Source organism: Dermacentor variabilis, chromosome 7, assembly GCF_050947875.1.
Source record: "Dermacentor variabilis isolate Ectoservices chromosome 7, ASM5094787v1, whole genome shotgun sequence".
Taxonomy (NCBI): Eukaryota; Metazoa; Arthropoda; class Arachnida; order Ixodida; family Ixodidae; genus Dermacentor; species Dermacentor variabilis.
The window spans coordinates 106,812,331-107,389,046 of record NC_134574.1 but is presented as its reverse complement, the minus strand read 5'-3'; the positions used below and the strand labels follow the sequence as shown (position 1 = coordinate 107,389,046).

Below are 576,716 nucleotides of genomic sequence, written 5' to 3'. Positions count from 1 at the left end.
GTGTGTGTGTGTGTTGTTCTCAGTCTTTCCCTCACTCTCTGACATCATTCGTCATATATTACTGCTGGAGTACAGTACGCCAAGCTGACCAGCCTAATCTCCCCAGTTAACATTACACTCTCTCTTTCTCAACGAACTGCGGTATAATTTGCTCATACTCACAGGAGAAGACGACATCGGGTACGTGCTAACTTGTACTGTTTCGCAGGCGCTTGGCCTTATGCAACGTCAACGCGTATACAAACGAGGTGAGCGCCTTAAGAAACTCAAAAAAGAAAGTGCCCTCCTTCTTAGCCTAGCTCAACGCCAACTCAGTGAATTAGACCAGTTGAGAGGCGCGAATTATTTCCACTAGCTAAAGGGAGTGAAAAAAAAACGCAAGACGTTGAAAAACCGGGCGCTGTGCCATGGGCCGGTGGTCAAACTAGCGCCCATTTCTCAACAGTTCTGATAGCTGTGCAAGTGCTCACCACCGTAGGCGCCTGGTTAGCAGGTATAGGCAGTGTCGACTATCAAGAGATCGCACGTTTCAAAACGCTCTCGCGTCGCACGGAGAAAATTCTGCATCCTGTATATTGCAGTTCACGCAGCCAATTTTACGCGCGTCCTCCGAGAGCCCCGAAATCCGTCCCAAGCTTTCAGCCATTCCGTGAAATATCGAATCCTTTATTCTCACGCTGCAGTTATGGGTCCGGCACTGAATTGCTGGGTGGACGGAGATATACCGTGTAGATATACCGAAGAGCAAATTAGAGAACGATTTGGTATTGCGTATGTAAGGAAAAGCTAACTATTTGTATTCTTATTATCGTTGCTCAATGCTGTGCGTGGTAGCATGACTCGAAAGCAACTGATATTAAGAAATGGCAGGCGCTGAAACAAAGTGTGTGTGCGAGTGCACTACGTGTGTGTGCACTACTTCACCTGTACAGCATCACTATGCAGATGAAAATAAAGTTTTCTAGCACTTTGGTGTTGGAAGGGCGGAATAGGTTATTAATATTTCAGCCAGTTTTAAATGCAACAGGTAATAGAAATCAGAAGTTAGCAAGACGTAATTTTACGTGACAGTGTTTCGCCTTTGGCTGCTAAAAAAGAATTACTGTCGAATTTTGAACACTGAGTTTCTTGCGATTTGCTAGCTCAACGGCGACGACACGCCGCCTTTTGGGGGCTCTGAAAACTGCGGTGCGGCTTTAGAAACCGACCACTTTTACTGCTCCATTTCGCAGCCGGCAGAGGCCTGAGAGAATGCTATCGTGGACAATGTCGGACGCCGTAACATCGTCAAATTCTGACATCCTTGCCTTTTCGGCCAATCGGAGAGGGTGCAGCCGCGTTTTGAGCCAGTAAGAGGTGACAAGATAGCGATTCCGACAACACACGGCGAAATTTGGCGGTGTCCCGAATGACACCCCCGGCTGCCCACTGGGTCTGCTGTCAGTTAAAGCCACAGCGCTGGAATTACTGCTAATGGAATTTTCGGTTAATTAGGCGGTTGGCTAGGATGGCTTTTTCCCGCTCCTCAGGGCAGGGCTCTGTGCACCGCTGAACGAGAAGTGCTGTTCCGCTTGGCCATTGCGAGCTTCCTACGCGAAACGCCATGCAGCGCTGACGCGGTTTACTTTACGCTATATTCTAGAACTCTAACAAGTACAGCTGTTTCGAGATGGCCCTCACAATCCCTCATCTATATTTATTTCGCTCTTATGCGGGTCAGTGGACGCGACCTGACCGCTTTCGCGGCAATGACATCTATAGATTTCCCCGTTTTATTTACAACCGGGTTCATTGCCTTCTTTCTACTTAGAGTCTGTCTCAGTGGGTGATAAAAGAATAACGTGGCGTCATAACCTATTCACTGAGGTTGCACCTCTTCAATAGACAACCAGGTGTGGTGGAAAAGTGGGCGATAAAAGTTCCCGAGATTTCCAATATCATCGAGTGAATCAAATCCGATCAACGCATAGCAGCTTTGGTGCAACATCTCAATCAACCTATCATAACACTTTTCATAACCCGCCGTGCAGCTAGATTCCGAATGTCGAACTAAGGGGTTCATAACTCAAACCCATCTGTCTTGCCCAGAAATCCCCACCGACGCAGTCACCGAAGTGACGAGCTGGCTGTTCAAATATCAAGGCTTTAGTTACGGTAAGTGTACTAGTGCAAGTTCTTATTTATTTATTTATTTATTTATTTATTTATTTTGACTGCGATAATAATAGCAACCATGCAGTAGCAATTATACGGACGCTCAAGGCACAACCGCGCCGCCGTTGACAATACTAGAACACCGTGTCCACAGACCATCGGCTCAGAAGGCAGTAACGGCCCGTTTGTGTTAGTTATGAGAACGTCTGGCTTGTGCGAGCGCCTTTCACTGTGCTGTCTCCGTGCACGTCTCCCTACCCCCTCTGTCTCCCTCCTTTCTACTCCCCTTGTCCTTTCCGCCATCGTGGCGTAGCCAGCCGGACTCCTGACTGCTTAAAATCCCTGCACTCGATTTATCTCTCCCCCCCTCTCTCTCCCGCTCGACGATACTTGCAGAGTGCAACGGTGCACCCAGAGAGGGCAGAGTGGAAACTATGTCCCGAAGATGAAGTTGCGCAGGAGGGGCACGGTTAAACTATAAATGAACGTTAAAAACGATGAAGAAGCGCTTTTTGCACACTTATAACGAGTTAATCAAGCTCCCCGGTTAATTGGGGATTATTTTGCCAGACAGACGCTTATCTACGTGTATATATGTATTACTGGTTTTAGTGTGAAATCTGAGTATCTTGGAATATTGTATTGGGGAGAACGTCATCAATATTCAGAGGAAATTACTTTTTTTTTCGTTGGGAACAACCAGCTTTTATTTTCTAATTAGGCCTAGCTTTACAATAAAAGAGCCAAATCACTCAATCTCTAAGCGGATATCGCCGGACAAGGCTCTATTTAAGGTGAAGGAGGGGGCAAGCATTGGCTTCACCTTTCCTAGTAAGAAGCTACGGGAGCTTCCACTCCAGCAGTTTTTCTTTAACTGTCTTGTGCTCCACCCACAGTTACCAAGCACAATCATTATTTCAGTAAAGTTATTTCTCTCTCTCTCTCTCTCTGTCACACCGCCTGTCAACGCTATAGGCTCAACAGCCTCGGTGGCGGAGCTACGGGGCAGCGTTTGTGTGCATGCCACTTTTATTAAGCACGATAGCGTACCCGCTGACCAGCTGTGTGTAAGGCATGCTGCTCCGAGCGGAACGGACACTAAACGTCAAGTTAACGTTCTCTAATGTTTCACACCGCGCGCATGTTAACGCCGACTGTCCAGTGCCCGATGCCAGCGTTGTGAGACGCCTGCTACAGCCTCCAGGGCGCTGCTCGACTGCAATTTATTTTTGCACTTCGAAATGTACGAAGTCCTTTCTTCCCAGCGGGAGCTGCCTTGCGTGCTGGCGTAGCGCCCGAGAAACACCGTCCGAGAAGCTTCCAGCGCGGCACTAAATCTCGCTACCGCGCTGTCAACGCTTCGCCATTCTAGCCAGTTAATTAATTAAATTACGGTGTTTTACGTGCCAAAGCCACTTTCTTGTTATGAGGCACACCGTGGTAGAGGACTCCGGAAATTTCGCCCACCTGGGGTTCTTTAACGCGCACCTAAATCTAAGTGGACGGGGTTGGACACATGGTAAGATAAAACGCTCCTCTAATCCGCGACCTCAAATTCCGCTCAAGAAATATGGAGTCCAAATGATGAGAAGAACTAAGAACAAAAAACAATCTTAGTGTAATACCTTTTCGTAACCAACGGCTACAACGTGAGCGTTATATGGTCCATGCTTAATACTGTGAGCACTCATGTGCAGGCCTTTTTAAGTAGGGCCCGGGACTCCTTGAGATCCAGAGCGCCCTCCCCCAGTTTTAGCGGATCCACAGCCCTGGAGGGGATAAGGGGGGGGGGGAGTTGGCGGTCTGGAGGCAGAGGGGGGGCAGAGGGGGGGGGGCTCTTGTGGATCCAGAACTCCCCTTAACACCCCCCCCCCCCCCTCTGGATCCGCCAGCGTTTGCAAAGAGCTACACAGTAATTTTGCGAATAGAACCTTCTCTTCCAAAATTAGCTTGGACTAAGAGCATCTCACAGGTAACAGACCTTTAGTTATCCTACCTTGCTGGTGAAGCACCGCAGTGACACGGACACGGCGAAGACACACCAGAATAGACGACACTCGCTGCTCGACATTCTTGTGTGTCTTCGCCGTGTCCGTGTCAGTGCACGGCTTCACCAACAAGGTACGATGATTAATCACCAACTAGCCCAACTTTCCACATTACTGAAGTTTAGTCGCATGCGCAGGAAGCATTACTCTAGTAAGAACTTATCAACATATGCGCCATACTTTCGCTAACATTTCAAGCACTAAAAAGTTTCTGTTATGAATGCGTGCTAATCACCTGATCTCCCCGATCTTGTTTATTACCTTCTGCACGGATGACAGGCGCAAAACCACCCGCATGCCTGGGTAAAACACGGGCACGGCGGGAGATGGAAATTCTAGACGACGATCAAAACAAGAACGAGGTAAAAGCGGGAGCCAACGCTTCGACAAGTAACTGGAGTCACTCGTCCGTGCCTGTCACTATTTCAACACACGCGACGCTTGGCGCCCTCACGTCCACTTACCAACGTTTCGGCAATCACACCAACGAGAGATATTTCCATCTCTGTGCAGTTGCTCATCGCAGTGCCTTTCGACTAGATATCGCTTTCAGAAGCTGTGCACGTTTGAACGACGCGTCACACAAGGAATTAGGTGTTGCGCAACTCCGAAACCTTGTGGCCGCACAACTGTTTCTCGACGTCTGTCGGCGTCACCGATCGTATGTGTTTACCGATTGAATCGTGACTTGCTTTGGAAGCCCCTATAGAGCCCCCCACGTGCACTATACGTGTCAAAACGTCTCAGAGGGCTTGGAACGCGACAGCAGCCACCTCTAAGCCACGTAAGAGACGGCCCCAATGACGGCTATTAGAAGTTTAGCCTGAAAGCACCTGTCCTTCTCAGTGTCCTTCACCTTGGATGTACACCCGGCCACAGAATATCACGGACCCAGAAATGTGAGAAAAAGCTGAATATATTCACAACCTCACAACGCAGCCTGGTATTTGCATTTGCGGCCTCGACTATAATATGCTAACCAGTGGCGTAGCCAGAAATATGTTAGGGGGGGGGGGGGGGGGCTCACGTTGGAGCTTGGCTACCTCACGGATTTTGTCGAGGGATCAAGTACATGAATAATAGCTGCATTTCCATTGCCAAAGATGCTGCAAACGAATTCTTGAACGCTATGCACTGTCAAGACAAGTAAAATATGTATTTTTTCATGAAATAATGCATTCTTATGCCTCAAAAATTGTGCCAAAAATGACATATAAACGCTTCCATGTTGTTTGTCTATTTAATAAGACAGAAAATATCACACGAACTTTAGAACTATATCAGTGGGAAACCAGCAAAGCAGTGCATGCCGCTGATATGGTAATTGTAATGGCCGTGAAATTAACAAATTGAGGACAACTATTTTAATGATTCTTTGTCATTCGAGAGCCTTGTTTACGTTTTTGTGCATACGCAACGGCCAGGGAAAAATCTCAGTGGCGCTTTCCTTCGTTTCAATGTACTGCGCAGGAGCAGCTGTCACCGGTTGCGTATTGCAATTGCCCCGAAATCGTAGTCGCAACAAAGATCACATATAAAGACAGCAGTTCTGCAAAATATACACTAAGAAATTCGAAGTACCATGGAATCCACGAATGCGAAGATAAAGCTTGATAAAAAGCACAAAAGTGTCTCTGGAAACAAATTTCACTGCATGTTTCCACAAAACCTCGCAACAAGGTATTTAAATATGCGTATAAGTGTCCCATCAATCTACGTATCTAAGCAAAAGTCACTTTATACAGTGTGTTTCAGCTAATTTTAGCCAGAGTTTAAAAATATGCCGATGCACTCTAACACGACGCGACCAAGTGCTTGTTGCTCACTTTTTTACGTAGTGTGTCACGCTATTTTTTGTAATTTGGTTAATTAGATTTTAGTCATGATTAATAAACCAACTTCTGAAGTAACGAAGCTAGGAAAAAATTCCATTTAGGAAATTGCAGAGCGGTTTGCAAAATGTCCGAATAAACAGTTTCTTTCTATATATATATATATATATATATATATATATATATATATATATATATATATATATATATATATATATTAAGTATTAGTGTATTTCCGCTTACTGATGATGCCCGCGAAATACAAAACAAGTGACATGCCCGCTTGCGCGTCGTGATTGCACGGCTTCCAAGCGTTCCACGCGCAAACAGCCATAGGCGCGCTGCCGCTTAAAAGGCGACAGGGCAGCGACGTAGGCGTTGACTGTGCCATTTACGCCAGCGATGTGCTTCCCTCGCGAAAGTTCGTTATAGCAATAAGCAGACGCAGCGGTTACCGCTTGTGCTGCCGGAAGCAACAGGTCCGTCATTTCGCGATAGCTGTAACCAAATTGAACCATCTCTAAATAAAAAGACTCAGTTTCCAGAAGGCTGGAAATGGTGGAATAGGAGTATCCTTAATGGCCAGACGAAGTCTTTCATTGAATTTACGTTTATTTTTCATGCGCTTTCACAGCAAGCGCTCGAAGAGGTCACCTTCTGCAGCGATACAACACTGGTACCTTCTGAGAACGCTTGCTGTCGCTGGCTTGAGCACCGTCGGTGAAACGCTGTGGCAGACTTCAATTATCTTCTCCTGTAAGGCTCCTGGTGTCGTCGTTTCTGTCGTGTATACGTGATCCTCAATATAGCCCCAGAAAAAAAGTCAAGAGGGTTTAGGTCGGATGACATTGCCGGCCACAGCACAGGCCCGTTTCTCCCTATCCATTGCCCTGGGAAAGTAACATCAAGGTCCTGTCGTGCTGACACCACATTGCGTCAAGCTGCGCTAGTGGCATGTTGCAGCAGAAGTCTTCAACCTGCCCTTTCAGGAACTGACATACCTCTGGCCGGTCAGAGTGTTGTTAAAAACATTGGGCCAATGACTGTGCTGTCATATATTCCGCACCAAATGTTAAAAGACCACTGATATTGCTGGCGGGATAATCCTAGCCAGTGGGGATTTTGCTCGCTTCTATAGTGGGCGTTCTGGATACTCACTTGGCAATTTCCGGAAAAGTTCACCTCGTGAGAAAGTCTGAATCTTGCTCCTCCAGAATCAAAATCCAATTCGCAAAGTCGAGTCTCTTTTGAAGATACTTTGACTCCATGCATTGATGCAACTGCAGATGATAAGAGTGCAGTCCAGCTATTTCCAAAATCATCCAGGCAGTTGAGGTGAACACACCGAGCTGTGCGCTCACGCTGCGCGTGCTAGCGTGTGGATTGGCCGCCATGAAAGACAAAACGTTGGAGCGAACCTCATTATTTATCACTAAAGCTCTCTGCCTCTTTCTTTTCAAGCTGACGGTTTGCTTCAGCGATTCCTAGGTATTGAACCTTGTCATCGGGCTCGGTCTCGTACCCGGGTGCCAGCTTCGAAATATTCTTGCAGCCTGCCGTCTCTGTCTGCCTGCAGCTCCTAGGGAAAGGATCATGTCTGCTTTTTCATCGTTGGAAAAAGGCATAACGAAATAGCTCGCGCTTTAGCAGCCGATGCCCGATAGTCTGTTTATCGCTGTCAGGAATTTACACCTACCACCACGACCACGTCCGTCAATCGCTTTACGCAGCGCAGGAGATAACGGTTGCTAGCTTAAATCGAACAGCCTACGCTTGCGTCGCTGCCCTGTCGTTCTTAAGCAGCAGCGCACCTATGGCTGTCTGTGCGCGGAAAAGTTGGGAGCAGTGCAATGACTACGCGCAAGCGGCCATGTCACGTTGTGCTTTTTGTATTTCGCAGGAATCCGCAGTGAGCTCAAAATCATGAATACTTAATAGACAGATAGACAAACTGTTTACTCAGACGTTTCGCAAACCGCTTTGCAACTTTCCGATTGTAATTCTTTTCCGAACTTCGTTGCTTCAGAAGTTAGTTAATTAATCTTGACTAATTATCTAATTAAACAAAATACAAACATAGAGCGACACAATGCATTCGGTCGCGTCGTCTTAGAGTGCATCGGCACATTTTTAAACTCTGGCCAAAGTTAGCTAAAACACCCGGTATAATGCGTCAAACAAGGCAAATAAACATGTTGCGCAATCACAGAGTCACAGATCACAGAATCCTAAAGCCCCCCCCCCCCCCCCCTCCTTCTACTCCCCCGAAGCATCGCGCACGACGGAAGGCGTCGCGCTTCCTTCCTGCTTTTCTCCTGAGGTTTTTTAGCGCACGAAAAGGGACGCAAGACAGTGGCGCACTCCGTTAGGCACACAAGAATGACCCATCATCGTTGGCTAGCGCCATCCCCCTCCCGCCCTACGCTTTCATCCGCACATAAGGCATGCGGCGCGCGGTGACGATGTTATCGCCCTTGGACTTCATACGGAACATGAACGACTGGAATGCGCCTTCACTGTCCATATAATTGCTATCGCAATAATATTAAGAGTGTCCGGCAAGTGAAGAGTCCCGTGGCCCATTACTTTTCGCAAAAGTAGTAACAAAATCGAAATTTCAGCATGCAACGTCGCTGCGCCGCAACAATGTCTTTGTGTATGTGTGTGTGTGTGTGGGGGGGGGGGCACCGAAATGGAGAAACGCAAAGGCAAGCATGTTGGCGACAATCGAATGCCTACTTGGGGCACCTAATGTAACCTACCTAAGGAATATCCAAGAAAACGTGAGGCGCTTGGTCCACAGAGAACCGTATGCATGCTGCTCGTTATCCTACACTGGCGAGATAAAAGACTTTCCGTGGACGTTGCGATAACATCGAAACGGTGGTGATGCCCTCAAGCGAACGTGTTGCAATCCGTCGAGTCCCCACAGTGGTGGTGGCGAGCGACCATTGCTTCTTTTTCACGTCTGCTAGCCAGAAGGCCTCCAGAACTCTCCGAGGCCAAAATCCACTCGGCCAGAGAGAAACGAACGCGCACCGCAGTGGGCCGCGCGGTTGTCAGGGCAACACACGAAAAACGCGTGACCTCTGGCTGGCTCTGGTAGCCCGCGAGTAGCGAGAACAAAAAAAAAATTAAGAGGCTCAATGTGTCCTCGGGAATAAAATTCAAAGTAGAAAAAATGAATAAGAACGCAGTTACCTTTGCTGGCCTTAGTGTCTTGACATGGATGCTTTGGCGCAGGTGAAAAAGATGTTGATATTTTTTTCTGTGACATGATGGTACAAATGAACCATAACAACGTTACGTTTCATTGGACCACGCTGCGTACTTTGTCAACTTGTCTAATAGTGTGTTGATTTGGCTTGTCTCGTTGTATGGTCCGATGTACGACTTTAGAACATCCAGTGCAGCTTTGGCGTGAAATGTTTACAAGAACATTGAACCCACAAAGATCCGGAATTGAAAAGGTAAAGCACGACTTTGGGAATGTCCAATGCAGCTTTCGCTTCAAAACTTTATCAGATCTTTATACCCATAAAGTTTCGGAATTGAAATACATGCGCTCCGTAGATTCCGCGGCCTCTGTGAGATGCCGCGACGAGCCCGCTCGCCAACAAAGCGCCCTTGAAACTTTGTGCTTGGATTGGGAACTTTGCGTTATGTGACTCCAGGTGTACGGGCGTTGCCACGAAATCCAGTCCGAGTTCCCAATCTTCGCGCCGAATTGTCTTTTCGGGCGTGAAAAACACATTCTAGAGAAAATCCAGAATGATTTCCGGCGCCGTGGGTTGTTTTGGTCGGCGGTGCATCACAGCACGAAAAAATTTCGGCGGGGGGGGGGGGGGGGGGAGGTGAAGCTGAAACCCCCTGGCTACGCCCCTGATGCTAACATTAACATCACTGTCGTATACAGTTTTACTGGTCATTGCTATAGGCTGCTCGGGAATTAAACGTTTTTCTGAGATCCCATGGTCCGTAAACTTTTGTTGCCGGGTTTACTTCCAGCACTGAATAACATTAACAGTACGACTGCAGAGGCCGAGTTTAAAGTTTGTCATTCGACCTGAGCGCGTACATGTAGACGGCTGTGCGCTCTCTGAGTTCACTGAATCCGCTATGGTAGTGTTTTCCTATCATTGGAATTACGTCAACCTTACGATGCACTAAATGGATCGAGGTATGGCACTGCTGTATCGAAGCCTCGTTACAGAAGTCCGCCGACAGTGTTCGCACTTGAGCATAAATTTAGAAAAAAAATGCAGAAAGCGAGTGGGTGGAGCCCCTGGACTAGGGGCTCCACCCACTCGCTTTCTGCATTTTTTTTTCCTTTTAAATAAAAGTTTTGATATATATTATAGGAGTAGTGGCATGTGTTCATTTTTGCTGCGTGAGGTGTATTCGGCGGCATTCACTTGTGTCCAAAATGTTCTAAAAATATAGAAATTAGAGGAATTCAGAGACAAGGGATACCTGAGCATGAGTTTGTCTGAGTGTACCTTAGTTTACTGAGTCTGAGCATGAATAGTGATACCTGAGTTTAAATATTTTAAAAGAGACAGACATTAAATTTTGCCCTTTATGGGTGAGGTCAAGTCAACCACTGGCGCAAACTACTGCGAAGAGCTCATGAGTGCAAGTTCACTGCCTTAGGTGCTGAGAGAATTAAATACCTTTGGCGTGAGTCACTGGAAATCACCATCACACGTGTGCTTTATTTACAGTGCAGCCACACGGTCTCGTGGGACCCAACCTTTTCCTCGTAGTACAGAAAGACAAAGACACAGCGGTCACGTATTCGTGGCCACCCGACTCCTATTTTTTCCCCACGGCGGCCGCATTTTCGATGGGGGCGAAATGCGAAAACACCCGTGTGCTTAGATTTAGGTGCACGTTAAAGAACCCCAGGTGGTCAAAATTTCCGGAGTCCTCCACTACGGCGTGCCTCATAATCAGAAAGTGGTTTTGGCACGTAAAACCCTAAATATTATTATTATTATTATTTTTCCCCTTCTTCTTTATTTGCGTCACAGCTAACTTCTGCGGCATGACTCAGCCGGGCTCATTTTTTTTTTTTTTTTTTTTACGCGCGGCTATCGTTCAGTATTTCTCGTGCCGTTTGTAACCCAGGCACGTGCGCAATTTTGTCCCGGTGCTATTTGAACGTGTATTTCCTGCGGTATGTTGTTCATTTGATCAGTGTGTGAAGACGGCAGTAAAAATGCCTGCACAGGGCCGCTAAAAAGCTACGCGTGGCTTACGGTTGAAGAACGTCTAAGAGAAAAACATCATGTTTGTAATCGTATCGAAATTCTATCGGCAATTCTTATCGGCGGAAGGAGATTGTTTGTCCGCGGAGTTAAATCGTGGCCAATTTTCCTTCTTGAATACCGTGCTTTCTGAAGGCCCCTCAGCAATGTCACAGATTTCGCGGCAGTTTTTGGGTAATTGGGTCTCCTTCGTGTGTGTGAAATTTCCGCAAAATTTGTTAATTTGTTGTAATTGTTTAGTGATTTCTTCCGATGCAATGTAGTGCTTTTATATTAATAAGTCACTAAATGTAGCTCGGGAGGCGCTGCCGAAATTCATGACGTCATGGTGCGCTAGTGCGGAGATATGAAGGCGACGTCGCTGATTTTGTTTTATTTTTACAGCGAAGCTGTTAGCGGGCTACTTTCCCCACTATCGCGTCCATGTGTACAAAAAAAAAAAAAAAACGAGGATAGTGCAATGCATGCCGGGCCGACCCGAGGCGGAGGTGACTCAGGCGTTAAGCACTCCCCAAACGTGGGCCGATCCCAAAGACAGTGCAATGCCGGGCCGACCCGCGGCGGAGGCGCAGTTCGCCATTTAGGGGCCCACATACACAACTTCGCTGGTCATCCTTCTTCACAGAGTTGAAGGGCACGAAGTTTTTTTTCTACGTCTTCTCTGGTATACGAAGTCTGGTCTATCACTAACTGAGATTCGGAAGGCGCTGCTATAACGTACCTGTGTGCGACACCGCGGGGCACTGCTGCTGAAGTATGAAGGTCGCGTCACCACTTTTATTTTGTCCCCGCGGCTTCTCCGGCACACCATGTCCGCGCTCACAGCGTCACTGATCGACTTGATATCACAGATGTGTTATCAAACTTGTTTATTTACTATATCTCGTTACTGTCCCGAGCTCTACAGTTCTTGCCTGGGCGTTGCTCTTGGGAGAGCTACGGCACCCGAAGCCTCATTGCACCTATATACACGCAGACAACCTGCATACGCATTGCGGAAACTTCTTGCTGCAGGTCAGGGTTGCGTACATCCCAGTGCCCCTACTGTTTTACAAACATTCAGGCTATACGCTGCCATGCAACATTTCACATTTCTGTCTCCGTCCCTAAGACAACACAAGCGCGTCTCGGAGCACTGTGTTCTCCCCATCGTTATTTCCGATACCAGACTCGGGAAGCAACTGCGTGACAAAGTGTGCTTAAGGACGTTGCGGCGAACGCATGGTTTACTTCCGTATATATCTTAATCCGGAAAGCAAATCCTCGCATTTCCTTGTCGCTACAGCCTGCCGCTTCTCGGCCAGCGTTACGTGACGGTCCTCTACTCATGTGTCCGAGTTTCGTCCTCGTCAAGGACAAACATTTGATCGACGATAAGCGAGGTAGGTGCGCGCGCACTAGTGGAGTCCCTAACTCGGAAGTTTTCGCTAGCAATCGGTTCGTAGATGCATGTGGGCTGCTGTGTAGAGGCGGTTCGTCGGTTTATATACTAGACCTATTGCGTGTTGGCGTGTGGGGAGCTGAGTGCCATCGAGAATTTGTCAACTGTAGAGGCGCATTGCTTTACCTGCCTCTTACTCGGGGATTGGTGCTCGTTTTCTCGCTGAATATATTTGTGAATTCGGGCGGACAACTTGGGGAGCACTGGGTAGGTGCCCATTCTTGGCTGATCCCCCCTGAATGAATGTGCTGCTGGGACACAATGAACTTGAAGCCTTCATGTATTTGCATAAGCACCGTAGGTCTGTGTGCGCACGCCTCTCATAAGCATCCTTCCCTCGACAAGCATCATAAATCGCCTTCGTCCTATAGTGACGCAGCCAGCTAGCAGTTGTAGGCGGCAAGGCTCAGCTTATGTCATCAGCTGCTAACTCGCTAACTCCAGCGAGTTTCGCGTCCGGTTCGTTCCAATACTGCGTTGGATGTGCGTGCATTCTGCGTTATACGCCCAGGGCGATAGATTGCCCGAGGTATACTTTCTATCTATAGGCTGCTCCGGAATAGATTCAGGGACACTGAACTTTTCCCATGTTTGTCGCAGATATCTTTTTAACGCTCATTAATTATGTCATGAATATCTTGTTCGTGCCTACGTATCCCAGCGTATACAAATCAACCCCGTATTCATGCTTTATTCGTGTAAGTTTCGTTATCCAAAGGTGTCCTGCATTGTGACACGGGCTGAAAGATTTCGCTGTCACCGTGCCTTCAAGCCTGACGTTGACGGACAGAGTAAACAACCGAGGTGTGCGAAACATATCAAATGCATTTTCTTTTTTTATTATTTGACGCATTCCTGACAGAAATGAGAGACATTCCTGACACCTCGTTGGTAACCTTTCGCAATAGGCCAAGCGATCGACGACTCCAGGTTTGTCAGGAACGACTCTTTGTAGAGAGATAAAAGTAGAAAGGTTGAAAAAAAGAAAGTAAAGGACGCGAGAGTGGCAGGCACGGCAGCAGTAAGCAAGGCCATTCTCTATAGGAGTGCACTAACAAATTGCCTCCTCTTGTTGGGCATCGGGGCCAGAATCGTGCGTTCATCGCTGTCTAGGCACAGAACAAAAAAGTCACGCAACGAATGCAGTCGATTGCATATTTCTGCATTCAAAAGCCGCTGAGCTTTCTAAGCCTACGATGATATAGCATGTAAACTTTGATAACACCAAGTTTAGCACGGACAGCTGCACTAGCCTGACATGACAAGAACTTTATTTGAGTCCTGAGGGACTGATATATTGGGGAGCCAAAACCCAACGCTCCCGAATATCAAGTCGGTGGCTCCGCCCACGATGGGACCGGGAGATGAAGTCCCGCCGCAATGTCGTGGGCTTTCTGGACAGCCTGGAGTTGAATGTGGAGATTGCCGCTCCTGAAAGATTCCTGCCATTGTTCTTTCGTGATGGGTGGAGAGGCGTTAAGGGCTGGGCACAGCCAGAGCATGTGGTGAAAAGGGAATGAGTCATGACCACATTTGGGGCACGACTGTGAGTGGTCAGGATCTATCCTGTTAAGGGACCGAGGAGTGGGATACGAACGGGTTTGCAGGAGTCTGAGTGTGCTAGCCTGAGGTTTGTTCAATTTGGGGGGAGGGGGTAGAAATGTCCTCCTGCCCAGTCAATAATGGGAAACAATTTCGTGGAAAGCACATAATGGATCTTTGTGGATGTTGTCCTCGTTCCAAGCCTGGCTACCCGCGACAGCGCAGTGCGTGAAATCGCGCGCTCTCCGGTGGGCCTGCTCGTTAGGATTACATCCAAGCGGGTTAATTGAGCTGTCTAGATGGACTGGGAACCACGAGATGTGGTATCCTCCTTCGCTGCTCTCCCTAGTCCTTTGAAGTGCTACAATCACAATACTGTGCGCCTGTTCAGATGCGAGGGCGGGAGAGAAGGATTTAACCGCCGTACGCGAGTCGGAGAAGACGATAGCGGGAACTTTTGAGCTGTGAAAAGCCAGAGCGATCGCCGCTTCCTCCGCCACATGGGAAAACTTCGTATAAACAGAGGCTCCATTGACCAGGTTGCCTCCCGCGTCTACCACCGAGACAGCGAACTTATCCCCACTGTCATATCTGGCAGCATCGACAAAGAGGGCATCTAGTTTCTGCTGATTGATCTCTTTAAGGATGGACTTGGCTCTCGCGAATCTTCTACCCTGGTTATGCACTGGGTGGATGTTTCGCGGGACGGGGTCAACCATGATGCGAGTTCTGGTTTCCCGGGTCAAGCTAACTTTGGTCGTCGTTTCATGTCTGGGTTGGATTCCCGCTACTTCTACAATCTTGATCCCTGGCTTAGTGGATGAGTCTCATTATTTTAGCCGCTGTGTGAGCTTCTATTAGCTAATCGATGGTGTTATGGAGTCCTAGCTCCAGCAGCTTCTCAGCGCTTGTGGACTGCGGAAGGCCGAGCACGCGCTCGATATGCCGGTTCTGATTAGGGAGAGACTAGCCTAAAAAAAAAAGACTGCTTTGCCCTCCGCGGTGGTTTAGCAGCTGTGGTGTTGCGCTGCTAAGCACGAGGTCGTGGGATCAAATCCCGGGCACATTTCGATGGGAGCGAAATGCAAAAACGCCCGTGTGCCGTGCATTGGAGGCACGTTAAAGATCCCCTGGTGGTCAGACTCAATCCGGAGTCCCCACTACGGCGTGCCTCATAATCAAATCGTGCTTCTGGCACGTAAAATACCTGAATGTGTCCTAAAAAGTGAAGTAAGCATTTTAACATCACTTCTATTATGACTGTCGCCAGTTAAAATAAATTAATTTATGGGGTTTTACGTGCCAAAACCACTTTCTGATTATGAGGCACGCCGTAGTGGAGGACTCCGGAGATTTAGACCACCTGGGAATCTTTAACGTGCACCTTAATCTAAGTACACGGGTATTTTCGCCTCCATCGAAATGCGGCCACCATGGCCGGGATTCGATCCCGCGACCTCGTGCTCAGCAGCCCAACATCATAGCCACTGAGCAACCATGGCGGGTACTGCCGCCAGTTCAGCTTGCGCGCATGTGCAAATAAACGGCCTTTCTATCGGAAATGTGCCGCTGTAATATACCGAGCCTGACTGAGCTGTCGATAAAGCGAGCCTCCTCATTAGCTTGGACGCAGCCAATCGGCCAATTTTGACAGAGAATCGACAAACGTGGCCTTTCCTTACGTGGCGCCAAGCTGAGCTCTCACAGTAAGAGCTACTTCGTTGACGCTAGTATTGTTCGTTTCTGTGGGCTGGCCAGCATGCGCGACGCCGCATTATTGCATCATGCGCTCAGCTCGCTGGCTCGGCACAAATCGAGTCTTTCGTTTGCCCCGGTGCATCGTTCACACACAAATTACGCCCATATCGTGCAGGCCTGATTTGCAAGACATCTCGTCCACACTTGCAGCATAGGCCGCTTCAGTGCTCGCATCTGGCTGAGGCGAACTGCCGAAGCAACGATAATAACCACATTTTGCCTAGGACAAATACGCGTGCGCGCTCGTTACCTTGATTGGCTCGATCTTCGTGCAGTTTCGCAGGAGCTCCAAGGACGCGCTGCCGCAGTTACAAAGAAATAAAGCCAAAATTTGGGAGAAATTGTAGCGCTCATCTCTTTGCGTGCACGCTAAGAAGGGACGACGGGATATTTCAATCTTCCTAATTACGAAGCAGACTCTGACGCAACAAAACTGAAGACGTCCAACCGAAATGGCAAGTAAAAAGAGGAAACACATTATGATAGGTGCATCTACTAAATGGTAGCTTACGGCATAAAGAAATATTTCAAGGTGCAATTATTATCCATGCGAACGACGAAGCTTAACAGTCGAGCAAAGAGCCACCAGGAAAGTAGCTTGAATTGACAAGTGCAACGGCGCCAGCCTACCTGCAGACTGTTTCCAAGGATCTGCGCACACAAAATTCCATCCTTTCATGACGTCTCATCCGACAAAGACGATCAAGCCAAAGCCTTCCGACGAATGCTTTGCCCTAACCAAGGCATCGGAATACAAACATTTGCACCCACCGCCCCTTTCCCGTATACGCGCACTCGACTTGAGTGCGTCTGCCCGCGGAAGGGGGTCACCACTTGCGCTGAAGACGCAAGTCGCTCTCACGTGCACCCTTCCCTCTTCGACAAGATGGCGCTTCTTACGTTTCTGCTTCGCTTCCCTTTGCAGGCCGGCGGCGGTGAAGGGGCAGAGTGTGCACTCAAGTCCAGCAGAAGGAGGCGCGTTCCTTCTCTCCGGCCGAAACCTCACTCACCTGCCTGTCTGCCTCGTCTTCGAAACCGGCCGGCCCTTCGCGCAGGTCTCGCCCTTCCCTTCGCCCGGCCCCGTCGGCCGGAAAGCGGGCACAGTCCGTGAAGAATCGAGGAAAAGCACAGCTCGCAGTCGGCCGAGCAGGTCGCACACCCGGCGAGCGCCCGTTCCGTGCCAACCGTCCGTCCCACCTTGTCCGAGTGTCCGCGACCGCACTCTTTTACAGCGAAACACCGAGAACGGGCGAGGCTTAGCAGCGTCAGCAGAAGCCGCCGAAGGCAGACGACAAGCAAGAAACAGAAAGCGCCAAGCAGCAGACGACACAATGGACATAATAACCAGGTAAGCGCCTTCGGTTATTTCTGTTGTGGTCCTCCCCGTGGCTCGGTTACCTTGGGTTAATTTAGCGTGCGCGTGCTCTTTTATGTAGTTTAATTTTCCTTCTTCACAGACCCTTCACATGTGTGATTAGAAGGGTGAACAATCCAATTCAATCCATGGCTTCCCTATACAAGGCCTGCGTGAAGTGCTTGGAAACACGCGCACGAAACATGGCTTCACGTTGGGAGCAGCGCGAAAGACTTTCGAGAACGCAGAAAGTTAAGACAAAGCATGGTTCGCCACGTTAGTATACTACTTTTTCCTAATGTGCAAAATTAGCAAGCAAGTCGAAAAAGCAAAGCTATCGCTTACCATCTCCAAAAACGGGTTCAGAACAGCTTAACTTATCTGAAAGCCAGCCACAATTTTTCAAAGGCAGCCTCTTTGCTCCAGCTTTGAGAAAACGTACGGAACGCCAGCCTGCTTCCTTGCGGGTCCGTTTTGTTTTCATCGTTTTTCTTGTATGCGTGTGTGCTCAGTGCGAAACAAACAGGGCATGACGAAGCTATGAAAGAACTTCCTACCGATCACTAAAAGTCCGCGCTGAAGCGGCAACCTGCCATTAAAAGCCCTTTATTCCCTCCCCCCGCCTCTTGGTTCCGCTTGAACACTGAACCGAATTTTAGCTTTGTAGCAGCCTGCCGTCTTCCACTGCCTCGCGAACGCTTGCCTTAACACAAATCGTCGTTTTTAACACTTCAGGCCGGAGCCCTGTCTTCTCTATACTGCATGTCATTCAAAGTCGCTGTAGCAACAAGTTTTGCCTGTTCCAGGCAGATTGCTGCGGCGTCTACCTGTCCGTTAGCCAGTCATCCTTACCAGTAGAAGATTGTAGCAGTTCCGACGACAACGATAGAATGACTGCCTTAGTGCGACCAGTTCGTTTTCTCAGAGAATCAACAATCAGTAGGGAACTATAGCCTTATGAAAGGCTAAGGTTCTTTAAAGAACATGAGAATCATCCAGGTACCGTTTAGCATAGCGTGATGACCTTTCGAATTGTTTCACGCTATTAGAACATGCGCAAGCTGACAGTTTTAACCAAGCTACTCGATCGAAGCGCAATCCGTTTAATGGAAACCCTTTCATCTCTGATCGACGTTCGTATTTTCCCAAAGCTAATAAGGGTCACACGAGATACTGCAATGTATTTCCCGAGTTGCTTGAATACTTCGATAGTACGCCCTCTGCAGCGCGAATGCAGCGACGGTTTCTGTCGCAGTGGGATTGCACGCAACCGCTGATCATCGGCTATACGAGTGCAAATGCATCCCGGTGGAACCGTTAGGTAGCAGCTTCTCGGGCTACGGTTACTTCTTGTTTCGAGCGGAGCGCATCGTTTCACACACGTAGAACACACGTCATCGCGAAAACCGGCCTTCCCTGTCCACGCGCCTGCTTTGTCAAAGTGCGCTTGTTGAAGCGTGTCGCGTTTCGCCTGCAGCGAACAGTCTCCGCTTTTCTTCCTTTTTTTTTTTTCTGCGCGCGTTTCCTCAACTGCGCAAAGCGCACGAAAATTGCCGTTGTGACGCAATGGTCCCGCTATCCTCTTATGCTGATAACCTGCTATCTAGACCCTCCTCACAACCGTCGCTAAAGCGAAACCGCTCCCTTTTCGGTAGAAAGTTTCGGTGCATTACCTTCAGTTAACTCGACACGGTTATTCTTTTAATTGTTCCGTTCTGTTTCTTCGATGTTTCACTTTATTTGGGGATTCACTTCGTACCTTGTAGTCGCTACTAAACAGTACTGATTCCATTGACCGTTTGAACTACTGATTTCATTTTTTTTCTTCTCATTGCTTAAAATTGTACTGACGGTTCATTTGTACATTTACTCTTCACTTTGTTTTGGGAATTATTTGGTTACAAGACCGAGTGTTCTTTTTACCCATTTGGTTCTCGCAGCTGGTGGACTCCATTGCTATTGTGCACACTAATTTGGTCCTTTTGTTCTTACGTCTGCAAATGCAATTATTCTGTATTTTGTATGCCCCTCCTGCCTGGGCCTCAATGAGGCCTGCAGTATTGTATAAATAAATAAATAAATAAATAAAATAAAAGCGAGCGAGAAATTCCGCCCGCGTATGATTTCTCAATCACGCTTGTCAATTTTTCTCGGTTTCATTTGTGGAGGTTTGAAAGTCTGTCCAATAAGCGGGTTTTGTGTGGACTTTATTCACTATTATCCAACTCCCCTCCAGATTTTCCGGACCGGTGACATTTCTTCTTACAATGTATTTATTACTATTGCGTGAAAAATCAGTAGCTGTCGCTTTTACACGGTGACTAAATCTTTCTTTGTTTTTCATCTTGTTTTTCTTTGTTTTTCAATCAAAAAGTGAGCTTTATTTAAAACAGCTCTAGAAATGCGTACAAAAATAGTTGGACTATTAGCCTATGTGACTAGCAGCTGGTACAGTACACAAAAATACATATACAGGTCAACCAAGTACGTATCAAAGTAAGAACATCATTTACATGAACATGTGCTGTTTTTCTTTTTTGACGAAGAGCTATAAGGTTTGGCTAGACAAGAAGAAGCATTTACATACAAGATCAAAATTTCTGGTCACTTTTAATTCCACAGGCACAATGTTCCAAGTTGTAGCGCCAAAGAACTCTAATAATCGTTCACCGTAGACATTGCTACAATAAGGAAGGTTTAAGTTAAAGTTACTTGCTTGCCCGGTGTTTGCACGCGGTGTTTGCCATGGCCACCCGATTCTTGGCCGATGCCCCGCAGTGCGCATTCGAAACAACCTTTGACATAATCGACACCACCACCCGTCATTCCGTGCATAACTACAGCCATTTACAAAATCGTCCCACACGTCGTCTGCATCATATATATATATATATATATATATATATAGACGGCTTCGGCTGTGCCCCAGGAGGACCCTCGGGGGGTTTTATGCCTCCTACATTCACTGCGTTCAACGCATTCTGGAAGTAATCAAAGACGGGCACTTAAGGCACCTTGTCTCGCCGTAATGACTCTCTCGTACGATCGCGGCCGTCGCAGTTGCGTAAGATGCTCGAGCTCATGGTGCGATTCAATGCGCCCTGATCGAGGAAGCGGTCTTGACACGCATCTAACGGCAGCGCCGTTACAGACACGCTTCTTTTACTTCCTTCTCTTTTTCTTTTTCTTTTGGTGTTGTGTGCTCGCGCTGTTCGGCGGGGCTGTGATCGAGATCGCCTGCAAAGGTTGCGTGAGGTGTTGCCCGTCGTCGATAATTTCGCTCCTTAATAATCGCCCGCCTTGTTTCTACGTGGTGTTTCACTTGCCTCGCTTCAAGGACCAAGGCCAAAAAAAAAACTGCTCGTTCCGCGGTTAGACAGAGATCGAGGAAGGATGAAACGGCCTTCCGAAAGATGCAGGTGTGCTATACATAAGCCTATTCGCAGTGCACCGGGAAGGTGGGAGTGACGCGATGATTCTGTTTGCCTTCGGGGCGTACTGGCAAAATGAGATGGCGCTTAAATGTTGCGAAGTAAGCACTAATAATGTACTATAGATGCAAAGATATTGCGCTTTTAGTCAAATCAAGTCACAAATCTTCGATTATATATACGTGGCTCGGGAAAACGCGTGCCGTATGCCGCGTCCATGTCGTCGGCAAACAAAATTTAAAAATTTTTTTTAACACTGTCTCTTTCTGAAGGCGGTGCTCAAAGACAACGTGGGATGCAAGCTCTTGCGTTTTGTTGCAACCCTGTGAGGGTTTCGTTACACTGTGCTTTAAGATACCTCGGTAATTCTATACTATTAAAACAGCCATGCATGACGGGCGCTGAGGAAAAGTGGTCGTTCAGCGAAAAAGAAAGAAAAAGCAGGAGAGGGAGGGGTGATTCTGGAGCAGAACGAAAGTTCCGACCTGTGCGACACTGCTAGTTTCGCAGTAGTCCTTCCTACCCTGTTTATCGTCACAATCTAAAAGTTCACGCCATGATAGTTCCTTTATCTACCGCAAATTATTTTGTTTACGCCCTGAGCCATTGTTTGTTCCGCTGTTGCATAAAAAAATAAACTCGTTACCCTTGTAGTTCTTTAAGAAAGAGGGCGTAGTCTGCCAAGGAAAAAACAAAAAAGGAACATATCGCCTCCTTCGGCATGTGCTTTTATTCTGAACTTAACATTCAAACCACAAGTTACTTGTTTCCTCCAGCAACATACGTCTACGCTTTAAGGAGTACAACAAACGAGACACTTGCTACTGCTTCTTTTTTTCTTCGTACGTACAGCCAGACACCCGAGGGCGAACAAAGCAAAAGCTGTTTGACGTAACGCTGTTCAAAGTCTGCCCCGTGCGTGGCTTGACGTCGCGATACGAACACAATCCACCAACAATGACCGCAAACCTGTTTTGACGCGTGCATGCGGGCCTTCGTAAAAGCGCGTCGCTTTCTGACGCGCGTATCCAAGTCAAGGAGAAACCAAAGAACACAGCCACCACCACGGGCGGCGGCGCCATAATAACGTCGGCGGCGGGCTCGCCTTGTTTTCTGCGCCGTCACGTCGCTTGCATCTTAATGACACCTTTAGGGCCTAAGTATAGCACGCAGCGCCACCTTGGCTGGCGAGTTTGGGTTTTCCTACCCAATCTCTCTTTTCTATCTTTTCTTTTTTTAATTTCGCCTACACAGGCGTGAGTCGAACAACAACAAAAGATAGCGCGTGATGAGAAATTTCCCGTCTTTCTTTTATTAGCGGCGACACGCTTTCCGCGAATCTTGTGCCAGTGACTGCGACGGACGGACGAATGGATGGATAGATGGATGGGTGGATGGACGTTATGAGCGTCTCGTCTCGAACGGGCTGGTGGGTTGCGCCGCCAAGCTCTTGCTATTATAATGTCTAATGTCCTACCTAGGTTAAACAAGAAAAAAAGAAAGAAAAACGCGACATTGTCGAGACTGCGCGCCGTCGTGCGACGACTCTGCCGCATGAGGCCACCGAGCACACACTTGTGAAAGGACGTCGATGTGAGCGGCGACCGCGTTCAACGAGTTCTCAATGGACATTCGCCGCAGCGCTTTTATTTCATGCGCGCCTATACTCCGCGAAGCGTCAGAAACGCTGAAGAAAGTTTCGCAGCTGAAATCTTAGCGGTGCACCCCAGCTGTGGCCCAAATTAAGTTGCCGGATCCTTAGATACGATCTACGAAAGAGGGAGGTCGTACTGAACCTTCATTATCCTAGCGTTTTCATTTCATTTTCCATGCTTTTCTCTTGCCACGTGCACGCGGCGTTAGATACCAGTCGCTTGGCGGCGCCTGTGTCGTGTCTGAGCGGTTGCTGTGACGTGTGGTTGTGCGAGTTCATCGCGTTTTCTTTTCTTTTCTTCATCTTTCTCTCTTTTCTTTCTGTTTTACCCTAGGTAGGGCATTAGGCAGTATAATAGCAAGAGCTTGGGGGGCGCAACCCACCGCTCCGCTCCAATGGGTATGCTCATAGCATCGATCCATTCCTGCCATCCAGCTCATAACATCCATCCAGCTAAAGTCCGAGCCAATGACGAAGGGAGAAGAGATTGGAGAATGAAATGGAGCGTTCGCGGCCCCCGGTGGCACTTTTTCGGCGTGAGCACATATATCCAATCAAGTGCGGGCTGCAAATTTTTTTTTACCCCTCTAGCATACAAGATTGCTTACCGATTCCGTGCGTACTACGGATTCAGCCTTCTGAGCGCAGGATGCAAAAAAAAAAAATAGTTCGTGTACTTGGAGTTGAGTGTACTATTATAAATATGCATTTGTGTTACTGAGATCTACGATGACGTGTTCCAACATTTTCATGCACTAACGTTTCCACATTTCAGTCATGGCTGTTTTTTGTTGACGATGCACTTCATCTTCCTTTTTTCTTCTTGTTGATAACCGTCTGACCTATTCTAGTCCGAACTACATTGTATTATAGGTTAGTCTATTATGTTTAGTATATTTCAATCGGTAATACCTGTACCCTTGAGTTTATCACGCTTATATAGATAACTTTTTTTTTCTTCCTTAAACCTTTTATGTTTGACAGATGCCCAATTCATTCCAATTCGGAAGCCTGTCATACGTGAGACAGGCAGGCCATGAAACTTTATATTCTTCTAGGTATACGTAATTTATCTCTGCCCAAAATTTTCGGTTCTGTCCTACAGCGAGCTCAACGCGCTTTAAACAGTGAATAAAAAAAGAGTGGGGGGGGGGGGGGAGAAAAGGTAACTGAATGACTGTTGCGACAGCGTCGTTGCCCAATTCATAGCGTTAGTTGGTTTTGTATAAGGTCGCGCGAGGCGCTCAGCGCGCCTTTCTCCTTTCGCTTTTTGTTATCAAGAATTGCTCGTTTGTTTACCGAGCAGCGTTTTCGCCTAATCATCCTGTCGTTAAGCAGCTGCCAGCCCCTCCGTATGTACAGTCCTTTCTGCAATGCACACTTGCCTGGGAGACGATTATTCTTACGACACGAGCATATAAATTTTACTTGCGCTTCAGCATTAAGAAAAAAAAAGTTTCTGGGCTACACTTCGTTGCATCACTGTTGCATGCACCACTCGGCTGCTCAGGAGTACTGAATGCTGGGCGTGTTCGCATTCCATACTCGAGGAAAAATGGCGGGAGCACACGGGGACGAGAAAGAAAAGCACGAAACCCCAGCGTGTGCTCGTGCCATTAGAGAGTTTTGGTTTAGGGGACGCAAGCGGCTTGCGTACGCAAGAACTAGGGGCCACGGTACTGCGCATGCGCAGTAGCGTCGCCCCTAGTTGCATACGCAAGCCGCTTGCGTCCCCTAAACGAAAGCTCTCTATTCTTTCTTGGTTGCTCCGCGGCCATGCGTTTTTCCTGCTGGGCACGAGCTCGTGGCCCGATTCCTTTGCCGCTTCAATATTCGCGAGAAACGCTCACGAACTTGCGCTGCCTTTCATCGATGCCGTGCAACACCGCAGTGAAAGCTGTGTACTCCGGTCAGGCCATCGGTGGTATACGGTTGACGCGGTTAGGACGCCAATATATACCTCAGGCGCTCCTATCTTATTCCAGTCGTTTCAGATGTTGTTTAATAAGAGTGTATCTGCATTTCAAGTGTATTTGAAGAAAGAAATCTGAGTTGCGCCGAGCTAAAGCTTCCTCTAAACAGCGGACCGAACTGGTGATGTTGGAAACGGCATGCTTTGACTGCTCACTGTTGCATTGCTTAATATGCCTAAAAAAATAAATTACCTTTAAAAGTGATCTTAAAGAAAATAAAACAAAGGCTCATTGACACGGCAATAGTCTGCGATTTACTTAAAAGACAAAAATGTCAGTGGCGATATAACCGTATAAAAATCCAAACCGAGACGCGTTAGCATTACGTCGCACCTATCGCACCACCGTCAGTGGCACTACATACGTATGTACGCTCTTCTAAGCACTCCCAACCACTCTCTACCGCTACCACGTGACCGGCCTTCCACAGTTCCCACAAATACTTTTTTTTTTCAACTTTGACACTCCTTATGCTAACGCATCAAAACAAAAGCGAGTAAGTGCACATACATAAACGTGTCCTTGATATTTTGAACGCACAACCGTATCAGTTGGGTTGGTAATGCATCCGGATCAAATATAAGCTAGACAGAATGGAACATGCACCGTGCATCCCGCGATATATAGTGAAAGTCACGGCACTCTCCTGGTGCTTTCATGAGTTGTCCTGCTTTAACCTTTTCTGCGTGACACATACTTGCAGCTGCCATTTCGCTATATGCTGATAGTTAGCCAGAGGACTGCGTGGGCCAGTGATAATGCACGCACCGAGCGCTGGTTTTGTCGCGACGTTGACATTATTTAGTGGCTGAAAAAAAAAAAACTGACGTAAATTTGCGTGCTTTTATTTTCCTTAAGTTTCCTAGACCTCAAAACCCTAGATATACTCGCAATCCTCGTAGGACCCTAATTAATTTACTGTATAAGCTTTTCTGCGAACTGTGTAGTTCCGGTTCTGTTTCCCAAAACGTGCGTGTCGTAACTTCATGAAGCAGGTGGTCACGTGAGAACAGAACACAGTGGCCTTTTCGCACTGTCCTCTGTGGAGGTCGTCTTGCCCTGTCGTCTGTACTGCTACACCGAGTCGCTCGATGAACAGTAGCGGCACGGCACACGACCTAGCGAGCCGAGTCGTCAGCTTCTTGCAGCCAGCGTGTTTCCCGCGGTAATTCCAAGAGGTCTTGCAGCAGGACGGTAGTTTTTAATGAACTTCAGTAGAAACGACACTGAAAACTACCGTCCGTCTTGCAGCAGGACGGTGGTTTTTAATGAACTTCAGTAGAAACAACACTGAAAACTACGATCCGCATTGCAGCAGGACGGTCGTTTTTAATGAACTTCAGTAGAAACAACACTGAAAACTACCGTCCGCCTTGCAGCAGGACGGTAGTTTTTAATGAACTTTAGTAGAAACGACACTAAAAACTACCGTCCTGCGGCCAGACCTCTAGAAATTTCCGCGGGAAACACGGTGGCTGCAAGAAGCAGACAGCTGACGACTAATTTGGAATGACGACTCTTTTAATGAACTTCAGTAGAAACGACATGCATAAGCACTCACCGCCTCTCTTATCATGATCACCCATCCCAGTATTTTCACTCCCCTTCCCTCTTCCCCAGTGCAGAGTAGCAGATCAGAGCGCACTAGCTCAGGTCGACCTCTCCCCCTTTCCTGTCAGTAAATTCCATTCTATTAGTAGAAACGACACGATTAGGAGAAGCTCGTAAGAAGAGAATAAATGGATGAGCAATACGTCTTTACCGAAACGTCCTCAGGAACCTGGGAGGAGCAGTTGCCGCGGCAAGTCTCTCAGAGCTATGCATCTGCCTACAGCCAGCCAACAGCTTCTTGGCGTTTCCTTCGACTCTACTAAAGCCTCGAGCAAACAATAAAAATACAAGCAGTAATGTTGGCGCTATTAAGTCAAAGGGGTCGTTATGGCTTTAATAACCCTTGAGATTGTGGCGATTTGCTGTGAAAGCGCATGACGTCATCTGCCATAGAAAAGGAACGACGAATTGGCGCTTTAGGGAAGCTGCAAAACTTTTTTTTTTTTTTTTTAGAAATGTGTGGCGAAATTATGCGGAGCCAAATTGCTTTCGCGGGGGATAAGTTTGCCACTGAGGGAACTGGCACAATCCTGCCTTCTCACAGTCAATTTATGACTGTGAAGAGCGAAAACTCACCGTGTCCGGACGCTGCATTTCATCACTATGCGTTAACCAGAGATGGGAGTGTACTGCCCAGTACGTACCAACGCGTCAGCTTTCGACCTTCAGGAACGAAATCCTGTCGTGAATAACACTGCGTCGACTGGTACGGAAATTCCGCGCCTAACGTGTTGCGCACTAAACCGTCTGTGTCGGTTTTCGTAAGCAGGAATGTTGGTCCTCTGAATCCGTTCTCACCTTGACGGGCGGCCCACGTAGCTTTCACTTACGTAAGAATAATCGTTCTTTCGCGCTTACCAAGTGTACCCTCCCTCATCCCCCCCCCCCCCTCCAAACTCCCTTCTTCGTCTTATGAACTATTCAGTGCCTGATACAGTTAGCATACACTTCTTTTTTTTGTTGTTGTTGTTGTTGTTGTTGTTGCCTTGTAAGGTAATAAGAACCCTCGTATTGTCGGCTTCGCATTACCGCTTGAGCGTGAAATGGCAATGACGGCCATCTTTCTTTTTCTGTTTTTCCTCGACGCGAGAATATCTTAGTCTGCGTGTACCTAGGAGTGCCTGTAATTACGCGTTTGCGTCGACGTAATTTTCTTATCAGATTTGGATACTTGCAACTGGTCGGAGTGCGGGTTTCACAATTCCATGCGTCGTGTGCCCATCTTTCATGGCACATTGGAAGTAATGCATAACGAAAAAAAAAAAAGCTGCGCTAAATAAAACAGTACAAAAGAGCTGTCGTGTCGATCGTCCGTTGTACTCTTTATGCACAGAGGGCACAAGTCCCGTAGCGTCCGCTATAGCTTTCGATGGGCGTTTTCTAAATCCTCTTTGATGGGAACATTAACCCAAAACACGCGGTACTAACAACGCGCGCTGCGCAGCCAACTAAATTTGCGTAGCTCCGAATGCGTATGCGCGTGCTTCTCAGAAGGATGCATACATATCGCATCTCATTAGTTGCGCGGGAGTTCGTTCGCCGTCGCCAAAGACGGTAGTCGCCAGGCAACACGAAAGTTGGCGGTTGGCCAAGTCTGGCGACTCTGGCTGCGTTAATCGGCTCTGGCCATGTATAGCTGTGCGCTTTTTTTTCCGAGCAATGTCACGACACGGCAGGGGGCGATTAAAAGAGCGCCTAAAGACCTTGCACGTAGGAGCACTTGGAGACTGAGATGGTGACGGTTTAAAAAAAAATGAGACCTGAAAGAAGGTTTCCTTCTTACGACGAAACCTCGAGCAAGGTGCTAACCTTCACTCCATTCGACGAAATAGAATGGCGGCCGCCGCCCTCTACGAGATTGGAGATATACAGCCCCTCGCAGCGAGATTGTTATCGGGTCGTCGCAACTTAGGTAATCTGTATCGCTTCCTTGGACGGCCTTGCACGGCTTTGAGGTCTGCGGAAGGGATGATAGTGTAATTCCGTTACCCGTGCCCTCCCTCATTGAGCGTTCTTGCTCCGATCGATTGTCGTGCTTGGCGCAGAGTTGATATACGGCGGGGACGCGCAATGTGCCGTCGTTTCGCGTGGCCGTGAGATCCCAGCGATGCGGGTTGTTGCGACTGCATTTAGCGCAATCATTGGCCGGCGTAAACGGACAAGCGAAACGCCGTCGGCTCGGCAGGTGGACATGTCGGTCGCGCGAGCGCCGGTTATCCGAAAGCATGGTCTCGGTCCAGTTAGCCGCGACTGCGTGTGATATGGCGCCCGAAGGAAGTGTACGGGCCTCGTGCCAACCATCTTGCTCGTTCTTTCTTTCTTTAAATTTCTCTCATGTAGCGTTTGCGAGGAAAACTTGAAATGCGACTGACGTTGGCTCGAGACTCTGTGGGTCACGGACGCGACGCATCTCGCTAACTATAGAACATTTCACGATACCAAGCGATCTCGGGTAAGGAAGGAAGGAAATCAACTTTATTCAGGTCCTGCAGGCCACGAGAGCTTCGGGCTCTCATGGAGTGGGCGTCTCCCACGACGGAACCGGGAGGTTGAGTTTCCTGGCGGCGTCGTGGACCTGCTGGACGGCCCAGAGTTGGTAGTTTACGTGAGCTTGCGAGCACGGCCAGAGTAAATGATAAACGTTAAGGGATGTATTGCAATTGGTGCAATAAGACTTGTCGTAGAGCTCAGGCATGTAATGGTGTAATCTGTTTTGAGTGGGGTATGTGTCTGTTTGTAGCATTCTGAGTGTAACTGCTTGAGCTCGAGTGAGCGTGCGGTGTGGCGTGCTATATTGTCTGCGTTGTAGGTAGTAGTGTTTAGTGACTTCGTTGTATGTAGTGGGCGCGTCCTTATTCTCCGAGTGGTCGGGTGAAGCCGCGCGGTCTGTAAGCGCGCGCGCAGCCTCGTGTGCCGCCTCGTTAAGGTTGGGGACGTCGCCGAGCTTTGGTCCTAAGTGTGCCGGGAACCAGTATATGAAGTGTTTCTTAATCTCTTTCTTTGAAACAATTTTGAGAGCCTGTGCGCAGACCGTGCCCTTCTGGAAAGCTCTGATAGCGGCTATGGAGTCGCTGTAGATATGGGAAAGATTGTCGTCGGTGAGCGCAACAGCGATCGCAACCTGTTCGGCCTGTTCAGGCTTCCTTGCAATTACCGTGGCTGCATATCTTGTGGATCCGCGGCCGTCCACAACCGCCACTGCGAAAGCTTTGTTTCCCGTGTATGCCGCCGCGTCCACAAAAGCTGAGCGTTCACGGTTCGCCAAGGCTTGGTTAAGAAGGAATTGTCCTCTCGCTTGTCGTCTGCCCCTGTTGTTTTCGGGGTGTACGTTTCTGGGTATAGGGCGGACCGTGATCCTGGCGCGTATGTCCCGTGGGAGGTCCGCAAAGTCTTTTTCTATGTGTCCTTGTGCAAAGCCTAGCTTCTCTAGGATCGTGCGCCCCGGAGGGGTCGTCGAAAGCCTAGCAAGCTGTAAGGTATTGGTTAAGGCCGCTTAAACTTCCGCAAGTGCGCACATCTCGGGCAAGTGAAGACAGATCAAAGGTCGAGACAGGACGGAAGGCTTGCGATGTGCCGAACAAACAAACCTATTAACCGCGCTCAATCTCTGGGCGTCTTTTTTTTTCTTCTTTTTTTTTTGCATAGCGTGGCGAAGGATTCCCACTTGGTGGAGCACTGGCACTTCTAACGCGGATGTTTGCAATCTCATATACAAAAGCCCCATTTCGGTCGGGGCAAACGCAAGCAGTTACGCGTTTCTGAACCGATCATTGCACCGCAAGTTAACCCTTCATGGGCAATAAGTGTTGTCTACAGGCAACACACAATAAATTTTTGTCTTGCTGAGTTTCCCTATTAAGTACAGAATTTCTGCCCATCTGCATTCGGCCAACACTGAATGCAAGGCAACAAGCGTCATTTGTTGATTTAGAGCAGGAAACACGGGACGAAAAAGAAGTTTGGCTCGCGACTCACTTTCGTTAGAAAGTGCGGTATGATAATCATTGGTGGCGACTACACACCCCTCAGATCCTATTCGTACAGACACAGCTAACACCACTGAATGTGCAAATTAAACGTATTCAACCACCAAGTCTATACAAGATAAGCCTCCAGATAGAATTGGACGATATGTTCCCCTCAAATGCTGAACTAATGTCATAACAATATTTAAATGACCAATTACAATATTACCATTTTCTCCTGGAAAGAAGCAATTTAATAGCTACTGATGCTTCACGCTCTGAAGAGAAGGCTGGCGTGGGCATCTCCTCTCCTACTCTCCTACGCCTATTTTCATAGTGTTATTGGCCAGTGTTCTAAGGGTGCGCAGACTTCCCGCTAATCATTCGTCAGCTGTCGTAGTCAGATTCTCTATAAGTATGTTCATCGCTTTCCAAGGCAACGAATACAGCTATCTTAAGTGTGTTCCAAAATTGTGTTCCTACAAGTGTGTTCCTACAACATTACAAAAAAAATATGATGTGGGTTCCGGAACACCGCGGTTTGTGCTTAAACTAAATGACAGGTTTATTAGCCAGATCATCTTTAAGTGGCCTTTGATTCCTGTTTTACCGGACACATCAGCCATGGTTGCTTAGTGGCTATGGGGCTGGGCTGCTATGCCCGAGGTCACTGGGTCGAATCCCGGCCACGGCAGCCGCATTTCGATGGGGGCGAAATGCGAAAACACCTGTGGTACTTGGATTCAGGTGCACCTTAAAGAACCCCGGCTGGTCCAAATTATTCTGGAGTCCCCCCACTAAGGCGTGCCTCATAATTAGATCATGATTCTGGCCCGTAAAACCCTTTTTTTTTGTTTCACCGGATACATCTTACGTCACCGCATCGATGTGCAGAAAGCTTGTTTGCATAATTATTTAAGTAAACTATCGCTGATACCATCTCTAGACATTCAGCATCTCGGTTTTTGCTGGAATAAACAGTGGTGTCGTTCTCGGCAATTCGACGTCATATAGAGTAGATTACTCTGTCGCGTTCCGCAATTGAATATTTATTTACATAGAGCTGGTTTGACAATGTCCCCTCTTTGCCACAATCGTAAGGAAATTTGAACCAGTAGACCACCACTTTTTATCATGCAAATGATATTCACACCAGAGAAAGATATTACACGAAGCTCCACTCTGCGAGATTGGATTAGGGTTAAGTACACCAGTATTATCGTCATTTGGGGCCCCAAACTATGCTGTAGTCAGAGGCGTTTCTTCCGCACTGTTTGATTATTTAACTGAAACAAAACGATTACACTGGTAATTGCTGTATTATTATTCTACATAACAGGGGGGCTATTCTGTAAGAGTCCACCTAGTGGACTGTCCATTTCGGCCGCTGCTGAATGGATGCAGCTGTACGGGAGAGGAGGAGACGGGTGGCCCTAGCCAATCAGCAGCGGCCGGAATGGACACTCCACTAGGTGGACTGTTACAGAATAGCCCCCCAGATCTGCGTTCATTTCGTGTAAATTGGTTTCTCAAACATCTTTACTAAGATTAACTCTCCTTGATTATAGCCTCTTCTAACATTCACCTTTCGGTTAGCCTGACTGCTCGCTCGCGTACTTATCACGGTATCAGAGATGTAATGTAAAGCAAGTGCAATGTATACACCTATGGTTCACATATGCCTAGAGCTGTGTGTATAAGTTCTAAAGAAAGCCTTAGGTGGGTTCGGGTGAAGCTCACTTCCAATTTTCGTCCTGGTGCTGCCCCCCTATACTTAAAAACTTTTTCGCGAAATATTTTTTAAAGGTTGATTATGCCCATTCGCGATGCATTTTGCAAATTTATTACATAGACAAAAACTTTTTAGTGTATTTGTCTCGTCCTACAGGGAATCTGAGATGGTTACAATTCTGGGATTTTGGTGGAGGAGCTTTGGAACCAATCTCCGGATTCGTTTTTTTTTTTTATACTAAGCTCTGCTGGAGAGAGTAATTGTCAAATTAACATTGTTGTAAGCTTTCTCGCTGTGTCCTGGCGCATTGCTCAAAGGGAAACGCGCCTAAGAAAACCATTTTTTGTTAGAAAAGTTGAGTATAGTAAACTTAAACTTTCCTTTAAAAAGACATGTAATTTCTATTCCATTAAACTGCTACGCGTTTTCTTACTGCACAAACGTAATATTTTATGGCTCATGTGCGTCTTGTGTAGTCGTATGGCAGTTAACGAGAAGTACCGCAGTAGCTTGCTTATCTTGCTCGTCTATTACTTTAGAGTACTATTACCCAATACCCGCCGTGGTTGCTCAGTGGCTATGGTGTTGGGCTGCTGAGCATGAGGTCGCGGGATCGAATCCCGGCCACGGCGGCCGCATTTCGATGGGGGCGAAAACACCCGTGTATTTAGATTTAGGTGCACGTTAAACAACTCCAGGTGGTCGAAATTTCCGGAGTCCTCCACTACGGCGTGCCTCATAATCAGAAAGTGGTTTTGGCACGTAAACCCCCATAATCTACCATTACCCAATCAGAGTATATGCATATTCTTGCTCGGAAACCAATTGCTGATCATGCAATTCCATGGCCACACTTACGTGCCCAGCTCACGCTGTTCGCGCCTACCACGTCCTTCCTGTCTAAATTAGTGATACACTGTTTACGTGGAACTCAAGAGGGAAACAGCGTTCGTCATCGGATCGGATGGTCACGTGCGACCAGGAAAAGACGACGCTGGTTGCAGTCATCTTGGGCGAAAGCGAAAATATGCGACGAGAAGGTCCGCGATACCTTTGACACGTTCAGGAAAGGCAGGGTCCCTATCAAGGAAACAAGTGCAGGCACGAGCTTGTAGGTGACTCAAGCTGCTATGCTAGATATCCACATACCCACACGTGTGCTTTCATGCGCAAAAGCATCTGATCCCCCAGAGGTTTCCATAACGGCGACTGGGCATCTCTTGACGGAATGGTCACCGCTCATTCTAATTTAACCTTGCGACACCTTTAAGCATCATGAGACACATCGCTTGCAATTATTTTTCAAAGTTAACTGGGAAATATTTACGTGAAATAGTCATCCCGGATACGCAGTGGCGTGCCTGTGGCCGTATTCATCGCACTTCGAATGTCAATCTCTCCTGACGACTGTATTTTTTATACCATGTACCAGTACAACCTCGGTGCATTGTCCTACATGCCTTCGCGTTCAAGGGCCGTCATATGGCAGTAGTGCTACTCAGTAAAATACCACCACTCGCGCTTTTTAAGTCTACGTAATGTCATCCCCTCCTCGCGTATCTTTTACTTTCGTCTCATTTCACTAAGGTCCCTGTCACACTTGTAGTGCGTATACATTTTACGCACTTTGCAGCGAACGTTTTTCAGTCCTCTGAAACGGCCATGCTACATCTAGCATTAGCAATCCAATTTCTCCATCAACAACTCGTGTACTCTTGCAGGGCTTTCTGTGTCCATATTTGGTCCTTGCGCCAATAATCAACGCATATTATCATCAGTGCAGCGTCCAATCACGCGCGTACTTTCAACTCTGTTCGCAGATTCCTGCGGTACCTCTTCTGGAGGGCTCCCGCGCCGCCCAACCGGCTGCGCGAGGTCCTTCTCAACTTTTCGGTGGAGCTGCACAAACAGCAGCTGGCCGAGCAGGACGCCCTTTTCAGGGACAACGTACTCAGCGCCCCGTTCGCCATCGCGCTGGCTTTGACGGCCACGCACGCCGGCAGCGGGAAAGCCACTGCGGCGCAGATTGCCAAGGCCCTCCGGCTGCCCGAAGAGCTCATCGAAGAGGTGCGTGACCAGTAGTGTGTACCAGAGTGCGGCCACGCGTAGAATACTCCAGTGACCAGTCAGACTCGCGTTATCCTTTGTCAACTGTCACCCGGTCCGTGAGCTAACCTGAACCTCTCACATGCATGTTAATTTCTTTCGCCTGCGCAGATACGCCAAGAGTTCACGGACATGACACAGCGCCTGGCCGACTGCGGGCCGGACTTTCGCATCCACCTCGCCAACGCCATCTTCGCCGACCGCAGCTTGGACGTGCCGAACGACTTCTGTGACCTCGTGGAGTCCGCGTACGACGGCACCGTCAAGCAGGTCGACTTCCGGAGCGACCCCAATGCTGCCCGCGCGGTCATCAACGCCTGGGTCGAGGAGAAGACCAAGTGCAAAGTGACCGACATCATCCAGTCCGGCCAAGTGGACGCGCGCACTTCGCTACTGCTCGTCAACGCAATGTACTTCACGGGCTTCTGGGACTCGCACTTCAACCCGCAGTACACGGCGCTCCGCCCGTTCCACGAGACCAAGGACAAGACATCCATGGTGGAGATGATGTACCAGCGAAAGAACTACAAGACCAGCTGCTGCGATAAGCTCGAGGTGGACGCACTCGAGATGCCGTTCGTGGGCAAGAAGCTATCCATGGTCATACTGCGGCCGCAAAAGGTCGACGGCCTCGACCGTCTCGAGAAGAAGCTGACGCCGGCTCTGCTGGAGGACCTGCTCAGGTCGCTCGGCGAGGACCACGACGTCGAGATCTACTTGCCCAAGTTTAAGCTCGAGCACACCTCCAGCTTTCGAGGAACCCTGGAGACGCTGGGGATCCAGGATCTCTTCACGGACCGGGCCGACCTCGGTGGGGTCAGCAAGACCTCCGGTGTCAGGGTGACCGGCGTCGAGCACAAGGCAGTGGTCGAAGTGGACGAAGACGGCGTCGAGGGCCTTTTCCTCACGCCGATCATCATGATGTGCTACGCGGGCGTCAGCTTCAACTACAACGTGAACCGGCCCTTCATGTTCCTCATCCGCAGCTGTGATCCGGACGTGATCCTGTACATCGGATCGGTGCGCCGTTTCTAGTGAGCGGTGGCCTTTTTGTTGATGTGCGCAGTGAAATTCCTGCGCTGTGCCTATCTTTGGTGGCTCGTACGATTTTTTTTTAGTGTATACGCTGCGCGCCGGGATTCGTGGACCGAAGGAGACTGTGCTGCAGGGTGTGACGTAACGGTGGTGCTGCAAGTTCTGCAAGAAATGCTTTTTTTCGAGGTGCCTCGGTAACCACTTTCTTCGGTTGTGACGTCGTCGTCACCGCCGCTTCCTGTCGAGGTCGTGGCGAGAGGCCGTTTAGTGTACCAGTTCAGATCACTGTACAGTACAAGCAAGGACCTGCCACTGATGCCACTATTCTGGAGCCGCCTTCAATGCTACTTCTAGGCAAACGATAGGACACAACCCCATCCTCGTCATCGCATGAAAGGGACAATGCATCCATAGCTCTGATATAAAAAAAGCTCGCGTGTGGGACTCTAATAATATGCCGGTGCGTACCTCTGAACTTCGGGAGTGAACGAAACGGATAACCAGTCATACAGAACTCGGTCCCTACCGTCCTCTGCGCAAACCTGCGCCATTACTCTGAGTTAACGCGTTCACTGCTGTACTCGCAGCACTAGACTGTCTCAGATTTGTGGATCTTTCCGTTTGTTCGCACCTAATAGAAACTCGGGCAACTATTCCGCGCACAGAAAATCCACAATATCCTTCTTACAAAAGGAGATTTTATACAATTGTACAATTATGTGTATGTTTCATAAATGCAGTGACCTAAAACTACGTTTTTCTGTCAATTTTCTTGACACTTATGGCATTTAAACGCGAAAATTACGTTCCAGTGAAGAAAATCCATAGATGGTGTTTTGTGCATAGCAGTGAAGGCGGGTGTATATATTTCCCGAATCTTCACAATTCCTTCAGCGAAGCAAAGTTCACAAAGTCTTTAAGGGGCTTCAGCGTTCCTGTTCTAGATCTTTCTAAATGTCACGAACTTCACATAATCAATGCGAGTGTACTTTATATGGAGCATTCGGATACCAAGTTAATCCCGGAAGCGGCCAACTTCGTGTGGCACTCAACACAATTAAGCCTACACCGTATCTGCGAATAGATCTCGCCACGGCGACGTTCAGGAGGCTTGCCTATTTTTGTAGTCTGTGTGTTATCTTTCAGGCAAAACTGAGTCAAGGTCCGCACTCACAAGGACATCTTACATTTTGATTAGCGCGCTGTTGGCGCTTTGCGTTACGCGGTCAACCTTTCCAGATGAAGAGATTATGCGTATGCAATATCCTTGCCTCGAAGGAAAACTTACCGACACGGATAGGCGCAGTAACGAAAGGACGCTCATTACGTGGATGCACATCTTGATCAGATTTGGAAACGAACCTGAGCAGCAGTCGGAAGGCCCGAATCTGAGGCCTGTGCCTCATAGATTCAAGGTCATGCAGTGGACGTCGCGCCAACACCGCCAAAAGATAACTGCCGCGCCAGAAAACTGGAAAAGAAATTGCTAACCATTTTGTAAACAGCAGGGTTTGAGCACCGAATTGCGTTATCGGCCGTTTCTATGTTGCTAATAATTTTCCCGAAAACTGCTGCTTTGAATTGTAGGTGACGCTACTCAAAAGCACCGAAAGTTATGCAACTTGGCTGACTTGACATCGCGCATGAGTTCTAGTACAGTTCTAATGGAGAGTCCGCTTTAACCCACGTGCTCTAGTCAGCGTGCAGGCTGCATGTTGATGCGTTGTTGACTCCGATACTTCGCTATATCGTTACGGCGACTGCCTGCAAGTCTTCCGCGCAACTTGGCGTTATTCGCAAGCCGCTAAAAACTTGTCGCTATTTTATCGTGGCATAGTACCTTCCTTACGAAATGCATCATGCTTCAAAGCTGAAGCCTTTTTTCAGTTCTATGAGACTTTGTTGTGATCGTTTCAGAAGTTCTTACTGGGCAGTATGCGAGTGCCCAGTTAAAATGCTCGAAGCCCGATGAGGATCCAAAGGGAACAGATCCGCTTTTACCAGCTTTCACCTCACTTGGTATAGTTACACATATCGCTCAAATCAGTGTACGCATATGATATGAGAGCTGACATTTGGGCAAGTTGGTACGGATGCACAGCGAAACATTACAAAGTCGAAGAAAGAATACACACACCGGCTCCCACTGACTTTCATCAGAACAATATATACAGTATATGTACTGCACTTCTCAAAAACAAAAGTCGCACCCCCTTCATGTGTGTGCTCGAAACAACTCTTCCATGCGCTATCGTGAAAATCTTCGTAAATTTTCAAGAAACGCTGCTTTCTCATTTAAAAATAAAAGAAGTCTGACATGAATTCCCATGGGCACCATCTCTCAATTTTAGAATTGCCTCTCGAAGTAACCGAGATATGAAAACTCAACTCTCAGCAAATAGAGCATATTGACTCGCTTTGCCTGCATGATTAGGATGGCTGCCGAGATATTCCGTCAATTTGAGCACATTGTTCAACATGCGTTATTCTGGCCAAGCTTCATGAATGCCACCGACTAGTTGTCATTGGGAGCATTAGACCAACCTTTTAAACGGGGTAGTTGATGTCCGACTGCTTCTATAAATAAGCAGCAAGGGCTTCCGGGAGTGAACTTCTGTTTTCTTCTTGTGTTTTCTCCATCTGAACGCAACAGATCTCAACGTAATATTTAATTCGAAAAAGGAAACAGACGGAGAGTTTTACTACTTATCAAACTTTAGCGAGTATGAAAACTGCAATGCGCAGGAACTCGCCAGCAGGTACGAATCGATTGCACTGCCGAATCTGCACCGCGCACGAAACCTAGCAGCAAATTAGTTCCAAGTGGACCCGCAGGCACGGTTCGCACTCTCGACAGGGCTCCGACCTTGTGCCCATCCCGCAACAATCAAACATGTGCGAGGTATATGCACAGGTCGTCCCGCTACTCATATGCTGTGCAGGCGTAGCCGAGCGAGAAAATGCAACAGTCACTGCAGACGACTTCGACGAGTTGTTTTATCACAGACTTTGACCGCTAGTAAGATGACCGTTATGACCATGGTTAAGCTGAACGTCAGTTAAGGCCCAACGCAAGTCACGCTTTGTTGCTCTAAAACATTGGCGCATTTAGTTTTAAATAACGACTTCCAAGGAAAAAGGTGTCGTTTTATAACTATAAACTAAACTACAATTGTTCCATACGTACGAACATAATTATATGGCCGGCATTTCGTGGCTTGGAAAGAATATATCACTGTTGTGCCAGTATACTAACCTGGAGCCGAGGCATGAACAATAACATAGATTCGTAAAGGTGCTAAATATCGTGCAACCAGCGACGAAAAGGAAAAGAACCAGCGTAAGATTAAGATGTAGAACGGCGGCAGTGTGAACTAATGAAAAAGGAAAAGCAAGTGCAGGTAGAGGATTCTAGTTAACAGGTGGACTTAGGTTTAAGTAGGTTCACGAAATGGCTTCAGAACCTATAAAAGATAATCCGTTCGCGTAATGAAATTGGTGTCTCTAAGGCCAGAGAAATGCAGCCGATGGCAGCGCAGGATGTTATGCCGTGAGGTAAAGCAGCTTGCAGTCACATGGGTCTGCTTGGCTGTCGTAGACAAGGACAGTGGAATGACCCAAAGCCGGGTAACGAATGATGATGATGATGACGATGGTGATGATGGTCTGTGAGAGCTAATCATGCACTTCGTGTGGGTACTGATAAGCAACTGTGTCAGCTGTATCGCCAAAACAACTTGTTGCGTTGCCATGACGCTGCTATTCTCGAGATCTTTCGGGCTATTTTTGAGCCGCGAATATGGGTGGGCGGGTCGGCGTGGTTCTATACAGTTCGTACGCGGTGAAAATTTCCGGGCTGACTGCATGCGGAACTCGCCGATAACACGCCAAAACAAAACAAGATAAGCGAGGCACCGTTCCTCTCGGGTGCGAAAATAACACGCTTACCAGGCGCCGGAACGCGACCTCAATTCGGAGTCGATGGCACTAGAGGAGGGGGTGAGGCCGAGGAGGAGGAGGGAGCGCAATATTTCTGTATTGCTGTTTGCTCTCCCTAGAGAGCTCCCTTCGTGACCGGACGCCGCAAATGGGTTTTTTATCCCAGCGCGCCGAGGAAAGCCCCAGTCGGCCTCTGCGGCAGCGCCACCAGCAACAACACCGACCACATCGCTGCGAAATACTAATTCGGTCGTGCATCGGCTTTCCAGCGTACGAGGGTCCCTTCTATTTTTTCCGCCTTCGCGAGTCGTACACTGCGCCTCTCGGGCACCGCGGTTTCCTTCAGGAAACGTCGGTGCTCGTCGCGGAATTCGAGAGACTCGTACGATCGCCGCTGCGGTGAAGACGGCATCGGAGGCGTCCAGTCGCCCTTGGTTCTCGACCTGCCGTATTCGCGACTCCCTTTTGTTACGACACTGACCTCCCTGTATTCGATCTCTTCTCATTCCTTCTCTCTGTCCATTAATTTTTTTTTTAATCTGTACCCCACTATCCTTGGCCGTTATCCGAGACTGGGTGCGGCCCATAGCGAACATGGTCTTCTTCTGAAAGGGAAAAATTGTCATCCACTTCTGTTTAGCTCGAATTGGGTGACACTTTTTTCCCTTTCAATTCATTGACGCAGGAGGTCCCAGCCCACGCGCAGTCTATGGAACTACTGTATTTGAACATAGAGGGGGAGAGAGAAGCCATAAGGGAAAGGCAGGAAGTGCAGCCAGGCTGATCTCGGTAGGCTACCCTGCACTGAGGAAAGGGGACTGAAAAATGAGAATGAGAGAGAAGTTCACACTTTGCACTAGTACACAAGCAATCAAACGTCCATCGTCGAGTCAATCGCAAGCGGTCGTTGAGGCTGATGTATTTTAATATACGCAGCAGCGCTTTTGTGGCTTTGTAGGTCGCAGACGCTACAGGCCGCGGTTCCAAGATCTCCTCTGAGATAGGAATGTCATTTAGCTGCCTGAAAGCTGCCTGAAAGGCAATCCTCTCATCTTCGTATGTTGGGCAGTCACACAGTAGATCTTTGATCATTTCTTCTACAACAAATGTGTTGCAGTTGGTACTGTCGGTCATTTTAACTAGGATGAGCAGGCGTTCAAGAAAGAAAGGTAGTTTGGCCATCCTTGATTAATACAAACGAACTCCAACGGGTCAGGTAGCTTCTAATTCACCGAAAAGTGCGGCCTCCAATGTCAGCGGCCACGAACGCGTCAAGGATGGCTTCATAAGAAACATCATAAGCGCCCTTCATGTTTAAAAATAGACCTACAGAGAGGCGTTTGGATGATTTCTCTTGCTGAATGGAAGGATACAAGATCAATGACGTCTACCAACGAGCGGCCCTGTCGAAAGCCTGTCATCACGTCTGGACAGGCATTGTAATGTTCAAGAAACCACTCCAGGTGGGTGAGGATCATCCTATTTATCGAATTGCCAAGACTTCTGGCAAGAGCCATAGGCCGGTATGATGTTAGTTCAAGGGGAGACCTTTCTCGCTTTATGATCGGGACAGGACGGCTACGCTTCCATTCACTCGATGAAACGTTGAAATGATCTAGCAGTATCTCCCGTGCATTATAATGAATGGTCAAGGGTACATAGAACAGCGTACGTTCTATTGCCGGGTCCAGTTGAATAGGAATGCTTGCAAAAAGCCAGGACAGCCTGCAGTACCTTTGTGGAGAAACGGTCGTCCCTGGCAGAATGTTGCGTAAAGGGAGCTTCGCACACTTCTAGATTCTTTAATAACACTGTGTCACCTGCGACTGTCTCACAAAATTTGGATATCCAACATCTTCTTCTCGATAGCGTTGGCGGAGAGCCAGTGCAGTAAAGGGACGGCGTTGCTGAGGAGACGAGCGAAGGCTCTAGAGAGTTCGCTACACGCGAGAGAGTGGATTGTAGGGGTCCAACGAATCACAGAATGATTTCCATCGTTAGCTGTCTAATTTGTCCCTGCGACGACGTTTCCTTTTTTCGTCTTTTTTGCGTATGCCCGGCCTCCCTAACGTCGAATGTCGACTTTGTGCCTCTATATCTTTTCTCAGGGTCCCTACGTACTGCGTGGAGTCTAATTAAATGTCATGGTCCGCGCGAGTAGCTGACCGTGAGAAGCAGCGCGTCGCAACATACAATTCGTCCGCAATCGCAAGTTCTACGCTACGTACAAGGCCACCTTGCATCCGGTGTTCATAAACGCTTGAAATGCGGACCAGTTGATTGTTTGAGAGACCGTGAGTGAGGACGTACTGCTTAGAGCTTGACAGCAATGTAAGTACGAATATGGTCACTTCCACAGTTTTCCAAGCCGGTAAACCAGTGGACGCTCGAGATAAGGCATTGTGACACCAAAGTCAGATGTAGGCAGCTGCTGTACTACGATCCTCTCAATAGTGACGGACTGCCGTGCGTTCAAGAGCGAAAGGTCATGGTCAGAAGCAAATGATACTGGAGTCCTAAATCTCAAATTGGTTCTTGCACTTCCCCAAAGTAGATGGCGAGCGTTAAAATCTTCGGTCTGGGAGATCCAGGAACGGAGGTCGTCGCCAATGGATTTTCAAGCTTTTGCAACAACTTGATGAGGAAATGTAGCTTGGGACGAGTGCGAACGAGAACCTCTTCTTTATGCTAAGGCAAAGATACTGGTTGTCCTAGTGGCAAGGCACGGCCTGGGTCACGTAGGTGCGCTCCTTGCAATGCAAACATATACGAGGACCTGGCTACTTTCGTCACACCTGGGGGAGACAAAATCTTCGTATCGTGGTAATCTGATGATATTTGACATGTTTGGCTCGCAGATTACTGGCACCAAGAACCTATTTACATGAACGATTTGATGAAAATCAGAAATACATGACTTGACGCCTCTCGCATTCCGCTGAAGAGTTGAATGGACGAAAGAAGGGGGGAAGCTGAGGAACTCGATTTTTGTTAATGATAAACATATAAAGCCAACGAAAAATGAAGCCAAGGAAAGCATAGAGGAAAATTGCTGTGGTTGTAATTGAAATGTAGAGAATAATGAAAGTGAAATGAAAGTAGACGAAAACATAACGTGGGGCACTCTTGACTTGCAAAAACACCCGTGTACTTAGATTTAGGTGCACGTTAAAGAACCGCAGGTGGTCGAAATTTCCGGAGTCCTACACTAGGGCGTGCCTCATAATCAGAAAGTGGTTTTGGCACGTTAAACCCTATAATTTAATTGAAATTAATTCTTGGCTTGATAAATTAAGCTGTTATTGACTTCTTGAAAGGATCGCTTCGGCAAAGCTTGCGAGTCGTGTTTCTAATGCAAGCTTTAAAACACAAGTGCGAGAGCATCCGGCACTTGTTGAGCGCGTCGAGCGGTCGAAGATGCAGTTGAAGATGTTCTTGCGTCAAACCCAGCACCGATAGACCCGGTGACGTGCCCAAAGTGCTGTGCTCCCGCTTCCGCAGCGGATGCTCAACAAAGGCCACAAGTGAGGAGGCGCTTATAAGTTCCCGAACACGGACAGGCCAGCCTACAGACTACGGAGAGTTAGTTACGTATGCAAAGCTCAACAGGCCACTTATACAGCTTTCTTTTCTTTTTTCGTGAATGAGCTGCACGCGTTTATTTAAATATTGTGCCACGTGGCAAATCGTGTGATCGATGAAAAAAAATTGCCTTTCATGAAAGTTGCTTGAGCTTGCGGCTTTCCGCAGGTTTGCCAAGGTCTTCTACTATCACCAATATAGCTGCTGCGACTGCTCCAAGATCAATGCGCGACGTAATAGCATGATTATGCGTGCCGTTAATAAGACGCACTACTATACAGCGCAGATGTTTGGAGAGTCCTCAGTGCTATAGACGGTTTCCTTGTGATGAAAGGTTCGAAAATCACTGACCTAAATTCCCTAAATAAATATTCGTCAAAATGAATAGTCAAATAATAATGACCTGTATATACCATCTGGATCCCTCCAACTTCTAAAACTCGGACAAAAAGAGCACGACATGCTCTCACCCCTTCGAAACATCCTCTCCGCACAAGTGCAACAGCAGTTAATATAGAGAAGCTGAGTTTCACGTGTGGTCGATAAAACGAGTACTTGACGAAGGTTCAAAGACAACAAGCGCATATAATTAACTTTTCGGGGTCGGTAATAAACCATTGTCCACGATTGTGAACAAGGAAACCGTAGCAGCCTCGAAACGTCAATTGTCTATTCTTGCTTTCTTTCAACTTGAGCCCAGTATTCATTTTTAACGCGATAGCGTTAAGGCGCTCGTGTCGCAGAAACGGGCGCATCACGGGGGGCGGGGTGAGTTTTAACCCCCCCACGCATCCAGCTCCACAAGTCCAACGTGCACCTTCAGGCTCTGCCCACATTGTCATCACAATTCAGGAGGTGGCTTGACGTCGAATCTTCCTGATTAACATAAATACTCTATAATTGTCATGTATTTAATCATTCACTCTTAATGCAAAGTGCTTGCTTCCCACCGTTACAAAAAATTCACCCCCCCCACCCCTCTGGCAGAGATCCTAGGTGCGCTACTGTGCAGAAAATCGTGCGTCGGCGTCGAACGTCGTTTCGGCGAAAAGATTTTAGAACGGTGCGTGAATATCTCGGAGTCCACGAATCGGCGCACCCACTTGCTTGAAACACTTCCAGATGGCACTCACCTCCGCCGCATCACGCACAGGCAGGCAAAGAAGGTACAGTTGCCGGGGGATGAAGTAGCCAGTAAATGGAAAATATAACGGTAGAAAAAGTATATGGTTCCAATACTGGTGCAAGCAAAGATAAAAGGTTAAAGTGAACGTTGGTTGTCAGAAATACGTGAGAAAAAGAAGGCCGCATCTAGAATATCTTGGAACCACACAAAATTATTAGGCAGGAAATCAACAACAATACAACAACATATCCTAGACGAAGTTGGAAACAAACTTGAAGGAGAAGCGGCATTAAATTACATCCGAAAAATAACAGCCGAATCTTTACAAGGCGATGACGAAGTTGCATTTGAAGAGAAAAAGAGCATGAAAGAGAACCAGATGGAAAAGGAGCTGGTGCTGACAAATTTCAACTGGAAGAAAGCCGAAGACAAAATTTCCAAGCGCACAGGCACAGGGCTAGACGAGGTTCCCGTTAGGCTGAAAATGAACTAGGACCAAAAAGTATTAGGGAAGCTCTGGTGAAAACAGTGGAAAAAACTTTAAAAGATAGATGAATACCAGACAGTTGGCGACAAAGTAGAATTAATTTAATTTATGAAGGTAACGCAGAGAAAGAGAGAATTCACTCGTACAGACCGTTGACCATTACACTAGTGATATACAGGCTAGCAATGCAGGCAATGAAATTAAAGCTGCAAGCATGGGCAGAGAATAATGATATTTTGCGAGAACTTCAGAATGGCTTCAGAATAGGTAGGCGTTTGGATGATAACGCACTTTTCCTTACTCATTACAGGAGCGTATGGCAACGTAGACCGCAACATTTTGTGGAATATTCTGGAAGGGAAAGGCGTAGGTGACGATTGTTTACAGCTATTGAAAGAGATTTACCTAGAATATACCGTTTGCGTTGAATGGGAGGGGATGAGGAGCGAGGAGAACGTTGATATCAACAATGGAATGAGGCAGGGCTTCCCTTTACCCCAATTGATGTTTATGATGTACATGGTGAGGATGGAGAGGGTGCTAGAAGGAAGTAATATCGGGTTTAATCTCTCATACTGACAGGTGCATACAGTAGTAGAGCAGCAGCTTTCAGGTTTATTTGATGCTGACGACATTGTGTTGCTAGCTGACAAGCAAAGTGATTTGCAACGTCTGGCTAATTCGGTGGACAGGAAGGCGAGAATTTAAGTTTGAAATTTAGTGATAGAAAATCAGGTGTTATGGTCTTCAATGAAAGCAGTGTCAGGCCAGGAAATACCTCGGGTAATAGAGGATAAATATCTTGGTACATGGATAAACGAAGGCAATAGATATATGGAAACACAGGAAAAAGACAATAACAGTAAAGCGGAAGAGAAATGCAGCCATATGTTTCTCAAATGAACATTTTTTATTGTTGCTTAGGAGATCCAATTAGGATTTCTTGCTTTGTTTTTTTTTGACAAATGAACATGCTTGTGGTTTATTATAAATTTTTAATTAGACTGATTTGAATGTATGGTGTACTTTTCATATGTATATTGCTGTATTTGAATTGTTGTAGTCTTCCTGTAAGAAATTGTTTGTGCTTCGTCATTCATCATGTCGAAACTGTGCCTGCATGAATGCAGGGTGTCTAGGGCATAGTCAGGTCAGCATGTGTGTCACCTTTAGCCCTCTTCACCTGGACAATTGTATGTTGTCTAAACTTCAGTAAAGTCAAGTCAATGGAGCACAGAGCGCTATGGTGATACAATAGGTACGAGGTGCTCCGAGGTATGTGGAAAGGTGTAATGGTTCCGGGACTTACTTTTGAAAATGCGGTTGTTTGCTTTAAATCAGGGGTACAATCAGGACTCGATGGCAGCCAAAGGTCAGTGGGACGCCTCGCACTGGGCGCTCACGGAAATACTACAAATGCAGCTACGTAGGGTGATATGGGCTGGACTAGTTTTGAACTAAGGGAAGCTCACACTAAAATTGATTATGAAGAATGACTGAGGAATATGGAATAACGTAAATGGGCTGGGAGAGTGTTGAGGTATCTGTACAGGAAAAACATTTATTCACAGTGGAGGAAAAGAACTAGGAAGCTTATCAGCAAGTATGCGGCCTGTAGGGTGAACAACACAGCAACAAAGAACGTGAAGCGGAAAGTCAGAGAGGCGAAAATAATCTCATGGGTGGCGGCAATGGAAAAGAAACTTGCCATGAGTAACTACTGAAGAGGAAAAAACGAAACCAGGAAAGAAAGAATTTATGATAACTTAAAGGGAGGCTCATTACTTTTCGAAGCGAGATCAGGATGCCTTAGAACACGCACCTGTGAAGCGATATATAAGGAGGAACAGGAAGCATGTGCTTGCTGCGTTAAAGCTAGGGAAACGATGGAGCATTTTTTGTTAGAATGTGAAGACATCTGCCCAGCAGTCGATTTAGGCACCACTGGCCTGCTTGAAGCCCTTGGGTTCAGCGAGAGCAGGAGAAAAGTAAACATGTCCGCAATAGAGATTAGTAAGAGACGATTGGAAGATTGGTGGAAGTAGGGAAACGACAAAAAACTGAGACGTACAAAAGCAAAGTTCCCAATAGGGGGTCAGAAAATTTGGTTGTGGCTGTTCATGGTAGTTTTTTTTCTTCTTCTTCATTAACCTAGGACGGACATTAGGCAGTATAACAGCAAGAGCTTGGTGGCGCAACCCACCACCGCGTTCCAAAGGGGATGCTCATAATATCCATCCATCAATCCATCCATCCATAGCGGCCCACGCAAGAGGCCGCATTTCCACCAGAAAGCTCGCCTTCGTGCATAGCGTTCGCCGCGAGCGTTTTCCGGTAAACATTACGGTTACATAAGCTACAGTTGCCGGGAGCCGTGAAAAGCAATGAGGGATCTTTGAATGATATGGCGTTCCACTCTTCAAGGCGAAGCTTAAGCGTCCTCCATTCTTTTTTTTTTACCAAATACCACCTTCGCCTGAAAAAAAAAATCGTCAAGCATTGGGCAAAGTTTCGTGTGTCCGTCCATCTGTCCTTTCAGTTACGCTGTTGACATCGGGTCACCTCCTCATCCTTAGCTAGACACTCACAGTATGGCGATGAAATGCAGAGCTTAGCCCATCACTGCCAAGTGCGGTCGAACTCGCATGAATGCGTAAATGAGCAGTTTAAAATTGGGCGCGATAACCACTGAGCTATCGGGAAACTTTTGGGGGCTGTCTTGTGCGCCACACAAACTCCAAGGGTTTACAGTCAAACGCCTTTATAACGAAGACCACCAAAGTTCTTCGTTATACAGGCCACTTCGTTGTAAAGGTCGCGCACTACCTGTTATGCGATAGAGCAGGCTAAGCACATTCAACAATACGAAACATTTATTTAACAATCATTCAAGAGAGCCTTAGTGAATTAAGTCGCTAATTTTCTTTCTTTCATTCTTTCTTCCTTTCTTTCTTTTTCCCTTTCTTTTTTTTCTTTCTTTTTTTGCGCGCGCACTTAGCGTGACGGAATGTGCGACCGCGGCCAACCTTATTGCACCAAGGTTGCCAGCATGCTCCGCTGCGAAAGTCATGCGCTACGCAATCTAAAGCTGCAGGTCATCGAGTGCCCCTATTACCGCTCTTGCCGACCACATTCTTGGTTCGTTTATCACTGTCACCTTCGTTTGACATTCACGTCCTTTCCACCCTATAGATGGCTTTGAAGACGTTGCCGGTCCTCACTTACGATTACGTCATCACATCGTCATCAACTGTGGCGCATTCGTCAGCAGTCGCCCCCACTGAGGCACCTGCAGCAAGCAGCGCACAAATTGAGCGACGATTCCTGGAGCAATGGAGCAGCACTACACTGCTGAAATCAGCATTCTTGTCGCGTTGCGTCGCCAGCGCTGCTGTTTGCGCTAGCGCACCTCAGTGACGTCCGCGAAATGGCAGTGGCGGCAACGGTATACGTGGCGTTCGTTGTAAAGCAGCAAGTCGATCGACCGGGACGCCTCAGTTTCTTCTTCGTACAGGCAAATTGGTCGTAGTCGTTGTCGCAATAGATGTCAATGATAGGAATTCCGCAGGGGCAATGTTTCGTTATACAGGTCGCTTCGCGAGAGGCCTTCGTTGTAAAGACGTTCAACTGTAGTCGCGGCGGCTGTGTATATATTTCGGAGGTCACGGCAGGGAAGACGCACAGAGGGTTTTTTTAGAACATGGCAATGGCCATGCGAGAGCCTGCTGCTGTAGCTCTTTCTTTTCTTTTTCTTTCTTTTAGTCAAATAAAAATGAGCAGGGGAGGTGTTATGGTCTTGGTAGGTGAGCTCTGAGGTCGAAGAACCACTGAAGTCTGCTGATCTCTTTGTGTGTGTGTTTCTGTGGGAGGGGGGCGAAGAGAGGGGGTAGTGGCTCAGTGAGTATATATGGCGTTCTGCTGCTGAGCACAAGGTCTCCGGTTCGACTCGCGGTCATGGCGGGTGCATTCTAATGGGGGCGGGATTCCGCGGCCCGCTAAAGATCGTCGAGCTGTTATCGCAATTATTACGGAATCCGCCACTATACGACGTCCCTCACAACTCAGCGTGCCGTTTCGTGACATTAAGCCCCGCACGTCAATGTTAATTTATTTTTAGTGGCACGAGCATCGAGTGACACTATTGTTTCTTGCGCAGCACTTGTGGTTCGACTCCTGAGACGACCGAGAACGAAATTAAAATAAATCAGAAATAAGATAGAAAAAACATAGTACAGTAAAAAAAGCCATGGCTTTCATTGTAGATATGATATCAAAGCACAGGTTTAGTTACAAGTTAAGTTACTCAACTGTATCCGGAATAATTATAATTAGCTAGAAATCACAAACACCAAAGCACATAATCGTAGACATTTAGAGACAGACCCGCGACGTGAGCACGACCTTGGCGAAATTCCTGGAAAGCCCGAAGTAGAAAGCGGGAGTAATGACGTCACGAGTGACGTCACACACAAGAAGGCAGCAGGACATTTAATCGGCTAATTAATGGAAGACAGTTGCCTCCGAGTTCGGTTCGTACGTTGCGTTCGCCTAAAGTTAACCTAAAGAGCACCAACACCGAGGCGCGGGTGCCACTAAGAGACATCTAAGTCAAAGGTGTGCGGTTGCCTACCACTTCTTTCTTTTTTTTTTCTTTCTTGTGCAACAAGACATCGTCTCTGAGCATCCGCGGCGGCCTTGTACTACGAGTGCCTACGCACACAGAGTGACGAAATCACGTTGAGCTGCCGCCATTCGTTCCCTGCACTTCGCTCGAGCTACCTGCCCGCGCTCCGTCGCCGTGCGCGCAGCCTGGCGAGCGCGAACAAAGTCGTGTCGGCGGGCATCATTACGCAACGCCCGTGCGTATACGTGACCTCGAGGAAGCGCGCGCATGCAGTCCGCAAGCGCACCGTAGATGTCGTGGCGATGTTTCCGCGTTTGCCCCCTCCCCCACCGCCTTTAATGCGTTTACGCATGCTTATTATTACTGTTATTATTTTGTTGTTCCCTCTGGAGCGGTATCCCACCCAACTTCCGCCTTCCGTCCGTGCGCCTTTTTTTTTTTCCCCCTCTAGACCTCCTTCTCACTGCATTTCCTGGAGCGCACGAGTTCTGATGACGCTGCTTCCAGCCCGGAACGTTACATTGACCTGCTTTCTTCACTCTTTTTTTTTTTTTGTCGTCGTTCTGAGCCCCATCCTTCCTATTTCTGCTCTGTTTGATTCACCGCATACTTCCCCATATTGTTGTCTTATTTATCTGTATCTGCAGATCTGCTATAACAAGATCACATGACGTCGCGTAAGCCATTTTGTAGTCCTATTCGCAGTTTCCGCGGTGCCGTTGTAGATAAGCGGATCTAGATAACGCGCAGCTTTGCCCCGTGCTGACATGCACTACAATTCGGCGACCTCCATTGCGTCCGCGCATGGATAGCCCTTATCACTCGCCCAGATAAACGCAATAATTTACTGCCCGAAAGAATTTGACTATACCAATCACAAAATTTTGCTGCTTTGGCAGGCTATTGAGCCTTGTCTTAGTCGTTCGAGTATTAGTATTCAAATCTATAGACTCGAACTTTGACGGTTCAAAGCTTCCATCATTTTGGTCACTAACCTGCAGTGTTTTGCTGAACAGGACAAGGTCAACGGCAAAGCGCAAGCTGCTGAAACATTCCCCGATAACATTACACCCGATTCGTCCCAATGTCTATCATCCTAAGTACTTCTTCTAAACACGGCGCAAATAATAAATGAAGTGATTGTGCCACCTTGCCCGACACTGTCCTCAACTCGCATTTCGGCATTTTCCTTGCGAAGATTAATGGCAGCTGTATAATCTCAGTAGATAGCTCTTACTCTATCCCTCCACGACGGCTGGCATGTCTACCAACTCTAATGCCGTTTCGTAACCAAAAAAGGCCCACACAGGCAGTGGCCCCTGGTTCGAGTCCCGGACCATGACGAATTTTTCTTCAACTGCGAGGCTTTTCTTTCGAGGAACCCGTGTGACTTTCCTTTGTAGCAATTGCTACGATCGGGGGGATGTCTCACTTTCCCTCAATTAATTACTTCTCTCCCCCGGCTACGCTTCGGCATATGCTGTGGGAGTGCCCAGCACAGTACACACAGACTAACACCACGACCCCCTCGTCGAGGTTGCCTGAGGCTCTGCGGGGCTCCGCCCTCGACGACCAAAGCTGGGCGACCCAGCACGCCCGTGAGGCCGGAGGCGGTGAGGCAAGCCCTCGACGTCCCTTCATGGGAGGCTTAGGCCCGGCCATCATAAAGTGCAGGTTGTACAATAAAAGTTTATTCCTCCTCCTCCTCCCTCCACCTTGCGGGTTTCCGCAGAACCGTTACGTCGAACCTTGGAGTGTACTTCAATAGCTATCTGAGCTTCTCGCCCCACGCTCAACAGATGAGGCAGCGTGCACATCGATCGCTCGGGACAGTACGTCGAGTGACGAGAGACCTCAAACCTGGGTCATTTGTAACTTTATATAAAAGTGTATGCCTCCCCAGTTCTTGAGAACGCCTGTGTGGTTTGAGGCGGCACTTGTAGGTCAAATTGGGAACTTCTCGAAAATGCGCAAAAGAAGTTCACGTCTGTATTTAAACAGCGATTCTGTCAAAAGACTTCCATCTCCATAGAGCTAACAGAGACACTCACGTTGGCTACCCTCACCTGTAGATACATGGCAAAATACATGGCAAAATGCGCTGCTCGCACTTGCTTTCTAACGTGTGCTTTTACATTCCGCAGAAAGGCCTGATTTCTTCATGCCTAATCTCAACATTTTTTTCTGAAAGTAGTTGCAGAGGAATATTAATAACTGAACAAAAGCTCTCATATCGATTCTGCTTTCCGTCATTCTGTAATCCTATTTCCTGTTTCTCCCCTTTCGCTTTGTATTCTCTTCGTGTACACATTTTATGCTCTGTTAAAATATGTATTAGCGAAATTATTATTCCTTTTTTTTTCTGTGCGTGTGCGTGCGTGGGTATGTGTGTGTCAGTTTGCATTGTTCTTTCTGCGCACATTAATAAACACCTTTGATTATTATTATTATTATTATTATTATTATTATTATTATTATTATTATTATTATTATTATTATTATTATTATTATTATTATTATTATTATTATTATTATTATTATTATTATTGAAGGACGCAGGCAACGAATACATCTTTTTAATGTAGAGTGATTTATCCTTATTCTTTTATGAAGTAGTGACGCGCGCAATTATACCGTCGCATGGCAAACGAAAATTATACAATATTTATAACTTCACTATGAACTACGTAATTATTGAAAAGCAGATGAAACTCGGCATAATAGCAGAGTCTTCTTAGCGGCTAATTGTCATATAATTTGTTTCGGGATAGTTTTGGTAAAACAAGAGTTACAGCCGTTTTCTGTAACCATACTTCCTCCGTAGACGGCCATGTATTGACAGCAGACTGGAATTCTGTAACTTTGAAAACTTCACTTCAGGCCCGTGGCCAGACGCTCAATCAAATTTCAAGGCCATCCAGGCGTTACTGAATTTTTAAAAAGTACAGGCCTGGACTGTAGGCTTTGTGCATGCCAAAGTGCTTGCCATATGTTTTACATCTCCCTTCTCTCGTCATCGTCACCTATCATGCGCCTCTTTCTTCCCTCTTTCTTTCCCTCTTCCTCTTCCCCTAATGCCGAGTAGTTGGCTAGAGGAATATACCTCAGGCCGACCTCTCTGCATTTCGTATCATTATTCTTCTCTCTCCCTCTCCCTCTAAGATTTCGCTGTGAACTAATTAAGACAAGTAAACGGAGCTCGGCGTAATGATATAGTCATCTTAGAAGCAAACTTAAGTATAATTTTTCGCAAGATATGAACATTAGATTTGGAGCTACAGAGCATTCGCGAGAAACTGGAGACAAGAATTTTTCCGCGTCGACGCGACGCGTAGACGGACGGACATCGACCGCCGCCGGAGGGTAAGCTTATGTACAGCTTCGCTGGAAGGAACGATTGGCAAAATCACGAAGCCGTTTGAAGCCACAAGTACGAAGTTTAGGCCAATCCACGTGACCGCGTCCACCATTCTCCTGCTGGCTGAACCGCCACGCCTGCAGCTCCCGTACAGAAACTGTAGCGCCACAGTTCCCCCGTGACATTTTTGCATAGGAACCTCGTCGCTGCGAAGGACGCTGACCAACGCACGTGCCTTTCGTGGTCACCGCTGGGCTCTTTGCACATCACCGTGCCGCCTCTCAACCTCGCGACCAGGGCACGGATGCGCTTGCACGTGCCCAGGACGCGGCACCAAAGACAGGCTCACTCGGTTCCCACGACTGGCGTGACTGCCGGCAGCGTACGTATGTCGCAAAATCACGCATACAAGCAGGCGAACACGTCGGCATGGGGACAACCAGGAAAAGCTCATTCGACGCTCTTCGTCTTCTTTCTTTCTTTTTCTTTTTCAGCTATACTCGTTTTCGTCACGAGATGTGCGCGCGTCGAACGCGGAAAAACGAAAGCTTCGCCCCAGACAATTCCCACGGTGCGTGCCCGTTTATTGCCCGTCGCGCGGATATACCCCGACCGACCTGTCACAGCTAAACGTCGCTCGCATCCGCGTACGCCCGCTTTTCGCATCCCACCATCTAACTGCACAGCGTTCGTAGAAAGACGGCAAGAGGGGGCGGGGCTTTCGTTTTCCGCGAAGGCCTTTTAAATTCCTCGTCTGACTGTTGGCCTATCACGTGCACGGCCGCGCGATCTTGCGCGGATAGCTCAGCGAGCGTTCTTCTATTTTTTATTTTGCCAAGAGAGACGAAATACAAAAGTGAAAGCAGGGTGAAACCAGTTTGGATGCGAGCAGCACTTCCGCCGGTTATTGGGTAGCAAGCAGGCGGGCGTGAAAGGCTCGCTTGCCCACGCGGTAAGTGAATCTCTCGAAGGGCTAGCTAGGAGCAAAGGATTTCGCTCCAACTACGTGAGTTTAGAAGCACTCCAACGACTCTTCAGATGCCTTTTTTTTATATAACTGAACTCCCTTATAATCGCTAGAACAGGGAACTTGGTGATGGCGAACCAGAGCGGCCCAAATGAGCCTTTGACGGAGAAAAGGCAATGGAAAAGCAACATTTCGCCGAAAGGGGGAGCCTCTCTCCAGGCAATCTAGTCACACCTTGATCCGGGTGAAAGAGGCGACTTTCAAGAGAGAGTGGCCCTTTCAAGGAACACTTTCTTTCGTCGGAGCTCCCAGGAAAACTATTGCGTAGACCGACCGTGGGGATCACCTCGTAGCCACAGTCTCAGCGTCGGGACCTGCAGGCTAATCTGCGCTTAGTCAATGGGACCTCCTGTTGACGTTCCTAGAACAGTGGTCATTTAACGATCCCACCTGAACAGGCCCCCGACTGGAACGCTATTCTTAACAAGGGATGAACCAACTAGCATCCGCACGGCTACCTCACACTGCAGGAGGAAAACAGAGGGAAGCATCAACGATGGGGCATGAGACGGAGTACGAGACGCTGTTGTTGCTCGTGCAGCAACAGCGTCCCGCATCGAAAATTGTTCAGATGTGGCAATAGTTTTCAAGGAGTACACACGGGCATTCGCTGTAGACCAACCATAGCCGCGGAGTCGGCGCTTTAGTGCCCATGTAAACGGAGTCATCCAGTACAGTCGTCTTGATGCGTTTGAGAGTGATTGTCCCCGCAAGTCAAATCGCGGGCAATTTTGAGCAATAGGTTCGCAGATGCAGGGACAGAGAACTAAGATGCACTCCGACGCGGGCGTCGCATACAGCCGTCCCCATGAACATTGAATACGTCTTGGCGTGCGCAACTCCTAGTGACAGCCACCATGGAAGAACTCACTCGAGTCGAGGCAGTACGAGTGACGTCGGAGCTAAAGTGAAGGGCGCCTAGCACAGCCAATCTCACTCGGCTGATGACAGTGTGCGCGCATGGCAAAGTTGACTCGCTGTGCCCACCTTTATATGTGGGATTGAATTACAGTTAGCGTTCTCTCGTGGTGCTCGAACGGCCTCGTCTGCGCAGCCCTAGTCAGTGATGATGACACAAGGGCCAGATAAACCATTGCGAAATATGTTCATGGCATTCTCCTTTCGGGCAGCCGGTGAAGCTCCACTGCTTGAAGTGCCAGCTGGCCGCGGGATCCACGTAGGCTGAGAGAACACATTGCAAAGCCTATTTTAAGTCGTAAGCCTTTAGTGGCTCATGAGTGTCCGTGCACAGTTCGTGGGGGACGCAAGAAAGCGGTGATCAATCACAGCCGGTGACAGCTGTCACAGCGCTTGATGAATGACCCTAGGTGAACAATGGGTGATCCATCAAAGTTGACAGGTGGTTACGAATGAAAAAAGGAACATAGATCGGCTTTCGCCTATCACAGTTTAGCTCAGCAAAGTGCCCATAAATTTTCCAAAGTGTGGTCCATTTTCTCGGAGGTCCTTAAGTCGATGAACTGACGCGCGCCGAGCCGCAAATTCCACATCTGTCGACTTAGTAATATGTGGAGTCTCCCACCACGCAGTGTTACGAGTCTTGTCTGAATGTTACCACAGTGCCGACGTATATTTTGCAGACGCAACAGAGCCCTCGCTTTGCGTGTAACCTGCCGCGGTTGTTTAGTGGCTATGATGCTGGGCTGCTAAGCACGTGGTAGTGGGATCGAATCCCGGCCACGGCGGCCGCATTTCGATGGGGGCGAACTGCGAAAACACCCGTGTGCTTAGATTTAGGTGCATGTTAAAGAACCCCAGGTGCTCCAAGAGTCCCCCACTACGGCGTGCCTCATAATCATATCGTGGTTTTGGCATGTAAAACCCCAGAATTTTTTTTTTCGCTTTGCATGCGCTCCCTCCACCTCTCGCACAAGAGGAGGGGTGCAGCCAACTGCAAATATTCATAACTTTTCAGAAACCCCGTTATTTTTATGCTTATACACGAGGTCCACGCAAACCCTGATAAAAGGCAACCCCACCTTCCAAAGAACCGGAAGAACAATTGCGCTGAATGTTGTCCTTGCTACGGAGAGGCTATAGCGAAGGGGTGGGAATAAGAGTCCGATTGAAAACAACACTGGGGCTATCAGAAACGCCACAGTGTTGAGACGCCATTCCAGTGAAGGGCACTGTGTTAGTTGTGTCCACCAGGGGTCCTCGGGGATGCTAAAGAGAAAGATAAGTGGAGCTGTATTAGCAAATTCTTATGTTTATCACTATTTTCTTGCTTTACTAAAGAAGCAGCTCTTTCCGTGAGAGCTGGCTCTGTAAGCCAGAAAAGAGGCAGAAACGAAAGACGACTGGCGACGCCTCCGTGAAGTTCCCGCACCAGCTTGCCGTGACGTCATGGATATTTGGCAGCACGTACACAGGTCTATGTATAGCTACCTGTTTATTCGTACAGAAGGACTACATTCTATTCTTCAAGGAACCAAGAGCTCCACCTAGCTAGTTTCTAGAATTTTTTTAGAACGCATTTCTTAGGCATCCGTTCATGTGGCGACCGTCGGCGTAACCGAGTGAACGAGCACAGCGAAATATGATAGAGCGAACGCGGGGCGAAGCGGGGGATGAAAGACACCAGGAGAAAAGCGGAGGAAAAGAGTATGGCGAAAGAGTGAGAAGAAAAGCGTAGTGCGGTGATGATCCCTACGAGATGGCGCCAGAGTAGTGCGCGTTGGCTGAGAGGTCCGTCGGCGGCGGCTGCTGTGAGCCGCGGCCACGCGTCACCTGGCCATGCGCTAGCTCTCGCTATATTTATTTATTTATTTACATCATACTTGAGGCCGTGTGGCCCAAACAGAAGGGGCAAGGTAACAAATAAAAATGCGCGTACAAAAGGCAGACTCGCAAAATATGAAACTTAAGAAATGAAAGAACATAGCACGAAACAGCAATGTTACTTAGGAAATGCTAATACTATGAGTCTGAATTGATTCAGGGGTGTTCAGATGACGGAAAAGAATGAGGTTCCATTCTTCAATAGTTCGAGGAAAGAAATAAAATTTGAGGAGGTTTGTCCTGGCAACGTAAGGGGAGAGAGTGAGGGGGTGAGAATGAAAGGTTTTCCTGGATGCAGGAAGAGTTATGTATGGACTAGGATTTAAAGAAAATTTACGGTTTAGGAAGGGGTAAAGGAACTTCAGGCGTATTATTTTTCGCCTCGTTTGAAGGGTGTGAAAACCATTTGTCCGCAGTAATTCAGTTATAGACTCTTCTCGGCCGTATTTGGAAACAACAAAACGTATGGCTCTTCTCTGTATCCTTTCAAGGGCGTTAATGTTGATTTTGGTAAACGGATCCCAAATAACGCACGAGTATTCCAATTTGGATGGAATAAAAGTGGTATAGGCTAATGATTTTACCTCATGGGATGCATGTTTGAGCTTATGACGAAGTAGACATAGCTTTCTAATAGCAGAAGAGGCGGTAGCAGCAATGTGGCTATTCCAATTTAGGTCGTTAGTAGTCGTGATTCCAAGATACTTGTACTCGCTCACTTCGGCCAAGGGATCTTGGCAAATAGAATGAAAAAACTTCAGGGGCAGTTTTTTGTTTGTTATACATAGAAACACAGATTTATCTGAGTTAAGTTTCATTCCCCACTTGTTGCTCCACTCAAGAGTGTGGTTTAAGGTTAAATGAAGAGATAGTTGATCATTAACTGTATTAATATCGTTAAAATTTATACAGTCATCTGCAAACAGGCGAATATTGACAGGGGCCTCTGTTACATCAACTATGTCGCTACAATAAATAAGAAATAGTAGTGGGCCAAGTACGCTGCCTTGAGGCACGCCAGAGAGAGAGAGAGAGAGAGAAGTTTAATGATATGAAATGCTGAGAGGTCGGCCTGAGGTATATCCCTCTAGCCAGCTACTCGGCATTGGGGGAAGGGGAAGAGGGAAATAAAGAGGGAAGAGGTGCATGGTGGGTGACGATGACGATAGAAGGAAGGAGTAGAACATATCGCAAGCAATTTGGCATGCTCAAAGTCTGCAATCCAAGCCCGTTGTTTTTAAAAAGTTCAGTAATGCCTGAATGGCCTTGAAACTCGATTGAGGATCTGGCCAAGGGCCTAAAATAACGTCCTCCGACAACGGTGCGCTGTCGAGACACGTAAGGTCGTTGTCCAACCTTTCACGCTCTTCCACGTACTTAGGGCAGTCACAAAGCACATGACCTATAGTCTCAGTCACATTGCACACCTCACAGTGTGGAGACTCGGTGCGTCGCATGAGGTGCACGTATCCGCGCGTAAACGCTACCCCCAGCCTTAGTCTGTGCAGAAGACTGGCACAGCTTCGTTGAAGGTTCGGTGGTAGCCTAAAAGTCATGGCAGGGTCCAATCGCCAGAGGTTACTAAAAGAGAATCGGGCTGCTGCCTATCAATCACTACGTACTGTTTTCGACGCGTCAAGTAAGCAGAAACCCAGGACAGGATAAAGTCAGGAAGACCAAGGAATTCTGATTTAAAAATTAATTTGTCATGAGGAACTACATAAAATGCTTTTTGAAAATCCAAAAATGTCACATCTACCTGGCCAGCCTTGTCGAGGACAGAAGCAAACGAGTGAATGACTGTGCTTAATTGGGTGACTGTCGAGAGCCCCTTCCTGAAGCCATGTTGGAAAGGAGATAAAATGTTACGCTCGTTTAAGAAATCATTATTGTAGTCAGCAACGATGCGTTCAATTAAGGTACAAGAAGAGGATAATATGGAAATCAGTCGGTAATTGAAGACTGAGCTTGGGTCACATTTTTTTTTTAATACAGGGACAACACGTACTACTTTCCAATCGAGCGGAAGTACCGCGGAATGTAGAGAGGCCTGAAAGATTACTACAAGGAACTTACTGAAATGTTCCGCATAACACCGATTACCAATTAGCGAGGCAGTCACTTCACACTTCGCTCCGTTTGCAACGTGGCGCACGAGACAGATTGTCCGCGCGAGCCTAAATATATCGCGAAGTGAAAGCACGTACATAGAGCTGCGCTCATATCTCGTATTAGGGAGTATCGTAAGTGTGGGCGAAGTTTTTCAGCGTCGAAACAATGTTGCCAATTCTGCAACATCACACTTACGTTGCGGCTTTGTGGTTTCGGTGCGAAATTCCGAAATTCAAGAAATAAAAGATTGGGACTTTCTCCTCTAGCAATCAACCTTTTTCTGCGAAATTAATGAAAACTTCCTGGACAATAGTTTATCAGTCCAAGCTGATTTAGTGGTTCTGTTTAGTGTCCCTTAAGATGGCAACTCAGGTTTATTTATTGCTATGCCATATTTTTTTTTGTAGCTATACGGATCTCAACAAAATGCTTATGATAGGCAGGGCCTGCACCAGGAAGCCGCCAATAAGTGCTTCGTACAAAGGGAAAGGAACGCGAGAAGGAAGTACAGAAAGGCGCTTCGCACAACAGCATACGGACGCACCTCGATCCGTCCTTTTCTGCAGGAAACTTTAACAAGTGGGAAATTGCAGCCAGTCGCTTTTTTCTTCTTCAAATAGATAACGTAAAATAATTCAGGGAGCTATTCCTTAATTACAGCATTTCACGTACTGTGCCTCCTCCATATACCAGCTGTCCGTTGATTGATAGATCCCGTGTGAAGTGATTGGCTTTCCACTTTAAGCCCTCCGGTGGGTAGTCACAACCGTAGTAAGAAGCAGGCAATGAAGCCAGAGAAAGGATACTAAAAGTTTATTGTTATCTTCAACTGACAGAGAAAATAAAAAGGCGCAGGAAATTGAAAGTAGACGAAAAGATTACTAGTTGCAGGTGGGAACTAATCTTGTGCATGTACTCTCAGGCTTTTATCTGCTACTTTGCATAGTTGTGACTAACAAAAAAATGCTGGCTCTTCCGTAATCGAGATTAGACGTAAGCGTCAAATGGCTACTGGCTAAGTAGATTGGTTGGAGATGATAACAGCCACAGTGTTCAAATTGTTATGGGGTATGTTCGCAACAGCACACACCCCCACGCTACACCGCACCACGCCACACTGTGCACTGGTCCATACGGACGCGATAGTTTTCTCTCACAGACAGAACCTCATTGCAAGTATCGTTTCGGTCGAACAGCCATGCCCGGTGCGCCGGACGCGCCGCGGACCTCACGGACCACCGGCGTTGAAAAGATCGCAGGCGTCAAAAGATGACAATCAAGCGTGTAGTGCGCTGTATGTGCCTTCTGAACGTCGCTTTTGGAAACGACAAATAAAACTTCGGCGTATTAGAAGTTACAGCTTCAGTGATATTGCGAACAAACGTTAGCGAGAACTCGGAAGTAATATTTTTTTTAACTTCTTTGCGATATAACTGGCGAATGTAACGCGGTCTCGACTGGTTGTCCAGATGATCTCGTTTTCTTCTCGCAACTTGCCCGGATGTTCTCGTTTGAGCGCCCGGATAACGGCTCTGGATTTTGGTGTAAGGTCACTTGAAGGTCTCCGACAACGGGAGCTAAAAGCATTTCAGGCTTGAAAAATCGATCTCCTCTGATCCTCTCATTCGTTTAACTCCGGTGCACACATTTCACAGGGCTTCGTGAAGAATCACGATCTGCAGGACTTCAATAAAGTTTTATCATACCTCCTCACCTTGGTCGCGAAAGTGAGACGTGGCATCAAGACGACGTGGCCTGCGTTGTCACACGTAGTTTGATGCCAGACTTAATGGCGCAAATAAAGGTCATGGTGGAAGGGCGCTCTTGTGCATACATTTAGAGATAGAGAGAAGTTGTTTAATAGAAAATATATTTGTTTTTCTTTACTGGCGTGTATACAACCGATGACTTGATACTCTGTACAGGGAGGGTGAAGACGGAGATTAAAAGATGTATGTCGGAATGGCATGCATGTGTGTGTTTGTTGATTGCCGGGCACGAAGAGCCGTGCCCCCTCGCCACCCCCCTCCCCCCGAAAAAAATATTTGGTAGGCGGGGTCCGGCCCCCCTGGGCCTACCTCGTGACTTTAGGCCCTTACGGTGTCACGCTATGAAACTTCGCGGAAAGCGCGGAGGAACCGACCACGGCAAATGGCGGAAATGTTCCCGACCTTGGCGGAACCCCCTTCAGACGCTCACGAGCTTCAAGTCGCGTAAGCTGACTCGTACGCGTCGACAGGCGCGTACGCCTTGCCGATCACACGTGCAGGCAAACGCTCGGCATCCCCAGTCTGAGCACCGGTGAAAGCGGCGACCGCTCGCTTTCCCCGTCGGCTTTCAACATCACGTACAGAACGAGTCGAACGCGCGCATGTGTGCACGCGCGAGTGCGACGTGGGAAAAATGGGAGAGAACGGAGGCTGGCGCGCGGTTGAGCAACGTAAACGAAGACGTGCGCTTGCGCTTACGGTCCGGAAGTTACGTGCAGCGCACACGGACAGTGCGGCTGATGTGGCGGCGAGGCAAATCAGCCAGCACCCGGTAGCTTGCATTTTATCGTCCATATGACTCGCACGCCCACACTCTTAGGCAAAGTTACACCCCTTGGCTTGCCCCTTCTGCCACACAACAATAATCGTTATCTGCCTTGATGCGTTTCCTTTCTTTAACGCTGCGAGCCCGGAACTTTCCAGTAACGAACGGCACGCGCGTTATCAGAAGGGGCACTCCAAAGGGTGCAAACTGTTCTATGTCGATAACGCGCGTGGCGTTCGTTACTGGAAAGTTCCGGGCTAGCGGCGTTAAAGAAAGGAAATGCATCAAGGCAGATAACGATTATTGTTGTGTGGCAGAAGGCGCAAGCCAAAGGGTGTAACTTTGCCTAAGAGTGTACGTGCACGCCATTCTGGTTATGTCTTGTGCGTCTTGTAGCGAAGATGCTTGCGTCTGTAATGTCACGCCCCCCGACGACCTGATCAGCTTTATAGCGCTTGCGCGAAACCCCTTGCACGAGGCACGTGCTAGCCTGCACTGGAGATGCAAAATTTCCGGAAATTCTTAGAGGGAGGAAGAAAACCATTTTTTTTCTGGAAAACTTTGAAATGTTGGGAAAATTGAAACTCTCTTAAACACACCTTTTGCTTTTATACTTTCTTTTTCGAAACCAATTCATCACATTTTTTGTGCCGCTTTGAAGGAATGCGACAGCTGCTTCATACTTGCTTAGAAAGAAGCAACGTATCATCAGCATACTAGAAAATTGTACATGAAGTAGTTACCTCTCCCGATTCACAAACGTACAAATTAAGAAGAAGCGGATATAAAACTGAACCCTGTAAAACATCTGCGTTAAATGCCGCAAAGAACTCCCTAAGTCGCCAGTACATACAATCCGAGATCGATTTACCAGTTTATGTATAAATGCGTGGAAATGTGCCCTAAACTTGTAATTGTGTTGTTTAGCACATATAGTACAGTGGCTTACCGAACCGAATGCCTTGGATATATTTAAGTTGCCTTCAAATGTTGGATAAAGATCCAACAGTTCTTCATGCGTGCTTCCACCAGACACGAAGCCATACTGAGAAGATGTTATATTTTAGCAAGATCCCATCAATCAGCGACTCCAGAAACGGGGAGGCGGGGGGTGGGGGGTTACTCGAGGACCCCGTGGAGTTTTCCTTTACGGGGCTCAGGCCACTCGCCCCAACCCCCTCTCCCTGGCTTTCATCACCACTCCCTTCTTATCCCACTCCCTTTCTCACCACTCCCTTTCACCATCACTCCCTTGCCTGTCATGGCCCCGTCTACTGCTTGTTGCCAGTATGTCGAATAAACAAAAAGTTGGTCATCAATTCAGCTCTCACCGTTTCTCTCGTCTTGTCTGCCCTCTTCTCTTTGATGATGCCGGCGGGTCAAACAGGCAACAAACCCTCAGACATGTCGGTGAAAAAGTTTGACAAGGACCCCACATGCGAAGCTGCTCGACTTGAAGCCCAAGTTTTCAGTGAGCAGCACTTGTCGGTTCCTTGAACGTTTCTTCAAACAACTTTCTCTTCACCGTGTCCGGGCTGTCGAGAACAACGCCCGACACAGTTACACACGTATCGCCAAACTGATACGCAAACAAGTAACGAGTCGAGTGTTGTGCAACCACTGCACCCAACTCCACAACGTTCGCTTGGGTATGATACTCGCATACAAAGTGTCTTCATTAAGGCCCGCATCTGGAATGTACCGCCAACAGCGCGTGCAAATGATTTTAGAGTAGATGTGTATAGAATGAAAGTATCCGTTTGCGCGGCACCGTACGTAACACCTGACTACGGAGTCGATACGACCGTCTACCTGGGGTGCGATTTCAGATAAAACCTCCACGGCAACAAGCAACATCAATTACTGTAAAAAGCGGGATGTCACGACGCTTATCTTCCTTCTTTTATTTTTTTCGCACTCTTTCGCGATTGCGAACGCATACTACACATATGTGCACGCCGTGAAGCACCATGCCAATACACCGCATTCGCGCAACGAATGTGTCAACAGTTAGACTGACGCATTCGTGGCAATCCTAAAGACCAAGCAGTTCAGATACGCCGGCGAGAAAAAAAAATTCACCGACGATTACTACACTCCCCAATGCGAAATTTGAGCTCAGTCTCCGTATGTGTTTTCATTTCGCGATGCGGTATTGGCTGGCGCGGACAATCTGTCTCGTGTCGCACGTTGCAAACGGAGCGAAGCGTCGCGCGACTGCCTTGCTAATATCCTGGAGATAGCGACAGCCAGCGCGCGGGTGGCGCGTGGGCACGATTCACGGCAGCCCCCGCCGACAGCCAATCCAGACGACGCGCGCTACTCTAGCGCCATCTCGTAGCTATCGTCGCCGCACTACGCTTTTCTTGTCACCCTTTTGCCGTACCCTCCTGCTCCGCTTTCCTCCTCGCGTCTTTCATCCGCCGCTGCGCTCCGCGTTCGCTCTTTCGTCTCTCGCCGTGCTCGTTCACTCGGCTACGCCGACCGAGTGTCGACGTAACAACCAGTTGCGCTCTAAAGGTCTTGCGCAATCTTGCATCAGCCGGTCACTTCATTCGGCGCGTTCGGCGTCGCCTGCCCGGACATGTCGCGTTCGCACACTCCGCGTAGCGCTGCCTTTGCTGTAATAATAAAAAAAACAAAATAACGCGCTAAAGGATGAAACTGTAAGATGCTAACATTGCGTAAAGGCTCCTGGAGACGAGGGACTTTTCTTAACCACCCATCTTTACATAATTCACTGGCAGCCACAACCGTGTAAAGTCCTGTCGGGCTTTCTAGCGCCTAGTTTGTATCAATCCGCGCTGCTCGACTTCAGTCTCGGAAGCATCGTGGCGCATCGTGGAGACTCGTATGTGCGCCACGATGCCGGCTTCTCAACAGAAGATAAGCTGTCTCTTTCTGTTAGCACCAAAACTCTTAAGCGCCAGAACCGAAACTCCACCAAGTATTATATTATGTGATTACATTACGTGTTTCTTTACACTTCTCGCGCACATGTGGAAATTTTATCGCTTTATTCGCTTCCTCATTTTGCGTTGTTAGCGGTATGTGCCTGTCCTGAGTCTCCGTCCTAGTGATGCAGCTATATATTACGCAAGAAACATGCACTGACGATAAGTCTTCTCGAATAAAAGTGCGTTTGAAACTGCAGCCAATGGAAGGAGGAGGAGGAATAAACTTTATTAGTTGAAATGAGCCGACGGTAAAATCGTCCGAGGTGGGCGGCGTCCCTAGTCCATAGCAGGGCCAAGCTATCAGCTCAAGCCAATGGAAGCAACTTAAATTTCGTGACTTTCGCAGGAACTCTGCAGGAACTTGCGACTGCCACAGAGGTGTCACCGACGGACAACGACTACAGCCTGATCGCAACCAGTCTTCCTAGTTATCGCCGTCGTCCACAGATTGTTCCGCAAGTAAATGTTCACCTGTGTTAAAGCTATACTGCGTGCCCCACCACTTTAAAAGGAGGGAAGACTCTCAGTATGCACATAGAGCCATTACAGCCAGTTGGCCAAACCGGTAAAATGGTGGACTTGAGCAAGGCAGGCAGCACGCACTCGCTTGCTGGTGGGAGCGAACCGCGGAAAGAACCGAGTGAGGACGAGTCAGTTCCATGCGGCCTTCGCTCGCTTCCTACCCAATGCTACACATTTCCAAACAAAAAAGAGTAGAAGGTCCTGCCCGCGGGATTGGTCTGAAAAATTGGCGTGGTTATCTTACGGCAGCAAAAGCGATGTAGTGCTTTGTCCCGAGTGCGTTTCATTTTCCAAGGGAAAGGGTTGCAGGTCTGGAGCAGAAGAACCAGGTTTTGTGAAGACTGGTTTTAATGACTCGTAGAATGCTATAGAGAGGTTTCGATAGCATAAGAAAAGCCAGTTTTATTTAGATTCTTTGAACCACAACCAGTTTAGGCGGAGGGGCATACGCGTGACGCAGTTCCCTAACACAGCGGTGTTCTAAGCAGCAGGAGGAACCCAGGACGTCACTACGTGTCATTGTAAACTCCGCCCGCTACCTGTGTCGCACGGGCCAAGCTCTGATTGGGCGCACTAAATACGGTATAGTTCTACTCGATTCACTGGATGAAAGGTCAGGGGATGTTCCCGCATTGAAGAAATGGATGGCAAGAAGGGACAAATGGATAAGCAGTGACGTGCAGAACGAGTCAACTGAGATCAAGTAGCACACGATACAGCGGGAAATCGTGATAGACGTGGTTTGTAGCCCGTTCTACGGCATAATGGCTGACGGAACAACTGATGTGACAGGTGAAGACCAGTTCGCCATCTGCGTGCGTTGGGCTGTCATGGGCCCTCAACGTCCACGAAAACTACATCGCCCTATAACGCACCAGATATGAGGGCTGACACGCTAGACATGGCCATCAAAGATATCATTTTGTGCTTGGCCTTGATTTCCACAACATTCGTGGCCACTGCTTTGACCGGGTAGCTAACATTTCCGGCCCTTTTGCAGGACTCCAGAAAAAGATTAATGATGGTGAGCCGAGCTCTCTGTATGTACGTTGCACCAATCATTGCCTAGATCTTGTATTGCACAAAACTAGTAAGAGCTGCGATATCACTAGCGATGCTTTGAGTATCGTAAAAGATGTTTCCAACGTCATTTTTGAATGTAAAAAGCGCAAAAGTGTTTATTCGTCTATTGTTCTTCCCTTAGTAGGGAATCTAACGTATAAGCCAGAGTCAATGCCAAATAGTCTTTGCCCGACAAAGTGTACAGACAAGGTAAAATCGATGAAAAGGTTCTCTGAGAACTACGCCAGGGTCCAAGAAACATTGAATGAGATCCTTCAATGAACAGGCTCGATGATAGACAACAGCGAAGCCGTTTTGAAAGGACAGCAAACTCTCGTGATAAAGTTTGAAACGTTGTTGACGATAAATATCTCCATAATATAATAAATATAATAACAATAAATAATAAATAGCTCCGTTTGGTGCGTGTGAAGAACTAGCAAGGGTCCTCCAACGCTCAACGCTTCGCGCTGCATGTGTGAAATTAATTCTAGAGACTATATATGTGCGAGCCAATGTCCCACCCGTGGTCTGAAACCGCGTTTCAGAGGTTACGGAACCACACGATCGCTTTCGCAACTCAGCTATGTCTGAAGGAGCGTCAACGTGGGAGGCCTACAGAGCCACCGAGGAGGTTTCAGATGTCCGGCACGTCTCTCCCGCCAGTTGCACTCGATCCTAAAGCAGCATTGCGCAAAGAATACTTTGAGCCAACCGACCGTATTACGAGCGAAATGCGGCGGCCCTTTGATCGGTCTGGCATGAAGAAGCTAATGAAATTAGAACGCACGTTGGGCTGACGCCGCCAGAGGAAGACAATTATCGGCCAACGACCTGAGCGCGCCAATAGGGGTGCGCGCAGCCGACTTTGATCTGGGCCGCCTTCTCGGCCCATTTCTTACATTTTCCTTCTATGTACTCCAATGTCGAGCCTTTATCGATGGCAAGCATTTCGAAGACTCCACAGGCAAAATCTGAACAAGTCCATGATCTGCTAGACCAAGTCGTCAAATACACGCATCTTCTTCTTCCTGTATCTGCATCTGCAGATTCGGCAGAACGCTCATTCAGCGCTTTACGCCGGATGAAAACTTATTTGCGGAACCACATGACGCAGAAGAGGCTAAAACATCTTCTCGCTCTGCACGTTCCCAAGAAAAGGACCGCCACGCCCAACTCAGAGGACGTGATCAAAGTATTTGTCACCAGGACTGCTGATCAAACAGCCACTTTTGGTCTTTGAGGCGCTCAGTAAGGTGTGCATCTGTCACCACAACTTTGGAATCTGGGGCAGACTGCGTGCACTGTGTGCTGCTATCCATATCCCTCCTTTTTTTTTTCTGTATCTGCTCGTTACCTCTGCCTTGAATTATTGGACGGGAGTCCATAGGCGGGCCGTTTAGAGCCGTATGACGAAGCGGCACTGACTTGAATAAGCTTGCGCGCATAAAGACTCATTCTGCGGCGAACAATGCACACCACGGCGTTCTGCGCACAGACCTTCCCCGTCCCCCTTCGAGCGCTGTTTGTTTTCACGCACAGAGCAGATGGGAAGGCGGGTTCTAAGCGCACTCTCAAGCAGAAAATAAGCCGACGAGGTATTTCAACGAGCTTTGCGTGGCGACAAGGTGGACTGATAACCCAAAGTTTTTCGCATTGTAAACGATTTGGGCCGATTGGTGCGGTATTCAAACGTGCTGACTGCCGTGAAATGATGATATATTTCCCTCCTATGCCACAATTTAGCACGAAACGCAAGGAACATTCCTATTTTACATGAAAGGAGCGCGAGACAGTTTCCGCCCAGTATACGTCCACGGTGCTGTTTTGTTGGCGTTCGGCTTGCGTTCAGCCTATTCCGTTGGCGCAGCTATCGTGCAACGCAGCTTTCTGGTATTCTAGCACTAGTTACAGAGATGCGTGCATGTCTGTACACTGAAGTTAAAGTAGCCAGTTAAAGTAACCCTACCGCTATTATTAACCCACCGCTTGTATGCGTACGTAAGTACCTTCGACTTTTTCGATTCTCTGCCGAATACAATACGGTTACTAAGTTTAGTTAAAGAAAACTAAGGTACAGCACTATGAGTCACAGCGCATCGATAGGATCGCTTGCTTGCTTGCTCCTTACTTGTGACACTATGGGGGTTGGCCAAGAAGCCAGCGGTTAAAGGTTAAAGGGAAGGGGAGAGAGGAAGGCCTAAACGGAAAATCAAATCAGGGTGAAATATAACGTTCATGTTAATTAAAAAGTAGGTTTATGTGGCAGATATAGAAATTTAAAATATTTAATTATACATAAACAAGAAATTTTGTGTGTTTTTTGCGGTATTAAATAATTTCGAAGACACAATGAGCGATTTAATCATCTATCCAATTATTGATTTCAAGAATTAACATGGTAGCTTTCTTGTGTAAGAGATAGTCGCAAATGGCCACGCAGATGTTCCTGTAGCATTTTATCGTAAGCGTGTGTTTGTATGACTATGTGCATGAGAATGGTGCGAACAATTTTAAATTAAATTAAATTATGGAGTTTTACGTGCCAAAACCAGTTTCTGATTATGAGGCACGCCGTAGTGGAGGACTTCGGAAATTTTGACCACCTGGGGTTCTTTAACGTGCACCTAAATCTAAGTACACGGGTGTTTGCGCATTTCGCCCCCATTGAAACGTGGCCGCCGCGGCCGGGATTCCATCCCGTGACCTCGTGCTCAGCAGCCCGACACCATAGCGACTGATTTAAATTAATTGAAGAGCCAACCTTATTGCGTTGCTTTTTTTTAGCTGTGAAAATAACGGCGACTGAGTGAAATATAATGTGAAAAAAATAATGCGAAACATTAGGCATCCAGCCACGCAGCTTTGTGACGTCGTGTGTCCAGCGACTGCAATGTTACACATAATCCTCTTGAAATACTGTTTTCTGTTTCGCTTTTGTAGCAGATAATATATTTACCAAGGCGTGAAAATACACTTGTGAGGCAAGATTATTTCCGCGTAGTTCGATATCAACTTAATAAAAAGGCGCATCAGAAACAGCCAAGGATGGCCGCGCAACCACTAACCACAGCCCCAACCACAGTCATGCAATCATACGCCTAAGATGAATTGTATCCTGCGACAACACATGAGTGCTGAAGATTTTCTTTGCTTCTGCTGAGTGGTCTCACGCAACCTCGCTCATATTTCGTCGTATCACAAAGATTGATCAGAAAATCGGCAGAAGGAATTGCTAAAGCGCTGCATTCAGGTATTGTAGCGACCACTTGATTTGTTTAAAACGATGCCAAATGTTTTCTTCCTTTTTTTTCAGGTGCTTGAATCCCTAGGCGACAATAAAATCTGAATGACTGTGACGAACGGAGGGGATGCCACGATCACACATCGCGCGCCCGACAGGCGCAGTCACTGATGTTATTGCTGCGCAAAGAGTGTAGCGCAAAGCCAAATGAGTCTCTACACCGTCAAAAAAAAAAGCATACCACCATTTACCTATATTTACATTCTTTATTTTTTATCTATATTTATTTTTTTATTTACCTATATTTACCTTTACCTATATTTACCTTTACTATATTTACCTTATATTTGCCACCATTTACCTTCTCGGTTTCTTAGCCCTGCATCGTAGCGCATGCGGATGTACCCCTCTTTTCGGAAAAACAAAAGTAATCTTCACACACAGGGATGATCGAAGGCGCATCATCGTTCAAGCGGCTTGCATGGCCCGCGAAGTATGCCTGTGCATAAGTAAGCCGTCCCTGTTCTTATCACGAAGGGAGATGGCATTGTTAGACAATGGCAGAGCGAACAGTGAGTGGTGATAATATCTTTATAATGTTTTTCTTTCTTTATTTTTCATCTTCATTGTTTGTTTTTACATACATATTGTTTATGCCGTTTTCCCTCTGTTTTTTCTATACAACACCTTATATCAGACAATAAAATTTCAGTGGGCAGTAAGCGCTTGTCCTAGTTTTTTGCTGTGTCCCATACGGCGACTCCGCTCGATCTTGCGGCCTATAGCCGTGAATACGAAGTTTCGATCTGTAGTCGTGGCCTCTGAAATTGCACCGGCGCGCGAACATGCGTCGGTGAGATTTTGGAGGCCTACACAGTGATTCAATACCAGCACCATGCCTCAAGAGGAAGCTTTAGCTCGGGTGCTCCTATCTAAATACATGTAAAAGGAGAATTGATTTTTATCGGCAACCAGTGCACCGAATTTGACGAGGTTTGTTGCATATTAAAGAAAAGCTTAAAATCTAGTGACTGTTGGTTTCGAATTGTCGATTTAGGTCGTCAAATTTTTTTATTAAGAATTGTCAAAAATCGAAATCGAAACTATCAAGTTTACAACTCAGTAACTCAACAACGAAGAAGGATAAAACGATTCTGTGAATTGCATCTAATAGTACATCTAAAGCGGACAAAATTGATATGTTACACATGAATGTAAAAAATTTTAGTAAGAAGAAAACACAGCTTTTTCAGAACCTTTGTAACCAACGTAACAAATTCACCTAAGATGTAAAATGACATATCGAATTTGTCCACTTTGAATGATCTAATGCATGCCGCTTACAGAACCGCGATATCTGTTCTTGATGCAGAGCTATAAATTTGTAAACTTCGTGCTCCTATATTTTTCAGACGGTCGTATCTTTGAGAATAATTTTAACAAAATGCAGGACCTAAATCGAAATTCCGCTTTCAACAGTCACTATAATTTATCTTTCTCTCTCAAATGCAACAAATTTCATTACAATCGGTTCAGGGGTTGTCTCAGAAAAACGTTTTTGCGTTTTACATGTATTTGAATAGGCCGCGTCAGAGTTGGGCCCGAGCTGAAGCTTCCTCTTAACAGAATAGAAATTCGCAATTGCCATCAAACCTTTGTCCCGCCAAACTTCCGTGCCCGACTGCACATTCTCACCTTTGCTCAGTTTTGAAGTGCTGCTAGACATCGGTTCGTGAGCCTCGTCGGCTAATTCGACCATGATCGAAAATGCCGACAATTTAGCTTGTTTTTGGGTAGCTGTTGTCATTGTAATTAAAGGAGCCCTGAAATACTTTACGAACACAGGGAGATAACGTTGCCGATCTGTTAATGAGGCTCCTGTGAACGTGCGAGTCAAAAACTATTGCACTGCATACAGCAGATGATTTACAATGTCGCGTCAAAAGCAGCGAAAAATTACTTGCTCTCGCTTGCGCAATGTCGTCACGCAGTTTCATCGCAAGCAGCTGAGCCCACAACCGCTATTGGATGATTTCGTGACCGCGAGAACATTCTCATTATAGAGTTATTGCTCATGTGAATTTAATAAATGAAAAATATGTCTTCGATCTTAAAAATTCACCGATGATTACGATACCCTCTAATGAGAAATTTGGGCGCAGCTGTATGCGTGTTTTCATTTCGCGATATATCGGCTGGCGCGGACAAGCTGTCTCGTGCGGCACATTGCAAGCGGAGCTATGTTTGCAACGAGAGATCGCGAGAGGCAGCGCGTGTGTGACGCGTGAGCGCGATTCACAGCAGCCGCCGCAGATAGACCTCCGCTCATGCAGCGCTTTGTTTCCATATGTGGTCTATTTTATTTATTATTTAACTTTATTTGGCTCTCTTCGCAGAGGTGTTGCGCCGCTTCCCATCGGGATCTTCAGTTTTGATGCTTCTGTTCCCAGCTGAGCTCACCAGGGTCAGTTCCCTTAGTTCAGGAGTCCGTTGGCCTCAGCCGCCTTGCGAGTTCGCTGCAGCAGACCGATTTGGTCTTCGCGGTGGTCGCTGGCCCGCAGTACCTACCATTTCTCCACACTTGTGTTTGTAATTATTGGAACTGCATTTGTTTTCTGGTATTGCCATGTAGCGTGATAGAGGATGGGTTTCATTCTGCACCAGGGGCACTCGTCTGTGTATCGTGCAGGGTGCATTTTATTTAGCATGTATAGGTAGGGAAAGGTGCCTGTTTGAAATTGTCTCCAGTCGACTGTTTGTGTCCTAGTTAGAGATCTATATGGGGGCGAGCATATCTTTCTGATCACTCTGTAATATATGCTACAATGGCCGAGTATTCCTCGCGGACTGGCGAGGGATATTCGAGGTTGGGTTCTCTGGGAGCTGGGTTTGTAGTACAGCCTCGAGCTGCCCTGTCCACCTCTGTGCTCCCTGCTATCCCCTCGAGTCCCGGCGCCTATATATACGATCCTGTGTTGGACGGCCGCTTGGTGTTCAGTAGATTGTGTTGTGTCGCCTTCCGCATCGAGGAGTACACTGAGTACAGCGCAACTTTGTCGTTCAAAAAGTTTCGGCAAACCGCTTGTGAATCAATCAGAAATAAGGTTGAGCGGTCTTCCGGTCCTGTAGCTCTCCGCCACTGCTAGAGCAACAGCTAGGTTGTCAGCTTCAAGTTACGTTATTGTGTTGTAGTGATCCCCTAGTGATTTCTTGGTGCTCCGGGCCTAACAATGTGGACACCATTCTTCCTTTCTTAGGGTCTTGCGTGGCTGCATCCACGTACACTGTGTAGTTCTTGTTGGCATAGATTCGCTGTACACAGTCAGCCCGTGCCTTTCGTCTACCTTGGTGGAGGTTTGGGACCTTGTTTTGGGGAGTTGGTGCCACTCGGAGCCTCCAGCAAAGTTCGTCTGTGATGTCCGTTGTTTTGCACATTCCCTTATCCAAGTTCTCGGAGGAGCGCTCTGTCTGTAGGAGTTTGCATTAGCCTCTCTGTGCTTTGAGCTGGGCCTCTCTGTGTTCTTGGAAGGTGTCGTGTATGCCCAAAGCTAGGAGCTTGTCTGTCGACGTGCTGACTGGTAGCTTGAGCGCTGCCTTGTATGCCATGCATATGATTATTTCTGCTTGTTCTTCGTGCAGATTCATGCATTGGTACAGTAGGCTATAAGTGACCCTGCTCACTACCAAGCTCTGTAACAACATCAGGGTGTCTTCTTCACGCATCCTTGCTCTTCTGTTTGAGATTCGTTTGATCATCTGAGTGACCTATCTTGTTTTAACGAGGGCTATAGGGTGCGCGTGCTCCTTCGGCTGGATTATATCCACGTCCCCAGGATCCAGATTATGGACTTCTCCGGGATTTCCTGGCCTTCAAGATACAACTTAAGGCGGAGGCGTGGTTCAGTAGGAACTGTTCGATTCATCTTGTTTCTCCATACACTGAGTAGTTCTGATTTCTCAGTGAAACATGCAAGGCCACGAGCTCGGACATATTGCTCAACACGTAGCTGCATCCTGTAGTCTGGCTTCTTTTTCCGGGAAGGAGCCCTTAGTTATCCATATTGATGTCATCCGCGTACATGGCATGTGTGATGTCCGAGATGTCCTCTAGTTTTCTTGCCAGCCCTGTCATCGCTACGTTAAACAGTAGATGTGATATAAATAACTGAGCCTTTGCGGTGTTCCTTTGTTTGGAATTCTGAATGTGTCCGTGCATGCATTGCTTATTCCAATCGTGGTCGTTCGGTTAGAGAGGAAAGCTTTCACATAGCCATGGATTCGTCTTCCACAGTTTAGGCCGTCCAGACCTCTGAGTAGTACCTTGCGGCTAACATCATCAAAGGCCCCTTTGATCTCAAGGGCCATTATAATGTGTTGCCCGCTGGTGGTCACTCTCTGCAGGACCTCCTCTTTGAGTGCGTGCCTAAGCGAAACGAAGAGTGGATTCCTAATTTGCTATGGTTGTCTCGAGTGGATGCCGGTCTCGCGGACGCCCCGCAGTGTTCACAGGCCCTTTTGTGAGTGTGCGTGAAAACCCTTTCCGCGAATCAGCGACGTGCGGAAGAGAAAGGATCAGCTGCCTACGATCCCCAGGACCCGCGGGTTGCCACCAGCGGAGGCAAGCTCGGAAAAACATCGTCCTGAGAAAGTGGGTGCCGCCGCAAAGCACCGTGGGACTCAACGCATGTCACGTGACGTTGACGTGAACAAGATCCCGCCTACGATTTTAGTGGGCCTATTTAAAGGGGCCCGCAATGTACTTTTTCACTTCATTCTCTTCTTCCTATCTTTCACCAACCATTGAATAAACCGTGCAAGTTTCGCACTAGAAGTCGTCTCGTCCCTGCCTGATCGCCATGGTCTACCGGACACCTGCAGCCTGCCGACAACGCCACGCTACCCATAGTAACGCCGGTCGAGGTTGGAGAACCAGGCGTCGCAACAACTGTCGGCAGCGGTGGGGTACGCTACCTTGGAGAACGCAACACTCGTCACTGAGATTGCGTATGATGGCGTTTGGTATGCGGTCCGCACCGGATGCCGTGCTCTTTTTGATGTTGCGGATGGCCGCGTAGACCTTTCCTGATTGGTCGATTAAGTTTTGTGTTCTCGGCGCCTTTGTAGAGCCCTTCGTACTTGGATGGGTGTTGATTTCCGAAGCAGTTTTCGCGAGCTTTGTCGAGTAGTTCGGATTAAGTGCCTTCGAATATGCGCAGGGGGTCCACTAGTGCTTTGTTGGTTTCTGTCGTGGGTTTCGTTGGGTCGATAAGTGTTTTCAGAAGGTTCCAGCTTCGGGCTGTACCTAGCGTTGCTCCTAGAGAGTCGCTTAATTGCTCCACGTTCAGTCTTGCTACTTGGGCTGCATATGTTTCGGCTTTAGCTGTTACGTCAGCAATTTTATGCTTCAGTTCCCTATAGTGCTTTTGTCTTTTCCATCACGTCACAAGTTCTTTTCTGGCTTCCTATAGCCCCAAAGGTATCCGTGTACTTCTGGGGTATCTGCCGTTGTGTCGATTCTTCTGGTGCATTTATCGCGAACGTTGTTAGTGGTGCAGAGTACTGCACCACTCTGACAGCGACGTTACATTTCCCAGCTGGTCTTAATTCGCTTTCTGTTCTGAAGGTGGCAGTCTGCGATTTTGGCTTGTCAAATTCTTTTCCTGACTACCCCTGCTTCTACTCGTATGCGTAGCATGCAGTGGTCGATTCCTAGTATTTCCTGACGATTTTCCCAGGAGCTGCCCTGTCGCCCTTTGATGCATGCGAGGTCTGGACATGTCCGTGCCGACAGACGAGACGCGGGCTGCTCTGGTGCCACTTCGTCGCCACACTACGCTTTTCTCCTCACCGTTTCGCCATACCTTCCTCCTCCGCTTTCCGCCTCGTGGTTCCACGGCACCCTCCTCTCCGCTTTCTTCCTCGGGCGTCTTTCATTCCCTTCTGCGCTCCGCGTTGGCTTTCATCTTTCGCTGTGCTCGTTTGCTCGGTTACGCCGACGCTCGGCGCAGAACCGGGCGCTGCACTCTCGGGCGACCGTTCCGGAGAGCGAAATAATTTCATATTTGCGTTGCAAGTCAGTCAAAAACCGTACAGTTGCGCTATGCCATAGTCGCGCGCTGCGGCCCGTCGCCTCCGAGACTGAAAGCGCAGCGCATACACCGAGGCCGCCACGAGCCGTCTCACGTTCAACCTTCGAACGCAGTCAGTGGGGCATTGCCCCCTTGCACCCCGTAGTATAGCAAACGAGAAACGAAACAGCGCAAGACATAAACATCGACCATGCATGCATCACGCAAACATCAACCTTGCAACGAAAGTGCATTCCGGCGCCGGCATGCACTACGACTTGGCACGAAGCCCGAGAAACGGAGGAGGAGGAGGGCGAAGCAACCGGGACTGCAAGCCCCTGGCAACAGTCCTTACGCTGCTCCAGAGAAGAGTGGAAGGTCGCGTGTAGCTGTACGCCCTAGATGAAATAAACATAGGAAACTCGAGCTTGGACAATTAGTTCGGTACACTTCACGCCCCCTTTACATCTCCCCTGCGTAAATTCCAGCGCGCTAGTGGAACTGAAAGTACGGTGAGCTAGAAAGGAATGAAACCATATTGAAAGGAGACAGAAAGCCGCTGACCGGTCCGACAATCACGTGCAACTTCGCTTGCGCTCGAAGGATTCGAAAAATTTTGCGGCAGATGATTTCTTAGGAGACGTAGCTCAAGTTTTTATTCTATGATTAGGTAGAAAAGCGTTTCAGGTCTTCTTTTAGCCTCGACTCTTCGACAGTGCAACAACATATCTAAGTCACCTGTTTTTGAAGCCAGTTCAGAACGCGCACCAAGTGCAGCACGGGTTCGGATGTAAAGCAGAAGGTAGCACACGTCAATGAAACCAGGAAGTGGTGGTCCCGTGGTCAAGTGACTAAAGCATCAAAGTGATGTAGTGACATCATCCGATTCCAGTCATCTACTGTCGCCTGTGCTGCACGAGAGGTGTTACGTCTGGCGTGTAACACCCCGGGAAAAAAAGGATGCTCGGGGGACCCTGCTCAACCGGAACGGAGGATGGATTCCTAAATTGCTGCGATTGTCTCTAGTGGTTACCGGTCTGGCAGGTGCCCCGCAGTACTTACAGGCCCCTTCTTGTGTGTGCATGCCTAAGCGAAACGAAGGATGGATTCCTAATTTGCTATATGGATGTCTCGAGGGGCTGCCGGTCTGGCTGGCGCCCCACAATGCTTACAGGCCCCTTTGTGTGTGTGCGACTTTAGAAGAACACTTTCCACGAACTGTCCAAACTCTAGGGGAGAACGCTTTCCGCGAACCAACGTCGCCTAGAAGAAAGGTTAAGCGCCTACCATCCCGGACCTGCGGGTTGTCACCTGCGGATGCGGGCCCGTGCAAGCTCACCGGGGAGAAGGGATCCGCCGCCTATCCCCGACTAGATTCCGTGGGTTGCCACTTGCGGAGGCGGGACCGTGAAAAACTCACCGGGTAGCATGGATCCGCCGCGCATCCACGAGACTCCGTGCCTGTCAGGTGACGTTGACGGCGCAATATCCCGCCTACGATTTTAGTGGGCCTATTTAATGGGTCCCGCCATGTACTTTTACACTTCATTCTCTTCTTATCTTTCGCCAACCATTGAATAAATCGTGCAAGCTTCGCACATGAAATCGTCTCGTCCTTGCCTGGTCGCCATGGTCTACCGGATGCCTGCAGCCCGCCGACAACGCCACGCTTCCCAATAGTAACGCTGGTCAAGTTTCGAGAAACAGGCGTCGCAACAGAGGCTGATCCCTGCAATAACTGGGGTGCAGCTTTGTGCGAAACTGCATTGGAAAACTGTTTTGCTACGTTTCACTGGTACTGAAAACTTCCCGAGTCACCCAATTTAAACATTGGGCGACTCTGCCCATTTCTACACATTATTCATCAGTTTCCTTTTAGAACACCTAGGCACTTCATTTAACGGTTTTATTTTTCAAGTGTATTGAATCATCTTCCCTGTTTTCCTCTTATGAATATCCGACACCTACAATTTATATGGAACACAACAAGCAAATGCCTTTTTATAACACTTCAAGAGGAAGTTACTGAGCTGCTGGTCTGCAGTTCTGAGCCAGAATTTTTACCTTCACAGGTGGTCTGTTAGTAACATTTGTTCTCATTGTAATAAACCTGAAAAAAATCAATCATTTTTTAATGCGTTGCATTCTTTGATGACTACCCCCAGCAATTCGGTAGCAAAATCATGCAAAATCATGTCTGAAACACGAAAAGCATGGCACCTTTCATATAAGAATAGATAGGGCTCCATACAAAATACATGGTGGTGGCGTGGGCCAACCTGAATTTGGGAGTGGGCCAGCCTAAATGTGGCGGTGATATGGAGGTGAGCCAAATTGAAATTTGTAGTGGGCCAAACTAAATATGGGGCTGGGGCAACTTGATTTTCAGCGTAGATCAACCTAAATTTGGGGTTGATATGGGGACGAGCCAACCTAAATTTGGGGGTAGGACTGCTTGAAATTTGGCGTAGGTCAACCTAAACTTGGGGGTAGGCAAATTGAAATTTGTATTTGGAAAGATTGGATGCGCATTGTAGATGATCACAAGGAACAAGGAAGAAGACAGGACAGGCGCAATTCATTTGCACCTGTCCTGTTTTTTTCCTTGTGATCATCTACAAAGCGTATCCAATCTTTCCAAATACAATGAACCAACTTGCCCAACAACGCATCCTGCTAAACTAGAAATTTGGGATGGGAAATTTGGGAGCAAAGAAAAGTACAAATTAGGCTGGAAAGTAAAGTACAAGCTGAGCCAAAGAAAGCTATGCATTAGGAGATAATTCTCTGAATTTCTGTAAATTTTTTTCCCGCTGCCACCTCTCCGTCCGCAGAATGCTCCTCGTATCTCTGACTATCAACTTATGTTTAACTTATTCGACATCAAACATATTGACATTTGATTCATATCAGTTAGGTATCAGCCACAGATCCATTATTGGCCTCGAGCCCCACCACTGGAAAAGCTGGCGCCACCGTCGGCATGACGTGCTATTAGGGATCACGTGGATAGCGCCCGCGTCGGCTGCTTCGGGAGCGCCGAAGCGAGCTGAAAATGAGAGTTTAAATTCCCTCGTACGCTGCTGTCCTCATTTAGTGGCGAGATTCTCCCGCTTCGAGTGTCTCCTTTACAACGCTTGAAAGCACCACAATAGGTAGTGGCTGCCTTTGAAGGCGCGCCACATTGTAGGCCACTGCTCGGCGCCGCAGTGCCGGACGTACGCAACCGAGCCCGGTGTCAGCCTTATTCACACGTAGCCGCAGGACAAGAAGCTGCGTGAAGCTTGGCTCGCGAAACATAAAACCGGCAAACAGCCATCGGCTACAACTCGGGTATGCAGCAAGCACAGGCGCGAGGAAGATTTCTGCTACGGCGCCGGGTCTGCGATGTTCGGAAAACGCGCACTGAGACGCTCGCCCGAGTCCGCTGCCCGACTAATGTCATGACGGTTTGGTCTATGAACTTGTCGATGATATAGATACTGGAAAGTTCACTGGAGTGGAAAGGGAGCGGTAAGAAGCACATTAAAAAAAAGCATGGCATATGGTCATGCTTGTGTTATGAATTAATGCACTGGATTACAAAAAAGAAGCAGCGGTAAATCGCACGCTGAGAACACCGACAAACATACAGTGCGACGCAACTCGAGAAATAATATTCAAACGTCCAAGGATTTAGAAGAAGAAGAAAAAGAATGAATCGTCGCGAGGCACATCACGGTCCCCGTCGAAGTCTCTACAATGAAATTATTTTTGTAGAACTCTGATAGCGCCCACGAAACAATGGTTGCTTGTATACTGTCAAATGCTCATATTCTGCGGCCTAAAGCTGTGTGAAAACGCGCACGCGGTGAAAGCGAAACAGTGCGCGGTCAAGCATGCAGACGCGCAGTCGGTCGCTGCGAATCTGTGCGATCGCTGCATTGAGGCTTCATTCTATTACGCTCCATTCAGTTATACAAACACTATAAGAACATATTTCACATAGTTTGCTCTCAGCGTTTACCTGCCTTTCACGCAAGAAGCCGGTTCAGGAGACTCCATCGCGGCGACCGCGCGCAATGGCGTTCACTGTACGTATTCGGTAAAGAGATAGCGTCTGTAAACGATTCTTTGCTTTCAGTTTGCCCATGATTATTATTTAGACAGTAACAAACTTCTCTCGTTTCGAAGGTACTTACAGAAATGTCCGGGAGAGCTCTGTTTTCAGTGAGCGCTGACAGCAAAACCTATGAGGAGCGCGCCACGTGATCCCTCATACTACGCCAACCAGGCGCTTCCGATAGATGGCGACTCCGTAACTCCTCGCCGCCAATAACAGTTTTGGATGAGTTGAGTGAAGCACCAGGACATTTATGCTGCTGAGGATGCCGACTGTGGTGAATCTTCGTGAGGTGTGCCGAATAAAAATAAATTGCAAGTTGTGTCCCTCACATCTCCTTTTTGTCTTATCTGTCGTCGTTCTGTGTGCGTGTTAACCTCCTTTTGTGAGGCTAATCTCCCTTGTGGCTATCAGTCAAGTTTCGAGGCCACGACGAGAGCCCACTAGTAGTCAATCATTTTCTGCTGCTGCAATGAAAGTGCAGCTTTGGAACGTTTATCTGCAAGCGTAACATGTTCAGAGATGTTTAGCCCAGTGTAGACGTACCAGACACAAGCAGGAGCACTCGTAGCAACAACTTGTGACGGTGCGTTAAACAAAAGCGCACTCGGCCTTTATAGCAATGAGCAATTGTGCTTCCCCATATTTGTTGCCATGGACATTTTGATGGCAGCATAATGATTCAAAAAATATAGTCTTTTCTCTTTACAACTCATGAGTCAAGCAAAACAAGGATGTCCCAACTTGTTATGGTTGAACATAGGACCACGTTACCAATGCTGCTGCTCTCAGATGGTAATGCCTTTGCAGGCACATCTTCACTACACTAAATCTCAATGTATAATCTTCTTTTCTCAGTGACTACTCATGCTCAGTTCCTTCTTCGCAGAAATGGGTAGTGCTTCAAATAGGAGAACGTTGATCTTTCCTAAAAGAAAGAATGTTGTTTGCTCTAGATATGAAGGTAATAAGCAGTTGTCCCTCAAACAAGCAAGGGCAAAGCACAAGAGACATAGCAGAAGCATGATAGTTTGCTCATATTTATCTGACACTTGCTTTTCACCCTTAATTGTACAAACTTGCTCCTCTAAAGAGGCTGCAATAGAACAGGCATACAATTAAGCCAGTGCACGGTATCAAAAGCTTCCAAGCTCCGGAATGTTGCCCATATATAGTTTAAGCAATCAGTGTGCAATACTCCGAAACATTACATCATTCAGATTGAATAATACCAAGCGAGGTGCAATACAGTGAAATGTTACGTCATTCGCGTCAAATAACACTAGGCTTGAATAATGAGGAAAAAAAATGATAAAATTAAACAAGGCACTACAGACTGTTTACAAACAGGGCATTCGGCCTGCGAGAAATAACACTCAGAATTCAGTCACTTTCCTTTTCTTCTTCGCTGCCTCTTAGGCTCTTTGCACATTATGAAAGACCCCTTTCTTTTTCTTCTTCGCTGCTGGTTCGGCACTTTGCATATTTACTATGAAACACCCCACACATGCTTAATGTAGTGTTTACATGAAAACCATTTATGCAAGCCAACTGCACGCACCCAGAGAAGCAGTGCATGATGATCCAAGATTTTCCTTTTTCTCTCTTCGGCCGCTGAACTTGCAAATGTTACATAGCTAGGCCTCTCTACAGTCATACAAGCAGTCTGGCTAGCAGGTGCTTTACAAAAGGGCACAGCTTGCTAAACTCATGCCCAGCACTCCCATCATGGACAGTGCCCTATTTCAATGTTGACGATATGTGGTTTTTAATGGTGCAAGGGCCAGTTATGGCCAAAGAGCGCCATGACAAACGGTAATTTAAAGGATTTATTCTGAATGGCGTGGACAGTGAACTTATTATGGTAGGTGTGACATGGCTGTATAAGGGCCTAAAAACTTTAGCTGTAAATGACGTAAATATGTAGCTAGTAAAATAATGACACTGATTAGTTATGGACGTGGACGATGGCAGTTCTGTTTTGATAAAAAACATACGAAAACGAGACAACAGTTACACTAAATCATCAAGACGCCCTCGAATACAAGGGCTGGTAATCACGTGTTAAAATTTCCTGGCCAAATTATTTTCAGAATGTCGGTTTCGGCTAAGAAATTTAAGACTATTTGCAGTTTAAAAAGTGGTTCATCACTAATAAAAAATCCAGGGTGAAGTGGCATATTTTCCTTCCCGATATGCAGAAGGGAAATACTTTTTCCTCTCGGTTTCTATTGCAGGGCACTGGATAAGAACATGGAGGACTGTCAAGCTATCGTCGCACCTACTTCAAGTAGGAGAATCCCCGCCAGTCAAGAGGTAGGAGGGAGTACTGTAAGTGTGTCCTGTTCTTAATCGGCAAAGAAGCACTTCCTTGTACCGTGCTGTTTTGTCACTTATCCAATTCCGTAGCTTTGGTTCTATGATGTGTAACTTATTCAATGTTTGTGTATCCCACTCTGCTTGCCAATGTTTCCTCAATTTACGGCGCAGAAAGGGCTGTAGGTCTGTGGCAGGGATGGGGATATTTCCATCTGTGTCGCTAAAACTCACTGACGTAGCGTTTTCGTCAGCAGCTACATTGCCTTTTATACCTTTATAGCCAGGTACCCAACATAGGATAATCGTTTGGTTGCACATATATGCGGAGCACAACAAGCTATACAGATCATTCAAAACGGGATTCTTATGCTTTCGTAAGCTAATTAGGGCTCTCACGACACCTAATGAGTCTGTAAAGACAACAGCCTTAGCGACATTTCTGCGACTTGTGTTTTTAATATCCGAAAGTATAGCATATGCTTCTGCCGTAAAGATACTGGTGTGTGGATTTAGTGGCCCAGATGTTGAAAATGAGGGTCCGAGAGCTGCGTAAGCAACGCCAGCAGGAGACTTCGAAGCATCTGTGTAATATTCGTCACAGGAATACTTTTCTTTAAGTTCAAGAAAATGTGATTGTATGTGAGCCTCACGTGCTTGTTTCGATATTTCTAAGAAAGAGGTGCCACATTTGATAGTCTGCCACTCCCAAGGCGGTGGAAGCCGTGTAGAAGCCATTAGGACATTGTGTAAAAGAGGGACCCCTGTTTTTTCTGAGAGTGCTTCCAACCGGAGGGACAGAGGAGGCCTAGTGGCCGGGCGGTTACGAAACAGCCTAGCAGTGGTCAAGTCGCATATAGTAGGATGACATGGATGTTTAACATCTGAGCTAACTTTCAGGGTGTAGGAGAAAGTTAAATATGTCCTTTGGTAGTGCAATGACCATTCGTTTGATTTGACGTAGAAGCTTGGCACAGGGCTAGTCCTAAAGGCACCTGTAGCAAGGAGGATACCTAAGTGGTGAATAGGATCTAGCATTTTCAATGCGCTAGGTGCAGCAGAATTATAGACTATTGCTCCTAGTCAAGCCATGTTAATATTAGACTTTTGTAAAGTTTTAAAAGGCACCGTCTGTCGCTTCCCCAAGATGTACGTGACAAGAGCTTCAGCAGATTCATAGTCTTGAGGCACTTTGATTTCAGATACTTCAGGTGTGGTACAAAAGTCAGCTTACTGTCTAAAAGGATTCATAGAAATTTGTGTTCATGGCTCACAGATAGCCGTTCTCCATTTAGATCTATTGCGGGGTCCGCAAGTATGCCTCTCTTGTTAGAAAACAGGACGCATGTGCTTTTTTGTGGGTTTAGCTTGAAACCGTTTTTGTCCGCCCACATACATAATTTATTTATGCAAAGCTGTACTTGCCGCTCGCATATACTTAGGTTACATAATTTTAAACCTATCTGGATGTCATCCACATATACAGAATAAAACATAGTATGTGGTATGGCAGTCTGGATCGAGTTCATTTTGACAATGAAAAGAGTGCAGCTCAGCACACCACCTTGTAGAGCACCAGCCTCTTTAAATGGACGAGACAGAACGTTACCAACTCTAACACGGAACGTGCGATTGGAGAGGTAACTCTGAATCACGTTCAGCAAGTTGCCTCGAACTCCCATTTCAGACAGTTCACGGAGGATTCCAAAGCGCCAGGTTGTGTCGTATGCCTTCTCCATATCTAAAAATACTGACAGGAAAAACTGTTTGTGGACAAAGGCATCACGGATAATTGTCTCGATGCGGACAAGATGATCTGTTGTGTATCTACCCTCCCTAAAACCGCACTGAAAGGGATCGAGTATCTTGCTGCTTTCAAGATAATGGATGAGGCGACGGTTAATCATTTTCTCAAATAATTTGCATAGACAACTTGTCAGAGCTATAGGCCTATAACGGTTGGGTGAGGAAGGGTCCTTGCCCTCTATGAGAATGGGGATTACGATTGCTTCTTTCCAGATAGAAGGAATGTAGCCGGCAGAGAACATGGAATTGAAGAGTGACAGGAGTGTTTTTTGGGTTTCAGGGTGTAAGTGTCTGATCATCTCATAGATAATTCTGTCACTTCCTGGAGCGGACTTGTTGCAACAGTTCAGTGAGGCGTGGAACTCAGCCATACTAAATGGACGATTGTATGCTTCATTCGATGTGCTTTTCCGACCCAAATGCAGCTGTTCTGCTAGTCGCTGGTATTTTAGGAATGTTTCTGTGTAATGAGATGTACTGTAAATGTGCTCGAAATGTGCTCCTAGACAATCAGCTTGGTCCTCAAGAGTGTCTGCTTGTGTATTTACTAATGGTAGAGGACGAGTTTCACGGCCTTTTAATTTGTTTACCCTGTTCCAGGCTTTTCTTTCGTCTGTGTAAGAATTAATGTCGGAAATATATTTTTGCCAGCTATCCCTTTTGGCACGGCGGCGCGTCCTTCTGCCTTCTGATTTTATTTTCTTAAAGCTGATAAGGTTTTGGTAGTCGGAGAGTCACGGAGCTGATTCCAAGCCTTATTCTGTTTATTTCGTGCTTCCTTACATTCATCATTCCACCAGGGAACACGTCGTTTATTAGGCGATGCATTTGTTTGCGGGATACATATTGACGCTACGTCGAGAATAAATGCGGTTAAATATGACACTGCATCATCAATACTAAGCGCACGAATATCATTCCAGGTCATATATGTCAGCTCTCCGTATCACTGCCAGTTCGCTGAGTCAACTTTCCACTGGGGTACATGTGGAGAACATTCGTCCCGTTTCCTTAATTTTAAAACGATCGGGAAATGATCCCTCCCGTATGGGTCCTTATGTACTTTCCATTCCAAGTACGGCACGACTGTACTTGAAACAATGGATAAATCTATAGATGAAAATTTCTTGTGCGCAACGCTGTAAAAAGTTGGCTCCTTCTTATTTAGCAAGCATGCACCCGTACTGAAAAGGAAGTTTTCAATCAGACGCCCTCTGGCATCACACCTAGAGTCGCCCCACAAGGTATGATGGGCATTTAAGTCTTCAACGACAATGTAGGGTTCCGGAAGTTGCGCAATAAAGCTTTCAAATTCAGTTTTGGAGAGTTGACAGTTGGGAGGAATGTATAAGGATGCAATTGTCAGCAGCTTACTAAAAAGCACTGCTCTGACTGCAACTGCCTCTAGGGGCGTTTTAAGCTGTAACTGCCGGCAAGCAACACTCTTATCTACTATCACTGCCACACCGCCCGACGAGGCAAGGACCTCGTTGCGGTCTTTTCGGAAAATGGCATACAGTCGGAGGAAGTTTGTTTGCGAAGGTTTAAGATGTGTCTCTTGGACACACAGCGCCTTTGGGGTGTACCTATGTAAAAGTTCCTTAATGTCGTCTAGGTTGTGGAGTAAACCCCTCACATTCCACTGTAATATCTGTGTGTCCATATTATGTATGTTTTGTGCTGTGTGTCTAAGAGATATAGATTAGATTAGTTCACGAGGCCTTTCCAGGCCCCGTGATACGGAATTTTTCTTTCTTCCCGGTGCGCTCAAGAGAGCTGCTCCGTTCCTTGGGCGCCTGAGACGCCGGAGTTGTATTTGTTATGTCCATCACCTCGTCTGAGGCGGTGGATACTGCCCGCTGAGCGGGGATTTTCGTGGGAGTGGTGGGCCGATCTGCACAAGCAGTGGCCCTGGGTTCAACAGGCCCGAGGGTCTGCTGTTCCTCCTTTGCAGAGGCTGGAACAGCGCTGGCTGTTCCGGCCGGGGGGGGGGGGGGCGGCTGATGGCGTGACCGCTGTCACACTCTGTGTGATTTTGGCGGCCGCCGAGTGATGTAGCGCTGCCCCCCGGCGCGCCACATCGGTGTAGGACGGACTAGATTGGTTCATCGAGAAGCGCTTGCGCGCCTCTTGGAAGGAAAGGTTCAGTTTGATTTTGATTTCGATGATTTGTTTTTCTATTTTCCAGGATGGGCAAGAACGGGAGCACGCTGGGTGATCCCCGTCACAGTTAGCACAATGGGTCGTGGAAGTACAAGTGTCAGATGAGTGCTCGTTTGATGCACATTTTGCACAAGTAGTGCGCCCTCGGCAGCTTTGTGAACCGTGCCCGAACCGCTGACACTTGAAGCATCGGCGTGGATTAGGAATGTATGGCCTTACACGGAGTTTGCAATATCCTGTTTCAATTGAGCCTGGTAAGTTGCTAGTTCCAAAAGTTAAGATTATGTGTTTTGTGGGGATTTCCTTGCCGTCCCGCCTAATCGTTATTCTCTGGACCTTTACTACATTTTGATCTTGCCATCCCTCAAGTAGCTCACTTTCACTAAGATCGAGCAGGTCACCTTCAGAGACGAAACCGCGGACAGTATTCAAAGATCTGTGTGGGCCTGCTGAAACTGCAATGTCCCCAAAAGCAATTAGTTTTGACAATTCACTGTACTGTGTCTTGTCACGAAGTTCAAGAAGAAGATCGCCGCTTCCCATTTTAGTTACTTTGTAGCCTGGGCCGATGGAGCTTGCCAATGATTTTGCCACAACAAAAGGAGATATTGTTCACACTGTCTTGCTTTCATGTTGACTGTGAATAACATGGTATTTCGGGAATGTTTCTTTCTGACTCATGAAGAAGTTGAAGGAATATTCGGTGCGCCCCCTCTTGAAGGAGCGATCAGGGAGTGGAAGGAAAGTTGATTCCATAAGTAATAATAATATATTCGGCAGGGGTGGCCGCCACCCACCATGGAGCCCAACCAGGGGACAACACAGGACGGGAAGTATCCAGTTCTGCGCACGCCAGCGGTACATCCCCACTATAACCAAATACCTATACCCGAGGCTGGGCATAATGCACAAGGTTAACCTTTGCCGCCAGGAAATACGGATGTAATAAGTGAAGAAAAGACAGGGAAGAGAAAAAGGTGAGAGAGAAAGACGAAGATGGAGAGGAGGACAGGAAAAGGCGACTACCGATTTCCCCCAGGTGGGTCAGCCTGGAGATGCCGTCTATGTGAAGCAGAGGCCAAAGGGGTGTGTTGCCTCCGCCAGGGGGCCTTGAAAGTACAAACACCCAGCATCTGCTCAACCCCCAGAATCCACTTTTCCCCAGACACAGCTAAGCCGCGCACGGCTACACGCGGGAGGGGCCAACCCTCGCGTGCTCGGGTACGTGGTGTCGCAACATACCAAACGCATGCTGACGCACACGCCCCTGCGGGGCCCTATTTCAATGTTGCTTCACTGTTTAGTATACTACAGTAAAGTTAATAGGTGCACGTAGTGAAAATCATCGTCTTCCATTCAACATTAAGAGGAAGCTTTAGCTCGGGGGCTCCGATCTAAACACATGTAAAAGGAGAATTAGTTTTTCTCCTCAACTACTGCGTGAAATTTTGACGAGGTTTGTTGCATTTAAAAGAAAAACTTAAGATCTAGAACTGCTAGTTTTTAATTTTCGATTTAGGTCATCAATTTTTTATTAAAACTTGGCAAATATTTCAGAAAACAAAACTATTAAGTTAGCAACTCTGTAACTCAGCAAAGAAAAATGATTTCACAATTCTGTGAATTGCATATGATAGTACATCTAAAGCAGACAAAACTCGTATGTCACACAAGAAGCTAAAAAAATTTAGTAATATGGAAATAAAGCATTTGTAGACAACGTAACAAATTCATGTAAAACAGAAATTGACATATGGAATTTGGCTGCTTTGAATGATCTAATTGATGCCCCTTACAGAAGTGCGATATCTGTTTTTGATGCAGAGTTATTAATTTATAAACTTTGTGCATCTATCTTTTTCGAACATGTGAATCCTTTAAAATTCTTTTAACAAAATTCAGGCTGTAAATCGAAATTCGACTTCGAACAATCACTAGAATTAAGCTTTCTCTCTCAAATGCAACAAATTTCATTAAAATCGGTCTAGAGGTTATCTCCGAAAAGCATTTTGGTGTTTAACATGCACTTGAATAGGCCACATCGGAGTTGGGCCTGAGCCCCCTAAAGCTTGCTCTTAACTTAATGAAATGTGAAGTTTCTGCAACTAAACATGCTGGCTCCAGTTGCAAGCCAGCTCTACACAGTTGGCAACTGGAGTCTGTGCACTATGTGGACAAAACTGTATCGGCACATTGGCTGAGCAAATTCTCATAGACCAACCAAAGGCACGACCAATATATGCCAGTATATGAAAGTGCAACCAGTTTAAATTGTACGCAGTTACGACTGGAAATATTTCGCAAAACATTTGAACCAAGGCTGACACAAATGCCAACATGAATTATAGTTGAAAACTTTAAACAAAAGATTGGGCAGTTTCACAGATTGGCTAAAGCATTGACAATGACAGCAAGGTGCAGCGTTGCGCTTGAAATGCTCGCACCGTGTTGTAACTGTAAGTGAGCACTACATGTCGGTGTGATACAGCACACAAGGAAACTCCTGCAGTGCTACATAAACTGTGCCCTGGCCGCTACCAGGCATCTCACAACGCTGGCTGATAAGGTTGCAGGAGTTCCACCTTGGTAGTGCACAAGACGAGACTAGCATTTCTAACTTGAACTTTACTGTCCGTTCTGCTCACACCCCTGCAGACACAGAGCTGCACAGCAGGGATGCTTGCGTTTGTGCAAACAATGTGCATGCCAGCAGTGGAAGACAAAACACTGCCCTTGCTCTGATGCAGAGTCCATTTGGCATAATGTGACGGTGCGTCACTGTCTTCATCATTATTGCAGCCAAACTAGCTCACTGCATGTCTGTTGTGTCTTGGAGACATCCGAAACCCCTGACTGTCACAGCATGGTGGCAGCGACAGCGGCGAAAATGTCCCTTGAGCATCCACAATGTCTCTATCGCAACAACAAGGAACAGCAAAACTTAGCAACAGTACGTCCTATTCCAACATGTAGAAGGATCGACATTTCAACATGCACTGCTATTCCAACATATTGTGTTTCACCACCTTTTCCCAGTAGTTTCTACTAGGCACCATGCACTGGCCAGATGGTGCTTCAGCTTTTTCAACTTCCTACAATATCTGCCGACGAAACGGGACGTCCCGTTTTTAACAGAAAAGCCGCTTGGCCCAGGACCTTTTGCAATGGCGCCGCCAAGGCCCATTTCAAAGCTTGCTTGAACATAGGCGAGGCGTTATTCGATCCACGGCAACGTTCAAATGCATACCTTACAGCATGCACAGCTGTATTTTATACATATGAAGAAGGTGGAAACGCTTGCCTTGATATAAACGCTGGCTAGAGGGAATTGTGAACGAGCAACATCATCGAAAAGGTACGATTCCTTCGATCGCTAGGTTATGTGATCTAGCACTGCTGTCAGTATGGAAAGAACAAAAACGCTGACCGTTTTCACTCTGATCGACTCGTGAGCACTCACGTCCATCTCACACTTCCCGCCACTATAGCTCACTCGATCACAATAGCAAAAATTCGGTAAGACTGCTTACGTGGAATGCTAAAGCATTGTAGTCGGTTTGGTGAAATGAAATTCCGCACGGATTCTGCACAGACGCCTCGTTGAAACAATTCGCTGCGGCTTGATGAGCCACTTTCACTTGAGCTTCGGCCTGCTCTTTCCGTTTCCGTCGTTTAGCTTCAGCCTCGCGCTGCCGAAGTGCTTCATCCTGTTGCCGCTTTCGGCGTTTAGCTTCGGCCTCGCGTTGTCTCAGTCCTTCATCTGCATGTCGTCGTGCACGTTGTAAACTGGCACGGCGTTCCTTTGGAGACATGCTGGTGGTGATTTTAGCTGCAGCGAGCGCCTGCCTCTTTGCTCGCCCTGCGGCATTCTTGTGTTGCCTTGCTTCATCTTCTGAGGCGTACTTCCATGGGCGACCACGTTTCACTGCTGCCGCTTCACAGTCCATCGCAGTAGACACAGCTATGGAGACATTGCCAGATAGCACCGACGTTACACTGCACTAGCATAGAACAACCATAGAATATAGAACAACTGGAACAACTACACGCACTGTACCGACGTCGTATGAAATAATCCGAAGAGCAAATCATCAGCGTTGCCCACCATAAACTAAAGAAAAACGCTAATACATTCTTCACTCGAAGAAAAGTTTACACCCTTTGGAGTGCATCTCTGCCACACAACAATAATCGTCATCTGCCTTGATGCGTTTCCTTTCTTGGCAACGCCGCGCCCGGTACCTCCCTGTCGGAAACGCTATGTTATGCTGATAACGCGCATTCCGTTCGTTACTGGAAAGTACCGGGCTCACAGCGTTAAAGGAACGAAACGCATCAAGGCAGATGACGATTATCGTTGTGTGGCAGATATACACCCCAAAGGGTGCAAACCTTTTTAGAGTGCGCACTCCAAGAAAAGTTTAGACCCTTTGAAGTGTATATTTGGCACACAACGATAATCATCTGCTTTGCCCGCCTTTCCTTTCTTGAAAGCGCTGCGCTTGTTACTTTCCTGTCAGGAATGTTATGTCATGCTGATAATGCGCATGCCGTTCTTTACTGGAAAGTACAGGGCTCGCCGCGTTAAAGAAAGGAAACGCGGAGAAGACAGATGACAATCATCGTTGTGCGGCAAATATACACCCCAAAGGCTGCAACTGTTTTTAGAGTGCACGAGTATTGTTGTGTGGCAAATATACACCCCAAAGGGTGCAACTGTTTTCGAGTGCACACTCTAAAACAGTTGCACCCTTTGGGGTGTATGTTTGCCACACAACGATAATCGTCATCTGTCTTGCCCGCGTTTCCTTTCTTTAACGCGGCGAGCCCTGTACTTTCCAGTAAAGAACGGCATGCGCATTATCAGCATGACATAGCATTCCCGACAGGAAAGTAACGAGCGCAGCGCTTTCAAGAAAGGAAATGCGGGCAAGACAGATCACGATTATCGCTGTGGGGCAAATATACACCCCAAAGGGTATAAACGTTTCTTACACTCTTACAAAACTTTACACCCTTTGGGGCGTATCTTGTCCCACAACGATAATCGTCATCTGTCTTGCCCGCGTTTCCTTTCTTTAACGCGGCGAGCCCGCTACTTCCAAGTCACGAACGGCATACGCATTATCAGTGTGACGCAGCATTCTCGACAGGATAGTAGCGGGCGCGGAATTTGCAAAAAAGGAAGCGCAAGCAAGGCAGATGACGATTATTGTTGTGGGACAAATATACACCCCAAAGAGTGCAACTGTTTTAAGAGTGTAGAGTGTACAATACACTCTAAAAAAGTTAACAGCGTTTGAGTCGTATCTTGCCACACAACAATAAACGTCATCTGTCTTGTCAGCATTTCCTTTCTTTAACGCTGCGAGCCCGGTACTTACCAGTAACGAACGGCATGCGCGTTATCAGCATGACATAGCATTACTGACAGGAAAGTAGCGGGCGCGGCGTTTTCAAGGAAACGCAAGCAAGGCGGATAACGATTATTGTTGTATGCGCTCTAAGCTCTAAGAAAAGTTTACACCCTTTGGAGTACCCCTTCTGCCACACAATAACCGTCCTCTGCCTTGATGCGTTTCCTTTCTTGAAAACGCCGCGCCCGCTTCTTTCCTGTCGGGAATGCATCATGTAACCGCGCAAACAACAAGGGACAAAGAAGGAAACACACAGGACAGGCGCGGAGTCCTGTGTTTCCTTTTTGTCCTTTGTTGTTTGCGCGGTTACATGATGCATTCCAATAGCAACCACCAACTAGTCCGCCTATCCCTGTTAAGTCTGTCGGGAATGCTATCATGCTGATAACGCGCATGCCGTTCGTTACTAGGAAGTACCGGGCTTGCAGCATTAAAGAAAGGAAATGCCGGCAAGACAGATGATTATTTTTCCGTGGCCAGATACGACCCAAAGAGGTTAATTTTGTATAAGAGTGTAACACTGCGAGCCCGGTACTTCCAAGCTCTTCCAAGTCACGAACGCCGTGCGCGTTATTCGCATTACAGAGCATTCTCGGCAGCAAAGTTGCGAGCGCAGCGTTTTCAAGAAAGGAAACGCAAGCAAGGCAGACGACGATTACTCTAAAAATGTTTACACCCTTTGGGGCTGGGTACACCCTTAAAACAGTTGCACCCTTTGGGGTGTATCTCTGTCCCACAACAATAATCGTCATCTGCCTTGCTTGCGTTTCCTTTCCTGAAAACTCGGCGCTCGCTACTTTCCTGTCGAGAATGCTGCGTCACACTAATAACGCGCATGCCGTTCGTGACTGGGAAGTACGGGGCTCGCAGCGTTAAGGAAAGGAAACGCGGGCAAGACCGATGACGATTATTGTTGTGGGACAAGATACGCCCCAAAGAGTGTAAAATTTTCGAAGAGTGTAACCGTAGTGATAGCTGTGTTGAGCAGCGCCGTCGGCCTCATACAGGAGGCTAGCGTAGACATAACATGGCGATTTCAAGTCTACAAGACTTAAATGCGTGAGAACGATGCCGGCGTACAACAAATATTTGATATCGCCGGGCGCTATCAAATATGTTGGCCGTCCAGGAGCATGCGCTATGTTTTAGTTCCTACGCCATGTGACGAGATATCGAGCGGATTTTCCATTTCCTGACAATACACAGACGCCGGTTCTCTTCGTTGAATTAAAACCGATACACTCAAAATAGTTCACAATACATACACACGCCGCGAATGATAATGCGCGCCACATGTTTGCGCCCCCAAGAGATATTTCCGCACATTGTAGTTACCAATGCACCAAAAGGCTACAAACTGGTTCCCCGACGGCCTCGTATGAACGGGCATTGCGTAATTTCACAAAGTACGAGCTAAGACATCTCCACGAAAACTTGTCCCCAAAAACAAAAATTTGTCCCGCAGCACTACCTGCTGTGGTTGCTTAGCGGCTGCACTCTTAGACAAAGGTACACCTTTTGGGGTGTATCTCTGCCGCACAGTTATCTGCCTTGCTTGCGTTTCCTTTCTTGAAAACGCCGCGCCCGCTACTTTCCTGTCGGGAATGCTATGCCATGCTGATAACACGCATGCCGTTCGTTACTGGTAAGTACCGGGCTCGCCGCGTTGAAGAAAGAAAATGCGGACAATACAGATGACGATTATCGTTGTGGCAAAAGGGTGTAAGAGTGTATGGTGTTAGGCTGCCAAGCCCGAGGTCGCGGAATCGAATCCTGGCTACGGAGGCCGCATTTCGATGGAGGCGAAAACACCCGTGCACTTAGATTTTTCCGGTGGTCCAAATTTCCGGACTCCCCCACAACGGCATGCCTCATAATCAGATAGTGGTTTCGGCACGTAAAACCCGAATTATTTTTCTTTCAAGCAGCGCCACGCCGGATCACACAAGCCCGAGAGGAAGAAAGGCTCGCCGCGCGCCCTCTCCTCCTCGCCCGATTAAAAGGTCTCTTTAAGTGCGGCTAAGTGCATACGCAGCCTAACACCCTCCTTTAGAGGTACTCTGCCGCGAGAAGGCGTGGCACCGTGTAAGTTGTCTTCCCGCGCGTTTAGTATTGGACGTTGCGTAGTCTCGAGTTTCGGTGACTGTTGGGGCGAGAGGACAACGAAGCATACGCTCCCCGCTGCCAGAGCTTTTCCCGATAGCGTCGTCCCAGCGTGGGCGACGTTATCAGCTGCGGGGGCGGAGCGCACGCGGAAGCGTGGCTGGCTTCGCTTAATTTGCACCGCCGATGTGAAGATCTCGTGAACGTACGTGGCATGAAACCGCGTCATTCGTCGCCGACTCCCGAATTTATCAAAATGAATTCCCTCATTCAAATGTACTTTTTTCTATTCCTCGATCATTTGTAAAATTCTGCGGCCCCTGTTCGTGTATGAGAAATCGATCGACTGTACTTATTTGCATAAAAAAGGTCGAATTTCAATACAACGAAATTTCGGTTTAACGAAGCAAACAGTCGATTTTACCGACTTCGTTATGTCACGGTTTAACCATACATTTCAAGTTCCATGAGATGGACCAGCAATGAAGATAAAAAGTGACGGTAATGCAGTGCCAAGGTGACAACTAAGCCTGTATTTATGTATGTGTTAAGGCAAACAAAAGATGTTTTTTATCTGAACAAACAGAATAAATGGAGGTGCTGCTGTACGTATGTCTCAGTGACATCTTGTCGATCTATTGTTTTTTGGAATCGTAACAGACTGATTGACAAGGAGAACTGTTTATAACACTGTAACGCTAAGATTGTGTTCGGTCCGAGGAGGACAGAGCAGCATCATATGCCATTATTGGCACTAATACTCAACCAACACACACACAATTACACAGGTAAAGAACAATATGAAACTTCCAACTCAACAGCATGCTTTATTCTGGCCCCTCCAAACTTCTGACAAGCCATGATAAGAAGAATGAGCAATGCGCAAAACACGGGAGCAGCATTCTCAAACGGCTACCTTCAGGAGTATCCCTTTTAGAGGATGCCGACTGGCTAAGTAAATCAGCAGGCAAGATGCCTATCTCTTCTCCAGTGAGGCATCATGACGCCGATAAAACCATCATGCAAAAGTGAAGGAAGGATCCCTGAAAGTGGCCGAGCGAGAATATGGCTCCCAGTACCACATGTAAAAAGGAAAGGAAGTGGGAGGATACATTCTGCAAATCTTCGCATGAAACAATTATAGCAGAAAACAAGCACAAAACAACACAATAAAGAAAAAAAAGAGGTAGGAAGCATAAGAGAAGGGTCAGAACACTGAACCCAAAGCAATAATACTCTACACACGAAGTAGTACAACACTTCCAGGTCTTTGTATACACTTCATCTCATGGGGCACCTTAGTAGTGCTTTTGTTCAATGACTGATAAACAAGAAAAACTATGAAAAAAGAAAAAAAATATGAGGATGAAAAATCAATGACATGAGACAATGAGCACTGGCAAGATTGTACCTTTTCCTGTGAGTTGGCTGGATCTTGTTGTGGTTTTGAGCTTGTGTAACAAACACGTGTACACTCACATTGACAAGTTTCATCGTGACTTTGGTGTACAAAGCAGCAGGATGTGATTTATGTACAAGGCATGTATAAACAGCAGAATCATACAAAAACTACGACGCTAATGTTACAACGCTCGACTGACTAAAGGTCCGTGGCCCTGCAGTTCAAACGCAGAGCGAGAAAAATGTATCTTGACACGATTGCACTGAAGATAGCCACAGAGAAATGTCAACTGGTGGTGGCCGGTGGGCAAGAGTCCCGGAAGCGGCTTCACGTGCACGCATGGTCCATCAGGTGTTTTTCAAAGTCCTGAAAATTAAGAGGAATGGGCAGTGTCAACGATGCCCTTGGCTAAAAAAAAGGAAACAACTTATTTCATACAAGTGAAATATTTAATTTACTGCTTCTGCTCTTCCCTTTATCATGGTTGATGAGGGTACTAAAATTGTAATTGGTTCACTTTTATTCACTGGGTCAAAGTCTGAAATCGTTCCAGAAGTTGGCCATTTTGCGCAATGCAGGATATAGAAAAAATAAGACGGAAGGAAAAAATATTTGAAGTTTCTTTTCACTTGTGGGGCCAGAGGTGCACCCCAGGGCCTTTGTGTGGGCATTCACCTGTTCTGTCATCCCTACGGCTCTCCCTCTCCGCTCGCGATGGTTGTTTGGGGCGGCCTTTGCCATAGACTGGTCTGCAGTGGAGGTGCTTTGCCCTGCTGACCGTGATGGCCGTGGCAAGATTGGCGTGGTGGGCAGAGCGAGCGCGGGAGAGACCTCTCCAATACAGAACTCCGTATGCGTGCATTTTCCTCTCATCCACCAGGCCCTTTTGTTAGGGCTTCAGACTTAAGCTTGGGGATTCAGGATCGGGAAGGTCGGGAAATTGGAGATCCTTCCCATTTAGTAACATGCATGCACTTTTCATGCGAATAAAATATACCATGAAAATGATCATGCCATTAAAGCCCAGTGGGAGCCAAACTTTAATGATACACTTGGGGAGAGGCATTGACTGTTGTATGCTCATGATGGGCACTTTGTTTTAATACAGGTGACATATATATATATATATATATATATATATATATATATATATATATATATATATATATATATATATATATATATATATATATATATATTTGTCATTCTGAGTGCACCTTAATTCATGCGGGAATGGTAAAAGTGGGTTGCTTTCTCTTTTCTTCTTTAAACACGAACTTTGGAATATTGTTGAACGAAGAGCTAGCGATACTAGGCTGGTGCAAGGAGGGTATCTACGTGACATCCAAAAGATTTGAAGCACATTCAGATCGCGGGCATAAATTCAACAGTATTTTACTACAAGCAAGTGCCCCACACAGATTTGGAACTTGTACCAGCCTTCAAATTTTGATGAAAAACTCCAGCACTTGGATGTAGCTAGCTGTGGTCTTAGCAGGGCAGCAGCTTGGCCCCGCGAGTGGGCATTCCTGATGAGTGGGCATGTCGTGTATATAACAGAAAATAGCCAATTCCTCAAGAACATTAGTAAGCGAAAGTACAAGAAAAATGCGCGAGCTTGGAGCTCTCAAACTAAATGCACTGAAGCTGTTCAGCTTGTGGACAGCGATGACGCAATGCTTCTGGTGCGCAGCTGATTATGTGCCAATTAATGAAAGCCGTGTGCGACTATGCGACAGGAAAGGCCCAATTTGAACTGCATTATGTCATGGCAAGATGAGGTGTTTATATTCGCAGCACACGATTCATGCACGGGGCATCGAAGACCGCTCCCAGACACGGCTTTCATTTTCCTTTAAAGGAGGGTGCTTACAAGACACACTGCTTTTATTCAGACTTCAACGAGACACAGCTTGTGTACTTAGCCTCCCAGTTAGGGTCTTCTTAACTAAAAGAATAAAATGTTGTGGAGCCTGACGGCTCCTTTAATCAGCGAGCCCGATGTAAATACTGAGCACTGTGATAAACAACCATAACTGCACCAGGCAGACAACGCACCAATGCTTCGCGTAAAAATTGACCAGAGCGCCGTGGTGGTGGGAATGACAGCGGGCAGCCTGCTACTCATAGGCAAGGAGTTCGGAAACTATAGAAGTATCTAAATAAGTTGCGTGCAGCAGTGCACTAGACTACGCAAGACGAGGGTTGGCGTGGCCCTGCTGCTTGCTAAGCTCGAACCTGCGGTTGGTGGGACACCTGTGAGATACGAGACTCCCACAGACTTAGCTGTAGTTTTTCATTTTTCTTAAAAATGAAATGGTGCCTGTTTTGAAGTAAAAGAGAAAAGTATTTGAACACTGTAATCAGTTAAAAAGAAAGCTTGTGTTTTATATATATTTGTTGAAGCACACCAAGCTGCCTTTTATTACCTAATGACAAATATTTAGTTTCACTATTAGCCAACAGTGCAATAAAAGACATTGTCATTACTGCTCGCCAGAAATGATGCAGAACCCAGGACAATCAAGAACCACTGGGGCACCCAGGCATGACCTCCAAGGTTGGTGGTACCCACGACATGCTGAATAGTACACTGTAAGCCATGTTTTGGAATTAACGTCCCATAAGTTAATCACCTGATGCCTGCCTGGTCTGATAGGCTGCTAGGGTGATGGTATGCGTACTACAGACGAACCCACTCATAAGCAATATTCAAGCACTAAGACAATCCCATTGTTCTAACCAATAATTGTTATAACCAGGTTGCACAAAAAGCGGAGGGAACAAGCATCCAAACATCTTAATTAGAAAGAAGTACAGTTGAGCCGACTTATAACATTACCGGTTTCAACAATACTCATATGTAACAAAGAGCAGCCATTGCTACTATAAATTTTAATGTGTGTTCTATGGTAAAACAACCTGTTTGCTATAGTCGGGTACAACTTCAGAAGGCAGCAGCATTTGCCCCTCAAAAGCAAATGCACACGAGCTGTCACCAATGAGCGCGCACTTTAGACTGATGTCATGAGGCGGACGGCTTGTGATCCGCGGACAGAGAACACGATAGCCCGCGCTTCGTACTGGGTGGGGCCTCTCCTGCCTTCTTAAGTTGCTCCCGACTGCAGAATGTTCCCATGCTGCACTACAGGCTATATCAATTAAATCTAGCTACTGGGTGTCTGCTAAAAAAAAACAAACAAACAAACGCAGGCCACTTTGCCACACTAGCCTTTGCGCCGTGAGGCCCTCGCGATACGCCTTCGTTGCCCCTCCAGTCTCCCTTCCACCCCTCCGACATTGGCAAGAGGGTGGAAAAGAAACAGGAGAGAGGCACACGCGAGACCGGAGGTGCAATGCGATGAAGGCGTGCCATGGCGGTGTGCGGTACAAAGGTGGGTGTTTTCCCTTTGGAGCACACACATACCAGCCAGATTTAATCCTTATAAGCGAAAGCGCAGCACGGGTTCGTTGTAGTAAGCAGTTTATTTCACCATAGGGCTTCGCACTTCAACTTTGCCAGGAGATGCCAGTGCCACTCTTTCCCCTGGCAGAGAGCGGTGTTGCGACATCACCGGCGTCACCCGCCAGCACCCGTGAGGTGCTCGCAACGCCCGCAAGCTTTGCAATATCGCTCCTTGCGTCGCCGTTGCTTCGCAATGGCCCAGCGGTCGGGTAGCTAAGGTGCCCGATACTGTTGCAGAGCCAACCGCCACAACAGCGGCAGAAACACCCGGGTAAACAACTGGCATGAAAAGGAACCCAGACAGGCATGGACAACCCCCATCCGCAGAATCAAGTAAGTCGGAATGCGAACCTTTGCTGTTTTACTTGATGTTTGCTATTATTCCCAGCAGTGTTGTTGCTTTGCCTTCTAGTGCAGTCATGACAGTTTGCTCGTGTTGACAAGAATATCGCTGCAGTTCTACTTCGACATGCTTTGAGTGATGCATTGAGCATCGGCTGATTTGCGCATGCGACGCACACTGTGCTTTCTCGTGTATGTTTGACAGTGCGTGCTTGATCATAAAATTTCTGTAAGCAAGCTGCAAGCAGGTGAATGCATTAGTAGAAGCGGTGATTAAGCAGCCCATTTCTAAAAAGAATGCCAACCGTACTGTGTGGCATCTTCACTCCAGCTTACGATCGTGATCTACTTGATCAGGATCTTGATATATCATAGCTGAAAGTGCCCATGTGGTAGCACCCAATCCGGATTGGAATCGACAGTGCTGCAAAGTGCCTGAGTGACAGGGGCATAAATTCCGGTGGGGAACTCTATAGCAGACATACAAAAGTTGACCTTGCATCAGCTGCTCATTGTTATATTGGATATATGTATACAGCGAACCTCCTTAATTCGAACATGCTTAACTCGAACTTCCGGTTTATTCGAACTGACGCTACGGTCCCGTCAAGGTTCTGTATATTCCAATGGACGAAAACGCCGATAATTACAACGCGCAAGCATTTGTGATGGCTAATTCGAACATACTGCGCACCGACAATGCTCTCAGCAGAAGGGCCAAATCGCACAGCAGTGTCTCCGGCCAGCATTGCTTTGACCCCTCATATAAAAAAAGCTTAGGGGAGACCCCACAACATCGTGCGTGAGGAAGAAGAAGAAGAAGAAGAAAGAAAGGTGGCTGAAATTTCACCCTCTCTCAAATGGCAAGGTCGCTGTTTCTGCATTGTGCAGTAATGCCCCAGCCACACTAGTGGCAAAATGCGAGCTGCGGGAGGGATCGGTCTTGGGCCTATTTTTTGCGGCTCGCTGCAGTGGCAAGCGAGCTGCGAGCGGAGGAGACCAATGAGAGCGGCCCCTACAGTGACGTATGCGTGGGAAACTGGTGTTATGCGGACCAGACCCACCGCTCTATTCGTTCTCGCATCTGGTGCAGCCGGACCGCTTGTTCAGCACTATCGTCTGCACACGTAAGCTCTAGATCGCGCTTGTTTTGGCTGGCTTGGTGTGGTCTCGTTGGCGTTTTTTTTTTTACAATGACGAGTCTAAACCGAGACATCCTGATAGACATGACATCCTGTATGACAAGAGAGACCCTAAATACAAGGACGCGAGGGCAACACCCATTACCTCATTCTCCTCATCTTTTGAACATGGTGACCCCGCAACAGAAGGGAACAGACCAACATGATTATGATCAGCAGCAACGACTTTGTCATCTTCATAAGACATGACTCTCGTTAAGAACGCAGGACGAAGAACGCAAACACAGTGTCAATCTGTCAGCAGACGATGGAAAAAGCACGCGAGCACGTTCCACAATCATATAGCCTCACTAAGCTGTGCCACACCTTGTTGGAGTTAGGTCCCGAAAAGCTCATCTGGCACTGGTTCCATGGGCACGTCATGGCGCCCTTTGCTCCGAGGCCGATGTGCTCGCGCTTGAGATGGTGTACCAGGTCATCCTCCCGCGCAAACTTGAGGTTGCACGAACGAATCTGGAGAAAAAAATGAGTAGCTCTTGCCAGTTAGTATTCTCCCCCACAAGCATTCCGTGTATCTTCTACAACAGTGAAACCCGGGTTATAACAAACTCAGTTACAGCAAATTATGCACTATTAGAAACACCATGCATCTATGAATGTTATCATTGGAAGGCATGTAAACTTGAGAGTCAGAGTATCAAAGTACCAGCACAGTGCAAAAGTGCCTGCGTGACATTTTAGTGAAAGTGCCTATATTGTTAATTCTGCACTTTCTTTCCTCAGGGAATGCTCCGAAACTTACCTCACAGGTCTGCAGGTTTGACTTATCAAACTTGATGACTTCAATCTTGCCCTTGCGATTGCCAGTGGCAATCTGGAAGCGAAGCCAGAAAACAAGGGCAAACAGGCGGCATTAGACATCCAAAAGCAAAACTATTGAAAGCATGGTGTTAAAAAGCAAAGGCACAGGTTCAAATGGCCATGTCAGGCCAAATAGGCCTGTTTTATTCAGACCACTGAAGATAAGCAGCACTGCGATTTGACGCTCGCCAGTGAGACTACCTTGGAAAGCCAAGTGCTAATGCTTCCCTTCTGCTGCACGGAAGTTCAGATGTCCACAGCATGGATGTCTGACCCCCATCCCCCCCAATAAAGGTAGAAAAGAATTTTGAGATCGCGTAGCTTTCCGTAAACTTTCTGTGGCCTGCTCCAGAGGTTTACGTGTTGTGCCAGAAAAAAATTAAGAAAACGCGAGTCAATTTTCTTAAAGCTGTGCGCCTGTCAGATTGGCACAGAGCCTGCAAATGATCAAGAACGAATTTTACTAGTTGTATGCAGTGCAAAAAAGATGACACACAAATAAAACCGAGAAATACAGGAGTATCCCCCAACCAGCTCAGATATCTTAGTATCATGCAGCAGACAAATCAAAATCATAGGTACTCACACGCTATACACCTGTAATGCAGTAACATTATGACGTTCTACATTGCTTTATTACATTGCGTTATTAGAACAAACTCCATACATTACAGCGTCATAACTGCCAACATGTGAACATTAAAAGTCTTAAGAATCCTGGGAAAACAGCAAGAAAGGAGGAGAGGGGGGTAGCACATTTTCTTTTCATTCTTTTTTAATTTGCCCTCAGCACGCAGTTTTTGAGGGATACATATGCACTTTATTAACAATAATTTACACGGCACACCAGCAGCAAACTACAACCCCAGACAGAACTGACAATGAACAACAAGGGGTGCCGAGGGGCCTAATTTTATTTAAATCACAGCCATATGAAGCCAACGGAAGCATCGGGAAAGTTATTCATAGTCTTAATTGAAGTGTAGAAGTGATAAGCTAAAGAGAAATGAAAGTGAAAGAAAGAAACCAACTTGCCACCGGTGGAAGCCATACCCATTACCTCCGGATACGTGCGCGTTGCACCACCGACCGCGCTACAGCGATGGCTGTTCCCACATCCACATTCTTGGCTATTATGCGCATGTACAATAACTACCCATAGTGTTAGGCCAGCATAACTCAAGGCTATGGCCTTTAGTCCTTTAGACAATCCTTTAGACCAATGGCATAGCATTATTTTTAGCTATGCACTGTTTTTAGATCACAGTGATCTTTTTCAGTGACTTTGCTGCTGCAGTTTCATCCGCTTAAGGAAATTTTCTGGAAAAAAAATTGCTGCAAGCAAAAAATCAAATTTACCTGGCACCTTACACGGCCACATGAGGGCGGTGTAGGTGCAATCACAATTTCAATTTCTTTTTTTTTTGAGTGCACGTTTGCAACATTCGCTGCTTATCTATCGAGAGCTTTAAAACACTTTTGCAAAAAGAATAGTCTTTTCATGACTTAAAGGGACACAAGACTTAAAGAGTAAAAATAATTTCACCTGCATTAGCAAATTATCCTTTAATGAAACCAAGAACACTATTCTTAATACGACAAGATGCTTGGCAAGCCAGGAAAGGCGGAAAGAACAAAAGAAGGGTGGCGAAGCTGCCTTGAAGTTCACGTACCAACTCGCCATGACGTCATAGATCTTGATGAGGCTTGCCAGTTCCTAGTTCATTCTCTATCGGTTAAAATACACTACATTGTGCTCTAAAAGAGCCAAAGACTTCGGATGGCAAGTTTCGGGAACCTTTACTTAGCCAACAAGATTCAAACATGATAAAGTACTTTGAAATCCGTGACGTAATAACACTGACATACTTTTGTTGGAGCTTCGGCATGAAATTTAAAAAAAAGGAACTTTGACCTTCTTTCACTCTTCTATTAATCAGTCTATTATTGCGAAATTAACGACACTAGAGTTGTTCTCAAACAATACTTTGTCAGTCTACATTGATTTAGTGTTTTGCTTTAGTGTGCCTTTAAAGCAACATTTATAAAAATCGTACAATGAGTTGAAATTTGTAAACATTGCAAAAAAAAATTTCCGAGAATCGGCAGGTATGCAGCATGGTGGAGAGCACTGTGCAATGGAGACTGCCCACCGTACATCCACACAACCACTGCCCCTCATCGTGTCACCTGACTCTCCGTACAAGAGTGAGGTGCTCCTCCTACCCGACTCTGTCACTCTGCCGAGAACATACCTCCCCATATCACTGAATACCACGTTTGGATCTGTATAATGCCGAGGCATTAACCCTTTCTGTGCCAACTTTTTTTTTTAAATAACTGATTCAATATGAACAGCTTTCATTACTGCAATATCAGCAGTTCGTTTTTTGTTGTTTATTACTGTCAATTAGTTTTTTTTCATGGTTTGCGCGTAAGCAAGGCCACACAAAGAGTCAATATCAAGTGCGATATTTCCTGGAGCCGAAGTCAAGTCTGCTTTTGTTATCCTCCATGGGATGCACTCTGCTGGTGCCGCTCAGAAAGGAAATTGCACGGGTGCTGATAGCAAAGTACTCTTGTCTAGCCATGTCCACGCAAGAAAGTTTGCTAGAGGTTCTAAATCTTCCTTGCAATCACTAGTACTCAGCTGAAGCTCACAACATGGTCTGCTAGTATTTGCCAGGTGTAATTGTTTTACTCGAGTCGAAAAAGAAAAGAAAGAAGGAAAGAAACGTCGAAAGAAACTGACCCTGACATTGAAAAGGCGGCCATCGCAGCTGCAGCCGCCTCCACCCCCCCCGTCAACATCATTAAGATCCAGGGAAACCAGACTTCAGCACTGATTCTGCCAACTAAGCTCTCAAAAAGTGAGTTTTCTGGGAAGCTGGTGTCATTTAAAGATAGCATAGAAATCACATCAAAACTGTGAAACGAATGCCACGTGTCTGTGGCACTCAGTAGACAAGAGAACATACCTGGACGAGCGAGATTCGTTCTTGGCGCATAAAGGGTTAAAAAAAAAAACCTTGAAAAGCACACGTCGTGCGGTCACTGCACTGGTATTACAACCAGCTTTACGCACGCCTTTTACAGTGCCTTTAAGACCGGCCTGCTTTATTTTGTGCTGACACCAAGAATGAAGGCTGGGGAGTGTTCTGTATAATGCTATTACATCCGTCCCGCAATACCCATCATTAAATGTTTGATAAGCTAACTTTGACACCCCAAAATGACGTTTAAAGTGTGGGAAACATAATGCAAACTCGCAGCAGTGTTTCTGACATTCTGAAGCAAAAATTCGGTTGAGAACAGCACAGCAAACCAATTACTGATCAATTATCTATCAATTAACATGAACGCACTTTCACTGGCCAGGAATAAACGCGAAAAAGTTTTAATTTTCTTTTGCTGTGGAATGGTGTTTGGTTTCCGTGGTGCTGAAGGCAGTTTAGGCTCCAAAGCAGGGGCCTCGAACACAATGACATGTGGGCCACGAACCACATGTGGTTTGCAGAGCTTGTGTGTATGTGTGTGTGACCCACATAGTCCTTTCACATCTGCACTCACTCCGAGTTAACAATGGAAAACTGGAATGGTAACAATGGGAAACTCTCCTCCTTTCCGATATATCTCACAGTGTATTGAACTGGGTACAACAAATGCCTCATAATCTTTGAAATCAGTTTGGAACCACTGCTTCCTAGAATCACTTAGAGTATTAGTTTAAAGGGGCCGACAACACGACGATTTCTCCATCTGAAATGTGGTCACACAACAAATATCCCAGTGCATGAACAACCGTTGATTACCATCAGTGTGTTATCAGGGGCAGGCTGAAGGTCTACGAGCGTTCAGAGGACATACCTGCCTTCCTCTAGCACTGGCATTATAAGCGATTAAGCACTACTGCAATGCGGACGGCAGCATTCAACAAATCGATACTGACCAGTGGGCCGCTGACGTCCATGCTCATGACCATGTTCTTGCCTGCACCATAGTAGACCACATCGCATGAGAAGTCCTTTAGAAGAAGAGGAACAGAAGTGCAACAAGTTAGGTGAAAGAAAAAAGAAAAACTACAAATTATCCCTTCATTCCTTGGTTACACAGCTCACTGCTGACTGTCAAAGCAAGTAAGCAATGTTGTTTAGAGGTAGTGCAATGAGTGAAGTGTGTGAGGCCGAGTGCAGTGCTTCGGAATACACAACCACAAAGACCCAAGCGCAAAGGCATGCGGTGCAAAAAATAAATGAAGGAAACAGGAGCCAATCGCAGGAATCCAAGGAGCTCCAAAGAACCAATCACTGGAGAACACGGAGCTCCAGTGGAAGCCAATCTTCTGAAAAAATGAGGCCACGAAGAGAAGAAAAAGTAAAGCACATTGTAGAACAGGGCGGAGTTCCAGGAAGTGACGCAGGAAGAAGATTGGCCACCGGACCAGGAGTTGAAGACGGGTCATCAGGTTCCGGACCCGAGCCACCCAGACTTCCCCCATCTGGGGCTATCAGTCGAGTGCTGCACAATGCTTTGCCATGTTTCGTGACTTTGCCAGGCCATGCCTGTTGGCAGAATGGAGCAGTCGGGCTTTGGGCTTGAGTTTGCATACAGCTGCCTCACCAGGACGTCCCATTCCCCTGCCACGGGAAGTATTCGGACCGGCACAACTGTCCTCCAGTCATCGACTCGTCCAACTCTAAAGCATTGGTGAGCTTGTTGTCACTTCACCCATTACCTCACCCTGCTCATCTTGCAGCAATGAACTGTTTTGCATGGGCTATATCACATGTTTCCATTTGTGCTAATGCGTACTGTCAGGCACCTAATAATTGTATCATGTTAAGGTTACTTTAAGCTATACAGTGGAACCCTGGTTATACGTCCCCCGATTTTGCAATGTCACGGGTTTTAAGATGGATTAGTGCGTTCCTGGTGAGACAATGGATTAAAAACCGTGATCACACAAAGTGAGATTACACGTGTCCCGTTTCATACGACGATCCACGTGAAACTGCAAACCCAACAAGTGAGGAGCGCAGTCAGCTTCCTCACTGAGACATCCCCTCCGTCAGAAAAGGGGGAGCATGGAGACCTTTTTTTCTCATATTTACTCGAGTGTTGAGCATAAGACACACATCTGGGGAAGTATTCTGTAAGAGTCCACCTAGTGGACTGCGTCTGTTGCTGAAGAGCTGATTGGCTGTGGTGCCTCACTGCCGCGGATGCACAGCCCAGCGCAGCCAATCAGAATACCTCCTCTGGGCACTTTCGTTTCTTAGAATCTGTCTTTCCGTAGGTACTACAGTACTGCAGAGGAGGATCTACTTCGCACTTTTATCCCTAGTCAAGCTGCGCAGCAGATAAACTCCAAAACGAGACCTTCTTTATTGTTTTCGCCTGAGCGTCATGCACACGTGTGAGTTGTGATAGAGACTCACACATCTGGTGGCGTTTTGCTGCAGACTCTTGCTTATAAAGTGCCCCTGCCTAGGTACCATGGAGGATGTCATGCTTTGCTCCTGTGTATATACTGCGCAAATACTGTGCAATACTGTGCAAATGTACTAAATGTGGGTACTAGAACAGCTCGGTAGAAGTGCTGTCAGATACCAAATGTAAACACTGCCTTGTCTTTATGAAAAAGTCTAGTTTCCAGAAAATCAAATGTCCTGTATTGTGCCACCAACCAAAACTATGTTTGTGATTGCAGCAACAGCCTACCATCAAAGTCAACTCCTTTATCACTGTCATCACAAGACAGTCGCAGAACACGTCATGTTGCTATGACAATGTGAAAGTGGTTGCAATGACAATGCACCACTTTCTTTACAAAAACTCATTCAAAAGAAAAAGAATACGCTGACGCATGCACGAAGTAAGCCGCATTACATGTTTTTGGTGATCCGGAGGCATTTGTGTGTTGTTGGATGAACCATTTAAGTGGTTTGTTGAGGCTTGAGCCATTACCCCGCTACTGATGGTTGTGAAGTCATTCAAGGGGCATGCCATTTCAAATTCAATGGACAGCACAAAGGATGACATGTTATGACATGACAAGTGTGAATAGCATTCCATTCTGTGAAGGTAAGTTCTACATGCGTAACATCTTTTTTTTTTTTTCAGAGTGAATATCAGGGGGTAATACATTTAAAAAAAAAAGGAAAAGCCAGGTATACATTAAGATTCAGAGGTGCGTGAGCATCGCGTAAATGCAGCAAACGACTGGGAGGTCTGGCCTGACCGCAGCTGCGCTCACCTTGGCCCGGTAGCAGCGTATGAGGCCGTCAAAGGAGCAACACACGATGAGGCCCCTGTGGAAGCGCAGTCCTGTGGCAGCACTTCGGCATTCGTACACCTTCTGGAGGCAGCCCGTCTGGTCGAATAGGGAGGACAAGAAAAAAAGAACTTTTGGTCACTAAGGTCATGTGAGACATTGCACTTGGCCTTGGATACAAGCAATCAGGAATAAAAACTGCTTTCCAGCCAGTCCAGATAACACCACACCATGTGACCTGGACCATGTGGGCCCATACAATCCACTTGTGAGTGGTCATTTATTTATCCATTTATTTAAACATACCACAGCCCTGAAAGGGCTATTGCAGGAGTGGGTACAAATCTAAAGTACAGCGAAAAAAAGTATGTGACAACAAATTAGAAATTATACAAAAAATAGAGAAAATGGTACTATGCTTTGTCTACAATGACTGCGGTGACAAATTGCTTTGATGGGATGGAACAGATATTGCCAGGTAAAGAACTGCACAGTTCAATGGAGCATGGAAAGAAAACTGTGTTTAAATGTGTTAGTGCGAGTGAAAAGTAGTTTCAGGTAAATTTCATGAAAATTGCAAGTCGAAGACTGCTTCACAATGGAAAAGTATATTCACCATGTGACAGTCGACAAAAAGAGTGTGATTTCGTACACTAATTTCAGTGAATCGATTTCACGACAAACAGAGTGTGGAGCTCAGTTCAGTGAAGGAAGCGCACAGGACGAGAAGTATCTGTTGAGTCTGGGGAATATAACAAGCACAGCCTCCTTTTGTACTGCCTCAATTTCTCTTATATGACAGAGATGGTACAGACGCCAGACAACCGAGGCATATTCTAGTATGAGCCGGATTAGCGTTTTGTATAATGGAACCTTAGTCTCTTTTGGGGCAGATGGAATTGCACGTTTCACATATCCTAGCTCTTTTAATGCTTTGTTAGCTACCTAACCTCACCTAGAAGATGTAGTCCTGTTTGTAAATGACATAACAATGGTGTTCGAAAAGTTGATGTTCATTTGCCATGTCTCACACCAGGTGCAAAACAGGGCAAATGAATTCGAGGGTTTCCTCAGGGGGCTTCAATTTCATTATAAAGCAGACAGTCATTGGCGTATAGGCAGATTTTAGAGGGCAAGTTATTTTGTAGGTTACTTATACAGGTTAAGATTAACAGAGGACCTAAAACTGAACCCTGGGGGACACTGGATGAAACTCACATTTTTGCAGATTCTGTGCAATTAAAACTTCCAAATGGTGACTGCTTAAAAAGAAAGCTGGCTATCCAGTCAATTAATTTATCATTCTTTAGAACAGTCCTTAGTTTAAACAAAAGTTTAGAATCAAGCACTATGTCGAACATTTTAGAAAAATCTACAAAAACTGAGTTGATCTGTTTGCTTAAACTCAGTTGAGAAGAAATGTCGTGTGAGAATTCTGTCAGTTTGTGTGAGAATTGTCAGTTGAGTTACAGTGCTGAATTTACGCTGGAAACCATGTTGCACACTATTTAGAAGGTTGCAATTTTCTAAGAAATGAATGACGTGCTTGTAGACAATGTGTTGAAGCATTTTACAAGAGTGGGACCTTAGCGAAATTGGTCTGTCGTTGCAGAGTATGCACTTGCCACCCAACTTATACAGAGGCAGAACTTTCGCTAGCTTCCACGGAGAGGGTACAATACTAGTAGATAATAATTTTTCAAAAATGACTGACCGTCCATGAAGAATAGCGCAATAAGAAGCAGTTGGGATGTTATCAGGGCTGGGAGATTTCTTGGGGTCTAATTCAAAGATGAAGTTCAGCATTGCCATTCGTTGGGCGTGTTGGTAAACTGAAAGCATATTTAGCGCCAGCAAACAAGGACGGGAGGGAGACGACATTGGAGCGCATTGTGGTGTCGTCTCCTTCCCATCCTTGTTTGCTGGCGCTAAGTATGCTTTCAGATGAAGTTCAGTTCACCTTCTGCTGAGATTGTGATATCAGAAACAGCAAGAAGAGGAAGTGTCCAACAAGGGTATTGTTTTACTGTCAGTAATGAATACGGAATGAAAATATGCATTAAAAGTTCATACTGGGTTGTTGCCAGCTTCATTATCTACCATAAAAGAAGATGAGAAGGACGGGGCAGGTATCATCAATGTATTGGTTCGGTATGACTCCAGTATAACACATGCACTAGCACAAAAGTTGCTAAATAGTCCCATTGACCCCTGTATCCCATAGGAATGCTACAAGTGCTTTAGTGGTACGCAGTTGAGATTCTAGGCATTACCATGGTTCGATTCCACCAAGAAAGAAATGCAATAGAACCTGAATCATACGAATTTTCTAGGGCTCTGGAAAATGTGCACATCATCTGAGATTTGTATGACCTGTAACAAACCACAATCACAGTATCAAAGTGAAGATAAAACATTCTTGCTTATTTATGGCAGTTCCTTTCAGTCGCAGAAGTCCTTGATGGCCTTCTGGACATTTCTTCTTTTGATGCTCTTGAGGAGACTTTAACGTATAAAACTTCACGTTCACGTCTTCTTCTGCCCTGCCGGTGTTAAAAAGCATGCTGCAGTGAGCACATCAAAGTGTCGGTTTTCCACCGGGTTGCGTGGGAGGCCAAGATTTTATATGCTGTTTTTGCAACTGTAAGCTATGGCTGCAGTGCACTGACTGTGATGGATCTCTCGGCTGTTCAGAAATTCATATCATCCACCGCAGCCAGAGAGAACGTCTGAGTCATCTTGAAACAGAATGCACGCAGTTAATGCATTATGGCTTAGACTGTTTTAAAACTCCTTAGAGGAGTGCAGAAAAAGTGATTTTTGAGACTGAATTGAATACGAATAGAGTGTTGCCAGAAGCCAATCAAAACTAATAGTTTCCAAATAATGAACGGCTGTTATCACAATTCATATAGAACGATGCTTGTATACAGGTATTCTTAAAGTCAGCAAGTTTCTGTCTTTACATAGCATGTTATGAAGCGTTGTTTATTAAAAGCACGAATGAAACGTTAAGAGCAAACACGTAGTTTCTTCGCATGCACAGGATTTTACAGAGAGCATGAATGGTCACTGTATAGCCTGTAAGGTATGGCTACATGAGTGATGTAGCCGCTATACAAGTTGTCATATTTTGTGTCTATACTATGCCTACTTAAGTTAAATATTTACCATACTGTTGCTTCAGTTTCATGTTTCACTGGGTGCAGTTGATGTTTTGAAATATTTAAAAAGTATTCGAAAAATATTTGCATTTACGACTAGCGACTATTTGATTTAAAGACCGAATTGAATAGGACGCCGTTCAATTCATTATTCAAACGTTTCAAATGTTCGCGCACCCTTACAACTCCTGTCAACTCCGCAAATTTGGATGAGCCATCACCATGTCACAGAGATTTGTCCGGATCCTCATGATCGACATTGTCTCGACAAGGTCTCGAAACCGCGTCTGCAGCGGGTGCCCAGAGCCACTAAAAAGGCACTGGACTCGAATCTTATCGATTTGAAAATAAAGTTTACGCTCTCATGATCGACATGCGAGCAGTGCTGAGCATCAAGTGACTGGCCCAGTGACAAATGCCCACGTACTCACCCGAAGCTCATGGATGCGTATCGTGCGGTCTGTCGAAGATGTGTACACGGTTCCATTGTTGATGGCGATGTAGCACGGAGGCTGCACGCACCCCTCGAAGCACCGGAACAGCAGACCGGTCGACGGGTCACGGACTGTGATGCTGCCGTCGAAGGTGATGGTGCAAAGAAGCTTCTGAGCTCCTTCCGTCGAAGTTGTGATGCGGCTCACAGAGGCATTGGAGCAGTAGAAGTTGTCTTGGAACTTCTGAGACTGTGGGAAAGAATGAGACAAACATTTTTGGCGTCTCAATATCTGCCTTCAGAGTTCTTCTGAAGTTTCTATGTTCCGTCTCTTTTCATCGTATTCAAAGCTAGACAAAACGCGTGCTCGGGGACGAGATATGGTAAGCAGTGGGTGTTGTAACAAAGCTATAAATTCAATAATTCAATCAAACAAAGATATAGCGAATTGTTAAATATATTGAGGTACCGTATTTATTCGAATCTAGGCAGACAGTTATTTCGAAAAATCATATACCGAACTCTAGGGTCGGCTCAGATTCGAGGATTTTAAAAACCGCGCCAGTTTGTAATTGAAAATGATAATTATGGTGCATAGCTAGCACCATCTAGAAAAGTCAGAATCGCAGCCGCTATTAGCCGCGCCAGTAGCCAACTGAAGTACACGAGCAACATCATCATTTTGATTTCTGTTGTATAGGCATGTGGTGCAGCGTTATCGTAACCACTATAGCACCGCTTTCAAACAAAAAGCTGTGCTAGGCCACAGAGGCATTGTCAAATGTTCAAGGTGGGTGGGGCTTCAGCATCGAAGAGAAAAATGTCCATCGTTGAAGGGGGCAATGGGAGGCAGCTTTTACGTGTTCTGCAACGAGTAGATGACAGCGATAAGGAAGATAAGCACGCGATAACAGAGAGGAGCTGTTCACCGAATTGCGCCGTGTTTCGACGCGTACAAGCCTTGCCGCAATGTCTGCGTATGTGTGGGCATGCGGATGCAAGCTTGCGCGCGTCTGGAAGCTTAAGAGGCTAGCAGCGATGATGACGTAGAGTGAGCTCGGCAGGTTCATATTAAATAAATGCTGGTATCATTTTGTGAACGCTGGTCTCCCTTTCTTGTTCGGCCTACATTTAAGTAAGTTTTTAAAAATGTTTTTTTTCCGGCTTCGGACATTTGGGGGTCGGCTTAGAATCGGGGCCAGCCTAAATTCGAGTAAATAGAAAGTCTAAAATTTGGTTGGCCAGACCTTATTTCTATAGGTGTTCCACTTCTATAGAGAAACTGAAAATGCAAGATGTGAGACAATATTGGCTACGGGGAAGCAAATATTCAGTCGCTCAGCAGCTCAAAAATATGTTCTAGTTGCAAAAATGTCAAATACTCTCGGAGAAAGAGCGAGCGAACTGAGACGGCACATTCTGTAGGTGCGTGCAAATTTCAGAAAATGGCTTGGCTTGGCTAGCCCCTCAGCCAGCAAGCCAACACACCAATACCGTGTGATCACATCGACTGCATGGTTGCACATTAGTGAAGGTGCAAAGTGCATGTGCAATATTTAGCATCGCTCATGCGCCTTGTATTGGAATAACCAGCTGCTGTCGAGCATCAAAATGACCATTTGCTGACTTTTTTTTCTTTTGTTTTGCTCAGAGCCAACCACAAAATTTCTTTCCCCACCGACATCAGCAGTTAGGCTTATAACAAATGACAGACCCGGCGAAGGTCTTCCTGTGTCTGTTGCGACTATGGTTCGGCTGTGTGTTCAGAGCTGCGCCTTTTTCGATTTACTCGGCGTGCAATTACCTTGAGGTTGAACACTGCAACGTGTCCTGTCTGCAGGCCAAGGTAGATTTTGCCCCAGGCGAGTGTCGTGCAGATGATGGGTGCCTCCGCGTTGAAGCTGTTGAGGTATTCTCCAGTCTGCGAGAGGAGCCTGGTATTGGCGGGGATACGCATTTCCCGCATGCACTGTTGATCACCCATATAGTATACCAACTACAACTTAAATGTGAGGAAAAAAGTTTTGGACCAGGAAAGAAGCAAGAGTAAATAATTTATGCACACACAACTTTTAAAAAAATGCTTCGTCATTGGAAAAAATATTTAAAACAATTAAGAACTCTGGTATTCAATAGAATACTACTGCTATTAAATCAAATCAAATCAAATCAAATCAAGAAGTATTTATTGAGTAACACAAACCTTGCATTAGCATATGTGCGGATTTTGCGGCAGATTTATCTATTCGTTACATGATGCAGTCTTGAAATGAAAAGAAGATAAATGAGAAGTTGATCACAACCAAAGGGTCATTAAAACACTGCAAGCAGGCTTTGCTGTAGTGCATAATGGCACAGGTGGATGCAATGGCAGCTAGGAGCTAGCTTAGAAAATTAATGCTACTATATCATTTTTTCCCCCATAGACCTAATGCATAAAATGACTTACCTTGAGCCATCGTTATAACCGATATAGTATCGTTATATGTGGTATTAGACAGTTTTAGTTTAGCGTACGCAATAAAATAGCAGGTCGTGACTGCTCATGCGCAGAACACTAAATGACCCATGGCGTATAGCATATGCACGCTATTTCTTAGATTTGGCCTTGGCATCTTTGCATGGTTTGCGGAGTTTGCGTGAAACATGGCGGCGGTCCCGGCTGCTCGCTTCGAACTGAATTTGGCCTTGCTTTTGTAAAATGCACTTCGTTCGTCGCAAATGACTGTGTAAATGGCTTTCGCTTAGTCTCAGGCCGCTTTGACGACAGAGTATTATGGATAATCCTGTGGTGTTTTCGAGATTGCTTCTCGTTTCGAACAAGTGGAAGCCTAACGAAAGAAACATTCAAGATGTCAGCGCCACCTATTGCTACAGTCGGGAGGTAGCTGCAATGATGGCATGTGGCCTCCGAGATCTGAAGATTTCGCAGGCCAACTAACATTCTAAAAAACGTACGTTGCCTAGCGTACGCTATACGCTATAGTATAGCGTACACTATAGTTACGTACGCTAAACTAAAACTGTCTATTGCTATAAGTGGACTGCACTGTATGTCACTCACTCTTCGCAATAACGTTGTCAGACATTGCGACAAAAGTTTCGTAGTGAGGAGTTAGGGATATTACGGACTTTGGACAAAACGGACGTCTTTTGTCGGATTATCAGGGTCCGTTATAACGAGTCGACTGTATAATGATATAATGGATATAACAAAGTAAATAAAGTTCCCCTTGAAACTTCCGTAGAGATTCATGTATTTAAAACTTCACTTTAACAAAGTGAAATTGTCCTGCTAGTAGATACAACAAACTAGATTTGTCTCCGAAACTAAATATGCCAAACCGTTGCGCACCATTACATCGCTTTCCGCAGAGTTCGGCACTCGTTTGCTGTGGCAGTTCAAAACTCCTGCAACTCCGTATTGAATATGTTGTCAAGCAACACTGGTCTCTTTCGCTGCCACATGTGGCTGCACGTCTGCGCATAAGCATCTGCTCACTGTCGCACTTCTCCACTTTCCCTTGCGCATGCCTGCCTGTGTGGCTGTGATGACCCTAATGTGGGGGCAAAGGTTCGTGCACTCAAATGTTTCAACGGTTCTCTTAGGCGGAGCCTCCGAGAAACCAATTGAGGACAAAGCCGTTCGTTTCGAACACACACACAAACGTTTAATGGAACTAAAGAAGGCTAAAAAATAAATAGAAGAAAATAGCAAACATAAAAGAAACACTCAAATACACATCAAGACACACATTTGGGGCTAGTATGGAGCTAAGTAGTGCACGAGTCCGGGCTTGCCATGACGGCAGGGATACATAGCAGTCTCAAAGCAGCGACGCTGCGACAAGCTGGTGAAAGGAGTGGCGCCGGTCTCACCAAAGGTCGTGGTCCAAGTTGGTTGACCGGGCGACCAGAGCTGGCCAGCTCTGTCTTGGAGAAGTAAACCCGGCGGCTTGGTGGCACGAGCAGACGGCGGCGGCGTTCTGGCCGGGCAGCTGGGTGTAGAGCTCGGGCCCGTAGCCCGACTGCTCTTGTCCTGCCCACGGGCACAGAAGCTCGAACGCCGGCCTCGGGCAGCAGGCGGCACGACAGATGGGGGCGGCGTTCTGGCCGGGCAGCTGGCGTAGAACTCGGGCCCGTAGCCCGACTGTTCTCGTCGTACCCACGAGCTCAGAAGCTCACCGGCCTTGAGGAGTTGGCGGCACGCTCGGGTAGACGGGTGACACACAGGAACAGGTTGGCAGGAGGCCCCGGTCGGGTGAAGTCCTGGTGGCTCGGGTCCGGAACCCGACGGCCCGTCTTCAATGCCCGCTCCGGTGGTTGACCACCTCCTGCCGTCGCTTCCTGGAACTCTCCTGGCGTCTCCTCTGCGTCTCCTCCTTCTGCCAACGCACCACGCTTTTTCTTCTCTCTGGCCGATTAGGCATTCTCCGATTGGCTGCCTGACGCCCCGTGGTCTTTCCTAATTGGTTTGCTTTTCTTCTTTTAGTTGTTTTTCTTGCGCCGCGCGATCACGTGCCGGACGCTCTTCGGCGTCGTCATTTTCTTCCTTCCAGCACGGAATCCGCCTCGGCGCGCGCACTCCTTTCGTCTGCTCCTGACCGTCCCGATCACCGCACCATGTCACGCACCACACATCACAGTGGCCAGGCAGGCATGGCCTCAAAGATCTCCCCAGTGCAATCTCTTGGGTCATGAGCAAGTCCCGCCATGCTGTGCAGCTACGCGCAGCGGTGCGAAAAATTCGGGAATTCACTTCTCTCTTTCTCTAAGATGTGCCGCGCCTGCAGCCGCAGCTGGGCCTGGCCTCAAAGACTCCGGGTGCAATCTCAGGAGTCATGCACATGCCATGTGGGCTAGCAGCTGGGCAGGGCCTCAGAGATTGCACTGACATTGGTGCAATCTCGGAGGCCAAGAGCCGGCCAAGCCAAGCCAAAGCGACTAAGTTCACTTGCTTCCTCAATCACACAGCACAGTGCTCGGTGTTCTGCCACGTGCTGCTTGACTGCGACGAGCCAAGTGGAAAGTGGGCACAAAAGACCATCACAATGGAACAGAAGACCTAAAGGCTGTCGCGTCTGGTGCTAAGTCGCGTGTTGCACACGCCGAAGATTCTTTTGTTCTTTTATTCAAAGTTCACCGCATGCACGGCCGTGTAGCGGTTCCACGGGCTGAAAAGCCGTCTTCATATTTCCAAGTTTATGATTGTGCCCCCCATTGGTCATATATTGTAGTAAACGGTAATGCTGGACATAATAAGTAATTTCGGCTGCCCCTTCAACTTCGTTATAATGAGATTCAACTGTATTAACCTCAGGAAGGCGTGACATGTAAGTTGCCTACCTCATAAAACTCACCTCAGGGTCGTAGGACCGAAGGATCCCGTCGAGCGAACCGGTGTACACCACTGCCGATGGGCTCTTCGCATTGTGCACCTCAATCGCATTCACTGTCTTGCTACTTCCCAGGTACTTGACACACTGGCTGGAATCCTTTTTTTTCCCCCCAGAGAAAACACAGAACTGTGGTTAAGCCTGGCAAAAACAGACAAGAGACGAGAAAATGTAAAACCTGGCACAATACTGCACATCGTTATGCAATGGCAGATAGCGAAAGTGATGGAATATCCGACTACGAGCTGCATTGACATACGAGGAAGCACAGGTGGTTCACAAGCCCTATTTTGGCCACACCAGTTCTACTTGCGACTTAAATGCGGCAAAAGCTGGTTGATTCAAGGTACCATGTGCACTTATGCCTTTAAAGTGCTGCTCAGTGAAAATACATTAGTTTGTGTTTCAGCAGTGCGACATTATTTTATGTTGCATTGCAAATACTCGCAAGCCCTTGATCGACCCAAAAAGTCTCAAAAATCACTAAGAGAGCTATAAGATAAAAATTGCCAATAAACTATAAAATAAAAGAAGAATACCATGCCATCTGCAGGCATGTATGTAACAAAAAAGGCATGTTCCTTCATAGCATAACAATTTTTAAGGCAAGTAAGCAATAAGTATGAAAGCTACAACCAACGGGTCATAATACAGCATGGCTACGTGTATTCGGGGCTAATACTGTATTTACTGACATAATGATCGCACTTTTTTTCCAAAAGAAATTGACGCAAGGGGTGCGATTATTACGCAAGGTAAATTTTCCGTGAAAAACAAATTTTTTTATCGCACGTTTGCTGCGGAATGAAACCAGGTCGACGAACAGGCGGCTGCTGCTGTAACAGGTCGCGTCATCAAAACAAAAATGCCGGCCAACGAACCAAGTCGAATGTGCCGAAGGCGATTTTTTTTTCTCGTGAGTACATCACGTGCATTGAAACAGTTTTGGTTGAATAAATAATATTGTTAATATCGGCAAGTATGCGGCAATAATGCAGCCATGTCCACTTTGAGGGGACAGAAATAGAGATGGGTGCGCTCAGCTGCCAGTGACAGAAACACATAGCGGGCATGCTGCGAGAACTGCGGCCATTTGTCTTCACTACAATCCCAATACAGCATGTTTCCGCTGAGGGTGAGCGAATATCTTAGCTGTGTTACAAGCACCGGCGTATGAATAGGGTACACTTCTAATGTATCAATGCAGGTGTGGCTACTGTAGTTGCTGCTCGCAATTTGTTACGTGCGCATGAGTGCAGACGAGAGGAATCAAAAGGCGCCTTTTTTTGTTGTTGCTGTTGACCACAACCATTATAAAGCCTACAAATAATAAAGCCAAGGCAAGTTTGGTTGTAGATTTTTTTTCTTCTTGGAAGTGCAGAAAGTAATGAAAGGAATGAAATGGGGCATCTGTTTAAGAATTTGCATGCAGACTGCTTGGGAAGTCTTGAACAGTCATTCGCGTAGCCTTCGACAGATCGTAAGCACAATCATCATCAGCTTGACTTGGCGCACAACATATCTCTGCGGCAAGAGCGGGGTGCGATCACTACGCAAGGGCGATCATTATGGAAGTAAATACGGTACCAAGCATCACCTTTCCTTAGCATAATAAAATGCGAGTTCATGTAATACAGCTTTCTGCTAGGAATTCTGTCAAGCCTACCCTCTCAGTCCCAAGACAAACCTAAATGAGTTCTTAACACACACTAGTCTGCAAATGACTTCAAATGCTGTCTCAAAGCAGCAAACAAATGGCATTACCTCTGCCATATGGCAAGCACTTTATGACTCAGGGTATCAGCTCACCAGGAGGTTGTGACGACGGGCAGAACAGTCATTGGAACAGGAGTAGACGTAATGCCCAAGAAGCTGTGAAGAAGAAGAAAAAAGCAAAAAAAAAAAAAAGAAAGCTAATGTTGCAGCTGTAAATAGTCTTTACACAACCAAATTAGAAATTGACTAGAGCTGTGAATAAGAAGATGCACATTCCAATTACTAGGTACTGCAAATGCCACGTTTACACGGCACAGTCAATAAACAAAAGAAAAAATAATCTGCAAAATTCAGAGATTCCTTCAGCTCTGAACTCGTATACTCAGCAGGCTCTTTCAGTGAACACTGCTCACCTTATCAAGAACTTCTTCGCAATGCACACAACGTCGTTTTTGTCTACAACAATGCTGTCCACCATGGCCTTGGAAATGCATGTGCAGATGCTGCTCTCAGAGAGTGTGCGGCGTACAGAACCCTATACAAATTCACAAGCCCCAAAGTGGTGTGATCGATAGCACAATGGCTCCCAATTGCACCATGCCATAGGGGCCTGATTTTCATTCCCAGTGGTGGCGATGGTGATTTTGTTTCTCTTGTCCACATGGCAAAGGTGAAGCCGAGGGGTCACGCAATGACGACAGGGGACTACGGTGTAACGGAAAGGACAGCTAGATAGAGCAAGCTCAGTTCTAGGCTTGTAGCTGTTTTCGCAGTAAAAATGCACGCAGCCGCACAAGTTGATGCCACAAAGCCATTCTCTTCCGCGCCCGACGCATTTCATTGGTTTATTGCAGCAAGCCCACAAGTTCCACACTCACTTGGCACACGATATAACACTATATCCTTTTTCCTTGCCCTCATAACACTAACATTTTTAAGCGCACATTAACCATATTCCACCAGGTAAAGAAATTTCAGGTCATCATGCATAGGTAAATGGACATCAACTGTATCGAGTTACAGGGTAGGCTAGTGGTCAGAATGCTACTGGAATAAGCACGGACAAACAAGCAACGAAGGCATCCAGGTGGCAGTTTTACCTTGAGCGCCACAACGGGCGAGTCATGCGCTGAAATTTCTTGGCAAGGAGGAATCTGATCCAGCTGCGACTCCTCTGTAAGGCAGTAACAAAATAAAAATAATTACGCAGACCCCAAGCACTGTGGGAATCGGTGTAGGCGAAGCTTTCTGTACTCTTTGGTTAGTCGGTGGCAATTGGCAGAGATGTTGACGATGAATGTTTAGGGTATTGAACGCTTGGTGCTATGCGGGAGGGGCGAGTTGATGCTGCCCATACTACGCGGACACACACCACTTGTGTGTGTGTGTGTGTGTGTGTGCATGTGTATGTTTAGGCAATGACAGTGCACATGGCAGAAGTGTTAAACATTATTTAAATTACTGAGATGTATGTGCCAAAACTGCAATATGACTATGAGGCACACTGTAGTTGGGGGCTCCAGATTAATTATGTGCACCCGGGGTTCTCTAACATACAATCATTATTTAAGATTTGAGCACAAATCAGATACCTCAAATAAGCTGCCCCTACCACTAGCTTACCAGCTAACGTTAATCACTGCAGGAAAGAAGATGACTATGCCAATTAAGGAAGCCATGCATCACACCTGATTTCGTCAGTCGGTGTTCTTGATTTGCAAACGAGGCTACCAATTAGATGGTTTAGATGAGCAAACGGAAGGCCTTGGGCAGATCTTAATACACACACTCACACAGACACGCGGAGAAATGGCTGGCTGTCTGCTCACCAATTTCCCCGTCTGCGTCTTGCTTAGCTGTCCTTGCTTTTTTCCTGCGATATCAAAACGGGACTCGTTTCAGTAATGGGCGTCTTATTAAAATACCTTGCCAGAGCATCATGTGCTCGCAACAAACAGAAGCTACAAAGATGTCAAATCAATACACTGCCCTTTGCAGTTAAAAGAAAAAGACAGAGGGACATACCTTCTGTATATGATAGTGTACAGTACTTCCGAGAATAGCATCTGGGAATAGTTATAAACCATAATAATTCAGCGCAGCCATAAAAAGTTCAGATCAGGGGCCACATCCACAAATAAAATTATTATGCTACAACCGCTTGTAGGAGTAGATGACAGCCAATCGTGATGCCAGGCACTTACAAACGAAAAGCTTCGTGAATTTGGCTCCAGCTGACCTTCTTTTAACCCCTTAGAGGGACAGACAACTGCTCGGAACATGAATCGAGATAACCCCTCTGATGGGATGATCCCTTATAGTAGCGGCTAAAACGAGCCATGTTTTTCTCATTAAACATGGGTTTATATTTTTAACTCGTCACTAAAAGTCGCGAAAAATGAACTGTGGCGCCCCCACACGGCAATAACATGAAGCTGCATAAGAGGTAGACCCCGTGACCTATTAGCGTAAGCGGTTGCTGGTCTTTTTATTAGTAATGAAATGGAGTATATTTTTATTATTATAAGTTTTTCCTGACTTACAGTGTGCCGATAAGGCTTTGTTTGTAGTGAGCAGAAAAGTGACGCTGCTTTCACCTTTGTTTTTGATGAGCTGGCTTGGCTCGTCTATCGACAGAACAACGACGACGGGGGCCAGCCAGCCATGACGCACCATATTTACACAATTGTAAATCAACTCGAATGTAAGCCGACCCCCCCACATTGCGTGCGACAGGGGAAAAAAGAAAAGAAGAGCATACCCGCAGGTGCATCAAATAACGAAAATTTATTAGTAACTGGCATGGTCACTGGGCTACTCGCCCTCACTTGTGCCATTGTCCTCACTAGTGCTGCCATCGTCATTACCGTCAGGGAGGCTCTTTTGACATGTCCGGTAGACGTAAGTTCGCGGTCTTCTGCTTCCAGCCACTCGTACTCACGGAGGAGCAGGTCCTTAAAAGGTGAAGATCCCGGCTTGTCTCATGAGCATGTCACACGTCCCTGGCAGAGACCGATCACACATTTTGGCGACATACGCCGCAAGCTTGGCCTCCAGCTCCGGAAAGCGTCCCGACTGCAGCCCAAGGAAACCTCTTTGTTTGCCATCACAGATGAAAATTTCGCTTCGCTGCAGTCACCACTCTCGCACTACCCATTAAGAAACGCCAAACTTGCGGCCTACTGCGCATTTATTTGTTTCTTCAGCGAAAAAGATGGCAGCCCTCTTGAACGCTGGTGTGAACAAGTGCTGAATGTTCAGTGGACTCAGAACACCCATGACGACTGAACTGAGGAAGCACAGAAGTAGTACATGGCCGGCAGTCAAATTGAACGCATGAAACTAAAGAGCTACAGGGAAAGAGAAACATGCGAGCGGTGTCTGCTCTTCCATGAACTATCAATACTCCCCGCAAGCGCCGCTGTTCTGAGGGTACTGCCGCGAATGGGAACACCGGCACTTCCATGAGCTATCGACAACCCCCAATGAGTGTTGTGCCCACTGTAAAACTAAAAAATGTTAGAAAACCCTTCCGAAAAGCGAACAAACGCGCGAGATAGCGAAAAGCTACAGGTAGGGCTGTAGAGTAAACATAAAATTGTAACTACGTTGTAGCTCCCCTGGTACCCTGTGGGTCTCGCTTTTTTTGCGGTGCCATGTTTTAGTTTCGATTGTAAGTTGACCCCTCCACTTCAGATTTTCAAATAGAAAAAAAGAAAGGTAGACTTAGAATTGTGTAAGTACAGTAGACGTGCACTTGGGAAAAAATGCGAACTTATTGCAGCAGCTTTTTATCTTCAAAAGTGTTTGAAAAGGTCATAACGCAGATGGTTAACCACATTTACACTCACTCCTGTGAAAGCAGAACAATAGGCAGCTTTACACAATTTGCGAAGCAAGTTATCGACATCGCTTTCATTTCTCAGCATTGCTGGAGGAGGGACTCTTACTTTTTTAGAAGCTGCTCAGATCGAAAAATTCTGCTTACTAAATATCCATGTGCTTCTGGAAGTAATCGCTGCAGACGTAAACACAGGGTGTCTACCAAGTTGACATTTCCAAATTCCCTGAGTTTTTCAGGTTTCCCCTGAGTGCCTTTGCAAAATTCCCTGAGTGATGCAGACCTATGTTTTATGTCAAGACGGGCTGAAACCATATCACCCGATATGGAGTAAGCATATGAGAAAAAATTTAAAAAATGACTTAATCCAATTTGAATACTAAGGAGTAGTGTTTGTTATTCAAAAAGAGAATAGAAGGGAGGGGTTAGTAAAATTCACAGCAAATAATATGTCTTAGAAAAAAATTGCACATGGAGTCGGACATTCTTAAATACCAATAAAGAGGAGATGTATACAGAAGCAAATATTTTCGAATATAAGCCATTTCTATCAACTGATAGCAAGCTCAGTGGTATGAGGCCCGAACTTTGTAACAATTGAGATTCTCTCTCAAGAGCTCGTAAGTCAACCTCAACTGTCCTGACATACTCTCAGCCCACGCACGACACCTCAGTGTTGTGTTTCACTGCCTTAAAGAGTTTATTTTGGCTTGGATGAGGGACACCTGCATCGCGGCATCAGCCAAGTCTTTGTTTTTTGAGCTCAAGCTCCAAAACGGCGGCAGTACGCTTCCTCTTCCGTTCATGCCTCAATGCGTTGTTCCTTTCTGTTCTTGTGCTCCTTCCGCCACTCGTTCGCCCAACAGACCATTTGAAGCATCTTCTTGGTCAATTGCACAGTCCACATCCGAATTTTGGAACTCCTCAGGGGCCGCGAAAACGCCCGAAAAATTGGCCAGATGGAAAAATATAAATACATGCCATTTACTGCCCTTAAGGGCTCACACCGCCACAGGCACATTCGAAAATGCTCTGAAGGCCTGTCGGTACACGTATTAGGCATATCGGTGTTCGTGCTCTGACAGGAAATACCGGGTGCGTGCGTGTATAACTAAGGGATACATACTGTGTCCCGTGGCAATAGCCCCTTCCCACGCTTGTTATGCTTCACTGCAATACTTTTGCGTATGTTTCACCAAGTAACATATCTGTAAGGAGGCGAAGCTGACTTTCAGGAACTGACATTATGCAACGCACTGTGCTTTCCAAGCTTCTAAGCCAATCGCGAGGACCGCAAAGGTGGAGTCCGTGCCATTGCTGACAGCAGCGAATTATTTCTATAAAAAACACGGCACCCAATGGCAAGAAGCTTCATAGTGAACGTCGAAGCAGCTAGGCCTAGTGTTGCCGCTGTCGTGGTTACGGCTGCCAGCGGATCTGCATGCGAGCGCCGATTTGAGGCGGCGAGGTAATCAAAATGGCAGCAGTGGTGGCGTTAATGCCGTTTCGGACCTGCGGTCAGGGCAAAACATCCAGAAAATCTGACGACTAAGAGTTCTTGCGTTTGAAATTTCAGACGTTCTGATACAAATTGACTCTGTGGGGCACGTGGTGGTGCCGCGAAGCCGTCCAAATTATCGGGAATCCGGAAAGTCGGCCATTGACTGTACACTGGCAACACCTCCGGCCGACGACAGGACGTCAAAGACGAATCATTACGACTCCTGTCTGTTACTCCAGTCAGCATTACCGTGACTTTTGACCCTTTCAATAAAATTACAGCTAATTTTCCCTGATAGAGGCACGAATTCCCTGAGTTTTCCCTGAGTTTTTCCAGACTACTCAAAATCCCTGAGAATTCCCAGTTTTCCCGGTTGGTAGACACCCTAGACAAGTTTTCTGAAAAGCAGCCTTCGAGCTAGGGCATTTGTCAACTTTGTTGAGGGTTACCCTTGGGAGTCTTAGAATTTGGTCAGTTTTCGCTGCTCAAAACAGCAGTGAACTCCTGCTCAATTCCCCACACAGTTGACATCTCTTGCATTTTTCTTTGTAGGTTGCTTAGCCAGAGTAGCCATATGCAAATAAAGATATGTTCTGTTCCCTGCTTACTTATACTTCGTTGAAGATACTTATACATACAGGAAGAATGAACGAACACATGTACATGAAGTGAAGTCCTCTATAGGCACCCGACAAAAATGCTTATCTAGGTGTTGTAGTCAACGAGTTTAAAAGTATATACCATCAAGTCAGGTAAAACCATTGCTAAGAATGAAACAGGCCACCGACTTTAGTCAAGACAAAATAATGTTTCGAGATCTGTGTGGACCTCATGCTCACAATGGAAAGCTGGCTATGAAGAATGCCCTTAAATAGTCTTAAGCGCACACAAAGCAAAATTTTGAAGTTCACGTGGTTGACGGTTCCAGATGACCTGTTCATTGTGTTTCTAGTGCTTTGAATGATTAAAGGTTCAAGACAGAGTCTTGTTGTCATGTTCTTCTGAGCGGCTGTAATACATGCATTTTTCGAGTTTACCTAGAGACCCGACCGGTCTAATGGGCATGCTATGTGACCCGTCATATGGCCATGCTTTGTGCTTATGTCAGTGACCTGCTTCATTCGTAACAGCTAGGCGCTTTAGCATTTGTGTACCTTGTCGTGGTTGGCTCCCCATCCTTTGCTGTTCTCCGTTTTGCCGTGGGCCTTCTTGACGATGGTCCCCCGCTCACTTCAGGTGACATCGTTGGCATCGATGAGCCACCCAAAGCTATCGATGTGGCCAAGTTGTTGATGTCGATGTCTGCCCCAAACTGCTGTAGGTGTGGCAGCAGGAGCTGGGCCATCTCCCTAGCGGTGGGAGCAGATGCTTGGGGAAATGACCCTCCCGCCTGCAATGCATGTACAGTTAAACCTTGATTTAACAAACCTCAATGTAACAAAGTTTTCAATACAACGAAGTATGTATTTAACTTTCAAATTTAAGAGGAGGGCAAGCTGGTGCATGTCCCTATTTCTAAGGGTGCATGGCTGCCAGGGTGGCTGAGCTGAAATGGTGTGGCATCATGTGCTGTCTTCCCGTACATTTAGTTTTGTTTTAGTGCTGGAGGTTGCACTATCTTGAGTTTTGGAGACACGTTGAAGCGAGAGGCTGACGAAGCATTCGCTCACCTCTGGTGGCGCTTTTCGTGGTAGAGTCATCCCACCGCCGGCAACACTATCAGCTGCGGGTTCAGAGTGGACAGAAAACCGTGGATGGCTTCACTTCGATATTGTCGACACAGCATGAAACCGCATCTTTTGTCGCAGACTCCCAAATTCAACAAAATGAATTTTTTTCCCATTCAAGTTTGCCTTTTCCGATTGCATGGTAATTCGGGAAAATTTTGAGGCCCCTTTCGTATAGGAAAACTTCACCAGCGACTGCTCTTATTTGCATAAAACATTGAATTTCAATACATGTACAACAAAGCAAATTGCCAATTTTACTGACTTTGTTATATATTTAAACCTCAATATAGTGAAGCAGGTAAAATAGGCAATTTGCTTAGTTATAGCGAAATTTCGTAGCATTGAAATTCGACCTTTTATGCAAATAAGCAGTCGCCGATCGATTTTTCTTACACGGAATGGTGCCGCCGAATTTTCCGAATTATTGAGCAATCGAAAAAAAGCTAATTTGAATGAGAAAACAATTCACTTTGATAAATTTGGGAGTCGGCAATGAATTATACGGTCTCATGCCACGTCGATGATATCTTAACATAGGCCGTACGAATTAAGCGAAGCCAGCCACGCTTTCGCGTGCACTATGCCCCCCGCGGCTGATCGCGTTGTCCCCAATGGGACGATGCTATCATGAAAAGCGCCGGCAGAGGGGAGCGAATACTTCGCCTGCCTCTCGCTCCAATGGGTCACTAAAATTTGAATAATAAATGTGTGGGCAGACAGCTTACACAATGCCGCGCCGTCTCGACACTCCCACCCTTTGCACATGCGGCAGATTACGTCTAAAGCAGGGTATGCAGCTGCGTATACACTCAGCTGAGCTTAGGGCAATGCGCGGTTGAGATGCGCAACAGAAATCGTGAAGTGCACCAACTTATCCCCCCCCTCTCCGCCCCGCCCCTCGGGTACGCTTGTTCGCATTATTGCGAGCTCGTTCCCCTCCCCCTCTTTCCCTTTGTTCGCACGGGGAGGCGTCACTCGTGCGTGAAGCCAGCATCTTGATTTCTCACTCTAGCACACTTTCACTCACACCCAAAGCACAAAGTGCGCGGGGCACGATAAGATCTTATCACACTCAGACTTTACATGGAACATGCTGCGGCCTCCCTTAGGCAGTTGCTCTTGTCGCACCGCGTGCGATTTGAGAGGTGCGTTTGCAAGCAGCCGCTTGTAGTTCAATCATTTTACCATCTGCGTCTGCGGAAGTTTCCATTCATTGTCATGGCATTCCTTTGCTGCGGAAGTGAAATTTCGTTATATTGAAATCGCATACAAACACACTTCATTATATTGAGGTTCTAATTGCATGGTGTCCTACGGACAAGAGGTTATGAAAAGTTAAATACTTCGCTATACCGAGAATTTACAGCTACGGCATAAGATAAGTAGCAGTAGAACCTCATTCATACGTCTTGGATAAAAAAAAAGAAGTTAGAGAAAACATACTAATCAAGAGAACGTTCGGTTTGAACTACTAAAGAATGTGGCAGACTTAACTGTTGATGATATCTACGTAATGAGAAGAGTTGTGCTAATCATTACAGCATGAGATGCCGACCCGTGCTGAGCTGGTGGTGTCAAAGCAGCCCGAGAAGCGCATTCTTGTTTTTGCGGCTTCCACAAGCTTATGCTTGTGCACTTCAAGTTCGGACTGGGTCAGAGGCTTTTTTGGGCGGGTAATTTTGGCAGGAGGTTTAGCTGCGCTCACTCTGTGAGAATTGTTGCGGCATGATACGAACGCTGCAATGCACTCTGTTTTGCTGTTGCGTAGCGGTAGTGTTTCAAGACGGGAAACCAAAACGACATCGAGCTGGTGGAGGACGCGTGAATACGATGCCATGAGAGCGAAACATGACGCTCACTTCGTGCCACCTGTAGCAGGGAAAGATGGAACGGGACGGCGGTGCATTTGGGCGATCACCTAAATAAGGCGTGCAGTGGACACTTCCAACGGTACTAGCTCACACATACTGTGAAATAGTTAGATAGATGAAGATGCTTATTCCAATATGGTTGGTGGTCATAGCTGTGAATGCGACATGCGATAACCCGCAAGGAAATTTACTGGCACCGGGAAAAGTGAGGGCATGCTGGCATTTCCATGTGATACGGGCGAGCGAGTACTGCAGGGAAGCTGCTGCTCTCAATCGGGCATGCCTCGTGCCTTCTCTTGTTCACATGGGATCTAGTGGTCGGAAAGCATATCATACAGTAGCAGTTTGACTATGCAGTAAATGTTGATGCGGAAAGATATCGTATTCTGGGAATGTATTAACTGGCAACGGTATTGGGTCAATTTTCATGTTCGCAATGACGAACAATGGCGCCGTGAAATTGTACGAAATGGGAGTGAATCAATGGGGTTCTACTGTATATTAATGGCCATGTTAGTAATCCATACTGAATAGAGCAGCACGAACAAAGGATGAGGAAGGCCACGAGGTTGTTTTCCCTTCTCCTGCCTCACCGTCTGCTTCGACTGTTCTATTCAGTAAGAGCTGCCCATTACAGTGTTCCTTTTAACAGCAGACCACACTGTACATATATGTGCTACGCGTGGACTTTGTGAAATCAAAACTGTGAAACAAAATTACTGTGCTAAATTGGAGAAATAAACACGGGCTCTTCAATGGAATCAAGATTGGGGGATCCAGGAAATTCACTGCATCAGAGACTGTGCTAAATTGATGCCTTTGCAACTACGGTTACAAATAAAAAGCAGTGTGCTTCCTCAAGATGCTGACTGCAAACACCACACGCACACACGCGCAAGAAAAAATGGACAAGAGGAACGCTCATGTAAACTAACGGAGCGTGCAAATTGAGCCAAGTGCATACGTACCTGTCCAACGGTGACTGGAGAAGCGCCACCTGGTGGGACCTGCGGGGCGCCGAACATCACGTCGGTGCCGCTGGTGCCAAATGAGGAAAGCATCTCCACAGCTGTGGGACTCTGAGCTGGCAGCGTGAAGTGCAGCAAGGGTGGATTGTCACCTGGCAGCGCTGACGCAGCCCCTGTCACATAAAAGTGATTTAAATAATGTCCAGGTCATTTTGCTGTTGTGCTTCCTGCTTAGGCATATGTCATTTTGGGTGGAAAGAACTGGCAGACAGGCACAGGTGCGTTGTGCTCATTATGCAAAAAAGAGGTGAGGCATGCAGACAGGACACAAGAGTAGAGAAGTGGACAACACGAACGCCCCTGTGCTCTTGTGCTCCTTCACCCCTGTGCTCCCTTCAGTTGATAGTCGGTGTTTGTGTTGTCCACTTCTCTACGCTTGTGTCCTGTCTGCATGCCTCACCTCTTTTTTGCATAATGAATCCTTACCAACTAGCTCAGCTTTCTGTCGTTCTATGCCTTGTGCTTTCTGGCCAAACCTTTAGAGGCCAACTGTAAAGAAATTTCACTTCAGGAATATCTGCTGAGCTTGTCTTGGGAACAAAGCAACTGCAGAGGAGGGAAATTATAGTTGCAGTGCATTCCAGATGTGTCTGCCTTGCGTATGCTTCACCTGACCAGGTGTCGCCTAGCAACGGAGAGACACCTCTGCTGTACGCCTGCACATTAGTTTCCCCTTTTGACTTCTGCAGTATGTATTCTTTTTTGCCATGGACTTTCTGACTACATTACCTTGAGGAAAAGTTGGATGCACGGTAATGCTGGGACGTTGCGGCTTCGGATAGACATTGTTCTTGCAAAGTCAAGACACCTTGAAGGCAGTTTCAGCTACACCATTCTGTCTGTCACAATGATTCATTTTCCACTAAAACAGCATGTAAAGAGCTGCTTTCTCTTTATTATTTGACAAAAACAGTTTTTATTTAATCATGGGGACGTGTGCTTCGATGTATAATTATACAAAACGTAAAAAGTACCAGCGGGTCACTAAAGTTGGAGAACAGATGATAAGGTCTGCGCTTGCTTCGCAACAGTTCGTTGTCTGTTCTTGCTGCCAACACTTGCCTATGCACTGGAGGGGCATAGGCAAGTGCTGGCACGCACACCCGGACACCCGCATCCTGGCATTCCTAAGGCGGCTTAATGCCCATTAGGAAACTCACATAGACTGTGGTACCACGTTTTTCTCTAGGTGATTATTGTGAGGAACTACATTTTTTCCTATGCTTCACCACCAGGCCCAACACGGAGGCTCCCTGCCAAGGGAAGCAGAGCAACTCGGTGGCACACAGTGTGTGAGAAGAAGGGGGGGGGGGGGAGGATTAGGTACATGCTGCTTTAGGGGATGCAGACCAATGAATAATGCCACATTGGTTGCCACAGCCAATGCCATTTCTTGTAGTGCACCCATCAAGCACAGTAAGTACACCAACATCTTTTTTACTTACGCGCAGGGTGCATGCTGTGCATGCAATGCAGCCATTTGCAGACGTAAGTTGCCAGACAGTGCGTCTGGCACAATTTATGACACACAGTTTTTGCAGCAAAATGAGGACATCCTGGTGAACTGAACACGAAGACGTGCAACGCTTATGGAAACTGGCAAGGTATAAAAAATTCTTGACCTTTGCTTCTATAAGTGTCCTTCACACAAAGCGGTACAAAAAGGCTGGAACAGTCAACAGCAGACCTTCGTCACCTTTTGTGGCTGCGCCCAAGTACTCGGCAAACATCAGGCGCAAGATGCCTAGGGAGGCCAAACTAAAGCCTAATGTTCAAGAGGACACTGCTACATGTTGGATATACCTGTTGGATAACCAAAAGTGTGCTCCCTCATTGCCGCTGCAGCTGCACCACATAGGTCTGCATGCATTTGATTTTTATACCCTTTCATTCATTCTACTACATAATCCTTAAGGCAGTAAAAAACAAAGAAAAAAGATCTTAAAATAGCAGGGTTCTCTGTGTGAGAAATGTATGGATCTATCATACCTTGAAGACACTGAAGTATTTCCAGCCTTTCTTTCCTGACTTGAGCTTCTCTTCCCAGGAGCTAGCCCAGAAAAGGAGGGGAGGGAGGGCGAGTACCATGAAAAAAGACAAAACAAGGGTTGGCCAGTGCAAACGTAAGCAATCTAGTCAAGCTTCATTATAGTCAAGTTGCATGCTATACAAAAACACCTTGTTATATCAAATATTCATTTCAAGTGTACAGGCCGATATTTCTGAAAAAAAAAAAAAAAACTGCGGCCCGGTAGTGAAAGAAATGCAATCCTGATGCCTCCGACAGCCCAGAAAACAGTTTCCTGCCGATCTTGATGGCCTGTTGGTGGCTTGCTGTGCCGGTATGCGGCATGTGAACAGCTGTAAATTACAAATGCACTTAGAATGGTGGTTAATGCGTGTACGATTACATGGGACAGGCATTAGCAGGGTTTGAGGCAGCCAAGCCAATGGCCATAACACGCTCGGGCATGTTATGCTGAGCCCTTGCTCAGTGTTTGACATTTTTGCTGTCAGAATACATATTTTGAGTTACAAGTGAACAAACATTTGCCTCGCTGTAATTGACATTGTTCTGCAGCTTGCATATTCCAGTTTGATACAGTAGCAGTAGAAACTCACTGAAGTAGGGAATGGCCAACCAAATTTCTTATTTATTTCATTAGTATAATATGCAGCAATTGGTTATATCCATGTTAGTTACATATCAAGGTTTACCTGCGCCTTCCACATGACTGAAAAATGATGCTGTAAGTTACACAACTTGGACAGTGATGTGTGGCTCTGTAGGAATTAAATGCACTAGACAGTCCTAGTGAAAAAGAAACACTCCAGGATGAAAACTGATGCATGCGTTTCAAATGCACACCTCGAGAGTCTTTATTTCTCATACTGCATGAGCCAGAAACACCAATGTGGCAAAAGATTTAAAGAGAGAGAGGGAAATCAACTATGAGACCACATATGGCAAATGTCTGTGACTGTTAGAGTAGACATGCATCTTAATGATCATTGAAGCATGTGACACTCACTGTTACGAAGACACTGATTACTATGGCAACACATACCAGAAAATTTCTGAGTACTAATGTCCCATTACCATTGGCACCTTGGGCACCAGTAAACTTCATATACGATGTCACTAGTACATGCTATGTATTTTACTACTAGTATTAGGTCGGTGCAATACACGCAAAACGACATGCCCATGTCAAACTCCTTGTCTATGTAACAGCTTGCTTGCACTTATATACCAGTTCCATTTAAATTTTTTTTTCTGGAAAGATGAAGAACCAGGCAGACAACAATGCCCACAGTACCACTGGATAATGTGGACCAAAAATATGTCACCTCGTTGCGAAATTTCAGCGCAAGTAGTAAGTGCAAAGCCTTTTTATAAAGTTGCTAGAGTAAAAATACAGCCCACTGTAGTACAGAGTGAATGCTGCCAGGCATGACCTTTCCAGTACTGCTGAAACAGCATTAGTAAAGGGATTGTAACTGGTGAGACAAAGAGGTAGCTGCCGTGGCCACGGTTTATTTAGGCCGGCCGGCCACGGTGCCACGGGCAGCAGCAGACACTGCGACCGCCCAGGTCAAGCGCGAGAGCCGTCTTCTTCGCCGGCTCTGGAGCCGACAGTCGCATTGGTGCAAGACCGTGGAGTTTGATGACCCAAGGCGATGCAGGGGATGTGTGGGATGCCATAGTGGATAGCTCCAATTTAATTTCACAACCACCTGGGGTTTTTCAATGGCACCTATTACTATATCCAAGTACTTCAGCGATTTTGCATTTCGCCTGCCCCAGAATGTGCGCAGGATTCGAACCTGCGACATTGTGTTCAGCAGCAGAACCCAACACAATGGCCACTGAACCATCGTGGAAGGTAGGCAGGCACTACAATGTAATTAGCTGAGGATGCTAAAAGCATGGGTTTTCCAACAAAATTGATAAGAAGGCACTCCGGCGCTGTGATATTTTAGCCACCATGGGAGTAACAGCACATGTATTTTTGTGATTGCGGCTTCAAACATTCATGCGACATTACTTATCATATTCTATGTTTCTCTAAATTTCCAGGCAGTCGCACCACATTTAGGCCGAACTGAACGTGCACCCTATCTTCCGAGGAAATGGGTCCAAAAATTTCCCCCATTGCAAAACCGCGTTTGCGGCATCAACGTCATCACAAAATGTCGAAACAGCATGTTTTTGTTCTTGGTTGATTCTGAGCTCAACTGTGATCTAGAGCAGCGTTCTTGCTCAATAATTTCCAGATGTGCTATCACTTTTGTGAGATTTAGTGCAAGTCGGCAGGCACTAGATGCGTTTGCATAATCGGCCACCATCGTTTCTGGCTCGTTTCCAAGCTTGCTATTTGCGCACGGTGCCAGGAACGCTGTCGGACTCATACTTCAACAAGTCCAATGCAAAGCCTAGCGAAAGTGATGGTAGTATCATTAAAACTGATAGCTTGAGCATACCGCCCGTGTGCTTAGTACATGTTAGTACTTTGAAGTGCAAATGGCGATGATGATACACCGCTCCCTTATGAAAGCTCAATAAACAAAGATCCCGCAAGTGAAGCTAAATTCTGCATGTATCTCATTTTCTGATCACAAACGTAGTGGGGCTTTTATTTTACGAATCGGTGGCATGTTACATTCAGGTGCACTTTTATTTCCTTGCTTTAACTAAACCCATGAAAATTGGGTGCACATTGGAATTGGGTAAATATGGTAGTTTTGCAAACACAGCAATGCAATCAGTCTCTGTTTACAAGTCTGATGAGTGCAAAATGCATTTGTAAAACTATACAGTAAGCTCTCAGTTGTACGAACGTCGGTTTATCGAATATTTCAGAATAACGATTTTTTAAGAAACCCCGGCAGTTTTCTTATAGATTCTATGCAAAAATGTTTCACTTAAACGAATTTCGGAACAGTCAATATTTCAGTTTAACGAACTCGGTCAGAGGACCAAGGCTTATTTTTAAGATCAGAACCGATGCCCGGCCTAATCAAACCGCCGCTCCAGCGGCAATGTAACGTCGCTGGCGCTACAGCGCTCCTGGGGCAAAGCGGCGGCGCGGAAGAAGAACGGCAACGAGGCATGGCCTCCAAGATCGTCCGCACAAAACGAGCATGTAATCTCCGAGGCCATGAACAAAGTAACATCGCTGGCGCTTACAACGCAGCCAGAGCAAAGCGGCGATCTGTCACACCCCAAACCACGTGGTGTGTTTTTTCCGACCGGCTAGTCGTGGCATGGTCGTCGTCTCTTTCTTTCGAAGAAGGGAAGAAGACGAAGAAGAGACGAAGAGGCAACTGCCGAGCCGGTTTCAAGCCCTATAACTCTAGCTGAGGTTGTAGGGTACATTGGAAAGTTGAGAGACTGTGTTTCAACAGCAAGCTGTGCCAGAAGAAGTGTACAAAAACATTGACTCTTTGGACCGTTTTGTTACTTCCTGTGCTTTAAAAGTACAAGTGCAGAAGAAGATTACGTATTTTTTTTCTAAGTGAGAAAGGCAGCATTATAACCTTGTACTTGTTGATATGTACAAATTCCATTTCACACATTTCTAACACTACGGATGCCATGTCTTTTGCTCCATGAATTGCACTTCAAACTTTTGACTTTGTATGCCATGTCTTATGTTGGTATAGTGAATGTTCAGTTTAGTGAACTTTCAGTTAAGTGAACTATTTCCTTCGGTCCCTTGAAGTTCACTCAAGTGAGAGTTCACTGTAATACAATTTCTGGCAGACACTGATAAATTGGCACCGAAACAAAGCTCTTTAAAGGCAAAGAAAAATGAAGTTTAGACATATCTATGGAGTGCCTGTCATTCCCATAACATACTCAGGGGTGAAAGTGACCAAAAGTGTTTTGGAGTCACTCTGGCAGCAGCAAGTCTGCCACCTCAGAGCAAGTTTCGATCAGGAATTGTACGTTTTGGAGCAGAAATAATTGTGTGGAAACCATCTGCAATTGCAAATTAAAGCGAATAGCCCAAACAAACAAACAAATGACAGGTAATTATTTACCACAGGATAAATATGATGTTATGGCATGTTCGACAGTTTCCACATCACTTGAGGAGCATTGATATTTTTTTACGAGAGGGAACACAAATGTTAACTGGCATTACATAGACAACTAAAAGCTTAGGCTATACAGTTGCTGACTGATTTTTTTCAGATGCCGATATTATGCAAACGCTTGCATTTGGACCTTTTCGTGGTACTGCCACGAGATCCGCAGAGCCAGTGTATGATGGAAACCATGGAACATTGGAAGTCGAACGATGGCTTATTAAATTTTTTGGACTCCATCTGCACAAGTCACACTGTGAACATTGCTACTGTGAACAAAGTATCTGCTCTGTCTCTTTCACCAGCATTTTAGGAACACCATGTGGACACTAACATTGACTAAAACCAAAATCTTCGACCCCCGACTTGCATTTTGCAGTGGCAAAAGTATGTTTTGGAACGGTGCTGTGAAGCAGAAAATTGGTTAGCCGGAATACAAATTTGAGGGACAACCACGACTGTTGCTAGAGACTTGTGGTCAAAAAGTTTAACAAGAGCAAGCAGATGTTACGTCCTCGTACCGCACTGTCATCACAGTGACCGGGCATGGTGAACATGCAAAATATATTTTGAACGTTACATAGCAAGGATGATGTTTGCCATTCATTGTCACAGACTACCAGATAGGGCAAGCGAGTGCTAAAATATATTACAATACAGTAAAACATTGTTAATTCGACCCTTATTAAATTTTTTGGACTCCATCTGCACAAGTCACACTGTGAACATTGCTACTGTGAACAAAGTATCTGCTCTGTCTCTTTCACCAGCATTTTAGGAACACCATGTGGACACTAACATTGACTAAAACCAAAATCTTCGACCCCCGACTTGCATTTTGCAGTGGCAAAAGTATGTTTTGGAACGGTGCTGTGAAGCAGAAAATTGGTTAGCCGGAATACAAATTTGAGGGACAACCACGACTGTTGCTAGAGACTTGTGGTCAAAAAGTTTAACAAGAGCAAGCAGATGTTACGTCCTCATACCGCACTGTCATCACAGTGACCGGGCATGGTGAACATGCAAAATATATTTTGAACGTTACATAGCAAGGATGATGTTTGCCATTCATTGTCACAGACTACCAGATAGGGCAAGCGAGTGCTAAAATATATTACAATACAGTAAAACATTGTTAATTCGACCCTTATTAATTATGAAAATCGGATTCATCCTCTGGTCTCAGCAGGTGTATGCATTATTTAATGTGATCAAGCTCTCATTAATTTGGATGTACTATTTGGCCCTACATCGGTCAATTTGGACAAATCTCAGACCTCCCCAGAACGCCGCTGCAAATGTGCGACACAAAAGAGCAAAAACGGCCCTAGCATCCAACAGAAATGAAGTGGCAGAGACCGCATCGCCATGGTCATCAGTGGAAATAATATGTAAATGACAGAAACGCCGTAATGCTTCGTCCCTATTGGTGCTTCTAAAGCCTTTATTCTTACTGTGCATAACACGGCGTTGGACGCATGCCTTCATAGCTGCGTTGTTGCCATCCATAATCGCATCGATAGCAACCAAGGTTTCATCCTCAGTTGTTGCAGCGAACAGTTTGGTTCTGTCTGAGTGTCAGCCGTGTGCCTCCAGAACCGTAAGGTCACCGTCCACGATCGCGGCGATAGCAGCCGTGGTTTTGTACTCAGCGGTTGCGGCAAACAGCATTGTTTTGACTTGGAGCAAAGCTGCTTAGTATGAAGAGCACCGGCTACATTGAGATGGACGGATGATCTGTTGGCAGTCAGTTCACTGGCGAAAAAAATAACTGGGATGTGTCCGTGGTAGTTAAAAAACACGTCCCAAATCAAGGCATGCGCTGCGGCCGCGCTGCGAAAGAAGTCGAAAAGGCCTTTGCTGCTGCGAGAGCCAACCAGCCATAAGATGACGAGAATTATAGCTTCCGGACTGCTTTTGTGCAATATAGAAACAAGATTTGCTGTTCCACTCAGTAAATAAAAGAGTTTACATAGTAAGCATTTGCTTATTGTTTTCTTGATACCCTCGGTAAGTCGACATTTGGTTAATAAAAAAAAAAAAATTTCTTTTTGTCCCACGGAATCCAAATTAACGAAGTTTTACTGCAACTAAAGTGATGACCTACACACAGAGCAGACAATACAATTAAGCTGAAAGCCCAGCTATTCTTGCCGACTGCTCCATAAAAAGAATGTTAGTGTGACAAACACTTACAAACATGCGTAATGTATCAGATAGCATAAAAACAATTAATCTTCCTAATTTTCTGGTGGACTAGTCTGAATGCACCATCAAACACCTACACTGCGATGACGCTGCCACTGGGGGAGATTGCACAGGATTGGATTCAAGAGCAGAACACTAGCCAATGCACGACTATGGCTGCATGGCTGCCATTCATTGTGCACATCCTTGCTAAATTTAGGGACTCATTCAACATATATGTTTTGGGGCAAGTCTGTGTAGCTGGATGGTTCAGTGCGAGATGGCACAATTGGCACAACGCTTCCACCTCTGCATGCTAAGTGAAGAGCCATACTTCCCGCTTCTGTAGACAGTAGCACCAGAGTTTCCTGCAGAGTAACTTTTGTAGGAAACTGCAAGGCTACGTGGACTTGGCTCTTGGAAGCAATGCTAAGGCAATGCCTGCTCTACGTCTCTCACCTCTTCTTTTCTCTTCCTGAGCTGCTCCAGGGTGGCGAGGGCAGAGACAATGCCCTGCTCAATGCGCGCAAGCTCCTGGCGGATGGCGTCCTCCTGCTGGCACCGAAGCGTCAGGTCGCCGACGAGGCTCTTCACTGCTACAGGCAGTGGTGGAGTGCCGCCCGACGGCATGGCACCCGCTGGACATGTGCCTGGTAAAAATGCACCCGGTGGAAATAATGCACCGAGTGGAATGGCACCTGGTGGAATGGCATCCAGTGGTGTAGCATCTTCAGGCGGTGTGGCAGGAGGTGGTGGTGTTGGGGGTGGCTCCACTTTGGGTACGGTTGCCACCGATGGCAGTGGTGGCGAGGTTGCAAAGTTTGGCAGCGGCGAATGCCCTGCTGCTAGCTGTTCCAAGGGAGCCTGGATATAAAGAAACTGGTGAGATCCGTGCAACTTTCGGCAGCCAGACATCTCAGACAGCAAAGAGCTGCTGCAGTGGAATATTTTAACATAGTGTTGCCAGCTTGCAATTACTGTTACCAATACCGCATACCCCTGACTGCGCATGCATGTGATTTACTGTGCATGGCTAGGAGAAAGTGCTAGTGGCAATGGAAGAACAGTGACACTATGCTAAAATGCTCTAGTGTTGCTTAAATAAATTGTTTAAGCTTGCTGACGGTGCAGAGCTGCCCCATGCATTGCGGCACATTGTAGAAAGGAGCAGGGACTGACTGAGCTGTACTCCTTGAATAGAGAAGGCAATGACGTTGCACGATGTTACAAATTCTGAGGCGTTTCAAGGCACAGGCAGCAAGCAAGTGGGCAGTATTTGCACTGAGTGCGGCAAAGAGAGCTACACGTACGAGAGCACTCCTGTCACTCTTTGAATTCAACTGAGATTTGATGGGACTTGGCACAGCAGTTTACCTCTGGAAAGGTCGGCGGGGAAGCTGACATCTGCGCAGAACACCTGCCACGACTACAGGACGCTACCGACGAGGAGACTGTGGCCGTGGAGCCGGTGTGGCGGGCAGCGGTGGTAGGTGCAGCGCTCTTCAACGTTGGCGACGGCCTCCTCGACTCTTGGGACAATTCCGCCACCCTAACGCTGCTGCTGCCGCTTTCATCGGGCAGGAGCCTCGACAATGCTGCAACGCTGTCGGCGAGGATGCTGTCCACACTCTCGGAAGGCTGCCTGCCTTTTCTTCGTGCAGGCTTTTGAATTTTGCGCACTCGATGGCCGCCTTCCTGTGCCAGCGGTGACGATGACTGAGCACAATGTTCAGGTGTGGCCTGCACGTGGATGTTTTGAAATCAAATCAAAATTTTATTGCATGTGCAAGTACTTGTGGAAGGTGTGGACACGAAAGAAGGTGAATGCATCTACTTGATGACCACAGAACACCCATTTGCAAGGCATAAAGCAGCAAGTGTAAAATCATCCTTGCATTATTTTTGCGTGCTACATACACATACATTATCACAAGATAAAAATAAGCACATTCATAACAAAGACAATGCTCTTTTACGAGATGATAACTTGAAATCAACTTAATCAAATCAAATGCATACTATGTGACATATACACACTTATCATACATGTAGAGAACATCTTCCCTTGTGACAGCCCCTCTCAAAAACTTTGAAGAGAATTGAAAGGATGGGGGAGAAGGCTTATTCACACGGTTATTCTTTTCTGAATTACCTTTATAAGCACGAAGTTCACAAAGCAATTCAAAACTCATTTTTCTCGTCTTCATAACTTCAAATTAATACACTACTTACTATGAATAAAGGAAGCTTTATTTTCCACTGAACAATGCAGGAGGGTGAGAAAAAAGCCGTAAAAGAGAGAGCTTGATTGTCCCCCCCCTACCCCGTGGCAACATGACAGCGATACAGGTCAGCAAAACATGATATAAAGAAAACTAATAGCAAAAAGAAAAGACAATGAGGACATACATTTGGTGCAGCATTTCAGAACATACAGTAAACACCACTGACAAGTGCGTAAGATTACAAGATATGCTGTGAAATGGGTCAACAAGAACCAAGCAATGGCAATAACAACAGAAGGCAGCATGACACATAGAAGTGCCTCAACAAATGCTCTCAAAAACAAATTGTATGAACAAAAGTAAGTAATTTACATAATGACTAATGCAACCAAATCACAATGTTTAACTAGCAAAAAGTCCATGCCCAATATATAAAATTCCCTTATTAAGCACGGCAAATTATTGTTCAACGATTGTAAACCATATGTGGAACGGCTAGTCGGAACTTTCCATAGTTCAGCCCTTCGAGTGTCATAGGTGACAGTACTTCCCTCTAAATTTGCAATTTCCGTAAAAATGAGATTCCATTGCCTAACACCTCAAGAATATGCGCACCCTAGCCTATACCGGTATAGATCACTAAACTTTACCATGCTGCCTCTTGAACAAGTGTGATGTAGTAATTCTGCGGAAACCCGCAAGATAGAGAGAATTAACAAACAGAAAATCAGACATCCGCCCGTTCGTAGCAACCACCATACTAAATTGCAGTAATCTAAATAGGAAAGGAAAAGGGATTTCTACGTTAAAGGGATACTAAAGGGAAAAATGATTTCTTTTGCATCAGAAAATTACCGTTCTGCAACACCAAAAACACCACTCTTGCAACGATAAGACGTTTGTTAAGCCAGAGAAAGCACAAGAACGAAATACGGGTGGCGACGCCTACTTAAATTCCCGCACCTGGGGGCTGTGACGTCTTGGATTTTGGTGGCATCGTCTAGGGCCTACTAATTATATATAGCGGTACAGATTGACTACATTGTGTTCTAAAGGAACCAAATATTAAACATGGCAAGTTTCGGGAACCTTCTTTCAGCCAACGCCGCCCAAATGCGAAAACATACTTTGGAATCCCTGACGTCATGCTTATGTGCCGGCACTGGGGTTTCGGCGCGAAATTCAAACACTGATACTTGGACCTGCATTTTCTCATTTAATAATCAAACTATTTTTTTTGAAATTACTGCCTGCAGGATTCTCAAACAATGCTTCATTAGTCTAAACTGATTTATTGTTTCGCTTTAGTGTCCCTTTAATAATTTCACGGACTGCGGTAGTAAATAGCGATTTGTCTTTAATATCCCTGTAATACGGCCTAATTTTTGTCGGAACACCAAGAACCCTTATAGATTTTACAATTTCAAATTTCGAAGAACAAAAAGTGATGTTATATATTGTGGAAATTTGTCTCTTTTTAGCTCTTAAAATTGAATGCCTTGATTTTATTTGTATTCGTATTTAGCTTGTTTCTTTTCATCCACGAGTCTAATGCTTACACGAAGTGCTCATTTGACAAGGGGGAGCTCTCACAGCACTTCAGATTACACATTCTGCTGCTGCAAAGCGAAACAGCGCATTTGCATGATTCTACCACGCCGAAAATTGTAACCTGCAGTTATATTACTGCCCAAATATTAAAAAAAATACCAAAAATTTCTTGCCGATTATACCGTGCACATCAAATAACGAAACCCAAGCTAGCACATACCGCATTGAAAGGATTTTATGGAACATACAAAAGGAACAGAGACACACACAGCTAAATCTTAGCAGCTAGTTCCTATCAGAGTCCGATGACACCTCCCTCTCGCTGTCTACTGACCACATAAAGTAATCTTCAGCTCCATCTAATGCATTAGAAATGTCACTTCAGGTGGCTCATGCAAGCATCGTCTGCGAGAGGGCATTCCACGCACCATGAACCCACCTTGCGATGTTTCTGAGCGTCGCTTTCTTCAGACGACCCTTTCGATCGCAGTGTGCCTAGCTACCTTGCGTAGTCAGAATCGGTTTCGTTTTTAATTTTGAGTAAAATCAGTTACGCTTGTAATGCCCACGCAAGTTTGCATGCACCTTTTATTAGAAAAAGGTGCACATTAGAATCGTGCAAATACGGTACTGTAAAGCTTGCCTTAGCATATACGAAGAACTGCTGACCTGCAGGTTTATCACAACCAGACGAAACTCCTGCCGATGGAAATTGCCAAGCTTTCATGGCGAGAATGATCAGTGTGGGTGAAACATACCTTTCCACTTAACGCCTTCACTGTTGGCGTCGTCGTGCTCGGCCTGTTGTCTTCTTCGTCAGTGGAGCCGTTCTCATCCAAGTCTATCAGCACAGGCACCACTTTTTTCTTTGGGCTCGGAACCACTATGCACTCGTCCTCCGAAGACGAAGTGCCAGCATCCGCCAAACTCGTTGCCGCTTCCAACTTTACGGACACACATGAAGCGCTTTTCCCACCAGGGCTCTCCATGGCACTCGAGATCTTCACGGAAGCCGGACTTGCTTTTGTGGCAGAAGACTTTGCAGCTGCGCTGCCCAAAGGTGGCGTCGATTGAGGGCTTGCCCTCAACTCTGGCGTTAAGCGCAGACTACTTGCTTTTGAGCCGAGACTTGCCGCGATCGATGATGGCGGTTCGGCCGCGGTCGAGTGAGGCTGCTCCGCATCTGTGCTGAGAGCCTGCATTAGGCTCCTGAGCATCTCCTCGGGGAGCTCGCACGACTCAACCTGCCTGACGAGCACGTCGAAATCAATGTTGGGGATGCTGCCCAGCAAGGCATCATCCTCCTGCCCCAGGCGGGCTTGTGTCGCGCACAGCCTCATCGTCTTCCGCGATGTCACAGACTGCACAAGTAAGAAACAGATGGGCAAAAAGCTCAACAAAATGCACAATGAAATGACGTCCGCATGCAAACTTTGGGCGCAAAATGAGACGGCGGTTAACTGGAAAAGACATGTATACCCATGTCCCTAAGGGATGCAATGTCCAGAAGTGCCTTCAAGCTTGATTTGTTCTGCAGGTATGAAACTTCACATTGCATGCACCAGGTAACACAGTGACAGAGACATCCATGCTCTTGTACGACTTCTGCAAAACCCTACAGTGAGTAAAGCCCTCTGTAAAATCAAACTTAATTTAAAAAAGAACAATAATCTGAGGAGCCGAAGCAAGACATCCTGGCATTGATAAAGCCACCGTGAGATTGTGTTCTTGTTCCTGTGCAGGCCTATCAAGTATGTATAGAACACATCACTTAAATGGCTATCAATGATGTCATTTATCCTACCTAAGCAGAGGCGAGCTCTTTTTCTTCATTTTTAATGGTTTAAAATCGCTACAAAACCGATTCAAGGGCAGCCCATGTCATGGCACGTACTTTTTTACCATGTGCCGAACATATGTGTTAAGGTCACGGACACGTTAAACATAAGTTTAGCGATTTTTTTTCCCTTTGGATAAGAATTTGCGCCTGCTAACACTACAAACCTCCCAAAAATAAAATAAAATAAGAAATAGAAAAAAAGAACAATGCTGACTGACAGTAAAGGCAAACATGGACTCAATACATCAAACTATACTCTGTTTTATGTGCATCATAGCAGCAGCAGGCCTGCAGCCCCTGTGGTCTCATCAGTCTACTACAACGAAAAAAAAAAAAAGAAGAGAGAGAGAGAGAAGAAAAAGTGTCATTAGGTTGTTTCACTGTATGGAAAGTCTCTTTTTATATTTCCAGAAAAAAGAAGGGTGCCTTATGCCACTAGACTAATATGTATACTTCTTTATATAACTAATGGTAAACTTGCCTTGTAACATTATAGTTATGTACAGGGGAAAAATACAGAAATCCTATGGGCTTGTTTTAAGATGCTCCTCTTATTCGTTCTTGTCCTTTTTGCCCGCTAAATTTAGCAGGCTATGCCAGAGGGCAAAATCGCAGGCAGTCCAGGCATTATGCTTGTAAAGATTGAAAGGGTCTGTACCGTATCCCCTTCAGTCCCGAATTATGATTGACTGTCGACACGTGTGAAACAGAGGATTTTATGCCAGGGTGCTTGAGACTCCACTTAAAGGGACACTAAAGGTTACTATTAAGTCAACGTGGACTGTTGAAATACCATCACAGAAACCTCGAAACGCTTGTTTCGTGCCAAGGAGAGACTTATTTTAAGAGAAAATGCGTTCTGAAGCGTCCGCATACCTCTAGCGCAGTTCAAATCGCCCGCCCTCTGATCGAGGAGTACTGACATCATGGTCTCACAGTGACGTTGCGCCATCGGTGAGTAGAACGGCGTCCGCAGACGGCGCTACGGCTTTTCTGCGCAAAACGCGAACTCGCGGCCAGAAACAGAGCCAAGACAGAGCCGACAGCAGAGCGAAAGCGGGAGTATGGTGGCTAGCGGAAGGAGAAACAAATTACGTCCCACATTACGTCCCACGGCACACGGAGAGTCCTTTTTCGTTAAACTATAGGCTGCGGCGAGCTCGCAGCGTGGTCGGCGTGGTCTATGAGAAGCGAGGAGCCTTTTCGCACTCGCAACAGGGCATAAAAGTGTGCGAATCGACGCAAAACTCGGCCTAGAAACGTGCTTCGCCACAGCCAGGGCTCAATACGACCCAAGCTGGCACGACCCAGATGTCGTTTCCCGCACCGCCACCAGGCGCCGCTACTATACCTCAAACTCCAGCGCAAGACGCCCATAAGCTGGTACTTCATTCTATGACGCTAACTTCGACGCTCGTCACAATGGACCCTGACACCGACAGATTGGCTAGCGATGGTGGGCTCAACTTCAGCGATTTGAGCACCGACGAGCGCGACCTGCTGCTGAGGGCTCGCACTGCCGGCGTCGTTGCGTACTACGACGGCGGCCTCGACACCGGCTCTCCGGAGCGGGAAAGCAACGAGGGCTTCCCACGACATCACATGGACGTGGCATTCTCGCTGCTTGTTCGAAATGAAAGTTTTGCGAGCCAGCAGAACCCTCACAGCACGACGCGATAACGAAACTACTGAAACTCCAAAGCGTGCGCGGCGCAGAGTTGAGCGCGCAGAGTCGAGTGAAAACGAAACCTTTCAAACACCCATATTACTGAAGGGTAACGTCAAAATGTTATTTTTTCTTAGAATCGAATAGACGTAGACAAGTAGCATTTTTTTACGTCTTATAATCGAATGAAATGATATTTTTAATACGAGTAGTTGAGTATTAGTAACACAAATTATGAGGAGTCCTTTCGTCATCGGGCTAGTACCGGAATGTCGCTGGGGGGTCTCAAATCGTGTCATGCATTTACCTCAATTTCTCGGTTACTAAAGCTCTGTTCGCGATTATATTGATGCCTTAGACGTTCTAGAACATTGCTCTACCACTTTAACTTGAGTTTCTGGTAACCTTTAGTGTCCCTTTAAAGCAAATCAATGTGGTAGGATGACTCCTTATGCATTTTATGATGTGTCATCATAATTACAGAATAACATTTGTATGTTGCAAAGTCAGTCACGCTATGTTTCTTCCTGAAAAGGATTAAATCACCCACTCGAATTACATGCAATAGTTATTCATTGGCCGCAACCATTTAACAAAAATACATACAGTACTATATCTTGCGGTTGCTACCGACATGCCCCCCGTCAAACGTCACATAAGACATCGCAGTGCCTTCACTAAACTGGTACTTTGTAATGATACGTATCACTCAGAAGTGGAAGTAATTTAGGTTTTCAGAATGTTCAATTTACTCTAAGCTTATTGTTTGTGCTTTATTCCTTGATATTACTTCACAGAAATGGGCAAGAACAGTTCGCGTCCACAAATGTGGACACCACGGCCGAAGGGAATACAGCATGTCTGACTGCGACCTGAGGGGGCTGCAGAATTCTTCTGCAACTCAATCTACCTGTGATAAACAGGGTCTCTTGATGTGCATTCTATGCTGTTTCAGCATCGTACTGACAGTCACGCTTTGCCATACTGCCTGCTTTTTGTTGGTGGCCTACACAAGGAGAGCAAGGCGTCCCACTCCCACAGGCAGTGCCAACATACTGGTTTGAACAGGTAGCACCAGCAAGAGTTCCTGCATGCAGGTCTGACAAAACTGGCCAAAGTGCATTCTTTTCATGCTGAAATGCAACTAAACTACCTTTACAATTATTCCTGATTGGCTACAATTTACCAAATGTATGAACAAAATATATCCTAGCATGGGTGATAGTATCACATTCATATATTTATTTATTTATTTATTTCCATATCTATTTATTTATTGAATATGTGACCACAAACAGCTTGGTTGCGGTGCACTACAGTACTGTATAAATGAGAATACAGGTTGAAATGATCTCCCAAAAGACAACAGCTAAAGCCTCCCTTCGTCTTATATAGAGGTCTTTAGCATATTGTGAACCATCAACTGGTCAAGTCAAGATCAGGCGTTGACCTATATTCCGGTTTATAGGGTACTAATTTAATGGTGCATGTAGCAGCAACAAAGCCTAATAAACATAAAGCATGGAGCAAAGCAATGTGAAAGACAATGAGAGCATATAAATAGCACAGGCGCAATACACATAAACTATACCTATATACACGTATATATTCTTACTTCTTCAAGTACAAGTGCAGTTATCACACCGATACCCAGCATTCTCTCTCTTCTCGCTAGCACATTGGATGCTACACAGCAGAGAAGCCAAAAGGGCAAAGCCCCAGCCAAAGTTGAGTGTCACGGTGGTAAGAGGGCTCATCGCCGCTGCGATAGACTACGCGACGCAGCCCGCCGCTGCTACCTCGGAGGCCGCATGCAGCAGATGCAGCTAAGCACAGTGCAAAGCGGAAGCTATTTTCGTGTCTTTGAGGCAGCAAACCTATATAATTTCCATTTACTTAACTCACAATTGGCAATTATATATTACCGAGAATGGTCTCGCGATCACAAAATCAGCCAATAGTGTTGGTGGGTCCAGCTGCTTTCGATGACGCTGCCTGACGACATTGCGAAAGCGAGATCAAGCGACTTTTCGCTGCGTTTGATGGGCGACTGTAAGTTCCCTGTTGCACACAGTGCAGCAACATTTGGCTCACACATTCGCAGCAGCCTCTATGACTGATCAGCAACATTTTCCTACCATGTTCAAAAGTGTTTCAGAGCCCCTTCAAGGTGCGAGAATGACACTGTGGTATGAATTTGAACATCGCATCTCGAACCACAAAGGTCAACTTTGCAGTGGCTGGGATTGGGCATTGATCCTCAAACACCCTGGTCCAGTGATAATCATTAAGGCATTTGTAAAGGTCGAGGTAGTTTCCGTGGCTAAATGCAAAGTGCCTGTCTACATGGCATGTTTGTTGAATAGGATTGAAAGGTAGAGCAATCTCAAGAGAGGGATGGTACGCATCAATGTACGCGATCGGAATAGAGGCCTTGTGGACCTGTGCTACATATTTTGTGAGCACAAGATCAAAACTTTACCCTGGTGGTTGACCACTGTGTTCTGCTGTCGAAGGTCAATGACTAACGCAAATTCAACAAGAAAACTGGCTTAGCAGCGAGAGCCAGGGGAAACACTGTACATAATACTACTTGTGACCCACTCAACGCCACATGGTTGTGATACTTACTGTTCATTATACCTGGTGCCCGAGGGACAATTTGAGGACATAATCATGAGTTCAGGAACAGCACTGATACTTCATATAAGATTCGGTGTATTCATTCCAAATATTTTGCAATTTTCTTTTGCTGCTTTTTTATAAGACTTTTAAACAAAACCATCTTCAGCCTCAATTATGGACTGAGTTTGCCTTTGATAATATCTACATACTCAGATCAGGTAGTGGGTCTTGATGTTGGGCAGTGCTTCCACAATAGCAGGCTTTGGTGAGTTTTTATCATTGTGTGGCTGTCTGTTAGCCTTTCTTTCAGTTACGCCCACAATACATAGCAGCATACTTGTTTAGATATTTGGAACTACGGCGCCACACTGAGGGTGACGTGGCTGCAGATGTTTGCAACCAGACGTTCTTGGGTGATGCAGGTGTTGTGGGCGCAACTGAATCCATAACTTAGAAGTGGCACCTATGGAAATCAATGCCCCGGAAGTTTAGCGGCTGACTCTGCCACTGAAAGGCGTCCACAATGGCAATAACTGATATTTCAGGGTTCTCACTCATAGTGAATTTCACCTGCTAGAGAAGTTGAACTGTCTGAATGGCAACTGACCATTGGAAGCACTAAATTGTCTTTCTCACGGATGATAATTGGTGACGAACTCTTGTCTCACGCTGAGAAACATTTTACGACATTCAAGAAAGTGGCAATATCTAACTTGCTGTGGGCGACATGTAAGGCAACTAGGGGAATGTATGGCTTTATTTGCAGTGTCAGCTGATACCCTGGAATAAATGTGCTACATAGGTGACAGAAGGGTTGGTGTGGACGAAGTTAAAGGGGCCCTGAACTACCCCTTGGGCTTGGTGAAATAACATAGTCCACGAGTAGCATACGCTGCTGTGAACGTCTCAGCCAAGATTTACTGTCGTACGCGATGTGTGGAGCTCGCAAGCAGATCGTGAAGTCACCTTTCTCTGAAACGCTCTCTTTTCAACAGAAGGCCTTGTCCTCACTCTCCTTTGGACACTTTATTTCGTAATCAGAAACTTTATTTCGCCATTCCCTCAGACGGCTGCTATTGGCCGACAGCTGACTTCAAGCTGTGGTTGACTACACGGTGTAGATAAGGCTGCCGCGGGATGCTGCCACGAGTCCACTGGCTAAGCGCGCTGCGGCAAACTGAGGACAAGCACATTTGGCTTATGTTTATGCATTGTAGGCACCAAAGGCTCAAGTCGTGGCATCTACGTTAACATTCAAAATCGTGACATTTAGAAGGCGGACCATTGTGCGCACACCCCACTGCACCGTAGCCTTCGCAGCGCAAGGCAGTGAAGAAGGAACGGGAGCACAGCGGAAGCTACGTTTTAGTGCCGATACCGCTTCTGCTGAATGCATGGAAGTAGTTTTTGCACCAAGGTGTTTCTGAAATAGCTTATTTTCACTTCAAATGCCTTTCTCCACTGCGATAAAAAGTGGTTCGAGGCCCCTTTAAGCACCTAGACAGATAGAATGAGAATGCTAAATGTCTATGGCGATTCAAAGCCATGCCCGTGACCTCCCCTACCGGGTACTTATTGGTCACACTGGTGGTGCCGACCTCATCCATCCTATGTTCACGCTATTTTCTTGCATACTACAGCTCTGTTCTCAGTACTGCAGTGTTATGGACACTGCAGAGCACTAACCTGTCATACTGGTTGGCTCAGTACTCGCCTTTAGAGTTCCCCAAATGTTATCTTGCACTGTCATCATGGAAGCATACATTCTGTAATCTGTCTCACCCGCTCGATGAAGTGCACCCTAAGCTGTGCATTGTGTCAGGCAATCAGAAAGGGAAGCCAGAAGAACAGCTTGTCTATTGTCCACTACTGATTCCCCGCTGGCCAATGCCAGCCAAGGGCCTTGGTTCGATTAGCAGCACAGGACGGGCAACACCCGGCACCCGTCTCCTAAATAATGTATAGCTGGCTCTTGTTCCCCATTGACCGGTTTGAGACATAGGCTTTACAGTACTGGATCGTGTTCGCAAGACGGCACAGAGCTCAAACCAAAACAAGAAATAAATATCCGGCACACATACTCTTTGGGACTTCTGCATCTCCATCATCCACTTGTTAAGCTGCGCCTGCACCTGTGGTGATGACGGGAAGTTCACCAGCTTGTCCAGGACATCTCTGCGATAGATGTCCCTGTTCGAAAGCGGCCCAAGCTTCGGGCTCCTCAGCACCACCTTCTTCACCTGAGGCTCCCCCCTCTCAGGACTGGGAGGGGGCATGGACACTGCAGCAGGATTGCTGTGTTTTGCCCTTGGCACCGTTTTCTCTCCCGTTGAGATGTCAGCATCTGGTCTTGCCTTCTTCTTTGATGTCACCTTTTCACCAGGTGCGTCTGTTTCTTCCTCTTCGGAGGAGAGAAATATGAGGTGGTTCCGGTTAGATGAAAATGATAATGCAGCCGTGGTGGTTTCTGTTGCACCTCCTGTGCCTTCGCTGGCTTCCTGTTTCACTTTCATTTTAATCTCGGTCGCCACCGGTGAGGGCGAAGTGCCGCTCCTAGTTGTGGGCCTTGGTTTACCAACAACCTTGGTTGACAGGGCTGATGAACTTGCTCCTGTTTTGATAGGACCTGCCACAGTTTTTGAACCATCCGCCGATTTGCTTCTGGGCGACAGCCTCGGACTGGATGTTGCGTTTGCCTTCCTGGAGGTACACTTGATGGTGGGAGTTTGCAATAAAGGTTTCTTGACGACCTTGCTGACAGGTTTGCTGGGATTCTGCACCTCCAAATCCTTTTTCTGAGACTGGCGTGACAATGAATCACTCTTTGCACTGCCTTCTCCTTTCCGAGCAGGCGGATCTTTCGCCAAAGTGGCCACCGCTGCTCCTCCAGAGGCTGATTTTGAAGGTTTTGCTGGTAACAATGACACCTTGTTGCTGCTATGCTCATTGGTGTTTGCTGGAGTACTTGACTTTGCGGCCACAGAGGACTTTCCGTTGGAACCCAGACCATGCAACTTCGATGAACCGCTGATGCCGCCCCTGTTGCTGTTTCGGCCTGCTGGCTTTTCACCTTGTTCCTTGTTAGCCCCAGTTGCAGTGTGTTCACTGTGACTACCAGTCCTGGACGCATTTTCTGGAGAATGGTGACGTGACCTGCGACCGCCATCTCCGCTGGCACTGTCGCTGCCTTGACGCGTGTCATTCTCATGTGCATCCCAATTCCAATGCTTGCTGCCACCTTGCCACCCACCGTTTCCATACGATTCAGAGCTATAGCCATAGTCATCGCTGCTCCATGAGGGGGGGCCCTCTGGCGGAAGATGATGGTTGTACCTGCAGAAAAGTTAACAATGCGTGCTCAATGCAAAAGCATGCTGCACAGGCTTGGGCCACAATGCTGTTTTATCGAAAATGATATCTCATGTTTGATAATCAGCTGCAAATGTAGCATCTCAAAGGAGGCAGGATGCAATGAAGTCTTATCCACTAAGCATAAGTCCTTAGACAAGTAACATTTTCAAGATATTCATTCCCAAATTATGCTGGACATATCATAGGCGTTTCAGTTTAATATGTTTAAAGTTGGTTGCACCACATCAACCAACCAATTTTGTTGCTCCCAGAAAGTGTGTAATAGCACCCTCGACTGAGCTGCCGTGGCACCGTGAGATTGCAGTGAAAATTACCTAAAACACTACAAAAAGTGTTTAGCGTCTCCTGCCACAAAGATTCACACTGAATGAGCATATAAAAACTTCCCATCAGAATGCCCCGAAGCTGATGACCAAGGCCGAATTCGAGGAGCAGTGACGTTAGTTTGCCAGAGTCGCAAAAACGATGAAGCACTCTGGCCTCACCAGCTCTAGCCTCAATAGTCTGCTACGGCCGGCAGAAAGGGTGAAGACAGCGGGTAGAACCAAGCTCTGGACTAATTAAAAAATGAAAGTATGGGGTTTTACATGCCAAAACAACAATCTGATTATGAGGCAGGCCGTAGTGGGGGACTGAAAATTCAGACCACCTGGGGTTCTTTAATGTGCCTCTAAATCTAAATACACGGGCGCTTTCGCATTTCACCCCTATCGAAATGCAGCCGCCGTGACCGGGATTCGATCTCGCAACCTCGTGCTTAGCAGCCCAACACCATAGCTACTAAGCAACTGCGGCGGGTCAAGCTCTGGGCTAGCGAACCTGCCAAGCAGCCACTTCTTCCTCATTTTAACAAAGTTTTTTGCTTCCTTCCCTAGCTCGGCATGCACTCGCGTCTCGTGCTGCAATGACTCCCACAATGCTCTGCTTTACGTAGATGTCAAGTACAGTTGAGTCTATCAAACTTTTAGTGACTTTGGATCGTACATTTACATGGTCAGTACGTCTTTTTTCCAGAGTGTATGAGCGAGGTTCTACTGTAAAGCAGTACACTACACCTGAAGTGCCCTCGAAACTGAGAAGAAACGACGCAAACGAAAGTTGCAGTATCAAACGCAGAACCTGAAGTCGCTGCTTCATACCTCATCAGCAGAAAGGAATACGAAGCAGCAGAATAAAGCAACGTTTTTGACTGTCAGCTCATTTACTGTGACAACAGTTTTTCACAGCAGATGCTACAATCTCCTCAAGCACAGCGGTTCTGCTTCGTTATTTGAAGAAGGGTGCGAACCAACGCATGTACACAGTGAAGGACAGACATGGGGAGCACCACTACCCACAGTTTCACCCAGCCTCTAAAGTCGCCTATACATTGCACACATACCAATTACATACTATGTGCAATATATAGGCGACTTCTGAGGATCTAATAAAAAAGGTGATAGTGGCAGCACGTGCCCATTTGTGCCTCTCTTATACTTAGCCGTGTGCGAATGCTCAACAGTAGATTTCGAATCGAATCAAGAAAACTAATATCGAATTAAACATCGAACCTCAGAAGTCTTTTCACTAAATTTATTGCTTACAAATTTTGGGTAAGGAAACACAGTGCAGTACATGCTTAGGAGTCTCCTAGTATTGTATGACAAGAATGTAACGAGCTGTCAGGCACATAGAAATCAAGATATACCGCATGGTCTACTCTTACTAAAGGGAACACCAAATTGGTACATCAGCAGTGACTACAGCTCATTTCTAGTATATGACAGTTGGGCAAATATTGTTTTATCAATTTAATTTTCACTGAGCAGAATCGAGTGCTTTCTTTTTTCCTGTGAAACTAGTGAATTACAGTCAACATCCAATTTTTCGGACTCCCTAGGGGCCGTGAAAATGCCCGATAAAACAAATGTATGCCTTTTACTGCCCCCAAGGGCTCTAAGCACCACAGGAACGTCCTAGGTAGCTCTGAAGGCCTGCCGGCACACTTATTAGGCGTATTGAGGAACACACTGTGGCTGATGGTGGGTGCACGTGAGTATAGTTAAGGAATAGATACTGTGTCCCGTGACAATTGTCTGTTCCCACTCTTGGTATACGCAACACAGCACTTCGCACATGCTTCACCGCGTAACACTCCTGTATTGAGGCGAAGCTAATCTTCAAGAACCAGCATTATGCAATGTGCCGTGCTTTTCGAGCTTCGAAGTCATTGGCGAGGATTACAAAGACGCAGTCGGCGCCATTGCTAACAGCGGTGAAGCATTTCAATAAAAAACATGGCACTGAACAGCAAGAAGCTTGGTACCGAATGTGGAAGTAGCTAGCGGTGGTGGATACAGGTGCCAGTGGATCTACGTGCGAGAGCGCCTGTTCGAGGCGGCAGTGTCGGTGGTGGCTTCAATCAATGGTGTTTCCGACCTACAAACATGGCAAAGTGTCTGGTAATCAGATGCCGAAGGGTTCTGCATCTGAAATCACAGATGCTCTCATACTGTGACTCTGTGGGGTACCGTGGCGGCGCCACGGAGGCATCCGAATTATCGAGTGTATCCGGAAAGCGAGTTGTACGGAAAATCGTTCGTTGACCGTAGTGAAGTTCTGTTGTACTAAATACTAATACGGTTCTCAGTTTAATAGTGGACCTGCACTTTGCGGCAATAATTTTAATTTATTTACTGCACAGAAAGTATTGGTTTCCAGTTTTTTCTCCAATACACCAACTTTACCCAACTTTACGCAAGGTGGGCCGTCATAAGACCAATCTGTATGACAGACGATAAGACGGCACGTCACGTGACTCAATCACTGCTTCACGCATAGCCCCCGCCAACGGCTAAGAGCAGGCACCATCCATGCCGTTTCATTGTCGGGTTCGACTTGATTTACCACCTGTCAGAAATCTGAATATCCTCTCTCCCACTTGCTCATCCACCGTCCATGCAAATGCATGCAACCAGGTCATGGTTGGCACAGCTGTGTAATGTGAAGTTATATTATTGCATGAAGCTAGTCATACAGGTGCACGGAGGCAGTGCCACCTGATTTCAGCCTTTACGCCTAGGCTGTGAAAAAAAAAATTTAGCGGCATCTCTGGTCCTTTAACTTTTGCGCTCAGCTGTACATGCTTAACATGGCTGAAAACTTCGTTAAATAGAAACTGCGTCACGAAATTACTTCACTAAGTGGCGAAAAAAAAAATATAATACATGGTTTTTAATGGAACCAAAATCGGTAAATTAAAACAATTTGTTAGAACACAAAATTCGAACAGAGGTTTGTTATGTCGAGGTTTGATTGCATTCCCTACTAACTTCTGTGTTCATTGTTTTCTGAAAAAAACTTACCTATTAAATGGCCTAGGACCGTCATACCGGTTGAAAGGGTGCCGTGGTGGTGGAGGAGGTCTGCCCCAAGGAGGAGGGTTGCCCCGTCCGCCGTAGCCCATGAAGGGGGCCCCCCCTCTACCATACGGGCGTATCGGAAAACGAGGGGGCCCATTCCAGTTCCTGTTCATTTCGTAGTCACCGTCGTTGCCAGGCTTTTCTACCGGTGATGAGTCCCCCTCAAATGAGCTGTCCTTGGAGGAAGGGTTGTGAGTGTCGTCTCGTGATCTCCGACAAGGCGTTGGCTCGCTGCTGTCTCGTTGAACAGATGCCCTCTTGCTTGGCGTGGTTCCTGATCCGGCAGATGGCCAGCTCCCTCTTCTTGACGGCTCCTTTTGCTGCTGAAAGTGAAGCTTGTTGTGAAGTTAACCACTAGACTGCTAGGAAATATAAGGGCACAACTAATGCATTCTGCCAGTATTAGCCTACGAAGCAAAAAACACGGAAAAAAAATTGTGCAGGATCCATCAATAATGATTGTCAATGTAGTCAAGAGTTCGATGAAAATTCGTCTGGTCAGGTAACATGATGATGAAGAAATTGCGGTCACTGACCAAGTCAAGGTGAAAATAACACAGAGACGTTTCGGGACCCATACGGGTTCCTTCATCACACTAAAAGCGGGCAAGAGCCGCAAGTCGTTTTTATGCCAAAATGTGACGTAGGGAACCCGTTTCCTAAAGGTGAAGATAACACAGAGACGTTTCGGGACCCGTACGGGTTCCTTGATCACACTAAAAGCGGGCAAGAGCCGCAAGTCGTTTTTATGCCAAAATGTGACTTGGGGCTCTTGCCCGCTTTCAGTGTGATCAAGGAACCCGTACAGGTCCCGAAACGTATCTGTGTTATCTTCACCTTGACTTGGCCAGTGACCGCAACTGCTTCATCATAATGATTGTCAATGTAAGCGAATAGCCGAACACTTCCAGAAGACTATTCACTTTTGGTGATGCACTTCATGGCAAACATTTATTATAATGGGGATATCTAGCTGGCACTTGTTTCATTGCATAATTCCACACAGGACCAAGCGGTTAAGCAGCACACCCATAGCAGTAGCATAGGTGGCTTTACATACAGGCCAGTTTGTCATTTTGTATTGTCTCTAGCGGTACAAGCGCTGGCGCATGACGCTACTGCCATCCTCCTCTCTCGCCGGAGTCTTCTACCACAGCTGCCGCATGGGGAGACGGTGGCAGTTAAGAGTGAAGGGTCATCCTAGCCGAGCACTGCACTACGGCACCTAAACCTTCAGACGCCACAAAGCTCACACCTGACAGCGCATGCATCTCGAAGAGCTAGTTAAGTGTTCGGCGGAAAATGTGCTCCGCAACTCGTGTGCGTGGCAGTAGAAGCCCTGTCCATCAGAAGCTCACAGCGTCACATGGCTCACAGTGCACACCACAGTAATCGCTCGAGCTCGCTTACATTCTAGAACGTGCAACAGCATTTACATGGTGCAAGCAATCTGATCAGACAAGTCTCTTTCGCTATAGAAGCGTAACAACATTAAAAGATTTTCTGACACAGTTGGCACATCTTGTGCCGAGCGACAAATCGATATCAGTGGCAATCCAGTGAAAAACAGTCACCATCAAAAAGCAAAACACCCTATGCCTGGTAATGTGAAGGCAGCGAATGCAGTAAACTTACGGTGTCTTTGTAGTCCTGTGAATTGGTATCCCTTGATCTTTGGGATCCTTGGTTGCCGTATCTAGTCTTTCGATCGCAGTTCTTGAGGACCTGCTTAGTGCTCTTTTTGGTGGTGGCTCCACTTTTTGTCAGCTTTCTGACCTGTTCTCCCTTGGAAAGTGGCGTCTTTTTGTTGGCTTTGGACACAGCCTTTGCTCTTTCACTCTGTCTTAGGCTTGGTTTAGGCTTGGCTCTGGATGCTTCTTCCCTTGCCAGACTAAACAGAGGCAAACAGAAGAAAGGTTAGAACAAACACAGTCGACGGTTTCACATGAAAGGAACATCACAGAAATAACACCAGGTCCACTGTGGCTATTGTCTTCTACAGTGCTACTACGACAGATTTAGTGAGACCTAAGATTCAAATTTTTATATAAAGCAATTAAACTGTGGCCCAGCGGCATTAAACACAGCCCATTATATGAGAACACATCACAAGTGACAAGGAAAACTGTAATGCCACAAACGCCGCGAGTGCGGGCAAGGAACTCTGGTGCTGGTTCTTGCCATTACGATCCCCTTGTCTGCCGTTCCGCTCAAGAACAACACACACTATTACCAGCATGAATGCATGCCAGCACACTGTTCAACGTGTTTTATTCGTCCCTTCTATTTGCTGCCATGCTCCCATAAAACAATGTGCAGCTGACTGAGAACCTACGTGGCGACTGCTGGAGCACAGGGTGACCTTGCAGGCTCACATGCTACCACGGATGGTTTGGTGCGCATGACAAATTCTGGCCCGCATTTCTGACTACACTCTGACAGTCATTTGTGCATTCTTTGTCAAAACCCTTCACAGTGTACAGTTAAAGCGCACTGTTAAAGAAAACAGCGTCCAATATGGGGCACTCGCTTTACTGGTGCACTAGCTGCAAGTGCAAGTTATATGAACGCATTGCATAGGTGCATAGAAAGGTGCCGGAGCCACTAACCACAAGTCGGCTGCTGCAATGCCAGATGATTGTATGCTTACCAGAAAGAACAACTCCTACGCTTGTGCACCTCCTACACTATCCTAGGAAAGCGCGAGGTCTAACAAACTTTGGCATGTATTAACCATGTCAGGTCAATGACGTGCTGCTACATTTCTGTCCAGCCATATTACATTTGGCATTCCTTTTGTGAGACAGAAATGTGAGGGCCGCACCAAAAGAACATTTGCTATTATTAGTGTCTTTCTTTTTTCTCTGCCCAACAACAACAAAAATTGTGCTCGTTTTATAATACAGTCAACTTCTATTAATTCGACCCTGGGGGCACTGATGAAATTGATCGAATTATCCGGCGGTTGAAGTACACAAGATGCAGCAAAAACACCAGAACACATTGCTGGTTCATTTGGCAGTATTTGCCCGATTCTAACACACTTCTGAATGAAACATGCGTATGCTTTCTAGGCGTCAAAAGTAGAAAAGTAACACAGAGAGCACACTAAACCTCCTAAACAAACTGTAAATCTAACGTGGTCTCAAATTTTGTAGAATGGCGGCTGGTGTCCTAAAGTCAGCTTCGCTGCAATGAAGCCATGTTATGCAGAAAAGCATACGAACACTTCACAGGCGCTTTGGTTTCCCATCCGAATGCACGGCGCAAACAATTTTCAGATCAATTTTCCCAAGGAAAAAGCAACAAAGGAAGCGTTAGAATAAGGTGAATACCACAATTACAAATTATGAGCTACCATTATTGCTTGAAAATCGTTCTAGTGCAGGCTAAAAATAGGTCTTTTCGATGGGAGATTACATGGGTTCAATGCATTAACCATTCCCAAAGCTTCGCCGAGACATGCTGCCACTAAAGGGGTCGCTATTGGGGTCACCGTATGGTTTAGGTGCAGGCACGCTGACTGGCCACATTCCGAATTATCTGGTGAAGGCTAATTTTAGGATCAAAATAATAAAATTTTTCACCCATAGAAATGCCTGTGCGCCGGCTGAGAGCTGCGGTCGGGGTTTAATTAACAAAAAATCAAATTAACCGGGGTCAATTAACACAAACCTACTGTACCTGACAAAGAAACCCAATGCTGAGTGCATCACCTCCGAAAAAAAAAAAAAAAACCCGAGAGTGAAATAGTTAAAGACCTCCAGCGCAACCACCCACGTTTGTTCACAAAGAAGCTATTAGCTCCAAAAGTTGCCTGGGACAAGTACCGCATTCATGAACATTCTGACATGTGGAAGGGTTCCCTAGAAAACCAGATTACAGCTTTCTGTGGGACCTTGTGGCATTGCTAGAGCTGTCGAAATGTTTGATTGATTCACCGATTGCGTTAAACACCTCAGAGCAACACGGTTACAGGAGTTATGACAGCCGCTGTGCGTTGACTGAGGGTACAAATTCTGACTCGGGAAATAGGGTAATCTAGGGGAAATAGGGAAACTGAGCAACCTGGTAGATATTCATGTTGAAACTTCAGTGCGAAAACTAGATGAGGACCAACAGAAGGCCTCACTTGTGCTGTGCGGTCGTCTTTTCGTCCTTGTCTACTTTTCGTCCTGAAGTTCTAACAGAAATGACTTTGACTTCAGGTTTTAGAGCGCTGCTCTCAGGAGGCCGTTCCTTAGCGAGCATCGGCATTGTAGCTCGGAGTAACCGAGCAAGTGAACACATCGAAAGAAGGAAGCGAACGCAGAGCACAGCGGGGGATGAGAGACACAAGGAGGAAAGCAGAAAGGAGGGTGGCAGTGGAACCATGAAGCAAAAAGCAGAGGAGGGTTAGGCAAAAGTGTGAGAAGAAAAGCGTAGTGCGGCGACAATGGCTAGGAGATGGCGCCAGAGTAGTGCGCATGCTCTGGGAGGTCTGTAGGCAGCAGCTGCAGTGAATCCCACCCATGCGTCACCCACGTGCTAGCGAGGCAGTCGCACCGCACTTCGCTCCATTTGCAACGTGCCGCACGAGACAGATTGTCCGTGCCAGCCACTGAATGACAAAATGAAAACGCACATGGAGGTGCGCTCACGTTTCACATTAGGGAGTATTGTAATCATCGGTGAGTGAGTGAAACAACTTTATTAAAGAAATCAGTGAATTGAGGCCTGGGCCTAGGCTGCGCCAGGGGCGAAAGAGAGACCCTGTCTCCCAGCCGCCTCTCGAGCTCACTGGATGGCCCATAGTTGGTCTTGCAGATCTGACCTTAGCGCTGCTTTCCACTACACCCTACGTTGTTCCGAGGAGACTGCATTTTTGTCCTGTACATGTGCGCACTCCCAAAAAATCTGTTCTAAAGTGGTGTGTTCTGTCCTACGTAGTTTACGCAAGTCATCTGGGTACAGTTTGGGGTAGACGCGATGCAGGCGCACCAGGTTGGGGAAGGTTCTGGTTTGAAGTCGCCTCCAGTCAAACACCCAAGATCTGTCTAATTTGGAGCTAGGACGTGGGAATCTGCACCTTGACTTTTGGTAGAAGTAGGTGACGTCACAGAATCTGAACATTCTGTCTCTCTCCTTCCAGGCCTCCTCTCCCGTTTCTGTGGGGGAAGCTTCTTCGCGAGAGTGGTGAGTGAGACCTCGTGTGATGCAGTGGGCTTCCTTGTTGAGATTGGGAGCAGCGGACTCGCAGGAGGTGTAGGCTAAAAACCAAATGATGTATCTCTCTTGGAATTCCTCTGATGATATGAGCTGGGCTTTCACGTGGAGTATTTCAGCGGCCTCAGGCGATTTTCCTCCTTGCGCATAGTTTCCTACGGCCAACTGCGAGTCGCTGATGACGTACCTACATTTGAGTGAAATTATGGCCCGAGCGATAGTCATCTTTTCTGCAATTTCAGTGCTATTAGAGCACATTGAACACATGCTTATGTACTCGTGGTCGGAGTTTATTATTCGGGCGATGTAGGATTAGTTTCTCAGGAACTCCGCTGCGCCCACAAACAACGCCTCCTTGTTACTACTGTCGGTGAATTCTTTTCTTTACCCAACTGCTTTCGAGCCCATGCTGGGTTCTTTTCGCATGTTGGGCTAAGTGGACATCTCATGCACCATAGAAGTTGCTTTTTTATTGTTGCTTTCTTCCAGCTTAAAATTCATAAATACTTAATAAACCACTCTCCCGTTACAGAAATGTAAGCGTGTGACACATGGACTCTGAAAGAATGAGAAGGACAATACAAACACTGAATATAAACTGAGGGGTCACATGGCGATGAAAAAGTGTAACTTTTGAAGGGATGCTAATGACAAACACTAAATTAGTTTAGGCTGAAAAGTGTTAGTTTAAAACAGCATTTATGTCAATTTAACTGGAATAGGTTGATTAGCAGAGAAGAAAGTAAAGCCCAAAATTTTTTTCTTTCTAATTTTGCGCTTGTATTTTGGCGAAAGCCGCATATGGGGAACCACGAAGACAGTCACAGCCGCAGCAGAACAAGACCTCCTTTTTATTCAGAAGCATGTACACATACAGGTGACAACACTGGTGCCACTGGCGGTTTGTAAGGGCAAACAAACTCATACACTACAAGAACGAGGTAAGTAATAGTTAGTAGATTAGTACTATTATACAGATATAGAGTATTTACAAAAATTTACAAATATCTGCTACCATACATGGCATGTGCTCTTCATTATAATATTGTATGGAACAACTATACAGAAGGGCCTAGAACAAGCAATGACAGAAAAAAAAAATAATAAGCGCTCGCAGAGACACGTAACCATCTGCACACAGTTCATGCAGCACTCAAGTTCTCTGGCACTGCACCCGTCGGCACCTAGCACACAAGCTACATGTGGTCCCGGTATCGAGCTGGAGGCCTTCTGTTCCTCGGTGGTTGGCCCCGACATTGAAGCACAGGGTCCTCGGACACGGCTGGCGCTGGAGCTCGTAGTGCGGGCGTAGCTGGTGAGGCTTCGGTTCAAGCTGTTGAGGTATAATCGTTGGGTTGCTGAGATGCCGACGACGGAGTCGCAGGTTCAGAAACAGCATTATGCTGCAGATTCCATGTGGCTGAAGCTGCAAGTACCCTGGATAGCTTCGACGCGTTCGAGGTTAGTCCACCATCAAGCCGAAACGATGATGGACCTTGCTGATGGACTACCTTCCTCGGGTGGCTAAACGCGAAATCTCCTTTAACCGATATTCCAGGTTTCTTAATTCTAATGTAATCACCAACAGACACTGTTGTCTTCTCTGGGGCCCTGCGACGGTCTGTGTACTCTTTGCTGTAGTCTTGCTTGCTCTTAACTAGTTGGCGTAGACGATGAAATTCACAAACAGGATCGCTGAAGAAAGCCGGTGATGGGCGACTCGCAATGTCAAGGCATGTTCTCGGTCGCCGTCCGCGTAGGAGAACAGACGGTGCAACTCCCGTGGTGGCATGTGGCGTGTAGCGATATATGCCAAAATACTCGGTTACTGCTTGGCGAAGTGGAGGCTTTTCCAACATGGCAACCTGCAGAAAATTCTTGAAGACCCAGCTAAACCGCTCGACAAGTCCGTTCGCTTGGGGGTAGCAAACGGAAGAGTGTACAAGGCAGATGGCGCGATATTTGAGGAACTCAATGAACTCCATAGATGAGAACTGGGGCCCATTGTTGCAGACCACCACGTCCGGATAGCCTTCATGGGAGAACACAGAAAGCAAAAAGTTTATGATGATCCGGGGTGATACTTCACTGCAGAATTGAACACCTGGCTACAGTGGAACCCCGTTCATACGTTTTTCACCGGACCGGGAAAAAAAAACGTAACAGCCGGGAAAACGCAACAGTGAGGAAAGCTCCGAAAATGAATGAAAAAAAGTGCAGCTTCAACTATAGACAATTTATTTCCACAGAGTGCGCTTAGGACCTAAAAAAAAGTCCAGAATTGTGGCTTGCCGTTTCTTTCGCTCGCTAGAAATCACCACACGTTTCTCAATAGCCTGGAAGGCCGCATTGCTGTCAGCGTCGCTGTGAGGTGCGACGTACCTGCGGAGGAGGTCCAGAGCCGCAACGGCTTTTCGAAAGCTACGATTTGGCAACTCCCCGGCATCATGCGGCTCGTGCATCGCAGTCTGCGACTTCACTCGCGACCGAGATCCCATCGATCTCGGCGATGCTCTGACACTCTGACGTCCCGACAACAACATCCACGGCGACGTAGTCGTCGTATGTGACCGCCATTTTGGCTTTTGGAGAGTTTTGGCCGGGCTTGGCTATGGAGTTGGCTGTAAGAAGCCGCACGCCAATTCGATGGCGGCCTCTCGAACTGGCGTGCGGCTTCTTGCAGCCAGTTCCATAGCCAAGCCCGGCCAAAACTCGTCAAAAGCCAAAATGGCGGTTGGAGCGCGTTGCCTACTTTAGCCCAGGCGGGTTCGGGGGGCTAAGTTGCGACGTATCATGCGGGAACGTTTTCACAGCTACGACGTAACAGCGGGGTTCCTTATACATTGGATCCTATGGAAGCTATGCCGGGACCGGATGAAAACGACGTAGCAGCCGGGAAAACGCAGCAGTGAGGAACGTAACAGCGGGGTTCTACTGTACTTGGAAAAATAGTCGATGAGCGTAATGGCGCATCTGCAGTCATGTGGTGCTCTCTCTATAGGGCCGACGATGTCAACGGCAAGCTTCTGCCATGGACACTCTTGCAGAGGTACTGGCTGCAAGGGGGTAGCAGCAGTCTTGGTACTTTAGTCAGCCATCGGCATATGCTGCAGTTCTGGATGGAAAGCTCCACTTGCTTGTCCGTGATCGGCCACCAGAACCGTTCTCGTAGTCGAGCTTTTGTTCAAACTATACCAGGGTGAGCTTCGTGGGCAGCAGCGATTACCTGTGGTGTGAGAGACAAGGGAACGGCGATTCGTTCGTGGAGCAGGAGCAGGTTGTCAACGACGGACCATTCTTCACGTACCAAGGAGAAAGGCTGAAGTTCAACCGAGGGCGTCTTATGTGCAGGCCAAGATGCGGCGACATAGATCTTGACTTGTTCTAACATGCAGTCTTCACGAAAAGCCCGCTGAAACTGCTCTTTGGTGAGGCACGGTAACTCAACAAAGGACACAACCTCATCAAATGACACATTTTCCTGCGGGGACGGAACTGGGAGGCGGGAAAGGGCAGCCGCCATCTGGTTTTCAGACCCCTTCCGATACTCTACTGTATAATTGTAGCGAAGCAGCTGTTCCGACCAGCGTGCAATGCGAAGGGGGCGGCACCCAGTGCCTTGAAGCGGAAGAGGCCATCGTGAGTTATGAAAGCAGTCAAGTCACGGTTTTCAGGATCGAGCAAAACCTAGTAGTAGGCCAATGCGAGATCTAGCTTCGAAAAATGCATTGCTCCAACGAGGCTGTGGAGGAGTTCTTCGGTGCATGGAAGAGGGAAGCTATCAGTCATGACAGCTTTGTTAGGCTCTCATAAGTCAACACAAACACGAATGCCTCCATCCTTCTTTCGAACAACAACAATCGAAGACAACCATTCTGAAACGTTAATGCCCTCTATCACTCCCAACTCCTCTAGCCGACGAAGTTCCTCAGATACCTCAGCTCGGAGTGAAAGAGGAAGGCGGCAAAGTTTTCCTACAATGGGTGGAATTGAGAGCCGTACTTTGACACGATGCACAAATACATTGGCTAGGCCGAGGGTGGAGTCTAAAAGACATGCAAATTTATTGCACAACTGTGCTGAAAGGCATGCAGATGAAACTGGTACTTGAACTGGAACTTGTACGTTGGTAGCACTGCTGGTTGACGTAGTAATCTCAAGGCAGCGGAGGGATGCGCCATCAATCTGGAAGTCAAGAACCATAATGGCGTCGACACCCAGAAGCGATGTGCCTTGCGAGACAATGTAGAACAGAATGGACGCTTCATATTCTTTGCATGTGACTTTCGAAAGAAATCATCCTCGTGCTGGGATAGGCTTTTTCGAATAATCTAACAGGTTCACATGGGGCATTAACAGCAGCACCTGTCTGGCAAAATGTTTATCAAAAAGATCACCCGCTAGAATGGAGACTGAAGATCCTGAGTCGATAAGGAATGTTAAAGTCGCGTGACCAACTGCTACGTCGACTAGAATTCTGGTGCGGCCGGACGCGGTCACACATAGAATGCTCACAGCTTCATTGTCAGTTTCATTGTTGGGCAATGTCTGGCCACTAAGCTCCCGAACAGCAATGGCCCGTCGCTTCTTGTTGCATACCGTGCTGAAGTGACCAATGAGACCGCAATGATAGCAACGTTTACCTCGGGCTGGGCAGTGGGGCGATGTGGCATGGTGCTGGTGCGAACCAAAACAATAGCATTGAGAGGATGAGTTGTATGGGCGCAGATACGAGGCAGGTCGGTGGCTGTTGTGCTGCACGCTAGCCTCGGTATGAGGTGCAGGCAGGGGCACATTTTTAAGCGAAGGAGTGTAGCGGGTTCCAGTGCCAAAACCTAACCCTAGTACGTCAGTGTGCCATACAGATTTAATGTATTTCTACGCAGTTTGACTGTTGAGGCACTGTAAATGTTCTGAAAACTTGCAAAATTCAGTCCTCAGCTTTTAGAACACAGCGAATCCCATATTTGTGAAGAAGAGATCAACCAGGCCACGGTGTCACAGCAACCTGGTGCAGGAACTTCAAGGCGACGTTGCCTCCAGTCTTCCAATTTTGCATCTTTTCTAGCTTACCAAGTGCCTTCTTGTGACAAGAGTGGCTTTTTTGGTATTGCAGAAAGGCCATTTACTGATTGGGCTGAAGTGAAGTGTCAGTTGGTAGTCGGCATTCAAACTGTCCTCCTCGTTGTTCTTGCGTCCATGCTTTGCATGCCTGCAATTCCGTACCGACTTGTTCAGCTTCCTGTCATTCATAAATTTCTTTTTCTTCCGTCAAAATACGCACGGATCTGTCACACCGGTTCGCCATGTTTGTCCTGTCGGACCTCAGCCATTGCTGGTTCCTTTTTTTTCTTCTGCACACCCGCAACCTCATACCCGACTGCCAAGTCATGTTTATTCTGTGCTTAACGTGTGCAATCGCACCACAGCCCAAGCAAGATGCACAGTACTATGGCCCTAAAAGGACTCAAGAGAAAAGTTATTTGAGTTGTATTAGTAAACTACCCTTCTACAATACCAAGACTGGTGCTCTTACCATGAGAAAAAAGGCTCGGTAGGCCAGCAAATACGCAAGAACGAAAGACGGGTGGCAACGCCGCCTTGCAAGTCCCACACCAGCTTGTCATGACATCACAAATTTTGATGCCGTCTACTCGTGGCCATGTTAATTTTTTTTATCAGTGAAGATAGGCTGCAGTCGGTTTTAAACGAGCGAATGTAGCAAGCCTCAAGAACCTTTGCGGATCCCCAACAGCCTAAATACGGAAAAATACTTTGAATTATGTGATTTAATGTTGATGTACCAGCGTTAATAAATTGGTGCGAAATTTAGAAAGTTGATCTTTGTTTGTCTTCTAATAATCAAACAATTATCAAGAAATTAATGAAAACTATAGTTTTGAAAACTGCTTTATCAGTCTAAACTGGCGCAATGTTTTCTCCTTATTGTGCCTTTAAGCCTGCCAAGTAGAAGTGTGTCTCTTGAAGATTCTCTAAGACGGGGGCCCAAGGGTGGCATCAGAATTCAGTAGTGCTTTACGAAGGTGACAAATACGTGTTAGTGGAAAGTGTAGATAAGGTGCTCAGAGACGGGGGAGGAGATGCCAAAGGCTGCCCAAGGAAGAAAGAAAAAAAGAAAAATGACCGCTTTTCAGATCGGCCGGGCAATCACCCACGTTTCCTTGTACATCTCAACCGCCCGCCGATGCTTGCGGCCACGAAGGTGGGCAGCAAAGTTCTGCAGTGGCCCTGCCCTTTTCTTGCAGAGGTCGCAGTTGTGATACCAAGTCCTGAAACATGAATGCGCGCCATGTAGTTGCAGCGAAGGTAGTGGCCTCAGCAATGCCACAAGCTGCGCTACCAAGTAAAATTTGAATTTGAATAGGACAACATGTCCTCACACATTAACGGCGACGTGAGAAGTATGTGGTTACATCGAGTTAGGCAAAGTAACATGGCTGATTTCAGCTTTATCCCATGCTATAGCTGTCTCATAGGTCGAAGCCTATAATAGAAATGTACAGTTTCAGATTGTCCGTGCATACATATTACACTTGACGGAATAACGGGGAACCGAAAATAAAATTACGAGCAGTCACAGCGGCACCGCATTCAAGTGCAACTTTTAATCAAAGAGGAGGACAGAGTTCCACTATTGCCGCGAGCAACAGTATTCTACTTAGCTGCTTGTGTAACTTGTCCATGTGCAGCCCTTCTTTCAATTTCCTTAAACGGGAACAGTTGTGTAACACACAAATGCTTCAAACACATTGCTGTTGGACAAAGCTCCCCAAGATGTCACTATCAGCACTATTACTGCCATCCACATCTTTAATAACCCTGTCCTTGGCAAAGAGTAGTATGTATGTGGACAAGCTCGAACTTTCCTATACCAAGAATCCACCATACCATTTCCGCAGAATGCTTCGATAAGTGATGAATTAAAGCAGTTTGTCATATCGTGCGACATGCACGGGCAGCTTGAATGGTCCGTGTTCTTATCTAATTTTTCCTTGCCAAGCACTCTGTCAATATATCAGTGCACAATTTTATATCTGTAGCAAGGGTTCGTATGCAAGCGACATGCAAACTATCGGTCTTTTGCTGCTTTTCAGTGCGTGGTGCTAGCTTTGTGTAATGTGTTCTTGTCTTCTTATTTTTGATCATTTCTTCATATGTACTGTCCACTCCTGCCCACGGCCTTCTCTGAAGGCTCGCAGTATTTATAAAAAAAAAAAATTCCCCCATTTTGTACTTGCGTTTTAGTTGCCCCACCACTAGTCTATGTATAAGACTAGTGGCGGGGTTTTACAGTTGCAAAGGAGAGATACATGTAAGAAAATCATTTTTGCTACTAATAAGGAAACCATAGCATAGAACTTGACATGCTGGTAGTTTTGCTTTCTTCTTCACGAAGCTGTCATTCACGCTTCAAAGCCTTTAAGCATTTTTCTTTGTGTGGCATGCAGCAAAATAAGAAATTTTTTGCACAACAGCATCATCATCATCAGCCTATTTTTATGTCCACTGCAGGACGAAGGCCTCTCCCAGCAATCTTCTACCCCTGTCTTGCGCTAGCTGATTTCGACTTGTGGCTACAAATTTCCTCATTTCATCACCCCATGTGTCCTTGATTCATCGGTGTCCTTGAATGCACTTTCCTTGCCCTCGCACCAATTCTATAACTCTAGTGGTCTCCTGATCATATGCCCTACGCGTTACATGGCCTGCCCAGCGCAATTTTTTTTCTCTTAATGTCAACTAGAATAGTGGCTACCTGCCCGTTTGCTCTCTTATCCACACTGCTCTCTTCCTGTCTCTCAACCTTACACCTAACATTTTCCGTTCCACCGTTCTTTGCACGGTCCTTAACTTGTTCTCAACTTCTTTCTGGGTGTAGCACACCAGCATAGCGTACTGCAATGACTGCTTATAATGTTTTCTACTTTTTTTTTTTTACTGTGCTACTCTCGTTAATCCAAATCGGAGATTGTTGGAAACTCATAACAACTTCCTCCTACTCATAGTATGAGCCCGTTAGTGAAAAATTCATCACTTTTCAGCTCTTGTCATTTTAGGATGGCCTATATCTCGGTTTTAATAACACCCAGAATGGTAGGCATAAAAAAAAAAGAAGAGAACTTTTTGAAAAATTACATTGCTAGATGCTTCAACCGACAACAATAATGTTGCTGTTTCGAATTAGCCTTTGCTGTATATATCTAATCCTTAAATCATTCCATTGTTTGATGTGCTCACATCGACAAGAGGTCCACTCTACCCCGCCACACACAGCTTTTTTGCTTGCGTCTGCCTCCTGCATGTTGAGACAGAGACAGAGAGTAATGGTAAGGTATGTATGAGGTATGAGGTAAGGTATGTGCACAGTTGCACACCAATTCTAACAGCAGGCAGACAGGTTAACCAGGCTGAGCCTGATTGGCTACCCAGCCCTGGGGAGGGGAGAAAGTAGAGCGAAAGATGAGAACTCGCCCGCTGAAGTCTGTACTGACTCAATCAACCCTTCCACGAGCCGTGGGAAGCACGCTTCCATGTGTGTATCAAAGTTGTGGGAAAAATAGTTTCCACCACAGAAATGTGTCATCTTACTTTAAGAAACTTTGCAAAGTGAAATTTTAAAGAGGCACCAGCACCCTCTGTTGCCCAACTACGGCGTGTAATTTCTTTACGGAAGCACCACCACTCGGGCACATCTTCTCTGTCGTGCGCTGCAGAACTCAGTTTCCAGTGCTTTGAGCTGGTCTCACCAACGTTGCATGATCGTCTTGCATTAGTTGCAGCTTCAGAAGCGTGCGAAAGCTTTGGAACAGTTTTATTAGCAACAAAACAGCGTCACCACTTGGGGATTTCTTGGGAGTATGCTTTGTTGTGAATATGTGCCAGAACTACAGCATCACCGAGCATAGAAGAAGATGTGGCACATTTACCAGGGCTGTGCTCCGCCATGTTGCGCAAACCCTTGCTTTAGGCAGTAGCACAGAAATTGAAGAACAGTGTTTTAAGTACACTTTTCTTGCTTTTTGAGCCTATTGGCCATGGAGAGGCATTCCGGCCGTTCTTTAGTTTTTTTAATAATACAAAAATAGTTAATTTTTTCTTCTGTGCACTAAATGGGCAGCAGGATGAGTACTTCCCACTGAAGTATTTCTGCAAATTTACTTGAATCAATCTGAAATTCTGACAGGGGTGTTTTTCAACCAGGTGACAGGGGAAAAATGCGTAAGTGGCTAGCCGTGCAGAAGAAGTTTGCCCTTGAAGTACTTTTGAAGTTCTAGAAACATATTTTTTTACATGTAAAAGAATTACATTAAGAAAGTATGGTAGTAAAGGTTGGCATACGTTTATTATAGATATATTAATTTGGAATTAAAATTGGTCTCAATATGGCAGACCTGGTGTCACCAACATTATCACAATATTGTGATGCAGAGAGAAATTTAGCAACATCATTTAGCAGTAAGGCTCTGTACAATGATATTGCTCACACCATTAAAAAAAGCGCTGCACATATTTCTTCAGGCAGTGCTTGTGTGTGATGCAATGATTGCAGGAACAGAATGCGTCAGCCTATCATGATGTCACGACACATCCATCTAGTGGGTACCGAAACTGAAACTGGTTTGAGGAAAGAAGTATTCCAGCGACTCAGTTAGGGCACACTTGATAGCAGTGTTTTTTTCTATGGTTCAGAGGGCTCAAACCTACGGCTGCCAGCCATCCCAAACTTAGCAAGACAATCCCAACTTTTTAGTATCTATCATAAGTACCAACTTGACTGTGTCAGAACAGCTAGATGTCCTGACTTTTGCTTTTTAATGAATAACAATCAATAAGCTTGATTTCGTTTTCATAAAGCCTGACAGCTTGTTCACATATTCTTCTCTTTTGTCTTTTATTGCATTGCCACAAACAAAGGTGGTTTCATATTTGTTCTGGTTCCAGTGCTGTTGTAGGCCCTAACCATTCACAATGCATCAACCTGTGTTGGTAGCCATGTTGTCTACGCAAATGTGCTGCACCTCTTTTGTTGTGTATCACGCCACTGTAGAACCGAAAAAAATTTGTGCAACTTTGTTGCACATACAAACTGGTAGCTGCTGGCTCTGACAGGGTCGGCGGTCACCAGCCACCACCTCCCCTAGTTCCAACTTCATCCTCTTGAGATTTGTCAACGCTACCCGAACCTTCATTTACCAGAAAGAAATGACACGCCGAAAATTTCAAGTCGGTAATCTAAGCTGACAATGAAGCTGATTGGGAGGCAATCAATTCCCCAATGAGAATATGCAGCTCTCGATACTCTGCTGCAGCAGGTGACACCTGTTCATCGTATTGTGCACATGCTCCACAGTATTTTTCCAGTGCCAGGTGTGACTGCCATTCCGATTATGGTAAACAATGGACTGGTCCCATCATGCTCAAAGCGGATGTACACCTGCTCTGTAAGTATTACGATAGTAAACATTACGAGACTTGTTTTAGTTAAATAGATTTTGTATGCGACTCATAAGATATTTATTGGTCTGATAGAAGTTTCTATTTGCCTAGCACAAATTTTTTTATTAGGTTCTTGTCAGTCCATTAGGAATGTGTATTTGGCACATATTAGTTAACAAGTAATTTGGTTTGTGCATATACAATGCAATAGTATTTGCTGATATGCTAATAGAAAAAAAATATTAGGTTCACTGTCAATGTATTATGACTGTTACAGATAAAGCTTTCTGGCCTTGTGAATAGTAGTAGCAGACTAATAGGTCACTGTACACTTGCATTTGAGTTTGTATCAGCATTTCAATTAAATTGAAAATGATTTTGATGAGCTTCGACATGTCAATAAGTTCAAAATTGAAGTCAATAGATGAGTAATGTCATGAAACAGCAGAATAGTTATTAATAACAGCATAACCACAATTTCAGTGTTTAAATAAGAGATCTCTGAAGTTCAGTGTGATCAGCCGAGAGCAGCATTCAAACTTTTCATAAAGTTATAAATCTGCAATTAATATTTACACATTTTCCTTGAACCACTGGTGCTACTTGGTGACCCTTGCCTATATACAGCAAGCGAGATTGAAATCGTGAAATTGTGGGTGTAAGTGAATGAAGTGAATTGCCATAGCATGCTTGCCGTTGTGTGCACGTGAACATGAGAAAGCCACTTGACCTAGTAGAGTGCATAAGCATTAAGAAAACAGATTTGTACAATTGGCAATCCCAGCGGTGTGTTTGACTGGGCTATGGGCCATCAATGAGTAAATGAACTATTCATTCTCTTTATAAGAAGCTATTAGCCTACTAATAGGCTGTTAGTTGTTGATAACCTTACAGGCTACTAGTATTTCTAAAGGACCTTTTGCTAGGGTAGTCACGGTCACTTTTACACTGAAAACGTTGAGCGGATTGATCAATTAATGGGCTTTAATATCTCAAAGCAACATGAAAGCTACGAGAGATGCCATAGCAGAGGCTTCCGGATTAATTTGGCCAACTAGGTTCTTATAATGTGCATTGTCCAAAGTTCAGAGGATGTGTGTGTTTGCATATCATTGAAATGTGGCTGCTGTGTCTGAGGATTCGAATCTGTGACTCTGTGCTCACAGGCCATTGGCACTGGGCAACCACAGAGTACAGCCTCGAGAGGGGTGCCTGGGGCATCTACATTGAGTCTTGCTAGTGGGTTCGATTTATGAATTCATTTTACATCTTCTTGTCCTCACCTACTCGGCACAGGGTTTAAGACTTTTGTTACTATAGGAAAAGTGACTATTTTCAAGGGGTTAATAATAATAATAATAATAATAATAATAATAATAATAATAATAATAATAATAATAATAATAATAATAATAATAATAATAATAACAACCAGCAGGCCCAATAAAAACACTTTAACATGTAATGCAGTGTTATAAGTTTCAGAAAAGTAATTGGTGCTTCCAAATACTTAGTCTAAAAATATTTTTTTTAAGAAGTAATTGACAGAAATTTGCTGTCCAGATATTTGTGGTCACATGAAAATAAAGCTATTTAACATCAATATAATGACAGAAAAATTAATGTGAAAAGAGTTTCTGAAAATAAATTTCACAGATAAATGTTCCAAGAGCACTTTTTGAAATGAATCAATACACAATAGTTCTTTTGGTACAAAACGCAGAAAGGTCGGTATTTCCAGTGCCTGCGTCATGCACTGAAGCTGTTCCTGTACTATGCGAGACAAAAATTCATTTTTTGTTCAACTTCATGCTCCATGTGGCACATATTGCAATATGTGTTAAAGTTCTGGCACCGGTTTTCAAGTTACAAGGCATTTGTGACCTTCTCTATTACGTCACAGCAAGCTGGATTCTGAACAACTGGTCAAAGTTGGCACTTCTCTGAAACTGCTTTAAACATTGTGAAAATGCTTAGTTTTGCATGTTTGAAGTGTGGCCAACTTGCTGGAGTGCCACTGGGGAGAAATAAAACCTTCAGGGAAGAAACCCAAGGTCGATGCAAATAGGTCGCAAAGCTTCAGACGAAAAGCGGTTCAGTACAAATTGTCACCGCCATCAGCATGGGGGGTTATAGGAGCAGCGAGTGAAGCGCGACTATGTTTGGAGGGAACAAACATTGGGAAAGAAAAAATATTTTCTAATCCAAGCGAGACACAGATTCATTCAACAAATATAAATTTCCTGGTCATTTTATATACTCATGCTGAGTTAAAAAAATACAAGTTTACTTAATTTTATTATTAATAATAAATATGTTTATTTTCAGCGCTCATCGTTACAGGGGGCGTTGACGCCGCTATCACTCGCAATGAAACACAAGTCTTGAAACTTGCAGAAAGGCGCGTTCGTAATGTCCAACTTGCATAGATACACCCCCCTCACACGTGTTTTCTTGCTTGTCGAAGTTTGTCTGAATTTGGTGACATGGCTTGCTTCAACGCTTCTTAACCTGTTCAGTCAAAAGTAGTGAGTTACGACCGCCAGATAATTGTGTAGTTGTTTTCGCGCGACTGCGCTGGTTGACGGTCTCGGCATCCGACAATAGGATCAGCACTCTACACCTAAAGCTTTGGTCAGCCTCCAAAGAAAGTATGTTCTGTGCAGGGGTGCGATTTCAACAACCGTACGGCTGGCCTTTTCTTGCATCGCTTCCCGCGCTGAAAGCTCGAAACGCCCATCAAGTCAAATGGCGGGGCATTTAAATATATAGCTCCAAAAACAGGCCAATAAAATAAATTTCGCGCCTTCGAAAACAGAATGATGTCACTTCTGTTTTTAACGGATATGGCGTCACATTATTTTTTTCTTCTGCCGGAAGTGTTCCCTCCACATACAGATGGCGCTAAGCTCCATGAACCGCCAATGAACCGCCATGTTTTGAATGCATGGGCTCCTATGGAAGCTTCGCTACCAGGTGTATTTACCTTGCGAAACCTAAGCTTAGTGGCAGACAGCTGCCAGCCTTCTCTTCTAATTATCATCCTTCAGCTCGGCGAGATGCACATCTGACAACGTAATGTTGTCCACTAACTTAAATCCCAGTACTCCGATAACAAAGATTCTATGTTGATGCACTGCAAATCATGAGGCGCATAAGCTTTTTTCTCATGAGTGGCAGGAAGGAAAGTTTCGACGCAATGTGCATGCTTCTACCAACCGTTGCGTCAAAAATTACAGTTTTGCTGCAGAAACAGAACCAAAACACATTTTTAAAGATCTTTTTCTGGGCTACCTACAGGATAAGCGTTATGCATCTGAGCAACTAACTATCTCAACTTGTTGAAATTAGGGAATGAAATCATCAATCACCGATGATCAAACTGAAGGGGTGTGGTATGAGTTAAGCCAGCTTATCACTGGCAGGAAGCATCACAGGATGATTATAAAGCTATCCAACTAGCAACTGGAGTTGCCATTAAGTCTGCAAACGGCTACCATTACCGACATCCCTTGTAACAGTGGCGACGTCTTGGTAATCGCCGTGAGACGGGTCAACTGCACTGCTGACTGCTACAATGCACCTCACAAACTACAACGGCTCCCCTGTGCCCCTAAAATTATGCAATTTCCTAAGCATGTCTTGGCACACGTGAGGTGCGACAAGCATGAAAGATTGCTGCCCACAGGCCGAATGAAGTAGCACCTTAAACTGTGCATGCCCCGATTTCATTCATTCTGCCATTTAGTGCAATCAGAGCCCTGCATTTGCATGTATCACCACACGATAGCCAAACAAGGTCTGCGCATGGCATAGAATGCCAATCACCCCACTCTCAAGACTTGCTTAATCTCTGCTTATGTGTATATTACATTGTTTGGTTACCCCCCCCTCTCCCCACTTCAACTCACAGTAAATAGACAGCTAATGTGAACTGGTGCACTTAATCATGGTATGTGCACAGCTGGACAGCTTTTATAACAGGTGTAAGTGAGACTTTGGGCAATGCAAGCAAAAGCTATGCACTACCTTGAGTACTAGGGGCCTGCCCTTAGAATGGAGACGAGTGATCTTCTCTAGGCAAATTTCCCAAGTTTATTTTTGGCTGGTTGGGATGCAACTGCTCTAAAGCGTTGCGGGAGCTTTTTTAGGGACTAAATGCTTGCTAGCTGCAGTAATTACAGTGAACCACATATTCCACACAGCTGCCTGCTACACAAGAGTGCATTGAGAGGTGCGTATCTCTAATGCTGGCTATGAGTAAAGATGTGGAATTAAGAGTGTAGTGCTGAGTCAGCTGAAGACCAGGTCCTGACACAAGCTACAAAAAGGACATGGCACTTACGACTGAGACTGCTCGTCAACTCTTGTGTGGTGCTCCAGCGAGAAACTATGCTGAAACTGCTCCTGCAAGAGATGGGGCGCAAATGCATCTGTCCACGTTTGCAAAGTGGCAGGTCAAATCAGTTCTGTGACAAATAGTACAGTTGAAACTTGACTTAATGAAGTGATGACCATGCTCAAATTATTTCGTTAAATCGGGAAGTTCGGAAAATCGACTAAGGCCCCATTTTTGGTTCTTCAAAATCTAAAAATGTGACGTTGTGGCACTAAAACGGTACTGCGGCATTGCATTTGGCGCTAACCCATGCTTGCACGTGTAAAAATCCGTTAGGGAGGCCAAGCTACCGCTGCCCCTAGCACTATCTGGTACGTAAGAACGCTAATGACTGTCGAGTCTGTTGTTCCGCGCATGGGCGTGGTGTGCAGCCTCGTCAAAATAAAGCCAGGGCCGTGACTATGCTGCCTATATGTTTTAACCGTTAGAGTGCATGCTCGAAGAAAAGCCCACTTGCATCAAAATGAGAAAGAAATCACAGCTTTATTTATGCATTTATTTCTGGAAAAGCTTTGTTAAATTGGGTTCAATGCAAGCTAGTTTCGTTAATTCAGGTTGATGACAACGGTGAATCTTATGGGTATTTACTGTGGAATGGAAATTTCAATGTTAGTTCGAGTATATACACTTTGAAAGTATATTGCAAGCCAGACTTCTTGGCTCTTAAAACGCATCTGGCATTGACAATCAAAACTTCAAGCAGACTTGGTTCACAGATTCTCTATCATTTTTTATTTAATACCTGATTATGCGCTATTATCGTAATCATATTTTTCAGTCACGTGTATGCTGTCTTTCAAGTGAATGCTCTCCAATTACCCGTTCTTGTTGAATCATGAGTTGAGGGTGTCTCAAGCTGCAGCTTTTACCTCTTATTAGAAACAACCAAAAAGAAAATATATATACAATGGTAGCACAGCTCAGCTTTGCAAGACCTCAATGTAGTAATATTTGTGTTGAACTCACACAGAATCAAGCCTTCAATAGTAACACAATCTGTCTCAAAGTGTGCTCTGCACAGGCCTTTTCCACAAACATTATTGCAAGACTTGCAGTGATAGACAGTCAAATGAATCCAACGAAAATCTTGTTTGAATTGTGTCTAACTTATGTTCAGTATTTCAAATACTGAACACAAGTCGAATAGCAACATGTAACAGCAAGCAATTTTTACTTTGGCCAGCAAATTTTTCTTTTTTCTGGTCAAGACTTCTTACCTACTGCTGATACTGGTCTGGCTAGGACTCCACAGAGCATTACTTTGCTCATTTTTGCTAATCATTCACCTACTGGAATATCAATTGAGGGCTGTTGCTCTCCACAGCTGTTGCAAAGCTGATTAAGTGATACGAAATGTTTGTAGCTTTCCGAAGCTCTAGCAAGATTGATCACATTGAGCGTGAAAGTCGCACTATCAGCATGTTACCGATTAATATATTAAGCAGTGAACTGCACGTTTCCCATGTGAATCCTGCCGACAGTTTTTCCAAGTAGCGTTACGATTTCCCGAGACACTTTGCGTCGTCATCATAACACAGCGCCTATCACGTGAATTTTATGAGAAACTTTCAGGAGGAACACAAACCACAGGGCCGTGTGCGCACAGATTCGTTATTTAGCGGAAGCTTTCTCCGTGTTGACCTTGCGCCAGAACCGACCGGCGGCAACATGGTAAATTTTAAGCGTTGCTGCACACGCTCGCAGGTGAAACCTGCAGGTTGCTGCGGCATTTGAAACAGATTGCTTAAATGCCGGTCTCTATGCCAGGTGACGCGCGACTTGCCCTAAGCGATCAGTGCACAACGAGACCGATTTTGACACGTCGCTGTGCTCACCTGCTTGTTCTTGAAAGTCCCGATACCGCAAGCCGAGCATCCTTGGGCCCTACCCACGGCATCCATCACGCGAGGGCATCACTTGGCACGTGTGAAGGCACAGCACTTTCGTCGACGACGACTGCAGTGCGCGGGCTCGCCACAACGAACGCGAGGCGTGATGCCGCGATGCAACGACGTTGACTCTGTCGTCTCCTACTTGTTTAAAACCAATCATTGCACGGGGGCCGACTCACAAATGTCGGCGATGTCGCCCGAAATCGTAGCCTACTGCCGATGGATACAAGCACGTGTTTTCCACACACCACCACGACTGTTTTGTGCGAGCTCGTGCTTCTTGTTATGCGGCCGCCAGCACTGCCTCGAGGGCACAGAAATTACGCAAAATGGAACGGCTCGACGCAACGGCAACGGGCAGCATTGTCACCCATCGCTCGCAACGCTTGTCTCATGTTTAAAGCTCGATACCATGTCATGTCCTCGACGTTTTAAGAGCCGTGCACGCTCAAAAATCACGCCAACGCTAGCGACATGCCGCCAGCACGCGCCAGGACTCAATACTCTTGAACCAGCTCTTCTCTACGTAAACATTGCGCGTTGCCATTTCATTTTTTAGTTGCATATCACTAAAACTATTTGACAGGTGTTTTATTGCGACTTCTACGCTTTCATTTACTCTGCCAACTTGCTTAAGAGCACGGTACCTATGAGTACGTTTAGACGGCTGCGTGTGAGGCTTTGTGTTACGTCACAGCCGCAGGAGGAAAACGCCACATCCGTTCGCCGGCTTCCGGTGTTTTGCGGGCGAACAGGCGAGATTTTTGATAGGCGCCCGTAAACGCCTGCGTGAGAGCTGCGTGCTTCGGGGCGTCGTAGAGTGCGCCGTGCTTGGCTGTGTGTGTGTGGTGTCGTCGGCCAAGCCTCCCAGCGACCGCACCGTTTCGTCGACGCCAGCCGAGACTTCGAGAACAACACAAGCAGCTCCCTGCGGGTGTTGTGCGCGCGTTTCTTGTCGCGTGGACCGTGGGAGTGTCACCTTCGACGGTAATCATCCTCACGGTGAGTAGAGCGTGCGTGCAGTGTGTGTAATTCGCGCTCCGTGCTGGCCACCGGCGTCTGGCGGAGAAGCGCGCCCGCGCCCGCCGCATTGGCGTCAGCGCTTGAATCGCAACCGCCGCTACTCCGCGGCTTCGCTCTCTCGTGCTGCCGTACGCGTTCTGTGCGCCTACCCGAGCCGGTGGGTGTGATTGCGGCGAGCATTTTCGCCGATTAAGCCTAATTAAAGCCGCAACCAGCGCGGATGTGACGTGAAAGTGATAGCCGGTCCTTCTGTTGCCGTCTCCGTACACTCCCCCTTGCCGACGACGGCGCGGGGGGTTCACTGCGGCCCTTTAAAAGGCGCTGTACACTATGACGCGTGGACGCGTTTCGTGTGCCAAGTTAAAAACGATTGCGCCTCTGACGGTTTCCCACTTCCTCTCGCTTTTGCTCCCTGTCACGTTCTCCAGATCAATGAAAACCATTACGGCGCGAGACGCATTCGTTCTTCGAGGCGCGCGTGTGTCGTATCAGGAAGGTACTGCTGCTCGATTACACCCCCCCCCCCCTCCCCACCTCTTTTCGTGATTATCGTCTGTCGAGTTCTCGTGAACGTTCCCGAGCCAGCAGGTATGTTTTGCCCAGCGCAGATCAAATAAACTTGCCGAACTTTGTGAGTACGTCTATATAGGCCGTACCCCTTGGTCGCTGACCAGGTTTTTTTTATCTAAAAGACTTACTGGTCAAGCTTTCGGTATCGTCTGGACATTCGATCATGTTCACTACATTCTGAAAGGCCGGTCACCGTTTTGTAAGCAGTGCGTGTATCCTTTTGATTACATTATCGGCCCTGTCGTCGACCTATATCTACTAGTTATTCCGGTCCTGCGTGCCGCTGTGTTTCTTTTGAGTGGCGACCAGAGGTACATGCAGAACGCCTCGAATAATTCGTTTCAGGCTAGCAACGGTGTCGAGGCGATTCGCTCGCTCATCTGCACTTCACGGACGCCGCCCCCGAGCCGTTCACACCCGTCATTCACATTTCTTTCCGCGCGATCCGCCGTGGCAGTCGCGAAACGATCGGGTGCGGCTTCGTCGAGCACACTCATATACGTCGAACTGAATGATTCATATCGACACATGCACGTGTAATGTCGATGGTTTCGACTCGGACGGGAATGTTTCGCATACTTCTTGCATCTGCATAATCCGCCGTGGTTTTGGTGGTGTGGTGTTTGGCTGCTGAGCACGAGGTCGCGGGTTCGAATCCCAGCCATGGCGGCCGCATTTCGATGGAGGCGAGATGCGAAAACGCGCGTGTACTTAGATTTAGGTGCGCGTTAACCCCAGGTGGTTGAAATTTCCGGAGCCCTCCACTACGGCGTGCCTCATAATCAATGTGGTTTTGGCTCGTCAAACCTCATAATTTGGTGCATCTGCATATAGCCATAGATAATTGTAGTGAGATGTTCTGTTGTTAAGTTGAAGTAAAATAATATTCAGGCATCGACGATGAATTCGTGGTGGCCAAAGCGAATGAATGCGCGGTTCAGTACTTCGCGCGCGCGCGGTCGAGGTCGTCTGCAAGGGGTAGACGCTGTCCACGAAGGAAGGTCTGGAGTTAATGGATAGGATGACCTTCTCTGTAGCCTGGGCTGCGGTCGTGTGAGCCGTGCTACGTGAGTCGCTGTGGTAGCCTCGAATGCGAGGTCGTTTTGATGTTGCAGACCAAGCGCATTGTTATAAAGCGTTGGAATTCCTAGTTGTCGATCACTTCTCTCTCTCTCCCTGCGCCGATATTTGATTGACACGCAATCCCATGTTTCACGAGCTTGGGAGTGATCAGTTCTGCTGCAAACGGCAGTTGCGCTTTACGAACAACACCTTTTTCTTTTCCCCGTTCATTCACACACCACAGGGCGGCGAGTGCGTGAAACATGCTATGTCACTTTTTCTGTTGTCCCGGGTCATTTGGCATCACAGATGTACACCTTGTGGTGTAGGACTGGCAGAACAGATTAAGATGACTGTAAACGAGACGAACCGCTAACAGCAGAGCAGATGAAACGGGAATCGAACCGCTTCTCCGTCCTTTTCTGTCCCACGTTCGCACCCGTTCCCTCGGAAACTGTCCCACAGTGCGCAGGTCCGGCTAGCTCGTCTGCGTACCCTTTCTCGTCTGCACCGCATGTTGACAAGCGAATTTGACAGCGACAGACGTAGTACGTACGCCGCGCTTGTGTCGGCCACTACGAATGGCGCGCGCAGGAATCGTCTGCGCGGTACTGTCAAGGTCCGTGCGTTGAGTCACAGCGGGGGCAGGCGTCACACGCCGCAACTATCGCCAGTCGTTCCATCTCTTCGACGCCTCGTTACGTCGGAAGGATGTTGTTCGAGGGGAAAACGCAAGCGCCGAGAATACGCACGCCTCTGCCGATTGCCTCGAGAGTTCCTTTGTTCGAGCCGCTTTCGGCGCGTGACGCCTTCGTATACGCGCCGTGTATTGTTGCCAAGGTCGTCGGCACACCTTTTCGTGTAAGAAATAGAAATGAGAACAAAAACAAATTCCCCCCCCCCCTCCGGCCGAGTTTTGTTATGACCGGCTCCGGTAGAGCGTTCGTTCAATCCTTGCGTGAAGAGCTGATCGTCTGCGCTGCTTGGCTCGTTTTGTTGTTGAGCGCCGTAACGCCGGCAAAGCACCTGAATGGTGGTGCACGTATTCAAGTAGGGTACAAAGGGGAACCAGTTGGTGAGCGGCCAACATGGAGAGAGAGAGAGAGAAAAAAAATCCGTGTTTTGTTGTCCCGTGCATAAAAATGGGCACTACAAAAGCGACACCGAGTAACCTTTATAGACCGGCAGTCTCCTTTTAAAAGCACATTTTTATTAATTTGGCAAAAAGAGAGAGAGAGAACAGAAATTAAGCTGACTCAACAACTCTGCGGAGAGTTGCCATCTACGGAATGCGAATCATGCTTAGTGTGGTGCAGAATGGTCATTGTGAGTCACACAAGTGTTCTGCAGCGAACGGTTATGTTCTTGCGACGTGTGTATCCTATGGGTCTGTGATATATATGCACGTACGAGAACCGAGGGGCCAGGTTTTTGTTAATCACAACGATAAAGCAGCCAACAGTTAATGAAGCAAAGGAAAGCGCGTAGGGTACGTTTATCGTATCTTTAATTAAGGTGTGGGAAGTTATGAATTAAAGGGAAACGAAACTGGGCGAGAGAAAACAACTTGCCGCCGGTTGCACTGTGTACGTGCACTTTTGGAAACAGCAGGCGCCCAGGGCGGATCGAGTGCAGCGTCGGTGTAACGTGAATAGAGTGGGACTGGCACGTGGCCCTCGTGGCCGGTATTTGCAAGTGCGACCTCAAAATCTAGGGCAAGGGTGTCCGGCGTTTGAAGCGAGGCAGTGTCTCGCGAGGCGCATTGATGTCATGACTAATTACGCAGCTCTGCGTACTTCCTTTCGGGGGGCACAAAGCTTTTTATTCAATTGCCATGTACGATGACAATACAAACCGCGTTTTCGTCCTTTTTTCTGGCTGCGCCGCGGAAGAGGCCGTATACACGCCAAAAACTGAGTTAACTCGGCCAACAATGCTTCTCATTAAAGAAAGGCTGATTACGTGTGGAGAAAATGATTGGAAACCTTCTTTGAACTTGGCCCGACGCGCCTCTGTGACGTCATTGATTTCAAAGTAGTTTCTAGAGTGAACTTGTCGCCGGCTTAGTTGATACAGGTTCATCTTTGTACAAGTGGCGTAAAACAAGACATAAGAGTAGACGACTGGACCGGGTCGTCTACTCAACCCTTTAATGACGTAACATGTGAATACCCTAAAAAAATGTTCATTTTCTGTCTAAACGTGCAAAACACACGAAGAATAAGCATAATCAACTTCAAGAAAAAAGTACTTTGCAGTAACCTTTTGAGTAACAGGCAGCCAATCACCAGGCAGGAAACCGGAACTGGGCTTCGCCCCTATTCACTTATGGCTTCGTTTGGAATTTGTACAGACAGCTCTCGTCATATGTGAGCCATGGGTGTGTACAGGTCATTTGCTTTACGTCACGTGTGGGATACCAATGCAGCCGGAGATCTTGCATCGGTCTGTCTCCTCTGACCGGTCTGTCTCCTCTTTCAAAACAAAAACGAGTCGCATGCCCAACTTCCACTTCCTCGCCCTGTGTTCTTAGGCTTAACCAACAGATTACATTTGCTGCCTTTCACTCAGTCTGGGTCGAAGACATTTAGCCAGGAACTTCATACACAATAGCAAAACTCGGTAAAAAAAAAAAAAAATTAGGGTATGTTACCAGTATCAACACTTGTCACTAAGTCTCATTTGTAGAGCAGGGCAAATATTAAATTCTTCGAATCGAATACGAATGAATAGTAAGTATGGAATATCGAATCAAATAGACAAACGCACACATTAAATAATAATTATGGGGCTTTACGTGCCAAAACCACTTTCTGATTATGAGGCACGCCGTAGTGGAGGACTCCGCAAATTTTTACCACCTGGGGTTCTTTAACGTGCACCTGAATCTAAGTACACGGGTGTTTTCGCATTTCGCCCCCATCGAAATGCGGCCGCCGCGGCCGGGATTCGATCCCGCGACCTCGTGACAAACGCACACATATTTACAGCAAGAATACATTTTGGTATTGTAGCGCACCATGGCTGTACAGGCTAGCGAAAAAAAAAAAGCGTTAGCTATCAGAGATGAAGAATGAACTTTAAACAGGAGGTAACTAAATGTCATTAAAATAGCCAGAAAATACGCGAGAACGACATCCTGCTGGCGACGCCGCCTGCAAGTTCGCGCACCGTGCAGCTCTCACCATGACGTCACGGATTTTTTTTACGGCGCCATCCTCTGGCCTAGAATTTACTTGTCGGTGAAGATTGACTGCGTCGTATACTAAAAGAGAGAGAGAAAAAAACATGAATAGAGCAAGTTTCGAGAACTAAGCCAGAAGGGCTCGAAAATGCGAGAAAGTACTTTTGAAATCTGTGACGTCACAGTGACGCAGTTGTGCTGGAGTTCCGGCGCGAAATTTAACTAGCTTTAATTAAACTTTGCCTTCTCTCTGAATATCAAACTCCAGCCGCTAATTGTCGAAAAAATAGTTTTAACGTCTAAACCGATTTAGTTTAGTTTAAACTGATTTATCAGTCTAAACTATTGGCACCACAAAGTTTTCTTTTGATTTAGGGGTTCTGTTAGTGGGTCTGTGAGCTTCGATTTGAGCATTATCAGTTGTCCGCAGCGCAGAGGTCGTTTCTTGGTTGTGATCGGCCGTGTGGATCCAGGACCTTAGAAGATGTAGGCAAACTATGAACTTTAGACCGCTATTGAGCTGGATCGGGATATAATTTTTCGATCGCGATTGGCTCTTTTGCGCAAGCTGCGGTAGTGATCCAATTACGATAGGGGATCGAAAGTGCCCCGCGGCCCGTTTGGCCTGCATATTAGACGGTGAAACAAAAAAAAAAAAGCATTACTTTTTAATTATGCTGAAAGGCCGCACATTCCAAGCCAATGGGGCGATGGCTTACGCAACCATAAGCTAATCTGGCTGTTTAAGCTCTTGCGCTGGCTCCATGCAGGAATAAAAGAAAGGGGAGAGGGGGTTTAAGGCTAATGTAAATCGTGAATATTTATCGCATCTCGTACGCAAGGCTAATTGTCGGCTTTAGTGGAGGTTCCCGAGAAGATTCGAAATTATGAAAGTGCCATAGCTTTTTTCGTAGCGTCGCATGCGATGAGACGTATGTTCGACGGAAGCCTGTCTGACAACGAGTAACAAACGTAATCGAAACGAAACGTGCTCCCGCCTGAATGCAATGAAGCGAAGCAGAATTTGGGCGCTGTGTTCCCCTGTTCACAATGTCGACGAAAAGACACGCGAGTTCACTACCAAGAGAGATGGCGGATGTGAACGCGCGTAAATGTGGTGCAGGCCGCCTCGTGACTGATTTGTCGTAGGGTGTAGCTTGAATGTGAAGCGACCCTCAGCGACAAACGCTTCCGAGGGCTTTTTTTTTTGTTCTTCAGTTTACTGATGCAGACTGTCAGTCGACTGAATGTCCTCCCGTCTTTTTCTTTATGCTAGGATAGCGTATTGAAGACTCGCGTGATCTTTCGGGACGTCGTTTTGCTGTTGCTTCACGCGTCGTTTAATATTCCCAGACTATATAGCCTGGGTTACTTTATTTTAATTTGCCGGTGGCATGCTTTATTTTGCTCAAGCGGTGACATGGACTATATGCGCGCTTATGAAACTGATCAGCGCGTACATCGGACCGTCTCAGTGTTTAAAAATGCAGCGCTAATTAGACACCACAGCAAAAAAAAAAAAAAAAAGAGAGAGCATGTTTCCCGTGGTACGTTTTGCGGCCATGAAGCGTTGATAGCTCTTGTAGTGGTGCACACTCTATACCCTTCGGGAATGTCCGTGTAGCTATAATGAGGACTTCGACAAAGCGTGGAATTGAATGGGGCGACGGCTGTCTTTTATGTCGTCTAATTGCTCCAAGTGCTTCGCTGGCGAAAGAAATGTGCGACAGTCTAAAATGGAGCAACGGTTACTTTTCACTTCGGTTGCCTGGCTCCAGTGGACACGTGGCCTTGTGCTGCGCAACACGATGTCGCGGGTGCGACTGCCGCCCGCGCCGGGCACATTCCAATGAGGACGAAATACATAAATAATAATAATAAAATAAAATACAAATGCTCGTATATTTAGAGTTATGTGCACGTTAAAGAACCCCAGGTAGTCGCAATTAATCCGCAGACTTCCAACTGTGGCGTCCCTCGGTTGCAATGTTTGTTCTAGCCTTCGAACTCAATCAATCAATCAATCAATCAATCAATTGGGTGAAGGGGGCAGTCAGCCCGTGATAACTTGTACAGCGTAGCTATACATTAAGGCGAAACCATCTCGTTAGAACTCGGTGCTTTTCCTTCGATGCTTTATGTTAAAACGAGTGGCCGGCATGCGAAGCCTTGTACAAAAGGTGTCTAGTAACGAAACCGGCTTGAAAGCGTTTGTTGCATGAATTTAGGCTGCCCAGCGAGCATTTCAGTACTAATGAGATGGTTCTCCTGGAAGCGGACAATAATAAGGCTGTTGTGCGTATTTTACTGGAGCGCACACAAATGTACTCGGTTTTCTTTCTTTTTTTTTTTTTTTTTATAGCGGTAGCTGTTACGGGTTGTTCTGGCTCGTGGGGTGCCCGACATTGCGTCGTAAAAGTATCATGTCGTCATGGCACGCACGATAACCTTCAAATACTCGGGAAAAAAGGAATAGGAAGCCATCAGACGGTATTTTCGTTGGTTTTTGTTTTTATCGAACGGTATGATTGCTAAATATGAGGGTCATTGTATTTCGCACATGCGCGATGCAAAATATGAAGGTTTAAGTTAACGGTAATATCCGTATTAACACACGCCGATGGAAATGGAAGAAAATACAACTTTGTCCGGAGGCGGGAGCGAAACCTACAATTGAGCTACGGCGGTGGCTGTCACTCCGTCCACTTACCTTGACAATCTTTTTGTTTTTCGTACACTCAGCTGTATTACATAGCCTGGGCGTTTAACACCCGTTCAACCGCGCGTGTCACATACATGGGGTAGGCAGCTGTCCAAATAAGCGCTTTTGCGTTAGAGGCATCAAGACTGCCCAAGTCGGCAACAAATCTTGAGGCATAGATTGAGGGAAACGTCCTGTGAGTTGGTGTTCGACGTATGTCGTCGTCATGGTTGTCGGTATACAGTTGATGCTAGTTTCAGTGACTGTTGTGGTGGCGCCCTTTTAGGTGACGTAGCGATGACGTCACAGGTGTTACTTGTATAGTGTATCTACATGCGCGCAAGCGTTTCTCTAGAACAGGCGAGAGGGTCATTTCTTTCCGAGCTTTCGGAGTGCGAACGCGTCGATCTGTCGAGCGGGCTGAGGAAAGTTGATGACGCATTGAAGACGCCATCGCTGCACTTGACATTAAAGGGACGCTAAATGGCAACGATAAATCAATTTAGATATGTTCAAAGTGCTCTTTCAATTTTTTTATGCCGACAAGAAAGAAGCTATTAGCCGAGAAATTTGAAGGCTACACTCATTTTCTGGAATCGCGCGCCGAAACCGGAGAGTCGACATGTCCCGGTAATATCGGGATATACTTATAGCATATTGAGTGTCCTCAACGCATAATCAAACTTGCTATAACTTGTGTTTATAGTTTCTCTTTAAATATAGTTATGCCCGAGCAAGGCGCTGTCGAAATCCAGAACAGTGTTAGGCTGCTGAGCACGAGGTCGCGGGATCGAATCCCGGCCATGGCGGCCGCATTTCGATGGAGGCGAAATGCGAAAACACCCGTGTACTTAGATTTAGGTGCACGTTAAAGATCCCCAGGTGGTCGAAATTTCCGGAGTCCTCCACTACGGCGTGCCTCATAATCAGAAAGTGGTTTTGGCACGTTAAACCCCATAATTTTTTAAAATCCAGAACATCACAGGAAAGGTGATATGGAAACTTCAATTTTTCAATGGCGTAGGTACGTCTACGCCTGTTTTTCGCTCTTGCGTCTATTGAGAGGGAGGCTTCGTAAGCCTCCCTCTCACAATAAGAGCGGCGGCTCTGCTATTTCTAAAGCGTAATTTACTAATGCACCTTAACTTTACTGCCCTGTTTTACTGGCTTGTTTGCGTAGAAACAAAACTCCACGTGGCTGTTTAATTTGGCATATACGATGAAGGCGGGAAGCGGAACACGCAGTAAAGGTTTCACTTTAAATAAATAAATAAATAAATAAATAAGTAAATAAATAAATAAATAAATAAATAAATAAATAAATTAGAATCCTGTGAGTGATCCTCTGCAGTTCTTCTCGCTCGTATATACTTCGATGCGCAGTACATGAGTTGCAAGTTCTCTATAGCGCACGTTCTTTATGTGGCACGTGTGTGACTGCGGCATTTTGACTGCGGTATTTTGTGCACATATGGTCCTAGGCGGGAAGTACACTTCCGGGTGACTTCAAGCCGTCGAGAACACGTCCTTATAGTATACAGTGCAGAATTCGCTCCGAGCATGAAAGGGCGCACACCTACATGATTAAAAAAGGAGAGCGTCGTCGTATATATATATATATATATATATATATATATATATATATATATATATATATATATATATATATATATATATATATATATATAATCTTTTTGTCTTGATGCCGGCCTCTTAAACGTCGTTTCGCGACTTTAGTAGTGCCCCTAGCGCTGCCCTTATCAGTCCCGCTCGAGTGATTGAAGCGGGTCGCCTTGTTTTTTATCTAGCCCGCGTCGATAACGCGTATGTGCGTCCTCGTAAAGACGAAATTGTTCTTAGTTTCTTAGATTACGTCACATTACGATCGAAATATTTCTGGCGATTTTCCTTCTGCGTAAGACGCATCAAAACAAAAGCGAAAAAGCAAAAGAAACCGTCGGAATAAATGCCGGTTTGTATTTCAACCGTATCTTCCATCGAAAATGGGTATTGCGAGCGGTTGAGAACTTCTTTTTTTTTTTTTTTCTATGGCTGTCTCGCATCTCTTGTTTCGACAGGAAGTTGTGTGTAGATCTAGTAGAGGTGCGTTTACGTGAAAATAAATACGTTTGTAATTTTCTTTAATCGCTTAGGAGCCCTTGGACGCTTGCACAGGGGTACATTAACGACCAACATAAAATTAGTTTAGGCTGTTAGGCTTCTCTCTAAACCACCTTTTAATAATTTGGTAGATACTTAGAGATTGGGGGTCACGCATAATTTATAGTGCAACGTGGTCATTTTTTCCCCCACGGTCGTTTAATTGTGACCAATCGGACGCCGTCGAAATTCGTAACTTCACGACGTGCCGTTACGGAAGGTTCGGGGCGCCGTCCTTACTCGTTCTCCGTTTAATGCATCCTGTCTGGCCGTACCCGAGTATCTTCTCAGTAACAGCGTCCGCATCGCTTTTTGGTGCGGTTATTTAAATGCTATAAGATTGTTTACCTTCTCCAGAACATCTTGAAGAATAGCGATTACTGGGGCGTATTCTGTAAGAGTCCACCTAGTGTACTGTCCATTTCTGCCGCTGCTGATTGGAGGAACCTGTACGAGAGAGGAGGAGAGGAACGGCCCTAGCCAATCAGCAGCGTCCGAAATGGACAGTCCACTAGGTGGACACTTACAGAATAGCCCCCCCCCCGCCACCCCCCATTGTCTCAGTATAATATGACAGTGGCCCGATGTACTACTCTACTGTCTCCGTAATCGGCCCACGTTTTCAGTTAGACGGCTATGTTCAATGTGGGTGAGGTCCGTCTATAATGTCTTCGCATTGAAATGCTAACTACTGCACATTCCTCGGGCAATTACATCAAATGAGTTACTCGAGATTACCGTGTGAAACGAGGACGTACAGTCTGCGAGACCTCGTTGCGTAGCCGAGACCGAATTCTGTTTGTCATAGAGTTTGGTTCGCGAGGAAACTGAAGACGGCGCTCTGCATGATTTTCGACTCATTCGCGTTCGAATTTGCTCCTGTAACACGAACCATTGTACAGCACGATGCCGTACCACCTGTACTATAGAACAGAATCCCCAAAGTGGGCTTCTCCCCACAAGGGACCTTAGTGTGGTGAAGCCAGCTTCGACGAACACTCCGCGCACCTGCACACTTTTGCATAGACATATATTTTTAGGTGTGTCGTATGCAGCAGATGCTGACCATCGCCTCGCAGAAAATAAGATAATAAATAAAGAAGAAAATAAAAAGAGGTAGCCCTCATGCTTGCCTCGTTTTGCATGTTTAACTTCCATGGTGAGAGCACTAGTCAGGGACACTGGGAGAAAGCGAGTCAGTTTAGTGTGGTAAGTTAATCGTTTCGCAAAAGGAAATTCATCGTTATCGAAAAATATGAAAGTCAGTATTAACTTCTTTTTTTTTAATTGCTCGTCTTAGCCTCAGCGCCGGTGCGTTACGATGCCGTCACGGATTCTTGAGTTATTCGTATTTAGCTTGTTTTGTCGCGGGGAAATTTCTCCAAACTTGCCAGTCTTCGGCCTTAGTTCTTCTAGAACGTAGCGTAGTTCCTTTTCGTCGATAAACAATTTATAATCATAGAGTCGAGCGGACGCTTTCAAAATTCGTGACGTCACGGCCAGACTGAGTGCTTTAGGGTGGCGTCGTACCCGTGTTTCGTTACTGCGTCTTCCTGGGTTGCCAAGTCTCCTTCATCTGGCGCGACGCGTGAGTGACCATTTCGCTATTGCAGAAATGTTATCTTACTAATACTTCCTAGCTTAATCAAGCAAAAAAAAATATTTTTACGTGCCAAAACCACGGTATGATTATGAGGCGGCCGGCCCGTAACTGGGGACTCCGGAATAATTGCGACCTCCTGAGGTTCTTTAACCTGCGCCTAAATCAAAGTTCCGTTTCGCCCCGCGGTCGGAATGCGGCCGCCGCGGCAGGGAGTCGAGCGCCCGACCTCCTGCTTAAGCAGCGCGACGCCATATCCACTGCAGCGGTGTGCTTAATCAGGCGAGGCTGCAGCATTAGTATATAAAACAACAAAATATTAAAAAAACACACTTTGCAAGGCACGAGTTTAATAGGACTTACAGTGTGAGGTTGTCAGAGCTCTGGCGACCAAACACCGTAAGTCTTGTAATTGTCCTGCACCGCGTTTTCTTAAAACATAGTTGTTTTTTTTTTTCATTGAACAACTTCCCTCAGCTTAGCTGGGACGCACGGTATACCCGTCTTTATATAATTCCTCGCTGCGTGATTCTGGTACGGCGATATTCATTCGTTGCGTCAGCTGTGTCGAAACGCCTCACTAATCAGCCTTGCCTGTATTTGCCACGCGCTTCTTTTTTTTTTTTAATCGTGAGAAAGGTCGCTGGGGGCAAAATTTAATTATTGAGCAAATATGCCCGCAACAGTGGTTCGTTTCGTAATGCTGCGCTGCTTCGTTCGCTCAGCACATTTTTTTTTTTTTTTTGACAGCGCCGAGGAGACGTCGAAAAAAGCGGAGAGACGTAAAGCACGCTGCCGCTGTTACGTAAGCGCGTCCACGTGACTGCTAATTCCAGCAGCAAAAAAAAAAAAAATTAATTTCCCCATGAAAAGCGTTACTGCGTATGTACTGTATACTTTTGTCCAAATAACTTGTCTCTATCTCGGCGCTGTAACTCGTAACGACGGGAATTGGGTCGTCTAAAAGAAAAATGAAAAAAAAAATAGGAGAGAACAGACTCTTCAGAGCAGGGGGCCTTGTTTTGCTAACAGCCCGTACGCCGATAGCGTGCTCCGCCCGCCTGGCGTCGTTACGCAACTGCGGGCTCGGAGTGCAGGTTCCCAACGTGCGTTGCGAAGTGCGGCGAAGGCTGAGTGCACCGAACTGTCTGTGGACTCGGGGACACGCCGCCGCAGGTAACTGTTTTTGCGATCGTTGGCACCACAGTGGTGCGTGCGGAGAAACAGTTTTTCCTTGCTTGCTCGTCGCGCATAGCCGGTTGTCGCTCGACCGTGTATATATGGGTGCTCGTATCGACGCGACGGCTCGGTCGATTCAGCGTCGCCGCCTCTGCCCTCTGGTGAGCGGGAAAAGAAGCTGAATGAATGAATGAATGAATGAATGAATGAATGAATGAATGAATGAACGCTGTTAGCACTCGAAAGGGCCATTACGGGAATGGTAATGCAGATAACTAGACAAGAGATATCTGCCTTTTATATAAACCGTAACTTATCGTTGTGTAGACGCTGTCGTGCCACGTCGTTACGGCAAACAAGGCACTAAAGCTTCCACGGTGAAGCCAGTGGAGCGCGAACGAGGCACACAAAGCCGAGGGAAATGACGGTGCACGATTATATGAACGCTCCACATAGAGTACTATACGGACGAAATAGTTTGTTTTCGTTTGAAATAAAATGTTGCGAGAATGAAATAATTTTGGAGAGAACGCGAAATTAAAAGGTCCACGGCGGCTGTGCACGTACAGTCACCCGCAAAAGTTTACGGGGCACGGCTTTCACGACAAATGCGGATGTCTGCTCTGTTAAGGCGTCTATAGCGCTTCTAATTTATGGGATCGCAGTGTAGTTTGCAAGAACTGCTACGCATCGGAGCTTTTAATTAGAGGCTACGTGCGCAGGCTTCGCGGAAATTCGACTCTTTTGCAAATTCCCGCGTCTCGTAAACTTTTGCGGGTGACTGTTACGTGGCGTCGTAGGATAACGTCACAGCGGCAAGCCGGTGTGCGCGTGCGCCCGTGTATGTTGTCATTTGTAGCTGCGCGGTTCGAAGGTTTCTGCGGCGAAGCGCTCCCGATTGTAGCTGTATTCTGTAGTCTTGCCGTCCTATCCACCGTCCTCGTGCTTCGTCTTTTGTCAACGCTGTAGAAGCAAAAAAAAAACAGAAAAAGAAAGGAAGGAATAAAAGAAAGAAACGTTACGGTTCGCTTCTCTCTCACATTGTGCGTGTATAGAACGTGCACGGCAATCGCAATCGCCCTATTCGCATTGGCTTCTGTCTGAATGCAGAGTTGACGACGCAAGAAAGTGTTTCCCGGGAGTTCGAAAACAGTGTGTCGGCGTATATATATATATATATATATACATACATACATATATATATAGCTTGCGTTCGGTGTGAACTGTCGCGTCCTCCTTCGCCCAGCGACGCTCTGTCGTGTGCTCGAATGCAACGTTGTATTCGGTGTTACCGTATCTGTCCTGCGGTAGTCGGGCAACTATGCCTGCTTATGAAAGTTGAGAAATGTCGTGCCGTGCGGACGTACAATTGTTTCATTTAAGATCGCACGGCGCGCTTGAAAGGAGGAGAACGCACGGCTGCACCTGGGACGTTTTAACGAGCTAAATCACGTTTGCACCTTTCCTTTGTCTACGTTATTCAAGTTTCGTCGTCGTCACTAGCGCAAGAAAAAAAAAAAAGTAATCCGAGCGACCACAAACCAGCCCCTCTCATCGTCTTTTTAAATCGAATAGCGAACTTAACCAAATAAGTCCAGTGATATGCAGTACAATGAGCAGCCCATTTTACTACTTAAAAATACCTTTTTTTTTCTTTTTTCTTACCGATTGTTAATGTTTGCGAACTTGCCGGAAGCCTTACTTTTACGTTGAATTCCTGCCGTGTGCGGACTGCAGCCCGGGAAGTGCGGTACATAATCTGCATGTCAGTGAGTATATATAGCGCCGCGCTGCGTCCTATATGCACATCGTGTGCCTGGAAGTCGACTAATTGGTATGCACGAGGCCTTCTCTTGTCGCCGCGGGCCTTTTTCACGACGTGTATACCTTAACGAGAATCAGTCTTTCTCGCAGAAGAGAGAGAGAGAGAGAAAAAAAAGTAAGGTATATAGTTCATTTTTTTTCTAGTCGGCAGTCAGCACCTCGTTGAACTTCGCCACACTGCCGTATACAGCGCTGACGCGAGACGCCCGGCGTTTATCGAAATGAAAGGGTTTTAAAAACGATGTGTAACTTTTGAAGCGATGCTGCTTACTTCCGAGGCAGCTTCGGAAATGTTAGGTGCTAATCGACGGACGCCACACGACGTTGCGAGGATCCATCGGCGCGCAGAGAGGGCTATAGAGTTACTCGATTGTCGTACAAGTTCAGCGATAAGATACGGGAGAGAACGCACGGAAGGCGCGGGCCGACTAATAACGTGCGCATTTATCGTCAACGCATTGTGTGTGAGTGCCGCGGTTGTCTTCTTCTCCTTGCGTACGTGTCTTCGAAGGCTGAGTTTTGTCATTTCGCCAAGCTATACGCACCAACGTGCCCAGCACCAAACACTGATGCATGCTATGGGTTTTTCTTTATATATATATAAGGAGACAAAGCAACATTATCAAAAGCAAGAGAAATGCAAGGTACGCCCATAGTTCACATCATCCCTCTTGTCGCGACGTTTCTTTCGGACGCACACTTTTTTTCTTCTTCCTTTCCCGATGGTACATAGCGGTGATTCCGTACGGGTCGCTCCACATTTGCCGCTGTTGTTCTTTCCAGGGCGCCAGGTGTCAGGCGGCGTTAGGTATATATTTAGTCACGTGACCTGCATTTTCTGTCACCCGTGCATTCCGGTACGCGGACTGTCTTCTGCTGCTGCCAGCAGGAGCCATGAACAGGCTTCGACGGATGCGCTGTCGCCGGGTGGGAGCGAGTTTGAGCCAGCGACTGAGAAAACTGTGCCAGAAACCTTGGCGTCCACGTTAACTTTATGTGTATGGAAAGCAGTGGCCTTTTCGCTTTCGGTTGTGCTGCCAATTTTCTGCTCCCTCTTCTTTTTCGGCCGTCCCCCTCTCTCTCTCCGCGGGTGGGATAGGATTCTGTCGTGGCTCGCCTCCTCGCCAGTTTTCCCCGCCAATTAAATTTTATTAACGAGAAGTGCGAAAATGTTATAGGCCCTTAATTTCACCGTTCCTGTTGTTCTCATCGACATTAGGGCGCTTAATTTTGGGGACATGAAAGATTAAGGCGATCAGCAGTGCCGCAAAATAAACAAGCAAATAAAATAAATAAATAAATAAATAAATAAATGTAACAGGAGCCCGCACGTATTTAACTCGTTTACACTGTAGGAAATCACAAATTTAGAACTCACTTTTCCCGTAACATATACGAAAAATTATCCATATTATACTTGATGCATGATGCCGTCTCCCTTTTATTTGAAGAAAAAAAAAGTTAAAGGAGTGACCCTGCACGGAAGCTTTAGCTCGGGGGCTTCTACCTAAATACATGAGAATGGAGAAATAGTTTTCATCGGCAATCACTGCGCCGAATTTGATATCTGGTGAGGCTTGTTATACGCAACAGCTAAAATCTAGTGACTGTAGAAAGCGTAATTTTTATTTAGGCAACATTCATTTTTACGAAAATTCCTCGAAATTTCAGAAAACTGATTTATCAATTTTACAACTACGTAACTCGCCAAAAAAAAAAAAACGATTTCCCGATTCTGTAAGCTGCACCAATAATACATCTAAAGCGGACAAAAGCGCCACTAATGTGGGAGCACTGCTTTTGCTAAATCCTAGTAAACAATGTATAACATTTTCACGTAACCCTCAAGTTCATATATCATGCTTGTCCGTTGCAGATGCTCACAGATGTAGTTTACAGAACTGCGACATTTGTCTTTGCTGCAGAGGTACGCATTGTTAAACTTCGTGCTTCTACAGTTCATACATACTTAATTATTTTCGGCTATACTTGTAGCCAGAATTTGAAGTTCTAAATCGAAAATTATTTTTCTTAGGGTTGCTGGGCATTAACTATCATATGCAACAAATTTCGTTGAAATCGGTGCAATGGTTGTCTTATAAAAGAATTTGTGTTTTTCGTGTGTTGAATATAGGGAAATGAGATATCGCCGAGCTAAAGCTTCCTATTAAAAAAAAAAATACTACACACCCGCTTTTTTTTTTTCAAGCATGTTAAGTCACGTGGGCACTGATATGTGGCCACGTGACCGGAAGTTTCTCGGGGCTATATAGGCTGACTGGCTCTCACGGGTCGTGCCGAACCGTCTGCAGCCAAGTCATCGTTTTATTGGGACACCGTCTTTCGGTATCATAAAGTTAAGGCTCGAGTGGGGAGAAGTCGTTTTTATTTTGCCTATCCTTTAAGGAGAATGTACTTCCCTTCGAGCAGGCAATCCAGTGATTAACTTCCGGAGCAGCTTGTTCGAACAGGTAATCCAGTGATTAACTTCCGGAGCACTTTGTTGTGTGGTCACTTTCATTTTTCTCCCTTTTTTATTTTCCTTTTTTTTTCTTTTTGGCCGCTGTCGTGAAGAGGCTGATTTAAAATGAAAGGCCATGCAGCTCCGGAACACCCAATAGAACGTTCCCTAATGTCCTCCTAATTAAAGGTACTTTGCGTTTCGTTACGGCACGGCGCCTTAATTAATTTCCGCGTTCAATCGTCTCGCTTCCGTCTTCTCGGTATATCTGTACGGCAAAGGCAACAACACGCCGTGCTGTGACGCGTGCTACGCTTTTGTTGTAGGTTTGTAGGCACGTGTTATTATAGAGACGAAACAACAACATATAATTGGCAGGCTTCCGCACTTCGGAGCTTTTAGCTGATTTACTGCAACAGCAGCACTTTGCTCACGGCGGACGTGGCCATCTCCTCAGCGGCGCGGTCGTATTTCCTACGCGCACAATGGCGTCTCTGTTCGCTGCAGTATCGCCTGCCACTGCATCGCTTCCGAAATACGTCAACAGGCGTCATCGCTCAGTCTGCGTGGCCCACAACACCCCGCATAAATAATATATATATATATATATATATATATATATATATATATATATATATATATATATATATATATATATATATATATATATACTATTTGTGGAGTTTAACGCCCCAAAACTACGCAGTGCGTGGGTGGTGATTCTTCGAACCTTCCACGACGTGCTCGTTATCGGCCCCGCACACATTGTCAATACATGCACGGTGATGAAAATGGCGGCTACGATGTGATTCCGGCTCCTACAGTCGCTTCCGGCGTCTGCAGTGCACAAAAGCGTGGCTTCCGAGATTGGCTTCCGCTTCTGCGAGAAATCCGTCGTTGCAGGGTATGCGATTCTGTGCCACGGTATTGTTCAGCGGACAGCGCTTCGCTTCTCTGGACGGTGCTTCGCTTCGAGGGTGTCGAGTTCGATCCGCATAGTGGCGGTGCGGTTGGCGGATAGTGATGTTATTCACTTTTTTTCCTTTTTTCTTTCATACGATGAAGGAAAATCTGAGGATACGAGAAGTAAATTTGGGTCTCGTTTGGCGCAGCAGCCGGTTCCGGCTCTAATGAGAGGACACGAGGAGTTTGCTTGACGACGAGGAGGACTGTCCATACGCGGGGAGAAGTGCGGGAGAGGGGGTAGGGGGTAGGATGCGCGCAAGTTGGTTCTCATACGGTTTGTATTCGCGATGTCGTTCGTCCCGTCTATTTCGCGTGTTTTTCTTTTTGCGTGCTTCCCCCCCCCCCCCCCCTAAATTGCATGCTCCCAATACGACACGATAACAACTATGGCCTATAACGGAAATGACGGAAGAGTGCAAACCCATGAATACTTTGTTTAGCGCAAAACAACAGACACAAAAAAGACGACAGCAAAAGGCTGGGTCGGGTCAAGCGCTTTTTTCTGTCGTCTTTCTTGTGTCTGTTGTTTTGTGCTAAACAAAGTATTCATGGATTCGCACCAACTAGCCCGCCAACGCATAGCGCAAACACAGTTTCAAGCCGTCTCATAAAAGCCATGCGGCACTCTTCATCCCAGTGTTGCTGCCTTCAGCGTGTGCAGAAGAAAAACAAACAAACAAACAAGTAGGAGGCGGGAGACCACTGGCTCAGTCGATACGCATCCGCAGTCCTACTCACCGCGTCGGTCGGTGGCACATTTTTCGAACGGCGTGACTCTTTTTCGCCGTCGTCACAAACACATCGCCCGGCCGAATCGCAGCTCGATGGGGAGACGTGCGCATCCTTACCGGAGCCGCCTTTCGACGGGTGCAACGCCATCGCGTTGGTCGGTCGGGTCAAGTACGCGGGTGCAGCGCGGACGAAGGGGCGGCTGAAAGCGAAGGAGCTTGTGCCCCACCACGTTGCAGGCGCCTCGCTAATTGCGTGCAGCGTGCGGCGGAGGGAGGTGCGGCTTGGCCTATATATATACTGTTAGGAAGTTCTCGCTTCGCGGCTCGCGCGATCGCTGTCGACGATGACGTACGCTCCAGGAGAAGCCTGGCCCTAGCGCCCAACCCCCCTCCTCTTCTCCCCCTCCCAAATCAGGAGAAGGTAGGAGATAATGGGCCAGTTATTATTTGATGAAATGATGACACATTGGAAGCATTGGAGTAAACGAAAAACTTAGTTTATTTATGCATACGGTTTCGAGAGCTTGAACTGTTTTCGTCAGGGCAGTTTTTTTCTTCAAAACACACACAGACACCAATATATATATATATATATATATATATATATATATATAATGTGCTGCGATTATCAGAGGTGTTGGTGGAAGGCATCGTGGCTGTACATAGTCGATAGCGTTTACAACTTCGGCACGTTGGTCAGCGTGTCCACCGTCAGAACTCGGCAGTATATTTATTTATCGAGAGTAGTTAATAGAGAGAAAGGTGTATACGCAACAATTCCGCATGCCGCATCGAGTAATTTCCTAGCCAGACGTGGGCAGGAAGGGGGGCTAATAGTAGTGTGGCAAAAAGGGCACAGAATAGGAGGAAGTAGAGAGAGAGAGAGCGAGAGAGAGATGAATGTTTACAAAAGTTTGCAGGAACTTCCTCGCTCGCGGTGCTGTCGGTGCCGCGTAATTAATTATGCCAGCGCAGCGGCGTCATTGCGACAAGGTCGCGCTCGCGCACTGCTGTTACGGTCCTACGGGGAGGTAAGCGTTTTGTGAACAGATGGTACGCGTATAGAGCCGAGCACTCGTGGTGCAATGTATGTATGTCTACTTTACGACCCGCGGCTCCTGCTTGCACTGCACGGAATTCACAGGCGAGAAGTGTATGCGTGGCAGCCCTAGAGTTACTGTATGTGCTACCGCAGGTAAGCAGAGTTGCGCGTCTGTTTTATCTAAAGTTACTGTATGTGCTACCTACGGTAGCATATACAGTAACTCTAGGCAGCCCGTTCCTTGCGCGTCCCCTGGTGATGGATGCATGCAAAGAAGGCTGCGGTGGGCCGCGATTCTGTCGGCATCGTACGTGACGCGCTGTAGTGTAGTTGCGGCACATTCTGATCGGAAATGTGCGTGTACTGCACCTCCGTTAGGCGCTGCTACGCCCGCGGTAAAACATTTATTTCCGAGTTGGGTTTGTTTCTTTCAAATTTCATCCTTTCTTCTCCTTTCTTTGATTTTTCATTCGGTGAGAGCTCGGCGGGGTTAGTGGGCAAGACGGTAAAGGTTACAGCGAAGCTGTATACCTTTACCGTCCAAGGAAATTCTCGTGTCGGCGTGGTAATCAAAAAAGACTCTACATGGGCCGATCCCGGGGCAGACCGGTGCAATACCGGGGCAGACCCGCAGCGGAGGTGCAGTTCGCCATTAAGGGGCCCACATACACAGCTTCGCTGGTCATACTCCACACAGTGGAAGGGCGCTGAGTTTTTTTTTTTTTTTTTTTTTTTTTACGAAGTCGTTCTTTTTACGATGTGACGAAGCGTTAGGCATCACAGATGACTTGTGCGCACACCATCCCTTTATCTATTATTCCTTTTATTACTGCACAATCTACAGCTCTAGCTGCATTTACCAAACCTTGTAGCTGTGTTAAGTGCTGGAAAATTTGAAGACGTTTCACACGGAATCCCAAGGCTAACAAGTGCGTTAATGCGCCACACGCGACATATATAAACGACAGGTGGCGTCACAAGCATGGGTGTCCGTAATGCAGAGAACAGTTTGTTAATGACTTTGTTGCTGGTAGCGTCAGTATCTTTTCTTTTTTTCAACTAAGTGATATGTCAATTACGCCACTGTAACAGCGTTATACGAGTGTCGTTTTTGTGGCATTACACGTAGCTTTGAAATGGTTGGTGGCACTTATCCTCGTGGTCGGAGCAATGTCCGGCGACATGTACGGCCGCAAGCACTTTGACGTGGGCGAGGAATGTGCCCGCTTTTGTATAGCATTCACTGCGAGGCGGGCAGGCCGGGCCGTTGTCTCCCTTATCTCCCGTGCGACTAACCTCTCGCAGGGTTATCTTATTGCTTGGTCGCCATTTCTTTCTTTCCCGCGTCCGTATTGTACAGTGGGATTGATTTCGCTTTACGAAGCAAGAATAGTTTCCGTTTATCTTAGGGCGATGGTAGCACGCGTTGCTGTGGCACAGTGAAACGCGAACTGCAGTCATGCCTGCAGATAATGCTGGGACGGAAAGCGAAGTTGGACGTTCTGCCGACTTTCTTTTGCTGTTGCCACCGTGCGGGTGGCCCTAACAGGTTTTGGCAGGACTCTGAACAGGGAACAAGTTAATCTGTGTTAACCAGTAAAACGCATTTCTGTCGAAATCAAGTAAACCACTATGTTCGTATCGTTAAGAGAGGCTCGGTGTGCCAGGAAAGTGACGCAATACCGAAAGACGGGTGGCGGCGCCACCTTGAAGTTCCCGCACCAGCTCTTTGTGAGGTCAGGTACTTTTACAGCGTCTCCTGGGATTTTTTGTTGCTAAAGAGGGGCTACATTGTATTTAAGAAAGGGTGAGAGACACAGCATACCAAGTTTCGATAACTTCCTGCACTAAAATGACGCAAATTCTAAAGAAAGGGAGCAAAAACTGAAATTTACGCTGTACATCACGGCGACGGCGACGCAGTGGGTAGTAATGCGCCTGGAGTGTCCGTACAACTGCTGTCGCAATAAAATATGGGAGGTCAGGCGGCTACTTACAGGCGCTGAAGTTTGCCGTTAAATAAAAGGATGTGTGGTGTTCGTTTTTTTTTCCTGCTAGATATGAAATATGCTGCATTTGAGAAAAAAAAGTTACGTTCTAGCAACTCTGGTGGCAGCATTCTCATCTAAAACTTCGTTTTCTTTTCACAAATATTGCCGAAAATTGGTAAGTATAAAGAATCGAAGCTTGAAGTTCACGAATCTGTAACTCTACGTTATCGAGAGTTATCGGAATTCTGTAAACATAATCTGTTAGTGTCTAAACCGGACAAATGCGATACATGAATCTACAGCTTGCGCGAAATTGTTGATGTTTACGAAGGTTCTGGAAAACTCCTGATCACAAATTAGGGGTCCATTACAGAGTTTCGTGCAATACAGAATCTTTGTTCGCTCTACATGTATTGTTGAATGCAGTTTACATAACTGTGATATAGCTTTCTTTTTATTACTCAGTTACAAAGCCGTAAATATTTGAGTTTTTGTGCAATACTTGAAAATTTGTGTGAAGAAAAGTGGGCCTGAATAAGGAATCCACATAAAAGTCACTATATTTTAACCTTTCTTTTTAAATGCAACCGACAACATCAAATTCGACCAAGTTGTTGCCGAGCAAAACGATATTTTCGTTTCCATATATATTAGGTAGGAGCTCCCGAAGGAAACCTTCACCTTAAAGTGCGCTGTCCGTTTTATTAGTCGGTGTGTAGGGGCAGCTTCTTTCCTACCACATATTCTCTGGAGCATTCTTCTGTACTTGATGTGGTCGACGTTATTGGGTGCGTGTTTTGGAAGCGAGAGAGTTCAGTGAACTTTAGGATCTCGTAAAGCGGCTGCTGCTTCTGACTTTTTCCTGCTTGCTGCGTTGGACTTGCGCTGCATCAACTGAGGCTGCGTTTACTACGAACGCCATGCCTTGTAATCTATTTTTTTTTTCTTTCTTAAGAGAGGGGCGTTTCGTTCAGGAGTATAAAGAACGAAGTTGGAAAGAGCGCCCCGGGCCTTTCATAAATATTTAGGTATTTTCTTCTCATCGCGTCAAATGATGGGCGCCTGCTTTTCCTTCTTTTTTCCTTTTGGCAACATTGAAGCTCAAAAATATTTACATTCGGCTCCACCGCGTGGAGGTTTATTCTTTAGCGCTTCTCTTTTGAAAACTTGAGCATTACGGCGGAAGCCTGTTGGATCGTCGCAGAGCTCCTTCAAAGGAACACTATGTAGAATGATCTAGCTACCGTTAGCCAAGCTGTTCAATGAGAGAGAGAAGAAAGATAAAAAAAAAACACATGTTGCAATATACGCTGTTCAAATCTAGTGCTCTCTGTCGACCGAACAGGCTTTTTCGTTCCAGGTCATATGAATACCGAATTGGTTTAGACCGGTAGACTGTTCTTAGGAAGTCTCTTGTAATTTCCTTTGTGCAGTGACTAAATGAAGTTTAAATAAATATGTAAATAAATAAATAAATACAACGTCTGGCGCTACCGCAGGAAATGAAGGCCGAATTTGCCCGCCGTCTTTATCTTTATTATTATTTTTTTAAATTTACGTGCGCTTGTTTAGCGATTCAGATGACGCCACTGTTTCGTCTCAGATTTCGCTGCGTAATGGCTTCTTTGGGCCATCGCTGCGCGGAAAAAGAAATAAAACAATTAAAAAAGCAAACCGGCGTCTCCTGTCAGGAGCCTGATGAACTGTATACTGAAGTGCTGAGTGTTTCGCCAAACGGCGTTTTGGTTGACCCGGCTCCTCGCCGGTTTGTGAATGGGCGCCATCAATAGGCAGTTAAACGAGCTGCTCGCAAGCTCCGTGTGCCGTTGATAGCTTTGATAGTTGACACCCGGTTGGCACGTCTGCTAGCTCTCGGGAAAACCCGCCGCAGCAGAAGGTCGCGCTTGTGGCTTTGCAGAATTTCGCAACATGGCGTATATAATTAAAGCTTTGTAGTCATTGCCACTTTTCATCACGTTGTTTGAAAGTTTTGACAGAGTGTGTGTAGAAATTCGTGTTTTTCGACAACGAAATCGAAAGAAGGAAACGCTGACGGGATGTACCGGCATACGGACAGACAATACGCTATAGTGCAGGCAGGAAATGTCGCATTTCTGGCTTCCCTGACGTGACGTTACGTTTCAGCCGGTACCTGCTACATGTGTATGCGCAATGAGTTACGACTGGGCATATTTTTTAAAATTGTGTGCTTTCTTTTTCTCATAGTAGCGACAACGAGGAGAGCAGACGAGTGGTCGTTTCGTACGCTGGAAAGATGCGAAATGAAATCGATCTTTCTGATCGTCAGTTGTGATCGGAGAGTTACGGTTTTCAATTTGTGCGTTCTATTCAGTATAGCGTCGAAACGAAAAAAAAGAGGTTATTAAAGTTTCCGAGGTATTTGCACCTGTGACGCTTACTTTGGGTATGTTCCAATTCTGGCCAGCACCGGAGACTGTCTAAGTGGACGGCTAGCCAATAACATGTGTAGTCTCGAGCCCAAGGAATGGAGCGCGTCTGGAAGGCGTCACTGCGACAGGACGCCACCTCGGGTCGACGAAAAAGAAAGCTATAGAAAATCGCGTATACATATCAAAACTGTATTTTAACACTTCGCGTATGCGAACCCATGAAAACCAGAACGTGGCTTACATTAAGCGCGTAGGAAAGCGTGACTACGTTTTCTTCCGGGCAGACGACCCTCCCGTCAAGATTCTAAGCCTTCAGCTCAGCTGCCATTGTTTCGGACGTCAAAGCAGTCTTCTGCATCGCTTTCCGACTTCGACGCTGTCTTCGAGAAACTGTATTTGTCGGCTTCGTCAGAATTGGGACTAGACGTAAGATGGCTGCTGTCAACTCAGGCGTCTGCTTTTGCCGTCTACGGCGAGTATTGGAACACAGCCTGAGTCGTTCGCAGCGAACAGCTATACAGCAAGCCGAACCGAAAAGAAAGTTCGCTTGTATTCTACGGCAGGATGCGTACACTGAGGGCCTTAACGCAGCGCGCGCATAACCGTCGCTAAAAAAATTTCGTGTACAGTATGGTGAACAAAAAGACGCAATATTTTGCATTTTGGGTCCTCTGAGCGCTGAATGTGTGATGCTGCGCTGTGTATGCCCGACTGCTAGCCTATAGGACAGCAGCCTCTTTAACACTCAATCGCATGCTATGCTTTTTGCACCGCATAGCCTGTACCCATCCTGCACACAATTAACTTGCATATTCCGAGAATGCAACCCAAGGAAACCGTTTATGTCAATCGCTATTGAAAAAAAAAAAAAAAAAACGTGCACGCTGGTGAGAGAAATATTAACCATAACTGAACAGGTTAGCCGAGCGGGAGGCATGGCATGCAGCTACAGGTTTGATATATCACAAGAGATCAAAGAAGTTAGAGAGAGAGAGAGAGAGAGAGAGAGAGAGAGAGAGAGAGAGAGAGAGAGAGAGAGAGAGAGAACACATCCACTCCCGTACACACCTGGAATTGTAAGCAGCAGGGAGCACCACGAAGTGAAGAAAGTTGAAAATGGACCTTTATGACGCCGTCGGTAAACAAAACGTAATCCGTCTCTGTCTCTTTGGCTGCAGCTGCGCGGACCCTGTTTGACATTACCGAAAAGACTACAGCATCCAATAGCTTAGAAACGTAATAACGTTTTTTTCCACATAGAACGCAGTAGGTCAGTTTTTTTTTTTTTTTACATAACAATTGTACTCACATTTTTGTACATGTGTCGGGTGCGTCTCCGCCCAAGGCCTTTAGTACGGCGTATACCGGCGAGCCCATAACGTGGAACCATGGTCGGGCGCCTCTGCGAAAATGCCGGGTGAGCCCACTCGAACGTCGATCACAACGTCGATGGCCAACGTCGATCACAGTGGCACGAAGAGTTGGAGGATAGCCGCCGTTCAAAACAGCGAAAGGCCGGCCCGCGAGGCGATTGGAAAAAAAAAAAAAAAAAGAGCCGCATGACATCTTTAGGTTTAGTTTATTAGTGGCACAAGAAACAAAGATAGAGAGAGAAAAAAGAAAGCTGCAGATTCGCCGTTTTGCTACGTTCAGTCGTAAGCTTGACGTTATACGACTGGAAGACCAGGACGTCATGCAGCGTATAGGGTGGCAAACATCAAGGAGCTGGTGTAAACATGTAATCGACACGCTACTTTATAGGACCATTGTGGGACGCGAAGGCTTCTCCCCCCGATCTCCTCCTTTCTTGCGTCAGCCTATATAACCGTAATACCGCATAGAAAATTCTGCGCATCAGCTAACGAGAAACAATTTAACAAAAGAATTATGTTCGGATATTTCTCGACTCCCGAGGGTATACCCCCAGTCAGGCAAGCGGGATGAGAGATAGGCCCTCCTTTTCTTGGCGCGAAATGTGTACAGTGTGGTCTCCAGATCCTGAACTCAGTACCACCCCCCTTCTGAATCTGGCCGTATACGGCGGCGGCGGCCATGAATCGAACCAGAGACCTCGCGCTCTGCAGCAGCAGCACGCGGCGTCAATATATATATATATATATATATATATATATATATATATATATATATATATTTGTCCATTCTGGGCCTAGTGGCAGACCCGCACGCCCGGCGTTTGTCGGCGTCTTTAGATTCGGGGAAACGCGACGGCACCAGCGCGTCCGGCCATTCGCTTTGCTTCTCAGCACGCCTGTCCACGAGTTTTTCGCAAGGTTGCGAAGTTTGTAATCCTTGAAACATACGGGTAACGGCGCGAACAGGCGACCACAAGAAGGGAGACACGTACACACACGCGCTTGTGTGTACGTGTCTCCCTTCTTGTGGTCGTCCGACCCGCCGTGGTTGCTCAATGGCTATGGTGTTGGGCTGCTGAGCACGAGGTCGCGAGATCCGGCCGCGGCGGCCGCATTTCGATGGGGGTGAAATGCGAAAGCGCCCGTGTGCTTTGCTTTAGGTGCACGTTAAAGAACCCCAGGTGGTCGAAATTTCCGGAGTCCTCCACTACGGCGGGCCTCATAATCAGCAAGTGGTTTTGGCGCGTTAAACCCCATAATTAGAATTAGTGGTCGTCTGTTTGCGCTCTTACCCGTATACGTTTCAAGATGAACCAACTCGCTCAAGAGGAAGTTTTGATGAAGTTTGTAATCCTTATTGCAAACCTTTCAATGCTCCCAATCAGGTAAGGTTGGCTTAGCGAAGGTGACTGTTTGCGCATGTTGGTAGGACGTGAATGCAGCTTTTTGCTCACAAGACGAGGACGAAGAAGAGGCTGCGGAAACTATACTGCGCTCGTGTCTCCTTCGTCCTCATTTTGTGCGCAAAAAAGCTGCATTCTTGGCTTCGCGCGCATCTGTGCGCGAGGTCTTGATATGTATACGTATACGCGGCGCAATATAATCTTCCGCTGGCCCCGTATGTGCTGCTGTTCTTTTTTTTTTGGACGTGAAGCTGGCCGTGTAGTTTGAGCCCACAGCGCCGATATAGGACGTTGTTTATCGGCGGCGACGATTGCTGCGTGCTCGACTGCGCTTAACCTGCTGGCGCGGGAGATCCCTCCCTCTCTCCCTCCCCTCTCTCTCTCTCTCTCTCTCTATATATATATATATATATATATACATATGAGATGCTCAACGCGAGCCTAGGGCTCTTGCTACGATGGCCGTGGACGTCGCAGCTGTTTGCGCGGCCCTGCGTCTCTCTCTGTCTCCGTCACTCACTCTCGCCCGTTTGGTGACGCAGCGCGTGCGCATATCGACGGCCTTCTGTCACTCCAGCGCGCGTTTCGTCATTCCTTTCGCGCTTCTCTGTTTCGCTTATTATTCTGCGATATTCGCTGTTTCCTGCAATAAGTGGTGTCCAAAATCCACGCCCCCAACGGTAGCGGCATCCCTCCGAGTAACGTAAACCGGTCTCGAAGGCTAGCTATAAACTGATCTCGAAGGCTAGCTATGCCTTTGCTGACCGCGTGCGCCGCGGAGTAGATGGCGGAAGTCGGGAACGACGTCACGGAGGCCACGTTTTGGACACTGCATATTTACGGCGGTGAAACTTGTGCCGCGCGTCAATCAAAGTCGATTGATCGGTTGCCGCGTGTGACAAAGTCTAAATGCATAGACAGTTTGTAAACAAAACGCGTGCATATCCTAGTAATACGAGTCAAAGGAGCAGACGTCATTGTTGACACTTGCGTTCGCCCGCTCCATGCAGTTTGTAATAATTACCTCAAGTGAAAGCTGGCCGCTGCCATGCTGTTGCATCCACGGGATTGTCGGGATGTGGTCGCTTCGGATTGGCATCTTTCTCGGAAAGCCAGGGCACTGTGAAGACGAGTTGGCGACTAGCGTCCTTCCGTCTTTCACAATTGTTCCTTCTTTATTAAGACAGCCTTTAAAAATGATGATTTTTCTTGACTACTATATGATACCATATTATAATCATTTTTTTTCAATATTGTTAAGCCACGAATACCCACGCAGGGTTGTGCAATTATACCTATAACGTAAACAGTATGCCGGCGGCCACAAGAAAAAACTACAAGGCCTGCTCCCACTGGGTGTCTCTTTCAATCGTCTTTTCTTCGCATGCTTGTTGTATTAAATTCTAGTCAGCGATAACCAAATATATATTACGGGTAAATGAAGATATTATATGATGATTTCATTCCATGAAAGCATTGTTTGTATGGAAATTGCTATATTAAGCCAAGACACGTTCGAAAAACTCGGTGCTCCGAGCTGTTCGCCGCTTTGAACTGCGGCACAGGAAAAGTAACTTCCGGAAAACTCGCATAGGTCTGTTATCGTTTTTTTCCCCTGCACGTTGCGCGCGATGGAAATGTCGCCACGGATTTCGTGACGTCACGCTCTGAAACTCGTCTACTAATCAATAAGTTGGCCCAGCTAACGTTAGCCTAGCTGTTCAACGAAAAGAAATCAAAAAGAAACACACACGGTGCAAGCTGCAGTCTTAAGTTCTATGGCGTTCGGTCGTGAGCCCTCAGACCGAACATTGTGTAGATCTTATCATTGTATCGTGCATTATGTCTTTTAAGCTGTTCGTTGTTGTTGTCGTCGTCGTCGTTGTTGTTGTTGTTGTTGAACAGCTTGGCTAGCGCTAGCTGGATCACGCGGTATATACCAGGGTACACCTATATATACACCTATTTGAAGTCCTTGAAAACCCTTCAATTTAAAGAGACTCAGGGACCCTTAAGACTCCTTGAAGATAAATGTGCTCCTTGAATGACTTGAAGATTGGGGGGTTACATTTAATTTTTCAAATTAAACCCCCGAATAGGGGCTATGCGAGGGACACTGTCCATCGAACAACAATCCCAGATATCTTATTTTGAGAGTATCGCTAGGCGATTGCTATGTCTTTTGCCCACGGCCACCAACGGCAGGCTTGTTCAAGTTAATTTCAACATGCGAGTATCTACACTACTACTCACCATCATGCCAGAAGGCGTTTGACGTCAATACAAGGAGACGGTCAACAAAAGAAGCCCGCGAATATACGCGCAAAAATATGCCGTGCGACTGGACCCTCGAGGCACTTTGCGTGTGTTCGCGGGCTTCTTTCGAACTCGGCAGAAACTTTCACGTAGCACGTATTGAGACGCAGAAAGCTGTATCGGGAGTTTTTCATGTCGCCCTACCATTTTCTCATTGACATTTTTCGTCTAACTGCAATATTCGGGAAGTTTATTAAGACCAATTACGTATTTAGGCGGACTGTAAAAAGAAAAGATAATCTGAGTATCTCCAAGCGACGGCAAACATTACCTTTGTTCTGTCCATGCTACGCGGCATTTGCACATTTTTAAATTTGGTACTTGATAGTTCGGACACCCCGTATAACTTGTGCGTTGTCGCCCGTTGCCTGCTCTGAAGCACACGAAATTGCAAAGCAGGAAAAATAAAATACGGAAAGATGTTAATAGGGAATGGTTTATTTGGTGTTTGCTTACTTGGCGGATATCTGTAATGATTCGTGAATATTTTCTACGATATCCAACGGCTATGGCATAACCCTTGGCGATTAATATTTATTGTGTCACCCCTGTTACGATCGGCCTGCGGGGGCTGACGATCTTCGGAGAAGCGACCTCCGAACCCTTTCCAGCCCGCTGCGACGACTCGCTTTGCAAAGACGACAATGCGCCTCCTCGTACAACCGAGCGGTGCCGGCGGGGCTAGCCGTTCGGCGGACCAAGTATTGTTGGTCGATTCGCTGTCGCGTTCACGGTCTGCTTGGAGCGGGAGAACTCTTGAAAGGGGATGTTTTGCGGTGCTTTCCCACGGGCCCCAGAAATCGTCACAGTCAACGGACAAACGCGGTGGCCACTGACTGCGGGGTCAGCTCTGGGATCAAGAGGCGCCTGCTCGGGTCAAGACCCGAGAACCAAGACTGCGAGAACCCTCTCACCTCGGTGTGTTCAGTGAAACCAAAGTGCGGAAGTGAGTGTGCGACCCTCCCCCTCAAAGGCGGGTCGACTAAGATGACTTTAGACGCTCCCATTGGTCGAAGGTTGAACGGCCGTTTTCCCTCACCTAGGGATCTAGGGAGGACAGAGTGTTTTCAAGCAGCCGTTTAGCGGCTGTCTAGTGTGCATTCTCTTTCAGTCATGTTAGACTGACGAACTTTAACGTTCTGCACCCTTCATGTAGATATTGCAAATAAATCCCATATTCCTCGTTCTCGATGAGAACAAGTTCCTCCCTTCAACAACGTCCTTAGTGTGGATGAGTCGGACGACGGCATGGGCCAGCTACAGTCTATTTCATGCCCGACCCTAACTCTTACACCCCGTCCATCACGACTTCTTTCGAGTTTGCCATATATGGTATGCACTAAACGTTGTTGGCCGAAAGAATGGTCAAACGCGAATAGCAGTGCGTTTCTTCCGATATACAACTTATCTCAACCACCCACCGTATCGCCGGTGATAACGTCGTGTGTGTGTGTGTGTGTGTGTGTGTGTGTGTGTGTGTGTGTGTGTGTGTGTGTGTGTGTGTGTGTGTGTGTGCGTGTGTGTGCGTGTGTGTGTGCGCGTACGCGTGCGTGCGTGCGTGCGTGCGTAATGTGGCTCCACGTGGGCCTGCGCGGCGATGACGCCCCGCACAGAGAAAGGGGCGAACTTTCTTCGCTGGGCTGATATTTTAGGTCCGCATTTCGCCGCGCCTCCTCTAATCCGAAATTGCGTGTTTCGAAATTCCGGCGTCGAATCCTCCCGGCCGCCACCTGGGGGTTATGTGGTTCTCTGTCTCCACAGATTCACCTCGGGAAAAGTTTCGTTTCGCCTTTCGGTGTTACGCAACTGCCCCCCCCCCTCCCTTACACACACACACACATACTTTTTAGTTTTTCTTTTTTTTTCGCGGGTTACCCGACTCCAGGCAAGTCATTCTGCGCAGTGAGAAAGCTCCGGGCCTTGACGCACGCGGTGTGGGTTTCGCATTCCCCGGGGCATGACGCAGCAATCTGTTTTGCGGACTTTTCCGCCCCATTTGCAGTAGCGCACACTGCGAAAGGCAAGCCGCGCGCGCCATCTTCGGCGAGTGCGCTCCGAATGTTCGGGCATTGAATATTCGGTGAAATGAGGCTTGAGTTGACTCTCCCGTTCGTGCTGAAGTTCTGTCCCGCATTTATCTCCTCCGTTCAGCACCTTTCGCGAACTGCGTGTGCGACCGCGGATGGGGTGTAGGCGTCGGGGCAGACTATTTCGGTGGAGCTGGTGGCTGGGCGCCGCCATTTTTTTTAGATACCTGGTGGGTATACTGTAACGGGAAAGCTTTGTCGTCTATTTTTGTCCTGACTTGCATATGTCTTAACTACGCGCACCTTCGTTACCGAAAGTGTGTATCTTACTACAAAATGCCTAGTAGAAAAGAAATGGAGGTGGTACGAATGGGAATGTGAAATATTCTGGTTCTCTGTGAACGAAGGAACTGTCTGAACGAAGGAAGACTTTCTAAATGAGGAATATCCGGCAGAGAAAAGAATAAAACCTGAGACAACCAGAAAAACTAGTACGTCAGCAACTCGAATATATTTTGTCGTCGATGTAGGCCTTGCTTTTCTCTGAAGTTTAGAAAGAAACAGGAAAAAAAGAAAGGTCCGCGCTTTACCACGTGCCGACATTATGGTCTAATGAGTCGCATCTTTAGAGCCTTCACTATACCTAACGAATGCACAGTTTCTTAGGTGGGGGCGAGAAAAGAATTTCAGAATAATTCGCGCCGATTCCCTCGCGTTCACTTCTGTTTGAAATACAGAAATGCGAAGCTCCATAAGCTCCTCGCAAGATACCGAATTTGTGACATAGGCATATCGCATATCGGGGAAAACAGCTTCGGAAGTTGTCTTCTTACTTACTTTTCCTCCTTCAGTTGCGTAGGATGTGTTTGTTACCTCAAAAACAGAATTCAGACTAGACGTATAAAAAAGCCTATCGTGTGCTTCACATTTTAGCGCGTTCAGTCTGGTATTGAGGTCCAGCAACCGTCCATATCCGCTTATTGGTGTCTGAGGTTTTCTTAAGCTACCGTGGCGGAAGAAGGAAAAAAAGAAAAAAAGAAAATATGAGGAGTCGTATATGAGGTCAAGCAGCTAAAGTCTTGTCAAGCCAAACATCGTCTGACGCCCTCCCCTCAAGCTTCGTTGCTCTTTTGGAGGCCCGCTGGCGCGTAGACTCGTGGTAGTTGCCCGCAGACACGCATGCCTGTCAGAGATATATCTATATCGTTTTGCTCGTGGCCGCTTTTAGCAGCGACCGTTTCTCTCCGTGCTTAGTAAAGTAGCGACATATGACGAAAGCCGCTTCCCGTCTTAGGGTTGCCACCATGGTGTAAGAAACACTTGCAGCCGCCCTATACGTGCTGTCGACGACATAAGTGGGGAGGGCCCTTGCCTATAAGTGAGGAGGGCCATCTTTCATGCCTAGAGGTGTCGTTATATACGCTTACCAGTATCATATAGTAGCTTTCATTGCACAGAAGCTTAATTTACAATTAGGTAAAGGGTCGTTATCTGGCTGACACTGGTTTTTCTCTCAATGTAGGTAGGTATGGCACGTGACGTCATTGGAACTCACTCGGGAATTGTGTAGCGTCGCCACGCGGTTTTCATGATTGCGTTGCTTTCTCCTGTACAAGAACGTATCTCATTTCGCGAAACAAAGTCTAGCCTGACTAGGTATTTGCTTCTACGTCCACTTAAAAGGACGGTTGTAGCACTTAGTCGCCCTGCGATATATCCGCAGCCGACTCGCTTAAAACTTCACGTTGCTCGTACCTGTAGCCTTTGTTCAACAGTGACTGAGACTTCGTTATCGGCTTGGCATCCACCGTGTATACGGAATTCAGAGATAGGACGCCGATGATATTTATGCATGCATATCCATCTGCATATGAAGATAAAACGGGAGAGGTGCCCTTCGGCAATCTGACTTTTCATATATGTGCGCCGCGGAGAATGCTCGCTGGGCCTGGAAAGTCAGCTCCGAGCAGAAGATAGTGCGCACCGTCGCGACCTTTGTGACACAAGTCTCTGCCATATGTTGTAGCGTTGTTTGCTGCCGTATAAATGTCGTCTGCCGCTATCGGAGCAGATGATTCCACTAAACCCCGAAAAAAAAAAGCGCGTGTCGTCTGCAACAGAATGAACGATACCGTGCGTGACCCCCGCGCTCGTATACCTTGCCGATTTCCTTTTTTGTTTCACACACGGTCGTCGAGAATGCCACGCGCCGTATGTATGTCAAAGGAAGATGCAGTGCTTCTGAAGTGCCGTGCGCTGCGAGATCCGTTTCTCTCTGTGCCTGTCTGTTTTTCATTGGTGTTTTTCGGTTTGTAATTGTTTTTGAGTCGAAAGGAAAACACTTTCGTCTGCTATCTCGGCAGCAGACGGCGACGCTGCCCATTCGGCCGTGAGCTGAAGAGCGCGGCTTATTGCGGTCCCGCGCGGCTCCGAGGTCGTTTCGCGACTGCAAAAGCAGAAACGTCCTCCCGTGTCTCGCGTCTGCGTCGAGAGTCGCGAGGGGCAACAGCTGCGCGCGACGCGGCGGCGGCCGGCGCACTTGGGTCGTGAAATTAATCTGGACAATTGGGGGACTGTCACGAGGAGCTTGGAGCCGTTGACTTTCTGCAACTCTCTCCCCCCCCCCCCCTCCTCCGCGTTGTTTCGTTATGAAACTTTGTAACTTCATTTATAGTCACCAAAGCTGTCATGCGCTCTGACGACTGTGCTTGGAATGGCAACGATTTTCGCATGATGGATTGTAACGTAGCCTTAAATAAATAAATAAATAAATAAATAAATAAATAAATAAATAAATAAATAAATAAGTGAAGAAATAATGCAATAAAGAAATATGAGCTATAGTTTCTTTTTTGGTCACACTTCTGCAATAGCGTTTACATGGCCTTCACCGAGAGATGGAGCCTGGTGCGTCAGGATATAATGACGTACTCGCAAAATCGATTGACAGGGCCGATGAGGCGCTTTAGCAAGTTCTCGCATCAGCCACACGTGAGGTGATACAAATCGGAAACGCCTGACTGTATAGCTAGCTGTAGTCGCGCATATATATTTTTAATATTGAGAGGCGGCACTGAATTCAAGACACGTTGGAAACTTAGCCTGGACGACCGAGTATACTCTAAACTTTAGTTCGCGAGGAGATGCAGGCGTAACTGCGCGAAGCGGACGCACATGCGATGGCATCCGTGTGCATACCGCGCATATGCGTTGCTTATTTCTCTGATGGATCTTCCGCTGGGCCGTAATGGCCGTAATTACGTGCTGCTGCGGATTATACGAGATCGCACTTTCAGTTCCCATGGGTCGCAGCTCTTCTTGAGGTGCATCTTAAACGCATTGATTAGTTTACACCGCCGTGGCTCGACGTAAAAGCTTAGTCAACATATAGCGTAGCATATATGGTGTGCCGCAGCTAACGTTAGCCAGCTTGTTAAAAACACGATATATATATATATATATATATATATATATATATATATATATATATATATATATATATATATATATATTATTGCACGGTGCATGATACATTTGTGAACACCTACGATGTTTGGTCGTCATAGATCTGGCGACCGAACGCCGTAGGTGTTAAGCTTTTGTCTTTGCGCCGTTGTTTTTTTAATACTTCTTTTTCGTTCAACAGCTTGGCTGACGTTAGCTGGGACAGCCTACATAAACACGAACGACCACCGCCACTAATATCATGGGCCCTCGCCACCGACACCCGTCACACCGTCGTCATCGATTGGTGTGCAGATGAGGGAATCTACGCGTTTTGTGTGTGTGTGTCGTGCAGGTACACACCTCATGCGCGGCGCGTCTCATTTCGAGGCCACATCGCCTGCCTGCCCGTCCGCTGTGACGTCTGTCGCGCTGAACTCTCGCACGCAGACGTCACATGCGAGAGCGGCAGCTGCGCGGACCGTCTGCATTTTTCTTTTTTCCCTTCTTGTTGCACGTGCTACATATATCTATACGCAGTGTCTATACTCGCAGCGCACGTCGCCTGTGCGTTTCTCTTCGGAGCGCTCGAAACCGTCGGCTCCGGTTGTCCGTCGCGCTCGTGGTCTAGTTTTGACCGCTTGGAGGACTTGTTCAGCGCGGTACACGGGTGTTTTCTTTTTCTTACTCCTTTTTTCTTTTTTTTGCATTGCGCAGCCGCGTTATAGTTAGGCCTCTCAGGACTACGAATCGAACTCGAAAATGTCAGCCATATTCGGCTGGCGCTAATCAATCAATCACTCAATCAAATAATCAATGAGTAGATCGATCGATCAATAAGTTTGTCGACGTTAATTTATGTGCTCAGAAATAACCGTAGGTATAAATTCTCGCGTACCGTGAGAAACAAAAAATAATAATAATAATATTTGGGGTTTTACGTGCCAAAACCACTTTCTGATTATGAGGCACGCCGTAGTGGAGGACTCTGGAAATTTTGACCACCTGGCGTTCTTTAACGTGCACCTAAATCAAAGCACACGGGTGTTTTCGCATTTCGCCCCCATCGAAATGCGGCCACCGTGGCCGGGATTCGATCCCGCGACCTCGTGCTCAGCAGCCCAACACCATAGCCACTGAGCAACTACGGCGGGTAGAAGAAGAAACAAAAAAGGTAAGAAGGTATAGACAACTGTATACGCCAAAAATTGTGGGATAGAAAGAGGTGCACATGAGCAACAATACAGAAGTAACACAAAGTTCAGACATGTAGTACTGACATAAATAATAATAGAAACAGGTAATTTCAGAGCTCCAGAAGGAGCCGTTTTCGGTTTGCACTGTAATTAAATCTTATCTGGATATATTGTCAGTGTCTTAATTATAATGACGCTTTAAAATGTGCGGTTGTTATGCGCCCACTTCTGCCCGTTCAGGCTGCTGTTTCCGAGGGATGAAGCGAGGGAAAGAGGGGGGTGGCGATGCTTATTGTAAAAAGAACAGTGCGGTCGGCATGAGGCGTTGCGTTTTGGCTTTAGCTATAGTGACCATTTGGGAAACTTAAAAGCGTGATTCTCCTAATTGGTCTCGTAATTGGCAGACCAATTAAGGAGACGGGCAATATTTGTGCATTGGAGTTCCGGTACGAACCAGTGCAAGTGTCGTTGTGGGACGAACAAAAAACTGCGCCCGCGTGAAAGCGGGCACAAAGGCATAGACAACAGCGCGGAACTAAATTACAACATACGTTATCATATATATATATATATATATAAACAAATTTCGTCACTGCGTGTTCCAACATAAGAATACACTATCGACGTCTGAAGCTCCATCTAAGATACTGCAGTGCTTTATTCGATAGTGTAACAAAGGTCGATCTGATACAATGTGCGTTTAGTCTGTGAATGATTTTTTTTTTTTGTTTTGTGAAGATTCCCCTGTATTTCTTATGTTTTTGTAGGCTATGTATCTATAATGTCTGGCGAAGCAGTCAGGGCGCTTTTGTTCTGCGCACTCTCAGTAATCATTCTGGTGGCTCGTTGTTTCCCCTCTTCGCGCCGTGTCTCGATTATTCCGCGAAGAACCGTGCATTGTGTGTGTTCCGGGGCGCTTCTATTGTGAGACGCGGTGGCGGGGGCCGTTTCGCTTCGCCCCAAGTCTCGTCGCTTGGCTCTTATTGACGGCGGGCTCGTTTGCGGGCCTCGCCGGACAATTGTGCGCGCGCCCGCGTTGCATCGGTAGTTGCCTTTCTCCGAGCACGAAAAAAAAAGGCGGGTCCACGCGCAAGGGCATTGTCGCAGTGGATGCCGTGGTCACGTTGCCGCATTAAATGCGAATAGCGTTCTCTGCATTGTAAGGCCGGCTTCTTACCGCGGGTATTTAACCTAACCGAAAATGTGGGCAGACCCCGGAGATAGTGCATGATAAAAAAAAAGTGGGCCATGCTCCCGCGCCTGTGTGCCGCTGGGTACGCGCGGACTTCGAGGCGGCGTCGCTAGATGGGGCAGTGTTCCTATGGAGGGAAGCGAGAGAGAGAAGCCCGGCTCCTGCATAGGTACATCATACGTCGCGCGTTGCGGCTTCGTGGATAGTCATCGTAGATAAGTTCTGCGCGAATTTTCCTAAGCTTCTCCCTCTGTATAGGGAGGAGCTTAGACAGCTAGTGCCCTGCGAATACTCTGTATAGCGCCTACATATAGGACACTATCTGTAGTGTACTATAGCGCTAGACAGCGTCGATAAACAAGACACTGCCTCCAATGTCGATGTACCAGATTTTTCAGCACTTCTGAGTGGCAGCCATTTTATTTATTTTTTTTACTGTGAACGGTCATAACGGGCGGAACGAACGGCCACAATAGCGCTCAGCCTGTTCTTATGTCGCATGCTTGCCACCAATGTCGGCTCTCCACCGGCTGTCACGTGATCTAACCCGCAGTCCCTGCGCGGGCCGCGCCGACAGTCGGCGCAACGGGGCTAGAGATCTGGTAAGCCTGCTTGTTCTGAACGTGGGTGCTAGAGTAAAATGGCGGCGGTGGTCGTCATATACTGTCTTAGGGGAAGCGTTTGAAAGCCGCTGTCTTGGGCTCTTAACGGTGTCGTTTTCTGCTTGTAACGCCCAAAATGCGCGGCGTACTACAGTCGATACTTGCGCAGGAGAATGGGCCTCTTCCATTTGTCGTCCCGAACTGTCCTGGATTGGCGCGGGACGCCGCACATATACGCAATGCTCTTTGGCCGAAGGAAGAGCCTCGGGCAGTTCGAGAACTTTCAGGGACGGATGGTCCAGGCGGCCCAGTGGTTGTAGGGATGCGTTCCGTGCTTCACGACAACGTTAATTTGACGTGATTATACGCACAGATCTGAAAAAAAAAAATGTTTTGTACAAGATGGCGGCGCCCACGAAAAATCGTCTATAGATAATGGCGCTGTCGCGGTGCCCGAGTGGCTGGGGCGTTCTGCTGCTGAACACGAGGTCGCGGGTTCGCTTCCTCGCCTCGCAGTAGAGGTCACATCACGACGGGGACGCATAATCCGCAGAATACTCGTGTACCGAGGTTCTGGTGCGCGCTGGTGATATTCGAGTCGTCCCAATCAATGCGGAGCTGTCCGTTGAACGTCTCCCACACTCTGGCCTCCGACATTAGTGCGGCCTTGTAGGCCACGCTCATATATAGTACGCTTGAGTTTAGAACGTCAAAGGGAAAAAGAAAGAACACGTGATCTGTTTAGACGAATAAGGTATGCTGATAAAACAGTATTCTCTATATAATTTAACGCTAAGAGATTCGCGCTAAATACACCAGCGCCGGTATACGTCAGCATGACGACACAGATTTCAAGAAAATTTCTCGTATTTGACCCGTCATGGAGCTCAGTAAACTTTCTCTGAACTTGCCAGATTCAGTCTGACTCCTTTGGAATACAGTGCAAAAAAAAAGTAACTAGACTGGAGCAGGCGCCGTCAAAACCTATGACGTCACGGCAAGTTGCTGCCGTAACCGTCATTCGTATTTGCGTCAAGCCGCCTCTGACGGTGAGAGGGGTTTTTGTTGCACTGTAGAAGCTTAACTTACTTATAGAGCCGAATTGAATTATTTTCCTCTTTTGTGTCCCTTTAGACTCGACCGTTTGATAAATGACGTCATCGATTTTGACATCTCGGGCGCCGCCATTATCTTGGATTGTGAACACGAGGGATGTTTTCCTAACTTTGTTGGGCAGCGCTCGTTACGTCCTCCTTGCAAAAAAAAAAAGAAAAAAAAAACTCGCCGAAGTTTGTTTTTGCAGTCTCGAGTCCTGCTATAGCTTGACGTCACCGTGGCCTATATATATTATATATGTAGTAAAAGCAGGATAGTACAACTTCTGGCCCTAATAGGCGGGCGTTCTCACCCCGACAGCTCGCAAGAATAATGGTTTGTTCAGCTTGAAACAGCTCTGGTGTCCAGGGAGAAGCATGTTGTTAATCACGAACAAATGCGGGCGCCTCTAACTGCCGGTCGATATCGACCTCTCTCGTAGCTGCAGCGTCGAGGTCGTGGAGGGGGGAGTGTTGTCGTCGAGGTTTAGGGCAGTGGTTACAGTTTAGCCAAGACGTTCAGTACTTTTGCCGTTCTCGCTTTTCGCAGTTTGCCCATGTCTGCTATACATGCGGGTACCACCGTGACTAAGAAACAGTTTAGCGCATTTTCTTTTCTTTCTATATCGGGGCCCGGAAGCGTCTTCGAGCGCTAGCACTGTACTGTAGATGCATTGTGCGTGCGTATGTCATTAACGCGCCGCTGCTTCCTCGGCGTTCTCCGGTGACGTCAGCTACAGCGTTTGCAATGTCCGCTCTGCTGGCGCCGTCCAAGTTGGGAGTGAGTCGTCCCCTACGTACGACATCGCGTCACGCCTGTTTTCGTGATAAGCACGTTTCCATCCGTTGTTTACGTTTAGGCTTCCGGCTAGCCTTTGGCTTGGAAGTAATATTATACGCTTGCCTCTGCGGTTTACCGCGACGACGCAGACGGACCTCAATTGCTGCTCAGCGGGACGTGAATCGCGGAAATGCCTGATGTCACTTCCGGTTGTTGAGCGGTGACACAGACGTTCTTCGGTTGGAACTCGCGGATATAGTTTACCTTGCCTCCTCGGAGCGCAGGCTTTCCTCATCCGTATACTGACGTTACTTCATTATGAAGAAGGTCACAAGTAGTTTTCGTACAATTTCTTGAGACGTTATACTGCGGCATAGTGACGCAAATTTCGCGTCGTCTCGCAAAACCTTCCGGGGAAACGATGCGTGGCGCGTCTATGTGTATATATATAGGGCGTCTGGCTGGGACCCGTGTACCGTATTACGCCTTTTCGGGGCGGTCGACCATTAGAGCAGTGCCGCGACGGCGTCGGTCACGGTGCCCGCTAATGGTTGAGAGGCCCTGAATTAGCGCCATTTGCCATGCGTTACCTTGCACGGCGGCGCACATGTTTGCATCCTCCGCTCGGAGAAGAGTTTTGTGTGTCGTCTGCGTCGAATCGAGTTGCGCGCTTAATGTTGAATGTGTCGTCTGCCTGTGTTGTCTGCGTCGTCGTCTGCACAGAGAAGCGCTTTCGTGAAAATATAGTTTTCTTTTTTTAATGTGCAAATACCAGCGTAATGACGGTAACGTGAGCAAAACGAAATTTCCGGGTTGAAAACGCTCCTTGGTAAAGTGCAAAATCGAGATAGAGGGCGGAAAAAGAGTTGCGTGGAGCTAGACACTTCTTTTTTTTTATCCGCTCGAATGCCCACGTGTATAGAGGCGTGTACATTATGTAGGTGTGAATGCGGACGCGTGCACGCGACCTGCCTTATATAACGAGCATGACGCTCTCGGAATTCGCTTGGGGGTGACCTTGAAAGGCTCGCGTCGCCTCTTGGAATTAGATGCTGTATGCATATTTCTCTCTTGCGAGGCGGGTCACGTGGGAATCTCGCACATTCGCCCGTGGCCCGTGAAGCTCAGAAGCAAAGCCCTCAGAAAAAATTCTCATCTTTCGTGGTTCATCTTGGTTTGCGACAATTATCGTCATCTCTCTAGCAAGCCGGATTCCGTTCTTTAACGTGGCGCTCTCGGTGCGTCAGGTCACGGACGGCGAGCGTTTTGGTAATCTTTAATGTAATCTTTAAAACGTCATCGGTGGCAGAAAAGAAAATTGGATGGGACACGCCGCACAAGCGAGGAATAATTAATGAATTAAAGTTGTCCCATTGTAATATTTCATTCCAAGAACAGGTGCTGATCGCATGAAGTATTTACATATGCCTGACTACGTTTTTGTTAGAGCTGATCGCGAACTCAAAGTGACAAAAAACTTTATATGAAACTAACGTATTTAGTGAGTCTTAGAACGACAGAAAGCTGAGCTAGTTGGTAAGTATTCATTATGCAAAATAGAAGTGAGGCGTGCAGACAGGACACAAGAGTAGAGAAGTGGACTACACGAACGCCGACTATCAACTGAAGGGGGCACTGAGGCGAAAAAAGAAAGAAGGCACAAAACTCATCTGCGCATGCTCAGGAATGGTAACACCACGTGTCAATCGGGTAAACGTGCCGGCCTACGTGAGAGATAACTGTTAAGGTACTTAATCTCTTCCTTATGTAAAGTAATCGAAGGCTGACTCACGCACTCTACTCTTGTCTCTACTCTCTACTCTTGTGTCCTGTCTGCACGCCTCACTTCTATTTTGCTTAGTGAGTCTTCTTTTCCCCTATACAACTCGAGTCTGTAATCGGTTACCAAGTGACAGTGTCAAAATAACTTCAAATGATATGTTCGTACAGTCGCCTCATGATGCAAACAGACGCCCGCAAGAAGGGAGACACGTACACAACAGCGCTTGTGTGTACTTTTCCCCCTTCTTGTGGTCGTCTGTTGGCGGTGTTACCCATATGTTGCAAGATGAACCAACTCGACCCATAAAAAAGTGTTGATGATGCTATTGAATCCTCAACGCTGTTAACTCGCTTCTCCTTACGGCAGTGAATGACGAGTGATATGGTAGTTCACCTTCCCGTAGCGGTAGTTTTGTTAGATTATTGCTCGCAAGCTGTCGTATCGCTGTGTAATTGAGCATAATTTTCATAGTCAGGTTTATCTTCACGGAGCAGCTCCGCACGAGGGAACACACAAATATTCTTTTGGGAGCTCCAATAAATAAATAAATAAATAAATAAATAAATAAATACATAAATAAATAAATAAATAAATAAATAAGTAAATAAATAAATAAGTGGATTTATGGATGGATGAATGGAATTAATTAAATAAATAAAAAAAAAGACTGGTAAGGATATGAGTGTGGAGGTGAAATCGCACGGCGCAGGCTTTTCCGCTGCAAACTTATCTTGAAGCAGTCGCAAAATGTAATTCGTGCACGCCCCGTTACGTCATCGTTTCCTCGAAAGGCTCTTGGGTCCCGATCTAATATAAGCACTGATTCCTTTCTTGAAAAGCCGCTTCATAAAGGATGACTAAGCAGAGAGATCATTTTAGTTGAACTAATAAATTGCCTTTCTACGGTACCGACAAAAGCCACTATTGCCGGGAGAACAAAACACGTTCTGAGCCAGAAAAATTGCAGAAGACAAAAGAGGAGTAGGGACTCTGCTCTGTAATGTCCCTGCATTAGCATGGTGGATTTTGACAGCATCTGCTACGACCTATGTTTATCGATGATGACTAAATGGCATGCTAAGAGAACCAAACACTCATCGTAGCAAGTTTCGTGATTTTTTTTCCTGCGTCTGACCAAGTCACACACGAGAGACAGAAAAAAAAAAAAAAGCTTTGAACTTCCTGACGTCACACAGACGTGCAGAGCGCTGACTTCTGGCCGCGAAATTCAAGAGAAGCTTTGCGCTTCAGCTTTTCACCAACCTATAGACGCGACATGAATAAAACGTAGTGTTTCTAAAGAATAATTGATTAATTTTAATCAATTTAGCAAAGCAACGACTTCAATTTTTTTTATTTATGAAGGTGTGATCCTAGAAGTCTACATATAGACGGCTACACGATTCTCCTTAACAAATGCGTGTGTATATATATATATATATATATATATATATATATATATATATATATATATATATATATATATATACACGCAGCGCACAGCGTCCCCTTTCGTGTCCCGCCGTTACGGAAGAAGATGGCCGGATTGTTTTCAAATCTGGGACTCGCTTCTTTGTTGCCTTCGCATAAGCGCTGGACGAGATCCGCTCTGTTTACGCCCATTTCAGCCCCACTAATTTAGTACCTGACCCTTCCCAGCTTTTCTTTTTTTTTTTGCTGTTTCTTTCTCGTATTTTACTAGCTGCGCGCGGGCGCGCGCTCTGGTATAAATGAACGTCAGGAAGCAGTCCGGATGCATTAAAAAAACAAAAACAAAAAACACGTCTCTCGCAACGAAGTGGCCGTTTTCACGGGAAAGCTGGGCAAGGGGGGCTTCCTTATTTACTGCCGGAGACGGGGGCTAGCGATCTCCTGGGTAAGAACGACGAACCAAGGGTGCGGAAACAGAGCGAGAGTGTGCGAAGGAGAGACGGGAGAAGGGGGATGACGGCATTTAGGGCAATGGAATATCGCGGTGGGCCCGGATTTTCGGACGGGGCGTCGTTGCGAAGTCGTTGCAGCCATCAAGAGTGGATTACTTTCTGTCGGTCTGTCGGCGCCTGCCCTGCTCCCCTCCTCCACCCACCACCACCCAACCCGTTTCCTGTATCCCGTAAGAAACCGTGCTTCTCTGTCTCATCATTTTGATTACTAAAAGCTCGTTTCGTCGACGATGCGTTACTTTTCCATTACCCTCACCACTGCTGTCTCTCTGTTAGCGATAATGTGTGTGTGTTTTTTCTTTTTTTCGCCACTAGCGATCGGGTGGTCGCGAACCGTTGAGACTTAGAACGAGATGTTGCGATAAACGCTGACGCACTTCCGCTTGTTTTCTGTACTCGCAATTTCTTCCTCAGTTTCAGTAATTTGGGTCGCCGGGCGAGGCTATAGGTGGCGCTGATTTTAAGCAATGATGTGTTGTTTTGGTTTTGTGGTTCTGTTTTTTTTTAAGACGATCGATACCCTTAGAGGGAAGAAGTCGGCGTTGCGAGCCCTCGTCTGCTTATAATATTGTTTTTCTTTTTGTTTAAATCTATCCAGCTCGTCGGCGATTGAGCGTTGAGCGAATAGAAGTTATAGACTAACACGTTTCTTGGCTGCTGGAAGAAGTTGGATTTTGTACACAGACACTGCACATTGTTTCACCGCGTTGTTGGCTTTTCTCTTTAAATAGAAACAGTCCGCTACAGGTCGTCCAGAAGGAAAATCAATCAATCAATCAATCAATCAATCAATCAATCAATCTCCAATTTCTGCAAAGCTGATGGCAGCGAGGAAAAAAAGCAGCGCCGCAGCGCCGCTTGGTAGGGTGTCCGGTACTATTCGAAGCCGTGTGTTTTTATCTAATCGTGCTTAATATGATAGTACAAAGAGATAATGTGGCATTTTGACATCTTGCGCGGGTATGTCCTTTTTATTTTTCATAATTATTATTTTTCTTTAATACATACCTAATCGTATCCTGCTGCATGCACCGCTGCAAGGCATATTTTACGGTGTTCTTTTCGTCGGTTCTCACTTGGACTGTACCTGGGTTTCTCGTCTCGCATGGATCGCCATGTGCTGTTATCAGCGCTGTCCTATTTGTACTCTCAGGGCAAGGGCACGTAACCCCCCCCCCCTTCTTTTTTTTTTTTATTTAGCGAAGCGGAGTGGTTTTGCTTCGCCGCCTTTTTTTTTTTTTCGTAATTCCTCCTTTCATCCTACTCGCCGGTTTCCTTCGGATCGTTATGAGGCTGCGGCATCTCCGCTTTCATGTCACCGCCGCGGTTTCTTTGACTCTGCAGCAGCAATATTTAGTGCTGGCTGCAATGGATTATCTCTGAATAGCTGTCAAAACCGCGTTCGCCAACGCAATACATTGTATGGAGCTCACTATAGTGTTCCTAAATTTTTCGCTTTGTACGGGGTTTAATTATTCGCTTCGGCGGGCTGTTCGCTGCGTTCGTCGTTTTTTCTTTGTTTTTGTTTTTTCGAGCGGCATTGTTCCTTCGCTGGTTCAGAAGCGCGAGAAATTAGAAGCACCGAAATTTCGAAACGCATTGGGACATTTCGGCTCCCGGTATAGTGACAGAGCGTTCTATACATTTCTTCTTTACTTCTTTTTTTTTTTTTTTATTCCCGCGGTCGTTGCTCCCAACTCTGCGCCGCTTTGTGGAAGATCGCGCTCATAAATCGTCGCGCCTACAGATACGCTTACTCACGGCTTCCGCACAGGCGACGTGCGTTTGTATAAATGTGTGGCGTAAATTTTTATATGAACGCCACGAGAACGTCTGAAGCCACAAGCGCGATGGTTAGGCAAATGCTTATACAATTTATGGCAGTTGAAAGATCATTGTACAAAATTAAAAAAAAAAGAAAAAGTAAGAAGAACATTGTATAGCTTCGCTAACTTCGCCAGTGAATTGTCCTGGTGTCGTTCCTCCTTTTTTTTTTCCCTTTTCTGTTATCGGACCAGTTAATTGCGTGTAGAGCGTCGTAAATACTATACACAAGTTGCTTGCGGGACTGATAACGTTTCTGCTCGTATACTGTGCAGCGCTCCCGAGACTTGCTTTTTTGTTTTTATTTCTCTCGCGAAAACCGAATCCGCGTGACCTGTAGACAAGCTCGAAAAAAAACAAGCGTCCCCAACCACAGCTGGTACTTCGCTGTTTTTAAGTGTTGACAGACCTTGCGCGTCACTGATTACGTAGCGAATTAGGCTCTCTGGGAGATGGGTCCGTGGGTGCCTCGAGCCATGGTCCGTGCTATGCCTCACTGTACCGAGATTATGAAACTGGTACGACGCGTTTTTTCTTTGTTTTTTTTTTTTTTACCGTACTCGCCACGAGGCAAATAACGTTGCAGTATATGTAGCTCTCGAAACCTATATAGACATCGAGCATCGTGACGATCACGTCTAGGGACACCGAGATACACTCGAAGGACTATAATAAGCTTGTCTCTGATGGTTACATCGTTTGTTTCTTTTTTGCTTGCTTTTTTTTATGTGTACGTATATTTACTCTGCCTTCCGAAGGTCGATAAAACCGTTGTTAGCTGGCGCATCGCCTTCCATATGTGTGTGATGGTGGTTTCTGCGCGTCCGTGTTCTGCGAGTACTTTGCAGCGAAACTTCGCGGCCACGGTCTGGTGGCGGTTTGGGCGGGGCCGGCACTGCGCTGCGTCGAAGTCGCGTGCGGGCAACTGCGCTCGGAACGGGGCCCGCATACTGCGTAGCCAGCCAGGCGCGAGGGTTTTCCTTTTTACTTTTTTTTTTTTTTTTGTCTCGCTTGTCGTGGAGAGACGACGCGGCGCGTTCGTTGGTCGGAACGCTTCGGTGTCCGCGAGACGGCTACCGAGGCGTCGTGTTTCGCGCCGCGTTCACGTCGCTTCGACGGCTTCGAAGGCCGAGTCGGGAACGAAGGGGGGCTGGTGCAAATGCGTGAGCATCCGAGTCGACAGGCGGTTCCAAGTATAGCGTGGCCGCGTTCGCACGCTACTCGCATCAAGCGAGGTGTTGCAGCGGACCGGTCCCTCTTCGTGTTGTTTCAGCCTTTTTTTTTTTTGTTCGTGTTCACTTTCTTTCACGTTGCTTCAACATCTATTTTTTTTTTCGTTCACTTTCTGCACGACCTGTGCTTCGTCTTGCGTTGTAACGAAGGGTTCCGCTTTGCGAATTAAAAACTCATTGCATTGTCATGCTTCATGCGCGTTTAATTTCTTCTCTCTTTGTCTGATGTTGCGGGGTCGAGTCGAACGCGTATCTCCTCGAGGCACCTCTCTAACTTGGGGCGGTGACTGCAGTTGCAACTTGCAGAAGCAACAACCCTGTGGTTATCTCTTTCTTGGAACTGTGATCGTGTAATGCGGCCCGCTGGCGGTATAACGCAGTGGCTATGGCACTGCGTTGCTCAGCTCGAGGTCGTGGGTTCGGTCCCGACCGCGGCGGCCGCATTCCGATAGTGACGCCCGAAATGCAAAAAAAAAAGAATAGTTTGCGTACCGTGCATCCAGGTGATCAAAAATAATGTGGAACCCGCACCCCCCTCTCCAACTACGGCGCGCCTCGTGATGAGATAGTGGTTTTGACCCGTAAGACCCCATAATTTGACTTTAATTCTGCTTTTGAGCATGTGCGTGCTCACGTGGTCTCCCTGGAAATATGTAATATTTTTTTACACTAAAGGTTAATGGCAAATTGAAAAAATAAAAATAAGATATATCCGGGCTTGTGTGGAAATTCTATATGAGGCAGCAAAAAGACAAGCAGCGTTGCTGTAACTTGATTTTGTGTTTCACACGCCTCATTATGAAAAATTACGCTTCAAAATTGCGTTCTTCAGTTTTTTGGTGTGGCACTGCAGGTGCTGCGCAGTGCGTGGGTGTAAAGGGTATAAAAGACGCATAGTTGTGCCCTGGCAGCGCGACGTAACGCAGACAAAAATAAAAAAATTCGCTTAGTTATACGGTTCCAGTTACGGAAGCCCCCTCCATGCAGGAGCAAGTTAAACGTCTGAGTTTACATGAGGACCACCTGTCTTCTGCTCGAAAAGTCTCCGCTTTTAATACCATCGTCTGACTATAGGGAATCTGAGGACTGTCCAGCAGCAAATCACAATCGTCGACTCCGTTGCGATACCACCCCGTTCATGCTCGCAACACTGAGCAGTAACTCCGCCTCCCAAGCCCAATGGTGTGGAATATGCGGCAGGATCGCAACCTGCGGTTCGCAGGTCTCCGTCGTTGTTTGTTAGCACTGGATGGGGCCCCCGCTTTCATCCTTAGTTCAGGCTGTCGGGTAATGGTGGGGTTGGTGACCTTTTGAGGACCTGTTTAGAGTGGATGCCCACGCTTCGCCGACCTCTCGATAGGCGCTGATGGAAGGGTAATGGTTGGCCTCGTGGCAAATGTCTAATTAACTGCGAATTAGCGTGGAAGCTTGGGCTTGCTGGTGATTCATTCTGACTGCGAATCCCAGCTAGCCGTCGTTGTTTGGTAGCATTGGATGGGGCCTCCGCTTTCATCCTTAGTTCAGGCTGTCAGGTAATGGTGGGGTTGGTGGCCTTTCTTGGGACCCGTCTAGAGTCGGTGTCCACGCTGCGTTGACGCCTGGATAGGCGCTGATGGATGGGCGGGTGGGTGTTTGCCTCGTGGCAAACGTCCGATTAACGCCTTTGTGGTGTTGAGACGTAACAACGGATCGGAACGTTTGGGCGCATGAGGAAGCGAGCACAACTTGTTTGTGCGCAGTGCTACCACGTGCCTGCTTGTTTCATCGAGTGACTCAGGGCCATGCCTGAACGGTAGCGTTGCAGAGGACGACACAGCGATCAATAGAAAACGTTTGATTATTGCGATTGTCAAAATTAACGCTACAAGTAACAAGTGCGTTTGAATGGAAGCGGACTTAGTCCCCGCCTACTATTTGTCCCTTACTATATCTATATGAATGAATGAATGAGTGGCAGGCTCGTAGTGCCCATTCTGCTCTGGCTGGAGCTTCGTACCGTATATATACATAGAGGTCGCCGGGTCAGCGGTTCTTCGCCAGCTGCAAGCGGCAGGCGCAACTGAAAAATAACCAGCTTAAACGTCGTATATGAAAACAGTCAAATAAACAGCGTTGGCTGCAGTCCGCGCGCGCGCGCGCTTGAGCTATATTTGGGAGAACGAAAGCCACCCGTTTAAACGAGAAAGGTCTCCGCGCGCTGAATTGGAGGCTGGACGTCGTGGACGCTGGAGGTTCGGAGGGAGCGGACCTCAAGCGCCATATGGCTCGCGAGCATATTGTGCCGAGGAAACTCGACTTGCGCCTGCCCCGCTTTCCAGTGGAAGCGCGACGACCGGTCGATGAGATTGAGCGGCGTAATATGTCGGCGCCGAAATCGACAGCCCTTCGCCGCTCGCGCGAAGCGCCGATGTGCCCCAGCCCCCCCTTTCTTTTTTCTTCTTAGCCGTAGAGTTTCTTACGATATCACCTTAAAGGAGGCCAATCTGGCGCCACTCGTTCTACGCGAGTTTCCACACGGACTTCTGCGGCGCCGAGGGAATGCCAGGGATGTGGACGGGCCTCGTCAGGTCTTTGCACGCACGGCTGGACCCCAGAGCACGCGTAGTCGCGCTTGCACGAACGGAACTTCTCTTAGAATGAGTTTTCGTAACACGCCTTGGTTCTCTTCGTTGTGCGCATTGCGGTAACATTTGCTCGCGCACGGTATGTACATGAAGCGAGCTAGAGGAAACTGAAACATGCACGATTGAAAGTGGCGCGCACAATGTATGCGCAGAGCTCTCTTCTTTCCTCCAACTCTAGCGACCCGTTGGTATCGTTCGAGTTCGACGTAAATGCGCACCCCCTTGCGCGACTGCTTACATTTGAATAACAAGTGTTCTTACATGCTGTGTGGTGCCGAAAGAGAGAGAAACTGCATAATTTTACCCGTTGCTTTAGAGAGATGAGCTCGGCCAATGCGAGAGACGGAACACCCAGACGCGTGAGAAAGATTCGTCGATACGAATCTCTATACTCTTTGTCATTCACTGTGCGTTCGACCGTACCGCTTCGCCGCTTTTTTATTTTAGGTAACTGTAAGAAACCCTATGCTTCTAGCCTTTCTTCATCTCCGGTGTGTCTTCTTTCTTTTTTCTTCATCAGCGATGAATACGGGCCCACTCAGAAGGTTACGGTTTGATCGCCGCCGAACGTCCTCTGGGTTCGTCGAGCTGCACGAAAGCAGCCGGGGACGGGCGTCATGTTTTCAACGTCACTTTCATTCTGCATATATTAGTGCCGAAGAGACTGCACCGTGACACTGTGATGCGTTTCTTATGTTGGTGTTCGAGGAAGAAGAAAAGGTTTCGCTGGCGGGCTTTAGAATACTAGAGAGCAACAACTAATGATACATACAATAGATCGGTAATGTATTCCTTCGAGGCTCGATTTGCATTCGTTTGACGGCAGCGAGATTGGTTTCTATAGTGAAGAAAATGAATGCCGATGTTTACATTCTTGAAGAGCGTGCTCAACTGCGCAGCGTCCGAATGTCGCAGTGACCCCGCAGATTACGTCACAGATTTTGTGCGATGTTTTACATTTTTGGGGTGTCTGGACTATACTTTTGGCCTTGATGTGGCATCGCCACCTGTCCTTTATTTTTCCGTCTTTGCTACGCTTGCGAAGCCGCCCCTTGCTTAAGACTTACCTCTTTGGTACTTGAGAAGTGTAATCGACGTCAAATATCGGCGCGCAAAAAAAAAAAAAGAAAGAAACGAAGGACGAATCTTAAGATATTTTATTTAAGATATTTTATTAGATATTTTAAGAACTTTATTCTGTATGTATTTGAGGGAGCACTAAAGAGAAAACATTAAATTCTAGTTAAGTCTGATATGGTACTTCTTAAAAATTCAATGCTCCTTAGTTTCGCAGTGAGAGGCTCAATAATAGATGAGAAAAATTAAGGCCGTGATCACATTGAGCATTATGGTCACGTCTGCCTCATTTTATTTATTTCGTTTTCTGGTCACATGGAGCGACGTCCAATCGCGTTACAGCGGTTGGCGCTCGTAAAGTCATTTAGAAACCTGCGCGATCAACATCTTTTCTGCTGAGAAAAAAAGAATGCTTTGTTAGCGAAGAAAGTCAAGGCGATGAGTTTTCTTTATGATCTAAATTTCTCGCTCAGACTTTGGTGCTGATCATGTATGTCATTGCGACATCACGTATGTTCAGGTAATTTCGCGCATTTGGGTTCTAGGAATTTGCTTGTTGTTGTCTAAATATTGACCGAGGGGGTGCCGCCAGCATTATATGCATGATACCGCGAAAATTATATTTCGTTGCCACCCGTTCTTCGTTTCTATGAAGCCTTTGTTATGTGAAGGCTGACCCAGCGCAGTCACAAAAGTGTGTGCTTTCCTACTAAGAAAGTCTAGGCGCGTCTCAACAAGAAGAAAAAAAAAAGAAAGTTGATTTGGTACTGGGAAGCTTGACTGCCGAATTTCTTGTTCCTAAAAAAAAAAAAAGAAATGTGTGCCATGTAAGAGTTGGGGTCTGGCATGTATAAAGGGGTAGCTGGCCCATGCCGTCGTCCGACTCATCCACGCTAAGGTTGCTGTTAAAGGTCGGAACTTGTTCTCATTGAGAACGAGGAGTACTGGATTTATTTACAATATCTGCATGAAGAGTGGAGAACGTTACAACTCATCAGTACAGCATGACTGAAAACGAAGCACACCGAGGAGCCGAAAACGGCTGCTTAAAACCTCGCCTGTCTTCCCTAGATCCCTAGGCCAGGGAAAACTGCTGTCCAACCTTCGTCCAATCGGAGCGTCCAACGTTGTCGAAGGACCCGCGTTGAGGGCGAGGGTTCACACCTTCACTCCCGCGCCTTTGTTTCACTGAACACACAGAAAAGAGGAGGTGCTTCGTAGACACGGGTTGTCGCGCTTGACTCAAGCTGGCGAAGCTGGCGCGTCTCGTTTCCCGGGATGGCCTCGCAGTTAGCTGGAGCGTCTGTCAAACGATCGTGGCGGCTGCCGGAGTCCGTGAGAATACGCCTCAGAACACCCTTTTCCAGGGCTCTTCTTGCTCTCATTGGTTCTTGAAGGCGACTGTGACACAACAAACAATACTCGGTCCACGAAACGTGTCTTGCCTTGCGGGCGTCGCAGGTCTGTCCGTGGGAGACGCATTGTTAGCTTCGCGAAGCGATTCGTCGCGGTGGGGCAGGAGAGGCTAAAAGCTCACTGCCCCGTTGGCCCATCGTAACAACCAATATACCACAATGTCCTTGGCCAAGTTGGCGCTAAGAATTTTGATTATCCTAATGCAGTTTGTTTTTATTAGTTGCTGATGAAATCGTGAAAGCTTTCCCTGTTTTCTTCATTTACAAACGCGGCGTAATGATTCGTTTGTCATTAACGAATAGCTATGTCATTAAATGAATGGACAGACTGTTATGTTGCGGCGAGGCTGTACAGAAATTCTGAGCAGCATTGCCTACCAGCTTTAGCTTTATATATAGGGCTTCGCGCCTGTAAGATCAAGGTTTGGCTAAGGTGACCATTCTTGCGTGCAAAAAAAAAAAAAAAAAAGTAACGATATACGGTATACCGGGCAGCTAAACGTATTCGCGTGATATTTCCGTTAGAATCACATTTACGTAGTGCTGGGAAGAACTTTGTCGAGTCTCTCGTGTGTTTGGTACAAACGCATCTTGATTCTGCTACAGCGTGCAATGTGGCCGCAGGGTAACCGTTTAATTAAAGGGACACTAAAGGGAAACAATGAATCAGTTTGGACTGATAAAGCATTGTTTGAGAACCCTGCAGGCAGTCATTTAAAAAAAAAATAGTTTGAATATAAGATGAGAATATGAAGGTCCAAGTATCAGTATTTGAATTTCGCGCCGAAACCCCAGCGCCGGTACGTCAGCGTGAGGTCAGAGATTCCAAAGTATGTTTTCGCATTTAGGCCGCGTTGGCTGAATAAAGGTTCCCGAAACTTGCCACGTTTAATACTTGGTTCCTTTAGGACACAGTGTAGTCAATCTGTACCGCTATATATAATTAGTAGGCCCTAGAAAATGCCATAAAAATTCGAGACGTCACAGCCCCCAGGTGCGGGAACTTAAGTAGGCGTCGCCACCCGTATTTCGTTCTTGCGCTTTTTCTGGCTTACAAAACGTCTTATCGTGTTAAGAGTGGTGTTTTTGGTGTTGTGGAACGGTAATTTACTGATGCAGAAGAAATTATTTCTCACTTTAGTGTCCCTTTAAGTCGGAGTGGTGGACGGCAGAGCGACAACGACAAAACGAGCACAGTTGAAAGGCGGGGAAGCATGTAGAAAGACACACACGCGTGGCAGAATTATACCCACTTGCACATGGCTCTATCAGGTCTGGTCAACAACACCACCAACAACAGAAACTTACCCGCCGTGGTTGCTCAGTGGCTATGGTGTTGGGCTGCTGAGCACGAGGTCGCGGGATCGAATCCCGGCCACGGCGGCCGCATTTCGATGGGGGCGAAATGCGAAAGCACCCGTGTGCTTAGATTTAGGTGCACGTTAAAGAACCCCAGGTGGTCAAAATTTCCGGAGTCCTCCACTACGGCGTGCCTCATAATCAGAAAGTGGTTTTGGCACGTAAAACCCCAAATATTATTATTAACAACAGAAACTTATACCACGGCAACAACAACAACAACAACAGAAACTTATACCACAGCAACAACAGAAACTTATACCTCAGCAACAGAAACTTATACCACAGCAACACCACCACCAACCAGCGTCACTAGTGGCTGTCATCTCAGTTCTGTAGACGTATGCATCTACATGTACACGTTTTCGTGTTTCTGCATACGCTGTTTGCTTTCCCGCGCGCGGTGTGATTAGATTTCCCGCGTGCACGCACATATAGGGACGGACCCGGCGACATCCATGTCGCGGGCGAGATAAGGCGCTTTGCGGCGCCTCTTTTTTTCCTTCATCGGCAGCTAAGCCTCGCGCGGAACTCGCTAAGCCTTTGTGTCCTTCCCTTCCGGGCGGTGTGTATACTCGCCGCATCCGCGTTTGCAAATCTGGTTTTCGCAGCCGCGCACATTCGCGCTGGCTCTTGGTTTCTTTTCTTTCGTTTTTGCGTTTCGTTTTGCGCTTCTTTTTCTCGCTCTGGTGCGTATAGTCTAGCATGTCCCCACTGTGCTATTATATATATATATATATATATATATATATATATATATATATATATTATATATATATATATATATATATATATATATATATCGGGGGAGCCCTTTGCGCGGACGGCGCACGAAACTGCACCGCGCCGCGTCCTTCGTCGGGGCCGCAAGCTTCTCGCGTTTTCGTTCTTTTTTTCTCCTTTCTTTCCCGTCTCGTCCTTCCTGTTATTGTTGGGTCCCGTAGGGATCGTCTTGCGCGAAAATCGATGCGCGAGCACATATCGTTGCAGTGGCAGTCTGTTTCGCGGGCTGCAAATGTTTGACGTCTGCTTGTACTTTACGTCTGCTCACGTCGCGCGCATTCGCGGCTGCATCCTTGCGCTGCAAGTCTCGGTGGATGCGGCGCTGTGGCGTTGAGGCTTGAGATCGCGGTTCCGACTTCCCATGCATCCATAGAGTGACCGGATTTTGACGTGGAAGAAAGGGAAACAAAATGGGGGGGGGGAGGGGGGATCGCTATAGGTGCACCGAGATATAACGCGCCCCTCAAAGAAGCCCCTTGGATGTAGGGAAAATTGAACTGGAGTCCTTCGCAACGGGGTCTCTCAGTCGCCGTGTCGACTTAATGCTTCATTACTATTAACTTGATAATTGTTCAACGCACCACAGAGAAGCATACGAAACATGCGCTTACTTCCTCTGCTTCTTACAACTTAAGTCTTGGGTCTATAATATACGATCAGAGGAGTAGCGAAGAAGACAGAAAAAAAAAAAAAAAACGTGCGCAGCTTGCAGTAGTGCTGCAAGGCTGGAGTCGAGAACGGCGCTTGTGGCCACCTAGCTTTCACGCGGCATGCCTAAGTTATTTGTATGTTTTGCGAGGTTATGCCAGGTTTTGCTAAGTTGTTGGTAGGCTTGGCCAAGTCGTTTTTAGGTTTTGCGAAGTTATGTTAGGCTTGGGGGCTAAGTTGTTTCCGGGTTTTTCGAGCTTATATGCTAGGTTTTGCTAAGTTGTTGTCTAGGCGGGCTTGACGCTCGAAGTTTTAGGGCAGTCGCAGGCCGGGATCGCCTTCTCGGCGACGTCGAGCGTTCAGGCGCCGACTCTCGCGTTCCCTGGACTGAAACTCGGGGACCTTCGACTCGGCGTCGCCTCTTCTCGGCCGCGGCTTCGACGCGGTGTTACGGATCTGGGCCTCTATTTTGTAGCGATGCCTTATGCCTTATTCTATGCTATTCTTATCATCCACCACACACGGGCGCCTGATCCCGTTGATAATGTGGGCAGACCGTCGCTCTGACCACTGGCCAAGCGCGAAAAGCCTGAAAAAGCATAGAATCGGAAAAGGCATCGCTACAAAATACCGGCCCTGCTCGGCGGCGACGCATCGCTTCTCGCTTGGCAGTAGGGTGCTCTCGAGCGTTTACTCGCCTGTGACGTCACGACTCCGCCCTACGCGCGTGAGCTGCGAGGAGGTTACATGACTCGGTGCTCTCGAGTGTGGTTGCTAGGCAACGCGAGCTGGCGCACAGCTGGGCTGAGTTTTCTGGTAACGCTCCGTGGCGGAACTAAAGTTTAAACAGCTCCGCTGTTAAAAAAAAAAAAGGAAGAACGTATATGATTCTAATTTCAGCAACTGATACACGAGAGGCATGCGGCGAAGCTGTTTCAACGACCTTCTGACAACCATCGTCGGCGCACGCCGTTCGATCTCGGACGCCTTGGATGAAGTCACTGTGATTCCGGTAGAAAATGAAGAAAATAGACTTCGGGAGCTGATGTATACTTCTCGCGCAATGTGCGAAAGAGAACACGCAAATTGCTTTCAAAAAGCCGTGAACATTTTCGATGTGTTTAACTGTTAACGAAAACGCGATTTGTTGCATGTTAAAGCGGGAGACACACGGTCCGATTCGGTGTCCGATCCGGCGTCCGACGCGCCGGAACGGCAGCCGGAACCGGTGTTTTGCCGTGCCGAAGCGCCGGATCGGACGTCCGGCGTGCGACAAACCGGGCAGATTTTCATCGTCCGACGCGTCTGACAACCGCACCGTCGTTCGTCCGCAGCCAATGACAGCGCGGCTGGCATGTGACGTTCTCTGACGTTCCTTCCACGGAGGCGGCGCTGGCTGGCCGGTTTCTCGCAGTGTTTTTTTTTTCCTTGCCTGCTGCAGTTTGTTTCCGACACGAAATAGTTACCAGTTCAGTAAAATTATCTCGAACGTGTGCCTGTTATGCAAAGCAGCGCCTAGCACACCAGTACTAAGCTACTGGCGAGCTCGGGAGCCGCGACGCGAGGGCATTTCGCGGGCAGACATCACACACCGACCGCCTGAGCGAGGCTGCTCGCTTCGCTTGCACGTTTGCCCTTCGCAACGACTGCGTCGAGTAAACCAATTATATTTAATTACGGGCGACCTAAGCGTACAATGTTAATTGTTTTGGCAAACATAAGCGCTCTTCGACGAGCTCGGTTTGGATGCGTCTGCCTAGCTAGGCCTACCGGCCCTATCGCTGGCTGTTAGCGGAGTCGTCAGTGGACAACGCGCCGTCGTGAAGTGTTCTGTCACTCGCAGGGGCATAATTTTATTGAAAGTGTTCGCGTAAAGCCAAGCAATGTTGTGCATAGTTGTTTATATTGCGTTTCTCGACGTGGCTATGAAGTCAAGCTGGGGGGGCTGGATCTGGGCGGAGCTTACGCGCCGCTCAAGCTTTCGGATGCACGCACCGTGTGCCCCGAATCGTCGTATGCCGCATGCCGGAGCATGCGGAGCCGCGCGTCGGATCGGACGCCGAATCGTACCGTGTGTCTCCTGCTTAACACTTCACATTTAATCCCCGTCTCGCGAGTAATCGTTGATTAAAAAGACATTCGGCGTATCCTCGCAATATTGCGAAGATTTAGCTTGTCGACAAACTGCTTACTAATACAGAGAAAATGAGACATACACCCAATCATAACGATTGCTGCTAAAAAATCCCATACGGGTTCATCGAAAAAAAAAAAGAAAGCCTCGCAGTTGAAGAAAAATTCGTCCTGGTCCGGAACTCGAACCCGGGACCACCGCCTTTTCGTGGTAGCCGCTCTACCGTATCTGAGTTAACCAGCATTTTTCTTCAACTGCGAGGCTTTTCTTCTGCCTAAGGAAGCAAAAATGCAATGGTTCAACCCTCTCGCAATGCAGAGGCTACAAGCTCTAAGCAAAGTGAAGCGAACAGTGCATCCAACGTACACAACGACGTACGTTTCAATAAAGAACAGGCTCAAAACAAGCATCTAGCATCATCAGCAATGGCTCAGACCTCCGCAAGAAAGGAAAAATGCAGTGGCTCATACCACCAAAAGGCAGAGGCTACAAGCGCTCAGAAAAAATGAAACGAACAGTGCATGCATTCATTGAAATCACCAAATAGAATACGCAGAACAGCATACCTTTCAATAATGAACAAGCTGAAAACATGCATCCGAACCGTCAGTAAAGCATTGCTTTACCCCCCTCAGCATTTGTGGTGGTGGCTTTGCAACAACTTCACTGGCCATCCGCTTCGCATTGCTTCGACAAAAGCACCTATGTAACAAAGAAAGGGTTTCACGTGTTGTTGGACAAAGTGTGATAAGCTGTCGGTACCGGCATTATGACTGGCCTTCCACGTTTGCAGTAACCCGGTGCTTCTGTAAAAAAATAATACCTGTATGGATAAGTTAAAGCTTTCTAGTATTCACCAAAATGAACACTTCGCACTCAGCACATAGTTTTTGTACTCTGCAAGGCCTGAATATTAGCCACTGTTGTCAATATCGCGTTACCGCCCGCATCGAGCCATACACGCACCTAGAACGTGTTCGGTGATCGCGGTACGAGGGTAGGAAACGGTAATACCGCATATCTTATACCGTACTTACAGAACGCGTCAACACGGTACCGCTAAAACTCAAAGTATTAGCAGCGCCGTATTACGATACGGTAAGGGTGGTATACGGTACGGTATTACCGTTCCGTACTAACATACCGCGATGACCGACGACGTTTTAGCTGCATGTGCCGCTCGATGCGTACGGTAATGTGATAATGATGATAGCGGCTAACATTGGGGCTTTGCAGAATGCAATAATTATGCGTTGAGCGCGAAATATTCACTTTGCCGAATACATTTAGAAAGCTTTAGCTTGTCCATACGCGCAATATTTTTTTACAGAAGCGCCCGCTACGGCAAACTTAAACGCCAGTCTCAAGGCCGGTAGCGACATCTTGTGACACTTCGTCCTGCAACACGTGAAACCTTTTGTTACATAGGTGTTCTTATCTAATCAATACAAAAAAGGGGTTTGTTTCTTGTAAATTGCACTGCTGCTGACACTTCACACCAGCAGATAAGTAGAATGTAGTTAGTTACTGCAATAAAATCTCTGCGTCCCCTCTAAGTAAACTCTGCATCACTAGATGGCGCCACCTACCTGGTTTTTTTTTATGCCACTGTTTACTTGTCATTTCGTCGCTCCACAGAAGGTGATTTAAAGCAACCTCTTGCCTTGGTATTATCATGGTAAAGAAAGCACGGAGACGTGGACTCTGTGGCCGACATCAGCTTCTCACTGTTTTGGCTTGGTGCAGCTCGGCTCGCGACCCACGGTGCCAGCCAAGCCTTACCGACTGCTTACCGTCTAGTATGCCGCACGGAAAGTCATTCCGTATGGTAAAGTTCGCGCATGCGCAGTCCTCGACCGGTACGGTATTACGCACTTACCGTACCGTATACCGTACTTTCCGTAGCACCGCTAAAAGTCCCTACTAGTCGAACTTGCCGCACTCGTCCGCTAATACGCTTACGGACAAGCTTTAAGCTTTATTATACGCACACACGTCGTCTGCTCGTTGGCATGCAAGGATGCACGCGAGAAGTACGCCGACCAGACGTGCCGGAATGCGCCGGGGTGCGAGCGGTGCCCACCTCATCCACTCGAGTATCTTCTTCGCACGTATGCCATCAGGATAGGAATATCGCGTGACGGCGAGCCCGGCAGCGCGCCGTCTTTTCTGACGCGCGTCCGCGTGTAGGTCTGACGCGAAAACGTGGGCGCCGCACCCGTCAGAGGAAAGCGTGCATCGGGACGCCTGTCGGGAGTAGCCGAACGTGCCTCGGCATATACTGTGGCGTGAAGTGCGGTGATGGATTACCGGAGTATATAAGGGGAAACGGTTGCCGCCTAGTATAGAAAGCAGCCGTTGGTGGCGGTTAAGTATTCCTTCCGTAGTGAGGAACATGGCAGTGAGCATCATCAGGGCACGTCCACGCGTGAGTAGTGTACATTTTGTCGTCGTCTTCGTCGTCGTCGTCGTCGTCGTCGTCGTCGTCGTCGTCATCATCATCATCATCATCATCATCATCATCATCATCATCATCAGGGCAAAGGCCTGCAGTGGGCCTCACCGGCTGAAACGCTCATATTGCAGGTAATCTAATGTTTATTGGCATTAAAAGAATTTGCGAAAAAAGCTGTCTCCGCTGACTGGACGCCGATAGACGTTCCAGAGGTATACACCTAGTGGTGCGCGCGCAGTAGCTTTACTTTCGCGCAGGCTGCGGACTCCAGGACACTGGATGTTCGTCATGTTAAAAGCATGCAATATCGTGGACGTGTGACGTCCTCGCGTCAACGTATTTGTCTGCTGCCGGAACACTAAATGCAGCGCGTAACTAAAACTGGTCGAGGTGCTAGGCTGCGACTTGAAAGAAAAAATAGGAAAGCGTAAAAGGCTAAAGCATTGTTGGAATGCACCTTATTTCTTAATCGGAACATCACTCCGGCGATAATTCCCGTGTGTAACGCGGTGAATTAGCGGCATGCGCCGAGGAATGACGCTTTCGATTCGCGTTACCTTATTGTTTGTACCCTTCAATGAAACATAACAGCTGAATTTCCCGCGTGCTTTCTCTGCGTTCATTGTTACTTCGCACGGTTGTGGCTAATGAAGAATTCACCGACGATTACGATACTCCCTAATGCGAAATTTGAGCGCAGCTCTATACGCGTTTTCATTTCTCGTGTCATTATATTGTATTATGATTATGTAGGTACACGGTTTACATTGCAAAGTGATATGCTGTGAGTAGAGTAGCTGGCGCGGACAATCTGCCTCTTGCGGCACATTGCAGACGGAGCGAAGTGTGGCGCTACTCCCTCGATAATCGGGAGATCGCGAGAGTCAGCGCGTGGGTGACTCGTGGGCGCGATTCACAACAGCCGCCGCAGACAGACTTCCTCTTAGGCAGTGCTTTGTTTCCATGCAGACGATGCGCGGTACTCTGGCGCCATATCGTAGCCATCGTCGTCGCATAGCCCGTCTTGCGCGGCACTACACTTCTCACGCTTTCGTTCCAACATTGACGAGAGCGGCCCTTCGTCGCGGGGAAATCCTGCCGCCAGTGTCAACGGCGACAACACCCAAGGGAGCGTCACATCGAGCCTTACTCGTAGTCGCTCGCCATCGCGCCTTGCAGGAGCAGCGATCGCCGTCACAGACGCTGGTACCGCGGACTGGCGACGCTGCCGACGAGCGTAACCCTCCCCACCTCACGCCACTCAGCCTCCTCCCCCCCCTCCAGAGGTGTAGATGAGATCGCCCGCGCGAATGCGGATGCCGTGGCCGCCGGAAACCCGGTGCATGCGCAAGCCATCTCCCCTCCGCTCCTCCTCCGCTTTTCGCCTCACGATTTCACAGTAGCCTCCTCGTCCACTCTCCTCCTCGCGCTCTCTTCTTTCATCTACCGCTGCGCGTTCGCTTTCATCTTTCGCTGTGCTCGTCCGCTCGGTTACGAGGTGCAACGCCGAGGCACGCCGATGCTCAACGCAAGAGCGGGCGCCTATAGAGCTGCGCTCTAAAATAAATGGAGCCCCTCGGATCCCGTTATTGTCCTCAGTCGCCTGCGAGTGTTCCGTATCGCCCACACGAGCGTCCGACGCGGTCGTTCGCTTGCGATCATGTCGTGCCCCCACGAAACGTGAGTCTCTTCATTTCGTGTACGCCTTTGCGCAGAGGTATTCGCGGCTTCTCGTCGTCGTCGTCGTCGCCTTTGCCGTCGGCGAGCTTCGATCGCTTCTCATGCCGTGTGGTCAGCGTGTTGTCTCGTCCGTCACGCGATGCACGCGTCGTTTACTTTTCTTGGAGCTGCCCGGTGGCGTGAGGGGAAACGCGAAAAGGCCGGTATGCGGGTGGTAGGCCTCTTCGCGGTCCTTTCCTTTGAACGCCGTCTGTTTCAGCGTGAGTGTCGTCTGCTCGTTTTCTGCGGGAAGCGTTCGTGTACTAGTAAACAGCGCTGGCAGTGACAAATTAACGTGACACTAAACAGAAACACTGAATCACTTTTTGCACGCAAAAAAAGAAACTTTTTTTTTGGAAGTATTATCGTGCTGAAAACCCCAACGGGGCTGCACGTCAGTGGGACGTCACGGATATTAAGGTACTTTTTTTCGTGTTTAATTGGAGCTCAGTGAATGTTCTTCAAGCTTCAGTACTTGGCTCATTTTGAATACGATGTAGTTCAACTTTACCATTAAAACAGTTGCTGAGCATAGACACCTCCAAAATTGATGACGTCACGGTGGGCTGGGGCGAGCTGTCGTCGCCAACTCGCCCGTGGTTTTTTACAAGTTTTTTGCCTCGCCAAACCTTTTCTCACCGGCTGTAAGATGTATTTATTAATAGTAGGATGATTTACTAGCACAGCTCGAATGTTCTTTTTCGATATATTTCAAGGTTTGTGTAATGTTAGAGATGGAGAACCGTGGCATATATTCGTATCATTAACCGTTATAACCGCTTCGGGCGAACGAGGGGCTGGAAATATCTAGTCGAGCGGATTCCACTTGTGAAGGCGTGCCGATAGCTATTCGGTGAAACCGAGATTTTCGTGTCGTAGCCAATATTCCATGTTCGAAAGCCGAGCCTCTCCGATTCACCGATATTAGGGGAACGCGTTCCCTAACTTCCGTGCGTGCGAATGTGCAAAACTTTTTTTTTTTACCGCTTGTTTAGTACGTGTTCTCCGCCTGGCGTGGGGCGAGTCACTTCACCGATCGCGTTGGCCCATGCGTGAAAGGCTCGGGGGGAAAGAAAACCCTATTCTATGCATGTATCGACTCCCGTCGCTGCATCTTGAGTTTGGAGACGCATTATGCGCGGATTGACCGATCGACTGTCCTTGTCAACTTTCACTGTAACTGTTTCCGTTTAGGGCGGTGCCTTTATGAAAAAAAAAAGGGGGGGGGGAGCGGGGATGGGGCGGTTTAGCGTATTTTAAGCTTCGATAAACCCGTTCAACGTGCTGCAGGTGGCTGCAGGTATACCTAAGAAGTCGAAGCCACGGGTACGAAAAAGGTGAAAGGGAAAATGTATGCCGATTTTTTTTGCCATTTCCCTAACGGGATGTTGAATAGGTGGCACGTATGGACGTGGCCGGAAATTTGCATACAAAGGGGGCCGCGTTTAGTTTCCGCACGCGCACGCATATGCACAGGCGCTCGCGGCGTACGTTCGCGCGTGCACGCGTGAAATGCATTCGCGAGCTTCTCTCTTCTCTTTCGCTGTCCCCTGCCGGATTTTGTGGCGGTGATCTTTATCCGAAAAACTTTGCAGGCTGTAGCGTCAGGGTTTAAGTCGATCGTTTGCACGGAGGGGCCACGTGCTGCAGCAGTACGTTGTAATTTCGGCGGAAACGTTTTCAAAGGTTGGCGCATGGTAATTAGTCTTTTGTTTTAGACAGTTTTTTTCGTGCCACGCGAGTTTCGAAGTTTCGCGGCCGGAGGCGGTCGAAAGGCTGCCTCGTCGCTATTCGTGTTTGAGTTTGTCAATGCGGTGGCAAAGCAAAAGGGCGAGGGCGCGGTTTATGTGCAGCACTACCTCGCAGGAAGCTGGGGAAATTGCGAAAGTCGCGTTCCTTGTTTAGTTTTGGTTAGACCCACATTTTCCCCAGCCAACCGTCGCCGGCAGTAGTGCCATACGCGGTTCTCCGTTGCAGTGCAAGTGGGAAAACTTCTTTTTTTTTTAAATTTCGCGTGGACAGGGTCGCATGTTGCGTGGACGTGATGTATATCTGCCTTCCTGCGGCAATATTTTCGTTAGTTAACTGCAACTACGTTAAAGAAGAAAACATCTTCGTTAAAGGGTAACTGCGGCGCTTTTTTAACCATATTAGGACATTGTCATTTGCTAATGCCATTCACAGTCCTGTCACCGGTAGGATGGTTTAACTTGCTTATAAATTCACCAATAATTTTTTAATAAGCAATAAACGAGATACCGAAAGGCCAAACCACACGTACCCTTGCCGGCGCGCGAAAGCTCGCCCCCACGCGCTCACGCATGCGCAGATGGTGCTACGCAGATCGTATACGCGTCGAAACGCGGCGCCAGCACAACAATCTTCTCCAGTGACATATAGGTGCTCTGGCTGCCCCACGAAAATACGAAACGACGTGTACCAAGGCGAAAATAGTCAACCAAGAAGTGGGTGCGAGCGCTGGCGCGCGTCATGTGGGTCCACACCGCCATTACTCGCGAGGACGCGAGCTGTCGCGCGCCGGCAAGCGTACGTGTAGTTTGGCCTTAACACGACTGCTATAGAGCGAGCTCTTAGCCGTTCTAACCTGTCACTTCCGATGTGTAAACGTGTCTCCGTATTGGCGGCTCGCGTCAGCGCCCAGCGCCAAAAATGGCGCGAACGGGAAAGCGCGCCCGTCGGGGAGGGGGGGGGGGTAGGTTGAGTGGGAGTCGCGGACGGACCTCTGGCCTCGCGCACATCCGCACGCTCTTATCGCGGCGACCCCATTGCTTGGGAAACGACGCGCTATCTCGCGTGCTGTTGTGCCGGACGAGGCCCCAGTGCCGACACTGGAGTTTGGAACGACTTTGATTCGCAGAAACCATGCCTCGGGAGTCGCTTCTGGGGAAGGTCGCTTGTAGGCAGAACGTTTAATCCACGCATAAGTTTGCGCCCTCTCCCCTCCCATCCCGCACGTAACGATCGATGCGGCCGTAAGCTTTTGCGTCATAAGTACCCGAGGGGACACTTATGTCCGCGTCACATACGTTGTTAGATACGGGACCATTTCCTGAGGCTACTTCGAGTTCCCCAGACCACATCGAATCGCACCACTGCTAAGTAAGGAATGCAGGAGCACGGATGCCACATTCCTGAGGCACGACACGTGCAAACAAGTCGGCGGGCCCCACAGCCGGTGGAGCTATTCAATGCTTGACTCTTCCAGAAAACGAAGGGATAGCCCGGCACTGTTCCAGGTAACGTGAGTCCCGAAGCCAGACGGCTGTGATGTACCGGAAAGGCCTGGCAGCGTCGCCCCGGCCGCCTTTGAAGAGGGCATTTGCAAGCCAGCGAGGCCATACCGCCGGGAGTAGGGGGCCCTCGGACAATTGGGGCCCACGCGTCGCCGCCGTCCGCCTTTGAAGAGCGCATTGCAAGTCAGCAAGGCAAGACCGCAGGGAGCCGCCGGGTGTGACACCACCGCACGGGCGCCTACCATTGGCCGAAAATGGCGTCATCTGAGCGGACTCTCCCATTGGCCGAACATGACGCGTCTTCCAGACATCGAAGGGCTTAAAAGAGAGCCGCCGGGTGTGACACCACCGCAGGGGCGCCTACCATTGGCCGAAAATGGCGTCATCTGAGCGGACTCTCCCATTGGCCGAACATGACGCGTCTTCCAGACATCGAAGGGCTTAAAAGAGAGACCGGGAGCAGCAAGAGCATTCCAGAGGATTCCTAGAGCATTCCCGGATTCACCTCTCTCGAACGTCTTGCCGCGGGCCGCAGCGTCCGAGTTGCTGCCGGCCTGTAATGACTGTACGACTGTTCATTGACGTCTCTTTGTAAATAATGTAAAATAAACCTCCCAAGTGTTTCATCCCGATGTCCGTCCTCGACTCCTACAACGTGCTCTCTGGAGACTATTGAAATTCGCGAGGTTGCGCTTCATCAGTATGTTTGTTTTAAACTATACGAGAGGAATAAGTTTTCAGAAAGTGTGCCCGCTCTTGGCGTTTGCGCGACCAGCGACAACTCGCTTTATCAGCGAGGCTTGCCAATTTCAGTGGACGCTTGACAGAAGTATTGTAACACTGGTTAAACTAACCTTACTTTTTTTTAGCTGGAACGCTTCTAAGCTTCTCCCACTCCCTCTTTTCCCGTGCGTATATGTTTGACTTTCGGCCACGCAGTGCATGTTTTCCTAATGCACGCGAAGTTTGCAAGAAGTTTTCTCTTGCCAGTGAAAGTTCTTGCACGCGTGTTGTTCGTATCGCATTTATTTTATTATCCAGTCCACGCACTGCCCCGTGCAGTAAACGTGCGGTGTTGGTTTTGCTCTGTGGCGTAACCGCTGCACCGCCATCTTCAAACTTGCGAAGCCGCTGTGCGCCGTTGATCGTTGCGCTAGCTTTCGCAAGCGCCGCCGCCATTCTTGACACGTTTGCGTATACCTCTACGTATACGCGCTCCATATACGAGCGCCGAAACGACCCAGTGATTCACAGACGCTCGCTGTTGTGTGTGTGCTGTGGAAATGGCCGAGAATGACTGCCATGCGCCCTCTTGTTTCTTTCTTTTTTTTTATGGAGAGACAGAGAAACGCCGAAGAAAAACTTTAAAGAACTGAACCGGTGCTCATGCGCGAGTTGTCCTCCGAGCGCGGAGTGGCGATTTCTATGCTCGTAATGCGAGACCGCGGCAGGGCCTCCTCCTTGTTCGCCGGCGCTAGTACAAGCATGCGAGCGTCCCTCTACTTTCAAATTGCCTATTCTGGGAGCCGCATAAGCCGCGCCTTGGTTTGGTTATTTCTCTTCCCTAACGACACTTGGCGATTTCCCTAACGACCCCCTTGTTCCCTTTTTTTCTCGCCGGCTCTTGCTTCGTCCCGTCTACGCATGCAGGAGCCTCCCGAAAAAAGCCGGGGATTATATTCCTCTCGTGCTGCGAGACTGGGCGCGATGAATACTTCAGGAGATTTCTTTCCGTCTGGCAAATAAACATGTAGAGGCCGCTTCCCTTTGTTGTTTGCCCCGGCAAGGTCTCGCAACGGCCCTACGAGACCCGGCTTCGTTTGGCCGTTATTCCTTCGCGGTTCCCGTTTTTCCGTGCGTACCCCTCTTCCCTGGTGCTGTTGACTCGGTCGTTCCGTGCTCTTTGCCTTCCCGTTTTCCCTTATGTTACGGGCACTGCTTCTTTCGGTCACTAGGTCGTCGGTCCGTCTCCGTTGTTGCAATGCGCCTTGCTCTAATAGTATCCGGAGGAGTTCTTGTTCTTTTTATATAGTCTTTTCTTTCTGTCCCGTCTTGGGACAAATGGGTTTGGTTGTTTCCGGGCCAAGCCACTTAAGCGTTTCCGAGGTTCTGACCCCTCCCCCGCCCCTCTTTCCCTCCGGTTTATTCCCTGATGTTTCAAGCACTCCACGTACTGCGTCTTTCTTGTTGCCGGATTACGTATCTCTCCAACCCTGTTTACGGTTTCGTACCTCCTACCCAAAACCCTCTCGACAGTATTTTTCGTTTCTGTTTTGTTCCCTTTTCGGAGATATGTCTTGCTTCCACTATCTGCTCAGTTATTCTCTCTTGGGTCCTTCTCGAAAGTTGTTCCTTTCTATTTTCGGATGAGCGTGAGTTCTGCGGGGCTCCAGGGGGCACCACTTAGTGAATGAAAGCTTCTTACGTCGCCCGCGACCTCTGTATTACGTCACGTTGTGAGTCATCTTGCGGCTTACCGATGGGTACTTCGATGTAGGTGCACGTTAAAGGACTTCAATTGAGTGGTCGAAATTAATCTGGAGTCCTCAAGCCTACGGCGTGCTTTGCAATCTGATCGTAGTTTTGCCATGCAAATCCCCATAGTCAATATTTAGGTTTGTTTTTTATTGCACATGTGGTGTTCTACCTGCCATTAAGCGACCATGGTGGTGGCCGTTCTCCCGCCAAGTTATATATATAATATCAAGTTGTAGTTATTCTTTCCTTTCACTCCTCCACCCTTTTTTTTTCTTGCTTTCTTTCTACCTCTTTTTTTTAAATGCAGCAATGCAAGTCGTTTTTGCTCAGCGTCGGTGGGCGATACAGTTTGCAACTTGTCACCCGAAAACAGTATTCCACACTTCTCCTTCTGTTCATTTCCTTTCTTTTCTGTCTGCATTCTCGCGTCTTATCGAAAAAAAAAAAACGAAAAGGAACGCACTTCAGACTACACATTCAGACGGTGACCGACCGAGTGGCCGGGATTTTAGTATATCCGCCGTAACCGGAAGGATCTGGGGTTTTGTCAGACGTCAGGCCATTCTGCGCAGCTCCTGTTTCAGCGGAACGGCGGTTAGTAGCAGAGGAGGCATACGCTTACGCTTCACGAACAGTGCGCACCGAATCTCCATTCAAAGAAAGCGAAAGCTTTGTACATTCTTTCCCCCCGTTTCTTTACGACTTGGTGCACTTCCGCGCTTCAAGATAGGCCATTCGTCATCCAACATCACTATTCAATTCACGTTCGATGTCGATTTTTTTCCCCGTTCTATTTCAAAGCGAGAAGTTTCTTTTCAGAGTGATTCCGCGTTCTCGGCGTACGTTGCCTTACGTCTGGCTTGGCTTCCGTTTGGTTTGGCTTTGATCTATGCATATGTTTTATTTATTTATTTATTATTACTTTCTTTTCTTTGAGCAGAGAGCTCGTCATCTTCATCAGCCTCGATCCGCGTCGTGGCACAACGGAACTCGCTCAACCGATGTCTTGTTCCTTCATTTTCTTTTATTTCACTTCCTCCGCTCCTCTCGGATTCCGTCTGTCCCTTTTCATTCCGTTTCGCGGAGGATGAGGCTATCCGGGCAGCTTGCCAGCGGCGGCGTCCTGTTTGTTCGGCTTTCCTGCGCAACAACCAGGCTCAGCGGCTAAGTTTTCTGTCGGAATGCAGGGGCCCCAAGTGCCTTCCGTTTCTTTTCGTTGCGGTTTCCTTTTCTTTTTATTTAATTTGTTTCACTCTGCTCGGAAACTCGTTTCGGATCGCCTCTGGGCCATTGTTCTCGATACCACTCGATGCCACTTGCGGCATTTGTTTCGCATTAGTTTCATCCTTTTTTTATAGTAGTGTGTTGTAAACAGGGACTGTGTTGTTGCGCGAGGGAGGGATCTGGACGCCATTTTTTATCTGATTATGTCCCGTTGAGGCTAAAATATCTGTTGCTTTTTCTTTTTCACTGTAAGCTTGGTGGCATTTTTTTTTTTGCCTTCGGTGTAAAGGTTTGTCATTATCAGAAAGCCTTGTTGAATTTTGATGAAAATTTCGCATCGTTTGGTGTAAGTGTGTTTTATCAATGGCATAGCTGCGCGACGCTTCTTCTCCTACAATATACACCCCACTTGTGCGGCTACTTTCATTATTTTCTGTTGATGTTATTTTACTTCGACACATATCTTTTGCTGCACAGTCTCTGTTCAGAACAAGTTTTTTTCTTCTGTTTTTCTGCTGGCGACATTTTCTCAAAATCTCACGTTGCGTTCACTTCCAGGCACAACGTAGCGTTAGTAGCACGCGTGACGCTTGTTTGTGCTTTGTATGGTGCGAAGTGTAAGTCGAATGAAGCGAGAGATATGAGACGAGTTAACTTTTGTTTTGCAGTCGTGCGCTTACGTGTGCATTTCTACGTTCTCTGTTAGCGAATCCGACGGTACATGTTCCTGAGCTTAATATATTGTCTCGCTATACAGAATTACCCGAGATAGAAAAGAAAAAAGAGGAAACGTGTTCGGAAGTATAAAGATACGTCGTCCTTCCTTCGTCTGCAGACGGAGCGCAGTGCCGTCGTGTCACGTTCCTGATGTTTTTTTTTTCTTTTTCAAAACTTCCTTTCTTCGAAGTTCATTTGCCAGCGTGTGGGTGGCTGTTTTTCCTTGTTTTATCAGCAATATGCAAATTCCGTACATTGCGAAGAAAGCTCCGCGTCGCGTCAGCCAGCCAGAAAGGAGAACAAGAAAAAAAAGAAAAAAAAGGCTATTTCATTGTTCTCCTCTCGTCGCCCTTCGCGCTATACCGAAGGTCCATCGTGGAAAGGTTTAGCAGTGCACCTTGGGCGAGTCGCTGCTTCCCTTCGCTTAAACACGCGGCCTGATATCGATACATACTTGTTAGCCGATGCCAGCTTCCGCACGATGCGAGTTTCACTGCACTTCATGGCGTTTGGGAGGCGAAGTACAGCCTTCCGGCTCGTTCATTCAGCGGTGCTCTTATCTTGATTCCCGTGAATTTTCTCGCGCGACAGTTGGGACTTCCTCGTTTCCGGGTTGTTTTTTGCATCTAGGCGCGCGCATCGTTTCGGCGAAAATTAGCGCTTTCTTGACTGTAGTTCTGCTTGCGTGTGGCCCCTCAACCTTCGACTTCACGCTTTTCCGATTTCTTTTTCTTCTCCTCGCTTCTGAGTCGTGAGTTTAGGGACCCGATTCCGCGGTCGCGGCGGCTTCTTGCCGATGAGAGAGGGCAATATGACTTAAAATATGGTGTTCTGAACGAGACAATTTAGTTGGGAGGCCTGTTGACGTGGATCAAAGACAATCTCTTTCCCGAGGGAGTTGGGGGCGAGGGTCGGGCAGCTTCAATTTTTTTACTACACTATCTTCGGGATCGGACCACATCTTTTAGACAGCAAAATACCCGCGGGATTGCTCCCCATGCCCCCTCTCTCGAAAAAAATATAAGCTTAGATACTCGATACGCAAGAAAAAAAGAAAGGGGTTGGGTTGGGGGGGGGGGGCGGCAACGGGTGTAACTCGCTAAGGAAGGCATTGTCTTCAAATGGGTTTCCCGTATGACGGAGCCTTTAAGTGATCAGCCGTAGACGAACGAGAGATGTCTCAGCTCGAAGCCAACGTTTCTACAAGGGCACTTATTTGTCTTCGCCCTGACAGATACCCTTGTCGAGACATTAGCGCAAACTTATAAGATGTCACTCGTTCAACCACTCTTAATTACTTAAATGTAGTGGCGTGCGAATAGTGAAAATTTTAAATTGATTTCCGAATATATTTCTGCTCTATAAGTAGAAATAAACGTGCAAAAGAACAGTGATTAAAAAAAAGGACAGTCTCATTTCCCGGTTACACGTAAAGTTGATTGGTGGTTCCGTTCATCTGTGAGGTTCTAAATCAGCAAGATATGAAAGGTTTAATTAGTCACCTTAGTTTCCGGTTCGCTTAGCGCGGATGGCTAGTCATACGTATATATTATTTTGCTTGATAGACAGGATTCGATAATCGCGATTAACATGTACGTGCGGCCCCAATCGATGTAAAAAAAAAAAAAGTCGAATATCGAATTCTAGAACCGTATACTTCAATTCGAAACTCAAGTATTTGATTCTTATTCCAACTATTGATTAACCGGCCCCTACCTGAAAGGACCGGGTTGCCTGCCGCGGGAGTTCAGTTGCTATGGCCTCGTAGCTGGGTACGAGGCCGTGGGTTCGATTCCCGGCCACATTTAGACGAATGCGATATGCAACAACTCTATCGTACAATGCTTTGGGAACACATATTAAAGACGCGAAGGTGGTCGAAATGAATACGGAGTTCTTCAATATGGCGTGCCTCAATCATATCGTGGTTTTGGTACTTAAAACCACAAAATTTTGCTAATCTTTTAATGCCCGTTTCGGGACATTAAACCCCACAATTATATCAGCAAGATGAACTAACTCACCCGCACGAAGGTACGCGGTGGCCGTGATGCCGCTTCATAGGCGAGTCACGTGAATCGGGAACGAGTTTTTTTTTTTTTTTTGGTTCGTTTGCGTTTCTCCGCGTTTGAGAATGCGCGCACCGTCCGACGCACCCGCGCGGTTTATACGTCGACCAACCGTATGAATTATAAATCTCCGAGCATATGTCACCGTTATTCGCAGCGCGACTCCAAGTACGACGAACGCCGTGAAGGTATCGTCCAAAAGAGCCGTTGTTTACGCCGTGTGCTCGCATGGCGTGTACGTGTATAAGCGCCAGGATAATACCTCGAAGCTCACACTAAAAGTACAAAAAATAAACATATAAACTGGTGCGCACGTTCGAAAGTGTGAGCTGCTCAAATAAAACGCGCTAAAAAGATAAATATAGTAGGCAACTTTCACTGCGACACTAGCTATGAGAGGATGAACGTGTCAAAAGAACCCGCTCGGCGGCTGACGTGAGGCCCCCCGGGTAAGGTGAAAAACTGTGTCGGCTTCCAGCTCTCGCTGGGTACGAACCGTACGCGTTCGCTTGCGTCCGTTGTGCTGCAATACTTTGCTTCCTCTGTTGGGCGCGGATCAACCTACCGCTGCAGGCTCTTCTAGTATGTGGGTGTGTGCCTCCAGGGGCAGTGGAAGATTGTGGTTCCGAAGCTCAACGCGAAGGATCCTGCTCGGAAGGAAGAAGCAGTTAGATCTGTTTATTTTGTTTTGTTTGTTTGCCCGCCCATTTTTTTCTCTCTCTCTTTATTTCGGGGTTCTTTCTGTCCTCCTTTCCCGCGCATCGCCGCGTCTGTAGTTACGACTGCCCACCGTGGGTCCCGAAGCGTGCTGCGGCCGGGTAATTTTGTCTCCACATTTTGCTGTGGAGCGCGTCCTGCTGGTTCGCGCTTGCCCGCAGTGTCTGCAGCGGCTGCGGCCTTGGATGTATACACCCGCAATTCAGAAAAAAAATAATAATAAATGTTCGCGATACACGGGGAGTGGTAACAGTAGATCAAACGTGGATTAAATATCAAGCGCTTTGACAAGACGTATACTAACTAGCGAGCGAACGCGCACGCTAGCGCTTGCTTTTTCTCGTCGGCCAGTACCCTTGAACATACCACAGTGTGTCCTACCAGCGAGCTAGAATCGTAACGCTCGGCAAGTAAAACAAACTTGTTCTTAGTTCCTTTCAAACGGACGCACGCTTGGTCGGTGATCAGCGCTCCCTCCCTTTGAACACTGCGTGCATGCAGGTCGCCTTTATAGCCCCCCCCCCCCCCCCCCACAATATATATATATATATATATAGAAAAAAACACGCAGTAACTTCTCTGGGAGTTGTGTAAGTATGCGTAAGCGTTGTGCCACTTGCTTATTTCCACGGAGCCCGTTGTAATTGTCATCGTTATGACACTTGATCCGACCAGTAGAAACTACCCGCGCTGCGGCGACACGAAACTGCTGCGGACGGCGGCGCGAGGTGAACTGATGACGCTAACAAACTACTTCAGGCGATGGGGTGGCCAGCTGCGATGCCGCTTTTCTGTCGTCATAAGCCGTTATCGGTCTTTGCCGCCTTACGCATGCGTGGCGAACCATTATCAAGCGTGCTCTGGTGGCGGCTGCGTATCCCGCGGCCGCACGGGCCCTATCTTGAAAGCGATCTGCGATGAAGAGCGCGTCGAGTGCCGATAAAACTGATAGCGTCGTGTTCTCTCCGTTTTCGTCATACGAGACGGACGGACGGACAGATGGGTTTCCTCGTTCGGTAGGCGTACAAACGGGTATGCATTAAAAAAAGGAAAATACGAAAATGGGGGATGAGAGAGAGAGAGAGAGAGAGAGAGAGGAGTAACTGCGGAAGCAAGGGAGCAATATTTGGAGGATCGTTTATGGTGGTGCCAGATGAGCTAGTGGCTTCGTGAGACTAAGGCAGTTAGGCGCAGTTTGTTTCCTTGCGGCGCATAATCATCACTTATCAAGGGAGGCGCACTATATGGAAGCGCTGAAAAAAAAAAATAAATTGAAAATGAAGCGGAAGCTCGCTTCCTGTTTCTTCGTTAAGCTTAAAGCGGCCATGGCAGGCTTCGCCTTGGCGCTTCTAACCAAGCCGGGCTGTTTGGTCGCATTTACATTCTGGAACGGCACCCTCCCCTTCTTGTACCTTCTTTTCTTTTTCTTTTTTCGTGTGTCGCTGGCAGTGCCTCAATGAATGGCCTTCAAAGGCATGCGCATAGTTTTGAGGATAACCAAGCGGGAAGCAAAATCTACTCGCTGTTATTTGGTGCGTAAAATCAAGCCGCTGTTTAACATAAACACAAAGAAAGAAAGAGAAACAACAAATTTGCTTGTCGAGTTTTCTCGCTGAAGTTAGCGGGTCTCGTACTTCTTCTGTCTGTTGTTCTTAAGTGTTTCTTGCTTTAAGTGTCCTTTTTTTCTTAAGAACTTCTGTACGCTTTCCTCTGAACTTTGCAACCCTATCGTTACAGGGCTGCCCTCTAAGATTGCGACTGAGTTATGGCGACAGGGTGCGAGATGTTTTTTTTTTTCTTATTTCTCGCGTATTTCACTGAACGATGTATGGCGGGCGTTCGCAATGCGCCCTACGAACTGTAATTTATTGCCCCAGTTGCTTATCTCTAGGGACGCGGAACTTGTGGAAGCTGTAACTTTGCTTTCACGACATCGTTCCTCCCCCGCCCCCCCCCCCTTTTTTTTTTGGCAAAGCCCGGAAAGGCCGTGTTAACTTGGCAGCAAATTTGTCTCTCCGCATGGTGCACTCGCGCTGCGCGGGGTTGTTATTTAAATGACCGCGCGTATTGTCTCTGGTTCTCGAATTTCCTTTAGATGCGTCAGCAGCTTTGGGGCAGTGAAAGTGCTTGTGATTCGCGTAGCCGTTTGTAGCAGTATTATAGCCATTTCGCCACAGACTTATACGGTCAGTGTCCGTTGGACAGTTGTTGGAATGTTTAAAAATCTTGTTTTTTTTTACGTTTGTCGTTTCTATCTGTCTGGTCCCATTCATGCCCGCGTAGTTTGGTAATCGGGTGGACCCTTACCAGGGCCCCATGGCGAATTTTGGTTATATGCTGGTCCTCTAGGGAGCGTTCTGCCGCAAAAAATTTGTATCAATGGGACCAAGAAAACTCCTAAAAAAGTGTTCTAAAGGGTTTTCTCACGGACTCCGGTAACCACCACGGTCGTTTGACAGACGCTCCAGCTAACTGCGAGGCCATCCCAGGAAACAAGGCGCGCCAGCTTGAGTCAAGTGTGACAACCCCTGTCTACGGACGCCCCTCCTTTCTCTGTGTTTACTGAAACAATGGTGCGGGAGTGAGTGTATGAAACCTCACCCTCGACGCGGTCCTTCGACAGCTTTGGACGCTCCGATTGGAAGAAGGTTGCACGGCAGTTTTCCCTGGCCTAGGGATCTAGGGAGGACAGAAGAGGTTTAAGGGAACTTTTTCGGCTCCTCGGTGTGCTTCGTTTTCAGTCATGCTAGACTTATGAGATGTAACGTTCTTCACTCTTCAGGTAGATATTGTGAATAAACTCAGTACTCCTCGTTCTTGATGAGAACATCTTCTTCCCTTCAGCAACGTCCTTAGCCTGGATGAGTCATATGACGGAGTGCCTGGGCCAGCTACCGTTTTTGACATGCCCAACCCCAACTCTGACAGGCAAGAACGACTATAAATGTATAGTCGTTCTTCTGAATGTATCTTACTATATATGAAACTAATTGGCTTGATGTCAAAGGTGTCTTTGAGGATGTTCAGTTTTAAAAAAACCTCGTGTTTCGTGTTGGCGATTTTCCAAATTTTGTCGTAGATATTTTTTTTGTGTGCTTAGATCACCGTGAAATGATAATGGAGTGATAGTAACGAACAGGATATGCAGCTTTTTATGACGTAATGTAGGTTACATTTGCGTGCTATCGTTGGTTGTTTTCTGTGTTGTGTGGCCCTTGAGTTGCATTTCTTCTAGTCGGTGTCTAGAAAGATCAGATTAAGCAGGGGCCTAACTGAGCCATAGGTTTATGCTGTTGTTTGTTCCTACTGTAACAATATTTTGTTAGGCTGGAAAATATATATATTCTGCTGACGAATATTTTCTTCTGACGGAAACGCGGAGGCAACCATACCGCGAACGTGGCGTCGTCATTCAAAAATTTAACAGAGGCTCGAAGAAGTTATGTCGTACGTCCGTTGTGATATTGGAGCTTACAGGATGCTTGACAATAATATCTTCACTGAATATTACGTATTGACAGCGCCGTGCAGCGAAGCGAAGGCCGCGGGTCGCGTTAGCCTATCAGAAAAGAGAGCCAGGAGTGCTCCTGCATTTTCCTTCTGTGATCGCCCTTGCTAACCCACGTGGCACCCGCCGTGGTTGCTCAGCGGCTATGGTGTTAGGCTGCTGAGCACGAGGTCGCGGGATCGAATCCCGGCCATGGCGGCCGCATTTCGGTGGAGGCGAAATGCGAAAACACCCGTGTACTTAGATTTAGGTGCACGTTAAAGATCCCCAGGTAGTTGAAATTTCCGGAGTCCTCCACTACGGCGTGCCTCATAATCAGAAAGTGGTTTTGCGCTCATGTGTAGCACAGAATCGTGTAAGAACATACGGACGGCCGTATAACTTACTTTTAGTCTCCTATAAGGATAAGGCAGCACGTGACTTGCATCTGTAAGAACTGTACTCGTTGTGTGTACCGTGCAGTGGACTGATTACCTGCATTGACTGTGACGTTGCATCCTCGCCTCATTTCTCCCTTCTTCTTTTCCCTGTTTTTTCCCTAATCGTCTAGCTCGGTTGTGGAGTATCAGGCTAGAGACAAGCTTCTCTGGCCGACCTCTCCGCCTTTCTGATCAGTAAAGGTTTCTCTCTTTCACCACCTTCCCCACGACGCGGACTGAATAGATTTCGTAAAGAGAATATGACACATCCACCTAATCGTAGCAGCTGCTATAAAGAAAACCCATACGGGTTCCTCGAAAGAAAATCAAGCCTCTCAGTTGATGAAAAATTCGTCCCGGACAGGAACCCGGGACCCCACCGCCTTTCCGGGACAGTCGCTCTAGCATCTGAGCTAGCCAGGCGGCAAGCAGACGGCAGGACGAAGTCGGAACTTATCACCGCCTTGCGGATTTCCGCAGAACTACTACGCCGCCTTTGCTTCGACTGGTTGGTAAGTTCGACTTCGGCCTGGCATCTGCTAGCCGCGTGGTTAGCACAGATGGTAGAGCCGCTGCCCCGGAAAGGTGGTGGTCCCCGGTTTGAGTCCCTGACCAGGACGAATTTTTCAACTGCGAGGCTTTTCTTTCGAGGAATCCGTGTGGCTTTCCTTTGTAGCAATTGCTGCGATTGGGCGCATGTCTCATTTTCTCTTTATTAATTACTTCTCTCCACCTTGCGGGTTTCCGCAGAACTAATATGTCGAATAGAAGCTCCTCGCAACGATTCTCCGAATGATCGCAATCGGCGGTCGTTACTGGTCGACCGACACGTAGCCCTAGCCCTCGCTTCCTCGCGCGGAGTTGGCGAGACGTGGTTCTGGCGATCTTTGACCGTGCACCTTTCGCAACATGCATCTCGCCGCAGCAGTGTTACTCAACCTTAAGTGCAGCGTATAACTCGAGTCAGGCGTGGAACACGGAACGCCGTTTAAAAAAAAACAAGACCCTGCGTGGCTGGAGTATAGGGAACGGTCCTTTAAAAAAGGCGGCCCCTTTTTTTTCCCCCGGCGCAGTCTCTTTACGACGGCTAAACAAATGACCCGTGTGGAACGCCGCATCCTTGCTCCCTATCTCTCTCCGCGCGCTTGGGCGCCGGAGAGCGTCGTCGGTGACCACACCAGAAGAGGGTGCGTGCGCATGCTCTTACGTACGTGTGGGTTGTGTGCGCCGGTGGGCGTCCGCTTTGTGTGGGCGGGTGTGGGGGGAACTGGCGGTGTTTCTCTTTTTTTCTTTTTTTCCCTCCGTCCCGTTGCCTTCTTATCTCGTCTCCGAGGCTTTGAGCGTGCTCTGGACTTTCAGTACGTCGGTCAATATTCCCTCTGTTCCTTCGTTCTATCTCTTCGACTTTGGAACTTGCTAAAAACAAAAAAACAAAAACAAAAAACAGCTGTTTTTTTTTTGTCTGAGGTCGTTTCGCTTGGGTTTTAAATGTTCACAGTGGCCCGGTTGTTGTAGCTTCTTTGCCTATTGTGCTAGAAAGCAATGAAAAATAAAAATAAAGCGGGAAGATTTTTTTTTTGTCGAGAAGGGTGTCATGGTTCTGTTGTTGCGAAGCGTCTTCACGCGCCACATCTCTTGTGTTTTATACGCTTTGTGCGTTCCTCCCCACCCCCCACCCCCCGGGAGTAAGTTTTGAGAACCAGCGCGCGTTTTCTTACCAAATTTCGTTTTACGCGAAACAAAAAGAAAAAAAAAATGGATGAAAGGAAGGGAGGGAGAATGTGCTAAGCTCGAGTCGAGATCATATTTTCATCTCCGTCCCGCACCCCTTTTCAAACAAGCCAAGAGGAGGCTTCCAACGAAAAGCCCGTGGAGGTGAAGAAGGGTGCGGAGGGGGTAGGGAGGGTGGTAAGTGTGTTGGACGGGAGCTTAGGGAGCCAGTCGCTTGATGCACTTTACCATCGACGACAATACCATTCAACTCTATTTGGACTTCCTTTTTTCTTGCCTACTTCCTTTTTTTTTGGCCCTTTTGTCACGATGCGCGCGCTGGTGGTTTTCCCTGGAGTGACTTCTCGTCGTCGGTAGAGGGAATGCGCATAGCTTATCCGAGATAACTCGTAAAAGGAAATGATCGAAAGGCTGGCTGTTGTAGAAGGAATGCTGCACGCCCTGATGTGTGTGTGTGTGGAGGGGGGGATGAATTTCTTTTGTAGCGGCTCCTTTTTTGCCCGGGTTCTCGCTTGAATCAGTAGTACGCTTCATAAATGAAGGTTATAAAGAGAAACAATTGCAATTTACCCGCCGTATAGGGGCGTTGTTCCCGTGTAATTTCGGCTGCCGCTGATTCTTTAACGTTCTCGTAAATTGAAACACGCGAGTGCTTTTTGCATTCCGCCAGTATTGGAAGGCGACTGGGCCACGTTCGGTAATCGAGAGCTCCTGACCTTGTGCTCGACGGCAGAACGTCATAGCCGCTGAGTCATCGAGGGGGTGTAATAAACACACTTTCAATGCGGCTTATACGAGCACATAATTCTCTCTAAACTCTCATCTATTATTCCTCTCGTTTTCTTTCGGGATTAAATGGTTTCATTATTGCGTAGAAAGCGAAAGCCTTGCTGTCGCTTGATTTCTTTTTTTCTAATTTCGCGCCTCAACCGCGCACAGATCGCGACAATAAATAGGTTTAGCTTGTCCGGTATTCGGGTAAACGCAAGGGAACGGGGGCGCTGGGGCGGAGGCGTAAACGGGAGCGGCCTGCATGGCGCAGCCACCTGGTGGCGCAGAGCTCACAGAGACAAAAACAACTAATGTTGCAGTAACCAAGTGCATTCTACATCGCTGCTGGTGTAAATTTTCGACACTGGCTTAATTCTGTTGCTGCCGAAAATTTACATCCGCAGCAAAGTAAAATACACTTGCTTATGGCAATAGTAGCTGTTCTTGTCTCTGTGAGCTCTGCGCCACGAGGCCGCTGCACCATGCAGGCCGCTCCCGTTTCTTCCTCCGCCCCAACGCCCCCGTTCGCTTGCGTTTACCCGAATACCCGACAAGCTAAACCTCTCTAATGTCACATCATTGTTTCCACGGCACTTTCTTGTTTCCGGGTCGTCCTTGTCACGCAGAAAAAAAAATTACTTTTCGAGAGTCCTTTCTTGCTTTAGAACGCAGTGCAGTCGTTTTCGTTGGCAAGCAATTAACTATTGCGGCATAGAGGCTTCGAGTGTCTGTGACGTCATCACTGTGAACTGTGGTGGGCGGGCTTGGGGATGGCGTCGCCGCTTGGCTTTCGTTTACTGCGTCCCTTCTGCCTCAGAGCGCCGTGCGGTGTTGCTTTTACGCCGTTTTGTTTTTAAAATCTTTTACGGGGTGGAGGCTGTGTTGGGTAGATATCATAATCCTAGCCATGGAGCTGCATTACTCGCAGAGGGGGTCGTTATGCTTGCGCGAGAAAGCAACATGTATAACTAACAAAAACTCACTAAGTAAGCTTTCCATAATTTATTTTACTGCAAAACATCGCAATTTACGAACTGCAGCCAGTGAGTTCGCAAGGCGTATCCACTACTACTACATTTAGGGCGGGGATGCAACATTGCTGACATTGAATAAAACTGCTTATTAAACCGCGGCTCGGAAATTGCTAACGCGAACTCACTGCTTCTAACTTATTAGCATAGCTTGAGGCGTTAAAGTCACAATCAATCAATCAATCAATCAATCAATCAATCAATCAATCAATCATTCAATCATTCAATCATTCAATCAATCAATCAATCAATCAATCAATCAATCAATCAATCAATCAATCAATCATTCATTCAATCAATCAATCAATCAATCAATTGATAACCACTCGATCGATCCATCCATCGATCGATCAATAAGTCCATCAGTCAAAGGATTAAACGATCTATCAAACTCGCTAAACTTCGGCGCAGTTTATCTTCGCGAACAAAAGGCAGTTTGGACGTTATGAGCCGCTACGGCGCAGCGGCGCTGAAATACCGCACGGTAATTGCGCGAGCATAATTTGACGCGCCCATCACGAACAGTACCCGCGAACGTCGATTTACGTTAGCGTCACGGCGCGCCCACTTCTTTTCTGCGGTCGATGTCGCGAAATCTGCCTGAGAGCGTAGCCTGTCTCTTCTTTTTTTATGTTATTACTACGATTTATACTTTGCAAGCATTCCACGAGATTTTAAGTTGCCGTATGGGGCGGAACACTAACTGTGGAATGGAACTTTGACCGTGATTGTGCGTAAAGGAGCCGCGTCGTCATGTATACGTCGCTTTCGGCAGCCGCGATTCCGCTCCACTCGCTTGTGCACGTTGATTGGATTCCTTCGCCGCCGTGAACAGTCCAAAACCTCCTCCTCTTCCGCGCTGTGGGCAAACGACTCAATTTGCGAACTTCGCTTCCGTTCTTTTACAAACTCCGACTTCCATCTCAGTCGCCTCGGCGAGCCTTCTTTTCGGAATGCCGACGTTTTTATCGGTGCAGGCAGAAGACGAATAAAAGCAGCTGGATAGGGTACATGGTTCGGTTATTTATTAAAAGAAAATAAGACAGCGCGAGGAACTTAATCACGCTTCCTTTCTCGATTACAGCCTTGAAGTTATCGAACGCTTTTCCGCTAAAGAAATTTACTTTTATCACGGCGTAGACACGGCGCGTGTGCAGTGGAAGCTCGGCTGACGGGGCGGGTGATGGGGCAGGCGGGGAGGGGGGGGGGGCGGTAAGGGGGCTTTGGGGGGGCGAGCGGTCCTTCGGCAGGGATTCGATCGACATTTATAAATCTCGTTTCCCTCCGCGTAAATGCTTGCCGGTTAGACCTTTTTACCTTTCCATTTATTTCTGACTGACGTTTTCCGAAGTGCATTGGGTATCGAGGGGGGAAGGGGGAGGGCTTATATAACTGCTATATATGCGAGAGCGCCTATAGCTAAGCGCCGACTGCGAAAGAAGTTTCTGGGTATACGCATTGAGAAGGGAGGATGAAGAGGGTGCGTTAAATTGAGTGAGAGGTACGTTACGGGGCTCGGCCGTGAAGCCCTCTTGCGCAAACACGCGGTGACGCCGAGTGAACCGCGAGCCTTTCGTCGCGTCTTCTTTTTCTTTTCTTGTTTTCCGCGCGGGTGGAAGTTCTGAGCGGTTGGTTCTGCCTCGCAACCTCCTTTGTTTCCTGGCTTCTTTTTCTCTCCTTTTCGAGCAATCATGACCTGCGCGCGCGAGGCATTTCACCACGTCACGTAATTCCGGAAGAATAACGGGCAATGCAGTAGGTACGAAGTATTCTTTTCTTTCTTTTCGGCAAGATATAGTTTTGGGAAGACTAACGGCACTGAAGTGCATCGGAAAAGTGGATTAGCGTAATTGTGTTCATTATTAAATTAAGCATTTTGATTTCTCGTTGAAGTAATGGCCGCCTCATCGAGCGATTTAATTCCTCAGGCGTCACAACTGTGCTATTTGCCACAGGCAATCTTTTTTTTTTAGAATTTTGTAAAAAAAAGCCTATATACTGCGAATGTTTGCCGTCAAAAACGATCGACAACAAAAGGCGCGTTTTTCGCATATAAGAGAGGGAACGAGCGGCAGCTGCTTTAGTTTCTTTCTTTTTTCTTTCTTACTTGAAGCGAACAGCTTTCCTTGGCTCCTTCACCCGTTTTGTCGCGACCGCCAATAGGCGACCTGCATGCGCCAGGGGCCTCTACCGTCGCTTGGCAACCAGCGCCGCTTGTGGCTGTCTTGTCGTCAAAGTCGGGAACGCCACGCGCCATCGCCACTCGGCCGGTAGCAATCCAATGCGACCGCGAGCAGTGCTTCGCCGTCCATAACGGCCGGTTTTATGACCGAGCATGGCACTGAGCTCTCTTGCTTCTATTTTTCGAGGTGGAAATATAAGAAACGGTGGATACTGCTACGAAAGAGGCCGTGTTCTCGACGTGAAATGTCGTGTCGGTGGCTGTCGTCGAGGCTTCGGGCTGCTGCATTCCTCGAACGCGTATAGTGCGCTGTCCCTGACACTGTATATCGTAAGGATCATCTATGCATGCAACTCTTCGGGGTGCATTTTTTTTCCGCTTTTGAACAGCAGTATTATGCTCCCATTCTCGTACATTATAAGTTTGAATGTGCTTCAGGCGACAGATGCCTGCTTTACTTTGCCATTCGTAGCGTTCATACGAGCCGATTGCGAACTTGATGTTGACTTTCGGAAACAAATATCTCGTTTGTAAGCAGGATGCAACTCTCCGTTGAATTTCACGTCGCCGACAAATAGCTTCCTACAGATATTTTTTTTTAAAGACAGCGTCATCTTATCGTTCTTAGTGTACAAAGAGAAAGAAAAAAAAATCTTATTCTATCTATAAAGGTCATGTGAATCAATCCATACTCAAATAACGCTTGATTAGGTACACCGCTTTCATTAAAAAGCGCCGCGGCTGTAAACACTCCTAAACTTGACAACTGTATGCTCACTCGAATATATCAGTTTTAAAATTTAAAGAACAATCGGACTCGTTCGTGCCCGTGAACCAGTTGCGGACAAACTTCACGACGCTCCCAACGCACCGTTGGGAACTCGGCGAACTAATCACGGAGGTGTTAGCTCCGTTATTCAAATTTCATGAGCCGTATTCGCGGAAATCAATTATTCGCGCGACGTTCGTTTCCACCCAATAACGATGAGTTAGAGGAGACTCGAGGAGTCGTTTTGTCTCTGTTGTGCCATGACGGAAATCGAATTGTCATAATGCCGTGCTTTCGGTTAATGCTCTGAACGCAATGAACGTAACTTAATTTGGAGCGACGAGGAGAAGGCTTTATACGTTGAAGGTAAAACGACGCTGAATTAAAAAAGAAAGAGCGTATCGAGCGCGTTATCCGTCTCCACCGATGAAAGCCAAGGCTTAATCTTATTGGAACCTCGACTGCTTCGTAAAAGAATGAGCCAGTTGGTTGCCGGCGCCCGTGTTTCGTCACTTCAATTCTCATTGCGTTAGTTCAATCGTGTCCAACCAAGCAGACCAAACCTCGTGCAGCCGGGTTTATTTGGACCGAGCTGTTCACGTCGTGGTCGTCGTTTCACAACGGTTTCTTGCTTCGGAAAATCAGGTGTGCTGATAGATTATAGAATATCGCTACTTGAATACGGAAGCGTAGCGGGGGAACGACTCTGATATCGCGTGGGCGTTCGTTTCTAGGTGCTAGCATCGGCGTTAAATATAGCTAAAGAGACAAGCTTTGCCTGTCGTAAAGGCATAGTAAGGAAGGACCGTTAAGGTCTGTCAAGTAATTATGCTGCTGCACTGATGGAAAAAAAATCTGAAGAATGGTCATTCTGATACCCTGTGCGGAGTATTGAGAAGGCAGGAATTTAAACCGCAGCAGATCGACGCGATAAAAAAAAAAGAAAAGGGGGGGGGGGGGGAGGGCTGAGTTTGGACTTCGTTTTCTCTGGTAGGGCTTACGTATATTTTCCGCCGAATTCATGAAATACATGATCGACCAAAGTTGAGCGATAGCTTCACGGTAGACCTTCCGAGATGTGCTGCTGGGGATACGGTATTAGTCAGCGTTATTGGTTAAGTGTTATAAGGAGAATGGGTACGGTGACGTTTCACTGTCTCCGGCGATCGCCGCGCGGTAGGTACTACATTAGAATCCTTGCGAGAACATTCAGGGTGCATTGCTCACGACCTCTGCATTACATGGACTTTGGGTTGGGACCTGTTTACATTTTTATAATTTTGCCGCTGTGTGTCATACTACGTGCCTGTTTTTCTTGCATTCGTGATCTGTACATTTAATTACTTCTCTCTCTCTCTCTCTTTCTGAATCACGTTGCGTAATATGGGAGTCAACATACGGCCTTTATTTAAACTTGTTCCATAGCCCGCATTACGCAATTGCGACGCTGGAAATAGTTTCCAGGAAGCTCGTTTCTCGACGTAAGACGTCGTTCAATATAAGGCAAGCATGTCTGTGAAAACAATACGCGGCGTTTTTTTTAGACTGGTGAAAAACAAACAGAAACAAAACACGCTACGTCTTGCTCAAAAAAAAAAAAAAGGCGAATCGTTGGAGTCATTTCTGTGCAGAAGGGAGCTTTACAAAATACCTCTACTTATCCCGGTCTCCTTTTATTTGCCGATCGAATAACGTCTCCGAATCGCCTTTCTGTAGCTGTTTTATTATGCGGAGGCGTTTCATAAAACACCGCAACCGAAGCTTTCGGTATAAACCCTCGGCGCCGCTCCCCATGATGTCGTCTGCAGCAGTGTGGGCCGAGATGGTCTCGACTACGGCCTACGGGATGGATTGCCACGATGGGATTCTATTTTCGTCTGTTACCGGCTGTGTCGCATTAAAACTTTTCTGTCGGCCTGCGGCGTTTTTTTTTTTGTTTTGTTTGCGAAAGCTTGAAAGGGAAATTGAATTGAGAAACGTGCAGTTGTTTTTTTTTCTTTTTTTTTTCGAAGCTTGCAATCGCTGACAAAGCGACCCGATGCTATAAATAGCGTACGACAGAGGTGCAGACGATCTTTAATTGCGTATATATATATATATATATATATATATATATATATATATATATATATATATATATATATAATATGCGTCGTTCATCTGCAGCTGTTGCTCGTCGTCTGTCTTATGTTTGTTGCGTTCCTTTTCGAGGCGCTATATTTCCATTCGTTCTTTTGTGCTACGTAGCGCATTGTGCGTAACAGTGAGATTAGTAAAATTTTTACTGCTTGGCGCCGCAGTTTCTTTTACTATGTGAATGTGTCGTGGACACCTGCTCGCCCCCGTTTTTTTCTTTCTCGTCTGTACGCTCTATCGGACTCCGAGGACACTTTCAGCTATTGCTGGCATCGAGCAACTTTCGGCGGTGGCGATGGCTGAATCGAAACGTATCTGTGATTAGTTAAAAGTAGCTTCTTGGGTTTTACGTGCCGAAGCCCCGATACGTTTGAGACACGTCGTAATGGTGGATTTCGGATTAATTTGTACCACCTGGGGTCCTTTAACGTGCGCCCAATACATGGAACACGCACGTTTTCGCACCGCTGCTGGCGGTGCGATGTCGTCGTTTTGATGGTGGCGCCACCCCAAGGCTTGGACGCGAAACGCGCCACATGCCAGTGGCTTGCGCGACAGCGTCAAGGAGCCCGTGTCGAAGGAAATCGGGTGTCCGGTATCGCACGTCGCCTCGGCAGAAAGTGTGTCTAAGCAAATTCCGAACCACGCATACCCAATCACTTCTATACCACCAAAGTTGCTCATACCTTGTCTTTCGTTCTTTACAAAGTTATTCCTCGCAATTTCGAGAACGGCAGCCCACAAACAAATGTAATAAAAAGAAAACGCCGACAGCGCATGTCCTTTATGTTAGCTCTTCTGAGAGTGAAATATTGAGAGTGCGATACAATAATAGGAGATCGACCCACGCAAGAGGCCGCGTTTCTACCAAAAAGCTCGCCTTCGTGCATAGCGTTCGCAGCCAGCGTTTCCCGGTAAACGTTACGGTTACGTAAGCTGCAGTTGCCGGGAAGGTTCCTTGAACGCTATCGTCGCGTTCCACTCTTAAAGGCGAAGCTTAAGCGTCCTCCAGATTTTTTGAGATCGAAGTATGCAGCCGTTTTCTGAACCGATTGATTGAGTGATCGATTGATTGATTGACTGTGTGTTTAATGACACGAATTTACAGGGGCACTACGGGCGACATTATACTGGACTGATGTGGACTAATGCTCACCCATGTTATACTACTTAATGTGCGTCCAATGTGCGGTACACGAGCCTTCTTGCTTGCCTCTGCGGGTCGGATGTTGGTCTCTGCCTTAAGGAAACGAAACCTGACCTCTTGCTCGTGGCGCAGTGCGTTACCTCTGTGGCTGCACCGTTATGCGGCTGAACACCAGGCCGCGGGTTCGATTACATAATCTTAGCGTGTCGCGTATTGAGCGCACGTTCGCACGTTAAGGAACCCCGCGCTGTCAAAAAATTAATTCGGCGCCCTCCATGCCGGCGAGTGGAGGACTCCGTGCTTGTGCGCTTGTGGGATGTAAAACTTCATAATTTAATGAACGGAAGAAAAAGAAGGATGTGGTCCACCCGACTGTAGCGCAAAGCTACGAAGGAAAGCCATACCGATTTCTCAGGAAGCTTCGAAGTTGCAGGAAAGTCCGTCCTGGTCCGGGCGTTCGTCGTTGTTTTTTCTCGTTCTACTGGGAAACTTGCTTTCAGGTATACGCTTCTTGCTACGGTCGGGTGGACGACGACTTTTCCCCTTTCACGAACCTTCGTCCATCTCTCGACGTGTAACTTGGCTCAATAACAACAACGGACACAGGAAAGGTAGACGAATGCAAAGGTAGACAAAACGCTTGTCTTTGTCTACTCTTTTTTTTTTGTGTGTATCCGCGGTTTTAATTGCGCTGAGTTACTTGTGCCGCTACAGAAAACCATCTAACCCAACAATAAACTCTTCCAATATACCTTCCTCCACCTGGCCGCCTTCCGCAGAACTGATTTTGCCTCGTTCACGACTTCGTGTTATCCAATTTAACCTCGTGCTCGGCGGCGAAACGCCCTTCGCCGCAATGGCTCATTCTTCACATCTGAGGTGCAACAGCGTTGGGCCGTCGATCGCACTTCCCACCATCCCCCCCCCCCCCCCCCCCCCCACTTCGTGATGCGTAGCACCGCGCGCGTACCCGCTTGCTAATCCTGGATCGGTGCCGACTGGCTCTCTTCGCGGCCTTTCCGGCGTCGCCCGCGGGGCACTCTCTCGCTTGCGTCTCGTTCCGGCGTCGGCGCTGTCATGTCGCTGTCGGGCGCGACTTGAGAGATTGCGCGAACGCCAAGCGCGATGGTCTGGCGGCGGGGAAAGGCTTTAGCCGCAGGCGGGTACGTAGGGCTTCGCTTCGATTCCTTTTATTACTACTTCTTGGGGCGCGGAGGGGGGGGGGGGGACTCTGTCTGTATTTCGTGAGCGCCTTTTGCGTATTTCTCCATCGGGTGCGTGGGTCCTCTTTTATTCCCGTCGTCTGTCTGGACAGTGATGTCGGTCTGTCTGGCCTTGAAGGCTGCTGCGTAATCTAGCGGTTGGCACCGAGCTTGTCTGGTCGCGCTGGGCACGCTTCTTTTTACTATTGTTATTATTACTGCTGGCCCGATGTTGCCGCAATTGCTGTTCCTGAACAGCCAGCGCCTGTGGTTGTAACTCGTTAATGTGCGACTGCGGCGGGTGTAGTGTCGTCGCGACAGTGCCGGTCGTCTGTTGTAAGTAGTGTGCGCTGTCGTCTGTTCTAAGCAGCGCGCGGTACAAATTCGCTGCACACCTACTGTGCCGGCGCCGCGGCAGTTCGATGCTGGCCCTAATTTAAGTATACTGCCTGTTCGAGTCGTTCGACGCGGAGCGAAAGTTCACGCGAACGAGCCTCCTGCCGTTGGTCGTAAATTCCACGCCTCGATTCAAGGGCCTAAAGGCACTCGCCGATGTCCTGGTTATGTCGTACTCGTCGTAGCGAGAAGGCGCGAGGACACGCGTATACCACGAAAGTCCGTAGGACACCGTGCGCATGTTCTCATTTTATTTTCAGGTGAGCCCTGCATTGTCAGTCTCACTATGGGGCGCGTTAGTCACTTCCGTCGTTTTTGATGCCTTAATGAAATGCCGTCGGTGGTAGACGTCGGCGTGACCCTCTCGCATCTCCCTCGAAGTGGCCACGCGTCCGTCGCTTGTTCGGCGGCCCTTATCGAGCGCTTTGCGGTCGTAGGGGGAGCACTAACGAAGCGCGAAAAGATACGTAAAGAAAGAAGAAACCTGAAATGCGAAAACGAGTAATTAGAAGATCGTCTCGCGCCAGGTACGCTGTCGGCCATGAGCAGCGACTGGCTCGTGCTCGGCGCCCTATCTCTTTATCCATTTACGCCGCGCGACTCAATTATGCAAAAACGTGGCGTGCGACTGACGGGCCCTACCCCCCCGGTGGCCTCCTTCGTTCCCGCGTCTCCTCGTCTTGCTATATTTTTTAATCTTCTTTCGTAAGCTTGTTTATTAGTTCACTCTCTCCTAGCCGAGCGATACTAATAAGTATAGTCGTATTTGTGATGGTGGGGGGGGTTGCTTTCTTGCTTCTGCTACCTTAGCTGTTCTGTCGCGCGTGAATATTTTAGGTGCTGATGGAAGGGCGCTTCACTTCTTTTTTTTTTACTTTTCTAAATTCCAAGGTTACCACGTGCCGTTGGGCACAAACACAGCCATGTTATTATTTTTTATTTCATTAAATGGAACATTTTCTGGGAGCCATTTTCATTCACCGAAAGATAAGCGTCAACACTTACTTTTCGGCAAATAAAAATTTTTCCATCAACCCAAATTTGGCTTGACGGAAAAATTTACCGTTTTCCTGCAGAGGTAAATACTTTGGCGTTTAGGCTTAGCTATAGCTACATGCTGTGATCGCAAAAATAGATAGACAAAAAAAGAAAAAGAAAGCCTGTTAAAAGGTAGGTGGACTTGCTGGTATCATTATGGTCACTGTGGGCTTTCTCGCGTAGCAACTCTGCTGCGCAGGCAAAGCACGCTTTACAGGGGGTTTCGCAGTCTCAGTCTTGCGTTTACGAACGCATCATCAAGTACTTAAGATCAGTACTCCTAACGCATTTCCTGCGCTGACGTGAAACCGGGAACACTTATTGGGCAGGAGTGCACCGCTGCTAGTGTCGACCATTAGTGCTGGGCTTGCGCATTTGCCAGGTGCCTGCGTTTGCAGGTCGGCGCCACGTTAGTGAAATGAGATTTGCTGGGAATGTGTATTTGCGTTTGGCATTGCCTTGCGTGATAGGAGAAAATTAATGTGGCCGTTTGAGCGTACGTGCACACACGTATGCATACGGAAATACATTATGTAAGTATGTATGTATGTATGTATGTATGTATGTATGTATGTATGTATGTATGTATGTATGTATGTATGTATGTATGTATGTATGTATGTATGTATGTATGTATGTATGTATGTATGTATGTATGTATGTATGTATGTATGTATGTATGTATGTATGTATGTATGTATGTATGTATGTATGTATGTATGTATGTATGAATGAATGAATGCTGACTAAGCGCGTGAGCGATCGCCATTTCCATGAGTTCCTCAAATGTATTCACTGTAGTCCATTGCTTGACCCCTGTGTAAATTCAATGGCAAACGCAACTGTTAAGCTGTAAGGATCGAAGGCTGGCCGGTGACAGAAATTATGCGAAAGTGTAATAATCGACTGTTCTGCTAGACCAAAAGTAGTAACACATTCTCCTTTCCCAGTGTGCTTGTTAGTTGAAGTGACGTTCTTAGTGTAGGGTTTGAAAAAAAGGTTTTGTAGTCGCTGTTCGGCTTTGAATGTTTTGTTTTCGTTATGCGATGAGGCACCTTTGTTTTCGCAAATGCAAATGATACTTTTTCATTGTTAGACGGGTTCTGTTTGTGTGACTTAAGATTTTGTGAGATCAAAGCGTATCGGCACAGCGATTAGTTTAGTTAGAGTTGGATTTTAGAACCGGAAGCACTGAAGCGATCACGGTGAGGGTTCATTTGAGAAAATTAGAATATGGTCAGTAAGGAGTGGGAGGTGACAATTAAATGACTAAGAATAGTAAGGATTGACATCATCAAAATATAATAGAACAGTACAAATAATGTCTATGAGATGTATTGGGCTTGAGGCCTGTGTTGTTCGCCGTGGGAGCAGTCTCCACAATCAGTTAGGCTTAGTATATATATATATATTTTTTTTTTTGTGCCTGCTACTTTGAAAACAGCCGGTCTTCAAAACAAGAGCTGCTCTCGAAAAAAAAAAACTTAAGAACATCCAGTGGGATTGTGGCGGACGTTAAAGATACGCTTACCGTTGGACTTGGGCGCTTGTTGCACTTTGCACTGTATCGCTTTTCGGGTTCGGCATTAAGGACTTCTTTCCGCGCTTTCTTACTGCATCTGGTAGGCAGAGTGAGTTTAAATTTGCATTGTACGGCTGTCGCGACATTGTTGTGCGCCGCTGCATCTGTCTTAATTTTCTTTTCTTTTTTTTTCTTTCGTGTGCCTTTGCTACGAGCTTGCTACTGGCCGCTGTACTCGCTTACGCCGTTAAATGAGACGTACTATACTGACCGATTTTCGCAAAGGAATGTAATGCACTTCTTATGCTTCGAATAGATGTGCTGATCGTAATGGATAATTGAACGACGTCTCATCGGGTCGGGTCGGCAAGGAAATTCGCATCGAGGAACGGAAGAGCAGAACGCGTCGACTGAAGTGGTGTGCTCAAAGGGGTTACACATTCCGGTTTCCTCATGGCAGTCGTATTAACTGAACGAGGCTCCCGCGTGGAAGCCGATACGTCCAACTCCTTTGTGTTTGGGCGCTCTTTCGGCGCCTTGTTTGTTTATTTTTTTCGTTTACCTAAGTTGAAGGTGCTCGATCGCCTATTATACCGACCTCGTGATTATCTTTCCGTTGGTGCATGTGTAATCGAAAGACGGCTTTCGGTGCACCATTCTTCGGTATTGAATATTAAACTGCACCGAGAGTGTAGAAGAAAAAAATATGTTTAGAAGGTTTTTTTTTTCCCCGATTCATACGTTGTTTGTCTGCTCGCTGTCTTACAGCGAACCGTTGGTGCTAGTAAACCGTTACGCGATGCATGGTATTATGAAAGAAAAGAAAAAGCTTCGGTCGGAGGTATAGGCTGCCTTTCAGGGATTAAAGTATGGTAGAAATTGGTCGGTCCGCAAGTAGTCACATCCCCGTCTTTCTGATTATATATATAGCTCTTGGCTATACGTAGTTCTGTTGTTGGGCGTTAGGCTTCGCGATCAAATCCCGCCCACGGGGGCTGCGTATTTGTGGCAATGGAATGAATGAACAAAAAAAGGAAGAAGCGCTGAGTGTACTTAAATTGAGATTTCGTGTCGGCGAGCCTCCTGCGGTCAACATTAATAATAAGGACTTTTCTGGTTCGCGAGTCTGCACGAACTAGAAATTGATTATTTAGCAAGTAATCTATAAGCTCTTGCACGTGTTCGTGCCAGTGTACATATTCAGCGAGTTTTTGTTGCTATGTTCGTGTTTTTCTTTTTTTGGTCACATCTCTATTCGTTCGCGCCATTGTTCCTTGAGAAAGGCGGACGCCTCCACTGCGACATCCTGCGCAGTCCACTGTGCTGCTGCAGAATGTAAAGCGCCGTAAGTTTATTACATAGGTTCAGGAATAGAGGTTGCCAGAATTAGCGCGCATTGTCTGCCCGGCGAAAAAGAAAAAAAGAAGCAAGAAAACCGAAGCAGATTCTCAATTACGCCCACCTACTCACTTTCTCGGATTCCACGCGTCGCTTAGGCTGGGTCCGCTAGCTATTGCTGCTACTCGGCGTCTAATTAATCTGTTTGCGGAGAGCATTTGCTCCTTATGCTGCCGGAGTTCCATTGTTTCTGTGTTTCTTTCTTTGTTCTTTTCTTTGTTTTCTTCGTTTCTTTCTTTCTTTGTTTGTTTCTTTGTTTTCTTTCTTTTTTTGTTTTGCCGCCTGCGGCGCGGCATCGAGCCGCAGGCGACACTTGCAGCCAATAAATTGCATTCGCTTCATCGTCTCTCAGTGATGTTAACCGCATTATTCTCCGCGCGTTTCCCGCAGCTTTCGCATTCCCGCGTCTGCGCATCTCTGCTGGCGGAACGCCAGTTCATGGAGGGATTTTCTTTTTTTCTCGATCCGTCGAGAACAAAGCGCGTTCCATACGAACACACAAGTATATATATATATATATATAGGCGGCCGCTGGAGAAATTGAAAGCATAAGCGAAATCAATCGAATTCCCGGCCGAAACACGTCTCGTAATGGTTTTTGAGCGGGGCCTTGGGGGGGCGGGGGGGGGGGGGGGGACGGCAGCCGGTAAGAGGCTAGAGCGGTCGTTCCCAGTCTTATCCCGTGTACGCCGCTTTCGCTATTTTGGGCTCCGTTTCCCCGATCCAGTTCTCTCGTACGCCGCGTTATTTTATTACGTTCAGAGCGTTTTGGGGGCCCAATCCTTTTTGTCTCCGTCAGCGTGTGTTGTGCAGAATGCCGCTCCGTCTCGCTCGTATTTCGACGTGGGCGTCATCCTTGGTTTCGCCTCGTCGTACCTACCGCCTCGACCTTCACCCTTCTCGGGCGATATCGATGATGAATAAAGAAAGCTGGTGGACTCTTGCTTATGGGCGACCCTCTGTTATCGTAGTGCGAGCTGCATTCAATTAAGAGGTCGTTGCTCTTCCTTCTTCTTTTTTTCTGTTGTTGTTTCTCACTCATTGTTCCAGCCTCATTATTCAAACTTGATGCATTCGCATCGCCTATTCTGTAATGAATGTTCTCTGCACTCGTGTTTCTTACTACGCTCTTTTTTTTTTTTTTGCATGTGCTCGAGACAGGTTTCGTGCGGCAGATGTTACACGCCCGTCGTCCTTTTCCCCGCTGCTGTTTATTTATTTGTTTATTTCAGAGAGTCTTCGTGCAGCTCCTCGTGTTGTTGATCTTCTCGCCAGTTTTCTCGCCATCTGAGAACTCGGGGGGTGAAATTGCGCGCAGCCTTCGCGAATTCATGCAACGTTCCCTGATGTGCCGTTGCGTTATTGAATTTCACGCTTCCATTCCTGGAACTTCTCTCTCTTTGCTTTATCACCCCCATCAAGCACAAGCACGTTTCTTTTTTCGCTTGCGTCATTATAATTTGTTGAATAGAGGAATAGAAATAAAGGAGAAAAGGATATCCTTCAGTTGTGAAAATTGTTTCTGTAAGGACTGTTGTCTTTCTTCGCTCTTTAAGTCCGTTTCTCATCTTTGATAACATCAGCTTTTTTCCGCACTTCGTAATGCTAGGCCAACTGACCGAGACATGCACTAAGGTGTGTGCTTCTGTGTCCTCGCAAGGTTCTTATGTTTGTACTTCTACGAACTCCTGGTTGTAATTCCGGCGTCTGCATGAAAAAAGAAAGAAAACAAGAAGCAGCAAGGAGAAATGCGCGAGGCCCACGAGTCATGAATAATTAATTATTCCTGTAACGCTATACGTCATCGGTCAGATACAAGGGGCCTGATGTATACTCTTATTGACGCAAAAAATTTTGTGGTATTTATTTCTGCCTTTAGAGGACTATGAGATAGATGAAGCATGAGCAATACTACGTTGTAGAATGTGTAATCTTACCAGGCCTACTAATAAGGTCGTCTCCGTCATTTGGGAGCTCCTCTACAGTGTGTATAGTGTACGTGTTTGCACAGCTCTCGTAGACTCGTGTATCATATTATGGAGGCGCGTGTACTGTTCTTTGACTTTTCTCCTAGCGTTATTTGTGGCAAGAGCCTTGCCTCTGAATAGCGGTCATCTCCGCACAACTTTTTTTTTGCTTATTCTGCGTCGCACGTTTTGACGTCACGTCTAGGAATATAATTAACTCGCCCGGCGCTGTAAGTACGGCATTTTATGGCATGTTGTTTCACTGGTCTCGATATGGTTCGCCGCCTGTGGCGTTCTTTGGCGGAGCGCGAGGTCCCGGGTTCGATTCCCAGCCACAGCGGCCGTATATTGACGGAACTGAAGGACGAAAACGCTCGTCTGTAAATTCGCTATGGGTGCGCGTTTATGATCGCCGGATTGTCAAAATTAACTCTTCTTTTCGCTATGTAGCCGCAGTGCTGCTTAAGATCAATCAATCAATCAATCAATCAATCAATCAATCAATCAATCAATCAATCAATCAATCAATCAATAATATGGATGTTTGTGTTATTTTCGGTGTTAGTGGTCGCCGTCATTATTCCGCAGTATACATCAACAATCATGTTTATTCTTCTGGAGAGTGTCTTTTCGTTCTTTTTTCTTTTTCTTTCTTGGGGACATTCGTCGCCAGTTTCGGCATGTCGACATTATTGCTTCTCTCGGCTTGCGATTTGCGCGTCTAACTCTGTCGTCGTTTTGTCGGCGCCGATGTTGCATGGTCGGCAGTAGCATAGCCGGCAGCGGCCGTGGACGTCAGAGAGAGCAGAGAGAGAGAGAGAGAGAGAGAGGGGGAGGGAGAGGAAGGAAAATGGCGGGAGCCTCGTCCATTTACTCGCATCAAGGCGCCCGCGCGGTGTGATGAGCCGGAACTCGCTGACGCCTCGTCGGCCGCTTAATGCGCGGCTTGTCCGCCTCTTTCTTTCTTCTTCTCTCTCTATTCCGTCTGTCGTTTTCCCTGCACCATTGCTCGATTTCTTCTTTGCTTGCTTTTCCTTTTTGGCGTGGCAACTCTGGGATGAAGAAGAGAAGCATGCGGAGAAAGAGTGCTTCATCTCTTCTCTCCTCACTCTCGAACCCCCCCCCCCCCCCCCCCCCCCCCGCCCTCACAGGGATTTCCAGGAGCAATTGACGTCCCTGCTTTTTGGCACAAGGTTTAGCTTGTTACCCGTTTTTCTTCACGTGAAGCTTCCTCTGGCGTCGCGTCTAGCTGGCACTTCGACTTCGCGTTGCTTGTTTAGTTTTATCTCATTGTTTGCGGCTTTTCACGCGTATACGCGCGAGTGAGAGAGGGCGCGGTATTTTATGACGGGAGCCGCTTGGACGCGCGCGTTGTGTGAGAGAGGGCTCGCTTTCTCTCATGTTTTTAAGGTGAGACGACGGTTTCGGAGAGGGGGAGGGAGGTGAGGAATGTGAGACAGGGAGGCGGGTTGTTTCGAGTGCAACGAGGAGTGACTGGCATCGACCTCGGCGGAAGGTTGTGGAGGTCGACGAAAAGCGAAGGCGATCTGAAGCGCTGAGCACGTCGGCATCGAGTTGAAACTTTCGTTTGCCAACGCTGGCAGCTGCCAGTGCCGGAGACGATCGAGCCGGGAAAACGCGCCGGAAGAACGTTTATAAACGAACGGCTGCCGTGAGAGAGAGAGAGAAGATGCAGCCGCTTTTAAGGGTCGCGGGGTGCCAAGCTATGAAGAATACTACGTGCGATGGGTGCCCGAATTAAACCGCCCCTCGAAATACTACTAATAATAATAATAAAGAAGGAGACGGACGAAATGTTAGTGAAGTTGAAGTTCAGAAATCTGAAATAAAAAAAACATTAAGAAAATTTGAAGATCACAGAAATGCGCCAATAATTGTGGGCTCATTTATTTGCTTTGCTTGGCAAAGATGATGTAATCGTCCATATGCGTTGAAAGTTTACTTGGGAGAGCGGCTTTGTTCTTCCTTCGATGCTCATTTCTTTCTTCCTCTTCAATGTTTATGGGCCGGGCCCTCTCTTTGTCTTTCTTTCATGCTCATTCATAGATATTTTTTTTTTTTTGATGTAGCAGAGGAATGCCTGAAGTATGCGAATTTTTCACCATGGCTGCTGGTTTTTGCTAAATTGCGCAAGAAGCTCAGATTCCGCTGCGAGAATGCTTTAACCGCAAAGCCACGCGTAATCACTACACGTGGTGGTCGCGGAGGCTTTGAATGGTCGTACTTGCGGACAACTCGCCCATGAGCGTTGTCATGCTCGCTACTTAATGAGAGGGCAGAGACACGAATGTGAGGGAGCTTTAGCGTACTTGAACGTCCTTGAATCGCAGGCGAGATAGTGACGCGAGCGTGAGCGCAAAGCTGGTGCCCGTGAAGGTCAGCGAAAGAGTGAGCGTGAACGCGACTTCGCGTCGCCCAGTGCAGGTAACGCTGCGTACTCGAGTGAAATATACGGAAACATGTTTCCTCCGTGTACGCCGACTGTCGGGTGTAGCTAGCATGGATGGTATTTAGGAATGGTGTAGAGGGAACTGTCTTACAAAGTCAGGGACATTGCGCTCGAAGGCGTATCCTTACTCTAAAGGCAGGACACTTGGTCTTGCCATTTCAGAACTACGGGTACGCGGAAAAAAAAAAAAAATACGCGTGCGCATGCAAACGCGGAAGCGCAGACTGCATCACTCGAATCAACAATCAAGCGATTAATCAATCAAATAATTAATCAATCACTCAAATCGTATGCGTGAATATTAATGCGGGGAGAAAGCTTATACGAGGCAAATGGAGAGTCGTGCGGAGAAGCTCCATTCAGCGCGCGCGCGGTACATCAGTGCTGCCGTTTTCAGGCGGTTTTCTCTTTATCGTATGTCAGAGAGAGAGAGAGAGAGAGAGAGAGAGAGAGAGATCCCAGGCGCGTTCAGTGGATAAAACAGCGCCTCCCGAGTTTTCGTCCGTTTCATTCTCTTTTTCTCTCTATCTCTCTTTTGCAGCCGCTGTGTAGCTCAGTTGTAAGCGCATCGTGCCCCTTTCGCCGACGATGCGAGAGTGGCTGTTCCGCTCGAGCTTAGCGCTAATGGCCTCTCCTGGGTAGATGCTGGAAATCGCCCAGACGCGAAAGCGGCAGACGCGTAAACAGTGGCGCGCACGGAACGCTTGGTCACGCGCGACATTGCCACCAGGGCGCGCCTTCCCCCCCCCCCCCCTACCCTGTCGCCCGACGACCGGTGTTAGCTCGACTAGCTTACTTTTCCTTTTCTCTCATTTTGACGTTATGACGTGCTGCTTCTATTGTGTGTGTGTGTGTGTGTGTGTGTGTGTGTGTGTGTGTGTGTGTGTGTGTGTGTGTGTGTAATTTGAGATCGGAAACAATTAGATATTATTCTTGCTTATTTATTCCTAACGGTTTACACTGGCTTACATCGAGGTGACCTTAGCGTTATTGGAAGCGTCGTTGTTTGTTGGTCAGCGAAACATTCCAGTTAAGCGCATTAATCTTTTCGTTGCGTTAACGACTGCACTCGTTTATCTTTTGCTACCCCCTCCCCGCTTTCCTTCGGCTGTCAATTAGGCGGGACAGGTGCGTGGACGTGACTCGACCACGGAGAACAGCGTCGAAGCGCTTGTTCGTTTTAACTGGTGGTGTTTCACCTGCTTTTGGTCCTAACCGTAGCACGGAAACTTGCTGGCGTGCCACCGACCACAACTGAAGCCATATGTTGCAAGCTAGATGCGCGCGCTGCATCGACTCGAAATGGAACGTTACGTTTACGTTTGAAGCCAGCAATTTTTCTTGTTCCTGCTTTAGATAGGGATAAGAGTAATCGTTCTACTCGAGAACTGTAGAGCGAATAGCAGTGAGTAAAGCTCCCGATTTACGTGTTTGCGCAGTCGCTTTTTAAGCTCGGATTGTTTCCTTTTATATTTACTTGTTTTTATCCTCTAGGCGCTTTTTTTATGGCAATTTCTTTCGTTCGATGCGCTCTTTGATCGCTTCCATCCACCTTTCGCCAAACAGTACATTATTGTTTTCATTTCACTACATATATGCATATATATATATATGTTCACATCAAAGAAGGCAGCAGACAGACACCAAAGGTAGCATAGGGGAAATTACTTCCACTTATTGAGTTAAAGAGAAGGATACATTAATGGCAATAATATATAGTGGATGAAAATATAGCTGTCCGCAGTTGGTATACGAACCCACGTCTTCGCACGCGTGCAAAGACGTGTGTTCGTATTCCACGTACGGAAATTTTTTTATGTGTTTCATCCACTATCATTTACATTAATTTATCATTTTCTTTAATTAATGCATAGAAGTAATTTCCCTATTCTGTCCTTGGTGTATTTGTTTGTTGGCTTGTTTGATGTGACTAATCGAAATCGGACCCTCAGTTTCCTTTCTTCTCGTTCACACACGCACACACATATATAGCGTTTCACTGTGTTTCCTTTGCCTCATGCACATGAACTCGGCGCGTCGTTTTTCACTTGCGATCCCGCATTTTTAATACACCTTCGTTCAGCGCATGTACGCTATATTCGACGAACTCTGCAGCGCTTTTCAGCACCGGATGGATTCTCTGTCGAATGACGCTGGAAATTTGAAAGTCTCGGTATGGTAGACGCGAAAACGAAACAAACAGGGAAAAAGGTTTGGAAATAGGGGGTGGGGGGGGAGGGGCAAGGCTTGCTTTTGCAGACGCCTTTGGACGAACTTTGTTTTTGCGTTTGTTTTTTCTTTATCATCTTATTTTTATATTTTTCTTCTCACTCCCGCTGTTCGCGCAAACGGGAGGCATCGGGGCAATTCGGAGAGAAACCTCTTCCATCAGAGAAAGTGGGTCTCGACGGTTTCCTCGGGAAGGTCTTTCGGCGCTTATAAATAGATGGTTGAACTTTCTCGTAGGCTGCATTTATGGGTTGCACCACTACCAGCGTTGGTGCTCCACCGCTGTTTTTTTGTGCTTACGCAAGTTCCCCTCTTTTGGGGTCTGTCTTGTTGCAATGGTCCTTAGCGTATTCGGTGGCCGTAGGTGGCCCCGGCCCTTCGGAGTTGCGAGGTGTAAATGTTATCTAGTGTAGCGTAATTTAGTCGCAACGTGTCCAGCCTTCCAGGCCGTGGCGGCTGCATTTTTATGAGACGCGAAAAAGAAACAAATAAAAATAAACACGCTCGTGTAGCGTGCAGTGGGTGTGCACCAAGGCGCCCCAGGTGGTCACAATTAATCCGCCCCCCCCCCCTTCCCCCACACGGCTTGCATAATTTTGTGAGAATTTAATTTAAACTTGCGTAACCGCATCTCTGTGTTGGAATTTCATTCTACCGGCTGTTAGTCGACTGTGTGTGCGCTCTAAATATAGATCTTTTCGTCTGAGGCACATGTAGATCTCGCGTTGCGGAGAATGAGATTTTGTGGAGAGGAGCCTAACGTGTCGGACGCTTATATACTTCGCCTTCCACTCCGCGTTCGCCTTCCACTTCGCGTTCCCATCCTACTCCGCGTTCTCCTTCCACTCCGCGTTCGCCTTCCACTTCACGTTCCCATCCTACTCCGCGTTCCCATCGTACTCCGCGTTCCCATCGTACTCCGCGTTCTCCTTCCACTCCGCGTTCTCCTTCCACTCCGCGTTCGCCTTCCACTTCGCGTTCCCATTCTACTTCGCGTTCGCCTTCCACTCCGCGTTCGCCTTCCACTTCACGTTCCCATCCTACTCCGCGTTCCCATCGTACTCCGCGTTCCCATCGTACTCCGCGTTTTCCTTCCACTCCGCGTTCTCCTTCCACTCCGCGTTCGCCTTCCACTTCGCGTTCCCATTCTACTCCGCGTTCTCCTTCCACTCCGCGTTCGCCTTCCACTTCACGTTCCCATCCTACTCCGCGTTCCCATCGTACTCCGCGTTCGCCTTCCGCTCCGTGTTCGCCTTCCGCTCCGCGTTCGCCTTCCGCTCCGCGTTCAGGAGACAGAGAATACTCGCGTCAGCGATACATGGGACGAATCGGCGCACGGACGACTGCCAGCCGCCGCTGTACCTCGCCCAGCTGCGCTTGTACGCTACGAGACTCGGTGACGCACCTCTTCCTTGGAAGTATCAGACGGGGGAAGAGGGAGAGGGGGGGTGTTGTGTCTCGCGCGCGCCTAGCGCGGGCGAGGGATATGTCTCCGTGTTACTTAGCGCTTTCGCCAGATGCCGCTGTAGTTACTATTAGAAACTAAAGCGGTTTGATTTGGAACTGTTCGAACCGCTTGGGGGACTATACGAGAGTACACCAGTTTCACGTTACGCATTCGAGCCCGCGCGAAGTGGGCCTTCTGTGTGTGTTTCGTAGACTACGCTTCTTGAAGCTGTTGGCATATGCCCTAACTGCGAGTGTACCTTGCGCCTAACGTGTAATGTACCTTCAGTAAAGCTTATATATTTACCCTCGTAAAGGCTTTTGCTGCTTTACTTAGGAGATTGTATTGCGAAACAAATTGGGGGGGGGTCACTTTGCGACACTGCCCTATGACGTTGTATGTGATTGTAATCGACATTTGCACCGTGTGTGACGGTGCAAGTGTGATGGTGTTGCGCCCTCATAGTGTGGCAGCGCGCGTACAGTCGCGATTTTGTAGCGCTGCCTTTTCCGATGCATCTGGCTTTTCACGTTTTGCTAGTGGTCGGAGCGACGCTCTGCCTGCGTTATGAATGGGATCACCCGGCCGTGAATGGTGGATCATAAGAATGGCACCGACTCGAGTGGAAGGTACCGCAACAACATCACGCCCCGGTTCTTCCGCACCTTCTCTACTACCATCCTCTCGCATCTGACACCTCTTTTCCCCTTCCCTAGTACAGGGTAGCCAACCGGAATTATTATCTGGTTAACCTCCCTGTCTATTCTTTTTTTTTTCTTTTAATCTCTATCTTCCGTTTCACCTCGGCTCTTTTGTAAGCTTTTGTTTTCGGTCCTCTTTCGCGCATTTTAACTCGCGCGTGCTTCCGCCGATGCTGTGGCATGCTGCGCTCTCCAGTGCCATTGTTGTGCCGTGCCTTACGACGCCTCAGTAGTGACGCAGTCTCTTTCTTTTCTTTTCACGCATGCGCAGTGGCGGTCCTCGGCCCCAGCGCGGAGCTAAAGCAGAGCAATGGCGGCCGCCGTGCAAGACGCCCCTACGAACCGCAGTGAGCTGGAGATGATCCAGCTCAAGATGAACCAGACTACGGACGAGGTGAGTGCGCACACTGCACCCGCTTGTGGTGTTTTGTTTTTTTCCCTCCCCGCGTCTCTCTTTCAGGCGCCCAGTCAGTCGTTTCTTGGTTTCAGCTCACCGTGGACGTCTCCTCCCCGGCACGTCTGCCATTTCGCGTGCTGTGTAGGCGGTGTCCAAATCCGCACCCAAGGGACAGCTCCTTCTGAGTAACGGATACAGATCTCGAAGTCCATGCTTTTGCTTGCGGCATGCGCAGGAAGCGTTTGCAGGGAGCTGGAAGCATGTTGTGGTCGTAATATTTTGGAGGCTACCCATTTCGGACGCTGTTGAACTCGGCCATAATGGAAGACGTTGCCGTCTTGTCAGTTCTGGTTGACCGAAAAGGCGACTACGTACGCTTGCTCTGATTGGCTTAAAGCGCCAACGTGGCTGAATTCGACAACTTGAAAGAATTTGACGCTGTTATGAATAGCGCATCTGTTCCCTTCGCGGTTTTTCTTACCGACGACCTCATTTTTTATGGCGACACCTCAGTGTTCCGGCTTCGTTGCCCTCAGTGCTCAAAGATTGGTTGACCGAATGAGTTCCTCAAAGATCCGCAATATTAACGTGAATTCACTGCTGTCCGCTTGACCGGCAGGTACTTCTTCCTTCCCTTTTGTTTTTCAGTCTTCCGCTCTGTTAAATTAATTGGGAAGAATGTATCGGCGCCCTCATAAAAGGAGACAAGCGGTATCAAGGAACTCTGATGCTTACCACCACTTTCGAGGCGGTAGTTGTTGCTGCCTGTAAAATGCTGCACTCCGCAAATTTATCGCTACATTTCGTCAAAGCTTTAGCGTTGATATGAATCGAGTGCGTAAGAAATCAGATTACTAAGCTATGATATCCGCAACTCAGTGTGTCTGTATGCGTTAGATCACCGCATTGATCAGCGGAGGCTTTTTTTTTTTTTTTGCCTACGCAACAGCGCGGGAGTGACGTCAGAGAGTTTTGTTTGCAAACATGTAGGAGGCCTGTAAATTGCAGGCGTGTGTGGCATCAAGGTTGCCCTTCCGTGCACACCTAATCAGGTGCGTTTAGTCCTGTACTCCTGGGCGGTGTTATGCAGGAAAATAAAAAAATTGTTGTAAATAAATAAAAACAACTTATTACACAGATTAAAGCCTTTAACCGCGAACATACAAGTATTGTTTCCAATCGTGTTGAAAGCTCTCATCCAATATGACGCTAAGTTGGGCAGTTATGGACAAAAGGCCGGAAAGAAGAGACTCGCGAAACTTCACCTACGTCTTTCTTCATCCTTTGTTAATAAACCGTTGAAGAATCTGTTGACCAGGAAGGCCGATGCGAGACGCAGAGAAGGAGCGTCCACGCAATTGCGATGATTTTTCTTAAAACCTCTGTCGACGAAAAAAAAAAAACATGACGCACGTTCACATGCGTAGTTGTCCGCTGATGTAGGTTATCGTCAGTCCTTCACCCTCATGTGAACATTCGTTCCCTTCGTGTTCCTTTTCGCTTTCGTCTCGACCTATTGTGCCCTACAATTCGAGCGCTATGCATTCTGGACGTTGCCAAGGCCCGCCGTATTGTGAAATTCGCCATCTTGATCGCTCTGATTGGTTCACAGGGCGGCCACGCCATCTCTGAGTGCCTGAAAATGAAAACATGGCGAAATTGGACATTGTGACGGAATTTGAGAGCGCCCGCATTAGGCGCCCTTTCTTCATCCATGGAAGAAAGGAACCTGCTTGCAGAGCAGCAGAATGATACTTGAAGAAGCGGATTTGCCTTTCCGAACGATAACACGGAACTGGCTCGGCTTGACCACGAGGAATCTTGTACAGGCGGATTGTTTCATGCGACCACTGTTCCCTTAAAGCGGCCGGCTGGTTTAAAGAGATGTACCTCGCACCTGCAATATTTGTATCTGTTCTTGAGCACTGCAGAATTTGTTAAGTACGCTGAGGGGAGGGGGTGGTAGTTAAGTGGGTCACTATCATTCATTACAGCGGTATGCCGAGCTAGGCTTTCGGAGGTCATAGCTTTTATAAACCATTGTGAAAACGATAGCTTTAAGGGCGCTGTTGCGCAGTGAGTGAGGAGCGCGGCGTTGAGCGTTAGTTGACCGTGAGCGAAACGTGTCTACCAATCACAGCGTGGCGCACGGCGCGTTTCTACCAATCACAGAGCAGCGTTTGCCGCGTGCTTTCTGCCAATCATAGCGCCGCGCACCGCGTTTCTACCATCTGCGCAGCGACTGCGCCGAGGGCCGGGGGAAATAAAGAAAGAACCAGAAAGCTTGCCTTCGTGCAAAGCGTTCGCTGCAAGCGTTTCCCAGTAAATATTATGGCTGCATAAGATACAGTTGCCGGGAAGCGTGAGAAGCAGCCAGGGACCGTTTAATGCTATCGCGTTCAACACGTAAAGGCGACGGTTAAGCGTTTCCCAAGTTTTTTTTTTTTTTTACGTTGGAAATAATGTTTGTGACCCTGAATAAGGGCTCCATTCCAGACCGACCGGAAATTGTATATGAAGCGAAAGGATTCACGTAGGCAAGACTGCGATGTATTGACAATAGAAATATCCTGCTCACTCACTCACTCACTCACTCACTCACTCACTCACTCACTCACTCACTCACTCACTCACTCACTCACTCACTCACTCACTCACTCACTCACTCACTCACTCACTCACTCACTCACTCACTCGTGAGTAAGTGAGCGATTAAGCGCGCGACAAGGAGAAGCCTATTCAATCTACCCATAATCAATTTCGTCAAATGCATTTTTTGAAATGTAATATGCACACTACATCCGATCCATGTAGACGTTTGTGTTATGCTTAAATAGATATTCGATCTTCACAAAAAATTTCCTCGCCACATAATGTCTACAGGTAGCCATACACAAAATCCATGGTGTCTGTAGCCAATATATATCGCACACAGTACCTTCGCCTAACGTGTCCTGGTATAAACGTAAAACCGGCGATCCCAGAGCCTTCGGCGCCATTGCCATCGATCCGCCGAATATGGCCTCTCGAAGCCTCTTCTGCTCGAAAGCAGGAAGTTCGGTGCGAACATTAACGCTGGCAGTCGCCCGGCCAATTCCGCTTTCGCACCCCGGTACGTCGCACACTTCGAGGATTTACCGTTATGGCTCAGAACTGCGGCCGTTCTGAAACTAACCCGCGATTTTCGCACCGCTGCCCGTGCCATGAACTCGAATTAGGGAAGCTGCCTTGAGTTCAGAAGCACGCGCCTGTCTTCGGTAATTTTATTGCCATGATTATTATCCTGCGCGTGGCGCTACAATTTTGCCGTTTTAATGGTCGCGGTTTCTTGCGTTTAAGCCGGTGCATATCCCATCATGTGTGCCATCTAGCACGCATTTATTGATCGTGAGATAGAAAAAGAAACAATGATAAAAACCTATAGAATCGGCAGGCAGAGATCCATGATTTTTTTTTCTATGTCGGTTTCGTGCACGGTCATAAATTGAGGCTCTAATGATAGCCAACTTTTTTTTTCTTTTAGACTGGGAATAGTCGATGTTTTGCCATTGTGCTATCTTGCGTTCCTGTTCAGTGGAATCTTCATCCGCATGATATTGCAGACGATGCATATGTGCGTACCGTGCTCAACTAGCACTCTCTCTCTCTCTCTCTTTCTATCTCTCTCTCTTTGTCTGCGGTTATAGCGCGAACGTAAATTCTGCGATTTCATTCCGCTTGTTCTTGAAGCGGGTGTAATATAAAGTTAAAAGTACGCGTGAAAGCACGCAGTTCGCAAGCGCTTCCGTGGATAGTTTGGTGTGGACTGTGTTACGACAACCTTCGCCAAGGAAAGTCGCGTTCTCACTAATTTTTGTGACGTCGAGGTTAGGCAGAACTCGTAAATTTATTATTGCAGCGATAGTATACATGGGTAACTTCTTCTTTCTTTTAGTCATTACTCCTCACTGCTAAGCATTTTTAGACATTTGTAACCAACTGTGGTCATTACAAGCCGTCGTTAGACATGTTGGTCATGTCATGGCCATTAGTAGTCATTACAAGCCATTTCAGTCGTTATTAGTGATTACTGGTCATTACTAAGCATATTTAGTCATTTCTGATCAATTTTAGTCGTTCCAAAAATTTCACTGACACAAACTTCACCTTGAGCCTAGAAAGGCTTTCGCCTTAACAAATAAAATAAAAGATAATGTGTGTTCTTTATCCGCAGTGGTTGTACGGCTTTGCGATAATAAGCTGCATCTATGCTTGCACGGCTCAGAATTTGCGAATATTTTCCTTCGTAAGCCCCCTTTCTCGTTGTTCGGCCGCCTTCACTAGTAATCTTAACGAAAAAGTGCGCGAAAGACGTAGAAGTGAACAGAGAATACAGAATAGAATTTATTGATAGGAAAGACAGAGAGGTCGACCTGAGCTGGTGCGCTCTAGTCTGCTACTCTGCACTGGGGAAGAGGGAAGGGGAGTGAAAGTATTGGGATGGAGAAGTGAAAGAGATTCAGATGGAACCACACCAACTCGCCCAGCTCTCAGTTTTGATGATTCACAAATAATATTTGCATAATACACGTATCGGCCACTCTTCGCGATCATTATCGTATGGTGCCCTATTGTTAGAGCGTGTTCGCAGCTTACTTGCTGACATTGGTTGTTTCAGTCATTTTTTTTTTATTAATGCTTTGCTTAGGTTATTGCAGATCTTTAATTGCTTGCTTCTCGGAGTGGTAGAATACGCGAACCTAGCCGAGCATAAGCGACGTCAACGGTAGATACATGTGTAGCGTCACCCGCACCGCCGTTACGCGAATGTCTCATAAATGCAATTCATAAACTTTTGTGGCGCAGAACATTCTTGCTGGCGGCCCCTTACACTAATCGCTGTGTTTCTGTTGCATTTTCTTGTGGCCCTCTATAAGGTTTCTTTTGAAATTCAGTCGAATGTAGTAACTGATTTTTCTTAATTTTTTTTGTTTTGCAAGGGACCGTAGAGCAGAGTGCCTCTCGAGCGTTCCTACAGGGTAGAGTCTACGAATCTTTAATAATGAACCTCTTGAGAAATCAAACTTTAAATATTTTTCGTCACATTCTATTTTTCTTTTCTTTTTTTTTTGCCGCTAGTATATTTTAAGTTCTGAGGTTGGCAGGTCTGCGAACATCATGATTGGCTGACATATACGCACGTACGCAGAGTTCTACTGTAAGAACCTTTCTGTGAGTTCGAATCGTACTTTTCTACGTTTACCTTTTTCCTCCTCCCTTTCTGGCAGTCTTTACACGTCGCGGTCACTGTACGCCGTCGAAAGGAACCCCTTCGCATTTCAGCGCGCGGGAGCGATTAGTTAGGAGCAGCGCGCCCGCGTGTCAAGAAGCGAGCTAACGTCCGCGTTACTCCTCCCTTCCGCTGAAGCTGTTGACCTGCCCTAGCCCACTGCTACGCCGCGCGCACAAGGCGTATTCGCCCATCTCACTCACTGCGACGTCCACCCCGCGGTCCCGCCTTCCTCATTACGTGCGGCGGTATGTATTCACGGACGGTGCATCTCCGGTGCTCTCGATTCCCGGCACGTCTTGCACATCGCTCCTGCGCCCGCTCGCTGCCGAGGTGCTTCCCCTCATTACACCGCTCGTCGGCTCGCTCTCTGGCTCTGCGTGGGAGACGGAACAGTACGCGTATGCATCGTATTGCCGCGCACCGTGTTGTTCACTGTGCGTCGATCGATCGATCGTTCGGCACGGGAAATCAGCGTCTTTCGCCGTGCTTGAGCGGGTTCCCCTATAGCCTTTTTTTTCCCCCTCTTCTTTCTCCCTCTCTCACCCTTATCGTCTGGTAGCGCGCGACGAGGTGTGGCGTTACAAGTGCCGGCTCATTTGGGTCGGGAAATGGCCGCTGCCGCTTTGTTTTAGCGAGCTATAGCCAAGCCAGTGGTGGGGAGCGAGACGGTGTCTTCTTTGTTTTCCGGGGCTGTTGCCCGCACTCGCTATGGGGCTGTACCCGTTGTTTGGTGAAAGACGAGCGCTCCGGCGTCCACCCCATCTCGCGTGGTTCTGGCTCGCCAGAATTAACGCGCAGCTGTCGCAGAGGCTGATGTCGGTAGCTTTGCCGCCCCCCCCCCCCCTAAAGAAAGAAAAAAGAGGTGAGATTTCACGTCTCCAAGCAGCATAGCAGGCTGTATGGCTCTCATTGTTACTTTGAATTTGACTTCGAGTTCGTTGTTGTGGCGTCGAACTGCGCATCTATGGAGTTGGTGACCTCATAGCTACAGGATCCCGTTCGATCGTTCTTGCAGTCGGCTCCACTGAAAGGCATTCGGCCACCACCACAGTTGAGAGAGAGAGAGAGAGAGAGAGAGAGAGAGAGAGAGAGAGAGAGAGAGAGGGGGTGAGATAAAGCTAATTTTGCTCAGTGGATAAATGAACACGGGGCTTCAGAGTCCAAGCCACCTCTGTCGACCTACTAGGCGATGATATACGGCATATGATGTGCGCTGCTGGGTACCCGTGTTCCTGCCGTCGGCCACTCGGGTCCGAGGGTACGGATAGAGAGGTGTGAAAAATACGCCGCTCATTGTTCATTTCCTTTATAAAATGCATTTATATGGTAGTCTTGTAGGCACTTCTAAAATATGGAAGAGCTTTTACGTGTTACCTGGAACATTCACGGAACAAGTGCTAACTGCAGACGTTTCTGCTTAATGGTGCGGACTTCATTACTGGCCGGCTGCAGTTTCGCGATTGAGACAAGTTAAAGGACAGAAAGTTGGGTGAGTTGGTACGATAACATGATCTTCAATTGTAGCGCGAAGTGACACAGACAAAGACTAGAAGCAGACAGGACGAGCGCTAACTCTCCACTAGATCTTTATTAAAACTATCAATATATATATATATATATATATATATATATAGGTGATTGCAAATACCGCAGCATATGAACATGACAAGGTCTAAAGACATTCTTAAGTTAAGTGGATAATTACGGTTGATCAGTTAGGCTAGTAATTGGCTAACATCACGTGGTGATTCGTCGTTGAAGTAACGGCATCCACCTCTGCGGGCTACGCAGCTCACGTCACAAAATTGGGCTGTCCGCTACAGGCCATATTGAATTAGTCTTCATCCGCTTCACAATATCACTTATGACACATTCGACTGGTCGCTTTCGAGCGCTCTCGTGGGGCGGTTTACATTCGGCTCGACGAAATCGAGTGCTCGGAGTACATTCGCGTGGTTCATTCAGAGCGCCACATGCTGCTTAGGTCGCTCGGAGGCGCTCTCACCTTCGACCAGGGAGTACGACCGATATCCAAAATAAACTCGGATCGCGTGGCTAACTCCGATTGCTCTTGGAACGCCTAGCACGTTCGGCTAGCTGTTCCAAAATCTCTCCCCCACGCAAAAAAAAAAAAAAAAAGAAATCGCAAATGCTGTAACGTGTATCCGGCTGCGCTTTGTATTGGGCAGGCGAATTTGAAGTGGTTTAGTTGATGAAAATAAAGAAAAGAAGAAAAATATGTACTGCTTCAGCATAAGTTGCGACAGCTGTGCTTTCATTTAGCGCTGCACGCATTTGTGTTGAATGGTATGTAGGCAATTGGCCCCCCTCCCTCCCTCCTTCCCTCTTTCTCCCTCTGTTTGAGATTCCGGGTGAAATTGGAGAGCGGGTCGTCTGTTCTGCAGGCGGTCGATGGAACTCGAAATTCGCTGCCCCGGTCCACTGTATACGGCGTGGCGTTCGTCGTTTCGACTTTGGTAGCGGGACACGTATTTTCTACGCTGTCCTTGTGTGGAAACGGAGTAGGAGGTGCCCCCCTCTCCGCCTTATTTTTTATTTTTTTTTGCTGCTTACAACCGGCCTTCGTGGGATGAATTCAGAAGCTGCGCTGCACCCACGTACCTAATAAGCTTGGCGGTATATAGAGTCTGAGCCGAGCGTGAGTCGAGCCGCCGAAAGGACGATAAAAAAATGGACTCAAGTTATTGAGCTTTTACTGTTCGTATGTGTGGCGAATGCTGGCGAGGGGACTCCCTCCATCCCCCTCCCCCCTCACGAAAAAACAAAGAAAGATAAAAAGGGGAAAAGAGACAGCTTTAGTATAGCGTAAAGCAGCAAACGCAAAGAGTTAGCGTTAGCGTTGCGTGCACCACACTGCGCATGCGCTATACGTAAACCCTGCTGGAGCTCTTACGTACGTACGCTATTTTCAGGATTTAGCGTTGAACGCTAACGCACGCAAGGGGAGCCTTACGTACGGCAAGATGGCGGCGCCAGTCGAAGTGAGAGCGGCCCGCTTCGGATCTATCGAGTCGTCTGCCTGCACTGCTAGGCTCTATCCTTCCCCACTAATGCTCGTGTTCGCCTTAGATTTGTGTGATGATGCTTCGGCAGCGGCGCACAGGTGACAAATGGGCGTTGTTTGCGATATACGTCCTCGATTAGCCGGGCAGTAGGCTTAACTAGAGGGTTTGCTAATGTTTGCTCATGTTTGCTGTATCCGCCTCGAGATGGCGCCCAAGTGTATTTCGCTCGTTCGCTTGGTGTAAAGCCGCATGTGAAGCCGTTGCCTGTCATGTTTTCCGCGGCAAAACACAGTAGTGTGGTCGGTGCTGTGGTCACAATGCGTGTGCGTTTTACCAACGACGACGATATGAACCTCGTGAAGGAGATTTTCGCCTTGAACCCATCCGGATGGACGTCAAGGTGGGCGTCCGTTGCAAAAAATTGGAAAGAAGTGGGAAATCCGCTTTCTGGAAGCGAAATTGCCGGCGAAACGTCCCCTCCGGTATAGCTTCGACGTTGAGTGGATCTTGAGGACACGTATAACCTGCGCGGTCGCACTCATTCCCGAAGCATGAGGGCGTCTATGTCATCCCAACTTAAAAAGGACACGTAATATGAGTCCCACAGAACACTCGATCGTGGCATGCCAAGAATAATCGGTGTGTTTCGCGACTCTCGACAAAACAACGCTCAAACCAAACACCCACATGCGTAATTAACGCAGCGACTGTGGCTTTCGATTAGCTTGACTTAGGGACACACTTGCGGATTCCGCATTGGATAAGCTCGACATTTCGTGTGGATTTGGCTTTCCAGTACTTTGTGTTTTTACATCTAGATGGCACTGTATTTGTTTGCGTTAACGCTTTTCTCCGTTCCGCTATTCTAAAACACTACCTTGTGCCGCGCAGTGCAGTCTTTCTTTGCGTTAGCGTTGCGTCGCACGCTAACGCTAACGCAAGGATTTTACGCTATACTAAAACTCTAAGGAATGCGCGTGGCAACTGCCGGAGGTGTCGCAAGCCAGATATCAAGCTGCTGAAAGGATAGCGGGAGCGTCAGAGTCATTTCGTATACAGGTATTATAATATGGCTGTGATGGAAGAATCGGCAAAAAAGGCCCTGTATCTTTTCATTCTGTGCACTGAAAAACAGGTGGTGGTAGATGCGGTGAAGGTAATCGACTACGCATGCAAATTGTGACGGTTTTCGCGAGCGCCGAGTGGAAAATTGCTGAAAATAAAGCTGGTATGCAAGAAAGTATACGTAGGATTAAAAGAGAAGAAAGAAAATGTTCCTTCATCCCTTCACCATCACATCCAGGTGTGTTGCCGGAAGCGCGAGTTGACGCTGGAATTTTTTTTTCGCTTATGGTTCTTCGTTAGGGTCGCTACAATTTATTTCTGTTAAATTTGTAGTTCTGTATAGGCGCTGCTTTGAAGAAGACGGGATATTCGAGTCGATGCAGTATACCTATTGAAACGGATATCCGTATGCATACCCGCACAACTTTCGGAGTAGTGCTTAGAACCGGGTGCGCCTCTAGCTTTATGGAAAGGCTTGCCTAACACCGACGCCAAGATGAATGAGCTAAAGAAAAGCTCCAGTATCACCTTTTTCTGATACAGCGAACGCTGTCTTCGCATGTGTAATATAACTCATGAAAGAAGCCAGATATATGGGCAAGTGTCAAGGCTCTCGCAAGATATATATATATATATATATATATATATATATATATATATATATATATATATATATATATATATATATATATATATATATATATATATTCCGCCACGCTGTTCTGCCTCTCTGGACAAGCAGGTGAATGAGGACACGTCTATGTTGCTTTAACGCTGCTCTTTGTTTTTCTTCTTCTTACGAGCCCCATAAAGTTCACGGAGGTTGTGTCATTCGGTGCTGGATCCTCTTCACGCTTCCAAGCCGTAGCATATATATATATATATTTGCATTACACGGATGTCATTGCTGCCTTTGCAAATGTCACCTCCTTTCTACCTGTCGCTTTTGTTTTTTCGCTTTACTTTTTTTGTTTTTATTTTTGCTATCTTCGCTTGCTGCTGAACATTGTTGATTTACTGCGAGGTAAGTTTGCGAGATTCCGAACTTGTACTTCCATGGCATCAATCGTCACTTACAGCGCATACGTAGACGAGGGACAAGAAGAAGTCTTGGTCGTCCTTTTTGTTCCTCGTCTATGTATGCGCTGTAAGTGACAGTCGTTGTCTTGGTCGTCCTTTTTGTTCCTCGTCTATGTATGCGCCGTAAGTGACGATTGATACCATGGAATACCAACTAGCCCGTACCCAAACCTTGCTTGTACTTCCGCGGTTTCCTTTTTCCTTTTTTTTTTAAATGAAGAATATCGGCGTTGTGGAAAGTTTCTGCCGTCGGTCTACATGTAGGTTTGCCATCATTTTTTTTCTAGTTCATTTAGTTACTTTATTTTTATTCATTTTATTGTTTTATTATTTCCTGTCAACTGCTTCATTGTACCTTAAGGCGCTCTTCAATGAGCGCTCCGAGGTTTTGCTTCTGCTTCTTGTTCTGCATTGTGGTGTCACCGTGCTTCAAAAAGCGGGAACATCTCGGTCATTTCGGAACGTGTTGTGAAAAATCTCAGAAAATAAATGAGAAGAAAATAAACGCGCAGGTGTTTCTTCAATAGTTAACTCTGTAATGTCCAATGTATATCAGATACGCTGGGCAGTTCTGTTACCATAAAATTCTTATTTAGGCACGGTAAACATGAATCATAGCCTATCGCACTGTTTTTTATTCGCCGGAGCGAGTTTTCAGTTGTGGGTAGCTTATCACACCGATTACAATGTAATTAATAACATCATTAAATTATAACTTAAATGGCATTTCATCGCTTTTGTTATGGAAACGGTATTTCTCTTTGAGGCAGAAAGAAACATTTACGATTGTTATAGTATATCTAAAATAATGTAACTGTGCGGTTCAACGTCCCGAAAACGCGCACTGGATTACGACGGACGCCGAGGTGCGGTGCTCCGCGATAATTTTTAACACACCGGAGTTCTTTTACGTGCACTGAAAACACAGCACATAAGCGTTATTTTCTTTTTATTTATTTCTCTCTCGCTTTTTTTTTTGTGTGTGTGTGTGCTCCGCCCTGCGTAGAAGTGGGGCCGTCGTCGCCAAGAATGGCGCCTCCGACCTCGTGATGGTGCGCCATGTATAGGCGGTTGTACATATTTCTCTATGTGTTCTATGTATAGCTGTCTACATGGGGGTCACGTCGCGCTGCTGAGCAGGATGTCAAGGGTTCGGCACCCGGTCGCCGCGAACGTGTTTCAAAAGTGAATGCGAAATGCAAAAAAAAAAAAGCTCGCGCACTTTGATTTGGCTCCGCGTTAAAGAACCCCAGGTGGTGGAATTTAATCCGGAGTCCTGCACTAGGGTGCACCTGACAATCGTATTGGGGTTCTGGAACGTACAGACACGGAATTTGCTTTTTTTTAAATTTAGACGACTATTGTTGGATAGAAGAATAACGGAAAGGTATAATGTTCTTTTGGGGGGATTAGTGTAGCAAGGCTTCGTATTTTCAACAGCCACCGACGTCTCAATTCGGGAGGCCAGATGAGTGTTGGATGCAGCAAGAGACAGAGGGAGATAAAAAGGGAGAAAAAAAAATATTCCCGGGAATCCCGCAATATCCCCTCTAAGACTCTTTGAAGCGCGTCATAGGCGTAAACAGACTTCATCCTGTCTCCCTCATAGCTGCCTTTCTTTCCCCGTTTATTTTAGTCTTACCCGCAACGCAAACAGCGAAAGATAAAACAAATAGGAAGAAAGGGAAAGGAAAACCGGTTGTTACCGCAAGAGATATCCTCTTCCTTTTTAAAGCCGCCTGTGTCCCAGTGTCTCTCGCATATTACCGTTACTTCGTTTGTATTGGATTTAACTGCGGCGCATCACACCCTAAGCTGCTCTCGGAAGTTCGCGTTATCTCCGACGTCTGTGTTTGTTTTTTGTTTTTTTCTGTATCTCACCCGCTCCCTCTCTGGTGGCGAAGCTTAAGTCTGCCGGAGCAGCGACGCGGAAGGTAAACATTGCCGTGCTTTTTCGCAGGCATTGTTTGCTCGCGCTTGCATTGAGGCATGCGTCGGCACGAACTCGCGCTCTCCGCCGTGGTTTAGAATCGTCTTTTTTTCGGTTTGGTGCCCTTAACCGAAATTCTGCCCCCCCCCTCCCCCTCCCCCTTCTGCGTATACACGTCGTCGTCTGCAGCGTCGGCCACTCGCTGTCGGTTCAAGGTTATAGTCGTGTTTGGATTTGTTCCCTCGCCGCCACCGCTCCTTCGCTTCGGCGTTTTTTTTTCGTGTTTTGCCGGAATGCTCAGACGAGGCTGCAGCTGAGTTTGCAGCCGGCAGAGCTTTTCACCCTGATGGAAGTCGTAGCGTAGAGACGCATTTTTTTTATTATCCCCTTCAGTCGCGAAATATGACTTACTGTTCTTAAGGCCCCCAATTTCTTCCTTTTCTAAAAACGCGGCGCGAACATTGCAGGAAAAAAAAAAGAACGATACAAGTTTGCTCCCGTTGCGTAAATGTTTATGCAATATCAGGTGAGTCGTCGTAATCGCAAAAACAAATTGGTTAAGAATAGTGACCTCCTAACTATAGTTGGTGCGTTATATCGCGAGAACAACCGAAATAATTGTTACAAGTAGATGCACTGGTTATTGGGGTGAGGGACTTCTGACGCAAGAACGAATACTAACAGCAGTGACGCAGAGCAACGCGCCTAACTTTTCGTCAAACTTGGCGGTGCGCCGCGTGACACCCCCCCCCCCCCCCCGCCCCATATCGGAGTCTTGCATTACTCTTCATGCTAAAACCACTTGTGGTATTGTTTTTGGTTAGCAGATGGTTGCGTTTACATTCCGCGCTACGTTCAATGTTTCTATCATCTCACCAATGAACGGAATGTTCAGAAGTTGCGTCTACACAAGAAGACTACGGTAACTATAACGGTATATGTGTGTTCATGTTTATTATTTCTCGTATACCTAGTCTACCAGTTGATAGAAGTCGTATCATTTCGTAACTGGTAGAAATCACATCAAAGATAGTCCGTGATTAGTTTTTTTTTCTTTTTTGTTCCACATTGCATGGTATTAGAGTTGTAACCTGCGCGGCACATGGACATTGAGATTACACGTTGCATAAGATGAACGTAAAGATAATTGTACGCGCTGTGGCTTAGTTGTATACACACAATTTACTTAACCGTTTCAGGAAGATTGCATTTTTTTTAAGAAGACGTGTGCCGTCACCTTTCCGCAGTGCAATCGGATGCACGTACGCCGCTCAGCTTACTGTCGAGCGAGTTAATAGTGCAACTGTTGCACCAGTGCTTTGTGCCATTGCACTGTTCTTATATTACTCATATACAAAGTGAACGTCAACTCAAGCACCTCGTCCTTCCGGATATGTGCGGCGACCTTTTTTTTACGACGCCGCGTACTCCGCATGCCACCACACATCGGACCATCAGGCGTCGGTCAACGGCAGGTGGTACGTCGATAACGAAGCCGAAATAAACCTCCCAGCGCGTAGCACCTCAATGTAGTGGTCCCTGTTGTGGTAATGGTAATAAGGATATGGTAATAAACGTTACATATAGCGAGACGTTACGCCGAGCTCGGTACCGCATTTGAACTTGCCGAAGTGCGGCAAAAACGCGGTCTTTCATTCACTTTTTTTTTTTTAAACTAGAAAGGGCATAGATAATGAGTTGAAGATTGCCTCAGCTCGGTGTATATTGACACGTTGTAATTGCGAATCAGCGCGGGACTCCGAAGCCCCTATTGTGTTCCTAATATTTTACAGCGACCCGTTTCACGTTTATGGAGAATGCATCTCGACGGTTCAGTCGTCCCAATGTGAGGCACGTGGACACGTTGTGTGCGAAATGAAAACCGAACGAGAGAATTCAAACTCGGAGCGGTAATATTTGCCGATAGCGCTCGGGGCAGTTATTAATGTTCTCCATTTGGTCTACCTACGCTAACTTTTCTTGATGGAGAAAAAAAAAAAACGACATTGCTATCTGGCACCCGTAATGGTAGCTGTCCCACTTGCAAGATCGTGTTTGCGCTTGCGTGTAGAAGGCGGGGTGGGTCGTTTTTCGAAGTGTGCCAGTCGGTGTTTTATTTGCGCACTCGTGATGAATGTGCAGGTAGGCTGAAAAACCTGACCGCTTGCGGTTTCTGGGAAGCAGTCGAGCGTCAACCCGGTCGTAGATTAAAGGTATCCAAACAGTGCAACATTATGTTGGTCGCGTACGCCGTAATACGCCTAACCCACTTGAAATCCGGGCTGCCCGCCCGGGCTCGGAAAATATTCTGCTTCTTCGCAGATTCCGCAATAGCGTAATGCTTTAACCCTGCCTGTGCATGTACAGACGCGACCACTGCTAGCGGGAACACGAGAGCGCGTGGTAGCGCTGCGCGGAGCGCCACCCCCCGGCGCCGCGTGAAGTCTTGGCAGAGGACTCGCTGTAGCAGACGACTCCCCGGGCTTTTCGCCAATCGCTTTGATTACGCCTGCGCCGCAGGTCTTCACGAGGCGTCGCTGGTTGGGCACATAGCGCAGTGATGTCATCGGCTTCGCGTTCCCACTAGCAGCGGCGCCGCGCCTGTACCATGCCTGAAATAGATAACGCCCCCGGGCGTCGGCCTTCCAGGATTCGTTATTCCTCCCAGAAGTGGACACGAGTTGATCGCAGTCGGTGGTCAGTGGTCGAGATGAAGGTGCGTTTTCGCGGGCGTGATAAATGGTCCCGTGCTTCTTCTTTCCTTCTTTTTAAATATTGTGTTACGCGTTAAAGCTGGCAGTTGTTTTTTAACTGTTGCGTTATGCGCTGTGATTCTCGGAAGGGACGTGCCTTCGGGATATACATTGGCGGACCCGCGTTTGGGTGCGACGCGCTCGGGTCCGTATCGACCCTGGGTCTGGAAACTGCGCCGCGCAGAGGGTCATCTGCGACGTGCCTTGCGTGGTAGGACCCAACGTGCGTGGCGGGGGGGCCGATAATTGTTACATCCGCTTATCTCGCCTTCGTGTTCTAGCGCCCTAACGTTCTTTTTTTTTTTTGCGCGGTGTTCGAGCGTGAGCGCATTGCCCTTTGCAATTTCTCCTTTCCTTCGTTAGGAACATGGTGATGAACTCCCCTGGTCCTTCAGTCGATAGCTCTTCCACCACTCAACCGAGTTCCTCCACTCAATCGGCTGAAAAAACAAAAAACAATAAATATGTGACACTTCTTGAGAATTGCCGTGAAGCGACAATGAAGAGCTGTGAGCGCTTCTGTCCGAATTAAGGGTGGCGCTGCTGTGCACTTTCTCAAATCGAGGTGGAGTGCAGATTGGAGAGAACGTTCTAGAATACGGGGGAGGAGAAGGGGGAGGGCAGGTAGAGAAATCGTCGCGAAACTTCCCGTGCGCAAGAGCTATTTGCCGTTTGGCGGGGCCGCCTGCGCTAATAACATCTTCAACATCACACTTGGCCAGGACCTGCCTTTACGAGCGGTTCTGCCGTATGCGCATTTGTTTTTAAATACTGACCCGTAAAGATCACTGTAAGTTTAACATTCGTCTTGATTTATATCTTTCAAGGAAAAAAAAAAAGAACACATGATTTCTCCCTACCCAGTCTTATACGCCAATTACTATTCTTATTCAATGCCTTGTAAACACTCCCTAGCAATATTCTTTAAATGTACGCGAGGGACTTTGACAAAAAAAGAGAAAGAACTTACACTATCTTCAAAGACGTTGCTGTATTTCAAGTTTAACCAATGCTAGCTGAATGCAGACGGGGCGCGTAAGAACCGAGTGTCCGTGCTGTGCGCTTGTTTCCTCGCCCCGCGGTCTACCGGGTTCGCGAGTTATTTGGCAGCTTGATTTCGAATCGCTATTGGACCGTCCCCATTCTGTTCGTCTGGGCGCTTAACTTCGTCTTCGCGAACCCCTCTGCGACCTACCCGGCGCATTTATTCCATGTTATCACATTCCGGTCTGACGCAGAATCTAAGGCCGTGCGCTGTCCTATAATGTCACCCTACGCGCGGAACAGCAAGTTCGAGATCGCCGCCTTCCCAAATTTTGCGAAATCCTTCGCTTTCAGGGAAAGAGACGAGAGTTGATAGCCAATTCGCACCCGTGACAAAGAGAAACAAGCGCTGCCTATGGTCAGACGCCATTCAGGTGGTTGAGTTTTTTTTTTTAATGACATGGAGGCCATGGTGAGTCCGAACACTGAAAGACCAATTATTGCCGTTACCGAGTGGAAAGTGGCAGAGTCAGCAGACAAGCTTTCAACGCACGATTTAGTTATGCGCCACTCCGAAGCAATTAGTTTTTACTTGCCCTCACGGGGGCTGCCCGATCCAAGATTGACTGGCTGTAAACTTCGTGGCCATGCCATACCTTCAATGTGGCGTCAAGTTCTCACTACAAAGCTGCTGTGCTGCTATGTGTTCATAGCATCACTCTAAGGGGATAGGAACAAAGAACCACATTATGCTGAAAAGTTGTTGAATACTGCTATTGAAAAAGCACTGCCCAACGTCGACGGAGACTATCTGATCAGAGCGTGCAGCCGTTATGGAAGCCGAACTCGGTCCATAATTCAGGCTGAAGATATTTTATTCAACAGGGCCAGAAAACAGCGGAAAACGACATGATAGAAAATCATTTGTAACGAATATTTTAATTCTTGTATAATATATCATTGCTGTCGGTGGAACTCGTCATTATGAATTTAAAAAAAAAATGCTGGCTCTCCCGTAATCGAGGGTAGGTGTGGGCATGCAATGGCTAACGGAAAAGCAGATTGTTTGAAGATGATACTAGCCACAATCTTAAAATGGGTTTAGTGCATGTTGGCAACGGCACACCCCACCACACCACACCGCACAACGCCATACTATGCGCTGGTCCATACGGACGCGATAGTTTTCAGTCGCAGACAGGACCTCATTGCAAGTCTCGTCTCGGTCAAACGGCCATCCACGGTACGCCGGACGCTACCGGCGCCGCCGGTAGCGTCAACGCCGCGGACCTCACGGACCGCTGGCGTTGAACAGCGTACAGGCGCCAAAAGATGAAAATCGAGTGTTATAATGCCCTGTATCTGCCTTTTGAGCGTCGCTATCGGAAATGACAAATAAAACTTCAGTGTACTAGAAGTTAGCAGCATGAGTGTTATTGTGAACAAACAGTAGGAAGAACTCTGAAGCAATATTTTTTATAACTTGTTTCGGAAGTAACTTGAGTATGTGATGCTGTCTTGTCTGGTTGCCTGGATGATCTCGTTCTCGCAACTTGCCTGGATGTTCTGGTTTGAGTGCCCGGATAACGGCTCTGGCTTTTGGCTCGAGGTCTGTTGAAGGTCGCCGACAACGGGAGCCGGAAGCATTTCATGCTTAATGCTTCGCGTACCGAGTAATTTCAGCGGTTTGATCAAGTTGCGCGTTGCCTCGAGGGCCCGGTTGAGCATCCGGTGGGCCAATTAATTTCCATCGCAGTGTGCGAGGCTATAGAGAAGAGCAGTGAACCTACCTCCTTCGGTCGTCCTGCAGCTGTCGTAACTAATAAACTCCCACAAAGTTCGGACTACAGTGTCAAGGTTATCGGAAGTGTAACGCCGCCGTCGCCATGAGTAGGCGCATTGACGCCGCTAACGAGGATTAGCCAGACGATCAGTGCCGAGTGATGCAAGCGCTCGCGAAGCCGCAGCAACTCGACAAGACATCGAGAAAAGGTTTCTCAGTGGGCGCGGTTCAGCTATATAACCCTCGGTGGCGAAGAAGCTCTTGTAGTGGTAAGATAAGAAGATTTGAGTTCCTCTAAACCGCGTCTAAACTCCAGACGTCTGCGGCGGTAGCGGCCGCGTCTGACCTTTCCAGCAGCGACTCTCTCGCAAGCCCGACGACTGCTGTTGCGTACACCGCGGTCTCGGCGTCCGCTCTGCGTGGCCGCTTGCTCAATTCCGACCTGCTGACGCTCGCCTTTTGGGAAACTCGTAAACCTTGGTCTCTGTGTGTGTGCGTGTGTTGGAGGGGGCGGAGGGACTCTCGAGCATCGCACTGGACCCCTTTAATAGATCAGCTTTGCATAAGCTGCGCCTTCGTCGTTGCCCGGAATATTTCGGAAGAGACCCTCTGTGGTCCGCATCGTCTAGGGTCGCGTTTTTAATGCGAAAGGATTATACGCCCCATTACACGAACATCCGTCGTCGTCGTCGTGACCGTGCGATGGTGTCAGAATTGGACGTGCAAAGAGTAAAAACGCGTCAAAAATGTTCTCATTCGCTTCAGATCTCCCTGCGAGGTTTCGGTACACAAGGTCTAATAATGCCTTCGAAAAGGAAATCCGGTGCATTTCGGGTCTGGGTGCTAATCGAGCCCGGGACTGCGGGGTGCGAGACGAGCACGCCTCACCGACGCCACGACGGCTCCGCGGTTCTGGCTGACTGAAGGTGTGGCCTAGTGCTTGCGTCATTGGCCACGTGACGGCGCAGCCAATGGGGAGGAGGTGGTGCCACGTCACGAGCGTGTAAAACGAGCGCGCTGCCTCCCAGTTCGAAAACGTCAATCGGAAACAATTCACTAAAGGGATTATAACGCTTTTCTCTTTTTCTTTCTTTTCTTTGGTTTCTTTTTTCTTTTGCTCCGTGTTAAGACATTACAGGAGAGAAGAGCGCACGAGTGAAGCTGGAAAGGGAAAATGCCGGTACATGATGGCAAAAGGGTGCACATCTGCGGGGCTCAGTGGCCCGAATAAACAGTCTGGAAACGAGTTCGCGTCGTTTGCTTGGACGACGCGACCTCATTATCGTAGTGCTTACCGCGAGAAAGCGACTCGAGAAAGTTAGTGCACTGGGACGATGGGTTCACCTACGCACATTTTGTTTAGCCTCGTTGCTTTTACCGTGGAAACTTATCACGGAGAGGAAACATTTTGCTATGGCACTGGGCGTCTCCCTCTTCAGTTCCTTCAGTAATAGGTTATAGGCGGGCTGTAAGGAAAACAGTACGCGCCTTCCTTCGCGTGCCTCGAGTAAATAAAGTCGACAGTACGTGTTTACTAACGACCATCTGTAAGCTCTGCTTTCGGAGGGATCTCGTGTTTCTTCATGCGACGGGTCCCGTTTCCCGGCTTTAATTTGAGGTCCCGCGAGGCTTTTTTGTTTTGTTGTTTCTTTTATTGACCTAGCAAAATATGTAGACGACGCGACAAAGAAAAATATGCGTGTATGCATAAAAGGGCGTGAAATATCTGCGTTGTCCCGTCTCTACCCGAAAGGCGCCGTCTTGCGTGGGAAATGTGAGATCTGGCGTGACGTAAGCTTTTTTTCTGACACATCGCCGCAGAACGGGCCGACAGCGAACTCAACCGCTACTTGCGCTTTTTTTTTTTTTTTTTGTCTTCTGTTTCTTCCATGTCGTCTTATGGGCGTGTCCTCTCTTGCTCGTTTTTTTTTTTTTTTTGGATCTGTGTTCGAAGGACGAGTGGAGTCGGTTCTTTACACTCTTTACGATTTCAGTGTGCGGGATTTATGTGTGCGTAAGGAGGACGTAGGTGGTGTTTCGCTTCTAAATGCGAGGAGCGGGGGGAAAATGGCAGTGAAACGAATGGGGCTGGGCGCTTTTCAGGAAAAGAGCCAGTGCTGGAGAAACTGGGGTCGTAGGAGTGAACCGACCTCTTGCGACACTTTTGTTTAAGGGTCGGCTTTGGAAGTTTGTTCGTTTGGTGAGGGGATGCCCAGAAACATATGAAAGGAGTGAGGGTACGCTTCGAGCACTGCTTAAATGTCAGCCATAATAATGAGAACTGAAAGACATATTCTGTGTGCAGTGAAACGTCGATTTAACGAAGTTGCCGGGACTGGTTAGTCAACTCTTGCTCCACGAAAGAAAACCTTGTTAAATGTGAAATAATTAAAAAAAACTGGGGCGAATGATATTGCTCACCAACAACAACAGGAACAACAAGGACAAGAACAACAATAATAATTTGTGCTTGTGCGTGGACGCGGGCAGAAATTGCCTGTCGTAGAAACCAGTTTCGTTGAGCGTTGTTTTGTGTTTGTTCATGGCAGCGGCGAACCTTTTACACAGGTCACTGGCTTCTACCGATGTGCAAATCGTGATTGTTTGAGACCAAATTGAATACGAATGACATATTGCCAGAAGTGAATGGAATCAGATATAGAATAATTTTCGTGTAGTTTTCGAATAATAAACAGTCGCTCTCGCCAATAATCTAAAATGATGTTTACATCGTATTATATATCCGCAGCGTTAGCAAGCTTACGTCAGTACACTGCACGTCGTTGAGCTTTGCTTAGTTTAAAAGCAGAAATGAAGCATTAGAATAAATTAAATAAGCAGTTTCTATCGCGTACACGGGACTCATTGGTTGGAGGGAATTGTACCAGTCAAGCCGCAAAAGGCTGGATCCCTGAGCATTTTGAGGTCGTTGCAAGGCATATTAGTGCGTTCGTATTAGGAGTGTCAAATTGGGAAAAAAAATTATCAGCCATTCCACTCTGTGAAAGTGGATGACCAGCGCAGCTGTTTAGCATACGGCACAGAGGTGACACAAAATTTTGAACAAAGGTAGGAAAACATTTATTTATACGCATTTGCGTGGTCATATATATATATATATATATATATATATATATATATATATATATATATATATATATATATATATATATATATATATATATGGTGTGTGTGTGTGTGTGTGTGTGTGTGTGTGTGTGTTACGTACAGTCGGCCTATTCTTTATCGCTACCGCGCGAGCGTCGACTGACTGACTGACCGGCTAGCTGGCCGGTCAGCGCCTTCTAACGGCGCGAAGCGACGATGTCAGCAAGACTAGCGCATGCGCACAAAGTTTACTCGAAGCACAAGTTTCGTCTGCTAGGCTCCTCCCACGGTCATGAGAGCGCTCGTGTAGCGTTTAACTCAGTGGAAGTTTGCGCCACTTTTGACACTACATCGAAAAGTTGATAATCTCCTCTTGATAAACGTGCAGAACCACAGTTGCACTGTGGCTCTGCACGTTTCGTTCATTATTTTCCAGTGCATGCGCACTAGAGCAGCACACGCTAATAAAATGGAAAAGGACGCAAGCCAGGGGCACACGCTCGTGCTTTCTCCAATAAGCCGGGAAGCTTGCGCCGATTTAATCGTGTCAGGGGCTGTGTCGTACTGGTAGGAAGAGCATAGCAGACGGGACTTGCATGCATGCGTGCGTACGTACGTACGTACATGCATACATGCATACATACATGCATACATGCATACATGCATGCATACATGCATGCATACATGCATACATACATACATACATACGTACATACATACGTACATACATACGTACATACATACGTACATACATACGTACATACTTACATACGTACATACATACGTACATACTTACATACGTACATACATACATACATACATACGTAATAGCGCAACTGACGGTGATCTGCTCCAGACCACCGTCAATTGCACTTCGCTGCTTGAAGAGGCAGGACGTCAGTCGAGTGATCTCCTGAATAACATATTGCAATATGATGAACGCGGTTTGAATCATGGATCCAGGACGTCAAAGAGGTGCAACATAAGGTTCACGCATTTCTCTCGCATTTGGCACTAAATCGCCACTATTTTTCTAAACTGTTGCAATAGCAACTTCTTCTTGCAGCTTTAATCGTTGTCATTATTGTAAGGTTTAAAAATACGAAGCCTATAAATAATGCATAGCAACACGTTATAGTTACTACACTAAAAGAAGAGAAAAGAAAGAACGAAGTCGATGTTCCAGTTGTTACTCTGATCGAAGGTTGACTTAGCGGGAAAACTGAACTCTGGTGATTAATGTGTTGTAGTCGGGGCTGATTTACGACGATTGGAGGAAGTGAGAGCTAGAGAGTTTGGCATTGTTACGGCTAAGCAAACGGAGGTACTCGAAAGACCAATTCCTCGGTCGAAACAGAGAGGTAGGCTAATTGTTGACCCTAGCTTGCGCACACAGTCTTACGTGCGCAAGATTTGAAGAGAAATGTAGACACAGGAGGCGAACGATCCTGCCCCGCCTGTACATGTACGTATTCTTGTATTTATTTTTTCTCGTTATAATTTTTCTTTGCTCGTGCGTCTGCGAGATCAATTCCTTTCGTGCGTCTTTCTGAGCAAAGCGGGCTATTTGTTCCGGTTCCACTTAGCCACCCGAGACGGGTGGGTGAATCAAGTAAAGCGTGCCCCCTTGACTGAAAGACGACGGCCAGCGCCGGATCGTTACCCGAGCCCAGCGCTTTGAACAACAACGACCACGACGCCGCTTCGCGTGTCCATCGTGTCAGCTGTCGGGGGCGTGCGCTCTGTTGTGTGCTTGCTTCATACATGTTCTCGGCCCCGCAGTGTTCGTTAGGGAAGCCGAGTTCTCGCTCACTGTGTCTGTCACTTTTCTTTCTGCGCCATGTCTTCTTTTTTGTCGGCGACGATGTTCGGAAGGGTCGATAATGGCGGCAGCGGGACACGCTAGCGACGACGGTCGATGACCACTGGTCGAACCTCTGGCGCGCGCTAGCCTCCCTCCCTCCCCCCGCCTCCCCGCCGCCCCGATCGACGGTTCAGCCGACTTGCCTTCCGGCCGTTAACGTTTCCCGGCACGTTTTAGCTTCTCGCGCCGGTGCGCAAGGCGCTTGACCAGTAGTTCTCGTTCGGATAGGTATGGTCCGCTGAACCAGAGATGGCGCTGCCTTGAGAAAGGGAGTGAGAAGAGAGAGAGAGAGAAAGCGATGGTGACCTAGAGAACAGGTGATCGGGCCAGAAAGGCGGAGACCTTGCACCACATACAGACACGACGATGTGACGGAACTAGCCTCGATTGATCGTGCATGTCGCGCACTGGACGGCAGCCGGCGTATTTATTATCTGCGTCGATATATTTATATATTCTTTTCTGCCTGCACGTGCTTAGCATTCTACTACCTGTCAAATCAATGCAAGAGCACGCCGCATCGTTTTGTCTGCGACTATCTAGACATTCCGTTTCGTGTTCTCCACCTCCCGTCCTCCTTTGCTCTCTATTTTTCGGAGTGACTCCTTCGCTCATCGCACGCGGGGTATATTGTCGAGTTTGTCTTCGAAAGCTTCGATAGAGCCTTTAGTGTTATTATTATTACTTTTACAGCCCGTACTTCAAACACGGACGAAGAAGGGAAACGAAACACGAGTCTCTCTTTTCTTTGTCCCTGTTTTCAGTGCGCGCTGTAAGTAATAATAATGCAGATGTGCCAACTCGCCCAGCTAGTTACCGTACTACAGGCTTTTGTGGCCTGGCATTCGTTTATTACTCATTGCCGTAATATTGCAGAAGTATAGCGATGGAGTTGTACAGGTGGTGAGGACTTTTGACGCTGCGTTAGCCAACGCCCAGAAAATTCTTATTTTTGTACCCATTTCCGCCACGTATAACGTGCATGCACTTATCGTTGTCAAACGAAAGCTGCCGACGTTGGGCTTGTTGGCATTGCCAATGGAGTGTGGAGAAGCAACTTTCTCAGGATAGCTTATTAAGCTTTCGTCTCTTGAATATACATTCGAGATTGAAATAAATACGTGTGTGCTAGTGTTGGGAATGTGTTGTTTTATTATTCGACACCTTACACACTGATGCTTCACTGACCGAAGCCAATCGCCGGGATGTTGCACCACGCTCTGAATGTTCGCGTGGTGGAGCGCGCTTTACAAGATAGTTTATTAAGGTTTTCTCTCTCGAATAGACATCCGATATTGCAATAAATGCGCACGAATACTGGTGCTGGTAGTGTTTTGTTTTGTTATTCGACACTTTACACGTTGTGATACTTCATCGATCGAAGCCAGTCGCCGGGGTGCTTCACCGCATTGTGGAGGTTAGCGTGGAGGTGCACCCTTTACAGGATCGGCGCTGTCTGTTGTGCGTCGCACGCTCGCAGATTGTGGAGGGTAAATAAGGGCTTCATGCGGAGGGCTTCCATTTTCGAAACTCGGGCTTCATTCTCTTATTATTGCACTTTAGCTTCTTTAGTGTCATCATTTGGGTGTTATTTACGAATTCGCAGCCTTACGTATTGTGTGTTCGCGTAAATCGCATACCCCCCTCCTCCCCCACCCCGTCTCCCGACCTATTCACAACACTCACAATAGGCTTTTATCCTTACCACTGATGCTTTTTTGGCACTCCCATAATGGAATTTCTTGCTCTTTGTGTCGCGCTCTTCCATCAGTACATTTTTTTCGCCTCCTTTGAATGCACTGTGCATTATCGCTACGCGCCCGTTAGCGCCTGTTTCCTTCGTGGCCTGGATGAGTTCTTGTGTTGCTTTTGGTATTGTTGATCCTGTGAGCAGGCGATGGCATCCCGGAACCTTACTTTACCATCGACTGACTTACCGACTGGCCGAATGTATGTGTGTGTGTTTTACTTTGCTTCGCATTATAGCATTCCGGCTGCTGCACGAATCACGCGATGTCTTTTGCGTGCGCCTGACGGTAGAAGTGCTCGCCACTGGTCGATTCACAGAAATGGGTAATAGAGAAAACTCCTTCTGCGTCGATTTTTTTTCTTGCTTTGTTCCCTGTTCACATATTGCGCCTGCGGCGGCATTATTCGCCCCTTTTGTTCCCTATGAAGCCGACAGTGTTCTGCTGTTGCGGTTTCAGTGGTATCCTAAATTTAACAATAGACAAGCCGCTTTTCTTCGCGCTTTTGGTTTTTAACGACGTGGCCTAGGCGCTGTTTGAAACGACGTCTTTTAATTCAAGTTGTTTAAAGACATAACACGGATAGCTATGTTTCTCGTTGCTATAACGCAGTGACGTTTTAATGCCTTGTCTTAGTGTCACAGAAATGTTTTTATATAATTTACGAAACGTCAAAATGATTTGTGGCTAAGACTTAGTTTGTTGTGTTCTTATGCTTTTTGTAAGTGGTTGCGTGAATGCTTCTCGATTCCACGTTATTACGAATAGAAACTTGTGGATTTGATAAATGAGCACGTGATCAGCTGCATCGGAACTGGTTTGGTAGGCGCCTTGTTTCAGGGTGGCCATGTTTCTCTAGCGACTTAGTTCCGAAACTTGAAAAGAGACTTCGATTTGCTTTGAACTAAAAACGCAGCTAGTATGGAAGCGAAGTGAGCTTTCTTGCAGCGATGCTTTAAAATGACGAGACAGAATTGGACAAAACAAAAATTTAAACTTTAGTCATGAGGCGCCTTGTAAACTGCTTCTCTAAACGTTCAATAATTCTTTTGTAAAACTACACGCAAATGTACAAGCTGCTTTTCTGTCCGTTTGCGTCGACAACATATGCACGGTTCCACTTTCCTGTCCAGTTAGCTGCGTTTAGTTCTACTGGTTCACAAACCGGGTCTTTCCGTAGCGTCTTCCTTCGGTCGGTCTGTAAGCCTTTCCAAAACGCTGCCGAGTATAGAAAATAAATAAACATGATTGCCGGACTTCGCGTCTCAGATGGAAAGAGATGTAATTGAGAAACCCGAGGGAAGCCCACATTGGCCTGAATACATTTATGGAGGCACTTCACAACGCGTTGATGCCGTTTACGGTGTACTGACGCCGTATTGCGTGGTTACTTTTTATTTACTACCATTCCGGTTGGCACGTGCTTCACGTGTGCTGCTCATTACGCGACAAATCTGGTGGCACATCAAAATAAACACGACCTTTTCGTTGCGGCTTTTCAGAGCGAATCCTCCGTGCCCAGCGAACGCTGTAACGCCGGCTTGCGGGTGCTCTGGCAGACTTCCTTCCTTTTTATTTTTTTCATCCTTCTTTCCCGCAAGCTCCATGTTGTCCTCATTGAGGACATGCTTTAGGTGAACAATTTCTTTTTCTTCGCGACCTCGCTTCCTCGCGCCTTTCTGATATTTCCCCAAAAAGCCTCGGAGATCTCATGTTCCGTGTATTCCCGTTGTCTTTTATTTCCCACATTCTTCCGGAGTTGCTTGTTCTCCCGGGTGTTGCTTTGTTTTGCGCCAAACATTTGTCTTTCTCGCCTTCGCCTATCCTTTCTTTCATATTCGCCTCCTTCGCCTGTCTTTCTGTTTCTGAATCCCTTGTTATTTTCTGTTCCATTAGTTGACCCTCTCCATCTTGCTCCTCGGAACTCGTTATCATTCGCGTCAGCGATTTCTTCATGCCCTTTTTGCTTATCTTCTGCCCCCAACTCTGCCTCCATCCACCTTCATACCATGTGTGCTGCCTTTCTTTCTCTCTGCTTTGATATCACTTTACCTCCCCTTCCCCTCTCTCTCCGGCGTAGAGTAGCAAACCGGATATTCCCTTCTAGTTAACCTTCCTGCCTCTCTCCTTTCTTCTCTCTTTGTCTCTGCATTCTATCATTCTGTCTTTCCTTCGGTTCTTCCTCCTGTCTCTTTTCTCTCTCTCTCTCTCTCTCTCTCTCTCTCTCTCTGTTCTTCTGCATTGCTTGCTTCTTTTTTTTTTCTACGACCTCCACGCATCGGGCCTTTTTATGTCTCGTGCCCCCTTTTGCCCGACCGCAGAGAGCTCCGCATTGACCTTCTCTCCGGGCCTCCATCCGAACCGACAGCGCCGGCCCCCCCCCCTGCTGCCCCCTTTTTTTACGAGACCCGTGCCCGCCTAGCATTCCTGAACTTCAGCGGCGTGTTGCCAGTTCCCTGCTGTTCTAGCCGCGTTGCTCCACGTGCCACCGCGCCCTGGCTAGAACGCTCGCGAGAGGGCGCTTGCGCGCGGGCCTCAATTCCCACCGCCTGCAGGACCAGCTCCTACGGCCTTCCTCCCGCTGTCTCCCCCTCCTATCTAGCGAATCGACCATCCCGACGCCTCCCCGCGTTCCCTGTCTCCCGTTCCCCTCCCCCGATTCCATACTTCATCGTTCCCCACACGGAGGTCTGGACCTTATGGCCTTGGATGCCAGGGCTCGCGTCGCCTTCCCCAGATGCGTTTTCCTTATTGCTTTTCTCTTTTATTCCGGCCATCTTTTTTTTGTCTTTCATCGGAGAACGCCGTTCGGCTTTCCCTCGTTTTCTCTAGGGAGGGAACGAGAGCCGCCTGCCAAATAGGTCGGAACGGGTTAGCACCATCTCCATTTAACTTGGGTGCTTTAGGTCTGTTTTCCGGCTTACAAGAAACATGTCTTCAGCATTCTGTCCCCTTCTTCCCTCTTTTCCGTACGCTCAGCGCGACGTATACAACACGAATGCGCAGCTTCGGGCAGACAGATTGACAGTGGCGTCTTACTTTATTCGACGGGATGCAGGAGGCGTATTAAATCCATGCGGCTTAACTAAGGCGTGTCAATCTTGCCGTAGTGTTGCTGAAGAGACATGATCTTGGACAGACTTAGAGAGGCCACATTTTATTTTAAGGCCGTGATTCGCTCTGAAAAGTTCACTCTCAGTCGGCAAGCACCACAGATGCCTCGCTTATGCATATTGTATATACATTTTTTTTAAAACCTGGCACTGTTTCAGCTATTTGATTTGAATATATTAATTATGAATAACTATTTCATTAAGCGCTCAATCAGTTACGCACTTTGCTCATTCGCTCGCTCGCTCACTGTCCGCGCATAGCTTCTTTTCATTGTTTCTCGCCCTTTTCACTGAGTCGCTCGCTCTCTTGTTCATTATTCACCGACTGGCTTGCTCGTTCGTTCATTCGTGTTGTTGCTTGTCAGTCACTGTTTCATTTCATTCATTTTAGGTTTGGCTTACTTACACTCAGTCGCTCATTCTTGCTTTGACAGAGTTGCTCACTCTCACTCACTCTCTTGGGTACACTCCCACTGTCGCACACATTTGCGTGCCCGCTGGTTAATTCATTCACTCGCCAATTGATCCGCTCCTCTACCTCATCACCCGCTCAAAAGCATCACCCGTTTACCCGCTGACTCGCTAGTTTGACCTAATGAAGCCACGGGAAGGCGTGATTGACCAGGTTGGTTAGCTCTGAACTTTCCCAACGTACTTGGATGCGAGCACAAAATGTGCTTGTGTTTCTCCGCTTAATTGTCGCCGTGCCCCTTGTCCGGATTTGTCGCTGTCACGTTTACTATACGATACAGAGACAGCGTGTAGACTTGCGTTGTCCTTGGCTCGGAGCTGGCCTGTATTCATGTCGCGATGCGCTCTGTGCGAAGGCAAACGTCTTCTCACGCGCGACGGGGCCTGTACTGCTTAGCTCGATCAGCCATTCTCGTTTTCCCGAGAGGAAAATACCGTTCAGTAGGCGAAAAACAAAGCAAAAGCTTTTTTTTTTCAGCAGGAAAAGACTAGGTACTCCAGCGTGCCTGTTTTCCTTTTCATCTTCGCCTATACACGCGCCCAATCGAGCTGACTCTGTGCTGACTCCAGCGTGTGCTCGGAATCCCCTCCCCGAAGCAGCGTGTCATGTGGCGCCGTCTTGCGGCGATACGAAGCGACAGAAAACGGACGAAGTCGACATCTAAGCGAAGAACAAATAAAGGGCGCGCGGTAAACCAATTAAGGTAGAAAGGGAGCCCGGGTACACGGCATATATTCTTCCAGACGCGCTGCTACCGACCGCTCTTGCCTTTTTCTTTTCTTTTTTCTCCCCTTCTGCCGAGAACACGTAGATAATAAGAACGCTTGTTCAATACAGGCTAAATGGGAACGGCACACGCACGCCAGTCGAGCGGACTAGCAAGGACTGGCGTTCGCTTTCCTTTGCATTGCTTGGTTCCTCTGTACCTCAGGGATACGATAACACTCGCGCGTTGTCCTTATTCGTCGTGCACGCCACTCAGTGTAGGTCTTTTTTATTTCTATTTATTTATTTATTTTTGCTTACTTGCTTTGAGGGCTTATCAACGTTCGTGGACTCGCGATGGTTCCGTACGTATCTCTCCTTTTTCTTTTTTTTTTCCTGCTCCCGTGTACACTTCTTTTGTTTTTTTTTTCTGAGAGTGTCTCGCGTCAGCCAGCTCATTTTGCGTCGCGTTCACCTCGTTTCCTGAGCAGTAGCTGTCGAGAAAGACTACTTCTGTATGTCCCGAGACGTCTCGATTTCCGTGATTGTTTTTTCCATTTTCTGTGTGGGGGATTTGCCTCCTTCGAATGTCCCCTTTCTGTGCTCGCTATCTGCCCGGAGAGACGTTCCTGTGCGTGAGCTTTGTAGGTGAACCTTTCTCTCTTCTTCCGTCTCGCTTGTTGTTCGCCTTCTTCGACGAATGTGCTTGTAGGTGCCTTAAAGGCGTTCCTGGGGTTTCTTCTGTCGCTGTTCGAGCCCACCGATTTTTGAACAATTGGGTTGAACGCGTCATCAGTTCTTGTGGGCGCAGTGTCCGCGCATTCCATACGCGTGTGATCCCGCTCGGCCTCCCGAGTATTCGGGTGGATGCAGTAGGTGTATTCGGGTGGATGCTCGTGTCAGTATCCTGACACGAGCTCTTCATCGGGTATTGCACAAATATAATGGCTGCAGGGGGGAGGGGGGAGGGGGTACATATGTTTCAACGTTTACTATTGCGCTAACTTTCAACAATCTCCAAGCGAATACTTTTTGTTTTTCTGTTTTCGTATCACCCAGGTAATTTTTTGGAGAGCTCTTTGATGGCCTGTCGTAGAGAAAGACAGTGACGCTATTTAATCGAAAGTGGAGATGTCTGGAAGGCCGTAGTGGCAACTGTCGACTTCTGATAGTATGAATTATGCATGGAATGACACGCACTACAGAACGGCGGACATTCGCGGACAGCGTACATTAACACGCGCAGTGGAATTTAGCTGAACTGTCTTGTCAAGTGTCCTAAAGTGTGTGTACTCGCGAGGGGGGGGGGGGGGTGTAGAGGAGGTTATGAATAGTAAGAGTACTATCTTTGCGCAAATATCCGCCACGTCTTCTCCAGGCTCCATGCAGGCCGTTGAGCTGAATGGTCGACTTGACATGCAATTTCTCATTTGTCTTGAGGGTAGCCATATAAGATTCGATACGTCTGCATACGCGTGTGGCATGCCTTGAGTAATCGCAGGCGTTGTACAGTGATCTTGGCATCAACTGCTTTCTTGCAGGTAAAGCACAGTATTTGTACGTTCTCTTCGGTTATTGACCCGTCGCGGTTGCTTAGTGGCTGAGCTCGAGATGTCGAACTAGGTCCCGTGCGTGCTCGTATACTTCGATTTCGGTGCACTTTAAAGGGCGCCAGGTGGTCTATATTATTCCGGATCTCCCACTACGGCGTGCCCCATAATGGGATCCTGGTTCTTGCACACAAAACTCCAGAATCCAGCTAATTTTCGACAAATTTTGTCGTGTTTATTCCCACTGATATACTCGGTGCGACAAATAACGCGTAGCAAAAAAAAAAAAAAAAAAAAACGTGCTCCGTGTTAACTGGGACAACCCCGTATGACGCAAGCAAATGATCGGTCGCCCTCTTTCTTTCTTGCCTTTTACTTCTTTTTTTCGTACTTCTTCAGCCTTCTCGTTTCCCGTAATTTTTCAACTGCGTTGCCTTCATTTTGGCGCGATTATTGCAGTCTCGCAAGCTAATTTCCTCTTCCTCTGTATCCTATGCTACCTTTTTGTCCTTTTTTGTTTTCGATGCTGGGTAATGTTTCATTACGTGCTATGTGCGCACAAAACATTCTTACCGATGACAGGTCCCGTTATCTTTCGCCCTGTCTTCTGCGTCGCCTTTTTTTTCTCCATTTTGTTCATTATTCTCGAAGCACTGTTTGCCTTTTCTTCCTGTTAACTGTACATTGTGCCAGTTTGCGCTTACCTATTCTGCATCTTCCTTCGTTCACACTTTTTGTTTCTCGGTGTATTCCTTAAATTACTTCGTTGCGCCTCGTAATGCACCCTGGGACATTTCCGCACATTTGCCACAGGATCTTCATGTCTGCGCCTTTTATTGCATTACGAACACTTAGCCATTCGGCTGTCGTATGTCGCCAAATTATTACTTGTTAGTAAAGCTTGCTTTTTTTTTTATTCTTCTGGCACTACTGTCCTAGCGTTTTTACTTTACCTCTTTACGCATTGCATTTTGGGTGTCGCCGCAGACTTGTTTGCGTGTTTATCGCTTTGTTTTCGTGCTGCATCTGTGCCTTATTCGCTTTCGTTTAATACCCAGGGGCACGCTCACTCTTAGGCCTAGCTTCATCGTACTTCATCTCCTTTATTCTGTCTTCTTTCCCCTTGTTCCTTACTTCTGCTGTCATTGCTCGTCATTCCTTATTTTTCTATCGTCTGCTACGCTTCCGCAACTTTTACTTATCGTCTGTCCTTCGTTTCCTAATTTTTCCTTTAATTCCGTCGTCCGCTGTAGTCTCGCCCCCAGGCTTGCTTGTTTCGGTCGTCTGCTACGCCCTTTTCCGACGAATTGAGCGCTCGCCTAGCGGCTCCTGCCTCCGTACGTCCTTCATTAGTCTTCGTTACGCCCGCTGAGTCCTAAGAGTGAAAGGAGGCCGCTGAGAACACTGTTATTCAGCGCGATTCTATCCCTCCCTCCTTTTTTATCCTTCTTTTCTGTGCACTACCTTTTCCTCATTTTATCGTTTTCCCTATTTGCTTTCCTCCGCTCTCAGCGCCACCTCAATCTTTTCTCGCGCCGCTTCGCGGCCAGTTTCCCGTTCGCTGCACTTGGCCTAATCCCTGGCGCTTTCTGCGCGGATGGGCACGGTTCTTTATAGGGCAATTTTTTTGTGCGCTCCTCGTTCTGCCCGCTCTTACCCCGCCTTTGTTTCCCCTTTTCCTGTACAATCGAAGTTTGCGGATGGTTATGCGCTGTCTCCTTAAGTCCTGCTTCGGTTCATGTCTTAGGTTTTCCGGTTCTTTTCTTTGTGTGGCGTCTTGCTGATTTTCATGTTACTCGCATGCTTGCTGAAGCTTTACTCGGTTCATTTCCTGTTTATCGTTCATGTCCGACAAGATAGATGGATAGGTAGATGGATAGGCGGGCGGACGGACGTCTGCTGGCGTTCGTCCGGCGTGTTTGCCCAGCAGACTCTTGCTGGCCGAGTTGCTTGTGGACGAACAGAAAATCAGCGAAAGAAGACGCCTTCATAAAGAAAGAAGTAGAAATTTTTTTTTTATCCGTGTAAGTTCCTTCAAGAATAAAGCGCAGTCTTAAGTACAGTGCTTTTCCTGTCCACTTCTTTTCTGGTGTACCCCCCCCCCTTTTCTTTCGCTATCTGTTCATCTACAAGTACGGCGTGTTTGCGTTATCTTATGTCAGCCCGCGATGTTTTCATTTCCTCTTCAGCGTTTTTCTGCAGGCTTAGCGCAGCAAAAATATAGCCTCGTGTTATTCGATTCATAAATCATGTATGGGGATTGCCTGCTGCTACTCCTTGTGGGCATTCTGTATAACTTGTGCCGTTTGGCACGGGCTGCAGAGGCGTTTGCTTTTTTCGTTGTTTGGTCTGCACTTCGTTATGATTCCGGGTTGCTGCTAGATATTTGTTAAGCAGCGTTCTTGATTCGTGCGACCGGCATTATACATCTTTAATAGAATCTCCAGGCTATGCAAACATTCCCGGCAGGACAGCGTCACAGAATGGAGTAACGCTGCCGAAAGCAAGTGTTTCTAGCTCGTGAGAATTTGCTTATATTTAAATTATATTTTTATGCAACACGTACGTTCGCTAAATCCTTCCAAAACATATGGTTATTGGAAATGGACAGTAGTCAGCTGGAAGAGCAGTTACATTCACTAGATGCTTCGAATCATATTCGCGAACTGCAAACCTCGCCCAAAGCTTTAACCTTATTGCCTTTCTAATGGCCACTGACCTGTCTTGCTTATATACACGTATGCTTTCTTTTCTTTATATCATTTGTTCTCCATCTGCGACCATGTTTGCGTGTCCGTGTTATCGGGCGGTTAATGCTGCTTCGCAATTGGAAACTCCACTGCAATGTATCGCGCACTCGTCAATTGTCTTTTACGGCTCCATCTCACTCGATCACTCACCAGTCTTTCTTTGTCAACTAGCCTGAACTGATAACCATTAGCAAGCACTTCCACTTTGTTTGTTCGTCCGGTTCTTTTTCTTTCTTTCTTTCTTTCTTTCTTTCTTTCCTTCTTTCTTTCTTTCTTTCTTTCTTTCTTTCTTTCTAGCGGAAACAACAAATGTTGTTCTAAGGAAGCTTGTCGTGTCCGTCTGATGGCTGGCGTAATTTTAAGCTCACATTTGATGGTCACTTGTTTTTACTAAGCGATCTGTGATGCTTCCTCATCGAGTCATAGAAGCTTACTTCCCGGGTGTACCGTTCTTCTTTTTACGGGAACAGTTTCCGTGCCTGTGTTTACCGACTCATATTTTTTTTCCGGCTCTCTCGATGTAAAAGCGTTCTTCGAAAAAAATCTCGAGAACCTCACATCAATGCGTGAGTGTGGCTTTCCTTGCTTTACGCTCATGTTTATCTTTTCAAGCACGCGAGTGCTTCTTCTTAATGCCGGCATTAACCCGCTCGGTTCTTTATTCTTTTTTTTCTCAGCAGTCTTGTTTATCTCTTCCCGGTCGACGGGTTTAGCTTCTGACCTTTAGCCGCCTGCGCTTTTAGCGTGAAACTGCGTTAAACAACTCGAAGAGATGAGAGACCGGTGTATAAGTGGATGTTTGAGAACGCTTAGTGAAGTCTCAGGTGTAGTCTTATTTATCTTTTGTAGGTCTGTTTTATGTACATGGTTCTTCAGACCTGCACGATCTATAAATATTTGATAACGAGTGAGGCGAAAGTGGGGGGATTGTTGATTGTTTTGTGCGTCTATTATGGCCTGCGTTACTGCGTAATGAGTTGTTCTTGGTCAAATATTTCCGGCTTGGCTGACGTTGTGTCACGTTTGAAATTTGAAGGCTCATTCAGGCTACCTGTCGGTGCAACTAATGAGTTTGAATAAACAAACAATGAAGGTGTTCCGTTTGTTCTTGTCTTTTATGCTTGTATACGTAAAATGGGATATGCGGTAGCAATTGAATGAGCTCTATTTGTTTTTGTTCGTGTCCTGCTTGTATAACCGGCTAAAGAAACACAGTCCTGTTCCGCGCACGAGCTACAGTGCTTTTGCGTACAGGCAGAATTCTTGTTGTATTTTGAATGAAGTCACTAAATGTGAAACGTCAAATAACTTTGTCATTATCAGAGTATAGTGAGAAACTGCGTGTTCTTTTTATATTTTGAACTGTTTTACGTTTATTCTTTTTCTGGCCCCCTGAACGAAAATGCTATTTTTGAATATTTGGCCTAACACAGAGGCAGTATTGCTTGTAACCTGTTTGGGTTATAGGACACGATAGGAGGCAGCGCCTCGTCTTCCCCATTCCTAGAAGCGGGCTGTCTTTGCAAGGGAAGCTTTCACTGCCTCTTCCCCTGTATTTTTACATACTTCGTTGTTATGCGCGCCAGATATATTTGAGGATATATTTAGCCAACTAGGGAGACTTTTGAAGCGGGTCTCCAACCGCCGTGGGGGTATGAAAAAGGAGAATCTGCTCCGATTAATCCAGTCATTCGTAATTTGCCACATCACCTATGTTGCTGCGTATCTAAACTGGTACAAAGCTGAACAAACCAAGATCAACATCCTTATACGCGGTGTCTATAAACAAGCCCTCGGCCTCCCCGGTTGCACCATCACTGACCTCCTCCTTCAACTAGGCGTCCACAACACACTGGACGAGCTCATCGAGGCCCAACGTCGCTCTCAGCTGGGGAGACTCACTCTCACAGCGACGGGTCGCCATATCCTCACCTCGCACGGTATCACCTACCACCATCAACACGGCCATAAGCACCAGATCCCCTCCACCATACGAGCTTGGATTCACGCCGATCCTATCCCCAGAAACATGCACCCCGAATACAACCACGCACGTCGCACAGCACGCGCCACGGTTCTCACCAAATCCCTTACTCGCCACGACGGTGTGAGTTTCGTCGACGCCGCCGAATATCCCCACGGTACCCGCTTTGCAGCCGTCACCACGCGTGAAGGCTCTCTCCACCATGCTATCAGCCTAGTAACCCCACACGCTGAGGAAGCTGAGGAAGTGGCCATCGCGCTAGCCACACTAGACCCAACATGCCATACCATCGTCTCTGACTCCCGCTCCGCCGTTATCAACTATATCAACGGCCGTATTTCACACCAAGCCTTGCGCATCTTGCAACAAGCGCCCCGCTCAACCGACCATCAGGTTACACTCGTCTGGTTCCCGGCTCATGTAGGCACCGTCCACCCGCACCTCCCCAACCTCAACGAGGTTACCCACTCCCTAGCGCGAGGCCTAGTTAACCGCGCGGGAGAAGGGGAGGCTGCCCCCACCGGTAGGGATCGCCTGACACGCTACAATGATCTTGTGAAGTCCTTCTACTTAGAGTGTACAACCTTCCCCGGCCCACACAACAAGCTATCCCGAGCGCAGGCTACAACTTTCCGCCTGCTACAAACCAATACTTACCCCTCGTTACAACTTTATAACAAGATCTACCCAGACATTTACCCGAATCCCACGTGCCATATCTGCAAGACACAGCCAGCCACACTTCCACACATGCTTTGGGACTGTACACACCAATACCCCGACACTAACCCCACGACCCTCTCGTCGAGATGGCACGCTGCCCTGCGTAGCCCCAACCTTGACGACCAACTCTGGGCGACCCAGCAGGTCTGCGAGGAGGCGAAGAGGCAACACCTCGACGTCCCCACGTGGGAGGCCTAGGCCCAGCCACCACCTCTTGCTGGTTTCAATAAAGTTTATTCAGTCAGTCAGTCAGGGTCACTAGTTACATGCTTGCTAGTGTCTAGCCGAGTAGACTACTTGCTGTTGGCTGCTGCCTGGCCTAGCAGCCAGCTTTGTTCACTGTGTATGTGTCACAGGACGTGTGCTCGAGCAGGCAACTTTGGCAGTGGGCGTGTGTAGCTGTGTGCAATGGCCATTCTGGGCCAGCCCCCGAGTATGGCTACGGGCCACTGCGACGCAGTAGATGCTACAATCCCTAAATGTCTACATGCATATCTGTCGTGAACACACCTCTGAACATATATTCTTCCTTCGACTAGCATCATACGTGGCCTTCGTCCTCGTTCCGTACCCGGCAAACATATACGGGCTTTATTTGCTCATCCATTATCGCTGCTATCTCTCTGTCTCAAACTTCGCATCGTTTAGATTCCAACATTGCGCTGGATCCGCGGTTTCCTCTTTAAGTACTCCTGCTATCCTGCCGCATTCGCTTACGGGTGATGGCATTTTTCTGCTGATCGTAAGGTCGAAGGTCAGACTCCCGGTTGCGGCGGCCGCATTTGGAGAACGACGGGATGCAAATAACCCCCCCACCCTTAAAGCAATGTCGAAGAAAAAGCGTGTGCCGTGTCTTTGAGTGCGTACCGGAAAGTCTCAGGTGGTCGAAATTAACTGTTCGCACGTAAGCTTTAACACACAAGGTTCTTGTCTAAAAGCCCCAGTAGCGTACACCGAAAGCGCTCCTTTTATCAACTTGTAATTGTTTCATAGTTCCGCTGTTCAGCCCCGCAGTGGCGTTGGGGATGTGGCAGCGGGCTGGGTTAGCCTGGCGTGCATGTGCTGGCAGTTGTACCGCCCAAGCATGCACCTGTTACGGGCTATTAGCATGCGTACTTCATGCACCAAATGTGCCTGAACTCGCTGTCTCGGAGAAACGGAGTCAACGTGCGCGTAACTAGTTACCCGATTGGTTAGGGCCATTCAGGGCGTAGCGAGCACGAGACGCAAAGCGCAAAACCGCATCCGTGAAGCTTTTATCTCCTACGTTGCCTCAAGGACACCGCGCTCAAAGCTCTTCGGCTTGCCCAACCATTAGGGGCTTCTGTTATGACACTCTCTACGATATGGTAATTATTGTATTGTTTTATTTTTTTTGTTTCACATGCCTTAGTTCGTTCAGCAACGCGCATCAACGCCGTATCAAGAAACCTACGACTTTCTTCGTCGGCAGTCAAAAAAAAAAAAAAGGAAATTAATGGAGCGCATTCAAAAGCCAAGAATTTGGCAATACGTTGAATGTGAATAAAGACATTTAATGTAAATGAGGCGCGTCGCCGACTTAATGAGAGCGTCGTCGGGCTACATATGTTCATTGTGCGAGTTCAGCAGTGCCTGAAGAATTTCGTGAGGCGGTCGAAATTCCTTACTTGTGTTTTTTTTTCTTTTTTTTTTTATTGCGCGCTGCAAAAAACCCACGTGAATCTAGCGAGTCAGAGTTTCAGCATTATTGTGAAGCCTCTATCTCGGAGCCGCCCATTGAAAACCGGGTTATTCTTCGCCGAAACGTTCTTTTTAAATAGTTAAAAAAAAAGCACAGACAGAGAGGGGGGGGGGAAGAGAGAGAAACAAACGCTGGTTTTGTAATCTCCATTGGGCCTGTAATCGGGTCGTCGATAATTCAATTCCCCGCACGACAGAGCGTTGGCGTGCCATGGACTAACATTCACGTGTTAAAAAGAAAATAGAAAGAAAAGAAACACGTCTGGTATGCAAGGCGCCGCGTACCATCCACATGTATCGCCGAGTTCCTGGCGCGCTTTATGATCGTCTCTCGCAGCCAACCACAAACGGGGGATGGGGGGAGGGGGGGGTGAAGAAAAAGAAAGAATAGGGGCGCCAGAGCGAGCGTCTCATTTTCTCCCTACGCAACGCTTTCTATCGCCTCCTAACCTTTCCTGACGAAATCGCCAAAGCACCGCGTTCCAGGGCGAATTTTCGCTTCCTATGTTCCCGGCCTCTCACTTTTTCTTTTGTATTTTTATTGCGTACGGTTAGCGTTTCTTCACTTACGGTGAAATTCTTTTCTCGCTTCTTGTTTTCTTTTTCTTTCGTTGAATGTTCGTCTTTTCTCCGTATTCATTTCTTTTTTATTGAAACGACTGTTTTCCGGCATAGCGCAGCGAACGGTGATTGGACGGGGTAATTAGGGAGATTTCCAGTCGAGTTCATTATAGTTTTCTCTCGTTTTGTTTTATTTCGCGAATTTTCCTTTCTCTATAGTTGCGACCCCAGCGAGACGCGTACTGCTTCCTGTTTCATGATCGAGGCTTATTCATTCTTCTACGGCAAAAGAGAAAAAATAACAGAGAGAGAGAGAGAGGAAACTGACACAAAACCTGGTCGTTGTGTAATGGAAATGGACGTCTGTTTCAACATTTCGCCATCTCCCTATGGCATCGTCCTCTGTCTCTTCTTCCTGCCGACTTCATTAGCCCAGCGCCAGAGAATCGGGTGTTCCGCGTATTTCCTGCCCGCTGTCGTCGTTTTGAATTTTTTTTTTTCACCCTTGTTTGTGAGCTATAATAAAGCTCGTCGTAATCCTTTTTTCTCTTTGTGCTTTGCCCGTGGTATTTCGGGGAGAGGAATGCGAATAATTATTCGCGGAGGAGGGGTTGTAGGGGCACCCGTTGAGTCACCGGCGCCGATTTTTGTAACCAGCCGCTAATGCTAATTGTCTCGGATTGTTTGCCTGCCTGATTCGCTTGCCTCGTCGTAGCACCCTTGCATTTCTGCGCGTTTTTATGCCCCGCCGGCTTAGTGGCTGCGGCGTTGTTGCTCCCAGTTCGAGCGAGGGGTTGACGGATGTTGGTGAGGTCGAGAAATTCACTTGCGCAGTGGTATCGATTCACGCTGTCGCGCGGATGAAAAAAAAAAAATAAAACACGTGGCTCTGATTGTTGAGGAGCCTTGCCTTGAGTATGATGGTTGGAGGAGGAGTAGGTATGTCGACTTAGCGTAGTTCAAAAAAAAAAAAAAAGTCGATGCATGTTGTCAGGTTAGAATGGTTCTCGTTGTGTTCGAGCGGATCCAGCGTTATGTTCAAAACTAATTTCGCTCAATGAGAAAATGCGCCACTCGTGAGACCTTCCACTTACAGACCCAGTGACCGAGCGTCATGCAGCGCGTACGTGATGACAGGCTCCGCAAGCCCCGTCACAGAAATCTTGACGTCGTAATTTGCGCAGGGTTTATTCCCAGTTTGTTGCTCTGATCTCTCCGAGGGTTTGCGGTTATAATCACATTATGGTGATCACAGTTCCAAATAATGTTAGCACTTATTTTCTCGAGCATCATGTTATCTAGAGATGAGCGGGACAACCATATTGTTGCATCTTTGGTAGACTTTTCTTAGTCGACAACATGGGTGAAATCGCGCTTGAGGAACTCTTCCTAAAGGTGTCCTTCGCCCACGAGAGGTATCCGGTGCTCCTTTAGGCCTGCTTCGGCTTATAGTTCGGAGCGAAGAAATAAGTGTGCTTGTTGATCTTCTCCGAACCAGAAATACCGCCACTATTTGGCGCGGACTCCGCTTATTCGCTATCAAAGATGAGCTTCCGCGGCTAACCATGCCGCTCACCTTCCCGTCCTAGAAGTTACAACATAGGAACATGCAAACATGCATTAACAGGGACTTGTATCTCATTGCACAAACTGACGGCTACAGATGATTTTTTTTCGCTCTGCGTGCTTTATTTGTTGCGCGCTGTCTGCCACAAGTACCAGACGACATGAGTCGTTGAAAACCGTTCTACTGAGCGCAGCGCCACCTTTGCGTCATGACACGGAGAAGTGGCGAATTACGCTCCAGCTGGGTCGGGCGGCACACCAACTGCTCTAGCCGCCATACCGTGAGTGACCTATCAGAGCCCGGGTACTCCTCTATACGGCGTAGTTAAATATTTTGTTCTCCAGCTTCCTAGATAGAACACTCAAAAACTGGTGCAAGTATATATATATATATATATATATATATATATATATATATATATATATATATATATATATATATATATATATATATAAAGCGCTCGCATTTCCTTTATTGACATCCGCTCGACAAATTTCAACCTCAACAGGGACGCTTCTGTCACTTCACACACGAGCCTAGAGCACGTCGAAGATCAGAAGTCTTGTAGTTTGTTGCGTTTGTACACCCGTATCTACCTTGGCAGCGTAGCTTCTGAAACGCCTCGTGCCCATATGGGTGACTTAGGGCGCGCTAACCTGGAAATGGTTAACGCTCCCTAACTGGAGCGCTGACTTGGACGAATCTTGAACTGCAGGGATGGTAAACACTGGCCGCAACTGGGTTCCGCGTTTGCACGGGGGCTCATGACTGTACCCTTAACCCAGCTCTGTAAACAGTTTCGAGCGCTCTCTTTCCCGATGTCGTGCGTGCGTGCGTGCTCTTCTTTCGTCTTCCCTGTCGCCTTGAGTATATCGGCGCGACGGCACCGACTAAACCACTCCAGCTTATCCGCAAACAGTCTCCCTTTCCGCTCAAACACTTCGTGAGCTTTCCTTGCCGCTTGCTCGCTGTCGCATCCACCCTCGTCCCTACCGAACCGCCCACTTACGCCTTTCCTCCGCTCGGTCGTCCCGAACGGTCGACGAGTGTGGCCTTCCCGCCGCCTTGCACTGCGTTTATCTGCGTCCCGAAATGTTCAGCTATGTATATGTTTAGTAATTGCTTCAAGTAGGTCTTGCGATTTTGTAACGCTTGTCGTCTGCTTTTGTGGGACAGTTGTGGCCTGTGCGGCGTACGTGTCGCCGCTTGACCGAAAAGCGGAGACGCGTAGACGCTGCCTCCATTTCGTTTGCGCTGGCTTCAACAAAAGCCCACAGTAGTGCTGCTAACCAAGTTGCACTCGGCTGCCAGAGTAAAGGAGTCAGTAACAGTACGATCAGTAACGTGCATTGGTTTCTTTGCTTTCGTTTGTTTTTTCTTCCATCTGTACGCTCGTGCAATGCGAGAACGTTTCTAATGTCTTTTGATTGAAGAAACGGTTATAAGATGGCGCTGGTAGCGCTGCTGCTGCCGACCATTCCTTTTGCGTCTCCGGCATTCCCTAACCGGGGAACGTATAAGGACAGGTTGAAGGTCGCTGGTATCTCGTCACGCAAAAGCAAGCGCGACAGCGCCTGCATTTTTCAGAGGATGAAACGCCTTCCGCGCATTTTTCTTGTCTGTTTTTCTTCCGCGCATTTTTTATATTTTTTGTCTCCTTCTAACACGTTAATAATATGGGTGACGGATTGCGCTCTAGACAGCTCCTGCTAACCTCTCTTGTTTGCGTATTATTGTGAATGGTTTTTTTCGTTTTGTTCCTTTTGTGCAGAGCAGCTCTCGTTCTGTCGAAATATTCCGCGAGCAGTTCCCAAATTTTTTATTTTCTCCGTACTTTGAAAGCGCAAATGGGGTAGAAATCAAGGGTGATTCTGAGTTTCCTAAATATAGCTAGAAAGCTTATATTTAAGACTGCACGTGCGCAGATATTTGCCGAGGGTTAGTATAAATGCACTGTGATGGCACTATAGTTTAGGGCATGCTCCTACACTGTGAAAAATCTTTTGTGAAAAAAAACCCAAAATACTAGATTAATTTTTGTAATATATAATTTCTGTTCTCTTCAATTTTCTGTGAACTTGTTTTTTTCTGTGATTTCACCAAAACAAACTGTCTGCTGTCTTTCTGTAATACTACAGAAAAAAAAAAAGAAAACGAAATGTTAGATCGTCGATTCACTTGAGGGAGTCACTGTTACTACCCTCCCGACTGCATTTTACATGTTGTACGAAAGAATCAAATGCGGTTGTGACACTTCGTACGCTGTGCATGCATACAGAAAGCTGCGTGCAACATATAAGATGTGGCCACTCGTAAAGCCTCTATGCGACACATCCAAGTGTGCACTCACGTCCGCACTATACGCACGTCCAACTATGCGCATTTCGCGACTCATCGAAGTATCTTCTCTGCGAGTTTATATAGCCATGACCTGAGCAGTATCGCTCCCCCCTTTATGGCAGCTGCAGCTTATTCAGAAACGGAGGACCCGTTTTATTGCGGATACGAGTGCCATTTGCCTGTACTTGTGGGGCTGGTGAAGGTGCACACAAATATTAATCGAGGGTACTAAAACAGACGCAGAAATCTAATTTGGCTTACAGTATATTAGTCCTAATTTGGCTTACAGTATATTAGTGTAAAATTATCCACTTTACCGTATGGTGAAAGATTCTGGTAAAACCACGAAAAATTTTGCGCTTGACGATAAACAGAAAGTCATTTTTTTTTTTGTAATGGAATATGCTGTTTTTTTTTTCCTTGAAGAAAATTTTATCTAGTAAAAATATAAACTTCCCATTCTTTCTTAGTTTTTTTTCACATTTATTTCTCATAGTGTAGGTGTAGTGTGCAGCAAAATAGATAAGCTATTAAGAGATGCCGTTACTTCTGTTCGCAGAGATTTAATGAGCGTTTTATTGTCAGTGTGCTGGTTTTGAGTGCAATGACAGCGTTGCGAACGCCGTGGTCAATAGCAAGGATACCCGAAACGAACATTTCCTCGCGGTCGCCTCTTTCTCGACCCACAGAGGGTTTGTTTCAACAAACAGCGCTGCGACTATGTCGTTGATCGAGCAAATAAAAAAAAAATGCGTTTACGTCACCATACTATGTGCCCCACCTCTGCGTGTTTTATATGGTCTTCGAGGTTTTGTTCTTCTGCACTAACTCCTCACAAGCTCTGTAAGGTGTGCGGTTGTGTCTGTAGGAGACACCCAGTTTGTTCCTTTGGTGTGATAGTAAGTCTGACTGCCTTCTGGAGATCGTCGTGCGCAGTTCTTGAACGGGTGTTGAGAAACGGAAGACTGCTTTCCCGCGGACATGGCACTCGTCGGCTCACTCGCCGGCATTTAACGTGCCCCTCGAATGGCTCCCACAGGCAGCGCAGCGACGTGCCCTGATACGAGGAAGGCGCTTTCCGCTTACTTCCGAGCGCAGGAGGGTCTCACGCGGCGCCCACGTAAGAGGGCGCACTCCCTCGTAAAACGCGCTGTATAAACGTCAGCCGACGTCGGCGCGTGCGTGTCACATTTCCCGATGGCGGCTGTTATACTCCTAGCCGAAATATGGTTCACTGTGATCGGTAATTACTTAGTAGCTCGTTGGCGTCATCGTCCTTTTCTGTCCGTGTCAGTACGTTTTGCCGGAAACCATTTGCGCGGGTAATTACAGCGGACACCCAATTATAGATACTTCTACCAGGGCCTCTCCCGGCGATGTACACTTATCCAGGAGACTCCGTCGCGTGCCTGTGATAGTTTCCTGCTCTCATTACCACCTAATCCTCCGCTGTCGTTGACTCCGTTACCCATCCCTTGGCACCCGTTATGTTACACTAACGTGCCACTAACGCGTACCTTTATACCGGTGGACGGTGTACACCGGTATTACCCCCCAGTACGTGATTTGACCAAGTGTGCTCATTTATTCGCATCTCAACTGTGTCTCACCAACTCCGCGCAGCGGTAGCGAAGGCTAGGGCTCGTGTCAGCCTCTCAGTGGCGAGAGCTCGCGGCGTGTTTCAACAGAAGAGATGACGGTTCTCTCGTTATGCGCTGCTATTCCTACCACTACGCTTCCGCCAAGTCGGTGCCGCGGAGGAGTGGCACCAAAGACGTACAATGGAGGAGCCGCTTCTGGTTCTCTTTTCTGATTGGCTGGCGCGGCGCGTAGTTCACGCGGCTGCACTGCACGGAGTCGGCTACGTTGGGGTTATCGAATACGGGTCCCCCGCGTTCGCCCTCTCTAATCCCTACTGACTATTAACGCGTCCCTGTGTGTTAACGCGTTTGTCGCGTGACATCAAGTTGGCGTGTCGACGCCGCATGACAGTGCTGTCTGTGTCCGTGCAAGCAGGGGCGGTGGCGCCCGTCCTGTGGGGGTGCTGCGCCGGAGCGCCGCGAAGTACTCGCTGCCGCAAAACGTGCGAGCGGGGAAGGAGAGTCCCCAGACGGAAGGGGAGGGCGTTCCTTTCTCGCCTCCTCTCTTTCGGCGAGCAACTTCTTTTTTTGTATGCATCCGGCGGCGCCCGAAAACTTCTACGTCGTCGGTCGGCTGCCGGGCGCGTGGCGCCGCCTCGAGCTCAAGCGGCGAAACTTGGATCAAGCACGTGGTTGTCGCGTTCGAAGAGCGCGCGTGACCTCGGCTTTCCCGGATCGATTGTCTCTGTGGGTGCGTTCGTCCTTCGCCTAACTTCTTCGTGTGTGTGCGGAGAGGGGGAGGGCGGAGAGAGGGAGATGTCAAGAAAATAAAGTCAGGAAAGAGAGTTAAGGGTTGAGGGAAAAGAATAAAGAGGAAGAAGAAATGTGAAGGAGTTGGCGGGAGAGAATGATAACTGTAGGGAAGAGGCACTGGGGAATGGGGACGAAAGGAGGCCAAAGACAGGGGTCGAACGATCAAACAAAACAAAGTGTGTTGGTTGAGGACGAGAGAAGGTAAACCATCGGGGTGCCAGTGTTGTTTGAGAGTGAGCGCTCTAAGAAGGTTACGGACGGGGGCGGGAAGGGAGAGGCGAAGCCGCTTCTGTTTTGTCGGCGCATCACGCGCCGTATTCCCGGTGGCAGGGAAAGCAGTGGGGAACAAAGGGGGAGGGAGAGTTCTTTGGAGCGCACGTTTGTCGCTTCTGATATTCCTCGCGGGAGGGGGGGGTGCGATTGGCCTTAGCCATGCATGCAGCATCTTCTAGGAAGGCAGTGCACGAGAATTGTGACCCGCCGATTCGCAGAGGTCTTGGAGTGTGGGCACTTCGCCGAACAAGTCGGGTGCGCGTATCGACGTGGCGTCTCGCTATCGCTGCGCCGGTGCGGTCTTTCGACACGCCGTACAAAAGCGCGCTTTTGTCCTGTCGCTCGTTGCGTTGTTGCGTGCGTGACTGCGCAATTGTTGCGAGTGTTGCGTAACAGTTGCGAAAGGCGTTTGCGCAGGAGTCGAATGGCTCTGGTTCCCATCTTCTGTCGCGTTGACACTGCCACGGGCTCGGTGTGGCCGTAGTGTGTGACGAGATATGTTGCGTTATTCGCGGAGCACGCTTTACAACTCGCGTTACGTTCCCGTAGCGCTCATTCATTTACGGCGCGCGCGTTTTTCGAGTACTCGCTATTCAGGGAATCGCCGGGGTTACTCGGAATAGTTCGGAACCCGCTGTGGTGGCGTAGTGGCTTTTGTGTTGGGCTGCTAAGCCCGTGGTTGCGGGATCAAATGCCGGCCACGGCGGCCGCATTTAGATCGGAGCTAAATGCAAACAACACCCGTTTGCAATGCATTGGGCTCACGTTAAATAACGCTAGGTGGTCAAAATTGACGTGGAGTCCCCCGCTACGGTGTGCATCATAATCATGTCGTCGTTTCGGCACGTAAGGCCTAAGAATTTTGGAATTGTCCAGATGCGAGCTCGTGATCTTTTACATTAATATTGTTGCGTATCCTAAATTTTTCCTGGCAGATGGTTATTACCAGTGAAATGGAATGTTCCACAATGCGTTCGTATCTGTCTAGCGCCTCTGAACGAATGGTCATGACTAGCGTCCTTGCTTTTGTTATATATTCTAACCACCGTGAGCCACATGTTATGTAGGTTGGTATCTCTTGTAACCACTGATTCGGTTACATCGTAAGGTTCATATTGTATTTTCTTGCCGGACACGCTAAAAATCGATCTGCTGATTTACTGAATAAAAACGGCACATGTCCAGACGTCTTTTTTTACAGTTATGCGCTTTCCTCATAAACAAAGAAAAACGGAGAATTTACCGTGCACATGAGTCACGCCCTGACAGTTATTTTACTTCGGAGATCATTTACCACTCGTGCTTTCCTAGTGTCAATTCCTTTAGTTTAGTCGCGATCTATTATTTATCTCACTCGTTCAGTTCTTTTTCTTACGCTTTGAGGCTGTAGAAGCAAAGCAAGCTTTAAAGGGGCCTTTAAACACTGGGTCGTGTTGTCGCACCTTACGAATTTTCCATTGGATTCGCACTTAATGTTTGAAATAATAAGTGATGCCCTGAAAATTATTTTACTTCAGCAATCATTTACCAAGCGTGCTTTCGTTGTTTCCATTCTTCTAAATTAGTCGCGATGTACTATTTCTCTCACTCGTGGCATCCTTTTCCTAACGCTGTGATGCTATACAGACAAAGCACGCTTTACAGGGTCCTTTAAACACTGGGTTGTGTTGTCGCACCTTACCAATCTCATTGGATTCACACTTAATGTTTTAAATAATAAGTAACGCCTTGAAAATTATTTTACTTCATAAAGTATTTACCTTGCCCGGTTTGCTAGTTTAAATGCTTTCAACTTAGTCGCCATCTAGTGTTTCTCTAATTCGTTGCGTTCTCTTCTTCTAACGCATTAAAGTTATGCAGGCAAAGCACGCTTTACAGGGGCCTTTAAACACTGGGTCGTGTTGCTGCACGATAACTTACCAATGTTTCATTGGATTCACACCGAATGTCGGAAATAACAAGTAACGCCTTGAAAATTATTTTATTTCAGGAATTATTTAGCTCGCTCGCTTTGCTAGTCTAAATTATTTTAACTTAGTCGTGGTGCAGTATTTCTCTCACTTGTTGCCTTCTCTTCTAACGCTTCGGTGCTCTACAGGCAAAGCACGCTTTACAGGGGCCTTTAAGCACTTGGTAGCGTTGCCGCACGTTGCAAATGTTTCATTGCATTCACGCCTAATGTTGGAAATAATCGTACACGTAATAATAAAGAGGCAGTTCCACCTTTTATGTGGTGGATATTTTAATCTTTATATTTTGCAGTCAGACAATAAATCAGAAGATAAGTCTTTTTACAATAAACTTCCAAACTAGCAGTTCATTGTTTACATTGACATGCTTCTCGTCTCGCTGGATACAATTGGAGGGCCTGGTCAAATGCACTCTAGAGAAGTGTTCTTCCCAACTTGCATGGCTTCTCTGCTGCTCAATTACCAGTTTTGTCGTCGGCAAGCCTTTCGCTTGACCTGACGACAGGGAGCAAATGCAGCACGCGCGAGCACGTATCCTTTCTGACGCTGGCGCTTGAGCTTTTACTTTTTCTTACGCTTGTTTGTAGTGACGGTCAGCGTCGCGCACTATGTTCACAATTTGCGCCGACTTCCTTTGTGCCAAATGAGAGTCGCCGGCTTTGCTGACGTTTAGCGTTGAGTATCGCCCGCCATTCCCTCCCCCTGCCTCACGCTTTCTTCTTTTTTTTTCGTTCTGTCTAAGCTTTGCTACGCGTAGAATACAAGTAATCTCGTAATTTCGCCCGAAGTAACTAGAAGTTGGTAGCAGTAAGGTGCATACACGCGTGGCGAGGACACACAGTGGTCGCCCGGCACTGCAGCATTGTAGCGCTGTTTCTCCCCTGTACGGCACGATGCGACGTTACGCGCTTGAGCTAGCCTGGTTCGGACCGCTTGGTCACGTTCGCCGCCCGCTTTCCCCGGGCCGACGTGCTCCTAATGCGCGTCCTGTTTCCGTCACGTAGGAGGGACACACGTGTGGCTGAGATAGCTACACTCACAGTTGCCTTGTTTTCCTTCCCCCCCTCCCTCCCATCTCTTTCCTTGTTTTTTTTTCATGGTTAGGCGTGCTTCCTACGTGCCTGGTTTTCTGGCTTCCGAAAAAAAAAAATAGAAGAGGTTGCTGAAAGTTTCCGCAGTTTGATTTCGTATTTCAGGTGGCGTCCTCGTTAAATGTTTCTTTTTCCTCACACCGGTGCCGTCCGCCTTTTTCGAGTACAGTGCAGGACGAAATCCTCTAGCGCTGATCTCCAACTGCGCGGCCTCGCCGTGCGTGAAGCGAGCCCACCCTATACTTCCCGGCAAACTGCGCAGTTTCATCACTCTGTCTAATCGTCTGCCAGACTCGGGTGTGTTCGCATTTTCCTTTGGCGCCCATTCGATTACTCTGATGCACCACCTGTCATTGTTTCAAGTCGTTATGTGCATCTGTCCAACATGATCTCTGCCTGTTAGCCGCAGCAGTTAGAAGGTCGTCTACCCGCGCTCGATGTCTGGTGGATTACACCATAGTTCCTCCCTGTTTACGTTAGTAGAAACATTTTTAGGACCGTACTATGGGTGACCTGACGCTTCTATAACGCTGCGAGTTGTACGATGTTCCTGTCGCCATTCCTACCGTCATTCCTGCGGTTCCTGCGGCCCGTTGACTGCGTCCACCCTCCGTACGGCTGCCGTCCGTGGTTCGCTAGACGCGTGCATCTGGCGCCCTTTCGCCTGGTTGTGTCGCCTTTGTATTGTTCTCATATCGCCATGACACGGCGTGTCGCGTGCAGTGTATGTTAAGAAGTCAAATTGTCTCTCCCCATCTGGACTTTGTGCTTCCGGATGCTTGCTGCACTCTGTAGTTTCGGAGATTTCCGTACCAGCGTTTCTGCATGCACTACGGAAACAGGCGGGAGAAACCTCAAGTTACCGAAGGCGTAATCCTGTAGCTTATTCTGATGGCCTAGCGTGGCGTTAACGGTGATGCCTCCTTCGTGTCGTCGTGCTTGAGGTGGTACAGACTTATGCTCCTGTACACGCAAACTCGAATGCGCATATATCGGAGAACGGCGCGGGCGCACGTCTTCGGACATAAGTTAAGTCATGACGGTTCGTCTGGCTTCTCCCGGAAGTTAGAACACAAGCGCACCTGCAACGTTTCGCCCTTCAGAGTGCTGTTTTGCGGTATGTACGTGCTGTTCTGCGAAGTTGCGTTCCACAAAAGCGGGGACGGTTTAACTAGTTGGCACAGGGTTCTCTTTCTTCCAGCGTCCGTGACTTCCGCGATGGAAAACACGACCGCTGCTGTGCATTGCGTTTTCGTGCCCCTTTTCTCGCCATTAATTATTTTGGGGTCTAGTGATGGCGATCACCATCGAGCACTGGCAGTGAGTTTCTCGCCGTGGTTTCGTAATCTTTAGCAGAAGCAATCAATTCGACAGCAGCGAACGGTATTAGGCAACGCAGCGGGAAAACCCGTCACTCTCGGACAGGGTTAGCGAAGGCGCCATACCGCTGCCATCGCCAGCCAGGGAGGGGGTTGAGAGGAATACGAAGATGAGCTGTATAAGTATAGCTTTGTGTGGTCACTGGGGTAGCAGTCGCCGAGTGGCGTGGGCGGTTCCGTAATCAGTGCTTACGTAAGCGTGAACGAAAAAAAAAAACGAAAGAAAAGCGATTTTTACGTCGTGAATTTTCTTCCGGACAGATCGGCCTGTATATTGAAGGTGACATGGTAGCAAGGTGACTGTGTGGCGTTACAGTGCTAAGCGCGAGAGGCTCCGGGTTCCATTCCCCATCCCGTTCCCGACTGGGCAGTCTGAAAAATCGCTGGTGCACTTCGTTTTCCCCAATTTTTGGGCGTTTTGGGTGGTGCAAATTAGGTACGGACGCGCCCCCCCCCCTTTTTTGTTTAATTTTCTTCGAGCTAAAGCCTAAGGCATATTTCATAACCCGCAGCCTCAAACCACTTTGCAGCCGCCTTTCCTTGATATTACTGCGATTTTTTCGTAATTGTTATTAACCGTTATTAGATTACGACAGTTATGATTACACGATTTAAGTCGGCGGCTGGACTACGACTTTTGCATGATTGCTGGTGACCTTATGAATTGTTACTTGTTTGTCCGTTTTGATGTTAGGTTGTTTTCGTAAAGTATGCTTGCAAGTTTTCTGTTGCTTCCCCTGAAGGGTGGTCATCCCACCTTTGACACCACCAAAATATTGCTGGCTGTCATACATCTGAAAGCAGCCGCGCTTTTCGCAGTCAGATTAAGAGCATCGATATTGCCCAAATAAGTATACAGTGTGGAATTCTCCTTCTGTGCTCTAGCCGATAGATAGCGCAGTAACCACACAACACAGAGGAAGAGGCAGATACGGAGTCACTAGCAATAGTTCTTTTATTCGTTCTGCCTACTCCGCGTAAAACGCGCGCAGTAATCCGCAACGATGCCGTAGCAACTAGCTGCTACGGAAGCCTTGCTCACGACGCTGCGTAGGTGGAAGTTCTGTACACACAGTTGCGCAACTCTTTTTCGCTCGTAACGAACCTATTTTATCCGCGGCACACCATCCATCTATCGATCTGGCTGGTCCCGCGAGGGAGCCGGGGGCTTGCACCCCGAACGACAGATGGTGTCGAGCTCGAAGAAAACGTGGCTCTATTTGCACTGCCCCCCACCTCCTCCCCCTCCTTCAGTCCATGCCGCTGGTCGTCTTCGACCTTCTTTTCTCTTTCTTTTTCGATTTCCGCTTGGCAGTCGGTGCGGCTCGTTCTCAGTTTGCGTGTCTCCCATTGCCCTGGCGTGAAATGCGCCCGATGAGCCGAGGAGCTCGGGGAGGTGATGCCCGCACACTGGCTCGGATTTGGCTTCGTCTTTCGATGCTGGACCGCTTCGTTCCGGCGGGAATTGGTGAACGGATATACAAGGGGCGCTATCTCTCTGCAGATTGCTCATAGTTCCGGCGATGAGTCTCTACGTCGTCCGCGTTCTGCTTGTTTGCCTTATTGTAGTTTTTATTCGTCTCTCTTCGTTCGTGTATCGCTCGCTAGAGGAAGGAAAGATCAGAAGCAATAAAGGAATGGATGCGCGAAATGAAAAGAGAGAGAGCGCCGGAGCGAGAATTAAGGGGTTGGAGGCGAGACGTGGCGCGACCTTGGCCTTTTCGCCGTCTTCCTGACCTTTCACGCGAACTCGGCGACAAAGGCTGTAGTTGAAGGCGCCTGCTTCCTTTTCTATTCCTCTTTTGTTTTAAACATTTACTTCTTGTTTCTACCTTTCGATTCCTTATTTAATATCTTTTTGAGGGTGTATTGAGCTTGTTTATTTCCATTCTTTAGTTTGAGCCGCCCTTTATTTTTACTTTTTTATTTTTAAATTCGTAGGACTCGCAGTTTAAGTAATTCTTTTGTCTAGCTTGATTTCTGTTTTCCGGCCGGACATCGGGTGCTTCTTCATGTAGACATGTCTGCTCAGAGCGCTTATACTGTAAGATAGAAAAACGAATACAAACGTGCATAATATCGGGAGAACAAAATAAAGAACCGCATTTTTTGTTCGGCCTGCTTGACACGGAACAAATTTACCGCATCGTTCTGCTTGACAGGCGTGGCAGACGGCGCCCTTCTGTCGCGGCGACACGAAGGAAGATGCGAAAGGATCTAGCGAAAGAAACGCTCGCAAAATTGAACAATAAGAAAAATACTCAGCTCGCAGACCGTTTTTTTTTTTTTCATTCGCGCGGCTGTGCCCTCTTCCGCATTAACCCTTTTTTTTCTCTGTACTTCTGCATCGGCATTTGTTGTCCACGTTTTACCACTTTCGGGGTAACGCGTGCTCCGTATATCGCTTCCAATTGCGCTGGCTCGGCGCCGCGATCTTGAGCGGCGGCGCGTCAATCTTGCATCTGTTCCGGCATGTTCGCCCCGCTCGGTCGCTTGCCAAGAACATCAGTGTAAATAATTCACGCGCCACAACGCCCACCGGGGGTCCTCGGTGTCTTTCTTTATTCACGAGAGGTCTTTTATATCCTTAAAAAAAAAACCGGTGGAACACCGTCGCTGCACCACTCAGCCACAGCGCTACGCTGTACTCGCGTCCATTTTTTGCTCGTTCTGTGAACTCTGCCGCGATGCTCCTATTGGCGGATATCGAGCGAGGGACACTCGGGTGAACGTCGCATGCAAACCGGAGTCGACGCGAGCTCCCCCGTGCGGGAGGATACCGCCCCGCGTGGCACCGGGTTGAACGAATGAATGAATGAATTCTTAAAGCACCGCGAGGTTCTCGATCGATCGACGAGATGGCGCTGCGGCGGGTGGCGCGGTCTGGTATTTGGATTTCTAGTGCGCCTGCGCTGTCTTTTTACGGTGGTGGCCACATTACCTTGTTTTCGTGTCTCTCACCCCCTCCCTGCCTCCATCTCTTTTTCTCTTATAATATATTTTGCACCGGTTCCACGCTTGTACTGTGGGCCAAGGGGAGCGACGGTTATAAACGTTGTCTACCATCGGCCTTATTAGAGTGTGTTTTACTGTCGCCGTGGCGGTAATTAGGCCTGTTTATGCGCGCATATGGTTTTTTTTTTGGGGGGGGGGGGGGTCTATCGATGCGAAAATAACGGCTCGTCCTGTTGCGGCGATGCTCGTTTTCATGAGCGTTTGATTTGCAGCTTTGGTTTGTTTCCATGTGTTTTGGTTGTATTTCGTAGCACATCCGGCCTGTTACGCAGCTTAACTGTATCCGTATTGTTTTCAGGACGCTTACTACACGATTCGGTTCAGTCTGCAGGCCGGCAAGCACTATAGATCATTTCTTGTTTTGTTTTTTGGCTGTGGGCTGTTACAACTCTGCTTTGCGGCATGTTGAGCCTGTTAAGGTTACAAAAAAAAAAAAAAACATTGATTAGTTACGGCAAACTGCACTGAGAATATTTTTTTGGTTTATATTTCCCTGCCTTGTGTCATTCAGATGAACGCAATGTACATTTATCGCTTGAGTTATGAAATTCCGATAAAGAAGGGGTAACCCTGTTGCGGAATCCTTGGCATTGCACAGGATCGGCATTGTCGTCTTCCTTAGCGCTGTAGCCGTGTTGCCAGTACAATCGACTAGCTCAACATTCAGCAGTAACGAAATGTCAAAGATCGAAAAAACTCACTTCGAATCAATCAATCGAACCTCTGTTTCGGCGGATATCCTATGCGGTGATTGGCTGCTCATCGATAAGAAGCTTTGGCGATAGCTTCAGAAGGCATGTACGCGCTTTCGCTGCTCATTACTCCTTGTCCAAACAACGCGTGAGCGTGTATAGTGCTTATACTAAAAGTGGGTCAAAAGATGTACTCCAAGCGGCCCTAACGTTCCGCTTATGAATTATCTCGGAATCAGTGCGTTTTCCTCATCATTCTCAATTCGCCAAGCGCTTTGAAGCAGCGGTTTGTAATCTAGTTTTCTCGGTGCATTCACAATACGATTATTTATTCTCTGCCTAATCGCTTGCAGGTGTGCTCGGTTGCGGTACATTTGTTTTTGCTGCGCACAGGTTTTGGAAAGTAGATGGTGTGTACTTTGCAATAGCTTGTAGCGATGACGTGTTACCGTTAGTCACTCGCTTACCCTCTGTGGATCGCCACGAAACGTTGAGCCGTGAAAATTCGTTTGTAGTCAGTGTAGTCGACGTCACCTATGCTTCGGCGCACTTATTATTGATACTTTAGCGAAATAGTTGGCCTGGGAGTTATGGGTGATATTGTGTAGATAGAGTGCGAGAATCATACTCTGGCCAGGAAGCGGTGTACTCCCTTCTGCCGACTTTCCGGGGTGGAAGGCCTTCCTTTGGAAGTTAGTGATACAGCGCTGGCCGAAGAGCGATTTGTTTAATCCTCGGCGGAAGTCGTGCATCACGAAAAGCCGGCTTCCACTACTTCCGACTTGTAATGTAATGTAATAATAATCTAACGTCGTGCAGCACTAAATGGTGCACATTGCGTTAGCGAACAGCCAGTGGCATTTCCGACAGCGTGATCACACAGTAGTATAGCAGGGTAGAAGCGGTAATAGTTTCCGATTCGCGTGCTTTCGCCGAGGCAACGCGCGATGTGCCGCCGATAGCGCCATCTCGTTCGTCTAGAGGGAACTGCTCCGCCAAAGAGGCTCTACAGTGCGTAGACGCACGGAAACGAACTGCAGCAGACGAAGAAGGAAGTTACGATATCGAGCAGACGGCGACGAGACAAACTTGCATCAGGCGAGAGCCAAGCGTCTTTTATAGTGGGCAGATCGTCCAAGCGTCCTTTATTGCGGGCGGCCCTGGACGCCTCATTTGATGCCAGTATCGTTAACGTCGCCGAGTGCACAGTGACCAAGACAGGAACAATCCTGTGCGAAGGTCAGGATGGGTCCGAGCGTCATGCTGTTCGTGGCGCTGACGCTCGATTAACCGCTTCCTGGCGAACGCTCGTTAGCCTTTCTCGCGCGGCGAAGCATTGTAGGCTCGAAAGAGCACGAGGGTTGCGAGGCTCAGCGAGAATGGCACACAAGACTACGGAGTCTTGTCGTCGTCTGCTTCGGTACAGATCGATAAACACTTCTCCGTCTGCTTCGTAGATGGCGCTCGGTAAATGACTGGCGCAAGGCTCGCCTTGTGCTCAGCAGATGGCGCTCGTCAAATAGCTCGCCGTTTGCTCCCTGCACAACCTGGTGGCGCTAGCTGTCAGCCCGTAAACTTTCGTATTGAGTCACACAAAGCCTTTCTTTCTTTCTTTCTTTCTTTCTTTCTTTCTTTCTTTCTTTCTTTCTTTCTTTCCCATTCGTATATTCACGAATGTAAATGACGCACGCACATGGAAGTAAACGGAGAGATGACTAACATTACATCCGCGGTGTGTTAACGGCCTTAGATAGAGTTGAATGGACAGACGATATGATGTAGTCAGTCATATCTGCGTAGTCCACCGTACCGACCCTGCGATATTGTGTGTACATGTACGGGTCGTTATAGCAACTGTCATCCATTTTTGGTACTAACAGTGACTGTGCAGGCAAGCTTCCTCTTCGTTAATTCCGGAATGCTGCTGCTCCAAGGGCGCACGTGGACGATATGCCACTTCGGCGTTGGTAAGGAAAGCACAAGCACCTGACAGGCGCTATGTAGGCGACGACTGCTTCAAAATGCATTGTCAGCTCCTACTGGAGAACACACCTAGGGAAAAAAAAGTAACCGCTCTAGGCACTGCCAAGCCGCGACCCCAACGTCCATTCGAATTTATTCGTGACGGGGTCGAACCCTAGACGCATGTGCCGTAGTGGATGACGTGTTTTTCTAAGCACCTCACCTCGGCTTCGCGAGTAGTCTTCGGCACGATTCAAAATGCTGCGAACGTTTCATCACCTCCAATAATATAGCCCAGATAATGCTTAATTCCACTGCGTGCCAGACGGTGATAAATGCGAGTATTACTCCGGAAACAAGACTAATTGAGCAGTGCTGCCGATGCTGCGTTCTAGTTGCCAAAAAAAAAAAAAAGCCTTAACATAATATAACTTTCTTAGCCTACAGAACATATTCATCTTACGTATAGCCGTGGTATGATTAAGAAAAAAAAGCTGCATCTGTGTTGGCTATGAAATACCCTGAAAATAAAACTGGATTCAAAATGCAACAGCGCGACTAAATGAGGTCGTCACAAACAGTGCTAAAGCCGGTGCAAAGAGTGAGCCAGCGCCTTCTCGGTCTTTGTGCGCGGTCGAGTGCTTCTTGTTCCAAATTAAAAACGTTCGGTTTTCCGAGCCTATAGAGTTCGTCTCTTTGTTCCAGGCGCCATGTCCCCCCCAGTTTCACCGCGTCAACTTCGCAATACATTTTTTTTTTTCGCTCTCTTCTTTTACTGCGCATGAGTGTGCTTTGCGCGACAGTTCATAGATGGCGCTACGTGTCCAGTGCGTACAGTCTTCGAATACCGTAGAGCGGATCGATTACTAGCGTATGTCTCATTTTCAGCTCGTGCCGGTCCGCTGAACTAGGGAAAGCAAACGTGCCGGGCATTCGAAAGAAATTCAAAAAATGAAACATGTTAGGACGGTCCACAGTCAGCGCCACCTTTACGTCGCCCTAGTTGCAGAGGGCATTGTCAGCAAGGGCATGCAGGAGTTGATGGCCGCGTCGCGAGGTATGTTTGCTGCAGTGCGGCAAAAAACTGCGGGTTGTAACGTCACACGCAAGCGAAACTACTGCAGGACCGGAGGATGGATTCAGTTCGCTTTAGCCTTAACATCTCACTTCCCAGGTGTCGCCACAAACATCATGATCATCCTCATCGTTGTCCACTGCAGGAAAAAGTCCTCTCTTCACTATCCTTACATGTCTTTAGTCAGCTCGCTACACGCCTGCAAATTTTCTGATCTCATCACGCAACCTAATTCACTACCCTCCTCGACTACTTATTTCTTCCATTTGCGCCGGTTATAATAATTTAAGACCACCAGCTGCCACACACTCTACTGATTGCTTACTTAGCCCAACTTCATTCCTTCCTTTTGATCTCAGCTAGAACATCGGCTGTATGGATTTACTCTCGAATGCGTGCAGTTACTGCGGCCTTATTAATGCGAAACTTTCTTTGCCTCTACTCCCGACTTTCCGGGCGCTGGTGCTGTGTGTCTTGCCGCGCGTGCTGGTGGGTTTCTTGCAACGCCACCAGATGGCGCTCGCCTCCGCACGTGCCGGTCGGCACCGCCGCGGCAGCGTTGCACCGTTTGTGCTTATGGCACGTGCTGTGCTTGCTTTCCTATGCCACATGTGTTGCATACAGGTGTTGGGCTGTGCAGGTCGCGTGCCGGGCTGTGATAGTGTAAACATTACAATCGCCCATAGCCTGAAGAGAGCGCTTGAAGCTGGCGTCTCAACAGTGTGCTGGCCACGCATGCAGAGGGAGCACGTAATCACGTTCCAGGGAAATGTCTCCAAAGCGCGCACTCAGCGTCGAGGACACCCAGGCCCGAACGAAGCGTCGCGCAGAACAGGAACGTCTTCGCTACGCAGCGAAACGTGGAGCAAATCGCGAATGTATATATACAGTGTATACATACAATTATAATGATTAATTGAATCCCGTGCAGACCCATAATTGGAATCAAGTTTAACACTTCTGCCACGGTGCGATGTGCCATGTGAGGCAGTGGTGAGGCCCAACGCTCTCAGACATTATGGAGGACGACGGCACAACACCACAAGTAGACACGTCTACATGTGTGCTCTGTGTACCACGTAGACAAGCAGCAGTGGTGCGCGCAAGGTAACGTGTGAGATCAACTCACCGCTCTCGTATTGGACTAAACGCTGAAGTAATTACACATTCGCCGCCAACATCGCCGCAAATTATCGCTAATCAAAGCAAACAGCATACGAAGCTTCGCTTACATCGATTCCCGCAGTGCGTGGGGTCCGCCGATATTTTCTTAACCTAAGCGCTGTCATTTTCCTTTTCGTGTCTCGTTCCGTGGTGGTTGCCTGCTTAAGTTTCTTCCGCAGCATTCGCTTGCGCGCAGACGCGTTTTCACGTTTCCCTCTTTTCTTTCTTTCACTTTTATTTCTTTAAATATGGCGGGATCTATTTTTTAGTCGAAAAAACAAGAGGTCGCAGGAAGCCTAGGTTGCTCTAAATGCTGTTGTTAGTCGTTTTTCAATATATTCCACAGCTTTTAGATTGAGTCTGTATCACTTAAGGTAAATAATAGCTGGCTGAATAACTTAGTTATGTTTGCGCAATGAAATACATATTCTCTTGACTAGCATGAATAACACTCATCAGCGTGCAGCGGCGCCGTTTTCGTAAAGCCTTCCGTTTATTGTTAACTCTTGGTGACATTTAATTTGGCCAGGCAGTACAAAGTCTCTTAACTTGACTGCCCCCTCCCCTATTAAGCCTGTGAAAATGTAAATCTATTGGAGACGGGCACTGTCATTTCCGTGTGGTCTGTGCTTTGCGCACGACCACTCAAGATTGCCCACGCAGCGCGGAATCGTGCTTTAGGGGTAGCAGTTGTTGCACGCTTCTGCAGGTGGCGCCACATTCTCATTTACCGTAATTTACCGCGCAGTCTTAAACATTCTTTCCACGTCCGTCGGATGTCTGTCGCTGGACTATCCAATTCTTTATTCATCTGAGCTCGTCTGTTCGTTTACTAATCTTAGAAATTGAAAAAAAAAACGGCTCCTTGGGATAAAGGATATTCGAAATAGTTTTAGAAATTATTAGCGTTTGGTGAGTTCCTTGGAGTTTACGGCGCTGGCGTCTTTCGGAACGTTCGCAAGTACACGACGTCATGCGTTCTTGAAAGGAAAGCTCAGCAGCGCTAGACTGCCTGTGAAGTCCACTACCGTAACTTACGTAACTGTTCCAACATACAGAAACAAAGCAGCAGCTGTCGCGCAGTGGACCCTGTAACCGCGCTCTTAGCCCGTCGCACACTACCGCCAGGCCATAAACAGCTGTCCAAGGCTGGGAAACGTGCCTGGCACCGATTGCAGACAAATACACATCCCTACCCGAGGCTTCACGCGCATATCTATCCAGACGGATACGCGGATACTCGTAAGTTCTGTAATGAACCCGCGAAGCTCACCCACATCATGCCATAATGCAAGAAACTACCTTTTCCGCGCGATAACTTGAACTTTACGTAGCAGTGGGAGGCAGGTGCGCAGCTCCGACCCAGCCGTGCAAAAGCCGGTGGGGCTCTCTCGGCCGAGAATTAAGGCCGCCGGCGCCCAGGGCCTTTCGGCCTAGTCAGCAGTCTTCTCTACACTGTTTTTAACCAATAATCTATTTATTATCATCGTCATTATCGCAGCTCTTTGAGCTCTACCAAACGCCGTACACGAGGTGCACGCCATCTCGGAGGCCTGGCGTGAGCTGACAATCGCCCGCCGTCTCAGAGTCCGTAGCGTTTTTTCAGTTTCGTGCGCAGCTTCGATTCGAAGGTGGCGCCACTATTGCCAGCGTCCGCAACAGTTCGCCGGTGGGCACGTGACTCACTAACCTTCCTCCAGAGCACGGTGGTAGCGTAAGTGGTCCAGACGAGCCTAGCCGACGCACGATGACTATCGGGCGGAAGGGTGATGCGCAGTTATTGCCGCTCGGTGCCCATAGAGCCGGCTGTGCGTGCCTTTCGATAACAGCGATCGATGCCCGACTGCTGCGCGGTAGTTCGGTGCATCATCGCTATCTACACACAGCAACGCCCGAATGCGAGGAGGACTTGCCATGACCGCTGTGGGCGCTGTGCGCGTCGGCAGTGTCAATACTTCCTGCAGCCCGGTCGGAGCGTAATTGGCACCATCCGCAGATTCCGGTGTACGTCGTAGACGTTAATGTACTGGATGTTAGTGGCATGCTTTTTTTTTTTTTTTGCCAGTTGATATGATTGTTACTATCCGAGAGGCCTCGTCTTTAGGTTTCCGCGTTCTTCGCATGGCACGGGCGGTCTACAAACAGAATTCAAAAACAAGAGAAGGAAAGAAGGGAATAAAAAAGAAAACAGAATGCTCTGAAGGGAACGCGTTATGTTCTCGAGAACGAAATATGGCTGGATATAAACTGAAGGCGCCTTAAGGTCTACATGCAAATCAGCCAGGTAGCGTAGATTGGTCCAAAAGGGTCCGCGAAATATCGCAGTCTGAAATGCTCGCTCCTTAGAAACCGCGTGGCTCTTTTTTTTTTCCTTTTCTTATTTATTTATGTTTATTCAAGTATCTTAATTTTTCATTTTTTTGTATTCTGGATGTGAGAATCAGTAGGCGACATTCCTTCGTCGGTTTTTCTGAAACGAAGATATTCTAAAGACGAAGAAAAAATAATTTTTGTTTTTCTTGTGGGAGATGTTACTGTGTTACCTTTTAAGCGGAGTAAGGAGTGTCGGGGAATCTACGTGCTTGCCTATACTGACTGTACCGTACGGGCGTGTGCAGAAGGAATTGAATATAGAACGTGCTTTCAGTCTCGAGGCGGCTGTTTTTCTTTTTTCTTTTTTGTATGCGCACGAGTTTCCATACTAGGAATGAAGTTTTCTTGCGCAATCGCCTTTCGCGGTCACCCGTAGCGTACTTCGACTGCAGCGGAAAAAAAAAAGTCGGGGCTTTTTCCGCGCGGCGTGTCCTTGCTGTTCGGCCATGAATGCGAAAGGAGCCGAGTACCACGCGCGCTCACTATCGATCGTGTCAAAAAAGAACTGACCTGGCTGGGCTTCTGTCCTCTCGTGGCAGTAAGGTGAATGCCCCGAGTTTTCGGTCGCCGAAATCCTTGCAAGGCTGTAATGGAGGTCAACTGGAAACTAGCGTTCGAATTAGATGACTCGCCTAAGGGCCCAATCGGGCTGAAGTGAGAGTATTGCAGGGCAGACGTCGAAACGGGGAAGTGTGCTTCCGGGCTACGTGTCGTCAATGAAAAGCAAAAAAGGGACAAAAGGTATAGCGGAGAGCAGGGCACAAGACGTACATGCGCTGACTCGTTGCAGACGCTGAGGATCCGCATAGTTATTTCGTAAACTTTATAATGAGACCGAAATGCTTGCGGACGCTCGTTGCGTAGCGCGAGGTTCGATTCGCGACCCTCGTGGCGTTCGCATTACGATGAAGGTGAAGCAAGTCCAGGTTAGTCTGATTGTCTGGCTATGTTGCGGCGTTTAGCCAGTCGTTCGGCGCGCTGTTCGTCTTTTTCGGGGCGATTCGTTTCCTCTTCATCTCGTTCCGATGTCGATTCCAGGCCTACTCATGCTTATCAGAATTGTCGCCGTCTACACTGCCGCCTCAACTGTGGTTGCGGCGCACGCGAGCTCTCCTTTTCCATCCTCTCACATGTTATCAGGCATGCGATGCAGCTGGCGAAGCGAGCGGAGGCGAGCGCAACGACGAGGAACGCGGTGTGACGTCATACCAAACGGCGGCGGAGCAAAGGCGCGGCGCTGCGCAGCGGCGGAACACCTGTGGCTCGGTGCTACTAGTGGCGCATGTGCAGTAAGGACTAGGGAGCGAGAGAGAAATATCCGCGGCGAGGCGCGCGTTGTGACGTCATGTGCCTCCTCGGAGCACCGCCACGGCGAAATCGCAAGTTCGAGGCCAGTAAAGCTTTCGCTTTAAAAAAAAAGGTAGTGCGGTGCTTTGGGTGCGCGGTAAAGAAACCGAGGCGCATGGTCAAAATTGGTCGGAATCATCCGCTATATACGGCTTGCCTTTATAACTCGAGACGTTATACCATATTATCAGACCATTCTTCTCATATTTTTACGTTTACAGTTTACAGGAACGGGCAGGTACGTCGCAGATCTTTTTCGAGGCGACTAGATATCGCGCTTTCGCTGGCCACGGTCGTAGATATTTTTGTCCCCTCAATTCCTTACGCATCCTCGAAGATAGGAAGGTACTTGCATACCGCCGAAAAAAAAAAAAAATGCTTTCGCACTACTTTGTAGATACATGGCTAACGGCGTACTGGTATAGCGCGCCGCTGCTGCACGGAACTAAACCGTGTAGACCACGTGGGGTTCGCGATGACCTCGCGATGCGCCGCCACGCTAGCGTGCCAGGTTTCGGCGAGCGTGCGCTCTTGCTCCGTTCGTAGTTGCAGCACAGGCGGGCCCGACCTTTTTCCTCGCTCTCGCAGAGATGTACCGGCCCGAATGTAGCGTGTGTGTTTCGATCGCTCGGCGATGTTGCTTTTTTTAACCTTTTCTTTCTTTCCGGCTGCATTTCTTCGCTGGTCGCTCTGCTGCTGCTGCCAGGAGAGGAAGTTACTTCCTTGCCCACCGTGTCTCGCGCAAGGAGCGAGCAGAGATCCGGAAATCGGATTAGGAACGACAGGTTTGAGTGAACCTTGGGCAAGAAAGATGGACCAGGGAGAGCATCGAATATGACCCCTTCGCTTTGCAGGCGTCCTCCTTTCGTTGTTTCTTTATTTCTCGTGAGGTCAAGGCGCCCTGCCTCTTTGCTGGGCACGCCCGGGAGAGGAATCTCGTAAGCGATGTTGTCGGCGCCCTTGATGTTCGCGCTAGACTTCGTATTCTGAGACCGGTGCCTTTTGTGCGGGGATGAAACGCTCTGTCTGGTAATGTAATACGCATGCCGGTATTTTTTTACCGTCGCGTTAATCCTGCGCCCCATTTATTCATAATTTTTAGCATGTCATGAAAGTTTTGATAACGAGCTTTTATCGTGTCTGTTCCTGTCTCGCTTTCAATCTCGAATCAATTAATGTACGTTGCCACGCGGTTCTTCGCTCTCGGCGTGGCAAATAGCGTCTTCTTGCGACTTTGTCGTTTCATTTTACGTCATATACACTATAGTCCAGCTTTCTAAAGCTCCTGAATGTTGCTACAGCTTTGAACACATCGACACAGACAGACACAGACACCACTCACTCACACACGCACACACATTTTCCTCTTTGGTCTAGATGCTTTTGCCTCGCTTACCTTACATATCATTAAGCTATGACCTTTTTTCCTATGTAGTCGAACTCCTCATTACAGCGAGCGCCTTTAGTACCAAATGACCCATGTGACGAAGGCGGAAGTATGGCCACACCAGATGGAATAATTTTATATAGAGAGATATAGATGGACCATTTCGGCATTACGCCACTCAACACATCGGTCTTTCTAAAAGTATTTCTTTTTTCTATAGCGCGAATCGACTGCATCACCTTTAAGCCAAGAGTCGGTCCGTCCGTGAGCCGGTACATTTATGAGTAGTCAAAGAGTCATGATTACTTAACGATCATAATTAGGCCGTCAACTGTTTAACTTTGCCTCTATCGCTCTCCCCGCCATATGGAATATCCTGGCGAATGCGCCGTTTCGTGACGTCGGAACTGAGACCCGTCACTGAACTTCAGATGCGGCGTTTACTCGGCGACATAGCGTCCGTCGGTGCTTTCTTTCGAAGCGATGCTAAAGAGGGGCATTAATTTTTGTGCCGTATTAGTAAACAATGCTCCTACAATAACAAAGCCACCGCTCCGAAGTGAGTGGATGTACTGCTAAGCCAGATAATAATAATAATAATAATAATAATAATAATAATAATAATAATAATAATAATAATAATAATCAGCGTCCCTTTCTGCCTAGCTAATTGTTTCTCAATAAGGAAGCAACGCAAGGACATATTAAACAAACTGGAGATTGAGCCTATACCTACTTTTGAAAAAAATGTGCACTAAAACGTCGCAGATAGGAGAAAGTGATTTGACATCCGTGGCATCAAACGGACTCTCCAAGCTCTGCGGCTATAGGGCCCGGAATTTAAGAAAAAGAATGCCTATTAGGCCTTTATTTTCTGCGCTGTGGTAATTAACGTTTTTTTTCCCGCCGTATCGGAATGGCGGGAAAGCGAACGTGCGACTCTTGTGGATCTGAGGAAATGTCGCCGAACTACTGTCGTGCGATTTCCCTCAATACTGAGTCCAGCGCATCCCTTTACAAAGCGCACTGAAGCCAGCTAGACGCCATAACATTGTTTTTTTTTTTTTTCGAGGCGGAAATTAATACTTACACTGCCGCCGCATGCATCGCTGGATCGGAAATCCATTCGCGATCTACTGCGTTGTTGGAGAACTGCATACACCTCTCTGAGTGACCGTCTTACAGTCATCCTGTCACGGAGGAGGAAAGGACGGAAGCCAACTGGGTGGGACCATGACGTCACTCTGGCAACCTTAGCATGCGAACTCACCGCGGAACGATTCTCCTCGCAGTTGACGGTCAGTCACGCCACCTGTGAGACTCGGCGTGTTGAATGAGAATGTTTGGCCCCCGGTAGTATTTAATAGATGCGTGCTTTCTTCGGCCTGCTTGCGAAGCGGGAGCACGTAAAAACCTACCGCGCGCGCGCGCTCTGACGCGGCGGTCACGTGTTGGGCCGACGGGTTTGTTGCTTCGATTGCGTTACGCAATGCCTTTTGATAATCCTTTTTCTTCCTGCCGTGCCTTGCGTTCATCCTCGTGCGTGCGCGCGGGGCTCGCGCTCTCCCTCATTTTGAGTCTTCCATTCCCTCCCCCCACAGTGTAGGGTAGCAGATGGGACGCTCCCGCTGCTCGACCTCCCTATACGCCTTTCCTCTGCTTGCCTGCTCTTCCTTCGTCGGCAGCGTTAGAAACTGCACATCTTGAAGCAGCAGTTTGCCAGTGTAAATTAATTCGTAATTGGTTCTTGGTGTTCTTGTGAGTTCGTTAACCGAACCGGCGGCCTAGTATTCCCGGTTCTCGCGAAGCGCCCTCGCGCTGTGCCAAATAATTGCCTTCTCTCCAGTGCGAGTTAGTACATCTGCCTCCAGGGCGAGTTTTAATAGCAGTCAGGGGTGAGTCCGGCCTGCGGTTTAAATTAAAGCTACGGATAGCGCAGTCGTTGGAAGTATATTGATTGCAGTTTGTATTCCTGTCTGTTTCGGAATTTCCTATGGTTAGTTTATCTACGAGAGGGGAGTTTACGTTCCAGTGTGTCTTATTACGGGACCTCTCTTGTGGTTTGTCTTTGCTGTATTCACGTAAGCCGCCTTACACGTTCCGGTGTGTTTGATGTGACCTGTTTTGTGAGCCGTCTTCTCTGCAAATATGTGCGATCACTTTGTTGCGACGTGTTGGGACGTGATTTCTGTCGCGGACTTGTTTTTGGTGCACTCGCGTCAACTGACTGCTTGACCTCTTCCGTGCTTCTCACGTTCCTTTCGTTCGCTGCCGGTCTTGCTATTTCATAACTAGTAAACGTTTGTTCTACGTTAAAAGGAGTAGCCGGCGGCGCCTAAAGGCACCTTCGCCTCCTAATCGTCTTCTATTAAGAAAGAAAAAAAAAACAGGCGCGCAAATAGGTGAAGTGATGAGCCATAAATCGTAGTGGGAATGCTCGGGCAGCAAGCGGCAGTAATTATCGCGCCACGCGCGCGCGAATAGAGGCGACCAATGCGACTCGCGCGCGTCCGGTTCCTTTGACCTTTGCCTCCACACCTCCCCCGCACCCCGTCCCCGACGCCTGTGTGGTGGTGGTGGCGCGTGGCCTGTTATTCCGCTCACGGCTGCCGCCTTCGATCACCCACGCAGAGTCCTCGCGCACCTCGCGCCATCACATCTGCGACGCCTCGGCGAGTGGGCTAATGCGGCTCGCTTTTCGGATCGGCTATTCCCGGGGTCGTTTCTTGCGTCCGTGGCTTCCGCGTCCCTCCCCACTTCCCGCGCGGTGGTGTACATGTGGAGTCGTGTCAGTTCCCTCTTTGGGTCGCGATTAAAGGCGTCACCGACAGGGTGTCTCGATAGAATACCGCGACGGATATGGCGCTGGTGCTGCGTCAAGGCGGCAAGTTGGGCCACTTGGTTTACGACTAGAACATGGACAAAAGGATGGTATAAAACGACGACCTGGCGCCGTGTCGTCATGGCGCATTTTTTTCCGTGTCTTGTGCTTCGCTGTAACGAAGCTTACAATGGCGCTGTGTGCTATCGACGCACTTTGCCTGCTGACTTGTTGGTAGGCCGCGGTGCAAGCACACACACACACGCACGCACGCGCACACGCGCGCACACACTTTCTGAAAGCGAATAGCTTTCCTTGGCTCTCTCGATCGTTCTCATGATTTTTCGCAGGTTGGCAGTAGTATACGCGCGTCCTGTCGTCGGAGAGGTCTTTAGGGGTCCGGAAGGTTTAGAGGTGGCGGTCTACTTCGCGCCGCTCGAGACAACGCACATTTTACGAATCGGGTGGTGCGATGGTGCATGTAGTATACACACGTGCAGCCACGTATACTGCCGCCACAGACGTGCTCGTTAACGGCTGCGTTCTCTACGCAATCACGCAGCGCAAACAACGAACGCCACCTAAATATCGTTGCTGCAGAAAAAAAGAACAATAAAACGTGCTTTCAAGGGCATTTTTCGTTTCATGCGGCTAATAGCACACCGTAATCGTCCGGTTATGCGCTTACATTGATAGTCATCGCCGATGGTTTCCGCGAAATTGTTTTCGCGGTTTATCGTGCGCGCCCAATCGCGTTAGGGAAATTGCTGGCCGGAGGGAAAGTAATTGGGTCGTTTATGGAGCCAACCTCAGTGATCACCTTGTTGCGATTTCGTGCGCGCGCGTTCGTGTTTGTTTGCTTGTGGACGCGGTCTGGGAAGCAGTTTGAGTGTCGCGAATGCGTGTCGGGGGTGTGCGAGAATTTGCGTAGCCAATTTATGCGACTCGCGTCTGTTTGCAAAGTTTTGACATTTCGCAAGCTTGGTGTTGTCGTCGCCGTGTCCGAAGATTACTTGTCAACCCACGAACGTATGCAAGTATTTCCGTAGCAGGAAACTTACGCCAGTTTATTTCAAGTGCACGGCTTTGCTTTCTTTGTATTTTCTGTTTCACTTTTTCAGGGTTCGAGGCGCTGTGCGGCAGCGTTGATAGGACTCCGAGAAAGCTTTTCTAGACGTTGCGAGCTATGTAGCGGTTCGTATCCACGTTTTGGAGGGCTTTAATCACGTGTCGATTGAAAGGGTATTGGGAAAGGAAATCGTTGGTGCTAGGGTCATTTCACCCGCGCTGGTCAGCCACGCAAGCTCATTTTTTTCTTACTTCATTTCCCCACCCTCATCCCACTCTCTCTCTTTCTATCTCGTCTGGATTCTTTCTAGTTCATATTTCATGTTCGTTCAGACTCAGCGTCGGTCTAATTCAGCTGGACTAGTCGCCCCTGTGCTTCCTTTGCCACAACCTTGAGTTGTGTCAGAACGTGTACCGTCTCATATAAAGTGCGACGACAGATCTGGCCTTTCTCGCTTGTTGGCGTGCTAGTCCCGGTTCCTCACGCAGTGTTTTCTTCCTTTCTTTTTTTGTCGTCTATTTGCTTCTGGCTTCTCAAGAAAAGAAAATTTTATTACCTTCACCACCTTCGTTTCTTTTTTCCCCTCCAGGCCCTCTCGCGGGGTCCGAGAACATTCGCAGCGTCCGTTCTTCGTCTGCGCTATTTATATTTCATAGCGAGGAGACGGGAAATAAACGTGTGTCTTCGTTACACTTGTCGTCTGCCTGGCCAGTCTTCAGGCCTCGTGCGCTCAAGTGTGGGTTTTCTGTCCCGTTTCTGCCAGTATTATCCCCGTCTACTTGCGTAGTCCGTAAACCCATCGTTTCTCTTAGGCGAGTTCTGTCACAATCCCACAGCTATTCTTTCTTTCTTTCTTTCTTTCTTTCTTTCTTTCTTTCTTTCTTTCTTTCTTTCTTTCTTTCTTTCTTTCTTTCTTTCTTTCTTTCTGTCGTTCACTTGCATTTCTCTATTCCTGTGTTGAAATCATGGCGGAACACTTGATTAGGTTGGGGAACGTCAAGGCGCGGCTCGCCTTTGCCCGAGCAGAGCGCATTCCCGAATTGGCGTGCGTGTCGAATGAAAGCAAGCTGGAGCCGGACTGCGCTGCTGACTGTCGATCTATTCTTCTCACGTTTGTCGGCGAGCGAACTCCAAATGGGCTTGGTTTGCCCTCGGCGCAGTGATGGTGTCGATGCGAGTTCACAGACCGATGTGCTTTAGCTTTGTGTTCTGGTAGGTGTCCATTTATTTATTTATTTATTTATTTATTTATTTAGAAACACCTTGCAGACTTTCAAGAAAGCATTGCGTATGGGCCAAGTACGTAAACATATTCGTAAAGAATAATGAACCGAAGAAAAATAGAACATCAGTACAATAAAAGCACTACTGACGAAATGCAGCAGTATGGAACATTAATGCGATATTAGCAAATACGATATCAAGAGCAGTAACATTAAAAACAGTAAACACAGTAGTAAGCACACACACACACGCACAATAAGATGATCACTGAAATTACTTTATCAACTTCTAGAAAAACGCAGGAAAGAAAGGAGAGAAAGGCAAGGCTTATCGGATGGTTGAAACGGCATATTTATTCATTAGAAGATGTTGAAATGCACTGTGTTTCGATTGACAAGCGGCGTTGTCTGGGAGAGAGTTCCATAGAAGGACGGCGGCGGGCAAAGCTGAAAAATTGAAAGCGTGTGCACTGTCCCAAATTCGGCTGTAGATGAACAGATTGTGGCGTCTTTCTGACGTCGAGGATGCTTTTTTTACAGATTTGATCGGGATACGGTAACTGTGTGGAGGAGTCTATGAAATAATAATAGAAGGGAAATGTCACGGCGAGTAGTTAGTGGCTGCAACGAAAAGTCGCGCTTTATTTGGGTTACACTTGACAGATTACTATCATCTTTCGAAATGCAACGGCTCGCTCTATTTTGTATGCTCTGCAGCAGTTCGATTAGACATTTTAGATGAGGAGACCGTATAGAACAGGCGTACACAATTTGCGGTCGTACAGTAGTTAAGTAAGCTACTTTTCGTAGTGGCGAAGGCGCAGAAATGCTAATGATGTGCGGGCGTTAGCTTAAATGGAGGTGATCTGATTAGTCCACGAAAGGTTGTGCGTATGGAGAACTCCCAAATACTTATATTCTATGGTGTGGTCTACTCTGTTAGAATCAAATTCATAACGAATGTAAGAACTCACAGTTTTTCTAGAAAAGGAAACTACTTTGCACTTCGACACGTTCAGGTGCATGAGCAACGTAGCGCACCAATCAGTTCAGGGACATGAGCTACGTAGCACACCAATCACTGATATCTTCAAGATCATTTTGGAGCGCCACATGGTCAGCGGAACAGGTAATCGAATGGTATACAATGCAGTCGTCGGCAAATAAGCGTACAAAAGAGGATATATTATTGGGTAAGCCATTAATGTAAATAAAAACAAAAAAGAAGAGGTCAGAGTACACTGTTAAGAACGGCCCAGCTGAGGTGCAAGTGTTGCCAGCCAGTTACGGCGACGGCGGCGTCAACTTTCAAAGAACGCCACCGTTACGCTCTAGCCTCGTCGCCATTGTGACTGAATGAGTTCGGCGGGCCAACTATTGTTACCGAACCCACCAATCTCCTATGAGTGGGGGAGTTGCCGCGGGAACGTTGTCGGAGGCCCCTTCCCACGCGCCGACCAAGACGCAAGACAATGGCTACCCGGGCGCACTGCGAGGGTCCGCTCCGAGTTCTACGAAATCCGTGTGATGTCGGTTTCGGACCGTGAACCTGTGTGTGTGTGTGTGTGTGTGTGTGTGTGTGTGTGTGTGTGTGTGTGTGTGTGTGTGTGTGTGTGTGTGTGTGTGTGTGTGTGTGTGTGTGTGTGTGTGTGTGTGTGTGTGTGTGTGTGTGTGCGTGCGTGCGTGCGTGCGCGTGTGTGTGTGTAAACCGCCCGCGGAGAGGCGGCGTGTTTACGATCACTGGAAGAACGTTTACACCACCTTGGAATCGGGGGAGGACCGAGTGTTTATAAACGGCTGTTGTGCGGATGCTCGATACACTTTCTTAAGCAGTCATGTTAGACTGAGACACTTTCGCAAGCAGTCGTGTTAGACTGACGTACTTTCTCTCGCAGTCATGCTAGGCTGATGAACTGCATGTAAATACTGTAAATAAACCCTTATTACTCGTTCTCGATGAGAAGCAGTCCTTCCCTTCATCAACGTCCTCAGCGTGGATACGTTGGACGACGACATGGGCCAGCTACCTTCTAATTCATGCCCGACTCCAATCTTGACAACGGATCACGAGCGATGGGATTGAGCCCCCAATCCTAACAACACTGCCTTGAAGTACAACGGAGGTGATGTCAGACAGGGGAAGGGAAAAGTTAAAAACAACAGTGAACTGTTAGCGATTCGAAAGAAAATACGAATCCGTAATCGGGTTACTGATTCAAGTTTAATTGCAGGGAACTTTGACATCAGGCGACTGTGCGCTACACGATCGAATGCTTTTGAAAAGCTCGAAAAGGTTCAGTCGATTTGTTTATTACTGTTCGTATCCAAATTGTGCGTCTCACTTGAATTCTAGTAGTTCGTTTTCGCAAGAAAATCCTTTTCGGAAACCGTGCTGTTTAGGGTAAAAAATAGTTATTACATTAAAATGAGAGTGTATGCGCGCTGCGTTGATGTGCTGTAACGAATTGCAGCAAATGCAGGTTAGTGGTATGGAACGGTGATTTTCGCTAGAACTCTCGTTACCTTGTTTCAAAAGAGAGGTGCTACTTTTGCTATCTTGCACTCTGCACGAAGCACACCAGTTGTGAGGGACTGGTTAAATATTTCATATTTTTGACTTTCCTAAGACGACGTTGAATGAGACGACGTTCCTGAGACGACGTTGAATGACCCAAACTGCAGAAATAATAAGGGCAGCTCCATTGTTCCAGCGTTCCCTGTTTGCCGCTGTCGAAGTAGCAGCAGTGTGCCTCTGACCGTCATCGTTCGGCAATAAGACGGCTTAAGTTGCCAGGTCACTGAACCAGCTATGACCAAGCGGTATGATCTACTAACGTCGCCACAAATGCGTTAGCTTGATGTTTGCCACAGAAAGCAAAAGCATTGGAAATCACCTGGAATTCAGCAAGAATATAATGCTGGGCGAGCTGGCAAGTGTTCGGTTGGTGCCTTTTTCGTTGTGGATCTGGGAATGATGATGACACTCCTATGCAGCGTTACGTTACCCACAAGGGGGGGAGGGAGGAGGGGGGGGGTTGGTGGTCAAGAATTGGGCGACGGAAGCACGCGTGCAAGTCAAACAGATTGTCGAAGAAGAGAAAACAAATGTGCAAAAAATGCAGACGTGCAATTAATGAGCATTCTTCAACTGATTTCTGTTCTGCTAATTATTCTCATCTTCATCTTCGTTCGTTAAACGGAAGCTCAGCTTTTCTATGCTGATGCGTTTTTTTTTTCACCGTCATTAGCTGTGTTCCTAAAGGGACACTAAAGGCAAATACTAAGTCAATCTAAGGTGTTATATTAATGCTGGAGACCGTGTAAGGTGTCAATGTTATCGCGAACAAAGCTTTAGTAATCTAGAAATATAGGTAAATGCAGGACATGATTTGCGACTCACCCGGGATATTCAAGTACTTGCCCGATGACTAAGGCACTGCTCGCTGTAATTATGTTGCTAGTACTCGACCACCCGTAATAAAAATATCATTTCATTGCACTATAAGACGGAAGAAATATTTAGGACAAAGCATTCACTGACGTTACACATGACAACGACGCGGTCTGTCGAAAGCCTTCGTTTTCGCTCGACGCCGCGCCGCCCGCGCTTTCGCGTTTCAGCAGTTTTCGTTATCGCGTAGTGCTTCGCTGGTTTCGCTGGCTCGCGAAACTCGCACAAACTGCGAGCAGCATAGAATGCCACGTTCATTGGATGTCGCGAGAGAGCCCGAACTGTTTGCGCCACTTGACCAAGAGCAGCTGCAGCATGCGAATCCAGCGCTCTGTCCTAGCTGGCTCACTTTCTCCATGGCCGCGCGTTTTGCGTTTTGCGCGAGAAAAACCTGTAGCGCCGTCTGTCGGGCACCGTTTGACTCACTGACGTCATTAAAGGGCGGTGATAGCGTGTGCAACCTCACCACGCCCCGCTTGTTCTGAATAAGTTTCGAGGGTAACTGCGATGCATGACGTTGCAGGCGCGCGGAAAACGACGTATACGTCGCCTCTTCGCACGTCGTTAAGCGCGATGTATAACGGCTCGCAAGCGGCGCTCCTCTGCAGTGCAACAGGCATCGTGTCTGCACTCCGTCTGTCGGAGCGCGAGATGCGGGATTCGCTCAACCGCAGGGCACACAACTGTAACACGTGCATTTCGACGCCTTGAGGCTCCAGCGACGGCGTGGCTGGAAGCCCGTGCCTCTGCGAATCTTTCGACATTCACTCGAGGAGGCCTCGTTCTCATATCCTCCGGCGTTAGTTCTCTCGGATTCAGCCAACCGGCGCTCCTTGTCGGCTCCAAGTACCATGCATGTACTCGATACACTGAGCACGTTGTTGGAATCCGTCGAGTGGAGTGCAAGCTAGCTGGCATCGTTTCGTGTACATAATATAGGCACCACAAAAGCGGCTCGACGCAGAAGATGGTACGCTTCCTTCGATTAGCTTGGCTTGTACGAGCGACTGCAGCACTTCGGCATGATTTGCTTTCGCACCCGCGTCGCGGTCTCACCGATGGCGGGCTTTCTCTCTTGCTCTTCTTTCCTCCTCTGTATCAAACCGGATATTCATATGCAGCTAGCCTCCCTGTCCTTCCCTTTGTTCATCACACTCTATCGCATCACCGCATTGCAGCGTCCCTGTACCCGTGCCGCATTACGTCGTCTGCTTTGGCTGAGCAGAAGACAGCGCCGTCTGGTTCCGGAGCGGCGCCTTCTTTCAACGGCACGTGCACGCGTATCGACGCGACGAAGAGCAGGCCCCGAAGGCCTTCGCTTCCCCGGCAACTTCCCCGCACACCGCACGTGCTTGACGGGAGAGATGGGGAAACGGGAGATGCTGGCGCCCTGCCACCGCCTTCATACGAGGCACGTTCTCACCGCCTGCTGCGCCGCCGGTTCTTCCCTCCCGAAACCTTTCGCCGGTTGCGCGCGTTGCGAGAAGCCAGTCGTAGCCACGTTAGGGGTCGGTGTCTGCCCGTAAATCCTTGTTAAACCGAGCAACTTCTTCGTCAGGGCACTCTCTAGTGTGCACTTGTGTGCGCACGCGTGTGCGTGTGTGTGGGCGTGCGTGTGCATGTGCGTGCGCGTGTGCGCGTGCGTGTGTGTGCCTGTCTGTGTCTGTGTTCTCACGCCTGCGTCTTCGCTAGCCGGAGGTGGAACACGTTCGCGGGCTCTCTCGGTTCTTTGTGTTTTCTGGGATGGTGCTCTCGATTTCGGTGCTATCCTTTCGCGACGAGATTGACTCTGCTGGTGAATCTGGCGGGCAGGCTTTTTTCTCGGTGGTTTTACTTGGAACTCTTTTCTGGGGTGTTCAAGTGCGTTTCTGCGCACAAATTTTGGTGTAAGTCGGTGACCACGCAGCGCGTGGTGAGAATTGGTCCGGGGCCGTGCACAGCGGAAGTTATGCAAGGTCGAGGCGTTGCACTTCGAAGCAAAGCTACACTGCTAACCGTGTACAGCCTCCGCCATACTTAACCTGAACAATTCTTAAAGGGAAAATGAGACGTCCACCCAATCGTAGCAATTGCTACAGAGGTAACCCATATGGGTTCCGCAAAAGAAAAGCCCCGCAGTTTAAGAAAAATTTGTCCTCGTCCGGGGTGATTTTTTTTTTTTCAACTGCGAGGCTTTTCTTTCGAGGAACCCGTATGGGTTTCCTTTGTAGAAATAGCTACGATTGGGTGATCGCATCATTTTCCATTTAATTACTTCTCCCCACCTTTCGGGTTTCCGCACAACTATCACGTTAACCCGAATAACTTTAATGTTCCTTTTAGTCTCTCCTGCCGGTGTTGCTGGGTATATTACTGACTGGGGTGCTTCTAAACTGCTAGCTTTACGCGTTTTCCTTTCAAAGCCTTCGATGTTTGCTCCCTATAGCCTGGCCGCGTAAGAATTAGGCTGCCAGGCGTGTGCCTTGATTGTGCGGGTTAAGCCTGACCGCGGCTGTGCTATACGCAGTGCGCTGTTTCACGGGTCATTTCTCCGAGTTACCGCGGTATTCGCACCTTCGCGGTTCCCGTGAACGTACGCATTTATGATTGCTTCGCCCGGTATTCGCGTCGCCACCGCAGCCGAAGCCTCGTAACAAGGAAAACAACAAAGAAAGAGGCAATTTACTCGGCGTAGTCTGCTCTGCTTAACCCCGGGTCGCATGCCGCACGCACGCACGCGCACGCACACATATGGGGTGACCAGCCGTGAGGGACCCTTAATGCAATTCCGGGAACACTGTGGCTGGAAGACCCGTCCTCCTGTCCTCCCGCATGTCGCGTGCAGGCCACCCTTCTCCTCGTCGTCGCCTGTTTATTGCAGCGTCCCCGCATGTTGTGTACACCGGGTTGTCTCTTCTGCTGCGCTCATATCGGTGCGCAGACAGGGCGCGCTTCTTTCTTCTTTGTTTTTGCGGTTTCTTCCTCAGGGTTTCGGGCGCTAGTGCTCCGCGTCGCCATATTGCGTTCGGGCGTAATGCTTTTTTTTTTCTTTCTGGTCTCTCTCTCTTCCTCCCTCCGATCTCTCTGTTTTTTTTTTTTTTTTTGTGTGTGTGTGTGTGTGTGTATTTGCGAGACATTTCGTTTTCCTTGTTTTGTTTTTTTTTCTCTCTTTCGTTGTAGCGGCGTCTCGCGATGAGGAAGCGCGTCGCCTTGGTCGTAGCGCCTGGGGCCGCCCTGTTAACCGCACGCGCGTGCGGACCGCACGCCAAGAGTGTGGACGCCTGGCTGGGCCGGACTCGCGAAAAAGAAACAAAAAACAAGCGGCGCTGTGCAGCGATAGATCCAACTCGTCACTCTGACATAGTGTTTTAACGGAAAACGCGCACGAAATTGCATGACTTTCTCAGCAGAAACACGCGCCTAGGGCAATAGAAGACAATTCATTCGCAAACAAACGCATGAGCTGAGCTGAAGTTCGTATAGTTCTCATTGTATTTTTCTGCTTGGTGGTGTTAAGAACGGCCAGCTGCAGTGCAAGTTTGCCACCCAGTTGCGACTGGGGAAGCAACATCTCGGGAGCATCGCCGCCAACCTCTAGCCACAGCGTGACTAAATCGACTTTGTGTCGGGGAACAAGGCGCGCATCCCCCACTCTCCGTCGCTTCAGCTAGGATGCGTTCGGTGAAGCAGGCTTTGTGCTGAAACCGCCGCCAACCTCTAGCCTCATCGCCGTTGTGACGGAATGAGTTCGGCGGGCCAACTATTGTTCCCCAACTCCCCAACGCGGACCTGATCTGCTACGGGTGCGCGAGTTGCCGCGGGAACGCCGTTTTGCGCTGCTTCCCACGCACCGGCCAAGACGCAAGACAACGCGCTACCCGGAACGGCTCCGAGGTCTACGGGGCCCCTCTGACGTCGGCTCCGGATCTTCGCACCTGTGTGTATGCGTGTGTGTGTGTAAACCGTGCCGCAGAGAGGCGGCTAGTTTGCGATGACTAAACGAACGTTCGCATCACCTTGTATCGGGAGAGGACCGAGTGTTTAAAAACCGCTGTTGTGCGGCTGCTCGGGGCACTCTCTCTCATGCAGTCATGTTAGACTGAGGTACTTTCTCAAACAGTCATGTTAGACTGATATAAATACTGTAAATAAACCCATATTCCTCGTTCTCGATGAGAAGCAGTCCTTCCCTTCATCAACGTCCTCAGCGTGGATAAGTTGGACGACGGCATGGGCCAGCTACCTTCTAATTCATGCCCGACTCCAGTCTTGACAACGGATCACGAGCGATGGGATTGAGCCCCCCAATCCTAACAGCGGTCACACTCCTGCGAGGGTGACGTGCGACAACGCTTGATGTTGTGGTACGTCTGAGAACGTACAAGGTACATGTCTGCGACTTCAAGGAACCTTTCTCCCTCCCCGCGTTTGTTTTCCTAGCCCGCTCTCCCCCTCCCCTTTTTCTTAAGTTTTCATTTCACTTTATTGCTCAAGGTCAGCACACTTAGATTCCAAGTGTCCTCATATTGTACCGGTGGTCTTCTTCAAATAATATTGACTAATTTCGCCGTAACAAGGTGTGCCTTCTTCTTCACTCGTCGTCGGCTCTTTACCGCCACCTCCTCCGGCACCTCCAAGGACCACGATGAGGGGAAGCGGCTTGCACGAGCGCGGACTGTCCTCGTGTCCCCCAAAGGGTCGCCGATGACAGTTTTACGGCCTCCGACCGTGCTCGAGATTTTTTTTTATTTGCTCCCCTAATCTCGTTCCTATTTTACGTCACGATTACGGTGGCTAGACTGCCGTTCCCGGTGCAAGCGTCATCACCGTCCATCTCTCTCTCTCTCTCTCCTCTCAATCGCACGGCACTTCGTGTTTATCGCCGTGCCGAGCCATGTTGCGGCGTCCGGGTGCGCGCAGTTACGGCTCCTTTATGGCTCCGGATGAGCTATGATCGGCTTCGTCGCTGCGGTTATGGCTGCGGCTTTGGCTGTCGTTGCAGCAGCGGGGGTGATGGCTGTTGCGCGCCTAGCGTTGCGGTGGTTCCAGCACTTTGTATGCAGTCTGGCTCCCTTGCTGCTGTTGCCTCGTTCTACTGCGCTCTCTCTTCCCCCTCCCTCTCTCTTTCGTGAGATTAGCTCTGCTCGTCTTCTGGTGCTGGGCTGGCAGTGGGGTCAGGGGGGGGACACTCCCCGGTTCCGGTGGCACAGGAAATTGGCGCCATCTCTGTAATGGGCGACGCGAAAATCCGTTTCCCTTGCACGGCCTCGTAGATTGTCGCGCGCACGCGCGCCGATCCAGGTGGCCAAGCCCTTCCCCCCGCTGAACTCCTCTCCCTACGCCCTCTCTCGTAATACCCTCCAACTCCCTCTCTTTCGACTGTCTACGCGCCGCGCCGCCGTGCCATCCCCGCCGGCCCGGCTGCTGCTTAGTCCGCTACGTAACGCTTTATTTTTGTTATCTACTGTCATCGAGATGCGTGCGCTGCTGTGCGTTGACCGACGTGGCTAGTTTCGTCAGTTCTGTGGTCCTCGGTAGCTGTGTGCTTGTGCTGCGCGATGTTTCACCCGTTTCACGACTCGTACCGCTCGTGCATCGTGCAGTGGTGCACAAATACCTCAAAAACAAGTCCTGCAAGGTTGTTCCGGGTGCTTAAAGACAACAGGTGAGCGCTCAGACCCAAGGACATCAGAAGGCGCATGTACACGCATACAGCCCTGTCCATTTGTGTACTCCATGAGGCTCCGGACGTCGTTGCGCCTTGATTGTGCTACACCAATTGCCTGTTCCCGGTAGAGAAAGCTGACAAATAGATGTTCCTCCTCATTGTCACCTGGTCTGTGACTTGTGTTTTTCTGTGCCAAGTCTCATTCTGCAACTTCAGTAACTTGCCCAGCTTTCCATACCGCCCTCAGTGCTTTTTCTGTGTATCACGTTCTACAAACCAACTAACAGCTGAAAAATTACTGTTAGTGTTTGTGTACTATCTCAGTAACCCCCGATGGGAAAACCGCGCGAACAACCTTCATGTGTAGGCATGATACGCTTTTTTTTTCCTCTGGAAAGCATGAGCATTGCAGGTGTCCTACATGCAGATTTTTGCAGTGCGTGTTTAATATACAAGGGAGAGCCCAGTAGGTACGACTTAGTGCCTTAAGGGACGTAATTTTATTGCTAAGCATTGCATTCGGGTAGAAAGAAAAGTCATGTTGGCCTGTTTTACCTGGTCTTTGATTGAGGAATAAGCCTTTCTGCGAATGTTTTCTATGTGCTGCTGCAAAAGCCGACTATCTTCTGTTCCCCTTGCCACCGTTACTCAAGTTGTGGCCAAGTGCAAAATAATGTGATAATGTGTGTTTGTTTTTAGTACAATGTTATTTTTTTCTGCCATGTTTTTTTTTTCAATTTGTTCAGCAGCAATGAACATGTCAAGCATTTCATATACTTTCGTGCAGATTTATAAGTAAGCTTTCTTTTGGTATGGCTCTCAATCAAACAATGTTAGCATTTTATTATATCTTTCAGGTATTTTGCGTGTCATTGTTTTTGCCATTACTAGTGAGTTTTCCCTTTTTATAGTTGTCATGACTATGTCATACACGTCGTCCAATTTTGTGCAATATCTTAGTGCACATATCAGGAGCTCGTCTACATTTAGGTCTTGAGGACGTTATATAAAAATCTTTTTTATATGTGTGTACATGAAATTGCCTTCGCGTTTTCTAGCACTTTCTTTTATTATTTCACCATCTGTGAACTCTTGTCTTTAGTACTCTTGTACATGTCATGCACCTCTCACTTTTGCTCATTTTTTGAGCGTGTATCACACCACGTTGTAAGAAAAATCTCTTTTCGGAAACGAAGTCAATAAAGCGAGACTAAACATCTGTTGTGTTGGAAGTGGAATTTTTTTTATGTCCCGGCACATGCTCGTATAATATAAGTATGGGCAAGACTGCGTGCGTGCCAACGCATAGCCCACGGAGCACCACGCGCCAGCTCGCAAGCAATGCCAATGCGCGGCGTAGCGCGCGCATTGCTTGCGAGCTAGCACGTGGCGCGCGGTAACAAGCGCGCTATAAAAAAGAAAAAACGCGCCGCTTACGGGTAAAAACAAAAAAAAAAGTGAGCGGCGCGTGCGGCATGGGGGAAAGGGGGAAAGGGAGTGGAGTGGGTCGGCATAATAAAAACAAAAAGGAAAGAAAAACGTTTGGGAGAGGAGGTGCCGCGCAGCTGCTGTTGCTGTTGCCATGACAACGTAAACAATCATGTGCGCCGCCATTTTGCTTAATGCGTCGCCCATTGGTTAGGGCCGTAACTGAAGGGTACCTTGGCGCTAGCGTCGAAAGAGCGTCTGCTCGAAAACGGCCAATGAGATGTATACGGAGTGTCCCCCCCCTGGTGGGGTCTCGACGCGGTTTCGGTGGACCGTGTTGCGCCGGTGGTTTATTAGCGCTGCCGTTGACTGGGGCTTTATGTGTTCGGCTGGCTCTGGCTCGCTGGCGGCTTACGCACCGCGCGTTTACCTACCTCTGACACCACGTATTTCTTCATCCGCTTGCAGCCGCCCCCGATTGTTCTGCGACGAGGGCAAACTGCCATAGAATCCCTGGCATTGTTTCCGAGGCCAATGCGTCACTAAATCGGGCTAATGATGTTCTAACTCCCCCCCCCCCCCTACTTTTTTTTTCTTGTAATGGTGCTTTCATGCAGATTTCATGTAGCTTTCGGGCAAAGGGTTATCTGCTTCATGTTGCCGTCGACAGAGGTTCGTGCTGTAACGTGTCGGACTGTTGCAACGTAGTCCGCAACTTCGTTTTTTATGTCGACAAGAATTTCAATTGTTCAAGTGCGCTGCAATCGCTCTCGTTATCAATTAGGTCAGCGCTGATACTAAATGCGCCCCGCGTTTCTTTGTGTCACTGTTTCACGCGTTATCGCTTTTTTGTGTGTCTGTTATCAATCTCAGTTTCGTCTGCCACAGATTTCGTGCCATCACTTCTTACACCCTCGCGAAGCATTCGCATACGTATTCTGCCTAGAAATAAAGAGTGATCGTCTCGTTGCTCCTCCACTTCATTCTCTTCTTTCTTGTATAGGGTCGCGTTGTCCCATTTGTGGTCTTGATCGAGGATTTCTGTCACGTTTTCAAAGCTCCTGTACTAGAGCTGTTCCCCTAGTTTCGCAGCGAAGCTGTATATGGCTAGGATCCTGGGATTCTTCCGCGTCCATGGATTTAAAAATATCATCATCAGTGCCTCACACCACAGTAAACACTAAGCACTCATACCCCGTAATCAAGTAAAAGATGCAATGGCTTACATACCCGTAAGGCAGTGGCTACGAGTACTCAGCACAGTGAAGCGATCAGTGCATACATTCTTTGCAATTACGCATAAAACATGCAGAACAGCATATACGTTTCAATAAGGAACACGCATCCGAACGACATAAGTGATGATGAGGCGCTCGTTATAGCAATGCGAAGCACGCAGCACTCCCCATGCGTTTCCCGCTAACGATTACTGTTTCACCAGCTGCCTCGGTGACGCCGGCTTGCGACGTGGGGTGTGACGTATCTAGCCTTTCGTGTATGAAGTTACCTGTCTGGCAACTCATTTCAGTGTTGTTGCAGCACCGCTATGGGCGATGGTGTGCTGTCGAAATTACCATTACTCCCATTACACTGAACTACCGTTACTACCATTACTATAAGGCCACAAAGCGTTGCATACCACCCTCAGCAGTTGTAGCGGTGGCTTTCAACAGTTTCGCTGGAAATCCACTATCGCAGGGCCGGGATGGCGAGTTTTATATTATCTTTCATTATCACCTTTTTTTTTTTTATGCCAGTTGACTGCCTGGTACGGCCTGCGTGGTGACGCATTGACCAGTAGCTTCGTTCTATAGCTGAGCATGGGTTCGCACGTTTGAATCCCGACCGCGGCGACTGGCGTTTTGACTTCATTGAAGCAAGAACGAAAGGCTGAGTATTGAGAAAAGTCGCTCGTATACCGCGTATTTTTTTTATTTCTTTTTTTTTTTTGGTGGACGGTAAAGAATCGCAGGTGGTTAAAAGTTCTGAGTACATACGAACACCGGTGAAGGCGTGTAATTGAGCTGTCTTATTCCTTTTTATGCCAAATATCAAGCGTTTTATTTGCAACACTCTTCTTTCCGTAGTGCTCAGGAAATCCATGTCCTACAATCAACATTACTGCCTGGCTGCTACTGTTTTCACTTAGAGCAGGCACATTGGTTTGACTGCTGGAAGGTGATTTTAAGGCGAAAGCCTTACGTGCCCCATTTCGCAAAAAAAATCCGGCGTCGGCGTTACCAAAATATGGTACCAAAAATGGTCGACGGCTCTGAGAGTAAAAACACGTCAAGAAAATGCTCGGATTGACGGCAAATTTCTCACTGTCTTGCTAGACAACCCGGCATCGCGTCTCAACCATGTGCTCACGCAACAATTTCGATGGTGTGCGGGTCACCGTCGTCATCGTCTTCTATGGCGCGCGGACGGTCTTTCAATTTCGAAATGGCCAATCCCCCGTAGTGGCTGGGAGCCAAATATGTGAAAGGGAAACAGCAACAACACTCTCGACGCAAAACCTTGAGTGTATAAAGTGAAGCGTAACAGTAATGCTTTCGTTTTTCCACGCCCAAGCAGTCTTATGTGTCTCTTCCGAACTACTACTTTTCTTTTTTTGCCTGGGAGAGGGTGAGGTAGTTTCTTCTTCATGCAGGAGTGGACTTTATATAGCGCGCACTGCTACTAGTGAAGCTTTTTGTGATTCTAACGTACCTGGTATATCTTATGCGACTCTTCGTTTGGCCGAAGTCGTCTCACTTGTCTGGCCGCCCTGTTAGCGACAGAGACTTTTTTTCCCTGAAGCTCTTTAAAGTTTTTTGTGGCGCTAGATGAAGATTTAACGCCGTCATTCGTCTGACTCGTTGCGTGCTCCTGGTTTTTGTGTTGCATTTGATAGCCTTCGTCTGCTTGTACGTCAAGCAGCGTGAAATTGCCGCGTTGCTTCACTCGGGGGGAAAAAAAGAAACGAACAAAGCCGTTCTGCTAAATAGGCTATTTTAACTCCTTCTAGACCTCCACTTGTACGTTTTCTTTATTGTTTACAATTTCCGCCATTCTTTTCATTGAAACGAGAGAAAACTATTGTCCCTCAGTAAATTGAAGGTCACTGCCCTTTTAAGCAAGACAACTCGTGGTGGTGGTGTCTGTCACTCTGCAGTGATACCTTAACGCCTGTAAATTCGGGTGTGCTCGCTTTTGTACACCCGTAGGTGTAGCTTCAATGGAGTGGCTTTTTGAAATATTAATTTCTCAGCGTGTTATTAACCTTTACTCGCGCTATTCTCGTATGTTCTATACGTTATACTCGTACGCAGTTCTCTCCTTTTTCTTTCTTTCTTTCTTGTTTTGTTTGAGGTGTTTCGGGAACGGGCGAATGTTGGTCACAGAAACAATGCAGATTGGATTACCAAAGCTGCAAGCAAGCAACTGAGCCAGATTCGCGAACCTTCGAAGCCATCGCCCGAAAAATACAGCACCTGGCATATCGCCGTCGGTTGTCGAGACTCTAACCTGGCATCCACTGTGCTTCGCTAAACGCGAGCCGCCACTGCTCTTCTCCTGTCTTCACCGGACTCAGTCATTAGTCAGTCTCGCATAAGCCCTGCACGACCAATGCTACCGGCTCATCCCGCCAGCTCCAAACAGGACAATCAAAGATGAGGGTCGCGTCAATCAGCGAACCAAATTCGGGAACCACGGGGACTCCTGTTCGCCCCGCATGCGATCGCCTACGTCGCGACGCCGGCCGAACGAAAGCTTTATGGAAGGTTTAGTCGCGTACGATGGGCGAGCCGACCGCCCTTTTCAGAACACTCAAATCGGCTCTCGTTACTCGTTGGCCGACACGTGTTCATCCTCACTGCACTGCAGCAAGTTGCTGAGACGAAGTATGCAGCCAGGAGCGCCTGGAAGACTATAAAAAGGGGAGCCTTGCATTGAGGGCTCCCTAACCTAGCAGCACGTTTTAAAAAGGAGCACATTCATTCATTCATTCATTCATTGGTTCGACATTTCAGAGTTCGAATAACGAAGCCTTCTCATCCATGCGATAAAATTGGGGCTGCGCGGCTTTGGTCGTGCGCTTGCTGATTTGATGTCACCCACTCTAGAACGCTCCGCCGGTGTGCAGGTAGGGTATTGTGTGCTCCAAATGTCGCACGTTGAACGAAGCGTGGGCGTTTCAAAGGGTTAATGATTGTCGCCTACCACTCTCACCTGCATTCTTCCTTTAATTGCACGCTCTTCAGTTTGCCGCGCTATTTGTTCCGTCGCTGCTCTTTCGTGCTGCGATTACGTTCTAACGTGCAACTGGTGGGCGTCAATCGAAACGCAAGCGTTTCGTTAGCCGGGCCCGTTTCGCGCAATCTGTACGTATGTAGTTGCTGAACGGAGAGCAGGCGAGACTTCCTTTCATGAGGGAGAATGAGTGACATCGCTGTTGGTGCTGGGGTTGGCGCTGTTGGTGTTGGGGCGAGTAGTGATGTTGCTGGAGGCAGAACTGCGTAAGAGCACCATCAGAACGAGCCTGTGAAACAGAATTTATTTTCTTTCTTTAACATATATCATTATTATTACCCTTAATGGTATTGTCATATTCCAAAGTTCCAAAGGCAGACAGTGTAATGCACGAACACTAGCGCATTCATTTCGCGTCTCGGAAAACAAGTATTCTTTTTTTTTTTTCGTTGGAAGAGGAGTGGGATCATATCTCGCGCCGATAAATTTCCTTTTATTTTTTTTTGTCCGGACCACTAGACTTCTTTTTGTTACTATATTCGAGTTGCATTGATAGGTGGTAACTGCTACAACTGCATCAAGTCTAGTAAATATACTGTGCTGTCGTTTTGTTTCACTTTTATTAGGTAGCTCGTACACGTGTCTGGGAACCGCACAGAGTTGATGTTTTCTAAACATCTGCATATGTCGTTAATGAAACTGGCCAAATTTTGCTGACATCTAGCGGGACTTAAATGTGTAAAAAAAAAGGAAAGAAAAATGTAACATCTGGGCAAGTATACCTAACATGGAGTTGAAAGCAGTTAGAGGCGTAAGTAACGTTTGCTATGAATTTCTCACTGTCCAATATTACGCAGTTAAGGACAACGTATTGACCTGAGCTGGATTATCGACAGCTTCGATTTATCGCGAAACGCGCATGGAGAGTAGGTGTTTAAAGAAATTTGCATATTTTGCTTGCGGTGTCGCTGCTTACGCATCAGTTGTGATGAGGAAGCGAAAGGGAATAAGATGAAAAAAAAAAAAGAAAAGCAGGCGTTATTTGCCGAAGTTCTCGAGCGTGTCGTAATCTTCTCTACCGGCGAGTTGCAGCTTATCGTCCTAACAGGTCTCGAGCTGGGTGACTGCTATATATAACACCGCCCGCGGCATCCGCTCCTGTGCCGAATAGAGCGCTCAACTTCGCCTTTCCTTTCTTTTTTTTTTTTCCTGCGCATTGTTTCCCCGTTTTTCTCTTCTTCTTTAGAAGTATGACGCGGTTATTTTATTGTGCCAGCCTGCTCTGCTCTTTCTGCCTGCTCTGACGCGTCCACCCGCGGAAGTGCCGTGGGCGGCTCTCTGACTTCCGCTTTCGGGAAGTTGCTTCCGGTTAGCGTGGGTGCAAGAGGAACGACCCCACCTGCTCCTCCTCCCCCCCTCTCGCGCCTCGCTTTTCATGTGCTGTGGACAGATGAGCATCAGTTGGGGAAGGAGAGGAGAAAAAAGAAAAAGAAAAGGGGACTCGGGATCTGCAGGACCTCAATAAAGTTTCGCCGTACCATACCTGGGTTAGGCGCAGGGATAAATAGGCGAATGCGTGTAATGCGTTCAGTAAGCTCTCGAGCTGCTTTTTCACCTGCGACAAAAGTGGGCTGGTTGCTGCCCCCTGTCTCTCAGTTTTGTCTTCCTTCTTAACCGTCTTCGTCATGCTCTTATTCTTCTTGTTCTTATACTTGTCCTACGTCGCTTTTTTTTTTTTGTTTAGACATTTCGGTTGGACGTCTCCAGCCTCGTTGCGCTTTGACTTGCGCGTGGGGTTCTGTCCACTCATTCAATCACGTTGTCGAGTTGTGAAATGTGGAGAGGCGAAAAACGGTTGTGGGGGCTGAGAACATGGGCGCGAATATGCTACGTATTGCATTATACTGGTTGAAAAGAAGTTCGCGCTTGTCTTTCAACGCACAGCGATCACGTAGCGCCGGTCGCTGTGACATCGTTGCCTCTTTTCAACCATCAAAGACAAGCTAAAGTTAGGCTAAGTTGGATCTGGTAAATTGCACTTTCTTTTTTTTTTTTTGCGAATAGTGGAAACGTCGGTCTTACCGTAAGCGGAGTCTTGGTAAGCTAGAAAAAGGGCACAAGAGCAAAATATACGGAAGCTTTCCGCGCTGGCTTCTTGTGACGTCATTAAGTTTGTAAACCGTCTGCTCAGGCGTTAGTTCTTCGTTTTAAGAATAAACACGAATTACACTGCATTCTAAAGAAACTAGAAACTCGATGCAGCGAAGGCTGAAGACGTTTTGTGAATAAGATCGGCTCAGAGTGAACATACTGCACGCAGTAATCAGTGACGTGAAAGGAGGAGAAAAAAGCTGCCATTCAGTCTTTTCTTTTTAAATAACTAACCAGCGGGGAAAACGTAATTTATCGTTTCTTTATTTTCATTTAGTAAGCACAAGTAATTACCCCTATATTATTCTTGGTGTCAGTGTTTGTGGGCTTCTCTTGATATGACTATGTATATATATATAATATATATATATTATATATATATAGTGTGACGTTCTTTGAGTAAGCACACTATAGTGCACTGACGTTTCGGCTGGTGGACCAGTCTGTGTCAAAATCAAAGGCTGGCCCACCAGCCGAAACGTCAGTACAATATACTGTGCATATTCAACGTACCGTCGTACTCCTTCATCTTCATTTTACTACCGGGGCCCGCGTGATTTCCTCAAGCCATAACTAATATATATATATATATATATATATATATATATAGAGAGAGAGAGAGAGAGAGAGAGAGAGAGAGAGAGCGTTCGAGAGTTGTCGTGGGTGTTCGAGCCTGAAACCCCGCATTTCCCTGCATCGGAACGCATACTGTAAGCGAGAACGTAAAAACACCATGATGTTATGTTTACTTTCTTGCTCGTTCTTACTGTTTGGAAAGATAGACTTTTCTGCCGTGTGTTGGGCTGACGGGCTAAAGTCTCCTTTAGGTTTTTTGCACCCTCATGTGCGGTAATTAACTCAATACCGATATCATCCACGCGCACTGTGATAATTCCGCATTTTTACCACTTTATTCTTTCAGCAACGATGCGAAATTTATACGGATCTCGTCTCATTTTTGCGCAATAATAAACAAAAGAAAACTAGAAGGTATAAGACAATGTACGCGGAAGCTTTTGAATAACACTCGTCGTATGTTAATCCAAAATCAAGGACGGGGCCGACTGATGGAGTAGCACGCCGTGTGTAAAATTGAAGAGAAGGTATAGAAGGGTGCCTCAGAAAGGCTGGCCAGCGTTCCGATAGGAGCTCTTCCTATCGGAACGTTGGCCAGCCTTTTCGGAGTCCCGTATCACTGCTTTTAACTTTTAAACCGCTCTTAGTATGTTACGATTTAATTCCTTGATGATGAAGTAGTAGTGTATTTAAGTCCTGTGCAGGTGACAGATATGTATTCGCACGCCCGCATCATATCCGTGGAAAGCGCAGAGACTGTGCCAAGTATGCATGCACTATTAATTTGGTCCCCAGCAAGTCGTTATAAGCAGGTGCTCGGTTTATGTGCGCTATATAGAAGATTGCCTATCCGACCAGTATCGACAATGAGGACTCTGGTTGCAGCCAGGGGATGGATCCGAGGCAGGTGCAAAAGCAAGTGGGGGGGGGGGGGGCTGATATAAGACAGTGAGCTCGGAGTAGGGGGAGCTTACTACACGCTTAGTTTTGCCATCGCTGACGTGGCGGTATGTATCGGGAAGGGGGCAGGGCGAGAGAAATGGGCTAGCGCCCCCTCCCTCTCTCCCCTCCCGCTCCTTTCTGTCCTCCAGTCGTTGCGGCATGGAGCCACACAGTTAAAACGTTTTTGTTTTTTTAATCCGCCCTTTCTTATGAATGCCCTTCCGTTTTTTACTTTTTTTGGACGGGTCATCGCACCACTCGTCGGCCCCGAAGAACGCGCTGATCCAGCTCAATATGTACTTCGCTGCATCACAACCGTGCCCTGCAGAGGAAGCTCCGGGTCGCGTCGGCCAAGCAGTCTGCCATCCCAGCGCCAACTCTACCATCCTAGCGCCTTTTTCATCGTCCTTTGTGATGCGCCTACTAAATTGAAGCGTCGCGGAATAATTAGTAGCCAAGCTTGAGCCAGCTGTGCCTTCTTCTGCCCCCAGAACTCGCAGAGAGCTTCCGCTACCGATGGGCTTCGCGAGCCTTACGGCCTTCGTTGCGCTGCACGGCGTTCATGGGGGACAGCGCATATAGCGGCCGATAGACCCAGCTAGCTTCCCGCCCCGATAAAGATGAGCCGGGAAATTTGTCTTCGTAAGAGATCGAAAACGGTTTCTGGTGGACCAGGGCGCCCCGAGAGAACCGGGAGATAGATGGGCAGGGTACGGGGGAGCTGTAGCACAGGACCATCGCCACCTCCTTATTGGGCGCTGTCCGACTGGCCTGTCAATAACCCCGGCAGATGGTGTCAGCGGAGTGCCTTCTCTTGGGATAAGCCCTTGGGTTGGATCCATGGCCGTCCTCTTCTTTATTTTTTCACTGCTTCTCACTGATCCTTCGCTGTTTGTGAGAGCGAACGGAATAAGTGAAATAAGGATGGAAAACAAAAATGTAGTCCCCGGCCCAGGTGTAAAAACAGTGTCCCAAGCTCTCTGTGTTCCCAATTCCCTCGGTTCTCCGTGCGGATGATTAACGACACTTATGTGCGAACAAGTTTTTGTCGCACTACATTTTACAGGGTCCCCTTGTGCGAGTTGTTTTCCTTTTGCCTTTTCACCTACAAGGCGACATTTTCTATAGTGGCTCGAAATGATCCTAAATGTCCTTTGCTTCGCACTGTGTCACGAGTCGCCCGCTTTTGTCTCCGCTGAAAAAGACTTTCCTTTGCGCCTCCAACATTCGTTTTCTTTTTCTTGTTCAAGAACACCTCGACATGAACGCTGGCTATACAACTAAGGACAACTTGGCACGTCATTTCTGTGTTTTGCTGCTTTGTGCATTGCACACTTCGGACCTGCGGTGAAGGGCGCAGTCAACTTCATCTTTTTTTTTTTTTTTTTAAGGCTGACTATCCCTCTAAGCGTTCGTAGACACTTGAATAGCTTTCTACCCGTATTTGGGTCCGTTTTCTCTTCGAGAGTTTTCATTCGCGCTTTGTCTGTGCTGTTGTCGTTGTTGCCTCAAAACTTGGTGTCGCGCTGCAGCGACGCGTCATCTTTTTCGCCGTTTCATCCTGTCACATTCGGAAATGAATAATGGACGCGGGGCTGGGCGAAGCTAGAGGAAGACCCTTTTGTTGTTTGTTGTTGTTCTTGTACCAACTGGCGGCATTCTGTTTCTCTCTCTCTCTCTCTCTTGCAGTTTTCCCTCCCGCAGCGCTTGAAATACAAACGATGTTTTGCGCATGCGCGCGACAAAACATTTCGGCCCCGTCTTCACGCACCTTACCGCATTCCGTGCCGTCACCTCCGCGTGCTACTTACGTCACCGCTATTTCTGCTCGCGAAGATACGCAGAAAAAAGAAGCAGGAGCGCTTGAATATTTAGAGGGGGAAGAGAGAGAGGGGGGGAGGGAAAACGCGCTGTGCTCACCTGACCGTTTCCTCCGCAGATTTACGACTCTCGGTGGCTACGTCTAGGGCGCTTCCTTCCCTTTGCCTGTCCTGCGCTGTTCCTACTGGTGGCCGTCCTTTCGCCACGACTTGGGCCGATTCGGAACGGGGTTGCCACATCGCTCTTCCCCAAGGGGCACGAACCCACGTGGTGTGCGAGAGAGAAACGTGATCTACAACACTTCTTCGTGCTCCCTCGCGGCCTGTCGTCGTTCCACAGTTACTTGTTCTGGTAGCTTTCAAGTGGTCCCTTCTTTTTGACATTTCTTCATCTCTTGCGTTGCCTTCGATATTTTGGTGCCCTTTCTATCCCTCTTTTTCTTTAATTTGTTCCAAGCGAAAGTAAAGACATTTTCTTTTTTCCAGTTCCGATACCGAGGTTCTTAGAAAAATAAATCGTGTACGCCTGTTCCTAGTTATTTTTGGTGCCCTGTGAGAGGAGCGTAGTTATAAAAGGCTCGCAGTACTCCGGCGGGGGAAGGAAAAATGAAAACGATAATAAAATAAAATAGAATTGATAGAATGTCCGCAGTCTTCGTGTCGCCGCTTTTGTGTCGTAGCTCGCGAAGAGAAATGACCGATTGAAACGTAAAAAAGAAAATAATCGGGTGATTTTTTTTTCATTCGTAAAGAAAAAAAAAGCAAAAGAAGGTGGAGGAGGAGATATAAAACGCGCAGTGATTTTTTTTAAGAGGCGTGGCCTGAAAGTGCCGCAGTCGAAGAAAAAAAAAACCCTCCTGCTATTTCTGCGAACTATACGAACTATACATTATCATTGCCAACTACGTTCAGTTCGCTGGAGAAAGCCGTTGAGATTACGTAAGCCAGCCTTACGAGTCTTTGTTTTTATGTTTGGTATTGCTTACTTCCACATTGTTTGCAGTACGCTTAACGGAATCTTTCTTTTTTCTTGTCCTAATAGCTCTGCTGTATCTGACGTCCTTTGTACTTGTGTGGAGTCCTTCGTCGCAACAACACATCCATTACGGTGTCGCACCATGCCAGGAAAAATAACAAGACATTGTGATGTACATGGACAACGCCATGCTAGTATACTTATCTGCATAGTTAGATCCTTGTTCGGCAGGTTAGTTCCGCGCTGCTCGAGTGTAGCTAGGACACGAGTTTTCGCAGCGCTGCACTTTCATTTGCTGCTCCACGTCGCACGTCTGTTTAACTGTCGTGTCGCTGCTAAATTTGCGAATAAAGGCGTTCAAGTACCAATTTCTTAACCACCACGCTTCGCCCCTCAAAGCACGTTTAATTCTTCGCCGCACTTTTTCGAGCTGAATGGCATTTTTTTTTTCGTCAAACTTTTGCAAACGGGAGAACGAGTTCCGCGAGTTCTTTTGTGAAGGTTCGTTCGTGGTGGTCGAGAGTTCGCGGGTTTCGCTAGTGCAGCAGTCGTATACAGGGAAGTAATTTTCGCGTTAACAGCCCGTCCTTTTAATACGGCGTCGGTTCCAGAAAGACAGAAAACATAACACAACACGAAAATGGCGGAGGTGTGTAGATCAGGCTTGTGTGCCCGCCGGGGCCCGCTCCTTCTTGAAAACGCTCGAGTTGAGTGTTCTTTATCTCGTCTCGTTCTTTCTCCTAGTTTTCGATAAGGTGCGTTTTTTCCCCCTAGTTTGTTTTCCTTGTACTGGTAGGTGCGCGCTGGAAGGAAATGGCACGGCAAGGATGTCGCCTCCAGCGGTCCATTCGCAGTCTGCGAATGGCTTTCACGGCGAGGCTTTCGATTGAGACCGTGGGCGTTATTTCACTCTCGGAAAGTAGTACGTCTTTGTTGACAGTCCGCGCTTTGAGCGCTGGAACCGAGGTGGGGGAGCTGGAGGTTGAGGAAGCTTGGCGCATGCGCACTTGTCCGGGAGACCTCCTTCTCCTATTTCGAAATTCTTTTTTTCTTTTTTTATACCTGCCTGTGCATGTAATTTCGTTGGCTTTAATGCAGATGTACCTTACAGAAGATGTGTCTTGATAGGAAATAAAGTATTGGAATCGCAGCACGAAACCAGCGGTTGGAATGGATTTTCTTATCGCTCTTTGCATTCGACGTCTGTTCTAACAGTTCGCTAACCCAGTTCTAGGGCAGTTATGACTGTCAACCTTCGCTCAACGAAGACTGTAAATCATGTAAAGCGATTCCAAAAGTATGTTTCTTGGAGGGATGTGTCGGTGAAAGTAGGCGATTTTCCTTCTCCAAGATGTTCTTCTCTGTTGCAGGTGTTTACGCCGGGAACATTTTTGCAACAGGAGCCACAAGTAGAAAGTGACAAATAAAAGCCGTAAAACAAACTTTCAGTTCAACCTGCGCTTGTCCTGTACTCTTTGTCGTGTTTCGTTTCGTATGTGCGCTGCCCAAAAGTGCAAATCAGTGGCGGGTTTGAATATTGGCACAGCCTTTCACCAGTGTCTGAAAGAAAGGCAAGCAGCGGCGAATATTCGAGAAGAAAGCAACGCGCAGTTTGTGAAAACATTTGCTCAGCCTTTGCCTTTCTTCCATGTTTCACAGGAAGAGGAAGTAGTTGCCCTCTTTGTCGAGAACCGTTTCTGTCTGCTTCAGGATGGGTTCATCATGCGTATTCATCTTATGTAAGCGCAGCTACCAGGCAAGGCGACAATGTTTCCTTTGGCGTCTCACGCGGAAGGTGAGTGGGAGGGAAGGGTATGGGGGGAGGGAAGGGGGAGTGGATGGCACTTCCGTTCAAGCAAGCGTCCAGTTTTCAGGTTCACTGGAAGTTCGCTTTTCCCAATGCCTACCATCTGTGCAGCGGTGCACCCTCTACAGGTCAGCTCCGCCCGGTTTTGGTATAGTGGCGTCTGTTTGTGTGATGGCGTTAGGTGTACTCCTGCCGCCATGTGAATGTTAGGGGGACGCAGTTGATGCGGACTGGGAAAATATGCATAGGTCTTGATATTCCGCTAAAGTTAAAGAAAAACAATGAACTGACACAAGGTTCGCGTGGCGTTGCCATATAGGTTGCCCTCCTCAGCTTCGCGCGGGAAACGGGAAATGACCAGCTGATGCTGACTGCACTTCTTGTCGTAGCCTGTTGAGATTGCTTGGATTGTAGCACTTCTCTGCTTTGGTGGCGCACTTAAAGTCCGCACACAAATCAAGCCTTCCGGAAGATAAAGCACGACTCGTCGAATGCGCTGTATTGCCGCTCAGCGCGCGGGCGCCTCCGATTTTCATTCGGGCCACGTTTCGCGCCGCTCTGCGAGTCGAAGCTTACGCAGCGTTGGGCCGCCTGGCCTTGTTCGCGCGCGCGCGCGCGCGCGAATCGTTGGCGGTGGCGTCACGGCGGTGCTGCGTCTTTCGTCATCAGTGACGTGTACCGGGCGCGCATGCGCGCTCTCGCCCGGTGGCATTCCCCGTTCTATGTTCCTTTCCCGCCTCCCCCCCTCCCTCTTATCCTCCGCACCCAGCCCTCGCCCGGCTTCCTTCGCCTTTCCCGCGTAGCGGCGCGAATTTAAGCCAGCGCGTGGCACGTCCGCTGGTCAGACGAGAGTTTGGTCGTGGTCGCGACGGTACGAGGCCACAACAGCCCCCATTCGCCGTAAACATGCCACCGTGCGGCGCGTCTCCGCCTACTTGTTCGCTACCGGCCCAAACCACCAGGGAAGGGAACGTGTTTCGCCCGCGTCGAAGGAAACCCGGGAACGAGCAGCAGCATTGTGTGTGAGATTCGGTTTGTGGTTGGAGTCCTCGTTCCGAGGGTGTTCTTCTTTTCATTTATTTCCCCGCGTTGTTTCAGTTTTGTGAACTTCCTCCGTCTTGGATTATAAGACGGCATACGGATACGCGATTGTGCGCAAGTGTCGTCGGGCGCGTGGCAACAACTTCCGAGAATTGGAGATTTGCTACTGCAGCTCGTCCGGTTGTACAACAGACTGTGAACAGGAAGTGAAGTCTCCGAGAGGCGCATCATTCGTCCCTACTCGGCGAGCGTCCCAGCTCGGTGTAATAGTAACCACGCAACATCTGTCTCTGACATCGTCAAAACCTCGTTAGGGAGGTCGTCGCCGTCTGGGGGAGAGAGACGGAGAGAGAGAAATAATTTTCTCGGCTTTCCGGGATAAGGCACCTGTTATCTGTGTCCGCCGAAACACCAGCGCGGAATACTTTCGGTTGAAATCTCGTCGGAAGTTGGAAAGTTCTGTTACAGTGCGAAACTATTTGTGGGAAACTTGGTGTCTTCCCACCGTATTGTGTGGTTCAGTGATGACAGCGGCGTTCTTTTTTTCGCGGATCCTATGTCCCTCGTTGCTCTGACGTGACGTGGGCTTCCGCCTCCCGCTGACAGGAAGCAAATTTCCGGTGGCGGAAACGGCCGTTGGAACTTCCTTTGCGCGTTTTCCAACTGACATCTTCTCCCTGCAAGCCAGCGCCGAAGCAAGCTTCTGAAACCGCCGTTTCTTCCAGTAATTAGACGTGAAACACGCCGTGTTCGCCTCGCTGCTATCGTCCGAGAGTGAGTGCAGCGTGTTGCACAGAATGGCCCAACATGGACGGTACTTCGCGTTTCGTTTGTGTCCCGAAAGTTTTCTTACGTTGAGGCAATAACCGAGTAACGTCGTAGAAAGCGAAAGGTTTGGGAGAACGGGAAGCGTATATAACGTTAGTGGTGCTTTCAGCCAACTTCTTTTTTTGTTGTTGTTGTTGTTGAGGACGATCCAGTTTACCAAAGATAGTAGATATGTCGTCGATGTGAACGATATTATTGCGTGACCATTTTCCACCTGAGCTACTGGAATTATTGATAAGTACCAGACCGTTGTTTCGCGCGCAGAAGTGCTCTGTACTGATACCGCGAGGAAGAAGAAAATTCAGGTGTACGTTTCAGCCGCTAGACAACCAGGCGCTTCGTTTGTCCTGACGCAGCTATCGTTGTATCCCGTCGCAAAGTACAAAACAAGAAAAACTCGGCCGTCGTTACGGCTCTCGTGCGGTACTTCTGCATTGAGGCTGTGTCACCTTTCGTTCGAGTGCGTTGAGTGTTCTTCGGAGAAGAAATCGCCTACGTGATCGCGCCTGCTTTCCCAATAACAACCAGCGTCGTCAACCGTGCATTCTTCGAGCGCTCAGACAGTGTTTGCGTTCGATATTCTGATAAATCCTTCATCCACTTGACTGCGAACAAACAGCAGACGACAGCTGAGTGCGAATACCGCCGTTACGGTTGCATCTGATTGCGTCATCGTGCGCGCGACAATTTACTCCAGTGGAAAGCGGACCGTTCACTTGTCGTCTGTTCACCGGTACGTCGTCTTCGCAAAACAAGCAGCTGGAACCGTCTTGCTTTCCTTTCTGCTTCGCACGTAACGTTCCTTAGTCGGCGTAAAAATTTTCTGGCGTTTGTATCCACTGGTTGCTCTCGGCTTTCGTGGCGTGACTGCATCGTTTGTCCGTGTCCTTTTGCAAGATCTAAGAAATTTCGGTGGCTGACCCCGCCAGATCTTGTTTTAGGCGAGACTCGTTCGACTTCGGGGGCATTTTGTGCCGAATCTCGATGCGTCGAAAGCAGCGAGTTTGCGGAAATTCGTGTTGACGTTAAAAGGCGTTCTCGACTTTCTCGGGAGCTAAGCCTCTTTGAAAGCCCCTAAGAAAAAAAAAAGAGAACAAGTGGCAGCTCTTAACGCAATTGTTCTCTCGCTCGGGTTTTCTGCTACTTGTTTTGGTACGTAAACTGTATTTTCGTTGACTCCTTTGTGGATTAGCTTTTACGATCAGTGACCAGGCTTCGCAACTTCGTGGCCCGTGAACTTTTGGAAAGTCTGTGAGAGAAAAGTGGCAGCTTACGCACTTACCTTAGAGTTTGGCCTCCAGCCTTAGAACGACCCCGTTTCCCCCATCAACGTCAACAAAACGTTGTTTGTTTGTCTCCCTACCTCTAAGGCCCAGAATCTCATCGAAAACAGAGTTTAACCATATTTTCGCTTCGAGCTGAGCTCTATTGAATCGGCCACCTTTTTACTCCCACTCGGCCACCTTTGACTTCCCGCTCTGCTCAGGCCCGTCTCGAGCGAGATCGGTGTTGTTGACATTGCAGAATGGAAGCTCTTTAGTGCATTTGGCGGCACTGTCGTTTCAGCCATTTCTCAAAGTAACTGACGCCAAAGAAAAAAACATCAGCAAATAAGTTACTCGTTAAATGAACAAATACTATTTTTATTAGATTTTATACTAACGCGGCCACTCACTATAAAAATATTATAGACTCGTTCTTTAGCGTGTTCTGGAAATAGCCGTATTCTGCGTTGTGCACTACGTGGGTAAGCGTGCGAAAGCCACGGCTGCATTTAGATGGAGATTGTTTCGCCATATCGAACGCATAATCGTTGAAAGGCCTCCCGTTTTGCGTTATTTTTGTACACAGTAAGAAGAGGAAAGTGGTATAGGGAGTCTCTAGGCACCGTTCTTCTGTTCAGCGCAAGCAGAAGCGAATTGGTGTCGGTCTAAGGAAACTTTTGCGCAAGCGACTCGAAGGACATTCTGCGCGCGCGATACTGACAACACTCGTGCAAACTTCGTTTGCGTTTGTGCCTGAACGGGGTGCTCGAAGGCAGCTGGCGTCAGCATTCCGAGTTGGTTTGTTTTTTTCCCCCCTTTCCGCCTTCTGGCTGCTTTCAAGAAGCCCTTGAAGTCCCGTCAGCGACTTCGCGTGGCTTCGTTTATTGACTTCCCCTCGGGTCTTTCGAACCTACCATCTTTGCGGCTTTGGCCCGGAACTTCCGAATTTGTTGAACGAAACGAGAAGCGCGCATCACCGGTGAGCAAGCTATAGCCGCTCGCTACCGAACTTTCTCCTGCAAGACTCTGTGCTCGAGGCTCCGGAGGTTGGTGCGGCGTTTATCAGAGACAGTGCCCGGCTACTCGTGGATTTGCTTGGAGTTTGTGAGTGTGTGTGCGCGTGTGTTTGTGCGAAGCAGCGCCCGGACCTTCAACCCGTGACATCACTCTCCGAGGCAAATAGAAAAAAATAATGGTGTTCAAAGCGGCCACCGTCGCAGCCCCTGCGCCGCCTCAGGGCAAGGACGCCGCCGTCGATGGTGCCGCCAATGGGGGCGGCCAATTAACTGCTCTAACGCTGCAACAGCAAATCGACGATGGCACAGCCGAGGTCAGTGATTCATTTGTTAATGTTTTTTTTTTTCGTTCTGTGGGATGCCGTTTGCGTTAGCTAAAGCGTCTCTCTCTATTCTCCTTTTTCTTCTTCTTTTTTTTCCTTTTTGAACTTGATACACGATACACCAGAGAACCATTTGCTTTACCTTTATTTTGAGCGCGATACTTCTTAATTAAGTGGGTCATCACCAGCGTAAACAATTGTTCGGAGGTCAGGGACCTGCGAAAAAACAAACAAAGAAAGCTTGCAGCAGGCAGCGTCGAATTTGGTGTTATAGCCTATTGCCAGCTCTTCGATTTAATTTACTATTGCCTGCGCGGATTCGTGATACACACTCGTGGACAAATGAGACGTGAACGAGAAATGGAGCTAAGCGCACGAGCAGATGTGTTTGCATTTACACGCATCGACGAAATCCTAGATGAAAGTGCACGTTCCAATTATGCCGAACGTGTCCGTATTTCAGCTGTCCGCACTGTACACTGCTGGCCACTGTTAAAGCGGAGACACGTGCATTTCTTCTTTCTTTTCTTGCCATCTGGCAAGCGTACACCTGGCCAGCTTTGTGGTAATTACCTGTTTTTTTGTGTGTGTGTGTTTTTTTTTTTTTGTGATACCCGGGCCTCGTACGCTTCTGACGCCTGTAAGATGCGCTATGACGTATCGCGCACAAAAACAATTGATTCGATAACGAATAGCTTCAACACGGGACGACTGCTTAAAGACTCAAGCCGTTGCCCTGTGTTTTCGATGTATCTATTCGTCATGTCAAGTCGCCGACTAACTCGCATGCAAACCCCCTGCACTGTTCCGAGACACTTTAGCAGCATTTTAATTTTCTCAAGCCGAAGCTGTTAGCTGAGTATGTTATGATCGGTTTTCTTTGTGTGTGTGTATCTATGGCACAACTTAGCCTAGTGAGTGGGGACCCCTCCTCTGTAAAGGAGCTCTAGTGATGGTAACTAAGCTTCGTGCCCACAGTTTATATTAGAGTGCGTTGATTGATTCCGAGAGTTTTGATAGTGCAAGTCGAAACCGTTCTCACAACGTGGTGTAGCAGTGCCTTCGGTCAAACTGTAGCTGTGTTTGTTTTACGTATCCGAAAACATTTGTCTCGCTCGTGAATTTTCAATTGTCCAAGCAATAACCCGAGGAATTCACCTGTTAGATTTCAATTGCGGAGGCACATTGTGCGAGGTCACTAGCGGTGTTGTACCTTTCTTTTTTTGGCCGCCATACACGGTTACGTTTGGTGCGATTGAACGTTGTCCGAGGCGTATCGCATTATTTTTTTTTCGTCCAAGTGAACAACTACTACTGACCCGCCGAGGTTGCTTAGTGGCTATGGTGTTTGGCTGCTAAGCACGAGGTCGCGGGATTGAATCCCGGCCACGGCGGCCTCATTTCGATCGAGGCGAAATGTCAAAGCACCCTTGTACTTAGATTTAGGGGCACGCTAAAGAACCCCAGGTGGTCCAAATTTCCGGAGTCGGCCACTACGGCGTGCCTCGTAATCGGACCATGGTTCTGGCACGTAAAACCCCATAATTTAATTTTAACTAGAAGGACTGCCACGTCGACGAACTCGGTAAAGGTCGAATGGAGCTGATGGCGGTCCGAACTGACCTCTACATTTAGGAACGTTCCTCTACTCGACGCTAAACCAGGACTCAAGAAACTGGATGGCAGCACTGTCTATCGACTCAAGTGGTCACTGCGCTTGAAGACGTCACTGCGCTCCACGGCGATTCCTAGGCGAAAATTTTATATCCAGGTGCTATCGGCATCTGTTCAAAAGCACTGGAGTGACGATGTTTGTCAAGCAACGATTTCGTCGTAGAAATCGTCGCGGACCGGTATTGTAGAGCAGTGTCTCCTTCAGCCGATCGCTGGCGCTGTGATCCGCTCGCCGGTAGGGCGCCTTAATACAACGTCTCGCTTGGGCAAGAAGCATAAAAAAAATCTCAAATGTAGACAAGCGGAGTGAAGTCTGCGGTTAGAGAAAAATCGAAAGTATGTCAACAATGGTAGACTCTTGACATGGAAAAGAAACAGATCAAGAAAGAACTGCTTTACGATAACTCGTTGGGCAGTGCACTTATAATTGAGGCATGGCAGGCTGTACAAGAACGTGAAGTTATGGAAGGAGTTCTACCGAAGGCGATGACCTATGCGTAGTATGCAAAAATGCGGCGGAGTTAATTACACACTATTTGTTCGAACGTCTGAATAAACATTAAAAAGAAACACGTGGTCAATATCTATGAAACCTCGGGGCTTAAAGAACGTAATGATAGGGTAAACACTGGCACATTAAACATAAGCGAGATACATTTGCAATAGTTGTCTCGCATAATGAGCAGAGCAGCAGGACCAGAGTGATGTCCAACAAAAAAAATTTATGTGGCCTCATAATAGTCTAATCATGCGCTTATTATAGAGACGGCAAGGTGTTGGAAATCAAGCGTATTCAATGACATTCGATTGTTGCGTACGAACTCGGAGAGCATGCGCGAGTGGGGGGGAACATGCCAACGCCCCGTTTCAAAAGTCAATTCAGTTATCACCCCCGTGGAGCAGAGGAACAGTTTCGAGTGGAATCGCCGATTGCGACTACGACGCGCGTGAACGTTTCAGCGAGACTCGCGAACGCTCGCACCTCAGCAGCGCCACGATTTAATTTAACGCTCGCTTCGGCTGCGAACGAAATAACCGGCACGCCCGTTCCGGGATCGCGAAAGTCCGGCTTCAATTTGCACCTAGGCGAAACATTGCAGTTTTAATCTCCGAGGTAGGCCAATTTATTTTCGCCGTTAAGAGAGAGAGAGAGAGAAAGTGAGAGAGGCTGGGCGGTGAGCGTTCTGCTGAATGGGCACAAGCGCGAAACAATGGGCATTGTGTGCGGGTGCGGCCCCGCGGTAATCTTTGCGCGTAAGCAACTCTGTATCTCCAAGCTGTCGGCTTCGCCGAGTCTTTCGCACGTGGCCCGCTTATTGATTGCCGCACACCTTTCCTCCCAATCCGTGGAGGCACTTTCTTCACGCTCCGCAATGTCCAGGAGTGCGCTTCGCGCGCGCGAAAGTTGTTCCCGCAAGTTTCGCGCGGCGAAATTCTCAAAGCCACCGGCCGGAAGGAATGGCGGGGAAACTTCCGTTCATTCATGAATAGGCGAAACGCAATTCTCGCTAGGTTCCATCACTTACGTGCCTTCGTATAGCGGGGTAGTGTAACCGTAGTGTGTAATCGTAACGGTGGGGAAACGATTCGAGCTGAAATAGTAAATGTTTGAGCCGTGAACTTTGCTGTGGCGGTGGTGGTCGTTGCTTCTAACAGGATACCGCGAATTCACAGTGTGACGGAGAGCTAAGAGCACCAATGCCTTGCTTCTAAGGCCACCAGTGCCTGTTCTAGAGAGCTGAGCTCAGTCTAGTTAAAGATGCTGAGTTTTTGGCCAGTTCTAAAAAAAAAAAAAAAATTAAGCGTGTCCTCACTACCGTCCTGGACCCCCACCTTTCCTTATCCAGTATATCACATTTCTGCGATTTCACGTTCTTGTCAAAACATTTTTGCCGAGTGCATGGCTTTTGCTCTGCACGCATACGATGTAAGGAAATTTCATAGATGTTGTTGTTTTGTTTCTCCTTTGCTTTGTTAGTGCTGCGGAGCTGCGGGTGAACTACTCGGTGTGCTTTATCTGTGTCTTTCTGTTCGTTGCCTGTACTTACCAGCTACTGTCCGATGCATTAGAAGTGATAACTCAGCCGCATGAGTTTTCGCTTTTCATTGTAATCATTATCATCAGCTTGTTTGCTCAGCAACTGTTTATGAGCAGGAAGGTAAACTGCATCACAGCCTGCTATCCCAAGGCACAGCTAAAAAATTGACGCTGGCGCTTTGACCATATTAGCACGCACACGTATACTAAATACATAGAGACATGCCAAGTCTGCAGAAGAAAACGTAACTGTCAACTAGTACAAAAATAAAGTTAACCGGAAGAAACGTCGCATACGCGCCCGCGTTAACCAAGTTCATACCAGCTGTGCAATAACAGTATCCGTCCATCGCTCGGCGAAGTTAGTCAGACGCGCCATCACTTCATTTATCCCGTCTCAGCTAGTGTATTACAATTTTCGTATAATTTTTTTATACGTTCGAGTTGCACCCCTTTCGTTTCATTTGACCGCCGTGGCATGCTCAACCGGACTGGTTCACCGCTAGGGAACGGGGAACGGCGAAACCCCGAGGGGAGCTAGGGGCATAGCGATCGGGAATTCGTGAACGAAAATCTGCAGCGTCAGCGCTCAGGAACGAAGTGAAACACGCACCGCCGTATTTCGCTCTCTCTTGAAGTGGCCCTGTTCTTCATTCAGGCGGGTAGGGGGGAGACCACAGTCTTGCCTTCGGCCTGCACCTAACGAAGTCAGAGGAGCAGGAGAAGAAGACGCGGGCTTTGTTCCGCTTTTCCGCGCAGTATTGAGTGGCTCCCGACAAGAAGGGCTTGTGTCTGTCAGGCGGAAGGAGCCGTGCCCGAAGCCGAGTGCGAACGAGATTTGCCGATGGCAAGAGGCCCGACCCGTATTCCGACGGTGTGTGCTGTGCGTTCCTTTGCCTCGTGGCGCCGCCTCTTGCGGCCAGCCGAGATCGAAGGGCGGCAACTCTGGCGCCTTAGGCCTTCAATTACGCGCTGGGCTTCGCCTTATTCCTTTGATCATCCTGCTGTCGGATTATGCGCCTTTTTTCAATCAAGGCTGAACTGTTCGTGCGTTCAGCGCACGTGTCTGGGTTGATTGAGAATTCTTACAACGTCACGAACTGAGGGGGGGGGGCGCAGAAACTAGGAACAAGCTCTCCTGGCTCGCCCGAGAGCGCCGTGTGTTGTATGGAAGAGATAGTTGGTCGACGTGTGTGCGCACACACACACAAAAAAATGTCTCCGAGTTTTTTTTTTTTTTCAGAAAGAATATTTCGTTCACATGCGAGAGTAGTGCGGCCTGAACCGCCTGTAGTGCCCCCTTTTGTGTAGTAGCGGTAACTTTGCCTGTAAGCAGCAGTGCGTAAAGACACAAGGAAACGCAACTTTGAGAGGTAGAACACGTTTGGGTGGGGTGCGCCGGTGTTGAGCTATAAAAGGTTTTGCGATCTACCGTAGTCTGTATCGGTTCTTGGGGTTTTGGAATAGCGCTTGTGTGTCTCTGCGTGCCCTGAAAAAAGAATCAACGGCCTTCCGTCAAGGCTAATATACGCATGCGCGGATAATTAGATTTAGCTCGCAGAAGCCTCTCTTTAGCTCGAATCTTCATCTCGTGGACACTCTGAGGTCCCTAATAGGAAGGGCGAAAGGTCTGGGACACTCGTTCTCAGCTGAACGCTGCCATTCTTTCGGCCATCAAACAACTATTCTTTTTTTCTTTTCCTAAAGTCGGTCTGCTATTTGTTTCGTGGCCTTACCTGCGCGGTGCAGTGCTCACAGTTCCTTACAAGGTGCAAATGCGCAATATTTGTTCAGGTACTGGTTCGCAACTCCCATAGCCACCATCCACTTTTGCGACTCGGGTCTAAGACTAGAGACGGACTCTTGTAGCAGACTGAGAGGAGACTAAAAGCTTCATACAGTATGTACATATAGCAGCTAATAGCGTACAAGTAGCGGTGCCCAAGAGCGCACCAGACCTACGGGGCGGCTGGTGGCCTCTCTCTCTCTCTCTCTCTCTCTCTCTCTCTCTCTCTCTCTCTCTCTCTCTCTCTCTCTCTCCCCGCTTGCGGAAAGTGTTTCTGGCGTTCAGTGCACCACCCCTATTTGATTATCGTTGTCACTCGATGACGTATTCCTGCAAAAGGCTGCATTTTGGTCACATTTCGCGGCATAATTGAGTGATAGTATATTCGGTGGCCGGTTTTGGGGCGAGTCCAAATCGTTCTAACGCGCCACTCACTGGTAGATGTGATTGCTCTCCGCTGCTGCCAAAAAGGCTTGTTGACGTTACTTCAGCGGGTGAGAATGTTTACTTAGAATGATCAGAAACCTGCGCAAGTTGTGCGTAACGTCGTGAACCCGTTCACAGGAACACTGAAGCCAGTGGAAGGACTAACCATTTTGCTAGTTGGTCTCGCACGTTGATTCGAAAGACGAGCGTGAGTAAGTTAGACAAGGACACCTGGAACAGCCATGTTAACCTAATAGTTAGTCTGACTTGCGCTTGTTGTCCTCCTTTTGTTTCTAAACCAGCAGATATTCACCGTGTCACGTAGTACGTACAGGAGATATGTACGCTGCGCGAACTGCTGTGATGAGACAGGTTCAGTTTTGTTCGCCAGAATTATTGTGCGGCCCGTTGTATTTCGTGGGCTCTTTTGTCTTCACTTTTTTAGTTATAACTATGTGCGATATAATCCTGTCGGCTAAACAGGCAACATCGCGAAGCGCTGCGAAGTGCTTTGTGCGAAGCACATTTATCCCCATGAAGAGAGCACGGTTTGCCTTGGCAGAGGCTTCTCTGTTCGTCATTGTTCACTGTGAGGTCAGCCCCATTTTTGTTGCCTTAAGTTGGCGTGCTCGTATTTCAGCCGGAACGTACCGCCAGGCAGCCGGTGCGTATTCTCCAGCGTCCACCATAGATTGTGTTAGTGCTTTCTATGTGTTTGTGCATGCGTAAGCGCGTGCATGAGTGCGTTCGAGTGCTCTTTTATGTTTGTGTGCGTGCTCCCATACATGGTTGGGAGCGGGGACATATGAAGCATGCAGAATGACTACGAATAATGCGCGGCCTGTGTGATTGATTAAACTGGAGACCGCTCTCTCACCCGAGTCACGTCACTGCTGGGAATGGTTGAAGTGGCCTGACGTTTGATCGATGGCATCCATCGCGAAGCGCGGATAGAGAAAAAAAATAAAAAGTAGGAATAGCATCTAACCTAAATGTTGTTGAACGACACTCTTCAAATGGGAACGTAATGGATGTTCCTGACCTGTCCCTTCATTGAAAGTCGGATTTCTCTCTCTCTCTCTCTCTCTCTCTCTCTCTCTCTCTCTCTCTCTCTCTCTCTCTCTCTCTCTCTCTCTCTCTCTCTCTCTCTCTCTCTTCCGCTTTCGAGCATTCTGTGCATCGGCTCTTGCAAAGGCCGGATATGGAAAGCACGTCTCGGTCTATAGGGTCAGTGAGCGGGATTTGTTTTCGCTACACTCGGGTTATAACTGAAGCTCATGTAGCTGAAACTCGGGAATTTTATTTAAAAAGGAGCTTGAGAAGGAAGCTAGAGACCGTGCAAAAAATACAGAATGAATGGTGGGCGCAACGCTAAGGACTCGGTAAGACGGTGGTATGAACACCAGATCAAATGAGTTTACCTCGTACACAGTCAGGGATGCAACATGGAATTCTATGATAGGGACTGAGAGGAGGAAGACGAAGTTGGAGTTCTTGTAATGCTTGAAGCCGATTACCGGTGGGACAGAATGGGTACGCAAGCAAGGGAAACGAAGTAGCCGATGACGGAACACTACGTGGTGCGATGAGGTCAGGGAATTTCGGGCATTTGATGGGGTGGCTAGCTCAGTCTTGACAGGGGGCAATGGAAGATACCAGAGGTCTGCTGAGTTGTCTCGATGGCTGTCGCATTAAGCTGCTGACCCTGATGGTCGCGTGTTCTTCGATTCGTATCTGCGGCTTTCGCGTCTCGGTGTAGCCGGTACGCAAAATCCTCCGTTGGTTGACTTTTTAAGGAATAGCAGGAAGCATGACCCAATGTGCAGCTTTCAACGAGACATGCATCCGGCGTCCGTCATATATCTTGTGAGTAGCTGTGGGACGTTCGCATCAGTCAGATCGACTGCGCTACTGTCGGCAGTATCCGTTGACTTCATCACACCCGCTTATCTATTGGGTAATCAATCCTCGCTTCCTTCCTCACAAGATCTGCAATAACCGCTTATCGGTGGAGTCTTTCTCGTCATTTTCTCCTCGTCCTTTCCGGCTCTCACACCCGGTTATTGGTATTAGCGATTGCTTCTCGCTTAATTGCGAGATGGTACGCACGTGCTGTGGAACCGTGCTGTACGCTACTGCTGACGTACGCGTCCTGCCCTCGCCGTGCGACATAGGTGAAAGGCGCTTTCTTGCCACTGAATACGCTCACAGCTTGTGTGCCGCTCTGTCGCTGTGACTGCTCATTATTCCGTCGTTCGCCCCCCCCCCCCCCCCGATTGCTTCGCGAATCGAGAAAGCAGCCTTTGTTTAGCCTCGGCGGTGTTTCGACCCCCCCCACCTCCCAACCTTCTGGACGAGCTTATAGTGATGCCTGGCGGTTCCTCCTCGTTCTCGATTGACGTGCGTAGTAAAAGGCGTCTTCCCGCGCTCGTCTCCCATTGTTCCCTTGTTCGGCCGCGCTCTTATGAACAGCGCGCCCTATCGGCGGTATACGGTACTTGCGTGACGAGAGCCTCCGGGCTTTCGACCCGTCCTTTGCGAGGTGTCCGGCGGGGGAGCCTGAACCATTGTTCCTCGTCGTTCTGCTTGGCGCGCCTTTTTTTGTCGCACCCCGTGTTTCGTCTTCGGCTCCTCCCTTACGACTTGTCACCCTTCCCCCCCCCCCCTCTCCTGTGCTGCTCCCTGTCTTTTTCTCTCTCTTTTTTTTTATACCATTTGTGTCGTTGCCGAGACTGCTACCAGTCCTTGCGCTTTCATTCTCTTGCGGCACCGGGCCATACGGACCTGATGATGCCCTCTTTTCGGCGTGGAGCTTTCATGACGTTTTTTCCTCGCTTGTTTAGCTTTGTTTCCGGTCTCGCTCCCTCGGAGAGCAGTGCACATGTTTCCCGCTTCCGGTTTCCCGCCCCTTTCACCTCCTGGCCTCGATTCCCCGCGCTTAATCTAGCGGGGGAACGCGTTAAGATGTTGCTGGTTGTTGTCGCAAGCGCCGGAGATTCGTGGATAGTCGGTGTTCTCGGTTAGCGGAGAGAGCGAGTTGGGTGCCAGGACTTGTGGCTCTGAGTTGCTAGGGTTCGCGAAGAACAGTTTTCTGTTCGGTTGCCAGATATGATTGTGTACTAAGGCGTGATTAAGGTATTGGAAAGAATAAAGGAGAGAAAGAGGTTTCCTTCATTTTTTTTTTTTCGTGTGCTTGAGGCAGGCTTGATGTACCGTAGCTTGAGTGGGTTATAGCGGGTTCGCGCGAGTGCGCAAATGTGGATTTTGCAGCCCCTCTCCGCTTTCTTTCGTTTTTTTTTCTTCTTTCGTGTTTGCTCTTGCCAAGTGTAACGCAGACGTAGTCGTTTCTTTAACGCAGTCGTTCCTGTAATATAGTTCTTCTATGGCGCGCCCTGTGATTCGGCATGCTGGTATATAACCGGTTTCCTTGCTTATAGCAATGCACCTTCGATTCAGATTCAGATTCTGAATCACCAGCTGAGAAGCGAGGGACAATACTAAAAGAAAGAGCATTAAGGCAGTGCTGCAGACTTTTATTTATTTATTTTTTGGCATTACCACACATGTTATCCTTTCTTTCTTTCGCTTTAATTTGCAGCCTGCAGTGCGTAGCTAAAATTCCAAGAGGGGATTTTTAGCTCTGGATAGCGGTGCCTTGGCATTTGCATATCATTGTTATTTTGGGTATTCGGGTACGGCGCGAAGTATGTAGAGTTCTTACAAAACCTGGATGTTTATATATGCTAGATTTTTTTTTTTCATTTCTTGTCAGTGATTTCGTTAGGCGCATTGTGTTGAAGGAGCGTGAATTCGTGATCGGAATTGCTGATCGAGCAGGAATGTGTAATGGAGAGGGGAAAGTGCTCCGAAGAGCTTCTGAAGTAATCACTATAGCAAAGCAAATGCTTTCTGTCGGGCCTATAATCTCTTGCCCATCGACATTATTGAGCTCGGAAGGCCATTTCGCGCCCAGGGAAAAGTGCAAATCACGATTGTAAATGGAAGCTCCGAGCGATATAGAAGGGGGAAAATAAAAACGATTTATAGGTAAACGCGGCTTCTTTGGGTGCACATGCTTAAGATTCCCCGTTCTAATTTTTCGATGGGAATGCGAAGGCATTAAAATGCATGCGGTGTTCTTTTTTCTTTTTCTCGCTGACTTGAGCTCTTCTCGGTCGTTTTCCGCACTTCACCGTCTACGAAATGCCCAGGCAGAAAGTGGTAATAAACTCGCAGTTAGCATAAAAAAAGAGAGAGAGAGAGAAAAGGCACTGCGGGTGTTCAGTTTGGCCATCTCAAGCAAATTAATTTCCGTTAGCTGCCGCTTTAGCGGTCGAACACCAATGAATAATGACAAGTTTTTTTTTATTTAATGTGTTAAGTACACGTTGATTTATGGTAAACTATCTATATAATACTTATATTGAAGTTCATGCCCATGACTAGGCAGAACATACGCTGAGCGGGCCGAGGTTCCACGCATACGGTAAAGATCGCCGCCCCTTCCACATCACGCGACCACGTCTGCTTCGCCGTAAGTTGGCTGACGAGCTGATATTGTTCAATAACAGCGTGGCCGTGCGTAAGTCTGTGCGGTGCATCTTGTGATGCTAACGCACTGCTTCCTTCTTTCCCGTCGTTGCTGCTCACCGTCCAACAAAGAGACAAGACGCCATAGTGAAAGTCAGTGCGTCGCTGGTAGCACGAAGAGCAGCGACAAATTAAGCGTTCTTCTTTGCTCTCTTGATTCAGCGAACCGTAGCGTAGGACAATGTTATCCGCCTTTCTGTCTTTGTTACCAGCTAATCGTACCGCTCCTAAAATGTGCGGGCAGGTTCCTAATTAGAGGCGCGCAGACTTAGATTAAGCTTCAAACCCTAGATATTAGGCGGCCTCCAAACAACCAAGTGCGTGTATGCGTATACGCACCACTTCTTTCTAATGACTTCGAGGAGAAAAAAGAAAAGAGAGAGAGGGGGGGGGAGTGCGTCGCGCTGAGTAGAGGAGGAACCGGAGTCGACGGAGGCTTCTTGTAAGTTTATCAGCCCCTCTGTACGCACCGTTGTCCTTTGCGCAGCCTTCGAATGAGCCTCGGCCAAATTGGGCCTTCTGGGACGGGGAACTTTTAATTAGCGCTTCTTCGGGCAGCGCCGGCTGACGCCAAGGGACCGCTTTCTCTCTTTCTCTCTTTCTCCACGCACACTTTGTAACGGCGCCTACGGATTCCACGTGGCCTGGCGCTACGGGGAACGTAATATATGGCTGCAGTTTCGGGCGTTCGGCGTCGGGTCCTCCTTGCGCTGATTGCCGTTTTCCAGTGTACACGTGCGTTGCCGGAACCGCTGCGTTGCACAGCTCGCTTGTGTCGAATTTTGCGCCGTTGTGTTTCGCTTCGTCGAGTGGCAAGCCTTCTTGCGCTCGCTGTAGCCGCCGGAAGTGAGAATTGTAGCACTTTCGATCCTGTAATTGTAACAGTTTCGAAAGAAATAGAGACAGAGAGAGTGTGTGTGTGTGTGCGCGCGCGTTTTCATGTGTGTGTATATGTGCTTGCGCGTTCGTCCGTGCGTGCGTCCGTGGCCTTCCGCGCTAGTTCGGGGACACACGCGAGCTCCACTTGTTTTGGCATTCTCCGTTACCAAAAACAACCACGCAGTATTACGAAACCTGCAACTCTCCGCGCGCAGCGCAGTTCGGAGGACGACTTCACGCAGATACGTTGGTTATAGAAGCAGCTGGCGGCAGGTAAGCATAAAAAGGTGCAACGGGCGACATGCGACAGCGTCCACGCGTGCGTATCTCGGTATAGTGTCCACGCATCCTGCCGACAACTCGCTATACCGTTGCACGTGCACCAGCTACGGCGCAGTTTGCGCCAGCGCTCACGTGATCCTTCTACTTGCGCTACCGGTCCGGAATTGATTGGTTGGCCTGGGCCTGCCGTATTATCGGCGATCGTGATTTGGCTAAACCTTCGCACGGGGGGCGCGCTAAAGAAAGCGCTCGCTTACGTGCGAGGAGCCTTGCACGCCCCGAGTTCGGCTTTCCTGCCGCTCCGCGAACGTCTCAAGTTTTCACACAGCTGCACGCTTTTGTGACAGCGTACGATCGAGTTGTGAGCGATTTATTTGCCCACGTGGCTGTGTACGCGGTGTTTGTGCCACCAAACAGGCGTGCCTTTCTATTTGAACTCTGTTCACACATGAACTCTGTTGAACATACATGACGTTGCGAATGCGCTCCTTCGCGTAAGCGCTCCAGCGTGAGAGAATAAAAAAAGAGAAACACTCGCCGAGAACTTATTTTCGCTTCCTATTCGCGACCGTCGGGTTGCGTGTATTGAAAAACGCGACCAAAGCTGCTTAGTTCTGAGGATTTGCTTTCTTTTTTTCCCTCGATCTGTTATTTGCCTCGTCCTTACTCGAGACTTGCGGATTCGGTCTGCATTGCTGGACGCGTGTTCCCGTGTCCTTGGCGTCGTCGTTGTTGACGTCACTTGTCCTTAAGAGGACCCCTGGACCTCCCGTGTAAATTTATCCGAATGGGAGAAACAGTTTCGCTTGTCTTCCACTGCACGAAGTTTGAGCAGGTCCCCCCCCCCCTCCCCTGCCCCTTATTTTTTCATTAAGGAGGTAAAATCTAATGACTGCGGGGAGAGCTGATTTTTTTTTTATTTAGGCCATCAATATTTTTTTTTTGCACAAGGTGGTTATTAAAGTCGCAGAATTAGCTACGATAAAGAAACAGGAAAACGAAGCGTGCAACGTTGTGTCCGATCTATAAAGAGATCTATAAACCGCACTTATTGAGACAGCTACAACGGACACAGTTAAGGTTTATAGTTGAGGAGCTTATAGTTGATGTCACTGAACTGTGACATTGACTTTCGCTAGGTTGTTTCAGGTTTGTAAACTCTTGTGCTTCTTCTTCTTCCTCCTTTTTCTCTAATATTCGGCATTAAATTTTTGTATAAAGCTATGAAGCCGAGCATCGAAACTTTACTTCCAACAGTTGGTGGAAATCGGTTTTCTCTTAAATGCAGCAGCAAAATCCATTCAACTCGTATAAGCGGTGGTGTAACCGGAGCATTTGTTAATTTCAATTGCATTTGAATCGAGAAATGCAATCTAAAGCGTCCTCTTATATATTCCAAGGACGGTTCAGATAATGTAGATAATTGGGTTGGTTACTATCCGAAACAAATTTTTGTGTTTGGAACACAGATGGTCACTATACAAAAAAAAAATATATTTATTCGCACCTGAAAGGCCATCGTTTTCAAGTATGGCTGTTCGCCGTTATTCCGTGACATCACAACACTTTCGCATCGCAGGGATCAGCTAACTGGGTCGCACTATCGATGCTTTTCACACCGCCAATCCTAAGGCCACGTGTATCAGCTAGGTGTCGGCATATAGTACGTCATGCCGCACGAGTTATCAATTTTTAGGAAGGCCGGCATAAACGTTGACGTGTAGCTTTGGGAATAGATACACGAGTACGTTTCTATGAAGTGCAATTTCCTGTCACTTTCAGCAGTCTTCCACTATATATTTGGGACTACTACTTTCCAAATTAAATTTGGTTTCGAGACGCGGCGGTATGCTGTCGCCTGCATTCTTCTTCGTGTTCTGTTTTCGTGCGTTGCGCCCCTCCTTTTCTAGTTTTCTCATTTTTCTTTCTTTTTTTTTTAACCTCGCGTATACGGAGATCTCGGCCACGGTTTATTTGGTCGCGCTTTGGTGTCACTTCATTTCCTCTCCGAGCTCGTTCTTCCGTCTGTCTCGCTTCTTTTTCTTCGTGAAAAAAAGAAAACGAAAACGAAAAACCAAATGGTGGTTTCTTTGAGGCCGTCGGTTCTCATCTCCGCAGCTCGATTGGTATCCCGATGCCAGGCACTCCGATAGGCCGTCTCTGCGTGAATCACGCTAGCCGTGTCCACGCCGGTGTGTGTGTGGGCTCGCGGGGAGGCGTCTCTGTTTCCCGAGGCAAATGAACGGTGCCGCTGCGACGGTGGGTAAACACGCCTGCACAGCAAACATTTGACTCTTCTCTGCGCACTGTGTGGGCGCGAGTGTGTGTTGGGGGTGCGTGCGGTGCGAATGCGCGTTTTCCCAGTTTTATTTATTCTACTTGTTTCTGTTACCCTATGGGCGGCAGCCCAGTGGATATATGGTGTTGTTTTGATGAGCTCGAGAGGTCGCGGGTGCGACTCAAGCCGTGGCCTATTGGTGTGGACGAAATGCAAACAAAAAAAAAAAAGAATGCGCTCGTGCATTTTAGTATGGGCGCACGTTGAGCAAGATCCAGGGTGGTCAAAATGAAACTGGTGTCCCCCATTACGGGCGTGCCTTATAAGCGTATCGTAGTTTTGGCGCGTAAAACCCAGAGTTGGCTTAAAGGGGCCCTGAACCGCTTTCCAAGTGGATGAATGTTTTTTAAGGGAAACTTAGGGTTTTCTTTTTTTTTTTTCAGAACTACTTCGGTGCGTTCGGCAGAAGCGGTGTTTTTGGCAATCAAACAACCCCTTCGCGGAGCTTCAGCTCCTTCCTCAATGCCTTTGCACTGCCAAGAATACGGCGGAGCGGGTCGTGCCCTCAACGCTCCGCCTACTGAACGTCACCGTGGCGCGCAGTTCAAATTTGATTTTGGCTGTTCACATAGTCACCACTATACTTCCGATATTTGGCGCCTACGTCGCGCCAAACGTAATCCAAACGCGGTTTTCCTCGTCGCGCCACCCCACGGCGGCGGCGGTGTTTACGCTAACTAGCAGACCTCAGCTACGTGTAACTGCAGTGCGCATGCGCAGCGATTGCTTTGTGCTCGACAGAGCTTGACTGCGTGGTCGCACTCGTATGCTCCAGTCCGGGCGTGCTACGCGGTGCGGACCGGCTTCGTCCTGCACTGCACCGTCTTGAGCGACGGATATTAGCCACATCCAACTGGCACATTTCGAAGCGCTGTCAACAGCTCTATACGAAGCGAAGTCTGCCGAGGCGTATAACAAGGAACGGCCAGGAGTGAACAGCTGGCGCGAAGATTTACCGGGCCACATAAAACCAACAATTTCAGTTCTTGCAAACTTCAGTAGCTTCAACATACAACAAAATGTGATCGTGCAGTGGTGCTGCCTAGCTAGTGCAACGGGGTAAAGAAGCGGCAAACGACATTCCGAACTTTAGCGAAATGCCTTTAAACCGCATGCTGCACTGCAGACGAACTTAATCGCTTGCGCGTCTCACTATGATCGAGTGGAAAAAAAAACACCGCCGCGACAAAGGAAAGGATGAGAACAAGAAATTCCCCCGCCGAAGCTACGATTCATTGGCGACGTTATCAAAAAGACAGCAAGCGAAAAAGGGAAAACAAAAGTCGCGCCTTCGGTGACTGCGAGCGGCGGAAGGTTGCCAGCGGGACGCTTCTGTGCTAGAGTCTCCGCTTTCGACTGCATGCCGTTTGCGACGCGACGCGGTGCGACGCGTTGCCATGGGCAACCCTAAACAACGTCGCCTCGTCAGACGGGCGAGGCTGTTTGATGGTGGAAAGGGCAAGCACCGTTGGGCAAGGGAGGCGAGGGGGAATGGCCGCGCAGGGCCACAACAACCGGTCAGACGTGGACGGTGTTTGCTGCAGTGAATTGAGAGGAAAAGGGGGTGTTGTTGTTGAGAGGTCGGCTATAACGGGGTTGTTGACTAGCGGAGTTGAGGGGACGACGGTGGGTTGGCATTAGAGTTTCGACTGGCCGCTTGACCCCCGTGTCTCCTGGTAGGACGGTGAGGATGTTTGATCGAATGGGGAGAAAGGGTATCGAAGGCTCGGTAAGCGAGCTGCTGGTTTGTGGAGAGAACACGACTGGTGTTGGGTTACGCGGTGCGCCGCCAAAGTTAGGGAGACAGATGGCTGCGGATGGACGCCCCCCTCCCCTCCCCTCCCCTCCCCTCCGCTCATTGATAAAACTGGAAACAATAAACTAGTTGCATGCGCATGAAATAAGTAGGAGTAAGATGAGCCTTGTTCGGGAACCAACCACTGTTGCCGTACACAGCCTGATTAAGCGGTGTCCAGTGACGCGCCGGGGTTTTTGCACACAAACTCGGATCCGCCCCGGCAGTTTTTCAGATCGCGCGAATTTGGTGGCACCGATGAGCGTGCTGGCGAAAGACTTTCGGGTTGCCGTTTATTTTGTGTGTGCGTGCTTCGTGTTCTTGTGACCTGTGCAGCGCCTGCGTGTGCTTTAGGAAGTTTCTCGCCTCGGAAAAGAAAAAAAGAAAACAAGTTGTGTCACTGAATTACCCTCCAGAAATGTTTGGTCGGGTCGCAATGTATACGAGATCATTTTCACTATCAGAAATATCCCGTGTTTTTATGGTCATCACTGAGTATTGTGACCGACGTCGCAAGCCGTTCGCTGGAGACAGGCCTAGTTGAAATTAAGAATACCGTATGGGTATTCTAATATAGGTCGGCATATTTTTGTTTTTCATCGCGAATGTTGCCCAAAATGGGCTATCGTGCGTGATCGAAGAATTTCGAACTACATTCGTGAACAAAGCTAGCAATAGCACCGAGCTAACAGAGTTCCTTCGTCGCGCACGCCTTAAAGCCGGTCTGTAGATTATCCAGACTGGCTTTAAGAAGTGCCGCGTATTCAACGCGCTCGACGGTACCGATAACTAGGTTGTTTGTGTGGCGAATACGCCAGCGAAGCATACAACGAGGTTGGCTTCTCAAGTAGTTCCGACGATGATGCAGCTTGTGGCACCGACTAGCGGGATTTAGCAGCCGAGCTCTCGGTAAATAAAGGTGTGTCATGTTCAAACATTTTTCGTTTTTGCTAAAGAAAGTTATAGATTTACCTGTGTTCGAATAATCTTTTTTTTTTTTTAATTTCTCGGTGAGTTGAATATACCGAGGTCGACCTATATTCGCGTACATGCGGCACTCGGCATAACATTCGAAGCGTGGAACTGCGGTCTTCCTTAGTCAGTGTACAGAAGAAGCTGCTTATTGCACTGGGTTCTGTTAGAAGCACAAAGCGACGAAATAGCATAGAGGTTGTGAAAAAAAAAAAAACATACGAACACAGAACAAGATTGGGTTTGAGGGCGACACATTATTTTATAGCTTAGCGTCACCTTGGTGTACGCTTCGCAATGTTAGAGACAGCGCAATTCCACAACTAAGTAACGTCCAGGCTTACGCCAGAGCTGCTATCATGCAGTCACTGGTTAAACTGACAGATGTTCACGCCGTGTAACAGCCACGACTTCTCATAGCGGGCTATAACCTCCTGTATCAGAAGTCGAGTGCAAAAAAAGCTTTTTTTTTATTGTTATTGACTGACCAGAAAATTATTTGGTTGGAAAGTTAGGCTTTATATGTTTTATCACGTTTAGGCAGTACAAGGTAGGCGCTTATGTTACCAGCTTAACGAATACTGTCGCGGTGCTAGCTACGTATGCCTTGGCTTAAAAACATGCGTATGAGCGCTGATTTCTGCAGTTCTGAATTCCGTTACTTGTAGGCATCTACCGTAGCTTTACTCAGCGAGAAAGTAAAGGATATTTGAAGAAAGAATCTGTAACGGCAAAACCTTGCATGCGCATATGACCTTCCCGTCGAGAAAAGTGGTATGAAGTGGTAGTCTGAGTCAGTCACTAAGCCGTGACTAGTATTGAAGGCCCCAGGGACAAAAATGCAACGGAATGCAGTAAGCTTTATTTCCTTGTTTCACACTCTTTCGGCTTCTGTCCCAAAGTGTGCCAGCAGTTTCCCCTCACGCGATTGTTTAGCAGCCGACTTGTGCTCCGCCGGTTCTTGGTGAGGGAGGGCCGGAGTACGTATAGTCCGCTTGCGCTTCAGGGTGCAGACAACGGGCGCACTCGTCAGCATTTCAGGCTAAGGAGCTCGTAACAAGGGGCCCGCTCCCTTCAGCTTGGCTGCGGAAGAACCGAATGGCAGCAGGACGTCGTTCCGCTGACGCAGTCGGTAACTTATTGAAAGCCCGGCTGAGCTGAGTCCGCGAGACCTTTTCAGAGCTTTTGCGTAGCTTAACAACTTGCCGCTTTGACACGTTTCGCAAGCAGATAGAAAGAGAAGGATGGACACGAACGGATGGCTGGATGTGTTTTAAGTGCTTTCGAAAAGCAGCCCAACTTTCAGAGAGGAATATATGCCGTGCTTCTTTTGTGTTGTCGCAAAGAAGAGGCCCTAAAACGTAAAACTAGTCCAGTTTGTTTCAATACCAAATGAGCCATTAGCCCTCTTTGATATGTCGAAATGGTTCGGGTCCAGCCCATATGGGTGGGCGCCACATCCGTGAGGGCAGGGCCCAAGCCATTTGGCCTGTCACGGAGAGCTAATTGCCGATTTGGAATTTAAAAAAAAACAGATTGCAATAGTTTTACGTTATACCCGCCAAGCTGTGACTAAAAACTGCCTTCCCGCCTTCGTTGCTGCCCCTGATTCTTGCACTTGCCATGATGCACTGAATGATACATTTTGTTAGCCGCTCCTCTTTGTAATGCCCTATGTCCCTGAGAGTATCTAAATGAATGAATGAATGAATTAATTAATGACTAGAACGTCATTTGAAACTATATAGCCAGGTTGATGGGAATGTCCTTTCAATTCACCACGTGCGAAGCCACTGAAAAGGTGTGAGAAAAGTTATAGAGAGTGCTGATGTAGGGAAAAAAAGTAGTCTAGTTCTCGAAAAAGAAAAGAAGCAGGAATTGATCAAGAGGAAAACAACGGAGCGACGGCGTCGAAGGCAAACTTCTATACGTCACCTCTCCATCGGCCGTTTCCCCGTGGCTTTTCACCGCGCTTCTCCGTCAGCCTCGCACGTGCTTTTAGACAATACGCGAAATTAGGTGAGCGTATCTCGCCCTAACTATAAAGGTGACCGAGCATCATCTAGTTAGCGAAGTTCTGTCACAGAAACGCTTTATCAAAGCTTAAATGGTGCGATAAATGGAAGAATAACGTGTGGCGGCAGCATCCGCACGTGGATGCTGCCACCACACTTTCGTGTTGTGTGGTGAAGAGCACTGATGGATTTTGCATATTGTTTATTGGCCGCTTACAGCAGCGTGCCAAACCTTGTCATCTTTGATTGCTTCAGCCGTATTTATGTGCTTCAGCGGTCGGACACTTTCGCTATCGAGAGAGAGAGAGAGCTTATGTGGGCTGATTTATTGTGAAGGTTGGTGTTCTATTCTCTTATCATGCACCGTTTGTGAGTGACTGATCCCGGTGATAACGTAGACTGAGCTCCGGGAGAGTGTCATTATCGCTGATTTTCTTCTGCTTTTTTTCGTTTTACTGATCTCGTGTCTCATGCTCACGATATGGTCGATCGATCGTGCGAAATGGGTGTAGTATGATTGCATTATTTCTACCATGTTCTCTCGTTCGAACTGGAGGTCGCTGCCGTGAGCGCCGCCTGTGCCCGTTCTGCTCGGACCTTGTCGTAGTCTACGGTGTGTGTACTAAATAAAATAAATGTACCCTTCCTGCGTCCTACATTGACTGTCGCAAGTGCCCTTTTTCCTTGAACGCAGTATCACGCACGAGAAGCGCTACAATGAAATAGTCAAGGAAAGAGGTCAGAGAGGTCGCGGAGCTCCTTGTAATCCTCCCAGCGAATGAGCTCTTCCCTATGAGTTTGGAACTTAGATGCTAGGGTGTTGTGCCCTAGTTGTGTTTTCCCTCACCTGCTCACGCATGTGAGCAAGTTGTCGACCGACCTTAACATAGTCCCTTAGTTCCTGAAAGTCTACCAGAATAGAGAGGGGTGAGAGTGAGCTGAATTTAGGGGTCGTGGACGTAGTTGGCTGCGATGTGCGTTCAACTCGAGGCGTGGTGGGGATGCCGATGGTGGCGTCAGCTGCGCAGCTGCGAGGATCCCGCTCCTTCGTGGGAGATGTTACACGGAAGTTAGCTGGGCGGGAAACGATTTGAGCTGGTTGCACACGACGGGTTCGATCACTAGTTCAGTCTGCGGACGTGCATGACGTTGCTCAGTGACGCATAACGTAGGCTTCTCACAAGGAAGCCGCTCACGCGCTGCTTAATTGCGACACGATTCGTTGCAGCTCAGTCATGTCACACCCGTCTGCGGACTGATTTAGCGATCCGTCCCGTAGTGTGAATCCAGCTTTACAGAATGTGTTTGCATATATGTGTATGCCTCGATGGCGCTATTAGTTTTTGTTCCTCCAGACACGCGATTTTTCCGAGGAGTGCTCCCTTTGCGGTGCCATTGTCAGCGCTGGACTGTCGGGGACGTGCGCGCACAATCACGTGCTCCCAAGAGCTGGTATAGAGTGTTAACGCTGCTGCTGTTATTCTCTCGCTTCGTGGCAGATATAACCACTACGGGAGATTGACCAAGAATTGGGTGGAAAGCGCAAAACGACATTAACATGCCATTCAAGAATCAGTTGCCGCCTCCATGACCTAGGCGCGTGGAATACACAACATCGTTTTCTTCCCTTTTTTTTTTCTTTTGATGAGAAAATGCCAAATGACCCACTGAACGAGAAAGTCAGTGTCTGTCGTCTGTAGAAGCGGAACGGCACCTAAAATCTCATCGCTATGGCACGTACCGCTATGGTACATTACTCACAGCGCAAAGCTCGAAATGCCGCTCAGCGCCGTTCAATTGGACATTAATGATTTCGCGTTCACAACTCAGGCGAATTGCAGAGGTGTCCTCGGCTTTTCTTTTTTTTCCTGCGTTAAAGTCTCATTTTTCCCTAATCATAATCTATTCTTCAGCTTCCTGACGCCAAGATTTTCGTCCACACTGGCTTTCGGTCTCTCCTGAGCCCGAACTCTTATTTTTTTGCGGCCGCCGTCAATAATTTATGGTGTACCTTTTTCTTTATATGTTTGCCGACGTACAGCTTATCTTTCGTATGCATGCACGTTTTTCGCGAACTTACCATCAAAAGCATCGCCCGTGCACCTAGATATATTCGCTGTGCAGAAGGACGAAGGACAGAGCTCTATTTATAAAGCGGGCTTGTAGTGTAGGCTGCGTTTCGCAAACCTCGACGCAGCGGGCGAGCGTTCGCCGGCAGCGTGCAACGTGCCCGTTGCGTGCCTCGCTGGCCGCCTCCTTCGTTGCGTGGACGGATCAATCGATGGTCAGCGGAGCTTGACCGGCGTTGTCTGGCGTCGTCGCGGTTATGGCCACTCTCGGCTGCCCGCGCGGCTCGGCATGGCTTGGTTCCACGCAGCTCTTCGTCATAATCACGGTATATACTACTCCGCTGTCTCGCCGAAACCACCTACCGACGTGTTTTATATATTTTCTTTATTTTTTTTCTCAACCTTTTGCGCGTTCCGTCCATTATATACTCGCGTCACCGGCTGAACATCGGAAGCGATATATCGACGTTTCGTAACCGTCCGGTTCCAGATGGTAACCACCGAGAAGGGCATAGGTACGTCTTGCTCGTTTGTATTGAATAAAACATCGTACTAGTTCGCTTTCGCCTTCCCTTTGTACTTTTTTTTCTTTTTGTGGTTGCTTGTGCTTCAAAGTCCAAGAAGAATAACGCCAATCGTTTTCGAGTGCTCTGCTTTCGACTGGCGACGCTGATTGTGTGCATCTCGATAAATGTGCCTCTCTACGTGGGCTGTAGCGCTACTGCGAGAAAAGCGCCTCTGACCGTAACGCTAAGTAAGAAGATGCGATGCTAGGCGATGCCAGTTGTTATTGCGGAACAAACGAGCGCTTTCCTTTCAAAGGCCGACCTTCATTTCAGAGTGCGTTGCTTTTTTCTTTGAAAGTGCGTAGGTGGCTTATTTCTCGGTATTATTGTGTATATTTATTAAATTTGCGTATCTACGCTGATTTCCATTTCCGTTTGGCTCGTTAGACTTCAACTACAGTCGCGAGCAGAAGTTTCGACATCATTGGTGCCACGAATCTTTTTCTGGCCGGCAGAAAACAACTGTTCGACCAATACAATTCATTGAAGTAATTCCACGTTGCGGATCTGTACTAGAACAGATGAATTTTTGAAACGAAGCGGCTTCTTTTTTTGCCTCTTCCTTCGCGTGTTTCAATGCTGCTGTTGTCTTGCACGCCGCCTCGGGAGGTGGTTCAGATCGCGCAGTTACATGGCAGGAGCACGGTAGAGACGAAAGGCGACGCGAGAAACTCATCTGTCGGCGGTCGTCACAACTGCCTCTGGAGCTCCCTGCGAGTTGGCACAATATCGTCTCGACAGCTGTAATTATCCGTGACCTCTCACAAAAGCGTCGCAGTAACTGCAGTGCTTACTTTTCAACTATCGTGCAACAAACAGCCCAGAGGGAAGGCAGGCAGAGGAAGCCGAGAAGTGGTAGAACCGACGCAGTCGTAAAACGAGTGAATGGCAGCCTTGCGACGCTTCGCTAGCAGTTCTTATATATGTGGGGGAGGGTGGGAGAGTAAAGAGACCGGTTGAGAAAGCGAGGAAACGCTGCTGCTAGAGACGACAGCGGTTGCGGACATACTGGATAATTTTAATACCCGTGTCGCCTGGGAAGGAAGCGCGATACTTCCTAAGAGAGTTCGACCTCAGGCAAGTTACGTGTGGTCGTGCCACACGGCCTATAACGAGTTCTTAAGAGAAGCCACCAGAGGCGCAATTCAGTAGTGTTAGGTTTTAATACAGGTACAAGAATGTAACTTCTAATTACGCTCCTGGCTGCCGTCTGCAACAGCTGTATTTCGTGACTCTTATCACTACGACGAGGTTGCACTTGCACGGTGCTTCTCTTGGCCTCGTCCTTATGCTATTCCCGCTGCCGGCGCATGAGCCGTGACGTCACAGGGGTCCCGCGCGAGTCTCGGCGCTGGTGGGCCCGACCCTTCCGCGTTTACGTGCATGCTGCAAACGGGTACGGCCGGATCAACCGACAGCATCCAGTCCGGCTGACTGCAGCCCGACTCCACGCTTGTTCAGCCCAATTCTGGCTAGCCTTTACGTCGACTCGACAGACATATTCCAGCCCGACAAGCCGACTCGACCCGCCTCTGTCGGGTCCATGCATAAACGCCCTGAAAGACGAGAAAAACGCGGCGGCAGTGACAATCCTAACCTTCTGTGACACTGAGGCACGGAGGATTCCAACCTCCTCGAAAATCATGAAAAATGGCGCACAATAACTCCTCGGGCGAACACGTCTCGCTGGGTGTTCCGTGTGTTACGCAGACAAGCAGCGGTGGTGCACGCACCTACACTCGCCACTCTCGTATACCATACTAGACGCCGAAGATACTAGATATTCACCGCCACCGTCACAGCTAATCCTCGCGAATCGAAGCAAGCAGCACATTAAAGCTTCGCTTACGTCGATTCCAATAATTAGCTTTTTTTATTTTTCTTCTTTGTGCTGGTGCTGTGGTCTCCAAATTTAGCGCGTGCGACCGCACATTCCGTGTGCGCTGCACGCATAACCTGCCCATTACTGGCCGATTCGGGCGTTTTCTTTTTCAGAGTATAACGCTCTCCTGCGCATATATCAACTATCGCTGTTCGGTAATCGTTCCGGTTTTGAGCGTAAAAAGAAGCCAATCTATTTAAATCGGTTGCTCGCGCAGTGCGCGGCCTCATCAGTACAGGTGCGTGTAGTCTTTCTCTCACTCGCTGTGCGAAATCAAAATCGTTTCTCGCGCACGTGCAAGTGTTCCCACGCCTCGCAAAGGGTCCACCGCTGGCGCTAATTTGCTCCTGCATATATTGCCCGCTAATGCCAGTCGCATCTGCGTAATGAAATCGCGAACTTCCCTCTCGCAGCGCATCCGCGCTGGTTTCTCGGCATCGACGTCTCCCTGATTGAATCGGTTTGAGTGCAATCACACAAAGTGCCGAGACGCTGGGCACTGATTACGCGAACTCGCCTTTCCTTTCTTTGTGCTGTTTCCGTCACCCCGATAGTTCTGGGAAACTCTTGAGACTAAATTAATGGAAAGGTCTGCCTGCTCCCACAGAAGTTAGAAGTAGCGCCGTTCATGTAGTTCACCAATATGTACGTCTACGGATACGCTGATTAGCTTCGGTAATCTTACCATGTGCTGTCGGCTAACGAGATGGTTAAAGCTTCTCTCGCGCCGTTTCCATAGCTGTTCCACATAGCACTAAATCCTTCTCCCAGAGGAAAGAAAGAGAACAAACATACTAGACGTGCTCCAAGTGTGTTCCACGACGCCATCAGTTTTGCACTTCCGACGATCCCACGAGACCTGCTTTACTGATATTTAGTCCCCACTTACTGAGCTCCCATTCGGTTCGCAGTTTCTTGCACCGTTGCTGTATCGTGGCTTTGACTACGGCAGTAGTCTCGTGCGAAGGCATAAAGAACGTGCAGAATAAGGAATGCGGGACATTTTTGCGCTACCGTCTACATGATATGCTTGAGCTACCGCGTAAAAGCCGCACTCATTCCTCGTGTAAACGCTAAATACTCACCTTTTTCCCCCGTCATCTTGCTCGTGCGCTTTGCAATGAATTTGAATGTCCTTCCCCTAAACCTCATAATTGGAAGCGAGAAAACGAACTACACCCTGAAAAATAAGTTATGCTATTTGCACACAAAAATAGTAACGCAAAACACGTTCATGCAGGTACGTTGTCCGCGCAGATTTGCGTTTAGTGGTCATGTCGCTTGAAATGTCGGACATCGTTGGCAGCTATGATAGCTAGAAGGAAGAAAAAAAACGCGATTTCTTAAGTGATGCCTGTTTTTCGAAGGCTCTACATACGTTCTTGCTCGCGTGGGAAAAGCAAAATCATTTCGTATGCGGCTTTTAGCAAACAGCGGTGGCTTCGAGTGGTGGCTCAGACGAAGGCAGCGGCGCGCCTGCTACCTCGATCTTTCTTTTTTTTTTTTACCGTTACTTAACCACACGTCACCGCTGCCGTTGTGCCATCGCGCACGGTGCGCAACGTGCCCTCCCGTGCCCGCTTTACAGAATGTAGTGCTTCGTTCTGCTGTCGACTGCTTCGTTGCCTCAATTTCACAATATCGCGTCTGCGCCCGCTGCAGCGAGCGGTACGCGATGTGTTGGTTCGATACTCTTCAGCTGGGGCTTGTACGTGCACGCTACCCACGGCGAGCGCAGCACGACCGTTGTTACGACGACTGCGCCGTATAGTAATAGCCGAGCCAATCCTCTTTGGGGGCTGTCCGCCCACGAGCCGTGCGGGGCTCGCTGCGCCGCGGAAAGAGAAGAAAGAAGGACACGTCCGCGCGTCATTTCTGTCGCTGCTTCGCTCCAGCTTTATTACGTTTACACCGAGCGCAGCTCTATATACGGCAGGCATCTCGATCGCGGCCGTGTCCTCCCCGTGCGGCGAAAGCGTCAGCCTCCTGGCCTCGTCGCAGGCGCAGTGACCCGATCAGGGATCTCGACCTTCGGACTGCCGCCTCGCCGCCTTTGCATTGTGCCTCGTCAGTAGCGTGCAACACTGCTGGGCGCGTCAGTGTGCCTGCTGCAGCATGCGGGGTAGCGCCAGCGGTGTACCGCTTTAATTTACGTCGTTTCTCTTTTCTTCTTTCTACACCCTGCAACGTCAACTTTTCCGTGTTCTTCAGCTCGTCTTCATTGATCGGCTGATTGCTTGACTCGTTCGTCGATCTGATTCGATGGAATCTAACTCAAAGCGATGCAGAAGCGATGGTAGACGTCATCTTTCTGTAAAGCTCGTTAACAATTTTGACCGACTGTGGTTTTTTAGTGAGAGTAGTAGGACACGAAAGGTCGTTTCTTCTAATCTTTATTTCCTATTGTTAGGGGACCGTCAAAGTTGATTGCTAGTAGAGGAAAGGGATACGCACTTCTCCTCCTGCAATTTCGTGTCGAAATATCAGCTTCTTCGCGTGACTTGGACGTCACGGGTATCAAAGTAACTTTTTTTTTTTTTCGTAGTCGGGCCGTTCTAGCGCGGGAAAAGTTCTCGAAACTTTCTACTTCGAGTCCGTTGTTCCTTTATAATACGGTCGCAACTTTTCTTTGCCGATAATCAATTATCTAGACCGGAGTGGACGCTGCCAAATGTTGTGACGTCACGTCGAGCCTGCGCGGGAACCTCTCCGTCGAGTCGCCACCCGTCTTCGACTTTTTGCGTCTGTTCTGCCTTACCGAGCCTGCTCTGTAGCGGTATACGTGAAAAACGGCTGCAAGAGCATGACTTACTGTTAAAGCCCTGACCTATTATACATTATTTCGCGTATTTTCGTTAACGGGCGCCGTAATCGGACTCGCTCGGATGCGTCCGTGGGGGCCGTCGTCGGCGTTTGATGTATCACCTTTGATTCACCCAGTGTAGTTTCTGAGCTCGGTCTCCTTAAGCGTGACGTGCGCGCGATGCATAATTGATTGGCCCAGAATCATTGAAGTATATGATTGAGCGTGACGTGGTACACGTGACCTATGGTCGGTGCGCCTGATCTACGACGTAGAAGAGCTTCTTGCTGGGCTTGGTTGGTTTCGATGTTGGGGCACGCTTTACTAGCACCACAGTTGAAATTGTAGAACAAAGACGCTTGATATTTCGTCTCTCTCTCTCTCTCTTTTATTTGAATTGTGGGGCTAAAATGCATACATCAAATAGTACGCGCAAGGCTAACCTCTAGCCGTCGATAAAGGGATCGGGCCCATCCGCGTGGACATTGTATCTGCCGTGGCGTACGCTGGATTTAGTCATTCCGTTTTCGTCGACTGCGTGATTCGGAGGGTGGTGAGCTACTCGGAAACGCTGTTCTATATAGACGAAAGTTAATGAGTCACGTGATACCATGGGAAATGTATAAACGTCCCTTGGCATGTCACGCCTCTTGGCCAACAGTGTGCCCGTGACCCCAATAAACTTCCGGTCGTGTATCGTAAAAGCCCTTACTATACCGAAAAAGAAAAAAAGAAGGGTGTATTCGAGTTGGCTCAACCTACTAAACGGTGTTTGTACGTTTTCAAATAATAATAAAAGAGGTGCTTATCGTGGGCCTCAAGTACAGATATTTGCAAATTCTCGAGTAATGTGCGGGGAAATCGGCTTTGTAAATTGGTCGTTAAAACTGCAGCTTAAAACTGTCCGAAACCTGCAGGCTTCTGTTTTGGCGCCCTACCACGGGTCGTTGTTGGCGCTCTTCCCCGCTCTATTTCTGTGAAAAAAAAAGAAAAAAAGACGGGAGCTTGCTAGTGTATAAACCCCCTCTCCCTCACTTCTTCGCACTTCGGCGAAAACTGCGAACTCGTTCGCGCGTGTCGGAGTCCGCCCAAGAGTCCCAGTGAGCTCAAGGCGAGGACGGGGGAGGGGACACTGGAGGCGAAGTTGGCGACCAATCTTCTTAGGACGCCTACAAGTCTTGCGAATAATTTAGCCGCCCGTCTCAATTAAGTTGCAGCTTAAACTGAGCCGCTTAAAGCGCACGCGGGCGGCGAACTAATTACAGGTCGAATCGGGAACACCCCTTCGCGCGTAAAGAGCGTCTCGGAAGTGAGTTGAGCCTTGACTGCCGCCTCGATGACTATCCCGATTGGTCTGAAGGCAAGGGCTTCGACCTGTCAGGGGCAGTCTAACGGGCGAACCGCCACTTCCAATCGGCTCAGATTATCTAAGGCCAGCCACTGGCCGCGTCGGTAATCATGGCGGAGAAAGCAGTTTCTCTGCCAGACAAGGAGGGACAGTACGCAGTGCTTTTTTTGTGTGCTTGTTTCGTGCGTGTGTGTGTCCGTGTCCCCGCTTCGACCGAGTGCGATTGATCGATCGATGGACTGATCAGTCGGCCTAATAGACAATTACATTTGCTTGAGAACTTTAAGCCCTGTCAGTTCGGCAATTTTTAGATGTAGCTCTGGAACGTTAGCCTCGACCGATCAGTCAGCCCGTTAATCAACCAATTAGTCAGCCGATCGCCCAGTCGTTGCGGTAGAGGCTTGAGCACTCGGCTCCGTCGGCAGCCTTCTTCGCGCTGCATAGTTTTCTCTGGCGAAACGGGCGCGCGGCCAACGATGATTGCTTCTGCCCCTGCAATGCGCCAGCCTCGTCGCGTTGGCCCGTCTTATTTCGGGATCCGCGCACGTCCCCCGGATGCCAGGAGGAACAGTGTCCGTGTCGGACGTGACCGGCAGGAAGCGGGTGGTGCGGCTGGCTGATGACGTCATCGACGGATTGCAGCCGTGCCTGCTTCGGCTGGTATTGATCTGCGATACACACGTTCCTCGCCTCCCGTGCCGAACCCGCTAAGGAATGAGCGACGGCTCTGTGCCCGCTTGCGTGTGTGACGTGCAGGAAAGAAAAAAAAACTGGGGAAGGATGAACGGATTGAGCAGAATGGGAGCGGAGAGGCACCTGCGTTAGTTGAAGCCGTTTGGGAGAGTTTCGTGTCACGGCATGCGTCATTGTCAGGGTTACGCGCAAGACCCGCGGGTGCCGTTTGGTGGAGTGACGGAGTGCCCGTGGTGCCACTGACCTCTTTCGCTGTCACCCAGTTCTTTTTTTCTTTCTCGACGTTCCTTCGTTTATTTAAGAGTACCTCGGCGGCCGGTGCTCTGTTGTGACAGCACGTCCATCAGTGGTCAAGCTTTGGGACGAGAAAGGCTGTCACGAGCCGCTCGTGAGACTGCAGTGGACAACACGGAATGAAGCGATAGGGTTAAGTTTCGAATACGTAGTCGCGTTGTCATTGACTACAAATCCTGCTAACAAGATGCATGCTTCTGCAGGAAATGCTCAGCGTTTAAAATAAATGTATGTCGTATATTTACGTTTTTCGGACTTGATGTGTGAGAAGACACCCTTATAGAAAGTGCTTTGTTATAAGCGGCAGCACACGGTGTTCTTCCATGTGCACAAACGCTACGCGGTCTTAAGGATGCATATCGAACCGGCGACCTCACTGCCATCAGCGTAACGCCATATATTATACCCCCGAGCCGTTGTTGAGGGAGTCCTTAAATAAAAGAAACAGGGAACCACCACGCTTACCTCTCAAGCAAGAAAGTCACCAGTCGTTTGCCTAATTGGCGCCATCTGAGTCGAGCATCCCTGGGCGGGAAGGCGACGTTATATACCAGCTGAGGCTCCTGAACCACCTCAGTACCATTTTCTCGCCAACGACGTACTCTGCAGAGTTTATTGCCTCATTCGCTTTGGGCCTTTTTTCGCTTCTGCCCCGTCTAAACCAGCACGTTACATCCTCTTGTATACCGCGGAATAGAGGATTGGCATTAAATAGAGCAACCGTTGGCCTTTTGTTTCTTCAGTTTCGTGGCACAGAATTTTGATGAGGCCTTTGCGTGATTCCCCATAGAATCCCGATCTTCGACGTGCAAACGGGAAACGTCTGACTGGAATAGTCGCGGCATAACGAGACCAGCCGGGGGCATTGGTCGCTTTCGCGAAGCGGATACCCACGCGAAGTTGGCGCTGATGGCGCGCGAGAAACGTAACTCTAGCGAGGATGGTAGTTCGCGAAAATCGCCGCCGCCCCCGCTTTTTCGGCCTATACGCTCCTCTTATCCTTATCGCCGCTAACGTTAACACTCGCTAGGTGTTTATATATATATATATATATATATATATATATATATATATATATATATATAGTATGCTTCGCGATCTTGCCGCTGCTGATTGGTTTTCGTGGGTGCAAGCAAAGAACGACGACTCCGCCGAGCACTCCGATGGGCCCGCGATTGTGGGATAATCGCCCTCGTTGTGATTTCGTCTCGCTGTTATGCCGTATGTAGTCACGGCAATGGAGGAGTCCTTTTCTTTTATTACGTCTTCGTTTGTTTGTTTCATTTATCGCTTTGCCCCATCTTAGCGAATATACTGCGTAGTGTGTCCTGCGTGTACACCGCTATCGGCACGCTCGTTCGTTGCCGAAGAGAAAGGCATGTACGCTTCGTCTGTTCATATATAGACTGCGGGGGGCGCATTCGCGGTGCGATTTTCTTTCGCTATACGCGCGGATTATCGCGCTGTTATCGCCCTGCGCTGTTTTGAGAAAGAGCGTCGCCAGGCTCATGTTCAGCGGCGCAAGGAGACCTGGGGAACCTCTCCCCCCCGACCCCTCTCCCCCGCATTAAGAAACACGCCTTAACTTTGAAGGCCATGTTTGACTTGACCAAATTGCCGCCTGACGTGAACGCGCCGAAGGAAACGCGGTATCTTCGGGCAGCTTCACGCCAGGCGCTATCTAGGCCAAGTCGAGCACGCGGGCTTGAAAGTTTAAGGCGCGTTTCTGAATTCGGGGGCACTTGGGTCTTCCCGCCGAGGTCGCCGGACGAAGGACGCGCCGCAGGACTTACGCGGTGTAGCTGTGTATCGCTTACGTTACGAAAGTAGGCGAGAACGAACGTACGGAGCAAGAAGATTGGAAACACATTTATAGGCAGAAAAGGTGAACCAGAAAGTGAAAAGGAAACAAAACGAAAACATATCTAACGAAATAGAGGTAGGAAACCGAGTAATGCACTTAATGAAACATTTACGAAATGATTCGTTTCTGTTATTTATTAACCATGCAATTCCCAAACAGTGTCGCACATCAAAGAAAATTCGAACAATTTCACCTGTATTTCTTGAGCATTTGTGAAAAGAATACAGTGGGATCCCGGCCATGGAGGCCGCATTTCGATGGAGGCGAAATGCGAAAACACCCGTGTACTTAGATTTAGGTGCACGTTAAAGACCCCCAGGTGGTCGAAGTTTCCGGAGTCCTCCACTACGGCGTGCCTCATAATCAGAAAGTAGTTTTGGCACGTAAAACCCCATAATTTAATTTTTTTTAAAGAATACAGTGACTTTTTCTTTAGGTATAGTCTAATTACTACAGAAAATAATTAGTAATTTGTTTGCTGGACTGTCTAAATCTGAGAATTTTAACCAGCGTATGAGAAACAGTACATAGGCTATGTACAGGGCCGTAGCCTCTAGGGAGGGGGGGGGGGGGGGCGAGCATATCCTCCCTCCAAAAACATCTAATCTAAGTATGTGGGGGTAGAGTCTAGGTGCGCCGGGAGCTGATAGCTTCGTGTGAGCTGTGTTCTCTCCGCTTTGTTCGCATTGAAGTGAGAGGCAGTACGAAGGCCAATTCGCTCACTGCTGCTGCCGCTCTTCCTCACGCCGGCGTTTTGACAGCGAGTGTCCGCGGTCATCGAGTGAGATGTGTTTGTTTGCCTGTGCCCTCGTGACACCATGCTTGTTAATTTAGTTAGTAAGCGAACATTTACTAGGTTATACGGCCGATAACACTACTATCCTTACTTCCCATAACTGTTCTCTAATTTGCTATCGCAATCGATACTTCGCCTTTCGGGCGAAACTACGACTCTTTTTTTTTATATATATGTCTTCCAGACGGTAAAATATTGCTTCAACTATAATCACAGCAAATTCATTAGTAGTGTGCAAAATAACGCACATTTTCTAATCGAATGCATCGAATAATCGAATGAGGCCCTATTCGATTCGGTCTTCGATTCGAATGATCGGTATTTGTAAACACGAATATTATTTTATAGTTTTCGAATAGTAGAAGTCCTGAAGTGTACTTCATAAAGCATAAAATTGGCGCGAAAGTGCGCTTACTTTGATCCCGGTGGCTATACCAAACATGAAGGGCGCCAAGTTTTGCAGTGTAGCGCGCTACGTAGCTCGGTGAAGGGAGCCACTCTTTCCTTTCTGAACAACGACCGTTCCCACTCCCCGAGGGACCACAGATATGCGGGCAGACTGCTTATATCTTCCGAATGCTCGGTTTCACTTCTAGTAAACAACGCTTCATAATTTGCAATATTGTGGCAAACTTACTAAGATATTGAGTACTCAGATATGAACATCGTTTATGTTAATGGTGAAAACGGATTTTTTTTCTTTCTTTATTCGAAAGCTACTGGATAATCGATTTACCATTTTCGGCTACCAATATTAGATTCGCATTAGATTCGGTCTCAAAAAGTTACTATTTGGGTGCGCACCCACGCAGAACCGCCGCGGTTGCGCTAGGCGGGTCCGTTGTATACCAGGTCGTTCTTCCTCCTCGTCACACATCTGGCAGTTCCTTCGCAGCAGTGGCGAAGTTCGGAGGGTATATGCTACCACAAGTGCAGGAGAACAGTTACGTGACGGTACTTCGTAACTGCTCGAAAAAGAAAAGAAGAAAACGAGCAAAAGCAACGACAGATTGGAGAATACTCCCAATGGTCGCGTACTTTGAATTACTTTTCTTTCTTTCGAACCCGGAATTCAGTCGGGATGATCGATTACGCTGGCTGTTTCGCTCGCCCCTGTGTGCCTCCGCTGCCGTGCGTCTTTCGCAAGCAGCGACCGCCGTAGTACAGTCGACGGTTTGGGTGCGCGCCAATATTGACCCGTGGGAGAGCATCGCATCTGCCTGCTCTCTCTGGGGCGCCAACCGAGAGCTCTTCCTTCCGACGAATGCCGCTGAGAGCGAAGCGTTGCTTCCTTGTGGGGTGGCGCTTTGCTTGCTCTCTCTCTCTCTCTCTCTCTCTCTCTCTCTCTCTCTCTCTCTCTCTCTCTCCGGCTGCGACTCGTTTTTTTTTCTTTGGAGCCCGATGGCGGCGTCAGGTTCTTGCGTAGCCTGTATAGCGCGGTGTAGGGGATACTTCAGGGTGATGGCTAAATATTGTATGGGAAACTCTTTTCTTTTTGCTTTTTTTTGTCGGACACCAAAGGGTAACGCTGTAATCGCTGACGACCGTAAGAATTAAGCCTCATCCCCACCCACAAAACAGTAGCGCATCTGAGCCATCCGCTCCTCCGAAACATAGTGCCCAAGGGAGGTGGAGCCAGCGTTTAATTGCCCCCCCCCCCCCCGCGTCTTTTTCCTCACAAACAGTGGCGCTCCAGCTGGGAATCCGCTACCAGCTTAAGTGCAAGTGCTTTGCTGGGCTGCGTGCGAGACTTGTTGAATAGTAAGGTATCGTTGTTTTTTGTAGCTAAACTGTTACATTTGGCTTAGTATTGATATTGCAATCTCGCATAAGAACTTGCCAGCGCGTCCGCTCGTGATCCTAAAAGCCAGTGACGCAAACGTAGATCTGTGCGCGGCGAAATCAACCGTCTTAAGCGAGCGGGGAAGCAGCAGGCACTCGACGTCGCGGAAGTGAGCGAATGAAATCGGCTGGCGTGTCTGTGCGAGTTTTCTTTGAGTTGGACACTGGTACATATGACGCTGCACTCTGAAGTTGTCGCCGACTGTACTGCAGGTTAACTTAATCTTTTTGGGCTGTCCTTTCCAGACTGAATTAAATTACAGGGAGTGATCGTGTTCCCTTTTTTGTGTTGGCAGTTAGGAAGTCGGTATTTCAGATAGCATATATATATATATATATATATATCTTGTGTTTGTGACGCAGGAACACATTTGCATTGCATTGCAGGCAAATTTCCCGAAATTCACTCCGTCGTAACCTTAGCTACGTGGGAATACGTTTGTATCGACGCGCTGTTAACGGTCTTGAGCAGGCCTTGACAGAATTCGTGACGTCGCGAGGAGATTGTTCAGAAACCTCGGGGTACCCGCCGCGATAGCTCGGTGGATATATGGCGTTACGCTGCTGGCCACGAGGTCGCGCGTTCGAACCGGGAACCCAGCGGCCGCATTCCGATGTTGGCGGAATGTAAAAACATCTATTTATCAAACACCCCGGATGGACAAAAAAAAAATGAATCATGAGTCCCCCACTACGGTGTGCTTAATAATAAGATCCTGGCACGTAAAACTGGAGAACTATTTTTTTTTCTTTTGTTCTAAGCCTTGACTTGGTCCGATGGTGGCTTCTCAACCCTGTGCGTGGCATTCACGCACGCCGTTCGCCCGCGGCCAGATGTTCATTTCCTTTCTCCCCTTTTCTCCTCTCGTGGCAGGGTGGGAAGGATTTAGGGGGGGGGGAGAAATGGGAAGACTGACCTCTCTGTCTCTACCGGAGGAAGGAAAGAAGGTGGCTCAGGAAGCATTTTTGCAGTCGACTTCCTCCTCCTCTTTTCTTTATCCCGCCTTCTCTTTCTTTTCTACATCACGAATTGTCTTCCGAGAAGGGAAAATGACCTTCAGCAGCAGTGTATTGCCGCTGTTCGGAAGGGAAGGCGAGTGCTTCCCCCTCACAATCCCCTTTTTCCCCACCGCCTCCCCTTCTCGCGTCTTCTCGCCAACGCTATATGGCGACTCACGCGCAGCGCCTTGCTCCATATATTATTGTTATTAAGGCATAGTCGACTGCTCTTTGAAGGGAAATGTACTGCATAAAGAAATTTGTCCCGCGAGCGGAAGGGAATCGTACTTAGAGGGAAAAAAGGAAAAAGGAAAACTTGCCTCGTGCTCGGGAGTGGAGCGGCGGCGCATGCGCGGTTCGTGCCATGCGGGGAATTTTCATCGTTGTTGCTCTGAACGCAGACCGCTCCCTTATTTTTTCTTTTCTTCCTTTTTTTTTTACTTTGCTCCTCCTTCCTTCTTCGCGAGAATCGGCGGAAAACTGCGGCGGAAACGTAAAAACTGCGGAAGAGGGGGGCCACCTCTGGTATTACTAGAGAGCTCGAAATGGGCCCTGAAGGCCTTCACGTACGACAGAGCACTGGCTGGGTTGGGCAGGAAAATGTCATTTGCGGCCATTCGTGCGCGAGCTACGAGATGGTGCGGTGTAAACAACTTTAAGTGTCGCCACGTGCCCGAAAAAGAAAGAAGGGGGTGGGGGAGGCGAGCAAAGCGAGCGGTCGAAAAATCGAAAAGCCAGAAGTGGTTGTGGTGGCGCAGACTTCGATTTCCGTTTGGGTAACACCTCAGAACGCGACTTTAGTTTTTGATTTTGTTATTATTTTGGCGCGGAAGCGGTATCCTGGCTTTGATTTCTGGCAGATTCCTGTGGAAATCGATAACGAAACTTTGCTCCTTCCTCACCCACTGCCGGTTAAACGTGAGGCACGCACGATTCACGAGCGCCGCGCCCGATTTGGAGGCTCCTGGAGCCTTTACGGAATTGCTGCCTCATCTACAACATAGTATAACAAGTAACCTTTCAGTTTCGCAGTAGTTTATTTCTTTTCGGGCGGCAGCGACATTTAACGAGGCCAGCGGAAGTTCCCGACTTGGGATCGTGAGGATATCAGGCGCTCGGGTAGATGGGTGTTCGTCAGGACGACGTTGGTTTCGGGTATTCAACTGCGTCTTTAGATGTTCGTGTGGCTGCTACCAGTATCAGTGAGGCCGAAAATGATGTCAGGTCGTAGGATTTTGATTTGCACGGTGGCGTCTCGATGATGGTAATTCTCGTGCGATGTGTTGTAGAGAAGTTCGCAACGTCATAGGTCTTATTTACACTGTCTCTACAGCATATGGTGGAGATTTGCTTCCCCCAGTCCAGCAGAGTGTAACGTTTTGCCCAATATTTGTGGCAATCAGCGGAAAGAGGCAGTTTCCATTAGGTAGAAAGCCATTTTTGTGGTACAAGTTGCTTATGCACTAGAAGATTTTATGGGTTGTAAGAAATAGAAGTGAGAACATTTTACATATTTCGGAATACTTTGTTTCTTTAGTGTTATGTTATCGGCACGATGCCATAAACACTTTTCTGTACTTTGAGTAAAGTTCATTTTTTTTCACAATTTGTAATAAATATTACACTCTAAAGTATGTTTCTGAGCTTTATATCTTTAGAATGTAGATGCGGTTAGCAATTTCTGTTGATATATTGCTTGTTAATATAAGCCTGAGCGTTTATTCAATAAAAACGTCTCATCAATGCTTAAAAAAAGGACGATTTTTTTTTCATTGTAAACAAGGAGATAACCGCAAATACGCCTTTTCATTTGTGGATAAATTATCGTTTCTCGTGACCGTAATGTTTTTGGTAGTGAAACAAGACGCCTAAAGCTTAAGAGCCGCTTGACGAGTGACGGAACGAAAAATTTCTTGCGATGACCAGTGTTCAATTAATTACAGAATGCGTGCCAAGGAGAAGAGAAGCGCAGTCGGGGACAGCAGAGAAATGGGTGATGTGATTAAATGATGAAATATGCTGCCATCGCGTGACATCAGCTGGCGCAGGACAGGGCAGATTAATGATCGCTATCGGCTGACCTTCGTCCTGCAGTGGACGTAATTTAGAACGATGACGACAACGATGCTTATAGTAATGATTAAAATGCATGTATATACTTTTTCTTTCCCTGAAATGTAAAGCTAGCTTTCCCGGCAGGCACTGTGTCGAGGTATCGGTGGCGCAGTGAACGTTTCGGGCAGTCTCTATTTGAGCAGTTTTTGTTTGAGGGACGGAAAAATGTAGACGTGCCTCTAGCGATGAAAGTACGTGCAACAGGCAGGCCCCAGCGCGTACATTTGGCACTCCGTCAATGTTTAAACAGTTACAGGCGCCGCCATTACTAAGCCAAATTACCGATGCAGAGAAGCGCGCTTCTGAATAGTCATTGTTGTTCATTCATTCATTCATTCATTCATTCATTCATTCATTCATTCATTCATTCATTTGCCGTCGGTATGAAGGCTCTTCGGTTAACAGCTTCAGTAGCCGACTCGCTACTGCGGCAGAAAACAGTGTAAACGGAATCTAGGCACTGGTTGCTAAGGGCTTCAGCGGCGTTTCGTCATCGCCCTTGAGTGTTCCAGTGTTACGGTTGCAACGTGATATATTTGCGAGGACGAGCCGCACTAAATTCATTTCGCCTACGAGCGTTGCAGAGGCGCGAAGTGGTGCGAAAGGTCCGGACTACTTTCTGGAAGTTCTCTAAAATAATAGACGTCTCGTTACCGCGAGCCCTCTTCTGCGTCGCCGTGTATACGTGCAGTGTAAGTGCACTTCGCGCGCGTAACTAAGAGTTATTATCCGCGCTGCGTAATTGGTGGGAACGCGCTCGAGGTAGGTTGCTTTCTTGGGTGCGCGAAGCGTGGCGTCGGTGTGTTGTTCTCGCTTGCAAATTTAATTCTGGCGGCGTTGCCTTGGCAGCGATGTGGAATTTTCGTCTCAAACGGACCGCAACGCCGTTCGTTACCTAGTTTGTTCTAACCTACTCTGGTATTCAGACCTCCACCCCCCCCCCCCTACCTTTCTTTAATTAGTATTGTGCATTGTGTCCGTCTCGTACAATGTAGGCCTAGGAAGAGGCGGTTTTATCATTCTTGCCTTTTAAATGGTCGTTTTCCGTATCTGTTGCTATAGTGAATAGGTCCTTGTGCGAACTAGCATTTTTTTTTTTTTTTTGCGAAGATTGCTGAGAACGCTGCTACGTGCTCAATGTCAGTCGCACAACTTCTTTGTGCACACTTCCACACGCCAGTCTGCAGAGGGCTGTATTTGTGCGCGGTAGAGCTAACAAAGCGTGAAACAGCAGCAGCAGCCGGATACTAGACCGATTGCCTAAGGCTATGCCGTGTGTTTGTCCATTAGGCCGGCCCCTTAGCACGAGCAGATTTCGTGAAGCTTAGCCGATGCTCTGAAACACCGTATTCTTTCTCCTTCGCCCGCCTTCTCAATTGAGTGCTCTAGACGTTCAGTGTGGACGTCGGTAATTTGATGGTACGTAGTGGAAATATTGGCTTAGCTGTCTATCGGCTTTGTTTGGTTGTAGGACAAGGCTTTTCTGTTCACCCAGTTCCTCTCGCCCCCTAGTAGCAGTATTGTACTTTGTGTACTTCATTGGCTCCCGAAGAACAATTAGTCTTGGTGTGCAATGTACAGTCCGCGGACAAATGTTTGAGGGTCACAGATGGCACGGAATTTTTTTTTTTTTTCCATCGCAGCCGATGCATTTAGGCTGAAATCAACGGCTACAGCGCACGTATGCTTGTTCGACCAGTGCAATGCATTGAGACAGTTCCACGTTGCGTGGCCATACTAGAAAATAAATTTTGCGCTGATGCTTTGTTCTCTGAACTTCTGCTCGTGATTTACTGTACTGGGCTTCGTGAATCACGGTCCTAAAGAGGACAGCGCGAGCGGCTTGGTGCAGACCGAGCACTATTTCGAGAGGATGGTACGCTCGCTCAACTCCGTAGTTTTAGCGTTAAGCGTTTTTAGTGTTTTAGCCCGAATCGCTTTCGCGTGCGGTACCTTATCCGCTGATTGGAGTCGGCAAGTGGCGGAACATGAGACCTCATGTGACTTCACTTCCGGTCTGCCAATTGACTGCCGCAATGGAGGAAAGAAGCAAAGTAGGAGAGTCCCGGACAATAACGCTTGTGTGCACACTGGTTTTAAGCGTACAGTGATGAACCCAGGGTGATCGAAATTTATCCGGAACACTGCCCTCACCCCCGTACCCCCGTCGCCGTCCCACGGCTTCTTGCATGGCTAGCGCGCTGCTAGGGAATATTAAACCCCGTGACTTGTATTTGATATTATGATACCATGCTAAACATGCTCCCCAAATTCATATCTGAACCGCAAGCCAACAGTTGCAGCACTGTAGTAGCACCGAGACAGACGCTGGCATCAGTGGCAGGGAAATGCTTCATTTTCAGTTGCTCACGCCCCCCCCCCCCCTCCACGAACACGCACACACCTTTATTTTTCGGAATTTTAGTAGTTATTTGTAGGCTTGGTGCGAAATATTCTTTTTTTCTTTCGATGCGAGGGGCAATTAATGTCCAATAATTTCGAAGCAAATAGTTCGAATAGTTTTGAGATTTACATAAAGCCACTACATAAAAACCAGATGTTGACAAAATTAAGAAAGTTGGTTCTGCCAAGTATCAAAGGTTCATCTCTGAAGTCAGTTTTTTCCGGCTGCCGTTAACATACTTCATGCAAACTTCAAGTTCAACATTTCTCACAACTCCAGCTGCGCAGCAGATTACGGGTTCTCGCTCACTGTTGTGCTTGAGTCTACTTAACATTGTGTGTCGATGAAAGCCGCGGGAACGTTTCGCGCTCGCCCGTCGTGCGCCTGCGCGATGCTGTGAAGTGTGACGTTGACTGCGCGATGCCGGTACTTTACACTGTGTTGCGAAAATTCAGCTTGAAGCTTTCCGTCAACACGCGGGCTGAACCTGTTCCGCTCTGCAACTGCACAGACTAAAATAATATATATATATATATATATATATATATATATATATATATATATATATATATATATATATATATATACCAGTAGACTGGATTTGAGGGGTGGCTTCACGGCAATATGACTCGCGATGCCGTGAAACCATCTTAGAGCAAATTTCTTCGTCATCAGTGTCGCCGAAGAGGTGGGGAACACATAAGCATGCCTAAGATATGACATGGACGATTTGTGCATCTGCGAATGGAGACTGCTTTTACAAATATTCAGGCACTGTACGCAGTTCTTTCCGCGGGTTATCCGCTCGGACATCTTTTTCTTTCCGTAATGTTGTAATACTGGCTGCGCCTTATACGCGGAAAAATACGTGTATTCGTTTGTTTCGAATACTTCGAAAGCTTCAAATACTAATATCCGAGCCAAACTGAATATAGAATGGAGTAATATTAGAAAATACAGAGTATGTGCACAAGTCTAGACTGCTTAGCAGTTAACGGCTCTAGCGAAGGACCTTCTATCCAGGTCGTGTTTTGACAGACATGCAACTTTTGCAGAGTCTTTAGAAGTACTTGAGGAAGAAGAGAAATTACAGCACTAAGGAGATGAAGAAGCTCATGATCACGAGGTCGCGGTTCCTGCAGTTTGTCGAATGTAGAGTAAAAGACTAATGTTTCGATACTTGATTCGGGGCGCTATGGCACTCTTGCATGCGATTAGTTCGTTAGCGGTGTTGTCTTATGTGCAACGGTGCCGCAAAGGTAGGTTTCGTTATAAGTTGGTGCGTGGCATTTGACGTTATGCACATTATTTGGTTTCGCTCAAGCTTTGTCGATCGTACATCGCCGCTGCGTTCAGTTATGCAGTTGCGTTGCCGAGATGGGATGCGTTTGCGTCCGTCATGTGCAGTGTCTCAGGGAAATTCGTTCAGCACTACGATAACACTTGCCTTCCTGTTTGTTTACTTATGCCACAGCATCCGATTAATCGCGGTTAAGTCATTAATCGTAACATTGGATAGTTATAATTCCAAGGCACTACTGGTAAAGGCACTACTGGTAATAAAATCACCTCCAGCGCTTGTAGAATCGGTGCCGCAGTGCTACAGTTCGCCTGCCAAGGGGAGGGGGGGGAGCGCCGAGCCCCTCCTTAAAATATGGAGCCCCCCCTCCTGATTGAATCATTCCTAACAACGTATGCGTCCTTTTGGGTCGCTGCTTATCCCGGTCGTATGAGACTTTGTCCGCATAAGTTTCGTAGAAGAGTTAGGCATCTGCAGTTATAGTGCTTCAATTATACCCCTACTTCAAGGAATACTTGAGATTTTGCTGGCATTCCTGGGGTGTTTAAGGGCGTAGAAATTCGCTGCGAGAGGACGTCGTGTGTAGGGTTGCTCTCATTAATCGTCGCGAGTTCAGACGCTAGCGCACTTGTTACAGGCCTCAAGGCATGCAGGGGGCAGCACTTCCGTCGGCCGCTCGGCAAAAAGAAAAAAAAAATGCAGTGTTATGCTCTCACGATCTTCTTGAAGTTGGCACATTCAGCGGCATTTTAAACTGCGCACTGTCGCTTTTAATAAAGTGTTGCCTCTGTGGTCAGCTTTGCGTTCCCGCTACTAGGTTTTAGTTAGCGCTTCCCTTTCTTTGTCCCCGAAGTTCCCAGTGAAAACGTCTGTCTGCTTCTTTCGCTCGAACATTGTTTCGGAACTTTGACTATGAAATTAGTGATTGATGATTGGCGATGTCGGCTGCTTGCGTGCGGTTTTTAGTGTTCTCCAGTGACACCGCTGTGGCTAGCAATAACACACGTTTTACATGTTCCATAACGTATATCAATTTTTCCTCGCTCCTTTTTAACTAACTTCTTTGTGACGTTGGTTGTGTCTGCTTTCCGAGAGTCAGTCGCCGCCTCAGCGAAAGTGGTCTTACTTGCAACTATGTGGAGCCGACCGTAAATGTTTTTTCGAGTAGGGAAATAAAGTTTCGTTGCGACTTCGCCACACAGACTGAACCTTAAGTGAGCAACGTCGTGTTCATGCGTACGTACTCGAGGGTGTATGTATCGGCTACGAATCAGGTTACTTTGTTGTCGCATCCCGTGCTCCTATTACTGTTGTGTACTGGGTATAATGCTATAATTATAATCTTTTGCGAAGTGCGTTACGTTTGTTATTCGTCTTTTCTCACGTTTGTGTGTGTGTGTGTGTGTGTGTGTGTGTGTGTGTGTGTGTGTGTGTGTGTGTGTGTGTGTGTGTGTGTGTGTGTGCGCGCGCGTGTGTGTGTGTGTGTGTGTGTGTGTGTGTGTGTGTGTGTGTGTGTGTGTGTGTGTGTGTGAGAGAGAGAGAGAGAGAGAGAGAGAGAGAGAGAGAGAGAGAGAGAGAGTGACCGTCGTTCTGTCTTCGCCATCCCGCTCCTGATATGAAACAGCCCGCTTATGCTAGTACCGGGATAGCGCATTGCACACACTCGCAGTTGAGGCCTGTAGCACGATCGAGTCACCCAGGGAAGGGAGCGCTGACGCAGTGCTCAAACCAAGCACCATTGCAGGCTTTCTTTTTTTGCGTTCTTTTGTTCGTCCTGCAGATTGCATTCCGCGACTTCGGTGTCCCTGTCTTTCTAAAGCGTCCAATTTTATGCATTGAGGTTTGGAAACAGTCATGCTCACTGCTTCGCTCACTTGAGATCCCTTGCTCAGATTAGAACGGCGAACTGAGCTAGCAGCAATGACTCCTCGAAACCGTGGAGGGCGTGATCCAAAGAAAAGCAAAGGAAAGAATAGCAAAAGAACAGTATATCCGGATCCACGTGCGCATACCACGCCAGTCCTTCCTTCTGCGCTGTTTGTTTCTGTAGCACTTGCTCACCTAACACGCGCACGTCCGCGATTATATTCGTTTTGCTATTCGTCCCCGCTTCCCGTTCCCAACTCTTCCCGCAGCGTGGTAGCCTCCCGAGGGAAGGCGGGCACCCGCCGCGGGCCTGCACTCTTCGGCAGTGGCGTTTGTGCTGGATTTTCATGCATCGTTCTGTTCTTGTTCTTCACCTATCTTTCTTACTTATCTATTTATCTGGCCTATGTAATCTTATCTGGCTAATCTGTTATGATATACCTCCATGCAATCATATCTATCAAATCTTATAATCTAATCCTGTCTAGCTAGCTTATCTAGCCATCCAATCTTATCTAGCCATGCAATCTTATCTAGCCACCCAATCTTATCTAGCCACCCAATCTTATCTAGCCACCCAATCTTATCTAGCCACCCAATCTTATCTAGCCACCCAATCTTATCTAGCCACCCAATCTTATCTAGCCACCCAATCTTATCTAGCCACCCAATCTTAACTGTCCATCTAATCTTAACTGTCCATCTAATCTTAACTGTCCATCTAATCTTAACTGTCCATCTAATCTTAACTGTCTATCTAAACTTGGTGGTCTGTACTACCTCTCTGGAACGTTTTCTTCGTTGCCTTGTTTTTGCCTTAGGTCGCTGTGCGCTCGTGCTATGGGCATCACAATTCTATCCACTGTGATCTTGCTCCCCGACCCATAGGGATACCGTGCAGCCCTTGAAGCTTGAACTCAACGCAGGAAGAAAGCCAGAAGCGGTCGATGGGACGACCGGTGGCTCGAAGGAAGAAAACAAGTATTGTGAGGACAGACGTGTGATTAAATTACACTCGCTCCATGCGATCCACGCTTCCCTTGTTCCTTGAAAAGGATAAATGGAGGCTACGTTCCCGTTGTAAGCGTCTTCTCTCGGAGTGGCGCTGGCGATAGAAGGGGCAGCGCGTGCCCCGCCCCTTTAAGCAATGCGCATGCTGACAAGGATGCCTGCCATGTTTTGCCTTCGTCTTTTTGTTCGGTCTTGCCTTCGCTCTTTCTTTGCCGTCCCACGTGCAAGAGTTATCTAACGGTCTTTTCCCTCTTGTTCTTTTCTTTCCTTTTCTGTTTCTTGGCCTCCTCCATGAATGTCGCATCGAACGGCTGTTGGCAGTAATTTTCTTTTTTCTTTGGTTCGTCGTCCATGTAGGTTTCTCGAATTCCACTTTTTTTTCCCTTTCACAGGCACGCAAATACCGGGGTTCTGTTTGCGCTGCTGGTCGAATGCACGCGGTCATTTGCATCGCGTGCTCCCTTTCTCTCCCTGGGGTATTCGCGAAGTGCAGGCTGCCGAAAAGGAATAAAGACGGATGAGTGGGTTCGGTGGGGGCAAATGCTCAACCGAAGCCCTTGGCCCGTGGCGTATCCCTTAATGAGCGGATGTGCCCGATATGGTGATAGTACATCCTGTTTGCATCTCTCTCTCTCTCTCTCTCTCTCTCTCTCTCTCTCTCTCTCTCTCTCTCTCTCTCTCTCTCTCTCTCTCTCTCTCTCTCTCTCTCTCTCTCTCTCTCTCTCTCTCTCTCTCTCTCTCTCTCTCTCTCTCTCTCTCTCTCACTCTCTCGATCGCATCATGGGGGCAACATAGCCGGGCTCACCGGCGCCATCTGCTTTTCGGCGTCGGCGATTTCAGTTTGTGCATCGATGGCCGCCTACTTCAACCTTAACCATGTGATGAAAGATAGGCTTGCTTCATTTTGCTTCGCTGCTGTCCCGACTCTCGCATAGGGACCGATGTGTGCGGACTGCCGGGGGGTGTACCGGATCTGCACTAATTGGTTTGCGTAGTCGAGTTTATTTTTCCGTTAGGAGGGGTGTTCCACAAACGGGCGTGCCGCGTTAGCTGTAGTGGTTTTAACGAGCGAATTTCGCAACTGAAGGCCTTGGAGACTTCCAAATTAAACCTGCGTCAGCTATAGATGCCCGTGCCTTCTCGGCGAAAAGTAATCACCTGCCGGCCTTTACCGAACCAGCCCTTAGGCTTTTACGGTTTAACGATAAAAGTACGTGATAAGGGAGCTTTGCACCGCGCGTCAGGACTGTATGTGGTTAGGGTAGATGATATCATTGGTGCTCGTTTACCTGATAACAGAGTAGGTCCTTAGCGAAAACTCGACGTCATAGCGTGCCTTTATATTGTTTTGTCTCTCCCTGTCTCTCTCTGTCTAACCTAGTTGATTGTGCAAGGCAGCGTGGTACTTAGAGCGTGATCAACTGAAGTGCTTCGTTGAGGATGCATGAAGCAGATCATTATATGACGGAGCGGCAGGAGCTCTGTGTGCCGCAAAGTACTACTTACAAACTACGTGTTTGGCGTGGACGCTGCCTACAGCAGGTCAGCATAGTGCTCATTAAAGTGGTGTCTATTATTTGCTCATCCCCAGTCGCAAAAATCACTTGTTCAGAAGTACGAATAGCTGGATGAGTTGGTATATGGGTTCATTTCTTCGCTAATGGCGCCAAAGAAGAAAAGAGAAAAACTTTCAGACGTGTATGCCAGTCTGCCAACTGATGCTTCTAAAACAGCGTAGCTGCATTGACGAATTTCCACGCCCTTCAGAAGTACTATAAGCGAGTTTCCTTGCTCACGGCAGCGCTCGAACGCAGCAGTGGATTTAAAGCATAGCTCTGAGGTGCCCGTTCCTGCATTGAGCGTAGCCGTTGTCCCTCGTAACCGAGCGAACGAACACAGCGAAGGATGAAAGCGAACGCGGAAGGCAGTGGGAGATGAAAGACGGCGATAGCGAAGAGAGCGCGACGAGAATAGCGGAGGATGAGTGTGCAGCGGAACCACGAGGTGGAAAGCGGAGGAGGAGGGCATGGAGAAAGGCGAGAGGAGAAAAGCGTAGTACCGCGCATGCCGGGGCTTCGCGGCGGCGAAGGCTACGAGACTGCGCCAGGATATCGCGCGTCGTCTGCATGGAAACAAAGCGCTGCATGAGCGGAGGTCTCTCTGCGGTGGCTGCTGTGATTCGTGCTCCACTCGTCACTGACACGCCGCGTCTCGCGATTTCGCGATTAGCGAGGTAGTCGCGCCGCACGTCGCTCTATTTGCAACGTGCCGCATGAGGCAAATTGTCCTTGCCGGCCAGTACATCGCGACATCAAAACACGTACACAGCTGCGCTCAAATTTCGCATTAGGCAGTATCGTAGTCGCCGGTGATTTTTAGAGCGCAGCTCTTTGGCGTCCGTTCCTGGGTTTCGCGTCGTCGTCGGCGTTGTCGTCGGCCTCGTAACCAGCTCCGCCCCCTTTTCATCCCCCCAGCGCTAGCAGCGACCGACTGATACCGCTGGATGCCGCTGACGCCGCTAGAGAGTCAAGATAACGTGACTGCATAGAACACCGTCGCCGCCATGCAGAAAGAGTATCAGTCAAAGGCATCAGTCAGTCGCTGCTATCTCTTCCCTCCTCCCTTTATCGTGTTGTCCGCTTGCTGCGCGCGCTTCTGCCCCCATCGTTTGCCGCTGGGTGTACACGCCGCCCCCCTCCGCTTACTGCTGGTTGCTCTCGACGGCGGCGATGAGCCTCCGCTTCGGCGGCGCGAACTGCAGGGTCTTCTCGGCGGCGGCGATGAGCTTCTGCTTCAGCCTTGCTTACTGCTGGTTGCTCTCGACGGCGGCAATGAGCCTCCGCTTCGGCGGCGCGAACGGCAGGGTCTTCTCGGCGGCGGCGCTTAGCCTCTGCTTCCCCCACGGCTGTGACAACCTCGCGAGGCACTTGTATAGATCTCGTCTTTGAGAATCAAGCATTGGTGTACCAAGTCGAACATATATCAGTCTATTTCTCCGACCACAAAGCTTCCTTCAAGACTGTCAAGAACTGTTAGTGGAGTCTTTGTTAAAGGAATACGTGTGAAAAATAAAAAAAAAATTCTGTGATAGCGCATACATGTGTTGCTCGATTTCTTTGCCTCAATCTATCCAAAAGGTGAAACAGCTTATTTGCTGCGCTCAAATTTCGCATTAGGAAGTAACGTAATCGTCGGTAATTTTTTTTTTCTCGATGCTATTCCTCTTCGCTTTTCGTCACTGGTCAGAGCGACGCTCCTCCCGCGTTATCGACGGGATCAGCCGGCTGTGAACGGTGGATCATAGGAGTGGCATAGAATGGAGCCGCAGGCATCGCTACACAGTCGCGGCCCAGCAGTTGCCAAGTTCGAACGCGGCTGCCGCTTGCTGTTCGAAGCTGCCAGGGTGCGTTGCCGCACGAAGGCGCGAACTTTAATTGCCGCAGCCGTATCGAATCAGTTAGCTATAACCTCCAATGTGGTTCCGGTATAGCGCGTCGCGAGCTACAACAAATTACCGATTACTGGTTTAAAAAGCCGTGCAAAGAATTTGTTTTCTGATCGAAGGAGATATACACGAGGTAACTATTACTTTATGATCGTTCGATCGTTGCGTTTCAAGTCATATTCGACGTTCCGGCACACGTTGCGTCGCATTCGCATTTGATTTCGACCACGCGCCGCGGCCTTCACCTCACCGCCCTAAGAGCGCTGCGGAACTCCCGTTACCCTTTCAGCGTCACCCACGTACCTGTACGTTCTCCAGCCTCTCGTGAGGGCACCATACTAGGAGTGAAATTCCAGTTACCCGCGTCATCTCTTTCTTTTTTTCCTGCCGAATAACCGAAAATGAATCGTTGCGTTCGTTTTATATTATCCGAGAGATAAAAAAAGAATGCGACACCGGGAATGCGTCTCCCTCGAAAAAAAAAAAAACCGACACTGAAAGAGTTAACAGCTTCGTTGTAAAAGCGCGTCCTTTCGTGTTCCTATACGGTCTACCTCCAGCCTACTCCTCCGGTCGAACCCACTGGGCCCTCCCGGCCGGGCTGCTCTGATGCTGCTGGGACAACCCTCTACCTTTCTCCGTCCTACCCTCTCTCTCTTTTAATCCCTTCTCCCCGCCCTGATGGCGCTGAGCCGTGCTCCCGCATGGGTTGCAGAAGATGGTGCTAGCCTTTCCTCCTTCCCCACAAGAACCACTTCTCTCGTCGCTTCGTGCTTCGTTCTGTCTCGCGCTGCTACGCGAACGCGCACCTCCCCCACCAAGTCACGGACGCATCTCGTTGTTTTGGAATGTGCTATCCACGTGCGTTGTTTAAACTGCGCAGGCATCTGGGGGTGGATGCTGTAATGCACCGCAGCTCGCGTCACTGTAATTCCGATTCGAATCTCTGAAAGCAGCGGACGCGAGTAGACTATTCATGCCGAACTCGGGAGACCGGCGATCGTACTAACGAAGCTGGCAAGACGCGTTACGCTTTGCTTCTTCGTACGCTCGCAGACTCCCTGTACCGCGTGTCATTCCGACTCCGCGGCCCCCTTTTTTGCGTACGTCATCCTCTTTTTTTTTTTTTTTTTCGTCGCAGTGCAGTGTCTAGCGTCGCTCGTGATCCAAGGTCGCTAAATTGACGTTCCGCCTGTAATCGCACGGTCGACGACGTCGAACTTTATGCGACGGCGCCGACTCTCTCTCTACCGATTTCGATTCGCGGAGTTTTCCATTTACTCAGTGCACTAATATGTGGAGGGTTGATCTGTAGGGCAAAGGGGCTTGGATATTGGCGGTTCCTGGGTTTCTTGCTTCGCCTTCACGCTTACCGCTTTGGACCGAGAAATTGGGAAACGCTTCGCTGCGCTTCTTCTCTGTATGTCTGCCGCCAGTCAGTTTTTCGTCATTCGAGAAGGGAGGAGGGGGTGCAAAATAATTTAGTTTCCTCGTGCTGTTTTACGTTCTGCTTCTTTTCTCATTCGGCGTCGTCGCAGTGGGAGAAGCGCCGCAGCGAATAAAACTTGGAACGACGGGCATTCCTTTCGAAGGTTGAGTGCCTCACGGAATAATCGAATGCGAAAGTTCCTCTTCCAGACAGTTCGAAAAGAAGTAAAAAAAAGGGGGGGAACGAAAAGGCAAAGATAATGAGGAGTAACAGAGGCTAGTTTGCCGCCAATGCTATTTGTGCGCTTGTTTTGTCTGTTTCACCAAGCTTCGTGTGTGCTGGGTGCCTCTCAGGAAAGCCGCCGTATACGTATGCTTGCACCTTTCGCGGTGTAACGGGGGCAGCCTTGCTCATTGTGCTGTACATTTGTGCCTAACCTACGAAGCTGCCCCGAAGGAATGTGTTTCTTGCATGCTGTTCTCTTTCCTTTGTCGTTCCGATTTCCTTAGTTCCGATTCTCTGCACTTGCGGTACTAGAATCGTTGTTCGTTGCTTCTGGGGCGCTGGAAGTTTCCGTAATGAAGTTTGCCTGCTTTTAAGAAATCCTCTTACGCAAGTGCTGGCAGAAGCTTCTTCGCTTGTTTCCTTTTTACGTTAGTAATATTACTACCTTTCTTTTTTTACTTAACTCTGTTCGCGTTTTCGTTGGTAACGGTATTGCTTGTGTGTTGTCTTTCCCGCGGAGCTTAGGCAAACGTAATTGGATCATTTGTCTCAGGTTTAAGTACACAGCTTTTTCACTCGCCTCGACGTGAAAGCCAGATTCTCCTAACTTGTAGGTGGAACTCTCTTTCTTTCCTTCTATCTTTCTTTTTTGGTGTTTCGTCTTTGTTATGCGTATGAAACGGGCCATAGTAAGAAAATAGAAAAAAAAACAAGCAGTGCATTGTCACTACACTTGTGCATTTCCGGTGTTTTCTTTTTTTTTCACTGTTTGCTGCCGCGACAGCGTGATATCCAGACGAAACGTCTGTAGATTGCACGTAGGCGAGCAAACATTGTCGACACGTGTTTTTTTTTTTTTTTTGTGGTTGTTTCTGCATTTCTTAGGCACTGTTGTAGACGTTTAGTCGAATTTACCCGTAATATATGTAACGCTGGACTTCCGCTCTTTCAAAATAACCTGCGGTATCAGATTCGGCTCATGCGTCCCATCTGTTCGTACGCTATATACGTATGGTGCTTCACACTGCTCTCGGGGCTGCAGTCCTTCCCGTGGGGTTGTCTTCGCTTCAAGCCTGGTGCGTTTTTAAAGATGGATCTGCGTTCGTCACAGCGTGGAATACAACACCCCGGAAACCATTCTTCTAACGTAAGGCACCGTTGTGACCTGCTGTTTTGGGCACTGGACCTGTCTCCCTTTCATTCGTTGATGTTTCTCGAACGCTTCCCTCGGCCAAACGAATGCGCTACTCCGTCCGCCCTTGGTGCCGCAATAAGTCCCCAAGTCGGGTGTTGCTGGATTTCCTCGCGAAGCACTAGGCCAGGCACGTACCCAAGGGGGGCGGGGGGGAATTAGATTAGTACAATTTTGAGTTGATTACCCCGCGCTAAGTAAGATCACCACCAAGGGTGCGTATCCGCCGCCTCGTATCGAGGACGATCTTGATTCTTCGCGAGGGGCGCCATACTACTCTAGCATAGACCTCCACTCGAGCTATATTGGCAATTTCCCATGCACGAAGCTGATAAAGGTAACCTGGGAAGTATTTCCAGAGAAGTGACGCCGATATGAAAAAAATACCAGGCATTTTACGGAAGACAGACTTGCATTTCCGTTTAAGGTAAATAGGCCTTTATCACGACTGACATTGAGAAAGAAAAACGACCGCCTTTTTTTTTTTTTTTACTGCAGATTGTATTTACGAGTTCCACGTACGTAATGCCTTCCGACTACCAAGTTTACCACGCTTTCTACTACACTGTGACGTGAGAATGAAATAGCTCAGCGGATCAATGATTATGGGAATCAGGCCTGGAGTTTTCGAACATACTGAAGTTCTTGTTCCCTCTGTAACCCCCTCACTAAGCCACGATGGTATAGATTGCACGAACGCATCACCTCCCGTTGCCACGTTGCTGGTGTTACTGCTACGCTCTTCGCATTCTGGCCACGCGGGGGCACCACTGTAGCGGCCAATCTCTCCGGTCCATTCGTCTGTGGTCTTCTTTGTAGTTTTTTTTTTTTTGCCATGGTATATATAAACCGTAAATAGCCAGAGTCGGCTAGTTTGTTGCTGCCGTCTGCAATCCACGGTTTCCCAGGAGTAAACTTGCCGGCGGGTAACGGACGTACACCGCGAAAAGTGTTTGCGCGAGGGAAAGACAGATATTAAAAGAAAGAGAAACAGATAATAAAAGAAAGAAAAACGTATTCCGCGGCTTTCGTGACTGGCATTCACGAGACCGGATCTCGGCGAAGAAACTCCAGAAAAAATGGTGCCGCTTTGGAGACTGCTAGTGGGGGGGGAGGGGGGGGGGGCTTGACAGTTGACTGCTCGCCAGAGATACCTTTAGCGGGGCATATAAAGAAAATCGAGGTTTTCTTCTCTTTCTTCCTTTCTTTCTCCCTTTTTTGTAAGGGAACCGAAACTTCCGAGTAAAGGTGTTCTGGCCTCCAGGAAAGAGAAAGAGTTTGGTTTCGGTAAACGACCGCACATCACCAAGACGACGACGAGTTCTTCCGTTGATGTCCGCCTATCCACCGCTAGAATTGTTTTTTTTTTCCACTAGGCTAACCAGCTCGGGAAATGTGACGCCGAATTTGTCTACGGGCGTGCCTTGACTCGGCTGTGCCCGGATTCCCTTTATTTCTCCTGCCCCGCGGATTGGCCCTCGCCGTGGGAGTTCATAAGTGGTGCGCGCGTTATTTATTTTTTTCGTCGCAAACTGCAAGTGTGTTCGCGGGGAATGTTTGGCAGCCGGCGGAAACGACCGAGATCGTAAAGGGAATGCGGGCTGCACAAATGGGCTCAGTATGTGTGCGCGTTGGATCTGGCGATGGCAGGCTGGCGGACGTTGGCGGCGAATCGCCGGTCCCGAGACTGACCTGACTTCGGCCTTCCCTGCACTTGACATTGGTTGTGTACATTGGATGGAGATCGGCTACATATTGGTTGGACGCTGGTCGCAAGTTCTGGTTATCGTGAATTATAAGCTCGAGCGAGCGTGCCTTTGTCGACAGGCAAGAGGTTTTCTAACTCCAAAGACGTTCTCGTTGTTGGCAGCAGGAATTCGGGGCTCCCGCGTTTGCAGTGGTAGAGGAATGCGAGTCGCTTGAGAGAGAACGTCACCGTTCTTTTTTCTCTTCTCTAGTTTGAACCACTTTGTTTTTCTCTTATTTTTCGCTAGCGCGCGCCTATGTTGTGTTGCCGGGCACTTTGGGTGAACTGTCTCTACCTTGACAGATCTTGATTCCTGCTCCATGGGGCAACATCGCCTTGCCATAAGTGAACGATGGCCAGAGGTGTGAAGCTTTGCTTTTTGCGTGCTTTGATTTCTAGCTTTCCCTTAGCAGATGGGCCCTTGAATCTTGTCCTCCGATAAAGGCCAGCCTGATTGCCGGCCCGGTGATTGGATAGGAGCGCGAGGCGCCGCCTCCTTTAGCCGTCCGGTGCCGCCATTTTTTGAGAGAATAAAGCATTGCGAGGTATTGCCACTATACTTTCTGATGGCTGCTCATTTCGTGTCGCAGCCATGAGTATCGGCAAAAAAAAAATATGAATAAAAAGAAGCAAAAGACAAGCTTATACGAACCTTTCCGCGGGCAAGACGCATATCCTTGTACTCTTTAGTGCGGCATCGTTTTCTAAAGTTCTGACTTACCGCGAAATGATCAAAGAATGGCTAGAATATAGCCGGTGCTTTTGAGCCCTTGTTTTTCGTACTCACTGCTACTGGTTATGTTTTGCTGCTCAGGTGGGGCATCGGCGGCGGCTGCGCCCGAGAATGTCCCTATTCAGGACACCTTACCAGTAGTACCTAAGGCCAGAAGTCGCTATAGGAGAAGGCGCGAGTCCTTCTTTCGCACTATTAGCCGTCGTTCCGAAAACGCTACGTACTGGGGAGGCGAGTCATCATCGCCCAGTACAGCACTGACAGTACCGAATGCAGTGCTCAGGCTGCATCGCTCGTCTCGTAGCCTCTGTACAGAGTGAAGAAAGTGTGCGACCGGTCTCGAATGAACATTCTGTAGTACAAGTGCTCAACCTATATACGGGTTCTGTAAACAGCTTTCGTACAGTGCAGACATTTGAATGCACTTACACGGCGCGTCCGGCGGTATCGGAGGCCCTGCTCACCCTGCAGTTGGAAAAAAGCGTTTCATTGCTTAGCCGGATGGCCTAACTCCAGTCGTCGGCTTGCGCACTCGCGGTTCCCTTCCCCTATTAACGCTCGAGCGTGCGTCACGACTTGGCGAAACGCTCGTTTTGTGACGGGGTCCCCCCACGTCTGCTTCGCGACAGCAGCAACGTATCCAGACCCGCCGCCGTGTGTCGTCTTCAAGATGGCGTATAGATGGCACAAGCCTTTCGTTGTTCCAACTTTTGCTGGTTTCACCGGTTACAGGTATACCCAGATGTCCCTGCTCGCGTTTGTTAACTCGGGCGAGGGCCCTTCGCATCGCCAGGTAATTAACTCCGTGTGCTTCGCTTGCTGTTTCTCTTTAGCTTGGCTAGTGTTCTTTTGTTTTTGTTTTCCTTTTGCTCCGAACCGCCTCTCTCCGCGAGTGAGTGTGTCACTGATTAAGATACTCGCGCGGCGCCGGCGATACCGTCGCTGCGTGGTTGGTCACAACATTCCTCGCTCGCCCGTTCGACGCCCGAAGTCGGGAAGAATGATTTACGGCGGCACAGCCCGGAAGAGACGGGCGATTAGCGCCGCGGGTAAATTCGGCCCTCGTGGTACGTTTTTCGGCCATAATATGTTCGCTTTCCGCCATTCATACCCCCCCCCCTCCCCATTCACTTCCCTTTCGGAGAGCGCGCTCTGGGAAAGCCGCGTGCATTGTCGCACCGGCGTTCGAGCCGCGGGGCTCGCACCACGGACTCAGAGACCGCTGTATTCGAGATTGACGTGCCACTCTGGCTTGAGTGGTATACGCGTTCCGCATTCCGGAAATATCGCAGATGGCGAAAGCATTGGGGGCGGAAAGGGGGAAAGGTCGTGGGGGAGAGGGGATCGCGGAGAGGGGAACACGGAGAGAAGGCAAATAGGTAGTGAGGGGGAAAAGTCGGGAGGAGAGGGGGAACAGGGAGAGAGGAACACGGAGAGGAGGCAAATTGGTATAGTGGGCCGCCGCCTTTGGCGTTGTCGATTGGTCTTCGCTCGAGTTATTTCGGGTTTTTTCTTTTCTTTTTTTTTCCTCGTGTGGAACGTACTTGTTTTGCGTGCCATGCTAGTCACGAGTGTGCGCGTTGTAGACGAAGATTTCAGCGCTTCTTTTGCCAAGTGGTGCCGCCTCTTTCCTTCCGTGCGCCTCTGTTACCTGAAGACCGTTTTTGTTTTTGATGGTTTTCGTTCGGTTACATTTGTTATGCAACTTTGAGGGCTTGGGGAGCCTCGAGCTCACACCTTCTTGGATTTTCGGTTGTGGTTATAACCATGAGCACGGTTGCCGAATGGGTGTGAGAGGGGAGGAGAGAGGGGAGGGAACGGGCGATGTGTTCGCATTTAAAGGGACACTAACGGCAAATATTAAGTGAAACTAAAGTGATAGATCAGGGTTCGAGAATCTCAATATTGTCAATATTATTGCGAACAGAGCCTTAGTAATCGAGAAATTGACGTAAAAGCAGGACAGACTTGTAGACTCTCCCGGGACATTCAAGTACTTGCCCGATGACGAAGGCGCTGCTCATTTAAATTCTGTCACCAGTACTCAACCACTGGTCATAAATACACCGTTCTATTGAACTATAAGACGAAACAAAATGCTACTTGTCCAGTTATATTTAATTTTTTAGAAAAAGGTATTCATTTACAACCACGCTGTCTTTCGAAAGGTTTCGTTTTCGATCGACTCTTCGTCGCCTGCGCTTTCGCATTTCGGCAGTTTCGTTAACGCTCGCGAAACTCGGCGTGAACTAAAGGTAGCAGGTAATTCCACGTCCGTGTGATATCGCGGGATGCCCGAACGGTCCACGCCACTTCCCCAAAAAGCAGCTGCAGCGGCGAATCTACCGCTTTGTCTTGGCTCGGTTTCTCTGCGACCGCGAGTTTGCGTTTTATGCTAAAAAAAAAAATATATCTGTATAGCCGTCTGTCGGACGCCGTTTAACTCAACGAGGGCAGCAAGGGGCTGTGATGGCATATGCAACGTACTCCCCCGGTTGGGTAGCCGGAGATTTGAATTGCGATAAAGGTTTTCGAACCCCTCAGATGCGACTAAGTCTTTCAACGAAACAAGGGCTGCGACGTTTTTGGAATGATATTTAAACAGTCGACGTCGACTTAGTATTTCCCTTTATTGTCCCTTTAACCTATGCTGACGTATCGGCGCGGCGCGCGCTGGGTTTTTGCATCCCGTGTTCGTTGTATGCGGCGTCCGCGCCCGGGAATCGAACGGGCAACCTCGTGCTCGCAAGAAAACTGTCATAACCACTATGTCACCGCGCCGGGGTCTGCAGGCTACGCTTTTAATGCGCACACAGTAGTAGTTTGGAGTAAAGGCCTTGAAAAAGAAGTACATCGAAGAGATAAACAGAGTCGGGGTCGTTACAGGCATACGTAACTACAATTTGAGAGATACAGGCTTTAAAGAAGAGAGCTAAGCAAAATGCTCTTGGCTGCTTTAGATGTAGTAAAACTTGATTAGCTGAAACAGGCTAGGTGACCACTTGTCGCCGCTCCGTTTCGAAGTGCACGTCAATTAATATTCATCACCAATCATCGTATCAAAAGATAACGGCCCTTGTCCGCCCGCGGATATACGTTGAAGCGTGCCCGTACGCACTGCATAGAAACAGTATTGTGTACAGCTCACATCATCAACTTCAAGTCAAATCATATTGTTTTCCCCCAGATAAAACAGTGTCTGGATAGGGTACATTATCAAAAAGTTTTTGTGGACAGCTCGGACGGGCCAATAAACCCTTGACAATGCATTCGGGATGACAACAATGCATGACCAAAAGGCAGAATATGATTTCCAACTTCATCCCACCCTCCTTCGTCTTCGTTCCCCAAACTACTTCCCTAGCGTGATAGTAGCAGGCGAGGGGCACGTCGCTCCAGACCGATCTCTCCACCTTTCTCTCCATAAAGCTCCTCATCCTATATGTTTTGCTCCTGATCCTCAAGAAAGAAAAAAGAAAAGGCAGCGCGGGTTCCACAATATACTAAGGCTTCTGTTTCCGACACATTTCATAAAGTTGTAACGAGAAATACTCGTTCTTTCATTTGTGTTTTCTCACGGTTTCTTGTCTGCGAAAGCGACATTGAAATGGTACATAATTTAAACCAATAATGTGTTATTTTATAACTCTGCTTTGCCTCTTCTGATCGGAAAAAAAAGTCGATTATATCTGGAGAAAGTAATTGGCAAACTTACTTGCATACTCTTCAGTATTGTGCCTAAGCCTGCATGTAAGCCTGTGCGCGAGTGGATTGTCAAGAATTCGAGAGCTCTTCCTCGTATTTGGACCGTTTTTGGCGCGCGAAAAATGTAATCGGATGCTTGCTAGCTCGCACATTCGTTTTCTTTATAGTTTATGATGTTGTTGTTAAGAAAGAAACGATTGCTCAGAGCCGATCATATAGCTGTTCGAAAATTTTGACATCGCAGTGAGCTTGAGAAACGGCGTCGTTCACGTGTCTTTCGTGTCTCGCATCTTTTCTAGTTTGTCAAGCCTTTCCTTCGTGGCAGGAGCGTCTGTTGCGCCATTGCTGAAGCCTAATTTACTAACGCGGCTCGTATGCATTTATGCATGAAACTCCTATTCATTTTATTGGATAGGAGTTTCCTACAGAATAATTGTTGAGGGAGCTGGCGCGGTGGTCGTTCAGGGGATATCCAGAGAAGGGGTACCCAGAGAAGAAAGCAGACAGACACTAGACATTACCGGAGCGTATTACAACGTAGACCGCAACATTTTGTGAGATATTCTTGAAGGGAAAGGCTTAGGCAACGACTGTGTACAGCTTTTGAGGGAGATTTACCTAGAAGATACCGTTTACGTTGAATGGGAAGGGATGGGGAGCAAGGGGAAAGTTGATATCACCAAGGGAAGGAGACAGGGTGCCCTTCATCCCAGCTGCTATTTGTGATGTACATGGTGAGGACGTGAATTGCGCTAGAAGGAATCGGTATCGGGCTTAATCTCTCATACAAGCAGTCGGGCACTATAGTAGAGCAGCAGCTTCCAGGTTTGTTTTCGGCGAATGACATTGTGTTGCTTGCTAACAAGCAAAGTGATATGCCACATGTGTTTAATATCTGTGGATAGGGATGTAAAGATTTCGGATTGATATGTAGCGTTAAAAAATCTGGTTTTATGGTATCCAATGAAAGTGGTGCATAGGCAGTGACAATAAAAAAAATACAAATACCTTGGTGCATGGATAAATGAAGGCGATAGATATTGGAAGCACAGGAAAAAAAGACAACATCCGTGGGGACGTAAAATGCGGCCATAATGAAACACAGAGTGCTATGGTAATACAATAGGTATGAGGTACTCCGGAGTATTTGGAAAAGTGGAATGGTTCCAGGAGTTACATTTGAAAATGCGGTTGTTTGCTTAAGTCAGGCACAGACAGTCAGGTCTCGATGTTAACCAAAGGTCAGTGGGACGCCTCGCATTGAGCGCTCAGGGGAAGGCTACAAATGAAGCTGCGCAGGATGATAGGGCTGGACTAGTTTTGAAGGGAGGGAAGCTCAGAGTAATATTGATTTTGAAGAATGATTGAGGAATACCGAAGAAATTAAATGGGTTTCGAGAGCTTTCAAATATTTCTACAGGAGAAAAATTGCTTCACAGTGGATGAAAAGAACTAGGAAGCTTACCAACAAGCATGCGAGCGGTATGGTGAGCAACAGGGCAACGAAGGGCGTTTAAGCGGAAAGTCAGAGAGGCTGAGAGACTCACATGGGTGGCAGCAGTGGAAAAGAAACCTGCTGTGAGTAACTAGATAAGAGGAAAATATGAAATCAGTAAAGAAATAATTCATAACTCAAAGGAAATCTCCTCACATTTCGAGGCGAGATCAGGATGTCTTAGAACGCGTAGCTATAAACCCAGGTACACCAAGGAAGAAGCATGTTCTTGCTGTGGTAAAGCTAAGGTAACGATGGAATATGTATTAGAATGTGAAGATGTCTACCCAGCTGTCGGTTCAGGTTCCTCTGGCCTGCTTAAAGCCCTTGGTTTCAGGGAGGCACTAAAAAAGCAGTCTCCAACAGTGGTTCAGAAGTTTGATGCTGAGAATGCTTTTGCGTGCGTGCGTGCGTGCGTGCGTGCATGCGTGCGTGTGCGTGCGTGCGTGCGTGCGTGTGTGTGTGTGTGTGTGTGTGTGTGTGTGTGTGTGTGTGTGTGTGTGTGTGTGTGTGTGTGTGTGTGTGTGTGTGTGTGTGTGTGTGTGTGTGTGTGTGTGTGTGTGTGTGTGTGTGTGTGTGTGTGTGTGTGTGTGTGTGTGTGTGCGTGCGTGCGTGCGTGCGCGTGCGGGTTTGCGAAGAGATAGGTAGGACATTATGCAAAATCAAAACAACTGCTTCGTGGCGCAGCACACTGCCCCGTTTCAAAGGGGACGCTTATAGCATCCATCTATCCATTCATTGAGGTACCATGGGAACAATGAGTATATTACCCCAGTTGCTCGAATATAACGCGAATTTTATTTCTGTCTCGAAATTACGGCATCAGAACGTGCCTCGCGATGAGTTCTGGTTCCCGACTCCAATATATAACTGTTTTTTTTTTCTGTCCCTCTATTTTGGTGAAGCTTGAAACTGCCGTGAGCTAAACCACTAGGCGCTAGCGCGCACGGAGCGAGGATCGTATGTGCCGCGGGCAGTTCTGAAGTGCCGCCTGTCCAATCACCTTGATGATTGCATGCAGGACGACGCCTTTCTCGCCAACACAATCAACGTCAGTGAACATTTCAATTACGTCAATTAACAGTGACGAGTGCATTGTGCACGCATTCCTTCTTTCACTGCCTTTTTGCGACGGCAGTTAGCAGCAGCGGGGAATGAAGCGCCCCGCGGGCGCGCATCACCTATTATGCGACACCGGTTGGTCTAATGTTCGTGCTTGTAGCTTCATATGTTCTTGCCGCGTTATGCGTTATTACCCTTTGTAAATGTTCCTTTTTTTCATCTGAAGGTACGAAGGCAATAGTTTCATGCACACTTTGCGAATCGTTGCTTTTATAGGGAGCTAGAAGCGTAACACTGAATCAATTTGAATTGATAGAGCATTGTCAAAAAAAATCTGCTGTCGTAGATTTCGCGGTAATAGCTTGGTCAATAGAACAGAAAGTGACGGTCGAAGGCTCACTTTTAAAAATTTCGTGCTGAAGTTTGATGGCCGAAACGTCAGTGTGCTGTCACGTATTGCAAAGTCCCTTGCTTTTTGGTCGCTGTAGTAGTTGTAGCTTCAGTAAAAGGTTTTGAAACTTGCTGAGCTCTGCGTTCTGACTCTTCCTATTTTGTCGATAAAGATTGAACTGTAGGCCCGAGCAGACGCTGCCCAAACCGTGACATCACGTCGAGCTGGTGCGGGAATTTCGAGACGCCGTCGCCACTATACTTTTCGTTATCGTGTCTCTTTTACGGATTACCAAGCGTCTTGTCGCGGTGCGAAGAGGCTTGTTTTGGTGTTGTGGAAAGGTGATTTACTAACACAGCTCAAACCGTTCGCCTCTATAGTTTGTCGCCTTAAAGTGCAATATCTCGTGGAGAAGCATTAATTGTTTTGCAAAAAAAAAAACAACGAAAAAAGCAAACAAACAATGCCGTTTAAAGCCAGAAGAACGGAGCTTAGACAAATCCATGTACACCGTTCTCATTCTGTCTGAACCGCCTCGCTTGCAGCTGCCTTCGTCCATGTAGCGTCAGAGTCCCCGTTTTGTAATTTCTCTTCTTTTTTTTTTGTATGAAAGCCATCGCTTTGCTGTACCTTGGCTCCGTGCACACATTCATGCCGGCCGACGAGCATTCTAGCGTGTGTGCATTCAGCGGCTTCACTGTATACGCTCACGTGCGCTCAAGGAAGAGCGCGTTGCAATTTTTTTCCCTCCCGTATAGCGCCGCAGCTTGGCAGCGTCCTCTTTTCTTCGTCCCTATCTGTCGCCGTTTCCCAGGCGTCATCACACTCGGGAGCGTCCGAGCCGGCCTGTTCAAAGCCTTGTACAGGCGCATATCTGGGGCTCACGCGTCGGATCCTTCGGCGTACGTCGCGCCTGCTTTTAATTAAGCCCCCTTAATGAACGGTGCTCCTTTCCGAGCGTGTCCCGTCTGCTCCTTCTCGTCTGCTCCGCTTCGCAGCCGCCATCTTTCTCAACGCGTTTCTCGGTCTCGCAAACCGAATGAAAGAAGGGTTCGGGGGACCAGGTGGTGAGCAGGCCTGGATCAGGGATACCAGGCCTGCCCGAGGCGAGCCCTTGTTCCGCTGTCGTTCGATTGTGTCTCGAATCGGCGAGCTGTGTTCTTTTCTTTTTTTTTCCCGGTGGGAACGCGACCGATGGTAGCACGAGATCCCGCGTTGTTAGCGCAATGGCGTACTTTCACTGTTGTGCCCGCCACAGCTCGCAGTCCTTAAGGAAACGGTTCAGCTAGCGCTGTGAGATCGCAGGTCTAGGTAAACTTGGACCGCCTCCTACGTCCGACGGTGGTCGATAATTCGTTATTCCCCGGGAATGGTGTTGGCCGTTTTATATGCGTTCGGGCTCCCTTGTCGGTTGCCGTGTCCGTTCTCCACCGGATAAATTTCTTTCTTTTTTTTTTTTTTGGGGGGGGGGGGTGGCTTGCCGCATTCGGGCATGTGACGCTGGATTGCGCCGATTCCCTAAAGGTCGTCGAAACGTAGCGGCAAGCTTTGCTTGGTCAGTATATGTAAATACTCAGCAACGAGACCGCCTGGGAAAACCCGTGCTCTCGCCTGGGAATGACCGTGCTTCCCATTTGTCAGCAGAGAGAGATGCTTTCTTTTCCTCCAACCCTACAAAATATCATTCATTCATTCATTCATTCATTCATTCATTCATTCATTCATTCATTCATTCATTCATTAACAACCCGCCGCTGCATACCTCAGTGGCCGGACAGAAACTTGTGACTCGAGCATTGTGTGCGAAAAATCCCGGCTCGTTCAATGTTTTCTCTCGAAATCTCCGGGCGACGCTGTCGCATTTTCAGGAAAATAAAAGGGAGGAAACAAATATTCGTTTGACATAGTTTTCATTCAAGAGCCTCAAACTCTAGCGGGAAATTCTGTGTCACAACTGTGTTCCCAAAGCGTGTACGCCTTCGCGCTGCTGGCTTTCCTGTTGGTCACGAAACAGCGTTTATTCCTCCATTTCCCCTTTATCGTTTGTCAGACTATCGCCGATTGGACTAAACGATGCAAAAGAGAAGCGCGCTTTGTCTGTCTGTGTGTGTTAGTGTTTGTTCGCGCGCGGGTGCCCGCGCTCTCAACATTATCCATGTGTTCGGCCTTTGTTGAAGTAAATAATTCAAGCCGCTATCAACACGAGCGTTGCTGGTTAATCGCTTTGTCGCGTCTTTGCCGTGCAATTTCGGGTGCTGTGAAACTGCAGAGGGTCAGGAGCTCGATTTGTCTTATGCCCTGATGCCCTGATCGAGCTCTCAAGCGCTACTGATGCTAGAGGAGGTCCGCTTGCATGTCTGCGAAGTGATCTGCGTACCTGTAAACTTTGCATGATTTCACCGTAAATTGCCCTATTGTTTAGACCTCGCTTACGATCGTCGTAAAGAGATCAGTAGTTCAAGATATTTCATTTGAGTCCGGTTTGGAGCAAAGCCGATTTAAAGTCTAGGGCAAAGCGGATTTCAATACACGACGGGTGCATAACTTCGACCGATTTTTCACAGCCTGAGTTTACAGCGAAGCTGTTCACGGCTAGGGTTCTGTACATTCTTGTTCTGCCTGTGCAAAAACTCGGGTTGCGAAATTGTTTGAATTTACGCAAAAGCTTATACGTCTCATCACTTGGATATGCGTTTTGAGTAGATTCGTTATCAGTAGGCACCATTTTTTAAGATCAGTAGACTGTCGGGTATGTAATAAAAGTTCTCAAAGATTTGTCGCCGTACGACCCGCGTCGGCCATGTCTACGTTCGCACCGTCCATTTTATCGGCGTTACAAGCGCTTGCGTATCTACTTTCCTTCCGCGGCATTGTTGTGGCGGTACCGTTGAAACAAACGTCACGCGTGTCTTGCCTTCCTCCGGCTCTACATATATATACATATATATATATATATATATATATATATATATATATATATATATATATATATAGTGTGTGTGTGTGTGTGTGAAGCCTGTGTCGTATACTACACAGGATGGCACAATTACGCGTAGCTACCAGCTGCAGCGCCATCCATTTCGAAGCCAATGTATAACGACGACCGAAACCTCGGCTGCCGTTACTTCAACATCTGACCAATAAAGCTGCGTGAACATTTTAATTTGTCTTGGGCTCAGATAATTCTTGCTACGGCTATAGTCTTCATTTTCGCAGTCCGCTCCACATAGGTTACCTGAGTGGAACGGATATGCAAAAAAAAAAAAAGAAGAAAAAATGAAGTTATGTGGAAATGAATTAAGAATGTAGAGCATGTTGCTTGTTCACAACGTACTAACGTAATAAATCTTATATTTATCAAAGCTGTGAACTTGTTGAGTAAAAACACATTTTTCATTTTTGCCAAATTTTATCATTTTTCGGCGTGGACAAGGATGGTGCGCCGTTTTCGTGTGTTGCTTAACTGCGCACATTTTTTTTCGTTCTGTCTTTGCTGAGCGATTTCTGGCCTTCAATTTCTAACTATTTTCTTTTTTCCTTCTTTCTTGCAGTCGTTGGAGAGGACGAGGAACATGATATCACTATGCGAAGAGGTGAGCGTCTCTTTCCTGATCCTTGTCTCTGTCGTGCTTTGACTGCCGTTTTGTGCTTTCCGCGCACTCGTTTGAACGCGTGACCTGTGGCGTGCAGTTTTCAGGCTCTCCACAAGGCACACTGTAACCCCTCTCAAGCTGCCGAAATTGAGGCCTAGAAACTAAGCCGGGGCGGTACGTCAGGTGACCCGCTGCGATAATCGCGCTTGCGTAGCTGTTTGCAGCTTAGGCTCCTTGGCTACTAGCTGGCTGCTACAGCGTCGAAAGAATAAAAAAAATTAGGCATGGAGGGACGCGGAGCGGGGAGGGAGAGGGCAGGCGGGTAGTAGGTGCTGCTAATCTCTCCAGCTCGTTTTTCTGGCTACGAAGGAGAAAACCAATAATCGGGAACATCATATTGGGACTAGCTGGCTACTATAGCGTTAAAGGAAGAAAAAAAAATTGGGGATGGTGGGCCGCCGGGGAGGGGGGGGGGGCAGTGGGTAGTAGGCGTTGGTAATCTCTCCAGCGCTTTTTTCTGGCTACGAAAGAGGAGACCAATAATCGGGAACATCATAGCGGGAGGGTCGTTCTTGCGCGATGAGCTGCTTTTCGTGCCTCAGCGTTTCCTACCGTCATCGCTTATTTGTGTGTTCGTGGAGTCTTAGCTCAATTTTAGGTTGTTCCTGTGCCTCCTGGAAAGGCGTATATAGAGGCCCGCGCGACTAACTTCGGCAGCGCCGTGGGTAATGTTTCCCGGCCTCGGCTCCGTTGACACTATTTTCGCTCGCGAAATACCGCAGTCTCAGCACCCCACACCGGAAACCTAAGAGCGTACTTACCGCGTATTGGTCTCGTATCGGTCGACGTATCGATCACCGGGCAGCGTCCGTAGATGTAGGGAGGGAGGATTGCGAGGCGTTGCTGCCAGCGAAGCAAGGGAGAAATCGGGAAACGCTAGTTGTGTTCAGAGGGGCTCTCTATAATGCTCGCCTGTGGTCCATTTTCCCGATTGCTCGTCATGGAAGCCTCGTTAACTGCGCGCCACGTGACAGGACTCGAACTTCCAAGCGCGTCCTTGGATCCGCTTAGGCATATGCCGCTGTCGCACGTGGCCTGTTGGATGTCACTTTAATTGAGCGGTCTTCGTCAAAGTTTAATTCGTTACTCTCCTTTGCGCAGCGCTTTTGCACAAGTAAACGTGTACAGAACGACCTGAAATTCCCTGGCAAGTGCAGTGATGTGTAGCTTACTGTGAGGGCCTGCATGAAGTCCCCTCCCCCCCACCCACCCACCCACTTTCCTTTCTTGTTTAAGTCTCTCGGTTTAAGTGACATTCAAGCACGTGACAGATCTACGAACTCGTGACTGGGAACGGATTAACGTCATCCGGGCCTTGCCAGCTTTCGACGCAGCTTGATATAAAATAATGTCTGCGTTCTACTCAGGCGTTGTTTATGCCGGCAGGCTAAGTTGTAGTGTCAAAATGCGAAGGACTGTGTCCCGCCTTCCTTGGACAGGATTTACCCGACTCGCTAGAGGTCTAACAGCGACGTCTAACGGAAGCAAAATCCACACATAGGTGTATGCGAATATTCGAACCTTTCGAATAACGAACCGAATATTGCTTTTTTTTTTCTTGGTTCTGTCTCCGAATCGACTGGTCACTGTTCGGAAATACGAATAGTTTCAAAACATTTCGGAACGCCAGCTTATATTAAATAATCGCCAGCTGTGCGCGATCAAGTACAAGATTGAATCGAAGTTACGATAATTTTTTTCCTGGTGACTGTGGTGCGCATAAAATGCGCAGTGTGGTTGTGGAACACGCTAAGTCAACCAGGGAGGCAAATTTGTAGCCCTCTGTCGTTCGTACTCGCCAATGAGTCCTGAGGATAGGAACGAACTCCTAATTTGCTCGTAATGCTCCATTAGTGCTTTTAATTAGCAACTCTTTATAAATTGCCGTATAATGACAGAAACTTGGCAACCTTGTCAACATACGAAAACCTGAAGATTGCTTCACAATAACAGTAAAGGCGGCTGTTCATTATTCAGAAACTATTCGAAACATACTCGATTCGCTTCCGGCATTATTCGATTGGCACACCCCTTCGAGTTTGAGTCTGAAGCAGTGGGTGCGAAAAGCCTTCGCAAATGTTTGTGACTTCAAGGACGCGTGCAGCCGCCGTCAGACTTAATCTGACCAACGAAAACACATGTATAACGGCATAGCATCAACAAACACTGGTTGCAAGGGAGCAAACGTTGAATGCGTTGGAAGGAAGGCACATTTAAGCTGGCACATTCCATTCAACACAATGAAAACTAAGTTTACCGGGATCCCGTCAAGCTATCGATTGAGAAAGCCTTCTGTCGTGTTTCCCTGCCTTTCTCGTATACGAAGTGCAGAAATAACGAATTTGAATTGAACTCTTCACCAGCCTCCGCAGCAGAAACAAAAGGGCTGTTAAGGCGTGTTCGGGTTAAGTATACCCGAACACGCCTCACAGATTGTGCAGATTCGTCCACTTCTAGGGGAACGCCTCAGCAACATTGAAGCCAACATAACTTCACCATTTCTTGTACTTGATGGCGCGAACTTAGTATTTCTTATGCATAGATGCCGCCGTCTTTACACAGAGTGTGGCGTAATATTGAGAACATTAGAATAGCAGCTTGGGCTTGTTGGTTCTCCATCCCGGTGTTAGCAGCGCAAAACGCTTGGGGTGTCGTCTTCTCGTCTCATGTCCCGTCTACGTTTTGCGCTGTTAACTCTACGATTGCGAACAATAGGGCATGAGGTATAAGCACAGTAACTAGCTGCTGCAAATACAAGGTGCGAAGTCCGAGGGTACAAAGTGAAAGCGTGCCTTTGTGTGCCTTGTGCGACGCTTGATGTAGCCTTCTGTCAGTGACATTAGCCTGCGGGATTCCACGCCAGTTTTAAGCTTTCTTTGAGCGCTCGGACACCAGCGAGGTTATTTCTCCTAGATGTGCACGCGATGCGTTGCATACCTTAGCCGAGCGTGTGTTTTAAGCCGTGGCCGCTAACGGGTCCAATGAGCCCGAGGTTGCCCTGTGCACCTAGTGACGAAACGTGGGGCTCGCCCGTCTAGACCCGGATGATGAGTCATTTGTCTGTGACGAGGACACCGCGAGTGTCGCATCCATCTATAGTTGGCGCTATTCCCTAACGCATGTCGCAATATGTTTGGACCGAACACGCGGGTCATGCACTCGTAAAAAAGGAACAGAAGGTTCGGGAAAATAAGTTTCGCCACCTTTCTTTTTTCTGTGTGCGTGTGTGTTTTAGGTGAATTATTTGGACTCTGTCTACTGCATATGTACCGCTTAACAGCGCTAGTAACATCAAAAAATACTTCTCTTGTCACTGCGGTCACTGATGTCTTGTTACTACGTGAATTAGGAGATCTGTATGTGCCCCTGCAGTCCAAAAGGTTACGTCACCAAGTCACTTTTTCAGAGAAAGCGGTTATTAAAAGTTAATATACTATGGTGGGATAGACAGTGCTCGCGTAATAACCTTATCTGTGTCTCATGTGCGTGCAGTGTCCATGCAAAAAATTATTCACGGAATAGCCTAAAGCAAATAAGTTTTTATATCGTAGCTCTTTGCGTCACGAAGAGCCTGGCGTTCCCAGGAAACGACCCTGTTGCTTTCCCTTTCTGTTCTGCGCCTTGTATATGCCGCACTGCACACGTTGCCGCACGTTCAGCAAATAGTGCCCGGTCAGTAACCACCTGAGCCAGGCTTTGCGGTGACGGCAACAGGTCAAGAAGAAAGGGTTACGCCGCATCAGCTTTTGCCCTCCGCTAGAAGGAAAAGATAGAAAAAAAAAACCTATCTTGATCCTGTTAGCGACATCGCCTCGCATTTTATTTTGCGACGCTGTTTCCGAAGCAGACGACGCAGCAGCGAGTAGTTCAGTGAACTCGGTCGCAAGCCTACGCCGATGTAGGCTGACTCCGTTTAAAGGAGGCTTTCTTTTGATGCCCGCCCGAATTTGAATACCGTTTCATTCGCCGTTATCGACGAGTTCGTGGAAGTCTCTTTGACCGTGAAGGGCAGTGGGATGGCAAAAGTCTAACCGCCGCCGTCCAAGAGACATGCAAGGTCACGTCTGAGCGTTCGATGGCGTCGTAAGGAGGCCATGAAGATGCGCGTAGCATATCGCGGCCAGATTTTAATGCCGTCCACAGCGTGTGTTTTGAAATGCGTATGTTGAAAAGAAAAGGTCAAAAGAGGATTAGCTTATTTTTTTAATTTCTTCATTTAATTATTTTTTTTTACAAGATACGGTTTATCAAAATAGATGAAAAAGAATTCCTGTATGGCTTTCGTTCTTTTTATTTCTTGCTATCGTTATTGCGTTTTTTGTTTCCCCATTGCGCCCAGCATTGGTTTAGTCGGCAGCTACAGTAGAGATAGCGTCTAAGCGTTTGCTCGCACTCCCATAGCAACCCAGGTTCGTTAACGTTCGTTAATAAGCGCACGTACTAGTATTATTTAGAATTCATTGACGCCATTCGACTGAATGCTGTCGAGGCAAGCGCAACGTATTTGACGGCCGTGGTTTGTCGTCGTTCGCAGTTCTTCTTATCATTCCCGGTTAGCGCGTATTATGTTTTACATATTATATAGGTCCGATAATATCTATCTTCAGACTTCTGTAACGCGTTTTCAAAATTTTCATTTATAATCGTTATTACGTACCGTTCCATCGCAACGCACAATCATACACGCCGCGACTGTAACCCGTGAAGATGCGATACGCTCGCATTTGGCAATTCGTGCGCACTTGGCCGCTAACGATTTCTCGGATTGTGTATACCCGCTCTTCATTGTGAGCATCAATCGCGCGTGCTTATAAGGCCGTCTGTCTGTCTGCATGGAGTGTCGTTAGCATTTAAATTGCCTCATATTCGGCTTCGTCAACGGCGACCGTTTCGAGAGTTTTCTCCCATTTGCGCGGCCGCTTCGCGCAGATGACCGCCGCGCCGAAATTTATCCCGCGTGCGTTTTTGTTTCGCGTGCGGTATCCATTTCCTAGCACTACGGGACTCGGGTCTTCAGAACGGCAACGCTTCGTTTCTAGAGTTTTTATTTATTTATGTTATTTTACTTCGGGCTGAGAAATGAGGTCGGAAGGCGCAACTCAATTACACCGTAAAAAAAAAAAATAAAGCGAATAATGTGCGCCGACGCCGTTTAAACCGTTTTAATTCAATAAGGCGTCGGACGCAGGTGCCTCAGCAGGCGCTTACTTTCTCTATGTTCGGTCCCCTTTATGCGACATTTAGTTTTAAGCTCTTTCATCCCCAGTACGAAAGGAAAGACAGCCGCCTATTGCAGACATCGGTGCTTCCTTTAATGGTTTGCCTCTGCTTTAAGTGCCCATTACCGTCGCTTGGATGAAGGGAGAAGACAGAGCCTGTGGTGGGCTGCCGGTGTTTCTCGTAGGGCAAAAAGAAAAGCTAGCTGTGTGTATATACACACAGGCGAATGACAGGTTTTCCTAATAGCCTCCACGAGGTTTGGCACGGACTACTTGCCGCTTCCGCTCCCGGTCGCATTCGTCACCGCCATCTCGGAAACTACCCGCACACTCCTTTCCTCGGGTCTCGGTCGTTTCCTTTGTCGCCGGATCGCAACAGACGACCGCGTTTCGGTGCTCCGTCGTCTGCATCCAAGGCATTTCTGTTTCCTGTAGGTTTCTTTCCTGTCCTTGCGTTCCCTTCTTTTTTTCTCCTGGTTGCCTGCTTTTCCCGAGCCCTTTATTTATTTTCGTTTTTACGTTCCTCGACCACGTTACCTTCACTTTTTTTTTTTTTTTGCTCAGTGCAGACGGAACATCTTGAAAAGAGTGGAGTGCTGCAGAAAAGTTGATTGATCATCTGCTATTTTGATTGTCGTCTGCAAGTGCTCGCTCTCGTCTGCTTTGTCTTCCTTTTCTTCTCTGTGTGTTTCCTAAGTCATACGCGTTTCAAACTTAAGCTTGTGTCTTCGACTTGGACGCGCATTTATTCCTCTTTCATTTTATGTCGTTTTTATTCTGGGCCTAGTCAATTTAGTGGATTTGTTTTGCAGACTCCCTGCTTCGCGCCGGCGAAATTCCACGGGAGGCATTTCGAGGCATAGCCCCCCGCCCCCCTCCCTTTCGGGCGGAAAACTCAGTTGAAGTGACACTTTTGGGACTGCGCCAACGAGCGAGCGTAACTCCATTCAACTCGACAGGCTGTCGGGTCAGATTTATGCGTCCACGATGGCAACGGCTCTCACATTCCTGCCTCGAATCGCGTTTTCTTTAGCATATTCGATTTGGCGAATGTGCCAAACGTCGTTCTGGTCATAACCTCGCTTTGTAAAAAAAGGTTGTGCTGCATACGTTCTTTCCGTATTCTTATTTCCTTCAAACAACCTCTTGAGGGGGAAACGTATGGCCAAATTTCGTCCAGGCTAGTTTCATTTACTTGATCTACTACATAGAGCGGTCTGCAATGGGCCTGGTATTGGTGGTAGGTTACTTGCGACGTCTGAATTTATCTGCCTCTCATATGGTGAGGTTGTTTAGAAAGCACGTCGCATTTGGAGGAAGCAGTATAATGTTTCGAAAGCGCCGGCGCAACAATTTTTGCTTTGATCGTGGGACTCGCTTGAAGGACGTGTAAGATTTTGTAGGCAAATAGTTGCCTGGCAGTGTTGTTACACCCTTACGGCTGCATCGGGAAGTCGCAAGCTGTCTACAAAAGCCCATGGGCCATTCGAAAGCGATGGTTAGTAGCGCATATGTTTCAAGAGTTCTTCTGAGAACGTTTCGCAACAGATCGTGTGCAGCAACATCGTGCGAGCTGAAACAGTGAAGCTAACTTAAAACGCAATATAACGAAACTCAGAGTATATCTTTAGTACTTTAATAGCAGTTTGAGTACTACGCGGCGCCTGCGGTTCTAAGGATGTGACGCACCCGCCGCCATTGCCGTCAGTGGCTCTGGCTGAGGCTTGAAGGCCTACCCCGTACACGTACACACAAATACTCAAGTTATGAGACAACCGCGCGGTAGCCTCGTAGTAAAGCACCGCTGCGTAAGGTAGAAGACGCAGGTTCGACTCCGTCCCGCAGCAAGTTGTCCGTATACGTGCGCGTTCACTTCCCTTTTCCGGATGATTTATGCATTTCAACTAAAGCAAGAACAGTTAATGTTCCCCCTGCGTGTCCCGTCTCCATTGTCTGCTTGCCTCGTACGGTCGTAATGCTAAAAAAAAAGAAAGAAAGAAATCGAGCCTTTCGTTCTTGCGGCTCAAAGCCGACTCTCATTGCTGATTGGCTGACACAAGTCCTAGCCTTCGCTGCACAAGGACGGATTTGGCGAGGCGAAGTTCGGAGTCCCCCGTGTTCAGTAATTTTGCAAATTCGTAGCAGTAACTTGCGGTGCTTGCTGTTCCAGTGCTTCGATATAGAGAGAAGAGAGAGAGAGAGAGAGAAATAAGCAGCACTTATTTTCAAAACCCAAGTCCGGGTCTAAGGTGAGGCTCGACTGATTGAAACCGACCGTTTTGCTTCTTTCGGCGGCATCTCCGAAGCGCGGGAAAGTTGTTCGAATGTCGCGTCTTCGCATGTTTGTGGTCGGTGCGCGCGAGGCGAGGCCACACCTGTGCGCTTATGCGTGCGTATACGCAACGGCGTGATGCACCAGAGCTCGCTCGCTCCGGCTTGAGGGAACCACGTATCTAACCAGCTCTCTATGCAAATGTCGCGCCGTTCCAGTCCTCGACAAAGTGCGACCGCTGGCTGCTTTTTTTTTTTTTATTATTATTATTCTTTTCGCTCGACGGTGCGAGTGTGAGGTGCAGTATACGCTCCAGGGCATTTCTCATCCGGGTTCCGGAATATTTAATAAGCATCCGACGCTGAGGATTTCTCTCTCTCTCTACGCCAGCGCGATAGTCCTTGCCGTAGAGCTACCGCCTAGTTTATTTCCGCGAGAGAAATGTTCCCCCCTATAATCTTGCGCTCGACTCAGGCTGCAACGTAGTTTGTTTACAAATACGGAACTAGGGCGCGCTGGCTCCGCGAGGTCACCTCAGTTGTGGCCTTGCTCTACAACCCGGCTGGTAATTGCTTATATTTTTTTTTTACCACACATCGTGGTCGTTATTGTGCGCGCTGTTACTTCTTTTTTTTTATTCTGAATTTCCTTTTAATGAGCCAGTCAGACTGGCTGACATTTTTTTTTTTTTTTTTAAATAAGGCTTGGCGCAAATTGTGACAAATTGGATACGCCTTTCAGACACCGGCCAAGTATGTTTAAACTACACTATTAAGTAAAAAGGTACCAAGCGTAAGCTTGGATCAGAACGCTTTATTGTTTGCTTCGTTTCGCCTTGTTTCCCTCTTTTTGTTTTTCACTGAGTTGTTTCTGTCAACTCGCTTTGTTCGGTTCTAGCGGGTGAAGCTGTAAATTAAAACCGACGCCTGCGCACCCTTGGCTGACTCAATTTCATTGTCGTTATGTGGAACTTAGTCTTTTCTTTCTTTCATTTTTTTTATTTTCGAGCTTCTTCAACGCAAAGCATGCCTCGTGCGTTCGTTGTAGGCACCTGTAGCTCGCATCCAGCGCCGTTAAATACTTTCCATTACTGCGCATTCGAGGAGAAGAATAATGCTTAATCTTCGGCCGTTGTCGTCGGCGCCAGCGTCAGCTCGTTCGTGCCAGCGGAATCGTCCTTTTTTTTCTCTTTTTTCTTTTTTTCACGCGCTCGCAATTTATGATTCCGCGATCCTACAACCGCATTCATGCAGCTTCGCTGGCTGCGACAAAAAAAAATAAAAAAAAAGTCTACGGGCCCTATATATACCACGCTGCCTACAAATCTCTATTCTCTCCTTGACACGTTTACGCAAATTAATGGCCCTCCCGTCGGCGCACGTATGCCCACTGCTACGGGGACGTTCTCGTTGTTCCGAACTTTTACTTACGCGCCCGTATACCTGTAGCTCCCGCAGCGCTGATTCGCGCGCGCCCGTCGTGGGATGAATTAAGTATGTCGCGGGGGCTGTGTGGCCTTCTAAATGCAGATGCGGTGGGAGCTGTCGCGAGCTGTTGCCTTATAAACAAGTAGGAGGATGTGCTCCTGCACCGTTCGCCGCACGTGAGGCCTATAGCAGTAAATAACGCCAGCGTTGTGTATTTATTTGCGACGCCGCGCGATGACTCGGTCGTGTCCCCCTTTTTTTTTTTCTTTAGCGATCCTTAGTCTTTTTCTCTCCCGCTGTTACTTTCTGTCTACTTGTTCTTGCTATATATATAACCACTTGAAAGCTACAGGGATGACTAATATTAACGAATACTTCAAGAAGACTTGTAAAGCACCTTCGTCTCGAGAAATATAAACAATATATATATATATATATATATATATATATATATATATATATATATATATATATATATATATATAATCTTTTAGTAGTTGTATAATGTTAGTAGGTGGCGTAGTATCCATTGTCACGATTACACCGTATTCCTTAGTATTATCGTCCTACTAGCCGCAGATGTGTCCCTGTTTTGCGGCGCTCTATAGGCTAGGCTGCCTGGGAGTAAAAACAAACGTGACTGTTTATTTGTGGCAACTTAATTAGCAAATGTATTGGTTGGCAGCTTTTCGCTTTTTTTTTCTTGTGTGTTTGTGGCAGTATTTTGACTGCGGTATTCCAAAGGCAGCCTGTGGCCTTCCTCATTGCGTAATAAACTTTACTGTGTCGTCTACCAGGCGCTGTAGCATTGATTCCCGAACCTTCTGTTGATAAGAGTGCACTTGGCCTTGCTTTTGAAATTTGCGCAGCCGCAACTGACGTGCGCGATAAGATAACTGTCTTCATCCATGAAGACCCAGCTGTAAAACAAGCAAAAGCAGTGACGAAATGGGGGATGGGGAAGGGAAACAGGTGAGTTCGCGGCGGTTGGTGGGAGGACTGTCGATATTGCCATATAGGAAATCAGAGGCTGAATTTATGTTCGCATCGCGACTTGCGAGCGTCCTCGCTACCCGTCATGTTCGCTGTACCTCCTTTACTTGTTCTCTTTTTTTTTTTTGTGTGTGTGCATCTCAGAAGACCGTAGTGTTTGGTCAGCTTGTGCGAAACCGTTGGGACGTATTGCAAGCACCGCAGAAGGCTATTCATACGACAGGAGACACGCAGGACGCGATGAAGAGTTTTACGGTGCCGACCACGTAAAATCTCTTTGAGAAACTATCTGCGTAAAGACGCCCCTGTTTCATTCGTATTTTTGAAGCGATCGCAAATACATGCGTACAGGCGCCGACAAAAGTGGTACACTCCACGCAGTCCACGCAGCGGTAGCCGGAGCAGTGGCACACTGCATCGCGTCGCCATCTACAGGAGGCATCTGGGCTCGAGACAGCCAATGGGTGCCCTTTATTATCGGCAGACATGATCCCAGATGCTGCCTGTAGATGGCGTTGCGATGCAGTTTGCCGTAGCTCCGGCTCCCGCTGCGTGGTCTGCGTGGAGTGTACCACTTTTGTCGGCGCCTGTGCATAGAAGAGACTCGCGCGGCAAAGCGCTCTGCCTACATTCGTGTTTTCTATGCATCTGTTCGTTTCTTTATTGGTGCTTAAAAGTGCGATGAAGTACGCCTTGCCGCAAGGAAGCGCTAGCATCTGCTTTTTTGTCTGTTCGTCGCTACTTACGTATCTGTCGTTCTCCAGTGGTTTCCACGCGGTGTCACGTCGTCGGCCTCGCACGCCTATAGTATGTTATCTCGCCTCGCCATCGAGGGCAAACATCGTTCAGCCTTCGATTTCGTTCGGTATATCGCCTGCAATAAAGCAAGAAATCCTTCTTGCTTTATTGCGACCATACCTTCATCACGTCCTGCGTGTCTCCTGTCGTATGAATAGCCTTCTGCGGTGCTTGCAATACGTCCCAACGGTTTTGCACAAGCTGACCAAACACTACGGTCTTCTGAGATACAAAAAGAAATAGAGGACAAGTAAAAGAGGTACAGCGAACAAACAGGATGGGTAGCGAGGACGGTTGCAAGTCGGGATGCCAACATAAATTTAGCCTCTGATTTCCTGTGGCATATGCGTAGCTGTTCCGTCGCTAAACTCGAAGAGGACGTGGTAACATACCAGCGGCAATAATGGCGAGAAGAACTTTTTTGCAGAAGGCAATTTCATTCGAATTGTACTACGCCTAGCGCACTGGTGCGATGGGTTTGATCTCGCTGGTCATATGTGCAGTGTTCTATGCTGAGATAATAATGGGGTCTCCCCGCGCCGCGCAAGACTTTTGCGCAAGAGATCTCGAAACAGGGTCGTAGCCGGTGGAGCTTCGTCTGCTGTCAGAACGCCGCCCGAAGTTTTATTTTGTCTTTATTAAACATTGTCTCTTAAGACAAATGCAATGGGAGCAGGCTGGATCGAAGCACGTCTAGATATCGCGTTCTGAAAACGCTTTCTGAAATTAAGCTCCCGCTACGCTGCTGTATCGAGTGTCGTTGCTTCTTAAAGCCTGTAAATAAAGTTTGGCGTTTCTGCCATATGAATCTTGGTGCGTATTCTTTTTTCTTATCCTCAACAATTCGTGTATCCATTCACACTGTGCCTTTTTCGTGCAGCACTGTGACCTTTATCTTTGGGAACGAGCAACTGTGTTGCCTCAGTGAAAGCGTTACGTTCGTGCGCAGTGTTTCACATTATAGTTACTAGAGGAAAGTTTGGCGCTGAAATTGGTTCACTCATCCTGGAAGTCACAGGCAGCACATGGGTTATTCTTTTATTCCCCCTACACTCGTTGGGCAAGCTAGTTGTAGCTTTTTTTATTGTTTTTTTTTTGTGTGTGACTGAATTTCGTAGCATGCTAGCCTTTTTTCCGGGAGCACCAGGAGCCTTTCGAGCTCATCGATAAGTCACGCCGCTGCTTCGCGTGCGTGTCGTTAAATGTAGATGATGTTCGCTGGGCAAATCTCAGAATGCGTAATTGTATGTTCTGTATCATTAACTTTTGTGTGTGTGTGTGTGTGTTTAGAAAGCATAGCATGCTGGAGGCTAATTGTTACCGTAGGAAGATTCAGCGATCGAAGATGAGCTCCAAAAAAAAAAAATTATCCTGGTGTAACAATCCCTCAATGCCTATTGGAACGGCTAGAACGAAACTCGTTGCATTGCCGAGTACGAGGTCGAGGGTGCGATGCCCCGCCGCGGCGGCGGCCGCTTCTGACTGGAAGCAGAATGAAAGGAACGATCGTGTACCTTGCATTGGGTAATTCTCACCCCACGTGGTGAGAATTAATCCGGAACCCCTCCGCTTCGAGATCCCTCGCAACCCGGCGTGTACATTTTCGGGACGGCTAACTCCGTGACTGAATAATTTAGCAACAAAGTCGACGGGGAATCACTGTACTGCCCATCGTTCCCGTGCTTGATAAACAGCCCGATTGGTGGGGCACTGTAGAGCGGCGCCAGATTTTCCTCTAGAATGCGAAGTGTTTCAAACTCTCTTCTGCCCTTTGTGAGCCCCAGTGTAAACCCTATCACACCTACTTCCCCCCCCTCCCCTATTGTCGATCTCTTCCCCCATTACCCTCCTGTTGTTACATACTTTCTGCCCTTACTCACTGTGTCGGCCTTTACCCTTTCCCGCTTTGCCTCCGCCCTTTGCGATTGGACCCAAACGTTCTCTTCCCCCTCAGAGCAAGGAAGCTGGCATACGAACATTAGTTGCTCTCGACGAACAAGGAGGTAAGGACTGGGCCTCTTACGTCACGCTCGGGCCAGCGTGACGCCATGCTTGGGGTTTCTGACCCGCACGAGCGCTGCACCTCTCCTCCTCCTCTTTCTCCTCTCGCATTTTGTTTTCTACAGTTTTGCAATGTCGTAGCAGTATAGTGTACTCGTATCACTTTTGTTGCTTGAGCCACTTGAGTTGCCTTTTGATCGTTTGTCGTTTTCTTGCCGTAAATGAGTGACGACTTGTCTTTCATTTTTTTTTTTTCGTCTTCCTGTGTTGACATTCGCACCTTCAGCTACTTGCCTCAGCGTGTGCCGATGGTCGTCTGCTTGCGTAGTGCAGTAACGTTTTCTCTTTGTTTTTTTTTAATTACGGAGGACATTTTCGCTAGATTAGCTTCGCAAGTTGAGTGGCAAATCCTACAATGGGAACTGATAGTAAACGCGTTTGTCGCTGAGCGGGTGTTTTGGTGTGCCCGACAGCGCTCGAAATGTCCTTCTCAGGTGTGCTTTTAAAGGGCGCTCCTCGCCATCCTGCCGCAGTTTTTCTTGCACGTAACTATCGGCAAGCTTAACCGCCGTCTGCAAGGATTGGGAGGTCAATCCCATCGCTCGTAATCAGTTGTCAAATTTGGAGTCGTGCTCACTGGCTGTGGCGTTGCGGCGCCTAGCGCGGGGTCGCGGGTTCGACCCCAGCCACGGGGGGCGGCATTCTGGCAGAGGCGGAATGCAGAAAAATGAAAGAAAGAAAAAAACTCCCGCCTAGCGTTCATTGGGTGCACGTTAAATAACCCTCAGGTGGTCTAAATTAATCCTGCGGCGGACCTCATAATCGAATCGTGGCTTTTTGTTTTCTTGCGTGTAAAAACCAGGAATTGTAATTTTCAACCCCAGTGTGCTTTCTTTGTAGGCAGGCGCAGAGTATTTCTTTTTGCGAGAATAACCGTCGCGTAGGTGTTCGTCGAGTGGATTTATTTATCACTATAATTTCATCAAAAATTCCTTATCGCGTTGTCTGCTACAACTGATAGCGCAGGAATATTACGCACTACGCAAGCGCGTCCGTTGTGTACTTTGCCTGGTCTCAGCGAAGAGAATGGCTCTTTCTTTATCTCGTTTCCTCAGTTTCGCATTTCTGTTTCTTTTTTTTTCTGTTTTCTTTTCATGGTTGCCCTCGCCACACCTTGGTTCCTGCGCTCGGCTGTCCTGCACCACGTACACCGCCTGCGCACCGGACCTGCACTGCGTCTGCCACCCGAACGCACGCCTATTTCGCCCGGCCATGCCTTGTGTTCCTTGTGTTTTTCTTTGGTTTGCTTGTTATTTTTTTTCTTCACTTCGGCTGGGGTGCGACGCGTCACAATTTTTGAATTGCTTCGGTCAACACTCCCGGGGCTGTGTTTTACGCACTTTTCGGGCCTGCGTTCTTTATTACTATTCTTTCTTTCTTTTTTTGTCTGCTTGGCCTATTACACGCTGCTTCTCCACACACCCATGCCTCATTGCAAACGCCCGTACGATTAAAAAAAAAAAATACTACGGTTAATGTGCGACGCTGCGTTCGGAAAATCTAACTTTCGCACACTTGTCGCCATTCGTCACCTCGCACTTGACAAAAAAAAATCCAGGCATCGGACGCTGGTGTCAAAACTATCGTGGAACTCGACAAGCAAGGCGGTAAGGAGCTGCCTGTACATTGACGTTGAAATTATGTGCCGCTCGTTTCCCTTGTGATGTCGCGGTTCCTCCGGCTAACGCTTGTCACCGTGTGCGATGACCGGAGACGCGTAGTGTGCTATGAGGCACGCGATATATTTAGCATAGTCAACTCAGTTCAATTAAAATCGGCTTTATTCGACATCCCACCGATGTTTGAAGCGCGGACGAATATATATATATATATATATATAGTACTTGGTTGGGCGCGTGCCCCAGGGACCGCGGCATTTACTAACTTAAACACGAAGAACGAAACATAAACATTCAGGGTGTTTGCAGGAGCTCACGCGGGATATGCGTAAGGAAACACGAGGCAAGGTAAAAATACAGATTCGTATACGCGTGAAAGAGAAGAAAACATAAGGCTCGAATATCACACTGCATATATTAAGCACGAAAGTCACAAATAGATGTAAAAAAGAAAAAAAAATCTGCGATACGGTCACAGGACCACACATGAATTCATATTTGTCGTGTGGACTGCGCGGTTCCGTAGAGCGATCAACGCAAAATTCTTTTCTGCCAAAGCCACTGAACTGTGCCCCAGAGCACAAAAGTCTTCGGAGCAGGGTACTCGCAAAAAAAAAAAAAGAACATAGAAAAAAAATATTTTTCGCAGCCAGCGTCTCAAGGTTGGAATTAACATTGTGGACAGCTTGATCAGTTAGCACAGAGTTAAAATCAAGCGCAGCTCCGCTCCTCTTACGTCAGCTTCGTGTGTGTTTCCTGTCCGTGCCGATTTCTTCCAGTCTAATCAGGTCGGAAGGCGTGAAGCGTGTGGTGAAGACGTGTATAGCGAAGCAATACTTGGAAGCATTGAAAGTGTTATCCGACAAATATGAGAACCGAAGCTGCGTTCCTCTCGTAGAAATGTCACGGACTGTGTGCTTCGGCGAAGGGTAAACCGCGCACGAGAAAAGCCACCTTTTCTAGGTGGCTTTGGCACGAGACGCTGTGAACCTGCGTCATGTGACTCTGACTCGTGCTACGCGTCGTGTGTGTCGCGCCCTCGCAGAGCAACTGGACCGCATCGAAGAGGACATGGACAAAATAAACGCCGACATGAAGGAGGCCGAGAAGAATCTAACCGGAATGGAGAAGTGCTGCGGCATCTGCGTCTGTCCTTGCCAGAAGTGAGTATGCGCATCACGGTGCCCGCCTTTCGTCGCGTCCGATAAATGCACGTTCTGTTCTCCAGTCCTTTTCTTACGCAGCTGCTGTTGCTCACGCTTGGAACAAGTAGTGGTTGAAGGTGTCGCGCGGGTGCGCAGCACGTATACACCTACACCGGTTTGCCAAGCACCTGTAGTGCCGAGAAAAAGAAAAGAAAAAAAAACATTTGTAATGAAGAGCTATAGTGCTCCGAAGCGCAGTTATTGTGAGATTTAACCAGGAATGCGTAATTATTGTGGAATTACGTTTCAATTCGTTTTCCCGTTCAATAGAGGCAGAAGCGACGCGTCAGCCAACTGTAAGATGAAAAAAAGAAAAGAAAGAAAAAGAAACCATAGCCTAGCATAAGCTGACGTCGAATCCCAGGAGTAGCCACTGCGAACGAGCTTTGATTGTATGCGTGTGTATATATACATGCGCGTGGTTAGTTGCGTAATGCGACGGCGGCTTCGCACCGCCTATACGGTTCTTAAATGTCTTGTACGCCATGGGTAATTAGTCTAATAGGCAACTAGGGACGCGCGTTTTCGCAAGCATGCGACGGGGCTGCGGCTGTTGTGCGTGACGTCGAACGCTCGCAGCGTCCTTGCAGCCTGTCTGCAGATGTGTCGCATACCCTTGCCGTCTCCTTTACGAGGCTCGAGCAATACGAAAAAAAAAAAAAAGACTATCGAGGCTATCGCAAAGAGCGGGGTTCTATCATAGTAGGACTATCAGCACAAACAACTGCACAGTCTCGGGTTGCTTACTTAATGTTTATTCGAGGTTGAATGGTTTACGCAGGGTGTTGTTTATTGTCGTTGATGTGTTCATCGGGCCTCGGCACGCCTGTCTTAATTCACTCTCTTCTGTGGATAAGTGGCATTCTAAGAACATAAACTTGGTCGACGAGCACTGTGGCCGAGAAGGTCGCTTTTCAGCGCGTATATATTCAGATTGCGTACGGGGTGCTGAGAACGTTCTGTTTATGTGTGTCGAAAGTTGTACACACTCTAAAAGGCTATAACTTTCCCGTTAAAGTTGCTGTTTAGCTTGCTCGAATCGATGCCTTGGGTAACCCTTGTCGCGCGTGTGTTAAATCGACGCAGTCGTTTTTCACTGACTTCGTAAGTGTTTTCTGTGCGAGCACTTTCTCGCGAAACGGGGCAGCGACCCCTTTACGAGCGATATACGGAGCTCTGATATGCAGCTCGAAACCTTTAAGCGATTCAACAAACGGCAGCGGCGAAGATTCGCTCGAAACGCCTTCGTTTTAACTTCTTTTACGTTTAAGTGTTGCCTAACTGCGTGAGCCGCTCGGAATATACATAGCCGGCTTCATCGCTCTGTGCAAACCTCAGGGCGTAGTGGTTTGAAACCTTTCGTGTCTCGTATCGATAGAACTGAAAGTTTCTTTCTCTTTTTTTTTCTTTCTTTCTCGAAAGCCAGTATAAACGAACTTCGTGAAGATTTACTAAAGCTGCACGTTTCTGAATTGCAGCTATTTAACTCTTTATTTCCTGTCTTTTTCTTATTTTTCAGTAGGCAACTGTGCAGCTCGCGTCACACAAACCTGCGCGACCTCTACTAACAATCGCGTTTTACAAAGAAAGCTCGCGACATTTCAGTCAGTCTGGCGCCAATTCAAGTTGTTGCGTGCTTTTTTTCTCTCAGTACTCCGCGCAGGTTGTGTCGAACGGTGTCTTCGGTCGCATTGCTTTACAAACTTGAGTCAGAGCGTTCTCATCTAGCGGGGGTCCAGCGTGCAGCCTAGCCTGTAGCGTATAGGAGTGCCGATTCGCCGACGTTAGGCCTAGCCTTTCGCCTGATTACGGCGATCATTATGGCAACGGTTAGGACAGATTTAGGGCAGTCGTCTTTGGGGGCGAGTCTGTTGGTCTTAGGCCGTTAGTCGGCGAGGTCACTGTTGATCGGATCGTGGCCGGGTCACGCGCCGCATATGCAAATTTGGGGCGCCGAATCGGGATCCTCTCGAATAACGTATGCACGCGCCGACATTATCCCCGAACGTTTGCTCCCGACTGGAAAGCAAACAGCGGGCGAGTTCTTTTTGGCATTGGCTGATCGTCCGAAGTATCTCCGTGATTCCTCTTTTTCTTTCTATTTTTTAAGGCAGATTCACGCAAAGAAAGAAAGACGTCATGAACGGAAACGCTTTTGTATCGGCTCGTGCTGTGGTCAGATTTGCACAAAATGACCTCGAAATACCCCAAAAATAACGTCGCTCGCGGTTTTCGAAATGCTTGAGCTTATGCGTCGTTTCGAGCACGCTACGCGATCATATTATCGTCGGCAGCCGCCGTGTCCTTTGACCTTCGCGAACCCATTGCGTCTTCGTTTTCCTTTTTTTTTTTTTTTCTCTCTCTGTGAACTTGTATAATGATAGGGGGGCCACGTGTGTGAGGCGGATACGGAGTTTTCGTTTCGTGCAGGCGCTCCTGTTTGCGAAGAACTTGTGTTTGAGTATCGCGAGTAATGTGGGAAAAAATGAGCATGTGGTCGCAAACGGTCAGGTATGGCAGCTTCGGGTCAAGAACGCAAATACGTTCACCACTATCTTTCCGGCCAGCACACTTCCATTGGATAGAGGTGCTCCTGTTCATGGAGAATCGTCTGACACGTGGACGATGAAAAAGCCGCCGTGGTTGCCCAGTGGCTATGGTGTTAGGCTGCTGAGCACGAGGTCGCGGGATCGAATCCCGGCCACGGCGGCCGCATTTCGATGGGGACGAAATGCGAAAACACCCGTGTACTTGCATTTACGTGCACGTTAAAGAACCCCAGGTGGTCGAAATTCGCGGAGCTCGGCAAGACGGCGTGCCTCATAATGAGAAAGTAGTTTTGGCACGCAAAACTCCATAATTGAATTGTGGACGATGAAATATAAGCAGGAGGGGAGATCGCTTAGCATGACATTTATGTTGTTCTATAGACCTCTCAATCGTCGGCAAGCGAAAACACATCCTTACTTTCCCTGTTGTGCGTATGTATAAATCGAACGTGCTGCCGCCGTCTATAGTGCTTTTTTTTTTTTTTTCAAGACGTGGTTCACAAGTTGCAGTCTGCCGCGTATATAATGGCAGTGACCAAGGAGCTCTTGTTGGAAAGGTCTGTCGACCATGATCGTAGAACCATAGTGGAAGGAGCACATATATATCCACCACTATGACCTGCGTAGCTGTACGATCTTAGAGCGACTGCAGGTTGCGGAAGTCGGAAAAGGATCTACGGCACGCGTGCAAACATGGACGGAAGTAGAACGAAAAAAAAGTACAACACAGGGGGTTGTGTTGTGTTGTCCTTTTCGTTAGAATGTATGTAAGTGTGATCGAACGGCGGATAACTGAATGATAACTGTCGTAGAATAGGAAGCTGGCACAACCGTCGCAGCAGCGATAAATGTATTGGCGGTAGTTTGTGACCGAATGAATAACCCCGTGATTGACCATCGAACATTGCATTGCAGTATGCGGCTATTAAATTTCCATTCGGTTACTGGAATTCTGCTCGAGAAACAAGGACGGACTTCTTTTTTGTTTTCTTGACGAGGCGAGACAGTTTTCAGAGAAAACGAAGGTATATGCACATTTCTGTTTCTAAAAGTGAACGTTGGCTTTTTGGACCCATGGTCATGAAAAGCTAGAGTCGGCTTGTATTTCTGGCATATGCGACGATGAGATGATACAAAATAGATGAGTCTGGTCTTGGTTGCAGCTCCTGGTGTTTTTGAAGCATTGTCGATTATATCTTTTTCAGCCTGTGTTTTCATTACTGTGTTGCTTCTCTTTCAGTTCACGGTATGCTTTCCTTTTTGTTGATGTGTTGTTGATTTATTGCAAGTTGAGTTTTCTTTTGCGCGAGTGTTTCATTTTTCTCTTTTCTTTCCAGTGCCACTGATTTCGTTTTCTTTTGTTCCTCTTTTTTTCTTTTTTCCTTACCCCCCCCCCCCCTTTATACCCCTTGTCTCCTGCCCCGTCTTGCATTTGTCCTAACTTTCTTACTTCACAATTTCTTTTTTCTCGCGTGATCTCCCTCCGCACGTATGCACACCTTCATTCGCCGCCACCTCGAAACGGTATCCTCGCTTCATTAAATCGGACCGCCTAACGATCCCCCAATCTCAATCTTTTTCTTTTTTTTCGTTCATTTATTCTCTTACTACTTTCCCCTTCGCAAATATACATTCATTGCAGCCCCATCGATGCGTACGTTCAACATTCCAGCCTTACTTTTAACATCGCACTACCAAAAAAAAAAAAATAGCTCACGTCGATTGGCCGTTCTTAATCGTGTAGTCCGAGAACTCTGCAAAGAGCTTGCCCGGAACTTCCACCTCGCCACTTTCTTTTTTTCTTCTCCATTTGCGATGTGTTATTTACGACCCTCTTCATTTGGAACGCCGTCAGCCCTCCCTAACTTTCCTGGAAATACAATGTAGAGACGTCCTATTCGTTCTCTTGCACTTTCTCGAGAGTCTCTGCGCGCCTCGTACAGCGTCGAACGGCGTGGTCTGTCGGGGCCGCGTTCTGGCTTGCAAATTTTATGCGCTGTTAACGAGCTCTACCGGCCGGATTAGATCCGGTCCCGCCCGCGGACCACGTGGTGGCGAGTTCTTTGTCCGGCAGATTAACCGTCGCTTCGACGCGCAGCTTTTTTAATTCTTTTTTTTTTGGGGGGGGGGGGGGAGCGTGACGCCAATGAGCAGAGCTTTTGTCGGCGCCTAAATTGCGACAAACAGTGGGTCGGTGCGCGCTTAATTGGGATGGCTCGGCAAGCTGATCTGTTTGGTTCGTTGCTTCACTTGTACTTCTGTTTTTCTTTTTTGATTCGCGGTGGAGCGGGCGAACTTGTTAGCGTGGATTCCCCTTGCCTGGCATCGTTCGGAGCACTTTGCATCTCTCTAGTTTCTGACTTTTGGTCCGGATGTTGTTGCCCGTTAAACGCGCCGCTTCTCGGAGAGCCAGTCGGTCTCACAATTTGGTGGAAAGTACTTACTTGCAAGTTTCGCGTCGCGTTGCTTGATGGTTAACGTGCTACCCTCCTCTCTCTTCCTGACTTTTCGAACAAGTTAATTGCGAACTTCTTTCCTGCAATTCGAGAGTGCATAAAACGACAGTTCACGGAAGTCAAGCTTTGAATGCAAATGCTGAATTTCGAATCTCTATTGCGCCTCTGACCGTGCTCCAAACGAGCAGAAGAAGCGAGCTCTAACCAACGACGGATTATCGTGCGTTGGTCGCTGGATTCCTGATGCACGCAATGAGCGCTAAGTCAAGCGGGACGCTAAAAGGAGCCGCTGACGCTGTGAGCGCTGGACTTTACAATCGGAGTTTACCGAACGCTGCGCTACGCGAAGCAGGAAGCATACGAAACAGCATTGTTTTACGGCTCGCTAGAGCCGCTCATCCCGTTATTAAGGTTCTTGATATCGCGTCACGACATCAGGAGATATGTAACTGCACCAACGCCACTTCAGCTAGCATCGCAGAGAAATAAGTGGCACGTATGCGGTGTAAAAATGCTGTTTGGCGTTGTTTCTGTTTACTGTAGTCCAGTCTAAAGCAGACTTCAGTTGCATACTATGAACATTCTTTTACGCCCTTTTCAAAGGCTTATCCCCCAACAATAAATTTCGTACGTCTCCATCACTTCCTTTCTTTAGCACTCCGTGCTCGCCACTTTCCTGTCAGGAATGCTGTGTAATGCCGCTGCGCGCACTCTTGCGGTTCGTGACCTAAATGCGCCGCGAGCTCAGCGGTAAAGGAAGAAAGGGTCGCAAGATTGATGACCTCTATTGTTCGGGCGCAAGCTAAGGCCCAAACGGTGCAAAATTTTGCTCGTTTTATAGTTTTATCACTGGTGGTATCCCTCTCGTTTGCATCTGTGCGGTTTTATTTCGTGCGGGTAATTTTGCGTCCGTTTAGTTTTTTTTTAACTCGTTTCCTACATGTTCACTCCTTACTTATTTACCTTGCATTCACGCGCCTTGGCTGACGATAGGTGGCGTCACGTGCTGTCTTCCTCTAAAAAAAAAACAAAAAAGTTTTGCTCTTAACGGTAAATTAGGGATGCGATAGCTGGCGAAGCACAGTGCGCAAATAAGCCTTAGACTGTTTTGTGTGGTACTTGCTGGAGAGAGAGAGAGAGAAAGAAAGAAAGAAAAAGAAAGACGTACGAGTCGTATTCTGGTTGCGATATTTACGCCCCCCCGTGGGTAACTGGGAAGACACGGCGACGAACGTGCCACACAGTAAACGCGAGAGGCCGAGCGCTCAATTATTGTCAATACACACGTAGACGACGAAAAAAAAAAACCTTAATTTAAGGAGCGCCTCCGCATCAGGGAAGGCGACGTACGTGCGGGAACACGAAGAAGGTGCCAACACCAGCTATAGCTCACATATCTTGAGTGGGCGTTAGCCAATCATGGCAGCTGCTCGTACTATCACACTCTTCAGGGCCAGTATTCTCGATACCCTGCTGTAGCATCAGAAAGGTGGCTGACAGGTAGGATCCTGGAATGCCAATCTGTTGGTCGCATGTTCGAATCCTCCTCGAGGCACGATGGTAATTTTTATTAATTGATCTTTTTTTTAACTTTCTCAGGAACGATATTGAAATTCCAGTGATAGGCAGCGTCGAACTTACAAACGATTAGCGGAATGACTCCATAGCAGCGGTCATTGTAAAAAGGAGAGGCTCGGGCGTGTTTCTGGCTCCCGGTATGTGCTTTATTTTTTTCCCGACTGCTACAGTGTTATTAGAGTGCGAAAACTCGTCTCTCACGCTCTTGTTACTTCCGCCCTGCACTGGGCAGCTTGCCGCAGAAAAAAAAAAAAGAAAGCATGGTTGATGCTACGCGCGTTTTACTTCTCCCCGTTGCTGCCCAGTAAAAACAAGCAGACAAATTCTTTTTTTTTTTTTAGCGTTAGGCAGCGGGAGCAAAAGGTTAAACCCTCTGAACACGCCTGGCGTTCTCGTAGACGTTCTTTCTTGAGTTGTTTTTTCTCTCTCTTTTCTATTTTGTTGCGAACTGCACGCTTCCGGCCTCACTTGTCCCTCGGGCGTCATTTGAAGGACTCCTCCCTTTCTTTCCACCACACACACACGCATACACACAGGCACATTGTATATATAATATATTCATTTTCTTTGCTTGGTTCTATGCGATGGTCTAGTTGTTCAGCTGCGAATTTACTTGGAAGTTTTTCTTTTTTGTCCCCCTCAAATGGCAGGTGCGATCGCGAGATAAAAACGTCATAATAAGCTTTGTTGCGAGGAACTTCGCTATGAAGGGCCGGTCGCATTCTTTTTGTTTCTATTTCTGCAAGCCCCAGCCTCGCGTCCACACCTAAATTTTGTGTTCGTCATTTTTTTCAAATAGATTCTACCACGTATACCTTTAAAAAGTTTCGTTGTTGTTTTTTTGCCTGGTTCTCCTAATTGCGCTGGCGTAACAGCGCTATTAACATCGTCGTGAATCGCTTGCTTTGTTTTTCATTCCCGGGTTTCATTCGCATGCTACCGTATTTGCTGTGACCTAAGCGTGCCCCTTCGTTTGCACCTGTGGTTTGCACGTGGTGGTGTTGGAGGAGCTTAGAGGAGGCAGGTCCCTGTCATTAGGAGCGAATAAAGCTTTGGCGTAGATTATTTTCATTCCTCGTTCTTTTTTTTTTCTCTCTCTCTCTTCGTCCTGACAACAGATGGAGGTGCTCGAATTCAAGAGATGCTTAAGTTTGAGAAATTACGGCAGGTGGATCCCAACAGCACGAGCGTTCTTGCTATTGGACCCTTTTCGCACGGACCTCAGCTTGGGTCGCTCAAGTTTTATTGTTCTTCGCATTATTATTTGTTACTAATATTGCTGTCTTTGCTTGTCCGATGTTGCGCGTGCCCTGAAGAGTCGTTCTGACCTTAAAAGCGACTGCGCGAGATAGTTTTTTTTTTTTTCATCATCCCATGGCGCTTTGAATTGCGGTGCAACTGCCTGCTAAGTTCTTCACTGCCAGGCAGATCGCACTTAGGAGGGTCGCGAAGCGTCTGTGTTTCACATTCGCGTAGTCGATGGTGACTGTTTTTGCATAAAACAATCCACGTGGGAATAATTTGTATACGTTTATCGGTTCCACGGTAACATCTTGTGTAGGTCGGGGCAGGCGTTACCGTCACGGACAAAAAACCGCACTCTGTCGGCGCCAGACATCTTCGTTGCTCTTCTTTCTTTTTTTTTTCCTGGACTCCGTCGGCTCGCCTGACTGCCACTGTTCGCTTATCTTTGCGCCGTGGCAGCCTTGCGCTTGTCTCGTCCAATTTATCTCCCATGTATCCGCCGTACACGGACTCAATGCTACTGACCCGAACCCTCGGGGGCCGGCTTTAATGCGTATGCCTGTTCGATATATTTCGTTGTACAGGTTATGGTCGCCATCTACTCTTCTTAGTATCTTCGCCTTCTCTTTCTTTTTCTCCTCCTCAAGCGCATTTCGTATCCACCCCCCCCCCCCCCCCCCCGATAAAAAAAAAAAAAATCGGCAGTATACGTCGGCACTTATCGTCGCCGCGTGTAAGTATTGCATTGTTTGGCGGTCGTTATTTACCCTCTGGCATTTATTTGCCCGAGGGTTCGCCTCGATAGCGGAGGCCTTGTGTTGTCGCAGTGGCTCGAGAGAGAGAGAGAGAGCGGTGCCGGTGCTTCGTGCAACTGGACGGTGCTTCGTGCAAGTTGGAAGGTTTTGGCCCCGCGGAATTGAACGAGTTATGGGCGCTCTCGTTTCGGCGCGCGCACTCTAATGACTTTTGCGGAGTTTGCCGCGCCACTGTCGGAGTGGGTGCCACTCGACCGAGACGCCTGGCTTCGTTGTTGTGCTCGGATGTATTGTCTCTGCGGAGACTTTGTTTGTACGCGTGTGCAAAATTTAAAACTTTTTTCTTACGCTCGTTTCGCTGGATGCATGGCATTCTTCTTCCTCGCGTTAACTTGCGAATGCGGGAGTACTGCTTTGGGGTGAATCCTTTGGTATCCTGGGGCTTTGTTGTGTTTTTCGTTCATTTTTTTAAAATTCCCGTTTATTGGGCGCGCCTCAGGAACTTCTACTGAAATTCATGGGAACTGAGAAATCGTTTCGCTCGGCATTTGCGTCAACGAAATTGAAAAAGGTTTGTTGCATTTAAAATTTAGAAGAAGAAGCAGATAACATCTACGGACTTCGGCAAGTAGATTTTTTTAAAATGTAGGCTATTATTCTTTTTGCAAAAGCTAATGAAAATATCAAATTCTGTTAGAATGTCAGAGGTTAGAGTAACGATGCTTCACCGAATCGTCAGTTTAAATATACATAGGAGGACGCTTAAGCTTCTCCTTCAAGAGTGGAAGACGGTAGCGTTATCGCACCTCGTTCGCACCGCCCACTCATTCGCTCGGCATGCGTTTGACGAGACGAAGGGGAGAAGTGGCCGAGTGGTGCGCCATCTGTCGGGGCAGCGCCGTACATTGCGAGGAGAGGGTCTTCTGTGTTTGCCGCAAGATGGCACTGCGTGTGCGCCAAGCGCAGAAGAAATGTAGCGGAAACGTACTTCGCTACTCGTTTAACTGCGACTTCTGTAATTTACATGCTCATAATTACCGATATACACCGCAGTATAACTTTCTATGGCACGTTTCTAAGGCAACAGCGCATTCACTAGAGGCGCTTTTGTCGCGCCTTGAACCATCGCACTCATGGCTGAGTGGTAGCATCTCCGTGTCGCACTCCGGAGACCCTGGTTTGACTCCCACCCAGCCCATCTTGCAAGTTGTTTTTATTTATGAATAGCCTACCGGTATCTTTTCGCTCACGGTCAACGCCGCCGACACCAACGCCGACGACACCGGCTTTTCTGTGACACGAGCTCCTTAACGCTGTCGCGTTAAAAAGCAGAATCAATTAAACTGAGGCCCTGGAGATCAGTAAGACACGTCTGGAAGTCTGGTGACTGCATGAAAGGTATACCATGCATGAAGCTAACTTTCTACAGCGAATAACATAGCTTAAATGTTAAGGATGTTTAAAGATTTAAATATATCAGAAAGTATGAGAATCACTTTGGTATCATGTGACAGCTCCGTTTCAACATACGCCTGCATCATCATCATCATCGTCACTACGAAGTCGAGATGGACTGTCGAGTGTAGGGATTTTCTAGAATACCAGCGTCAGTCATTACGCTAGTGATTGTAGTTCTATATGACAGTAACAAAGACTCCGCGCTTCTACTGCTAGGTGCAACAACAAGAGTAAAAAGATAAAAAAAAAATAAAACGAACCTCCTCGATTGTCAAACTGTGGGTAACGCACGAGGTGCCTAAACCCTACACGAGGTGTATACGTCACGTGGAATAAACGCCTCTCGTTTTGGGCCGGAACTTTACCGCTAGCCGCCAGAGCGCGTTGTGTTGCACACGGCTCGCCGACCTCGGCACGGCTATCGGATTTCGTCTTCTGGTCAGTAAACAGGACGTATCTGGAGCAAGTCGCACAAAAGCCACGTCGAGGGCCATTAGGATCTCGTGTTCGTAACGCGCTCAACTCCCCGTCTGTGTGTCTTACCGCCTCTGCGCGAAACCAGACTGCTACTAGTTTCATGCAGTGGGGTTGGCTGCTGTTGCAGCTTGGCAGGACGCACGAATGGAGTGCGTGTGGTTAAGTTTAAATGGATCCTAAGGAGAGAAAAAAAAAGCACTGGTCGACTTAGATTGTTGGAGTGTTCTCTCGTAACTATATTTTCATGCCTTCGCTGGAAAAAATAAAAATAAAATACAAGTGGAAAAGAGGAAGGCGAATCTTCCCTCGCATTCCGCACGAAAACCGCAGCTCCGTTCGGTGCATCAATGTGTCGTCACAGTTTTGAAATTGCGTTATAGTATTTGAACACTTTTAGCGGAGAAAAAATTTTCAAGCTGCCAATGCTCTAGTGTTCGGTTCACTTATATATATATATATATATATATATATATATATATATATATATATATATATATATCATTTATTATGAAGTCTGGCTCTTGGAGCCCTCCTTGAAGAAACACATTAACGCACGCGGATGATTTGCATACCTCGTTGGGCGCCCATTTCCAGAGGAAAGGAACAGCGCAGTTGCGAATGATAGAATAGCTGTCAGATTTATTTTCCGGCCATAAGTATGCGTGAGAGTACGTAAGTCAGACATTTACTGACTTAACAGCCGAAGGATAGTAGTCTTCTTCATTAGTTTCGTACGGTGAAGGTCCCCTATCTCTCTCTCTCTCCCCGCTCTCTCTGCATGTTTTTCCCTAAGTATTCGCATGCGATCGATATTGACTCCGTTTCACTCCGCTATCCTTCTCGTATAAATAATACAGAAGACGTCTGGATTATGGGAACGTGCAGTAGTACTTTCGATAGCGTAGGGCGGGCAGTCCAGAAGTAGCGCAGCAACGTTGAAACACGGAAATAAGTGTATGACGACGAGAGAAAGAGAGTGGTGTTTTGTCTTCGCTGCACCTTGTATTTATTAAAGACTAACAATGGGTTAACTTGCCCGGCGGCTACGGTTATATCTATTTAGTGAAAAATTAAATTCCCTTTTCTAAATACTCATGCGGAAATAATTCGTAGCACTGATGTATTGGGCTTCATTAGTGAGTTTTAGCTTCGTCTCGAGCATTATGTTATGTGGCAAGCATTTGGGCCACTTAACGTGGTACATGCGCAAGACACGGCCGATTCAGAAAACACGGCGCACCGTTAAACCCTCTACTTCTACACGAGTTATGCGATGTAAACGTGCGGATTATAGGAATCCGAACGGTTTTGTGTAAAAAAGAGCGTCAATGATGGGACACAAGGCAAGAAAACACGCCCTCTGCACTCTGTGTTCCGTCCTCGTGCTCCTGTGCGCAATGAGCCGGGTACCAACCAGCAATTCCCTTTTTCCCAAATTTCCAGCGTGGGCGCCAAAGGAAGGCACACTTTGTCGAGGGCGGCAGAGAATGAAAGGGTTTCGCGAAATTAGGAAATTCGCAGGTATAGTAAGGTGCCAGCTGGTTGCAAAACAGGAGCTGATCGAAGGTTACTGGTAGAGGGCCTTCGTCTTGCAGTCCACACGATTTAGTCTGATGGCGATGTTGATGATGAACCAGCGCAAGTGAACACAATTCTTGAACGCAAAAGGAACCATTTCGGAAGTGTGCCCGACTCTCGCCGCAGTGCTGCCGCATACGGGTCAGCCGTGTTCGATAGTTCCCCGCCCGTTGCACGTAATTGTGGGCCGTCCCGAGAGGAAGTAGGTATAACCCGTGCGCGAAAGGCAAGAAGGTGCCGAGCCTGACGCGCCCCCCTTTCTCAGCCTTCCACCGTGCGGCGTCGTTATGCGATCGGTGATTATCCGGCGGCACGTGGGCTTACAGGGAAGCGCTGGCTCTCTGCTATTGCTGCCGGGGCCGGCGTAATGTCGTCTCATCGCTATTCTTCGATTCGTGGCTTCTCGTTCTTTCTTTCTCTCTTCTTTTCTTTTTTTTTCTTTTTCTGGCGTTGCGTTAGCGTTCGGGCCGCGCGTCGCGTATACTATATACCCGACGCGACCTTCTGGCATTTGCCGCGCGTGCACAGAACATTCCCTCTCTCTCGTCTTCGGTTTGTCGATGTGCCTCGTCGTGTTGTGTGCCCCGCGGTCGATTCGTTGTCCTCCTAGGCTAAATCGCGATCCGCGCGGTTTCGGACTTCGTGCGCGGCCGGCCCGTGAGTTGGGTACACGCCCACCGGACCACGTACACCGTTGTGCTTGATGCGCGCGGCGGCTAGGGCGACCCCACGTGGTCGAGTGGCGTCGCTTAATTTGGCGAGAGCTCGTAGCCGCAGCTCATGGCTCTCGATGGCGGTGTGCGAGTGGGGATGGGCGAGGAGGAAGGAGACGGAGCTCGCGAGCTCCGATTCAAGATCGCATTTCTCTGTCTGACCTGGCCGTCGGCGATAAGGAAGCTTCACGGGAACGGGGGGGGGGGGGGGGGGCGCCGGAAATGAGCGTAAGAAATGGACCGCAAAAAGGGAAGTCGGGCGCGCGCAGATTCCGGAGCGCACGTTTTAAGGAGAGGGTGAGAGGAGGGGGTGTTGACGATGCATCTTAAGAGTTTAAGCGCTGGCGGGTCAAAGTGGACAGGCTTCTCTGGTGATAATCGCTATGACGAACGCGGTGAAGAAATTGTCAAGAGCAAACAGCCATGACCTCCTGACCCGAAATCGTGTGGGAAACTGGGAGGGGGCTATCGAGGAAGCGAGCAGTGGTTATTGGAGGTCACGAGTTTGAGGGCACCGCGAAAATAATACAGAAGGTTCTCTAACAAGTCCAAATTGTGGATGCGTTGTCGTCTTATATCGATTACGTACCTAAGGGAAGCTTGGGCTGCAGTCTTCATTATGCAAATAGCCTATACTTATGAAAAGTGGGACGCGCGTCTCAGTGCGGAACCGTGAAAACAGATTTCTATTCTATTTCTTGCATATAAACGAAAACTTTTCGTGTATTTAAGGATCAGACATTTTTTCTTATATCTCTCGAAAGTGACAAGAAAGAGAGAAAGAGGGAACAAGCGTTCAGTGTCTCAGTGAGAAAGAGTTCTTTCTTCACCCAAGGCGGCTGACCTCCTCAGTCTGGGTAGCCATTGGCTTTTGCTGCTTCGCTGGCCTGGTTCACCAGCTTTCGCTGCTCGTCGAAGTCCGGGGCCGCGAGCATAGCCTCGCAATTCTTCCCTGTCTTTCTCTGTGTTTATTTTCGGTTTTTGGTTGACCTTCTTGATTGTTGTATTCATCTAGACAAGGAGACCTCATCACCATGTGACAAAGAGTGTCCGGCGCCCCGCAAGACAGGCAAAGGTTAAATTAAATAAACTCGGTGGAATATTGTGTAGGCAGTCCATTACTTCCGCAGCGGAAATAGGTACCGCAGTCTCGTCAACGGCACCGGTTGGTGCGTAAAAATTGAACAGAAACACATAGCGCATGATACGTGAATTCGGCACTACTTTTTGATTAAGACATGCGCGAAGCTCACGTGAGCTGGCGCCGGATTATTGTGAATTTAGTGTAAATTAAGTCGATAAACTTAAATTACCGATTTAAAAGTTACATGTATTGTTGTTCAGTGAAGTCTGTGTGTTTTCTTCTCGGATTATAGTTGTAAAAATAGCCCGTTTTCATCTTAATTTTTGGCTTCTCCGGGTTGCTTCACCGTATGAAGCAAAACTCGAGGCCTTAGTAAAAATTTTCTTAAATAGCCACTGCGATGGCTTTCTCGTTTAAAATATAGTATGTACGAATGAAATCTGCCTTAGAGGTCATTTGAGGTCGACATTTCTGCATACCCGGAGGTTGTGAGTTGCAGCCTGATGTTTTCCGCGAGTTTTCATCGTTCTATTCCCGAGTGGCTCTAGGTAGCGCAGCGTTCTTTGTTTTGAAAAGTTACCTGCCGTGGTAGTCCAGTCCAACAACGCTGTAGTTTGGTTGAGAGAAAGTCGGAATCGAAATTGGTTCCGCGTGTGGCGCACACATCGGAGCCTAATGTTTTGCCGGAAATAATAAACGGACACTCCCGATTCAACGATGCTTGCTGTATCGCGTAACGTGGGTCAGTGACAGGAATCCGTTTCATGGTAGTTAGTTCGCCCACGATGCCGTCATTCGAGGAGTAGTAGTTTCTACATGCTGTTAGCAGGACGTTTTCTGTCTTTCTTTTTTTTCTCGTTTTGTTTAGCTGTTCGACAGAACCTGTTTATTACTGTTTCTCAGTGGATCGGCCGATCAATCACGCCGGAAGACCTAGATTCCATATAGAGGGCCTGTCAGTTCCGTCTCGGCGGTCTTTCTACCCGCCTTGGGCACACCAGTGACGGGCCACTTTCGGTCCTCTCGAAGGGGCGGGGAGGCAAGCTGAGTTTGATCACCCATCGTTTCTTTGTCGTCCTCTTTGTTGTCCTTAGTCTCCTGGTTCTCTTACAGTTTCACAGAGGAATTCGCAGTCGATCCCGCGAGAAGCGTATTTCACTTCCGCTTCCGGCCGGCCTATGGTCCGTCGGTACGCGGTATACCTCGTATGCCGAGCTTTCCCTGCCTTACCTTCACAACCCTTTTCGATGAGCCACTCGTCGTACTGTCTGGGCGTCCGCCTGCTTTCGGAGGATTCGTTGACCCCCGGCGTGGCGGCTCTGTGGCTTTGGTGTTTTCGGTTGCCGAACGCGAGGTCGCAGGTTCGATTGCCGACCGCGGCGGGCGCTTTGCGGTGGGGGCGCAGTGAGAAAACGCTCGTGTTTACTTAAATTTAGGTGCTCTCTTAAGAAACCCTGGCGCTATAAGTTAACCCGCAGCTCTGCGTTTAGCATAGTCCGTGTGTTGTTACGTTTGGTCGTGAAACCTCACAATTTGGTTTCTGGAGTGTCGGTCCGGCAGCCGAGCTTTGCAAACGTGTTGCTACAAGCGTAGGTCACTCCAACGGGAGCAGAGGGAACAAGTTTTCAGTGATATTTTGATAGCTCTAGTGTGGTTACAGAGAAGGCGACTTTGGTGACTCCGTCCGAGTACATCGGGATGTTTTCGCTCCTTCGATCAACAGGCTCATAAGATCGTGATTTGTTAAATGAAGGCGTTCGCTGCCTGGTAAGTCGAAGATTTCCCTTCTTTCTTCGCTTATGACCTAATGAGTGTCGCAGTTTCAAACGTCATTTGATGGCACTTAGGGAAAGTGGGAAACTTCCGCGATTCCTGCTCCTGATGTAAGTTGCCTTCAGGTAATTCGTTGTAGTAATTCGTACGCCTGAGCATAGGTCAGCTTCGAGATTGTGGATTTCAGCATGGACGCGAACATACGTAGATATGCCCTACATTGCGACCGCCGTCAAGAAGAAATAATAGTAATAATAAAAAACTGGAGTGATTTACAGTCATTTTGAGTTACTCTTCTAATAGGCTTAACGATCACCAGAGAGGCTGTCAGGCACTCCGAAAGGACGGCACGTCGATCCGTTAATACAGAAGAAACTCGGTTTTTAACGAGTTTCCGAGTAAGTTCGGATCCTCCCGTCGGTCCGCACTAGTCGTCGTGTTTCTGTGTCGTGTTTAACGTCTTGCGTTGCTGCCTCCCGGAGAAGCTCGACCGTTGAAGGAAGCGAGAGCATTTTTCTTCTTCTTCTCCTTTCGACCCTCCGCGTAATTTACTTTCCCCTCTTTCTTTTTTTCTGACCCCACTCTCAGCCCGGCAGCTGCGTCTCGCGCTAATGGCGTTGCCCTTTCTCTAATGACATGGAGGGAGAGAAGCTTTCCGCACAACTCACGTCTCTAGAAAATGAACTTTCTTTTTTTTTTTTCTCTCTCTCATCCCGTCCAGCCCTCTCGGCGCACCCGGATCGCGTTGTTTATTTACTCAGGTTTCCTTTTTTTATTTTTCTTGCGAGGGCTACTGTCTGCGGTGCTCCGGGTCCTCTCGAGCGAAACGCAAAGGGTTTCGTTTCCAGCGACACAGCGTAGGAATTCGGTGCCGTGAAATGGCCCGCGCGCATGTTTATTCCGACCGTTGTTATACTTAGCGCGTCAGATTCAATGCTCGCCAGCTTCGCTCGTCGCCTTGGTGACTGCGCGCAATTTGAAAGAGCTCCTGCGCAGCGCGTTCAGCCCGCGGAGCTTCCTACGAAAAGTTTACCACTTGGAACTCTGGCGTTTCCATTGTCGAATCGCCGTGGAAATGATTGTTAGAGCGTGGATTTTTTGCCATTATCCGGGCTTCTTGTTTCAACGTTCCTGCAACTTTCATTTCATTGCGCTTTTCCTTTTCTAAATTTCCAAGCACTCGTAGCGTTCTAAGCCACAGCAAGGCGAGAAGACTCTTCGCGCATGTATAATCATTACGCAGTGTGTCATGTATAGGCGATATTTTGTTCAAAATGACCTTTTCTTTTTGCGAAGTCATGAAGCCGTTTCGAAGCCAGGAGGACCAAGTTTAGGGAAATCCTCGTACTCCACATCGTTACCGTGCTGGCTGAACCGGCCCGTATGTGCAGCTCCTCTAGAGCCTAAGGGATCAGAGTTCCTTATCGTAAATTTTTGTAGCAGGCTTCGTGGTTCAGCGCGTAAAGATAGGAGTATACATATACAGTTGTGCTCTACGGATTCTTTAGAACCGAAGGTGGAATCGTGGCGAGTTTTTGTCAGAATTTCAGGATAGTAACTTTTAGCCGGTACCTCGTTAGGATTCACTAATCCGCCAGTCGCGAGGACAAGCTGAAGTGTTCCTTTTATCGATTACATTCCTTATTTCTCTTTCTATGGAGTCAGTGCAATACAGGTGCTGTGCTCATTGTATTCTATCGTAAAGACATTCACTGTACTGTAAATAATGTCCACTAGCTGTTTTCCTTAAATGTGGTGACGAACGCTCGATGTGAAGAGGAGGAACATATGAGCTTAATGTGACACGAAACGGTGGTGCCAGAAACTTCGTTAGGGCGTGTTTTCTTTGAGTTTGAGACTTGTCCAGGGGAAGGCACACTGGTGCTTGCAAGTGTAAAAAGTGGTATCATTTAGAATTTCCGTCGATCTTTGCTGTGTTTTCCTATACCCTCTCCAGCCACGTTGAAACCTTCACATCATACATGACGCTCTTACTAACAACGTATCAAAGTAGAGACTAATTTTTTTTCCCCAGTGTCCTTTGCGGGGTCACATCATCTCTGTTTCCTTCTCACTAACAGCACGTGGTATTCCTAACTACCCCACGCTAACGCCCAATAGTGAAAAGTTTCGTGCGGCAATTTTTTGGGAGAACTATCTGTCCAGCCAGCCCCCCTTTCAATACAGTGAACCCAAGTGCGTTGACAGACTTCAAACAGAGCCGGTTCGGATCTCGGAGGGGAAAGCTTTTGTCTCTGTTTAACGAGACGGGTAACGTGCAGTGGTACGGTAAGTACGCCGGTGTGTTGGTTTCAGGCATGGCAAGTACTTGTGAGATTTTCGTACACGTGATAGGGTGACACACTGTGCAGCGAGTGGATTTTTTTTTTACGTTTTGTCGGAATCAATGTGGTTTTCTTCCCCTTCTGTAACGTTGTTGTTCTTGCCAACTATAGCCTTTCCGGTGGAGGTTTTTGGGCTCTACGCCTTCGAGTGGCCGTTGTGATGTGCCTGCCTCGTAGTCTGTCGTCTTGCGTGTAATGGTGGTGATAGTTTCTTGCTTGTGTTGCCTGCGGTGTTGTTGTGGGTCGAAGTGGGATCGCAGAAGCGTATTCGTTGCTGTCTTTGGTTTCTTCGGCGCCTATATATTGCTCCACTAACCTTTGCTGCCTTAACCATCGTCTGGCAAGTTAAAAGCAAACGTTTGCGAACCTGTGTACGAAAGTTTTCTTTTTGCACACTGTACAATTAAACGATAGTAGTGCCCAATGTAAGCTTCATTACGTGCACGATTTCTTTCAAGCTCCCTTTCATGGCTCATGTTTCACTTTATCTTCGCGTTGCCTTCTTCTGCGCCTAAACTGCTAGCCTCCATTCCTTCCCTCTTACCTGCCAGATGCTGTAGCATATAGTAGTGCCCAATGTAAGCTTCATTACGTTCACGATTTCTTTCGAACTTCCTTCCTTCGCTCATATCTCACTTTATCTTCACGTTGCCTTCTTCTGCACCTAAACTGCTAACCTCCATTCCTTCCCTCTTACCTGTCAGATGCTGTGGCTTGAGCCGTGCTTGCCCCTAACCTTTGTGCACGTTGTCTTAGTTTCTCATTGTCTACCTCGCTTCGTCTTGTTTTCTCCTTTCAGGGTGTTGGTTAGGGCTGAGGAAGTGGCCATGACACTCACGTAAATGCCTTGCGAAGTGCTACCATTGGGGCTGCGTGTGGAGCGCACGCTGTGGTGCTGGTATTTGTCGGGTCGCATTTAAAAAGGGGCCTTTTACGCTCTCTGCTTACCGGAATGTGCAATGTCGGTGAAGGCGGGGGCGTGTGGGGTTGAGTTGGTGTGACTGCGTTGGTGGTGGGCCTCACCTTGCTTGCTGCCTATCGCTTATTAGGAGCATTTGATCGCTTTAGCGTTTTTTTTTTACTGGCGTTGGTCCCCTCCTTGGTGGTTGTGCATTTGTGAACGTTTGGGGATCAGACATTTTGATGCCTTCCTGCCTTCTGTAATCCGGTCTAGATACCGCACCACTTGGTATTTGGTTGGTATGTGTGCAGGGGATGCCTGTTCTAGTGTAGTCGTTTGGCTCGCGTGTTTTCGCAGCTGTCACTTATGATAACGGATAACTGCTTACCTACCTACATTTGAGCTTTCACAAGGCTAACGAGATAGATAACATTTTCCATTAAAAATGTTCAGATTGTCGACGGAGAGCTTGGCAATGCTTTTTGTAGTCGTGCCTTCTTTTTCCTCATTTCTAAGGCATAAAGTGTGAGATCACCCAAGTGTTCCCTTATCTAGTTGATATTGCGGCGATGAAATAACAGATAACAAGCTTAACTGAGCCGCTTTAGTTTCAGTGAGTGCTACATATGTTGAGGTTTCTTTTGTCTTATTCTGGCACGAAAACTTTGATTAATCGTCTGAAATTTCGGCATATAGTCTGCATTCGACGCTGTAGGGGTACCGTATGTCTTCTCCGCACGAACACCCAGTATGCAGGAAAGTATCCTTGCGGGGATTGATGACGCTCATTTTGTTCGAGGAGGTGATTGCTAGGTTCCTTATGGCAACTGTAGTACATTTTATCTCATTCGGATTCCTTGGCATCTTGCTTCATTTTGGCAGAGACGCAATAATAAAATAATAAAGGTTTAAAAATAAATTTTGAGGTAAGTGTATCTAAGATGCAATTATCGCTGAATCGAAACTGACTGTAAAGCTGGCTTTGCAGCGATATTACCCTTAATGCGGAGAAAGCATCCTGTGTGCACACTCGCGCGCTTGGAAGCAAGGAAGGAAAGCTCTCCGATGTACGTCGGAGGAGCCCTACTCGGCCTACTCTCTCGAAATTGATAAAAAGAAAGGAAAAGAAGAAAGAATACAGGAGGTGAAGTGCTGAGCAGAACGAATATATCTTAAGTGTTGGTGGAATTTTGGTGCTTCCTACACACGAGGACAGTGATGATGAGACCAATCCCTCGTCCCTGCGCGATTTATCCTACGCACAGGGGCAAGGAGTTCAAGGAAGACGCCAGCACGTGGAAGGCCAACGAGGACGGGAAGGTGGTGAATAGTCAGCCTGCCAGGGTCATGGACGACCGCAACGGAGCCGGTCCAACCAGCGGGTACATCGCCAGGTGAGTGCCGGGGACCTGTGCTTCCATCGGCTTAAACTGGCACCTTCGCTGTGTCCGGCCGGTCCTGTGGCGAATTTTGGGGGCGGAGGCGTTTTCGCTGCTGCATGTCGGGCGTAGTCTGTGTGTGTTGTGTACGAGATGCGTTGCACCGAGTGTGGCACGCTTTCCTGACGCTCACGATTGCCGAAGCACGAGGTGACGGGGGCCGCACTTCGATGAGGGTGAAATTAATAAAAAAAAACTCCCATGTACCGTGCGTAGGGGGCGCGTTAAGGATCCCCTGGTGGTCAGAATGAATCCGGAATCCCCCGTGCTATGGTGTGCGTCATAATCAAATCGTGGTTTTGGCAAGCCAAACCCCAGAATTCATTCATTCCTGGCGATCAGAGCAGCTTCCCACTCAATAGATGACCAGCAGGACAAGATTAGACAAGGCATCTAGTAAAAGGAGCCGCACCTGGTCATGTCGACCCTGTTTCGTACTCCGTGCTCTCGCTAATATCCCCAGCGGAGTCCGAAGTACGTAGCCCGCGCGTTCTAGACAAGTGTTTCGAACACCGTAGGAGGTATATTTGCAAATATTTTACTTACAGTTATTTACTCTATGGTATGTAAGGGCTGTACTTGGGAACCTTAACTGACCACACGATCGCACGAGAACTGGGTTTGGCGGCTATGCCTGTCCCCTGAGCGCGGCTTTGCCGCTTTGATTCACTGTCGCGATAGTATAATTTAATAAGACCGAAGAAGCAAAATTTACCCTGTTTTGAGGTGGTGTTGCACGTTGAAGAACCCCAAACGTATCAAGTTAATCCGGTATGGTCTACAACGGCGTCTCTTGTAAAACGTTAAAGTCAATGGATCAAATCAATCAATCAATCAATCAATCGAAATATCAGTCAGTCGGTCGATAGACCAATAAGTCGGTCGATGGGTCAATCAATCAATCGGTGACGCGTCCAGCCACAAAGCACAATCGCACGTTCGCGCGCATTGTGTCGCCCGCAAGCGAATTCTCGGACCCTGCACTTCTAGGAAGTCGGACCTTCGCGTCGCGCGTCTCTTCTGCGCAGTGTTGCTGGTCTGCGATTCGATCGTATCGAATCGAAGTTTCGTCGTCCCACCTTTCTTCTCCGCCTGCCTGGTTCGACTGCCTCATTCGCTCTCGACTCGCGTCTTATGCGGGTCGGCGCACTGTCCCGTCGCGCGAGAGTCGCTTATCATCTCCGGACCCCCGCCGTCTCAGCGCGCAACTTCGGTGACGACTCCTTCGACGCAGAGGCGGTGTATAATCATCGGGCCCCGCTGAAGCCACCCAAACCTGCAAGCAAGCGAGCAGTCAAGCAGGCAGGCCAACGGGAGCTCGGCGGGCAAGCGCAACTACCCACTTATGCGCCGGCTCTTCAGGACCCGCTTCGCTATCGTCCCGTTTTTATTCTCCTTCGATCGCTTGTCGGGACCCGTTTTGGACACAAGCTGCCTTTGGCGCGCCGCCATTCTCCGCCGCTTACCCTCTCCTTCTCCCCCTCCCGCCAGTCAGCCATCGACGGTCAGGCGAAGAGGAGGCGGTGGCGTTGCTTTGGCTCTTTCTTGAGGAGAAAGTTGTGGGGTGGTTGATAGACGATTGCGCGCTGGAGTAGCCGACGTGTTTTGAAAAGCAAGGGGAAAGGGAAATGGAGGGAGCGATGGCTGGGAAGGAGGCGAGGTAGAGAGACGGAGCTTCTTCGCCTGCGATAGGAAATCGTTAGACGCCTCCCCGCTTCATTCAGGGCCGCCCCTTGCGCAGTGGCGCCTGCCGCTGCCACTTCCGCGTTTCCGCCGACGCGGCTTTCGGAAGTGGCGCCGACGCCAGCGTTATGTGTGAATCGTCGGCTTCTTCGCGCCGAAAATTGCTCTCCCCTCAAAGCGGCCTGTGTGTAGGCGGTAGGTTCTTTCTTTTCCTTTTTTTTCCCCTCCTATTTCCTCGTGCATTTTAATCAAGCGTCGAAGAATGCACTTGCTGATCTCTAAGAAGCCTTTCCATTTCCTGCGCGGGGAATTGCAGGTGGCTCGGAGTAACGCGTCGTACTCAGCGCCGCGACGCTTTTTTCCCCTGTTATTGAAAGGCACTGGGAACGAAGCCTCGCGCGACTATTACGTTGCCGTGGCTGTTCGGGTCGTGCGATAAACTGGACAGCGTTGAAGTGTTCGTTCACCTCCTCGGCGGGCTTTTTTTCGCGTAGTCTTCTCGACCTTCGAAGTTTCCTCCGAACGTGCCTGAAACTCGAGCTGTTTTGTCGGGCGTACTTGAATTTATAATCGAACCCAGTCCGCCTGTATGTATAAGTTCCTGACTACGATGAGACGGAAGACCCGTTGAGGTGGCTCTGCTGTTATGGTGTTCGGCTGCGGAGCAGGAGGTTGCGGGTTCGGTCGCCGACCGTTGCGGATCGCTTGCCTGTATGTCGTGCTTCGGGTGCATTCGGAAGGGGCACCACAGGCTCGAAATTAATCCGTAGGTCTCCAATGGCGGCGTCCTTCATGACCCTGTTTCGGGACCTTAATGCCCACGATTTATTTAGCTGCATACGAGAGGAGGCGCCAGTACCCAGTCCGTCCCCGTTTTCGTTTTTTTTTTATTGATTCGTGTATCTTGTCTCATTCTTTTCTTTAATAAATGAAAAAAGAGATATCCACCCAATTGTAGCAATTGCTACAAAGGAAACCCATACGGGTTCCTCGAACGAAAAGCCTCGCAGTTGAAGAAAATCTTGTCCTGGTCCGGGACTCCGCTGCTGTGGTCCCGGGTTCAAGTCCCGGACCAAGACGAATTTTTCTTCAACCGTGAGGCTTTTCTTTCGAGGAACCCGTATGGGTTTTCTTTGTAGCAATTGCTACAATTGGGTGGATGTCTCACTTCCTCTTTATTAATTACTCGCCTCCACCTCTCGGGTTTGCGCAGAACTTTTACGTCTCATTCCTTTTTTTTATTTATAGCATCTATTTTAATAGCTTAAAAACGACTAACTTCGTAAGAAAGCTTTGAAATAAGCAGATCAATTACCGCGCGTTCGTTACTATACCGGAGGTCAGGTTCGTGCGGTAGTATAACGGCTAGGATGACTCGTGGCCGGCCTCGATCACGCCGATAGCATTCTTTTGCTGCGTATTGATTTCACCTGGTCGCAGGTTTAGCGTTTTTCCGCGACCCAACGTCTTCGTGGTCGTCTTATAAGGATCGCAAATCGGGCGAGTTGGCAACGACCCGCTCTGCAGCTGCGCAGCTTGCACACGAGGGACGTTGTTGCATTTGGAGGCGATCCCACCGCTAGCAACCAGTTGTAAGATTTGGCAGTCGTAGCTGTAGGGAGGACCTTGACAGGAACTAGGCGAGCAGGATTTATTGGCAGCATTTACATTTTGAACAGGACATACATCGACAGTCTAGCGTGACTCCCATGCTAGACTGTCGATGTATGTCCTGTTCAAAATGTAAATACTGCCAATAAATCCTGCTCGCCTAGTTCCTGTCAAGGTCCTCCCTACAGCTACGACTGCCAAATCTTACAACGTGCAGAGAAAACGGAAGTCACGTGCCAGTTGCCGACCGGCTGAGTTTGTTACATCAATTGCGGCAGTCTGTGTAACACTCCTAACGTCGCCCCCTTGGGAAGCGCCGCTCCTGCGCATGCGCAGTCTTTAGCGCGACATCGCACCCCGAAAGCTCGGCAGATTATACACTCCGCTCTGCGGAGTGTATAATCTGCCGTATAAGCTGCGTAATAGACTCGGTAGGTAGTCGGCTCGAGTTCTGCGTTTTCTTAACGCGACCCCGTTGTAAGTGACGCTGTCACTCGGTTAGGGTTGTGTTCTTGCGTTGTGTTGTGTTCTGTTTGCGTGCACCCCGCTAGTTGCACGCTTTCTAGTTTCCCGACGGCCAGTTAGGCCAGCGTGGCGTCTCCGGGTGATTTACGCCCGGTCTACCCTCGCTAATATTTGCGGGCCAGCGTTGGGACGCTCGTCGTCGGCGGGACGCTCCCGGAAGCGCGATCTTCGTCGTTTGTTGGCCGTCGTGACGCATCGCGTCGTCTCGCCGGAGGGGAACTCACGCGCGGACCTCTGTGTGCGCTTCGGCGTTGCTACGCAAGCTACGTCTACGCGAATGCGACATTCGCGTGTTGCGTTCTTCAGCGCATCGGAGGGGATTACCATCCGATAGCGGTCACGTAGGGTGCGTCTGCGCTCGTTCAAAACAAGCCCGGACTGGTTTCAAGCGCTTTTCGTTCCGCCGGTGAATGGAGGAGAACGCACGGCTGCGGTCATCTCTCTTCCCTCAATGCGACACGCTAGCCTTTACGTGCAGCACGTGAGATGAACGCCTCAGCTGTAGCGTCAGTGGAGAGTTTTAGATTAGGGGACGCAAGCGGCTTGCGTACGCAAGAACTACGGCCCACAGTACTGCTCATGCGCAGACCATTACGTCCGTATCTGCGCATGCGCAGTACTGTGACCCCTAGTTCTTCCGTACGCGAGCCGCTTGCGTCCCCTAATCTAAAGCTCTCTAATTCCATTCGACTTTCTAGCGCATTGCTGTCCTTTACCCGAATGCGACGCGCTAGAAAAGCGACGCGATGCGCGCCGTTTGTCTTATTCGTGTAAGCAGCGCTTGTCTCCAGACAGTGCCGTCAAGACCACGCGTCGCGTCAGCCAATGAGGATAGAGAACCAGAAGCGGGGGCTCCTCCATTGTCCGCCTGTGATCACCTTCCGCTAGACGCCGACTCAGTCGAAACTTCGAGCCGGGATTAGCGGCTTACAATGGGCGAGCGCTCCTTCCGTCTCGGAACGCACAACCGATGCTGCTTGTGCCGATTGACTTGACGGGAGTTGTAGCCTTCGCTTCACCACACGGTGACGGTTACACGTAGTACAGCCAACACGAGCGCAGCCCGGAAGGCGGGGGGACGCAGATCGAAATACGCAAACGGCGCTCACTTTCAACAATGTCTTTGGAAAATAGTTAGACGTAAGCGCCGCTCGCGCGCGTCCGCCTTCTCGTTGCGCCATGTATTGCCACCTCGAGAAAGCCTCTCTACCCGCGTATGGTTCTAGACTTTCGGGCGGCTACTATCACCGCTGTTCGGTGACGAGACCGGTCGCCATAGTCGGGTAACGTGAGAGTCGACGAGTTAAAACAGTGGCGCGTCCACCGGCCGCCGTGCGCTGCGTGACGGAAGCGGCTCGCGAATCGAACCCGCCCGCGTGTCTAATTTTGACCCGTGCCGGTCGCGTACTGCGCGCTTGTGTAGTCACGCCACGCGCGCACGAGCTCGTACGCGACAACAGTCACAAGAAGGAAACGTCCCGAACCCGGGTTTGGCTTTCGTTCCCTCTCTCTCTCTCTCTCTCTCTAAGCCGTAAACTACCGTTGCGGGGTATGTGCGTGCTGCGGCATCATAAGCCTGCATGCTATATATGCACGCCCCCATTGATTCTGCTTCGCTGCCAGACCGGCGTTGTCGGCTTTCCGGCTGTCTGCGCGGTTCAATATCGGTCCCGGCGAACGGTCAGCCGTAGCCGCAGCAAATATACCCACCACCGTACGGATGCGCAATCTTTGTTTCTGATGCTTTATCGCATGTTTCTTGTACTGTGCAAGCGGTCTCTCTCTCTCTCTCTGTTTTGTTTATTTTTTACGCCCGTTCGAACGTCGATGCTGGCGTCATTTGGGACGTACCGTGTGCTCGAATCGCTTGGCGAAAGTTATAATTTTCCTCGCTGCTAACACCCCTCCCCCTTTCCCCCTCAATTTCATGTTTTGATTTACACCCGTGCCTGAACTGTTTGCACGGCTCCTCCAAGTTGTTGCTCGCCGTGGCTGCGTTATTTACGAGCGCGTTGATTAAACAGAGGGAAAGAGAAAAAAATTTTTGTGTTGAGTCTCTCTTGGTTGTTGTTGTTGTTGTTTACGAGTGTTTCGCCGTAATGAACGGGAGCACCAAAACAGAGGCCGCACCTCCACTCGGGGCGCCAGCCTGGTACTAAACAAGCCGCGGCCAACGAGGAGTGAGATTGTTTATTCTTCCCTGTTCATTTACCGTTTTTTTTTTTCTGCGTAACGGACTCTCTTCACGCACAAATCGATGGCCAGACGTGGCGAGGGACCGAGAAACCAGTGCGGCTGCCTCGAGCACGAAGAGACGGTGCAGGTGTCTGCCGTGCATGCCGGCGAGCCGCTGGTGCTGACTTTCGTTCCTCGCGAAGGTTCGCGTGGCGCACGAGAGCAGAACGAGAGAGATTCTTTTCGAGAGCCCGATCGATTGCCACCTGCGACGCGGCTGGAGGCAAATGAGGAGAACAAAGCGCGCATATCGTGCAGCGTAATGGAAACGACGCAATTTGCGCACCTCTGGTCTTCCTTTCTTTCTTTCTTTCTTTCTTTCTTTCTTTCTTTCTTTCTTTCTTTCTTTCTTTCTTTCTTTCTTTGTCTGTCTGTCTATCTCTCTTCGTATGTGTTACCCGGATGTTCCCTGATTGGGTGGGCGTCCACCGCTGGGGAAAATCTCGCCAACTTGCCATTATCAGGGAATGTGTCAGTTCTGGAAGAGTTCGGGGAAATAATTTCCGCGGAATTTTTCGCCGTGCTTTCGTTTGATCGGTGGAAATCGGTACGTTCAGCGGTTGTGGTGAGGCTGAAAGGCGCTGCCGAAAGAAAGCCCAAGTTTTCGACTGAACCTGTCCGCAAATAACGGTGTCGTTTCCTGGTGTTGTAAGAGGGAGCCACGGTCCGGCGGTTGGAATATCGCAAGATGCAGTTCGCTCACTATATCCGATACCGCAGCCGTCGCACGTGATTTACAAGCTTAGTGCGTGTAGTAGGTGAGTCGTCGAAATATTACGAGCCGGAGTAGTGTAGCATGACAAACTATATACCGCAGATTTTTCCTTGCGCCTGAGACCTCCAATGTCGTAGAATACGAGGGAATTTTCGTAAGTACTGCACAGGGAAAACGTAGAGAAATTTGGCGATTTGAGAATGCCGACGTAGGAGACCCACCCTGGGTAACGTTTATTGCTCCAGCAGGCTAAGCTCGAGGTCTCAGGTTCGACCTCTGCCGCGGCGCTCGCATTGCGATAGTGGCGAATTGAAAACGAGCGAGAGAGAGAGAGAGAGAGAGAGAGAGAGAGAGAAACCGCTCGTGTACTTAGATTAAGGTGCACGTTAAAGATCCCCAGGTCACTACGGCTTGCCTCGTAATGCTGTCGCGGCTTTGATGCGCGAAACCCCGGAATATAATTGAATTCTCGTCCCAGTAGCTCAGGGTCCGCGGGCCAGTATTGACCCTACCCGCAGCCAGAGTGACCTTAGATGGGTTGTTTGTCGGTCCCGTTTCCTGAGCCAATACGGGTGCGTAGGTCGGTTTCACAGGTGGTTTGTGCCGAAGGACTTCACAATAATTAATTCTGAGGCCATATGGCTGGGCAAAGTGCTCTAATATAGATTGCTTTTGACCACTCGTAAGGCTATTTAACGTCAGCCTGAGTGTTAAGTACCCGAGAGTTTTAACAGTCTGCTCTCCGTGTGGTCAAAATCACCATGAAGCTTGCCTGATCGCCTCCTCCTCCCCCTTCCTTTCCCACTACGTTGTCACTCATAGTTCACGTATTGCTTTTCGACGCTAAACATCATTAGTCGAAACCACTCTCTATTTAGATAGACCTGCAAAGACGCTTGGGGAACATGGACATTTGCGTGTATAGGTTTGGGTTACTGGGAAAATAACCGCAAGCCTTCTAATCTAATCTATAGCCCGTGCAGTTGGGACTTTCTCTTATCCGCTCCTCCCTCTTTTTTCTTTTTTTGCAGAATTACAAACGACGACCGTGAGAACGAAATGGAAGACAACATGGTTCAAGTGTCCACCATGATCGGGAATCTGCGCAACATGGCAATCGACATGGGCAGCGAGATTGAGTCGCAAAATCGGCAGATCGACAGGATCAACCAGAAGGTACGTTCGGACGCGCACGTGGTCAGTCGCGCCCGCATCCGCAGAAAAAGGAAACGAAGAAAAAAAAAGAAAACCATGGCCTTGAACTGCGCACCTCACAAACCACGCTGAAGCGACACACATCCTTTATCGCGCCACACGTTGCATTTATATGCACTCCGTCTCAACGCTCCAGTGTTTGTCGAAAGTACGCGGACCACTATACACTTGGCTGGCGCAGGGGCTTTTGCGCACGTCGCACCGTGACGTTGCATATTTCGTGCCCCGATATCTCACCCTGCGTTTGAGTACGGAGTAAACGCGGTGTTATCGTAGGGACCGCTTCAGCCGACGCAGGAATGTGTGCAGAAGGTAAGCTGAGGAGAGGGGAGGGGGGAGGGAGGCTAACGTTCCACGTACATTTTCGTATCCGAGAAAGTGACGCGCGAGAAACTTTGTTGTGTTTTGCAGCCAAATGCAAATACAAACTAACGATAATATGCAACGCATACTAGATCAGGTCTTCCCTGTCTCGACAGCGTTTACATTTCCTCATTCCGTTTCCGCATTTCCAGCGCGGCTCGGGCCACAGAGAATGACGGGTCGGTCTTTGGGCCGGCCTTCGGGCTGGCGCGTCGCCAGTGGGGCGGGCGCCTGTATTCGTTGAGACGGAGTGTAGCCGTGGCACGCACACGTCACAAAACCACACCGCTTCGCTTTGCGAGCACCGGCCGACACACCCTGTCACACTGGAGCAGACTCCAGCCTATATATCACGTGGGAGCTAAGAGCGGTGCGGTGTTAGGAAGCACGCTGGACCCGTTTAGCAGATGCGACTCCTTTGTCCGTATGCAGGCAACACAGACTAAACGTTCTTCCAGGTCTCGTCGTTTAGTAGCAGCTGTATATCGCTTAGCGGTTACGTGGCAGACTGCTTATGTACTACACCTGTGCGGTGCGCTTCAAAAGTTTACGGTGCGTGGGATCCGACAAGAAAAAAAAAGCGGAATATTTCCCTAGCATGGGGACCCCCAGTGTGCTCTTCCGATTTCAAGTCTTGCAGGTACAACGACAACGCAGTGTTGTTTGTTCCCCCCCCCCCTTTTTTTTTTAACCAGCCGCGCTCACAAACGGCCAACTTTCGACACCGACTGCACGAATCCTTGTCCTGGTAGCCAGGCTCTTGAATATCTGTAGTCATGTACTGTCTACTTGAGAACAGAGGAAAACATTTCCCCTCTCCTTGGATTTCTGGTAATCTAGGATGGCAGGAAGCGTGGGGGGAGATAAGTTTTCTTTCTGTCTCTGTGTGTTCTTTCGCAGAGAGACAGAAACGAGAAAAGTTTCCTCGCATCCTTCGCGGTTGTTTCTTCTTCGCTTCTACAAGGTGTGCTGTTCTGTTTCTTCTAGTAATGGTCTCCAAATATTTCTCGTTTTAGGCCGTCTGTCAAATATATAAGCGGAGGAATTCAGATCCTCGCGCAGCATTCTTCTTTCTGTTATCCCTCTTTAACATAAATCTAATTAATTATTATTATTTTTTCAAGTCTAGTCACCCGAAAGGTCGTCATAGAGACCTCTTCTTCCGTTTTGTTCAATGCGCTCCTCTTTTATGCTTAATATGCCCCGTGCGTGGTGGAGAAGCCACACCTAATCTAGTCAAGCGATGACCACTCTTTTGGACTTGCGCGTTGCGCAGAGGCGTACGCGGCCGCATCTGTTCAGTACAAGTACCGCGTTAACATTCAATCAGCGGTCGCAGATCAGTTTAATGTGAAGACCTCTTGCACACTAATATTCAGTGAACAGACACCTGACAAATGCCTCACACGGGTCTTCTCTGAATGCATTTTTTTAACCACCTACTCTAGATTTTAACGTAGTTGTCGGGGGTAGCACCTCTGCCACAGCCGGTTGCGTTGTAGGTGTTTTGCCGTGGCGTCGTACGTTCTCTATTGTCGTACGCACCAGATCACGCGTCTAGCGTAGCGTTTTGTGTTCTGCGCCAGGTGGCGTTGAGGTGTGGCCACTTGACGAGTAGTCCCAGTGGGTGGGGGGTCTCGCGCAAGCTGTTTGTTTCCCGATAAGATTAAGGTGTGTCCGATAATGGGGTTTGACCTGTTATTTCCAATGGAACGTAAGAGATATCGAAACAATGCATGCTTGAATAGTGATAGGCTTCAGATAATAGTCGAGAGACCGCGTACACGACCAGTGATTTATCGATCAGTTATTTCATTGCTATATAGGGAGAAAAAAACGATAGCCTCGAGGCGCAAAAAATTTCGAGAAACGAGCTCAGATAACCACACAGCAGTCATTCGATGCATTCATGCGATGTCGGCCCAGGAAGGCCACGCTTTCCTTCTTCAAAACTCGCTTGTGCGGATGAATCTCTTACCAAGGCAATGAATAATAAGGCTTTCGCGTTATCGCTTTGCTATCTGGGTTTTCTGTTGGAAACAGACGTGGTGAGCTGGACTCGCATCAAGGGGCCAACCTTATGTGCGTCTCCCACAAGGAGGAAATTAAGGCGGCGGTTCCTCAAGAAGGAATGCGTCCGTCCGCTAACGACACCCCCTAGGCAGCACGGGCCTCGCTCCTGTCTCGAGACGAAGCTTTAACGACGCTCGCGTCCCCCTCCCCTCGCGCCAGCGTTGCCGCGTAACGACCGGTGCTACATTACTCGCGTGAACTAGGCCCGCTTTTCTAATGTGTAAATATTTCAGCCAGGCGAGCCTCCTTCCACCAGGAAGCTGATCTTCGTTGCATTGCGCTCCCCTCTCGCGTACACTCACGAGGTCGTTACTGCCAACGGCTCTCGATCTACCCAGGGTTCCTGCGTCCCGTCTTTCAAACAAACAAACAAACAAACAAACAAACAAACAAACAAACAAAAAAGAACATGCAGCTTACTCGTAGGAGCCTTTCGCAGGTGATCGAACGCATGATGCAGCAAACTTCCGGTGTGCATCGCACGCTTTGCGCGGCCGGAGAATCAGCTATTGAAACAGTATCGAGTTCCAGGGCTTGTACTTTCTAGTTAAACGCATTCTGTCGAGGCCGTTCTCTTCATACCCTCCGTCGCGTTTTGTTATAACGGCAGCGCATCGGTGTGCGAGATACCAACGAAGGGCGGATGAACAATTGGAAAGGAAAACAAGCCTTCCACAATCTGCATCCAAGTTCAACTGGCTTCTTGGAGGTGAAACAGAGACTCGGTGGATGTCGTGCACTCTTAGAGTTGCGTCATACGTTGAAGGGCGCGAACTGCGCTAAATGGCGAGTGGTCTCAGTTGAGCAGGCGACCGACTGCTAAACATCCGGCAAGCGTTTCTTGCCGGACGTGACGTCACGATCGCAAGAGGATAGCGCGATCGGCGGGACGCACGAACCCGTAGCAGCTGCAGTTGACTTGGCGGTAGCTATGAGGCAGCGAGTGCGAGCTGGCAGCGATAGCGCTCCGCGCAGCTAGCGTCTGCAACGCGATGCAGCGGCGAGAAGTAAAACTAGGTTGGTGGCCAATCGCGGTGAAGGCGAGAGGGAGATATTGGTTGACAGAGTGAAGGTAAGCTTGGTCGACCGCTCCGTAGCGCTCGCCTGACATCTGAACAGCGGTGAGCAATGTGGGGAAGGAAGAGAAGGGACGAGAAGATGGCAAAAGGATAGGAAGGCTATGTGCTCGCAGCTTGATAGCTCTGCCGGCAGAGCGTTTTACGCCCCTGAGTTAATCAGAGCCGAGCGCTCTGTTCCTACCTGTATTTGTCATCTTGCCGTCCCTTCACCTTCTTCCCCACACGGCTCTCCGCTGTTCGGGCGTCGGCGATCGAGATGGCGTCCCATTGCGGTCACGGTTGCGTCGCGTGCTCGCGGCGCTACAAAATGGGCCAGGAGAATTGCGCGCTGTTAACGTGGTTGCCTATGCGCAGAAGTGCTATTTGCGCGGATGCTTGCGGACGCATACTACCAGAAAGGGCCACGATTCGTCGCGGCACGGGAGCACGCGTAATCCTGGCCGGAATTTCCGCGGAGTGCGCAGTGACTCCAATACGCGTTAGGAGTAAGCGGTCGAGTACTGCGGCGAGACCGCGTTGTTGCGAACGCCGTCCCAACTCAACTCGACAGGCGAAGTCGAAGGAAGCCGGAGAATTGAAACGATCGGCAGTTGGCTAACAGCGGAGCCGTCAGCGCGCTGCCAACGTATGGAAGATGGAACGTGTCTCCTGCGAAACGACACTCGCTGCGACGCCCTCCCCGTCGAATCTAAAAGACACGCGAAGCACCCGCGCAGGCGGCGGACGTGGAACCGACGCGGCCTGAACAGCACGTTAAAGGAAAGCCGGAGATCCCCGAGTTACGCTTTATAATCAAGTATGCACCTAGATTCACTGTAGAAACAATCGGATAGACGGACGAACGTCGGCGCAGAACTCACTGCCAAAACGAATCCCAAGAAAACGCCTCCTCAAGTGGCATACTCCCCTTCAGGTGTAGCTGTGGCAAAGCAAACGCGAGTAAAAAGAGCACTGACGAAGGTTTCGAACAGCCACAAGTTTCAGTCGTGACGAAGAAATGTTCTCTTATTGAGACGTTGGTTCCAGGATAAAGGTTTTCACGTACGGCCGCCGTTCTCAACTTCGTGTCTTTCTTTTCATTCGCTTTGTTTTATCTTATTTTATAAGGCTACAGGACACTTCTCGTCGTATATACGTTGCCCCAACGCCTTTATCGAGTTATCAAATTTATCCCAACTCATGCGGGATCTCGATTTTTTTTTTTTTTAGTAGCTACTGACCTCCGTCCAAGTTGCGCAGTTGAAAGATTTGGCTCGTATCGCCCCCTCAAGCGCGAGTCGCAAGAAATCAGATTTCCCGCCAGAGGATAAAGCAGCAAGTATTGGAAACATCTGACCACATTCTCTTTAGCGACGAAGCAAGAAAGAGGAGCACCAAACTGGTCGGTTCGAATTCGGAATTTTGAGCAGAATTCGCCGTCTCTCCGAATAGAGGTTGCTCTGCGAAGCGGATTTGCGACTTGTAACGTTCGCGCCGTTGTCGTATAATTGAGTTGTGACCGCGAAGCAGCTGAAAGCGAAGGGACTCGCCGCGCGCAAAAGTCGACGACTCGGCGCGGAGTGCATCACATAAGACTGCGGGAGGCTTGTCGGCAGAGCGACGTCTTGTTTTTAATATGCAAATTGCCGTCGACACCATTATCGGATTTCCACGGGTCCCGGGGTCGACACACCCGCCAAGGACAGGAACGGGGAGGGACATCATCCGCTTAACTGTAAGGTACATGTTCTTTCCCCACAACCAGTTCAAAGCGCGCATAGAGAAAGTGTCGGAAAAACTGGGGAAAAGAACAGTTGCCGTAGGCCTGTCGTTTTCTCGCGAAGAGGCTTTAATCGTCGGGACATAGAATGGTCTCGCCATAACATGACTCACGACATAAATCGCTGTCACTACCACAGGATCGGCGTTTCTTCTGTTTTATTTCTTTTGGAAAGCGGCCTGTACAGTAACGCCAAAGAGATTGCGACTACGACTGACATTTACGGCACTCGCTGCGAGACAGCTGCGTACGTTGCAGGGTGCGCACAACATGGGTCGTTCTTGCACGTTTTCTTTTGTGTCACTTGAGTTGGATAGTTTGTTTTTGTTTGTTTGCTCGGTCGGTTGGTTACTTGTGTTTTTATTTTTGTTTGTTTCCGACGTTTCTTATAGGCCTTCTATTAGGTTCGGTATTGGGTTGGTCAATAGCTAATGCAGCGTATATCAGCCTGTTAGCTACACCAGGGTCTTTATATACTTTGACTATGTGGACCTCATATTTTTCTCACGATTCTTTCTTTCCTTTTTGTTTTTTCTTTCTTTATCTTTATATCAGTGGGGGCTGATATAATTAACTGTCGCTAACTTTGCTTGAATTCAGTGACTGAGCTAAAGTTCATTAGCTATGGCAGTGAGGGCGCTGTCATTTTCTTGAAGTAGAACTATTCCTTTCGTCGTGTGTTTAAGAGGGCACTGTCGCGCAGCGTTAACATTGTAGTGTAGCGAGTGTAGCGGCTAGGTCCCCGAGAGTACTGCAGTGTTGTCTTTGTGTGCAGCGGGGTTACCCTTTTTGTTTCTTTTGTTTTGGTTTGCTCAAGCACGCGTTTCAGAGTTACTCATTCGCGTTCCTAATGTGCAGCGGAGGGTAAATTTTGTTTGAGCTGCTTAGAAATGCCGCGACGTGCATGCCACCGTAATTCGGAACCGAAGGACATTTTTTTTACAAGTATAGTACCTCCGTGCCACAAACATGTAGCTACAGGCAGAGCTGCGTTACGTAGAGTTAGTCTGTCCGCTGGTATCATTTCGTTTTTTTTTTTTTTGTATAGTATAACTGACGTCGGGAAAGAAACGGGTCCGTCTTTCAAGATCAGGAACGCGGCGCTACGAGTGAACAGCCAGCTTTCCTTTTTTTTCCTTGCTTTAACTGGATGTTCTAGCAGACGTGTTCGTGCAGGTGGTACACACATTACCGGCCTTTAGCGCCAGCGCCGGCGTCCCCTCGTTAACGCGAAGCACCCGGCGATCGCTGCTCCGTCAAGCGACGGTCGGTGTTTTCTTTTTTTTTTTCTTTTTTTTAAAGCCGGGTTTGTGTTGCGGCCATCCCAACGCGTGCGAGTGGCTCGGCAAGTTTCCGCCGTTTAGCGCGACCTTCGCCGTGGCGCCCGTGTTCGCTCTGTTTCCTCGATATAACGTCTCCCTCGAAATAACGTTTCGCTCGGACAGTGCCGTTTGCGAACGAAGCCCGTGCTACTACCGTAGGGGCCGTATGTGTACTACCGTAGGGGCCGTATGCTTACCACTTTATTTTCCGCGAATTAAGCAGGCAAACCTTTTTCTTTACTCTATCGTTTGTGGTGTGTCGTTAAAACGTCTTGCCCACTTAAGAGAAACGCTAGGTCGGTTTCGAGTGGTGTATTATTCTCTCATAGCTCTCTTTATTGCATTTCTTACGTGAAATTGATAAAAAAAAAGCTTGGAACTTTACTTTCGGATTTAACAGACGAGCCCGCGCGCCGATGACGTCAGCGTGACGTTAGAAGTGCAGGGTGGTATATCGTGTTTGGTTCTCTTCAGTGCAGGAAAATTCTACAAAACTTTGCAGGTTGAGACTGCTCATTCAGGAGGCAGAGTTATTATTTTTCTCTTCAATTCTCAAATGGTTAACACGAAGCGGACGCTGCGAAAGCCTATGACGTTATGGAGAGATGGTGCCGGAGCATCAGTTACTCAGAGAGCCGCCGTATGCGTGACGCTGTCCGACGTAGAAGCCTACGAGATCATTCTACCAATCCATCTTAGGTATATATAGAGTACGTTTAGGGCCCCTTCGTCGTCCGAGCTCAATCCTAGCCTCGTTTTGTTGAGTTAGCTTACTTAGGTAGCTCGTAGCGATGTAACCGTCTCGGTGAGTCTATGATGAATCTGACACAATGCCACACAACCGACACAATCGCTGGCCATTCTTCCGACTCCTGCTTTTTTAATAGTGCAGGGTGAACGTAGTAGCCACATGTCGAGTAGCGTACTGCGAACCCCTCCTACAGCCATCCGAAGGAACGCGCTAGACACTTAGCTGCACTTCGAGCAGAGTATTAGCCTAGAGGGGTGGCCGCCGCAGCTTCTTATATTGTGGTGGCGCATCATAGCCCCAGTTGCTTTTGCTGCCCAACTAACTAACTAACTAACTAACTCTTACCAGCAGAGGTGAAGCCAGCGCTTGTCCGTACTTCACCTCTTAAATTGAGCTGCGCCAGCTAGAGCTCCTTTCACAGCTGAAGTGCTTCTGCTCTGCTGATGTAAACGCTAGGTTAAACAGAAAAATAAAAATTAGCTGTTGTGGTGTAAATATTACCTCTGGCTCTGCACTGAGTATCATGATTTCCCATACAATTTGCCAAAACATTCAGGCTCCATCCTTAAACCAATAGCACATAAACGTTCAATAGGATCCGTACGGCGAAATTAGCCATCTTGAGCACGCAGGAACTAAGAAAGCACTTCCTGTTCTTCAGTAAAGCCCCTGTCTTTCCCGGCGCTGAGTAAGATGGCGGTAGGCTGGCTTCACTGTTCGCACTTAATGCCTATTCCAGAAGTTGTTTTTTAAAACCTCCGCATCAGGTGAGAGCATATGCAGGAACACTCCATCGAGGACGCTGAGGCGGACGTTACAAAACGCGGTCGCCTTGGGCTATGGTAAAACGCGAGTAGAATAGCACTAAGTGATCACATTAAACAACTCGCAAAGCTGCGACTAACTCTTAACTCGATGTACTGCAACCCATACGACGATGCCCCTCCGGTTGCTCTGGCTCATGCAAGGCTTAGGCCGCCATTGTGATAGGTGGCGCTGTAAGCTTTACTGTCATCGTTATTATTGACGCAGCCCGCTTTTGCGTTGTCGGCACGTTAGTTATCGCAGTGTTTCAGGCTGTACTGTGTTCACCATCCTGGCACGTCGTTTGCAGTGGAAGAGAGTAGCAATCCCATAGCATAGCGGTGCTCCCTCCGCAAGGGGGACGCGCCGTGCCGGAATGGTCACGACGCCGGCGATGCATCTGCTACCGCTACTGGTGGTGGTGGAGCTGGTGGTGTCTGTGTCGTGTGTGTTGCCGTGTCGTTTGCTTCCTTCTCTTTCCTCCCCTTCTCTGTCTTTTCTTTCTATCTCTCTGACCTTCCCCTCTCTTTCCTTTCTGCGCCCTCGCCCTACGTGGTGACGAGTGGGGGCGTTCGCGTCAAGGTGCCCGTGGTCGTCGCCGTCGTCTGCACCCGTGCTCCTCCTTCTCCTCCTCCTCCTCGTCCTCACTGGTGACGTGCCGTGTCGTCTGCTCTCACTGTCACACAGACGTGTTTCCCACTCACTCATACACTCGCTCACTGTCGACCCACTCACTCAGACGTTGCTCACTCACTCCACCTTTCCGCATCATCCCTTCACTAACTCATTTGTCTCGTGGGTCGTTGTGTTTGACTTAGTCATTCACCGAAGTCCAGGCTAGCGAACCTTTGTTCGTCGCTCACGCCGAGTACTACCAATTCGGGCGTTTCTGTCGATGATGTTGTAAGATGATGATGTAGATGATGATGTAGATGATGATGTAGATGATGTAAGAGTGCGCAGTTATCTTGTACTCTCATCGTCGTCCGAGGCTCTTGGAAGCTGTTAGCGTGTTGGAAGGACGAGAGTAGAGAAGGAAGAGTGAGGCAACGTATATCTTCGAGCTATTTAACAGGGGCTCTTAGCGTTTCATAACTTCCGTTCATCGTACGTAACGTGGGATCCATATGAGGTTGCATTAGTTGCGCTTTCCGCTTTAATACTGATTTGCCTGCTGTGGTTAGAAGAGCCGCTATTTTTATGAAATAGTGAGATTTCAAAGAAAAAAAAATAAAAGCAAGCCTAACTCAAAGAAGATATGTACAAGCTTTCATGCAGGAAAGATAACCTTAAGAAAGCATATTAATTAACATAATAAATCACGCGCAATGCAAATTTTCATGAAGCTTGCGGAGGCGATTGAGAATCCTTCAGTGTCGACGAAGCTGGCTGGCCTACCGCTCGCAATAGGGTAGCGCGGTCGAACGCGCGTATAGGAGGAAAATAGTAATAAGAAAGCGTCTCGGGCTTTCTGGGAACGTCACTGGATTTAAACCGACAGGACTTGGGCCTATTATTCTTGGAGCGGGCTGGGCGAGAATTGAATTCACTGACGACCGAGCGTCTTAGTGAGTGTCTCCTTCTTCGAGCCCGCATCGTCACTTGAGTCCGAAAATAAAGGATTAGGTTGAAGCAAAGCCTCCGACGTCACCCACACGCAGGCGCGCACTCTTCGAAAGCGGCGACGGCGCCAAAGTCGAGAGAAAGCAAGTTTTAAAGGGGAATTTCCTTTTGCGCGTGTTTAACGTGTCTTTAGTTCGAGCGAACTTGGCTTCGCCTGACGGAAGCTTAGTGGCCAGATGCTAGCACCGCATGAAAGGAACGCGACGCATCAGCGTTCGTAGAATGGCACGTCCAAAGCCAATTGGCATCTGGGTGGCGTAAGGCCTGTGCATTGTTTTTCGAGGGGTCCAGCCAGCCCCACAGCATGGATTATGTGTAACCGAAGGATACGAGTCCCCCGAATAGAGAAAATTACTAAATCTTCGTCCAGCTTTTAATTGTACACAAGGTAGTAAGTGCTTTGTGAGTTAACGATTATCTTATCTTATCCAGCCGCCCATTCTTTAGTTTTCCGCATTCAAAAGATGTCATTAACGAACTCACGGAACAACTAGCTTTTTCCGCACAGAAGTTTGAAGTAGCCACAGGATGAAGAGCACTTCTATGCTTGCTGCACTTAAGCATGTCGTGTTTTTGAGGAAGTTGAATGAAATAAAGCAAAGGGCAGGGAAAGGGGGTGTGGCGTTGTATTCTAGCTATTGCTATGCGCCTAGGCTGCAATTTGACGTTAGTAACCGCGCTACGAAACTACGCGTAGCATTTTTCTTCGCGTTAATACACGTCTCCCTGCGCACGTTTCACTAAGCACATTGGACGCTTACTACTATCTGAATTTCAATTTTTCTCTTCGAGTGGTTCCTGTCAAGGCGCGAGTGTTAGTCCAGAGCACTTGCATTTGCAAGGAAATAAGTAATGAGTGGGAAAACAGCAGTGACTGCGGGACTGTCGGATGGCCGCCGTGTTGGGGGAAGTTTGGCTTGTTTAAAAAAGCGCCAGCTCTGTGAAAGAGAAACACGATATAGTTGGCTGAATTGGCGCAAAAGAGCGCGCAGTCTTTGTCAAAGTCTGAAACCGTTGCGTAAGGACTCACCGTCGCTGACGTCGAGGTGTTACGAACACGCTACGCGTCGCCGCAAAGTCGCCAGGAACTATTGAGGTTGCGTTTACGGCACCGTATAATTATGCCCTGAATGGGAGAAAAATCTGCGCAGACGATAAGTTTCGCACAGGTTTAGTTAACACTGAGGTTGATTTCTTAAGGGGGTATGGTAGGGCAAATCGACAAAAAAAAGAAAGCTATTTTTTTATTTAATTACTGGAAAATGCACGCACTGCGCAGAGCAAAACCTTGCATTGGCGAACGCGCAGAAGCGCTCAAACCCATTTAAAAATGCTCCGAAACAAACCGCGCCTCCTGGTGTTTAAAACTAAACGTAAAATTGCGTTCCTTTTTCTAAAAATCAATTTTTTTCGAAACTTTTTGAACCTTGATGTACGTTTTCCGTAAAACTATCCGACCGACCGACTACGCTGAAATGCCTCAGATTATACTTAAATTTCTTGCAAATTGTGTGAACTCAGAACTTTGAAAAGCTGAGTTCTAATTATGAAAAAAAAAAAGGAAAGTGTCTCTCACGATACGTGACAAGTGAGGGCGATATATTTGTTTTTCTTGTGAGGTGGGTGTAGGAACCCAATTTTTTTTAGGTTTGCATTAAAGCCACTATCATTTGGAATTATTGTGCAATACCTCGCGGTCCCCCATGCTATTCTTTATTTCTGAGAAAAAAAAATACGGTTAATTTTACAACCCAGCCTAAAATTTGGTTCTCAAATGCAAAAAATAAAAAAGAAAGACTGCAGTGATGAAAATTTTACCCAGTGATGGCCAAAATCGTTTTTATTAAACGCGATAGATTTCGCAACAAGATATAGGACAGTTGTTGAAGCATAAAGCTGAAACCAAGATGACCCATTTTCCCTACCATACCCCGTTAACCTATCATCTTCCACATAGTTCCTTCAGCCGGGTGTCGTCTGCCATAATGCCATTTCACTTGTCGACACTTCGTCTTTGCGTGTTATCTTGTAATTCAGTGGCATGCTCTCTAGAATCGGCAGACAGGAGGGAAACCGAATTTTCAGCCACTTTAGTCCTTCTTCGCGTCCGGCCGCAACGAACGCACGGCACCGGACGTGACGTCATCAACTATCTCGTGACCTCCCGCACCGATGTCTTGCGTCATCTGTAAGTGTGTGCACGTTCCTCTGTCTCTATCTCTTTCTCTCTCTTCTGCCGTCTGCACGACCTCTCTTTCTGCATGCCGTCTAAACTGTCAAGTCTTCTCCGAAATGTCTTCCCCACCACCAGAAGCTGTGCGGACTACCCACGGTGACGTACGTTACTATCCAGAATACATTTTTCTCTCTTTCTCTCTCATTCTTTTTTTACATCGTGCGTCGGGACGCAAGTCATTCTTGGCATGACGTCATCGCTTTGTGCGCATGCGGCTTCTCCCTCCCTCTCTTTTTTCGGACGCCTTCTGTTCTGCTTTTGGGACGGCGTCCACACTTGAGGCTTTCCCTAGACGTCTTGTAGACGTTGTTGAGCAAGTTCTCGTTTGCTTTTGCCTCTATGCTTACGTGCAATTTTGCCGCGTACGTTACTTTTTCTTTTTTTTTTATACCCCAGCTGTTTTCTGTAAACACTTGCGGGCCGACGCCGTCTTGGTAGAAATAATACCTCGCTCGGACAGCAGCAGTGCGATAGGCCTCTGGTCTTCCGCAAGTTTGCTTGTGCCGGTATTCGCGCTTGGAATTGGGAAACATTGAAACCTTTACGGCAAGGCAATGTGTTTAACTCAACGTTTGCCGGCCTTTTTCGAGTCACAGTCGGCACCGATACTGCTGGACGCAGGGCGTTTTTTTTTTTTTTTTTGTGTGTGTGTGTGTGTGTGTGTGTGTGTGTGTGTGTGTGTGTGTGTGTGTGCGTGTGTGCGTGTGTGCGTGTGCGTGCGTGCGTGTGTGCGTGCGTGTTTACAAAGAGTGCAAACTCCAGAGTCGATATTTGGTTAATTCTGGTCTTTTTTCTTTGTATGTGTGCGGACGAACGCATGACCGAAATCTAGGAAACTGTAAACGGTAAACACCATTGTCGCTATTGGCTGGCAGGCGCATTACAAAAACAGAGACCTCGGAAGAGCCGGGGGAATTCTACTGTTTGTTTTTCGGAATATGGCCCGCGCTCTTTCTCTTCCTTTCTTTCTTTTTTTCCGGAAGGGCACAGTGCGGAACTCACCATGCCGTGTTTACGAGACCGGCGCACTATTCTTTTCTCACCCGCTTGCAAATGGAACGACGCCCCCGTTAAGCGAACTGCTATAGCTTCTGGGCCGATAGATGACGCAGTCTTCCTTGTTTACCCTTCCTTAACTGGAGATCTCTTGTCACTTCGTGTACTTGACCTCGCACTTTGCCTGCGCTTTCTTTTCAAGCGGGCTTAGAGCTATATACTGGGCTGTTTACTCCAAGCAAGCGCTCCGTCATTTTTCTGCTTGCCGGGATATTTGGTGACAGTCTGTGTGACAGACGCAATTTGGTGTGGTAGATTTCACGACGCTTTTGTACGTTATCGTCTGGTAATAATTCGTTGGTCTCCTTCTTTATCATTATTTGTTTCTTCGTTTGACCTTCTGTAGAGGCCTTATGTTTAATCGTGACAGCAATGGTTACATTGTTGCCGTGGAGTCTGCGAACTTCGGAAAACTTAAGTCCTGTCACCGTAAGTTTGGAATTCTAAATTGTCAATATTAAAATTTCAGTAATGTCACCGATATTTGGCGCGCACCAACCAATTCGACAAGGAAATAGTCGAAAGCGATTGGAGTGCCTTCTTGCGTGTCTATTTTCACCGGCGTTTTACCACTTTTCTTTTTTGTCTTTTTCTGTTTTTAAGTGGGTTTGGTTACAATTATTTTTGACTGTAGAAAGACCAGAAACTGGCTGCGGAGCCATTTCACATTTCTCTGCCACATAATTACACGTGCGACGCGTGCTGAGGAGACTTTTTATTTTTCGATATAATTTGTGCCGCGCACCATGTGTCGCTTAGGTTTTCCGAATGGAAATCGAGTTTCTAGCGTTCCTCTGTGTCAGTGGCAACTGCCGTATCCGTGGTTTAGGACGCTATAAGTGCTAAGTTTTTGTGAGCCGTAATGTGAGCGTTTTATATTTATCCTTATTGTCCTTTTATCTTTATCTACCGCTATTTTAGTCACTGCTTTTCCTCATTCCTTGAAAAAAAATATTAAATAACTAAGCTCTGAGGAACTGTCTTAAGTGTGGAACGCGGCCATCGTTGCGGCTTACTGCTCAATTCTTAGGTTTTGGTCGCGAAATTATTTTATCTGGTTGCGTGCGGTTTAGCTGTCGCGACATTGTATTAAGGCAAGCTGAGTTAATACGCTGCAGTATGCTCACGCCTATGGTATCTCCGCGGAACCGGGCTCTCCCATCATTTGGCTATGTGCCATGGAGCTGAAGACGTTAGCGTTGTTTGGCAGCGTGCCACATAGCTGGAAACATTGTGCTGATTCTTTTTTCTTTTCTCTCTTAAACTTGTCGTTTATAGTCCCTCTTAGGGGTACGCAACGTAACGTTCCGCGTAATGTTTGATGTTGCGATGCGTTTTTTTTTATTTCTTTATGCTGCAGTCAGCACCTCGCGGACGGCCCTGAATTTAAATGGGTTTGAGTCTAGACGACGCTTCGTGTGTGAAGCTCAAGTGAAGCGCAGAATCAAACTGGGCCCAAAGTAGAAGACGTTGCTGGCAAAGCAACGCCTACCATTGGTACTCGTGCAAGTCTTGGAGTAATTGTTATCGCTAGTGGCTGCCTGTGTGCCTTATGTTCCTGTTTCCGTTCGCGTCAAAGAAAAGAAAAATCGTTTGTGTTACGGATGAATTAACCGGCCCGAGGAAATAAGTTGGCGCATTGAGTTTGTAGAGCTATGACGCCTTTGTCTTAGCCAGAAAGCAGCAAGTAAATAGCGGTTCACGTTACCTCTCGAAGCGCCCCGGATCGAAGACAGCAGAACGAGCAACGGGTGGCAGAAACGTGCTGTTTTTTTGTTGTTGTTGTTGTTTCCCGTGTTTGTATTGGGGGCTCAGCGCTCTTCGCGCTTGGCCCTTGGATCGAGTGCGCTTCAAGAGCTAACCTGCGTGGCCGACGTCCACTGCAGCGGTGCAGAGGTGCGTCAGGCGGCATGGCGACGCCAGCGCTACTTGTCACAGCCTGTGGAAGCGCGCACACACACGCACTCGCACGATATACACTTGGACACCGCCTGGTGCGTTACGACGCACGCACGCACGAGCGAGCGACTTGGGCACCGCGTACCTGTCACGCACAACATGCAGCGCTAAGATTGTTTTCATTCGTTTGAGGAAAATTGAAAATATCCGCCTGTGTACTGCACCGCCAAGTTGATAAAGGGGGCAGGACCTCTGTCAAGCTTGCGAGCTTTCAGTCCTGTTTCCTTCTCTGTCCAAGAGAAAAATAAAGACCGAATTGAATGCTGCTCACTTCGTCGTGCGGACGCCGTGCGGTCTAAACGTCGCCGTGGGTAAACACGAAATAGATAACGCAGCGAAATTACTAAAAAAAAGGAAAGAAGCAAAGAAAAGTACAGGTACAAATTTTGGGGATGGCTTGAATTCGAAACCTACGATATTGCGCCGAGATTGGTATGATCGCCAGAGCCACGTCTACGCATTTTCCGCGCGATTAGACACGCAAAGGGTGCTTGCCACGCGCTGCTTGCATTAATGACTACGCCGCCGCCACTTGGCCAAACTGCCCCGCAGGAAAGCTAGCGTTACGTTTATGAAAAGGTTTCGCTCTGGAGGTGAAGCGAACTTTAGAATATATATATATATATATATATATATATATATATATATATATATATATATATATATATATATATATATATGTATTCTGTTGGTTCTCGATGGCCGAACTTTCCCGGCACGCCGCGGAATCTTCGGTTTCACGGCGTTAGTTACCATTTCCTAGGTTGAAATTTTATTTTTCCGGTTCGTCTGTCTTTATCGTTCTTGTTTTTACATTTATCTTTTCAGTTACAATGTGGTTGTCTGTCTTTTTATTTTGTTGCCTGTGTTAATTTGCTCCGATTATTTCTTCTCAATTTAGTTATTTGTAATATTAGCGAGTATTGATTTTTCGTCGTTCTTAGCCGACTGTTCGCTTTTGTCATTGTAAAAGCCAAGTGGTGCCTTCCCAGCCTTTTGCAGAGCACTGAAAATAGAGACACGTTAGTCTCACTAGCGCTGCCGGCACCTTCCGATTACGGTGTCGAAAGCTTAGCATGAAGGGAGTAGTGGCACTAGGTGACGCGCGCAGTAGTGATAGCGACGCACCATGTCGGCACGATTACTTGGCTTGCGTTTAGCTGTAGCATTGTCTGTTCTCGCACTCACTAGAGCCCTGTAGTGTTGTGATGTGTTTCAAATAACTTGTAACTGTAACAACATAACTGTAATAACATGTAACTTTCCACATATTGCCGTAGGGGCAGCAAGGTCGACGTTGTAGTCTGGTATATAGCTCTACCACATGTATAGTTTCAGGGCTGGTGGCTCAGTTTCTTATGGTGAGATACCGTGCCCTGTATTAATATGCCTAGTGCATTGCTCTATTGTTAGTCTTTCCTTTCCAGGGTACTGCCGTGTGCCTCTGTATTGCAACAGTGCTCTAGCCGAACCTGCTAAAGCTCAGCGCGTTTGTAGTCAGCGTCTCCGTGCTAGATGCCTCTGGAGTCGGAACGCTCGCATGCCGATGGGGTGGTCTCGGTGTTCTAGCTGCGGCGCGATTTGACCGGGCTCGTTAATCACCTGCCACCGACGATAGGGGGCCCTCGACTTTCAGGTGCATCGTAGCCGGGAATAGTAAATCTGACGCGTGGCGTTATTTTCCAGTTTTCTCGCACCGACCCTTGTTTACTCTAGCGTGGTAGCCGAGGTGTAATTTGTCTGCCCGTAACAATTTTGTTGCTGTCTGTTGCAATTACGCTTTTCAAAGCAGGTTAAAAACTAATCCTTATTTTCATAATCTGAACCTTAATGATTGTGACCTTGCTCCAAGGCTACTAGCTCACGACCGTACGATGCCATGCGGTCGTCTGGGCACCGTACTACCTCTGCCAGGTTTTTTAGGCGACAAACGCAGCATCGTACATCTGCGATGCCATCAAGCCTCAAAAATCGAGCCACGACGGTAAATGGAAAGAGCCGATGTCCCAGTGCGTCTCATGGCGTTTTTTTTTTTCTTTATTTTTTATCCCGCTTTTCCGCCTCGCACACAAACCGTCCCCAGAGGCATCTTTCGCGAGAAATAAGTATTGCTTGTGTGTGTGTTTTTAGAATTTGATCGACGTCGTTTGTTTTGTTGTTTCTCGTTCGCCCTTTCCCTGTTTATTTGCTTATATTTGTTTTGCTTTCTTTCGTTCTCTCCCACGTTCCCCTCCCCCTCCTTTTTTTCCTTCCACTTTTTTTTTTCACAAACAGGGAGCGTCCAACGTGGTTCGCGTCAAAGGCGCGCAGGAGAGGGCTGCCAAACTCATCAAGAGTTGAGCGGCGTTCCGCCACCAACTTTGCTTTACTCTTTCTGTTTTGTTTTTTTTTTTTCATTTTGCACCTACACACAACTACACCATGTTGCACTGACGGATTTTATCTTCACACACACAAACAACACCTACACAACCGACGCACCAAGAACCAACAGGGCTGCGATGATCGACCGTCGGGGAGACGTCGTGTGTCGTTCCTGCCTCCCACCTGGCCTTTCTACGGACTTTGGGAATAGACGGAAAGTGAAAAAGGAAAAAAAAAGTACCGACAGGGGACGTCTTCACACCGGTCGTACGATTGCGTGTCTTCTTGTTTTTATTTTTTTTAAATTTGTAATGTCCACTCTGGAATTGTGCAGACGGTGTTTCTTTTTCTTCTCTTTTTTGTTCTTTTACAGTCTGTCCTGACTTGCACAGAGACACACCCGTGACACACACACACGCGCACTCACATGCACTTGTGTTTACACTTGCTTGCTACAAGCAATTGCACACCAATTTTTTTCTATTTTTTTCCTCTCTTCGCTGAAGGGTTATTATTATTATTTCTGTTTGAGACACTGACTTTATGTGATAAGGGAAGTATAGCGCGTCAGCAAAGTCCTGTCTCTTCAAAGGTACGCCGAGGTGTAAGCGCTTTCCAGCTTTAGCCGCTGTCAGATCGTCTTAAAAAGGTTTCCGCGCGTTTATTTTTTAAATCCTCATTTCGCACCGATAACCCTTTTCTTAAAGTCTGCAGCACGTCGATTCTAAATCTTCCTTCATTATGAACGAATATCCAGTGTGGGCAACGGAGAGCGCATTGTTAAGGCAGAAAGTTTGCCTGCAGTAGCTGCAAAATTACGATAACTGCAAAAAAAAGTGATAATGCAGAACGCAGTGCCCATCAGGTTTCCAAGGCATCTGCATAAGAACGTGCGCGAACGTGTGCGCTGGTAGCGTTTGGAAGTTTGCCCCCCCCCCCCCCGCACTAGTGTCACCGTGCCGAACATGACAGGGGGCTCGATATTCGAGTCGCCAATATTGACACCCTGTGTCAATATTCGACAACTCGCCTAATGTAGCTGTCGTGCTCCAGCAGGCTGAGTTTGTTCGCGTGGTTGTGCGGACGCGAGATTTACCTTAGGCACGCATAAAGTGGGTGTCACAAGAGTGTCGGGAACCTGCGGCCGTTGTCTTCCTGTCGAAGGCAAATAATGAGTATGTTGGGGCTCTTCTTTTTTTTCTTTTTCCAACTAACCGCAGAGCGCGAAGTTTCTTCTTTGTGGTCTTCCTTTTTTTTTTCTTGGTTAGGTGCTGTGATTGAATGATACTTGTGTACTACAGTTTCTTTTTTCTTACTAGCGTTTTTTTTTTTTTTTGTGTGTGTGTGTGATTATGTCAAGCGCCCGTGAAACTACTGCGGTTCACGGAAGCCTGTATGTTGTTGCGAAGGAAGTGTTACTGAAATTTTTTTTATAGCATGTCGGTTTGTTTCGATGTTCGCGCCTTTCCTTTAACGGCTCTTATATTTTTTTTACCCTTTCTTCTTTGGTTTGGCCAACACGGTAATTATTTGTGGCATCTTACGGCACTTGCACTTTTTTTACAGTCCGCTCGCAGTTATCCCACCGAAATGGACAAACATGTAGGGCTCCGTTTCGCCTTTTTCATCAAACTCTTGGAACCATGTGGTCCGTTTCTTCGTTGTTGTTTTTTTTCAAATTTCAACTTGGTTTTTTTTACGCTGACCTGCTTTTCGAATGCCCACGTTTTCAGCGAGACGGCCTCCTTACGAGTTTATCAAGAGTTCAGTTTCTTGCAAAAAATTGGTAGAGCTATCCTGCTAAATTTTCTTTCTAAACCACAGTCCCTATTTTAAATATATATATCTATGTCCTTCCCTCTCCTTTCGCGTGTGGGCATGTCTTTTTTTAAAAAAAACATTGTCGTCTTCGGAGTGCACGATTGATTGCTCCCAAGGAGCAGGCACCTCTTCATCCTTTTGAAGGGCCCGTCAAAGCCAGGCTTTCGAAGGTTTTTTTTTTTTATTCATCGCCTCGAACTTAATGTTCATTTCACTCCTATAGTCCGCTCGTTGCATTTTAGTTTGAACGAAAGAAGAGAGAGAGATAAAAAAAAACGGCGGCAGAATTGTCATTCTTTCTGGTTTATTGGTTTCCTTTTCGGGACGTTTTATGCTTCATAAATGTAGATCTTATATATGAGCATGCGACAAGATTGTCATAGCACTTTGTATAGCGTCGTGCTTTTTTTTTCTCCCCTATTTTCGTTTTTCGTCTTCTAGGGTGACCTCTTTATAAGCTCATGATTAATAACTCCCGTTCGGGCCAAGTAGATTAAAGCCATATTTCTCCTCGCCTTCATCGTGCATTCTCTCACTTTATTATTGTTTGCCTTAGGCGCTTTAAAAAAAATATGGAAGTGAATGTCAAGGTCGGGCTTCTTCTGCCTGCAGGAGTCCTGGCTGCTCTTTTCTTCCCCGTGTTCTTCCCGTATTTCTACGCAGCACTCAAGAAAATTGGCCCTAAATTCTGCACTGATCTTTTCCAGACGTTAGGACTTTGGCGCCTCTATTCCTCTTCCATGCCTTATTTTTTTTTCATCATTTCCTCTACTAGTTTTTTTTTTTCTTCTGCCTCCTCACCTTCTTCTGGTTCCTTGAAAGAGGCATCTACGTTCTTCTTCTGGATTGGCTTGGTTCTAAACTTGGCGTGACTGCGCGTACGCGAAGCTTCTTCTGAAGTTGAAGCCTTGCGTTTATAACGCCAAGGGTCGCCATTTCGCCTGAGCCAACTCGGATGGGAAAAATGTGTAGTCAGAAACAAGTCGGCGCAAATCCGAGTAATTTCTTCTTACAACTTGGCGCAGTCACCACGGTGCTTCTTTTGGATTTTTATTGGTTTGACAGTAGTAATTTTTCGTCATTTCCATTTATTTCGCGTGTGTCCGTTCTAAACTTATGCTTGAGAACTACACCTGCTCTCCTTCTGAACCAGCGGTGTATCCACATCTGTTTGGCCGCGGCTTCGGCCTTCATTGGTCTTTCGGTTAGGCTTTTCTTTATTTTAGTCATTCACTTATCTTTTTACTTCCTATATTATTTTTTATTCTTTCGCAACTTCAGTTCGATTCCTATAGGGTTTGGTGGCTTTAAAGAATATTTCCTTCCTTACACTTCGCTGTTCGAAATTTTTCTCTCTTTTTCTTTCGTCAGCTTTGCGCTGGCGTTATTTAATTCCTTCAGAGGGCTAACCGAAGGCTCCTTTCACAGCTTGCCGTAATTCCTGGCTTTTGTTTATCATGTTTCGGTACTTAATGATTGTGAGGAGTGCATTTCGGAAGGTATTGTCATCAACGAAATGTCCGCGCCTATGCTGCAATTTTTCAGGCATCGCACTCCGCCTCCTACAGAACAGCCACCTAAACTGATTGTTAGGCTCATTTTTATTTTTATTCTATGTTCCGAATTTCATAAAAAAAATTCATTGCAGGCATCCTTCCATCGAAGTCTTCATTTCTTAGAGTAGCAAGTTTAGCTTTCGAAAATTCAGGCGCGCTGGTGGTCCGTGTTCTTACGCCTACTCCGGAACGTAGGCAGTTTGGCTCGTGAATACACTGCCTAGACTAGCTTATTAGATTAGCTTACGAGGTTTAGCTTATTAGATTAGCCTGTTAGGCGGCACGAAGAAGTGAACCGCTTGGTCGGCCCAGGGTTCCTGGCGTTTTTTCTATTCAGTTTTCAGACGTTAGGGTCACGCAGTTGTCACCTAAATCAGATCGCCGTTCCTGCTTCGCCTTACGGCAGGTAGGAGACTCTCTGGCGATGTTGAACGGAGGCAAGTTGTACGCTTTGTCTTAAGTGGAAGGCCGATTAAAGCGTGGTGTTATGGCTACGGCGTTTGTTTCTGGTGCGCCTTGGGCACGTGTTAAGGTTTTCACTCGTTCGTTACATATCAGATCATCAGTATAGGGTGTCACGCATTCATCTCTTTTTCGCTAACTGTAAGAACACTGATCGGCCCGCCACGGGCTAGAAAGGTTCTTTGATAGGGACGCTACGGCCTAGCGTGGCTTGGGCAACCATGCGCGGTAGCAGAGAAAAAGAAAGAATGTATAAAGAAAAAAAAAGTTTCCATGGAAGAATGCAGGAACACTCTCATTTGTCATGTATACTGTGAGCTACGTTGATGTGTAGCATTGATGTCGCAGTGGCTACTCTGGCTTTTGTGTCATGTGCACGTTTCGATTGCGCTTTATGGCTTGTATCATCCGTTCAGCAGTTAAAAAGAGCTCATATCCCCGTTTCGTAACACCGCATATCATTGACTGCACTGCTTTCTTTTCCCTTTGCAGTGCACTACTGAGTATTTCTTCCTTCATTTTTAAGTGAAGTGTGCCATGGTGCCGTATGGGCTCAACGAGACGCGAACTGAGCATGGTTGTGATGCCTAGGTGCCTTGACACGTGGCTTTATCGGGAGGAGTAACGTGCTGAATCGCTTGAGAAGTACTGGAGCGTCCATGCGGATGCCTGCGCAGCGTGTATGTTAAAAAAAAAAGAACAATTCAAATTTGTCAGACGTAACGGACGAAGAACTCGCAAAACATCAAATTAAAACGAATGCTCTGTGAACAAACGAAAAGGAAAAATATACACGGTAGAAAGCCCCATCGCATGCCCTTACATTCGGTTCTTACGAGCATCAAATCTTAAGCGCGTTTCTTCCCGGCAACCTTTCGCACAGCATAGTTCACGCCGGATATTTCTGGATGGTCGTGAATCAGTGCGATCAGGTCTCCCAACCTTGTTCTCTTCGCGTTTCGTTCTGTATGTTGTGCTTGGCTGTGTCGCTTGCATATCGCACCGTATATTACTGAACTACTCCCTGTTCGCAAGCAAGCAAATCTTTTTCTTTCTTTCTTTCTTTCTTTCTTTCTTTCTTTCTTTCTTTCTTTCTTTCTTTCTTTCTTTCTTTCGCTTTCGGGGTGAGGACAATATTTCCGCTTTCCTACTGACAGCTCTACATATTATCTCCATTTGTACTCCTCCGTCGCGGCAAATATTGCCGCGTCATGCGTCCCCCGGCGAACCTCTTCGCCAGCCGGGCACTGGCCCGGTGCCGTCGCGCAAGGTGGCGGGCTTGGTAAATTCACCGACTGTGGTAACCCCGTGTGTAGTTTAGGCGCGACTATGTAGTCACTAGCGATGCATTCCTACCTTGTTCCGAAAGGCGCGTTTTTGTCGCGACAGTGTTGTTGCGAACCCAGCGTGGTGCGGACTCGTGCGAGCAGAGATATGGCTATAGAAAGGACTTTTGTGCGGCGTGACCCGGCCCTCCAGTGTTTAAAGCGTAGGCTTGGACTCGATTTTGCAAGATGTTTGGTCACGCATCGTAGCGCTTTAATGTTGCTTGAGTTCGCCACCGGACCCGACAGGTATTACCGGTGTCATATGCTTAAATTCGCTGAAAGTGATGTGGTCGTTCACTGGGTGGCTTTTGACGAGCGCGTCAATTCGCCACGTGTCTGGGACGCGAGCGTTGCTAAAGTGGGCGTTGACGACAGGACAGCTAGTGGAAGCTTAGCGACGCTATAGCTTATCGGCCGCGTAGATCGAACATCGTGGCACGTAAGGCGCGTGACTGTGTGCTGCGGACGCTTATAGCACTAACGTCGTTCTCTAAGCGTTACCGCTCGCAGACGTTAGTGCGCGCCGAATACGAGCTTGCTGCGAGCTCAGCGGTTTGTTCGCTGAAACTGAGACGCCCCGGTCAACCATAGTCCGAGGCTTCGCAGAATATGTGCAAGGCGCACGGCGCATTAGAGAGACGAGGACAGGTTACTGTGTCGCGTCTCTTTTTCCCCGCAGCATATACCCTGCGACAGTCGTGGAGCAGTTCAGAATGTACGCCTGTTGAGATGAACGTTGGCAGCGTAAGCCAAGCAAGTCCTAGCTGAGCATTCAACCAGGAAAGGGAGGCGAAACAGCTGGGGAGCCCACAAGAGGCATTTAGCCCTTTTTTAGGCGCGCATGCAGCACGACATACGCGCTCGCCGCATGGCACGCACGGGGAGCGAACGCGGAGCGATTCTTCACTCGCGTGACGTATATTGAAGGCGGCTTTGTGGCGGCCACTGTGGCGTTTTCGGCGCGTGGTATAGTATAGTATACGCTGCACCATCTGTGGCGTGTTACGGGCTTGCGCGGAACCGCCGCTCCCATTTAGATGATTGTGTCGTCAATTCTCGGGCGCACGCGATGTTGTTCGCGATGGTTGCTGTTTGGAGAGATGTTTGTGTATGTAGAGAGCGCTGACAACTCGTGGGCCGGGGGTCTGCTGCGTATGGTAAGTGCTTAAGGAAACAGTCCCTGCACCGCGTGCGACGCCGGTTCGATTTTTGTGTGTGCGTGTGTGTGCTGTACTGATCTCAACTGGGAGCTTTGTTATTGTACAGCGTTGCGAGAGTGTGTGTGTGAGAGAAAGAATGCAGTTTGAAGGAGTGGCGACTGTCCGCGCCCCAATTCATTCCGTCTACAAAGAGAGGCTTCGCTCGCGTGTACCGTTATTTTTACGGCGTTTGTTTGTTGCGCTGTTTTCGAGCGTTGGCACAGGCGTGTTTTGTTGAGAAATTTTATGGTTCTGTTAGAGCTTGCGTGGGTTGCTTTGTTGCACGCTTGCAGGATCGTTCCTGCAGTTTTCTTCTTAAAATTTTTCTGACATTGGCGCAGAAATTATTGCTTCAATTTTAGGGTTGGCGAGCCGGAAAAATTGTGAAATGTATCGCTTATTGAGGCTATTGAAACTACGATAAAGGCTGAACATTGCCTAGCCTATTCCAACTCTTTTATTTTTTGCATTTTAGCCTGTTTTGACTAATTCAGTAATCTTTGCACCTGTACGTGGCACCCGACAGATGTATTTGCGTCGAGTGGCAACAATCGGTGATACACGTTCGGCTGGGGTTTTATGTTCATTAATGTATTTTTCGTTGATTGCATGGCTGTACTGACGATTTTCGTTTTTTATTAAAGAAGAGACGCTTGTCTGCAACAATATGTGAACGGCATATTCTCACCGGTTTTCTTGTTTTTTAAGGCTGCAATTACCTGAACAATGTGTTTATTGCCACGCCTTTGTGGTTTCGCTTTTTTTTTTTTTGATGCTCCGATAAAAAAAAATTAAAACGCACTTTGTGTCCTTCTTGTGTCCTTCTTTAGTGCTTTTCTTCGCTTGGGAATGTCCTGCATAAGCAAAAGCGTTATGCATACCTTTAAAACTGTGTCTGCCTGCGCCGTCCTGGTTACCATGGTTACTCTCAATAATAATTTGCTTCATGATATTCATTATGCATTTGCCATGTCATTTGTCCATGGCAAATGCATGTCGCGCTACCTAAATCTCCTGCCCTCTAGCTGAGCAGATTAGGATTTTGATATCGGTGGCATTCTTTCTTTATATTTTTGTCCACCTGCATCGCCGTAGAACCTTACTTTCATATCTCGTCGCCTTGTGGGATATGTTTGAACTGTCATCCGTCATTCCCCCTCTGCAAGTCGTGCTTACTGCGCTTGCCCCCTCACAAATTTTATCTCATGTTGTGACCTGCCATTTTCCGTCATGTTACATTACTGCTTGCGGACTCCCCATTTTCTTGCATCTTGACTTTCACGGTCTTGCGCGCCATTTTCCTGCTGTGGCAACCTCTTCAGCGCCACTTCGGTAAGACGCCACCGGAATCGGAAAATATATTTAAATAATTTAACTGTTTTAGCTTCGCCAGTGATCTTATGAGCGCCTACACATGAGGCGCCGTACATTACATTAACTGTCATTAAAAGGTGCCGACGGTGCGGTCAGGCCAGTGTTGCTTCTCAAAACGACTGGCTCATTTTACTTGCCATAACAAGCTGTACCTATGCTTCTGTAATGGTTAGAATGAAGCGCCTAATGTATCGTGTTGGCCTCCGAGATGTGTAATCTCGCAAAATGTTCCTTGTGGTGCCTAGTGTTAGCGCATCGGGTGTGCACTTGCTAGAGTCGCTTGTTTAACGCCTCTTGTGTCGTGCAGCTAATGACGTGAAAAAAGAAAAAGCAAGCGATAAAACACGCCGAGGTGTTCACGGAAATCTCGGAGGCAACATCCGTCATTCGCCTTTTGTGCGCTATGTGGCGCTAGAATAGAGGAGCAGCAGCAGCAAATTCGCAGGCTTCACTGAGGTTCGTTCGAAACACGCGGCCACTAATGAACGGGAGCATGAACAACTGCGTTCAATCTGAGCTACAACACCGTGTCCGTGGTCGGAACGGACCGAAGATCGCACGGTGGCGCCGACATACGAACACTTGGAAAGCACGGTTCGTATTGTTGGTAATTGCTAAACCAATTCTTACGTCGGCGCCCCCATGCATACATAAAGCCCCTCCGCCCACGGATACCGTGTTGCGGGTCTTATTGACCGCTACTGTACGTCAGTGAAACCGCGTGTAAGGGCGACCCAACTTTAATAAGTTCCTTCAGGCGGAGCTTTGTGCGAGAAGCCTGCAGTTTTTCAGGCTGTCCTGTCGAAGTATAAATCCCGCAGCGTTTGCATGCTCGTAGATAATTTGCGGAAGCCTGGAAGTACTGGTTATTTTTACGTCTAGCAGGAACCAAACAGGAACAAATGTAACATTCGTGTACGTTAATCACGTGCGAGGTTTCTGCACTCTACAAGTTAGTTAAGCGATGGTTGGGAAATTAAGGTTTTCGAGAGAGTGGTCACTGAGTGATGACGTCACTGACAGTAGCCCTGTGGCGTTGTCGCATCACAAGCTGCGCGTTTTCTCAGTGTCATCACTGAACGACGGCGACCCCACAGTGTGTGCACGCTTCATCCATAGCTTCATTCATGGTCTGGTATCATCTTTCTTCCCCCGCCCCAACCATTGACATCCACCGCACACCTACAGACGGAGTCCAACAAGCTCCGCATCGAGGAGGCCAACAAACGAGCCACAAAGCTGCTAAAATGAAGCAGGAGCGCAGCTGCACAGCTGCGAGAGTGGTGGAGGAGGAGGAAGGAGCCCGGAGCAGACGGCACTGGCTGGCGCGGCCGCAAGCAGACGACAGCATTGCCACCGGCTTTGGGCCAATTCCCCTCCGTTTGCGCAGGCGCAGTCCAACGAGTCGCGCATCTCGGCGGCCAATCAGCGCGCCACCAAGCTGCTCAAGGACTGAGCGGCACATGGCGGTGGTATTTCCGACGATGGTGGTCAGGAGGAGGTGGAGAGCCCAGAAGTGCGGTACCAAGATGGCGCTGCCTGCGACTGCGTCGTCGTCATCGTCGTCATCTGTTCCTCGTGTTAACGTTAAATCGTCGTCTGCTTCGTGTTGTCTGCTGTGTTGGTGTTCGCCTCAATTGTTTGTGTTCCCCTGTTCACACATTCAAATAGAGCAAGGCTCTCTCCGCTTATTGATTTGGTGTGCAGTGTTGAACAAATATTGTCAGGCATATTAAATTTCATACTTGATAATCTTAACGTAATAAACGTTGTGGATTCACAAACGTCACATTGTAACGGAAAAGTTGACAATACGTCTAAAAAAAGATATTTCACCTGTGTGCAGTGTCGTTCTTGTTTTGACACCCATGAAACGCTCTGTAATAGTTGTTCGTGTTGAAAGCAGTGTGAATGTAGTAGCGGCCCTGTTACTTTCCGAGTTATTTAGCGCGACGTAACCGACGCGCACTTAATACATTCCTAATGGCTAAATGCACGGCACTTTCATACTTGTGTATTTTCTCCATTTGTTTTCAAACGAAAATTTCATCTGTAAACTTCACGAGCACATTCCTTTCGAAGGTGTCCAACTCAATGACGCTTCTCTTTTCAATTTAATTAAAGTAGAACCCAAGTTCCAGTGAGACGCCAACAACAGAACTTCTGCTCAAGTTTCGAACCATGCAAATGTTAAATTTTTTTTCTTAGGTTCTTGTAGATCAGAACTGTTACGGCCGGCGTTTAAAGGGTCCGTCTTTGAACAAGATCGTATAATGACCACAACGAAAGCTAAACTATGTGCATGCCGGTTCATGGTTGTGAACCACCCTATTCTCGACTGTATCAGGAGAGAACTGTGAAACACTGCAATACTTCGTTGACTATACATAACGCGCGCTTACCTCCCCCCCCCCCCCCCATGCATACTATTCACTTCCCTGATATACCTGTGTTGCCTAGTTGGAGGTATGCCACTACTGTGGGCTTCAGTAAGTTTCGTGTAAGTGCACTTAACCCGTATGCTAACTACTTTTCTTCGTATCACGGGTTCCTCCCTGTCAAAAACAACTTTTGGGGAAACTTCGGTTACCGCAGTAGCGTTCCTTTCTATGCCAGTCGGCAGCAAGTGGCTATCCATTCAGCGGTGGTTGCGTGGCGCTGTCTCTCAAAATTCCTCGGCGCATCCAAGCCAAATCCGTTGCACGAAGCAATTGCATAAGTAGCGCGTATTAGCATCAGATCATCGCGACGCCGCTGGGAAGCTTACCGCGACCTTGGAGACACCGGTCACCTGACCTTCTCTTACGGAATCGAAATCGCGAAAAAGCGGATGTCGTGTAGTCTGTGCCTGTGTGCTTGGGCGAAGAAACTTGAGTCGAGTGTGTCCGTGATTGAGCTTGCCAGGGTGCGACCGGTTCGATGGAAAAGCGCCAGCACTCTCTTCGTTCTTAGAGCTTGCCGACAGTTTTCCAGAAGTAACTGCTGCGTCCCCACTACCGTTTTCGAGTTTCGTGTGCTCAAAGGTAGGCTACGTTCGTTCGTTCTGTTGAGGCGCTCCGTCACGCGATGCGAACGTTCTCAAAAATGAGAAGTCTGGCAGAAGCTCTTACTTCCTCAAAAGGATAGCTGCCAGAACCTTTATTGTTTTTTTTAATATATGGCTGAACATCCTCACTAGATCGGCATATACTTTTGCGTGTTATGACAGTAATGTGCCCAACTCATTCTTGTTTAGATTTATATTTGTTTCTCATGAAAGTAGAACGTCGTAGTATTGGAGCAATCTGTCATTTGAAAGCGCCGGAAAATGTAATTGCCGTCCAGACCCTCGCCATGGTATGGCTTCTCGCGTATACTGGTGAGCTTTTGTTACTGCCATAAGATTGGTGCAGGACCAGTGGCGTAGCGACAGGGGGGGCCGGGGGGCCGTGGGCCCCGGGTGCAAGGGGCCAGTGGGGGGGGGGGGGGAGGTGTCATATACGTCTGAAGATACCCGGAAATTGTCGATATCCTCGCCTTCCTCGACTACAACCGGGGGGGGGGGGGGGAGGGGGGTGACAGAAGACCTATGGGCCCCGGGTGCCAGACGACCTAGCTACGCCACTGTGCAGGACTGTACGAAACTAACTTTGGAAAACGGGAGCCTATACACTGACGAGCGTTTGAAGGACAAAGTGGGTAATATGTAAAACCTCGAACGCATTAAAACGAAGATGACGCCGCAAGAAGAAAATACCAGCGAAGGTTATTGTCGAAAGAGGTTGCTCGAAAACTTCACGGGCATTGTCTAAAGCAGGTGTTTTCAAATACAAACGCTGAATTCGCTCTGTTCTTTTTGACGGATGGCCTGGCAAGCTATACCTTTGTGCACCTCACTATGCTAAGATCGGAAAGGTTTTGCTTAACGCGCCTCGATTTCCTCATCGCAGTCACGTGCCGATGTGCTCCGAAGGTCACTTAAGTGCGACGAGCTTTCGAGCGGCGCCGCCTACAGCGACGTGTCGCGTGGCGCCATCTGGCGCTGGCTTCGGCAAACACGAACAGCATTCCACGCGCTGTTCGCGACCTGATCGTGCAGAGTGAGCTTGGTGACGCTTGACAACGAACGCAGTTGCATGGTTACGAACATATCACAGAAATCACATAGTTGAACCTGCCGACGCCTAACATTGCGAACTTTTTTTTGTTTGTTTGCGATGGATACTTTGCGCACTATTAGGCCGGACTGCTATTAGTGACGCTAAAGCTACCATGGACTGAAAGAGCTGGCTTTTTAGCTGTTTAAGATGCAGGAAATTGCAATTTACGCTCAATAGCTACCGCGACGATTGAACAACTGCAGACATGTTTCCGTCTGCCTGCGTCGCCTAGTATACTCTGTAAAGACGTCGTCGCTATCGCCGCTGTATGTTGCGGACGGCGACCGCCAATGCTGTAATCTTCAAAATTTGGATGCACCGCCACTTTGTCGTCAGTTCGCAGGCGACAAGCGAAGTGCATCCGATAACGCGATCAACCCTAGGTCGGCTGCTCTGATTTCGTCACAAGCGTCACTCAAGTATCCCTCTCACGAGCAAGTCGTACTCGTAAACGAACTGAAAACATTCCAAACGGAAAGACCCATCAACCCAACGCTTGGCGTTTGTCCAAGCACCCCCACCCCGTCCAGTTTTTCCCACCATGCCCTTTACTTTTCACAACTTATTTAACTGTATCGTCCCCAAGGAGAAAACAACTCGCAGTAAGCGTGCTGTTTGTCCTGCCCTAGGGAGGCTGGTCAGTTTTCCATTGCTCCAGTGACGAATTACCCATGCGTTCTCGGTGGGTGAGTGGTTTATCCGCAAAGGCCTGTGATAAGATCAACGACGTGCGTTAGTTCACGCATAGACTGAACTGCATAACGCGTAAGATTTCGAACGATGAAAGAGGCGCCGTTGAGGCCGTTGTCGCACAAGCTCGACGACCCTTCGAAGACCTTGCGGCGACTTGAAACGCCCTGGTGTCGTGCTGTAGGTGGTTTTGCGAACGCAACAATTTCCTGTGCGACACACAACCTTTCGCGCATCTCCCATGAGTGTGACGTTTAAGCGTGATACCCCTTGCCCGCCAGTGCGTTTCGCTTCGAACCCGACAAGTTCCGCATACATCCTCAAGCGTGATTTTCCTTTATCTTTGTGCGTTATGGATGAGGCGGTTTCGTGGGGGTTACCTATAAATGAGAGTGAGCGCTAAGGTTCTTGGCATGTCGGCTCTGCCGCCGCGTTGCGGGCAATTGTGTGGCTTTGTCTGTACTACTGCTAAGCGTGAAGCTGCTGCAGTTTAAGCGGTATAAGGAGTTGAAGCCGACAAGGGACGCGCTTCGAGCGTAACCTCGCTTCTGGTTTCTGAAGTATCAACCAGGATCCTTCAATTGCAATGAAAGGACGTATCAGAGGTGGCGAGAGGTGATATAAGCGTTAGGACTACCGTAAACCGTCGTTGGTGTGTCAGGTTTTTCTTCATGCACTCGTCAGGTCATTCTCGTGTAATGTGTTGTGCGCGTTCGTACGAGACGTCTGTTTCTCTTATGATTGTATTTAAAGGTAGGTAGTCTTGAACGGTGTCTCGGACAGTATCTCGCTACTCTTGCTTTAGGTTCGTAAATGCATTGATGTTGTTATAGGTAATTGACGCCTGTGACGCTTACGAGGATACCATGCTTCGCTTTGCTCACAACATGCACGGCGTCACCTAATAATACTCGTGTCTTCGAAGCGTTTGCCAGTTTTAGCCTGGGAAGCTTTATCAAGTGAAAACACTTTATTTTATTTGCTTGCATTCATTCATTCATTCGTCGCTAATGTATTTAGCTACGTCAACTCAACCAAAATAGGTGTTTAAAAATGAAACGTGACTCTAGATCTGTCGGGCTTAGCTTATATTTTACAAAGTGAAAGTCTCATCTGAATGAACACTAAGCTATTACGGCAGCGTCAATTGTGTTTTGATCGGCGCGTTTCTAAGGATACGCTTATACGGCAAACCGAATTGGCGTAAGGGTTACGATTCGTAATCGGAAATTAGTATTTTCTCAATTCATATTTGTCAGCAAGTGAAAAAGCCGATAGATTCACTAACCTCGTCATCAACTTGCGCTGACGCTTTATATTCACATTTCATCACTGGTGCACTGATAATCGGCTTTAGAAGTATCCAGTATATGAGGACTGGTCTTTGTTTTTCTCCATATTCTCTCCACTGTTCTAACACCAGGTGTATGCACATACGCACAACGTATATAGAATCTGCATTACGTTCTTTCGCAGGAAACTGTGAATCGCTTCTATACCCCCTATTACGTACGGCATGGAATTTTCACGGTCTTTAGCGTAGCGAAGCATTAATAGCCGTCATTACTTTTTTTCCCAACCAAACTTTCGTGATTTCCCACGCGTCATCCCAACGCTTTGTGCGTTTCCTTTATTTCTTTCTGAAGGGATAGTCCCTTCTCATTCTTCGCTCGTTCCTTTTCAGTTCAGAAAGAAGGAACCTTGGGATGGGGTGGAGACTTTTTTTCTTTTCCGTAGTGACTATGCGTGATTGTGATAATGCACGTTCAGCTTGCTAGGGCTGAGACGTTGTGCTGCCCCTCGACTCGTACGCCGAAAGGTCAAGTGCGTTGAGTAGGTGCACAAGCGTCAGTGCGCGGTTTCGGAAGCGCCTATAGGTCATGAGCGGGACACAGCGGCTGTAGAGAGTTACAAGAAGGAATGACGGTTTACCCAAGTCTGTAAATAAGAGCTAGCTTGCCGTTTTTCGTAGCTAGATTTGTCTAGAATACAAATGAAATGTCCGTGCTTTATCATCCGTGTTGAAGCCCCCTTTAGCGCTAACAGTTTTCCAACCATATAGGCGTAACTTCTTTGAGACGCTGGCTCCTCTGCTTGTTTTTTTTTTTTTTCTGTCGGTTTTTGGTGTGTAAATAGTAGAACTATGTGAACAACGTGGCTTTTTGGCGTGTGCGTTTCTCTTCTCTCGAAATCCAGCATACGGCGTGCTCTGGAAGGCGGCCTGTAAATTGCTTCTTTCATAATTTTGACTTAATCAGATTTACCCACCTGCGTAGAGTAGCGTTTTAACGCCATCTCTTGTAATCGAACGCGCCGCTCAGGTGCCCCGGTGTGAGGGCTTGCTTCGTTAATTCGTGGTCCTGCTTACTCTTTAGTCGTCATTTAGGTCACACGTTAGGCGTAATATCTCGCGCTGTGTCATACACTCCACCCAGCCTGCTGCACCTTATCGGTATGTTGTAATCTGCTCGTTATTCCCATTAGCAGCCTGACATTATCTCTCTCTGTTTCGCTGTTCATTGCCGATTTATCAAGCCACCGGCGTTTAGCACTTCGCTGTAGAACATAATGACGCAGTCCTTGCCCATCGTTCGTTTTCGGCTTCCGGTTTTAAGTGAAATATAATGTAAGATAAGGTAATCTGCTCACTTCAGGATAATAGTCTTGTTGCCACGAATATATTTATTCGTGCACTACGCCTGTGTAAATACACGAAACCAGTGTGACTGACACACTGCTAAAATAACAGGTTGCAGCTGGGTATTTTTTTTTCTGTGGTGTTCTCTGCAACACGTGACGCAGATGTGCTCGCGGATATTTTGTCGTTCGCGATTTTCCAAATAAGAGCGTACAGCTTTCGGGGCAACCGCTGCCATTCGTGGACGTCATTGGAGACATTGATTTGAACAGTGTCGCCGTGTCGTGTATGCGATAAGCGTGACGCTTTGTTCAGGAACGCGCGAACTGGATTTTCCATATGAAAGTGACAGGACCCGTTTGAATAATACAGGATAAAAGGGTAGCTGGAAGAAATGGCACAATAATATGCGACTTTACTGACGGGTCTGCGCTAGAGGGTGCTAAGTGGGTTATCAGAGGTAATATGCGTTAGGAATCGGGCGATAAACGGTAGGGTCACGGCTAAAGGTGTCACGCTTAACATGGTACGGCGTAGTTCGCTCTCGGTAACTCGACCTGAAATTGACAGTTTCTACACAAGGGTGAAATGAAGTTTTGGCGGGTTTCGATCTTCAGCACTGCGCGTCACGCCTAAATTACACTGCAACATCCGTGCCTCGTTCTTGGCATGTAACGTAGATGCATTTGATGCGCAGTTTCTAAACTTGTAAATAGAATGCAATACGCGAAATATTTAGCTTAAGGAGCACCCATACTTGCTAAAACTATGTAAGACGCTTGAATAGGCGTAAAAGTTTAGGTGTCAAGCGCGTAACTGCGCAGTAGCTGCATTAAATTACCAGCACGTGTCACTTTCGGCACATGTAACGGACGTCACGGTGAAAACCAGAAGTCTATTTCTGGAAGTGCACAAGCAAGCGTCCGAGGTGTTAACGCATCACGAAAAAGCTTTCTCCGGTTTCATTCCATTACCCGGTGGCTATAGCATTATGTATTCAAGTTTCAAATATCGTCTGCTCTTTTGGGACAGCTCTCGCTGTGCTTTACCGAAATCGCTTCCCTCTCTGTTTTGTGAACAATCAATGTCCCACTTCATTGCTGTCTGCATATTTTATTCGCGTGTCTCGCTGCAGTGTTTCGACACCTTCCGCTGTATTGTGTCGGGTCAGTTCTAGGCTGCGTGCTTCGCTGTACTCGTTTCCTGTATAATATTTCATCTTATGCTGCTGCTATTGCTGCCTTCTTGGAGAAGTTGTTTTCTGTTGAATAAACGTTGCAAGTGTAAAGGAACACAAAGTGGCTCGTTTTATTTCTTCGTGTTTTGATATCGCCCGTTTATCTTTCAACGAGGCCGTCGGCTTCTGCGCGACCGTGATCAAATTCACCAAAGGTAAGTGAACAACTGCTAACAGGAGCACCAAGGCATTCGCTGGTGACCTGTAGGTTACGTCGGCATTTTCAAGGCATTTTGCAGAAGCCAGAACTTGCAAGATTTTGGCAAATTTAGGCAATATAACGCCAGCCTTCAGAATTCATTGGCGTGTAGCTTGCGACACGTGACAGCTATGCTTTTGTCACAGCCGTGAATTTCTGTGACCAGTGCGTCACTGGACGCGTCGCTAGACTGCACGTAAACCCTGTAGGTAACAGTGCGCGCATGATGTATGTACAATGAGGTTTGCTGTTAATTGGAACACGCGGTGGCGTCGCACTTTGGAGCTGCTCCGGAGGTAATAATAATAATAATATATGGGGTTTTACGTGCCAAAACCACTTTCTGATTATGAGGCACGCCGTAGTGGAGGACTCCGGAAATTTAGACCACCTGGGGTTCTTTAACGTGCACCTAAATCTAAGTACACGGGTGTTTTCGCATTTCGCCACCATCGACATGCGGCCGCCGTGGCCGGGATTCGATCCCGCGACCTCGTGCTCAGCAGCCTAACACCATAGCCACTCAGCAACCACGGCGGGTGCTCCGGAGGTAAAGCCACAGGGGCGGAACTCGGAAACGCGTCTTGCTACGCCGGGCGAGCAGGAAGCGACCGAGATGGTGGCTCGATAACGGCGCTTGCTTGGTGCTCGCTCACCTGTGAGGCACACTCGATCAGTGTAACAGTGGGGGAACGTGGTCATGACTAATGTGACTAATACGTCGCGTCGCTCGTGGGGCGCTACGGAGGGCGTGCGAGTTCTCGGTTTTACGTGTCAAAACCACGATTTTATTACGAGGCGTGCCGAATTGGTGGACTCCGCGTTAATCTTGACCAACAGGGGAACTTTAACGTGCCTCTATTGCAAGGGACACGGGCGTTTTGTTTTCGGGATGGCGTTATTCGGGATGGTGAGTGGTGAGTTATTCGGGATGGCGTACGGGCACAAATGAGAGGAAGTGGAAGTTAGAGGAGCTTGATAACTGCGTCGTTTAGGAAAAGAGGACGGCCGCATTTCGATGGGGCGCATTTCGATGGGGGCGAAATGCGGAAACACCCGTGTACTTAGATTTAGGTGCACGTTAAAGAACCCCAGGTGGTCGAAATTTTCGAAGTCCTCCACTACGGCGTGCCTCATAATAAGAAAGTGATTTTGGCACGTAAAACCCCATATCTAAAAAAAAAAAAATTGAAGAGGAGGGGGTGGGGTGAGACCTTGGGATGCTAGACGAGAGTGTAGTATTCTCCTGTCAGATATAAGCGGGTGAGGATGTAACAGTCCCCTCTCTAGCTTTTTCCAGCATGCACGAGAGGCAATACGACACGACCACTCGACAGTACACCCGCCCGCACATCCCCACTGCCTCGGGATACCGGCTCGCCCTAATATGCGAGGCATCAGTAGAGCTCCTACGGGCCCTCGTGTCGCACGTCCGACAAGCATGAGCGAAATCGTTCTGCACGACTTAAACTCGTGTACCAATTAATTGCAATGCACACTACAGAACTGAACCCACCCATTTACTTCTTTTTTCGTCTGGGTGCGCGACCAGACAACGACATCAGCTAACTTTAACTCCTTTGTGTGTCCGTAAAAACTGCTTTAAGTATTCGCTCCTTGCACGAACTATTGCCGACTGGAATAATCTCACTAACAAAGAAGTGTTGCAAGCGTCACTGACGTTGTACGCACAACATATTCCCTAGTGTGTCTGACTGTATTTTGTAACTTTAGTGCATATATTGTACATTATATTCTTACTGTTTGACATCTGGTCAAAGTGTTGTATTCCTGATGCTGGCCGCAGCGCTTCAACCTGCACCCTTACTTCCGTTTTGTTTACGGTTTGCCTGTTTTGCGGAACTGCTTAGTTCTTTTTTCTCAGCCTGCTATAATCCCGATATCGCTATCACAGTATCAATAAATAAATAATTGAGTATTGAGTAACACCTGGTGACTCCCGCGGAGCCTCTCACTGGGAGACGTGTTGAATAAAGATTTGCGCTCTCTTTTACTTCACTATTTCCGACCGAATCAGAGCAAACATGATTGTGATACCGAACAGAGGGTGAATGTCCACATTATCACACCGGAAGCCTTTTTTTTTTCGTCGTCACCTTTTTGCTGAACCTGAATTTTTTCTTTTTTTTTGTATAACGTGCCAGCCTCAGTCAACTCTAGGAAATGCGACTTTGTAGTTTTATCGAAACTGCGACAGGCCCTCGTCTTTGCCGGAGCGTCTGTCCAACGACAAAGGTGTATGGATGCGCCCGATCGACACGCGCCATTCTGGAAGTGTTGGCGAAGCTTCTGGACAGCGCCTGAACTACTCTGCCTATCACAAGTAAGTGCACACAATTTGTGTATTCGTCACCGTCGTAATTTTTTACTCGCTTGGATGTGTCAGGAGCCGCCATCGTATACTCTACGCAATACGTGAATTCTCGCAATAGGTAGTGCCTACCAGTGAGCCATCACTCTAGGTTGTAATATTTGGAGTCGGGCATGAAATAGATGGTAGCTGGCCCATGCCGTCGTCCAACTCATCCAGGCTGAGAACGTTGTTGAAGTGAGAGACTTGTTCTCATCGAGAACGAGGAATAAGGGTTTATTTACCGTATCTGCATAAGGACGTTGCAGTTCATCAGCCTAGCATGACTGCGAGAGAAAGCACCCTGAAGAGCCGCGAAACAGCTCCTTAAATACTCTGTCCTCCCTAGGTGAGGGAAAACGTTCGACCAGAGCATCGTAGCCGAGCCGCCTTTGAGGGGGAGGGCTTACAGACGCATTTCCGCGTAGGTTTCACTGCCCCCACTGAGGCGAGACGGTCTTCGTAGAACTGGGTCTTGCCCTAAGGAGGCGCCTCTTAATCCCCGAGCTGACCCCGCAGAGTGGCCGCCGTGGTTCTCCATTGTCTGGCGTCTTGAAAGGCGCGTGAGACGGTGCCGCCAAATAGATTCCTTCAGGAGCTCCTGCGCTCCCGGCAGACCAGGTCGGGGATGGCGAGTTCACTGACAAAGCCTGGTTCGCCGACCTCGTCTCGGCATTCCGGCGACGAAGAGTTGCTGACTCGGCATATTCTCCTCCTCACAAAGTCAGTCGCCGCAGCAGACATCGTGACGCCAAGAGGCTGCAGAATGACGCCTTGTCGTCCTTTCAAAGCAAGTCTCCACAGTAGACACAGTGGCGCCGTTCGGCTGGAGACTGACGGTCGCTTCCTAGAAAACGCCAACCGCGCTGCTGCAGCTGGCTGGGAAAACTTTGCATGTCAGCACCTCTGTAGGCCGTTCCTAACAAGGCGACGTACACACTTTGGACACGAATGTGATCCAAGAGTCACGTGCGTCGGCTGTGTACACGTGACTCGTGCTGCATTGCAGCGTAATCATTAGTGTTCGCATATGTTCGAGAACGCACGCAATCATTCACGTCGAGCGCGCAATATGATTAGGCAAAGCTCCCTTTCTACAAAACCACCACAACACTCTGAAAATGTCAGATACGCGTAGGCATGGCTTGCGCCGAGCGATAACATTGTGACAGTGGTTACCCGGTGAAAAATAATCACCGAAAAAAACAAGCTAAACAGTGTATACACACGTGTGAGTATTTGTAAGTAGAGTGCACGTCTTGAAATCTCAAAGGTAGCTGGCTCTGTATATCTTAACGACATCCAAGTGGACTTGGATGTCTTTGTCATCCTTTAGTTTTGAGGACAGCACTGATGCTTTCGAAATTTTGCAAAGGCAACGTGAACTTCAGTGACATGTGTCATGCTATACATTCTGCAGCATAACACTTGGCGCAGCCGTGATGTACAGGCACGGTTCGCGTCCCTGGAGTTTTCTCCTATTGATGTAAACTTTAGCCCTGACGAAATATAATGAAAACATCCAAAGTTCGAGGGATTACCAATAGTTGAGGTGAAGAGTGCTGGTCGCACTTTAAGGCAAATAAAAAATAAAATATGCAACTTTTTATAGATCTTATCGGGATCAGACTGTCTTTCCACACGATTTACCCGCCAAGAAAAGTCGCTGCATTCTAGCACGTGCTTGAATTGATATTAAGCAGAAATGCTACATGAGCTTAGACTGATGAAGTGTCTGTTTGAAACTCTACTTTCGCGATTCTTTTAGTGAGTGGTCCGTCACTAGAGTAAAAACAAAGGCTACAGTGCGAGGTCATGAATTTCAAAGTATATTTTTGTACTTCGGCCGCTGTGGCTCAGTAAAGATTCTATAAACTTATCCAGGCTAAGTACGTTGTTGAAGGGAGGGACTTGTTCTCATAGAGAACGAGGAATATGGGATTTATTTACAATATCTACATGAAGGGTGGAGAACGTTACAGTTCATCAGTCTAGCATGACTGAAAGACTGCACACCGAACAGCCGACAACGGCTGCTTAAAAGCACTCTCTCCTCCGTAGATCCCTGGGTGAGGGAAAACGACCGTTCAACCTTCGACCAGTGGGAGCGTCCAAAGTCATCGTAACCGACTCGCCTTTGAGGGGGGGGGTTACGCACTTACTTCCGCTGAACACACTGGGGCGAGAGGGATCTCGCAGACAGGGGTCTTGACCCGAGCAGGCGCCTCTTGATCCCAGAGCTGACCCCGCAGTCAGTGGCTGCCACGTCTGTCCACTGACTGTGACGGTTTCTGGGGCCCGTGGGAAAGCACCACAAAACATCCTTTTCCAGGAGTTCCCCCGCTCCAAGCAAACCGTGAAAGCGACCGCGAATCGACCAACAATACACGGTCCGCCGAATGTGACTAGACATGCCGGCCGCCGAACGGCTGTTGAAACGGCGCATTGTTGTCTTTACAAAGCGAGTCGTCGCAGCGGGCCGGGAAAATTTTGCATGTCTGTACCCCTGCAGGCCGATCGTAATATTATGTACAGCTTCACTATAACAACCCAATTTTAACATTAAATCCATTTATCCACTTCGATAAAAAGTGTTTCGGATCCCTGTAAAGGCAGAAGGCCTGCCAGCGTGAAATACAAGTCATTGTTTACAACTTTCGCAGTCATCGCCACATGATGGACTGTGGCGTAGCCAAGGGGGCACATTAGGCACGCGCCTCTCCCCTCTCTCTCGCCCCGTCCCTGGTCAAGGGCTTGCTCTACCGATAAAATGACTGCTGGCTGCTGTACTGGTCATATAGAATTAAGATTTCCAAGCTCCAGAGTTTATCTTTACGAGCTAATGAACTCTTTTAAAGATCTCTATGTCATGAGGCAGAAACGAGATAAAAAATAGAAAGAAAGAGAAGATTTGCAGCTGGCGGATGTCTGGAGCTATGCGACCTTATGCTGTAGCAAGGAGCCATTTCGCTTGCAAGTCAAAATGGGACGTGAACGCGGGAGAGCAGTAGGACAGGCCCGAACAACCCACAGTTTTACACTAGTGATTTACGGCCCGTTTGAGCTGCAAGCGAAGCGAAAGTGTCGCTGCAAGTTTGCGTAACGTGAAACTTCTATTTTAAATGCATAAGCGCTTCTATGCTTACCCAACGAAAAAAAACGTCCATCCGTCCCTTAAAACGATCGCTTTCAAAGTGGTACCCGCAGCGGCGAGCGAATTCACCTTCGTGCCTCCTCTCGCTTCAATGCCAACGAAGCGGCGAGAACACTGCGTTCATGGAGCTCTCAGCACACGCCTGCCTCTGCCCCTTTCGCAAATTGCTTTCAAGATACCGGCGCACGCGCCTCTATTCAACACTGCGGCGAGAACACAGCGCGCGAAGCTATCAGCAGTCGGCACTCACTGTCGGCATCGCAGATCGCTTTCAAGATACGGTCCGCGCGGCCGTGCCATACGGAGCCGTTCAAAATGGTTTGAAGGTGCTGAAGAGCGATGCCGCCTTCCAATGATCGGGACGTCATCAACTCATCTGGCGCCGCCACCTGCAGTACTTTGCTTGCGTCATCAAAGCGCCTCGGGCCACCGTCCGCACCAGTTCGTGTCGCCGCAGCGCTGTCGTTTTAGAGCGCAGCTCTTTGGCGTCCGTTCCTGGGTTTCGCGTCGTCGTCGTCGTCGGCCTCGTAACCAGCTCCGCCCCCCTTTCATCCCCCCAGCGCTAGCAGCGACCGACTGATACCGCTGGATGCCGCTGACGCCGCTAGAGAGTCAAGATAACGTGACTACATAGAACACCGTCGCCGCCATGCAGAAAGAGGAGGAAAGGGTCCCCCCCCCCTGTTCTTGTGTGGCGGATAGGGTGCTCTTCAGTTGCCGACGCGCCGGTTATTCGTTGTCCCTGAAACCAACTCCGCAGCGGGGTTGACTCACTATCGGCGTCAGCGGCATCAGTCAGTCGCTGCTATCTCTTCCCTCCTCCCTTTATCGTGTTGTCCGCTTGCTGCGCGCGCTTCTGCCCCCATCGTTTGCCGCTGGGTGTACACGCCGCCCCCCTCCCCCCTCTTCCTGCGAGTCTCCGGTCGTCAAAGCGCCGGCTCGAACTTCATTCCTTTCTTCGCTCCTCCTCCAATGCAACCCCTGTGCGGTGGCAATCAGAGAGCCAGATCGGTGGCGGCGGATCTGTATATGTGCACCGCCCGAGCCGAAATTGCCGCTGCCGTTCGCCCTGTGCGGTGGCAATCAGAGAGCCAGATCGGTGGCGGCTTGACATAAAGACAAACAGCAATTTCCTAACACTTATGCGGGAGAACATCCCGTTCCTCTCGCTCGTAACACGTCCCACGGCTGTGACAACCTCGCGAGGCACTTGTATACATCTCATCTTTGAGAATCAAGCATTGGTGTACCAAGTCGAACATATATCAGTCTATTTCTCCGACCACAAAGCTTCCTTCATGACTGTCAAGAACTGTTAGTGGAGTCTTTGTTAAAGGAATACGTGTGAAAAATAAAAAAAAATTCTGTGATAGCGCATACATGTGTTGCTCGATTTCTTTGCCTCAATCTATCGAAAAGGTGAAACAGCTTATTTGCTGCGCTCAAATTTCGCATTAGGAAGTAACGTAATCGTCGGTAATTTTTTGACTAGCCGGATCAAGTTTAATAACAGGAATAATGACATCCGGCTCTGTGGAGATGAGCAAGTGGCGCAATACTTACGCTTGCCTAAACCCACACACAGAGGAGTTCCTGCGTGATATTTTTTTATAGGGAAGCTTAACCACAGGTGCTACTACACCGGCATTTGACGGCTGGATGGTGCGCAGTTCGACGCTGTGTATAAGTTCCGTATCAGGGGGTGGGAGTGTTTCGCCTGCTATCAAACCGATAGCAGACGAAACAGTATAAGACATACTTCTTGTAATATTGCGCCAGCTATTGCGTCACTGATTTGCATTGTGGGCGAAAGGTCAATTTTTTTCTAACTTACGGAGCTCGGATGCTTTCCCTAGCGACAGTGAAATGTTGATTCATTAGTAACAAAGCCAATCATAGCTCGCCCTATCGTGGTGGCGGACGTCAATATGTGGAACCTGTGTCTACAGTTGCGTCCAGGTTGCCATAAGTTTCGAGCCCACAAATTAGATTTGTTTCGTGTTCAATATTTGTGTTCTAAACTCTGTTGATAAGGCTGCCAGAATCAGGCGAGGGGGTTTAAACATCAAGTAGTTGTTTGAGAACGTCTAAAGCTGAGCGAGTTGGTAGGGATTCAGGTGCACGGAAGGGCTGGGCGGGCGAACATAGGCACACGTAGAGCGAGAAGGACAACAGACATTAACGTCGGCGTTTGCGTTATATCTCTTTTTTTACTTCTGTCCGTGTCTAATGAAGTCGTAGCCTATTGCCACTATAATGAAGGCCACGGAAGCCATGTTCAGTCAAGAGGTGAAAAGGCCTAGGTGAGCTCTGCTGACTGTAATCTGCGGACATAGCAGGAGAGCGCGTCGCACGTTTGTCGGGCTACGAGGCGATAATGTTACCTCACGAAGCATCCCTATCATAAAGAAAGAAACAATGCACAAATATCTTTTCATGTTACATGAGCCTGTCTAGAACTGAGGCTCTGTATACTGTATGTAATCGCTAGACAGAGGGTGTAACATTTGGGGAATGTGGTTAAAGTCGGGCGTCGCACAGGTAGCTAGCGAACGTTGTCGGAGCCTCTCGAAAAAGGGCCAGCTATCCTGTATACAGTGCAGGGGCGTCAAACGTAGGAAAAGTGGGCCACGCCGTCATCCGTATCTTCACGATGAAATTGGCTTGTGGGTGAGAGGTCGGGGGGTTGCAGGACAGGTATTTACGTTCTACATACAGATACGGGGCACACATATTTACAGGATTACGGGACTCCCTCAGAGCACACATCGATGCATGATTATCGGAGCACGCTACATGTCGAACACGACGGAGCACAAACGATGTCTGCTTAAATATAACTCGCCTCCCTCAGATACCTACAGCAGGCAAATCGGTGGTGTCATGTCCCTTAAATAAGGGGGTCTGAAGACACCGTTGACTCCGCCTTCGCAGCGAATTAAGGAGCGCAACAATAGCTCCGCTTTTATTCTTTGATTGCGAAATGGAAAAGGACACAGCGCGAACACAATGCTCCTTGTCCCAGTGATAGGAAGGATGGGGTAAACGGCACAGCAGAGTCGCTGGCGGTTGCGCCACCTATACAAGTCGACGCATCTCAGCTCGCCGAGGATGCTGCTATGAAACACCAATTTCTGCGGCTTTCGGCTGGCCCTCCGTGACGGTCGGCGAGGGCTGCTTGCTTATCTCGAATTTTTCCACCATTCCTAAATTTTTTTCGTGGAAGTCCTGCAAATCGTGTTGTCGTCGTAATATCGCCACGAACTTCGCCAATTTATCCAGCGCTTGCTAAAAACACGCTAGCTTCGGAAGACAATTTTCACAGCGGCAGCGCGGGCGAGTAGTTTAATTAGAATGGATCTTAAGCCACCCTGCAAGGAAGTCACACATTCCTGCAGCAATGCCGTAATTGTCAGCATTTCAATGCTCACGATTGCTAGGAGCTTAGGTGTAATATTGTTCTTGTAAATATTGCTAACGTGCCGGCATCCGCATGATGGTTAATTCTCTATTCTTAACGTGGGTGTGGACAAGAGAATCTCCATTCCTCAGTCAATGTTCCAACAAGGACACTTGGGTTCGACGATGACAAGAGCTGAAAAAATACAAGTGCACTTGTGGAAGATTTAGCTCAGGTTTGAGGCTCTGCTGGTTTGCTCACAAATGTTCAATTTAAATTTCTATCTTCTTGTACTTCCCCTCATGGGCATCTGCGTCAGCACGCCTTTGGTGTGTTGCGACAGCACGTACCCGAGCACAAGAGGGTTGGACCCTCCCGCGTCTAACCGTGCGCCGCTTAACCGTGTCAGGGGAAAAGGGTATTCTGGCAGTTTAGCCGATTCTGAGTGTTTGGACCTTTAAGGCTCCTGGTGGAGGCAACACACCCCTTTGGCCTCGGTTTTGCGTAGACGGCGCTTCCGGACTGACCCATTCAGGTGAAATCGGTAGTTACCTTTTCCTATCCTCCTCTACACTCTTCGTCTTTCTCTGTCACCTTTATTCTTTCATGTCTCCTACTCTCTTCTGCATTACTTCCGCCTTTCTAGGCAGCGAGCTTTAACCGTGTGTGAATAGCCTACCTAGGGGATAATGGTAACGTACAGCTGGCGTGTGCAGGACCTGTTTCACAGGTCGTGCAAAAGGTCCCCTTGTAGGGCTCCACATTGGGTGGGCGTTGCTACCGAAATCACCATATACCCTTATGGCACGTTCCCTCGACTCCCTGATCGCCCTCAAAAAAGAGGGCGCACCGAAAATGTGTTCCAGTTCTTTCGACGTCAAAGATCAAGCTTCCACCGATTCCAAGTCACTCCCTCAGAAAAATTGGATAAACGAGTACGAAAAATCTCCCCTTTTATATTTTATGATTCTCTAACTGAGGCACTTCGACCAATCTTTAGGGCATCAAGGATGTCAAGTGGTGATATCTTGGAACTCCATGATCAGAAACAGTATGAAAAGCTGCCCAGTGTAGTTTCATTTGAGGATGTTCAAATGACAGTAACCCTGCACAGTGCTATGAACACCACCCGCGGCATTGTCTCGAACAATGGTTTGCTCAAGCTGACAGTGGCTGAACTCTTGGAGGGTTTCAGTGAGGAGAATGTCACCAATGTCAAAAGAATTAAGATAAGGCGGGATGGCAAAGAAATCGAGACCAAGCACCTAATACCTTCGTCTGAAGTGTCCTGCCCGAGTCTGTCGAGGCCGTGCACATCAAGCTTCGTGTTAGGCCATACGAGCCAGATCCCCTCTGACGTTGCAAATGCCAGCGTTTCGGCCACAGTTCACAGACCTGCCGGGGCCGCCAAACTTGTGCGAAATGCAGAGCACCTCTGAATCTCGTGCAGACTCTCTCCGCTGTGTAAACTGTGATGGGGAACGCGCTGCATACTCTGTCGTGCCCATCCTGGGAAAAAAAGAAAATTGTAACAATTAAAGTAAAGGAAAATGTAAGTTTCAAGGGAGGCACACAGGCGGGTATCCTACCTGCCCGAGAACACTTTTGCCGATGTGACGCGTCAGGGGGCAGCGACACAACGGCTTCCGGCGGCTGTCCGGCCCGCACGCACTGAGCAGGCGGTGACACCATCTGCTCCCCCCCACCTCGCCCCTGGCGGTGCAGTTCAGGTACTGCAGTAGTGCACGAATCGCATTTTGTGCCAGCGGCTGATGTGGCCACGGTCCGAATATCTTTCAGTAGGCGAACTGTCTCTAGTCCCCAGTCGGTTAATACTTTTCTTAATAAAAGAAGTCTGTAGCTTTCCCCTTAGAGTAATGCTTTGAGGAAGTAGGCTAGAGAAACACTTTGTATATTTATCTTGACGCAAAAACAACTTGATTTGGCAAAGCTGCTTCATCTTCAATATAACTTGAAGCGGCGCGAAGGGGCGAGTACATGAACAAGAAAACAAGCACGACAGTACGAGCGCTGACTGCCAACTGAAGCTTATTCGAGAAGCATCGACCATCTATAAGTTGTCGAGAACACAACAAGAAGGAGCATGTGCACAGGGGCACTACAAGTGCAGGCGGCTATACTGGAAAACATCTCTAACTGTGATAGGCAAAATGAGGCCACACCAACGCACTTATCTTCTGTTTAACCATACAGTATGCCTCAACAGTTTCCCTATCTATATTTATCCTGTTTCGTGAATGATCCCACATGCTACGCTATAATAGCGGAAAGGACGCTTTGTGACAGGGGGGGAGGCCAATATTTTCCAGAGATCCCTTCCCTGATCCCATCCTTTATTGGATCCCCTTTCGTCATTCGCTATTGGCTAGTACGTGCATCAGTAACGGGTTTTCCAAATGAAATCTGCAGTTGACTCTGTAGTCTGTACAAAGATCAGTCAAGCCTGCATAAGTGTTCATGGAGACCGTTATGAACTCTGAGACGTCTCCGTCAGCGTCCATGGAGGCGGCCTCCTATAACGAGGCTTATTTCAACATTCATTCCGTCCTTGAAGATTTTAGTGCCAGTACTGTAGTACTGTACAGAGAGGCGTTGTACGTTGTAGCGAATACAGTTAAACAATAGCTGCTCGATGGTTTACTCGCACCTATAGAAGTCGCACGTCGGGCTGTCGGCCATTCCCGTAGGATAAAAGTAAGTGTTTGTAAACGCCACACCCAGCCACAAGCAGCACAGCTACCACTGTGAAATAAAGCAAGGCGGGAGGAAAACGCCGTGATGTGTGGTAAGAGTGTGACGCACACACACAGACACACACACAAAAAAAAGGACGAAACAAACCGCTGACACTAACAGTTGCCAATTTTATTGCCCGGGGGCCATAAAATATTTTACCCTTTGTCAGCGTTGGTGCCGTCGGTTCCGTTTGGCCCGCGTCTTGGTTCGCTCGTATTATTGGTGATTACCAACATGACAATGTCAGCACTTGGCATAGAAACTGCTTTGTAGGGGACACAAGAATAATCAAATCAGTCTGTTCATGTTTAACTTGTTTCTTAAGAACCTTGCAGGTTTGCGAGACCTCAGGCGCGTTGCGTGCATCAGTAACGGGCTTTCCAAATGAAATCTGCAGTTGACTCTGTAGTCTGTACAAAGATCAGTGAAGCCTGCGGAAGTGTTCATGGAGACCGTTATGAACTCCGAGACGCCTCCGTCAGCGTCCATGGAGGCGGCCCCATATAACGAGGCTTATTTCAACGTTCATTCCGTCCTTGAAGATTTTAGTGCCAGTCCTGTAGTACCCGCACCAATACAGTCCTATTTACAGCCATGTGACATCTACACTTCGCAATGCGTTGCGCTACTGAGAACTCGTGGTCACTTGCTTGACGCTATTCGGCCAAACCTGGCCCTTGCGCCATTAAACCCTACACCTCGTCATCTCACCAATATGTGCAAAAGGTGCGTACGGCTTCTGGTTTCACTTCGTTGCGTTTTCTCGTCAGCAGGTGGCCCAATTGTCTGAACGCCGACCGCATACTGATGCTGCCCGAGCGCATAGAATAGCTCCTGAAATACGCAGCTGCAACGTGCACCTCCTACACTTGCACATATCGTGTGTGCCACGTGGGATGAGGTCGAACCTCGACAGGAGATTACACTGATTTGTAACGTCTTTGTTTTAGAAAAGCAGCCCTGTAAGCACTAGGGGCGTGCGCGGAACGTCCCTTAGCGGGGGGTCATTTGTTCTTGGTCTCAAGAGGTGGTTTGTACTATCGCTCTCAAATAAATTAGCTATTGTTGAAACATGAAGCACAATCAGATAAACCTAATTGCGTGTTTCTTGATTTCTTTTATCAATAAAAGGAGTCTGTAGCTTTCCCCTTAGATTATTGCTTTGAGGGAGTAGGTAAGAGAAACACTTTGTATATTTATCCTGACGTAAAAACAACTTGATTTGGGAAAGCTGCTTCATCTGCAATATAACTTGAAGCACCGCGAAGGGGCGAGTACATGAACAAGAAAACAACCACGAAAGTACGAGCGCACACTGCCAACTGAAGTTTATTCGAGAAGCACCGGCCATCTATAAATTGTCGAGAACACAACAAGGAGCGTGTGTACAGGGGCACTACAAGTGCAGGCGGCTATACTGGAAAACATCTCTAACTGTGATAGGCAAAATGAGGCCATGCCAACGCACTTATCTACTGCTTTAACTATACAGTATGCCTCAACAGCTTGTCTTTATATATTTATCCTGTTTCGTTAATGGCCCCACATGCTACGCTATATTAGCGAAAAGGACGCTTTGTGACATGGGGGCCAAGATTTTCCAGAGATCCCTTCCCTGATCCCATCCGTTATTGGATCCCATTTCGCCATTCGCTATTGGCTAGTACGCTTTCGCACTGCTAGTATAGCCGAAATGCTCTACTTGCCGCGGCAGATGATAACAAAGACATGTAATTGCATCAAAAGACAATATAAGCGTTGCGAGAGGCGCCTCAGAACAAGGCCACAGAACGAACATTTTAGAGCGAAATAAATCTAAGTGCAGTAAGTTGCCTATATCGGTGCATTCGTTCCACCAAGAGCATTCGTAATAAACCTGCTGAGGATAAAAAAAAAGGAATCAGCGTATGTCAGGCACCCGGTGACAGCTATGGGCCTGGCCAGCCCTATTGACCCAAGCAGTGACAGTCTATCACTGTCATCCTTGAGATATGGCTCTGCCTCCAGGGGGCGAAAAAAATCGAGACGTGGACAGCGACTATACAGCTACGGCTATAGCTGTTTGCGCTGCGGAAGACACCGGCTTCCCGCCCTTGACTTCCTAGTGGTGACGTCAACTAGCCCGCCTAGACGTCTGTTCGTTGGTTTCCGTCTACTTCTGGGTTGGCGGGAGATAAACGAGTGTTCTTGTGGCGGCGACGAGATCGCACGATCGTTTGCGATTTCGAGTCTGAGCCAGTTTTGGATGTGAGCCAATTTCTGGACCGCGTTTCACGCTTTGCCGCCGCCATTTCTCGCACTTTGTCCGGCGCTCTCTCATAGACGCTATGTAGCACTTCGGTAGATAGAAATGTCGTCGGGGGAATCAGATGCTGAATTCAGAAAGTTACTCGTATATTACGAATGGTCTGTGATTGTACACCGACTCTGTGATTCGGGCTTGGCTGGTGCTTATTAAAGGGTCATTGAGCAGAAGTGCCAGGTTGCTTTGTAGGCTTGCGTTTTGCGCCTCCGGATTACCATTGCTACGAGTAGAAGCCTCTTTGCTGCTAAAGCTAGCCAAAGTGGAATGTGGATAGCGAAGCCGACCAGGAACTTTCCACACCATTCTCCCGTGACAATGTATGTGCAGAGAGCACCCGATTTCGTGCGCATGTCAACGAAGATATTTCGCATTGCCTGCAAGAGAGACAAACAAGGAAAGACGGGGAGGTTAACTAGAGCCGCTTCCGGTTTGCCACCTTGCGCGGGGAGAAGGGAATGTAGTGGCAAAAAAGAGAGAAAGAAGGGTGGAGAGAGAAAGAGACCCAGTTGTGCGCACCCGTGTAGGTGCATATCGAGTCTTAGATGTAGTCAAGAGTTCGACGAAAGTCAACAGTTATACATCGAGTCCCGTCAACGTCAGGAACTGCAGTAGCGCTCTCGTTACTTTCTGTGGCAGCTACGCGCGTGGCCATTCTATAGTGGTTTTCACCTCTGAAAACGGTCTTCACTCCAGCTGTTTTAACGTTGACCGTAAAGAGGGAGCTAAACATCGAAATGAGATCAATGTTGTAGGAGGTGCTCAAAAGTCTGTTCGGTGCCGCAAGAGTTGGACATGGGCGGGTCACTCATTCAAATGAGGAGCGAGCTTTCTGTAAATGCTACTCCGACCCCGAGACGACACAACGCAACAATGTCGATTATGAAGTGATAAACTTGCAGTGGAGATTTTAGGAGAGATCCAGCTGATATGGCGACCACACAGTTGAGCGAGGACTCAACCTTCGGCATTCGCGGACCCTTTCTTACACGAGAAGTGGCCCAAGTTCGTGGGAACGTCGTGGAATCCGTTTTGTCACACTAAGTTCATTGGCAAAGCGTTCTCAGTGTGAAAATCAGAAGGAAAGTTTTGCCGTTGTTGCGTTGCTCCCTAATCGATGTTGTTCGGCGAAACAAATGTAAATGATCCGTAGAAGCAACACTAGAACATTCCAAACAGTTTTACTCTCTTTTTTTTTGCATTCCTTTAGTGACTGGTGCCAAGAAACAGTGTCAGCGTCTCGGGATGCGCATACCGGGAACCCTGGGACACTGGTACGAGAGTGATGACCACGTGATCGTAAACTACGGGGCCTGCACACTGCGAGGGGTAAGGTATGCGCTTCTGCCTTCCTTTTTTACACTTCCACTACTGCCCTTCGTCTCCGTGGCTCTGATCGCCTCTATATTTCTCTTCACTGCGCCTCCACTACTACAGCTTTCTTTTTTTTCTGTCTGACAATGGCTACAAGGCGTCTTTAATCTACTGGTAAGATGTGGCCTCGAGGGCCAGAACGATCCAGGGTCTCGTGCTAACCAGCAACCCATTATTTATCGTACAAGGGCGTCAGCATTTATGTTTACAACGATGAGTGTTTTAAAGAGCAGCTTTCTTTAGACACTCTAACGGGTTTTTTTCGGCGGTGGCTGACTGCCGTCTCTCGAATACAGCACACACACACACGCGCGCGCACACACTACAGTGAAGCATCAACGCATCAGTCGCACCAAGTGTTCGAGATGACATGAAATTGCTTACGGGCAAGAAAACTTATGGTATAAATCTAAGTGATAGTGAGATGAGGCCACCAGAGATGCCTAGGCAGGTCTCTGAAGAAGCAGAAAGGCGAAAGAGGACGCCAATGCTATGCACTAAACAACAAAGGCACCAGCGTCAGGCAAGAAGGTCTCGAACGCTTGGCGTTCTGAACTTTCCGACACAGGCGTCAGATTTGCCCAATTTTTACGAACCTTCCAGCTAAATCAGGCATGACACTATTAACACGTTTCCTGATTGATTGATTGATTGATTGATTGATTGATTGACTGACTGACTGATTGATTGATTGATTGATTGATTGATTGACTGATTGATTGATTGATTCATTCATTCATAGTCATGGCTCGCCAATGCAAACCGCATGTGTGTAGCTGCGAATCTTTTCTTCAACCGATACTGTTCGAAGCAGTGTGAGTCGTACCGCGCGTAATAATTCAATTCAATTTGCTGTATCTCTCAGAAAAAGAGAAAACTCAAGAAAACATTGTGGAGGGTTCGCCTGCTTAATGCGGCCGTTATCAGCTTGACAGAGCCGGGAAAGCCCTTACAAGGCAGATGGCAACGCGAGAGATGCGATTTTACTCGTGTACAACTCCAAGATACTAACAATAAATGCAGACCCCCTACACACGTAGCTTCGCACTGGATCTAAACATTACACGCTGAATTAACAAAAGCAAGAGTGGTATTACAGGACGTGCTCAGTTCTTTACTATTCACGCCTTTTGTGAACGTAACAATATTAACGCGCTAAATGTCGCGACCTCAGCTTCACGCCATTTGGACAAAGCTTTCTACTTTGAACTTTTACTACCCCTTGTCGCACACTTATACAAGGCAATATGTATGAAATTGTGCGGGACGAGCAGCGGAATTTGTTTTCACTGTCCAAATTACTCGTCTGCTATACCGTATGGGCGTATTAGTTTGCTATTGTCATACAGCAGGCGCTGGCCATTCATGAGCGACACTCTCAATACTTGACAGTTTGTCGAGCTCGGCCTGCGCTTTGGGACGCCTTCTTTAAGCTTCATCCCCGCTGCTCGGTTTTGGTGACAGCACAAAGCGGCTCGCTTTGGCTCAACCCTTCATAGGACGCATCATTCTGGGTATACATGTGTCCGTTTTTTCCTCAACCAATACAGGGCCATTTATTCGTATTTTCGATGAAGCAACAGAAAAAAATTTGCTATATGATGCTTGTGTTGTGGGCTACAGTGGAACAACCTTGAGTTGTACAGACAAACCTTGTACGAACGTTATATTACCTCCAAGAGCGTCTTTCTACTCGTACTCTGCGCGTGTTTATTTGGTGTCAGAGTATCGTGACACTTGTCATTTTTGCCCGAAGGGTTCTACTACTTCCTTTTGGCGTGGTGTTTTTGCTGGGCGAAACAAACTTCCTTCCAGCGCTCCGTCAGCTCTCGATCTGTCCAGCTCATTTGTCCTGCTTTGCTGCGTCGTTCCACTCCAGTGCTGGCAGCCATGGTACGCGTACTTTAGCTGTGAAAAATGACTTCTGCATCACCATCGGCCGTTTGCCAACTGCTCTTTTCTTTCTTTCTTTCTTGTACTTTTTCGAACTTGCGTTGCGACGGGTGCCTGACTGACGAAGGCGGAGCCTTTAAGGAGTGAAGTATAACTGTTAGATACGCAGAACTGGCCAGTAAACAGCGTATAAACGATTTACTGGAGTACCTACTGTGCTGCGATAGACGGCAAGGGGCGTCAGCAAGACTTCGCTACGGCGTTTGCGGATGTGGTCTCGATCAGCCGTCTGGCGAAAAGCGAACGCACAGTCTCGTATACATATTTCGATGCAGAGTTCTGCAACTGGGCCATGGCCAACGACTGGGCCACGAAAGCGTGAAGTTAGACGTTCAGTGTACTTGGCGCTGTTTCTACAGCGAAGCTGTGTATAGCTACTCTCCGGAATAATCATGTGCGACAATATGCATTGGCATTCCAGTTACTTTCGTGCTTCGGTGCATAAAACAGCGGTCACTTAAAAAGGGCAACTGGAACGCCAACGCATTTCGTCGGACACTTTGAAGATTAATATCTGGCAACTGGTGCGGTCCAGATAATTCGTTCCTGGTGGATGCGCTGCGCGAACTCAGCGGCTGTAATTCTTAGATTGAAATATGTGGTGTAAAGTAATTAATTAAAAAGTACATTAGTGTAATTACGTTAATTATTCCATTGAACATTTCAATTTCTTGTACAAATAATGGCCACCTCACCAAGTAATTAAGATCAAGGGTTAGAATTGTGCTATCTGTCATAGGCAAGCTTTAAAAAATTTGGTGCAGCCGGCTACTCTCTCCATCCGGTCCAAAAGGCCCCTATATAACCCGTATAGGTCACACACACATTACACACAACTTTCTGCTGAAGAAAGAAGACAAACCAATTTGCACTTGCGGAGGTGAACTTACAGTCAATCACATTTTAATTTCATGTTGTAAACTGGAAAAGCTACGTAAAAAGTGCTCTTCCCCGTTTTATAACCAATGCATCCCTTTTCACCCAGCAGTGCTCTTGAGTGATAATGCAATTGTGGATATGTCTAGCGTTTTTTAGATTTTTAACAGAAGCTGGTTTTCTTAAATATATGTAAATCATCACGCAGTACTTCACCTCATACACCGCAGCCATTTCTCATCCCTGAGAAAAAGGCTGAGGACTTTATGTGATTGGTTAGGAGCCTCGAGATCCTTGCCCTGGCAAGGATGGCCGCTGAGGTTACCCGACTTCCTTTAAAAGTTTTTATCAGTACCCATTGTTACAATCTTTTTCTTACTCCATCACGAGGTAACTCTAACTATTTGGGCACTCAACACCACCGACGATTATTTACATTTTTATAAAATTACACGGAAAATTCTCCTATACCTCAAGCTTGGCGCATGATGGCCTTAGTTGCCTATGTGCCATAAAACACAACACAACAACAACAACAACAAAAGGCCCCTTTGGGCTCGCAGCCCCGGCCGGGCGGGGAGGATCTAACAAGGCTCCCTACCGTTGGTAAGCATCTCAGGCGAGTTCGCTTCTCGTGGTCTTTTCCTGCATTCCCACGTCACATGTCGTAGTGACGGCCACGCACCGCACCATGGACAAGCGCCGGCATGTAGTGTGGGATTCGCGTGGTGTGCTCCTCCCAAGTGGGTGGAGAATTATGCGCTCCGAATGTTGCTTAAAACGCAACAACAGTTACGTTTTTTCATGCGAAAGTATTATACGTCCCATGAGGCAGAAACTCCGGCGTGATCGAGCGATGGTTGGAAAAATGGCGGACTGTGCAGGGAGCAAAAACAGGCCAAGAAACGCGCGCACCGACGTCACATTTCTTAAGGAGGTTCCTGAAAACAAAATGAATTAATGCCTTCTAGAAGAGACTTCGCTAAATTTCGGTCTAGGTGGGAATCGAGCCCGGGTCCCCGTGGTGCGAGACGATCACGCTTCACCGAGGCCACGGTGACTCCGCGGTTCTCATTGGCTAAATGTGTGCCTGGTGCATGCGTCGTTGCACACGTCACGTCGCAGCCATCTTCCTGAGTAAACGTGTAGCCTAATGTATGCGGTCGTTGAACACGTGACGGCGCGGCCAATGGGGAGGAGGTGATGTCATCAGCGTCTTATATGACATCAGTAATTATACACAAGGTAGCAAGCGGTATAACAACGTTAATTATTTGTAATCATGGGTAATCATTTGAAATAAAGGTAATTAAGGTGAATTACAGTTAAGTAACGTGAATTCGCGAAAAGGAATAAGCTGCGAATAATGAACACCTTCTTCAGGAAGCGTAGCAACAGAAAGCGGACCTGGAAAAGCCCTAATGGTGAAATAAGAAATGAAGTAAATGCCATACTTTTTGCCGGTTCCAGCATAGTGAAGGGTGCTAAAGTGTTAGTTAAAGTGCAGTGATCATAGGTTTGTGAGGTCTAGGATTCAGCTCAATTTGAAGAGAGAAAAAGTTGAATTGGTCAGGAAGAAACAGGCCAAACTAGACGCAGCAAGGGTAAAATCAGAGAAATTCAGGCTGCTGCTTGCAAACAAATATGCCGCCTTAGAACAGAGAGATTAAGATGAGATAGAGGTTATGAATGGAACCATAACTAGGCTGGCTTCAGAGGCAGCAATTGAGTTGGGAGGTAAGCACCAAGGCAAGCTCTCCCAAGTAACAAAGACATAATAAAGAAACGACGAAGAATGAAAGTGTCCAACTCAAGAGTTAAGATAGAATTCGCGAAACTATCAAAACTAATTAACAAAGAGAAAATAAGGGGTATTCGAAATTATAACGTGAGGAAGACTTGGGAGCCGTAAAATATGGACGCAGCATGAAATCAGTGAGGAGGAAACTTGGTATAGGACGAACCAAGGTGTATGCACTTAAACATAAGCAGGGTAATAGCTGGGCAGGTCATGTAATTCGTAGTTTAGATAACCGGTGGGCCATTAGGGATACAGAATGAGTGCCAAGAGAAGGGAGGCGCCGTCGAAGACGGCAGAAGGCTAGGTGGGGCGATGAAATTGGGAAATTCGCGGACGCTAGTTGGAATCGGTTGGCGCAGGATAAGGGCAATTGGAAATCGCAGGGAGAGGCCTTCGTCCGAAAGGGGACATAATATAGGCTGATAATGAATGTGAATCAAACTTAGAAGTGGGAGTAAGGTTACTTAAGGTGGGGTAAAGTGAGTGAAGATGAATTAAAGTGTATTAAGTTGGAGTAAAGTGGAATAGGGTGGATTGAAATTTTCGTATTCAAATAACGTAAGCAATCTTAAGTGTCTGTGAATTTTTGTGTTTCGTGTATTCAATGTTCTCTGCATACCTGTATAAGCACTGATATTATTAAATGCCAGCGCAGCTGGATATTATTCCTGTGGTTACCCAAAGCTCGAATATATATTTTTTAAACAGAACATGTGCACCATTTCTGGCATTTCCTTGACACTGTGTAGTAAATTGATGTTTTTTTCTGCCACATTTTGTTCGTAAAATATGTAAGATTGCAGTACTCCACATTTGTGCTATCTGTTTATCGTACTCTTACTAAAGGCAAAAACATAGCTACGTTAGTACAAATCAAAGCCAAATAAATAAATTGCTTATAGAAGAATATACTGTGCCGATATATGTCATTATTATGAGCTACCCTGCAGTAAGAAACAATAAATTGCAGTACACAAGCGCCCACTTCGACACAGAAGAGGCGCTAGTGCACCAGGAAGCCGAAACAGGAAGTGAAACCGAATGTAGGCCACCAACCTCGGCTTTCGTAAAGGCCGCCTCACTACTGCATGTGCGCGTGCATTCCGTTGACATCGAACACCATCAGTAGCCAAAAGAATGCTAGTAATAGTTTTCCGCGTCCCGTATAGGTAGCTCCGTGGGAGTTCCCATTCTTCAGGCATGTGTCGTGTGCTTTTAACGAATCACGCGCGCGGTGCTCGCATGAGTCATCGATAGCAGGACAGCACGACGTCGCCGGGCGGCGGCGCCAGCGGTGACTGCACAAATGCGCCTCGAGAGTCCGCGCAATTGCTATCGCTATAAAGCTAATTGCTCCCAGCATAAATAACAATCTTTAAATGGTTCTGTCAGCATTCTGTCTGGCGTGTTTATTCTACAAATCGACGGCCGTTGCCTGGCTGCTACTACACGGTTGATGCCGTGAACCCTGTCGTTTATACGACTAAGCGGCATGTCATTGGTTTCCTCCCACGGTCAGCACTTGTTCACGCCTGTGAAGACAACAGTGGCGCCAGCTAGCGATGGTATACGTACCGTCGCTAGCTGACACACAGGGCCGGCGGTCTGTTGTCAGCGCGCCGTACCGATTCTATTGTTACAACCGTCGTCACTGGGAATGGGCGCCTGTCGTCTTTTCGGCTCGCACGCAAATATCGGACGCGCCCGTCCGTCACAGCCATCGCCGCGCTTGCTGCAGCGTCAGATTGCGCGCCTGGCGGCAGCTGCGCTCGAGCTGGCCCTTCGTGGCGTCTATGCGACCGATACGAAAATGGTCATTCGAGTAAGCTTTCCTGTCGTTTTGCGCAGCTTCAAACAAAAAAAAAAAGCGGAGATCCGAGGTTACTTCCGTTGCGTGTTGAAAAAACGAAAGTGTAGCAAAGAAACAAGAAATCCTTTGTCGTACGCACGCCGTTGAGATGATGTTGATGACATGAAGATCGATAATGTATGCGGGCAGCTTTTCGTGTCCACAACAAGAGGAGCTTTGGCGACGAGGGAGCCCTTCTCGACTGAAATGTCGCGTCTTCGATGCATTTGTTTTATGCCAATAATTCTCAAGGGGGAGAAGGAAAAGAAAGGCAAGAAAGTGAACTAGACTTTGTCCAGTAGAGTACCCTGCACGCAGGGAGACAGAGAGAGAAAGAGAGAGAAAAGGGGGGAAAGTGTCGAGATGGCTCAGGTGCAATAGACAAGGCTTAGCAGGTCGGTACTATAGATGGGCACTCGCGTTTGTTGCCTTCGGGTATAGCACAGACGTGCTCGTGCAGCCGTCGGGGCTTATGAGAGACGAAGGCCTCGATTCGGCAAGGGGCAGATGTCGTCCACTCTGTTCGTGGAAGAGGGACCAGGGGCAAAGAAGGCTCTCGATAGTCTCCGCACATCTTCGCTCGGAGCACGTGATATGCGAGTCAACGATTCCAATCAGGTGGAGTGGGAAATAACGAATACTGTATACTCCAAACCCGAAGTGAACACGACGCGTGATGAGACTGCGAGTACCCACGTGAGCGTTGGGCAGCATGCGTTTCCTACTAAAGAATAAGAGAGGAACACTACTCTTTCGATGATGTTCGCTGTCTGTTACGCAGGCTTTCCTGCCAGCCCTAAAGCAGCGCGTATCAACGGCACGGCACACTACGGCCCAGTGAAATAAAGGGAAAGCTGCTCATTGAATGTAAGGACGATGCCCTTACGAGTCCGCATCACCAGCAATACGTTCCTTTTAACGTTAATAAAAGATAGGGGCGGGTTTCTTGAGGATGCGGAAGACTCTGCGCTGCTTGAGAGGCAGGGCGCATTTTACACCGACGATTCACAGAGATCGCGCGACCTACCGCGACTGGCGACCAAGAAGCGACTCGAGACTCAAGGCGCCGACGAGTGTGACCGGCCTGTCGCCACATCGAAATGCGTTGCCATTGACGCCGTTCGCTGCTGCTGCTGCTGCTGCACTATACTTCTGCTCTCGTGCAGCGCCGTGACCAGACGAAGAAAGCAGACGTCCTGCTCATGAGCCGCTGATTACTTATGAGTAGATCTGCGAGCGCTTTCGCGTGACTATGGTCAGCAATCGGTTTTGCTATCGACTTAATCGCTCGACCTCCAGCGACATCCTGAAAGTCCAACAAGGACTAGTAAGGCGTGCACGCAGGGCAGCTACCCTCAGCGGAGCCCTGGACTAGGGGAACCGACCCTGGAGAGAAAATGGAAGACTCCATCTGAAGCCGCAAAAATCACTGCAAAATAGAGCAAATAAACGTTTTTCATCATCATCATCATCATCATCATCATCATCATCATCATCATCATCCGCGAGTCACCGGTGTGAGTGAGCCTTAAAGGAAGCTTTAGCTCGGGCCCAACTCCGACGCGGCCTATTCAAATACATGTAAAACGCAAAAACGTTTTTATGAGATAACCCCTGGACCGATCTTGATGAAATTTGTTGCATTTGAAAGAGAAAGTTAAATTATAGTGACTGTTGGAAGCGGAATTTCGATTTAGGGCTTGAATTTTCCTAAAACAATTTTCAAATATTTGACCGTTTGAAAAAAATAGAAGCACGAAGTTTACAAATTGATAGCTATGCATCAAGAACCGATATCGCGGTTCTGTAAACGGCATCCATTAGATCATTCAAAGCGGACAAATTCAATGTGTCATTTTACATCTTACATGAATTTGTTACGTTGGTTACAACGGTTTTACAAAAGTTGTATTTCCCTATGATTAAATTTTTTTATATTCATGTGTAACATATCAATTTTGTCCGCTATGGATTTACTTTTAGATACAATTCACAGAATTGTATTATCATTTTTAGTGGTTAAGTTACAGAGTTGTAAACTTGATAGTTTCGTTTTCTGAAAATTTTCGATTTTTGCCAATTCTTAATAAAAAATTGACGATCTAACTCAAAAATTCGAAACCAACAGTCACTAGATTTTAAGCTTGCCTTTTAAATGCAACAAACCTCGTCAAATTCGGTGCAGTGGTTGCCGAGAAAAACGAATTCTCCTTTTACATGTATTTAGATAGGAGCACTTGAGCTAAAGCTTACTCTAAAGAGGAAGCTTTAGCTCCGGTGCTCCTATCTAAATACATGTAAAAGGAGAATTTGTTTTTCTCGGCAACCGCTGCACGAAATTTCACCAGGTTCGTTGCACTTAAAAGAAAAACTTAAAATCTAGTGACTGTTGGTTTCGAATTTTCGATTTACGTGGCCAATTTCTCATTAAAAATTGGCAAAAATCGCAAATTTTCGCAAAACGAAACTATCAAGTTTACAACTCTGTAACTCAGCAATAAAAGATGATATCACAGTTATGTTAACTGCATCTAACAGTACATCTAAAGCGGACAAAATTGATATGTTACACATGAATCTAATACCCCTGTCACACGAGCACTTTAAAGGCATTTGAAGAAAAAGACATCTCACACAAAGGAGTTGCATCCGCAGACACACGCCAAAGTTTAATCTCTTTTTCAGAAGCGGTCTTTTCCGAAACCGGAGATCACCGATCTCTTTTACGGCTGGAAAGGCGTAGCCTCCAACGCAGTGGGCACCAGTAATTATCATGCAATAAAGAAACGAAGCAAAAGTGCATTTTTATTTCAAGTGTACACATCACAAAAAAGGGTTTTGTCTTTCGTTGAACCTTAAGTAGGCGCAGTTTTGCACTTTTTGCACGGCACTCTCGTAAGCAGTTCGAAAATATCACGTGACGCTAACAGACGATGCAAATTCGCGCCATTTTCTGCGACCATGGCTACGGCGAGCGGTACCGACGAACAGCCTCCGGCACGCCAAAGAAAACCGCGGGTACAGTGGTCGGAGAGAGACACCTGGGCGTTAATCAAGTTATGGGAAGACAACCTGCCCTCGCTGCGTGCGCAGAAGCACAACGGAGGCGTTTACGATGGCATTGCACAAGCATTGACGAGCATGGGTGTACCTCGCACAAAGGCGCAAGTGCACAGCAAGATAGAGAACCTGGGACAGACCTACAGGTAAGACAAAGCACAGCAGTAAGCTGTGAGCGCTAAATTTACCTTGAAGCGGCTTCAGGCTGTGGTCGCAAGCTGCAAGCTCTCGTTTGTGGTGTCGCGACCTCAGCATCGAACGTTGTTTCCGTAGTAGGCAGCGACGGAACCCTAATCTAGCGGACGGAGCCGTAGTAACGAAGGTTTTAAGGCAGAGACCCTTCATTTCAGCTAGCGTCGAATTTTGCAGGGCTGAACTGCGCCCTGCACACACGAAAGTCGACGACGCGCTAAAGGCTGTTTCTGCAATTCCTTTACAGTGCGAGTCGGTCTGAGTAAACGCAAATTCGCCTTCACATGCGGCGAAGAATGACAACCCGCGCAGGTCGTCAATAGCATGATTTCGTTCGTCACAAGATAACGGGAACCTTAACTTATGGACAGGCGCATTTCACATTATATTGTACGCCTTCTCACGGCAACATATAATACGAAGCAGGAAGTCGTCTGCATGTTTTCATTTCTGCAGATGTGACTACGGTTTGCATTTTTCTCGGACCATGCGCAAGCGTTGTTCTCAGACAAGAAAACATGAGAAACTTTAAATTTTTTCGAGTAAAAAGGGTTACCTTCGCTTCTCAGGCTTTCTGTACCATCAAGTCGCGTTTGTATCTATCGGCAAACGTTTTGCTCTGTGTATATCTTTACATTTTGAGTATATAAAATTTTAGTTCTTTCGTTTTCTTATCCAGGAGCTGCCTGAAACACATGACAACAGGGTCATCACCGCCGAGCTGGCCATTCTTCTCCGAAGTCCATAGGTTTCTAGGATCCCTGCCTGTTCACGATACATCTTTAATGGAAGAGGCTGGGTGCAGCGAGAGCACAACAAGCAGCACTGCCTCCGTCGAAGAAGTAAGAAATGCATAGTGGAGACTATATATGCTTTATTACAGTCAACTAAATTTCAAGACATAATGTAGCATCAGCTGTGCTGCCAAGCCCATAATCTGCACAACCCTGCAGTGTAGCGGACTGCTCTTGTTAATACTGTGGTTCATTTCTGCTTGTGCTCACGCGCTGTTCATTTTGCAAGCTTGGCAGTGCGCTGTTTGGAGAATAAAAAAAATGCAGACTCTAAAATAAAAAAACGTGAATACATACACGCAAGGAGAGGCAGCTCTCTTGCAAGTAAAAACCCTGAACTAATTGTTTACCGCTTCACACATCAACTAATGTGGTCAATGTATTTCGGATCCCTTCTTCAAACGCAGCTGATCTTCGACATGCTTGATTCCGGCTCTGCTTCTTGTGAAGACGTCGCCGAAGATTGTTCACCTTCCGAGTCGCCAGTACAACAGGTTGAATCCAGGAACCTCGCAAGTGGCAGTTCCGAATGTGCCCGCAGGAAGAGAAGGCAACCGGCTGGCGACTTTCAAGAAAGGATGCTTGAGGAGCAGCGACGGCAGAGAGAGCAGTTTGCTGATGCGCACAAAATGGAAATGGATCTCCGTAAAGAGGGGCTCAAGTTGCAAGAGAAACTTGTAGATGCAATGTTGAAGTTTTTTAGTAAAAACTGACATGGTGTTCCACAATTGTTGCTGATTCTTGGGACTCTTGCGTTCAGTTCCTTCGCTTGTAATATTCCACAAGTGCTGTCCTGATGGCGGATGCATTTCCAATTTCAGCTTCTGTTCTGCGTGATGGCTGTGGAAATGTAGCATTGGACTGCTGCACCTCACTTAACCACTGTGGGTGGACACTGTCGTTGAAGTGCTCGCAAATGTTATTGAGCACGCAGCATGCTCGTATAGCCAAACGAACACTCCATTCTTTTCGCAATGAAACGGAACCGGGCCTTTAGCCTTCCGAATGCGTTTTCAACTATCCTCCTTGCTCCAGATAAATGACAGTTGAAATTCCTTTCAGCTTCACTGATGACAGTTCGGTGTCCAAATGGCTTCATGAGGTTTGGGGTTAGTGGAAATGCTTGATCGCATAATATTATCGGTGGGACTGCTGTGGTACCCACTGCGGCAACAGGTGCTTTGAAAAGGGGACTGTTGACAATCTTCGACAGCCGTGAAACACCAAACACATGTGCGTCGTGGCAGCGTCCTGGGGCACCGACATTGCAGTATCTGAATCGATACTTGTGGTCGACCAATGCTAGTAGGATAATACTGTGCCTGCAAGAAAAAACAAAGTGCAAAGTGAATAAAGGTTAGTGCAGCATGGCACTGCTGAGTTCACTGCCTTTAGTTACTGTGATGCGATTTTACAGTTTGCTTTTATTAATAGCTGTGAGTGCAGCTCGGATTACATTATTTCACATAATGCCACAACCGGTCGCTGTTAGCGTACTCTACATCGTATAGGAGTTGCAGTCCTGCGGAGAACTCTTTTCGTCGTCGCATTAAAATTGTCGCTGCTAAACACTGCAAGACTGCGAACCAAATTACGCGTTTTCTTAAGAGCTGCTGGTAAAATTGAATAACATTTTACTTAGCAATAAAATATGGGTCAGTCAGTTACTTTTTTTTACTACTATAAAAATGGGCCCAAACAGAACACTTACATGAAATAAGTTAAATCGTGGCCACTTACCAACCCTTGTAGTTGTAGTAGTCGGTGGCGTACTTCTTTGGAGGCGAAATAGGGAAATGGCAGCCATCAAGGGCACCGACAGCTTGAGGGAAATCGCACACGGCTTCGAACTCTTGGATGTGCCTAGGCATTTCCTCTTCAGTAATCATTCTGATCCAGTCACTTTCGAGCACAGAGACAACAGCTGCGCAAAACTCTCTGTAAATGACGTTGACGGATGAGCGCCCAACGCCGAAGAGGTTTGCCACAGTTCTATCTTCGGCAGAAGAGCACAATTTGTAGAGGCCAATGGCGACACGCTTTTCCGCAGTGATCGGGTCACGCATGTTGGTAACTTGTTTTTCGAGCACATGGCGCAGACTTTCCACGAGAAACCGGAACGTTGAGGGGTTCACTCGAAACGACTGCTTGAAGTTGTGGCCACCGAGGTGAGGCACAGTCTCCTCGAACCACTTTTCGTGGCGGATGAAAGCCCACGTCGATCGGTTGCAGACTCTCGTGGGAAGCGCCAAGGCATAAAATGTACACCCGTTGAGTAGCAACTGCCGCTTAATACGGTCTTTGACTGCCTTTGCGGCGTCTGCTTCGCTCTCTGCAGCAAGAATCCTTGCCAAAATGCATGCTATTTCGACTTTTTCCTTCGTGTCCGTGCAGTCCCCCATATTCTCGACCTCCATGTTGACTCCGATGTAAACAGTGGCCCAAGGTTGCTAGACGAACATGTAAAATTTGCTACTTCTGCGAAGACTCTTGAAGCTACCTTATTAAATCTTCTTTAATTTAACCTTTTCGAATAAACTGTATCTAAATTCACTAAAACAAGCATATTATAGTACGTTTCTAATTTCTATATTGAAATACGTTGGTTTATTCTAACTGGTTTTGTTTCAGAATCTAGCGCCATGCTTTCCATAGCGTGTTCGGAAGGAAACGATAAAAGGAGATCGCCCGCGCCGTGTGTCTGCAGCGCAACTCCTTTTAATTAGAGGTCTTTCAACTCGGTAAAGGACCGCTTAGGTAAAAGAGTTTTTGCGTGCTTGTGTGACAGAGGTATAAAGAAAGTTAGTAATATAGAAATACAGCTTTTGCAGAAGTTTTGTGCACAACGTAACAAATTCACGTTAGATATGAATTGGCTCACAGAATTTGTCCGCGTTGAATGATCTAATGGAGGCCGTTTACAGAACCGCGATATCTGTTCTTGATCCAGAGCTATTAATTTGTAAACTTCGTGCTTCTATTATTTCCGAACTTTCGAATTTTTGAAAAATCGTTTAACAAAATTCAAGCCGTAAATAGATATTCCGCTTCCAACAGTCACTATAATTTAACTTTCTCTCTCAAATGCAACAAATTTCATCAAAATCGGTCCAGGGGTTATCTCATAAAAACGTTTCTGCGTTTTACATGTATTTGAATAGGCCGCGTCGGAGTTGAGCCCTTGCTAAAGCTTCCTCAACTATTGCGTGAGATCAGTCAAGGCGTTGCGCTAAGACGGCTGAGACCGTTTGTGGATCGCTAGATGCACGGAGGCACGTAATCATCATCATCGCGATTATGATTATCGGTGTGGTCATCATCATCATGCTCATTACATTCCGCTGTTTTACTCTCCAGGTACACAAAGCGCGCAGTCACAACCGAGCCGTTCACCCTCAAGCCAGGGAATCTGGAGATCATTTAATAACATACAATGACATTACCAAACACTACTATTTAGCACGCAGGCAATTCCCATTGTCACATTCAAAACTGAACAGGGCTCAGGCAGTCTCACTGCGCTTATTGCAAACAGGTACATATCCCACACCGTACACCATTAATAAAATATATCCAGAGACGGAGATTAAAATGGACTGCAACGATTGTAATGGCATCATTGAAATCAGACATATGCTGGCGGGGTGCCCCGCAATTCTCCCCAACCTCGTTGAAGAATGGACACAGTGGGAGAAAAGGATTCAAAGCCCATTGTTTCAGGACCAACTAAGGGCCGTCCAGAGGGCCCGTGATGTCGCTGAAAGGCTTGGCCTGACCGTACCAACGTGGGAGCCCGGAGGCCCGCCTTGACTTAAGAAGTCGAGCCTCCGGACCTCATTCCAATAAATGTTTTCACACACACACACACACAAAGCGCGCACCGTAACTTGGAGACCCCGCTGGCTTCACACCTATAGTTACAAGAACTGACATTACTGCAGGTGTTTGTTGCTGATGTTAAAACTTTTATTACAATAATAGATAGAAAGTTGCAGAGCGCTTTGCAAAACGTTCGAATAAACAGTTTACGTCTTTCTATCTATTAAGTATTTAGCCGGGTGTGCTGCTGCTGCGTCTGCTCATCGCTATTATGAACCGCCGCGAAGGAAGCATATCACTAGCGTAAATCGCACAGCCAACGCCTTCGTCACTGGCATATCGCCTTTTAAGCGGCAGCACGCCCTGCTAGATGCCATATGTAAAGGCAATGGGGACAGTTTGGGAGCGCTGCAACCACGGTGCGCAAGCCGGTGTGTCACGTGGTATTCTTTGTTATTTTGGTATTTAGCGACCATCCACAGTAAGCTGAAGAACACTAATAATTAATAGATAGAAAGTTAGAAACTGTCTAATGGGACGTTTTGCAACTTCCTAATTTGAATTTATTGCCTAACTCCATTGCTTCAGAAGTTGGTTAATTAATCTTGGGTAATTATCTAATTAAGCAAAACACGAAAACAGCGTGACACACTGCATACAAAAGTGAGCAACATGCATTTGGTCGCGTCGTCTTAGTGTGCATCGGCATATTTTTAAACTCTGGTTAAAGTTAGCTGTAACACCCTGTATACTTGTATAGTGAGAAACAGCTTCACTGTATAGAACTAGATTTAACCAATTCAGGCGCCGCATTCGCTTCCTGTAACAAGTTTAAGTGAGCCGTTTCTCTCTCTTTCTCTCTCTCTCTCTCGCAATTTTTTTGTACTTTTGTGAGAGCGAACTGCCAGCTGACATTTCCCAAAGATACGAGTTTATACCCTGTGAAAGGACGCCAGTGAGGCAATAAACGAAGGCAGAATTATGTGCTCTGCGAAGCTCAAAGTCAGCGCCGCATTTCTGTGCACATGCGAGACGGCCTTTTTGCTCCGAGCGTTATTTGCCACGGGATTGTCTCTTCCGCCGCGCTGCCTTCTTCCATTCGCACCCACGGCTTTTCGGTTCGTTTGACGAACGCTGAATTCGCCGTTGCGAAATGTTTACAGCTCACTCTTTGTATAGCTCTCCGCCTAATCAAATTTCGAGGCCCCGGCCACACGCTTCGAAGATGTCGCGAACAGCGCATTGAAATTCCGCTTCGCATGGAACAAAGACAATTTTCAGTGCGTCGCTCAACGGAACAGTTTATTTGATTTTATTCCATCCGCCCGCTCTGGGTTATAAATTTTTTGAGCCGTCATTCTATCTCTGCATTGTGTTATCTACTTGAGAATTCTATTTTGTCTTCTGGGGCATGCGTTTGGCTTGCTTGCTTTCTACATTTTTTTATTTATAAAGGAAAACTTTGGTTGGTGCATTCGAACAGATGTACACGTACGCGTACTATGTATCGCATTTATGTCTTCGCGAATTATATTCGACAGTCGTTGAAGTAACGACACCAATGAGAAAGACTTTTTTCCCCTTTGTCATGTCTTTGTTTGCGACAGTATTTCATTAGGATTAAGCGCTTCGCATTCAGAGATGCCGACAACGGTCGACGGATGAACCTCTGTTCAGATAGGAAAGAAATAAAGCACCAGCTGTCGTTGTCACATTGCTATTTACGTATATTATTAATTTGTTTTGCAAAGTAGAAATTGTTATATAGGATACTCAAAACTGACTCTCCCAAGTGCTAAACAAGCAGATCTATTTGCTGAAGCAACGATGACTACCCTCATTTAGAGTGCGTCATTTACCAACATATCATTTCAGTATAATGACAGCAAATATTTCTTTGTAGCAGCGAGCTTATGATATTAGGCGCGAATATCATTCGAATTTAATGTTCCTGTGTCACAGGGGTATAAAACACAACGGCTCTTTTTCTTCAAGAGCCTTTTTTTTAGTTATTACATAGGAGAGAGAGAAACAAGCTCTAATGATATGCTGGAGATGTTAGCCTGGCTATTCGCCTGACTTTCTACTCCAGGTGCGAGCACGAGGTCGCGGGATCGAATCCCGGCCACGGCGGCCGCATTTCGATGGGGGCGAAATGCGAAAACACCGGTGTACTTAGATTTAGGTGCACGTTAAAGAACCCCAGGTGGTCAAAATTTCCGGAGTCCTCCACTACGGCGTGCCTCATAATCAAAAAGTGGTTTTGACACGTAAAACCCCAAATATTATTATTACTTCAGGTGCGGAGTGATGATTCTCCAGGTGCGGATGATAAGCACTAACGGCGCACATACTCACTCACACACACACACGCGCGCGCACACCCACAGTATAGTGGGTTCTTACTAGAAGGAATTCAACTACTTGAAGGTCCATTGGTGTCACGCTTAAGAAGGGCCTAGTTATGGGGTCGGCAATGCGTAGTGACGATGCCACATGGACGTCTGTCACATCAAAGCCCGATGCGCTCCTTCCACATCTACAAAAGCAACGATAATGGTATTCTGCACATTACATTAGAAAGCGTTGCCCTTCGTATAAGGCGTCTTGTTATCGCCCTCGTCGTTTGCATCTCCAGCCCTAATCGCATTGCTAAGCTATGTTTAGTCTGGCGCCGCGAAGGTCATGTAGCCCGCCTACGTCGTCTCAGACGAGTTTCTCTCGTGTTTCTGCCAAGCTGACGCCGACGCCCTGCGTTTGACGCTCTTTCTATATTAGGTGCGCGCATAACCCGGCTCCCGACACGGGGTTAGCGCGCCGAACGTGAGCTCGTGTTCATCTCACACGCAGGCTCTTGTATGGGTTCTGATAGAATGGGTTCATTTACGCGACGCGCCGCTCATTTCTATTTTTAGCCCGCGCCAATCTTCTTTCTTTTTTTCAGGGGAAGTGTTATGAACCCCGTTACTTTCTGACGAAATCCGTGCGTTATCTCTCTCTCTCGACCTGCAGAATATACGAGGCCTGTCTGCATGGCCGATGCTCCCTGACGCATAAATGAATTTAACTCAACGCGCGATGGCTCGCATGTCTTGTCGGCGTAATCTCGTTTGCGAGACAGAACACTGCCGTCAGTCGAGCGCGGTAATTGATTCCGCGCGCTCCTTCCACGAGCGTCGCTGTCTGCCTCGTGAGAATGGAAAGCTAAGAACGACAACGAAAGAAGGAAGCGAGAGACAGAGAGAAGAGTGAATGCCAGGAAATAAACGCCAATTAATGTATACATATACAGCGCTCGTAACGTTTACGTTTGTTGTCGTACGTGCGCATACATTGTTACGGCTAAGGTGGCGTTCAGGGCACGGAATCCACCAAGCCCATCGAGGACTGCGTCAGGCGTGTAGAAAATGAAGCAAAAATTGTTTATTTAGCTTAGTTACACGGCTCCAGTGCGGAAGCCCTCTCTATGCAGGAGCAAGTAAAACGTCTCAGTTCACATCAGGACCCTATGTCCTCACTCTCGAAAAGTATCTGCTTTTTTTTCCCCCCGTCGTCTTTCCTAGGCGAGCCGACTAGGAAATCTGAAGACTGTCCAGCAGCAAATCACCATCGTCGACTCGGTTGCGATATCACGCCCATGCTCACCATAACCCGCACTAGCTCCGCTTCGAAGAAACTGGTTTGGAATCTGTGGAAAGAAATAATCCGGCGACACCTAGTTCGTTCGTCGTTCACACATGTGTGCGCTCTAGCGTGCGCATTGGTGACCTACACTGTGCATGTATGAATGCACGTTCATACATTCGTGCATTCATATTCGTACAAGTATGCGAAGATGTTTGCATACGTTGATAACGTAAGCTCCTACATGCATACGTAGATATTTGTACGTTGTTCGCTTACCTTTGTACATGTGTGCTCTCTAGCGTTTACGTTGGGGGAGGTACATTGTACATTTATGCGTATACTCGTTCGTGCATTTGTGCGTTCGTATTCGCAATAGTATTCGAAGACAATTCCACACGTTGCTGACGAACGCTCGTACACGCATTGTTACGTTTCGCCTACGACGCGCGGTTTAGCCGGCGCGACTGCAACAAAGCGGCAGCCATTTTGGCCCGTTCGGCGTCGCCGCTACGCTCCCCGCCAAGCGCGTCCAGGCATGTTCCGATGCCACGTGTCTTCATGTGCGTGTGTGAGTGTATGTGCCATTGTGCCCGACCGGCGGCGCTACGACAGCAGGGGTCACCTTCTCCTCCCAGCCATTGTGCCCGACCGGAGGCGATACGACAGTAGGAGTTACCTTCTCCTCCCAGCCATTGTGCCCGACCGGAGGCGATACGACAGTAGGAGTTACCTTCTCCTCCCAGCCATTGTGCCCGACCGGAGGCGATACGACAGCAGGGGTCACCTTCTCCTCCCAGTCTTTGTGCCCGACCGGCGGCGCCACGACAGTATGCGTCACCTTATCCCATTGTACAATCACGTGCTCGTCTATTGAGGGGTTCCTTCTTGCCCTCAACTGCGAGAGTATAAAAACAGCTGCCTCCGGACGCCAAAAAAGGGGGGCTCCGATTTCTTCTGTTGAGTAAAGTGCACTCCCGTCTCTCTACTTCGGTCAACCTGACCGCCAACTCTTTGCGATGTTAAAATAAACAAGTTGTTTTGTTGTTACCAGTCGACTCATGCTTTGCCGGGACCTTCGGATGCTTCCAGTTGTGCCCCAGGCCGCCAGGCCAACGCTACCCTTGGGGCTTGCGACCCAGGTTCAACCACGGGCGTCAGCGCCGAGTTCCCAACAGGTCGTACCATCGGTGCGACCACAACAACCGTTGCCATCGGTGGGATTCAAACAGCATGAGCAGATGTTCGTACGTTGTTCCCTTCGTACATGTGTGCGCTCTAGTGTGCACGTTGCTGGCGTACGTTGTGCATTTAAGTGTACACGTTTGTACGTGCGGGCGTTCGTATTCGTACACATAAGCGAAGATGTTTTCATACGTTTTTTTTTTACTTATGGGGTTTAACGTGCCAAAATCTCTATCTGATTATGAGGCACGCCGTAGTGGGGGACTCCAGAAATTTGTACCACCTGGGGTTCTTTAACGTGCACGGGTTTTTTCTCATTTTGCCCCCATCGAACGGCAGCCGCCGTCGCTGGGATTTGATCCCGCGAACATGTTTTCATACGTTGCTAACGTACGTTCGTAAGTTCATGCGTACATGTTAGTACGTTGCTTGCGTACATTTAGTGAATTCGTATCTGCGTACCCGTTCTAGCGCTTACATTGTTCGCACGCGTCCACAGACGTAGTAATGTGCTTTACAGGAACAGTACGCTGCGCATGTTGATATGTTCCATACTTGTGAACTACAGCGCATGCACAGACAAAAAAAGAAGACTAAAATGACACAACATCGAGTTACAAGATGTAAGTTTATTAAAAGCGCAGGGATTATTAAACGTCTTAAGGACGCTTGGCGTGGAAAGGTGGATACCACTTTCTACTCTTTCACTTTCTACTGCACCAAGATCATTTCACGGCTTTTCGGTGTGACAGAAGGTATCGGGATTCGTGATACATTACGACAAAACAGCGCGAAAAAAAGAAAGAAAAAACCGAGACCAATAATAAAGACTGGACAGGCGCTGACTAGTGGCAATAGCGTTTATTTTTGCGAGCACGAGTATATACTCATCAGTAGAGGGCGGTAAAACACGCGGATGCGTCCTGCCCTATCTAAGACGCTGAAGCGCTCGGCTGCGGAGATAGTCAACAGTCAGTTCGTGTAACTGGTGGTGAAATGACACATGAAGGCCCCATAGAATGCATAACAAACGCCTCATAGATTTCCCGAGCACAGGTATCTTGTTAGCTGCACGTGATACGCGTCTAATGGATGTGAGCGCTGCACCCGTACTGGATACAGTGGATCAGAATCAGAATCAGAATCTGTTTTATTCAAGACAAAAATTGCGATAATTACATGATAAGTACATACAGAAGGAGGTCCCGTAGTTAGAAACTGAAATGGGACCTCCTGTGCACGGTGACTAGAATTAATAAAACAACAATGGCAACATGGGAAATTTTCGATAATAAAGGTTTTAGGAGACAAGGCATAAATGAACAGAAATGCAGCAGATGAATGTATTAAGCGGTAACAAGGCTTTGGATTAGACAACAAAAGGTATAACTACAAAAAACAACTTAAGAAGAAAAAAAAAGTAGTAAGAAAAATGCGAGAGGCATATAAAGAAACATAGTGAAAGTTAAAAATACAACGCATAGTACACTCAAATGGGAAAGTCGGAAGAAGTTAATGAAAATACTTGAGTTCTGTAAGAAACCTGTGAGCTTTGAACAATTTTAAAGGGAATGGTAATGTGTTCCACAGAGATAAAGATGAAAAGTGTAATGACTACTTACTATAGTTGGTGCGAATGATGGGTAAAATGAAGTTCATATTTCCTGCAAATCTAGTATTATTTACATTAGTAGGGGATGTCTTTGGTATGGTGGTTACTGGAATATCATTGTTTAATGCCCTAAAAAATGAGTAGGGCCAGGTTATATTTAGCAAGATCAGTCACATTCAAAATATTATGTGCATGTAACGGCTGATTTGCGCTAATGCTACGAGGTGAAAATGTTATTAGTTGAATAGCTCGATTCTGAATGACTTGCAGCGAAGTTAGGTGACTGTTTCCCCATGATTCAATGTTATAGTTAATATGAGAACGAACAAAAACATAATAAAGCGACTTGAGAGTTGAAAATGAGAAACGTGGTCGTGTTTTGATTAAAAGGCGTATTCCGTATGCCATTTTCTTTTTCACATTAGCTATGTGAAGGTGAAATTTAATAGCTAAAGTGCTGCCACTCTTCGCATCAGGGTTGTTGTCATAATCAAGCAAACTGTCGTTTACACAACGGCTCGTCTGCCTTATCTATAGGCGTCCACGTGACGTAAAAATTTTATGCACCACTTCTGATTTGCAGGGGACGAATCGAGTTGCATGTATTCTTTTTCGCAGGTCTGTTTCTCCGAGCGAGAGCTATTCACTCGCTTGTAGGGGGAACCCAGTTTTATGGCCGCCGAGTACACCACTCTGACATTTCCGAGCGCAGCGCGCAGCCTTCTTCACCCATTTTTTTTCCCGCGCTATTTTCCCGTAATGACGCTATACCAACAAGCTCAAGTCCAGACTGTTTTTATCGTGGCACAAGCGTGATCTGACTCATGAACAACCTGTTCCTACGTTTTTGATAAAAAAGAATAGTCAGCCAAAAGTGCGCCTGTTTAGTCTTTCCTTCCCCTATTGTACTTTTCGAGTTGCAGTTTCACACGCACGTAGTACGTAAGGATTGATGAACGAGTTGTGAGTTTCGTCGCCCTGGCATTGGCCTGCACTATGTATGTAATGCAAAAGGATGTCGTTTTCTTCATTTATGTCACCCGTATCTGACAAAAGAAACGAAAACGTATTTTCACACTTCTTCGTTATTCAAAACCACCGAAAGTTGGGCGAGTTAGTACGCATTCGTGCTTGGAATGTTAAAAGCAGCGCGAAAAGAACTCTGACAAAAGATCCGAGAAACAGACTTGACACGCGCTACTGATAAGACAAGCACTGCTTCAACGTTGTACATGTGAAACGTGTTTAACAAAACCAAAGGTTAGGCATATCCGTTTTCCCTGCAAAAAAGTAAAGAAAAACATATAATGCGACAATTTGGGCACTGCGTAGCATAAGGTTTGTTTCAATCTGGCCACACCGACGACATGAAAAACCTTATTGAAAGCGAAGCGGATGCTTCTTACTTCAAGCCCTCCTGGCGTCGGTGGTTGTGGCTTAAGAGTAACTCTTATTAATTGGTTCGAAAACATGTTCACATTTGAAAGAGCGCAAAAGAAAGAAACAAGGAAGCTGACAACTGCCTTAGAAGGGTTTGGGTGCGAGCTAGTTGGTACGGGTCATTCATTTTAAACAGCGTCCCCGCCCCGCAAACACACACACACGCACATGGGCAAAGAAGAGCACAGGGCCAGCGCTGACTGCCAGCAAATCTTTATTGAAGTCCGCACAGATATATACTATTCGCAACGGGCTGAAAGAGAGAAAGGAAGAAAGGGAAGGCGAGTCATTGTCAATGAACTCCTGCTGTGCATGCATCAAGTGTAAAACTATACAAATGTCCGCGCGGCAAAGTCCACTACCACGTCAGCCAGGGCGGCGAAAAAAAGAAGAAAAAATTTTACATTTTCAATCACTTGTGAAAATAAAAAAGCTCGTGCAATCAGTTCGCGTTGTTGTACTGACATTTCCTATATTTGTACCGCCTTTTTCCACCAAGTAAACGCTTACGTCATGGCTGGCTGGCCCCGTCGTCTTTGTTCTGTCGAAAGACGAGCCGAGCCAACTCATCGCAAACGAAGGCGAAGGCAGGGCCACTTTTGTGCTCGCTACAGATGAATGCTTGTCTGCACATTGTAAGTCATGAAAAACTTTGAATTATTGTAATGAAGCAGACGCGCCCCTGTGTGTGTGCCGACTGAAGAGGAAGACGAAGCACCGCGCCGCGATCGCGAGTGAGCCCCGTGCTACGGACATGGCATGGCAAGAACTTTATTTTGGTCCAGAGAAACTAGGGCCCGAGGGCACAAGCCCCAAGGCCAATTTGTTGGCTCCGCCCACGTAGGCACCGGTAGGCCAAAGGCTTTCCCGATGCCGTGAGCTCTCCGGACGGCCAGGAGTTGATCTTGGAAGACTTCGCTGTATATGCGCCGACTCCAGTCCTCCACACTGTTGAGATCCGAAGCCCTTTGGTTGGGGCACAGCCAAAACATATGATCAAATAGACACGGAGTGTGTCCACAACTTTTACGTTGCGCGGGAAAATCCTGGTCAATTTTGTTAAGCACAAAAGGTGTGGGATAAAATTTAGTTTGGATCATTCTTAATGGGACTGCCTGAGCTCGGTTGAGCTTCTGATGGGGGGGGGGGGGGGGAGACCTCCAGCCGTCCCTGTAGTGTGAGGTGATCTCGTGAAAAGTAGTAAGTGGGTCCTTCTAGGAGCCGCAGTCATCCTGGAACAGTTCCTGATCTGATGCGCGGCATGTGAGATCTGGCACAGCAGAGTGAGCTTGCTCGTTAGGATTGTAGCCACTGCGGCTGACCGACTGGCCTTGATGAGCCGGAAACCAGATTAGGTGTGAGCGGTCCAGTTGCTCGTAATTATGAGTATTAAGACTGTGTATAAGGAACTTGTGTGCTTCCATTGAGACGAAGCCGGCTGAGTAATTCCTAATAGCTGTACGGGAATCGGAGAAAATCGTGGAGCCTCTCCTCATAGTTCCAGCAGCGTTGTCAACGACAATACACCTCGTCGCATTTGCTGGAACGCTAGGTGCAGGAAGGCACTGCAAGGCCTGTCCGTAGCACGGGGCTCGCTTGCGATCACGGCACGCTCCTTCGTCTTCAGTCGGAGCATACACGGGGGCGCGTCTGCTTCATTACATAACAAAAAATATACTGCATTTCAATATTAATAAGAAGACCAGTAACCGCGTACACTGGTAGGTCACGTGGGGAACCTCTTATGCGGCTTCATGTTTTTGCCGCGTGGGTCGCCAAAGGCCATTTTTCGCGACTTGTAGTGATGAATTAAAGAAACATATATAAATCCAAGTTTAATGAGAAAAGCATGGATCCTTTTAGCCACTACGATAGGGAATCGTTCGATCAGCAGGGTCATCTCGATTCATCTTCTGAGCAATTGTCTGTCCCTTTGACGTGTTAATCACTTATTTTGCATCGTTCAAGAACAATGACGCACACGCGACTCAGCATTGCGTCGTGTTTTCTTCTGTGCGTCCTGTGTTCTCGAGCGCTGCACAACTAGCCCAGACGACGCCTGCGCTTCAATAACACTAAGTGTACCTACTAGCGGCAGAGTAAATAGCTTGAATTGACATCTAAGCTGAAAATTCACTTCACGTGCTTCAGCTGCTAGTATCCTCAGCGTCTGAAAGTTACTTTTGCAGTCGAATAACAGCACATAGGTAGCTTTTAGCGTTAATTCACATAACGTCAATATAACTGCAGAGGAAACATGTTAGAATCACATCGATTTACAATGACATCACTACCGTATCAAGCTGCCGCTGGAAAGCATGACTGTCCGTATATACTACGGCAAGGAAGAAACTGGTTAGGCCTAAAAATTGCAGTGTCGGGGCTACGTTCATTCTGGCCACGAAAAAGGTCCGCAGGAACAAAAAAGAAAATCACTGCAGGTTGCACGCGCTATTAAAAGAATGCAAAAAGTGCAACTAATACCCGAGCTCACATCACTCCCAGACAAGGAGAAAAAAAAAAAGATGCACTACAAACGGGAAGCCAGGTCACTTTCTTGTAATGTAGTAAGGAGGTTGTGTGTTGATCCTTGGTCGCGTTGAGACGCACAATCGCTGCTGTACAGACATTGGCCAAGCATCGTACACCACAGGCCGAGGAGACGATAGCCCCTCAGGAGCAAGTTTCGTCATAAAAAGCAAGAAAAAAGAAAGAATGAACCAGCAAATAAAACAGAAAAATAAGAAGCTCAGGAAAAAGTGTCTTTAATTAACGGACGTCGTGGGGGAGATTGAGAATGCCTACTGCATATTACACGCTGTTTTATTTCGTACGTTCTGCAGAAGTGCATTTTTTGAGTTCATCTTGTTTGCCATTTTTTTTGTTTGTCTGTTTGTAACCTGCGCACCTCCTGCGCAAAGCCCACGTGTTAGGTTATTGGACTTACTCTACGTAAACACAAGCAGAATGACGAAGACAGTGCACTGCTTTACTCGACTGTGCGTCAGCTCACACCTGTGAGCTCAATCGATCGTCCTGCAAGGTAAAACAAATGAACAAAAGGGAGTCCACATTATTACTAATACTGGATGATTTGCGTATTTATTAGGCGGAGCATGTTGACCTGCTTCATTTCACATGTTTCACGGCACTTAAAGAAATGTTCTAGCTGTTGGTCTCGATAAAATAAATGTAAAAGGAAGACAAGTTTGATTTAGTTTACCCCTGACCGAGTCGAAAAAGACATGTTTAATTTAATGGAAAGAGCTTGATTATAGTGACTATATATTGGACGGAGGCTTTTCATGTACGCCTTAAACTAGGTTTTTAAATTTCACCAAGGTGTGGAAATGTTCGACGAATGGTTGAACCAGGCGCGCACTGCTGACTTCTCTACAGAAAGTGATATCGCAACTCTTCAAAAAAGTAACGTTGACAATGCCCAGTACAGCTACTACTATAACATTAATTCCTCTTTCAGAAAAGAAAAAGCAAATTCAGCGGTTGCACACTTCATTGTGTGACATGTATTTAAATAAAGAGGTTAAATTTCCAGCTGCTAGCCACTTAAGCGACCCTAATGTGTGTTGCAAGTTGAGTTCCACAAAACGCGATCGCCATGAAAAAGTCACCGTATACGTCGGCCTGTCTAGGGCTCACTTAAAACGAATTGCGCCTTGAGGCAACTTTGTTTAAAATGCATTCACTTTCGATTATATTTACAACCATTCCTGGTTCAATCTATACACTTGTATTTTTTTCCCCCTCCATCAATTATGCTTTCATCGAGGTCCCGGAGCGATAAAGGCCCGAACACTATTCTTAATAATTTCAAGCCGAGATAAGCCCTTCGTTGAAAGTAGGACAGTGTGAAAAGATTGGGTAACGCGTTTTACGTGATTTTCTAAGGAACTTGATTTATCTCTCCGTCTCATGTTATTTTTAATTTGTGTGAGTTTCATGCTTTCCTTGTTGCGCTTTTGCTCCTGCGGCCTTCCGTGTGCCACGCTGCGCGACATATACATTTTCTCGGTGTTAAAAGCTTCTTCGTCGCAGTTTCGGAATCTTTTTTACTGAAGCCCTTAAAAGGAAAAAGCGTGTTTGTTCGATGGAAATTGGATGCTAAAAGGATTTCACGCCACCCTCACTGTCGAAAAGATTTTCGCCACGCTTCAGAAGATTTCGCCAGCCTCGGCACATCAAAAGGGAATCGCAGTAGAAGCAGCACTGCGATTCGGGCTGCCCGGCGGTTTTACATGCTTGTTGGGCATATTGAATGAGAAATACAAATAGCCTACCGGTGCTCATTGATCTCAAGTTCAGAAAACGCAAAAAGGATTTCAGCGTCTCGAATTGCCGTCTTCTACAGTCAAGATGTCCCGCCTTTAAGGGAAGATTGACAGAAAAAGCTAATTGAAAAGGTTACCTGACGAAATAAAACTAGCGCCACAAACTTCGTTTTACCTACAATATAGTTCACAATTGAGCTAGTTGTCTTGTAGTTTTCTGTAGTTTAGTAAGCAAATTAGAGAACCCGTGGTTTGTTCAGAGTATAGGCAATCGGCGTTGAAGCTTTCCCCGATTGACGGCAGCGCCGCAATACACAGCCTAGCGATCGGGAAGGTTGAAAGTTTAACATAAATAACGTGTGCAATTGAAAAATACACACTTTTATGACCCAACAAATTTGTCAGAGGGTCCCTACCGATTGCTATTAGGAAAGAACACTTCTATGGCAGCTGTTGTTTTAGACTGTAAAATCACATAAAACTGAAATAGCTTAAATAAGTAAAACAAGCAAATACAGTAGCATGGAAAATTTCACAAATGAGATACATTTCTCTAAAACATTTATTTTTTTACATCATCGAAAACATCGGCACAGGAAAAGAAAAGTGAGTGTGTATGCAAGCACGCGCAGTGTTACGCATTGACAATAAGTGAGTGCTTTAAATGTTTAACAAATGTATGCAATGTTATTAGAGTGGTTAGTTTACTATCAAGCTTATTCCAAACTGACGTGCCTGTAAACTGTAGTGCAGAGTGACCGTAATTAGTATTTACATTAGACAATAAAAAACGACAGCGAGATGCGTTTCCAACATTACGAAGTGAGGGATGGACTGTTGTCAAGGCTAGCTTTTCATCAACTATTTGAAGCATGATGGAGGCGATGTCGTATGTTGTCAAATCGTAAATGTTGAGGATGTTCAGGCTGACGATGGAGAGGGATGATAGAAAGCAGCATTTGAGGGACGTGATCCAGATTGGGGTTGATGCTTTCGATCGCTTATCACTAGGTTAGAGCGCCCCAGACGCGTAAATGTTGCGCTACGCTAACCGTACTGGAACCATAACGCATGGTAGTGTTTGAACACGGCAGAACGAACGAAGAACCCGACGGGTGGCCAGTGTGGCACTCAGGAAAGCTTGGCGTGCAACCGTGGATCGAGTCAAGATGCACGGGTTCATCGCTTTGTTTTAGAAATGTTTCTTTCTTCGTCGCCGCCTTAGCGGCTGGCGTTGGTCTCGCTGGTGCCCCCCAACTTCTTGTTTGATTCACCGGACCACTCAGTAGTGACCGGTGCCTCTCTGTGTTGCGCCACGGCTTAATACGCGCTGGTGTCGCGTTACCTATTCGATGTCGGCTGGTCAGATGCTAGTGTGCCACTTACTAAATGTTACAATGTCTTTTCCGTACCTGCCCTTCCACGATGCCACTAGTTGGTTAGATGAGCAAGGCGCTTCTCGGTGAGCCACTGGAGCAACGAACTTTCACCCGTGGGCCGCGATGCGTGTTACGAGCTTTGGTGTGCGCCCAGAACGCCCGCATGGCTATAGCTGGGTTACGGACTCGCCGGAGAAAATGCAACATTTCGGCAGTTTGAAGTTGCCTCGATGTCATTATTAGCGTCACAGCGTTAAGGGCAACGTGTCACAGGAAATCCGGTGTCGGCATCCGGGTCCCCGTGAGCTAAAATTCTCGCATGTATTTAGTTGTGTGTATGTGCCACGCCTTGCTATATGACACGCGGTATATGCGGGCTATATCTTCCCGCCAGTCTATAGCTAAAGTTGCCCATACCTTGTCTTGCACTGTTGACAAAGGTATTCCTCTGAATTTTGAGAACCACAGCCCACATACAAATGTCACCAAGCAAAACACCGATAGGGCATGCCTTTGTGAAAGGAGCCCGCGAATACAAGCAAAGTGACTCGAGCGACCAGTCGAGCGGCAATGTTGCATGCATTTGCGGGCTCCTTTCACGCTCGGAAAAACACTTTTATGTAGAACTTACTGAGCTACAGAAAGATGTATCGGGAGTTTTTCATGTCGCTCTACAATTTTCTCATTTACACTTTTCATCTTATTATAATATTTGAGAAGCTGAATAATTTATCAAGACTAACTATATAATTAGGTGGAATGAAAAAAAAAATCTGAGTATCTCCAAGCGACTGCAAACAACATTACATTGGTTCTCTCCAGCTACGTGGCATCCACATATTTTTTAACTCTGGCCAAAGTTAGCTGGGACGCCCGGTATACCCACATAGAAAGACGCTGCGTGCGTTCAAGTTACACAAGGAGCATCAGAGACTCGGGCCACTCGTTAAGAACTTCGTTTTGTAAGGTAATAGGAGCTTGGCTTACACACGAGGCCGAATCTTTGTGCATGGGGTACGCCTCGAATAGTTCGCTTGCTATTCCTTTGGTTCACATTTCGAAACAGAACGTTTGTTTCCTGAATACGAGAACTATACTCTGTTGAGAATGGTGATAAACGCGTGGGATGCATGCACAGTCTTGGTCAAAAAACTTGAACCCGCTGTGAACGGCCGGAGAGCAGCGCTCCGCTATCGCGGCGCTGCCACCGTCGGCGCGCGCCGCTGCTCGCTTGCGCCGAGGATAAAGAGGGCGAGGGAAGCGTGTCTCGCAAGCATCCTTTGATAACAGCGCTCGTGAAAAACTAGCGCGGCGAGCGGGGCGCGAACGCGGTGGTGGCGAAGCGGAACCCACCCGACCGGCTAGCATGCCGTCTGCAGCGTATGCTGGATGAGAGGGCGGGGGTCTCTGGCCACCGCTGTCGAACGCGATACGCTCAAATTTCGAAATTCCGAGTATCGTCATCATCGGTTAATGTTTTCCGCGACCAAATTAAAGGAACAACGCTATCAATAGTACTGCGCAAGCTCGAACACGGGCACCTTGCGAGAGTCGTAGCTAAGACCTGACTTCGGCCAGCTGAATGATACATTGAATAATGTGCCACAATGGCATCTCGTATTTGTCATCGTGGATGTCAAAAGTAGCAAATTAATCAAGAAAGCATAAACTTCATGATGGCACCTGCATCTCTCGACGAAATTGCAGGGGGAAGCATGCCTCCAAGGCATCGAGTGTGGCTTGCTCTGTGGTTGCCCCGAACAATTGCACCTTGCCCATGTGTTTGACTGTAAACTAGCCAAGGTCTCTGGTTGAAAGGACGCTCAGTATAACCCATTTTCTAAAGCTGCCTGTGAAGCCCTTTCTCATAGAGACGAGCAATGCCTCAGTAACCTGTATCCAAACTACTTCTTCCAGTGAACCGGTGACAGCGACAGCACCGCCAGTATGACGCCTTCACTATGCGACAATCCTATAATCTCGTGGCCCTGGTCTACTTTTCAAACGAGTGATGCCCAATGCAAACGGGATGAACTTACACAGGACTCATGTGTGCATGAAAGTGGGCCCTAACGACAATGAGGCAGTGTGCACGAAGATATTAAAAAAGGCAAGGTAGTGGGCACTTTCCAAAATGCCGAGGGAATGGGTCTAACTCAATCGGCTACTCAGGCAGGGCAAACGTCTTCTAGTCCCGAAAGGTTTTCGTAATCTCATTGTCGGTTTAATTAAACAACTTCAACGCCAAACCCACTTGTGTGGTCGTTGCTTAGTGGAGAAGTGCGCTCAACGTATTTGAAATATTGTAACGGTGGTTACAGGCCCTTTCCGAAGAAAGCCTTTGTAGTCGAAATTACTTCTTCTGGTCTTTTCTGAACGAACGATGATTGAATTGCCCGCATAATACAATAAAACCTGGAACAACGCTAGACAGCACTGAAAGATGTCAGTTTATATTTTATCTTTTGTTTTGATCGCACTCAGAAGCACATTAAAAATTTTTAAATAAAAGCATAATGCGAAGGTTCTCGCCTTGGAACGTGTAGGATAATGTTGTAATAGGTAATTTCGATGATTAGGACAATTTTTTATAGTATTATGCGCTCCATGGAAGCCGGACAGTTTTGCCCAGTCGAGCGCATTTACTCGCACGAAGCTCCGTAACGGCGGCCACATGACGACCTCGCAGCTGGCAGAACGAACGCAGGACTAGTTTTTCACGAGTGCTGTTATGAAAGGATGCTTCAGAGAAAGAGACATGCTTCCCTCGCCCTCTTTATCCTCGGCGCAAGCGAGCAGTGGCGCGCGCGGGCGGTGGCAGCGCCGCGATAGCGGAGCGCAGCCTCTCCCCGGCCGTTCACAGTGGGTTCAAGTTTTTTCGCCAAGAGTGTACCTACCGTACTCTTCAGCTTACGCTTTCCTATCTATTTCTTTTCACCATCCCCAGCTTTAGTGCCAGCTTGCCGCGCGAAACTGGAGCCGAATTCACAAAGCTTTCCGTTCGTGAGTGCTTTCTTGCCATTGGTCGGCTGCTGTCGCTAATAATATGTCCTGAACCAGGATTGGCTAAAATTTGCTCTTACGGATGGTTTTATCGTAAGAGGTTCTTTGTTAATACGTGCCGTGTTTTGCAAACCTTTCCTCAATAGAACACGCGTCCACTGGAACAACTTTCTTGCATATGTCGCTGTAATGCCGGATTCCAATAACCTCAATGGAGTTAACAACACACTTTCGTTATTATTTACGGCGTATACATTAAAGCGAATTTTCTTGTTTTCTTTTTATCCGAAAATCTGTCCTGTAGCATTGTACACGTCAGGCATGCATGTTATGTCCACATGTATAGTTTGTTTCTTGGCTCTTCCCCACACATAGCATGTGTCAGGCAAAGCCAAAGCGAGGCGATGCCTGATGGAATACGCGGTAGCACCAGAACTGACGTCATTGTTTTGTGGCTGCCACAGATAAAGTATTCTGTTGTTGGCTGTTTCAAACGTTTCTAACCTGGATTGTATAATGTTGCACCTGATTATGGACTTTTTATTTGCCTTTGTTTTCGGATTGTACATGTGTCCTGAATTTTTTTTTAATATTCTGTTGTTTCTTATCGGAGACATTTGTACCTTCTCGCGTGTACTGATCTTTATTGTGTATCTCTCCCACCCCCCTATGTAATGCCGTAAGGCTCTGAGGGCATAACTGAAATTACTTGAAACGAAAGGAAAACCAAGTGGCTGGCTCAACGCCGTAGTCGACGTCAGTCACCGCTTGCTTGAGTGTGGCATTCCCGCGGGAGTATACACGACTTCGGACCCCAGTGACAACGTTGGTCGAAATGACTCCGTCAGTGCCTCGTACATCCTCGCGGCCCACGCCTACCACTGCGGGAGGCACGGGCAGCGGCGGCGGCGGTTGTGTACACTACGATGGGCGGGGCCTCGTTTACGACTTGAAGTGCTCACCACCGACTACGACTCCTGGCCCGATGACTGCGGTAGTGTTACGTCCCGACGGGGGGAGGCGCTTATTTGCCGTGCCTTGACCGCGGGACCGTGACCTTCGCTTGGTAGAGCCGCAGAAGAGCTAGAGAAGGCATCGCACAGGAGCATTTAATGCGTAAGCACTCTTTGACGAGTACCCCGGAGAAACCGTGTCTGTCCAGTGACGCATTGTAACTCGGAAATAAGTGCCTAACTGGTCAAGTTAAGACATTTAGTCGTTATAGTAGTGTAATTGTAGATGACTGGTAGCTTTAGAATCGATTTAAAAACCCGGTCACGCCGCCGTAGCCTCGACATATTCATTTGATCCAATAAAAAGAAGTGTAAAATGATACTGGCGATAATGATAGTCGGCAGAAGGAACAATGAGAACAGCGACAGGAACTATGCGATAATTGACAACAAGATGAAAGGAGGTGCTCAGAAGAGGCTCGAAAACGACCTATTACAACGATGCTCGATAAAAAAAGAATGTCTATGTCCGTCGCCTGGACATAGTCATTTGATTCAATCAAAAGTATAAAATGATGCAAAAATGATATAACATGAACCACGTTCCCAACCTGCAGAGAAGAAATGCAGGTTGTCTGATTCAGTATTAAACATTGTACAGAACGCAGAAAAAGAATATTTTAATCCCCGTTATTGTGTGGAATAGAATTGGGCTTGGAACTTTATGATATTGTCTAAGCAGGATGGACACGATAAGCAAACAAGAATGCTAGAGAATTTCTAAGAATTTTTTACTGATGCTTAAGCATTCTTTGGCTCTGGAAAAAGCGATGAGTATGCATGCATAAGCTGGCAACATAAGTAAGCAAAAGCGAAATAAAAGCCGAGCCAAAGAATGCTTCCGCATTGGTAAACAATTCTCAGAATTTCTGCAGCATTTTTAAACGAACCTTAGGGGTGGATCGAGGGAAACGGATTTCGGAACGCGCCCAGTGCGCATCGTACAATAAACAAGCTCGATTCATCCCACTCTAGCTTCTGTATTCTCATGCAGCCTTCCACCCGAAGCTCTTCGCCCACCTCACAGGGTTGAGCACTGCGCACCCCCTCGGCTGAAGATGAGGCTACGTTTCTCAAGAATGGTCGTATGGTGTCTATAAATCGCAGCGATCACTCCTGTCGACGGGCGGCGCAGCCATCGACTTTCTCGAGTCGAGGTGGAGTGTAGAGTCGAGTAACTTTCTAAAATACGGCGTCCCCGCTCATCAGCGACATACCACGGCCGGCTTTCTCAGTATCAGTCAGCAGTGGAGAAAGGGATGCCCGAAACATCTCTGGCGCAGTCAACAGGATAGCTTGACGAGAAGACTGGAGGGAACAGCCGTCCTCGTGCACGAGAAGATAAGGACTAATTTGGGACAAGTCTTCTGGGGCGTGGATTCAAGAGGCTAGGCCACCACTTTTGGCACCGCAAGGAGTGTAGGCGGATGTCTCACTCGGTTACTGGCTCGCCGCTCGTTATGATCAGTGGGTACGACTTGCGCAGCGGTGGGCTTAGTCGAATGGAACCCAACCAGCTTGGGAGGAGGTGGAGGCAGATGGATGTGGGTTTGAATGCCGAGAACACTAGGGACACTTGTGAAAGTTCGTGGGCCCATGGACTCAGAACCCCGTAAGGGATGCACGGCAAACAGACACTGCCTTCATCTCCACGTTCTGATCATATGTGACACTTAAACACACACTAAAAACACGAGCCCATAGAACACTTAAGCATATATAGAGAAGGCTGCGTTACTCTATTTTAACCATCCGTGTAGATAAGCAGTATAGTTCGCTGTCATACATCTGTCCGTTTTCACTTGAAAGCCGACTCTGCCATGGGCAGTCTCACGGTACGCAAGCTGTGCGCGGGGGCGTTGTCTTGGGGAACTGTCCATGCCCTGGCGCCGGGGAAGTGCGAATACCATCCTGGTGCTCGAGGAGTTTAGCGGGCGCATTGGCAACAAGCTCCGCTGGCGTTTGCCATATTAATTGTGCCGGCAGCACTGCTAACGGCCACGCGAACCGTAGCGCCGCTCGGTCTCGGCTGCAGCTCTCAGGAATGACCGCAGGCACCCCGGTCAGCAGCCCGGGGTCGTCCCCTGACCCGCCGAGTCCTCGAGGCAGATGCCCGAGCAGACTGGTCCTCGCTCGTGTGTGCTGGTCTTGCTGTGCCCCAGAAACGGGCACATAAGCCGACCTGTAGTCACCTTGGTCGTCACAGGGACACGCCACTGCCGATCCTTGCCGGCATGTGCCCGTTCTTCCGACCCGTCCAAATCGAGCCGCAGCGCTCATACTCCTCGCGTGCCCCGCCGCCGCACACCACCGCCCACACTTCATCTCCTTTCACTCCGTCTGTCCAGTACATTCATCGCATGGTGAGGAGTCCACAGGGGTGTCGGGCTCCGGCCAAATAGCGATGTGCAAATGAAGCTCGAACCTGTGGAAATGGAACTAACCATAGCATCGCTTAGGAATGGGAACAGTGCCAAGGCCGCGGCGAATACTCAGTGCATCGAGGTGGGTTTGAGTGAGGAAAGCAGGATAAAGTACACGAGATTTTGAGAGATGCCTTCTATACATCTGAGAATCGCTGGTTCCATCATGGTTCGATGATGTTGAAGCGACACTGGATAGTTACGAAGGGCCACGTGAGTGGAGGGCAGGGCTGGTTTTGCATCGTTTGAGTGAAACAGCCAGAGTTTGGTTCGTCCATCTGAGTGCAGGAGAAAAAAAGTTTATGAAGTCGTGAAGGATGCATTGCTTAAAGACATATTTTGTGAACTTGGACGGCGCTAGGGGCGAGACACCGAGGTAGAAGACAGGACGAACGCAGACACGACGAACCGAGTTCGTCGTGCTGCGTTTCGATTATTATCGATTATCCGAATTTTGATTATCCTCCGCTAAGTATCACTGCCTGTTTTCTCAATCTAAGAAACAGCGGTGAGTCATGGTCATAGCTTGCCGTGAGACTAGAAAATTATTCGACCTATTACGTTAACGTCTAAAAAGTGTGTGCAGTATTGTACAATTCAGTAGCAGACTTCCTGAAACTCTGTGTTCAGAAGCCCGCACAATTGTCAACCAGAATGATGTGCTGGGGACCCTGAACCTTCCCTTTGCGATTGCCGAACTGACAGAGAGCTTTGAAGAAAGCAGGATGAGAAAGTTGAACACAGACGCAGGCGTCAAAATTGAAGGATTGAGATTGGTTCTTGGTGCACACAATACTGGGGAACCAAGATACTGGTAAAGGGTTCACGCAGTGTTTTGTCTGTAAATCCATTAAGTATAGTGCACGAGACTTTCCAATGGTGCAAGCAAATAGAGTGAATATGGTGCTAATAGATAACCCAGACAGCGACAGCAGTTTAGGTGTAGAGATGGTGACTCAGAAGCACACACTGATAGCCCCCTTACTAAATGCTATCAAGAGTATATACCTGGAATGCGGCAAGTTCGAACTTGAAGGAAGCACTGAATTTGGAGCATAGATCAGTGTAACCAGAAAATCTGTTTTGTGGTTATGTGGAGATGAACAAGCATAAAACTGACGGGTAACATTTGGCGAGCAGTCATTGGCTGAGCTAACCCACGTTCCACTCAGACTGCTGCTCAAATCGCGAATCGTTCGCCGTAAAGCGAGTGATGCGGGGATATTGTGCGCAGTCACTGATAAGTTTGCAGACGGGCTAAATGCGCTTGTTACCCCAGCCGCCCTACAGTTAGTAGAGGAGACCGTCGCTGTTCATGAACTCGCCGACACGGAGGAGGTACTCGTAAATTTTAGAGAGAAGCATGGACCTACCGAGATTAACACGTAACTAGAGGCAGTGTGTAATGGTGATGAGGTGGATCAAACAGCTGAGCCGGAGCGAGACGAAGGCGTCAGTGAACGCGGGCGGTTCAGGTTGAGTGAGGCGGATGACCGCACACTGAAGGAAGCGACGGGAGAAAAACGCAAGCACGTAGTCACGGCTTGAATGTCATGGACCATCTACTAAACCACAAATACAGCATGAAATGTGGGTCACGTAGTCAACTCGTGCCAGCACAACCAATACGTGCAGGTGTAGTGTGCTTCGTGCGTGGTTGAAGTGTGTTGGTTTTTCTAGGCGAAAAGGAGACACTACAGCGTATCAAGGCCACTAAATTGGCAAGGAATGTGAAGCGGTACTTGCATAGATCCAATCAGTGAGTGCGCAGTACAAGTGAATGGTTCCTATCCGCTCCGTTGACCAACCTTTTGCTAGAAGGCACAAGCACGAGTTGTGTGTTATTATCTTCTGTAGTAGTTGCCTAGAGGTCACGTGCCTCCGCTCATTGACCTGGAGCTAACAATAGCCCCGAAATCGCTGGACAGCAATTTAACGTGAAAACTAAGCGGTCAAATGGGCCATGTCCCTGGAAGCGCGGCTTTATGACGCATGTGTCACTGTGGTGAAGACCTTAATCCCTTTATCTTCCTTATTCGGAAGTAACTTCGGGATCATGGGTTGATGCGTTAGACACTGTCGCAACAGAGGTTTAATTTCACGATCGCACACAAAAGGGGCCAAACTTAATGCTAATGCAGACGTGGTGTCACGGTCGGAAAACCCACCTACATTGAGGTAAGGGTGATGATTATGATACATTTTAATAAGCGTGAAATTATGCATGCATATGTGGTACTGGTCGTAACACTGTGGTCTTTTGGCGGAGTACGTGGGGCATCGCTACTTTGCACTCCTTGCGCAATCGTTGCGTATCGCTCAGCTTGCTCCAGCTGCAACCGACACTGGCTTCGGACATTGACGGGTTGCATCACGAGACGCTTATGCAACACAGTGGAGGCGGAGGTATCAGGCAAAACGGCGCCACACCTGACGCAATAGGTGGCCGCAGCAATGCAGACATCGATGTCGGGGGCGGCTTCCATAAACAGAACCGAATTGCAGGCGGAACGCCGTAGATAGACGCGAGTCACCGCTTGCTGCAGCCTGGCATCGCCGTCTGAGTGCGCCTTGTTTGGATCTGACTGCTGGTACGATCTGTTGGGAACTCGGCGCTGACGCCCGTGGTTGTACCTGGGTCGCAAGCCCCAAGGGTAGCGTTGGCCTGGCGGCCTGGGGTACAACTCGAAGCATCCGAAGGTCCCGGCAAAGCATGAGTCGACTGGTAACAACGAAACAACTTGTTTATTTTAACATCGCAAAGAGTTGGCGGTCAGGTTTGACCGAAGTAGAGAGACGGGAGAGCACTTCACTCAACAGAAGAAATCGGAGCCCTCCTTTTGGCGTCCGGGGGCAGCTGTTTTTATACTCTCGCAGTTGAGGGCAAGAAGGAACCCCTCAAAAGACGAGCACGTGAAGGTACAATGGGCTAATGGTGACGCACACTGTCGTAGCGATGCCGTAGCACCATGTCGAGGCGCTGCGCACGATCTCGTAGCACCCTGTCGTGGCGCTGCGCACGATCTCGTAGCACCCCGTCGTGGCGCTGCGCACGATCTCGTAGCACCCTGTCGTGGCGCTGCCGGTCGGACACAATGACTGGAACGAGATCCCTGCTTTGGCATCGCCTGTTTCGGGCCCAATAACTGGAATGAGATCCCTGCTTTGGCATCGCCTGTTTCGGGCACAATGACTGGAACGAGATCCCTGCTTTGGCATCGCCTGTTTCGGGCCCAATAACTGGAATGCGAGGAGGATCCCTAGGCGGTCGCATCGCCGCAGACGCGCTTGGAAACACCTGGCGATGAGTGTTGCGGCGACGACGATCGGGCCAAAATGTCTGCCGCCCCGCCGCAGTCGCGCCGGCAAAACCACGTGTCGCAGGCGAAACGCAACAGACCGCCCCGCCGGGGGAAGGAGATCCCGATGGACAGGGGACTGCATCCGCTGTCCGGAGGGATGTCGCTCGATGATGCTCATAACCGAAGTCGGGCGTCCCTTGACGTTTCTTGAGCGCAGCGCACAGAGAAGGCCTCGTTCTCTCGTTCAGGTTCGCACGGGACACTGCAAAGTGACTTCGGGAGAGTTCACATTTTTGTTCTCGTTCCCGGCAAGCGTTAGAACTACGCTGAAAACTCAACCGCTCAGTCAGCAAGCACGGCACAACCCTCACTAAGCCCTGCCAGGCTCTTTCCCCTTTTTATACCACTGCCTAGTTCCTTACAGTAGTCTAGCATCACTCAGAACGCGTCCACAAATTGAAAAATTGCACTATAAAGCATATCATCACTTTGAAACACTAAACAAAAGCAATATGTTAAAAAAATCCTGCCTCAGGAAGAAAAACATCAGTAACAAACAATTTTGAGGCTGATTCCTACGTTAGGGGCTTCGACTTAAGCCATCGGCGTTACCGTTGAGACTCCCCTTTTTGTAACGCACCTCAAAGGAATATTGTTGTAAAGCGAGGCTCCAGCGCAGGAGGCGGCCATTTTTGGGAGAGATGGTCTGCAGCCATTGGAGAGGGCAGTGATCCGTCTCAATGATAAACCTCGAGCCGGCTAGATAGCATGACAATTTCTGAACGGCCCACACGAGACATGCACACTCTTTCTCGGTGGCGCTATACGCCTGCTCACGACTGGTCAGCTTACGACTAGCATACAGGACGGGGTGTTCTACTTCTCCATTTTCCCGTTGGCACAGTACAACGCCCATGCCTCGCTCACTAGCATCGCACTGAACAATGAACCCTTTTGTATAGTCTGGCGATCGTAGCACAGGCTGGCTTGTTAGGGCACTCTTTAGGGCGCTAAAAGCTCTTTCCTTGGTCTCGTCCCAGACGACTGTTTGAGGCTCTGTCTTTCTTAGAGCATCCGTCAGGGGAGCCGCGATATCAGAGTACCTAGGGATGTACCTCTGATAGTAGCCGGCGACACCCAAGAACGACCGAATATCGGTCTTGGTGCGCGGTTGCGGAAAGTCTCGCACAGCGGCCACTTTTATTTCAGAGGGGCGGCGACGACCCTGACCAATCACGTGACCGAGGTAGACAACCTCGGCCTGTGCTATCTGGCACTTAGGAGCCTTGACTGTCAAGCCCGCTTCGCGCAGGCGGGTTAGCACTGCCCGCAAGTGTGCCATATGCTCAGACCAGGATGCGGAGAATATCGCTACGTCGTCTAGATACGGTAAAGCGAATTCTTGCTGTCCCCGCAACACTTTATCCATGAGGCTTGAAAAACAGTATGGCGCGTTCTTCAAACCAAAACTCAACACTTTAGGACGGAATGTTCCCATTGGTGAAATGAACGCCGCATACCTACTAGCCTCTTCTGTAAGTGGAACCTGCCAATAACCCCTGACAAGATCTAGGGTGGAAATAAACTGAGCGCTACTAACTTTCTCAAGGCGCTCCTCGATGTTAGGGATCGGATAAATTTGATCCTTAGTGATGGAATTAAGCCTGCGGTAGTCGACGCAAGGACGAGGTTCCTTGCCCGGTACCTCAACTAAAATCAAAGGGGAGGTATAATCACTCTCACCTGCCTCAATAACACCGAGCTGTAGCATTTTCTTTACCTCAGCCTCCATAATATCGCTCTGGCGGGGTGACACCCGATACGCCTTGGATCGTACTGGCTCTGGGGAGGTAAGTTCTATATCATGAGTAAGTACCGAAGTCCTACCAGGCCTCTCAGAGAACAGACCTTGAAACTCTTGTAATAGCTGGTGTAGTTCGGTTTTCTGCTCAGGCGACAGCGGTGCTTTACTGATAAGGTCACTAATGACTTGACCGGTGTCTTCCCTGTTCGTCACTGAGCCTAGTCCCGGAAGCTCGACTGGAAGCTCTTCAGGAACGTTTATCATCATGCACACCACTGCTTCCCTTTGTCTATAAGGTTTGAGCAGATTACAGTGGTAAACTTGCTGTGCTTTCCGCTTTCCTGGCAGACTTACCACGTAGTTAACGTCCGACAGTTTCTGAACAATTCGTGCTGGGCCCTCCCACTGCACGTCTAGTTTGTTGTCTAGCGATGTGCGCAATATCATGACCTCATCGCCAACCTCAAAACGACGGGCCCTGGCTGTCCGATCATAATAAACCTTGGCCCTCTGCTGGGCCTTTGTCATTTCTTCACCTGACAACTCCTGTGCCCTTCTTAAGCGTTCGAGGAGCTTAAGCACGTACTCCACCACGACTGGGTCGTCGCCCCTACCTTCCCATGATTCTCGAAGCATGCGAAGCGGAGATCGAAGCGAGCGACCGTACACCAGTTCAGCTGGCGAAAACCCCGTAGCCGCATGCGGCGCGGTCCTTAAAGCAAACATCACCCCAGGCAGACACAGCTCCCAGTCAGTTCGATGTTCAAAACACAACGCTCTCAACACGCGCTTCATGACGGAGTGGAGCTTCTCAACGGAATTCGACTGTGGGTGGTACACTGAGCTGTGTAACAGCTTTACCCCACACCTTTCGAGAAAAGTTGTCGTTAAAGCGCTAGTAAACACTGTGCCCTGATCTGATTGGATTTCCGCAGGGAAACCAACTCGCGCAAATATGGACAGTAGTGCATTAACTATCTCAACTGAGCTGAGTTCTTTAAGCGGCACTGCTTCAGGGAACTTTGTCGCTGGGCAGATCACAGTCAAAATGTGTCTGTACCCCGTGGCTGTTACCGGCAGAGGTCCCACTGTATCAATAACGAGCCGTCTAAAAGGCTCCGTTATGATAGGTACCAATTTCAACGGCGCCCTTGATTTGTCCCCTGGTTTGCCCACCCGCTGACAAGTGTCACATGTCCTCACGAAATGGTCTGCGTCCCGAAAACACCCTGGCCAATAGTACTCTTGCAAGAGACGGTCCTTAGTTTTCTTAACTCCTAGGTGTCCGGACCACGAACCCCCGTGTGACAAGCGCAACAGATCCTGACGATAGCATTGAGGCACGACCAGCTGATCGAACTCCACTCCTCTGCGGTCTAGATACTTCCGGTACAGGACTCCCCCTCTTTCCACAAAACGCGCAGTTTTCCTGGCGATACCTTCTTTGACATTGCAGCGCACGTTTTCCAGGCTGCCATCCTTTTTTTGCTCGGCTATCAAAGCCGACCGGCTGACTTTTAGCAACCTATCAAGTCCGTCTGACGTAGGCGCGATGAGCAAATCAGTAGATAGCTCTTCTAACTTTCCCGCGTCGGGCGTTTCCTCTCCAGTATCTGGCGCCTTTAACGTTACAGACTCAAGTCTATTCAGTTCGGGCGTGCTCTGAATATCAGCTTGCTGCGCCTCTGACCCTTTTTCGTTGTTTGATAACGTCGGCCCCGCAACTACCGCCTTTGCAGCGAGCTCCCGAACCTTCGATCTGGTTAAGGCCTGAACACTAGCTTCACCAAACAAAAGCCCCTTCTCGCGCAGGAGGTGATCGGACCTGTTTGAAAATAGGTACGGGTACTGGGGTGGCAGCATAGATGACACTGCGGCCTCCGTCTCAAGCGCTCCGAAAGGTCCTTCAATAAGCACTTTTGCTACCGGCAGACACACGCTATGAGCTTCCACGGCTTGCTTGATCCATGCGCACTCGCCCGTGAACATATGGGGTTCTACGTAAGATGGGTGAACTACATCCATCGTAGCTGCGGAATCGCGAAGCACTCGGCACTCTTTCCCGTTCACGAGGAGGTCTCGCATGTAAGGCTCGAGAAGCTTCATGTTCTCGTCCGTGCTGCCTATTGAAAAAAACACAACTTTTGGTGTTGTTTCCGGACACTGCGCCGAAAAGTGACCCGGCTTCTGGCACGTATAACACAAGCGCGCTCGCCTCATTTCGAACCGCTTTCTGCGTTTGGCTGCCGCCGTCTCTTTACGTTTGGTCGGACTGCTTTCACTCGCATCCTCACTACGCGTGTCCCCCTTAAATCTCATGGGCGTGAACTTCGGCCTCTCAAACTTCGAGCCAAATTCACCCTTTTGACCGTCCTTAGCTCCGCGAGCTCGACGCGTCACAAACTCCTCGGCTAGCTCAGCGGCTCTAGCCACCGTACTCACGTCTGGCCTATCCAAGACCCAGTATCGCACGTTCTCCGGTAACCGACTATAAAACTGTTCTAGCCCGAAGCACTGCAGAACTTTATCGTGGTCACCAAACGCTTTCTCTTCTTTGAGCCACTCCTGCATGTTCGACATAAGCCTATACGCAAACTCTGTATATGACTCACTTCTGCCTTTCTCATTTTCCCGAAACTTCCGACGGAACGCTTCCGCAGACAGCCGGTACTTTTTTAGCAGACTCGATTTTACTTTGTCGAAATCCTCTGCTTCCTCTCTATCCAAGCGAGCGACTACGTCGGCCGCCTCGCCGGGTAACAAAGTGAGCAAGCGCTGTGGCCACGTTTCCCGAGAGAACCCCTGCTTCTCGCACGTTCGCTCAAAGTTAACCAGGAACAAACCAATGTCCTCTCCAAGCTTAAACGGCCGCATCAGGTCAGTCATTTTGAACAATACGCGTTCTCCTGCACCGTGTGCCTGACTTCCATTACGAGCGCGTTCCATCTCTACCTCAAGACGCTTCATTTCCAAAGCGTGTTGACGGTCACGCTCTTGTTGCTCTCGCTCTTTCTGTTCTTTACGTTCACGCTCTTCTTTTTCTTTTGCAGTCTCCCTCTCTTCAATAGTCTCAAGGCGTTCCGACAGCTCGTCATCCTCAGCCTCTAACTCAAGAATAGCCTTTAGCAGTTCTGGTTTTCTGAGTTTGTCCGAGACATCCAGACCCAACTCTCTTGCAAGCTCCGACAATTTCGGTTTGCGCAACGACTTCAAATCCATGGCTGCTCTGAATGCTGCTTTCTCTACTGCTTACTATTGTCTTGCCGCAAACTAACCCGGCAGCAACGACAACCACAATTACCAGCTCTGTTTCTGACACTAACAAAAAGCCTGGCAAAGCTCAGAAGAAGAAAGTCCCGCACTCACCAAACCTCGCAGTCAAGAGTTCCGCGCAGTCGTTCCGCTGCAGGCAACCAGTCGTCACACAGGGCTCGTTGCACTGCTCCCGGATCGTCGTTGAGCTGCTCAGCATACAGTCAACTGCATCTCTTTGCTGCTGGCCTCCGTTGTCGCGATCTCGCCGCTGGCAGACCGTTGTTTGAAGTCGTAGGCGATCTCACCGCTGCCAACCAGATGTTTGGATCTGACTGCTGGTACGATCTGTTGGGAACTCGGCGCTGACGCCCGTGGTTGTACCTGGGTCGCAAGCCCCAAGGGTAGCGTTGGCCTGGCGGCCTGGGGTACAACTCGAAGCATCCGAAGGTCCCGGCAAAGCATGAGTCGACTGGTAACAACGAAACAACTTGTTTATTTTAACATCGCAAAGAGTTGGCGGTCAGGTTTGACCGAAGTAGAGAGACGGGAGAGCACTTCACTCAACAGAAGAAATCGGAGCCCTCCTTTTGGCGTCCGGGGGCAGCTGTTTTTATACTCTCGCAGTTGAGGGCAAGAAGGAACCCCTCAAAAGACGAGCACGTGAAGGTACAATGGGCTAATGGTGACGCACACTGTCGTAGCGATGCCGTAGCACCATGTCGAGGCGCTGCGCACGATCTCGTAGCACCCTGTCGTGGCGCTGCGCACGATCTCGTAGCACCCCGTCGTGGCGCTGCGCACGATCTCGTAGCACCCTGTCGTGGCGCTGCCGGTCGGACACAATGACTGGAACGAGATCCCTGCTTTGGCATCGCCTGTTTCGGGCCCAATAACTGGAATGAGATCCCTGCTTTGGCATCGCCTGTTTCGGGCACAATGACTGGAACGAGATCCCTGCTTTGGCATCGCCTGTTTCGGGCCCAATAACTGGAATGCGAGGAGGATCCCTAGGCGGTCGCATCGCCGCAGACGCGCTTGGAAACACCTGGCGATGAGTGTTGCGGCGACGACGATCGGGCCAAAATGTCTGCCGCCCCGCCGCAGTCGCGCCGGCAAAACCACGTGTCGCAGGCGAAACGCAACAGCCTTAGGAGTTCCGTGACAACGTTGGTCGGAATGTCTCCGTCAACGCTTCGTGCGCCCGCGAGCCAGGCGCGAACCCCTGCAGGACACACGGTCAGTGGCAGCTGCGACTGTTTACACAACCGGTAGCGCGACCCAGATTTACGACTTCGAGTACGCGCCACGGACTGCGCTATCTACCGAGCACCACATTCAGACGACTGCCGCGCTGTTACGTCACGACGGGTGGAGGCGTTTTTGTGTTACGCCTTGACCGCGGGACCGGGACCTTTGCTCGGGACAGCCATGGATAAACTAGAGAAGGCCCCGTGCATGATTGTTTCTACAGCCTAGGGGAGGGTCGGCACAAACGGGTTTCAGAAGGCACCGAGTGCACTTCGTGCAATAAATAAGATCAGTTTATCCTAATATAAGCCTCCTCTCAATGAATATATGGTTATATCCTGATGGAATACTGATTAGCCCGGTCTCACACCTTGCGACATTCTTGAGCCGGCTTTCTCAGTAGTAGCCTGCATAGTCTGCACTGGAGAAAGGTGCTCCCGTACATCATTGCATGCATGGACGGCTCTCTGACCGACCTAAATTAGCCGATGTGGAGACAGTGCAATCATAGGGTGCGACTTAGTTGGCTGATCCAGATAGCAGTGCATGTGAGTTTTTAATGCCGGCCGATCGCGGAGGCCGATCAGCGTGACAGCATGCAGACGCCTAACAACAGCTAACCAATAACTGTCCACCGCAACATATCTCAGCCTACCGTAACTCTGACGATCACCCTCTGGTGGTTTCTGCCCAATGCCTTTGTCTAGTTTACTCAGTTCGGTTGTAGAATTTTCTGGCGTGAAAATTACAATAATAATTAAAAAAAACTGCGATGGCAACTCCTAGAGAAGATGTAAGTACGAGGGACGTTCCAAAAATAAGTTTCGTCATTTTCTGTAAGCGAGGACATAGTACACCAGGTGAAATAAACAATTGCCATAAATCCACGCCCGTTGATGGGTGAACGATGGAAGGGCCGTCAGTGGAGGAGGAATGACGCATGCGCAAAGTGTCGAAGAAGAGAGAGTAGCAGCAGTGCACTGGTAGCAGCAGACCGGCGTGCCCGAGAGAGAGAGAGAGAGAGAGAGGAAAGGGGAAAGGCAGGGAGGTTAACCAGAGAAAAAGATCCGGTTGGCTACCCTACACTGGGGAGAGAGGGGAGGGGGAGGTAAAGTGGTAACAAAGTAGAGATAAGGGAAGGAAGGAGCCTAGACACACAGTCACCATCGGTCACTGGCACCGAATACTGTCATCGCACAGCACAGTGACACTTGCCCGAGGTTATTCGAATACAAATCACGATGGCAGGCAGACGTGTGCTGACAACGTGGTCACCAGTGGAAGTTCGTACTGTTATCCGATGTGAATGGGCCCATGAGACTAGTGTGTCCGTCATACATGAACGCCTACACATCGCGTATGGTGAAGAGATCGTGTCCCAGGCCTTGCATCAGAGGCCACTGAGTTTTTTTTCCAGTATGGTTTCTTCAAAATAATTGCGCGCTACGAAAAAACGTCTCAATGTTGGTGGTGTTTGGATCCCACCGATGGCATCGGTTGTTGGGAACTCGGCGCTGACGCCCGTGGTTGTACCTGGGTCGCAAGCCCCAAGGGTAGCGTTGGCCTGGCGGCCTGGGGTACAACTGGAAGCATCCGAAGGTCCCGGCAAAGCATGAGTCGACTGGTAACAACAAAACAACTTGTTTATTTTAACATCGCAAAGAGTTGGCGGTCGGGTTGACCGAAGTAGAGAGACGGGAGAGCACTTTACTCAACAGAAGAAATCGGAGCCCTCCTTTTGGCGTCCGGGGGCAGCTGTTTTTATACTCTCGCGGTTGAGGGCAAGAAGGAACCCCTCAATAGACGAGCACGTGAATGTACAATGGGCTAATGGTGACGCACACTGTCGTAGCGCTCCCGGTCGGGCACAATGACTGGAATGAGAGGGTGATCCCTGCTGTCGCATCGCCTGGTTCGGGCACAATGACTGGAATGAGAGGGTGATCCCTGCTGTCGCATCGCCTGGTTCAGGCACAATGGCACATACACTCACACACGCACATGAAGACACGTGGCATCGGAACATGCCTGGAAACGCCTGGCGGGGAGCGTTGCGGCGACGCCGAACGGGCCAAAATGTCTGCCGCCCCGCCGCAGTCGCGCCGGCAAAACCGCGTGTCGCAGGCGAAACGCAACAGACCGCCCCGCCGGGGGAAGGAGATCCCGATGGACAGGGGACTGCATCCGCTGTCCGGAGGGATGGCGCTCGATGATGCTCATAACCGAAGTCGGGCGTCCCTCGACGTTTCTTGAGCGCAGCGCACAGAGAAGGCCTCGTTCTCTCGTTCAGGTTCGCACGGGACACTGCAAAGTGACTTCGGGAGAGTTCACATTTTTGCTCTCGTTCCCGGCAAGCGTTAGAACTACGCTGAAACTCAACCGCTCAGTCAGCAAGCACGGCACAACCCTCACTAAGCCCTGCCAGGCTCTTTCCCCTTTTTATACCACTGCCTAGTTCCTTACAGTAGTCTAGCATCACTCAGAACGCGTCCACAAATTGAAAAATTGCACTAGAAAGCATATCATCACTTTGAAACACTAAACAAAAGCAATATGTTAAAAAAATCCTGCCTCAGGAAGAAAAACATCAGTAACAAACAATTTTTAGGCTGATTCCTACGTTAGGGGCTTCGACTTAAGCCATCGGCGTTACCGTTGAGACTCCCCTTTTTGTAACGCACCTCAAAGGAATATTGTCGTAAAGCGAGGCTCCAGCGCAGGAGGCGGCCATTTTTGGGAGAGATGGTCTGCAGCCATTGGAGAGGGCAGTGATCCGTCTCAATGATAAACCTCGAGCCGGCTAGATAGCATGACAATTTCTGAACGGCCCACACGAGACATGCACACTCTTTCTCGGTGGCGCTATACGCCTGCTCACGACTGGTCAGCTTACGACTAGCATACAGGACGGGGTGTTCTACTTCTCCCTTTTCCCGTTGGCACAGTACAACGCCCATGCCTCGCTCACTAGCATCGCACTGAACAATGAACCCTTTTGTATAGTCTGGCGATCGTAGCACAGGCTGGTTTGTTAGGGCACTCTTTAGGGCGCTAAAAGCTCTTTCCTTTGTCTCGTCCCAGACGACTGTTTGAGGCTCTGACTTTCTTAGAGCATCCGTCAGGGGAGCCGCGATATCAGAGTACCTGGGGATGTACCTCTGATAGTAGCCGGCGACACCTAAGAACGACCGAATATCGGTCTTTGTGCGCGGTTGCGGAAAGTCTCGCACAGCGGCCACTTTTATTTCAGAGGGGCGGCGACGACCCTGACCAATCACGTGACCGAGGTAGACAACCTCGGCCTGTGCTAACTGGCACTTAGGAGCCTTTACTGTCAAGCCCGCTTCGCGCAGGCGGGTTAGCACTGCCCGCAAGTGTGCCATATGCTCAGACCAGGATGCGGAGAATATCGCTACGTCGTCTAGATACGGTAAAGCGAATTCTTGCTGTCCCCGCAACACTTTATCCATGAGGCTTGAAAAACAGTATGGCGCGTTCTTCAAACCAAAACTCAACACTTTAGGACGGAATGTTCCCATTGGTGAAATGAACGCCGCATACCTACTAGCCTCTTCTGTAAGTGGAACCTGCCAATAACCCCTGACAAGATCTAGGGTGGAAATAAACTGAGCGCTACTAACTCTCTCAAGGCGCTCCTCGATGTTAGGGATCGGATAAATTTGATCCTTAGTGATGGAATTAAGCCTGCGGTAGTCGACGCAAGGACGAGGTTCCTTGCCCGGTACCTCAACTAAAATCAAAGGGGAGGTATAATCACTCTCACCTGCCTCAATAACACCGAGCTGTAGCATTTTCTTTACCTCCGCCTCCATAATATCGCTCTGGCGGGGTGACACCCGATACGCCTTGGATCGTACTGGCTCTGGGGAGGTAAGTTCTATATCATGAGTAAGTACAGAAGTCCTACCAGGCCTCTCAGAGAACAGACCTTGAAACTCTTGTAAGAGCTGGTGTAGTTCGGTTTTCTGCTCGGGCGACAGCGGTGCTTTACTGATAAGGTCACTAATGACTTGACCGGTGTCTTCCCTGTTCGTCACTGAGCCTAGTCCCGGAAGCTCGACCGGAAGCTCTTCAGGAACGTTTACCATCATGCACACCACTGCTTCCCTTTGTCTATAAGGTTTGAGCAGATTACAGTGGTAAACTTGCTGTGCTTTCCGCTTTCCTGGCAGACTTACCACGTAGTTAACGTCCGACAGTTTCTGAACAATTCGCGCTGGGCCCTCCCACTGCACGTCTAGTTTGTTGTTTAGCGATGTGCGCAATATCATGACCTCATCGCCCACCTCAAAACGACGGGCCCTGGCTGTCCGATCATAATAAACCTTGGCCCTCTGCTGGGCCTTTGTCATTGCTTCACCTGACAACTCCTGTGCCCTTCTTAAGCGTTCGAGGAGCTTAAGTACGTACTCCACCACGACTGGGTCGTCGCCCCTGCCTTCCCATGATTCTCGAAGCATGCGAAGCGGAGACCGAAGCGAGCGACCGTACACCAGCTCAGCTGGCGAAAACCCCGTAGCCGCATGCGGCGCGGTTCTTAATGCAAACATCACCCCAGGCAGACACAGCTCCCAGTCAGTTTGATGTTCAAAACACAAGGCTCTCAACACGCGCTTCATGACGGAGTGGAGCTTCTCAACGGAATTCGACTGTGGGTGGTACACTGAGCTGTGTAGCAGCTTTACCCCACACCTTTCGAGAAAAGTTGTCGTCAAAGCGCTAGTAAACACTGTGCCCTGATCTGATTGGATTTCCGCAGGAAAACCAACTCGCGCAAATATGGACAGTAGTGCATTGACTATCTCAACTGAGCTGAGTTCTTTAAGCGGCACTGCTTCAGGGAACTTTGTCGCTGGGCAGATCACAGTCAAAATGTGTCTGTACCCCGTGGCTGTTACCGGCAGAGGTCCCACTGTATCAATAACGAGCCGTCTAAAAGGCTCCGTTATGATAGGTACCAATTTCAACGGCGCCCTTGATTTGTCCCCTGGTTTGCCCACCCGCTGACAAGTGTCACATGTCCTCACGAAATGGTCTGCGTCCCGAAAACACCCTGGCCAATAGTACTCTTGCAAGAGACGGTCCTTAGTTTTCTTAACTCCTAGGTGTCCGGACCACGAACCCCCGTGTGACAAGCGCAACAGATCCTGACGATAGCATTGAGGCACGATCAGCTGATCGAACTCCACTCCTCGGCGGTCTAGATACTTCCGGTACAGGACTCCACCTCTTTCCACAAAACGCGCATTTTTCCTGGCGATACCTTCTTTGACATTGCAGCGCACGTTTTCCAGGCTGCCATCCTTTTTTTGCTCGGCTATCAAAGCCGACCGGCTGACTTTTAGCAACCTATTAAGTCCGTCTGACGTAGGCGCGATGAGCAAATCAGTAGATAGCTCTTCTAACTTTCCCGTGTCGGGCGTTTCCTCTCCAGTATCTGGCGCCTTTAACGTTACAGACTCAAGTTTATTCAGTTCGGGCGTGCTCTGAATATCGGCTTGCTGCGCCTCTGACCCTTTTTCGTTGTTTGATAACGTCGGTCCCGCAACTACCGCCTTTGCAGCGAGCTCCCGAACCTTCGATCTGGTTAAGGCCTGAACACTAGCTTCACCAAACAAAAGCCCCTTCTCGCGCAGGAGGTGATCGGACCTGTTTGAAAATAGGTATGGGTACTGGGGGGGCAGCATAGATGACACTGCCGCCTCCGTCTCAAGCGCTCCGAAAGGTCCTTCAATAAGCACTTTTGCTACCGGCAGACACACGCTATGAGCTTCCACGGCTTGCTTGATCCATGCGCACTCGCCCGTGAACATATGGGGTTCTACATAAGACGGGTGAACTACATCCATCGTAGCTGCGGAATCGCGAAGCACTCGGCACTCTTTCCCGTTCACGAGGAGGTCTCGCATGTAAGGCTCGAGAAGCTTCATGTTCTCGTCAGTGCTGCCTATTGAAAAAAACACAACTTTTGGTGTTGTTTCCGGACACTGCGCCGAAAAGTGACCCGGCTTCTGGCACGTATAACAAACGCGCGCTTGCCTCATCTCGAACCGCTTTCTGCGTTCGGCTTCGGCTGCCGCCGTCTCCTTAGGTTCGGTCGCACTGCTTCCACTCGCATCCGCACTACGCGTGTTCCCCTTTGCTCTCATGGGTGTGAACTTCGGCCTCTCAAACTTCGAGCCAAATTCACCCTTTTGACCGTCCTTAGCTCCGCGAGCCCGACGCGTCACAAACTCCTCGGCTAGCTCAGCGGCTTTAGCCACCGTACAAACGTCTGGCCTATCCAAGACCCAGTACCGCACGTTCTCCGGTAACCGACTATAAAACTGTTCTAGCCCGAAGCACTGCAGAACTTTATCGTGGTCACCAAACGCTTTCTCTTCTTTGAGCCACTCCTGCATGTTTGACATAAGCCTATACGCAAACTCTGTATATGACTCACTTCTGCCTTTCTCATTTTCCCGAAACTTCCGACGGAACGCCTCCGCAGACAGCCGGTACTTTTTTAGCAGACTCGATTTTACTTTGTCGAAATCCTCTGCCTCCTCTCTATCCAAGCGAGCGACTACGTCGGCCGCCTCGCCGGGTAACAAAGTGAGCAAGCGCTGTGGCCACGTTTCCCGAGAGAACCCCTGCTTCTCGCACGTTCGCTCAAAGTTAACCAGGAACAAACCAATGTCCTCTCCAAGCTTAAACGGCCGCATCAGGTCAGTCATTTTGAACAATACTCGTTCTCCTGCACCGTGTGCCTGACTTCCATTACGAGCGCGTTCCATCTCTATCTCGAGACGCTTCATTTCCAACGCGTGTTGACGGTCGCGCTCTTCTTTTTTCTCTTGTTGCTCTCGCTCTTTCTGTTCTTTACGTTCACGCTCCTGTCTTTTTGCAGTCTCCCTCTCCTCAATGGTCTCAAGGCATTCCGACAGCTCGTCATCCTCAGCCTCTAACTCAAGAATAGCCTTTAGCAGTTCAGGTTTTCTTAGTTTGTCTGAGACATCCAGACCCAACTCTCTTGCAAGCTCCAACAATTTCGGTTTGCGCAACGACTTCAAATCCATGGCTGCTCTGAATGCTGCTTTCTCTACTGCTTACTATTGTCTTGCCGCAAACTAACCCGGCAGCAACGACAACCACAATTACCAGCTCTGTTTCTGACACTAACAAAAGCCTGGCAAAGCTCAGAAGAAGAAAGTCCCGCACTCACCAAACCTCGCAGGCAGGAATTCCGCGCAGTCGTTCCGCTGCAGGCAACCAGTCGTCACACAGGGCTCATTGCACTGCTCCCGGATCGTCGTTGAGCTGCTCAGCATACAGTCAACTGCATCTCTTCGCTGCTGGCCTCCGTTGTCGCGATCTCACCGCTGGCAGACAGTTATTTGAAGTCGGAGGCGATCTCACCGCTGCCAACCAGATGTTTGGATCCCACCGATGGCATCGGTTGTTGGGAACACGGCGTTGACGCCCGTGGTTGTACCTGGGTCGCAAGCCCCAAGGGTAGCGTTGGCCTGGCGGCCTGGGGTACAACTGGAAGCATCCGAAGGTCCCGGCAAAGCATGAGTCGACTGGTAACAACAAAACAACTTGTTTATTTTAACATCGCAAAGAGTTGGCGGTCAGGTTGACCGAAGTAGAGAGACGGGAGAGCACTTTACTCAACAGAAGAAATCGGAGCCCTCCTTTTGGCGTCCGGGGGCAGCTGTTTTTATACTCTCGCGGTTGAGGGCAAGAAGGAACCCCTCAATAGACGAGCACGTGAATGTACAATGCGCTAATGGTGACGCACACTGTCGTAGCGCTCCCGGTCGGGCACAATGACTGGAATGAGAGGGTGATCCCTGCTGTCGCATCGCCTGGTTCGGGCACAATGACTGGAATGAGAGGGTGATCCCTGCTGTCGCATCGCCTGGTTCAGGCACAATGGCACATACACTCACACACGCACATGAAGACACGTGGCATCGGAACATGCCTGGAAACGCCTGGCGGGGAGCGTTGCGGCGACGCCGAACGGGCCAAAATGTCTGCCGCCCCGCCGCAGTCGCGCCGGCAAAACCGCGTGTCGCAGGCGAAACGCAACAGTGGCCCCTATGTGGAAAAATAGTACAAGGTGTATAGTTCATGATGACATGATTCATTTTGTTTTGTAAATAAATTTTCTGTGTGAAAATAAATGACGAATCTTACATTCGAAACGTCCCTCGTAGTTTGGGAAGAAGTTAAGCTCTTCCCAAGAGTGCACGCTTGAAGAGCGTGGAAATTACGCAGTAACTGCGAAAAATAAAGAAAAAAGAAAAAGAAAGAAACCGAACAAATCAACGACATGGTCAACTAAATATCGTGCTTTAACTGTGAACGAACTTTACGAGCCAGCTGATGCACCGGTATCACCAGAAATCAACAGTGAGTGCGTGCCAGCAGTGGCTTCGGAGAATTTTGCAGGTGTGGCCATTGAGTACCCAGGAGTCCCAAATAAGGCATGATAAACGCGGCAGTGTAAGGGAAAAGCTATAGCTCAATTTGAAGATAACATTCGATGGTTTCTGTTTATTGTTGTCCTACCGGTTCTGTTTGTAAGGCTTTCGGAACTTGAGAGCACTTGAAATAAATATTAGTGAACCCGCCGTGTTTCCGACTATTGTCGCCACATGCTTCTCTATATTATTTCTGAGCTCAGGTTTGCTCGTTGTAAGCATCAATTTCAAGAATAAAAAAAAAAATTTCTTTCGCCAAGAAGCTCTTTGTAAGGCTGAATGGCAGCCGTCCAAACCATAAAGAGCCAGATGATGACGAAATCATCGATCAGCAAGGAACAGTTCTTACGAACAGAACATTTATTCGAGTTCGGCCACGGATTTGCTCCCCGCAGCCCAATTCTTTTCTTCACTCGGGCATATCAAATATTATCCACAGAAATGGCTGTTTGCTCGGTGTGGCTACGGTGCTCTTGGAAAAGCTGCAACGTTAAGGTCGCATCAATATTTCGGCAGTAACACGGCGCTTTCTTCTCACGCGCTCTCAGATTGAATTGCGGCGTGTCGAAATAAGCGCAAGTAGTCGGTGTCGCAAGTACGGCGTTGTCTATTAACAACCGCATAGGAAAAGGCTAAAGTCTGCAATCGCACATGCAGATTCAGTGAATGGTTGAAGACGGATGCGCCATATTCAATTCAAAGCATATATATATATATATATATATATATATATATATATATATATATATATATATATATATGCGTGTGTTTGTGTGTGTGTGTGTCTGTGTGTGTGTGTGTGTTTGTGAGTGTGTACCGAATACAGAC

The 576,716-nt window shown here is 47.8% G+C and overlaps 4 protein-coding genes across 20 annotated transcripts; 3 read left to right on the top strand and 1 right to left on the bottom strand.

Moving 5' to 3' along the window:
- The first annotated feature begins 17,004 nt into the window (after window positions 1–17,004).
- Window positions 17,005–35,660, top strand: LOC142587746 (iris-like). The gene is made up of 3 exons (XM_075698969.1): window positions 17,005–17,393; window positions 33,586–33,832; window positions 33,983–35,660. The coding sequence occupies exons 1-3, from the start codon at window positions 17,377–17,379 to the stop codon at window positions 34,904–34,906; spliced, it is 1,188 nt and encodes a 395-aa protein (XP_075555084.1). The 5' UTR covers window positions 17,005–17,376; the 3' UTR covers window positions 34,907–35,660.
- A 57,399-nt stretch (window positions 35,661–93,059) lies between these two features.
- LOC142587742 (uncharacterized) lies at window positions 93,060–173,876 on the bottom strand. 7 transcript variants are annotated; one of them, XM_075698951.1, is made up of 23 exons: window positions 173,286–173,876; window positions 171,397–171,458; window positions 162,766–162,883; window positions 153,024–153,279; window positions 151,332–151,711; window positions 146,697–147,948; window positions 139,243–139,845; window positions 136,083–136,448; window positions 135,168–135,572; window positions 128,415–128,475; window positions 126,366–126,538; window positions 122,951–123,186; window positions 118,284–118,327; window positions 117,555–117,628; window positions 116,548–116,610; window positions 114,703–114,837; window positions 111,147–111,263; window positions 109,341–109,592; window positions 105,728–105,844; window positions 103,421–103,495; window positions 99,413–99,484; window positions 98,977–99,123; window positions 93,060–94,026 (listed from the first exon to the last, which is right to left on the bottom strand). In XM_075698951.1, exons 1-23 carry the CDS (start codon window positions 173,345–173,347, stop codon window positions 93,988–93,990), a joined length of 5,109 nt encoding a protein of 1,702 aa, XP_075555066.1. In that variant the 5' UTR covers window positions 173,348–173,876; the 3' UTR covers window positions 93,060–93,987. The 7 variants fall into 7 exon arrangements, with proteins under 7 accessions (XP_075555066.1, XP_075555065.1, XP_075555067.1 ...); XM_075698950.1 differs by having other exon boundaries at window positions 162,770–162,883; XM_075698952.1 differs by having other exon boundaries at window positions 151,332–151,708; window positions 162,770–162,883.
- A 193-nt stretch (window positions 173,877–174,069) lies between these two features.
- Window positions 174,070–502,603, top strand: Snap25 (Synaptosomal-associated protein 25kDa). Of its 11 annotated transcripts, none has more exons than XM_075698967.1 (9): window positions 174,070–174,344; window positions 273,466–273,588; window positions 430,055–430,096; window positions 442,820–442,868; window positions 445,591–445,708; window positions 464,561–464,599; window positions 465,928–466,056; window positions 473,902–474,046; window positions 491,385–498,519. In XM_075698967.1, the coding sequence occupies exons 2-9, from the start codon at window positions 273,505–273,507 to the stop codon at window positions 491,448–491,450; spliced, it is 672 nt and encodes a 223-aa protein (XP_075555082.1). In that variant the 5' UTR covers window positions 174,070–174,344; window positions 273,466–273,504; the 3' UTR covers window positions 491,451–498,519. The 11 variants fall into 11 exon arrangements, with proteins under 11 accessions (XP_075555082.1, XP_075555083.1, XP_075555081.1 ...); XM_075698968.1 differs by lacking the exon at window positions 464,561–464,599 and adding an exon at window positions 449,942–449,953; XM_075698966.1 differs by lacking the exon at window positions 442,820–442,868 and adding an exon at window positions 444,485–444,533 and having other exon boundaries at window positions 174,071–174,344.
- A 29,961-nt stretch (window positions 502,604–532,564) lies between these two features.
- Window positions 532,565–534,728, top strand: LOC142587741 (uncharacterized). The gene is made up of 3 exons (XM_075698949.1): window positions 532,565–533,160; window positions 533,886–534,048; window positions 534,408–534,728. Exons 1-3 carry the CDS (start codon window positions 532,916–532,918, stop codon window positions 534,711–534,713), a joined length of 714 nt encoding a protein of 237 aa, XP_075555064.1. The 5' UTR covers window positions 532,565–532,915; the 3' UTR covers window positions 534,714–534,728.
- The last annotated feature ends 41,988 nt before the right edge of the window (window positions 534,729–576,716 follow it).

What these genes read in the sequence shown, in the direction of transcription:
- LOC142587742 (XM_075698951.1), bottom strand. Translation starts at nt 173,347, where the DNA reads ATGCCGTGGGTAGGGCCCAAGGATGCTCGGCTTGCGGTATCGGGACTT. An exon ending in TGAAGGCGTTAAGTGGAAAG is followed by an intron (nt 136,449 to 139,242) that starts GTATGTTTCACC and finishes ATCCACGTGCAG; the next exon opens with GCCACACCTGAACATTGTGC. An exon ending in TGGACGTCAGCGGCCCACTG is followed by an intron (nt 99,485 to 103,420) that starts GTCAGTATCGAT and finishes CTTCGCTTCCAG; the next exon opens with ATTGCCACTGGCAATCGCAA.
- LOC142587746 (XM_075698969.1), top strand. An exon ending in CCGAAGAGCTCATCGAAGAG is followed by an intron (nt 33,833 to 33,982) that starts GTGCGTGACCAG and finishes TCGCCTGCGCAG; the next exon opens with ATACGCCAAGAGTTCACGGA.
- Snap25 (XM_075698959.1), top strand. Translation starts at nt 368,286, where the DNA reads ATGGTGTTCAAAGCGGCCACCGTCGCAGCCCCTGCGCCGCCTCAGGGC. An exon ending in GAAGTGGCCATGACACTCAC is followed by an intron (nt 464,600 to 465,927) that starts GTAAATGCCTTG and finishes TCCTACGCACAG; the next exon opens with GGGCAAGGAGTTCAAGGAAG. An exon ending in TCGACAGGATCAACCAGAAG is followed by an intron (nt 474,047 to 500,604) that starts GTACGTTCGGAC and finishes CCGTTTGCGCAG; the next exon opens with GCGCAGTCCAACGAGTCGCG.
- LOC142587741 (XM_075698949.1), top strand. Translation starts at nt 532,916, where the DNA reads ATGGCTACGGCGAGCGGTACCGACGAACAGCCTCCGGCACGCCAAAGA. An exon ending in AACCTGGGACAGACCTACAG is followed by an intron (nt 533,161 to 533,885) that starts GTAAGACAAAGC and finishes TTTCTTATCCAG; the next exon opens with GAGCTGCCTGAAACACATGA. An exon ending in GCACTGCCTCCGTCGAAGAA is followed by an intron (nt 534,049 to 534,407) that starts GTAAGAAATGCA and finishes CTTCAAACGCAG; the next exon opens with CTGATCTTCGACATGCTTGA.